Genomic DNA, 559,678 nt, shown 5'->3' with positions numbered 1-559,678 from the left:
TACTTTTTTCTTTTGGCCGTTTCCTCTTTAAACTCTGCTTCCTTCACAAACGGTTTTACGCTCATGTTTCCAAACATTTTCTCGTGGTTTCAGAGTGCATGTCTTTTCCACAGACTGTCCAAGACAAACATCTTTATCCCGGGTAGGAATATGCTGTTTTACCCAGCATGAACTACTTTATGTTCTTTACTATGCAGCACAAACCACCTCTTCCCCACAACCCTTCCCCCACTCTTTGTATAGTACCATCTTGGCTGTTGACCTGGTTAAAAAGAAAAGGAACACTTATGTTTTATAAAGCCTCTCATCTCCCTTCCTCTTCTCACACCACTTCCAGCAATAGAGTCAGCACAACTATATATATCATTTATTAAATCTGACATTGCACTTCAGTAAATGTTGGCGCCTAATATGAGATGTGTTGTTTAAGACAGCCAGCCAGCTACTCCAGCACGCTATGGTCCATTAGGCCTTCACTCTGGCTCATGAAAACATGGGGTGGATGATACAAAACATCATTCTGAAAGATGTACTAGAGCAACCACTTAACAGACTACCTGTGTCTTACTGCTGGATGGAGAAGTGCTCTTGTTGGCAAGACAGTGCTTTTATATGACACTTTCCAGAACACCCTAACTGAGGTGTTTACATCTTAGCAGTATTCGATGCGAGGCAAACAACTGGCAGCCCACATGACGTGGTTCCAGTTCAATCAGCTAATGGAAAAAAACGAGCTCTTCATCCCCCACCGCGCCTCGTGCCCTCCACCACCTCAGTTTTCCTGCAGCAACACATTCACTACAGCAGAGTCTACCAAATGGTATAATGGTTTTGCCATTAGGGCTGCATTTATAGCCTGCAAGCAGGTCTTAGGCATTATATTCGGTCACAGCTATTCATGCTAACCTATTAAACTGAATGGCAGAGATGGAGAAAGGGGACTGAGCTTGTGAGATAGGGGAAAAAGACAAGAAACCACTAGGAGTAAGGAAAGGGGGCTTTCAAGACTTTTGTGTAAGTGAAGCATATATTTGTCCTCTTACACAGAAATAATGCTTATTCTTGATAAAGACATTGCATTAATATCTCTAGCAGGGTTTTTTGAACATAACAATGCAATATGCCTCTCACTTGCTGAGTCTTACGCTCATGGCTTGAAATTAACATTGGTAGTACAATTTTACTGTGACAAATGTAATCCTTGGCTTGAGCTCCAATCCGCTGCAATCCGCTACTGATTTGACTGCATAACAATGTGAATCCATGACTCTCTGGCTGATCCATGCATTACTTAAAAGAATTCTTGCAGAATCTGCTCTGAGTTGGTGAAGTAATTTAGTCATCTGATAGTAATGAATGTATTAGCTCACATTTCTTGATTTTCAAGAACCCCTATATAAGAACAGGTTTTGTATATAGGGTAGGGCAGGGGTGGCAAACTCCAGGCCTCGAGAGCCAGTGTCCTGCAGGTTTTAGATGTGTCCTTGATTCATCACAGCTGATTTAAATGGCTAAATTACCTCCCCAACATTTCTTGTAGTTCTCCAGGAGCCCGGTAATGAACTAATCATTTGACTCAGGTGTGTTTACCCAGGGTGTTATCTAAAACCTGCAGGACATCGGCTCTCGAGGCCTGGAGTTTGCCACCCCTGGGGTAGGGTATGTCTCAGTATACAAAGGATTCATAGTAGTAGCAGTATTGGGGAAACAAAAAGGTTTTCTGAGGTTGATTTGATTTCTTGATGCCATTAAAAAAAAAAAATCTATAACATTTTTGATCCTGAAATTAAAATAAAAAAAATGCATGTCATGTTTTGGGGAAATAACAATGTCAAATACTGTGGAGAAAGATGTGTGAAGCTATGTAGCTGTAAAAAGGAGCTGAAAATGTAATTGTGTGGTAAGTGGTTTAGGAAGGTATAAAACAGTGTAAAAAACCTGGAACTAGTAAGTCTTTTGTAAAATGGGTGCAGTGTGAATTGTATGCTTAAGTGTTTCAATTCCAGCCTGCTGTCCAGAGAGTGCATCTCACAGGCCCAGACTGCTTCACCTCATCCACTTTACTCTGTGGTCCTATAATCCACATCCTGTATTACACACCACACTGATTCAGACATTCAAATAGCCCCTGCTACAGCAAGGGGGGATATATTCATTGGTATTTTGGGATGAGTCAGCTTGGTGGCTTCGGTGAATAGGGGAAGAAATCCATGTGCTGGTCTAATTTCGCTGGTAGATCGTGGGCCTCCCTGTGATACTTATTATCTCAGCTGTGCCCCTATGGGTGCTAGCATTTTCCACCAAGTTAGAATAAGAGCTCTTTTCTCCTCCCATAGGGGACCTGTAGTGACTCTCTGATTCGCTTTCTCCAAAGGCTGACGATGCTTCAGCAGCTCCAGGGAGGTACTCAGCACTGAGACTGTGCTGCTGTGGTTGGTTGCCTTTTAATGACTCTGCTGCTTTAGACATGCAAATAGAGCTGAAGTGGAGAGGAAGCCTGGAGGGACACTTTGGCATATGGATCAAATGCAATATGCTGGATTTTAAGGGTGTAACATGGGACTAGGCTGTATGAATGAATGCATTAATTGAATACCAAAAACACCAGTGTTCATCATGGGTAATATGATTATAAGAAGCTTTCATGTGAGAAGTATTTCCCACCTTAGGCTTATGAACATTTTTAAGAACATTTTTGAGGGGACAATGAAAAGTTTGACTGCACCTAATATTTTCTTTGTAGCTAAAATGAGAATATTATCAGTCTGATGTACCTTTTCTCCAAAGGCTGAAGAAAGGCCTTTGGAGAAAAGGTACATCTTGCTTCTCAGGAATCCCTGGGGAGCAAGAGATAGTTTTTTCAGGTTAGCAAAAAGGGAAGAAAAAGCAAAATTGAAAGTGACTTTGCTCGTTTGTTTTGTTAGGATGAAGTTTTTATTTCTGTAATAATAATTTTGGTCACAATAGTCTGAATTGGACTTTGGAAAGGCTGTCATTGGGAAATTCTTTAGGATGCCATCCCTGACCAATAAGTATGACCCTTCTGTTAGACGCTGCTGGCGTGACAGAAAACACAGGAGGAGGTGTCCTCTGGGATTTGGTTTACTCACCAAAACAATGTGGTTTGTTGTTGAAACAGGTTTTGGTCAAGAAAATAATACTTTTTGGTATTAACCCTTGCTACTACCCAGTTCATTCAAGTGTGACACAACAGGATCATTTACATGTGTCCATATATGATGGCTTAGAAGACTGTTGGTCCTGAGAGGTCAAATGCAGTGCAACTTAGGAAAATACCAGCAACTAGAAAAATGCTTCAAAAACACACAAAAACACATTAGAAGGTGAATAGAACACAAAAGAAGTCAAAATATATGCAAAATCTTACAAATTTTATCTCTCTCTCTCTCTCTCTCTATATATATATATCCTCACATCATATTCTAAAACCCACCCTGTGTGGACCCCAACATCAACCTTAGGTGCTGGAGGGATAATTACTTATTACTCTCCAACCTTTTAAGTACCACTTTTACAGGGAGTGATACGCTTGGAGCTCACATGCCGAGCCCCAACCGTATTCTGCTGCTGCAATATATCAGCCATAATTTCATAAGTAGACTGAGTGACTGAGGTTTTCATTATTTAGGAATTCATCTCTGGGGCAATATCAAAAAAGAAATGGAAGTCTGTGTAGCAATTGTTGTGATGTATTTCTTCTGAAACAAATTGATGGGAATGCCAACTAATATAGCCAACCTTAGGTTAGGGCAGGGGTGGGTAATTAATTTTCCGAAGAGGCCATATGAAAAACTGGGACTGTCGCAGAGGGCAGCAGGAGTTAGATGAACTCAGTTCTGCTCAATATTATTATTATTATTATTTTTTTTTTTTAAATCTCTTTATAGGCTTGCTGGTGCTTCCCTCCATAATGGTCCCAGTTCCTCATGTGGCCCCTTGGGAATATTAATTGCTCTCTCCTGGCTTAGAGTTCAGTCACACAAGCATTTTAAAATTCATTGTGGTGGCTTTTACTTTTTTGCTCTGTAAATGGCTTTGAAAAGAAAAAAGTCTTACTTTTTTCCTTTTTAACCCCTACATTTCGGTGTTTGTGAATATGTATTTCGTCCATTCTGAGCCAATCTGAGTCAGATTTTGTTTACATATATAAAACCCATTTGGCAGTTTCTAATGTAAGCAGTAGTCTAAATGCGTACACTCGTTGTTACTAAATTGTTTGCCAGTGCAAATATCAAATTGAAAATTGCGTATGGTAGATGACTAATACTGAAAGTATTATCACAAAATGTCACAGCGAGCTATTTTTCACTGTTTACAATTGCCTCCTTTATACTTACAGTGTATATATGCTGCGTGCGTACTTCACTCTAATCATTTTTGACAATAATTTAAATGCATTTGCATGGGAGACACCCTACATCCACTCAGCGTAGACTCTGACAGCTGCTGCTACTGCACTGGGACAAATCATGATTCCTGGTATTAACTGCTTTACGTCAGGTATTAAATTATTCTGCTTTGCGTCAACTTTACACGGTGACATGATGTGATACAACATGAACTTCCTCCAGTTCAGTACTCATAAAGCACTAGGGAGGTATAGTGCTACCCAGCATTTTACAACCAATTAAACTGATTGTCACTACATACAAAGGGTGTCAGTCATGAGAGTAATGTATTCAACTGTAATCCTTGACAATTACTCTAACCCCTGAGGATATGAACTACTGAGTTGTGGCCTTGGTGTCTGTAACAGGATTGTCACTGTTTTTGAAAGAAGAAATGTGCGATGTCTGCCAGAGAGAAAAAAAAAATTAGAGCCTAAGCAGTTTTTAATGTCTCTCTTTCTATAAATATATATACACATATGTCTGTGTGTATTAATTTATATTAATTATAGGGAACAATAAAGACTAATAAAAAATCTGTGTGACATTTTATCTTGTACTCTACATGTTTTCTTTACTGCTACCCTTGCCATATGGGACTGTTCGTAACCTCACAGTCAACTGACAGCTGATCAATTTGCATGTCCATATGGGTCCTCTAATAAGATGACAGCATTAGACCTGTGGTTTCTGTTAGCTGGGAAATAATGCACAACCGTGCAACTATTGGCCACAGGGGCCACAAATAGTCCGTAGCAATTTAAATACAAAATCAGTCTATTGTGATATGATCTGTTTGTAGTTAAAAGGTCATCAATATTGATTTGAAAAATACAAGCAAGCAGGCAAACAAACAAGGTTGAATTTAATCAATTAATGTGCATAAAAATAAGAAAATTGCAACTATTATATAAATACCTGCAAATCTATAGGATTCTGACATTCAAATGTTCTATCAGCTTATCAGACTGGAAATTGACATTAAAGCTGAAAACTGTAATAGCAGATGCTTGTGGCTGCTACTCACCATTTCTAGATCACAAATTATTTGTAATGGCACTTACTTATTTGCTTTTACACAGGAATATCTTACCTCTAAAACCTATTTCAAGATGCGATCTTCATTTACCCTATTTTCCAAGTTTGTAGTTGAACAGTTTTGATGCTAATGCGTGATATTAGTCTAATGGTGTGTGGTGGACGTGAACAGCTGGTTGTTCCTTGCTGGACTGATAATTAGTCAGTAGTATACAAAAGAGTTACTGCACATGGCCCCTCTCCATCCTCATTTCTGCTACTCACAGACTGCTTCTCAAGGGAGCGCTGGCTTCCAGCAATTTCAAAACCCTTTCACCGCAGGGATTTTTATCTTCTCTATCTTTCGTTCTGCTTGCTCCCTTCTTCATCAGCTCTCTTTCTTCCATCTAACACCACTGATTCAGGGAGATGTAGAAGTGGGAATTGTTACCCACTGAGGTGCTGACATCACGGCTGCAGATGGCAGAATGTGGATTTTTGCACTATACTAATAAGACCAGGTGTTTCACCATGAGAGACAGTGTATTTTAAATGGGACAGCAAATGAAATGCAAAGCCATTTAACTGTTAAGTGTGTGCAAGGTGCAGAAAGCCTAGCATCTGGGATGCATTTAATATTCATGCCCTTCTCCATTTATAAAAGCACTTTCTAAACACACACGCCTACTGATTCCTGACTTGTTGACTAATTGTTTAGCAAGTGGAGCGATGACAAGAACTAGTGAGAAAACTATGACGAATAAAACTTCTCTAGGCGCGCTGTACTCTTTCTACATGATGAACAAGGTCACCAGGCCTCCTGATTTATGTCTTATGAAACAAGTAGTTTAATAACTGTTGAACAAGTTTTCAGTGCTGTTATCATGCAATACTTTTAACAGACTCCTTACATGAGTCAATAAGTACAGTGTTATTAAGCTGTAATTACTGTCATGTATACACTATTAATCAAAGTGGCTATATTTTAGCAATGATAATGTATTCAAAGATAAAACCACTTGTAGTAGTAAACCCACAGAGGATTATAGCCAACATCTACAGTTTCCTTTGGCTTTACATACCTTTACATAAAGGGAGAAATATTTCCCTTGAAAGACATCAAAAGTTTTCTAAATGAATGATAATACTGAATGATAATGAGTATGTTACTCGGTAAAAGAGGAATGTGCAATTATGCCCTTTTCCAGCAGCTCTGCTTTATTAAATCGAAAGGTGACGATGTCAGTGTTTTGTTCACCAATTACTATCACTGCTCCAGGTTGCGAAAAGAAAAAATAGTTTTAATGCTTTAGCTTTTTAGCATGAAGGGTTAACTTCACGGAGATCAGGGCTGGCACTTTGCTTCAGTGATTTCAGTTTCATAACATCTGTCCCTATTAAAAGTTGGACGTTTCTTCTACTGACATATTTCACTGGTGTTATCGCTATATGTAAAATGAGATTTCAAAATTGAGATACAACTTTTATTATAGCGTGCTCTCTTAGAACAAAAATTATAGAGACACCTCAAATGGTATGGTTCAAAATTTGTTTTGGTGTTTGCAGCAGCAAATTTATGCAAATACCATGATTAAAAACCAACAATTAGGTCAATCCAGTTTTAAAGACAGGATGACAGGAGGTTACAGCTCAGTAAGGATCTGGAAACTGTGGAAAAGTAACAAGGCAATAATATGGAAATACCCTTATTGCACTTAATTACCAAAATATCTGTGTCAAAGCAATAGCTGGAGCTGAGTATTGTTCCACTGGAACTGATTTCATTTGGTAATAAGGGCCAGCACCTGGTTGTGATAATGTAGAACATAAACATATGAGGAAAAACCAATTAGTAAGGCTATAGTAATATACTGGTAAAATGATAGCTTACTAGAAATACACCGTTTCCAGTTGTGTAGTAGAATTTGTATAAACTGACTTTAAAGTTCCAGTAACTTCATGCTAATTAGGCAATATTGGTTGACGCTTTAACATATTGAGATAGCACAATCAATATTAACTTATAATCATGCGTTACTACCAATTTAAAGTCATAATATAAAAAAGTCAAATGCAGAGATTTGATCATGTCATTGCTAAAAAGTTATGAAATTATGCCAGTGGGTTTTTCCCTCATAGAGAAATGCTCGTTTCCACATTATTCCTACAGTTTCTGACCAATTATTACCCACTTACATATATCACAGTGCAATATTACTCAGTTAAAAGATTTTCAACAAGAGAATTAAATAATCATTACTTGGATATTACTTTGGTAATAATTTACTGTTTAACTTTAACTGCCTTCTTGTTTCCACATTTCTATCCTATTTATTTGTATTTAATTATCTGGATTTCTTTTGGTTTTGCAAAGAATCAATTGAAATGGCTCATTGGTACATAACACTGCACCAAGATGATTCATCATTTTTTTTAAACTCATGCCTTTATTAATTCTAGCCTGGACTATTGTAATTCATTAGAGAGGGCACGTTTATCCCATAGTGGCTTCTGTTTATTGGTTCCCTGTTAAATCCAGAACCAAATCTCAAATCCTCCTCCTCACATCCAAAGTCTTGAATAATTATCACCCCAACAGTCCACTTCACTCTCAGATTGCTGGGTTACTTGTCGTTCCTATGATATTTAAAAGTAGAATGGGAGGCTTCAGTTTTCAGGCTCCTCTTCTATGTAACCACCTCCCAGTTTGGATTTTGGAGACAGCATCACTACTTTTAAAGTTAAGCTTTAAACTTTTCTTTTTGATAAAGTTTATAAGTAGATGTAGCTCAGATGATCCTGACTCTCCAATGGTTATGCTGCAATCGAGTGATGCTCTGAGTGATGCTCTGAGTGTTTTTTTCTTCACACAACTCTCCATGTGTTTTTATACAACTTTGCATTTAATCATTAGTTATTATTAATTATCAGACTCTCTTCTCACAGCTGTCTCCATCACCCCTGACCAGTCATGGCAGATGTCTGCCCCTCTCTGAACCTCAAGGTTTCTCCTTATTAAAAGGGAGTTTTTCTTTCCCACAGTTACCAAGTGCTTGCTCAAAAGGGGTCATCTCCATAAACTCTGTATTATTGTAGGGTATTGTAGGTTTACCTTACAATGTAAAGCAAACTAGGATTTGCTGCTATTTAAATATGTTTAATTGAATTGAACTAAACAAAATCATTACGCAAGTAATGAAAAAAACTGTGCTTTTTATTAAAACTAAACAAAAAAAGTGTCAAACGGCTAAAGTACGCAGCACAGATATTCAGAAAGTATAGAATGACAGCAAAGGTAACTGCATGTGTATTCTTATGACAAAGTGAGGAAATACTGCTCCTGCTGTCGTATTGTTATCTTAAAACAATTTTATAGCATTTCAATAGTGCAGCTTTGTGCTATCAGACAATGCAATCGAAAACACAGTAACAGAGTTTTTACTCCAGGATTTGACAACGAAATAAATATTTACATCTTATCAAATTCACAACATGCAGATGATTACAATTTTGATGTACCCGTGACTTACCTTACAATCAAAAACAGGGTTAAAAATAATTTCAGTGTAGAATACCCTTTGACAACATGTTTTTATCCATCTGTGACCCCCAAGCTGAAAAATGATATGTGATATCACATATGTGAGATCAAACTGTATTCTGTGGCAAAAATCCCTTAGCTGAAAACTCTAGGCTTATCAAGAGTTTCAGTGAAAAAATAAAACTTGATCATTATCTAAGAAATGATTTCTTAGATTGCATCGTCTGACTGTATTCTGTTACTGCTACAGCATGAGCACATCTTTATTGTAACAGGACATTTTGTCTTTTGAATGAATGAAGTTAAAATATGGGTGAATATAAACAACGTGAAGGATGCTGTGCATAGCGGAGCAATTTATTAAAAAATGCACGTGCTTTGACGAGGGTAAACTAGGGTAAAGTTTGATTGCTATATCTTTTTAATTTTAAAGATATAAATGTGAAAAACAGTTCATGGGAAAAAAGTTAAAATCATAGGAAAGTTGATCTAACATTTTTGCAGACATTACCTTATCATGCAGTTCAATTGTTGGGCACTGCACTGCTTAAATTTCTCAAACTTTTGTTATAAATTCAGTTCCTCTATCTTTTTCTTATAGGTGAGGGGGCAGTCCATATGTTGAAGTGCTCCTGGGTAAGACATTGCTCCCAAAGCATTCAGCTGTGTCTGAGATAGAGAGAAATTAAATGCTGAATGCAAATGCAGTGTATAGCATATGTTAAAGCTGTATAAGAATGAATATATGAACTTTTAAATCAATTTAAAATGGTGAGTAAGTCTATATAGTTATGTAAACTCCAGTCCCTTTACCATTGACTGCAAATGTAGCTTCCAAAGGTTTCATCTCTGCTGGTTGATTTTAGGACTTTGAAAAAAGATACAACACATTTCTGATTTTGTTCATTTACAGGAAACCATTTCTAATCATTCTTAGTAGTTTACTTGTTCCAATCATCTTACCGTGCAACACGGATACCATTAATTGATGTTGTTTGTACAATAAATTTGTCTACACATGTTATTAGAATAGCTAATAGAGTGGACATGGAGTTTAATTTTTCACTTGGCTGTGCAATGCATTCCTAATGCTGTCTCCTGTGGTGTATCTGTCACGCATGACTTGAATACTAATGTGATATGAGAAAGACTTTTTCCCGAAATCGAGAATATTCATCAGAAGTCCATCTGAAAATATAATTGATGTTTTTGTTTTCGGAATGTAAAGAATTTCTAGATAAAGCTGAGTTTTGGGTTATTTCAAACCTTCACTGACACTAATGGGCTTTAAAAAAATGTTCACTAAAATGTTTGCTAAAAATCACCACTGACGCTGCTAGGAAGAATGCTGCTGCTATTAGTCATAAACTCTAATACTCTCAGCAACTGGGACGCTGCCCCAAGATCACAAGAATACCAAACGTGAATTTTATTTTGGGGTAGACATCTGCTTTAATTTGCATCTCAATTATCCCACAAATTAATTCTTAATTCCTATTTTAGCATTCCACAGGTCTTGTGAATAAATTAATGCAGAGCCATTAACAGGGCTTCACTATGAGGTCTGTCTGTGAATAGGGCCAGTCTAATGTTTTGAAGTCACTTGAAATGAGTATGCATGTAATAAAAGCCAGCCTGGCTGCTTAATTATTCACAACTTTATCACCGTCATGAAATAAAGCACGCAGTACTCTGTGTATATGGTAGCAATGAAAAGAAATGAACCAATTGTTCCCTTTAGAATTATTTTAGGAAGAGGATCGCTAAAACATCAGCATGCATGAGTGATAAATACACAATAAGTACCGCAAAAGAGAAAGGTTGTATAAGTCAGGTGCGTAAAAAATATTGCTTCACAGTAAAATGCTTGGAAAATAGGCCTAAAATAAGGAATATGTTATTTTAAAGATAGCACAGTTACATAGCTGCCCCAGATTTAACAGCCTGCACATTCCTTACACTCATTTTCACAACACCCAATGATATTTGCACAACTGGAATGAAAGCAAATCATTGTAAAGTCCTTTACTTTATGTTCAATAACATTTATATAAAGATAATACAATTTTTCATTCCAACATTAATGTGTTATTTGACTTGGATTTCTTTGTGTGCCATCTAACGTTCCAGGGGCATAGCTTTCTTTTTTTGTACATGTAAACCATGAAGATCAAAGATAAGGAACAAAATAAGAGAGTGTTTTGACAGAAGCTCGTCTTCAAACAACTGACTGGGCGCACAACACAAGCAATAAGCTCATCAAAACAACAAAGAGAAAGAGAAGATTGGCTCTTTTCCTGAACAATCTCTCAATGACAGACATGATGGTTTATTGCAGCTTTTATTCTCAACAGCCTTCAATGGGACATGGCCCATTTTTCAGACAAATTTAGTTCAGCTTGAAGGGCTATTAATTATATAAATGTTTTGACCAAACGAACTCTCCGAGGCAAAATCGCAATAGTGGACGAGTCTGGCTGACAGCAGAAGCTCCTGTAATTCATTTGAAAGAAAGCTGCTGAGTGGAGGCATTTGACTCTACACTTTGCAAAGGTACCTATCTGGGAGAATTTCATCATTGTTTATTGATGGAAGCCATCCAAAAGCAAGTTCAGATAAGTGATTAAAAAAATACAGATGTTGTATATGAACTGTAAAAGCTCTTTGGCTCACTCTTGAATTTCATTTTTACTGACTTAACTATAAATAACATAGTCAGTGTGAGCACAAAATTCAGTACTTAACAATTAAATTGAAGCCACCAGTAAAACACCTACTTTATATAATGCTTCATATTGTTTATAAATATGCACACTGGCCTCAGGTTTATACTTGATCTCTACACCTACTGGTTCGAGAATGTGCATATACAGCAGAAAGGTTTTTTTTCTTTCTTTCTTTAATGCCGGCAGGCGTAATTACACTGGCAAATTAAGTTCACGTTGCTTTTGTCATTGTCTTTGGGTTTGCATTAACTTCAGATTCAGTTCATAGGTGGAAAATACTGCCAAAAGAAAATGTATAGAAAGGAAATAATTAAAATCTATGCAGTATAAATGAATTTAAATGTGACTTGTATGGTATGTTGGATATGTTTTGTTCATCATTTGGTTTTTCCGAAGACCTAAAACCTCTCTTGGACAACAATGCGGAATATGTTGTAAAATGCAATTCAAATTCCTTGTCATATTTCCTTGTGGCAAATATGCGGCTTATATAACGTTGAAAATGTTGCAAATTATTTCTCTAACATTAGAAAACATTGAAAGAATAATCTTCAATATCTACAACGGTTTAATCTATTTTGGTGAAAGGCGAAGACACGCGAGTGAAAGTGAAGTGGCTTGTTAGAGCAGATGCCTGCCTCCCTTGCTTTCACATGCATTATACATCTCAGCTCCATCTTTCATTCCCTTGTCTAAATAGGAGGCTTGCCCTCACGGCACGCAGAGCAGCATGGAAACGGGCTGAGCTGGCAGGCCTTGGCAGTGGACACCTTGGATCTATCTAATATATGCTTGAACTGTGATCTTGTCAACTTCACTAAGCCTCACAGGTATGGGATACAATATATCAAGAAACTGACACGCACTGCTGTAAGCCCACAGTCCATACGGAGAGCAACCAGGCTAGAATTAATGAAAAAATTACAAAGACCCAATGCTTAAAGCTTATATTGACTAGAATTTGTTTGTCACCATCTGTGACATGTTCACTGTTTTGACTATAACCGCAGTTTATTACCATGAGACAAGACAGACCTGGGTAAAGTAAAAATATGAGTTTAAGCTGACAGTGAAGTAGAAGATGCTGGACTACTAGCCTATATATGCACTTATGAAATAACTCATCCTAAGCATGGGGCTATTAAGGAAGCACTGTCCTTAATTAGATGAAGACAAACTCTTTAGATGAGTCGATAAGAAGCAGCCGCCTAATGTGATCTTCAGCAGATTGAAAAGCATTTAAGGCAAAGTACCAATGGCTGCTCAAATGGGATTGCGGCTGTTGCTTGGTCCCATCAGCATTTAGCTGTTTTACCCCCAGCATTGTGGCTGACCCAGGGGAAAAAGGACAGAGTGATTACTGATGCACACAGAAAGCCTTTCAATAACCGAGTAGGTTTCCTTCTAAACATAATTTTCTCCGCAAGAAAGGATAAAAGGAGCACACGCAACCCATCTGAAAGCTTCTTTCTAAAAGTCAATGCCAATTGTACCTAATTAAAGATACAGCTGTGACATGTTGTCTTTTAGGATAGTGTGTGACTCACTGAACTGTCTGGATAAACTTAGGTCCCTTCATGATGTATATCAGAAACTGCTCTTTAACTGTATGTGTCAGCGTGCAAATCAACACAGTTACACAGTAGTTATCACAAGTACTAGATAGGTACTAAAATGGCAATAAATAGGTGTATGGCATATTGAATTATTGTGATTACTGCTAAGTGTTACGAACCTGCCATTAAACACAACAAGACTAAGAGTCTGTAACTATGCTAACCGCTCTGTGAAGCTCTACTTAAGCACAGCATGTCGCCATCCTCACAATGGTGCTGCAATGCGGAGCCTTTTTTTAATCTTTACCATTTTGTTTTAGTAAGATGCTAAATACCTGTTGTTTGTTTGTTTGTTTTTGTACCAACCCTTATGTTAGAGATGGAGCCCAGAACAATCGGGAGCAGCATATTCACACAAAATGCTCCTCTGCAACATCACTTGAGATTGCAAAATACTTCACAGCAAAAATTAATGTGGTACTACGAGAAAGAACCAGGTAACATTAGTGGTTCAATTATATTCAATTTAATTAAATTTTATTTATATAGCGCCAAATCAGAACAACAGTTGCCTCAAGGCGCTTTATAATGTAAGTCAAAGACCCTGCAATAATATGAAAAAGACAGACAACACCCCAACTATCAACATATGAACACAATATATGACTATGATAAATAAAGAGGCTATTTATAACAGGTTTTAATAGAGTAACAAAATCAACAGCTGAAGTTGTTTTTGTTTCTTAAAACAGTTTTGTAAGACTCCATTTGAATTTATCAAATACAACTTTGAACTATGCATTGAAAATGCTCTTTTCCAGAACTTATTGAGATATTTTAGCGTGGACGAAAGCCGAAAAACCAAGATTCCAACACAATAGATGACTATGAGGAATAAAAAGGCTATTTGCAGTACAGCCTTCTGAAATTGTTAAGGACATCGTGAGTCAAATCAGAGAATGCTTCAGCAAAATGAAATGACAAAGGCTGGAGAGAAATCTAATCTATGATGTTATCAGCATGACACATGATTGATTTGCATGCTTGTTTATCCATTTAGAGAAAAATGCACAGGCCTTTTGAGAATCTTTGTCCAAAGGCTTTAGTCATGTAGACTCTGCAACAGTCCTGCCCTGTTCTTGTTATAGTTCCTTATTCTTATAGCAGATGTGAAGTACATAGTGGAGATATAAGTAATTTTAAGTCCACGAGCCTCAAAAAGCATTTGTCAGAAAATGTAACACTTATACCAAAGAACTGTATAAATTCATAGATCATTTTATACTATATAGGTATGCCACAGTATTACATGCTCATAATAGGAAATAAGGCCTTTCAGCTTTGTCCAAATTGTTTAAAGTTATTCTCTCTACACTGCCTTATCTTATCTGTTGTATTTTCTAAATTGGGATGTGAATCTTGGACACTTTGAATCTATTTAATCTCAGTCTGAGCTCTTGAATTAGAACTGGAAAAAAAAAAGCACAATTTATTATCAAACAACGTGGACGATGGAGTTTTGTCAGGGCAGCTGAGTGCTTCAGATAAAAATGAGTGGCAGCTCACACAAATGGAGACACATTTTCATTTTTGGTACTGCCAGAGATAAATCTGAGATACAGTATATCGAGTAGATTTGGTGCTTTAGAAGTCAAGGCATATTTCTTCTACTTCAGTATAATGGCAGTTTTAAAAAAATACTTCATAAAATGTAGAATAGAAGCACAGAGGGCAATGAAGAGAGGACATTTTAAAAACCGCAGTTTTATTCATGAAGCATGCAGCTTAAGCTGTTCCTCTGAGTTAAGATGAGCACTTACACTGTATGGGGATTTCCAAGTACAATGAAATGGCCTGCATAAGAGAGTCACAGTCCTTCTTCTTTAAACATTGATGATTGCATGTATTTCCCCCCCCCCATCCACACCAAGATCTCATTTCTTAACTTGATGGATCAAGACATTGATAAAATGGCAATAATATAGAATGAGTTTGCTATCAGTCTGTGATTGAAAGGGGTCAAACTGACAATTAGATGCAATCTAGTTGTCATAATATGGCAACTAACTGTGATAAATTGGCAGGAATTGTAAATCTTCCGCCATCTGTTGCATACTGTTGCCATCTACATACACGGAAATTCCCATTAAAAAGAAATTTATCCACAAATAGTGACAGAGTTGCTTTAGGACGATGACTTAACTGCAAAATAACAATGGCAATCAGCAACCTTGATTTTTTTTACAGGTATATAACCAGAAAACAACCAGCTGATAACCAGTACAGTTGAGTAGCCTATTGCAAAGAGATGAATCGATGACAGGTTGCAGTAATCTCTGCAGACTTTTTGAATTTTTTTTTTTTTTTTTTGTGGCTTTCCATCAAATAACCTGTGCAGTTGGCTTGTAATTGAGGGCCTAACCACTGGGAGACCAGTTGGTAGCTGAACCTCTTCCTCTGCAGGATGAGGTGGACTTTATGCTTGCTAAAGTAAGCCAAAGCCTCTGCCATAGTTGGGTGGCACTCCTTAAAGCCCTCATCCAATCCAGTTTATACTGAGTAAACCTGCTCCGGAAAACATTTGACTTGGATGTGTTGCTGTGACAACCAATTCAGCAACTGCTCTGAAGAACTGAATAATTTGTGGTCATGCAACAGTTTGTCCACATTCCAAACTGGCTAAAATAAGCTCCTGGTAGTCATGCTGTAGGCAACAATTGGCCATAACTCCAACGATTGCCACTTTGTTTCCATTATGCTGTGTATTAATTTGCATGGATTACTTATATCCATATAGATTGACAAAGGGAGATTCCTAAGGATGTGTGTTTTGAGGAGGGAGATGTATTATATACAAGATGTCATTATTGTTAGGTTGATGCTGTTTCACTGATATGAGTGATTTAGAGTGTCATGGTAATTGTGTGGGGATGTAGTTTGGTTGCTACAACTTCTCACCACCAGGGAGTGTGGGGTAATATTTTCTCTTTCTCTTGGATCAGGGATGGTACATTCCTCTATGCTATTCTGCTTTTCCACCAGAGCTCAACAATAAGCCTGTCAGCTTGATTTAAAAACCCGGTGGCAGTATCATGAGAGACACTGTCAGATTTACAATAATTCATAAATCCCAAGCAATAAAAGATAAATCAATAGAGGTGTGACTTTAAACTGTTTTCAGTTGCCTTCCTCTCTATGTTGTAGCTCAATGGAGACACACAATTCAATTGCAGAAGCATTCTTGCTATTTCACAGTATAGTTATACTTTTTGCAGAGCAAAGAGATGGATCCTATTTGCTGGAAGCATAAAATCTCTGATCTCTTGTTCTCTTGAAATGTTAGGATCAACTTAAATGAAAGGATGAGAAGGCTTCAGTATTTAATCCACATTAATCTTTCTTTTTGTCATTTTACTACATGATCAATGTAAAAATTAATGTAAAATAACAGCTCACAGTTTGGCAACAGAAAAGTTTACTTGGCAGTAAAAATATTACTCCGTCTGATACACATGTGGAGATTTTTCATTTTGTCACAGTAGCGGAATAATTATTGCTAATTTTGGATTCTTTACAATATATTAAAGGGTTTAAACTATGAAAGGCTAGTGTTGTGTGTCTGCATCTATAAAATTATGAATCCTACATTTCATTGCCTGGTAACTGTTGGGAAAGCAATGCCTTATCATAGTCTCTCTTTTGTTTATTTCATGCATCAGTTGATTTTTTAATTCCAGAGGTACAGCAAATGCTCTTATCAAACACATACAAGATCATTACTCATGCTGATGAGGAACCTGGAAGAAAGAACGAGCGAGAGAGAGAGATGAAAGAAAAAGAAGCAAATAGCTTCTTAGCTCAGATTATTCACAACATGCAAGAAGTCTATATTTTGCTTAGACACAGGTCCATAAACACACTATTAGACACAGCTCTAAGTTTACCAAAACAGTTTAACATTGCCAACTTAAAGTACCTGTTCAGCGAATATATTAATGCGAATATCTAATCAGTCAATCACACCGCAGCAACTTTAGGTGCATTTAGGTATGTAGACATAATCAGAATGTCCTGCTGAAGTCCAAACATCAGAAATACATCAGAATGAGGAAGAAAGGTGACTGTATGTGCTTATTGGTGCTAGATGAGCTTGTTTGAGTATTTCAGAGACTGCGGATATACTGGGATTTCCTCATAAAGCTGTATCTATCGTTTACAGAGAATGGTCTGAAAAGGAGAAAAGTGGCAGCTGTCTGGGTGAAAAAGCTTTGTTAATGCAAGGGGTCAAAGGAGGATGGCCAGACTGCTTTGAACTGATAAGAATGCAATAGTAACTCAAATAATAACAGAGGTATGCAGAAGAGCATCCCTGAATGCAGAACCTTGAAGCAGATCGGCTATATCAGCAGAAGACCACACCAAGTGCAACTTCTGTCACCTGAGAACAGGAAAGTGAAGTTACAGTTCTCATAAATATACCATAATTGGATAATAAAAGACTGGAAAAATGTTACCTGATCTGATGAGGCTTCTGCTGCAACATTCAGATGGTAGGGTCAGGGTCATTTGGTGTATAATGATCTGAATGGATGCATCCATCCTGCATTGTATCAGTCGTTGATGCTGCTGGTAGTGTAATGACGTGGGAGATATTCTTCTTGGCAATACTTTGTGCCCCTAAGTACCAGCTCAGGATTGGTTAAATTGCATGGTCATCCAAATTAAGATGGCTGCTCCATGATAATTGATCAATTGATTAATTTAAACTGGTTTCTTGATGAAGACAGTGAGTTCATTGTGCTCCACAGTCACCAGATCTCAATCCAATAACACAAGAGGAGTTTCACATAATGGATGCGCAGCCAATAAATCTGTAGCAAGTGTGTGATGCTATCATGTCAATATGTATCAAAATGTCAGAGGAATGTTTCCAGCATCTTATTGAATCTATGCCACAAAGAATGAAGGCAGTTCTGAAGGGTCCAATACAGTACTAGCAGGATGAAGTGGCTGCTGAGCAAATGTCTTAAGCAGATATGTAAAGGAAAACAAAGACAGTAATTTACTTTTGCCCTGACATGGCAGGCCACTCAGAAATATGTAAGAAAATGTAATATGCACTACACGCAGCTATGGCTGTATTCTGATTTGAAATGTTAACAAGAAAGAATGAAATGGCTATAGCTGTGCCAAACTACCTGTACACTTTTCTATTTTAAAGCAGGTAGCAGGTGTCAAAACAGCCAACAGTCATCTATTAAAACTGACTGCCCTGCATACCAGCCATTTGTCACTTGGCTTGAGGCCAGTTCTCTGTTCTCAAACCTAACGCCTAATAACAAAAAAATTACAAAATACAGAGAGTCGATACAAATGTAAATTATATCCCTATTTTATAGATTAGAGCTGCAGAAATAAACCACTTAACTACTATGCAACTTCAGGTGAAAATGATCATTTTAATTAAAGTCTCTTCGGACTAGGATACTTGCTGTCAAACACAGTTGCACATTTCATAGACAACAGCACATGTTCATCCATTAGCTTTTTGTTCTTGTTCAATACTCGCATTATCGTGAATGAGCAGCTATCAGTTAGCAACTGATAGCAACTTTTTAAACCAATGGGTATTTGCTTGACAATTATTCTAATATCCATACGTTTCTGTCAATCAAGCTCAAAATGCAATCCCTGTCTGTAACCTGCTAATGCAGGGCTTTTTCCTTCTTGTGTATGTGTAGTAAAATAATGAGATGTCTTTATATAGTTGAAGTGTATTCTTTCTCCACATGTGAATAAATTATGATCCATTCCTGATTGGATTTTTGTCAAGAGACTGAACAGGAAATGAAAGCTTTTTGCATGAGAAGGGGTTACATTTGGAGGAGAACATTGTATGCTCTTAATAATGGTTTTATGAAATTGATGCAGTCATTTTCTGGCTTAAAGATGAAGAGATGATGAAGTAAACAAGGCAATGGCATGAGAGTGCTAATCCTCTGCATCATTCAGTCCTTGGTATCTGTCTGAAAGGGTCAATGATTGACTCTGATTTCGCCTGTTCCTGGTTCCGAGGAAATGAATAGATGCCAATCACACTCCTGCAATTCTGTCAGCAGGACTGCCCAGCTATGAATAGATGCTGCACAATGCCTTCTTTATACCAGTCCTAAGTTATAATTACATGCTACACATCACTGCAGGAGGTACAAACCACACAAGTTCGCTGTAATGTATAAGAAAATAATATATACAATCATACAGATGAAACAGGTTTATTTCTAAAGCATTGGAAACTTCTTTTTTATGCTTGAAAAACATAATCAAATCAGTAGTTACTATGGCTCTACTCTATTTTTTGGAGTTCTTTGAAAACAAAAAATGCAACTTTACTAAAAAAAGGTTTATATACATTTTTAAATTAAGTCAAAAATTACCAAATTGTTTGCTGGATCTTGGCTGTCTCATTTAACATCCGCTTCTAAAGAAAACATGCACTTAGATTAGGAAAACCGCAAACCCTGAAGGCTGTCTGCACTGTATGTAAGAGTGTTAAAATTCTAAGTCAATCCAATTCAGCAAAGAGTTATTGAGTGTTTCAAAAGACTAAATCCCCTATCGACAACACCAACCACTACAATAGCATTATCATGTGATAGCATACCACAGTACTTTTTATATATTTCATATAAAGCGCTCACATCTGATGCCAGGTTGATGTGGGTTTAAGTGTTGAAGGAACATGCACTGCTGCATCTTTCCCAGCTGACTGCCCTCATCCTGCATCTTCTTTTTCTGGGATGAATCTGTGAAAACCAGTGCATAGTAGAAAACTTTCCAAAGTGCAAACATGCTATTTGTGAAATTTTGTCAATGCATCTTTTTAATAATCATCAGTAAACCAGTGTGTGACCTCTTAAATCAGTTCAAACAGGGCTCGTTTCCAATCATGGACAGTTCCTTCTGGCCGGACAGTTGAGCTAACACTCCAGCTGGGTTTGGTGTAGCAAGTGAACTGTGTGCAACAATCTTTGTAACAGGCATGAGTCAGGCATAAGGCATGATAAGACTGCCTTGATAAAATGTGATTCCTCAAGGCCAAGGCTTAGCCTGAAATGAAATGAAAATCTATTGTACTCAAAAGTCTAAAAATGCTGAGAAACTTGTCTTGTCTGTCTTTCAGTCACTGGAAAATAATGCATGTGGCCATGCAGCTACTAGATGAATGAACCCATATACAGCGTATTTTTGTATATATTTCTCTTGTTTTGTATATATCCCTCTTGATTGTATACATTTCTCCTGTTTGCTATTTATTCCTGCTGTCTATTATTTATATTTTATTCCATCACAATTGGTGTGAAGCATTCACATGTAAATGTACAATGACAATTAAGCGATATTCTATTCTATTCTATTCTATTCTATTCTAAGATTACAGGTACATTGACAGGTGTGAGCCTCATACACCTTAGCAGTCTGCATGAAAAATACCCCATCATTGTACATCACCTTATAAATTGAATGTCTTTAAATATATTAAAGTAATTTTGTTTCAGTGCAGTCGGGGCTGATTTCTCATACAGAGGAGGAAACAGTGTCAGAGAAAATCGCCTTGTTTATTTTGTGTCAAAGGCACTTTGACTTATCATGCAACATCTCTGCACAAAGAGCAGAGCTGATGTAATACAGCTCTTATTAGAAGTCTCATCACTGTGTGCCTGCAACTGCTCCATCCCACTGTGATTTTCACTGGAGACCTTTGTGTTCCAAGTATTCTTTTATTTTGTATTCTGGTCCTACCAAAGAACCTCATGCATACATTATTCCCAGACAATTGCAGGCATACATATTTTGATGAGGAAAATACAGAGTCTGAGGCTGGTCAAAATTCTCAATTCAGTCTTAAAATTTTGTATAATAACATGCACAATCAAGAAACTTTTAAGCAATGCAGATTTATGAATTATGTGTGTGCATGTGTGTTACCCTAAAAGAATCTGAAAAGAACGTTGAAAAGGGATGAAAAATGCAGATGTTTTCATCCCATAGCATCATGTGTGAGCCTCTAGAGAGATCATCTGTTGCTGATTATCCAAATCAGTAAATATTAAAGGTGTAAATTACTATTCTAGCTCTCTAGAGCTTCCTTTAGCTGACATATAGTAACCTACCCAGAAATTATGTGGAGCACCTGAAGCAAAATTGACTATATTAAGGCCCTACATACTAATATGGTATTGCTGTATTTATTATTTTTAGTTCCTAATGTTACTTTTTCTTGTCAAAGCTGGTTGCTGAACAGAATCACTGAATGGGATGCTGCCATAAGGTTGAGCTGTGTTAGTTCAAGTCTGTTAATCTAAGCCTATTACCTTTTTTGTCCCATAAATTTGTTTTAGACTTTGCAGGGCAATGCTGCTGTTTGGAGGCTCACTAAATTATTTTCATTACTTGCTGCACCCTGTCATTTCCTTTCTCTACTTCCTTCATTATCATGTTCTGATTAAAACACTAATGAGAGGTAGCATGAAATTGTTGCCATTCATGTCCTTTTTTTGAGGAGGATTTAAAAGTCTAATGCTGTTATGTGACTTTTATTATGTAGCGAAAGTTATACATTTTATACAAATAAATGCATTAATAATTAAAAACTGTACCTATTAGTTGCACAGTATGATGACAAATTAAAGCAAAAATAAAACATGATATTTCTATTCGCTTTTGAAATTTCTGATCTTAAACTGTAATGTAAATCTGAAATCAGTGCAAGAATAAAAAAAATATATACAATAATTTTTTGAGTTATACTTGCGTATCAAATGCAAGGAGAGGGGAAAGTGTGTTCATGTCATATGTGAGAATCAGTTATGTAGCTTTGGTCTCTTTTGATGTGCCATGGATGATGCTTTTTAGTTAACTTCTGATTAAAAATGGATTTTTGTTTTTACATAATTTGAAATATACATAGATGTCTGGGTATTGTTTTTTGTGTTTTTTTTTTTTATCAGAGTCTTTAAAACCCTGCAAGGCTGCACTATCAACATATTTCCCTATACAGCATGCATAGTCAAAATGTCTACATTCAGTTCTAAGAGTTCGGCTGGCTGTGACAGCAGAGGTTCTGTTGAACATACAAAACTTGGGGTAAAAATAAAATAATCACACTTTACTTTTTTTTTCTAGATTGAACTGAGCTAGTTCTGAAAACAGATTATTTTCACGAGGGTTTGCAAGTAAAAATGTATTCCCTATTTTAGAATAATTATTTTTCCAGTGATGCACATTGAAAATGCTTTTTTAGGTCCATGAAAATTGCATCATGAATGTAGACTCAAAAAATCAGCATTGTTACAAGAGGATAGTACAAAGCCCTTGTGCATATACTTTAACTATATGTGGAATTCATGAGAGAAAAAAAACAAAATAAATTTACATAGTGTGCTTCAGATACTGCAGCTGCTGATCAAAAATCAATCTAAATGATTATATCAAAGTTATATTGTTATTAAAAAAGATAATTTTAATATACTCTTCTTTCATCTTTCCCTTGCGGCTAAGTATTTTACTTGTCTTACCTACCCCTTACGTATTGCTACCAATACATTATGCAGCCTTAAGACAGATGAAGTCTAATGGGCTGTGCAATCCAGCAGTAGGTCAGTAGGGTGGTGCTTCAGGCCAGGTAACAGACTGGCGAAGCTAAATGTGTCTAATTTATAAATACAGTTTACCAAAATCTTGCAGTCAGTCTGAGTCAATCTGTGGCAATGAGTGCAATCTGTCTGTGAAACATCTATTTGAATAGAGGACTTGATTCAACTGGTTGCCAACTAGTTGTATTCTTTATACTAGTTCTATAACTATATAAAAGTGAGGTTGTCGAGCACCTATGTCATTTTACAGTTAAATCATCACCCTGCAGCAACTATGTCACTATTTGTTAGGGAATTTCTGTGTCAAACCAATAAGGTTCTGAATGGACTTTGAATGTGATTAATTAATGTCAGTTTATGTTTTATGTGAATGTCTGTGTAGATTTTTGAATTTCACACTATTATCACAGACGGCATGTCATTTCAGTTTGACCCCATTCAATTGCAAAGTAATAGCAGCCTGACCAATCAGCACCAAAAATGTTTTGAAAATGGCAATTAACTGCAAGGGATTGGCTGACTAGTCCCTGTTTTTAAAGCAACCCTTTCAAAGGTAAAGAGATTGCAAGTTCAATGCACATGGTCTCAATGGTCTTTGATAATCCCTTGATAGAAGTCTTAAACCACTGTTTGCCCTGTAGCATTACACTAATCAATCAGCAAATTGTTCAAGAAATCCCTAAACAATCAGATGGAGCTGTTATTGACTGCTGCTGAACAACATGTCAGTTTAATGCCAAGAAATCAAGTCACACCTTTCAGGATTCTGTTTGTGTATTTACCTTCATCTCAACCATCAAAGCCTCATAAGCTAATGTATCTAACTAAAAGCTGTGATGACACTGACAGATTTATTTTCCCCAAATCAGGAATTCTTTAAAATCCATTAAAATGAAATATGGACAGGCTAAATGCAAGACAACAGGGGAGTTTTTGTCTCTGTTTGTTGTTCAAATGAGAAAGACCTTCACATTCCTGATGGAGATAAATTATTCTCAGAGGATCTTTTGAAGAGGTATTCTTTAGCTGAGGTTGAAAAAAAAAAATCCATCTTTTCTTTATTACTTTCTTTTATGAATTATCTTCACATGGGTAAATTTAAAAACCTGAACACTAAAGGTACTGTTTTGTGGCCAGATCTCCAAAATCAAAGTTTTTTTTTCAAACCAATATTTTCTTTATGTAAATGTGTGTGATTACTGGTAACAAAAGTAAATAATAAATATTGATGTTTTTCTTATTTCACAGAAATTTGAGGATTTGGAGACTGCCAAACAGAGAAAAGAGAGACTCCTCATTGGAGTTTTTTTGTGATTAGCACTGTGTACAAAATTTCTTTAATAAAACAAAAAAATATATTTTTCTCCTTTTACTTGTGCACCTAAACCAAAAGAAGTTTTTGCAAAGCTTTGGAAAGCTGCATATCCAATTCATATAGGTCACTGCCCCGGCGTTTCAGCAGAACACAGGAATATCACAGCCTTTTGCCCTCTGTTTGCCCTGATGTGTTTGTGCAATTTTCCTCCAATGGTAGTCTACACATTTGTCACCCTTCTCTCCAGTGGCCAGGCCTCTGCTTACAGGCCAAGACTGCAGACTACAATGTTAACACTCTTGGGAGACCTGTTACATTTGTTAGGTTTCTGAACCCATAACCTACTTCTTGACTCAAGGAACAGTCTGTCATTGACATTACTGGGGTGTTAAAAATATCTTAAAGGGAGGACTTCATTATCCATGTATGTATTCAATATGACCTGCTATGCGCAAAACACATCCATCAACCTTCTGTCGAATGCTAAGTAATATTAATGGTCATTAGACTATGATGTTATATATCCAAATTTGGGCAAACCAATTCATGTTTTTTAGGACAGTTTCAGTTTGACTATTTTTTAATGTTCGGACAAAATACTGATACAGTAATTTATAAAATTATTTCCTCCTTCAATACAAGTATATTTATGGTGTCAATACTTTTCTTAAAATATCCTGGTTCTGTAAGGAGATTTGTTCTCACCAATAACTTAACACAGAATAGTGCTCCTCATTTAGTGAACAGGAAAAGGAAAACTGCACCAAAACACACAAGTATTATTTTGTGTCATTAAGTCACATTGTACTTCTGTGGTCTGTCTTTTCACCAACAGTAAGTCAACTAATAATATATAAATTATAATATTAGCAGTACTCACTTCTCACTACTACTAGTAGTAGTCCTCAGTGGTGCATGAGACAAAGTGTGAAGGAAGACCAATCACCGGTTTAAGACATTTAGTACAGAGAAAGTGTGGCTGATAAGCTGAAAAAGTATTGCTGGTCAAACTGACAGTAATAACACTGTTATGGTAGATAATGTATAGCGATACTTTTGTATCCCGAATTAATCTGCAATTGGTAAAAAGAAGCCACTAACCTCATTCTCAATCACTGCCCCAAATGAATGAGCAACACATCAACCTCAGCTTTAGCCCCAAGGATGTTTAAAGAAAAGTTTTTTACCGCAGCCTTGGCTTTGACATTAGATTTTGTTGGGATTCTGATTTGTATGCAAATGGGATAAATGTTTGATACCACAGCATTGGTGCTGCATGGAGATTAATGACAGCTTGGCAGTGTGCTGGGTGGTGAATTAATATTCCCCATCCTCTGGGCTGTGTCCGGTTTCTGTCTGCAGGAAAGATGATAGGTCTGGCTCTGCAGACTGGGTATTACTTGAAAACGTGACACTAACATATCTGCATTAGCTGTTAATGCCTAACAAAGGCTTATTTTGGACTTACAAGTGCACTGTCTATTAGAGTCAACAGGGCACTCAGGAGCATATGAAGATGTCAAACATGCTAAATAACAAACAAAATCCATTGAGATGGCCTTGTGATGACAAAGCATTTCAAACTTTGTAGCATTAGTCTATATTTAATATCGATTCCCCAGTTGTTCTCTTTAAAAAACATTTTTTTTTTATTATAGTAAACCTTGAAATTGTAGAATAATAATTTCAACATGGTCCTTTTTTGTGCTGATTTGGGGTTTTGGTACTCTGCAACTATTCTGCAGAGGCATGGTAAGTAGAAAATGCCTGTGTTAATTAATAGTACATGAAAGTATAACACAGTGTGGTAGATAGGTAGGAAGAGAGGTTGTACAGTGCCTGAAAAACTTGCCAGTTTTCTGTAAAAGTTGTGTTGAGCACTCTACTTGTGTTGAGTACTATGCAGAACATCAAAACCACCATGTGGAAACAAACAGTGCATAACAAACCAGTCGTTATCACCTTTGTGATTAAAAACAGTCTGGTCTAGAGTGTGTTAATGACAATGATGTTGAATAAAAGAACAATATTCATTAGGATGGGCTTGTCATCTTAATTCATTTTGTTGTTTGTTAAATGCACAAAAATCCATTAACTTGGTCTTGTGATGTTAGTGTCTGTTTTGATGTCCTGAGTGTTTCACTGACATAAGTATACATTGCTGTCTTAAATCCAAAATTACCCTTTGCAAACAAAAATGGAAGAAAAACCCAAAAAACGTGAACCTACCATACAATGAGCTGTCAGATTCAGGCTTCTTACCAAGCTTGTTTCGGTACACTAGACCACTAGAAACATCAAGTCATCCTAACATCCTCCTCTTCTCTTCTTCTTTCTGTTCCTTCATTTCATCTTATTACCATGGGGGGCAGGGCTTTTAGTTGCTCTGCCCCTCGACTTTGGAATTCCTTACCCCCTGACCTCAGAAACATCAGTTCTTTCCCCCTTTTTAAGTCCACCCTCAAAACCCACCTGTTCAAGATAGCCTACTCTGTATAACTACTCCATGCTCTTAAACGTTATTTTATTATTGTGTTCATTTCCTGTTTTTATGCTTGTCTTATTTGTTCTGTAAAGTGTCCTTGAGTGTTTTTAAAGGCACTTTTAAATAAAATGTATTATTACTATTATTAACAACTGCCTGAAAAACCTTCGGTTGATCCAAAATGCTGCAGCAAGAGTACTGGCAGGGACTAGAAAGAGAGAACATATTTCTTCTATCCAATTCCAAACTCTTCTCCTCAAGGTCTTGAATAATCAAGCCCATGTTATCTTAAAGAACTCATTGTACCATGTCTTCCTAATTGAGAACCTTACTGTCAAACGGATGGCTTAGTTGTGGTTCTCACAGTATTTAAAGGTAGAATGGGAGGCAAAGCCTTCAGGTTTCAGGCCCCTGTTCTGTGGAACCAGTTCCCAGTTTGGATTTGGTAGACAGACACCCTTTCAAGATTAGGCTTAAATTTCTTTATAAAGCATATAGTTAGGGCTGGATCAGCTGACCCTGAATTCTCCCTGGGTTATACTGGTTCTGCTGAAGGTTTCTTCCTGTTGTGCTTGCTCACATGGGGTCATGTGATTACTGGGGTTTTCTCTTTGCTATTGATGGGTTTTTACTTTACAATATAAAGTACGTTGAGAGAACTGTAGTTGTGATTTAGGGGTATATAAATAAAATAAAATTGATTTGGAAAAACTGGAAGAAAGAGAAAGTTACCAATCACCATGCTCCGCCTTATTTTGGTTTATATTTGTGCTGCGAGCATTCAGCAACCAATCAGAACCTTGAATAAGTCAAAGACGTGCGAAAACAGGTTAATGAGGGTGACAAAACCCCCCCCCAAAAAAACACAAGAGGATGATTGAATCAACACCCTCTGGTTACGTGTCATAGCGTTGCATTTGAAATTACCAACCACTTAAAAAAACATTACTCTCTTTATGCTTTCTCCTATTCTGTAGCACTAGTGACATAATTAAGTACTGCAACCACAGCTTATAGACATATGTACCACAGAAACCATTCTGGATGTTTTTGGCCCACTTTAATTTGAGGGCAAAAGCTTTTTCAAATTCAGTTCCCAAAGACTGTATTAATACCAAACATTCAGCAAGTCTTGCAACATCTTGTAGACAATGGTGGAAAAAATAGATTTTAAAGTGCTTCTTTCCATTAGTGGATTATAATATTACATGGGTTTACTGTAGACCTCATTTAGAGCTGACAGTAAAATGGAATTTGGAGTTGTCTATTAGCTGCTAATTTCCTCTGTCTTTTGTTTCCAATTGTATGAGGCTTTCTAAAGCCACTGTCTTCTCTTTAATTACCCAGTCAGTAAAATCTTCAGCCCTTAATTCTTCATTAAGAAGCCAATTGTGTTCCTAACACAAGAACTAGTGTTACAAACATGATAGTGCTCATATAATCTGAAGTATGCCTCAGACAAATAAAATCATTTTTCTATAATATTTCCTTTATGTATAATTTTGAGCTGATGAATACTGAGCCAGCCTTCAAGTTGTTTTGAAATGTATTTGATTGAATTCATAGTTGGCCGCTGAAGACCTCTATCCACAGTTTCTTTAAACTAAAAAGAAGAAATAACTTACAAAGTAAAGCAAGGTGCTACAATGAGATTTTTTTAACCAGCTGGCATGCCATAAATAGATAGATTTATATTGCTTACAATAGAATTGTACAGGCATGGTTGTTGTAATAATAATAGTAATAAGTTTGCCTTTTTTTTTTTTATTTAAGGAAAATTAGATGGGCTAATTTTACTCGCATTGCCTTTTGCCATTGGTCTGTGACCATTTTCAGCCAGGAACGTTGATGTTTGCTGGGAAAATTGACATGTCAGGTTTCATTTCACTGTGTGTTATACTTGTATAACTATACATGTGATGAATAAAGAACCTTGAACCTTGTGATAAAACTGGATATTATTTTCTGATTTTCAAGTTGATGAAAAAAACCATTTTTGATTACCTAGTTTTTCTGCAGCTACCAATTCTCCAGGATTAGTAAATATGCTAATTAGAAACACACACACATGACACACATTGAACGCAGTTGGGTGGTTGGCTGTATAGTTTGACATGGCTAGCAATACCAGCTGATAACAACACTTTACAAGATATTTTGTGTCTTTTGTAAGAAGAGTAAAAAAAAAAATCAAGTCCACATATACAACTTTGACAATACGTGTGTGTGTGTGTGTGTGTGTGTGTGTCATCCTCCCAGCAGACCTGCTTCTGTTGCTAGCCTTCTCTCTCTCACTCTCTCACTCTCTCTTCTTTTCCTGCTCTCTCTTTTTCTCTCAGGCAGTATAGAGGAAGTCCTTGTTGCCCAGCCCTGCTCTAAGGTGTGATGTTCCTGCCCTCAGTCCAGCCAGAACAGCTTATCTATCATTAGCTCATTATATCCTGTAAGTAAAGGTCCAACTGAAACCTTTACTCTTTGCCAGATTTTTGTTACCTTTGTGGTGGTAGCTTGGCTCACAACCATTTGTAGTTTTTGCTTGTACCTTCTATTACCTGACCTTGTTTTCTTCTCTCCACTGCTAGTTCTGTCCTGGTGTGTTCCTTGGCTAGACTCAAGTCAGAAGCAAGGCTCCCTTTGTTCACCTGCAAAGGAAGGATTTCCCATAAACCCAAGCTGATCTCATTCAGACTCACCCAGGAATCTCACACGTCTTCTCACTCTCTACCAGCCCTGAGACCCGAAGCCTTTGCCTGCCTCCCCTGCCTGCAAATCACAAGGGAATCACAAGTAAGTTCAATTTAATTTTTTTTAACAATTTTGGCAAAATACTCAGCTGCCTCAATACTTATCTGTCTTCTCTTCTCTGGCAGTTCTCTGGTGGTATCCTCCCTCGCCCCTGTGCTTAAAGAAAACTTATTTTAACCCGTACCTCTGTCTGAGAATCCAGTCAAAATAAAAGCTCCTAAAACATGATTTTGTCTCTGGGTTTCTGCTGTTGAATCATCCCCCCCAATAAATACAGCATTTTAACACTGATATTGATCTAATGAACCCCAAATAGAGTGAAATACAAATAATAATCAGGGACAACAGTATCTGATTAAATTAAAATCACACACATATATAATTTACTTTTAACTCTGTACAGTTTGTCATTTTCAGAAGATGTCAGCTGCTAGGTTCTCCATCCCTTGACCCTATTCAGATAACCTGGTACTTTGTTACTAGGAAATCACAGGCAGAGCTACACACAGTGTATCTTTACCAAAGAGGTTTCTAGACATAGCCTTTGGTAACAAATAAACTACCTTTTCAGCAGCTGTCACAACTGGAACAGTAGTAAGAAATGGACTGCTGTATAATGTATTGCATATCCTAAACGTATTCTATCTTTTCTCAGAGTTCACTTCAAGGCAACATAATCTGCATTACTGTGAATCTGCATTACTTAAATCCGTATTATTGCTTTATTTTAATCCTTGAACTTGGTGTGGTGCAAGAAATGGATGGAGAGACAGCAGGGAAGTGGCTGGAAAAATACAAATGCTAAAGACTAAGGTTTTTAGTATTAGTTTGGCCACCAGTAGAACATTTGTTATTATATTCATTAATAATATCTTTATTTAGAATTCCTTTTTGGCCTTTTCAGCCCAGTTTAAAAGGAGTAAAACACATGTAAAATAAGTCATTCTTCTTTGTCTGCGTATTCCATGTCTAAATGCCCGAACAAAAGCATATGCACGCTTTTGTAAAAAAAAAAAAAAAAAAAAAAACGCTGTGCAAACACTCTTTATCCTATCCAAACATTAAGTCTTTGAATTCTCTTCCACTGAGGACTTTAATACCCTCTAATTTGGGACAGGTGCTGTGCAAATTCCTGTACCTAAATTATTGATAAGGGAAGCTCAGTTCATGTTGAGGATAATTGTGTAAAGTCAGTGTAATGAGAACCAGAAGACCAATACCACTTTTAAAACTCAAGGATCAATATAAGTGTACAACAATGATAAAGTTGATAATTAATAACAAATAAACAAAATAAACAATTTTTTAATATATTTTTGAGCTGTTCCAACCAGTTCAGATATCTTTTTAGACTACATTAAATGTGCTATACATCAAAGGGTATGAGACATATGGATACTTCTATTGATGTGATTTCTTTCCTGGAGTGGCTGTCACCTTTTTTTCTGAACACCTTCATTTCTGAAGAAACAAGAGGGCAGACTTTGACCATTACCCCGTTTTTATGCATGTGTCTCTTCTCAAATGTGAGTGTTTTGTCAATTCTGCCATTTGACTTTGGCAGGGGTTTTATCTCACAGTCGCAAGCTGCTGGCACAGTCGGCTGTGGTCCCACATGTGTTCTCCATAATATAGCATTGTCCAGCTGATAGAATGACATTTTTATGTAGACATTTTATTCTAGGAAACCTTATATTTGGTTTGTCCAAAGATATAAACGTCTGTTCATGGTGAATCTGTGATTTATCATCATTAACTTTTAATTAATGATGGCCCTGCAACAGACTGGCGACCTGACCAGGGTGTACCCTGCCTCTCGCCCTAAGACAGCTGGGATAGGCTCCAGTGCCCCCCAGCCCTGAAAAGGATAGGCTGAAAAGAACTGATGGATGCATGGAATTCTTTATTATTTTATTTCACTATTAATTTCATTGTCGTGCACAAGAAAATAAAGAATTGACCCAAAGAATTGACCAAATATGCAATACATGAATAACTCAGTTTCCTTTATCAGGAATTAGAAAAAGCCAACGACTCATCATCTCACAACGTCATTGTTTGTATTTTCTGTGGATGAAAATATAACAGGCATTCATTCCAACTGCTAGATTGGAATCACATACACAGTGCTGTAGAGGACACTGTCAGCCATAATGATGCACTGACTTATCACCAATTTATAAACAACACCCCTCACCTCACCTGCTTGGATAGCTTGTTAGAGAAACTCAGACAACAGTGCCGGAAAAAAAAAGGGTCGAGAAAAGTGTAGTTACTGATGTTAGACATGGTGGTGTTTCAGTGCATCCAGTGTCTTCAGCACAACTGGCAATTATGTCAGTGTTTGTTGTTTGTAAGCGTGTGTCTGTGTGTTTGAGCAGAGGTTATGCTTCTCTGTTTTTTGTCCCTGGGCTGGTAATCACAGGACAATTAGTGAGAGGCCATATCAACACTGTTTTTTTCCTCCTGCTACGAGCCAAAATGAAGCTGCATTGACTCACTATTGGACAGTAAGTAATAAATGATTTAAGATATGGATCCTCTTTCACAAGTTGTAGCTATATGAGTCACAAAGTGATAAAGTATTTGGACTCAGTGTTTCTGTGTGTCATTTCAAAGTGATGCGGCACTCCTAAAAAGTAAACGAATTGGAAAGAATCAAGTCATAAATTCATTTTGATTCAACTGAATAAGCAAGGCCCTATGTATTTCAGTATTTTGTTAAGCTGAAGTGTAGACTAAATAAAAGCAAGGCATTGAGCTGGGGGGTTAATTCATTAGTATCAGAGTGTGAGAAGACAGTTTTCCCATAGATGGGATATTTTAGTTGAATTTTTGCCAGGGAAACCAAAATGTCTGATGATATGTGTGAAGAAATTATTTTTTAATCACTTGCAAGTAAGAGTTATTACTCTAGGTATACACTTCTAATGCTAATGCTTTTAGTACAATGGAAGCTTTTCTCCCATGGACTTTTTGTACTCTACTCTCAGTGCCATGGGATTTAGTCTTTTTATGTGGTAATAATCTATAATAGTGACTCATATTGGTTCTGTGAATAATGTGGCTATCAAATAGACAGTCAGCCAGTTGTGCTAATCAACTACCAGTGTTTAGAGTGTTTTAAAGTCAGCATTCAAAACTGCATCACATTTTGCTGAATGTAAAACCCTATTACATTTAGAAATGTATAGTTGTGGTGGAGTTAGGCATGGCAGCTTTTAATATTTATTTGAATCATCCTTATTTCAGGAATGAATAAACAACATATATTTTAATTACCATAAAAATAAGAATTGTTTTCACAAGTTTGATTATATTATATGTGTATAATATATGTGTATATTATATATTATATGTGGTGCTGAAGGTTCTACAATGTCTTTTAAGCCAATGCTTTTTGTTAGTGATCATGATGTCAACTGTACAACTGGTAGTATAATTGATATTTTCTTTTTGCCAAATAAAAATATTTGTTTGACAGCACTCAGTGGACTGAATAATGCTCAGAACAATGGAAAAATACATGGAATTCAAAGAAGGAGAATTGCAGATTTGCACACGTTAAGGCCTCTAAACAAATGCAGATTCCAAATTCATTAAAAGAAACAATCATAAGTAAGTTAGATCCAAAACATCTCCCTAAGATGAGACTGAATTAGTTAGTGTGGTTAAGGAACCATGAAGGCTTAAGCATGCCGTGAAATGGAAACAGTTGGAACACAAGCATCACTGTCCACAGCAAAATGAATTTTACATGGACTGAAAGGAAGCCAGCCAATAAAGAAGCCTCTGCCCCAAAACCTTCAAGCTCGACTCACATTTGTAGCTGCCTACATGCAGCTTAATTTAACCGAACATTTATATATATATATATATATATATATATATATATATATATATATATATATATATATACATATATATATATATATCAATCAGGCCTCAAAGAAAATCGTGTCAGAAAGTTATTCCACCCTGGAAATAGAACTGTTCAAAAATAATAATAAAAGCGTAATTAAAGAGTGTATCTTTAAAAGCATTGTCAGGTAAACAGTTTCTTTCATATAATTAGTCTTGCTTAGGTGTTTTTAAGGAATGAAACAATTAGAAGAAATCAAATCTGATCAGTGAGGTATTCTAGTTGGTTTCTATCAGAGGTAACAGCACAAACACACACACACACACACACACACACACACACACACACACACACACACACATATACCCAATTTGTGCAATTTTCAAAAACATGATTTTGGGTGTCCTGTATTTTTCCAGAAAGCGGTGAGTAGTTTTATATTTTAGTGAAAAACAAAAAAAAATAACAGAAGCCAGAAAAGTCAACAAAGAGGATTCATTTATCAGATCAGGCGTAATTTAAACTGCAATGACATTTCCTCAGCAGTCCTTTAAGATCCACAGAGACACCAGTCATCACATTTAGCTATTTGTTCTACTCATCTTGAAGCAGGGTCCAAGATGTCTGGGAACATCAAAGGCGTATTTGGATTAAAGCCTGGTGATCAGAACTATTGAGACTGCATACCAACCACAGACATCACAAAGCATTGTCACTGAAGGGAAGAGGCTTTGAAAAACTACACAGACGCATATTCTGAGTAGTGGGGAATTATAGGGTATGAGTATATAGCTAAATTGGCCAACTATATGAAAGAAATCACTCTTCTCTGTAAGATTTATTTAATCATTTACTGTTGTGTTTCCTTTCACTCTGACATGCATGTCATATCATTTAAGTCCCGGACTTCAGACTTCTTTTTGCCACCTGAAGAGTCATCCTTTCTTGGACAATATTTTACAGCCTTTGTTTTCAAATCACCAACATGTTTGTTTAAATAAAAGTTTTACCACCTTCTAGCCATACATATTTAATTTTTTCATGTACTGTTGTATGTCTGTTCATTTCATGCATTCATTCATTTCTAGCATTCTGCTTGCACAACACTCAGCTTTTTGACTCTTCTTCTGTCTTTAGTTTTTGTATTTTTTCCTTCTTTCTTTCCAATATTGTTTGATGTTGAGTAATAACTTGTTTATAGCCACATGGGTCTTCAGTAAAGCCTTTACCTTTTTGACTGACCTCATTTCTTGACCCTGTGTGTCAGACTTTTTGTTATGCCTAAAATTCCTGTAATTTATTTTGAATACAAATTATAAGGCTAACATTAACCCAATAGATTTTGAAACTTCTATAAAGCCTCACTAAAAGGTTATTTATTTTTTGAGTGCATTTCCTTGTGTTTGTGTCTGGCCAGAATCAATGACAGTCTATGAATATAACAACACTAGTGCAAGATATAGAGTAAGTGCTGACTGCAACCTAAAGCATCTCTTCCAGAGATCATAAGGTCTGGTGCCTAATGTGCGATATTGAGCAAATTTTGTAACTTTGCACAACCATCCCTCTATATTATTTATTCCATCTGTATCTATCTTAGGTATTGGGGAACATACAGCCTAAACTGCAATTCAAATGTCACTGTTATTCTGTGTTCTTAGTGATGTTGGCAATGTAAACCTGTCTAATTGGCAGATAAGTGGTAAGTCTTTGTATAACACTGGAGCACATCTAACTGGCTCACAGAGATCAATAGCAATTTTGTGAAAGGAAATTTCAGATTTCAGAGAAACAGTTGATGTGGATTCAAATCTCACTCATCTCTCTCTGATTGGTGGATACTTTTAATGTGTTGAAAACCTTTCTTGAAATTTCGTTACAGTATATGTGTTGATGCATGCTCAGTCATCTAGGTAAGGAAATCCCCACTTACAATGCACCCAGTTTGTGCTCAAGAAACTGACCTCACAGGCCATTGTTCATCAGTGGTAATGGCTTAAGTTATGATGCAGATGCACAGTTTATAAGGTGGGGGAAAACTGCATTTAGCTGAGACTAAAGAAGTCTCTTGGATGAATGATGTGATAAAACATTTCACCCACTGAATACGCTACGCCGACGTGAATAGAATTGACTATTTGGGACTTACCGTACATTTTCAAAATGTTTAAGCCAATTCATATATCTGTCTGTCAGTGATACTGGGTGTATTTCCTTTTATTAGTATGTGCCAGAGTTTTAAAATAAAACCTTACTCTTTAAGTATTAACGAGACTCATGCTTAGTAAGCCACTTGGTGCATTATAAGTAGTACTATGTCCACCATCTTTAAGTATCTAAATTAGAGTCACACCTGCAGTACTGCTGGCTCAAGTTGCTTGGCAGTGCAGGAGATATGTCAAGGTTACTGTAAGGGACAGAAGTGTGAGTGCACTCACTACTGCTGAATCCATCTGTTGTTACTCAGGCTGTCATTTGAACCCACCCTTCTCAAAAATGGAGCACTATTAGAATATGCTATTTCATAGCATGCCGACTTTTATGTGGCAGCTACCTTCCTAACACTGTGAGATTTTCAGAAAATGGACCAGCAGGGGCTCAACACTATTAGTGAGGCACACACATGGTGGGACTTTCTATACATATCTATCTCCTTCCAAGAAAGTTTTTAATCTTTCATTCTCTTTTAAATAACTCAAGAATTATAATGTGGTGCTCAGTATATCTCTTTTGTTTCTGTTACTCTTTGTCTATATCCCAATGATGCATTCATGTTTCCTTAACCCAGTTGCATGGGTAAGTGGAAGTGTCTTCTAAACTTGGTGTCTGTATGAGAGGAAGTGTAATGTTCAAGCTACAGTGGCAACATTGAATGATAACTCCAGCCAACTTCCTGTCTCCATTTTCTTTCTCTCCACAATGACATCTCACACACTCTGCATCAGTGTGATGGTGATTTCATTTGTTGTGCAAGAGCTGTGCACATTGTCAGGGCTTTCCCAGGAGTTCCCAGAGGTATTTAAGGTGTTTGATATATCAAAAACAACCTCTAAAAATCTAATTGTGCTGCAACTTAAAAAATTCCAAGTGCCTTTTATCCTTCTTGCTGTGACAAGCTATTGAGAGGAGGTGTTTGTACTAGGCATCCAAAAGAAATCTCTATTTAAGCTCCCAAAACAAGTATGTATCCCAGTTGGCTGAGGTTCTGAAAGTGATGCTTGACTCTGATTCTTGACTTGGCTAAGAATTCATGTTCCTTTAATTAAATGTTAATTACTTTGTAGATTTTGAGCAGTTTAAGTACTTTTTTGCTTAAAGAGGCATGAAAAAAAATACTCCAGCGATCAAGCACCAAGGTAGGTAAAATAGAAAACTGGTTAATTTGGGTTACCAGCCTTAAGTGCACTCAGCAGGACACAGAAATAAAAGTAAACTGATGTGCTACAAACATGTTCCTTTTGGCCATCTTCAAGGGTAGTAAAGTCACATACTATATAACTCACATTCTGATGCTTTAACATTATCTGAATCTATCTCCTGGCCTTATCTGCAGAACTTTACTGCACTGCGGCTACTTTAGCAGATATCTGAACAAGTACATGATATGTGTACAGGTAATGTACTTCTCAGGGAGTATTCATTTTATGTATAGCAAAATTTACTAAGGGACCTGGTGTATGTGTGTGTTTGGGGGTCAGGTATTCAGTCTACAGTTTGTTTGTCAACTACATATCCAGAGCACTGTCTTTGCTAGCATACAATGCATTACATTGGCACCTGGCTTGACAAGCTGGTTAACAAAGTGAATGAGGCAAGGGTGTTGAAAATGTGCAAAGTTTTGCTCCCAAGCATAAAGTAAAGAATGTCCTTACCAGTGGAGCTGTCAGATGTGGGAGAGAGTACACAACCACTACTGGCATTAGCTCTTGAAAGACAAAGGTAGAAAAAGGAGGGGGAGTTTAACTCTGTGGTTTCAGCTTGCTTCAGCTGCAGCATGTCTGAACACATGCTGCATGAGAGGCACAATAACAATATCATTTTGTTCTATAGGTATCCTGATGAGAGGAATGAATGCATAATTCACCGCATTTTATCTGTAACAGCAGCGGGCTAATTCAAGTAACTTTTGATGTGAGGACTTGTGTCAGGCATAAAATACAGATTCGCTTTCTGGCATCAGTAATAGTCTAAAACAAAGACATGTTCTCATATAAATGTAACAATGGATGTCAAGTGTATAATACTCTACTAATACTAAATCAAATAAATTTGCATTCCTATAACTATCGTGACACTGCCATATGTTCAACATCCCATCAGACATCAAAGCCTCTTAATGCTGGAATTTAAGCTATGAAGCTCTGCAGAGTAATTCTGAGAAAATACAACAATAAGAATTATTATTATATTTTTAAAAAACAATGAATTAAACAACATAGGCTCAGTGAGAGAGAGAGAGAGAGAGAGAGAGAGAGAGAGAGAGAGAGAGATAAATTACTTAGAGAGAGGATATGTACCTGTGGAGAGAGACTCTGTGCAATTGTCCAAGTTGGAGCCTTGTGATCAACGGACTAATATTCCTTCACTTGCACTCTTTAACATTCAAACAAACTCACTGAACTTTATATTTGGATTTTGCATCTTTAGTCCACCCAATGTCCTTAGCAATGACACAAACGACACTAATGAAATTGTTTCTCTTAGTGATCAGTTACATATGTATGTAATTCACATTAAATTTTGATTGTTGGTGGTTTGAGTTGTTACCACTTTGATGTTTCTGTTCAGTCTGGGCACAGGCTCACCATCCAGGAATTTGTTCCAGTCGCTTTATCAACACCAGGGTGGCTGTGGCCCAGGTGGTAGAGCAGCTCAGATACTGACTGGAAGGTTGTTGGTTCAATCCTCTGCTTCCCCCAAGTATCATTGGGCAAGATGTTAATGTGTCCATTGGAGTGTGAATGTCTTCAGAACGCACTTGAGTACAGAAGGGAGTGAATGAGGCATGTTGTATACAGCCCTTTGAGCACTCTGGGAGCGTAGAAAAGCGCTATATAAGAATCAGTCCATTTACCAAAACCTAGCCTGTGCAACAATAATGATATTGTTGCATATAGCCAGATAAAGTCAATTCACCTATTTCTTGTCACAGCTATAGCTATAGCTTTTTTATACCCAGTTCTCATATTAAAATACTAATATATTATATGCATGTTTTTAACTAAAAAATGTCCTTCGTTTTACATTTAGTTATTTTTAACCATGTAAAACAAATAAATGAATTTCTCTTTTTTCCTCACTTAACCATGAAATTATGATTTTTATTTATAACCAATTAAATTATTGATTTGTAAAAAAATCATCCTTTAAAGTTTTCATATTAGCTTCCAGACAGTGCAAATACTTGTTTACATTTTTTCTGCGTTAAAACTCACCAAGACGACCAACAAGTGCAGCCTTTCTTGTTTACTTCTCAAAGTGCAAAAGACTTAGCAAATACGCGATGGTGGTCCGCTGCTTGGAAGGCGGGACTCATCGCGATCTGTGAAACAGTAAAATAAAGTTAGAGAGAGGATCACACTTCCTCTTTTCAAAATAAATATTTTTCCATGTAAAAGAGTGCAAATGCATTGATACAAATAAAAGGGTTAAAGAAAGAAAATACAATACAAAAATATGTTTTCTCTACTCTACATGTGCTTTTCCTTTTGTTTATAACTGAATCAAAACACAAGGAGTCTAATATGAGTTGGGGACTGAACAGTAAGCAATACAAAATGTTCTATTGTCATATAAAATACTTATTACTAATCACAGTTAATATAATCATACAAATTACACTAGATTCAAAGAAATTACAAAAACGGAACCTCAGAAGACAAATAAGCAAACCAGCACCTCTAATTAGTTCATACAGTTCATACACATTAGATGAATTTGTAACAAAGAACAAAGTTCAACAAAAATGTCAGTCGCTTCAGTGTGGCTATACTGTTTTTGGGTTGGATCCTTCATATATTGGCACTGCAAAATTTCTCGTTTCAAACTGTTTCATTATCCCACATAAAAAGATGAGTAATTGGGCACATGCCCTACATGGCAATAATTCTGCTTGTCAGTCATTTTTCCATTACTATTTTAGCCTCTGAAAATTAGGAGCAACATAGAAAAAAATTGTCATTAATTCGAAACCTTTTGTTAAACCCCTTGAATTTGAATTGTAAGTGTGCACTTCAATCACATTCTCTTATTTAAAATCCACTGTAGTGGTGTATAAAAGCAAAAGGGACAAACAAAAGGGTCATTGTCTAAATCCTTAGTGATCTAACTACAGTATGTGTCTTTATGGGTGATTACAATCCTTAACATTTCATTTTTCTGACTTCTTGTCCTAGCGTTCAATGTATTTTGATCTCTTTGCGTGAAATAGTTTGTGCTTCAAGGTCAAACCTTCTGGTCCTGTCTTTGTCCAGACTTTCCTTGCAGTCTACAGAAAAATGACCTAAGGGGTCATTAATCATTTCCATCTACATGCTGCTAAATTGATTACGTGGCCTTTTCTGTATTTGCTCTTGACTTTGGGGTGATAGGTGCATTGGTAGATACTTGGTAATATGGCACACTCAAAACTTTTGAAAATAGGAGGTTCTTGAGGTAAAAAAGGATCTTGCAACTTCCCCACACTGTGACTAAGTCATTACTATTTCTCATAGGTGATGATTTAACAATCATATGGCTCTTTGGAGTCATAGGATGCATTTTTGTTTGGTTTGCTTCAAAGAATAATTTCAGTCAGAAATGTTGAAAATGTGTTGGCCTTTTAGAAGGTATGGAGAAAACCCCGTCTGTCTGTATATTTGCCCTGGTAACTAGTAATCATGTACCTTCCCAATACTATATACTTTATATATATATAGTATATTTATATAAGTAAGATAGTATACTGCCTTGCTTCAGCCTGGCATGCAAAACAGCTTTCTGTTTAATAATACAGTTCACAAATAACATAAGCCTTTATGCACAGTTCTGTGGTCATTCATAATTCATAGTGTAATGGTAATAAGGGTTTGTGCTCTCAGCTCCAAGAGGAGGAAAATAAATTGTAAAACTCAGTCGGAGTGAGATATGATTGCTTTCGCTGGATGCTGAGTTACACACACACGCGCACAACCAATCACCCACCCACCCTAACACCCACAAATCTGTGTGTGTGTGAGAGACGATGTGATCCACACAAACTTACCAGCTATTAAATAAGGACACAAGTGATGTAATGTATAGTAAGACAGATATTAAAGATCACTGTTAAAACTGCGATGATCTTTAAAACTCTATAATGTAGTACGATTCCACCTGCAACTCACTGGCAGCTGTTCTCGTGTCATGCAAGCATTTGGCAGCACTTATGTGAATTTGATAAACAGTAGTTGTTTTGCTTAGAGAAGCCGGGACAAAATGAGAATGTGTGCATCCTTAATTCAGAGCAGATGGAATCTAAATAGATGTGCCATGGACTGTAAGAGGTCACATTGAAAGACTCAATTGGAGTGTTTGGCTTATTTAATTAGCCAACTCCTCTGAGTCTCACACCAGCCAGGTGGGACTCAGTGAGTAATTCTATTTCAGTCAACCACAGCAAACAGCACTGTATGTAGTTACTGTGGCAAAGCGTCCCAAATGTTATTAAATTTATTTATGAAATTTCTCCTCAATGATGATAACTTCAGTTGATTACATTTGCAAATTTGTAATATGTGGGAATTTTATTCATGCAAAAACATCATTGAACAGAATACACAGCACTTTGTATATAATCTGCAGGGTTGTCAAATAGCGGGCTTATGGTTGTTAGTACTGTTGCTGCACAGCAAGCTTCTTGGCTGCTGCTTTTTATGTGTCGAGTTTGTATGTTGCCCCATTTCCACTGCTTACTACAGCTTTTTCCTACAGTCCAAGACTTTTAATTCTAGATTAGGTGGGTATGTGAGACTGCGTAGTTGCTTGTGATGGACTGGTGAGCTGTAGGGTGTACCCTGCCTATTGCGGCATGACAGCCCCCCTGGAGCCCATCAGGTAATGTCAAGTCAAGTAAAGCTTGACAGACATTAGTTCATTAGTTGCTGCAGGGGTCCTGCTTTAAGTACACACATAAAATGTTTCACTGCGAGTATGAAACCAATAAACTGTTGCAAGCAAAATACATGCCAGCCTTACTGCACATTAAATTTAATCATTAGGGAATTACATGAGCCTTATTTAGTGCAGTTATTGCAGTTTTAACTGATTTCATTTGCTATCAGACTTTATTACAGGACAGAATGTACAGAAAAAAGACATTCAGAAATTTCTGAGAGCTTCTATTGCAGAACGTATCCTGTATACTTCATCCAGTGTTCTACACTAACTTAGTAAGACATTTTCACTATTCCAATTTGGGTTGAATAGGTAATTTGATTTTGTGGTCATGGATCTTTTTATGACTATGCTGTGTCTTGAAAGTTTGGTAAAAAGGTTTTTATTTCCTCCACAATTACCATATATTCAATTTTACTACAGCTATACCTATGTGTCACTTTGAAAGCTCATTAATACCAAAGTGCATTTTATTGCTTCTCATTTCATCTGACCTGATTCTGAGCTTAATAATAAAACAGTGCTGCCTTGCTTCTCCAAACAGTTCCTACCCATAAATCTAATTAGAACAAACAACCACCAGCGCTAAATTTATGCACCACCCCTAGAGCTAGCCCCAGAATGGTAAATGCAAGAGATATCTGGACTGCTAATGGGGAAGGTTAGAGAGCTGAGGTCAGCAGCTTTAGTTGAAATCAACTTCACTGTGTGCTTTAAAATGTTCACTGGAAGCTGGACTGTAGCCTTTAGGGATTGTCACAAAGTGCTTAGAGAGGTGGTTGCTAAGGGATTGCCCTCATTCCAGAGTGAGAAATGAGGGCCTTTGGGATACCTCTACTATGGATGAGTCATCCAAAAATGAGGGTATGACTCTGGATTTTGAATAGTGGTTTATGCTTGAAATAATACATCTGACTGTGTGACATTAATTCACATCAGAGATAACTTTGTTCATAATGATGTTTTAACAGTAATATTCATTGTCCATGATTTATTAGAGCTTCAACTGAAAAGATGAAAAGATGTTTGCACAGTATTTGTTATTAATTACCATATTAATTAGACATTGAAGTTAAAAATACTAACTTACACTTTTTGAAAGTTAGTTGATGATTTAAGAATAATTCACTGATGGTGAGTTGTATGTTTTAATACTTTAATATTGCAATGTGTCTACTTTTTTCCAAGTTTTATGTTCTCATTCTGTCTTCCCTTCTGCAAAATATCTCTTTTTCAAATAGTTTTTATCAACAGGAATTAAAAATAAATTAGGGCATGAATTTGTAAATACCTCATGGACATCCATCCATGCTGCTGTCCATTAGGAGAAGCCAAGCTAACAGCTTCTCTGGGACTCATAGATCTGCCAATCATTAGCAAGTATTGCACTCACTGAGCAGTTACATGTTACATTGTGTCTGTCAATGCACAATGCCTCTTTTATTTAAAATATTAGTGGGGGAAACATTATGATACCTAAACAGAAAACTGAAATATGTTGCCTCAAATCTAAAATAAACTTTGGTGATGCATATGAAAAAAGAACATTCTGCGATGGTCAAACAAACCAAACACACACAAAAAATATAAAATACAAAAGCAGTTCTGCACAGTGAATTAAACTGATTTATGCAAATAAATAAGCTGTAAATTTAATTACAGTAAACTTTAGAAAAATGTTGGGACAGTGTGTAATATGTAACAGAATACAATGATTAATGTACCAGTTAAACCCTTTATTCAACTGACAAAAGAAGTAGGATATAAATGACTTGTAAACATTTGCATCCTTTATTGCTCTTTGCAAGGAAGCTGTGAGCTCCAGGTGGTTTGATTAGTAACGGCAGTGCAACACAGGGCTGCTTCAAGCTCTTGATTTGCCTGCTTAGTTTGACCATTGCTTTGAGGATAGAACCGATACATTAAGCCAACTTTAGAACCAAGAGCACTACAGAAAAACTGCCAAAGTGTTGACATAAATTGAGGACCTCTATTAAAATCCATTTCACTAGGAATGCCATAAATTTGGTAAAGATGGTAGCGCCCTGCAGCTAATCAACAGTGGGCGCTATTTATCATTGACAATTTATTCGGAACTCTCCATAATCTATGCAGGGGCCTAATGTCTTATCCTTTTGGTCAACAAAATAAAAGCCAGGACCCAGAAGAAAGGATGATGCATGAATTACACCTGCAGCCAGAGACTCTTTAATGTGTTTTTCTATAGCTTCACCAGGCTGCAGGCATTGGGAACATGACAAAATATGGTACTATAAGGACTTTTTATTGGAAGCCAATGAAAAGAAATGGAAGAAATCTTATTTGCCAGTCCCTGTTGGTATCTGCAATGAAGCATTTTCGACTGCAGTTTTTGAAACATCCTGATAGTCAGGGAATAATAATAAGGTCTAGAAGTAATGAATGCATGGACTAGGTTTTAGCATCTCTATGAGACTAGATGTTTTTTATTTATTTATCTCTAAGCAAGTTAGAGAAAATAACCCTGAAGCTGAAATAAGGGTTTAATTCCATCCCAGGTATATGACAAGAAATCACAAGAATGTTATTATTAGTTAGTTAGCTGGTACTATTCATGGGATTAGTCATGTTAGAAATGAACTGTTTTTGTATTACAAGCAGTGGCAAAGAAGTGTTAAATTATAAAATAGACCATGCTGGCCAAATTAATTGATAGTTTATACTTGATCCCTGCTCAGTCATTTAGGTCAGGAAATGCAGTGGTCCGAGCATTCATCCACCTTTTTTATGTCACATCTGTCTGTTATAGGTGGAGATTCCTCCATAGAATTCTAGTGAGACAGAATCAAATTAATATGAATAAAACAAAATTGATAATATTGATAAAATACATTAACTGGAAAACAATCATAGCTACATTGCCTCCAATAGTTACTGTACTATATCTGGATACTAAACCTTCACGGGACAGATGAGCATTTTCTGCAGAGGAAAGATGAAGATAAACAGACAAATCTTGAAAAATACTGTATATTTACGGTAACTGTTTATGGGCACTAGCTTCAATAGAAACACTCCATGACAGTTCTATAGATACTAATCTTGTGTACATAATGATCACAAAGTCCACATACGGAGAGAGCCTTTGAAAGAGAACAGCTCAGAGTTGGTTAAATAAAGCAACCAAGCCAAAAGACTTCATTTATTAGGACTGAGAACTTTTTAGACTCTATGAACAAAACTTTTGACTTACGTTTTAAGAAGAGTGACCTTGTATAAAACATAGGGAGGTTTAAAATGGTTATATAAGGTTCAGATTTCAGTTCTTCCTAGCATTCAATGTTTAGCCATACACCATCATACAGCATGTGATGATGTATGTTTTTATTTCATCTCCCGCTGAAGCAATCAAATTTGAAGTATGCTCGTGGCACAATAATATCTCTACAACCTCCTGTCAGGAAGCACAGAACATTTAAAAGAAAGAGTAATGGTGTCATTTATACACTGGTCTAATTTGCTAATTAATAACTCACAGGCTTGTGTTTCATTAGCAGACGCGCAATAACGCGATACCTGTATTCGTTCCACTGGTGCATTTTTGACATCAGGAACAGAAACACTTACTGCACCCTATGGGGAACACATTAAAGTTAGTTCAAGGAACAGTGGATTTTGCATTAGAAATTAATCTACCGGGAATGTGCTCTTGAAAACGTTCCACTGGCCTGTGCATTATATTGACTTTGAAAAGGCTTTTTTTTTTCTTGCTAGATGCTACTGGTATTTTTTTTCTTCAGATTATTCCATGCTAACACAGTGGCTTTGAACATTTTTGGGTTTGTCTTTCATACAGCGCTAATGTATTTATAAACATGCAAGTGTAAGGCAGTCACAGAAAGGGACAAGCTTACTTGACAATGATGGAGGATTAATTATGCAATTATCTCATGGTTTATTAGAATCTGTAGGCGTAATTACAACCAACTCCCTCATATTTCTTTCTGTCATTTCCCCGTCATTTATAGTTTCCTTATTTTCCAAAAGATCGGATGACATATGGATGGAATTGAATAAACATTAAAATTTTGGAAAAACACCAATTGAGGCTATATGCAGAAGTCCTTGGAAATAGGTTTGTAATTCAAAGCTGAACTTAGGACATGACAAATGATCTCATACAGCAAACTCATTAATTATAATACATGTCACATAATAAACTTCACTTTGCCCTAGTGGAAGTTAATTTAAAGTTGATTTTAATTAGTTTCCTAAGAGATGCAGTTTTCAGTATAGGCCTGAAAGAGCTCGACTGTATGTTGTTTATAAGTCAAGCACCTCAATCATTGTCTTACTTCTTTTTAGTAAGGCATCAAAGTTTGGTGTGCACAAACACAACATGCAGCTTGAGTGAGCAGATTAAATCCAGGTAGCTGCTCATTAACTTCCATTCTCTTTCATGCCACAAACTTAGGGACTTGGTTCTTCTTGCCATTTTTCTACCCCCTGGCAGTCTCTACCCACTGTGCTGATGCTGATGTTTCTGTAGAATGAGAGTCTCACCTCATCTCTGTGAAATCTTTAAAGATTGAAACTGTGTGTTGAAAATTTCAGGGAAAGGTAAAAAAGGGAACCTTCTAAAATATGTTTTTGTTTCTTTTTTACATCTTTATAAGAGACCTTGAAAAGATATTTAAAATAACTTAAAAGTCAAATCAGTGTGTCAGTATCTTGCTGCATTATGGTCTTCCCATTTATCAGAGGGAGGCCAAATACTGTCAGCTTGTCACCATACAAAAAAAAAGAGGCATTATACATCTCCTAACCTCCACCACACTTCCTCTCGTCTACATTGTGGGAAGTTTCCAGTACTTCCAGTAATGAAAGGTAGGTCAAAGGCTGGTACAGCCTTGAATAATAGAAAGTCATGCGATCTTGTTCTTCCCAGAGGCAAAGATATCTAGGAGAGCCTAACCATATTGCCAAGTATTTGCTACATTAACCACCAAAGTGACCTCTCCTTCAGAGTTGTCATCTGCACATCACTAATTAGGCCTGTGGTGAGCATTGTCATTCTGAGTGGTGTTATACTTGTCTCTGCTGTGGCAAGGTCACTGTCAGTCACCCGCTAACTATGAAAGCATTTATGACACTAAAAGCACATTTAGCATCGCATCACAGGAAAAGTGCTTCCTTCTTCCATGCTATACCTGATTGACAGGTAGAATATAAAATATTAATGAGTTAGGAGTGGTTCTTCATAGAGTAAAAGAAGAAGGAGTCACCATGTTCTTGAAAAGTAAAGAGCCAATTTTTGGCCATAGCACCAATAGTTTTCATAAAAACTGTCCTTTCTTTGAAACATGCTTGCTCACAGGCTCAGAAATGCCACAGAATCATGACAGTCAATTTCAATATCAGAAAAATGCTACCTTGCTTTAGTACAGGAAGTAGAATGCAGCAGCATAATGTATTATACCATCCAGATGGTATAATACATTAATAAGAATGTTCAGTATTTTCATCAGTGCATATATCAGTCATTTGTAATTGCTAACTGTTGCGTTACTGTCATACCGACTTCAGAAAAGTAAATTGCAGTATATTATGTAACACAATATCTTTTAAAAAGTTTGTTAAACATTTGATTAAATTACTTTTCAGTTACTCTGCTTTTCAGTTACTTCTTTGTCATTTTAAAACTTTTTGGGGTGACTAGAGATATTGTAAATATAGTAGAAATTTTACGCTTCCTGCTTTTCATTTGCCTCTTTGGCTTGTGTTGTGTTTTTGTCATGCTGAATGGAGAGTGCCCATAAAAATGCAAATTTCTTTTACATCTTTATTTATTTCTTTTTCATCCTGTTGTACAGTTTTGAAAGCTTCAGTACACTTGATGTCCACATGCAACTCATTCTTCGTATGCTTTATGCTGATTGCTAAACAGAAACACCTTCCTGGAGGGTTATTTAGCCACTACCTGACCTATATAATATATCTCCTTTTAATAGAGGTGACAGTTTGAGACCAAAGCACTACACCAAAATAAATATAGCTGTGAATAATATCAGTGTCAGATGAACTATGTGAAAATAAAGTAATATATATGATTTGACATATATATTATTATTATATATAATAATAATAATAAATATAAAACATATAATTATTCATTTTGGGCAATAATTTGTTATCAGTGTCAAGATTCACTGAGGGTATTGTGATATTGCTCATGATAGTAATATAATATTTGAGAATTTTGCCACTGCTGTTATTTAAAACAAAGAACCTCCAAGGGAACTAAATTAAATGCCAGAAGGCTCACAGTCAGACTGAAGCTATTTCATTGATAAGGACAGCTCTTCCCTTAGAATTACCCTATAAATTAAAATGCTTTTGAATAATACTCTACTGAGCTGTCCCCTAGAGGTTCTTTATTATCCTTTAAAAGTCATCATTCTCCCCACAACCCCCAGTTCACTTTGTCTTCTAACTCGCAATGATCCATCCGTCAGACAAGAAAAGACATATTTGTCAACGGAAAATGAAAGCTCCTGAAAAATTGTCATTATGCTTCAACAAACATGCAAAGGGACACTGCTGTTTGCATGTTTTGTGTTCTAGTTTGTTAGATTGGTGTACGATAGTACTTCATTATCCAGCCTGTGGCCTTTTGTTTTTTCCTAATATTTACCATATACTGTTTTCTAAATTTAGGATGTAATATTGCACTTCCTAAAAATGATTATTGGTATGACATCTGAAGGTGTTAGAAGAAATAATAATACAAATCTGGAGCATTTAAACAGTTGCTTTGCATTAAATTTACATTGCGAGTCATTTACTTTCAACTTTGAGTGACATTTTTTTAAATGTAGAATGACTTAAAACATCTGATCGCAAACAGCTATCTCCATAAAACAGCTTTTGCTTCTGATGGCTCTTTATAGATCTTGTTAGTAATGGCAGCGGTTGATTTATTTATTTATTTTTTAAGTTTTGTTTACAGTTAAAGGCTGTGAAGGCTGTGTAAAAGGTAAAAGGCTGAGGCTGGGCTATGATGAGCTAGTTTCTGCTTGATGGTTTGTCCTCTCTCATCTCTCTCAGTCCAGTCTATACTACTATTATCATCTTAGCAGAAGAAACTCGCAGCAGATTCAGGCTCAGGATGGACAGCAACCGCAGATCAGAAACATGATCAGAAACTCTGTCCCCAGAGACACCATTAGAAAGATTCATGGTGAGAGAGATGAAAGACAGGACAAAGAACAAACTATTAGAGAGAGAATATGTTAATGAGATGTGATAGTAGTATATAGATGTATGGCTCTATAGCAAACTAACACAGGGACTGTTCAGCATAACCTGATCGAGAGTTTTACCAAAACCTTTAATCTTCAAATTACAGATACTTGCCTTCCAAACCTAAACTGACACCACCAAAGACAAGCCTAATAACTGAAGTCTCTGCCTGCCATTGTACTTGTGAAATGTAGAAACCACAAATATGTCTGTATTCTAAAAGCAAAGCTTTATTGGAATAACATGGTCCAGCTCTCTTAGATATGATTGCATGATGATTCAGGGCTTTGTGTGTGTGACAGGAAGGTTTTTAAATTGTCTGATGGATTTTACAAGGAAGCAATGAAGAGGAGGCATGGAAGAAATGTGATCTGTCTTTTCTATGTCCTGTCAGGACTATCACTGCAGCCTTTTCAACTGGAGGTTTCTCAGAAAGTAATTAGAGCTGAGAATATACTTGGAATAGTCCAGCAGAGAAACAACAAATACATGGAGTAAAGTTTAGGGTGTTCTTAAATTTGACAACACTGTGCAGATGAAAAATGCAGTCCAAAAAGTGGCTTATATGTGTAACTTAAAAGACATTAAATGTCAGTGTAATGTCATCCTGAGAAAATATTTGGTTATTATCTTTCATAATAACTGCAAATAGTAGCTAACAGGCCATCCAATCTTTCTTGGACTGTGTTGTATAGCTACATAGTAACACCTTTGACTCTGCCTTTGCACCAGGATATGGAGAGCAACCCAAGCTGGGAGAGCCGTTCCAGACTCTAGGTACCCTATTTGAGGGCTCTCTCCAGAAGGGTGTAGTTTCAACAGCTAAGATACTACACAATAACCATCAAACTCACAGGCCTCAGATAAAGAACCAGAGCTTTAAGGAGTAACACATAAACCCTGGGAGGAGGTGAGAGGGAGGTAAGTAGTTTTATTTATTTTTTTAACCTCATAACTATAACAACTTTATTTAGAACAGGTCTAAAACAGCTATATTTTCAAAAACGAAACAAAAACCATTTGCTTCAGGGACAAAACCAAAAATACTGCATCACAGCCTGTCGAGAGCTTCCAAAGAACATTACCTATTGTTGTTCATAACTATAATTTACCCACTCAGGTCAATCACAAAATTTACACCTACATCCATGCAAGAGTGACTCACTTTATTTGACTTAGTGCTGCCTCTGAAGCATGATTCAAAACATGAAATACACAGGGCGAACATTAAATATATATATATAAAATACATGACATCATCTTGCTCATATTTCAAGAAAAGATAACACTTTTAACATTTTACCAAGATTTTACTAACGCAGACCTTTATTAAAACAAACATCTCCATATAATTGTATGTTGTGCTGCAGTTCTATTGTGTGTAGTTGTATTGTAGTCCTTGTCAATTGTAAACTGAAAGACCTTCTCGGTAATATACCTTTTTTGATTAAATGTTTCATCTTCTCTAGGATCAGTGTTTATTTGATGTCTGACGTACTGCAAATATTCCAGTCAGATCTAATGCACCTTTTGGCAGTGCTATGACATTTCTGGTATTCTAATTAGATCACTAGTCCAGTCAGTTGACAGAAAAGCAGTCAGGGATAAAAAACAAACAAAAAAAAAACAGTGTTTAACTTAATGAGACGTGTGCATGGCTGTTCAAATGGTTAGACGTTCAATGTCACTAATGTATCAGTGTAAAAGTGTGTCCTTTGCTGGGAGACATAAATGAATCATCCGCCACACATTCGTGTGGGTACATGAATCACCCACACTCTGAACCCACATTTTCTCAACCACTTCTGTACTCAAGTAGATATGCTGTCTATCTGACAATTAAATATTATTCTATAGCTTTATGAAGTGGAGCTATGGCATTTAAAGCAATGTTAAATTAATAACTCTATAAAATTGCTATGAATGGCCATATATGTGTAAATGCAGATCAATTGGTGTTTCAGAATGCTTGGTATCTTTTGTATGTTGCATGCCGTTTTAATTCACAGTGTGGGAGGGTGGCAGCTGTGAAGATGGTGGGCAAATATGTTGTTCATTTATTTTCTCATTGTCAGCCTACAGCTCCCACTGCTTTGTTTACTTCTGTAGTTGCTGCAGATGGAAGGAGGACTGTGTCAGTTTATAAATTCCAGCTTGTGAGATGGATATAAAGTGCTGCATTGTGGAGGAAAGATGCTGCTGATCACAATTATTATATAAACCATTTCTTCAAAAACAAAAACAAAGAAAAAGCATTCACCTCGGCAAATTACATATATGGCTCGATATCACAGACCTATCTCTGCCTTCTCTGTTGAGGTACACTGTACTAATGCATAAGTTATTGCTTAAGGGGCAGAGTATCCAGGCCATTTTACTCAGTCCCATCAGACAGATCACCAGTCGCAGGACTAACACAGCGAGACAGACAACCATTCACACATATGGGCAATTTACCTAACCCCACTAATTGCATGTCTTTGGACTGTGGGAGGAAGTCAGAGTACCTGGAGAGAACCCACCCAAAATCCTCAGCCAGATGGTTGAGTTGAACTCTTGCTGTGAGGCAACAGTGATCACCACTGCACCGCCGTCCTGCCCCAAATCAAACATATTGTTTTAAATTACTTTAATGTTTCTGCTCTGAGCTACTGATGCTGACCAAACAAAAACACTTGTATAATGCACTATTTTGTTATTTGTACAGGGAAATGAACTCACATAATGTATAATTTATTACATTGTTACAACTCTGAGATTAGCGCTCTGTTTCTCAGCAACAGATTTTCACAGTTTGCAGCCATTTTTTTTTTTTAAGAAAATGAGCATTCCCACTGAACAACCACATTTCATTTTGATTTTTTTTTTTCAGAAAAACCCCCATAAAAAATAGTTTCATTTGGGGAAAAAATATTTTCAGATGACAGTGATTCTTGAACACTACAGATTAACAGATTAACAATATAAGAAACATTTACATTACATTACATATTTACATTCCTCAGTGAAAGTACACTACACCTGCATGTTGTAGATGTATGAGATTATTACAGGTAGGTCCAGGGCTGCCACTTACTGTGCAGTTTGGGTCTGAGTCTCCAGTGTTTCTGCAGAAACCATTTATCTTCTTATAAAACAGCCACAGCACTGAATCAAGACTGTTGTACCACTGAAGGCAACCATACACCAGCATAACCTTATAATGAATATATTATTGTTCTCTAACTATTAGGTACACCAGTATCATCTGTTTAAACTGTAATCTTGTAACTAATAGATTAAAAACTGATAAAACAAACACCATCACAAACGTGTGATAATAAAATGTTAAATACCTATAATGGTTTTTGTTAATATTTGCTATTAAAAACTTGAATACATAATAAAGCAAGTCTCTGCAAACAAAAGGGACATTGATATAAAATAGCAAGCTTCTTGAAAAAATGATCATCTACCAAACATTTTTGTTTTCCACATCTGATTACTTTAAATGCTTGTAATCTCTAAATCCCTTTAGGAAGCTATTAACTTGGATTAGTCTCTCCTAAATTTGTCATGTTAGACCTCCCCAGAAACTAAGAGTTTACATTTTATCTTAACAACAGATCAGTAATGATTTAGCAAAATGGGTGTCCAGACTGCAGAGAACATTATACTATTTCCTGTCTATTATTGTTATAGATTCCTTGTGCATTTTTCTTGTAAAAAAAGAAGAAGTGCCTATTCACCTCAATTATTAATTAGTTAGGTACTTGAGGTGAGGTGAGGTGAGGTGAAGGTAATAAATGCCATGGTTTGGAGGTTTTGTTAAAATTCAGGTTCCTGTGTATATTTTTTTGAGCTTTGTATTTTTAGTATGTATTTTTTTTTCTCTCCTGTCCTTCCATGTTTGTGACTTCCTGTCGTAAATCTGCACATTTTTTCTTACTGTTATAGTTGTTTCTTGTTTTATTTTAGTAAGTTGTGTCCCAGTTGCCCACACGGTAAGTTTGGACTAGAATTGCTACTAGTGTTAGTCAGTACCAACATTTTTTTCCCATCTGTGTGTAGGTGCTAAAACTTTCGTTTTGTAGTAATAGTGCTTTGCTTTCTTGGTATTTGCTGATATTTTGTAGTGCAGCATTAACCCACCAGCTCCAAATAAGCTGGCCAGATATCCCTGCAGTGAAAGGGGAACTATCCACCTCCTTTGCAATCTTCTTGCAGTGCCACTGTTTCAGACAAAGCATGAGGTTGAGGGGACCACTCTTTAGGTGCAACATGCAGACACATCGGTGTGTGGATATGCCCAGGCCAATTGAACACACGCTACTTACCATCTCAGAGTCGACAGCTGATGCATGGTAAACCGTGGTGGATGACAGTCACTCAAGGATACTTCAATGCCACCCTGGGCCCATGTCCTTTCTACTCAGTAGCGCATTTGGCCTGCTAATCTATCAAGAATATGGGGTTACCTCTGCATAGGTACCTTCATCTCCAGAGCATACCGCAGGTACAAAACCACATGCCACAATCCTGCCAATGCCCAGTTATGAACTACTGTGTGCTGGACACGCCCCACAGGGCACACAAGGGCTTCCGGCACTAAAACCCAGTCCACCTAGGTCAGTCCCAGCATGGGTCAACCTACTGACCTTTCTTCTGACCACTCCACAGGCATCAGGCACAGTCATATGTGTCTCTGATGAGCCCACTCTGTGTCAACTGCCTGTGGGGAAAATATGGGAGAGGACAACCACACATGGTCTCTAGCTGAGCGACCTGGCTGTAGACCCTTTAAGATTCCACATTCACTCACTCTACATTTATGATAAAAGACGTCCAATATTTTGGTAGTGACAGTAGTTGAAGCTTTTCATAATTACCTCTGAAAAAAACAGCACACAATCTCCATATTTATTGGAGTCTTTTTCTTCTTTAATTACTAAAGGCCTATACATGGTGCTAAATATACGGACTTAGTTGATACCAGTGAGATGAATTGAAGCATGGTCACCACTGTGAATTAAAGGAATGTCATGCCCTCAACACGAGGTCATGTATTTATTTCAGAATTTAAAATGAATATATTCATAAACTCTTGAACGTTTGGTTGCAGGCCTGACTGATATTTGTAAACATGCATGCATAAAGTGGAGGAAATTTACAGATGAGAAATCAAACAATGCTACAAAATGGCTTGATCGCTAAATGGTAAGCTTGATTATGAACAAGTGGACAATCCAAAAACAATCTGTCTCTGTCTTTTTCCCTTCCTTTGTTAATCTCTTTCCATTTTCTTTCGAACTTGCCTTTGGTTTCCCAGTTAAAATCCTTGTGTATTTAGCCCAGTGCTTCCAATGATTGACTGTCAGTCTCTCTGTTTTCCAGCATCGTAGCTTCATGTCTCAGCGTGTATCATCTTTTAGACATTTATTAGACTGCCTGCTCCCCGCAGTGCTTTTTGCTACTCTACTTTAATACATTTCATTAAAAGTCCCCTCAGTTTGCCTCACCTGCCTTTATCCAGGTCCTCATGGGTCCACATTTTGAATTAAACGTAACAGACAAGCATGTTGAATGCAGTGTTGCTACAATAAAAGAATTGCCAAGCATAACCTGAGCATTTTAACTCAAATAGTTACATCCCTGTTAACTTGCAATCTTCTTCGGTCTATTTCTTTGTGTATTGCTGCCTTTATTCGATTTTTCCTCATTTTTCCTCTGTGTAAAGATCAATGAAGTCTTTTGAAAATGTTGGTGTTTGTGCATGCATGTCCATGAGACAAAAACAACCTGTATATATGTCTTCCCACAAAATAAAATAAAATAAAATAAAATAAAATAAAATAAAATAAAATAAAATAAAATAAAATAAAAATAAATCCTCAAGGTTCATTCAACTCTGGTGATGACCTCTGTTATAGGAAAATCATTGAGGCAGCAGGGGTTAAGCCAGCAGAGAAAGAAAGGGAGAGAAAACAACATAATGATTCATGCAATTTGGGAAGTGCCATCTAGGTGATCAGGAAATAGTTTCCATTTATTGTAATCTTAGACCAACTAGAAAGCAGTTTTCTTGTTTGTTGGTGTGTCTTTTCTTCTAACTTCCATAAATTTTTTTTAAAACGCCCTCTAAACAATTGGTAATATAACCATTTTGAACTGTAAGCTTCTAATACAGTGTAATTGACTACAGATAGTCAGTATGCATGGACTATAACCAATAGATGCACCTAAAATGCTTTCTGGAGTCTCTGTCCAGCATCTGGACCCTTCACAACACATCTTTCTGATGTTTCTGTAGCTTTATGAAAACCACCTTAGACCAGTATAATACATGCTGAGTGCAACACCTAATTTTTGAGGAAAGATTCTGTCATTATGCCACAATCCATCGCTCATTTGGTGAAACCTATTTAGCACTTTTTAGCAGTGAATCATTTGGTCAAATAATGAAGAAATTTAAAACAAACAAACAAAAAACTTTAAAACATAATAAGAAAAAGTAACCCTGAGAATTAACGAATTAAATGTATACAATTTTCATTGTGCGTGTGTGTGTGTGTGTGTGTGTGTGTGTGTGTGTGTGTGTGTGTGTGTGTTCTGTGTGTGTGTGTGTGTGTGTGTGGCTATTGCTGGGTTTCAAAAACAAAGTACAAAGTCCAAGAAACCATGACTCTGCAGTGACTGGGAGAGTCACAAGATGTTAAAATGGCCTGCTGATGTGATGGAGTAAGTGAGTGTGCAAATGATGGGCCAGTCACTTCTCTCAATCTAAAAAGAGTCTAATGGTTTTTTGACAGCCAGAAGAGGAAAACCAATGGACACAGTGGTGATTAAAGATGAATTAATGACCTGGCAATCCAAGGGAAAGATGATGGACTGGCTTTGCGCTTAACTGGCAGATTTTCCTGTCTGATCATTTCCTGGTTTTCCGCCAGCCAATTGATTATAAATGTTTATTCAATCATGATAGACTGAAGCCATTAGGTGATACAGTAGTCCAACCAAGACATACCGTTAGCTGATTTAGTCTCTGGCTTGACTGAAACCTGAGACTAATCTTAGTATAAAACAAATCAAGTACTCTAAACAAATAATTTTCAGAGTAAATAGTGCAAACACTCTGGATTTTCAAATAAGAAACCATTAGGTATAGACCAAAATTACTAAGGTGTGTAATTAATTCCACATTTTCATTCAAAGAAACACCCATTTCTTGAAATGAGACTCGACTTTCCCACCTGTTAAGTTACTGTAAAAACTTATTTAAAAACTGATTTACTGATCTTAATGATTTTCTGATGAATATCCATAAACTACTCATTATATTTTAAAAATGTTCCAACTTTTACTAAGCTCAATATATTGACATGTTGATAAAAAATAATGATAATAAAGAAAAAAACCAAACAAACATTTGTTCTTTGTTGCAATTAGTTCAAAAGTCAAGCAGTAATGTTGCCTTATAACATTTTATTTCTATCATAAAATTTAAAGTCATACTAACAACACAGAGACATTTAAACAACTTTCTGTCCAAATCAATAATGGCTGCACCTGAGGAAAAATAGAGCCATTATGAATGCATCTCAAACTGGGATGTTTTTAATTTGTAGGCCTTTATATATCAGAGTTGAGATAAACACAAAGAAATCCTTTATCTCTCTGGTTTGTGTAGGGAAGATAGTCAGGATAAGCAGCTGATCTGCGAAACAATTTGTGCCTTGGCTTTCTTTCTGTGATTTGAAATCTCAGCGTGACAGCGGTGAAAGTGGAAATGATTCAGGAGCCATTACTATGACCACATGTCGCTGTGCCCAAGAACCAACTCAGCAAGAGAATAGTAGGTCAAGATAATTACGGCTATATTATGTGAGATTGATTTTTTTTTTTTTTTTTTTTTTTAATTTCACATTTTTTTAGACAGCAATACATAGCCTCTGTTTCTGGACCTAAAGCTATTGAGGGAGTAAGAGAAAGCACTGTGTGTCATGTGTTATCTTTAATGCCTTTTTTTGAGAGTCAAATTGTAACGTGAAGATTCCTGGCAGGATAAACTCACCAATGTCTAAATGTAATTATTGCTACGTAGCAATCTGTAGTTGGGTCATAACTGTAATAGGCATCATCAATAAACATAAGTGACCTTATTCCGCCAGCACATGACACTGGACATGCATACATGTCCACCCATAACATTTCACCATGTTTCATGAATGATGTGTTTTGCTTCACATCATGACCCATTTCTTTCATTCTCCATACATTTCTCTTTCCATCATGCTGATGCAACTTAGTCTTGGTTTCTTCTGTCCATAGATTTTTTGTTTTTTCGCAGAGCAGATCAGACTCTTTCAGATGTTTTAGTGCAATGTCTTATCTGGGCTTTCTATTCTTGAGTCTAACCAGTGGTTTGCACCTTGCAATCCCCGTATATTTCCAATCATGAGGGTGTGTCCCGATTTTAGACATTGACAATAATACTCCTACCCCCCAAGCGTGTTCTTCACTTGATTAGATGTTGTGATGAAGGTTTTCCTAACCAAGGAAATAATTCTTTCAGGCACTTTTGGTGCTGTTGAGCTGGTAAGTGCATGTATTCATTTATCTGCTCATTATTTTTAAGAATATATCATATTGTTGATTTGGCCATTCCTATCTCTCTCATAGGTTTATTTTGGTTGTCTAACAATGACCTCCTTCACTTGCATTGCCACCTCTTTGGACCATATATCCAGAGTTCTAGTGGGAACTACCAAATGCAACAATTTTATCTACCTTATTTGTCATGAAATACCAAGAGAAGAGGCCTCACCTGACCATTGTTATACAAATATACATATATGGACCTGACTGTATCACATTCTTCTGGAATAGCATTCTTTGAAAAGTTTATATTTCAGTTACAACTTTGGTTTTAATCATTATTCTTAATGTAGGATGAACTATACGTATTTAATAAGGTGAGCAAAAGGTAACTGTAAATATGGAACTACAACATTCTAAAAGACTCGAGACTCGACTCAAAGACTTGAGTGTATACTCATTATCCTGTCAGCTATCATCACTGATGTACACCCACTCCTCTCATACACAGCCCACACAGTTGGACTGGTCCTCTTATAAATCTTCTCTCATTAATCATTTAGACGAAGCAATTTGTGGAGCACCTGTCCCAAGCAGAAGGCCATTAGGGTTTTCGATAGAAGGAGCACAGTGGGTCTAATGGCTTTTCAGAGGATCTTATTGGAAGACATATTGGATTTTGCACTACACATAGCCACTAGCTTTAAGATAGTCAGAAGTGAAGCACAGCTTAGTGTGTTAAATGCTGCAGTATATATGAGGAAGAAGAAAAAATGTTCTTAGTCAGCATGTTTGCCCCAGCATTACCCATTAAGTTGGCTTAATTGGCTAATTGTTGGTAAATGTGGACTTTTTTGTTCTCAGAGGGCTTGAGTAGCCTACCCTAGCATTCATGATGAAAAAGAAAGCAAGAGTTTGACAACATTTTGCAGAGCAAATCCCAAAATGATGTGTGGCGTCGTTAAATTTTCTGATTAGCACAAACATACATAACCATTTTTTTAAATGATTTTCCTTAATAAGAGAAGAAAAAAAATCTCTTCACATATTAATTCAAGAGTTATCCAGTTTGTCACTCTGCCAATATTCTTGTAAACAAGTTCGCATCAAGCAAGCGTGTAATCTTCTCCATTTTTTATTAAATAGAACAAGCTTCAACTCATCACAGACTGCAGCCCTATTCCTGAGCCCAGATCAGGTCAGTAATTGAAAAATGTGCTTGGTTATTATTGCTTTAAACACAGTGGCCACATTTCTTGCTTCGAATCTCATTACTAATTCTGTTCTGCTCCTCAGAGGATTATCCACCTGGAGCAGTTGGCTGTCACTCTGGCTACACAACAAGGCCAAGCAGAAGCCCGGGGGAATGCCGTGTCACAACATCTGTGTACAACGTACAGTAGCAGGCTGAGCAAGGACAGGACCCATCAATATTAGTCTGTCATCTTATCTGATAGAGACAAGCTCAGTGCTGAATCACCAAACTCAGAGAGGGTTCTGTGTTTTGTAATGCACTTCACTCTCCTCTATGAATATGAATGGGCTTCATGTGCCCCAACTTCTTAAACTTTTCCCCTACATTGCAGTATGGAAAATATATATCGGATGCAGCAAACAAATGCCCTAGGAAGCAATATGATGCAACAGTGTAAAACCATACAAGTGGCTATAACTACACTTAAGTTATATTAGAATTAGATTTAGATCTATTATATTGGATCACAAAGCAAAGAATGACTATTAAATGCCATGGTGTCATACAGCTTTTTACCAGCCTACAGTGAAGTTTAAGAAAGTTTCTAAGAGATTCTTAATCTTGATACACAATCATTTTACTATGTGGATAAAAAAACAAGCTAGAAGGTATGATTGATGCAGTTTAACCTAAAATAATATACAAGTGTAATAGGCTTTATTTTTCTGCATTTTCCCCAATGCATGCTTCCTGATTAAGCGTTCTGTCCTCAGCTTCTCACCCCTAAGTGAAGTTATGTGTCTGCCTTAACAGGGTGATAGAGGAGATGCCCTGATCACCCAACTCTGTCAACTCAGGTCCATCACCAGCAGCCCTCTTATTTATATTCTTTCTTGTTAAGCACTATTAATTGTCCGACCATGTGCCAGAGGGCATTGTTTATTAATTCCCACCCTGTACCCATTAGGTTCCATCTAGAGTCTTTAGACAAATGGCCCCCTATTAGACAGCTCGTTCTTCTAATGAGACAGTCACACATGTGGGGCTTCCATAACAAACAATTCAGGGATATCACACACATTGTTTCCATTCTTCATCCTCATAGCTTGGAGTTACTGTAGTACTGTAGTAGAATGATTTCAGTTTGCAATATATACAGTTTATATAGATACTTCCATATATGGAACATGCAGCTGAAATAAAATATAAGGGTGCGTTGTCTGCAGTTGAGATGGCGTCCTATATAAACTACTATTAAAATTATTATTAAGATATAATTTCACTGGACCGAACAGACTCAAGCGCAAACCCAGAGTGCTTAGAATCAAAAGTCAAAGGTTTATTTACAAACATCAGGTGAAATATATACAAAGTGTGGGGTCGGGGTTTCCAAGGATCCACGGGAAGGAGGGGAAGGGTCCTCACACACAGTCACAATCACACACGCCATGCTTTTCTTCACTTTCTCATGCCACACTCCTCTTCTTCCACATAGGCTCACGCTCCTTCTCACACCATGCCAAACTGCCAAACTGAGGACTCCAGGATGGGAAAAACAGGAACAGGTCCAAGAAACACAAGGTCAGAAACAAGCTAGAGATTTCACAGAGACTAGAGACTAAGATTTGCCAGGGTTACATTCCAGCAACGAGAAGCACTGAGCTACTGCCTTAAGCAATGGCCAGGAAAACCAGGTTAACGAGTGGCAGGTGGTTAATCAGACCAGGTGCGTGGCCCAAAGGTGGCAGCCCGTAATGAGTTCCGCCCAGCCAGGCCAGAGACAGGAGAGAGAGAGAAAGTGGAAGAGAAAGCAGAAGAAAACAATAAAAAAAACATATGGCCTGAGACTGAGCCAGCCGGGGAGAGACAGGCACCATGACATATAATATATAAATCGTATAAATATAAATTTGATATAAATGGTAATTGGATTGGTTCTCATATTTCATATTTCTACTTTATCTGAGCACTCTAAGCGCATTTTACACAACTTGCCTCATTCACCCATTCACACGAGCACTTTTGTTTTCTAAGCTCTCTCTACGTAAGCTCTTTCTATCTAACATTCACACGCATTCATACTCCAATGGATGTATCAGAGAGTAACTTGGGGTTACTGTCTTACCCAAACACTAATTTAAAAGTAAAACACAGATGTTCTCTTAGGATATATATTGAGGATATAGCTACTAACTTCATAATTCAAATTCCTATGACATAATGGCATGTGAGCCACTGATGCATATTTGCAAAGGTTTGGACAACCATCTGAAAATTCAGTTTAGTTGTTTCTTTTATTTAACAAAAGAGCAAAGAAAAAGAGACTTCACAGTGTGGTGGTTTACACATTTGACTGACAAGTTAAAGATCTGCAGTTTGATCCTATTTAATTTTCTTGAGTGTGCAATATTTTTATCCAGAATCTGGTGGATAATAGTTAGTGGAACTCATTCTTCCCTTTATTGTTGCAAAGTTCCACTGACTGCCACACAAACTCATGGCAGAATATTTCCATAACAGAGTTTAACAATTGACAATGTGTTCTTTTCTTTTCAAATGGCACCCAATTTTCTTCCAAACATATCTTTGTCAATTGTGGTCAAGAAATACAATTTAACCACATTTATATGCAACACATGAGTCCACTTATGAAGACTGAATATTACAATTTAGTTGAATTTTGATTCCTTTGTGCATGCAGCATTGCACAACTAAATGATGAATCATCACTCTTTTGTCAGACTTCACCTGTCCTAGTGGGTTTTATTTTGCCTTATTAACTGCAATTTTCCAATGACTGTGTGACAAAATGTCGTTTTTGCTAGTCTGAATCATGAGCTTGAAAACTAAGAAAAAGAAATAGAAAATGAAAAATAAATGAACGAGCTGAGTGCACTTCAGTGATGTATCTTTAAGTATTCAAACCACAACTTACAATTCATTTTGCTTTACTGGATATTTTTAAGTTAAATACATAATAGCCCATCATTGGTGAAAATCTGTCAATGCGGTTTTTAGCAATGTATGTACCTATCTGTCTAGTTCTCTGTATAGCATAACATGTACACAGACAGATATTGTGTCATACAGTGATTTTTACCTCAACTGAATGCGTATGTGTGTGTCTGAGACAGTGCAGATTGCTGAGTAAGGAAGAAATATTTCCCAGTGTCCTACAGTCACAAATGCTCTTCCCACAACTATAGACACACAAAGAGACAAACCAAAAATCTCCTGAGTAGAAGTTGTCAACCATTAAGTATACCTGCCAGTGAGTGCATCTATCTGTGTCTGTTTCAGATCTCTTTTATTTACAGTCAGAAAGTTTTTAATTATGTTCTGTATTTTATCTGTTGTTCTGCAAACACATAAAAATGTACTACAACACAAAATTAATCAAATGAGCAATGTCAAGCCTAAAATTTGAGGCTTTCTAAATTATTGTGGTAACTTCTTATGTTCAGAGGTTATGTTCAGAGTTTAAATTGTCTGGAAGCACCATATTTTAACTAATTCTTTTATTTACAGTATGTTTCAAGTATACAGTATAGATTATCTGCTAGGTTAATAGGTTTTATACATCCAGATTGGTACCCCTTACATTACTAATGACACAAACAAAGCCTGGCTGCAAATCTACAGCTGTGCATTACATTGTCACTGGAAATTGCTATAGGTTTAGAGCTCTAATGTGCAGGTGTCACATCAGAAATAAAAAAAATGGCACTAGTGCTACTGTGCTCTCTTTTGCATGATTAACAATTTTTTTTTTGTAATCAAAATGGTTTTTTTTTTATAATTATCTGGTAATATCTATGTTTGGCGCTAAGTAGTGTTAATGGGCTAAGGATTCATTTTGTTGTTATATATAATATCCCTTTTAATGTATTAACAACAACCATTGTGATACCTATTGTTCTGAACTGGGGTTTCAGGTTTTGTCAAACCAGCTATTGCAAAGAAAACAAGGGTGTGTTGGACTTCCTTTAGACTTCGCTGAAATTCCATGGAATGGTGCATGTATGCACTTTTTCAAATTCTTTAGCTTGTTATCATGAAATATGAAGTTTTTTTAATACACATTTTTTTCTTAGCTTTCCATGTGTCATGAATGGTAACCTTGACTTTATCTCTTAACCAGGCTAATTTATGTGTACTTTGAGGTTTTTGTGTGGCAAGGTGTCTGTAGCTATTAAACAAACATGCAGTTCAAACATGACAAAGAAAAACTGTCAAATGGTGTCATTTTATACATAATAATAGGAAGGTTTAACTCGTAATAAAAGCATAATGACACATAATAATAACACTCTTACCAGTGGAAACAGCTGATCACAGTTCAAACACACATAGGAAATTCGTTAAGTATAAGGAAGAAGATAGAAAAAAAAAAAAGGTTCATAAAATGGAGAAATTGCTTTTTACAGCCAGTTCATTTTTCTTATATTAAACTTAGATTTATATTATCCTATATTAGATTTTTTTCTTGTTTTTTCTTGTTTACCCTATCCATAAATTAAAAAATAAATAAATAATTAAAGGATGAAGACAGGATGTCTCTTTAATAATGTGCCATTGAAAATGACCCCTTCATTAAGGACTGAGTCAAGAACTGACTAAGATTAATGGCAGACATTATGGATAAGGAAGCTGGATGTTCATTTGCTGACCAACATCCTGCCCTTAGCGCAGCTCATTCATTATGGTTAGAGAGATGTTTAGACTACAAAATTTAATTATGATAAACAGTCAGTAAATGAACTTAGGGTGTACTAGCACACCCTGTTGTCTTACATAATATTTTAAATCAAACAACCACGCAAAGTGTGGTTGAAAGATTGGAGAAAAGTTTATTGGTTGTACTGTGGATTTGCAAGGTCACTCCGATGTGTGCTGCATAATACGTAACATGTTGACATAATAACTGGATAAAAAACACATAATTTGAGTGTGTGTTTGGAGAATTGTTTTATAGAAAACAATAAATGCATTATAGAACTCTTTATAGCCTTATCTAGGTTGCTTAGCTCTTTAGCTCTTATACTACAAATCATCTTTACTTATCCTCCAGCCCTTAGCCTAAGACAATCATATGTGGAGAAGACCTATTTTTCTTTGTCTAGTAGAACATGAAGTCATCCCTACAACAGGAGGAAACTTTAAAAAAAAAAAGGCACATGACACTGGTTTTCTAGTAACACATATGATGATGTGTTATTGTAACTGGAGACTGCTTCTTCTATATTGAAAACACTTGTTATTTTTCAGAAGTAGAAACCCAAATGAATGTGAAATTGATGTGAAGCAGCACAAAGGAACTCTATGCAATTGAGTGTGTATATGGCATGTTCAGAGTGACATGATTTGCATCTTGTGCTGTTTCATATGAATATTGTTGCATGCAGTGCTGGGTGCTACAAAGTAACAATGAAAATAATTTTTTCAGTAATGCAGTAATATATCACGTTACTGCACTAAACCAAGTAATCACATTACAGTTATGTTGTTACTTTCGTTACAGAAGTTCTTTAGTTGTCTGAATACTTCTTTGAGTAACAGCTCCAACACTGGCTGCATGATGAATTTTTTTTAAATCAAACTTTATTTTAGTGTCATACAAATTTATTTAGTTTTATTTTAATTATACATTCAGAGTATTTTGTAACACTATGGTCTAAAATCAAGCCCATTTGAATAACAGTACTTATAAGCAATAACAGTATATTTAGTACAGTAAATGTGCTAAATGTACTAAACAGTACTTTTAATTAAACAGATGACTAAAGAATTTAGACGTACAGGGAGTGCAGAATTATTAGGCAAGTTGTATTTTTGAGGAATAATTTTATTATTGAACAACAACCATGTTCTCAATGAACCCAAAAAACTCATTAATATCAAAGCTGAATGTTTTTGGAAGTAGCTTTTAGTTTGTTTTTAGTTTTAGCTATTTTAGGGGGATATCTGTGTGTGCAGGTGACTATTACTGTGCTTAATTATTAGGCAACTTAACAAAAAACAAATATATACCCATTTCAATTATTTATTTTTACCAGTGAAACCAATATAACATCTCCACATTCACAAATATACATTTCTGACATTCAAAAACAAAACAAAAACAAATCAGCGACCAATATAGCCACCTTTCTTTGCAAGGACACTCAAAAGCCTGCCATCCATGGATTCTGTCAGTGTTTTGATCTGTTCACCATCAACGTTGCGTGCAGCAGCAACCACAGCCTCCCAGACACTGTTCAGAGAGGTGTACTGTTTTCCCTCCTTGTAAATCTCACATTTGATGATGGACCACAGGTTCTCAATGGGGTTCAGATCAGGTGAACAAGGAGGCCATGTCATTAGTTTGTCTTCTTTTATACCCTTTCTTGCCAGCCACGCTGTGGAGTACTTGGACGCGTGTGATGGAGCATTGTCCTGCATGAAAATCATGTTTTTCTTGAAGGATGCAGACGTCTTCCTGTACCACTGCTTGAAGAAGGTGTCTTCCAGAAACTGGCAGTAGGACTGGGAGTTGAGCTTGACTCCATCCTCAACCCGAAAAGGCCCCACAAGCTCATCTTTGATGATACCAGCCCAAACCCCACCTCCACCTTACTGGCGTCTGAGTCGGACTGGAGCTCTCTGCCCTTTACCAATCCAGCCACGGGCCCATCCATCTGGCCCATCAAGACTCACTCTCATTTCATCAGTCCATAAAACCTTAGAAAAATCAGTCTTGAGATATTTCTTGGCCCAGTCTTGACGTTTCAGCTTGTGTGTCTTGTTCAGTGGTGGTCGTCTTTCAGTCTTTCTTACCTTGGCCATGTCTCTGAGTATTGCACACCTTGTGCTTTTGGGCACTCCAGTGATGTTGCAGCTCTGAAATATGGCCAAACTGGTGGCAAGTGGCATCTTGGCAGCTGCACGCTTGACTTTTCTCAGTTCATGGGCAGTTATTTTGCGCCTTGGTTTTTCCACACGCTTCTTGCGACCCTGTTGACTATTTTGAATGAAACGCTTGATTGTTCGATGATCACGCTTCAGAAGCTTTGCAATTTTGAGACTGCTGCATCCCTCTGCAAGATATCTCACTATTTTTGACTTTTCTGAGCCTGTCAAGTCCTTCTTTTGACCCATTTTGCCAAAGGAAAGGACGTTGCCTAATAATTATGCACACCGGATATAGGGTGTTGATGTCATTAGACCACACCCCTTCTCATTACAGAGATGCACATCACCTAATATGCTTAATTGGTAGTAGGCTTTCGAGCCTATACAGCTTGGAGTAAGACAACATGCATGAAGAGGATGATGTGGACAAAATACTCATTTGCCTAATAATTCTGCACTCCCTGTATAGGGCAGTGATTCTATTTAGGTAGACAATGTAGTTCATGAATACTGATTAATTAAAGTTAGTTCTGTATAATTAATATTTTTTTTCTGTCAGTTTTCCCACACAAACCACAGGACATAATTTTATGTCAGGATAAGAGAAAACTTAACAGTGAAAATCTTTTATCTATGATTATATAATTATTATAATTATAGGACGCTCTGAAAGGTGAAGCGCTGTCAGATTGCATTTGACATGTAGCTAATGGCAACTAGCAATTGTCCCCTATTAGCTGGTAAGCAGATCACAGCAGGCAGTCAGCTTAGGCTGTGAGGTCCACTTCAACAAAGGCTTAATGTGGCTTTAAAGAGTTCTTAAACAATCAGCAGGGACTATTTGTTAATAAAACAGCATGTTTTTCCTTTGTTTTGCGCTATATCTATATAGTTATTTATTTGTTTATATCATCAAGTTGTCACGGTCCGCGTGGCAGACCGTGGGGATTGAGGGGAAGGAGGACCCAGGCGCGGAGCTCTGAATATAAGCAGTGTGTTTATTTACAGTGGTGTAAATAGTTCACAGAATAAATCCCCGTGTGTTCCCTTGACTGCCATGTGGTGTCTTCACCCACAAGTCTGTGCTCCGTGCTCTTCCGCTGCTGTGTGTCCCCGCACCCCGTGCTCGCTGCTCTTGTCTTCCACGCTCCTTCGTGGAGTCTCACACAGCGATCCCGCACCGAGGAGTGCTCAGCCACACTCCCCGACGAGGCTTCATTAGCTGCAGGTGTGTGTGATCATCCGCTTCGGGTGTGGCCAGCCTCTAGACGGGACACACCCACCAGGCCTGCCTGAAACCCAGTGCTCAGCCACACTCACAGCCACACCCACTTGCCTATACATACAAGCATGGAGAATCACAAGAACAGCAGCAGTGCAGAAGACGCACACATCACAAAATAACAATAACAATAATAATAACAATAGTCCACACTGCTCACGGACCTCGAGCCGGTCCGTGACACAAGTTTAATTTCTATACATTTATAAAACTCATTAGTTGTGTTCTTCAGTCTGCCTGTTCTCCAAGGAGTCTTACATTAGATACTTTTAATTACATTAGAGGTGCCCTACACAGGATCCAGGACTATTTAGGCAGTAATAAATGTCAGTTATTTATTGTGTGAGGTTTGGCAAAAAAAATCCTCACACTAAATTTGGGCTCATTTAGTATTCCATTATCACCAAGGGGCAACCTCTGGAGCTGAAGAAATTAATCCAGTGTAAAAGTGGCAAAAGCTACAGTTTCTGTAAGGTACTATGTGTGACTGGCTCAAAAGAGGAATTGATCCTCATAAATAACCCATTATCTCTCAGGTTAGCAGGGTTACACAAATGTTTTATGAAATGTTTCAAAAGTCATTCCAGTGAGTGCAGGATAGATATCTAAAGACTGGAGATGCAATTGGTCACCATCAGAATATCTACATTATATTAACATTACCTGGAATATCAACTGTTATATGAATTTGTATTGGTTATGTGACACAAAGTATACTTCTGTATGACAGTAAACGTGAATACTTCGATTTCCATTGTGTGGGAAATCATCATGTAAGTCATCAGGATGAGTACACCAGCAAAACATTCGTAGTCAGGAAAAGGTTAAATTATAATTTCATGCAGTTACGATATCTTATCTTGCAGGTTTGTCATTTCGCCAAGGCACCAAATCAGTTTCCCAGCTTTATGGAACCATTTCAGGTTTCGTACAGATAAATTGATTCATCTGAGAAATTGTTAAATAGAGCATTGTCCCTGGCTGCAGACACCACTGGGAAATCACAGGATTGTCCTTGGTGATGACATGAATGACGGCTCAGGCAGCCACAGAGAGAGTTTTAATCAGGCATGAAGACAGGCGAGAAAACTAAAATGTGTGGAGCAGAATACAGAAGTGAGAACAGCAAAAAGTCATTAGAATGTTTCATGTGACCTATCACTGATTTAAGGATTGTGGATGGTGTGTAAACAATTTCAGTGAACCTAAATCTTAGGGAGGAAGTAGATCTGTTAATATTATTATAAAGGTTGTTGTATATAATTGTTCACTTGTTCACTGAAGGAAAAAATTAGACGAAAAACTTTTCTTGTGGCATTTTTGGTCAATGTGTTCGTAAAATAGCAGAAGAAAAAGCTAAAAACTACTAAGAAAGTTACTCCACTATAGGCCATGTGGTAATAGCAGTGCTTAAAATAATATTCGCAACTTGAATTTAAACAAATAGATGTTTTGCTTTACTCATTTTACTCATTTGTATTGTATTGATGCATTCTCACGTAACCACAGCTGTTTAATAAATAATGCTTTTATCCATTCATTTTTTAAATTACCTAATGTTAAGATGCCAAATTACCCTGTATACAGTGTATAAATGAATATCACTCTAAACTTAGTGTATGTTTTTAGAAATTAATATTGATAATATCTTTCATTTTGTACTGTAGCAGCTTTCAAAACAAAGGTTAGACATTACAGGACAAGGGAGGAAACAAACAACAAATAGACATTTAAGAAGAGATAAAGGTGAAACAAATAAAGATATAGAAATCCTGGCAGGGCATTGAGATAAAAGCAAGGAATCGAATAAGTTTAAAGTTGAAAAACTGGCAAATTAAAAGTAAATGTAAAAAATAATAAAAATTAAAAATGATGGCTGGAAGAAAATGGTAAAACACAGACATAATTCAAAGTGGAGACAGAAAAAGCCTGCTTATAAAAATATTTAAGATAGATTTAAAAGATAAGCGAGCTCACCATTCTGATATCCTCAGGGAGATTGTTCCAAAGAGCGGGTGCCCGGACAGAAAAAAAGATCATCTTTGGTTCTCAGCCGAGATGGATGGCCAGCAGAGCCTTGGCTGAGGACCTCAGGTTATGACCACGGGTGTACAGCGTCAGAAAATGTGAAATATACTTTGGTGCAGACCTAGAGCGGGCCTTAAATGTCAACAATAAAATCAATTCAAAAAGAAATACATAAACAATGAAGGAAAGCTAAAATAGGACATGAAAACACACTCTTGAGGTAGCCAAAAGGCAGGGGCATCATTTCCAGGAGGGTTAGGGGGATCATGACCCCCCTAATAATCAGACCCAACCATTATAACCCCACCCCACCCCACCCCCCCCCCCCCCAAAAAAATAAAAAATTATGAATTATCTTGCATAAATAGGCTGTTGATTCTCTTTACTTGTTTCAGGTATTATTATCAAAATAGTTGCATGTTTAATAATCTGGGAATTTACTCAGATTTATTTATTTATTTAGACAGAGATCTTGACCCCCCCCAGTGTTCAGCACAAAGTTACGCCGATGCCAAAAGGTCATTCTCGGTGAGAACAACTGTGACTCACCAATGACAAATAATAATACATTTTATTTAAAAATAGCGCCTTTCAAAGCACCCAAGGACACTGTACAACAGATAAAAACACAAAAACTGGAAATATACACAATAATAAGAATAACAGATAAAAGTTAAGAGCATACAGAGGTTTAAACATAAGCAATTTTAAACAGATGAGTTTTGAGGGTGGACTTAAAAAGAGGGAATGAACTAATATTTCTGAGGTCAGGGGGGTAAGGAATTCCAAAGTCGAGGGGCAGAGCAACTAAAAGCCCTGCCCCCCATTGTAATCAGACGAGCGGAAGGAACAGAGAGAGAAAGAGAAGATGAAGATCTGAGGCACCGGGATGGGAAGTTCATCTGTACTAAATCGGAGAGGTATGGTGGAGAGAGAGAATGAATAGCCTTAAATGTATAGAGGATTATTTTAAAATGGATGCGAAATTTAACCAGGAGCCAGTGAAGCTGCTTCAGGATTGGGGAGATGTGGTGGGTAGAGGAAGTCCTAGTAATAATACGGGCAGCAGAGTTCTGGACACGTTGAAGCTTGTTAATAGATTTTTGTGTAAGGCCAAATAATAGTGAGTTACAGTAATCAATTCGAGAGATAACAAGATTATGGACGAGAATGGCAGTGGCATGAGGAGAACACTAAAAGACCTTTCCCATAAGAAGTAAAACCACCTCAGAACTGTACCAGTGATGCCAACTCAGTTTTGGAGACAATCCAATAAGATATAGTAATCCACAGTGTAGCACTCAGATCTAATGAAACTAAAACAGAGGATTTGGATTTACCACCATCAGCTGCAACCAGCAAATCATTCATCACTCCGAGGAGTGCTGTCTCTGCACTACAGTTTGTTCTAAAACATGATTGTATCAAAGAGCGAATTTCTTTAAACAGCAATCGATTGTTCAGTGACAATGTTTTCTAAAACACTGGAGTGAAATGGAAATTTGGACATAGGTCTAAAATTATTCAAGAAATTTAGGTCCAGAGAGGGTTTTTTTTTTTCAGGAAAGGTTTTACGATTGCTCTTTTGGTTTATTTGTTTTTTAATAAACATGTCCAAAACCAGTTAGAAGTGAGAACGTTTTTTTCTAGATAGAATTTACATTTCATAAACTTTCTTTGAGGGCTTCATTTTGTTAAACACCTCAGTAAGCTTCTCAATAGAAACTGAGTTGTTGAAAGAGTAAAAGTGAACTTTAGTTTTTGTAGATTCAATAGATTCTTAAAAGTAAAAAAAACACACACATTTTAAAGACAAAAAAGCTTAAAAAAACAGGAAACCTTGAAATGTTGATGGATTTAGTGATTTTCTACTCTATGTGCCTTATAGCAAACATAACTGCATAACGGCATTTCAACACCAATGAGATAATATTGATAGAGAAAAGCGTTTCTATATTTCTTTGTTTCTTTCCATTTCTTTTCCAAAGAAGGTCATCATACAGGATGAATGTACACTCCCTGATCAAACCATTTTTAAGCTTCTGCAGTGGAGCGTTTAAATTTAGGCTGATGATGCGGTTCAGTTTGATTTGTAAATTCTACTTTTTGCACTAACAGAAATAGCTGGGGCTTGGAATGCAGCCATGGTGGCCCATATAACTTCTGATTATAGATTTTTTAATTCAGTTGGCTAAATCCACAAAGAACAGTAAGCCTCAGAGCAGCAGTGCAAGTCAGCTGATCTCAGGCTGTTCACAAAGAAAAATCTAAAAATCTACTGGAGCTTTCAACATAAATTACCATGTGATTTATTTCTAAGTGACTGTTTTCCTCATGCTTAGTTGGTTTACCTTGTGTCATTTCAAATAAATGTTGATATCTGTTAATGTACTGAAAAGAACGCTAATCTCAGTTGGTAAAACAAGTGAACCTGCTCCAACCCTTCAGTTCACATTGTCCAAAACAACATAGTCACTGTGGTAAGATAGCTGCTGATACAAGCTTTGCTGCCACCAGAAATGATAGCAAATTAAATTTGCTCTTAGCAATTGTAGAATTCACTGTGTAGTTTGTAGTCTTATCATTTAGATCAAATCTTTTTTCCAACTCTAAATGTTCCATGACATTTAGTAACACATGTTTACCTTGCTCACTGGCGTGTATTTGTTTATATATTTGTTTTCCCCCAGCAAAATCTGTCAGATCTTGCTTTGCCTATCAAAGATAAAATCTCAGATTTTATTTTATTTTTTATTTTTTTTTATTTGAATTCATTCAAATTATTCTTTGTTTTAAAAATTGTTACATGTCTGAGTGAGATGGTAAGAGGAACTACTGCCAATAATGGTTTCTAGTCTCACACCTTCCCAGTTTAACTATGCTAGTTTGTGTTGAATAATAACACAATCAGTGTTAATAGTCTATGTGACTACATTTCTTTGAGTTCCACGAAGACGACTGTTCAAAACTTTAGAAACTTAAAGAAGTCCAGTTGGTTTCTTTCCAAACTCCTTACATTACCATGACTGAGATGACTGAGAACCTACACAAACATAACACAATTAACTTATAATTTTACAGGAGATAGCTTAAAAGTCACTGTTCAGAATGTGTAACAAAAGGTTAAATGATTTAGATGTCACAGTACAGACATCATCCATGGCAGTGAATAGCTTAGCCCTGGTAAGTCTCCAAAGGGACACAGAGAGGTGAGATAAAAAGGGGCTAAAGAAAATCTCTGTGTGAAGCTTAAGCCTTGGAAACTGATGTCCTTATAAGTGTTCATCTGTCCCACACAGTCCGACTGAGTCAGACACCATGGAAAGCGGCTTACAGCTATTGTTGTGCTCTCAGCTGTTAAAGGTTGTATGAAAGCCTAGTGCAAGAAGGGCAGGAATGATGCCACACTGTTCGTTCTTGTTTTACTGAATAAGCCTTGAGTCTACAAAGGTATTTTATGTTGACATTTAAGCAAAGAGCATAGTTTGAATATTAAATGTCTCAGTGCTGTTTTCTGGCATTAAACCAATTGTTTACAAGCATTCTGCTTCTCAGTTGAGGATGTTTTCACTTTTGACTGAGCTGTTTTAAGCACTCATGTTCAGTTTGGTGCTGCCGGCTGATGCATTGACAATCCTAACAAGGCCAGAGTTTTGCATCAGACCCCAGAAAGGTCAATGCAGAGAGAGAGAGTAACATATGGTAGGTTTTTTTTATGTCACACTAGGATTTTGTATCACATGATTTTATGTCAAAATAATTTTTTAATGCGGCGTTATTTTCATGATTTGGGTTTTAAATGCATTGACCTTGTGATTGCTATCTTGCAGCGATCTGAGTTCAGATGTGAACGAGCAGTAGCTTTTACTCTGAGCCCCTCCCAACTGATAGCACACCTCATCCTGTCTCTGAGGCTTAGCCCAGATACCTTTTGGAGAAAGTGTATATCAGCCGCTTGTCATATCCACAACCTTATTCTCTGGACACTACTCAGCTTGTGGCCAAAGTTCAAGACAGGAAAATAGACTGGCCAGTAAAACAACACCTTTGCATTAACTCTCAGCCCTCTCCACTTAAACAGACACATACTACACCTAGAAACTAATACTTTTTTCTAATGGAAAAATGCCATTTTATTTGCAAAAGTGAACATTCAAAAATATCATTAAAAATATGCAATATTTAACCCTTACATACTGTTCAGGTTAATTCAACCCATTTTGACATTTGACAGGAATAAATAATACCTTAAATGTCATTTTTTCTTACAGGACTTGATCATTGCACAAAAGGAACAGAGGCCATACAGACAAGAGAAGGTGCTTTGAGAGAGGGTGGCTTTCTGTATGGTTTTGATTCGCCTTCCACCAGGTATTCAAGCTCCCTTTCCCAGTCCACAAACATGCATGTTAAGCTAATGGATGATTCTCATTTGGTGATCTAGATAAAGTGCTTAAGGTGAGTGGGACTTGTACTGAAATGCACTTTGAATGGTCACTAAGACTAGGAAGGTGTTATATAAATACAAACACATTACATTTGTAATGATCTAAAAACAAAAAAGAGTGAATTTAGTTTTAGTTACCTGAGATTTATACTCCGCTAACTGAGATAAAAATGGAGGGGTTTGAGAATTATATTATAAAACCACCTGAGCTGAAATTTCAATGATGGTGGGAAACACACGTGCAAGTGTCACATATACAAGGTGTCTTATCACTGTTTTGAATGGACTAGAGCAGTTTGCAATAAGAATTTTTTTTAATGTTTTGTATTCTACATTTTAGTTAGCGTTGAATATTTATCATTATAAGTTGCATTTATGAGTATTTATTTTATTATATAGCAGTGACATTTTTTAAGTGTTGTAACAGTAATGTATTGTTATATAATAGTTCTCGCCATTTTCACTCAATAAAATATTTTCATATCATTATGACTATTATGTTTTGTATCTAAATAAATAAGTCTACCTACTATTTTTAAATGTCAGATTAAGTATTTGTGCATTCTATAAAGATCTGTTGATCAAAATTATATTTATTATGAAGGATTCTTGGCTCAGGTCAGAATTGGCAAATGGGACAAAAAAATCTTGGAAATTTTGTAATGGGTGGGTTCAAATTTTAAACAATGGTTTTACAAAGACACTTCTGGAAATCATGAAGTATAACTGATGCGGACAATAAAGCACTGACTATTAAAATGTCTATTTTTTTCTTTATATTCATCCTTGAAATATATGACTTGCTACATTCCAGTTTTCAAATACAGAATTTTACTCAGTGTTGCATCACGCAATTCAGGCTTTTTTCTTCATAAAGAATTTAACACAGTTCCTTTACTGAAGCACAGTCATGGAAGGTATATTTTTGTGCTTCAGTTAAGGCTTGCATTTTCAAAGTGTAATGCCCCATAAATAGCATTACCCACTACCCCTCCCTGCACACAAACACACGGATGCACATAAACATGCATATGCATACACAAGCTCAGCGCTGCACCAGAGAGGAATGGAGCTGAGCATCAGAGCCAGAGGGACTAACTGTCAGAGGAGGCTTCTACATGCATCGATGCAACCTGATGGTCCAGAACTACATTTCTTTATGTGGGCCTTGCTGGGAGGAAAAGAATCACAGTTCAACTTCATACTCCCCTTCCCAGTTAGCAAGCACTATTCTCGCTAATCCGGCAGTGGAGTGACAGGTTCATTTGGTCACTCAGGTAGAGCGTGATTGGCACTATACTATGTTATGTGCTAGAGAAGGTTATATATGGTCTTATAGCTGCCATATCACCAGAATCTATGTCTGTGAGCTCACAATCTATTTTAAGAACACTCATAACAATAACACTTGTCACTGTTCTCTCAGTACATGCAGTGTACTTTTCTGAGCAGATTCTCATTCCCAATTTGTCAAATACTGCTGTTTCATTGAAACTGCTGGCATTTCAGAGATATTCACAAGTGTCAAGAGTCATTTAGTGTTCGTGCTGTGATGTTCAGGCCACAGCAATAAGTAAAGCTGATCTCCCAACTTTTCAAACACTAACATTTAGTTTGAACTCCTTTGGATCTGATTTTACCAAATGAGCTGTAGCTGTAATTTTTTCCACATTCCTTCATGTTGTGAAAGAGTAAATTACATTTTATATATACTATAAATAAAAACAATCAGGCACCAAGCAAAAGTAATCACTAAAAGCAGATTTAAAAAAGTATCAAACACAAGCACGACATGGACTGTTCTCTCTCCTGGTTGGCCATCTTGCGAATTTGCACCACTGCCACCCTCCTTGTGTCTCCTGGTTACAGACTTTGCCATGCTATGAAAAGCATTATGGTTACCTGTGTGTATCCAGTATTGCAGTTGTTGTCACAGGAGATTTGTGCTATGTCTCAGTTTAATGCCAACAGTTACTTATGTGGCAATATTTGATGCCTTGGGATGAAGTTGATTTTTTTCCCACACTGTCTATATGTGACAGAAGATTGCTGCCACTCTACACCGTATGTTTATTTATCACTACAGTTTAATAATGTTGCCTGCTACCTCTATTTTACCAGAAGCCTAAACTCTAAGTGCTTACATGAAATAACCAAAATAATGCTTTCTTTTTTTCAAGAACCCAATTCTTTAAAGTGGTAATATATTAAAGTATCACTATGGTGCTCAGTAAAATATCAAGCCAGCCAGAACTAACATGACGCACGAAGGCTAAATTTAGCTGTACATTTGGCTGTACAGCGTAAGTAAACTTGGTGACAGTACAAACAACTCTTGAAAGGGTTAATATGGGTATTTTTTACCAACCCACAAGAAGTCTGAAATGAAAAGCCCTTTGAGAGCTCTAACAATTTGCATATTTATATTGCTTGTTATGAGAACAGCAGATTAGGCACACTCTAACAGATGGATCTTTTCAGTTGCTGGAACTTGAAATTGTTATGCAGCAAGCAGAGCTTTTTGAATTACTTGGATGAATCTACTATGTAAAAGTCAATTGCTTCACTTTGTGTGGAATATGTTTAAGCCAAACTTGTTCCACACAAAGCCACCGTTTTTTTCTGTGTGACTTCATAATAAAGGACTGAAGTGAATCTATATTAGTTAATGCTAATGAAAGAAGGTAGTCTATAATGGTATAATGTAGGGGTTTACAGTGACCGTATGCCATATACTATTCAATTTCAGCAGCTGTTGTATGATCTCACTTGCCCTCTTAGGCATTGTGTATTTATTTATTGTCATTGTAAGGATTTAGGCCTACAGTGTGTGTTCCATACTCTGACCTCTTGTCCAGTGCTTGTCTTCATGCATGTGTTAGTTTTCTTGTTGATTTCCAGTTATACTTTGAGCGTTGGTTTTCTTCCGTGCCTTGTGTTACACAGACTGACCTGTGTATCCCCTTCTGCTCCAACACAGTGTCGCGGCAAAACATATAATAGACGCACCGATCCACCGTGTCCATTTCATGCCTTGCCTCTCCCAAGCGTGAAATGAAAGAGCTGCAGTACCAACAGAGGGAGATATTTTATTTCAAGCAACATGAAAATAATAACGGGAAAGCATTTGAAAAGACATTATTTGCACATTTACATGTAAATACATATTAGCCTCCTAACTTCATATGTTTTTTTCTCACTACCAACTTCTTGGCTTTAAATATGTTTTCTCCCCCTGCTGGTAATGCAACTTCTGCATGCAGTAATGCAACTTCTGCATCTATGTCCATCTCATACTTTGGAGAGGCAAAGCTCAAAATGGACACAGTGGACTGGTGTGTCTATTACACACTTTGCCATGACAGTGGGTTGTCTGTTCTGTGTCCTCAGTTATGCTGGTTACCATGATTGCTGCAGAAGCACTATACTAATTGTGAAATTAATAATTTAACTGAGCTTGCACTGCAATAACTTATCAACTTTATGAGTGTTTAAGTTTTTCATTACCAAATTGTATGAATTATTGTAAGTTACAGTTGAAGTGTATCAGTAGAATTTAGTTCAGGAAGCACAAAGACTTGATGCCCATTGCCCAATACTGTATCAGATACCTGATGGTAGCAAGAAAAAACACACAATAAACCTTTGACCGTAAAGGATGCTAACTGGATGTGCATTTGTATAAAATAGTTAACCCCTTAAGTGCCAAAAAACATTTAGACTATTATAATGAGAAATGTGCATTTTAAATAACTTTTCTGTTACATAAGAAGACCAAACAAAACTCCTCATGGCATTTGTCATTTATGATGCATAACTTTCTGTCACTAAACATAAGCAGCTGCTGAATTTTCTCTAACTTCAACCTTTTCAGATTAAGATGGATTTGCATCTAAGACTGAATAATTTATTAACAGTGTGTCTTTTGGTGTCAATAATTGGAAAATTCCTTACTGGAAAAAGAGATTTGCAGAAATGATACAGCTGCTAGCTGTCCTTTATCTGACCATTGCCCATCAGACGATACAACGCCAGTTGTAATCTTTATACCTAAAATTGAAACACACAATCAGATGACAGCCCAAAGAAAAAAAGAGATACAAATGCTGTTTGTTAACACAAAATACAATTTTGAGGGAATCATGCTTTATGACAGGTGTTGTGCTGCTGAAAAATATTGGATATTTTTCCGCTGTAACTTTGAAGTCCCCTCCAGACAGATCCTGAAGACTAAGGAGGCAGTAGGGAGGCAGCAGGGTAGATTGTGGGTCACTGTCCAGAGAAATGGTGAGAGTGGTAATCACAGAATCAAAGCCTAGCTTCTGTATTGGGAAGATAATGGGATTGGAAACCTACAGACAGAGTAGAAACTTTGATGAAAGGCTCATGACTTGGAAACGCAAACAAAAATCAGTTTTAACAGCTCCAACAGCCATAAAAATATACCATATGTATTCAGCGGAAAAAGTGACCACTCGAGTCTCTCCCTTTCTCTCTCTCTTTGGGTGTATGTGTGTGTGTGTGTGTGTGTGTGTGTGTGCACCTTTGCTTTTTTGTTTCTCTGAACACATCACATCAATCACGATTTAAAAGACAGCACGTTGCTCTATTCATTGCGTTTTTATGTTTTTTTACGAAGCAGGACTGATAGGGAATTCTCACATGTGGCTCACTCATTTTATGTGTGACACAGAGCACTTTGTAAGTCTTTGTGAAGATAAATGATCCCAAATGTTATGACTTGCCCGTGTGTAGAACAGCCAAACACAAACACTGAAACATCTTTTTTTTCAGTTGGTGATGTGTATGTTTATAAGAGGAGGTAAGGTTGAAGTACGTATGAATTATGTCATTTGTTATTAGATTATCAGGCCTTAATAAAGTCAATAATATAATTTGCAATAAACAATACGTATTTTATGCACCACAATCATTTTTTTCTGAAACACAGCCTGAGCGTAATCCAATTCCAGAACCAATATCTTGGGGGGCTACTGTCTCAGAAGCTATAGACTGACAAAGCTTTTGGCACTGACAGCCTCTCTAGCATTATGTACTATAAGTGAATTAAATTACTGCTCCAATCTCCTTCCTGGTGATGGACTGTGTTTATTAGACTGATCTACATCAACAATACTATTTCTGTGTCTCAACTTCATCTCCTATCCTGGTGGTTGAGTGAAAAATGCAAGTACTGTGCAATAACAGCTCGCTACTTGTCTAATGAGTAGATATGTTTAATATATTATTCTCAAGTGTTTTGGCTAAGTGCTGCGCTGTCAGTATATATGACATGTCCTACATTCAAGAATTTTACTGAACATACGGTGAGAGGGAAAATACTCTCTTCTCTATTTTCACAATATAATACACATCAAAGAGTTACAATAGTATTAACATGCAGCTTCTAAAATAATGTGCAGGGCCTATGTTATAATATATGAAGGAGTTATGAAACAAAAACAGACCAGAAAGTACCTCAAACAGTGACCAACAACGAATTATTCCGGTAGCGTTTCTGTCTCCCTGCGATGAGTATAATTTTTTATGCCCCCATTAATGTACACTTATTTCTTCCCTGCTGACATATAGATGGATTTTAATGCTTGTTTTAGCAATGAAATGGATGACACACATTACCACATCCAGGTAATCATTTGTCCAGTGCATTAAACTGCATTACATTTATCATTTGAACTAACCTTTTCAGTGTAGGAAAATACATGGACCAGGTTTATTGTATTATAAATTGCAGTCTTCATTTAGTATGTGTAAAATATTGTTGTTGTTTTTTGTGGATAAGACTTTCTCAGAAGTGCACTTGTCCAGAGTCAGTGTTCGGAAATGTTTTGCATCCATCTTTGCCAGTGCAAAGTGACAATCTGGGATCCACTCTTGATTCTTTTATATTGTTTTCTGTCATGTACCTCAGAAAGATAAAGGTAGCAAAGCCTCTGCTCCTGCTGCATACCTACCACTGTAACAAGAATCCCCTCTGAGACCCAAGGTTAATACTTCCTGCTAGTATCATAAAGATAGTCCTCTTGATTATGACTGATGAGGCTTTTATCGTGCTTCGTTGCATGACTCATTTGTGGAAGTGCTACTATGCTCTAGATTGACAATAGTCCTCTGAGAAAAATTGGAAGGTATAGCTATTGCTAGGAAAGATGTCACCACCCCTCCCAAACCCCCCCCCCCAAAAACATAAAAATAAAATAAATAATTAAAAACAGTTCTTCAGGAGTGTCATCTGCATCTCAACTAAGTTCATGGAAACAAAGAGTTGGGAGTGTAATGAGAAGTCACAGTGTTAGTGCGTTTTGATTTGCAGTTTGACCTGGCAGGTTTGTTAATCGTCTCAAACTCCTTGCGATTACAATCAGTCATTCGTGCCTCCTGCTGTGGTGATGGCAGATTTATGGAAATTAGGGCATCATAATCCTGATCAGGTTGTGTCGGCTTACTGTGCATAGAGCTCTGCGACCCTGCAGTAATTGCCTCTTACAATCTTCTAAATCTTGCTTGACATACCAGCAAATCCACGAGTCCCTGTTGTTTTTCAGTAGTGACCTTGCCTTGATGTTAAAGCTTTGGAGCAGGCATTCTTTGGAACGTGAAGGGAATACAGTGTTTGCCTTAAGATTCCATATGCATTTTATTTTCGTATCTTTCATATTTCTGTAAAAAAAATCTCTTCCAAAAATTAGCTGCCCAAAAAAAGTTAATTCAGGTAAAGTAAGGTTACCTAGAAATCAGTGACACTCACCAATAACAAGCAGAATGGAGTAACAGGGAGGAGCAGAAATCTGAGTCCTCAAAAGCAGATTAATTACCCTAAAACACTGATAAGGTTCAAATCCTACATTTCCTGGAGGCTGTACATAATACTTTATTAACTACACATAATTGACCACAATTAGAAAATGGTCTTTGATCTTTTCTGCAAGAAACTGCATCATTTTCCACAATGTCTGCTTTAAATGTGAAAAATAGACAGTAATTAGCTTTGTTCCGTGTAACTGTGAATGTTAATATTGTGAGTACATACAAACTTTATTGGTTCCTAAAATATGTCAAATCTATTAATTGTTTAACAACAAGAACATATAATAATGATAATAATTTGATTATTTTTCTTCCAATTTCAAAACCACAAATACTCTTATTCTAGGCCTAAAGAGTTTAATGGTCTAAAGACCCTATGCACATAAACCAGTGCAAATTGTCTTCTCACGTTGAAGTTAATATTGATGTTAAGTATATTTGCGCTTCAAGTATGGGAATGTAAATGTAGATAATAAAACAGACATGTGAAAATAAATTTTTCAGTGGACTCTTTAGAATCCTGTGAAAGCTAACTATAAAGCTTGATTCAGTAGCTTGCAGAACCACCTTTAGCAGTAATAACTTTCAGTGTGACTTTATAAGTCTCTCACAGGTTTGCAGGCATCTGTTTATGCACAGGTCTTGCCTCGTCATTTCACTGAGGTTGGCTTTTAAATTTTGGTTGGACCTCTTCTGGACAGGGATCTCAGTGGTTGTTTCTGGATCTGCTGGAGCCGCTCGTCCAGTATGGGTCTATTGCCTTCACCCTCCACACCTGTCCAGCTTCTCCAGCTCCTCTCTCAGCGCTTGGTATTTCTTGAGCTTCTCGTGTTCCTTCTCCTGATGTTGCTTTCACTTCGTATAGCTACATCAATAGGGATCATCCCCTGCTTGTCCACCACTACCGAATCCGGTAGGCTTAGCCATCACTAGTTTTCCGTCTGAATCTGGAAGTCCCACAGGATCTTAGCTTGTTTATTCTTAACCACCCAAGGGGAAGTATTCCATTTTTGACCTTGGAACTTCCGGGCCATACTTGCCACAGATGTCCCTGTATACTATGCCACTCTTTACACAGCCCGCACCTGGGGTGTTGCTTGGTGTGGTACACCCCACACCAGCCTCCATCAATCATGTGCTTAGAGATCGTTCCTCTGCTGCCATGATTAGTGCCTCTGTGCTGTCTTTTAGTCCAACTTTGTCCAGCCACTGGTAGGACTTTTCGATATCATTAAGTCTTCTATTAGGCCAGTGGTACATTCTGTGCAGGGGTTTGTCTGATCATGATTGTTCCTCTTCTTGCTCCTCTTCTTTCTTGGGTTTCTGCCGCCTGAGGTATTCACTAAGCTTATGACCAGTTATGGGCATCTTCCTGATGTACTCATGAGTATTTGTTGTTTCATTCTGAATAGTGGTTCTGACACTGAATAGTCCTCATCCACCATCCTTCCACTTATGGTATAGTGTCAGGGTGCTGGATTTGGGGTGATACCTCAGCGCATGGCAAGGACCTTCCTTGTCTTCATGTCAGTGGCTTCTATCTCCTCCTTTGACCAGCTTATTACTCTAGCAGGGTATGTGATGACTCCTCAGGACTTGTCTTACTCTCTGTAATTATTTGGTGGTTATATATACTCTTCCAGTAATCCTTCTTGTCTGGTCTTGCTGGGGTTGTTCTCTTATTGCTGCCCTGCCACTGAGTTTACACCTTGGATGGTTCAGTGGAGTACAGGTGGTTCATTCTCCTGGCTTCCTTGTCTTACGTCTTAGGCACTCTATCTTAACACCTTTCTGCAGCCTCGATATTTGACTAATTTCCCTCCATGCTGCATTGATCTTGGCGTCTAGTCTCCTTTTCCATGGAAGGAGAGTAGAGGTCATCTTGTAGGCTGTTCATCTTGTAGCCAAGCATCGCAAAAATAATCGCTGTTGTTGTGTAGATCAGCTGGTTGGTTGTGGTGATGATCACAGAAGGGATTGTCCATAATGCTCACACTGCTAATACATACACGCCAATACTAAACTCCTTCAACACATCAGCTGGTCGTGGGGTGGGGATGATGACACCTCCTCCATGACCTGAAGTTCAGGCTAACCTTTGCATATGTGTTGTATGGGGGAGATATTATCACCCCCACACTCCGACACTGGGTACCAAGCCCTATATATATATATATATATATATATATATATATATATATATCCCAAGCTAGGCGAGTGGCTCCAGCAGATCCCGGGAATAACATCGGAGATCTCTGTCCAGAAGAGCGCAGTCCTGGGAACAGCTAAGATACTGCGCAGGACCCTCAAGCTCCCAGGCCTCTGGTAGAGGACCCGAGCTTGAAGGATAAACCGCCCGCAGGGGCGTGCTGGGTGTTTTTTTGTTTTTTTTTTATATGTGTATATGTATATATATATATATATATATATATATATATACATATAAGGGCTCAGAGAAGAGCTCGAGAGGATGTGGAGCGTGAAGGTAACGGTGGTCCCCGTGGTAATTGGAGCACTAGGTGCGGTGACTCCCAAGCTAGGCGAGTGGCTCCAGCAGATCCCGGGAATAACATCGGAGATCTCTGTCCAGAAGAGCGCAGTCCTGGGAACAGCTAAGGTACTGCGCAGGACCCTCAAGCTCCCAGGCTTCTGGTAGAGGACCCGAGCTTGAAGGATAAACCGCCCGCAGGGGCGTGCTGGGTGTTTTTATATATACACACATATATATATATATATTAGGGGTGCAACGATATTCGTATCGATATTGAACCGTTCGATACAGTGCTTTCGGTTCGGTACGCATATGTATCGAACAATACAACATTTGTAATTTATTTTATCAATTTTCCTTCTGACGATGCTGTCTGTGTTGAGCGCTCAGTGAATCTGTGTTCGACTACTCCGCCTAGGCTGCACTGTCGAGCGCAGATCCACTGAGCGCTCAACACAGACAGCATAGTCAGAAGGAAGAGCGCAGGGCAAGCTAGCGAGACAGAAGTTAAGCTCTACTTGCAACAGGCAAATTGAACCTCATTCAGATCTGGCGTTTGGAATTATTTTGGTTTTCATGTGACGTATGACACTGAAGGTAAGCGAGTCATGGACTAAAGTAAAACAGTATGTTGGATGTGCCATGCAATGCTCAATTACATTGGTGTGAACTAGTGTGTTAGCGCAGTTAGCTCGTTAAAGTGTTTGCCGTGTAGCCCCATGCACGGAGCGATCGGCGGTAGCTCGTTAACGGAGATTTGCCGTGTTGTGGCGTTAAGGTCATTTCAACGAGATTAACCTGAAAGCACTAGTGGGAACACAACGAATATGACTGCACATTTACGCCGACATCATCCTAGTGCAAAGACAAGTGGAAGCAGACAAAAAAAAGCAAGCATGCTACTAACTTTAGCCGAGTCATTTAGACAGCTGTTAGCACATGATTCTCCTTATGCTGCTGAGAATATAGCCCAGAAGAAGCGGATAGTATAGCTTTTATTTTGGAAAGAGCCATTTCTCTGTAATAAACTCTCTTTTCCAAAGATGAGTGATTCCTCAATCAGATACAGGGCTTGCAATATCGCTAGCCCGACGTCCCGGAGCTAGCGATTTTTTCAGTCGGGCTACCAAAATCTATCTCTTCCCTGCCCGTCGGGCTATTGTAGGAAAAATATATGTCAATGCTTTTGCATTCTTTCAGAAATGTAGCTGGTTAATTATGTCATTGGCATCGGTGAGCCACTGTCAATATGTGACATATTGAAGTCGCGTTTGAATTTGCGCTTGTTTTTTTGCTTTCACTTTGCAATCGTGCGAACTGTGTATAGAGAGCGACAGCACTGATCTGTGAGTGATGATAATTTGTGCACCAATTCCTCTGACATCGTCTTATTAATCGTTAGCTTACTATGCAAACATGACAAGTGAAATCTCCCGCAGCAAGCTTAAACATGTGAGAGGTTGATCGCGCAGAGAATCGCTGAGCTTATGTGAGTGCATGTGTAAAAGCATTTCAGTTCTGCTGAGCCAAATAAGACAGGTCAGGGTGAAGAAGTGACAGCCAAAGAAAAGCTTACCACAAAACGGAGAAGTTATGACAAATCAGACTATAAGGCAAAAAGAAAGTGCAGCTTTATGGTTTCATGGACAAAAGAATTTCTGTGGCTGCAATATGATGAGCTAAATAACCAGGGCTGCACATAAGTGGTCCGCAGGTGCGCATTCGCTGTCAAAATAAAAAACACGCACAAGGGTTAGGGTTAAATTTAAAAACTGTACTTTTGAGTTAAAATATATATTTATAATTTTAATAAATGACAAATTAAAAATGCATGAACATTTTTTTGTATCGAAAAAATATCGAACCGTGACACCAAAGTATCGAACCGAACTGAACCGTGAATTTTGTGTATCGTTGCACCCCTAATATATATATATATATATAAACACCCAGCACGCCCCTGCGTATGTATATATATATATATATATATATATATATGTGTGTATATATATATATATATGTGTATATATATATATATATATATATATGTATATGTATATATTAGGGGTGCAACGATATTCGTATCGATATTGAACCGTTCGATACAGTGCTTTCGGTTCGGTACGCATATGTATCGAACAATACAACATTTGTAATTTATTTTATCAATTTTCCTTCTGACGATGCTGTCTGTGTTGAGCGCTCAGTGAATCTGTGTTCGACTACTCCGCCTAGGCTGCACTGTCGAGCGCAGATCCACTGAGCGCTCAACACAGACAGCATAGTCAGAAGGAAGAGCGCAGGGCAAGCTAGCGAGACAGAAGTTAAGCTCTACTTGCAACATTCAGATCTGGCGTTTGGAATTATTTTGGTTTTCATGTGACGTATGACCGTGAAGGTAAGCGAGTCATGGACTAAAGTAAAACAGTATGTTGGATGTGCCATGCAATGCTCAATTACATTGGTGTGAACTAGTGTGTTAGCGCAGTTAGCTCGTTAACGTGTTTGCCGTGTAGCCCCATGCACGGAGCGATCGGCGGTAGCTCGTTAACGGAGATTTGCCGTGTTGTGGCGTTAAGGTCATTTCAACGAGATTAACCTGAAAGCACTAGTGGGAACACAACGAATATGACTGCACATTTACGCCGACATCATCCTAGTGCAAAGACAAAAACAACAAGCATGCTACTAACTTTAGCCGAGTCATTTAGACAGCTGTTAGCACATGATTCTCCTTATGCTGCTGAGAATATAGCCCAGAAGAAGCGGATAGTATAGCTTTTATTTTGGAAAGAGCCAAACTCTGTAATAAACTCTCTTTTCCAAAGATGAGTGATTCCTCAATCAGATACAGGGCTTGCAATATCGCTAGCCCGACGTCCCGGAGCTAGCGATTTTTTCAGTCGGGCTACCAAAATCTATCTCTTCCCTGCCCGTCGGGCTATTGTAGGAAAAATATATGTCAATGCTTTTGCATTCTTTCAGAAATGTAGCTGGGTAATTATGTCATTGGCATCGGTGAGCCACTGTCAATATGTGACATATTGAAGTCGCGTTTGAATTTGCGCTTGTTTTTTTGCTTTCACTTTGCAATCGTGCGAACTGTGTATAGAGAGCGACAGCACTGATCTGTGAGTGATGATAATTTGTGCACCAATTCCTCTGACATCGTCTTATTAATCGTTAGCTTACTATGCAAACATGACAAGTGAAATCTCCCGCAGCAAGCTTAAACATGTGAGAGGTTGATCGCGCAGAGGATCGCTGAGCTTATGTGAGTGAGCGTGTAAAAGCATTTCAGTTCTGCTGAGCCAAATAAGACAGGTCAGGGTGAAGAAGTGACAGCCAAAGAAAAGCTTACCACAAAACGGAAAAGTTATGACAAATCAGACTATAAGGCAAAAAGAAAGTGCAGCTTTATGGTTTCATGGACAAAAGAATTTCTGTGGCTGCAATATGATGAGCTAAATAACCAGGGCTGCACATAAGTGGTCCACAGGTGCGCATTCGCTGTCAAAATAAAAAACATGCACAAGGGTTAGGGTTAAATTTAAAAACTGTACTTTTGAGTTAAAATATATATTTATAATTTTAATAAATGACAAATTAAAAATGCATGAACATTTTTTTTGTATCGAAAAAATATCGAACCGTGACACCAAAGTATCGAACCGAACCGAACCGTGAATTTTGTGTATCGTTGCACCCCTAGTATATATATATATATATATATATATATATATATATATATATATATATGTGTATATATATATATATGTATGTATATATATATATATATATATGTAGATAGATAGATAGATAAGTGTGTGTGTGTGTGTATATGAGAGAGAGCTAGAATAGATGTGTATGTGTGTGCATAACTGCAGCATTGGCTATTATACTGCTTATTACTATTATAACTACAAATATTAACTTACCATCCTGCCAAATCAGCAGGCAAAAGAGCACATGAAATATTCACTCGACAAACCTTCACCCATGAGCTGCTGTTCTGTGATAGACTGACAATAACAAAGTATCTCATGTGCATCTTTATTACATGTAAAGGGAGGATAGTCAGTCATCTGTGACTCAGTTACAAGAAGACAACAAAGGAGCGGTATGATCAGTTTTGTCTGGAATCCACATAGCAATCATATTTGCTGCTTGTAAATTGAATTAAAGGACAGGAATGGGAGCAGGTAAAAGGCAGACACAAGAGGACTCTTTGCTCGTCAAGACTAATTGTGTCTCAGAGTGACACGAAGGCTTGAATAGAGAGAGAGCTGCTGTAATCAGAGGGCTGTGTGCTTGTTCATCAGCCCAGAACCTTTCTGCACCATTGGGTCCTCTGTCTGAGCCTGTGACAACAGAAGGAACTGCAGTACACTGATTGCACCATCAACCCTGTAGCTGGGAAATACAGTTATTTTAGCCTTTATAATATTTAGGAAAATCAGAATGTCATATTGTCTGCTGGGCTTTGTGGCTACTGTAAGTACTTTAAACTCTAACAATAGTGAGTAATCTGACTCTGACACCAGAAAAAGCATATTAGAGATGAAAGCATCATAGAGACGGTTCTGCTGCTTAATTTTAATTACATTATAAAATAACTTAGACATTATAACTTAGAATTTAGACATAACATACTCTGCCTGAATCCAGAGCATCACTTTATTTTTAGAAGTGCTTTTTTATGCTGTTCCTTCTGCTTCATTGATTTGTACACAGTAGGTGAAGAGCCCAAAATGAACTCCTCACAAGGATGAATACTGTAGAATCTGTTTAAAGCCACTGGACCATGGAGTTACCTCAACTGACTACAGGGCTGAATTAACCTAAGTCATCTAAAATCGTTGTTGGTTTCAGGCCTACATTCACTTTTGAGTTTGTGATACTGGCCAGTTCATCATTTTTGGGCTCAGTCTTCCCAGTGTCCCTGCGTCACTGACAGAGCGTTCTCACTCCCGAGGCGTAACATGTCGACGTTTTGTCACGTCCCGCGGCGTTCCTGAGGAACGCGAAAGGAGACCTTCGGCGTTCTTATGGTACGTGGCGGGTTATGGCTGGAATCCAGTGCAATGACGCTCCCGCAGTAATAGACGTTCCAGCCCTGTATTCCAGCCCTAAACCTAACCTTATCCCTAGCCCTGACCATAACCTTATTCCTGACCTTAACCAGGACTTTAATGATGTTAAATAGCGTGTTTCTAAGCGATTTGAAGAAAAAGAGCGAACGTGTAGATTCAGTCCAGACGGTTCTCATATGTCCTCTTTTTTCCGAGGTCGTCATTTAGGAACGTGGTGGGTAGCCGAAAACGTAATATGTTGACGATTTGTCACCTAGCGTAAAATGTTACGCTTTGGGAGTGAGAACGGGTTGTCACTGATGCAAAATGAATGAATAGCTGTAATTTTACTTTTGTTTGTATGTCAAATCATGCCTGATAGCAGAGGATATAGTTAATACATGCAAAGGTTGGTACAACTTTAATACTGTTTGGCAACACAAATATACACAGCATAAATGCATACAGCCTCCAAGGTTTCACCTGCCATCTGCATTTACAAATGCACACATGACATACAGTAGCCATTTCATAATGACGCAGTAAAAACACCAGCAGTATCTTTCAGTGACTGTCCCCATTGGAGTGGTATTTAATTAGAGATGCATCCATGCACTGGAGAGGTGTGCATCACTCCTCAATTCCTCTGGCAACTCAAATGACCAGCGAGGTGGCTATAATCAGAACCACTGAAGACACGTGAGACAGGCAAGAGAGTAGTCAGACATGCAAAATCTCTTGAAATAGGGAATGCATTGTTAGTGATGTATATTTGTGGGGAACTATCTATTTCAAACTTTTGAATGTATTTAAAAATAATAAAATAATGAATTAACAAACTGAGGCTGAGATAAGAAAGGCAGAAACTTTACAAAGTGTTTAATGACATATGTCTGAATACAGACAGTGGAAAAATGTCAGTCCTAGTTTTACTGGATCTCAGTGCAGCATTTGATACAGTTGACCACAACATATTACTCAAACGACTGGAGAACTGGACAGGTCTTTCAGGAACTGTACTAAACTGGTTCAAAACATACTTAGAAAACAGGAAATACTTTGTATCAATAGGTAACTTCACATCTGAGCAGACAAGTATCACATGTGGAGTTCCCCAAGGTTCCATCTTGGGACCCCTTCTGTTTAACATCTACATGCTCCCACTGGCACAGATTATAAACAACAACAAAATAAACTATCACAGCTATGCAGATGACACACAAATATATATCACAATGTCACCAGGAGACCGAGGCCCTGTACAGGCTCTTGGCAAATGCATTGAGGAAATCAATGACTGGTTGTGCCACAATTTTCTCCAGCTAAACAAAAACAAAACTGAGGTAATAGTCTTTGGCGCCAAAGAAAAACGATTACAGGTCACCAGAGAACTTCAATCTATACATCTAAAAACCACAAACCAGGCGAGAAATTTGGGTGTAGTGATGGATGCAGACCTAAACTTAGAAAAACACATTAAGACAATAACAAAGTCAGCTTACTATCACCTCAAGAATATATCAAGGATAAAAGATCTGATGTCTCAACAGGACCTGGAAAAACTAGTCCATGCATTCATCTTTAGTAGGCTTGATTACTGTAACAGCATCTTTACAGGTCTACCTAAAAAATCAGTCAGACAACTACAGCTCATTCAGAACTCTGCTGCTCGAGTCCTCACTAAGACCAAAAAAGTGGACCACATCAGTCCAGCTCTGAGGTCCTTACACTGGCTGCCTGTCCGTCAGAGGATAGACTTTAAAGTTCTGATGCTGGCCTATAAAGCTCTGAATGGTTTAGGACCAAAATACATCAATGACCTCCTGACCCAGTATGAACCATCCAGATCCCTCAGGTCATCTGGATCCAGTCTTTTATCAGTTCCCAGAGTCAGAACCAGACACGGAGAAGCTGCATTCAGCTTTTATGCTCCTTATATCTGGAACAAACTCCCAGAAAGCCTCAGATCAGCTGAAACACTCAGTTTATTTAAATCCAGGTTGAAGACTCACCTGTTCTCAGCTGCATTTGAATAAAGCACCAAATCCACACTTTAAGCTTAAATTTCAAAACTTACATTTAACTACTGATTTTATCTACTGTTCTGATTTTATCTGTTTTGATTTTACATACTGTTGTTTGTTTGTTTGTTAATTAGTTAGTTAGTTTATTTGCTTGTTTTAATCAATTTTAAATCATGCTTTTTATTTGTTCTTGTTTCTAATGTCTCTGTAAAGCACTTTGAATCACCTTGTTGTTGAATTGTGCTATACAAATAAACTTGCCTTGCCTTGCCTTGCCTTACATAATTTCTATGGCACAACTCTGTAGAACATTTTCTAGCTCCACCTGTACCAGTGTGTTGGGATAAAAGGAAGGTCATACGTTTATAGGGACATTTGGTATTCAGTGAAATGGCAAAAATGTCATTCTGTACAGCTTTGCTTCCAAAGCCTTTTGAGTGTTATTTTCCTATATTGTTTTCCAATGTGGCTTATAGCGGTACTACACCTGCTGCATACTTGGCTTAAGGTTCTGGCAGAATAATATCAAGCAAATGAAAAGGAAAATATATTCCATTTGTGTCTTTTTGGGGTTATCGGGTAGAATACGTGATCTCAACACCATATAAAAATCTTGCCTCTCAAGGCTTACCATAAAGATAATTACTTCTGTCAAAAGTTACTGTATACCCCCAAAAACATTTTTTCTTTTTGTATTTCTGTCTGGAGGAGTGAACTCTGATGGGTGAAATACTATTGGCGAGATCAGTACAGTGGTGAAAACAAACAGGGTGGGTGAACTCAGCTGAGGATGACTGCATATCCCGAGGGATTGTTGTTTCAGATATGCCTCTGTGCTCTTCACAGTGTTAAAAACCTCTTATGATTTCTTTTCCCATTCAATATCTGTAAGTTAAGTTCAGCTTACCTTTGAATAATAGGGTTATATGACTAAAATAGAAAGAATTCTATACTATTAGGCCGGTTGTTTTTGTTGTGTATTTATGTGACTTAACACTTTGCATTTGAATTTTTGGATGTATGAAAGAAATATTGGATGTTGCAACAGCTCTTGGTGTTATTTATTTATTCAAAGTTTAACCTTCTGCACCGTTTACTAGACAAATATCTGACATAGTAGTACAACCCACAACCTTTTGATACTGTGTCTGCAATGTGTGACAGCATAATAATGCTTATCTTCTAAAATTCTCCAAAGTTACACAGAGAAAAAAGCTTACCATATAATTTGTTTAGTCCTTCTTTAAACACTGTAGGGGGTTTAAATATATATATATATACATATACATATATACATATTTACAGTAGAGATTTATTCAAAGAATTAACATAGTAAATTCTACAATAAGTTTTTCCTACATTTTGTTTGTCTGAAGAAATCAGTATTTTTCTCTTCAGTCATTATCACACTGACCTTGGCCTTAACTGACATGTGATAATTATATGTTTTAGAGAAAAATAAAGTACAGACAGTGCAGAATAAAAAAAACCAACATTAACCTTAAAGTTCAGTTAGAGAAAGCAGTCTTGATAGATGCATGTCAGGCTAAAGCAAATTGGATTTTCCTGTATCTTTCGAATCAGAAGAGACTTGCTTTTGTGATGAATGATGACATTTATTTGATTTGGGAGATATTACAGTAGGTACTGTCAGGAAATATAAATGGATATAGAGCTACAATCATATTTTAGCAGAAGACCAATACTCCTGTGGATGTGCAGCAGGGATGGAAAAGGTGAGAGAAACAGCCAGTTGTAAACCAAAAGTATAACAGGAGGGGTGGGGGTATATATTAGTGAAAGACTCCAAAAAATAACTTCATGTAAGTGGCAGATTCTACGATGTATGAACAGTTCCAGAATGTTTTTCATTGCTTGTTTAGTACTTGTGTAGTTAAACTACCAAAACTGTCTAAACATCTGACTTTTCAAAGAATCCACAAAATCTTCAAATCTTAGGCTGAGCATCAGTGCCAGAGCAGTTCGCTCATCCTGCATTTAGTAGATGTGATGTAACGAACCTAAGAGAGCAAGCTGAAGACTGATATTGAATAAAATCCACCACATCTACATAGCCATGATTGTTCCTCCCTCTGTAAGTAAGGCTGGGAATGTTAAAGAGGATCTTAAGTTCAACAGGGAATAACTAAAGAAACATAATTAAAGAAGATGATGGATGATTTCATAACAGCTGATGAAGTACGCAGTTTAGCAGCAACATTCTAAATTATCTGCAAGCATTTTTGTATATTTCAAAAAAGTCCAGTATTTAAAAAAATCCCCACTCACCCTCACCATGGCCAAATCAATAACCCATGCATGCAGACCGCTTCTACAAACATTTGTAAAAGAATTTGTCACTCTCAGAACTTTTGTAAATTCCAAAATCCCGGTTCCGTGACAGGACGCCACTTGTGCAACAACTCCAATTTTATTTATATAGGAAATTTCAAGACTGAAGTGAAATTGACTGCTTTATGCTAAGTGTAAAGTTGGGGTTGGGGGTTTCAATGTGACTGCACACCAGCTGCACACCACAAATCAAGGTCCATAAAGACTTGGATGATTGAGTTTGGTGTGGAAGAACTTGACTGGTCTTCACAGAGTCCTGACCATGACCTGACTCTGCAAGCCAGGCTTGCTTAGAAGTTACCATTGCTTCCATAATTAAACATATGGCATATAATCAAATTAAAACAAATAAACAATATGTGTATATATATATATATATATATATATATATATATATATATGTATATATATTAGGGGTGCAACGATACTCGCATCAATATTGAACCGTTCGATACAGTGCTTTCGGTTCGGTACGCATATGTATCGAACAATACAAAATACATTTTTAATTTATTTTATCAACTTTCCTTCTGACGATGCTGTCTGTGTTGAGCGCTCAGTGGATCTGCGCTCGACAGTGCAGCCTAGGCGGAGTAGTCGAACGCAGATTCACTGAGCGCAGGGCAAGCTAGCGAGACAGAAGTTAAGCTCTCCTTGCAACATGGCAAATTGAACCTCCCCCCACCCTCATTCAGATCTGGCGTTTGGAACTATTTTGGTTTTCATGTGACGTATGACCCTGAAGGTAAGCGCGTCATGGACTAAAGTAAAACAGTATGTTGGATGTGCCACGCAATGCTCAATTACATGGGTGGGAGCTAGTGTGTTAGCGCAGTTAGCTGTTAATGTGTTGGCCGTCCAGCCCCATGCACTGGCGATCTGCGGTAGCTCATTAACGGAGATTTGCGTGTTGTGGCGTTAACGTCATTTCAACGAGATTTACGCTGACAGCACTAGTGGGAACACAACAAATATGACTGCACATTTACACCGACATCATCCTAGTGCAAAGACAAGTGGAAGCAGACAAAAACAACAAACATGCATGCTACAAACTTTACCCGAGTCATTTAGACAGCCGTTAGCACATGATTCTCCTTATGGGGACCTGATATGCTTAATATGCTGCTGAGAATATAGCCCAGAAGAAGCGTATAGTATAGCTTTTATTTTGGAAAGAGCCATTTCTCTGTAATAAACTCTCTTTTCCAAAGATGAGTGATTCCTCAATCAGATACAGGGCTCGCAAAATCGCCTGTCCAACGTCCCGGGGCTAGTGATTTTTCCAGTCGGGCTACCAAAATCTATCTCTGCCCTGCCCGTCGGGCTATCATAGGAAGGAAAAATATATGTCAATGCTTTTGCATTCTTTCGGAAATGTAGCTGGGTAATTATGTCATTGGCATCGGTGAGCCACTGTCAATATGTGACATATTGAAATCGCATTTGAATTTGCGCTTGTTTTTTGCTTTCACTTTGCAATCGTGCGAACTGTGTATAGAGAGCGACAGCACTGATTGGTGAGTGATGATAATTTGCGCACCAATTCCTCTGACATCGTCTTATCAATCGTTAGCTTACTATGCAAACATGACAAGTGAAGTCTCCCGCAGCAAGCTTAAACATGTGAGAGGTTGATCGTGCAGAGAATCGCTGAGCGTTATGTGAGTGCGTGTGTAAAAGCAGCAGGATATATATTGTAGCGGGTCAGGGCTGTTCGGGGTTCTGTTTGTACAGTTATGTTTTGTTTATGTTGCCATAGTGACGCCCTCTCGCTGCGACGGTGTGTCCTTCCGGGGTCAGAGGGCGCCCTGTGTGTTGTTGTTGTTCTTGCTGTGCTGTTGCCGCGCTGAGCAGTTAGCTAGCGGCAGTGTTCTTCTGCAGATGTCAATAAACGGCTGTGCTCCCTGGCTAGCTCACGGGAAGCAAGACCAAACGATACCTCCGTCTCCTCCTTGTCTGAGCTCGCCACATTGGTGTCAGAAGTGGGATGATGGTGGCACCCCATGTTCTGACCCGAGTGACTTTCCCCCCGCCGGTCGTGACCGGCCGGTGCGCCAAAAGAAGGCACCTGGACATTTGCAGGACTTTGTGTGGGGTAATGGGGTCATCGGGGACGACTGACCCCTTAGGTGGGGGCTTGTAGCGGGTAGGGCTGTTCGGGGTCTGTTGTTACAGTTATGTTTTGTTTATGTGCCATAGTGACGGGTGACGCCCTCTCGCTGCGACGGTGTGTCCTTCCGGGGTCAGAGGGCGCCCTGTGTGTTGTTGTTGTTGCTGTGCTGTTGCCGCGCTGAGAAGTTAGCTAGCGGCAGTGTTCTTCTGCAGATGTCAATAAACGGCTGTGCTCCCTGGCTAGCTCACGGGAAGCAAGACCAAACGATACCTCCGTCTCCTCCTTGTCTGAGCTCGCCACATTGGTGTCAGAAGTGGGATGATGGTGGCACCCCATGTTCTGACCCGAGTGACTTTCCCCCCGCCGGTCGTGACCGGCCGGTGCGCCAAAAGAAGGCACCTGGACATTTGCAGGACTTTGTGTGGGGTAATGGGGTCGTCGGGGACGACTGACCCCTTAGGTGGGGGCTATGTAGCGGGTCAGGGCTGTTCGGGGTTCTGTTTGTACAGTTATGTTTTGTTTATGTTGCCATAGTGACGCCCTCTCGCTGCGACGGTGTGTCCTTCCGGGGTCAGAGGGCGCCCTGTGTGTTGTTGTTGTTGCTGTGCTGTTGCCGCGCTGAGCAGTTAGCTAGCAGCAGTGTTCTTCTGCAGATGTCAATAAACGGCTGTGCTCCCTGGCTAGCTCACGGGAAGCAAGACCAAACGATACCTCCGTCTCCTCCTTGTCTGAGCTCGCCACAATATTTTAGTTCTGCTGAGCCAAATAAGACAGGTCAGGGTGAAGAAGTGACAGCCAAAGAAAAGCTTACCACAAAACGGAAAAGTTATGACAAATCTGACTATAAGGCAAAAAGAAAGTGCAGCTTTATGGTTTCATGGACAAAAGAATTTCTGTGGCTGCAATATGACAAGCGAAATAACCAGGGCTGCTCATAAGTGGTCCGCAGGTGCGCATTTGCTGTCAAAATAAAAAACGGGCACAAGATAAGAAGTTGCAACGCGTGTTTGCATACATAAATTTTCAGGAGGAGGACAGACATTTGTTTAGAACTCTTAAAGATGCCGAAGAAGCAAGCTCCTTTAAGCAATTACTGTGATGTTCCTCCACCTCCAAAGAAATGTCAGAAGGAGTCCGAACCACAAAAGAAGCACGTATTCTCGGAAAAGTAGTTGCAGGAGGTGAGCTGGCTTCAAACAAATGATGAACGCACAGAGATGTGGTGCGGAATGTGCCGTGAAAATTTAATAAATGACAAATTAAAAAGGCATGAACATTTTTTTTGTATCGAAAAAATATCGAACCGTGACACCAAAGTATCGAACCGAACCGTGAATTTTGTGTATTGTTGCACCCCTAATATATATATATATATATATATATATATATATATATATATATATATATGTATATATATATATATATACACACTTAACCACTCATTGTACTATATAATGAATTGCCTCTGAGTATTCTACATGCAATGTAAATTACCAGCAAACACATGTAGAAGCTCTCATTTAATTAGAAAATCTAATATATTTTTCTGTTGCTGGAACACAAAGCAAGAGAAAATCAGAAAGAGAAAAAGACAGAGAAAGAAAATGGGGCTATACTCATGGTGATTGAAGGCATGAAAAGTTGTTTATCGTTGGCCCGCAGATGTGACTGCTGCAGCACCGGAGGGCAGCAATTCTCTTATGCTGGTCAGGTAGCATGCTCCATTTCCTAACCTGTCAGCACGGACAAGCTAAACACAGGGCTTTTTGACATTGGCATTTTGCATCGCTCATTCTCACTGACAACTCCAATCGAAAGGAGGCTTGACATGATGTCGTTCCCAGTATCCTCCTTTGCAACCTATGTGCTGTGTTCACAGTCTGAAAGGCAGATCAGTGCTGTTTGTGATGGTTTCGTTTCCTGCAGGTATGAAAAGGAAATTGTCACATTTGGCATCCGTGCTCTTTGAAATTCAGATTTCATTTTAATGAAATCATGAAGTTCATATTTTAAGATCTTTTACATAAATTAAAGAATATAAAACAGGCTGAGGTTAAATCCATTTACTCCCAATTTGTGTTTTGGAGTTTTGTTATTTATATATAGACAAGTATGGTATCCACGGAAACGTCAGACTATCAGCTAAAAGCTCACAAACCATTTCCATGACCACCAAACACCACCAAAACAAAAAAAAAAAAATTAAAGAGGAGGTAAACAGATTCCATAGAAAGATTTAAACACAAAGTTCAGAATCTCCTGTTTACCCAAAGAAAAAGCATATACACAGACAAGCAATGTCTCTGCTGAAAGCACAGATCTCTCAGATTTCAAAATTGCAAATTTCATCACGTGCCAACCAAAATTCATTGAACCAGAAGCCAAAGAAAACCAAAATTATGCTTCACATTTGAACCCCCCCCCAGCATGAATTCTGTTTTACCTTTGCCATTTTGTTTCGATAAAATCCACGGTGGTGATATAACCGCATTCCCAGCACATTTCCATCTCTTAAGGTGTAACTTTGATCTGTTTCGCACGTCCATGTGTTGATTCATGGTTTTCCTTCATTTTTGGTCTACTGCAGCATGTTTTCAAAAGGGTTATATGCAATAAAAAAAAAAAATGACACTCAGAAAAATATCTTTTATATTTGTCTGTGTTTCATCCTTGGTTACGTTGACACTTTCAAGCAGGAACCTCAGAAAGCCTCTGGGGTAAAAGGCTAAACAAATAAGAAACTGAAAATGAGAAATTATGACACCAACCTATATAAAGTAAACAACAAGTAAGAATTAATTAATTAATTAAAAAATTGATTTAAAAAATGATTTTTTTTCTCCAAAATTGTGAGAGAATATAGTGCTTTTGCTTTATCAGGTAGCTAGGTTTCCCATCTTAAGCCAAAGTCACTCAGGCCTATAAAACAGACACTGGTTGCTAGGGAAAAATACGTATTCGCCAACTAGTTGATGAGTGGTTCCTGGCAGTCTCCAGGTGAAAATAGTTGAGGGGACTAACAGATTACTGTGATTTTGCATGGGAGATGTTGACTACTTCTGCTAATGTATAAGCGATAGTAAAATAACGAAAGTGGGACACAAACCAGAAATAGAAAATTTTGACTTCAAATTAAAAGTTCTGCCTCATCACTGTCAACACATTAAAAATCATCATTCTCAGTTCTCTTGCTAGCATTTTTTAGCAATCAATAAAAGGTTTAAGGAAACAGGAACACACACAAACACATATTGTTAGCCTGTATGTAAAATATAGTATTAAGAACTCACCAATGCATACATTTATCTCTCCATTACAAACTCAATGAATGTTCAAAGTTATACATTTGCGGACAAATATGTGAGCCTAACTTTGGGTGAAGCAAACATTTAACTGGAAATAAAGTGACTTTATTGTTTTACATTTGAAATAACATCTCAGCATTATGAGTAAACCCAGAGCAGTCATTTTAAAGTCCCAGTGAATATGAGTCCACCCACGCTCACACATATCACTCTCAGGGGAATAGGCAAAGTAGTGGGTGAGTCAGCTTGACTTAGAGGTTTACAGGGAGAGAGGATTTAGTAACAGGTTTTATCACCTCCATTCTCTTTGTTACAATCAAACACTCAGGCAATTTGAACTGTAATGTACCTTTGGAAAACAATTACTTAAACCCCACTTCTATCAGCCCACTATGACATTTAGGAAGGATGGCATCTAAAGACCTGTTGTTGGTTTGGATCCAAAATAGTGGAGCATAGATTTTAAAGCACCGTTTTATTTATGTATAAGTTCTCGGAAATGTATTGTAAATCATGTTTACATTCATGGGTAGTATAGTTCTGCAGTAGCACTCGTGCCTCACACAAAGAGGATTCCTTGCTCAAATACCCTGATTGAACAATTCTGTTTGGTGGTGAGTGTGTGGTTGTCTATTTTTCTTTGTTAAGAGAACATCCAGTGTCAGCTCTAGCCTTATCCCTAGGGCTGATAAGCAGAAAATGAACAACCCAGTCATTGCTGGTAGGGTAGTAGTTTTCATGCATGTACTGCACTAGTTTTTGGTACCAAATAAATAATTACTATAGTAGAGGACAATGTTAATGTGATTAATGTCAAAACTGATAGTACTGTGTTCTACATTGTTTAGATGAAAACTGGGCCTATGATCTATGAGCCATTTAACTCAAGATACATTAATAAAAAATATATATACCCGTGTCTATAAAACAACTTATTATCATTATTATTATTAGTATTATTATTTTATAATTTAACACAACAATTATCAGTCTCCACTGTTATGATTATCAGTGGGAGATATAAATACTTGATGAATGGGTTCTGCATCATCATGAAAAGAAAAGCCAGGACTTCAACTTGCCTGTGACCAGAGTACTCTTCAGTTCGCAGTGAAGCAAATGAAAAATGCCCCTTCAATAAGTTTACTCCCAAGGATATAAGAGGAGGGATTGAGAAAAAATTTCTGAGGGCTGAGAAAGAAGACAGCTGGGAAGATGTCATTGAACACCCAGAATGGGATCCATCTGGGGCATCCTGGGAGGCCAGACTAGTGAGTAGAAGCAAATGGCCCTCAGCCCTCTGGTGATTAGCTGGAGCATTTCTCAGGAACAAAGGAAGGGAAAAGATTAAATAGAAAAAAGACTCAGAGAGAAGCAGAAATATCGTCAAGACTAAAGAATTACTGCAACTGCCCTGAAAAAGAAACCTGGGGAAAGATTTGTTTATAGTTTCTTAAAGCTTGACTGCCATTTTATTTAATGAAGTGTCCTGCTGTTGTTGTTTTCCGTTTGAGAGGGCAACTAGCAGACAATGAGAGAAGCTAGAAGAAGAATTAGTTAGAGAAGAGAACATACTACTCTAGTTTTAATCAGAATCAGAATCAGAATACTTTATTGATCCCTGGGGGAAATTATTTTTTTGTTACAGTGCTCCATTATAAACCAACATAAACCAACATTAAGACAAGACAGACAATACGCTAACTAAGAATAGTACAATATATACATATATACTGTATACATACATAAGTCACTCATAAATAAATAGCTGGAAAGAAACGTGTAGTTGTAGCAATAACCAGTGTGTTAAGTGGATGCGTTGTACAGGGAGATGGCCACAGGCAGGAAAGATTTCCTGTGTCGTTCAGTGGTGCTTTTCGGTAATCTTAGTCTCTCACTGAACGTGCTCCTGTGACTGACCAGCATGTCATGGAGTGGGTGGGAGGTGTTATCCAACATTGTCTTTATCTTGGACAGCATCCGCCTCTCCGACACCACCTTGAGGGAGTCCAGCTCCATCCCCACAACATTACTGGCCTTACGGATTAGTTTATTAAGTCTATTGGCATCTGCGACCCTCAGCCTGCTCCCCCAGCATGCAACAGCATAGAGGATCGCACTGGCCACAACAGACTCATAGAAAATCCTCAGCATTTTCTGGCAGATGTTGAAGGACCTCAGTTGCCTCAAAAAATAGAGACGACTCTGGCCCTTCCTGTAGAGTGCTGTGGTGTTTTTAGCCCAGTCCAGTTTATTGTCAATGTGTACTCCAAGGTATTTATAGTCCTCCACAATGTCAACACTGACCCCCTGGATTGAAACAGGGGTCAAGTGTTTCCTGGTCTTCCTGAAGTCCACGATCAGTTCCTTGGTCTTTGCCACGTTGAGCTGCAGATGATTCTGCTCACACCACGTGACAAAGGAGTCGACCACAGCCCGGTACTCTGTCTCATCAACCCTGCTGATGCATCCAACCACCACAGAGTCATCAGAAAACTTCTGAAGATGGCAGGTCTCTGTGCAGTGGCAGAAGTCTGTGGTGTAGAGTGTGAAGAGGAAGGGGGAGAGGACAGTCCCCTGTGGTGCCCCTGTGTTGCTGATCACCTTGTCAGACACACACTGTGGGAGACGTACATATTGTGGTCTTCCTGTCAGGTAATCAACAATCCAGGACACCAGAGAAGCATCCACCTGCATCGCTGCTAACTTATCACCCAGGAGGGTCGGCCTGATGGTATTGAAAGCACTAGAAAAGTCAAAAAACATGACCCTCACAGTGCTCGCCGGCTGGTCCAGATGGGTGTAGACACGATTGAGCAGGTAGATGATGGCGTCCTCAGTTCCAAGACGAGGCTGATAAGCGAACTGAAGGGGATCCAGGTGTGGTCTTACTATGGGTCGCAGCTGGTCCAGGATGAGCCTTTCCAGGGTCTTCATGATGTCTTAGGATGCATTTTCATTTTTCTTAACAGCCCAATGCTTTTTCAAACACATTTTTGGAGGTGCATCAATTACCACACTATCAAAATTTATCAGTGATACCCCCATAGTGGTATGATTTTTTTTTTTTTAAAGTGCATTCTTATTTGAGGCTTTTCAAGAAAACATTCCACCGCCATTTGCACAATGTTTGATGGCTTCTGTAGTGATAACGTGCTGAATGTACGAGTGGAGCTCTTTCTTCTTCTTTTAGCCGTTTCCTTAACCCTCACTATTCCACTCCCTCCACATTCACCTTCCTGTATGTCTGCCTCTTATTCACACATGTATTCTGTCCTATGTCAACTGGCTCATTCCTCTTCTCTCCAGAGCATACCTCCACCTCTTCAGGCTCTCTTCCACCTGCTCCCTACTTTCACTACAGATCAGAATGTCATCTGCAAGCATCGTAGTCCATGGAGAATCCTGCCTGACCTCATCAGTCAACCTGTCCATCACCACTGCCACAAGAAGGTGCTCAGAGCCAATTACTGATGTAATCCCACCCCTACCTTCAAGCCGTCTTTCACTCCTACTGCACACCTCATCACTGTCTCGTTGTCCTCATACACGTCTGCAACCATCATCACATAGTTCTGTGCCACTCTTAACTTCCTCTTACAGTTTCTCTCTTGGCATCCTATCATACGTTTTCACTAGATCCACAGAGACACAGCACAACTCCTTCTGATCTTCTCTATGCTTTTCCATCAACAATCTCCCGGTAAGCATTCTTTGGTGCTCTTTCTCATGAAGCCATACTGCTCCTTACTTATCATCACACCTCTTTTTTTAACCTAGATTTAACAACAAGGTACCACAAAAGTCTGGCTGGTGTATAAATGAAGAAGAGCAAATTTGATAATTCTGGCATGATTAACACTTTTGAATAATCTAAAGGTTTAATTGTTTTAGATTTCACTTAAAAATTCTCTTTAAGAGTAATTTATGACTTCTGGAATTAAAACACATTAAAAGGTAATGCCTACATAAAATGAAATATTGCATAGTATAGTTGTTAATTTACAGATAATGTGTTTAGGGATGTTTTTTTTCCATGGCAATGAAGGCAACGCATCAAATATGTCAGCATCAGACAGGGATACAGCTGGGCTTATGTCACTGCTGTGCCTGTGTAAAATAGTTTTGTCTGATTATAAGAGATTCATTTAATAACCCAGGCAGGCACACTGCCGACAGAGGACTAAAGATATGCTGATGCGATGAGGCCTTCTCTCTCATTCTCTCCCTCCAGCTCCTCTCCTTCTGTATTGGACAGGCAATGGATCATTAGACATGGTGTGGGAAACCAGTGCGACATTGTCAAATTGGATTTCATTACATTTTCTTAAGCCTTAATTAGACTGGGATTTAGGAGACTAATGACATTTTAAATAATAAAAAGATCATGAAAGGAAATTAGTCAGTGTTAATTTGGTCAAAATAAGATAAAAAAAATATATAAACTGTGTATTACGAGCCAAAGTCTAACTATCTTTGAATAGTTTTTTTCCCCTTAGTACGCACCCAAAATAAGGGCTGGTGTAATATTGGGGCTGCCAAATACACAGACACCTGATTTTGTGTGCATTGTGAACGTGAAATTAAAACCAAATCAAAACTGTGAAAGGATTTAATCACAGATGTTTTCACCACTACTCCACAGGGAATGATAGCATGTGTGATTTGCTTGTCATGACTTAATTGCAACCTGGAGATATTTCACTGGTTTCAATCCCTTCTTACACAGTTGGTGTTGGGAAATCTATTTCACAATGCACAGTATGTTCCTTGCTTTGACAGCATATACCGGATCCTGAAAATGTTATATGTGAAGCAGGAATGTAAAGCAAGTTGTGGAATAGGTAGTCTGCATTTCAAAGGGTGGATGGTGAATATGGAAGCTCGTTATGGCCAGGAGACCAAGTTGAAATAACTGATAGGACAGGAAGGTGGAATAGACTACAGTTCTGAAATTCTCACACTCTAGGAGACAGTCAACAGACCGCTAATGAAGAAACATTATTGGATGAATATTTACATACCTTTGTCTTGAGGATGAACTACTGTTTGCACCATGAGAATAAAATGTTCTCTTGGATGGTAAGCATGAAAGCACTGAACAGTGACAGAGTGGATATCAGAGATAAGATCAAAATCTAGCTATCCAGTATACCAAGAGATACAAGGCTAAAGCTTCCACACTTTTATGTGTAACAGAGAGCATAAATCTTAACCAGAGATCATTCTAGACAATACAAATGCAAACAACATAAACACAGGATTCATTTAGAGGAAAAATTAAGAGTGTCCATAAAGTAAATCCATCATTGACATTTATGATGATTTATGAACAGACATTAAATCAATCGTTTAGAGGCACTGTATTGACAGCTGCTTCAGAGTGTATCTCACTAAATCAACAAATGGTACTCCAAGGTCAGCCTATTGCTTCACTTTTTGGTTCTGTTTGGCATGCCAGGATATGTCAGAAAATGATACTGGGATATCAGGGAGCAATTCCTGTTCCATCATGTGGAGTTACAAACTTAAACACCACCAACAACCAGCAATTTGTTGAATTTATTTTTACCAACCATTCAGTGATTATGCTTTTACCGGTGGATTTCTGTCTAGGGATGTACTTTTATTCCATTCACGCGCACATTCAATCCTGCTTGTTCTGTTAAATTAATGAAAAGGATTATACAGACACTCTCAGGAATACAATTCAGTCCATAATGTGTTGGACAAAGAAACACCTATGTACACTATCACAGTGGATTTTAAATCAAACATAAATATCTCATCAAGTGCAGATGCGATATTAAAGGAGTTTTGATTTTGCATTAACTGGTTATGAATTAAGGCAGCACGGTGGCACGGTGGTTAGCACTGTTGCCACACAGCAAGGAGGGCCTGAGTTCAGTTCCACCATCAGGCCGGGGTCTTTCTATGTGGAGTTTGCATGTTCTCCCTGTGTTTGCGTGGGTTCCCTCCGGGCACTCTGGCTTCCTCCCACCGTCCAAAGACATGCAGTTTGTGGGGATAGGTTAATTGATTAGTCTAAATTGCCCATAGGTGTGAATGTGAGTGCGAATGGTTGTCTGTCTCTGTGTGTTAGCCCGACCAGACTGGCAACATGTCCAGGGTGTACCCCGCCTCTCGCCCTATGACAGCTGGGATAGGCTCCAGCGCCCCCTGCGACCCTGAAAAAGGATAAGCGAATGAATTGATGGTTGTGAATTATTATTGTTATGTACACTATTTCATTTACAGATATTCAGAAGTAATGGGACAAGCATATTTTTTTAAATACAAGCTATGGTTTTAGTACTTGGATGAAAATCGTTTGCAGTCATTGTCTGCCTGAAATCTAGAACCCATACATGCTCTACGAGGCCTTTAGTGCATGGTGTCAGTTTTCTCTTCAATAACTGAGAAGCATGCTCTAATAGGTTGAGATCAGGTGACTTAATTGGGTGTTTAAGAATATCCCATGTTGAAAAACTGGTATGAACTGCTTTTGGGGTAATGCTATGGGTCATCGGTGCTGTTTCTTTCGTTTTACATCCTGCTAATTCCATCAGCAATCACAACATCATTAAACACAGATGGCTCAGTTCCACTGACAGCCATGTATGCCTGTTCCCTAAAACATTGGCTCCACCACATTTGACAGATAATGTAATATGCTTAAAATCACGAGTTGATTCGCTCCTTCTCCATACCTTTCTCTTTCTCCATACCTATCATTCTGGTACTTCTTGATCTTTGTTTCATCTGTCCAAAGTTTTTATTTTATTTTATTTTTTATAACTATACAGGCTGTATTACATGTTTCCTGGCAAAGTCTAATCTGGTCTTCCTGTGTTTTAGTGTAACCATAGGTTTGCACCTTGTTGTAAAAGCTTTGCATTTATCCCCAAAAATTAATTCTGTTTTGTCACTCATTCATGTGACTTCTCTAGCCAGACTCATCCAAGTGACAAAACGTTTCTTCTACTGAAAATACTACGTCCAGATGAACAAAATCAAGTTTTTGGGACTTCCTTACCTGGATGATTGCATCAAGACTTTTGCATTTATGTTCATAAAGGTATTTCTTAATTGTAGACTTTGACAACGAGAACACTATCTCCATGAGAGTGTTCTTGATTTGGTTAGACGTTATCATGCATGTTAGTTATGCTGTGTGGTCTTTTAGGTGTTTAGGCATCGCTGAGCTGGCCAGCGCATTTTTAAAAAATAAATAAATAAATCTGATAAATAAATAATATCAGATTTTTGATTTGGGCCTAATGTTTCCACTGTTTTGAGAGAATAAAGACACTTGCTTTGATGCAAAACAAAAATCCCATACAGGAGATATACACCAGACTGACATATACCTAAACCAAAATACAATATTCCAAAATAGATTTTTCTTTTTTTTTACTTGAAATTTTTTTTTTAAATTATAGGTCTTGTCATGTTTAATCAATTGAATCATAAATTCATTAGTTAAAGACATTATTTATTTTGAAAGATTGAGCCTTTTCATATCTGAATGGAAGAACCTACTAAACGAATTTAAATTGACCAGATAAATTGAAAGTTTTATTTATAGATATCCAAAAGCCTGAGCATTAGTGAAAAAGATAAGAAGAACAATATGTTGTATTACCATGTTTCAAGGTAGTATATCAACGTCAAATATGTCATAACAGGTAAACAAGATGTTCTCACTCTGAGATTCTCCCAAGACTCTCTCAGAAAATGCTGCATTAAAACTTAAAACTAATTTATCTTTTTTTCACAGAGAGCATTTTGATTTGCCATTTCAGGAAAAGCACATATGTAATTATTAAGCTCAAAAAAAGGGCTGAATTCCATTATGGATCCCATAGGCCATGTCAGTCACGGAGCAATGACAATAGCTGGTATAGTGGTCACGTATACGTTATGCAGCCATTTGTTATCAGTTATCTGTGCTTGTTCTACTATAAAATGTTTGCAGTGAAAAGGGTATTTTCTTCATTATTAAATGACTGCTGTTTTTTTGCTTGACTCCCAATGTGGGGAATTAAAGGCTGTAAGAATTACATTATGTCATCAGATTTTTACATCCTTCTGTCATTTCTTCTTATAAAGGTGACTTATTGTACACACCTTCTCACTGGGTTGCAACACTAACATCTTTATTCCTGCCAGCACTCCTTTGCTGCCCTGCATTAATTTTACATTGCTGTATCTTTATCACTACTGTGTCCCTTGACACTTGTGCAGCTGCCTGTGATGGAAGTATCATGTGTGAGCAACTGGAGCTTATCCCCCAAGGAAACAAATGTGTGAGTCAGATGGGACAATAGTTGGTGGAACTGACATTTGGAAAATTGTCAGTGCCCTAGCCTTTAAAGATAACTAAGTATCCACATAGATAAATTAAGAAATAATACCAATTAAGGAAACCTCTTGGCCCGTCCTTACATAACTCTATTTGATTTTTCAGTCAGCAGATTCTTCTAGGAAAATGATGATGTTACTGTTGCACATATTCTCATTACATTTATATAAAACAGTTAACAGTAACATTTAAAAACAAAACTACTTCGTAATGTTTGCCTTAAATAAATATTCCTAGTAACCACTTTTTTACTACAACCGAAATTACAAGACTATTGGGATGCTCTTGAAAATGTGAATGAAAACAGAAAAAGAGGGGATCCTACACTGTTGTAAACAAGATCTCAACTTTTTGGGAAGTGTTACAGTCACCAAATTCAAAATGAGCTAAAATTTTTTTTTTTCATGAAATAGTAGAATCCAATCTTCTTTGGAATTTGGGCTGTATAGATCATCTGTATCATCTGTACTCATACGCTATGCTTTTTCTTACTAAATCTGTAGTTGTATTTCCTGCAGTTGATTGTGTGTTGCTTTGACATGCTAAGCATGCCAACAATATTGGCCTTTTCTATAATTTCGTTCTTTTCAGATGATAGAGTGAAATTGTGGTGAATCATTTTCACATTTCCAGTTAAGTGTGAAATAATAAACATGGCCTTTTTAACCATGTCGGTACCTGTAATGGTATGCAAGTAGGAGGGTGCTCTCCCTTGATAAACTAAAGACTTTATTTATTGCACTGCAAAGGCAGGAGTATTAATTTCACACTCTGCCTCACAACTCCCCCACAGGAGCAGACTGTCTATTTGTTATATTGAGGAGGCGTCTCTAAGTCAGAACAGAAGACAATTAACACTATGGCCCGGTGATGAATAAATGTGTCTATTCAAAAGGTCACTCACTGAAATTAGTCATTCTGATGCATGCTAAACTCTACACAAAAAGAACATTTTAGATTGCAATGAATCAATCTAGAAACTACAAGCCTGAAGAGTCAATGTTGGTCGGAAATTATAACAAGCATGTCCACTTTGCTTCGGGTCCCTTCTTTTTCACACACTTGATTCAAACTCTGAGCACTGAGCTTTTATTATTATGTCTGCTGCAATCAGCAATTCAGCCACAGTTTGTCAGCTTTTGTCCCCTCTTTTTCTAATACTGTGGACTATTTTTAATATCAATTCAGAGGGAGGGGGTGGAGACGGTGTCTATTTTCAGTGGCAGTCTTTGGTTTTCTCCCTCAGTGCAGCTGTTGAAATAAAACTGTAATAAACCAGTTTCATGATGTGCTTTGACTCAATAATAAGGGGGGAATGGATGACTTTACATTACCCTTTACATAAAGTCTTAAACTGTCAACTTAAACTTGATCTTGAGTGACAGCAAATTTAAGAAGTTTACTGACACAAAGTGAATTACGATTAACCAGTGGGTTGGAGGTGGGGAAGTTCTACAGAAAAAAGGGTTACACATGGTAGCTATGTGTTGTATAAGAGCGGACCTGCTAGTGAAAGCAACAGAAATAGAATGGGCAGCTTCTTTTGACAGGTTACAGAGAATCGGTGATAAAGAAGGCAAGCTTTGAGATTTGTGGAGGCACACAGGCAGCATGTGAGTTTTTCTTTTGTTTGTTTTGTTTGTTCAGGGTGAAGGTTTCAGAGAAAGCTTGGAGCACGGACCATAATGGTGAAGACAATCTGGCAGAGAACCTCCAGCTTTGATATACACAGCACTTGATTACCAAATGTGAAGCAGGTGTAGGATGGATGGGACCAGCGGGAGCCTCTGGGGGTGACTCAGGGACAGGAACCAGCCCAGCAACCTCACTTGAGACTCACAGGCAAAAAGGTTAGAGCAGCAAAGAAAAACAGGCTCCAAAGCCCAACAAGCCAAAACACCACAGTATGAATATTAGACATTTTTAGATACATAGTGCTTGCCATGCCAACAGGTTGACAAAATATAAATTGTTCTTGAAATGATTTATAAGTAACAATTTATCAATTTTTAAGAATGTCAGTATGTTTAGTTAAGACTAAGTGCTGATATGTAGCTGGTAAAATGTATTCTTGTCTTCCACGAACAGCTGTGTACTGTGCTGTGTGTGCTCAGTTTTGCAGACAATTTCCACTAAGATTTCAAAACTGCAAATCACTCCAAGTTATGAACGCTAATGACAGAGTATAGATCTGAGTGACATAAATGTCATTATGTTTCCAAGTATATGGTCATAAATTAAGCTGCTAAATAAACGGATTCTTTGATTTGGGGATACTGGGAGCCGAATTGTTAATGGAGGGAATGGTAATTACAAATTAAAATGTCTGAACCAAATTAGTAGCCTGTATCGAGTCAAATGAAAATATCAGTGTTCCTTATATATCTAAATCTTACTAAGAAATTCTATCCGTGTCATCACTGCAAACAACATCAGGCAGTACATGAAAAATCTAATAATTCTATAGTAATCTGCATTAACCTGCTTGTCATATAGAAAGTCAGTAGTCAGTATGACCAATTTTACTGTATTTTCTATCACAGACGGAATAACTCTAGGCAAGCTTTCTTGTAATTTCTTTAAATAGCCTTCAATAATCGTTCTTCAGGCTTCTTGAAGGGCATTCATCTTCCAAAGCTTTTTTTTTTTTTGGATGTTGGCTGCCTTTATGTTCTCTTATCTGTCAAGATGATTTTGTGTTGCTTCAAAAATGTTGAAGTCTGGGCTCTGGGGAAGCCATTGTGTGTTCTTCTATCCAGGTATGCTTTTACTGCATTGGCAGTGTGCATTGTCATGCTGAAAAATTAAACTGTTGCCAATCAGGTGCTTTTTCAGATGGCATTGCATGGTGCATTGAAATCTGATGGTATTTTTCTGCACTCAGAGCCACTGCTGGGCTGCTCTCCCAACCTCCTCGATACATAGTGTAAATAGCAAATATTTCACATTTGGATTCATTACTCCAAAACCCCTTTGGCACTGACTTTTAGTGCAGTTTTTTTGCAATTTGGCATACACAGTACCTTTCTCCTGGTTTCCCTTCCTTAAAAATGGTCTCTTGACATTGAAATATTATGATGCTGAGGCCATTGGAGTACAGTAAACCCACTGTCATGTTCAAGAAACCAGTTTCTAATGTGGATTTTATGTCATTTTAACATGTCATTTTGAAGGGTTGAAGACTTAACTGTGTGTTTTAAGCTGGAATGCCATTGTTTGAGTCATAGTTTAGTCCTCTGAAACAAGAAACCACAGAGCTGTTCATTTTAGGTTGTTGGCTGTTTCAGTTTTCATATTGTTGTAGATTTATATTTTCTCACCTCCCGCTCCCCCAGTCAGTTTGTGTAATACATTGCAGGAAAGAGTGATATATTTAATATTTGTGCCATTGAATAAAGGTCGGTCAGCTTGACATATTTAATAGTCCTTGTCGTGCATTCAAACCAAATTAACTGAGTAAAGCCACAGAATGCAGACTTAATGCTGTATCTAGGGAAAAGGCCTAACTGTTTCCACTTTCAGCTGTCGTTTCCTGTAACACAACATTGTGGTCAATGTATGAAATGTGGGAGTTCATGCAGTAATGATAAACATCAAACTAAAACAGAGTGACACATAATATTTACCATTAAAATACCATAGTAACTTATGAAGAATGCTTTGATGGATTTTAGGTGATATAAGGTGATCACAAACAACAGTCTTTGTTACTAAACTTCACTATTTTTATTACTATGCTGTGACATTTTCAAATATTCACACTTGCAACCTAATGCTGTACAGTCCATTTCATAGGAATCCTGTTTGAAGACAGTTGCTGAACTTCAGGTGTCCTGTAACTTGACAAATAATGTCATTTTTTTCTTTACTTTACCTTGCACAGAAACGGAGTGCCACAGGTATAAATTCACATTAAGGGGGATCAAGCACCATCATTGTCAGGATAATCTAACTGATCTGTCAGTGAGGAAAAGGGGTCAGGAATCAAGAAGTACTACTGGAATCAATCTCAGCCCTGTTGTGCAGTCCTACCAGCCTGAAGCTGCAGTTGCTGTGACGCACAACTTCCATCAGTCTCCAGTGGAATGGAAAAAGGACCGCATGTTGTTAAAGAAATGGACTAAGACAGGGCTGTCAGGCGTCCTGACGAGGGAGTCACTCTTCTTATTACCCAGGTAGGGGGCTCAGCCCATCTGGCAGGGAGACCTGACTTATAGCCACCACATCTTTTTCACATCCTCCCTGTGCTCTCTATCACAGTGACTCTCTCTGCTTTGCCAGTGTCATTCTTCCCTCTCTCTCTCTCTCTGTCTTTTTTCATCTTTCCAATGGCAATCTATCTCCTTCTCTTGTCTCTTTTCCCCTGCGGCTGCCGCTGCTTCCCTAGGAGGGCATGTTTAATTAGAACAGGTGATGAATGGTCTCCTATCATTTCTCAGAAAAGAAGCATACAGTCCAAAGAGAGAGGCAGAGGCAGATGGCAGAACATTCAGCAGAAGAGAAAAGATTTAGATACAGTGGAGTGTTAATATGTTCAGGCAGGAGCTTGCTTGAACTCTGAAATTTGCCAGAAGGGTATGTTTGTTGTTTTTTACATGTGGAAAAATTCAGTAAAATATTGTTTTAGAGAGAAATAAGACCAGAAATCTTAAATGCAGTTTAGTGATTACATCAGTAAAATCTCTAAAGAAGAACTGTCAAATAAGACAACTGCAGGGTGTGTAGACCCTAAAGGATGCATTCAAAACTTATAATTTCTCATTGTTGTTTACACTCCAGAGGACAGAGAGTATGAAATAGTTAGAGACTTTGCCAAAACTTTGCCAGTCAGGAAAGCTATCAAGCAAACAAACAAACAAACAGAAAAGTACAAAATATACTTTATACTTCCTAGTACTACCAAATGTTGTCTAATGCTGACTACTGAAGGTAAAGGTGACATTAATGCAACCGGAGCACTTGCCCGAGGTTGACTTAGTCAAGCACTCACTCAGCCCACGTTTTCTCAGTCACCCCAAGACGACCTTTGAACAAGTTTCTATTTTTAATCTCTAGGCCAGGGGTATTAAACTAAAATTTGAGGAGGTCCAGTTGGAGAAAATCTTCTCAAGCAGAGGTCCGGGACATCATAATGTCTAACTTACGTTATAATTGTGATAGAGAAGCAACCTTTTGTTTTTTTAATTTATATCTGAACGAATGAACAATAGACTGTCAAATCAATGAAAATACAAGTTAAAAACATTTCAACAAAATTTATTGTTAACACTGAAACACACAGTAGGCCTACATTAGATATAGGGCTGCTGTTTAAAATGAATTAGAGAAAATAAATAAAATGGCTAAATTGTGCATCTTAAAACAAAGTGCTTAATTTCAGAAAAAAAAGTTTCCCTTTTTCTTTACATTTCACATCTCGACTTAACAGTCTCAATACATTTTCAACAGATAACATCAAAACATTTTAACAATTTTACAGTTTCTCTTTCTTTCACCCCCTTATATTCCACTTCCCCACTTTCTGTTGTTCAGTGAGAGAATGGAGCTTTAGTTTGCTCTACTAGGATTTTAAATCTGGGCTGGAATGGTGTCAGGGCCATTCTCATACACATGTGTAGGTGCTCATTGGTGAGCCTGGAACGATATTTAGTTTTTATTATGTTCATTGTGGAGAAAGCTGCCTCACAGCTGTATGTGGAACCAAACATGGTCAAGATGTACAGGGCTACTTTCCTCAGATTTGGGAAAGCTGTCTCAGAGACCATTTGGAACCAGAAAGTGGCAGGTTCAGTTCTTCCAAACTGCTCTTTCAGGGCCACATCTGCTTGGAGATCAATTAGTTGCATTTGAAGAGGCCCAGCATTTGCCCACTTGAAGTGCTGTGTGACTTCCTTTGAGAACCCTCTGACATCAGTGATGGCTAATGGGTGTGCAAGTGTGCATAGTCTCCTTGCAGGTCTTCTTTGAACACTTCAAGTTTCCTCTGAAAGCAGCGGACAGCTGTCATCAGTTCACAAATTGAATTGTCCTTGCCCTGCAGCTTCAAATTCAGTTCATTCAGGTGTGAAGTGATATCAACCAAAAAGGCCACAATATCCATGTTTTTCCCATCATTTAAAAAGAGAGAAAAGTTTGTTGCTTTTTGACTTTCCAGCTCTTCCAAGAAAGCTGCTACTTCACTTCTGATGGACCAAAATCGCTCCAATGCCCTGCCTTTGCTAAGCCATCTCACATTGTTGTGAAGCAGAAGATCATCAGCGTGTGCATCAACTTCTCTGAGAAATTCTCTGAGCATGCGATGCTGACAAGAAGAAGATGCCCTGAGAAAATTTATCATTTTCATCATTGTTTTCATCACCTCAGCATACTCATCTGACAGGGTGGAGCATAACACTGACTGATGAATAATGCAATGGTAAGAGATTAGCTCGGGATTGTCCTCTTTCATTCTTGCTACAGCTCCTTTCTCTCTCCCCATCATAGCAGGGGCTCCATCTGTGGTTATTGAAACCACTTGGTTTGGCTCTATTCCTCGCTTTGTTAACATTTCCTTAATGGCCAGGTAAATATCCTCTCCTCTTGTAGTGCTGTGAAGAGAAGTTACACCTAGCAGGTCTTCACAGAACTCTTTCTTATCATTGTTGAAGAACCTTACATAAACTAACAGCTGAGCATTGTCAGACACAACAGTGGACTCATCTACAGCCAAGCCTACACATGGTGTCTTATGAATAGCTTCTTCCAGCTGGGATAGCACATCCTGAGCTAATATTTCACTTCTCTTTGTGGCTGTTGATGCTGACATAGGTATTTGCTTTATTTTGTCACAAAGCTCTTCTTTTTGTTTACCCTCAAGTAATGTTTCTGCTACTGCACTCATGCACTCTTTGACAACACCTGCATCTGCAAAGGGCTTTTTGTGTTGACCTAAAATCCAAGCAACTCTGAGGGAACATTCATGAGCACATTGTTGGGCAGTGAAAGAACTGGTTAAGATCCTTGTGGATTGATCATATTGGGCTCTGAGACTGCTAATTTTCTGGGACCTAAGTTCAGACTTGGGTGGGTATGATTGTTCAAAAGCTTTGTGCTTTGTCTCATAGTGGCGTTTGACATTGCCACTTTTAATCAGTGCCACGGTTTCTGAACATATGAGACACACTGGTTTGCTGCTTGCGGCCAGAAGAATGAACATATATGCGGTCCATTCAGTCTTGAAAGTTCTATTTTCGGTGTCTACTTTTCTCTTTTTTGAAAGCGCCATAGTTGTTTTACTTCTTGTGACTCCCACTCACGTCTTGTCTCACTGTATCGTTAATCGTCTCGCTTGTCATTCGCCTCTCACCGTCTCTTTCCTCTGTCTGTCTGTGTCTGCACTCAGCGTTGCGATCGCCTTGAATGCGCAGATGTGATTGGCTAAGTAGTGTCACGTGGGTGGCTTAACTCGCACACAATTGGTTTGTATGTTCCCTGGTCTAATACAATGTAACGTTACCGCTTAAAATTGAATCGCCCCGTCAAAATTAAATATAATTTAATATTTTGTTAACTATAGGTCCGGGTCCATATAGGATGGCGACTGGGTCGGGACTCGGACCCCGGTCCGCCTGTTAGTGACCCCTGCTCTAGGCTAACACTGCCTCCTGCCTACTCTGCTTGCTTGCGTTTGAACCCAGGTCATCCAGTTGCACAATTGCCTACTGTTATATCACCAGGTGATTTCTTCAAGAATTAATACATAAATTAATAACTCAAGCGAACTGTTGACATCAATAATTTGCAGAAAACATTCACGTTGCTGTAAGTCATAACTATAAGTTAATGAGCCATTATTATGAACAAATTGTTTGTTGGAATATGAAAGGTTGCATAAAATTCTGTCATCTTGTTCTAAGAAATCAATGACTGATGAGTGCTATTTGAACAGATGCTTCTTAAATCTGAGGAAACAAGTGTATTAAATTACTCTTATATGTAACTCAATGGAATATAAAATAGACTGTGCTAGATAGTTTCTAAAGCTAAGAACTCAGAGTCTTCCTCATAAAAACTGCTCATACTGTAGATCCCTGAAATACTTAGCCCACTCTCTGCCAGCCAGTGTTTGACAGATGGTGGTGGGAAGGGGGATGATCGGGTTCAGCAACAATACAAATAAACAGCCCTAAGCAGTAATGTAATGTTTTTTCAAGTTAAATATTTATATTTGAATTTGCAAGTCGCATTTGCATCTATCAGCATCACTGCTGATTGTACTTTAAGTATAACAAAATGTTTAAATGCTTGCTTGCTTCCTCTATTGACATATAGATTTCACTCAGTTGATCAACCCTGTTTGCATCTGAAGCCTAAATATTCTTCACTCTATTCTTCACTCTCTCCTGTTTCTGCCTTCTGTCATTGAATACAACATTCAATTACTGTTGCTCTAAGGATTAAAGAAAAACTATACCTGTGCATGCCAAATTTGGCATATTTGTAAAAAAGTTTTTATTTAATTTGGTACTATGCTCTTGTGCACTAAGCTCAACATCACAAGTAACAGTGATGTTGAGCTTAGCTTACACTGCGATTTATTACATGATGATGGGTTGAGGGTAAGCTTTTGCTTTTAGGCCATCAGATGATAAGAAATTTGCTGTGTGTCATTTCTATTTCAGCTGCTGATGTATAATGGCGATTTATCCTTCTTCATCCAAGCAAGGCATCTCATTCCTAATTCGATTCCTCCCTGGGCTTACAGAATACAAGGCCACATACATTTTGCCCCAGCCAGCATGTGCACAGATGTGCACAAACCTTCCGCCTGGGGTAACAGAAATTATTAGTCAAGCCTGGGAACGGGAGAGAGAACAGGTCTTGAAGATTTACTCTCGCTTTAGCTGCCATAATTCTTAGCTTCTCTTGGCATCCTCCAATACTATGGTGATGAAGGCATGATGAGAGGAAACCTCTTTTTCATCTCTCTCTCATCAGAGAGCATTGCCTCTAGCTTTTACAACTGCCAAGCCTGCCTTAAGGTTCCTCTACTGAACTTGACTGCTGACAACTGAATTCAGTTCAGCTGTTGTGCCTTTGAATTTCCTACTAGTATGTTATAGCATGCTTGCTATGGCATCTGTAAGAAAAGAGGGTGCTCTGCTTTATATTGAGTTCCATTCTTTAACTTGACAGTTTTTAATTAACAAAATCCTAACAGTTTAAGTTAGTTTGCTTGCTTTTTATTAATTTTGCAAGCAAATAAGTAAAATTATATTTCAAGACTAGGATCATAAAATGTTTCACAACAACAACAAAAAACAGCATAAAAAAGACTGAGCTCTATGCAGGATGAGTTGTTTCTTTGACAAGACTACTGAGTCCACAGATCTCAAGCTCAGAGAGAGTCCCAGAGTCTGGGGACAACTGTGGAAAAAGCTCTGTCTCCTTTAGTTTCCAGCCTTGCGTGATGTACAGTAATTAGGCCCTGATCACAAGACCTCAAGGACCTGTTGGCTGTAAAAGTTCAATGATGTAAGCTAGTGCTTGTCCATGAAGTCAGAACCAGAATCTTGAAATGGACTCTGAATTCAATAGGGAGCCAGTGCAGCTCGATCAACAATGGTGTGACATGAAAGTATGAAAGTAGAAGATCTAGTCAGTAGCTTCACAGCAGCGTTCTGAACAACCTGCAGACATTCCAGGGAGTTTTTGCTTAGACAAGTGAAATGAATTCCAATAATCCAGATGTTATCATCATATTATATTAAGCTTTATAAGGAATGTGTATCGTAGAAGTGAGAAAATGCTTTTTTCTTTCGCTTTTTTTCTTTACTTGTCTTTTTAAATCATCTGACATTCCCATTGGGAGGCATGAGTATACTTAAAAATAAAGGATTAAGAAGCAAAACTAAGTTTTGAAGCTCAATTGAATCTGTAGAGCTTCAAAAAGTTATATATCATCTGACAGGTTTACCAGTGGGTCAACTCAGCTTACATTGTTGTCCTCCTCATTGACTGAGAGGTTACTTGGAATGCATTGCTATCATCTGACAGCTGTCTGCTCCCTGGCACCTACCGGCATGATGTTTTTCCAAAGTTCCCACAGGTTCAGAGGGTGTATAGAGTTCACATCTGTCTATCATTGAAAACACAGCGGCATATCAACAGATGGAACATTCACCATGTTATTTTAGCAGCTGGACAGGGAGGTAAAATGTCATTTAAAGAAGTACAAGTGACATAGTGATATAATTAGATTTTTCACTGTCTGGATTCAAAGTCCCGCACTACATTTTGTGTTTTTGCAAAATGGGATTGGATAATCTTTGGGAATATTTGTGCTACAAAATAAAGAACAGTGTTTCATATTGAGAATCATTTAATATGCAAAATCATTTCCAGTGCATCCTTCATTCTACTGTATATTTTTTATACACCTAATATAAGCTCAAATGCTGAATAAGTAGCTATAGAGAGTCCATGTATAGCATCTGTCAGGAATATTTTTAATGTAGCATGAAATGCCAGTAAGATAAGCCATCGAGCCTTTTCCCACCGAATGAATAAATAAAGCATTCAAAAGGTGTAAGTCAAATTCCCAAGGTTGAGCACAAGCTGTAACAATTTATCTTACTTGTACATTTGTTAGTGTGGTTGTGTATTGAGGAAAGTATACTGTTATTGGCTTATTGAAGACTCTCTCTAAAGGTCATTTATAATTCGATTCTTTTGATATATTGAGCATGCCGATATGGGAACTGAGTCATTTGTTCTTCAACTGTCCAGACCATGGGTTCGCTTTACACCTTTAGCAGCTGGGCCATCAGTCTCCTTCAAAAATGTGTTTATTACATAGTTGATGAGATAAATTGTATTAATACTGAAAACAAATCAGTAGGCTTTTGATGCACAGTGCTGTTAAGCTCATTTACATTACATACAAATTCAGCATCAGTTCAGTTCATCAGTTTTTGACGCACTGTTGCACACTGAGGATCCCCAAAGGCACGGAGGGAAAACAAAAGAAAAAGCATCTGTTGTTTGTTAAAATTCTTAAAACAACCTATTATTCATTTAATTGTTTATTTATTTTTGAAGATGATCACTTGTCATGGTTGTGTGAATAGGGACTGAAGAAGTGGAAAACGTGGAATGAGGAAAGGCATAAATAATGTTGAGCCTATTAACTATAACTGTAAAATATATAGATACAGTTATAGTTAATAGGCTCGACAGCATTTCTATTTAATAACTTAGAATAGTTCAAAGAAGGTATTAGAATCCTTTCATGAGTAACCTACTTCTGGACGCCTTATGTGCTTACCTGAGAAAGTGCTTGTGTAGAATCATACAGCATTTACAGTATATAGTTTTTTCCCCTAACAGACAAGGGAAGCTTTCTTTCCATTTATTTGATGGGAATAGATACCTATTTCCCAGTCAGCAGTACAAGGCCTCCCTGAAAGCTAACCTTGCTCTAGGGAGCAGCTTATAAACATCTTATTCCTATTAGGCCCAGTGAAACCCATATAGTGTTTTTTGATTTGTGGGGCTTACAGCAAGTCATCATCCTGAGAAGACTAGTAATCCACATTGTTTATCAAAAGGCGACTTTTGCCATAACCTTGCACAGGGCTGCAAAGCTAATGCGGGGGCTCAAGAATTATTCAGTAGCATGATATACTTTGCAGATTTGCCCTAGCAATGTAAATTACCCAATTATGCTAATAGGAGTACCTTTACAAGCATAGCCTGTTAGTTTAAAATCAGAGAGAAGGACAGTATTTCTAAGGCTGCTACATACATCATCCCTCCAAAGTGAAAGACCACTTTTGTTTATTTGTAGGGCAAAAGGATGTATATGCCAAACTATTGAGTGTGGACTACACAGAAATTCATCTAAAAGATTTTACAGTTTCAAAAATGACAAATTGAATTATTGTTTATATAAACACAGCATAGTGTATCTAAATAATGTGCACTCTCATGAATATTCAAACCAGTTAAAGTGCAGTGAAATTTTCTTGAACATAGCAAACTAATATACATAAACAAAACAGTAAATAATGCACACAAAGTCATTTTTGGCTTTTAGATGCAAGAACCCTCCTCAGGTCTTAATTAGCTTCTTTTATCAGGGAGTTCTTCTTGCTCAGAGCTACTCAGTGGACATTACTTTTGAGTGCAATCACTGCAATATTTCGAGGTTTGTTGAGGCCCTGGAGTGCTTATGCTCTGCCAAGAAAATAAGCCAGGGGACACAGTGGCATTATACGTGCAAAGGTCAGCTTGTTAACCAAAGTAATTGGATTTTCCATCCCTCTCTGGGTGATGTGAGCCTTTAGCTCACTTTTGCCTAATATTCTTTCCCTGACTCCAATTCTGGTATTGATTAGACTTTCTTTTGGATTCACAGTCAAGACAATGGCAGACATCACACAGATTAAGTGAAGCTCTCCAATATATTGATTATTCAACTATTATAGATGTCATGGTCCTGGGTCAGTGACCCAGTGTTTTGTGTCCTGTGTTATTATTAATTTTTGATTTCATCATGGCTTGTCTTTTGTTTTTTGTTCTATATTTCTAGCTCTAGTTCTTCTTGGTTTTGTGATTTCAACTTCTTGGTTTTGTTCCTGTGGTCCTCGTGGTTAAAGTAGGTTTAGTTCTGTCTTCATGTTTATTTTCTTGCTCCCCAGTCAGCCGTGTCTCGTGTCACAGTTTGTTACTCCTGTCCCTGTGCTCCGTGTTCCCTGTGTTCAGTGTCTAGTCCAGGGGTGGGCAATCTCAGTCCACGAGAGCCGGTGTCCCTGCAGGTTTTGGATCTCACCTTGGGTCAACACACCTGAATCACATGATTAGTTCGTTACCAGGCCTCTGGAGAACTTCAGGACATGTTGAGGAGCTAATTTAGCCATTTAAATCAGCTGTGTTGGTTCGAGGACACAACTAAAACCTCAGGGACACCGGCCCTCGTGGACTGAGATTGCCCACCCCTGGTCTAGTCTGTGCCTCTGTGCCTGTCGTGCATTTCCTGTTTTATTTTGATAGTCCCTGTCCTGTGTGCAGTGTGTCTGTTTGTGCTTTCCCTCATCTCATAATGTCCCATTAGTCCCAGCTGTGTTTCCACCTGTTCCCCATCCTCTTGTGTTCCTGCCTTGATTTTTAGTCCTGAGTCTTCCTCTGTTAGTTGTGGTTAACCTTCATAGACCTCCTCAGTGCTGTGTGTTTCCTCTGTGCCCCTAGTATTTTCCTAGTTCTCTGCCCCAGTTTACCTCCCTAGTTTCATATTTCTAGTTTCTGGTTAGTTTTCATGTATTCATTGTGGAGTTTGTTCAGCAATAAAGCTGCCGTCTTAAGTTTACTTTCCTGAGTGTGTTGAGTCCTGCGTTTGGGTCCTACATCCTGCCTACTACACAGCAAACATGACAATATATTTAAGTAAAGATCTGAATCTGTTAGAGAACGCAGGATTTTTGGTATAAAAAAGATTGTTAACAGTAGTTCCATAGAAAAACTGTTGAATCAATCAGATTGAAAAAAATAAGCAATCATAATTCCACAGGTATACATGAAGCTTTTCTGAACTTAGTTTGACAAGAGGTTTTAGAGTCAGACTTTTTTTTCCACTTTTTTTTTCCAAAGCTGGCTGAAAGGTAGATTTAATCTGTTGAAGGCACAAACAAAAGTGATGGCATGGCTGGAAAAGGAAAGATTAATAATTCAAAATGCTGTAATGTGAAAAGTTAGAGCTAAGCCTGTGCAACAAAAGGAAAGGGAGGGGAAGAAGTTGCTCTTGGCTATTTTGAGTAACTTTGGAAAGCTACTAATTAAACAATAACAATGAGCTATCACTAATAAGAAAAATAAATAAATAAAGCCAACTTGTCTAGTGTTCTCCTGATTTGAAAAATGGATTAGAACAAATTAAAAGCCAGTCACTCAGAAAGCTGTACTTTTAATTATACATGTGTGAACAACCCCACTGGCCCTAGCACTTACACTTATTCCCATTTTGCATTTGTTTTGTTTGTTGTTGCAAAGAAATTTTACAAACTACAAATTTTTCAAATGACACATGAATATTGCATTACAATATGCTTGTCCAAAGAGCCTCCACACACCTGGCCACTAAAAGAGTGGAAAAAATAAACTGCAGTTGCTCCTAGAGGACAAAAAAAAAGAACAAAAAGAGATCATCATACCAATACATTTGCCATACAAATGTGCAATTACTAAACATTCTGAAATTGCCTGAGGATTCTTATAATTTTAATGTAATTGAGTTTGTACAGTGCATATTACTAGATAAGTCTGCATTTTATCACATTGCTTGAGTAAGTGAAAAAGATGCCACGCAGTCACCCTGTAGAGCTTTGTATCCACCCAAACTATGTTCAGAAGTTTTACTGTAACTGTATAGATTATGATAATAACTTTTAAGTTAATTTTCCACAGTGCCTGTAAAGATAATGCTGGTTTATGTTAAAATCCTAGTCTTCTGTGTCATGAAAACAACTATTAGTCTGAGGCAAGAAAAAAAGATGAGTGAAAGAGTAATAAATCACTAAGCACAACCTTGGATGGTTTGACATCCCTGTAGTGATGGCTGCTATTAAACAGGTTTAGATTTACACAAAACAGAAGAATTCAGTCAGGTAAAAACAAAACAAAAAGAAAAGAAAAAGAAAGAAAGAAAAAAACATTTTAGGCCAAATATCATTATCAACTTCAGGGTTGTGGTGGGGCTGGAGCCTATTCCAGCTGTTTTAGTGTGAGAGGTGATGTACACCTTGTACAGCCTTCAAGGGTCAACACAAAGAGACAGACAACCATTTGTATTCACACCCAAAGCCGATTTTGAATCACAAATTAACTGAACCCAACTAGCAGATTTCCTTTGGACTGTGGGAGGAAGCTGGAGTACCTGGAGAGAACCCACAAAGACACATGGAAAACATGAAAGCGCCACACAGAAAGGCCCTGGCCAGATGGTGGATTTGAACGCAGGACCTTCTTGCTCTGAATCAGTAATCCTAATCAGCGCACAGAAAAGCATTCTTGTCCTTGGCTAACCTTTAAGAGAATTATTTACTTAAAGAAATATTGTAGTTTGGCTTCAAATTATTATTTTAGTGAAACTTTGATGTGATAAAATAAAGGTAACACTAACAACCATATAAATAGTGAAAAGGAGCAAATGTGCTCACTGGGGTCAGGTTACTGTCCAGTGTACTTTAGTGTAGATATATCTCCTTTTGGCCTATCCTTAGATGACCTATTGTACATATAGTTACAACAAAATCTCCAGTTCTGGCATTCCTGCATGGCATAATTGTCAGAACAGCCAGGGCTCTGTCTACAAGAGATAAAGAGGCACTTTGCCAGAAGCACTAAGGCTGTTATAAAATGCCGTGGAAAGTACACAGTGTTCTATAGGTCGTAGTGACAGGGGGGTGTTTTTGGCAAGTTCCCACCCAATTTTTTCTCATGACTTAAAGATAACAGTACTGAAGTATTAGACGGAAGCAATTTTTTTGTAGAATGTAGGGACAGACTCACACTCTCTCTCTCTCTCTCTCTCTCTCTCTCTCTCTCTCTCTCTCTCTCTCTCTCTCTCTCTCTCTCTCTCTCTCATGCGCACACACACACTCACACACTCTTTCTCTCTCACATTATTGTGACAATGTTATAATCGTCCCAGAAAGAAATACTGAAAGAACTTGTAAGAAATCTAAAGAACTGTTTAAAGAAGACGTGAAATATTTTGTTGCAATATGTCTGAAAATGCTGAGTGATGGAAAGTAGTATTAAAAATTGTTTTGTGTATGTGATGAAACAGCTTTGAAGCAAAAGATCAAACAAGTGAAAGAGAATCAAATATGCTCTTATACTGTACTGTGCAACCAACTAATTATGTCTTCATTTTTTCCTCATCCACCTAATGAAATGTTAATAATATCTTGTATCGTTGCATGTTTTGAATGTCTGGATGAGTTCATTGTGTAACGCAGTGAGATATTCTCATTTGGAAACTTGCCTTGTAATGTTTAACATGACAGAAATTGAATAAAAACAATAGCAACACAGAATCCATTAACCAAATTATTTGGTTAGTTTTATGTCGATCTAAATTCTCTAAAGCCATTGTTGTTCGAATACCATTGTAATGCCGTTGCTTAGTTATTGTCTGAAGCCCTGCAGGGACAGTACTGTATGTTTTAAATGCAAAACCATTGCATGTATATCACACTATTGCTGGGTTTTATGAAAGATGAAGGAGAATATTCTAAGCCAGTTTTGGGCTTTTTTGCAGACACTTGCTTCGGGCAAGTTTTTGTTGGATCCTTTTTTCAAATCCAAGTGTAGCGGAGCAAAAACAGACCAACTGTATGTGTTCTGGTCAAGTTAAGGATTCAATATAATATATGAGCCTTTTTTAATTATTTATTTATGATTCAAGGTCTGGATCTATCATTGCATAAAATTTGGTAATGCAGTTTATCACTTTACCATTTATCTCATCCTTTTGTGCAATAAAAATAAATGTCCATATCCATGCTCTAGACTGCATCACTATTTTCTTTTCTACAAGAACCAGTTCTTAATTCCCATCCCTGACAGCAAACTTGAGGATACTTTTGTTGTGAATTTATGCTAAATACAACTACACTGAATTTAATCTACAGGTATATCTCAATCCAAACTTAAAACAAGCTTTATATTCAATTAAACAAAATACAAGCATCCCTAGTAAAAAAACAGAAAACAAACTCCCTCACATGCATTTTACCCTGGGATATATTTATGCACATAGTCATGTGAAAACACACAAGTCCATTACTCAACAGTTTTATTGTCGTTCTTTTTTCAACGCATACAAATTTCATGACCATTCTCTCGCTGTATCTTCATTCAAGTACTACAAAAATTGACTAGTAAATTTGAAATGGTGTTCTGATTTAATGAACAATGCACCTCTGCGGTGTCACTCAAGGAGTAATCCTTCTGTATACACAGCATTTTTTTATTTCACCGAATGTTTGATAAAAGTTCACAATAGTGTTTGACAATAAGAAACCAGAAAAACCAGCAAAATGCTGAACAGTTTTTCAGATTTTTATCACCAACATATTCACTGTTGAAAGTATTGTACTTCCCACTTTTCACTGTAATTTTTAGGACAAAAAGAATTAATGGAACCCTCAAAAGGTAAAGCAAGGACAGGAAGATATCGAAGTTGCTTCTGTTGAGTAAAGTAGGACAAGCATTCATAAATTATTGAGGACACAAATATGTAAGAAGAGTGAAAAGTAATTTAAATGTTGCTGTGAAATTTTAAGTAGCATGCATCTGCGTTCTCTCAGGAAGGCACTTCACAGATTCACTGTGAGCTCACCCATAGTTCACAAATGACATATCAGGGGGAAAAATAACCTAATATATATATATATGGTCCTATATATTCCACTGGTCTCTGTATATACATTAATATTTTAAACCCTTTAAAGCCATTGTATCATGTATGATATATGAGTTTTTGAGATTTCTACATCATCAGTGTGAGCCACAAAAAAAAATAAAATAAAAATGAATAAATTGCACAATGCATTTTAAACAATAATAATAATTAAAAAAAAATCTGGATCTAGCAAATATGATACAAACTAAAACTAAATAACTATATAATATATGCATATTTTTCTAACAAAAAATGCATAAATCCCTAAAATGTATTTCTCTCAATTGGTATGTTTTATTATTCAAAACTTTCAGTTGTAATGATTTATACCCCTTACATAAAAAAGGAATGACCTTCTTCCAACCCTTAAATGTGTTACTGGCGTAGACGAAATAAAAAATAAACACAAACTTTTAACTTTAATTTTCATATAACACAAACACACCCATTTTTTTTGGAAACAGGAAATAAGCGATAGAGGGCTAACTTCATGAATCTAATTCAGTGATCGTATTATACTCTAAACTCAAACTGTTCTACAGTGAAGAGTCACATTCTCAAACAAATGAAAGGGACACAGCTCGTTCACTTTTGAACTGCATCCAAGCAAGAAGCCATTTGTGAAATTGAAATCTTACTCCAAATCCGTTATGTTGTATCATTTCCTTTCTCTCTATAGAGCTCCATCTGGGTTTGTGAAAAGGCCCCATAGTCTGTTCAATTGGACCCACTGTGCACATATTTCCTGATCACATCTGCCAAGCAAGCCTTGTCAGCTGCCACTTGGACCTGTCCAATTACATTCCAATTTGGTGCAGAGTCATACATACAAGGAAACACAGATGGATTGCTAGTATGGATAGATCTTTAATTGTTATAGCCATTATACAAGCACGGGAATGATAAGTACCACGACATTTAAAGGCAGAGATTTTAATCTAGTAAACTGGTAATGAGAGAGCAAGCAGTGAGGAGAACTTTAATCTGTGATAAGTGGGTCCAGTCATGACAGACATGCAAAAATCTTCACTCGTGCAATCAGCAAAAATAACCCAACAGAATTATTCACTGTAAGGCGCATAAATGTTGCTTATTCTAACATAAATCTGGAAATAAGTCTTCAATACAGAAAGGTGGCAGTCCTTGCATTCATTCACGCCTTATGCCTTGATTTACTGAGGCCAAATCACTCAGTCTCTGAGAGACACATTTACTTTCACAGAGCCTTCGTCATCAATCACAATGCAACACCAAGGACGACCTGATTTCTCTGACATATGCTGTTTGAGAAACTCAGATTGACTGACAATCTGAACACAGAATGTTCTTTTTTACTCTCCATTTGTGGGTTGCACATTCAGTACATGCTATAGTATTTTGTGTGCTTTGGCCTATATTCTCAGTAATATTTTTTACAGCTCTGTTACAGAAATAATGAAAAATTGCATTTGGAATGCTGCTCTCCATTAGATTGCCCAAACACATCCATATTACCATTTTTTCAGGATTAATTTCTTTTGTCATTAAAAAGTAAACTCATTTCATTGCTGTTTTTTTGTATTTCCCTGTATAGTAGTTTTTACATTACATTATAAAAACAGTTTGCTTTTGATATACTACTCCTGTATTACAGCACATCATTAATTGGCACCTTAACATAGAGTGGCACATCCATGTCATGGAAAATAAAATCTATGAATAGCAATTAGCCCACTGGATTACAGTTTGAAGACACAGACAAGCATAATAATGCACAGATAAATTATATGAAGCCAAAAATAACAAAGAGAGCTGGCACAGTCTGTAGAAGCTTTGCAATTTGGTTTGGTTCCCATTTGCAAAAGATATGTTGGTCCATGTTGTCTGCCTTTTATTACCATTCTTGAAAAGGTCTAGATGAACTTTCTTTCATGGTTTACATGGAAGACCCATAAAGGGAACATTGGATCTCTGTGTGTCAACACTGATCCTTCTGTTGTGTGGATGACCAGTATGTGTGTGCATTTGTTATGAAAACTGTTTGGCCCTCTAATGGTTCCATTTGGCGCTAACTTAAAAAGACTTTGTTACATGTAAGGATTCATTAATAACCATTAGCCCCATGAAAAGTTAATTGATTCAGAGCTTGAACAGACCTCATTTGAATATTGGATTCATGTTGATGTAACACATCTAATCAGAATACATGATCGACCTACCTCTACCTCAACCTTTTTTAGGTAGAGATGCTGTTGGTCTCCACCGGCCCCATTCCTGCTAAGCAGGTGAAAATAGATTTAAGAGCGACAGGACTTAGTGCTGAATCTTTGATTTTATTTATTTTTTCCTGTGTTTTACTTGCATCTATTTGAAAGAGTGAGTGTAAACACAAAAAAGCATTTGTTTTAAATGCTGGAATATGCAGAAAATAGGTTTAAATGTTAAACAAATTTATTCAAGTCAAACACTGTTGCATATAATCAAATTATTGCTCGATGCAATATGCATACAATTAAAAGATTAAAGCTAATAAAACAATTTTTAAAAAGAGACTTTTTCATTTGATTCAATTTTATATGATAGATTATGCAGAAAAAATAGAATTAGGCTGAAAGGTCTTTTGCTTTATTTCATATTCATGTTGTGTATCATGGTTTTAAAAAAAGTAACATAGTAATAAAGTAACTAATTACTATTTTCAAGTAACTTGACCAATACCGTATATGAAACAGACACATCTTTCTAATGAAGTTTCATAATTTGACTTGAATTCTTTAAAGGTAAATGTGATGGCCAGGGTCTTGTTTAGGTAAAGCTGAAATTCATTTGAAGTAAAAAAAAAAAAAAAAATTGGCAGCATGGGTCTGTTCTGGATCCATGTGCATGATTTTCCTTAGTTGTCCTTTCTTGAATATAGCACACAGTGGGAACTAGTCTCTTTCACACATTTGCACTCCTGGAAATACTCTGAGAGGTGTAGGTAAGGGAGCAAGCAATGGACAGCACACATGACAGCCACTCACTAGAGGTGAATGCACCAGAATATTAGTTTCTCTGTTCTCCCATCAGCACAATGCAATATCATATGGACTTTATACTAGGAAGCTGGCAGGTTAAAGACCAACTAATGTCTTAGTTGACAGCATGGGGGATTTCTATTTGCACCTGCATCTCTGTCAGGTAAGACACTGGCTGTGAGCACAGCTGCAGCTGCTCTCCCTGGCTATGACAGATGCTGAATAGAGCTGCCATAGATTAGGTCAAACTTCGGCTGCACTGTATTTGGAAAGGTAACATAAAATGAGATGTGTGATATGTAGTCATATCGCATTTAACTGTAAACTCCCATCCATTTTAAGACAATTTGTACATAGCCTCACATTTTACGGTCCACTTAGGTAGAAGAGAACCATAAATGTGAAAAAATGAGAGGGCATTAACATGTGAAAATATAGTGTGGAGTTGGATTGTAAAAGGTTGTTTTGTCTCTAAGGAGGTTTTTATGGAGGTATTCCAAATCCAGGAGGCCATTACACTTCTAGGGGCTTTCTTACTTTTTTGCTTGGTATTTGTAAAAGCCAAGAGTCTTGTTTGGGGAAACAGTGATCCAAATTTCTTAAAAAATTAATACATTTTTGCATTTACACTAATTGGACATTGAGATTAGTTTTCTTTTTGTTTTTTGTGAAAATAGTACAATGCAACTTATGGCCCATGAAGGAAACTACAAAATTGGTGATAAATAGAAATGTCTTTGCTTCCACATTATTGTCAAAAATGTTCCAATTTGATTTAAATCAGGACTACTCTTCTGTTCATTGCATTGCCATCAGCACTTAAAGGAGAGAATAATATCTGGAGGGCTGCATAGAAATTTTGTAAAACATCACAAAATGCCCTAAGGCAGCTCATGTGAAATACACACAGGCCTTATCTATTCAAGGCATGACATGACAGGCTAGAGTGATTTTTTGTGTCTCTTTGAAAGAAAACTCACACTAGATCACTATTAATGAAAAGAACAGGAAACAGGCAGCACATGTATATGCTTCGACAGAGGCATATACAGGCCAATATACAGTAGACTGAGAGCAGTTAAGTCATCAATTAAAAAGCTTCAGTTTTCATTAAACCATATGGTAATCAGGAGTGTGAGAGGAAGTAAATTATTTTTCTTCTCAGTACTATTGTCTTTAGACAGACTGGGCAGGGCACAGACTGGAGTAATAAATTGCAACAATTTCATCTTACCTGCATCTGTTGGTGCATTTGATTCCCATTACGTGTTTATCTCTGTCTTCTGAAGGCATCCTTCCATCAGGTCAGGGTTTCCTCCTCTGTCTTTTCCATAAGACTACTTTTTTCTACATATTTAACATCTTAACTTCCATCCTAATTGCCTTTCAGTTCAGTTTGATTTTCAATCAACTACCATTCATACAGCACCAGTTCAAAGCAGGAATTATCTTTACGCATTTTATTTTATAGGGTAAAAACTCTACCATATCAAAGAGAGAACCCCAATGAAGAATGATCCCCTATAGGAGCAAGCACTTGCCAAAGGTGAGGACAAAGAATTAACTTTTAAAAGGAAAACTAGCAGAACCAGATGTTGGAGGGCAGTGAACTGTGGCAAGTGGTTGAATGGTGAGAAGAAAAGAATGAGGGAAAATAGATGCACAAAGAGACCACTAGGCAAAAGTTAATGACATACAATAGTGGCTTACAAATTCATGGAAACTAAAAAGAGGGCAGTGGATGGAAGCACTCAGTGCATCAAAAAAGGTCCCCCTGCAGCCTTAACCTATAGCGTCATACCTAAGGGATAATTCAGGACACCTGATCCAGTCATTTCAGGACAATCTGGCAGTATGATATTCAAAACTATAATAAATAATGTAATATACATATTTATTTAGTACGACATCAGATAGGGTGCACGCTACAAACTACTACTACTACCTTCATCAACAGTTGTCACTCAAAAGCCTCTATATCCAGTGGCAAGACATTACCAATGAAGAACTGCAGGCAAGACCAAACCAGGAACAAATAACAATACAATTCTTGAAAAGCAAGTGGAGCAGAATTAGCCACACGCTCAGGAAGTCTACCAATGACATCACTAGCCAAGCCTGGACCTGGAAATCTGGAATAGAAAGAAGAAGAGCAAAAGGCAGCATAGCGAGGGCATCGAGCCAGATATGCAATGAATCAGATATTCCTGTAGAGATATCGAGACGGCTGCCCAGAGCCAAGTGCACTGACAGGGTGTTGTCAATAGCCTATGATCCTCCTGGGGTGAAGGGGATTGGAAGAACAAGAAAGGTGCAAGGTGAAACAGTATGGCTTACCACCACACATATAATCGTGTAGCTTCTATATAGCTTCTTGGTGTGCAGTGCTTTTTCTTGAAAGCCCTGCACTGCTATGGCAGCCTGTTCTCACTCCTGGAGTGTCAGTTAGTGCAGTTTTGTCAAAGCCACTGGTATGGCTCATGTGCAAAGGTGTTCTTTGGCATCTGTGTCCTGTTACACTTGGTTATGGCATTAGAAAGCCAAATCTGGCAATCTCAGTTTGTGATTTATCAACAACCAGACTCATTACTTTTATAGGATGTGTTTTATCTGACACTATTAGCTTTTTTGAAAGCAAAACAAGTACTTTTTAGTACTTAAACCTAAGCAGCAAATGAAAGCAAACAAGCAAGTAAACAAAATCCAAAGAAAGTGCAAAACACCAAGGCTCCAACTGGATGCATACCAGGACCTCCTGGATGACAAAAAAGGTAAAAAGGTCATAAATCTGTTTTTATATTGTGTTCCCCTATGAACTACAGGTCCAGTATCAAAATTTTCATTATATACATCATCAACAGACTGTTCTCACAGATAAATCTTAAGTTTCTATATCACAGCTGCAATTCTGATAAAGAAAAAAAATGTTTGTTTTTTTTCAACAAATTTAGATCAGTCAGTATTTCTTTATATACTTTTCCTGAAGCAGTCGCTCATATCTGTATTGATATGCTTGTCCATGGTGGATTTGGCTGATTGCTGGGATGACAGCTGCACATTCCATATTCTTTCTCATATGAACAAGTGACACCCCAATCCTCTGATCTTGCCAGTTTAAATTCAGGCCATGATTCCTTCCCTCAGACCACAAGGGAAATTAATAAATGATTAAAGTCTAGTGGAGTCAAGGGAAAAAATGAAATGGTAAAGACAGATAATAGTGTATAGCTGAATGATGCTATCTCAGTGCACTCAGGGTTACGACTCTATCTACTAGTGTATGCTTCGAAGAGGTGATGCCCGGAGGCTGTTTTGTTGACAGTTGTCCTGAGTGATAAAAGGACCCTGAACCTAATCATATTAACCCCCCCCCAGGATTTATTCCTGAAACCTACTGGAAAAACATATTTGTCCGTTTCCTTAAGCTGAGATCTTGATATTGTGAATGTTATATTACATGATTCTCATGAGTTGCACTTTATACTCATTAAAGCAGTAACCTCCCATACCGTATGGAAAGGGTCACTGACATCATAAAATAATACTTCCAACACCGCATAGCAGAGTTTTGGTCAATAGTATGTTTGCACAAACATAATATTGACCAACATGTAGGCTTTTCCTTACCAGTGATCAATATGGCTAAGAATGAATTAAAAGTTTGAAATCAATACTAATCCATATGCATAAGTATTGCGACTGTATAACATGATATGTTGGTGATTTCATTTTCTGGTTTTGTTTTCAAGACAGTTTATTTTATTTTATTTTATTTTTTATTCAACCTTTTTTTATACAGGTTGAGACTATTGAGACCCAATGTCTCATTTACAAGAGAGACCTGTTCCAGACAAACATTACAATCACAACAATAATGAAAAATATATAAATAAACCAATAAAATACCTAAATATGTCTAATGTCGAAGTTCCCACAGACATTTGTACGTCTTTTCAAGTCCTCAAGTGAAATCAATTGCAAGAGCTTCAAATCTTTCTGCAATGTATTCCATGAAGACAGGGCAAGCTCTGTACGAACTGATGGAACGGTGAATGTAAAACTGTAAAGTCAAATTAAAAGGGCAAAAGACCGTAGAGAGTCTCTTTTAAACCTTTTACGACAAGAGTCGTAGAACAAAGAATTAATGTTTCAGCTTTCGTCATTCAGCATTTAGAGACTTTTTGGTTTTTTAGTGTGAAATGATCCACAATGTTCTTTAAGAGCCATATATAGATCAGTAATGCTGCTGATTGTTTTTAGTCTGACCAGTTCAACAGCCACAGTTGAGGAAAGCCTTATGTGGCAAGATATTGTACAAATCTCCACAGTATAGATGCAAATGGTTGAAAGGCTAACAAAGGCTGTGTACAGGTAAGGATTCACATTTAATAACTCCTTTATTGCAGGCCTTGATCAACAGACTTAAATGTAATAAAGGTAAAATGAAAACTGGAAAATTAATTGCCTCAGGAAAGTTGCTCTAAAACTCCAGTTGAAAATGATGACCTGGGCTCGGTAACTGAGGGAAAATGCGATGTGACACCACTGACAAGCTGTGCTACACTTCAAAACATTACTGAGTCCTTTGGGAGGGTTGGGTTTTGATGTGAAGGCCGGCACACTTCACAGCTAGAAAAAGCCTTTTATCAGTCACTCGAACTCGCTTTGAGAACTGGGGGTATTTGTAGGCTCTGTAAGGCCTGGAACACATTGGAAGTTAGTATGAACCACTCACACACTGTACTACAACACTGCAGTGTCTCACAAAAAACAACCACAAAATCATCATTATTATTATTATTTATACATGCCATGAAAGCTGTGAGGACTTGGACTATGGCTAGAGATTGGATTGGCATTTCTTATTTTTGCTGTACATTATTTCTCTTTTATCGTGTGAACATGTGTAGTAAATATCTCATTTCTTTTTGCAGAATTAAGCAGAATCATCACTAATGTCTAATATGAAATACCATTCTGGTCTCAGAGAGTTAATAACACAATGTTTTCACCCAACTGGTAGAGTGACTTCATATTAACCCTGCAAAGGGTACACAATGGTGGTAGTCGAATTTGCAACTTCAGGAATTAAACTTAGGGCCACTGAGAAAACTGAGTCCCTTTTTGTTCAATAGGATAGTTCCCAGTCTACAAGAAGCAACAGTATAGAAGAGATGATAGTAAATATGAAAATCTAACTAAATCTAATCAATACAGTGAATTGATGTAAATGCATACCTATGACATTTTAGCCGTAATATTATAAAATGACTATAATGCAGAAAGTAGTTATGGCCCATCCAAACATTGACCTTGAATTGGAACTAGACAGGGTTTTAGTTCTCAGTGATTTGGTGATCTCTTATTCATGGAGGATGATTATTCACAGAAATGAGTGACCCAGAGCTAGGCAAAGCTTATCGTCTTTATAGTTGATTATGCACTTTATATATTTATAGAACTTTTTACCTGGAAACTAATTTGGTGTCTTTAATGAACCCATTTTTATTTCATGTTATTTTGGAGCAGTGGGCCACTATTTTAAGCAAGCAATGATTGCAATTATATATTCATTGGATAAGAGTGAAATTAACAGAAGAATGGAAAAAAAAGAAAAATCATCCTTTTTCGTTCACAGTTTCATCATCTGTGGTACTTTTTTTCTTTTAATTAAGACAATCTGGACCACACACACTTGGTTTGTATCCATCCAACAGCACTGCTTCCATTGATGTCTTAAGCATGTCTGAAATCTCCCAGCTCAGTAGACTAGGTCATGGCAGATGTCATTGCATGGGATTAACATTATTTAAATCCTCATCAAATTCAGTAATTCTTTGTTTCCTATTTAGAACCATGTGCTTTTAGTTTCTTCGCTATTATTAGAGTTTTCTTTTACTTTGTAATCTGGCTTTACAACTATAACAGACCCCAAATGCCTTTTTTTAATATCAAATGAAAACATAAACAGTATAGTACTATTAGGTCATTATGTTGTGAGATCATCAAATTAATATGTACATGTCATGCAATCCGCCTACATGTTGGCACTTTACAAGAGGCAGTAGAAAAATTTGATTAGCATATTCCTTGCTTGACCATAATTAATAAATATTCATTAACTCTGTTATATGAATGAAAAAAAGAATAAGCCAGTAATTCCAACAAACTGCAGGTTGTTGGAGAAATATGAAGTCTTCCTTCATCTACTATAGGCACCACATACTTTCAATGGTGAGATATGATGGCACTCTAAAAAGACCAGCAAAAAAAAAATTATAGTGTGATAAAACATTTCTTGGCACCGTAAAACTAAAGACAACATATTACCTTTGAAGCCTGGATGTGCTGCAGATCTTTTAGTGCCTTAAGGAGCTTCCTGTATTCCTCTGTTATAATCCAATTTAATATTAGGAAAACTAAAAGCAATGTATGAAAAAACCTTGCATACTTTTTTAATTTGATGTTTTTTGTTCTGTTTCTTCCAGGAAGCCACACAAAATCTGACAAATGTATCTACTCTGCCTGAGCCTTATTAGTCAGAGCTATATGACAAGGTGTTTTTAATTCATAAGTCTGATATAATCTAATTTCATTTCCCTACGTTTATCACTAGCAACACAAAGCGAACCAAAGCTATAAAAGTGTCACCCCAAGCAAAAACAGAACACGTCTGAGGAGAAGTCTAATTTTATAATATTAATAAATTAGATTAAACAGCTTTGACAAATATTAAATCAGTTATCTCAACGGAACTAAAACGATAACTTAAAAGTGGACATGGCTAATTTCATAGCAAACATGTTGCAGTATTGTGACTTGATCCTGGCTTTTCAAAAACTTTTAAAATCAGTTTTTAGAGAAGTTCTGCTTACAGAAACTACATTTTGGCTGTTCTAACTTCAGAACCCAAAAAGGTGGTTGGAAACTGAAAAATATCCCAACTTTAACCTACAATCCTAACATGGTGAATGTGTTTTATTTTAGTTACTAAAAACATAATAAAACAAAAAAGAAAGAAAGAACAAAAAACAGTTTCACATGCAATTAATTTATATGTAACACTACTAAATAATACATAATAATCGGAAAAATCTGTTGTTACTGTAATGAATAGATTAGAGCCAAGAAATGCATGGAATTGTGTGCCAGTTTGCTTATGCACAGCATAGTTAAACTGGTATATTACAAATTGACTGTTGCTTACCACTGCACTGACTGATTGTCAGGGTCCCTGTTACACAATTCAAGTGTGTTTTGCTTGCTAATTCACATTTGGCAGCAAATGCACCAGTGCAAACTGGAGGTCAGTGCTTGTTGAAGCCCAAAGGATCATATGCAAAATCTAGAGAGTCCACAAAACTGGAAACCTTCCGCCACTTGGCTATGCCTAGAAATTTAGTCCATTAAAGTTATAACCACAATCCGTGACAAAAGAGCATCCCTTGCACTGTCCAAATCCCACCTAGGATTGAGTCTGAATTACAGAGAACAGATAGCCAATAAGAACAGGATATACCATATTCTGTAAGGTAACCGAAAACACACCCATAGGGACATGTTAATACATTCTCTCCAAGTCTATATAATGGATGTAAAGTGGTTGGGCAAACTCTCATGTACCTTTAAGTATCCTTACATAAATTACAGCAAGCAGACTTTCCTCACCAGTACCCGGACATACCCTCTTTCCAGAGATGCCTCGACCAAGACAACCCGACACATACCCACTCTTGAAGTACTCAGGTCAAATCTCATGCATTGGCTCTGCTACTGTGAAGATATTTAAGTGGCATCAACAGAACCTTTCTGCTCACTTCTCTAAGGATTTTCAGACAACTATGCAGAAGAGGAAATGCACGATCTACTGAAAGCAGCAATGAAGTATGAGCTAAAGCTTGTATTTAATGATTTGGTTACTTTAGTCAATTCTATTTATTTACTATTTATTTACTAAATCTATATAACAGTATCAACAACCTTGGCAATATTGCAGTTTGGTAAGGCTGTCTCTTGCACTAATGTTTGGAGATTTAGGTTGCAGAAATAATAGCTGCTGGAACTTACTGTAGCTGAAACATCTATTGTTTGAATATCACAAGCTTTATAAATCTCTCTTCCTTTCTTCACAAATGCAAAATACAATAAACATATAAACATTGGAAAAATACTGGTAAAGAAACACCTGAATCAGTGAGCTTTTCATTTAGATTTTTTTTTAAAGATTACAATTTGGCTGAATTATTGAAGTCTTGGAGGACATCTTAAAGAGCAACGAGGCTCTCAGTAAAATATTTAATGTATCCTGTAATGTTTTCACAACTTTTTGGGTCAAAAGTTATGGAACTGATTGCTGTGTGTAGAATTCAAATATGAGATGCCTTTATTCAACAGGACTGTCAACATAATTGTATAATTGTTAGAGATGACAGTTCTCATTTTTGTGTAGATGACTAAGAACACGTTCTTAGTGTTGAATGTATTACTCAGTGGTGACCCAGCACTGGCTATTTCACTTTGTAGAGTTTGCAAAATGTAGCAGTGTGTTGAAAAGACTGACCAAATTCACATTTCATAAATTCCCTTGATATGGAGTGCAGACAGCTTGACTTGTAATTTTTTTGTCAGGGGAAACTCAAGGTTCAAAAATAAATAGGAAGTTTCTCATACCTTAGATCAAGCAGCATTTGATAAACAGGAATGTTATAAGCCACATTTACAGTTTTTTCTAGATTGCTTTAGCTATTTCAAAAAAAAAAAAAAATCCCAACATGAAATATTATTTTCTTTGAACTGCGCATAAATTTAGCACAACATTATGAATAACCTGCAAATACTATAACTCACACAATTTTACTCATGCATCAAAATAAAGTTACTGTGTTAGTGAACAATTCATGTCTACCAAACTGACAAAGTTTGTTTGAGATTGACATAATATTTTGTCAGAATGATGGAGAAGGATTCTAGAAGTTTATTCCTAACAATCTTGCCCTGCTTCCTCTCCCAGACTAGTGTTTTTCCTGGGGACAATTCAATAATATTTCATAGTATTTAGTTGCTAATTCCATCTTCATTTACACTTCCCAAAGCAAATGAACACTTATGCATAAAGACTTCAACCTACCATTATGACACCTTTCCTAGGAATAAAAGAAGCCGACAACCACAGAGTATGTTTCAAAACATCAATTTTTTTAGTCCATTGGAGAAGGACACTTGATCACAATTAAGCTGCCTGCCCATGCAGACACTCACTCACTCGCTTGGAGCCAGATATCTTTTGGAGGTACAAGCACTTGTTAATTAAAGTCTACTGGACTCCAGCCATGTCGTTTTCATTTATTTTTAAGTTCTTTACCTAATTTCAGTAGAGTATTAACTAATTTGCACTATAAGCCAAGTTAGATCATAATTAGACTTGATGGCACAAACTATTCTTTGACTGTGAAAAAAGACAAAAACATGTTTTCTCCCCTAGACAGATTCATTTAATTACTCCTGGTGTCTGTGGGGAATTATGGAGTAATGGCTTTGCTTTATAGCCTGACATATTTAATCAGCAGTTCAGTGGATGGATCAACATAGTATGCATACTTTTTTCAGATATGGAAGCCATTCAACACTTCTAATGAAGCTCTTGATCATTGTCAACTTAATGACACTCCCAAAGTGGACTGTACACTCGCCCACGCTGTCAATATATTAAGACCCTTTTTAAAGAAATTATTTAAACACAGAGTGCACAGTTGATTCATATGCACTCTCTAGAAACAAAAAGTTGTGAATGTGACATTAGGAAGATAAATTGATTCAAACTCCCAGAGGGCATAAATAAAAGAGCCCCTAACTATTCCTTTTGCAGAATTCATGTAGTATACCTCCAAAGGCCAGAACTTCTCTTAATCTACTTGAATTCCATTACTATATCACATCACATTTAATGTAAATAAGGCAATCAACATCCATAATAATATTCAAATTTTGGTATTTAGTAAAAAGTATCACTGAAAATTTAGTTGCACAAACAAATGTGACATTTTTCCTGCTGCGTAACAGACAAGGAGGTGAGCAGCAGACTAGCTAGCCAGTTGCTAACAGGCTGGTGGTTAGCTTACACAGAAGCTAGCGGTTGGTAGCAGGTTAGCTCTAGCTTCAGGGATAGACAAGAAATTCATGGCGGCCACCATGGATTTCCTCAGTTCATCAATCCCAGACAAAAAGTAATTAATGACAGAAGCCTCAGAGCACCGGGTTTTGACAAAGGCTTGACCTTCAGAGAATCAAAGGCTTACAGCTTAATTTTCATTGAACATTTCATGACAAAGGAGCTGATATAAACAGACATTACTTCCTGAAATTCCTCAGAGGAAATTCTAGCATCCACTGGGTCCCTGGCTGTTCAGATTGTATGATAACATCTCAGAAGAAGGGACCTAAATGTAGGATCCCAGAGGGTAGAATAAAAATTCTAATTTTTAAACAAAAAACAAGCTGCCTCATACACATGAAAGCAGACAATAGAAGCAGGAAGGGTAGGCAAAAGGAAAAATAACAAAATGTCACTAGGACTTGAGGAAACCAAGACTTAATCACCAGGATTACAAAAACACACTACAAAATCCAGGAAGCACAAGGAACACTAGAAGGCCAAAGAACAAATACAATAAGACAATCTCAAGAACAAGTGCAGGGATATACATATACACTGAGCAGACTGATGACTAATTGGAAACAAACATGAAAGACAACAGACGATACACTAATCAGGAGGTGGCACCAATCACAAAAGAGGTAAAACTAACAAAGAGAAGAATCATTAACTGATACAAGTGTAAACAGTCTAAGATTACAAAATTAAACCGGAACAGAATGAATAGAATAAAATAGAATAGAACAGACTTCGTGGTGTTGCTTAAAGTCAGCTGGGCTATTGGAAGCAACAACAAAGCTACTGCAGAATACCTGCATATTGAACTGTTTTAAATATAGTGATCTGTCCATAAGGAGAGATCATTTGGAAGCGAACATTATTTTATTCCGATGCGGAAATTAATCAATATATATATGGAGATGAGACTCCGATCACCCATTACGGCAGAGCAGAATCCCAGTGATGATAAGATTTAGGACAGGACCCCCCAGAGTCTAAATGCTGGTGATGGTGAATATGAATATGGTGGCTTTTATAGAACTCTGAGTGACTTGGTGAGGAATGAAAAGCACTCAGCAGGCAGAGTGGAGGCTGATTGGCTTGAAGAAGGTGGGCGAGAAGATGATTGGACGAAAGTAATGATGTTCGCATTGGGTTTGACAGCGTACGAAAGTGGAAGAGATGTAAAGAGCAGACTAGCAGCCAAACACCCAGGGAAAATAGGCAGATAAATGATTGCAATGCTTCCTTACTGAATTTATGCGTAAGCTTAATTTGAAATGTAATTTGACAGATTCTGTGATATCATACGTGTTTGGGTTTTTTTTCTAGTAGGGTAAAACAGAGGTTAAATAAAAATCAGATAGCTCCACAGATGGTTAAAGATAGAGTCAAAAAAAGAAAAAACACTGTCTTGGAAGCTTTGAGTTGCCATGTAGTCACTTTAGCTAGCCATGTTGTCAGTTAACCTTTTGTAAGGAAAAATGCACATCAAAGGGCATTTGTAGACAGCCTTTTCAAAAAGAAAAAAAAAATCACAACTTTGCATGTGATTAGATGAGTCAAAAATTAGATTAAAATAATAAAACACAGTTATATCTGTGAAATGTATTCACTGAACCGATTTTTTTAAACCAATTGGGAAGCCTGGCAAAATGATTCTCTCTCACAAGTGTTGTAAGAATCCAGATACACTGCAATATAAACAAGAAGGACCCCAACCGACTTATTTAGGGTGGGCAGGACTGATTGAGAGTACAGGTCCATTTAAAATGAATAGCTGGTAAAAGACTGGGTAAAGGGGAAATTGCTAAAAGTACAAAACTACAGTATTTAGATCCTAATCTCTCAGTAAAAACAGCAGTAAGTATTCACATATCTGTTTCAGAACTTCAGCAAGTGAGACAGGAAGAACCATCTAGTCTCATTTACAGTTTGCTATGTCATGTGTCTAGCTTAAGGGAGTCTGACTAATTCTGTCTGAAAATTATTCTAAGAATACTAAAAGTATTATTGCTCCCAAACAGGGCATAATAGGGATTTGAGAGTGAAAGCAGTGTCCAGCTGTCCAGGCATGGCTGCCAATATCATTTTAATGCAAATGGAGCCACATAAACCGCTATGAAAATGAACACTTATTTGGAATATAGCTGACAGAATACAGAAACATGGAAAAGCATCGCCAGGATGGAGATTGGTCTTTACTATTCTTGGCCAAAGGGGATATTTATATAGAGCCATTATGTTGCATTTTGGGGTTGGAGGGGGAAAAAGCAAGGTTTCTGTATTGATTTAAAGCAGGGAGGTGGTAGAGAATGTTAAGGAACATTTCTTTTTCTATGATTTGCCCTATGCCTTTTCCCCTGCATCTCTCTTTAGCACTGAACAATCCAGTCCTTAATGTGCTGTCATTTGTGCTGGGCTATTACTGTTCACAGTGCTCTTATTGGACCATATAAAGCATGATCTCACAAATGGGAAAGTTTAATTGAGCACATGTCAGTTTTTCATAAAAAATGCATGTGTAAAACTAATATGACTGTAAGGGTGATAGCCGAAGAGTCTTCAGTGAGGTGAATGAGTGAATAAGATAAGTTAAGGCTCTCAGCTTAGCATCAGTGTAGCAGCCTTGATGTGGACCAAAAGAATTGCTGTAAAACAGAAATTTTAATTTATATCATTATATTATTTATATTGAGGCTGCCCATGCCAACAGATGTCATGTTTTCATTTACAAAATGAGCCATAAAGGAGTCCTATTCTGGGTAGCCTCCCCCACCCCCACCGCTCCCAATTCTATTATGGGACTTCAAATACCCCCTTCCCACCTCACAACATCCTTGGAGACCAAAAAGGAAGGCAGCGTCAGCTGAATATTCATCGTGATCAAAGTGAAACCTGTGTATCCTTAGAATACCCGTTCTTTGACACACAGCTTCCAGATTATCTCTGTTCATCTGTACCCAATCCTACACTTTGTCCTGTCTTACAGAGTGCAACCTTTCACAGAAAAGTTATGGGTGTCAAATGCAATTAACCCAAAGTGCTCGCAGCACTTTACATTCTATTTTTTTTTTTAAACTCTTTTCTACAAGAGCTCCTCATTCAAGCTTTCACTGACTTATAGACCTCATTGTCTTCATGTAGAAACCAGTTTAGGAAAAGAAACTACATTTTGTTAACACAACAGACATTTCACGAGTTAGGATGTTCGGAAGAGTTTAAGAGAAAAAAGTAACAAATAATTACATTAGCATGTTTATTTACATTTTGTAAATGCAACTTGAAACATAAAAAAAATGCAAACTGAAGCTGCCCTGCACTTTGCTTGTTTGCTGACGTGAAGTTTCTGAGGGTTCTTTCTCGGGAAATTGAGAGCATCACACATTTGGTTTCTTGTCATTTCTTATACACGGATTTTGTCCATTTATCCATCTATTCCCTGCTTATTCAATTCAGGGTCATGGAGGGCTGGTGCCTATCCCAGCTGCCATGAGAGGAGAGGCGTTGTACGTTGACAGATCACAAGTTTGTCACAGGGCTAACACAGACAATCAGACACAGACAATCATTTGCACCCACATTCACTCCTATTGGAAATTTAGAAGCACCAATTAACTTACCTCTAATTCATTAACTCACTAACAGTATGTTTTTGCACTGTGGGAAGAAGCTGTACACACATGAGGAGAACATACAAACTCCACACAAAAAGCCCCTGGCCAGATGGTGGATTTGGACCCAAGACCTTCTTGCTGTAAGGCAACACTGGTAATGCTGGATTATTACTCAGTGAGGCTAACTGGCATTCTGTTATCTTGTATTGCCTTTAAAAATGTATTTTCTTGATGGGTATCTTTTCTCATCTATTATTTTTGCAACTTAACTCATAAAGTCTGCTCCTTTTTGTGTATTTTGTTGAGGGAAAAAGGTGCTGTGAGACCGATTGACACCAATTACAAGTTATTCAATTGCTTCAGAAAGATTTCTCATGTCAAAACTTTCTCAGTTGTCTTACTGAACTACATACTTGAAAACAACAATTGTGAGCTCAAAAAAGACAGAAAAACATTGCTTAGTAGATTGCAGCTTAACTGTTTTTAAAGGATAATTATGTTTGCCACAAAAGATTCTGTGGTTGAGTTGGCTCCTAATGTACTTTTTGGATTTTTTTTTTTGTTGGGTTATTTGAGCAACACTGCTGAAGGAATAAGACAAATATCTATTTGTTTTATGACTCATTACTTCTGCAAACTGAAGTACTGTGTTTTTCTTCTCAGAGATGTTCTGCTGATTTGTAGGCAATAGTTGTGCCACTTTCAGTCTGTGCTGTATGTAACATCTCCATAATTTCTTTTTTAATATAACTTTATCTTTCTTTGTAAAATCAGCTATGTTTATGACTGGTGAGATGCTCCTAACTCCCCCTAACCCCCACCACTCCTTTCTAGGGATGGGTACCGAGTTCTGACATAAACAGTAGTAACCAGACCAAAAAGCAGCGCACATTTCAGTGCTTTATTTCTGTGCTTTTTTTTTCTTGAAATGTCATACACTTTGGATTCTAGCCAATCATTTTACCTTTCCAAGGATAGTAGGCGGGCCCAGATACGTACGTTCTTTTAGAGCAGAGCTACAGATTAAAAATGCCCAAGTCGAAGCAGTCAAAAGTCTTGCTGTACTTCACAGCAAAAGATGCGAACTCAGCAGCCTGCAACAAGTGCTTTAAGGTGATACTGTGCAAAGGAGGTAACACCTCGAATCTAATCAAACACCTGGCGACTCATAGCGTTTTTTTAAAAGCCGAGAAATGCACCGTATTTGATAGCTTGCTGCGAGACCTCACACCGAGCACATCTACTGCGGGTGGGGTGCCTGTTATCGGACCCGGAGTTAGCAACATCCCCCAAGAACCCAAAGAGTCCTGGCCTCTAGCCCTGCCAGTGTAGCAGAAATGATGACGGATGATGATGGCAGCAGCAGCCGTTCTTCTCTGGGTGAGTAGCTTAATGTTGTCCGTGTGTAATTTACGTTGAGTAGGCTAACCACGTTATTAAATTAATGCATGTAAGGTGAACTAGCAAACACCGTCGTAGTTACATGCGGCTGTCTTCTTGTTTGATAGAGTGATACCATATATGCCCTATAGCTGCAGAAAGGGCTAACATTGTTATCTTTTTACAAATAAAAACAGCTAAACATGAGAGGTTTTTGGACAAAGTTTGTGTTCTCCATTCTTTAAGCACCAGTTCGAGCACCGTTTAAGCACCAGCACTGTTTCAAAATAGAGAAACCATCCTACTCTGACAAAACGTCCTACCCGTATTATAATTTGATGGTGACTTGCGAGTAAACCTAACCCTACCCCTAACCATAACCCTAACCATAACCATAACCATGACCTTCAGAAGTATTCGGGATGGGTGAGAGAAAAAGAAGTTAATTCGGCATTGGTTTTGTGCGCATGTGCCGTGTCTGCGCAGAAACATTGGGTAAGATATTTTTTCAGGTAGGATGGATTCCCTGAACACCGGTTTGGCACCAGTATCGGATAAAACCTAAACAATACCCTTCCCTACTCCTTTCATATGAACAGCCTTGTAGCTAGATTGTTAGCTAGTAACCAGCTGTGACCACTTACCCTGATTGCCAGTGTTACGGTGTGTTCACACCGAACGCGATAGATGCGACCAAAAACACGCCAGACGCCCCTAACTTGACGCGATGCGCGTGAATGCACAAAATGCAACAAAAACTGACACACGAAGACGCGCAATCGCACGTCTTCACGCTTTTCCATTGACTTTACATGTAAAGCTGACGCTCTGTTCGCGTCTATTGCGTTCGGTGTGAACACACCGTTAGGGTAGGTGAATCTGGAGATACAATACAACACAATATTTGCTTAAAATTACTGAAAACTAAGTCAAATAAGAATTTATGGATAGTAAATAAGCTGTTAAGTATTTATGTTGATTGTACTTGGGGTGACAGGTGCAAATTTTATTAAAGGAAAGTATATATGGTTGTTTCACAAAATATGTAATTTAATTGTATGGTTGCAACAAATAATGATATTAGTCTATTTTTAGTTAGATAACATTAATTACATAACAAATAATATTTTGAGAAGAAATAATGAAAAAAAACAAGAATATCTTATCATCATTAACTTTTTTCACTTCGAAGCCAGAACTCCTGAATCATGCATATCTTCTCAATAGCTTCCTGAAATATTAAGATGGGAGCTATTCTGAACTTTTTGCAATTCATGAATAAGACAAATTCATAAAATCCTACAGAGTTCAGGTCATGCTTCATGAAGGCTTTCAACTGTCTACAGCATTTGATATGACACAAGCTTTAAGTAAATTTAGAACAAAAGAATCAGAAAATAATTTTGATGTATAATATATTAACTTTTTTTTTACCCGGCTGCCTTTTTTAATATTTCCGTTTCATAAATCTTACTTGATTTCCTTGAAAAAAAAAAAAAAAAGTGTAGCCGCATGTGCTTTTTCAGGTAAAGTTTCTAATTTTCCACCACAAGTGTTTCTTTTTTAGTTATATATAAGAAGGTTGGTAACAATCCTAAAAAACTTTGTTATGCTAATATATATCTTGTAATGCTTCTGGACACATTTTCAGGGTGGTGGCAGGAATCATTGGGTGTTTTGGGTCTGTTAATATCATGTACCCTCCTTCAAGTTATCCAGCTGAGGTTGATCAGACACAGCTTGTATGCAGATGTTAAGTGTCTACCCTTCTCAATACAATACAATACAATACAATACAATCTCTATTTATAGAGCACATTTAAAAACCAGCGGCATACCAAAGTGCTTAACATAAAAGACAGAAAAGTAACATGAGTATTATAAGACCTCAGCAAAGTATCAAATATACTCACAGGTCATTGCCACTAATACACAGGGGTAGCATAAAATGCATATCAAGTAAAAACATTGTAAAAACACAAGCCATAAAAGATATGTATAAAGAAAAATAGAGTAAGTCTAAAAGTCAGGTACAAGCATTAACAAGCAGGAAAAGCGAGATTAAACAAATAGGTTTTTAACCGTGATTTAAAAGATTGGATAGAATCGGACGCCCGGATCGCAATCGGAAGGTTATTCCACAACTCTGGTGCAGCCAAGGCAAACACACGGTCACCTCTAGACCTTAACCGATATCTAGGCTGCACCAAGAGTAACTGAGTAGATGATCTTAGTGCTCTGGCGGGAACATACGATTTAAGGAGTTCGCTAAGGTAGCTCGGTGCTGTGTTGTTGGTAATTTTAAACGTAAGCAGCAAGATTTTAAATTGGATGCGGTATTTAATGGGTAGTCAATGCAGGTCAGCTAGAACAGGCAAACTTCCCAGTTCTGGTAAGAATGTGTGCCGCAGACTTTTGGACTGTCTGCAGTCTATGAAGAAGGGCAGAATGAAGACCGAAATACAGTGAATTGCAGTAATCCAGCCTAGAGGTCACAAAGGCGTGGATGAGCTTTTCCAGGTCCTTATGCGGAACATAATGCCTAGCCTTAGAAATGAGACGCAGTTGGTAGAAACTAGATCTAACTACAGCAAACACTTGTTTATCGAATTTGAACGAGCTGTCAAGCAACACACCCAAATTGCTAACAGTGTCAGAAAGGGAGCTGGTAAGGAAACCAAAGGCATCACAAAGTTGGCCACGAGGAGCGTTGCTGCCAAATACCACGATTTCAGTTTTCTTATCATTTAGGATAAGAGAGTTTGCTAAGAGCCATTCTTTGACCTCGCACATGCACTCTTGAAAGCAGTGCAAGGACAAAGCAAGATCATCATTTAGTTCAAAGTAGATCTGTATATCATCAGCATAGCAGTGAAAAGCGGTGCGGTATTTCCCAAAGATTGCACTTAGAGGGAGCATATAAAGTGAGAAAAGAATAGGGGCCAACACAGATCCTTGAGGCACGCCACAGCATGTTTAAAAGCTGACGGGATGCAGCCAGAGAGTAAGGAAGAATTCAAAAGCGATAAAATACTAGGTCCAATTACATCGAAGCAGTCCTTAACTATGCAAGATGAGAGGATATCATGTATAGGATTAGTATTATTCAGTTGTTCAACTAAACGCTTAAGAGTAAGGAGTGACACGGGCTCAAACTGATGGAAAGTAGACGAACAACCAGGAGTACAAACAGGGCTTGACATTAAAGGAAGCGAAGACTTAAGAGATGAAACTTTATCTAAGAAGTGATTTAAAAATTGTTCACAAGGAGCCGGAGAGCACACCAGCGGCATAACAGGGCAAGGATTGACCACTGAATTAAAAATTTTAAATTGAAATGGGGGTTGTGACCATTAGCCAGGATAATTTTTGATAGGAAAGCCGCTTTGGCCATTTTGGCAGCAGTTTGGAATTTCGAGCGGCTGGCACGTAGGATTTCATAAGATATCTGGAGTTTATCTTTTCTCCACCTCCTCTCATCGCGGCGACACACACGTCGTAAGGCGCGTGTAGAGTTGATTAACCAACATTGGGAATAAGTTCTAGGGCGCTTCATTTTAATAGGTGCAACAGTGTCAAGGATAGAGGAGCATATGGTTAACAAGGTGTTGGCAAAGTCCTCAGCCATATGAGAGGTAAAACAATCAAAAGTAGTGGATGCAGAATTCAAAAAAGAAACAGAAAAATTTGCCACAGTTTCAGCATTAACTATACGCATAGGGTGAAGGAGGGCCTCAAGGTGTAGTTCAGTATTACCTAAGTCAACATCAAAGATGACCGGGGAGTGGTCAGAAAACCCAGCATTGTTTATATCCTTGATGCAAATGTACAAGCCATATGAAAAGACCAGGTCATGGGTATGGCCTTTAGCATGGGTTGGTTCATTAACCCACTGAATGAGGTTAAAAGAGTCAGATAATGCAAGAAAATCTTTAGCTAACGGGTCGTCCTCACAGCAGACATGAATATTAAAATCACCAGTAATAAGGACACAGCCAAATTTAAAAAGAACAGATCCTAAAAAGTAAGCGAATTGAGAGATAAAAGTCTTATTGTATTTAGGCGGACGATAGACCACAACACACATAGTAGTCAAAGAGTCAGTCATCTCCAGTAGCTGAACTTCAAAGCTAGGGTAGGTAGGGGAGGGTAGCAGCTGAACTTTATGTTTATTTTTAAAAACTGAAGCTAAGCCACCACCTCTGCCAGTGAGCCTCGGCGAGCTAAAGAAGACAGTCTGGGGGGAGAAGCTCAGAGAAGGGGATGGACTCACCGGGAGAAATCCAGGTCTCCGTCAGGAGTAGAACGTCCAGTCCCGTGGTGATTCATTTAAAGTCATTTAAAAGAAAAGCCTTGTTCGCCAGCGACCTGACATTAAATAAAGCCATCTGTGTCCGAGGAGCTAGGTCACCGGCGGTGGCACATCGCAGGACGCTGAGGTTGTTGTGATGGACGCCACGTCTGGAGGACGTTATCCAGGACCGAACAGGGAGGCAAGCCACTAGAAGGGCTGGGTAGACTTGAAATCCAGCGGGGCAGATCCATCGATGGCTCTGCAGTTTAGCATCAGGGCGACCTCTGAAGGAGGGGATAAAGCGTAGAATATCCCGGGTAGCATATGGATAATTCGTAGACTTGGCTTTGAGGTAAGCCTTGAGACGGACGCGAAGACCACTCCTTTTACCCCGTTTCCTGTAATGTTTCCTGTGCAGGTTGGAGAGGGGTAGGCAGGACATACTGGTGAGGGAGTCCGGCCATAGAGGGGTTGTGTCACCCAGGGTCCAACATGGATCCGGGCGATGCGAGTTAGAGAATCGGAGATTCAAAAGCACACGTCTGTCGTAAGTTATTAGTGCACAGCCACCAAATGAGCATAAAACCAAAAACAAAACAATAAGGAGTACTAAGCCAAGGCACAGACAAGGACGAGGACAGCCTGCCATACACACCGGCGCCATCTTGTTCTTGTCTTCTCCAAATGTTTCTTCTCTTGTGAGCCACAGCTGTGTTGACAACCACTTAGGTGGTCTTCTCCTCACTTCTTCAATGCCAAATAAACTGATGGATTTAGTTATAAAGGAGCAAACCCCTGGATCCATTCTCTACCAGAATACACCTTGCTCTCCAGCATGTCAATACTGACTGCCCCAATGTACTTAGTTTAAATATTTGCTATAACATGTGGGAAAATTCTCTTCTGGAGTTATTTAGCCAGTGTCAGTCCCTCTCATTTACCCTCTCTCTGGTGGGATTTGTTTACCACCATAGAGTGCAAGGATGCATGTTTATGGTAGCAGTTCATCTGGCAGGTGCACTGGCATTTCCTAAGGTTTGACTTCAGTGGTATATGAGTTTTGCCTTTATGCCTTTCTCCTACTCTGACTCTCATTTGATGCATGGATGCACTCCTTGCACCCAGGGGTGCCTCCAGAATTTTCTTATAGGGGAGGCCATATGGCGCCCACTAACAATACTTGGATAGCACACCAAAAATGGAATTTCAAGTTTTATTATGCTGTTGTCAAATTTAGGTTACTGGAAAAATATGGCAAAAAACAGAGAAAGAAAATAATTATATACCTAGTTAATGTCCTGCTATTAAAGATGAAAAATAAGAATATGAAATCCATAATAATCCATTTTAATTGAATGATTGTATATGAAGAAATAAATAACTATCTTTTAACTCATTTTAGGGTGTCTTCCTCTCTCTTGTGCTCACGTTTAATAAAGTTTTAACACAACACAACAACACAGGACAGTCTTGCCGGGTGGGGGGCACTGGAAGAGGCAGCAGATTTTAGAAAGTGGTCAGTGCGTCACTGCTTGCATCTATAACATTGCCAGGCAACTGAATTATAGCTTTCTGACAACTGACTGCTGGTAGCTAAACTTCAACAACAGAAAGCTCCAGCCATCCCATTACATGTTTTTTTTTTTTTTTGAAACACTGATCCATCAATATGGGACTGCACTACATCCTCTATCACAATGCGCAACCTGGGTTGTATACCAGGATGCTGTTCGTGGACTTCAGCTCAGCCTTTAACACAGTAATCCCCGATATCCTTCACCAGAAGCTTCCCCAGTGCCATCCTGCCAGTGGATCACCAGCTTCCTGACGGACAGGCAGCAGCATCATATCCCACATACAAACCATCACCGCCAGCCTTCCCCACGGGTATGTTCTTTCCCCACTGCTCTTCTCCTTCTACACTATGTCTGCACCCCAGGTGAGCCATCTGTGAAACTCTTGAAGTGTGTGGACGATGCAGAATGATGATGAGTCTACGTAAAGACAGGAGGTGGACCAGCTGGTCCACTGGTACAGTCAGAACCACCTGGAGTTAAAGGTGCTCAAAACTATAGAGATGACGGTGGACTTTCAGAGAAAGCTTCCACCCAACACCCTCCACCTTCCTCCCTCTCACTTTCCTAAACAATAAAGTACCTGTTGTGGATCACTTCAGATTCCTAGGATCCACCTTTTTACGCAATCTGAATTGGCGCTCACATATATTTCTGTTCGGAGGAAGGCTCAGCAGAGGTCGTATATACTCCAAGAACTCAGGAAGTTCAACCTGCCACAGAAGCTGCTCACCATCTTCTATACCGTCATTATCCAGTCTGTCCCGTGCACATCAATCACTGTCTGGTTTGGCTCAGCCAGGAAGCAGGACAAGGTCAGACAGCAACAGAAAATCAGGTCTGGAGAGAGGATCATCTCTGCTGCTCTTCCCTCCACTCAGGACCTGCACAGGTCAAGGGTTAGAACTTGGGCAGAAACATCTCTGCCTTCCCCTCACATCTCAGGCATAAACTGTTCAAACTGCTGCCTTCAGTCAGGCGCTACAGAGCGCTGTTTACTAAAACCAGTCACCACAGAGACAGTTTCTTCCCCCAGGCTGTCACTCTGATGAACACTATGAAATAACCCACTGTTCATTCAGGTCATATGCACATTGCACAATTTAGTTTTGCACTTATAGTATTGTACTTTTATTGCATAGTTTCTAAAGAATTTCTGTACTGTTTCTTTCTTCTTTTCTCTATTATGTTACATATATAATATATATACTGCCTTTTTAACAAAATGTCTCTTTCTTGTTTTATTTTGCACAAAGAGAGCAAAGTGAACTGGAGTCATAATCCTTGTTTATCCGCACAACCTTGGCCAAACAAAGATGATTCTTCTGATTCTGATCAGTTTCTGTCCTTGCATAAAGACAATCCACCTCTACTGCCGTAGTGACCCATAGTTTTTGTCATTTCCACCACTGTTAGACAAAACACTACTGGAGCTCCCGTCCTGCAAGATCTGCTATCTGAGTTGAGCAGACAGCAAGCATGACTTAGTATTTGGTGGAGAAACCCCTGTTGAAAACCACATCGGTAAGACATTTCTTGTAGTTTGTCATCAGGATTGTGCAGGAGGGATTTTGGTCTGCTCCTCTTTACAGGAATTCCTTTAAGTATCTTGAAGTCTGGAAACTGGCTAAGCCACTCCATAACCTTTATGTGCTAATTCTTTACCTACTCATTTGTTGCCTTGGGGATATGTTTTAGGTCATTGCTAGAAGACCCATCTTCAGTTTTCCAGGTGTGCGAAGGAGGTTCTCATTCTGGTCTTAAAATGTATTGTATGACACCATACTTAGCCACACAGTGTGGTGAAGTCATCCTGTACCCTTAGCAGAAAACAGCCCTAAAGTATAATGTCATAGTGTCATAACATCTCTGTGCTTGACTGTGGGGATGATGTTGTCTGGGTCATACCCCTTTCTATTCCTCCAAACATGGTGGGTTCACAGGGAACTGTGCAAGTGCTGCAGTGGTGTCCCTGGTGACTGTGGCATACTATGAGGTACTTACTAGTGAGATTTTTTACTCTGCTATTCCAATGATGCAACATAACACCTCTACTGAATTGCATACACATTGTTTTAATCATCAAAAGAATAAATGTTTTCTATGTTCCTCTACTACACAGAGAATGCTCTAATCAGTTACAAGACACAAAATTTATCATTTAAACTTTTTAGACTTAATGTCAATAATTTATTAATTGATTAATTATCTGTCTCCCATCAGTCCCAAAACCCTTGTGTGATATTAGTGCAATATCTGTACTATAGTTCCTGAAATGTTTTTGGTTTTTTCCCCCCACAGGCATATCAGACTTGCTGTTGGTGTATGGATACAAAGGTTGTTAAACAATACTTTTTATAGGAACCATTATTTTCAAGTTTCACAAAGTACAACATGACCTTTGTTTTTTGTCTTGTTTTTTTTTTTTAATGAATACAATATTTCATGAGAATGAGGAATGAGAGTAGGGTTAAATGTCTCTGGCAGGATGTTAGTCCTCCACAGAGCTCCACAATGAGGAATAAATATGTCTTTTTCCCTATAACTTTTCCACATCCTACACACAGCCTGGCATTTCCCACAGCTGCTGTTAGGTCATTGATTCCAGGATAGTTGGACCAATTTTGCCCCCTACTGACTCATTTGAAATATGTTCATCTGCTACATTTGTAGTAACTGAACAACTCTGCCCTGTAATGCAAATTAATTATGTTCTTCTTTCTTTTTTGTTTGATTTTGTCTGCCTTGGTTAGAATTTGTTATATTCATAGTCAGTACAGTGTCTCCAAAGTAATCTGGTGTCCCAGTGGTCTTAATAATTTCAATTTTCAAATGAGGGTACACTGGATATTTATCTGTACGCTGGTTCAAAAGGAGACTACTGGATAACAAAGTACTTGTCATCAGAGCTATTACTCATGCTCCTTTTTTGCAAGACAGTGTCCAATCACATAATCATGTTATAATTTAGTGGATTTGTTGATGTCCTGCACAGAAAATTTTAGAAAACAACAACAATGAGAACATCAAAAGGCTTTTACTAAACTGTGTTCATGCGATATCAGACTATCTAGCCTCTTTTTCCAAAGAATGGCAAAATATAAAGGTGATTTCACAGCACTTTATGTATAGACCTATCTTCTTCTGCCATTTAGAAATATTACATATAAACTGTCATTTTTTGTAGCAGTGTGTCCTTGGTGTATAACTTTGACATCAAATTGATTGCATTGTCCTGGTCCTCTGGTTTGGAGTTTAGCCACGAAGAGTCACATACAGCACCGAAAAGAGCAGAGCAGCAGAGATGCATCATGTGCTAACAACCAGGACAGAGAAGATGACTCTGCCAGAACCTGGTCTTAAAAATGATCAATCTTTGCTTCTAGCTTTGACAGAAGTCATGATCAAAGAGTAAAGAGTCTGTATAGGGCCTTCAGGGACAAGCCAAACCTAGCAGGATGAGGAAAGTGATGCACTAAAGCAATTCTATACACTCTAGCACAATTTTTGCCTCTGAGATCTAAAAATGGTTTGGATACATGATAATGGTTTGCTGGCTGATATTAAAATAATCAGCACCCACCAATTAATGCGTAAACAATTAAATTCTCTTCAGAGAGTTAGATTAAATACATCAATAATTGACATTAGACACATTCATACAGAGAACTCAATTATATATACACACTTCCTATAGGCAAATGTATGCATTGTTTAAAAATATGAAGAGAAGAAATTAATTGGGTGTCTGGTGGAAATGTATATAAATCCACTATTCTGCAACACACAACTAAACAATAGAACTCTTTCAGGAAATACAGCTTTGGGTCTAACAACAGATGGTTTGGTGCCATTGTATACAAAAATTTAAAAAAAAACTCAAGGCATATGTACTTTTCCTTAAAAACAAATGGACTATTCCTCCAGCCAGTAAGTTTAGTTTCTTTCCACATATCTATAATATGAATCCTTGAGGTAACCAGTAAAACATAAAAAGGAGACCAGGTTGTTGAAACCTTTATGAAAGTGAACATGAAACGCCACATGTAGAAAAGCTAACTTGCCCTGTGGAGCCCTACTCTCAAAAACCGACAGACGTTTAACACTTTCTGTAAAGCCAGAGTTAAGAAATAAGTGCTTAAAGTTACATTTTTTAGAACATATTCAGTCTTGTGCTAGTACAGAACATGATGTTACCAGGTTGGTTGGTCGGTTGTTTAAATAACCAATAATTCACTGGAAAACAAGGGGACTAAAACCTAGAAGCACTCTCAAGAGATCACTTGTGTACTGCTCCTCATTGCAACAATTAGTTTTATGTTGATAAAACAAGGATATAATGTCCATTTTCACTCTGTCTCTTAAGCAGTCAGTGGCTCTGTGTTGCTTGCCCAGGTTTGTGAAGCAGTTTGGAAATGAGAACAGTGTGGAGGAGAGCTCGTTTGAGCAACTAGACCAACGAGCTGGAATCCGACACTCCAGCTTTTCTTTGCCATGCCAGGCCAGGTGTGCTGAGCTGCACAATCAGCTGGCAAAGCAGATGTCCAAAAGATGTGATCAGCACTATTTTATGCTATAAAATAGTCTTGCTTTTCCCAACCACATTTTACAAAACGGTTTTACAACATAACACATTAAAATATGCGTGTTACACAACAAAAATAACTCTGTTTTTCATAGTCTGTTGGGAATCATATCCATCAGTATGTCCATAGAAAAAAAAAGAAAAATCTCCACATTACACTCTCCTTCACTTACATTCGAGCTTAGCTTTGCCTCACGTCTAATACAGTCCCGATCAAAAGTTTAAGACCACTTGCAAGAAATCATATTTTGCATGGTTGAATCTTAACAAGGTTCCAAGCTGATCTGCGGTGCTTTTTCCTTCAGTGGAACAATGAAGATTCAGGAGGTGCAGGAGCGTCAAACGGTCACTGGCTATGTCCAGATGTTGCAGACAGCATCACTTATGGCTGAGGGCTCTCCTCTTTTTGGTAATGACTGGGTTTTTCACACACTGGACTTCTTCCAGGAGAATAGCATCACTTCTTGGGACCATCCTGCATGTTCCCCTGTTCTAAATCTAATTGAGAACCTGTAAAAGAGTTTCAGTTTAAGCGTTGTTTTCTTTTTCTTTCTTTTTTTTTTCCTGTCCCATTTGGATCTTTAGCCATCAGAACTGTTGTCTGAAGGCCAAGAAAGATGCCAAGCGGATTTACTTTACCAATTGGCTCATCATGGCCTTGCCATATTGGTCCATTTGATTGACCTTTATTATAATTATGTATTTATTTGATTTGATTTTCAGTTGTTACAGATGGGACAGACATGACCGGGGGATAGGACAGGGAGAAAGAATGAAAGAAAGAGAGAAAGAAAAATAGAGGGGAGAAGAGATGGTGAGAAAGGGGGGAAGAAAAAAAGAAGAAAAACAAACAAAACACCTGGATCACCTGTATGGAAATAAGAAAAAACAGAAGAGAAAACAAACAAAAAGAGCAACATAATAAATACAACACCATCACAATAAACTAGCTAACAGCAGATAACAGTAGATACTAAATATTACATGTTATTGTGCAGTATGCAAGATTGACAGTGCACAATGTGCCTTGAGGTAGCAGCCAAGAAAGGTGTAGTTTGTGTCTGTGAACACCCGTGTGTACACCTGTGTGTACACCTGTGTGGATCAGCACACTTGTTCAAAAGGTTTCTCCATGTAATGATCTGCTAGGGAGTGTGGGGAGCCATAGCTCCGTCCCCCAGGGCATGAAGCAGGTATGGAGGAGATCCAGGCCCCAGACATCCAGAGGCCCCAGAATACGAGGACCCAAGGAGGACTACCAGAGGGGCAACCGTGCCACCCTCCTGGGAAGAGCTGAGAAGAGCCCCAAACGAGAGGTCACCCAGCAGCCACGAAGCAGAAGCCAGTGGGGGTTGCAGTGACGTGCCCGCGGGCTCTGCCAGCAGCCAGCTCTGCCAGAGAGGACCGGGCCTCAGGCCCAGAGGCCAGAGGGCACCCCACCCCCCGGAACCCAGCCAGGCCACAGGCGTCAGGCCCCGCCAATCGGCCACCAGGAGTGAGTCGGTACATACATGAGCGCCCAGCCCCAGACACCAAGAACCACCAACACACCAACGTCTGAGGGCATCAGCCACTGGCAGGGAGTGTGGTGAGGGGAGATAGGCCTCCATACCTCGGAGAGCCTGAGATGTTCCCAGAGAGGTGGAGTCTAAGACCCAAGCTAACATATAGACACAGACAAACAGGCGCACACGGATGCAAACGTGCATTCCCTCACTCACCCGACGTGGAGACAGACACAAATAAACACTGTACACACATTCACACTCCCCAAACATACTCTATATCCCAGGTCCAGGTACCCCTGCCCCCAGAGGGGTAAACTGTACCCGGACCCAGGAGATGAAACCCTTCTCTGGGGTGGAGGAAAGCAGACCGCCTCCTTATCTGCAGTAGCAGGGAGGCCCCCGCATCCCAGACCAGCACCTCCTCACAGGCCCCCAGCCCCAACGGTTAGCAGAACGGGGGTGAGTGAAGACCCCAAACCTCCCTCCACCCGCTCATATGTAGTGTTGCTGTGTGCTGTTCTAAATAGGGATGGGTATTGTTTAGGTTTTATCCGATACCGGTGCCAAACCGGTACTTTTGAAACGGTGGCGGTGCTTAAATGGTGCTCAAAGAATGGAGAACACAAACTTTGTCCAAAAACCTCGTAAAACAAACCTCGTAAAACCCTTGTAAAACAATAACAATGTTAGCCTTTTCTGCAGCTATGGGGCATGTATGGTATCACTCTTGGCTGGAAGAAAACTTTGTCCAAAAACCTCTCATGTTTAGCTGTTATCACACTTTTTCTTTGGTCATTTTAGCCTTTTTGGCCAGGGTGAAGGGAGTATCTGCCATCAAACAAGAAGACAGCCGCATGTAACTGGTTAGCCTACTCAACGAAAATTACACACAGACAACATTAAGCTACTCACCCAGAGAAGAACGGCTGCTGCTGCCATCATCATCCGTCATCATTTCTGCTGCACTGGCAGGGCAAGGGGCCAGGACTCTCCTCTTCGGGTTCTTGGGGGATGTTGCTAACTCCGGGTCCAATAACAGGCACCACACCCGCAACAGATGTGCCGGTGTGAGGTCTCGCAGCAAGCTATCAAATACGGTGCATTTCTCAGCTTTTAACAAAACGCTATATGTCGCCAGGTTTGTCGTCACATTCGAGGTGTTACCTCCTTTGCACAGTATCACAGTATCACCTTAAAGCACTTGTTGCAGGCTGCTGAGTTTGCATCTTTTGCTTTGAAGTACAGCCAGACTTTTGACCGCTTTGCCATTTTTAATCTGTAGCTCTGCTCTAAAAGATCGTACGTACCTGGGCCCGCCTACTATCCTTGGAAAGGTAAAATGATTGGCTAGAATCCAAAGTGTATGACATTTCAAGAAAAAAAAAAGCACCAAAAAAAAGCACCAAAATGTGCGTTGCTTTTCGGCCTGGTTACTACTGTTTATGTCAGAACCCCCTAGTTCTAAAGTGCATTTAAAACATAGGAGGGCATGGTGCTTCCTGCCAGAGAGCAGCACGGCTCCTCCCGAAAACCCTCAGTGTCTATATGCATTTAAAATTGAAGGTAGGGTACCAGCACCAGAGGTGGGTTAGAATACACAGACCATCCTCTGGACGTTGTATAACGTGCCCACCCCCAAGGCCCTATATGTATGTGTTATGAGAGTATGAGTAATGTGGATGTCTAGGTTGCAGAATAAAATTGAGGCACAGGAGGCCAGTGCCCCCCCTGCACACTGGTGACACACCTGCACCCCAAGCCCTGCATGTGTGTGGGTGTGGTAGAGCGGGAAGAGGGAGGCAGCTGAGGATGGGGAGGGAAGAAAGGATGGGGCAAGCGGCCCCTGGGGCGTGTTTGCACGCTTTGATCTTAACAAGGTTCCAAGTGATTTTCTGCCATTTTTCAAGTGGTCTTAAACTTTGGATGGCAACTGTATGAAGCTATTCAGTCAGTGAGATGATGTGAGGAAAAATATATCTCCAGATCTCCAAAAAGTAGGCATTTCTTCCTCAGTGCCTCATGTTTTTTGTTTGTTTGGTTGTTTATTTTTTTTGTGCATCCCACACTTTGACCTATTCTCCCTGTACGCATGCTGATAGGTTTCCCAGTGCTTCGGTAAGAAACAGTTATATTTGTAGTGTGGTGCACGTGTAGTAACCTGTTATGTAGTAAAACATTTTGTAAAATGTGTTACTAGTTAGCCAACATAAACTAATACAAGTCTATTAGCCACAACAAACCAACCAACCTGGTGACATCACGTTCTGTACTGACACAAGATGGCATTAAAATTGCTCTGAAAACTTTAAGCACTTATTTCTTAAATCCGGCTTCAGAAAGTGTTAAATCTGTGTCTGTTTATAAAAGCAGAGCGTCACACTGTAAATTAGCCTTTATACATTTGGTGTTTTGTGTCCACTTTAAAAAGGTAAAAAGTTGAAACATGTCTATCTTTAAAACAAAGTTTTCCAAATATACATAAAAAGCTGAAGCATTCACATTCCAGGGAACATCATAATCTTAAAACCAACAGAACAACCTCTCTCTCTTTAACTTCTGGATTATAGGCGTGCTGAAATGACACAGAGGTCTGAAAGAGAATAAAGTTATTAAAAGCCAGAATTACAAAGTACTTTTGAAGCTTATCATCTTAAGCTTTAGCTTTATAACCTAGTTTTCAGACTAACATATCAGAAAATGATGTTAAATTTGCATCAGTCTGTGCTAAGGTGGTGTTAATTGTAGGATTTCTCTAGAAAATTTGATCCACTGAACAACAATATTGGCAACAGTAACGTGAGCGATAATGGTGATTTTACATTGTCCCTTCATGATGATACAATAGTCCTCACTGGATCTTTTTTCTTTTTCTTTTTTTTTAGAGATCAGGACCACTAGTGGTTTTCCTAATTCACCCTTCCACTCTCCCCAAGGTTGCCATCAATTCCCTCCACCCTCTTCATCTCCTCATCTGCCCCCTTTAACAGTGAGGCAGAGATAAGAGTTGTCTCTTGCCTCTTCTTCTCCATGAATGGCAGGGCTGACACTCCATCTCTGAGGTCAGCCAGGCTAATTGGTTTGTGCACATCTTAGATGGGCCATTAGGCTTCAAAACTACTAAGCTAAAAACATTTCCCTCTCTCACTTGTCACTTGTAGCTGGCTGATGGAGCCGCTTATAACGGTCCAGCGAGAAGTAATCACATCCATTGCAATCTGTGGCTCAAATGTCACAAGAAAAAAGTACTGGCCCTTCATGTCTTGGGCTTTTTAAAGTTTATTTTGTTATATCCTTACCAAACAGGGGGTAAAATATGGAGATAATGGTCTAGGTGTAATCATAGCATGTTATCACAACAAGTAATGCACAGATATTATTGATGTAGGTTTATAATTAGGGCGGCACTGCAACTAATTTAATGTCCATAGCAATGTATTTGTGACAGCTGCTATCACATGGATGCCTAGAATTACATTTAGGTTGCTTCCTTTTAGTTCCCTTTATCTTGTTACTGAAAAGATGTGCTTACATCTGCTGCTTGCAGCCAGGGGAATGTTTGCATTTAATGGGTTTGTTAAAAGTGTTTTACTGAAATGGAGAAGATTAGTGACCTTAATGTTTAATATCAACATATCCATTAGTATTGTTCTGAGAAAAACAAGATCCAAACATGTACCCATAATTTTTATGAACTCAATGGCTTACGAAGTACTGAGAAAAATAAGCAAGCAGCCCATGTTGACAAAATGCTTATTACTGTCTCTATTTGGTATGCACTTTGTAGTCTTTGACTTATATGTCATTTGTAGAAGGTGCTACAGCGTAGCTACAGCAGCCAGACAAGCACAGGCTAAGTAGTTATGCTGTCATGTTATATGCAAATTGAGGCTAAAAAGAAATAAACTGCTAAATTTACTGTCTAAAATATTTATAGCAAACTCTTTTGCACAAACATTGCAATTGAGGATTATTATAAAACTGTTCACTGTGTCTGATGTTGATTTTACCTCAAGATAATTTGAGTAATATCTTTATCAACTTGTCTGATCATCTGACCATGTTTGCTCTTAAAATTAATGAGAAGTCACAAACAAGTTTGAGCCGCGAGATGCGGTAATCCACTTGGTTTAAAGCTAAGAAATAAACAATGGCTTATTGAAAATACCCGACTGAGACAGATAGATACAAAATGCAAAGACCCACTCAAGTATTCCCTCTGGCAATCACAGCTGACCCAGATAGATATAATCTTTAACAGACTGCCTCTGGCCAGCAGCACCCTCACATTGGTTTTTCGAGTTACTAGAAGTCCAAAAAGAAAATCTGCCTGTCAGATGTTAGCAGAAGAGTAAATTGTTTCCTTATGCAGAGCAAAAGGGATACAATCGTGAGCTAACTAACTGGTTACACTGACAATTCAACAACACTTTTTTGTATGAATTTGTCAAATCCAGGGGACTGCGTCAGTGTTGTATCACCTGTGTCAACTTAAGTTAATCGTTTTACAAGGATCATAGCACTGAAGTGTAGGTTTGTCCATGTATATGTACCTGACCTTCAGTTACACATCAAAGACACTTCCCTTGAGTCATCCACCTCAGCCCATCAGGGAGCTGCAGCCTGTAATTGGGTGTGGAGCCTGAGAGGCCATGTAGTGGACAGCTCAGAGGAGACTGCAAGAGTCAATTACCAGAGCTGACAGTGCAGTAGAGAGAAAGGTACACCAGGCACACAGTAGTGATCTGTCTGAGCAGGATAAAGGAGACTAAGCGTATTTGCTAATGTGAGACCAACAAGCTACATTTCTCACCTCATGGTAACAGCTGTGGCATAGTTCAGGCTTATGTATGAGGTTTTAGACAGAAAACAGAAAAAGGAGACGTTTATAATAAATGCCCATTTTGTGGATTGAATCCATTAGTTTATATCCTTAAATAACCTTAAATAATCTACGATCAGTCATTTTCAATTTGCAAATGCGTTTCCATATTGCGCGCCAGTTTTTTTCTTGTTTGTGGTTGCAGTAGAAAATAGGTAAATATTTCATATATTAAGAGCCATATCACAGTGATGATGCCCCCAGAGTGGCTTTAATTTAAAATGGATTAAATTGAGAGTGATTAAATGGTGGAAACATTTTGATCAATCAGGAAGTCATTTTACTCCTATCACAGCTGACCCAATCTCATTTGTGAGATCTGGGAGAATTCAGACAAAATGTGAATGTGAAGCTTGACTTTCACTGGTCATTAAGATAACATAACATAATTTTGTCTTAAATAACCTTTTTGTTGTAATAATCAAATCTGCTGCACAATATATGAGCTAGGCAACAAAAGCACTCTGAGTAAAATGAAGGAAAAAAGTTGGATGGCATTAATTACAGTGCTCAAAAGGAATGTTTTTTTTTTTCATGTCAGTTAAACCTCGGGTTGATCTGGTCAATTAAGTAGCAGAGGGGGTTGTTATGTGGTTTCAGCTGCTTTGCTGTCACTGAAATTAACCGAAGATGCATTAGAGAGGAAAAAATGAGACAACCCCCAAAACAAGAACAATTTTGTGGAGACCACTGACATTTTTCCCTCCTTATCTTTTCTGATTGTGTGTGTGTGTGTTTTTTAACTGGTTTTGCACTTGGCTAGGGTTAGTGCCACTACTGGTTTAATGAACCAATACCTGGACCATACAGAGTTTGCTCAGGTAGCCCAACATCAACATGTGCCATTAGGTATCATGATGAAATCCTTGGACCAGCTGTCTGACCCTGCACTGGTGCATTGGGTCCTGGGTTCTTCCTGATGTGCAACAATCCCCAGCTTCAAGTGGTGAGAGCATTTCCCAGTGGATGAAGGAATTGATACCATTGACTGGCCTGACCTAAATCTAATAACATCTCAGAGATATCTCCTGCTCCAGAATAGCTGCCCAAAAAGCCAAGCTAAATGCCTTTTGTGTTTATGATCAGATAAGGCTGAGCTATTTAGTCACAATTACAAGAAGTATGTTTCGAGGAGTAAAGGTTTCAAGCTTAAGAATAATGTACCAGCTGTCAAGTGTTGTGCTGCCCTCACGACACGTGACCATGTGAAGCTAGACAGCCAGCGAACAAAATAGACGAGATCTTCCACACAAGGCTTGCTTTTCTTGCTTTTAATGAAGATCCTTTAAAGACTTATCCTCTCTCAAGGCTTCTCCTTGCTATTTATTTATGCTTATTTGTAACTGAAATATACAGAAAGTGAAAATAAATTGCTGGCTAATACACATCTTAATGACAAACTTAATGATTAGCCTAGCTTAACACATGCGTTACATTAGCATCACAGTTCACTCCAGGTAAACACATATAAAAGTTGTTTCTGAACATATTAATACTCACAAAGACGAACGTTTCCCAACGTACAAGCGTGTAGGGCACTTTTAGTGTGTACATGAGCTTATTCACTGTTTTAATACTTCCGAAACTACGGAGCCCCGCAGGGGACATGGGAGAAAAAAAAATTAAGACGGACTTTTGCAAGATCTCGCAAAAGTTTTAGCTGCCAGCTCAAAGCCGACCGGGAGGTCGAGGCACGATGTGCCGGGAAAGCGGTGTTCCTCCCGGCTGTAGTAGGTCTCGACCTCCCGTTAGCTTCAAGATGGTGGGTGTCAGATCTCTGAAAACGTCGGAGCACTTTTGCAAATATGTGATGTCTTGTAAACCGAACAAATATCTGATGTTTACACAACAACAATCACGCCTCAAAATATCTTAAATGTTTATTTTGTGACCCAGAAAGAGTAATATTACTACTAAGTAGCTGCCGCCATTGTTGGAATTCAACTTTTGCGAGATCCCGAGTTTGTTTTGCGAGATTTCGCAAAAGTCCGTCTTAATTTTTTTTTCTCCCATGTCCCCTGCGAGGCTCCGTACGAAACACTTTTCACAGCGTTCACGGAGAAAATATGTCAAAGATAGGTTAATGATCAGAGCGCTCCCTCGCTCCCATTTCCGCACATACAACACAAAGATCACTTACGATAACGATGTTTCACTCTGAGCAAATTTCGAACCCACACATTTTAACTGTTTTTAGCATGAATTACTTATAATATTTCTTAACTTTGAACTTATTTATCACCTTGCTTATGTAACTTAATCAGATGATGCACTAACTACTGACTTTTGACCAAAAGGCATAACAAGCGTGGTGGTAGCATCATGCTCTTGGCTGTTTTGCTGCCATTTGCTGCCAGTCGTACATTGCACAATATGGACGGAATAATGAAAAAGAAGTTCCAAATTCCAAATTCTTAAACTTCACCTCAAATCAGCAGCTTGATGGTTGACACTTGGACACAATTGGGATATTAATCCCAAATACACACTAAAACTGATTTTGGAATGGAGAAGCCAGACTTACTTTAAGCTTCTGGGACCATCAGCCGTACTGAAAATTCGTAGACTATATTTAAAAGCTGGGTCCATGCCAGGTAACCAAGCAATTTAAATGAACTCCATCTGTCAAAAAGAATAATCAAATATCCAGCCAGAATTATGCCTGTAAATGACCCACGGCAGACCCGACAACATGTACATACATTGTGGCATGCTTTATTTACACTTGCTGTACAAACACAGTCGGCTGCTGCTCCAAAGCTCACAGCCTGACACATACCAACAACAACCTCAATCAGGACGTAGTTCACTCTTTTAATAGAAGTGTGGCATAACTGCTCATGCCGCTCCAGTGTCTGCCTTACCCGCAGCCACGCCACATACCGCGCCCCACCAAAATGCCAAAAACTTGTTGATCATTAAATTTAGTCCAAAGGACCAAATGTAGCCAAATTTTTGTATGTAAATTTGAGCCAGTATATATCCCTTCTGGGATTTATATATACATTTCTGTTTTTATTTTACATAGCTCAGTACAACTATTAGTGATATGAGAACTAAAAAATTTGCATCGATTTTGCAAGGTTTTGCATCAGCAAAAGGATTACATCTGCATTGTCATTACCTGGCTTTTAGTCAGGAAATGTGAATTTACATGATTCATTTCTGAGGCTGATACAGTGAGAGGAAAAGTTGCTTTTTGATGCTTCATGTGATGTTCTCACAAGTAACAATTCTTTGTGGGAATACTATTTTGTGATGTTTTGCATAATTGCTATTTGTTCTTTGCGAAACTGTTGCTCTACAGTTAGTTGATATCGGAGGAATTAAGTGAGTCAATAGCCAGCAATCAGATATCTTGGTTTGAAGTCTAAGGTTCTATATTTTGCATTGCATTTTATAACGTCACAAACCATCAGGGTTTGGAGCTGGATAGATACTGTTTTAGTTTCACAATGAGATGCAGCAGTTTCAGTTACAATGTGTAAAAACCTATAGCATTAAGAAATACGTGAAAATACATCAACACTTTGTCACACATAGTGGCTAAACAATCATATACTTTTATATATAGTAACATAGCTGTAAAAATAGCTTTTTATGTATCTATTTTTTCACTTAAAAAAATAAAAAGTATGGTGACAGAGATCTTATTAAGGTGAAGTCCAGGATCTCACCATTAAGATTAAGATTACCTGAATGTAGTGAAAAGACCTGAGCACCTGGATTACTAATGTACAAGTCAGAGAACCCTAAAGCCATGTGAAGCACAGCAAAGAAATAAATCCACCTATAGCAGCAACATATCTTATCATTATTTTGATTTTCATAGACACACACACAAACACACACGCTGCCTGTGTTTCTGTGGTGTGCATGTGTGTGTGTTTCAAACACCCACCCCCTCCACAAAACATGCAACTGCCTCTAGACCGCAGAATCTCTTTTAAGTCAGGTGCTGTTTTCAACAGATTCTAAGATAAAGTTTTTATGCTGCAAACCAATTGTGGGTATGCAGGAGGAGTCAAGAGAACGTGAGAAGGTTTCACTTATCATCACTGCATATCTCACAGTTCTTCAGTAGTGAAAAGAGTCACTTACTGTATGAGAAACGGGGGGTCCACAGATTGTAAACACCCCCACGTATTTCCAACATAGTGTCAGTGCTTATTGAGTGTGTAAGTGTGATTTCTCAAAGCATACATATACAGAACTGTCAAATAGGTGTTAACTGTAAACAAGTGAATGTGTCAAGCCAAGACACTACCAAATGCATACAAATTACAAGTCAAAGAGGGACAGAAAGTGATGACTAGTTTGTCAAAAAAAAAAAAAAAACAACAAAGCTTGTTGATTTATTGTGAATCTATTCAGTTGTCACCAGCTTCATACATTCAGTGGACACTTTACTAGGTACACCTTGCTAGTACTGGGACACCTTCCAAAATCTGTTCATTCTTCATGGCACAGAGTCAACAAGGTGCTGGAAGCATTCCTCAGAGTTTTTGGTCCATATTGAAATGACAGCATGCTGTATGTTTGTTGGCTGCACATCCATAATGGGAATCTCTTGTTCCAACATATCCCAAAGGTGCTGCACTGGATTGAGAAATGGTGACTGTGGAGGCCAATTCCGGACAGTGAACTCATTTTCATGTTCAAGAAATGAGGCTAAGAAGAAGTGAGCTTTGTGACATGACACATACTCTTGAACAGAGCTGTAAGAAGATGGTTACACCGTGATCATAAAGGGCTGGACATGGTCAGCAATGATACACAGGTAGGGTGTGGCGTTTAAGTTCAGTTGAGTTGATACCAAGCAGCACAAATTCTGTCTGGAATTACCATCTCCTTCACACCATCACTGATACAAGGCAAGATGCTTTTTGTTGTTCATTGCCAGAATTCTCACTCTGTCATCTGAATGTACCATACCTTTGTTGTAACAAGTAGAGTTACCATTGCTGTGATACCAGCTTATTAAAGCAGTCTACCCATTCTCCTCTCACCTCTGACATCAACAAGGCATTTTCACCTGAAAAACTGTGGCTTGCTGAATATTTTCACTTTTTCAGACCATTCTCTGTAAACTCTAGAGATGCTTATCTGGGTGTATCAGCAGTCTTTGAGATAGTTAGACCAGCACCAAGAACTATGCCACATTCAAAGTCACTTGGAGCACCTTTTTTCCTTATTTTGATGCTTAGTTTGAACTTCAGCAGGTTGCCATGACCATGTGGACATGTCTAAATCCACTGTGTAGCTGCTACGTGATTGGTTGGTTAGATATTTGTGTTAATGTGCAGTTGAACAGGTATGCTCAGTGGGGTGCAGTGAAAGGCATGAAGATGATAACTCCCCCAACACGAAATACAAACACAAACAAAATATCTTCTTCAACTATTTATCAATTTAAGAAGTTAAAAAGAATCAGATTTAAACATGCCATTTGCATTGCCTGCCTGCACTCTACGTGGAAATCTTTATCTTTGTGCACTCCTTCCTGGCTGAAGAATTGTACTACAGTTAAATAAATATCAAAATTATCAAAAGGATATATTATTATTAGCTGGCAATGCAAGTGGTGTAGGAAATGTTTCAAACCATTCCTTTGGGAAAAGAAGCAAAGAAACACCTCAGCATGCATAAAGTCTTATTATTAGAATACACTGGAATATTAAAAATTATATAATAATTTATAATCTATAAATCATATCATTGCAGTGGAGTCCTCCAATGAGGGGGGGAACAAGAAGCAAAGAAACAGTAGTTCATGAGATCAGAAACACAGGCCAAAGTCTTGATTTTTTAAGTAAATTTAAATAAACTAGTAATTTTTACAAAGCTGTTGAATAAAGAGGCTTGAGGAGAGGGTTAAATGTCAATAAGTACAGGAGGGATTACAATTATTTATGAAAAATGAAGATGGAGTGTTGGCAAAATTACATCCAGACAATCTCATATATGCTAGTTTGAGTGCTGGCAGAGCCTGCATCTACTCAACTTGTCTGTTTTATTAGATTGGACATGGTCTGAGCTGCTGTGTCCTCTTCTTCATTGCCACAGTTTTCCTCTCTAATGTACTAAAGAAGTTATTGTCAACCTTTTCACGCTTCTCTACATCACACATGTTATTTAAGGTGGTGTCAAAATCACTGATGCTCGTTTACTTGCCTGTCCTAGCTCTGTTTCCATAGCAAGTGATCTCAGAGCAGTAAAAGCAGAGCCAATGGCAGTTTGCTTCACACGCTGCTCTCCTATCAGTTTACCATCAAAGACCAGTACAAACTACAAGAAAAAAAAAAGGCTGCTAACCAATCAGCTACCCCAGCTCCAGTCAATAAAAGATGGACACACCCTCAAAACAGAGAGCTGCAGTCTCTTATGAGATTGAAACACGTTTCAGGATGTGTAGCCATCTGCAGCCACAAGATGGCAGTGATGTAAAGGATGCACAACCATACTTATTAACAGGCATGGAGCTTCATGACAACGTTTACTTTGGAACTTTTTAATTTCTATCTGTTTTTAAATTTTGTTTGTCTTGACAGAAAACCACTGCCTATGTATATGGTTATTATAAAGGATATAACATGTGAACCTGATATTTATTTAAATATTTATTTAATATAAAATTATTTTTGATATATTATTTTTCCATCTACGTTACAGACTGTATCAATACCTTTTCATGTTTTTTATATTGGGAACCAATCAGTTACTACTGAAGGCAGTCCGGTCTCTATTTTGTTATTCATATCGAACACTTATGTGTGATGTTTTGGAATTTTTCGTCAGAGAAGCATTTTCAATAGCACACAGTACATCAACTCTGTAAAACAATTCAGAAAAACATGACAAAAAAGATATTTTTTACTAATTGATCTAATTGGTTTTGCTCTTGCTGTTGTTTCATTACAAGCTATTGATAGAAAAGAGCACAGCAATATTATGTTGTACAATGTATGTATGTTGTAGCATTTTTAATAATATTTAGTTGACTTTTTACATAAGAAATGTGTTATCCTTTTACTATTTGTCTAAGGTAAAGAATTCACTAATCTCATTTAGTTCAGAAAAGTGGAGTACTCTGGGGCAGTTTTGCTACATATGAGCTATATATATCCCTCCACTGTGATTTAAAGCTGATAACACTGTGAAGTCAAGTGTTGCCAAACTCTTGATGGAACAATTAAAAAATGTCTTTAAGCTGGACATGTTGGATCAGTTGCCTGTTCAGAATGCCACATTGATCTGCTGTACGTTTTATGTGAAGTGCTGTGTATTTTGCATTTAATAACAAAAGCCTTCAGTTTATACATCAACAAGCTGTATGGTCACAATCACTTTATCACTGTGTCAGAGAGTCCGACGCTATAACTGTGTCTTTGATATAGTGGAATGTAATAGTAGAGTGCAATATTGTTAGAGGGCCACTTCATACCATGTTGTTTGAAACAAAACAAAACAAAAATAAAAAAATAAAAACAAAACAAAAAACTTGATCAATAGAAATGAAGTCTCTGTAGTTGTTGTAGGAGAGCTCAGATCAGTCCTGGGCAATGTAATGAACTTTGCTGCAACTTCCTGACGAAGAGATGTTGTGATACACATGGCTGGACTCTAAGTAACTATCAATAAACCCAAAAGACTAGCCTGAAAGTGGTCATGACATATACTGAGCAGAAACACATCTTTGTGCTTTCACAAAATGGAAAGCTTTTTGACCTTTTTGACTGTCTGCCAGATGCCACTGCATGGCAATTTTGCTTATTTTCCATCTAAGTCTTCTTCTGAGCTTTTGTCAGCCGCTGATGTCATGATGATAAATCCTGTGTAAACAGTAAGAATCAAAAAACTATAACTAATCCAGGACGCAGCTCTACAAGGCCAAGTGTAATTGGAGAGTGATTTAATACAGACTAAGGTGTCTCAGCTTCAAAACCCCTTTCTGTAATTTGTAAAGGTCAAGGATGACTGATTAGTATCTTTGGAAGTTTTTATGTGTGACATTTATGTGTGTTTCCTCTAGCACAAAAAACAGTGGCCCGCACATACGTGTAGAACACATACACATTTTGAGACACGCATGCACCACAACAAATAGCATGAATGAAGCAGGCAAGAGTGGTGTGACTTTGCACTCCAGGCAGACATCCTCTTTCAGTGTTTTCAAAGTGTCTGTATTGCCTCTGTTTCTGTTCTGCAATTTCACAGCTGAGGGTCTACAGACAGAGTGAGAATAAATTAAATAGTCTATTGACTTTACTTTGTCTGCACCCAACTTTAAAATGGATTCCAATTGCTAATGAAAAAATAAATAAATCAAAGAGCACCAAATAAATGTCAACAAAGGATCAGGTTTAAAAATATGAATTCAAGTCAATTCAATTCAATTTTATTTATATAGTGACAAATCAAAACAACAGTTGCCTCAAGGTGCTTTATATTCTAAGGTCGACCCTGAAATAACACACACAGAGAAAAACTCAACAATCATACGACCCCCAATGAGTTAGCACTTTGGTGACAATGGGAAGGAAAAACTCTCTTTTAACAGGAAGAAACCTCCAGCAGAGCCAGGCTCAGGGAGGGGCGGCCATCTGCTGTGACTGGTTGGGGTGAGAGGAGTAAGACAGGATAAAAGACATCCTGTGGAAGAGAGACAGAGATTAATAACAAGCATGTTTCAATGCAGAGAGGTCTATTAACACGTAGTGAGTGAGAAAGGTGACTGAAGAAGAAATACTCAATGCACCATGGGAATCCCCCAGCAGCCTACACCTATTGCAAGATAACTAAGTGAGGGTTCATGGTCACCTGATCCAGCCCTAACTATATGCTTTAGAAAGAAGGAAAGTTTTAAGCCTAATCTTGAAAGTAGAGATAGTGTCTGTCTCCCGAATCCAAACGGGAAGCTGGTTCCACAGAAGAGGGGCCTGAAAGCTGAAGGCTCTCCCTCCAATTCTACTTTGTAGGAACAACAAGTAAGTGCGCTGTCCAAGAGCAAAGTGCTCTAATGGGGTGATGTGGTACCATAAGGTCATTAAGATAAAATGGGGCCCAATTATTCAATTCTGGATTTAACAGAGAGCCAGTGAAGGGAATCCAAAGTAGGGGAAATATGTTCTCTCTTTCTAGTCCCTGTCAGTAGTCTTGCTGCAGCAGTAACATGTTCTAGCTTTACAGAGCTTTTTTATTAAGCTCCAAACTATTTTCTAGGCTAAATGATGATCTTCTAAATTTCCTCTCCAGCTTACAAGTTATCTTCTTTATTTGCGCGTTTGAGAGTTATACCAGGGAGTCAAGTACTTCTGATTTAAGGCTCTCTTTTTCACAGGCGCTACAACATTCAGAGTCATGAAGAGGTAAAATTATTAGCAAGATAATCCAATAGATCGATAATCTATTGGATTAGCGATCAGGTAGCTGCTCTGCTCTGTGTTGGTACAAGACATTGAAGATGATAACAGTGGGTGAATTATATTCTTAAACTTATTGGCAGCACTTTTAGAAAGACATCTACTGTGATGAAATCTACTCCCCACTGCTGTGCAATCAATTATTGTAAATGTAAATGTCATTAGGAAATGATCAAGAGAGGGTTTTCAGGAAACACTGTTAAATGTTCAGTTTCTATGCCATGTGTCAAAACAAGATCTAGAGTGTGATAAAAGTGGTGGGTGGGTTCTTTTATATTTTGAGAGAAGCCAATTGAGTCTAATAACAGATTAAATGCCATGTTGAGGCTGTCATTTTTAACATCTACATGGATGTTAAAATGATTATTTTATCTGAGCTGAGCACTAAATCTGAGAAAAAGTCAGAGAAATCAGACAGAAACTTTGTAAGGCCCAGGGGGACGATAGATGATAACAAATAAGACTGGTTTTTGAGTTTACCAGCTAGGGTGAACAAGGCTAAGCATCAGGCTTTCAAATTATTGGAGATTATGTATCGGTATTTCAGGAGCGGGACCACGCCTGCAAACACGCTCCTTCCGGTTGTCATCTATATAGATTCCCCCAGTTCTGCAAGCTGTTCATTCTCATTTACGTGCCCCACCCTCCCTCCCTCCTTGTTCTCAGTTCTTTAACTTCTTCACTCCTATGTAGTACACGGGGATCTGCCAGGCCCGGAAGCCGTCGCCAGTCCCCTTCGAGGCCTTCCCCAAACCACAGCTCAGTTCATGTCCAAGCATTCACCTTTACCTACTAAAACGCTGTCAAACCTAAAATGGGAATACAGGAACTCCAGCAACACTTGAAGGGAAGAGGAACAACTTTATTGCCTGACCAACGCATTTCGGCTTGTGGCCTTCATCAGGGTCATAGTAACATATAGTAAAAGTGTGCTTAAATTAAAAACAGGAAAGAAAAAAATTCAAATTAACCAATCACATCTTCACAGATGAACCAGCTGACATATGTCAGGTTAGTATTGGTTAATTGGTTAAGTTACGCCCAAGTAAATACTGGACTAGGTCATTAATGATGAAGACAGGGGTGAGGAGACATAATCCCCGCCTGCCTTAAAATACATGCATGAAATACATAAAAAGAATATTACAAATATACAAAAAAAATGATTACAAAGACAAACATTTAATTCAAAAAGAAGTCAGTGCAGCAGTTAGATTAAAAAAACAAGAGGACATCATCACATGGATAAACATTTGTGGAAAGGTCCTGATTTATGTCTCTTAAACCTAAAATGAGGACGTGGGCCAAGCTAGTGAAATAAAAAGTCTTTCTTGGTCTTTGGTTGATTAATAGGCTGGTGTGGAAAATTGCTGCCACACTGCCCCCTCGGCCTGTGCTTTGAGGTTTCTGATGGTTAGAATGACTCGGTGGTTGATTCATTTAAACTAACATAATCATCCTGCTGTAACTAGGTTTCTGTAAGGACAGAGTAGATCAATTTGTTGATCAGTTATTAACTCGTGTACTAAGAGAGACTTGGAAGAGAGAGACCTGATGTTTAGTAATCCACAATTCACTGTTTTACTCTTTGGTTCAAATGTGGATGCTGTATTGTTCTTCCTTTGTGATTTTTTTTTTTGTTTCAGTCCTTTTTTTTTTTGCTGATTTTTAGTTTATTTTTTCTCTGTTTGGGAGCTGACACAGTCCCTAAGGGGATGGGGTTTGGGGAGGTAATGGGAGGAAGAAGCTGCAGATAGACGTGTAAGACTGCCACTCTGCTTCCTGGTCCCAACTCTGGATAGTCACATTTTGGGGGGTTTAATAAATTTGGCCAGATTTCTAAAAATGAGGGATGGATGCCGTCTCTCCTAACAAGAACAGGCTTCCCCCAGAAAGTTTCCTCATTATCTATAAAGTCAACATAGTTTTTTGGACACTACTCAGAAGAATTTAAGGAGATGTCACTCCTGGTCTGATTGGGGAGGGGACCAGAGAAAACTACAGAGTCCGACATTGTTTTGGCAAAGTTACAGACTGATTCAATATTAATATTAGTGACCTCTGATTGACGTAACCGGGTGTCATTACTGCTGACGTGAATACCCTTACACTTAGCCAGCAGTTTTAAATTTCCCTCAAATGTCGCCTGCTCTCGCCCCTGGAAGACAATTGACTATGGTTGCTGGTGTCTCTAGCTTCACATGTCTCAGAACAGAATCGCCATCATTAAATCTGAAATGGACTGCTTTTGAACAAACAGTAACTCTACAAAATAACTTAAGTCAGAACCTCAAGCTTCGAATTAATGACAGATTTCCAGTAGTTACAAAAATGAAGGTAGGAATTAACACTGAAGATAAATTCTGCTAAATAAAGTTTTAGCCTCAATCAAGTGTCTAATGGGGACTGAATGTGACAGCAGAATGGTATGTGTTATAGCAGATACAGGCAGAAATAACAACTCTGTTTGTCTGTGAACACACAAAGTGGTTGTAAAGATGTGATAAGATGACTAAATGGGCTTTAATATACTATTTTGGCATTGATCAAACTGACTTTTATTGACAACGTGCATTCAAGGGAAATGTATGTGTTCATAGAAAGAGTAGAAAATTGATCTTTTACTGAATTCGTTTTAAATCATAATATGAGCATAAATCTCAAACAGCCTGTTTATAGTGTGTTTATAGTGTACATGTTCGCTCTAATATCCATGCTTTTCATGTGTGCAAAATGATATCCATATCCATGGTAGGGCACTATGCCAAGATAGTTTCTACCAAACACATTGATTTAAACACAAATGAACCCACACCATGTGTTCTTTAAAACATAAAGAAGCAAATTTAGACAATGAGACTGAAAAATGTTCTTTGGTCCAGTTTATATCCTGTGATGAATGTTGTTTTGTCCCTATGCTAAATATGCACTACACTTCATTGCTATTCCTAGGGGTGTAGTGTTAAGAGGGCTATTTCACAATACAGCTTTTGGGATACATTTTATTTAAGGCGTTCTGTTAGAAAGTTTTATATGTACCTTATAAATTTAGAGTTATGTTCATTATATACATTTTTCTATTCACTAATAATTACTAGGCTTATTTTTTGTCACCCACCAGTTACTGTGTGCTTGTTTGTTCCCTTAGCGATACAATGCAAGGCAAGCTCCTTGGGCTGAACCAGCTAACAACATGTGGGAAATTCCCTCACACAGTAGCCACTGAATCTACTGAAACATGTAAACTCCTTTAAGTGCAGGTTCGTTGGTATGATGATTGTCAGATATACTTAATTTATATATACTTGTGTTTTGTTAACAAGGGTAACTCTGACCTGATAGCTAAGTGTCCCACCAGATATACTCCCAATGGCCATGGGTTAAAGTGGGTCCTCTGTAATTAAATGTGACTGGCATTTTCATACATAATAATGTCAAGCAAGTTAATTTTTCACGTGCCACTGATTGGCCTTCATTCCAGCTGAAGTTGTGAAGGTAGTAGCTCAGTTAAGGAAGTGTGTGTCTCCACATATACACATGTTAAACCCAACATACTTATCATCAGCATCTAACAAATAACAGAGGGTTATCAGTTATCAATTTATCAGTTTTCCTAGCAGAAACTAAGTATTATTTATAGTTAAGTCACTTGTTATTCACAGCAGCAATCCTTAAATTATGAGTCCTTAGTTATTAGCAGGTTTTGATTTTCAGATATTCTTTAGTATCCTCCTAGGACCTGGAGTCCACATATGTGGACACATTTTAGGTCATTTAAACCAAAATATAAAATTTTGCTCTACAAGGGCCTGATATCCAGTAAGATATTATACTGCCACTCTTCTATCAAAATGTAAAACGAATGTCCTCATATGTGGATCTCATTTTTCTCAGAAACAAAACTCTTGTAAAAGAAAATAATAATAATAAAAATCTGGTAATTCTTTGTTTTTACATTCATCAGGTCCCAATCAGCCCAAATAGCAAAGAGAGATTAAAACTGCATGCCATGAGTTCGGGTCTTAGGAGGGTATTCTGTGCATTTAGTGATTCCTAGTTTTGTAATTATGGAGTTCATTTACCTCCCTTTACTAATCCTTTGTCCTATCCTCTGTTGATTTCTAATCTGTTAAATCTACTCAGATTTTTATGCTTCAGCCATGTTTGTCATTTATTTGCAATTTTACATTGAGAATAATCTGTCTCCTGTGTCTTGCAATTAGTTTTACTTCCCCTCCTGTCTCATTGTCATCGGTAGTCCTCACATCCATGTTTCGACCTACCTGTGCCTCATTATCTTTCTGTGTTCAATTTTTTGATTACCTGACTTGTCTAGTCCTGTCCTTCCCCTCAGTTGTTGTCACAGTGTCTGTGCGCGTCCCTGTGACTTCTCTGCTGGTACTTTCGATTTAGTTGTGTCCTTGTGAACTTTTAATGGATTCTCAGTGAAAACATATAGTTGAGCAGGAAAACAGAGGACTCACATTAGAATTTGTAATTTTCTTTCATGGCACATTCATACTGGATTTTATGGTTTAAGTCCTGCTAATGGCCATAATTGATCAATATAAATTGGAGAGGATACAGACGACCAAAAACTGACAGAATCTATAGACTTGTAGATATGTTCTTTAAAAGGATTTTAGAAAAAGTTATCTAAGAGTAGTACTGCATGACTGTCAAACATCTGCCTACTGAAATTTGGTGCAACTGATGTTTGGCACACATATGGGAAAAACATACGTACAAAATGCTAACCAGATCATAGGCAGTAAAGATAATCATATAATCTTTTTCCTTTGATATGCTACATCGGTACTCGGTACGGTATGAATAAATGGAAAAAGCACAGCAGGAAGTTCAGGGGGCCTGAATGGTTAGAGTAATCACAACAAAAATAGAACTGGACCGTCTGTTTAGAAATTCTCCACAGCCACTGCGTAAACCGAGCACTAGGCAGTCTTTATTACCAAAGCTAGTTGCATCTTTAAACACTAACCTAAAATTTTATTTATAAGCAACTTAAAAAAAAAAAAAAAGAAAGAAAAGAAAGAAAAAAAATCCTCCTCCTACACACTATCATGCTTACAGAAACAAACACAAATACTCCCCACTTACCCTGATTACCATCACAACACACCCACTCAGATTAGTAAAATGTTGCTTTTGGAATGTTTTATAGGCAGAGAGCTAGACAGCTAGTTAACAACTTTCAGTTGTATCAATAAATCCACAGTACTTGACTTTCTTGTGAAATCTAGTGAGAAATAATTCCCCATTACAAAACTGAATATCAAACATGTAAAGACATGTTATTATGTGTTTTCATCTATTGTACAGTGTCCTTGGGTGTCTTGAAAGGCGCTTTATAAATACATTTATTATTAAAAATTACTTTCCTTACTAGAAAGATTGTATTAAACTCAGGGACTTGGGGTTAGCTAGAACTAGCCCTCTGCTGTAGTAAGAAAAATGCCCACAAACAGATAAAGAGCTAAAGCAGCTGACTATAATGTTCAATGTTCAAATTAACACTAAAGTTGTGGCCATTTTTGTAAGAATTAACTAGGACCAGAAAAATGTTGATCTTAATCTTTGACCATCAACTTCTAATCAATTCGTCCTTGAGTCCAAGTGTCAATGTTGGGTCAAAGTAAATTATAGACAATAGTCAGATGGATTCACATATTGAACCAAGGATGTCAAACTGAGGGATAATCTGAAAACATAATCCTTCTAGTAATGGCTGTTATAAGCACATAGGCATAAAAAAGTTAAATGTAGCTAGTCTTCATTTTCTTTCATATATATATGAATATAATATGATATATGATATTATATGATATATATAAAGAACCACTACAAAGTATTAAAGAATTTATTAAGGCATTTAAATTAGGAGATTACCTGCATGTGGGTGGTTGGGTGGGGGGGGGGACTAAGAATACACTTGTTATTGGGTGTAACTCCAGTTCTGTGATTGAGTTTGTTGATATAGAATCTCTCTTAAACAGTCTTTGTTATAAGTCTGCTTTTTTTTCTTCTGGATAAGAAGCAAAGGATAAGCAAGCTCTATGATCACAAGTTTTACATTTTAAAAACAGTGCAGATATCTAGTTTACTCACTATCTTTCTAAATTACAATTTATTGAAAGGTTAATATGACTATAATGATGGCAAAACATGACTACAACCAAGATCTATAAGTGTGGGAGGTCTTTGTATATGGGATGTATGTGTAATATAAGTTTCCAATTAGAATGAGTGGTCTGAGATTTTTGGCTTTGAAATAAAATCACTTGTCATTATGCTGCTGCACTATGCTGCTTCACCTTTAAAATAATGCATTGTTTCATTCTGTGATGTTCACAGAAGGCACCAGTGGTCGTGTTCTGTTTTGTTTTTGTCAGTTGGTATTAAAGCACTCAAGACAATAGTTGTGTTGGCTCTGCACATTTTTAAAGCCCCTGTATTTTGATAGAGCTACAGTGCCCTCTGTCAGCATTTACAGGGATATCACAGACTTTTAGTTGGTATTCCCTTGTGTGTGTGCATGTGTGCATGTGCAAATTGTTGGACAAAGACACAATTTAGCCATATTGCCTCTGTACACCATCAACAAAGTGGATTTTAAGTCAAATAATTATTGTCTGATTAAAGTGTAGACTTTCAGCTTTAGTTCAAGATGTTTTACAAAGGTTTTGTAGTGACAGCGTTTTCTAGAAGGTTAAAATGAATTAGAGAAATTAACATAACTTTAAATTGTTTTCAATACTTGGACAAAGTTCATTGTCTGGAACTCATGGGTGTCACCAAATGCTGTTTCCTCCCTTGAGAATTAATTTCGCTTTCCTCATCTTAAGTATAGCGACTGGTTTACACCTTGTTGTAAACCATCTGTGTTTCCATTTATCAATGTTTCTGTAGACTGTAGATGTCTACTCAGATGTCTTCTTGAATATGTCATGTCTTCTTGTATTTTTTAATGGGAGAGTAGTGAGCTCAAGGAGGACTTTGACAATATCGGTAGAACTGTTTGAGTTCCCACAAAGTTTAAGGCTCATGGGGGAATCTCGAAACAGTGAAAGAGTAAAACAGCATAGACGTGATCATATGTAATGAACAAAAGGAACAGAGGTCACACAGAGGTCAGAGGGTGATTTGACATAAATGCAAGATGTGTACCTGAAAGCACAAGCATGTGCACTGTAACAAAATAATCTTAAAATAACCAAATTAGAATACATTCATTCTCACCCAACTGGGATTAAATTGATAGCTAACTGAGATTAAAGCAAAGATCAAAGAGAGGTTGGGGTGTGGAAATCATAAGTTTAAAAAAAGATAGCTGAGACCTCATTTCAGTGAGTGTTGGAAACACATATCTCCAAAACAGTTTCACACATGCAAGGTTTCCTACAATTGATTTGAATGTACAAACTAGTTTTAAACAACCTGTTTTTAGTGGTTTGTGTTTTAAATGTTACTTAGTACTGAATTCATACTGATAATTATAGATGGTAGGTATGAGCATTTTTATTGATATAACAGCAAGGAAGGAGTTTAACAGCTGTAATGGTTATACATAATTAGATAATAAATGCCAACAGTTCCAGAATATTCTCATCCTTTTCAATAAAATATAATAAAATCTTTATGGCTGTTGTGTCTTGAAGTCCTTGGTATAATGACCAACTCCCCCAACCCCCACCCTGCCACCACCACCACCTCTATATAACATTAGCTAAGCATGAATAAGTAATTTATTAGCACTGGGTAGTAGGTTGAAATTTGATATAGACACTTACTTTGAGATGGTATCTTATCCAGGTTAAACTGAAATGGATCATACAGTCAATGCATGAAATACGAACAGTCTTTCAGGCCTTTTGTTATTGCTGAGCTGTCCAGGGCATTGTTTTAAAAACTGTTTTCAGATTGCACCAATTTCATTGGGCAACATATTTAAAATTACAGCAAAAAACTACAAAATATAAAACACTTTGAATCAGCTTCAGATTTAATATCTGAAGCTGCATAAATTGAATTAAAGTCTGAATTTCAATCACATATTATACAATAAATCCCAACAGTTGTACCAAGTGTACCAAGTGGTGTGCAAAGACAAGATTACACGAAACATGTCTCTGTCTAATAATTTATGAGCCTAATATATTATATGTATATTTTCAGTTGTAGATGAGGATGTGACACTATGACAAATTACCACAGATGCAATAACCGCAACCGTGGGCGTATATGCAGTGGGGCTGTTTTTGAGGTAAAGGGTCTTGAGGCAGTTATTAGCATTTGCTTATGTTTCTGAAACTGAAAACTGATTGTGGGGAAAAAGAAAAAAGAAAAACCAGCGCCTTCCTCAGAGTTGATCATATCTTTATCTGCTCTATCTGACCTTGCTAGACAATTTTCCAATATGTGTCTGCCTCATTTATAGCCTTGTACTCATTTTTTACTAGCGCAAGTTTATATTATGTTTGAAACTTTCTGACCATACTTAGAGAGGAAGCAAAATGCATGCTAGCAGAACAGAAAAGTAATACTGATTTGAAGTAATTTTGCTGGTAATACATTTCGAGTGATAACACACAAGTATTACAAATAACACAATAGATGCTTATGATCTATGTGTCTATGTTATGTACAGAATTTAATAAAATAGATTTTGATGTATCATAAGGAGGAAAACCAGTGCTGTGTTGTGTGTGCTGTGTGATATAAAGACAGAGAGAGAGAGGAGAGAAGAGAAAAAAAATCTTTCTTGTATTGTTCGAAGTTTGAGTTTGAAGGATTTATGCAAGGCTCAAAATGACAAAACCTGTCACTGTGAATATCTATATCTTTAGCAAGCAATCTATTCCTACATGTGTAAGCATTTAATTTATGGACTGCTGTTAAAAAGGGTATCTAATTATTCAACACACTGACACTAGGGGGAAGCATTCAGCCACTTAATGGTAGAGGCTCAGTGTTTTTTGGTTATACTGAATAAATTTTAAAAGAAAGTCTCATAAAATAAGTCTTAGAGGTGCCTTTGGCTTCTTACAACTCCATACTTTCAGCACTACAATAATGTGAATCGGCAAAGAGTGGCAATGTACGTCACACACTTACATTACCAAACACTGGCAGTAAAATGAAAATTGCAGTTACTGAAATTGATTCATTTTTGCTGTTTATATGAATGTTTATATGGTCAAGCTTCCATCAGTAACACCACCATGTTGTTTTTACAGGTCTAATTGTGTTGACTACTCAAAATACAGTTAATGTAACATCTGTTTCGGTGACATTTTTCATTACTGCCACTGTGGAAATACTCTGCTAAGAACACACCCATATCTGACTGCATTTAACAGAACAGTGGCCAGAAATTTTTAGAAAGAAAGAAAGAAAGATCAGAGAAACTATTTTGATTTCTTTCTTTTTTAAGACAAACATCACAATGATAATATAACAGACTGAATCCAGGCAGTGTGCACAATTTGGACTAAACTTGCTGAATACATCTGATATTTAGATTTGGAAAAAAAAAAAAAAGTCCAGGCAGGTCACAACAGAAAAAGAACCATTCCATGTTACAAATAAAAAGTACAATAAAACTTAACTACAAAGGTATCTCACCAACAAAGGATAAAACAGGATAAATACTTACTAATTTTACATTAAAGACAACCTTTACCAAGATTAAAGTGTGACAAAGACACTCCTGAGGTGAATCTGAAATATTCACATTCCAGTCTGACATTCATTCAGAATAATGATGGTAACAAATGAACCAGACACGCAATTTACTGATCGTCCTCCACTTGTGGTATTGACCAGTTCTGAAATCAGCCAAGACCTCTTTGTCTGACACGTATATAGATAAATGTGTTGAATGTGTGGGACAAGAGTGAGACAGAGGAAATGGTCAACTGGTCAGTCTTGTCCTAGAATAGAACCTCTCAAGTAGTAGTATTAGTTGTAGTAGTGTACTACTAATATAGGAAAATGTTAAATAGGGTATGAAAGGTACTCACGGGGTAGGCAAACAAAGAAAAACAGAAAGCAAAGCTCAGAAGTAATGATGAAAATAATTATAAATAGGTGAAAACAGGTGAATATGTTAACAAATCATACACATCTGAGAACATTCATTGAAATCTACTTTATTTCATAAACTGGTTATAGTTTAAATGTGAAATGTTAAAAACTATAAAATAAAATGCAGTGTAAGAAAGTCCAACATTTACTACTAAATTATCACGTAGGAAATGTTTAGAAAATTCATTTACACTTTGAGTTTAAAAATTGTGTTAACTTCTACTAATAATAACTAGACTTACATTGTATATGACACACACAAGCTATCTGATTTCTGAATGTCTGAGGAAGATTATAGCATTGACTATGAGAATCAGTGTGTTGCAGCCTGGGCAGCAGACGGTGATCACTACACTGAATACAGATTGAATTTTTTATGCATTTTGTCAAATCTGAAAAGAAAATCTGAGAGATTCATACTCATTTCTTATAAATTTTTTTATAATGAAGCAATACTAGAACATGAGATGCAGGTCCAATTTGGACCAAATGAATACGTTTGTATGAAAAAAATGAACATTTTCATTGGCAATTATGAGCTCTCAATTCCCCCCTTCAAACCAGACACTGAGCTCTCACTTTGCTCTTTGAAGTATAACAGGATGATGGATAGGTTTGGCAAATATATTTAAATATAGCTACATTCAACTCAGTTGTATGTATTTGATATAACAATGCAAAACGTCTAATAAAAATAATACTGCAAATAATATTAATAATCATGGACATAATAATAATAATAAGGGCTACACCTCTCCAAATGCAGCTAACAGCACATCACATAACTCTTTAACGAATAAAACATAAGGGTGAATAAAATTTTTGGATTTCCCAACACTCCACTTACCTTTCATTTGCAGCCAGTATGTTTTTTACATGAAGCTAGTCCTGGATAAGCCAGCTAAGCAGCATTGTTTTTACTGGGCCTAAACACTCTGCTATGAAATTACAATTTATGGGCTCTTAGTTTTACCATCAAGAGTAAAACTAAGAGAACTACACTAACGAGATCACTTGTAGTATACCATGTAATCTTTGACTTATTTTACTGGATCACCTTAAAATTATGGCTGCTGACTGACTGCTGCTAGCAAGCCAATGTAAGTAGTCTTAGCTAAAACCAATGACTGTAGAAAACAGTCATTGGCTAAAACTGTAAGCTAGCTAGCAACACACCAGTCAGCAGCTTACAGAGACATTCAAATGCTACCATAAAGATAGATGACAGTGTTACTTTAACTCTTGAAAGTCTGTTTTCCAAAGGAAAGCTTGGTCAGCAAGTTACCTTCATAAAATATGGAGGCAGAGTGCACTAATTCCACCTACACAAGTCTGAAGTAACAACAGTATACAACACTGGAATTTGACTTTATAACTGGACACAAAGATGGCCTTAGAGCAAAAGCGGCCAAGAGGTCCTACTCAGTGACTTGAATTGTAAAGGTGATGCCTAGCAGACAGCTGCTGGCTACAGCTACCTGTGGCAATTTTTATCAAGGAAAAAGTAACTGATGAACTGACTCAGTTTTGGAGGTACCCTCAAGTGGCTGTTAAAGAAACTGCACGTGCAGGCTTCATTTTACTGCATTCCGTTGCCTTGTACCTGTGACATGTGCAATGACAATAAAGTTGAATTCTATTCTATTCTATTCTATTCTGTTCTATTCAGCCTGGGGGGACCTAAAGGGAGACCAAGGAGTACAAAACTTCCATCTGTCACTTTTGAAGATTTGTGGCTTGGTAGCTATGTTGCTTCACTTAATTTTTTCCAATCATGATGACTGGCCGCTGCTTGCAAACATGACCTATGGAAACTTTTGATTTGTGTGGTGTATATGAGACAGGGCAATTTCAAATATTAAGCGTTGTTTCCAAAACAGAAATTCTGTAGCAAAATCTAAACTCGATAGACATTTAATGTGTATCTCACCTAGCAGATAATTTGGCTTGTCTTTCAGTAAATTTCAAGCTATATGTTTTATAAATATTATAAAATATTGTTTGTTTATGTAGACAATATAATACAAATTATTAATTAGACTGTGACACCTGTGGGGAGCCACTGTGTGAATGGTGTTAAACTCACCTGCACCCTCAACCTCTTTTTGGTTTGATTTTTGGTTTTGTTTTCACGTTTAAAAGCACCCTTTACTATCATTCCCACACTCTGACATTTACAATGATGTCACTGCAAACCAGACCTCATGACCTAATTTGCACCATAATTTCTTCTATTAATCATTCTAAGAAATGACGTATATTTGGTGCTGTGTTCTTGAACTTTTCCCATTTTGTCACTGTACTTTGGTGCTGTACAAATTATTTTTACTTTTAAGTTACTGAATTTAAAGAGACTATTAGAAAGTAGTTTTTTCCTTTCTTTCTTGTTTTGTTTCACCCTCAAAACATGCCTGAGGTCTGTGTCATGTGATGGAGTCTCCCAGTACACTGAAATTAAAATTGTCAAAAGTTTTAACACATTTGTAAAACAATGATTACAATTACCACAAAAGAATGAATACTGGAAGATATATACCTGAAATTCTTAAAATCAACTGTTACTGTAGCTTGTACAAGCAGTAGTTATAGACTAATGGTTTGCATTCTTGACAACACCGATCATGCTATAAAATAGCCTATGCTTTTGCCACAATTTTATTTCCAAAGAAATGCAATAACATTGTAGTAATTTAGTGATAAATATTATGTCAGTATATATATATATATATATATATATATATATATATATATATATATATATATATATATATATATATATATATATATATATATATAACATGTGGTCACTTTACATGTCCCTTGAGTACACGGTAACCCCCAATAGACCACTTATGTTTTGTCGTCACAGGGATATAATCTGGCAACAGCCTTAGAAATAAGAGGCCCCTTGTAACCTAATCGATTGCCGAGCAGGGAGGCAGACTGGGTCCACACTCTGTGATCCGTTTCTCTGTGTCAGACCAAGTTCCCAGAATAGCAGCTCGTGCTGGTTGTCTGTGGAGGAGATGGAAGAGGAAGTCAGTGGTGGATGTAACAACTGTTGCTTTTGCTGCCGCTGCGGAACCATACCTGTCAGTCCGCGCTGCATGTTAGATGTCGGACAAGAATGAATTCCGTTTCAAGCCGAGACATTCAGTCTGGATCAGTGTGCAAGTTCATGGGATTATATAAACTCCTACGTGTTTAAGGTAAATTAAAAAAAGAGAGCGCGCGGGAGAAACCTTAGTGCGTGAATCGGTTTCCTGTTTGAACTAGGTAACTGCTTTGATATAGCCATTGAATTTCGTTCGGCTATCAATTGGCTACAGACGCTTCAGAGCTGCTAGGGGCGCATGTCTGCAGCAAAGGCAGACAAGGAGCGTCTGTCTGATGAATGGAAAGCCAGACGGGCTCTGCTGTAGACTGCGGTGATCGGATAACCTGTTGAATTGCAGCTGTCAGTCAGCTCCGAGCCTTCCAGGCTACACAGCCAGCAAAAATCACTTAACACGAGAAACAGCGCGTTGCCACTATAAGAACAAAAAGTCGCTTTACGGTTTTGCAGCTGATGGTTATTTCCAGAGATGCGCTGTTGCCAGCCAGGTATGCACTCTGTCCTTAGCTTACTACTTAACTTGCCTGATGATCTGCAAAATACACTTTTCTTGCCTTTTTGCTGTTTTTCTTAGTTTGAATATTTTTGGCTTCCTAAAGTAATCGTGCAGACAAAGTAGGAAGTAGTTTCAAAGTGGAAGGCCTTTATTTAAAAAGGAAACTGATAATTTAACTTATTATTATCGCTGATGGGACAGTGCCCCACGTTGGCTAGCGTTTGGACGCATTGGTGTTGTCGACTTTATCCGCCGTTTAGTTTGCCACTACATCACATTATTCCTATTGTTGGCAGCAGCAGCAGTTAAAACAGATGAAGCTCTACCGGTTTGACCTTGAGTCACATCTCCACAGTAGCTTTTTATCATTGCCTATTATCATTACCCGCGGATTTCCAGTCCTTTGGTTGTTGAAAATAGCTTGGCTGCTCCCTGTCGCTATGGCTAATTCCTTAGGAACCGGTGGATCCAGTTTGATCCTTCTCTTTCTTTCCTTACCAACTTGTTGAGTTTTCCACTTCTTTGTTCCTACTGCAAAAGTCCACGGGGTAAGACAAGAGTCGTGCGACTTCTAATGGAATGCTTTACAGTCACATCCAGTGAGTGTATAACTTGGTGGGGCAGCGCGAGTGTCGTTTTTTTTTTAATGTGGAAAACTGTGCGGGACGCACGCAGAAGAAGCTTTTGACATTCACCTGTAGGACACTATCGACGCGCACCTCCTCAACTTTCCAATGATTTTTTCTGAGCTGACTCATGTGAATTAGAGGATGTTTTTCGCTTTTAGTGGACTGCTAATGAGACGTGTCGATCTAAAAAGAAGTACTTTCTTTCGTATTGAGACATCCCTGGACTAAATAGGCATATTTTACTCTTTGTTTCATTAAAGGGAGGTGGAGACACCTTGCCACCCCCTCCTCCGTCCTTGACTGAAAGCACCAACTAATTTTTGCACAAGGGAGACTCTTGAAGGTAATTATGTGAATATATATATATTTTATTCACTCCACATTACTTTCTTGTTTTACTTTCACGTTTCACTTTTAATTTTAGTGGCTTATCGTATATAAATAATCACTGTTTAAAAGAAATGGCTATGCCTAGTTGCTGTGACTATGAAATGGCCAAAGATTACCCCCATGTAGCTAAGAGGAGGTCTCATGTATGTACTGAGAAAATTGTGGCTGACTTCTTTTCACCAGTAAACTGTTATTAGAGTATCTAATATCTAATCATGGGAAATGAAAAAAGGGGATGTGGATTCTGCGTTTGTCTTGCCCTCTTTTCTCATTATTTAAGAGCTTAGTTGTATGTTCTTCAAGGAAGCCAGCAGCTGTGCAGTGATACAATGTAATGTTGTTGTGACACTCCACACGTTTAAATAATATCAGAATTGTTGTTGTAATGTGCTTCCAAATTCTAATGATTATAAAGTCACTTTGTATTTCTTAATTATAACATTTTTAAACTCAGCAATGAAAGGAGGTTGAGTGATAACGATTGAACCAAACTTCTTCAGTTTCTAACATATAAAAATAAGAAATCCCATTACAACTTATTCATATGTGCCCCATTACACCAACACTCAGTTAAAAACAGAGCGTGCCTTACACTGCCCTTCTAGAAAGTTGAATGCCTTGTGTTTCGTTTTGAGGCGATGCCACTTATTGTGTTGGTTGCTTTGTCACTTTGTTTGGCACCAAAGTTCAAATTGTAACGTAATAAATTTTAGTGATTAATCTGTCAGCATGGTGCACATTTTGGTTCATCTTCCCTTGCCCGTTTTGTTATTCACTCAAATAGTTGAGGGGTTCATTTAACCTGAAATAAAGATAGGTGAAATGTATAACGTTTGTACAATGATTATGTAATTTCGTGGAAAGAGGTGAATAAAGGAACCATGAAATCAACAATTCAACTTCTTTTTAGACAAGCACTCTTTTCAGTGTAGCATGTGAAACTAAAACACGGCTGTTCACACATTTAAAATAGTTCACAGGGTAACTTGCTAAATATACATGACTACTTCTCTAAAAAGAAAACAGCACAGACCTATTGTTGCTGTATTAAACTTCTGTAGAGTGGAAGTTATACACACAAAGCTTTGTAGCTGCTGTGAATTGCAGTTAGTTTGCACATGCATTGCTTTGATCGTGCAGGTTTACGTGATCATTCATTGTGTCACTTAGTTTTATCTGTTCGTCTTCATCATTAAACAAATGAAGAATTAAGGCAAATTAATAATGTAAACGTTGCAGTAATATCTCAATTTTCTATTGCAGCACTCCCAGAGCCCTAGAAATGGAGACTTCCGAAGACTATCGTACTAGTAAGTCTTTACATGTATTATTTATTACATTCAATTGACACTGTGACCCATACATTATAAACAAGGACACACTATAACGCATATATTCAAATGCATGTTTATATTCTACTGAATATGAGAATAATAATGATTGCATCGTTATGAGAACATTCACCTTAAAAAGTGGTTTTGAATTTCACAGTGAATCCAACAATTTTTATTTGATTTTTATTTGATTTATTTTTAAACCATGAAAAAATAAAAGACAAAGAAAACCCCAAAACATTTTTGCAATCACAACACAACATTTTAAGGGATTTTCCCCCAAGTGCAGCCTTTTTCCTGTTCACCCCTTAAAGTTAGAGAAAATGCATTAGCAACATCCTGTTGAACGCAGCAGATACTGGATATGCGCTTTGTGGTGCTCCATTGCCCTTTGCTGGTTTCCTTTGGGCAGGTCTCTTGAATATCTTCCCTGCCCCCCCCCCACACCATGTATTTCGCTTTGGTGTGCATATTTCAAAACAGGTAGCATGTTGTTGATGATCTGTGGGGACTTTTAGGTCTTCATTTGGGGTTTGCGCTTGCAGGAACACACAGGCGAATAGTCTTGGAGGTGGAAAAAAGAAATGGAGGCTCTTTTTCTCCCTGCCTGTCGGTGCGTCACTTCTGAAATAATATTTTTATAATTATATATCTTTCAAAAGGCATACATCTTTGGAGGATACTAGATGGAAATTGTCATTGCTCCCATATATTTTGACTTTCTCCTAGGTTTGGCGAGGCACTGTGTACTGTGGGTGAAAATTTAGGTCAAGTAGTCTACCTTTATGTCACACATCATCACAGTCTCACTCAATACTCTTCCACATGTACACAGTTACCCTACTACACTAATTCTTAGCATCCCCTGTTACATATAAACACTCTGTTTACACGTTTTCCAAAATCTCTGGGAAACTATGTTACAAATATAACAAAAAAATTTAGTGTAGTGGTTTGTAATTCCTACGTTTAAAAAAAAATACAAAGACAACATATCAAACGTTAAAACGTAAAAGGGAGACATTATATTGTTCTCATGTATTTGTTTGTTTTAAGACACATAGATTAATTTCGAACTTTATGGCAGCAACATATTTCAAATAATTTAGGAAAGGGACATGTTTACCTCTGTGTTGCATCCCGACTTCTGCTAACACTACTCATAACCATTTAGTATACAATAAAAAAATGCCTTTCTAGTCTTGCTAGATAAAAGACGCAACTTTCTCGATGCTTTGTTTGCGTTTTAAAAAATCTTTTAACTGTTTATTTTTTATTTTATTTTTATCTGCAGCCTTCTTAACTTAGCATCAAGCCTCTTTTACTTCAAAGCCTCGCTGTTGTCATAAGTACAGAATGTCGTGTGGTATCGATTTGCTGATATAAGCAAGGTCTGTTCTGCAAAAGATGCTGGTTATGGTTATGCTGCAAAAGAAAACTAAAAGCAGAAAACTGTGTATAACACTCATTGTAAGAAATGCCGTGTGCATTTATGAATCCCCATATGGTTTTGCTTTGGAACGGCACACAAGACAGTTTTCCATCTCATTTCTGTCCATCTTATATGAACTCAGGTCCAAACAAAGTGCTAGTGTTTTTAAATCTTGTTTATATAGGCAACACTTTTTTTTAATTTTACTTTTTTAAGTTTTTTTTGCATAGTAATGTTGCTGAACTGTGTTCCACAGTGATAGTGGTTTTCAGTAGTATCCTGAGATTATATAATGATTTCCTCTGGGCACGCGAACAGATTTCTCCAGAGTCTGTAGGTCTTTCAACAACTATTGATGTAGGATTTTGTAAGTGAAAAACCTCCCCATCTTTACTTCTGTGGGAGTCCAACTAATCTGGGATGTTCGTAATAGCTTGTCTTCTCCAGCCGTTTGTTGTCCCCGATCTTCCTTTTTCCAAATGTGTTGCTGGTATAAAACTCAGAAATTGCCTATATTTGACAAATTAAATAAGTATGTATGATATTGACACTTAAAACAAATTATAAGAGCAGAAATTCCATTTGCTATCCTGGGACAATGATTGGACTTTATAAGCTATGCTCACTGTGTGTTAGTGAAGTCAGCAATTATTACACCTACAAGTTTCATGTGTACACATTTGTTCCTTTCCATTTGCCAACACATTAAATCATGTCAATTTTGTATATTACTCAAAGACCATTTTCTTCTGTAAGATTAAAGTGTTTGATATCCTAATCTGTTCATACAGATTTGACTCAGCAAACCAGGGGCACCAACGCAAACCTCAGTCCATGAAAGCATACGTGTGTGTCTGAGTCTATTATTTACCCATCCCAAATGTATTATCTATCAGCCAGTAAAACGTTAAAAGTTTGTGTCTGCAAATTCACTGGTTGTGATATCTATGTATCTATGTATAGATTGATATAGATTTATATTTCAAGGGGATTCTATTGGATTCAGTTCAGTTAACCAATTTTCATTCTCAAGAAACCAGTTTGAGATGATTTCAGCTTTGTGATATGTACTGTGGTCATAAATGGATGGAAATGGTCAGTAACAATCCCAAGATAGACAGTGGCATTTAAACAATGCTCAATTGGTACTAAAGGGCCCAAAGTGTGCTAAAAAAATTATTCCCCACCATCACAGTACCACCACCACCACCAGCCTGAGTCACTGATATAAGGCAGAATGGAGCCACACTTTTATGTTGTTCAAATGAAATCGCAACCTATAAATCTGAGTACTGAGGCAGAAATTGAAACCTATAACTTTCCAATCATTTGTTGTCGAGTTGTGGTTAGCCTGTTTAAACTCTAGCCCTCCGTTTTTTGTTCTCAACTAACAGAATGGCAGCCAGTGTCATCTTCTACTCTACTGTAGCCCATCTGCTTCAACGTTTAACATGATGTGCACTCAGCGATGTTCTTTTGCATACCTTGTTGTAACAAGTAGTTATTTGAGTTACTGTTTCCTTCAGATTGAAGCAGTCTGGCCATTGTCCTCCGACCTCTGTCATAAAACAAAACATTTTTTACAGAGAACTGCCATTCGCTGGATTTTTTTTTTTTGGACATACTGTGTTCAAAGTCACTTAAATCACTTTTTTTCTCCTATTCTGATGCTCAGTTTAAATTTTAGCAGGTTGTCATGCAATATATACATATACATTGAATTGCTGCATGCGACTGGATTGAGATAGATAGATAGATAGATAGATAGATAGATAGATAGATAGATAGATAGATAGATAGATAGATAGATTTGGGATTACCTAGATTACCATGGTACTGTTAGGTGTCTGACAGCATCTGTTACAGTAATGGAAAATCCTCCATGACAAATCTGGGCCACTCCTGTCTCCAGGACAGTATTGCCAAGGGATAGCCAACGTTGGTCACCTGAGATTTCCTCCAACCCCAACCTGTGCAACCTGAGCCTAGGCCCAGGGATTGTGTCTTGGACAGCATCTCCCAGTAAGCCCCACTCAGTGAGGCTGTAACTACAATGGAACAATGCCACAGAAAAAGCTTGTCAAGTTAAGAGGAGCTGTCAAAGAAAGAAAAGATCTGACACAGATTTCTTTTTTCATGTATGCGGGGTCACTTTAGACATATTCAGAAAAAACAAATTGTAACAGTGCACCATTGTAGCAATTCACAGGAAGCATCTATCATATTCTTTTGATTTTTTACAGAGATTCCATAGCTGCAGCTATCCTTTTTAAATCGGACTGATAGTGTGGTGACACCACAATGGATACTTTACAGTATTTCTCACTGTGGCTCCTAAGGGGTCAGAAGGGGTGTTTGCCTGTTGCTACTGCATTGTTCTAGTGACCCTGATGGGGCCATGCTGTAAGAGGATAAGGGATTGGTTTGCTCTCCCTCTGAGTGGACACCGGGCTATCCATAGCCCGAGTTCTGTACAAACTGCTGAGAGAATGCAATTTGATCTACATTTGCTGAACATTATAATCACATAGGTGGGTAAAAACTTTTGGGTAGTTTGGTTTTGCATTCTGGATGTTGACTACCTTAATGACTATTCAAAATAGGTCTTGAAATAGATCTGAGTATGAAGAAATTAATCATTTTCAATCTGAGAAGGCAAGCAGCAGAAGGCTTCTTCATCTTATTCAGTATGTCAAATCGAGACATTATATTTATTTCTGTTCTATTGTCACTATATTTACCTGCATTAAGATCATAGACCAGAAATAAGCATGCGGTAAGGTCTGGTATTTTGCTGTCACAGTCTCTAATGTCATCCTCAATAACACCATTTATTTTTCTCAACAGCAACTTTCTCAATCTTAACCTCAGTCTTTGAAACCTTTTGATGTAACATAACCAATAAGTTGCATATTTAACACAATCAAGAAAACTGGCGTTTTTCACATAACAGTGGCATTTGTTGTTCAAGTACCGTATTCTACAGCACAATGCAGATTGCAGTGTTTCTGTGTCTCCCAGGTAACGGCAAATGCTCTCCTGGTAAGGAGAACTCGAGAATGTTGGCGGATATATCAGCACCTAATGGAGAGACAGTTCCTCAGGGTCCTAATTCCCCTGGTGGTGAGTGCTCAGTTATTAGATACACATTTCTGCAGTCTTCCAAGAACAGCTGTAGAATGAGCAGAGGCAGCTTATCATTAAAAATCAGCATTAGGTGATTCAGGTTGGCTATGCGTTAAGATATTTTTTCACAAAAAAAGTTTTGCAAGGAAACAAAGAATACTCTGTTTCCCATCAGTAACTATGGAATACATAACTGATACATTTATAATTGGTTGCGCCAGGTAAATTACCATGGCAGATGTGAGCAGATCAGAAAACAGATGCCTGTGATAATATTTCTGGTATCTTGCATGGAACACATGTTCATTTGATTTGTGTGGAAACTTTAAATTGTAAAAAAGTGGAGGAAAAGCCATCCAAAGCATGAAGCTAGAATGACATTCTTGTCTTAAATTTGAGAAGCTTCGTGAGAAAATTATCGAATAAAATATACTTGAAGACGAAAGCAGCGTTACCAGAAGTGGCTGTAGATTACACAGTAAAAGCTTGCGTGCAAACAATGTGCCCTGTTGCATCTTATATCATGTTGCACTTGGTCTGAAGTGTTGCTTGGTTCCTTTCAGCCTACTGACTTATATCTATAGATCATCTCTAGCAGTGTCACTGTGAAGCAGCAAAGTAAGAAAAGGGGAAACAAAGTAAGACAAGGGACCTCAGTGAAAAAAAGGGGAAGCTTATCTCCCACATGTTTAGAGATGCAGGGAGGTGGGCTGTGCAATGGTTTTCACAGGGAAATACTTTTCACCAATAAGAGCTGTTGTCATCGTCTCAGTTGCTTAACATGCTTGCCATTTGAGGTTTTGTTTCAAAAGAGTTGTGTTACTACTCATCATATACTGACAATAAGCACAAAGGGGTACAAATTTTGGCGCCAAATTTCTTAAACTTGCAAGCAAAAGCAGAAACCGTACAGGGGTTATATTTGTGTTATGCGCTGATTACACTCTAGCTGACTACATGACAGATTGAGGGATGCCTGAATTTCTTTTTTGGGGTTCGGTCACCTTCTCAATCAGTAGTGATCATGATTCTAGGTTTTCTGTTCACTATATGAAAATTCAGATAACTCACAAATTGAACGGAGACGTAGTAATTATGAAAACAGTATCTAGATGATTTTCCTAGCTGTTTTTGTCATGCGGATTGTTTCAAGCGTATCCTCATCTGACCAATCTTTGCATTCCACTCTGCCACACTGGAGAGACAGATGTAAAGATGCAAGGAGCTGAATAGCAAGGACGTTCAGGTCTGCTCCGTGTTGCCAGGATACAGCTGTCGAAGACAGGCTCGATTGCAACTTGGGTATTGGGATAAGTGTTCTCCTGTACAAACTGTGGCATTGAAAAACATACAATATTAGATTGAACAATGCTGTTTTTGTATGCATATGCATGGATTCAATCACTTGCAATGACCACATTTATGCATATCTCATATTGGCCTGTGAGAATTAACTTCATGTCAAAGAGAACAATTACTAACTGCTGTCTAATGGGAGGCTTTAGTAATCCAACCACATATGCTTATATTATTGATTTTTATAAAATCCCATAATAAGATAGCCAGGATTGTTTAGTTGTAGTTGGATAATGTATACTCCTTGCCTGTGCAACATATAAAGCCCCAAAAGCTATTTACAAGATTTTATGTAGTGCCTGAATGTTTTTTAAAGCACTGCAGGCTCATGTGATTTTTTTTTAATTAAAAATATAATTTACACAACAAAAGCTAACTGACCCCTGTGCTTATTACTTTGATATTGCTACATATGACAGATGTACAGAGATCAAAGATATCAAATGTAATAAACTATAAATGTAAACACTTTATTGTGCTTGTTCATGGCGTATTTAAGATAGCGTTTATGTTTAAATGACTGAAGATGATGTTTTGTGATAATGTTTTGCTGTGTTGAGTTTGTTGATTTTATTCTATAAAGAGTAGAAGACCTTAGAAAAATATTACAATTAGTATTTTTATGTTAATTTATTGCTAAATGCTTGTAACCAATAACTAGAAACTAAGTGATAAGTTTCCCGCCAGCTCAGATTCAGACACACATACATGCAGAAGCATGCAGACCCACACATGCACATGCGCACCGGTGCACGCACATGCACGCATGCGCACACGCACACACACAGATGCACTCATAATATTACACAATATTTTGCTTTTGCCATCCAGCCGGTCTCCCACTGCTAGTGAGCAGCAGCCAGAGAAGGCCTCTGGCACTCCCTTTCTTCCCAGGGACAGCCAGAAACTAGACCAGCCTGTTTTATTCTTTTTTTTCCCCTTTCTGTCTCTTCTTGTCACCATGTCAAGTCAATGCTATCTATGAGATCAGTTGGTATGTAAAAATGTTTTTAATTTTAATTTTGATTTTTTTAAATTATTTTTATTTATATTCTGTACCTCTAATCTTCTCTATCTCTATAGCCTGTATTCATTTTGTCTACAGTACATAGCAAGTCCAACACAGATTAAATCAGCCCGTTGCACTCCAATTCAGTTTACAGAAGTGACTCGGCCTTGTGGCTCAACCTTTACCTTCACCTAGTTCATCTCCATCCATTACAATTCAATCTGACCAAATTTATTGTAATGCATATTTACCTTTGACAGAGTTGTGTAGCCAGCCTGGGTTTGGGTATGGTTCATGATTGCTGTGGACAGGATTTGTATAGTAAAAGTAGATTTTTAACTCTCCTATACACCTAACATTTGCCGTGCCATCAGGCTCATCAGGATTGTACTATGCTTTGTTTTTTCAGAACTGACAATTAAGCAAGAAGAAGAAATCATGGATGAGTCTGACAACAGAAGTCCAGCAGTGGAAGAAATAGGCCAAACAGGGGAAGAAGGAGTAGCACTAGAGGAATCCATGAGTGGCAGCCCAAGCAACGTACAGGATGGGTTATCTGGGCCAAATGTGACAGCCGAATCAGGAAATCGACCAAACGGTACTCATTTTGTTTTTCCAAATGGCATTAAAGGTTTTTAAATAAACCTTTTAGCATAATTGACATATCTTTTATAAAACACTTTGGAGATGAATGATCCACAAAGAATTTATCTTGTTCCGACCATTAAACCAGCAGGGGAACCAGCAGTTTCCACTCCTTTAGAGTGAGTCAGAAACCATTTGTTTTCCTCGACAGTGGGTGTGGACTGCCGTCTTTCTTTCTTTTTTCTTTGGTTGAAACAATAGCCGTGTCTTGGAATTATTATCAAGGGAAAAAAATATCCTTGGAATCCTCCGCAACAGGTTTCAGTTGACGCCATGAGTACTCTGGTTGTCACAGGTCATATTTCTGTTTTTCATCTCCAGATTAAAAGTAGTCTAAAGTAGTCCATACATATATGTGCTTGTGTATTAGACACTGTAACACTTGTATTTGTAACTTTACTTCAGCCAAAAGTATATTTAATGCTAATGTTAATGCTGATTACAATATATTTTTGATTCCTTAAGAGTTTCCAGAAGAGAGTCGCAAGTACACTACGCTCATGTTATCAAGTTTTTGTGTTGTAACTATGTGATGTATTATCACGGTCAGAAGCTGTACTGAATAATTATTTTGTTTGTTGTTCATTGGCAACTACCAAGTTGTTCAAAGAGTCAAATACCATGTCATAATAATTCAAATGACATATTTTAAAATATTAAGGAAAAGAAAATCCAGTTATAAACAGTGTCTTCTTAGGCTTGTTGATACTTTCAAAAAAATATCCACAGTGATTGTGGCATTGACTTCCTGTTCATGAAACTCACAGGAGACAGGCCGTTCCAGTGCAACCAGTGTGGTGTGTCGTTCACCCAGAAGGGAAACCTGCTACGACACATCAAACTCCATACAGGTGAAAAACCCTTCAAATGCCCCTTCTGCAGCTACGCCTGCCGGAGGCGCGATGCCCTCACTGGTCATTTGCGCACTCATGCTGGTAAGTGTTCTCCTCCTCAGCCCCTTTTCTTCCCTTTTTACTTGCCCACTTGTGCTAACCAGAAGAGACTTTGTGTGTATATATATCTACATATATATCTATATATATATATAGATATATATGCAGTCGACATAAGCATTCGATATTGAGGTACACTATTTAAAAAAGCCCAAACCCTTTCAACATACTATTAACCTCTTAGGTAGTATTTATGCTGGCTGGTGAGGCCATACCTTGTCTTTTAGATAGATTATGTCTTCTTTTTATCTGCGTGTTATATACGGCACAGTGAGTGCTTTGTGGTTAGGTACCAAGAAACACGCTGTTCCTTAGTCGCTAAGGAGGAAACTATCTGTCTGTTGAGAAACACATGGGGAGTGCTGGCTGTATCAACTGTAACCCACTTTCCTATATGAGGATGTGCTCTCCCTTTTGTTGCGCCTTTGAAATCAAGGTCAGACAATACCGTCATTTCTGTCTGTGATGCCCCGCAGGGTTTACTCATATATAGTTCTCTTTGTTAAAGCTAACTTTTGTGCTTATGTGTATGCCCATGTGTTTATGTACAGTTTTGTGTGTGTGTAGGTGTAATTTTGCTCTTAGAAACCCTTACTTACATGATTCCTTTACACACATCTTATTTATTTTTGTCACATTTGTCACCTACCTTCATTACCATTTTTTTGGTTACACTTCTGTTGATCTGAATTTGTTTGTCCTTTCGTAGATATTAAATTTGACTCTTCCGAACATCGATTTGGATATTTGACCGACGTGTGTAATCTTGACTCCCTCCCTCTCTGTGTTCGGGGACTATTCATTATACGACTATTGGAATCCTGGCATTTGTGGTTTGGTGCCCTGCCAGGAAGAACAGGTAGAAAGAAAAGAGAAATCCAAAGCTTTGACAGAGAGGTCAGATGATGAAAACGGAAGACTACGGTGAGAGACAGTGAAGACAAAGGCTAGATTAAACCTTATACTGGAAGATGACATTTTTCATTCAGGCACAGTTGATTGGTAAAATAGTAATGCAGGAAAATCAGGTGACAGGGTTTTATATTATTTAAGGTATAAACTCAAACAGGTTTTTATTTATTATCCAGATGGCGTCAATAAAGTGGGTCTGAGTTCACAGTGGACCGTTTGCATGAATAAGAATAGCACCTGTAATGTGTCCACTCAACATCTGTGCAAGATTGTGTGTGGGTGGTTATATAAATATGAAAAAGTAATGAAGCCTATGTAGTGTGAGTGAGAATCTGTATAGCCACTGAGAACAAGGGAGTGAGTCTTGTTGACTGAATACTGCCTACTCCACTGTTAGAGTACCGCACGGCTGGAAAGCAAAGGCAATTATTTCCATGATGACGTTTCATTTTGAAGTAACTCTTTCATTACCAAAATGAATATTGCTGAGATGACCCTGCATATACACCACACTTCCACACTACCCACACTTTGATAATATTGAAACCTTTTGTCATTATGCAGTACTCTTGTAACTGTTCATACTCAGAAAAAAAAGATAATAAACCCCAGTTTCAAGTTCAGCCCATACAGTGTCATTCACAGACCACAGAAGTACTGAATGACATATACGGCAGAAAAAAACTATTATTCTTTTAAATGATTCACACAAGAAATGTAAGATTGGCCATGACTGGTCATGTCATTGTGTAACAAGTGGGTTTTATTTCATTCACATCATCAAAAGGAAAAGTCCAGCACAGACAGCGTAACATTTGGAAACTTTTCTTTTTTTTAATAACTCCACTCGCCTTTTCTATGTGAGAAAGAGTACTTCTGTTAACATGTGAACTGTCACCTAGCTCTAAATGTGTGTGTAGTTTGTGTGACTGCTCGTATGTGTGTTACAACCTCCATGCTCAAAGCGAAAGGTTTTGGGTTTCTCTGTTCTCACAGTGAAAAGAGCACTGGATCACATCTTCTTCTAGTAATACTGTCACCATGAGTCTACATCACTTGGCTAAAGGTGCCATGTTTGTCATATTGGTTAGCTGTTGTGGTCTTCAGTTCACTTCATGAGTCATTCTAATTTTGAGAATACTCTGACGCAGGACTCAGATCTTTCCCTCTGCAGTGTCTGGGATTTCGCTTGTTGAAGCATGTTGCAATTATTTTTTTTTTTAACCATTTTTGACTCAACTTACATGTCAGTATGGAAACAGCTCATGTTGATCACAAGTAAGCTGATAACTAACTGCCCGGATGGTGTACAATAACTTCTTTAAACAACAGAAATCACCTCCAATAATTCATTGGTGTGTTGAATGCTTGTTGAAGCAAACGTGACGTATGAAAGGAAATGAGTGGACCAAGACAGATGTAAAGAATGAGTCTTTATATTTTCACTTTTCTTCGTAGGAAGGAATCTAATTAAATAGAACAATGAATCACACTCCACCTCCATAGCAGTTTAACCTGGAGTTAGTTTCCTACCGCCACAATGGGATGCATGATCAATTCCATTATTTACTCATGCTATGCCTCTGCAGTGGGAGTTTGCTGCACAGACCAAAGCGTTTTGAAATGCAGACTTTATGGCGCAACAGTCTTGGTCGCCCACAACTTGTGTTTCTGTCTGGCAATAGTTGTGTGGAATCACACTAGTAGTGGAACCTCCATGATCTCAGAAGCTTGGTTTTGGTTTGTTTGTACTACTTACTGTTCACAGTGTGTACTACTACGCACCACCTAAATACTGCGGCACTGGATACTGCCCACTCTCTGTCTACAGCGATGAATGAAATTAATAGACTCACGATTGAATGTTTTTGCTTTTAGTCGGCAAACCGCACAAGTGTAACTACTGTGGGCGGAGTTACAAACAGCGGACATCTTTAGAGGAACATAAAGAGCGTTGCCATGGTTACCTGCAGGGTATCGGCTTGGATCCTAATGTCAACAGTGGGCCTTACACAGGTAAAAATAAATTCACTAGAATTGAAACCAGTAAACGTACATATAATACAGTAAAGTTAATTCTTGAATGAACTGGAAATAATCCTTACCATTAAGCACTAATGACTGATATATTATTTTGCGCAACTTATGCTATCTGAGTATACTTACAAAATACTCAGATAAGTTATTTATTTTGCAAACAGCACAATCTAATTTAGATTTTGAAATAAAGATAATGTAAAGCTGCACTTGCCCTAAGCAAAATTCATCTTACTTTTATTCTAAACACGATCATTTCTTCATTTATTTTTCCTTTTAAACACCCAGCTGTATTCGTGCTCCTTCTTATCACCTGTTCACTCCTTTTAAGGTGACGTTCCAAAAGAGCCAAGGCCCATGCCAGAGCCCACCATGGCTACCTTTGATCGGCCACCTGTTATTGAAAGACTGCATAGCAATGTAGGCAAGAGGAAGAGCACCACACCTCAGAAATTTGTGGGTGAGTCATACATGCATTTCAGACATAGTCAGCAAATCGACTACTCTAATTACCACGAAGATAAAAAACAAATGTTTCATATGATGTTTTATTCAGACGAGTGGGGTGGGAGAGGGAGGAGGTTGGGGTTTAGCAGTTGAAGTACCAACTGAAATAATTTGTTGTATTATGTTCTGCATGCAGTGATCTTTTTTACGACTCTGACCTACAAAGCATGCCTATATGCTGTTGTTATCATATAAATATATTATTGTTCAACAATGAATTGATTAATTTAATTGGTTTATAGGAGTCTTGCAAATGATTTTACTTGAGCATTAATAACATGTTATTGTTTTTATCAGCTTACCCGATTTTATTTTTTGAGCTTGCTTAGTTTGATTTGTCTTCCCCTTGTTCCGTAGTTTTGCATTATATAGTATTATATAATATCACACAATAGCTTTGGCCTACTGTTTATTTTTAATTTGCCACACTATTAGAAGATGAGATTGAGCAACTAGAGCAAGCTGACTGAGAGGCAAGGAAGTGTTTTTTTCACTCTGTGGTTACGTACACCTGTAACTTTGCCATTGCTCTTATCGAGAGAAAACAGCTTACCGCATCCCTGTTCTCGAGGGGTTAAACACTGCAGTCGTAGATGGATGGGGCTTTCCACTCATTAGACTCAAACATCGTGCACAAAATGTGAAAAACAAGATCAAAATATCACCAAGCCATAACATTCACTGTCTAGAATGGAAATTACAATCAGTATTTGCATTTGTACATATTAATTTTCCTTCTTGACTGAAGATAAAAATAAGAGTATTTTTGCCACTTATGCTGCTGCATCTATATATATATCTTATTTTAACAAGAAATTGCCATCATCATTATTTACATGCAGTCATGAACTACTCTGCTGTTTACAGGTGAAAAGATGCCTCGCTATAGCTATCCTGATATGAGCTATGACATGGCTGTTAAGTATGAGAAGCAGTCTGAAATGATGCCACCCCACATGATGGACCAGGCTATCAACAATGCCATCACATACCTGGGATCAGACACCCTACGCCCCATGCTCCAACATCCAGGTCCTCCACTTTCTATGGCTGAGGTGGTGCCTATTGTGAACCCACTCTTCCCCCATGTCCTGCCACTGAGCCAACGAACAGAACGTTCAGGAAACTGTGACACACTACCAACACAGCCGCCTCAGCCCCATGAGTTCCCCGGTCATCCCACCTCAAATGGCCCCACTGGTTTAACAAGGCCAGGTAAGCATCCCCAACAAGGGCAAGAGGAGTCACCCAGCAACAGTGGTGTTGAATCTGCTGACTCAGCTCGCAGCAGCCCTCAGGAAAGGCAGGGATACCATGGCAGCAATGCCCCCGTGGGCCTCAGGTCTCGTGGCAGTCCAGCAGTGGTCTTTTCAGGTGAGCGGATGAGAGATGCATCACCTAGAAGTGGGGCAGGATTCGGGGTTGGGATAATGCGACTGGCAACAGAGAGGCCTGTGAGCCAGGAAGGGATACGGGTGTTTGGACGGGAGGGCCAGGAATTAAGGGCCTTCCAGTGTGAGCACTGTCGAGTGCTCTTCCTGGACCATGTCATGTACACCATCCACATGGGTTGCCACGGATACAGAGATCCACTGGAGTGCAACATCTGTGGTCACCGGAGCAAGGACCGCTATGAGTTCTCCTCTCACATAGTACGGGGTGAACACACCTTCCAGTAAGAGGATGGGTAGAAAATTGAGGGATAGACAAAGAAGTGAAAGGAGCAATACCCTGATATCCGTCCTTATCTCCTCTGAGACTGCATTGTTGAATGGCATTGTAGACAAGTGTAGCACAATCACAGACTTTCTTTTTAAGCTACTATTGCGAATCTGAACAGTTTAACAATCACATGAAGGTATGGGCCAAAGACACATTTTGTACTATTTAATTGCGATTAATGTAAAGGAAGGACTTTTTTTTTTTTCTCAAAATCTTACTAGATTCTATATTAGAGCAGCTGTCAAAGGGCATTGACAAGTGTTTTTCTTTTTTTCATTTTAGTCTATTCTGAAGTATATTCTTTTGTGTTTTCCCTCTCATCATGCTTTTAACCGTTTTCATTCTGAAGACATAATGCATGCATATAGATGGTATATTAGAACTTGTTTCTGCCCTGTGGGCTCAGTGTGGTTGATAAAAATCAGTTTCAGATTACTAGACAAACGTCAAGGCTGCAGGTGGTGTATAATGTCACTAAAAAAACATCACCATGTTTGACAAAATAGTAGCACTTATTCATTATTGTACTTATAAAAATTTGATCATTGATGCTATCAGATGTTAGTAAATATACTGAATGCATTCTGGTTCTATTCTCAGTGGGTATGCAAGTGCATTGCTGCCTAGATTTAGAAAATGCTATTAGCCCCCATAAATATATACACCACCTTATCACATTTTGTAATTCAGAGTAAATTGTCTTGCATATCATTATAAACAATGATAAACAATGTGATTTCCTGTGCAAAAGCTCAGGAGAGTCTTTTAGCTATTGCTATCTGCCTATCTGATAATGAGCAGTTGAAAATATTGAAGGCATTATTATTGTATTATGTTACTTTAACTCTCTGCAAATGGTGCATGTTTTAGTTTACCATATCATACCACCCATGTTTTTCCATCTCTCAGGGGCTTGTAAAGCATTTGTGAACCATTAGCGCAGATAAAGAAAACCACCAACTTCCTGTTGGTGGCTTGTCTATTTTGTAATTTTAAAATCCTGCCAAATAAAAAAGAGACTATCTAAAGCAACATATGAAAATGACTTTAGGGCAGTGTTTAAGCTGGTAAACATATTTGAAATATCTTGATTGGGGAAAAAAAGTGTTCTCCTCTGTTTAAGAGAAAAACATGTTGAAAAGCACAATGTCTAATGTGTTCTTGAGGTTGCTTAACAGAGCACTGGAAACAATGAATTATCTCAAATATTTATGTAAGACAAATTTCAGTTTGTCTTACATTTTGAAATGATCCTATTTATAGCTCATGAAACTGAAATTGTTGCTTATATTGAGACATATTTTTCTCTGTTATAATCAGTCACCATTTAAATGCAAGAGGACGTAAGAAAAATCACTCTGAAAGTTAAACATAAAAACTGTTGCCTAGTCATTCTTGTTGTATCTGTGACTTCTAAAAGTTCAGTCGAGGCCGTCTTTTTTTCAATTGTTTTCTTTCTCTACACTTTCAGGGTAAGATGTCCAAATACCTTTTTTAATTTCCTTTGTACTTCTGCGGAATACTACTGTGTCCTGTTGACTCAGACGTTGTGTTGCTTACAGTTTGAGTACACTGCTATATTCTTAAACTTTGAGTATAAAAAAAAACAACTGTCAGAAATGTTGTCCACGAGGACAAAAAAAGCATGATGGTGGTATAGAAGCCCTTAACAATCTTGAAGTCATTTAACTACCTGGCTGCAGTATGATTCTTTATGGCAGTGGATACCAAAGTGACAGCACTGGATGTTCTCTATTGTACCTCACTTTGTGCTTTACTGTATGCCTTTCCTTTTGATCTAATCCACTTTTTGAATTAATTGGGATGGTCTGTCTGTCTGTGCGTGTGTAATATATTCTTTCATCCTGTTTGTAGACATGACTAATATGGGGAAGTGTATTTTTTTCTAAGGCTAAATTCCTAAAATTGTCATGTGATAATATGGTATTATCGACCTGATCTTGTTTGTTTAAGGCTGCCCCTTCTCCGCTCCTCATAAGCCCCATCTCCCACACAGATACACACTAATGTCTGTTCCTCTTCCTCATTCTCTGAATGTTACTCTTTGCATCGCCATAATGTCACCAAATTCATGTATGACCTTTTACAAAGGGGACCAAGAAAGAGACAGCATGAGCAGGAGGCGGAGTTAAAGAAGCGTACCACGTACTACTACTCTGAAGGCTCTTCTGATAGTTGTAGCATCCCAAATCTATAGAGTAGGAGTATTACAACCTCCGAACTCGCTTGTCCATCATTTAGCAGTACATTGTCAAAGCCAGTTCTTTCAAAGTTACTGTCTCTGCTGTGAAAGGACTCCGATAAGACTGTGCTTGGTACAGTTGGTCATGCACTTTATGTCTCTTTAAAGCAGAAATGTCAAATGTTTTCTAGTTTTAATTTTTTAGTGTTGTGACTGTTTCAAACGATCATTGTCAGAACAAAAGTTAGACTTTTGTTTGAGGGAAAAATCTTGAAGCAGGACACTGGAAATTAGGACTGTGTCGGTTTTTGCTCTGCTGCCTGATGAACATGTACTTTTTTTAATGGACTCACAAAACCGTTGGCATTATTAGTTTTAAACATGTATTGTCTAACATTATGAGCAGGCTATTATGCTCTAAGGCTAAACTCAGTGAACTTTTCTTTTTGTTCAGTATCTACTCGTAATCAAAAGGCAGCTTTTTCTCTGTTTACATGTTGCTTCTTTTCATGCGCAAATGGTGCCCAGCTTGCATAAAACCTTACTATTTGTAAAGTTTTGGCACTAGAAATTGTTTACATCTTGCAGCTGTGATATTGACTCTGTACATTCCTCTGTCATATTATTCCTATTTTTTTTCTTAAAAAAAGAAAAAAGAAAAAAAAGAGTCAGTTTATTTATCCTGTGATAAAATCTGTGTTAAGGATACCTTGGTTTTCTCTCCTTATCCCAGAACAGAACAGAGCTTAAACTAAATGTAGGATAATATATTACAGGGGTTTTTGTTGTTGTTGTTTTATTTTTGTTTTTTTAGTTACTCTTTAGTTACTTACTCTCCAGGTTATATTTAGTAACATCCTTTGGGGTACAGGTATATCACAGTTCCAACTATTTACTTATCTGTTGACAGATTCTTGACTTACTCTTTTTCCTTTACTGAAGCAGCCATATAAACAAACAAACAAAAAAACAAACCATAACAAAAAAAAGTGTCTTCTGTCAGCTTTCCTAGTGAGTGAGGACTTTACTTGAACGATTATTGCTATTGTTACAGATCGGGGGGAATGTTTTTGTACAGTGTGGTAAATGTCTATTTTTCTGCTGAAATGTTGCAAATAGTTTTGTGAATTTTGTGTGTTTTTTTTATTTAAAAATGTTTACAAAAAATGTAAAAGGCAGGGTTCCGGGTGCATTGTATTTTTTAAGACACAGTATACAAACAGTGTATATTTTGGCACTGAAAATGAACATTTATCCATATATGTGTGCTGATTGAACAACTTTGATATCGATACCAACTTTCTGATATGAGGGCTCTCAGGTATTTACATAGGATGTGTATTTTTAAGTCTTAAAATATGTGATTTATTTATGAAAAAAAGATGCATATTGAATTTAATTTCTATGATCATTTCTCTTGACTTAAAATAGTTTAACACTGAATATGGTGAAGGAAGTTGGAGTATTCTTAAGCCCCTTTTTTCAACAGTGACCATACATGAAGGCACACTGCTGTGAAGAATTCAATGTATATTTTACGGCATGACTTTCTCTCTTCTCTATACATGGTTTTACTGCTTTGCCTATTTCATTCATTTTTAAACAGGAAGACAAACATAATACTGTGTTGTTTTCTGCAAAACATGCAAACTGTACCTTACTTGCAAATAAAATTCTTTATTGCAAGATAAAAATTGAATGTTGAAATCTGTTGATGCAACATTAAAGAGCCTAAAGGTCAGAAAACATCCCTAGAAAACTATTCAACTTCCACACTTTTCTTATTGTTTGAATTTGAATTGTTTATCTTACACCTGCAATGTTGGTTATATGTAAAGGTATTCTAATGTTTTTCACAGTTGAAATCGAAACGCACAAAAGACCAAATGATCATCAGGTGACAGTTGAATTGGTGACACTGGGACTATGTTGAGACTATGTTGTGTTTGAATGATCTTATCAGCCAAAGTCATGTTCTTTGGCGATAGCTTTAATTCTATAGAACAGTGTACCGAATATGAAGAAAGAATTTTCTTAGCGATGTCTGTATCTCTACTTCAAAATCTGCTTTCTAGTATAAAAAAATAAAGTATATGTGAAATATATTGATTTTATGTGTACTGAATGTGCAGTTTAATTCTTATAAAAGGCCAATTTCATAACCATGAATAATAAAAACAAAGAGATAAATAAGCCCCAGACTATAAAATGCTGACATTCATCACTGGTTTTAATTCTATATAAACTCAAAAACATCTTAAACACCAAGTAGTAATATATCTTTTAAAATAATTGAATAAATAAATGTAACGTGATTTTTTTTTTTTTTTTTTTTTTTTTTTTTTTGTACTTTGGGAAACTTTGGAACTTTAACCAAGCGCCAGATTCATATTATTGCTAAAAATATATATATTTGCAATACAAAAAATAGCAATACAAAAATCAGCATTTAACAGCTTCAATAACACAACACTGATGAGCCTATTTGAGGAAATGGAAAACCACAATGTAAACTGTCTGCTGTATCTTTTATCATGGTAAGGAATAATTTCTAAAAATGAAGTGCGCAGCCAAGCCTCCTAAATCCTTACTGTACAGCCACAGAGGCTTGCCTTCATTTGCAATGTAATGACTGTTTGTTCCACTCCACTCTTTGTCTGTGAACAGGTGGTTACTAGAGCCTGTTGAAGCCTCAAATGTCAGAGCAGTCTTCCTCACCCCCTTACTTCTTTAATCGGTATATTGCACACAGACACCCTCACACGTATTCACACAGCAAACACATACTAAATCAAAGCTGCGTGAAGGCGGTCGCAAAACTGAGAAGTGCAAAGCCTGAACAGACCCCAAACTGTATCTTTTCATGTTCAGATTCCTCCAGTTTTCTGCCTGTCAGTTGATTGTTTGTTCCCATCTAGATGATATCTCTGTTTGAGTCATACTTTCAGCATAGGAGTGATACACCTGCCCTCTTTGTGGTACTGTTGCAAAAAAAGAAAAACAAAAAAAGGAAAAACGTATTCACCCATTCCATGCCGAAAGCAAAGGAAAAAAAAGTTTATTTGAAAAATAGATTATTGCCATCATTTTGAGTCAGTAATTATTACAATATTACAAAAAACATAATATTTCTAAACGTCGTATATCAAAATATACTACATTTTCATGGTGCTTGGTAGTCATCACAGTTATTCATCACTATTACTTACTGTTTTCTTTTTATTACTAAGTATAACTAATCTGTCATTGACTATGAGGGTGCTTACCGTACTATGACATTTCTTAGAGTCTGACATGTTGAAAATTAACCTTTTAGTCACTTTCAAGGTTTGAGTCAGTGTCGTGGTTTTCAGTGGTCAAGGAAAATGATGACACATGAACCTGAAATCGTGCCAATCTGCAGATGAAGTACGCACTTGTCACTCTATGATGAGCTGTCTAATCAACAAGCCATTTTAGCTGTTAGATTTCAAAGGGCTAAATGTGTTTTCTCCCAGAAAATACAACAGAGTAGTATTTTGTAGCTGCCGCATAAATAAAGTATAGAACACTGTATGATTTGTAAGTCATGGCAGTCATTGTTGGTTTGTGGAACCTGCTGTTGATACTGGCTTGATATGTGAGTGTTAGGTATTGTGCAGCTATAGCCCCTTATTTGTCTTCTTCTCAGGACAGATAGCTGAATAAAGCTTTGCGACTGCAAGACTTCCTCTGCCAGGTTCCACTCCCCGTGAAACTTCTTCTGCAAATCCTGTTAGACAATAAAAGCTGCACAGAGTTGCAAAAGCACTGGAAACTACTGGTATCCACCCTACATACAGACAACTTCAGATTAAAACAAAGCACACCTTATACTAGTACTGTAGAAAGCCAGCATACAGTATATCAAGAGCAACCTTAGTATGTTGTGAATAAATAAGAGTATATTAATCGTCTGTGGCTGGGCTAAATCAGTTTAATTTCTTTATTAGCAAACAGGAAAAAATGTATTTAGTTACACTTGCATGTCAACACTGACTGAACAGTAAAGCAAAGTTGCATTCATAAAGATGGATAGTGTTTAACTTGGAAATCACACAGTCTGAGATACCAAGAGTGCTGCCTGCCCTTTAGGTTTCAGCTTACAAGCTTACAGAACAGGGAGTAGTTCCAGATCTTTTTTGTGTGAATCCCCACCAACGTTGTGCAATTGGCTGGTGACAAGTCCTGTTCCTGTTTTTCCTGCCAGGTAGTGGTGGATGTTTAGACAGGCCCTAAAACTTTCACACACACCAACACAAGATATGCGTGCACGCACATACTCACGGGATAACAACCTGCACGCCTAGCTAGTTTCTGTTACACGCCCATATTTTAGGAGTAATCAAGTTGAAGCGCTAGAAATCTGATATCACATATAGTAATGTTGTTTTAAACTGTTCGCTGGTGTTGCAATGTCAGAGAAATGCTGTGAGAAAATAAATACAATTCAATGACTGATTGGTGTAATGTCACAGTTGAAACACTGCAAAAGATGTGGTACACTACAATTTTTCTGCTTGGGATTTGCGCTGGTAATGGTGGTCTGCGCCTCTGCGGCTCTTGCACTCTTAACCCACTTGGCTGAAGGAACAGGTTCAGTTATAGGGCTGCTATACATGTTAGCAACTTTGAAATTGTTTAGATCCATTTAAAGTCGGGGTTCAAGCAAATTATATTTTCAGTTCACTGGAAATGAAGCTTCGATAGTTCAGATTTTGAGGCCAACTACACCCTGTGCAGACTGTGCAAAAGGCCTTCTCTGGTTTGTGGTCAGAGAGAAAAAAGAGAGAGGTCTCAGTATTCATGTGGGGAGGAAGTAGAGGGGGAACTTCCACTTTCCTGCAGCCATGTTGAATGGGGAGGTATTGTGGGGTGAACAGCATGCACAAAAAAAGATAGACAAGTTGATAGGTGCATTTCAGACAAAAACAATAATGTGCTACTACAAGAGGCAATGAAAAAGTGTGAAGACGGGCAGCACTGTTAAAGAGAGAGAGAAAAGTCAGCAATGGTAAGTTTGTAACGTAAACATATAAGCGGCACATGCATTAGACACTTCTTGGGAAGTGAGACTGCAGGAAAGAAACAGAGAGTTAATAGAGAAACTGAGAGAGACAAATTGAGAGGGATGAATGCATCTGACACAGGAAGATCGAGAACATGACAGAAAGAAAGAAAATAAGGTTGTGTAGTGTCCACACCTGCTGATTGTCTTGAACTGTGAAAACATACCAGGAGGCAAGATACAGTTTTGAAGACTGGCATGAAGCAGACAACCACAGGTTTACTGTAGGAAATTGGGATGTGGGGATACAGACACCGGTGGTTTGACATAAATGGATACACAGCTGCAATGAGCTGAACTGAAAACAGGAAATAAATGTGAACACTAACCCTTTTTTCACACTAAGAAATAAAGAGAGGGAAGTTTCACCAGTTCAAAACTATATTCGGTGTGATGTGAATGTCAGACATGGGCTGGGAAGCACATGTTATCACTGTCATTTCCAAAAATATTTGCTTGGGCTGTAAATATTTTTTTCATCATTTTCAGTTTGACTGTGAAAAGCTGCTCTCCCACCACAGAGTATCAGAGTATTTGCATTTTTCTTTATTTTTCTTTCTTTTTTTTTCTTTTTTTTGAGGTGGGACCTAAAAGGGGTCGACAGAAGGAGTCATGTTCAAAATTATCACAAGTGATTTAAAGGGCAACCACACATACTGTAAACCAAAGTGCAAAAATAAAATGTCAGCCCTTGATGTTATTCCATTTGCATCGCATTGACTGCAGCTCAATGTGGGTTGGGGAGGCACAGTATATCAGCTCCTCCTTGTGTTTTTTTCAGCATTTTATCATCAATCAACATCAGCCTAGACTACATTGCTGGGCCACCATAACACTTCAGTAGTCTTTATAGTACTCTATGTTAGTAATGATAGCATTTCAACAGAGCAGTAATACTCAAAGTGAAATCAGGTTTTGAATTATAGCACATTTGTGCTCTACTTTGTAGTCAACACATGTTTTGCTGCCTGTAAGCTATCAACACAGTGGGTCTCACACACAGTTGTTTCTGTACAATGATGCTGATGAGTTGTCAGAAAATCCAAGAGCTTTGGCTTTAGTCTACTTCTCAGAAAAGGCCGGGACAACACTGTTACTCAAACTGAAATGCTGTCATTTTAATACTGTTAATCTTGCAACTGTGATGTGTATGATTTCTCAAACAAAAACAAAAGAACAGAGCAAAATATAGAACACAAAATTAGTATTCTGTGCTAAAAATGAAAAACATATGGGGTATTCTTTATCGGTCGCTGAAGTTGCTCATTTCTCAAAAGTAGCACAAGGTAAAATGGGTACAGAAGAGGTAGAAGTTAATAGCTATTCGGGAGCAGTAACAGCGACTGCTTGTTTGTCTCTTTCAAAGAGTATTTCGTGCATTCAACTTGTCTTGCAACCGAGCGAAATGGAAGAAAGAGAATACAACAGTTGGTACAAGCACTTTGGGTTGGCTTCTTACCTTTTGTGTTTCAAATGTCAGCGCTTTTCTTGTGGTTGCAGACTCCTGGGTCAAGAGAAGAAGGAGGAGGCTCAGATGGAAATCCTGACACATATCTACACAGTGCTGAGGCCAACCTAACTGGGCCCCTTCCATCTGAAATCACACACGCACGCACACAGACACAAACACTCACTTTATAAAGTTTAAAAGGTGACTGTGTTTGTGTATCTGATTGCTCCAAAGCAAACCAGTGTCACTAAACCTAAACAAGCATGGTTCTCCTTATCACTTTATCAAAAACGGGTCTAGTTCAAGAGAAATGAAACAGACTGGTCAATGATGTTACATTTATGTCTCCTGTTCCTCAAAATATTCAAGTTCATGTCAGGTCACCAACGTAAATTTGTGTTAAAGCAACACTGGAGTCAGAGTTGTTTTAATGATACAATATGTACATTAGGATAGTGAATACCTGGTCGGGCTGCCTAATGTTTAGCAAGTCACTTTAGCAACCAAATGTGAAACAGAATCAGAATCTGAAAAGAAAGTTAAAAAACACACAACTAAAAAAAGTTCACATCCAGCTGCTCTGATGAATCTTTTGCACAGCATTCAATGCTAAATGTTTCACAAGAACTAATATACGGCTGATCATGGAGCTACCGGACACTCAACTACCATCTAAGACGCTGCGTTTTCTGGAAAGCCCTGGTTTCAACAGTCACTCTTTATTGATTTTGATGATCGCTGTATTTTTCCACTGACAAAAAAAAATGTTTTCATGTAAAAAGGGTCTTTAGTTTGTGCCCTTCAGAAGAGAACTGTTACTTTTCAATGACTGTCTGTGAATAATATTACTTTTATTACGGTATTTTTACTTGGCCACGTTTCTTTGTAGAGAAGAGGGTTTTTTCTGCTCTACACAGAACTATTTCCTATGTGGACCGTGTTGTCTCTTTTCTCTGTCTGGCCACCCACCTAAGAGAACACACACACACACACACACACACACACACACACACACACACACACACACACACACACACACACACACACACCCTCTCTTTATCTCTTTATGCAGCAGCTGTGCCCTTGGATAGTAACTACCATTCAGATGCTTTCTCTTACTGCCATCAAGTGGTCAAACTGTGTAAAGCTTTCACTGTAGTCGGCACCCTTGGGAGTTGACAATATTGCAGTAGTTTAATAATGTTTTGCATAACTAAAAAAGAAGTAGTTCACTAGAAATAATACAACTAGAAAGCTCATAATAATTAAGAATAACAATTATACCAATTTGATTACATTAGATTTAAATTCGATTTTCTAACACTTTATCCAGGTAATGTCTGTTCTCGTTGGCTATTTGTCTTGAGACATCCTTCATTTTTTTCATGTTTTTAGAAAAATATGAAATTATAGATGTGACATTGAAACATGCTCAAAACTAAATGGAAATACTATATTAAGACAGAAACAGTTTGCCTTTATGCAGTACAGTTCTCACAAATTTGAAACCCAATATTTGTTATGAACACATTAATTCTTCAACACAGCCTGAACACTCTTAGGCAAGTTTCTTGTAATTTCTTTAAGTAGTTTTTAGGAATAGTTCTCCAGGATTCTTGAAGGAGATTCACAGCTCATCTTTGGATGTTGGCTGCCTTTTTTTCAGTTGTCTAATAGGATGATCCCACACTGCTTCGATTATGCTGAGGTCCGGGCTCTGGGGAGGCCAATCCATGACTGACTGTGTTCCTTTGAGTGTTTTTCTATACAGATATGTTTTTACTGTGTGTCTGGGATCATTGTCATGCTTAAAAATTAAGCTGTTTTCAATCAGATGACTTTCCATATGGTATTGCACGATGGATCAAATCTGATGGTATTTTGGTTTCTGTGTTCATTAACATCTCTGACACCACTGGGTGAAATGCAGCCACAAATCATGACAGAGCCCCTACTGTGTTGTACAGATGGCTGTAGACACTCACTGTTGTGCCTCTTTTCATCCCTCTTCCATACATATTTGCAATGATTTGAAGCAAAAATTTCAAATGCGGATTCATCACTTCTTAAGACACATCGCCACAGATTTTTAGTCCAGTTCTTGTGTAATTTGGCATACCACAGCCTTTTCTCTCTATTTCCTTTCCTTAAGAACAGCTTTCAATGGCAGCCACCCTCCTACTGTGGCCATTTCTGATGAGTCTTTGGTGAACAGTACATTGATCATCTGGGCCAGAGACTTTTACTGATTTTTTTTCTTATTAATTACATGACTTTTACGTAATGCTCATCTGCTATAGATAGATTTTTAAGCCTGCCACTCTGTTTTGTCCTCCACTTGTCTACTTTCATCAAATTATTTTAAGGATGTGCTGCACACCATGACATGCAGATTTTTAGCTAATAGTTTTTTGGGAATCACCTTGTTGCAGTAAAAACACTGTATCGTGTCTCTCAAAGTGTGATATCGTTGACATTTTTCATCAATTCAAGTTCAGAAACTGGGGCAAGCTCTGTGTTTTTGCAGCAGGTTGCCAGCAGCAAAGTGCCTAAAACTAGTTTATCCCTTGAGTTAGGTGCCTTTTTTGTTCTTGAATAATTCACAGGTTGGTGTTATGTGGCTTAATAAAAATCAAAGTAAAAAAGAAAACATTCCACTGAAAATGTTCAGCTAGAAGGATTGGACTGAAAATAAGTGAAAAAGCTGTCAGTGTCCAAAGAAAAACTTTGAGTGATCTCCAGAAATTAAGATTCAAGGCTGTTTTAAGCAAAATACAAAGAAGTGAAGTGTGCTCAAGACACAACACTGTATTTTTTTTTTACTTATTTTTGTTATTTGGGGTTTATCTGAATCAATTATTGTCCTTCCTTCTACTCATATGGACTACAGTAGTCACATCAGGCAGTGGTGATGACGTTTCCATTTCTGCCCTGTAGATGGCAGCATTATAAAGCGAACCTAACAAACCACGGATGATTACGGCTTCCATACATTCAGCCTAAGAGTGCAGCAGCAAAGCTCATCAAGGGCAGCATTAATAACCTGAGCAAAGTCCTTTCTTTGTCTCATCTTCAAGTCTCACCTGACATGGTTGGTCACTTTTGAACTTTTGACCGGCCTGTAATGTGCAATGTAAGCTATCCAATTTACAACACCTTCACAAGGACACATGCCAACAATTATTTATTGCTGCAGTGCAGGCTAGTCAGTGTGTATGTGTGCGTGCCCGCCTGTATGTGTGTGAGATACTGCAGATGGAGAAAAGAAAACAACCTAAACTGTATGAAAATGCAAATAGATATATGCATTCAACCCCTTCCAAGTAAAGATGCACAAAAAAAAAAGAACATAAAGATGGGGACGCATTACACAATACACTGCATATATATATATATATATATATATATATATATATATATATATATATATATATAGAGAGAGAGAGAGAGAGAGAGAGAGAGAGATAGATAGATAGATTGCAAAGACTGCATCTGGACTACAGAGACATTAGAGCTACAGGCATCGACATGACTGATAATGTTTAAAGTCTGGTGTCACTGAAGTGAATCAACAAGAATCTGACCTCTTATCCTGCAGGGCAAAAAAAACACAATATAACACATCACCCTCATCCTTGGACTGATCTGATGGTTTTGGAGTTTGGAGTAATTCCATCATAACCCACAGCAGAATTAACCCGCTTCACTCAGTGGACAGTGAGCATTCGTCAGCAAACTCTGCAGTGAGATGCGACTCGATGGCAGTCAACATTTCCCCTAATGGGAAACAATTACACACTCAGTGGCTTCTTCACTGACTTCTGATGAGACTCATTCACTGAGGAAATGGCCACGTAATCATGTGTGTGTAATGTGCTAACACTGCTTATTGCTCACAGAGTCAGGCACATGCAGAGCCAGTCAGAGTTTCAGATGATTCTTTAGCCACCATATGAGTCTGATGATAGGAGAAATGTCAAAGGAAATGGCGCTGAATGTACGACACGTGTACTCAGAGGGCTATCTGTATTGCTGTGGGTATTTACATGTTTTATAGTACATGTATACATATACACACATATGTATATAGGGAGAGACAGACAAGTCTTCTTAAAACCAAATAATCCCTGATGCTTCTTCTTTCTCAACATAGTGACTATGAATAAATTACAGTGGAAAATAGGGACTTTTTATGATTTATGCTTGGCTAGACTACAACACTGATGTAAACACGGAGGAATTTCTCTTCCATGGATGCAGCCAGGTTGTCATTTTTTAGCTTTAGTGTAATTTTTACACTGACTGACTCAAGACTGGCTCATCTGTCTTAAAAGTAGGAATTACTGTGATAGCGGCCATGCCGTGAAAATCTGAGTGAATCTTTAAGCAATCCTTCAGTTTGAATTTTCTGTGAAAGTCTACTTGCAGATGTACAGAAATTGCACATAATATTGACAGTGGAATAATCAATATGCAGCAAGCAAGCTGTCTGAAAAATCCTCATATTTAAAAACACCCAAGTTAAAGTGACATGTATGATGGAATGTTACTGCATCCGGATTTCATGCCTGAACCAATGCAACAAATGTAATGCCATGTTACGCGGAGGGAAGTTAATCACTTCCTTGTGGCGTCTGATGACAGGATGATCAGTCACCAGCATATAAAATTATTTTTGAGGTAATTAATACCACTCTGTGTAAAAACACTGCCAGCCTTAATGTTGTTTGCACTTGCTCCAGTAGCATATAGTTTATAATAAGCTGAATTTCTGATATGATTCACACCAGCACGAGTTATCTGAGTCACTCATGACTATTTAGTCCAGAGCGTTGTATGTTGGCTTTCATGTAGCCAAAGATTTCCTGGTCTGCACATGAATATTAACCTTGTTATGCATTCAAACCTAATTTAGGATAGCATAGCATAGATGCATCATAGTAAACTGGGTGACCTTTCATGGCATACGCACTAATATGGATTATAGAAATTAAGTAAGACACCATTTACATGGTATCTGATGCCAAAAGATAAAGTTAATAAATGAAAACAGTAGGATGTTAGATGGATCTGTGGATTGAACATCTGAAAACCACAACAAAAGCAAGAAACTATGGAGGAATATCACAAGAAAGCAAAAGTTATAACTCATCTCTTACCGAATGCCTTGGTTTGTGTATTAAAAGGGGGCATCAGACTTGGCTTTAAGCACATCGAGTGACCAGAGGAGCAGCAGATTATGGCATTTCCACACTGGCTCTGGCACTGTGACTTGCTAAAAACCATTTTATGCAATGCAAATGAGCACTGTCTTATGACTTAAAAGGGGGCAAAAAGGTCTGAATTTCTTAACAGAAACCAAATACCATGTTATTAACATATATTTAATTTAGCCATTTAAAAATTAGAACGCTTAAAACAAAGTTACTTTTCCAAAAAGTGTCCATTAACAGTGAATAATTACAAAGAGGAACAGGAAGGTGGGGGTGGCTGCTGATTGAATTTTTATCAGTCAATATGACAAATGATGTGTCATCTCTGTTTATCTATCCACTGTCTTGTATGACTTGAGAACAGCCTGCAGACTGAGCTGTCAGCTGATAGATAGAATCAGCGGCAATCTATACTTGAAAATTCTCATTACTGCTGTTTGTCCTTTGTCATTATGGAATGAGCATCTGTCCAAAACCCACATCTGATCCAAAATGATTAATAAACAGCTAAACATGTGCTTTAGATCGAGCAGCATTAATGGCAAAAAGACCCGTTTGAGTGCTAAATGTACATTTTTATTGAATCATAGTTATCTGTATTCCCTGAGATTAATATATGCAGCCACGCTGATATTGATTTGAGTTTTCAGCACAGTGGATAAAAAAAAAAGTGTGAAATACGTTGTTGTGATAGTCTTTTGGTTCTCCCGTTGCCTTCCCTAGACAACTTCAATATTATATATTCAACAAACCATTTTGTTTTGACAGTAACAAATGCCTCTGAGTTTTTGCAACTCTGGCATCTAAGAAAACTCAAGTTTTTCTTTTCTTTTTTATTTTTGGTTATTGTTCATATTCTTTCTTCCTTATTGTCGAGGAAAGATAGAAGCAATCAAAGGCATGAAAGAAGACCTTGACTGCTACTATCCGAGGGTCCTTTGTATAGATGCACATGACTTAACTGCTGCTCAAAAAGTAAGCAATTTAGTAAATAGTTGGTTTCACGTGTTTGTAGAAGTCACACGTTCAACATATTGTTTTAAAGACATTTTGATATATATAAAAATGGAGGGAATGAAGCTTATAACCTCATAACCTCACTGTGTAACCTCTCATTTTAATAGCTGGTGTCTGAGGGGATATGGGGTTGAACTGGTATGCAAAACTGACATCCTTCAATATATAAACAGAATAAAATCTACCTGAAAATTAACAAACAGATAATGAAAAGTCTTAGTTGTCTATGACTACCTAATCATCAGTTCCAGACGTGTATTACGGTCATTAACTTCCTTCATCTCTGCAACATGTTGCTCGGATAGTTTATCATATTGAAGGTTTATCTAAGTGTGGGGGAGAAGTGCTATGCTGCAGGGAGAGATTGCCTTTACTTGCATGGCACCAACAGAGCAAAACAATGTGCTGCATGATAAAAAATTGCTTCATAACTCTCACATTGTGTGTCTGGCATCATTATGAGGCACAATAGCCTCTGGAGGGCCTGGCTTTTATTGGCGTGCCTCTTGCAGCAGCAAAGTCTCATCCATTAAACAAATCAGGGGGTTATGTATTAGATTAGCTGTACAGCAGGCACTTGGGGACGCCTAGAAGAACACACGAAACCTCATCTCATTCCCTCTCATAATCCCTGGAATAAATTACCTAATTGACAGCATTAGGTTGATACTGTCAGAAGGTGCCACTTAAAGCATAATGTATAATGAAAATACACAACGTTGCTAAATTGCATTTTTGGTATTAAAAATGATAAACGTCAGCCATTTGGGGCATATTTAGAGTGAAGCCTCTGCTCATAGCATGCTGCCAGATCTCATTTTTCAATATTTCTTAATAAATTTGTAGTGTCAGTAATATTAAAAGCTCATTTTTGCATTGGAATATTTAATAAAGCTTCTGTGTGATAGGAAGCCAGTGTCAAAGACAGAGTCAGGAAACTGTAGGTGGCAGCTTGAACCTCCCACCACCCACCGCGCCACGCCACCGGACCTCTGACCTGTGTGGCGAGAAATGGACTGCCCCCCACTGGTGAAGGGTCAACACTGCAGCAGAGGTTCAAGAAGTGCCCCTCACAGTTCAGTGCACTATTCATTCTGCAGCCAAGCTGAAAACAACAGAGCCTTTTGACTTTCTTGAAAGTGAAAGCTGAAACTGTATGCATCCCATTTTCCAAACTGTACACTTGGATCAGAAAGTTCAGCTCAGTGTTCAAGTATCGGAATCTGTGGGTTAGTGCCAGTGAATGGAATACCTCAGTAAACGTGAGAGCAAAGGCCCTGGATGAACTATAGCTAAAAGATTGATGTTTATTGGCCGGGGTAGATTATTGCTCACTGTGTGGATATGCTTTTTATGCAATTAAAATCTGCCTCATCTAGTCATAATAAAGCTAAAAACAGAGCATTAATATCATACTTCTGTCTTTTAAAGCCCTCAACATATTGCTGTTGTGGTGCCATATAGTCAATCTAATAATCTGAGTGACTTTTCCATTTCAACTTAAGGTGTTATAAAATGTGTCTAAGCTCCATTATAAACCATTCATTCATGCAGGTAAATATAGTCTAAATGGGTAAAAGTGTTTTGTAACAATGTTGCTTTGACTTTCTGATGAACCAACTCTGTGAGACAAACATCACTCAAGTATTTCAAGCCTTTTTCGGACTTTGCCCGCACTTGTGATCACATTTGAGTGCGTGTGCATGTTTCAAGAAAACTTTGAGTTGGGGGACAGTCAGAGTGCATGTTTTCTGTCCAGATGTGTGGGCATATTGCAACTCCAGGAGGCATTCACCTCTCTTTTTAAAGTGCAAAAGTAGTCAGCAGCTGGTGAAAGTAATAACCTTTTGTCATGTTGTTTTGCATTTACCCCCATTATCTTAAGTTATTTTCCCGCTACTCCAAAGTCACTGGTTTCAAACTCTTACAAATAGCTCAGTGAGCACAATAATACCGCTATCTAAACGTTCTGTTTGACTTTTATTTGTGTCATTTACACCAAGACCATCCCCTGGTGGGGAAATGTTTCTCTTGGATATGGAGATATATTGCCTTCAGGAGTAATGTAGCCTGATAAGTGATGAAAAATGAAAATCTTGTCTCAAGATGCAGAAAAACAAAACAAAGAAACAAATGGTTTATGATTTTGCTGTAAGAATACATGCCCTTATTTACTTGATTATACTTATGCGGTAACCTTATAAAATGAAGTGGCATTAGAGTAGATTAATATTTTTTTTTATTTATTTATTTTTTTTGGGGGGGGGGACTACAGGAAAAATGGGAACTTAGTTCACAATAAACCTGATGAAACTATGCTATTTCCATTCTAAGCATCAATTTTATGTACCGTTCTCACGGTTTAGTATTGAATCAAATCTTACAAGATAAAAATATACCTTATCCGGATCACATATTTCATAGCACATGGGAATCCACCACTGGTAAGTGGTATTCTGTTTTATTTTACTCAGTACACCCATAAATCCTTCTGGCAGGATTGATCTCTGCTGTGTTCGGTGTGACAGGTGCAACAGAGCCGACGCACAAATTCATGAGGTTTTGGCATCTTGTGGTAACCAATGGGACAATGCATGAAGTCTAAACTGGCGGGGTTAAGGATGATGGTCGGGTACCTGTGCCAATCGCAGTGCGTGTAGGAGGAGTTCGGGGACTGGGAGGTGTGTCCGAAAAATGCGAGTCTGCAGCTGCATACTGTATCCAAGTCGGGGAGTAATGCCATGAGTACTGCTTTACACTGTTTAGACAAGCTTTTCAGAGCGTGCGTAGGAAACTATTATTCGACTGTCTCTGCTGTCAAGTAAGCCACAATTTTAAGCCCGAAGGCTCAGAGAGGACAGGAAAAGGACACTCGGACAAACTGCAAACTTACTTAAAAGCAACCAAAGTCCCCAAAGTCGCACGCTCAAGAGGCGTCAAACCCAAACGATCCATCCTTTCTGGCTGTTTCAGGGAAGGATACGCTGCTGGACATGTGAATTTAAAGGGGATACTTGCTAAGCACAACAATGAAACCAACGACTGCCCAGTGTTGCTTCGGCTTTCTTCTGACTTGCCTCTTGTTTGGGTTCAGCTTTTCACAATCAGGTGAGTGAATTCCAACCCTATGCTCCCCAGTGCGCAAAACTGTGTGTCCGCGGAGATGGTTAGTGCGCGCTGAGCGCAGCACAACTACCCACCGAGCATACTTTTCTGTTACTGTTCTTCGTTGCGCATATGGCTATTGGAGCTTAACAGATCACATCAAACCCGCTAATACGGTTTCACCACCAGCACTGAATTCTAACGCCGGAGAACGTCTTAAACAACGGCCAATGAGATGACGTAAAGATCACAGTTGCACAGAGACACAGGTGTTGGTCAGAGCAGATGGCAGGTTGTAGCAGTACATCTGACAAGACGAAAGGATCCAGGCGAGCGCGTCGCTCCGTCTTCTTGCGCAGAGCGGCACTGTTGAATTTGGAGAGAAATGAGAGCATTTGTTGTTCATCACACGTGTCCTCAGGACATAGCTAGACAAACACAGAGGAGTTATAGCCTTGGTTTACAACAGGCTACTGTGCTCCTGTTTTCCCTCCTGTGGATAGACAGGCTGTCTAACGCATAACTATTTCAAAAGTTGCTTTCAATCTCTGCTCTTTCTTCCCCTTCTGACTAATTTATCCCAATAATCACAACTGTCGTCATGGTAAAAAGACGCAACCCCATGGTTATTGTTTTTGATGAATTTGGCTGGTTGGACAGTGGGTTGTATTTACGGTAACAGCTTGAGGCTCCGCAAGTAGTCACCCGGTGATTCAGACTACTTTAAACCGTTGAGTCCTGCAGAGACTGCTATGGGAACGCTCTCTATATTACTAGGCTTTTTTGGCTTGTTGTTTGTGTTGATCTGTGTAATTCTCACCTGTGCAAACGATGATAAGAGTGGTGAACATGTACGTGCATTCTCTAATCGGGATAAAAACAAAGCGGATTATAGTCAAATTAGATTATTCATCGTTTTATAGTAAATGCCCTCGGGGATCCTGTGGAGCACAAATTGACGACCATCGTTGCAGCGCACGGGACTTTTCGCTCTGACAGTAGCAGTACTGTTTGTAGAGTGCAGGGGCGCTCTTTACGCGCAGGGAGGTATAGGTGCACTCAGCGGTGTCTGTGCGTCTTCGTTTGTGTGTGTGTGTGTGTGTGTGTGTGTGTGTGTGTGTGTGTGTGTGTGTGTGTGTGTGTGTGTGTGTGTGTGTGTGTGTGAGAGAGAGAGAGAGAGAGAGAGAGAGAGAGAGAGAGAGAGAGATTAGTTAGACAAAAGCAATACCACCTCATCAACCACCATCATCACCACTGATAATCACATTTTGGGATGACTACGACTAAAATTAGACTAAATCCAAGTATCGGCTGCACTGACACAGCATCTTTAGATCGTAATTCACACACAGTCGTTTTTTCCCCTCATGCTGACTGTTAAACAGTTTCACCGCATATCTTAGAGTCATGTTTATGTGACTTAAGGCGTATAACACCACAATAAATAAATAAATAAATAAATAAATAAATAAATAAATAACAGCAACAACAAAAAACCCAATTTCAAACAATATAAGTTCTTTTGGCACCACGTCTCTCGCGATTATTTAAACATCATACTGCGTTAAATGTGATGTATAATGCGCACATATTAGGGCAGATCTAAAATTCTAACCCGTGTTTTAATAAATCCTCGTGTGTGAGAGCCTTACAGCTGAGAGACAGTGACTGAATTAAAATGTTGAATGCAGTTCAGGAGACAGGGCATGGAGGGATGCTTCCACATTTTTGTTTTTTTGTTTTTGTTTTTTGCTTTACACTCACCACGTGTGCTGCACCTCGTCAAAATAATATTCCTAACATAATATATTGTTGTTCCAAAATAAAAGCAGTTATATATTTTTGCTCATTTATTTTAGTCAACTTATTGTTTTTGATAACATTACTTTATCCTGAGGGGTTATCTTAATCGTGTCCGAGCAAGGCGCATATTTCGAAGTTAAATTTACATTTTTTTAAATTAATTTTTTAAATAACATCCGGAAAGAAAAATATGGATTTCGTTATACATTATCTGACGCACCTATGTATGAAGATCACAGTCGTAATGTCTTTTCTGACTAGACAAGCTTCGACCAACAGTGAAGCTCCAAATCATTTCAATAATATTGGAAAATAGTAAAATAACATAAAACGAAACAGAATAGAAACGGATGCTCAAATATGTGTGTTTGTGTGTGTGTGTGTGCGCGCGCCCGTGCGTGCGTGCGCGGATGTGAGCGCGTCCTGATGCCAGGAGTTCGCGGGTGTTATGGTTATCTTATGTTCAGTTGAAAAATAAGAAAATGCACACGCGTTCATGCTCAAAGTTTCTTTTTCTTGAGTTCCCTCACTTAACGTTGGCATCTATCTTAATATGTCCCAAGATACAAATATCCATAAATATGCATAAAATTCTCAGTTGAATCCTTTGCTTTGAAATTTTATGAACTTTTCATCACCTTCATGTCATTTATTTTCTTCTGTTTAGTGTTAAAAACCCCACTTAAAGAAAATCCTGTGCTAAACTGGACTTATATGCTTCATGACAGCAGGGTACATGCCTGCAATATGCTGAATGTCCCCCATGTGAGTCCACTGTGCACACTCCTCTTCACTGGACTGCAGTTTCACACTACAGCTGAACAAGTTTGGAAATTGATACAGCTTGCAATTCTGAACCATATGGCCACATTCCAAAACTCTGTTTGTGTTTATGAATATTCATATACTTTGTGCGCAGGAGTGCATTCAAATCATCTGTTGAATGCGTCTGCGTGTGCGTGGAGTTTTTTCACTTGCGTGTAATCACTGCAATCTGGATAAACTACATCCCTTCTGTTTTACGGCTTTGAGCGGCGTCTTCTTTCCTAATTTGCTGAACAGAATGCAACTACAACCTTTAACTTACAGTGGCACTCACTGTTTATTGGGTTGAAACTGACAGCACTGTCCTATTTGTAAGCTGATGTGTGTGGTCACAGTACATTTAAGGTCTGAGGGTGACACTGACAGGGATCCTACTAGAAAGGGAGACAAGATAGTTCTTTTTTTTTCAACCAGTTTCTGCACCTTTTACAGGAGACCCTGGCACTTCTTGTAAATGTCTCCTCATTGTATATTTTTCCTTTTTGTCCAGCATCAAGAATAATGAAAGAATGATATGACACTGAGGAGCCAACATAGCTGGGCTTTGGCACAGACCACGCTTATAGTCCTATCTGCTGTCACCCATTAAAGAAGCTTTGACCGTCTACCATCACCAGGCATTTTATTAGAATGAAAAAGAAAAGAACATAAACATTTCTGCTTTTGTCCTTTCTTTATTGGCCAGAGTAACACATAGGGAGCAATATAAAGCCACTTTTCCACAATAAAGTAAATTCAGTTACTGCTATTATAGCCTGATGCAAGACCCTCCTGTATTGTTTTTAAAAGTTGCTGAAATTATTTTAAAAAAAAAAATACGGAAAATAAGCTATTTTTAGAATTTGAGAAAAGGACCGTTAGATGCACATATATGTAGCTTTTAGATTAATCTCTCTCTGGTGAGTCAGTGTTTTCTCTTTAATGATAAAAATACAAAAACAGACAATGATTTGTTGTGTTATTTAAACCCCCAGCCAGCCAGAGTAAGAATCTTCTCTTTGTGCAATCGTAGTATTGTAGGAAATCATTAAGATTTATGTGTACTGGCCTACTGATTAAAGAATATTACACAATATCACCAGTGTGTGAATGTGTGTGTGAATGGGTGGATGATTGTGTATAGTGTAAAGTGCTTTGGGGTCCTTAGGACCAAGTAAAGCGCTATACAAATACAGACCATTTACCATTTACCATTTAGTTACTACCAGGATGTCTTAGTTCACTATTGATTACTTAGCACTGAATTTCCAAATGTTTTTTGAGAGTTTTCTTTTCTGAACACACAAGTAAAGGTATCGTGTTGGATTTTTGCTGGGCTTATAACCAGTCAGGTTCCTATCTACATCAGCAGAAATGATTGGCTCACATCCTCTGTGACCTTTGCAAACGATGCACCTTCATTCATCACCTTCCATTACAAATGCACCATACATCCACGTCTATTTTGACATGTGTCATTGTCAGCTTAGCTAATAAATGTCCCTTTAGTGAGGGATGTCATAATTAGATCAGAGGCCATCACCCATGGACGTGCATCCCCTAATCTGGGCAGCTGTTTATAGCACATCTGTATAAAAAAAAATGCAACTTTTATGTTTGAAACATGACTTTCAAGCTCTTAGATTACTTTAGATCTGAAAAGGTGTCTTAACTCTTGAAGACAGAATGCTTGTTTCATGTTTATCACTCATTCCGTCTGTGCTCCTATGCTTTTATGATTTCTCTTTTTTTCCTCTCTGTAAATTGAGCAAGCTTTGAGTTTTTGTGTTTGTTGGAGAGAGAATGAAAGCAAAGGGAGTGAGAGAAAGACATGCAAATAGAAAGGCTGATTGCCTCCGTGTAACATGGCCCTGAGTGCTGAATACACAGCAACCAAAGTCCTTCATTAACAAGGTAGTGCAGCAAACACGCGTATACACAAGCAGGAGCGAGGCCCTGCTTGGTATCTTTGACAATGTACTCTAGCTATTTTAGACAGATGGGGGGACTGAATTTTAGTTGGGGGAAATCAATCAGATGGACCTTAATTAGGATGGCACGTATGCTTTTAGGGCAACCAGAACAAGCTTGCTGAAAGAAAAGAAAATCTCAGTGCTGTTGCTACCATTCAACTTTTTGTGTGTGTTGTGGTCCAAGAAAAGAGGACATGTGTCAGGCAAAAATAAAAGTAAAATAAAATAAAATTTCTTAACAGATTTTCTTTCTCTTTATCGCTAGTGGTGCAAGGTTCATGTCTGCTATCATATGAATATAAATATGAAAAATAGACTTACGTGTTTTTGGCCTAATTAAGCCTAAAGTAAGAGTATCAGCCTAAATCTGTTCCGCTATCAGCCATATTCTTGTAGCTATCAATCAAATAACTTCATTATTTTTTCAACGTTAAATATTATTTTTAATTGGATAAATATAAAGTTACCAGTGCAGATTGGTGTCAATGTGCGTAGCAGATTGGCACACACCCAAACTCCTACACACTTACACACATACCCACGTTCTGATACCTCGTTGACCCTGGGCCATCACTCTGATGTACAAGGCAAATGTGCAGGATCCAGGCCCCTGAAAGCCTCAGCCCTGCGTGCACTAAACAATGTAGATGTTGGGAGTCTGAACGCACCATGTATGTCTGTCAGTCAGTGAGACTTTTGATCTGCTTTGTTGTTGCTGCTACTCTTCTAACAATAAGCCTGTCTGTCCTCTGCATCCTCCTGGAGGGCTGCAGGAGGCTGTCAGGCGCCGACCCTTTTGACAACCGCATCTTGAGGGTTTCAAAATGTGGCGACAAAGGGTTTGGGAAACGTACATATACTGTGTGTGTGTGTGTGTGCGTACATGTGTGTGTGTTATGACTTTGTCTGTCAGTGCGCGTGTGGATGCACGGTTGAAGGGATAGAGGGTGACTGACAGACTAACCAAGCTCCAGAGACGCTCTCTCTGCTCCAGTGTCTGCTTGTTCGTCTTCCTCCGCCCACCCTCTGCCTTCATCTGTGGCTTTGTAAGCCTCCACATAATGTGGGAGCCTTAAAATGACAATGGAAATTATGGCTAATCTTTGTTAAGACACACTCATTACTGCCACGTTTTAGAATGAGAGTCCAATGATAAGACTTGGTCTGCCATGCTTTTCTTCCCCCCCCCCCACTCTGAAGAGACAGCCTGACATGCTGGAGTGATGTGTTTTATTCTCACTTTTTTGTGTTATTTTTCTATTCCCGCTCACAGTTAATAATGGTGGCAAACATATGAAAGGATGATAATAGGCTGACAACTTGGGCATAAAAGACTGGCTCCACCTTCAAACGAGCTTTTCATGCAGTTCTGCATGTGGGTGTGTGTTAAAGGGCTGATTTCTCTCGACTCTCTGCGTCTCTGTCTCTTTCCTCTTTTAGTAATCCCCTTCTAAAATATTCATAGCTAATCTGCATGTACAATGTAATTACAGACGGCTCTGAGTGATATCGGATATGGCCGGCAGAACACATGCTTCCAACAAAATCTTGATTTGGTGATTTGCGTGCTTGAATAAATATGTAGCAGACATGGGACGCGGTATGTCGGTTAAGACTCTTTACAATAGAGTGATATCAAACAAACTACGCTTTTAATAACTCTGTCAGCAAACTTATAGCAAGAGATCCCAATCATTTTCATGCCAAAACCCCACAATGCAATAAATATTTTAGATTTTGTCATAGGAGCTGTAATGATGCTGCCCCGTACTTTATGTGCTTAGTGCTCATTAACTGTGGTCGCTGCAGCAGATTAAAACATGTCCCTAAACTATCCCTCATATTTTTTTTCTGTTTTGCACCCCGCCACTCGAACCCCGTTTCCATATTTTGAATCCTGCAGGCTTCCATTTGGTGTTAATGGAACGGTGTGCCCTGTATGCTATTCTTGCAGGTCGATTTTTCACTCGTGCGCGAGTTGGGGGTGGGGTGTCCTTTTAAATGAAGCACTTGGTGTTTGTGACCTGTAATAAATGAGTTTGCAGTCAGTCATGGCAGCTGTAAGGAGACATCTGGGAACGAGAGTGAGAGAGAAAGAAAGGGAGATATTCAGACTTCACCGGGAAACAGTTTATCTATGCGAGGATGAAAAATGGTTGCACCAAACACGCTATCACTTATACAACAAATGGAAATCCTATTGTAAAATTCCCGCAGTTTACCACACAAACGTCAGGGGAAAAAAATGCAGCGAGTAAAAAATAATACCGCCGATAATCCAACACAATCGGGATTAATGATGATCTTACTATTCAATACCAAAGGGGGAAAAAAATGTAAAAATGGGTACCACACACACAATATACACTGTGGCTTGGGAGTTTCTGTCTGAATATTAGGCAAATATTTATTATTCATCTTGTAGATGAGGAAAAACAATGACTGCTGTAAAGAATCAACCAGAAAATCAAACAGGCAGAGACAAAGATAATGAAGTATAAAGCATGTAAAAAGAAAAAAAAAGGGCTCAATTTTCATTACCGATTCATCATCGGGGAAAAAAATCTTTTTCAGCCTTTAGTCTCATCATCTAAATTCCCAACATGTCAGGACAATACATTTACTTTAATCATCATCTTTTTTGTGTTTATGCCTTCTAAATACCATCCTATTTGTGGACAAATGTTTTGATATACTACACTCTACAAAACTGACTGCTGGGGTCATTCTGCTAACATTAAAAGATTACCTGAGTTCATAAAAATGGCTTCAGGAGTCTGCAGTGGAATGCTGATTTGAACCAGAAAATAGTGGAAAGTCACTGCTTGGTGGAGTAATTACGGAGTTGAAAGTATTGATCGACTCTCATTATTGTTAGTTATGGTCCATAATATCAAAGTCAAAGGTAGCTCCATGTATAGCTTCTGTTAATTAAATTGTTTTTTAGAAATTCAAGTCCAACATTTACCAGCAGAGTGAAGCCGTGACCTAGAAGTGTTTTTTTTTTTTTTTTGCTTGAAATGTAACATTTTGCAATTTTATATGAATTAAACTTTCTGGATTTATTTTCAAAATATGAAAACCTTAAACAAAATGATTGGTACTCTTGGTATTCCTGGTTTGTGTGGCTGTCACTCGTATGAAGCAGCAGTCACCTTGCAGCAGAGCAGAAATAGTGCAGCTCTTTTCCCCTGGATGTGAAGGTACATAAAGCACAAGATGAGAGGAGCAGGAAAGGCAATTGACCTTGGCTGCTTTTGGGGGCTGGCTATATAGCCATCAGGTTAGATGCTATGGTTATGCAGTCTGGAGAAGAGGGAGGAAAATAAGGGGACAGTGCTGAGTACGGTAGTTATTGTTCATAGAGTCGAAAAGCAGATTTGAATTCGTAATTGTTGAATTTGAACCATAATGAAAATGTACTGAAATGGAAATTATGTGTGTGCAGTTGTGTGATTAAATGTGGGTGGGTGGGATGGTACTTTATATCTAGAGGTGCTGACTAAGTATAAGCCAGGTCCAAAGTCAACCCTGCCATTTTACCCTGCTGTGCTAGACTGTTTACCTGAGACAGGGATGCTTTATCTCAGCCAGTCACCAGAGCATGTGTAAACACACAGAGGGGAACACACAGCATATCATGCGGTTTTCAGCTCCCCCTGCCTTTGTTCCAAAACCCCTCTCCCACAGAGAGACATTATCCCCTGATGGCAAGGTGAATGGGGTGCTGATGTAAGATTATTTGTAGCAGCCAAAAAGAGACAGGAAAAAAACGAATGGGGGGGGTATCAGAATAGGAAAAAAAATCCTAATTTTAGTCAGAGAAGGTCAGCCAGGAAGCTGGGTACACAGGAGTAGAGGTGTCTTTCTGTGGAGGATGGGACATGGGTGAGTGTCTTGGGAGTCTTGGTTAAAGTAGTCGCTATCACAGCAGCTGGACGGACAATTAATCAGAAACTGCCCAGGGGGGAAACCGAGGCTCTGACGTGGACACTTTATTCTGCAGGACACACACACACACACACGCACACACACCTGCTGATAGGCTCTCCCATGGCTTTGTCACCTCTTTCTTTGTGCTTCTGTTCTTTTGCTATCTTATTTCCTTCTCGTCGACCTGCTTTCATTGCTCATCTCCCTTCTTACACTGCTCTTTTTCTTCTTTCCTTTTTCTAATGCTTTCTCTTCTGGCCTTGACTGTCCTTTTGTTTCTTTTGCTCTCCTCGCCACTGCTCTGTTCTTCTCCAACATGTGTTTAGGTCTGCAAACCGCTTGATGAGAATCAGTTGAAAGGGCCTCTTGTGGTGTGACAGCTGAGTCCAAAGTTTGTAGGAGTTGCTGCAGAGGGAAGGAGACAGGGAGGTTGGAGGAGAAGAAAAATAAGGTGAAAGAGGGTTGACTAGTGGCTATACATTACCTTAACCACCCCGTCCTTCTTCTTTGCTTTCATCCCTACATTTCTGCCAATCCATCCCTTCTCTTTCCCCATGGCTAGCACCAAGTGATTGATGTATTTGAGTTTGACATGGCCCGGTTCACCCGAGGGCATTAGCAAGGACACTGGTGAGACTTAGCCAGATGCTGGGGAAAAGGCAGACAGAGAAAGTAGACGATGAAGAAAGGAAAGAGCACTCGACACTGTTGACCACTATGGCTTGCTACGGTTACTAGGGTGAGTAATCTTTTTCACGGTACACCTGTCCTTATTCACCTTGCGGCTTTTTCAGTATGGTTCAAGTAACATGGAATAATATGATTGTAACTGAGTGTACACATAAAATGTAATTAGTTAATCAATTCCTTTATCTCTCAGTACTGCATGTAGAGACAATTTTTGAATTTTCCAAGCCTCTGCCGAAAAGAACCTACGGTTCACATATTCAGATCAACTGTCTTGGTTGTTCCTCATCTTCAACCTCAACCTCTCGTCTTTTAAACAGCCTTACTTAAAAATATGCTGTTATTATTGTTGTGTGTATTGAAACAGACATAGGCGATGTCACCGATGTCGGGATCATAAGTGCATCTTCAATAAGCCCTCGGTGTCTCTTTCCTCAATTGGAGGCAGGCTGTGTAGTGCTTTACCCTCCAGGGGGGTCTGGGTGTCCCACCAAGCTAACACCCACTTGACATGAAGCCGTCAAAGGGGGAACAAGGCCCACAGTGTCTCCCTGCCCCAAGTGCTTTGTCCTGGAGTAGGCTCCCGCCGTTGCACCCAGCTCCCAGCCTCACGTGACATGCATGAAGATGAGGGAAGCACTTGTCTGCACGGAGCCAGGCAAAATAAATCCAAATATGGCCCCATGTGTTTACGATGGCAGTGAGTTGCACGATGTATTAAAAAGAAACAGACAAGAAAACTCAGAACGAATGTTGTCGTTATAAATCCAAAACTGATCTTGGGGTCAAATTCTCACATGTCTCTGAGGAAAATTATTGCTGTTGTTTTTGAGAAAATTGCCACAATTATATCAGAATTCCATGGGACATTCTCATAATTGTTCTATGTATTAGAAAAAGACAGAAATACGTTTGTAAAGACAATATATTTACTTAATAAAGATTTAAATGGGTAGAAAGATTCAAAAGAAAGCAGTAATTATGAGTAAGATGCTTTTCACTACTGAAATCACAGGTGAAGATGGGATATCCCAGCCATCTGCCAGATTTATTAAGCAACCAAAAGGTACTCTGTAGACCCCAGACAACATATTAACCAACACCAGTTGTATTAATTAACTAAAACTGGTTTCAGGGCCCCTAATGATATTCCATGTATAATATGTGCTGGAACAAAACTACCCTGTTAAAGAACATTTCATTCTGTTAGCTAAAAACAAAACAAAACAGTTTTTTGCAGATATATTTTATTTATTAATTGGCAAAAAGCAGGAAAAACTCAGGCAAACATAAATCTAGAATTAATGCTTATACCTGGAATGCAAGCGAATAAAAGTCCATTGTCAGGTCTGAGTTGGCGTAAATTAGATGTTCTTCACAGCGCAGGCAACAGAATTCTACAACTTAATGGAGATAAACAACCAGTAGGCTGACAAGTCGAAGTAGAAGTTAACAAGTCAAATTTATCTAAGTTTGGTTTTATGTAGCTTTTTGGAGGTAGAGTACAGAAAAGCATACAAACCTTCTTGAAGCATGTAATCCCACATTTTCACCTGTCTGCCTCAAGTCTTCTCAGTAAATAGGCAGTTTTATCCACTCAGTGTTTGCAATATCTCCCAATCTCTGTCTGCATTGTGATGAGTGTATTGTGTATGTGTCACCCAGCTGTCTCCGAGTCTCAGACTGCCTGGCTATCTGAGCAGCAAACACAACAACAACAGGTATCTTCTGCTCTCCTTCTCACTGCCGCCTACCACACTTCAGGCTTTTGCTCTCTGTTTGGCTTGGCAGCAATGTGAAGTCAATAGGATGAATAAAACATACCTGAATCAGAGCCCTCTACCCTGGGAAATGTCAAACTGTCAGTATGGCTTAATGGGAAAACATAGGGCCGATCCCAAGGGTCAGACAGTTTATTGTGCAGCACCTACAAAAATGCAGTCTTGCCACTTCGTTTGTTTGTATGTCACAAACACACACATTCTCACTATAATGTGATAATCCATTATGTTTCAGAGTGACACAATATTTACCAGAGTGGAAACTTGTCTGCACTCGTGTTACTGTAAACCGCTTTGGGTAAAACCATCCGCCAAATTACATATGGTAAGTGCCTTTCATTCAACTGGTCTGTCACTGACTAAAACCACCAAAAAAAACATTTAGCACGCATTATTACACATATTACATGAGGCTCATCTCACCCTGTGGTGGTGGTAGCTAACCCCTACAGCTAATTATCTTTAAATTAGGGCTGAGGTCTAGGTTTAATTAGGCCTAGCTATGAGGAGGGTTGAAGCACAGCACTAACTCCAGCAACTTCAGCTGCCAAACCTCATCAGCCTAATGGAGACTCAAACAACGAGGGCCCTCGGGGGCCTGACAGGCTGGCCTGACTTTCTGCCTTATGCCAACCAAAACCCGTACACACACACACACACACACACACACACACACACACACACACACACACACACACACACACACACACACACACACACAGTACACACACAGTACACACACTACTATCCGAGCGAGGGCCAGATGTTTAAAGACGAAGTTAGAGTGAGGCAGGTTGTGTCAGTAGCAGAGAAGTTAAAATTTTAATAACATAATGGAGTGGAGTCCCAACTAGAGTCCCCTGTTTTCAAAACTACTAAAAATAGTTTACAGTCATCCTCATACACGACTTGATGAGGCATATAAATACATAGCCTACGAAGCATATTTGTCACATGTATTGGTCTGGTTGTTCTTGATAGTCATCTGGTGTAAGAGATGTTTTCAGCCTCTTGTAGGAAAACAAGAGGCAGTAGCCAGTCTTCCATACCAACGCCTGTTTCTTACCATTATTCCCTTGGCATCACCTTCTGCTGGGAACAATTCCTAGACTATCACCACACTAACAGGGAAGTGCAGAGTGATGAATGCTTGATGACAGTAGATGACACATGGATGTGTCTAAACACAGTTACAAACACCAGCCGTGTATTATACCCACATAAAACGCATGTATGTTTTGACCCCAAAACTTAGACAGAATATGAGAAGCAGGGCAGCCATAGAATTTTTCAGATTTTCGACCAACCATTTGCCTTAGCATTTCCCTAAATTGCTTACTGTAACTGGAGCAAGCACAAAGCTCTTGTTGTTAAGCCCATCTGAAAGTAATAACGAATGCCCAAAAGAACTACCAGACCTTGTTCTTCTTGTTTCCTTAAAATCTTTAAAATTCGTACCTCCTGCTGTTATACTGCACCATTACACTCCCTACAACACTTTGTTAGGTACATCTTTTAAGTACAAATTGGATCCCATTTTGCTTTCAGAGCTGCTTTAATTCTTCATGGCATAGATTCAGCAAGGTACTGGAAACATTGTTGTGAGATTCTGGTCTGTTGGACACGACGGCATTACAAAGTTGCTGCAGATTTGTCGACTGCACATTTATGATGTGAATCTCCCGTTAAAATACATCCCAAAGGTGCTCTATTGGATTGAAATCTGGTGGCTGTATGGGCCAGTTATGTAAAGTAAACTCATTGTCATATTTAGGAAACCAGTTTGAGATCATTTGAGCTGTGGAACATGGCACGTTATCCTGTTGGTAGCAACCATCAGAAGATGAGTACACTGTGATCATAAAGGTATCAATATGATCAACAGTACTCAGGAAGGCTGTGGCATTTAAATGACGCTCAACTGGTCAGCCAAGAATATATCACACGGCCCACACCATTATACCACTCCCACCTGCCTGATCTTTTTCAGCTGGATGGATCCATGTTGTTTACTCCAAAGATTGACCCTACGATCCAAATGTCATAGCAACAAGTGAGACTCATCATATCAGACTATGCTTTACCAATCTATAGTCCAATTCATGTGAGGCTGTAGCCTCAGTTTCCTTTTTTTAACTGAGAGGCCTGATACCCACCGTGGTCTTCTGCTGCTGTACCCCATCAGTTTCAAACTAAACGTGTTCACTCAGAGAATGCTCTTTTTTGGACCATTCTCTCTCAACCCTAGAGATTACTGTATGGGAAAATCCCAGTAGACCCTTCTTTTAAAACTCAGACAATTCCCTCTTGCACCAACAACCATGTCATTTTCAAAGTCATTTAAATAATCACATATTTTCCCCATTTTGATGGGGAAGAAATGTGAAATACACTTGTTGCCATGCTATTAGCAGATTAGCTACAATATTTGCATTAAACAGATATACCTTAAAAACAGTGACTGGTTGGTATATAGAGCTCCCTTCCTACCTTGACTGCTTCTCATTCCCACTGCTTAAGTATCAAAACTGAACAATGGTGAATATTCTAACCACAGTCTAAATTCACAAGTAATTACAAACCAGTGGTGTTGGTTTTGATGATGTGCCAAAAATAATAAATTAGAACTTAATAACTAAAAATATGGAATTTTAATTTGAATGAATAGTTCTATCAGTCTAAGAAAACATTTTAAACTGCTTTATAAAGAAACTCAAGTTTAAACAAAAGCTGTTTGCAATTCCCAACAGTGTTCTGCGTCTTGCCAAAATACTTCTCTCATCTGTCTGTTAACCTGTCCTTTATTCATCAGACAGGGCCAGCACATAGATAAATAAAGACAGGAAAAATTGGCAGTAGGGGTATTTGTTCTGTGGGGCATGTTGGCCTCCTCTCTGCTCTGACAGCCAGTCTTTCTGAGAGGATTGAATGAAGGAGATGGGGCAGTGAAACTGGCAGGACGCTAATGGGTGTGATGCTAATGAGCTACGAGCCAATAAACAAGCGCTACCTCCCTCTCCCCTCACCTCTGATCCCCACTCTTGTTTGTTTAACAACCTTGCAGGTATGATGAAGTGAATTCAGCCAGGATGCCAGAAATTACCAAAAAAACGATAATGGAAGAATGAGAACTGTAATGTGAGCTAAACGCACTCTTTTTGTACAGTAATAAATCTATTTATCACTGAAATAGAACCTTCATCTCCAAAACAGTTGTGTTTTTGCAAAAGTTGTGTCCGTTGTTGCGTTGCTGCTTATTCTGACAACAATTTGTAAAAACCTTGGAACTGACAGCAAATTGTTTTTACCATTTTGCGTGATAAAGGATCTAACCTGCTTATTGATGATTTGTTTCATAGTGTGCCAAATGTTTTCAGTGTGTGACAGCTCTACATTGCAGGCCAATTTCACACGTAGATAGTATCAAACAGTAGTATTACCATATTTGAATGTGGGCGCCAGCGTTTTAATTAACTAACTGGATGATTTCTTTTTTAAAAATACATGAATGAGAAGTAAAAATAACCCTAACCCTTCCAGAGTTGTTATGAAGAATAAACTTTATAGTGGCCAAAAACCTTGTTTTGTACCAGACTGTAAAAAAAAATGCATTAAAAGCTGTAAAACTGGGAATATTAATGTCTCGCTTTTGGCCAATGGTGGCCAGTGAAGGAATATTTTTGATGGTCATGATCTCAGAATCAATGCTGCCTTCACCATTAATGCAAGTTGCCTATGCCACTAATGTATCTCAGTACCGTCACAGATGAATCATTACCAGATGATCTCTCTCCTGTTAGTCTGAAGGACCATCGTAATCGAAATATTGGGGCAAAGGGGATTTTTAAGACCTCAGGGGAGTTTCCCACAGTTTGAAACAAGCTTGGTCTGAGAGAAGGTGATGGTATTTCTTAACCTTGTTTTTTTTTAATGTTATTTATTTTTAGTAGTTAAAAATTAAAACTAATTATAGTTTTAAAGTTGTCCATATGGTATGCTTATTTATAGATATTTATGAATCAGAATAAATAAATGTCAGTTTGATACTTATTCAAGTCCCTGACTTGTTGCTCAGTGATCCTATTAGCTTTTTAAAAAGGCTGCTAATTTCTTTATTTTTCTGTAAGGATTATCATTTTGAGGGTGTATGATGATCTAAAACGACAAAAATGTTGTCAAAACAAAACTTTTTTTAAGTGTGTTGCTGGTTTTAAATTTAGAAGGAATATTTGATATTTGATTTGATGTTAAAAAGCATTTATACATTGATTTTCAATCAATTTAATGACATTTTACAGCATCCTGACCAGAACCGTAGTTGTGCTATTAATACAATTTAATACACTTCACTTTATGAAATCTCCATATAGTACAGACTGAGGTTTTATGTTTAAAGAATATTGTAAAGAATATTCTAAAAAATGTACATGAGTGTGAGTGCATTTTTTATACTTGAGTGCGCTCAAACACGCCGAGTTTTGCACACATCTATACTCGTCAAGACAATTTCAAGCAAAATGGTGGTACTTAAACATGAGTAGGGCATTTTGGTGCACTTCACACCTGGGAAATAACACAAAATTGACTCCAAAATAACCATCTTACCCTCACCCTTTTATGCTTATAGGTGCTTTTCTGTGCTTTTTACCCTCTTTCTCTTTAACAATTGGTATTGTCCCCTCTTTCCTACCCTGGAGAAATGTCAGTTGGGCGGGCATCGTCCGTCAAACTGGCATCTCTGACAGAGTGCTCGGCTAAAAGGCCATGCTCCGATTGGCATGGGATCCCCTGGCTGCTCTGTGTCAAGCTACAGTCTTCTTTCCTCTCCTCTTCGTGTTATCGTTGTTGAGAAGGCATTTTTAATAATAATATCTCTCTCCCTGTCTAATTATAATCATTTTTAATTATTTTTAAGAGAAAAAAAAAGTCAAACATGTAATCAATATGCTGAAGAAATACATGGCAAATTCTTTTACTGGTCTGACAACACTAGTAATTGCTCATTTTGCTTTAGCTTCTCACAGTTCAGTTTGATGGGGATGAAAAGGGACCACAGGCTGTTTATAGTGGGTGGAGGGAGGTCTCAGTCTATCTCCTATCTTCTTTTTTTCCCCTCCTTCCAGTGATTAATATTGATTACTCACAAGCAACTGAATACAGCCAAGTCTCTCTGTCACTTTGAATGCAGGTTAGGCCAACTTGCCTTCTTCAGGATAAAGTCTTTTTAATTAAGTGTGAACAACTTAAACTGACCCATACTAAATGTTGTTTAATGTCTCTGTAGTCTTTCCAACTAAGTGTTCTCCTGAAAGAATTTTGTCTTATCCCAATAACATATATCCCAATTAAATTATATTTGTACATTTTTTTTCCCTTTAAATTTTCAGCCCCGCTTACATAAAAGATCAGGTTGAGGTTAAAGATGGCTCTGGAAATTTGAAAAAGAAATTATACATTTATTTTTAAATGCAATGACTCTTACTTTAGTCTGGAGATGGTTTAGCTGGTGACGGCTGTGGTCGGAGATGATTTGAGGGCATGCTGCACTGCTGACAAGCTCAGTTCTGTCTCGTTTATATTTTATCTACTGAGCAAAAACACTACTGTTGGCCAGAGCCACAGAGGCCACAGAAGGCAACTTCATATGTCTACTGGAGGTGTATGATATGTGCATACTGTAGATGTCATAGAAGTGTTTGCTTTTAATCAACAAAGTCATGGAGAAGTAAGAATAAGGTAAGGTGAAGTGATGAGCCGTATCCTATTACTGTCCATCAACTAATGCTCTTTATGCCAGAAATTCATAGACAACACAACTTCTAGGCCTCTGTAGTTGATTTGTGTGAACTACCTGTTCCAATGATATAAGACTATAAACACACAAAGACAAAAAACAAAAAAAAGACTGCAACAGCAACAACAAAACTTCACATCTCTGATAGATTGTTAAATAAATTACAGGAAATATTTATATTTCTGGATTCTTAAAGAATTAGAAATCCTGAGAACTTTTTAACTTAAGCTGAATGCCTTTATCTGATTTCTGGATGCAAAATTGCTCTATTTAAGATGGTTTGCAGAGCTTATTTGTGTAACGTGTGAAACTGTAGTGCCGACGAGTCGGTGGGCAAAGAAGATGCCTTGCTGCATGTTTCCATTCGATTATGTCAGTAGTGAACGTTTGCTCCCATCTCTGAGCTGGAATTGCTCATACAGTACAATAATTTGTGAGACTACACGTGTTTTGTGCAAAACGGGACATCTGGAATAATCTGTGCAGAACGCGATTTCATGCCGTTGTCTCTTTTTGGAGCGTGATACAGTATCTGCCTGCTGATGTATGTTGTGTGCGCATTTGGTTGTATGGGAGTACTGTAGCTAATGTAATGAATTTCACATGACAGGTGAATGTGTTACTTTCACATGGCCTGCAACAAAATGCACCCAACATAACCTGGGCAATGTTTAGCAAGGCGCAGGGTTTCCAAAGTTCTTCCTCTTTATCCAGTTGCATTTATTTATTTATTTGTTCATTATTCAACTGCACATCCATACACACACGAAGAGGCACACTTGGAGGTTGAAACAAAACGTTTAACTTTGAAAGTTGGGCTTCTAATTAGCAGAATTAGCAGTAGATCAAAGAGGACAATTAAGGGGGGTGTTTGTGGTAGCAAGGGCTCATTAGCATCACAACACATGGACACGGCCATGAAACAGAGAGTGGCAGAAGGAGTCTCATTACACAGCACCACTGTGCTTACACCGGGCCACATGCAGACAGATTGGCCATCGGGAGAGAAGGAGAGCGAGAACAACTAGCTCTAACGCACAAAAACAAGGATATCGACTCACGCGTTTCAGTAGGATGCACTAACACCTATGGTTATAGCTATAGATACAAGAAATCATTCCCCTTGTGCACACAAACACGTATTCAGATATAGAGCTCATAATATTTACTGGCACAACAGAAAACAAAAGCTAGTCCCTGCTTGCTCTCATCCAATTTCAGCTTAATTAAGAGGGGAATTAACTTTGATCTGCACTGTGTAGTAGGAGCTTGGTAGCCCACCCTGTAGGAAAGCACAAGCCCATAAGTATTCTTCAACCTCACCCTCAAAGTCAGGCCCAGATTGTTTTCCATTCATTCCTCACTGTTTGAAGTCAATACAGATAAGAGCAGGAAAGATTCTATTAGGACTACCTGAGCCTTCCTCGTTAGCTAGATCTAACAAAGTCTTGGCAGTAAGCCAATGCGTGCGTGTGTTGCTTCCCACACTAATGGCATAAGCACAACAAAAGATCAAAGGTTTTTCGGATGGTCCTTTATTTTACCGGTCCCATTCACTGCTTTTTAGTGTTTGGTCCAGTGACATGGGTTAATGATGTACTGGAACAGATGCTTTAAGAGAGAGAGCAAGGTTTGAACGTGTTTGAAACCTAAAATATGACGTGCGCAAACACGCAAGAATTTGTTTTGCAGGCAGCACAGCTGGCACTAATGTTATGTTCGGTTTTACTCATAAGACAAAAACAAAACGAAAGAGGAGACACTGATGGGATGAGACCTCTGCTGACTTCATTTCACTTTAGTTGCATGCGTTCTTTAAGCGAGTGCTGATACATATAGGAACAGGCTCAAACTGGCATAAAAAACCTGTTAACTATTATAAATAACTGTTACAGTTATAATTTACTATTATATACTATTTATCAAAGTAAATGTTGCTGTTGTACTTAAGCTGAAAAATAGTGTGCAGATTATATAATCAAAATATATCTGAAGTATCTAAAGTAAATATCTTTATTATATAGTATGTAGACTTGCACATTTAAAAATCATATCCAGCTTATATTGGGCATAGTTCAAGATCAGCAGTGTGTGTGTGTGTGTGCGTGTGTTTGCTTCCACCAGCAAGCCATGATTTATTTTTATCTTTGGATAATCTTTTTCCATTAACAACTGTTCCATTAACAATGTTGAACTTCTTGGGCCTTTTGCACAAACCACAGGTGATAGTGTCACGTGAATGTGGAGTAATCTTGGTATGTAGAATACTTTCTCACAGTAACTTATTCTGTACAGTCACTTTTAACTGTTTAATATAATGGACAGTCCCTGTCAACATAAATCATCAGTTTTGTGCAAACTCTGTGTTTCCCAGAAGAACACCAACAGGGAGTAGCAGTCTCCTCTCTTGCTGCTTTTCTTTCCTGTTGAGATGTAGAGAAGTTTCCTGTTCCTGCCACTGTCACCCTCTACTCCCCTCCATCTCAGTGAAAAGCTGGTTCGGCGTATCAGCACCAGGGTGGGACAGTGGGATTGAGAGGTGGAAGGGGACTTGTGATTGACAGTACTGATAATCACTGTAATAGGTGCAGGGTGAGGAAAGTAGGAGGAAAGCAGCTGTTTCGTAAATGTCACCACTACTAGAAGCAGCAGCAGCATCCTCTCTGCTGCTGCTGCTGCTCGCAGTGAGTGTGGAACAGGAAGGAAAGAGGGAGTAAAAACCAGAAGAAGGAGACAGAGAGGATAACAGGATGGGATGCTCGCTGAGGGCTGCCAAAATGTTCTGTCATAACAGACAAATCTCATTTATCTTCTTCAGCACAGCAGTAACTGTCAGCTATCCACTCGGAAGGAACATAACTAACTCTTGGCACCAGAGTAAGGGGATTAATTTAAATGTCCCACATTTATTTACAGTTACTTATTCACCTGGAAGTTCAAAAGGCACAGAAGCCTCAAAAGTTTTCTTTTTCTCAGAGATGTCACTCTGGGTCCAAGCTGTTCCGTTTTGTTCACAAATAATGCCAATTTTACAAAGAAATACACGTTCCTTAGAAAACATGTTGAATAATTAGTTGAATAATGGGACTGACAGTAATATTTGTTTAAACACTGCCTTTCACTTCTGCACTCGTGCTTTGATGGGAAGGGAGTGCGGGTGGGGTTGCGGGTGGGGGATGTCAGTACAATTGTTTCATAAATTAGACACTCTGGACATAAAGAAAGTTGCTAATGACATTTCTTTTAATAAAATGCTACCTTTCATGGCTTTAATGTCTTTTTTATTTTTCCGCTTTATTCTGCCTTTTATCGTTAATATTTCTCTGTTTTTCATCCTGTGTCTGTAATTGTATTTATTTATTTATTTTCGCTTTCTCATTCGCTCTTTAATATCTGCTCATTACAGTGAATAAATGGTATTTCTTTGCAGAACATGTTGAATATGGCGGTTATCTTTAAAAACGCAGCTGCGAACGTACAGATATGCGTGCATGGAGTAACTACAATTTGTGCTGTGCCTTTGAACTGCCAGCGCAGCTAATCATATTTTGTCCACACCACCGCTGGGGCCTGATCATTGTTTATATAACACAAAAGTGCTGTTAAGTCCCTCAGTATTTCTGTTTGGATGTCTCTGTTTTTTTTTTCAGCAAATGGAGAGACATGAAACTGACTGACTTCCTACTGACATCCAATTAAATTCTTTTACTGAACATTGCTCAGTAGGCTCTGTTATACTTTCACTGTAGATGTTTTTTCCCCCATTTTTTAAATAAGAAAATGCATTTCAGAGTTTTGTTTTTTTGGTCTGTTTTTTTTTTTTTTTTTGTGTGTGTATGTCTTCCCTGCTCTGGTCTCCAGTGTCAATATGTGTATTACTAGAAAGTTTACCCGTTTGGCCTGTTCTGTCATCCACAATAAATTAATAAATAAATCAATGAATTAAATAAATAAAACCTCCTACATAAAGTGAAGACATTAGTGCAAAGCGAAAACATGTTTTTACTAAGTGAAGACATCTGTGCCGAGTAATGAGTAATGGAACAATGCCAGCTGCACTGGTGTACTCAAAATGTCTGCAATTAAAAAAAAAATTAAATTAAATCCTATTCTCTGCTTGTTTTTTGTCTTCCGTCCTTCTTATGAGTCCAGTATTTATTCATTTCAATAACAATTCGGCTATCAAGCTTACTTTTTAAAGGCTTTTTTGGGGTGGGGGGCTCAGCATCAGGGGCAGCATTACTGGATCCATACTGAATTTTATTTTGCAGTTCTTGATCTTAATATAGATCATAATAGACATAATAGACTTTTCCTCACACTATTAGCTAATGGTTAACTAAATGCAGCCGAAGAGTAGCTCAATTATAGCAACTTGTGAAAATGTTAGTAAGTAAATCATAATACCAGTTGTGTGATACGTTTTGGGTCATGCAGAGCATTGGGTGTACCACATCACATTACAGTTGTCTGAAACATAGTGTTATTAGCATGACTGTACTAGATACAGTAATACCTTTCAGTTACTAATCACTTATAATGTTACTTGTATTACACAAGTTACTTTGTTGCATTATGGGTGGAAAAATATGACCAAGTCTGCCCTTTTATTCACATTGAACTACAATCACTTGACCTCAGTTTTTGTGGAAGATAGAACAAAAACAGAAACGTGATCTTTTGGGGAATGAGGCTTTCTTCATATTTATTGCATGAAGGGGCAACAGTGTGATGATGAAGAGCAAATTGTGCTCACTCCACAAACAACAACCCACTGCTGTGACCACAACATCGAAGCTTTAAAAGCAACTTCGAAAGCAACATGCTTTCCTCTTTTATACCGAGTCTATGATGTTAACACAAAGCTAGCGGCAAGAGACCTCCATAATCAGAGTTGTATAAAGGCGGAGTGTATGGTGACCCCAACCAAGCAGGCAAGGCTTGATTTTCAGCAGGTTCAGTCATGCGAAAAGAATGTTTTCTTAGGTCTCTATGCAGTCCTGTGAAAAACTACAAGATAGTTCTACAAGATACTGAACATTATACTATGTTCAGTATCTTGTAGAACCACCTTTAACAGCAGTAAGTTGGAAGAATCATTTTCTGTATTAAATTATTTTTACATCTCGTACATCGATGTGGAGGTATTCTTTTTTATAATATTAAAATCCTGTAGTTCACTGAAGGGATTTATGGATAGCTCTCTACAGATCTTGCTACAGCTTTTGGGTTGAGGTCTGGACAAATGCATTACCTTGATTCTCTTCTTTTTTAGCCATTCTGTTGTAGATTTGCTGGAAAGCCTAGGATCAATGTTCCTTTGCATGACCCAATTTCAGCCAAGCTGTAGCTGTCATACAGATGACTTCACATTTGATTCTAGGGTACTTTGGTTCAGATGCAACTTTGCAAACTATGCTGTCCATGTTCTTTTTAGAGGGGAAAGACTTTCTCCTGGAAACCCTTATAAACAACTTATACTTGTTCAATCTTTTTCTAATTGTACTGTTATGAACTTTAACATCTAACATGCCGGTTTGAGCCCCGGCTTGAGCCCCAGCTTGGACAGTCTCGGTCGTTGTGTCCTTGGGCAAGACACTTCACCCGTTGCCTACTGGTGGTGGTCAGAGGGCCTGGTAGCGCCAGTGTCCGGCAGCCTCGCCTCTGTCAGTGCGCCCCAGGGTGGCTGTGGCTACAATGTAGCTTGCCATCACCAGTGTGAGAATGGGTGGATGACTGGATGTGTAAAGCTTAGGGACTAGAAAAGCACTATACAAATACAGGCCATTTACCATAACTGTGGAGCTCTTGGGTTTTTTTTTTTTTTTTTTTTTTGCAATTTCTGTGAGCATCACAGTGTGACCTTCAGATGAATTTGCTGGGATGTTTACTTCTGGGAAGACTGGCAACTATCTTGAATGTTTTCCCCTTGTGAATAATGTGAAATTTCCAAGTTGAAAAATAATGTGAAAACTTTCTCTTCTGTGTTACTGTAACAAAAGCACAGATGGAGAGGCTTGTAGGATTGTATATTTATGCCATAATACGTCTACTGTAGCTCCTACAGTAGACTTATTATCACTACAAGTTTTCTGTGAAGTGCTCTATGATTTCTTTTTCACTGACTTTCACCAACTTTCACCAATTCACATTAAAGGAAATTAGGGGAAAGAGTTCCTGTATGTCTTCCTTATTAAGATAGAACTTTGTGCTTTTTATTAGTTTTATTGCACAAAAGGACAAGAGCGTAATGGTAAAATGGGAACTGCATCCAAGACAGAAAGTACTGCGTTATGCTGCAAGTAGAACTTCAGCTATGCACAGATAACATGCTAACGCAAAGCTAGTCAAGAACCCAGAGTTATTTTAAAGCTGAGTGAATGCCGACCCCAGCCCAGCAGGCACAAGCTGAACTTCAACAGGAAACAAAAGCAGTGAGGAGCAGTCAGGTCTGAAGCCGCTGCTTCTACCTGTTCAAGTAGAATCACTGTGGCAATAGCTTCAAAGTCTATTAGACCGGTTTTTTTTCTCTTAGCTTTGTGTTGTTGGCTTTGAGTTTCAATGTAAAAACTAATGTGAGCCCTCATGAGGATAGGGATTTGTCTTGGTTTGTGGGACTGTAGCCTCAGGTTTATACTTTTAATTGGTTATTTTGTCACTGTGCTTTTCAGGTCATTTTAAGGTCATTTTCAGGTCATTTTAAGGAGCAATGTAATATAACGATTAGTGTAACGGATTACTTAATCTGGCAAGTTGTTAAGTTACATACCTCATCACTTTTAAGAAAAGTAAGAAGTAATGTGTAAAGCTTCTCTTTTCCCCAACATTGACGATATGAAAGAATAGAGTGTATGTCATAGACAGACATGCCTTCCAGATCTTAGAGTGAGCCTTTATTGTAAAAGACCAGTCAGCATGCACTGTCCGCTGGTTTGTTTCTCAGTTAGATAACATGTATATCACATCTAGTTTTACAATGAGGATACTTTAACAATGAAAATCCAGTACCTTTACAACTTTACTAACTAATGGATGAACATTGTGGTGGATATTTTGCTTCATGTACAAGTCAGTAGATTTAAGAAAGAAAAAAGAACAGTAAACAGGCTGAGGAACAATAATGTACAGCTTGAAAATAAGTCGATGTCATTGATATTGGGGTTGCCCAATAATACACCGCAAAGGCCTTGGTTTGATTCTATCTCAGACTTTTCTCAGAATTTTAGTAATTTACCATTTAGAGACTTTTACAAATTGAGAAAATGTTCAGGCGAAGATTCATGCTAATAATTATTGTTGTTCAAACTCACTGTTCAGGGAAGACTCACAAACATTAATTCATAATTCCTTTTCCGGGTCAACTCTTAAATAGTTCTGGGTATCGTCACTGATTTCTAGAATCGATTCGATTCCGATTCGGAAATTTTGCCTCAGACAGTCAGAAATATTATAATTCAGATCATGCATCAGTACATTTCCATATTTTTATATCTATAAAAAGAAAGCTGACACTTGCCAGACTTAATCAAAGGTGTGAGCATCACAGCAGATACCTTTGTGTCAAAGTAGCTGAGGATAAAACAGAAAAACGTGAAGGTGATTTTCCTGGCCTGGGATTTTATAAAAATATTCTGCAGTAGATCAAAAACGAAAGAAAGTCATTAATCAACATATGAACAGTAGCTGATGCTGCTGAAGTGAAGCAGAGCAAAGTTACAGAGGTTTTAGAGACACAGCTAAGCGTTTTGCAATTTTGTATAATTTTAAAAAGTTTCAATTTGTTCAGTAGCCTATTGAATGACAGAAATTAGGTTTTCTTTTCGGAAGCAAGTAAAAGGAAAAAAAAAAACAGCGAAAGCAAGCGAATAATGCAGAAAACAGATTTTTAGATGGGGAAACTGTTCTTGAAGTGTACTGTGAGAGAGAGAGAGAGAGAGAGAGAGAGAGAGAGCTGTGCATGAAGTGTGATTTTATCGTGGTGGAAGCAAAACAGCAAAAGTAAGTCATGACGATGTTTATGTGAAGCGAAGTTTGGATCTTTATTTGCTGCTCGTTCAGTCAATATTGCCTGGGGAGAGATAAAACCTGCAGCTTCAGAATCAGCGCAAAAATGGTGTAAACACAAAGCGCGGACCCGCCGACGGATCAGAATCAGTGAGCTGTCGGCTTTCAGCCCCGACCGTGTCCGTGCCGTCGGGTGAGAAAGGCGACATCTGATTCTGATGCGTCGGCGGGTCCGAGCTTTGTGTTTACGTCTCTGTGCAGAATCCGTGTACCTGCTCTCATTTACTGTTTTAGCTGTTTGGTGGTTGTTGAAATTTAGTGAGGTTTAACCTGAGATTCTGGCGTTTCGGGCAAAATAAATTTATATTAAAAAATCGATTCAGGATTTTAATGAATCGATATCACGTTATCCAAGCTAGAATCGATTTTAATCGATAAATCGATAATCAAAACCCACCCCTACTCTTAAATCACTTTGCCGCACATTACAAATCTCAAATTGAGTAAGCAACTATAACTGCGCATTTAGACTCACTCTGCAAACTATGTATTTAGATTCACATGTGTGTAAAATCACTGTGGATGGTTTTGTTTTCCATGTTTCCATAATAATAAAAAGTAAACATTAGTCACTGCAAGTGGACATTGTACTGTAAGACTGTAAAGCTTTTCTTTAAATAGAGTTAAATAGAGAAAAACAACATTATAAGTGAAGTTATTACGCTGTTTTTTCAGTATTATGTATTGGAATTTCAGGAGCAGGACCTCGCCTCCAGGTCCCCCCAGTTCTGCAAGCTGTCATTCTCGTTTACTTGCCCCACCGTCCCTCCCCTTTTCAATTATTTAAATTCTTCAATTCTATTTAGTACATGGGGATCTGCCAGGCCCGGGAGCCGTCACCAGTCCCCTTTGAGGCCTTCCCCAAACCACAGCTCAGTTCATGTCCAAGCATTCACCTTTACCTACTGAAACACTGTCAAATCTAAAATGAGGACGTGGGCCCAGCTAGTGGATTTAAATATTATTTCAACACTTTTGTTACTTATCACACTGATTGACAAATGTAATACAGTTACAACTGCATGCTCCTGATATGGTTTTGCTGTTTAATACTAACACAGGAACTCAATCCAACTGAAATCAATATTATTAGTGATTTCACAAACAGAATTAAATTAACCTCCATACCACAGAGAATATGTTGGTTATTTGGCTATGCTGACTGAGTATGACCACAGCAGCAGCTCAACATGGCTATCCCCTGCTGTGAAGTTGCAGTGAAAAAGCATGTCATTGCAGTATGGCACAGCATTATGCCAAACTGCAATGACCAGCTCATCCTATGGGTAGACCCTATTACTTTCTGCAAAGAGTGCAGATTTTAATAGCAGACGTACAGAGTCTCACAAAAGTAAGTCGACGCTTTGCTTAACCAAGCACAATGGAGAGTGTGGTATTCTGCATTTTTGAAGGTTGACTAATACTAGAGGGAGAAATTTAAGGACATAAGAGTCTGTGCTAGTCAAATTTTGAGTCTTGACACTGGATGTAATATTCAATGCTTTACTAAATATTATGCAGCTCATATCTTAAGAAAAAAAATCGATATTAAACATTGTCAAAGAAGTCAAAAAAGAAAGAATATGAATGTTGGAATGGCACGTCCAACATAGCTTTTGGTTACTTTTTAGTGTTCAGTAAAAATCAAAGCTTTTTGTATCCTCCAGTTCCTCTCCTTGCCTGCCCCATTTTATTAATATTTCCTCACAGTGTTGCCCACTTTCATTCTTACTTCCAACTTGTTATCCCTGTCTTTTTGAATTTAATTTGCATCCATTTAGAAATAGATGAGATGCCAGCTCTCAATATCTCTTTTTTTTTTGTTTCTAAGTGATGGGCAACTCTCAGCCCACGTTTCTCTTCTTTATCCAGTAGATTAGTCTAGCCAAATAGCTGGAATTAGCAATGTAAAAATCTGCTTATCCACTGCCAGCTGGAGCAGATGCTCAAATTAAGTATCAGTGCCAGATTTTCGACTGGCATCAAGCTAAGCTGGAAGACCAACGTTGAGGAGGGAAAGAGGAGAAAACAAGAAAACAGGTTGAAAAGCGGGAGAAGGAAAATATGCTTGTGAGAGAGAAAGAAACAAAGAGAAAGACAGAATAAGCGAGGGTGGGGGTAGGGGAGAGTGAGCATGGGAATAAGAAATGGCAAATTCTTTAGTTTCAGCCAATTAGGCTGAGAAGCCACTGGTAATTAACTCTCGAGGGACCCACTGAACAGTCATGCACCTCGTTTACATAATGAGGATGAGAGGAGAGACTCTTTTTCTCCTCTTTTTCCTTCTCTCTGGTTTTCTGTCTTTGGCCTGTTGAACCAAAGAAGAACAGCCCTTCCTTCTGTGGCTTATGACCAGTGTCATACAGCTTCCACAGCCCTGGTATACCACCATATGTAGTCATAGGAATGTGGCTCAGGGAACTGACAGAAAATTGATTTAAAACTTGCGATCACGTGATAAGTCCTCGCACGGCTATCTGGCACTTCTGGCCGTATAACAGACATGTCTCTATTTTGAACTTGTTTTTAATTTCTCTGAGATTTCCAGCGTCTTTGTATATAGACCTGAGAGTTTGATCATGTAAATTTATGATAATCCATTTGACTTTCTCCTTCTGCCCTTTGCCCCACTCCAATACCTTTCATTTCCCCCTTCCAAGATATGGAAAGTGATGGACTTGGACTTTGGTTCAGAAGCCTTTTACTACAATGAAAAGCCTGAAAATAAGAAAGCTTACTGTCACGTATTAAAGGGGAGATTTCTAGTTCTTCACATTTGCACGTTGAATGGAAATTTTGCCATTAATTTTTAAAATATGTTTATCTATTTAATCAAGTCTTACCACTATCACAAATTCTATTTTGTTATTTTGAAAATTATGTTAGTTAGGTCTCTACCATCTAACATATTTAGTCCTCAGCCACTGGTTGTTATGCTAAAAATGCTAAAAAACTGAACCCAGTGCACACCTCATCAATATAATGATTCACCCAAAAACCTGCTTTTTCCAATTGATATTGATATTAAATCATAAATGTCTATTGAGTCTATTGAGCTGTAATTAATATAGCGAGGAGTAGGTATTCTCTGCTGATATATAATGTATTGGTATCATATTCCGCTATTCTGAAAAAAAAAATCAACAAAAAAACAAATTACTAAAAAAAAACAAACGAGGAAATGCATATGCAGTGAATACAATGATAACCTTAACCCAAAGCCAGATGATTGGAAAACTTTGTAACATTTTTTTACAGTATTGGTCTCCATGAACTCCTTTACTCCCTTAAAAACAATTTACTTCTTTTTTTTTTAATTTATTTTTTCCCCACGCGAGGTTGAATGTAGCTCAGGGGAAGTGTGAATGTAATGTAACAGGAAGAAATTCATATCTTCAGGTTGTGTGTTTTCCTCTTCAGTGCCTTATTTTTTTCTCTTCCTTTGATGGTGGAGTTGGGATAAAAGCTTTAAGTTCACTTCCTCTTTTATTAAAGGAGGCCTAATTTAATTAGCTTGCGCTGCGTGAGCCTGCTATCAGGCCCTTCTGCTTCCAAACCCAAGGTTTCTGACGCTCTGAGGAAGAGAAGGGAAGAAAAAAGGGAAACTGTCGGGTGGTCTCCAAGGAGGAAGTGTCCTTTTAATCAGACTTCTGCTAAGATCCCATTACCATCTCCTATGAGAGAGGGAGGGCAACACAAGACAGATGGACAGACATACAGTAGAAGAAAATATGAAATGTATTCCTAAATATGCAGCATTCACGGCATCCAGATCAGAGGAAGCCAAGATGACACAGGGCAGACAAAAGGACCTCAACTGTGAAGAAAGAACAGTGAACTTCACTGAAATACAATAAAGTAATATAAATATATAAAATAATAAAGAATGGGTTGTGCTAAAGAGCTCACTGAACGCCAGCATGGTGCTATAACAGGAGGCTACTAGTCAGTTTGTAAAATTTCTTCCCCTCTAGATATTCCATGATCAACTTTAAGTGGAAGTATTTAGGAACCACACCAATTGAATGTTGAGGTGTGTGGTGCACTGCAGAGTTCCAAACCTCCTCTGGCATTAACAAAATCTGTGCACTGGGAGCTTCACGGCATGAGTTTCAGTGACAGAGCAGCTCCTGTGCTGCGTATCAAGCTGATATTTTGATCGACCAATCAGCCAAATTTTGCTTTGATTAGTCAATTAGTCAGCGATTATCTCTGCTCTACTCTCCTTATCTTTGCTTCCTGTGGGCAAACCTCCTGTTCTACATTTAACTCAGTTTGTTTTCTGTGAAATACTTTCACGTTTTTTTTTTTAAATCTCAGTTTCAATTTTCTTCCATCTGAATGTTTTCTGGTTTGCACTACGGTCTTCTTCGTTAGTCCTGAGTGCTGTCTTGGTAGATGGTATAGGTGATACTGCCCCCATAGCTTCCTGTAGTTTATTGCAGTTAGAAAAACACATTTTTGTGGTTTTAGAATATGACACGTAAACATTAAAATTCTGTGTCGATTATACCCACAAATTGTTGCAGCCCTAGTCACCACATTTTTTGGCTTGGATTCTCTGGCATCTTCCCAATATCGAACATGCTTGTTAAGCTAATTAGTGATTCTAAATTGACTGTAGGTGAATGTGAACACGAGCTGTTGTCTGTCTTCTTTCTGGGCTGAATCAACAGTGTACCCTGCTTCTCTCTCAGGCGTTAGCCATTCCATGACCCTGGATATGATAAGTGGTTAAGAAAATTGATAGATGTCATTGTAATAAACAGAACAGTATATTAGATGAACATCCTATTATTGCCAACATATTCAACTAGAAATCCTATACAGGTGATATATTTCTCTAACAACAAACATACTGCACTTTACTTACTGATCTACTTTTGCCTGTCGCTCAAAGAGTTCTGAACTGCAGAATAAATGATGTGTGTGAAAGTGGACGTGTGAAACCAGGATTGCATGGATTATGTTTACCCTTTTAAATGAATGTTTATCAGGACAGAGGGTCTAGGCAGTGTTGGGGATTGTGAGCAGCCTGATTCTGTCGGTACATGAACAGCTATTAGCATGCATGGTCACATGATTGTCACTTTTAGACCTTAAACTGGGACAAAGTAATGAGTTTACAGCAGTGCTATACAAAGGCACCTGACCTTCTTGTCTTAGCATGGTTACTATAGCCCTGTGTCAGGTGACAAATTCAGGTCAGGATTTTTAAGGTGCGATATAAAAAAGTAATCTGAAGTATACGTTTTTTTTTTAATGAAAAAAAAAAACCCTTTAGATGCATTTGGATATAGAACCTATATAAAAACTGAATTAAAAACAATCTCCTCCATATCATGTACCTCAAGTAAGCAAAAAAGAAAGTTTTTAAAAATAGTTTCACTAAATCTTCAGGTATTCCCAGATATTTCTCCTGCTGCTCAAGTTTTATTTTAATGTAATTGCAAACCTCTGCAGTACCAAGGCAATTTCTTTTATTTGCTGAGAACTTTTTTTATTAGGCATTTAAAGTGTTATTATGCTCTTTAATGTTATTATTTAGTAACTCACTCTCATATATTTATTCTCTGGTGTTAACCCCCCCCCCAAAAAAAAATAAATAAATAAATAAATAAATTGTAATACAAACAACTTTCCGCTGTTGGAGACTATTAAACTAACCTTTCATTTATATTAAGCTAGAGTTATTGATAATGAGTATGGATGTCTTCTTCAAGGAGTTAATTAAAGGACACTGAATCCTAGTTGTGTTAATTAAAACTTAATGGCATGACAATTGAAGAAAAATAATCTTTGCCCAAAGCCTCATTATAGGATAGTTTTAGGAAAGTATGGTTTTAGAGTTAATTAGCCATTTTATAGACTTGCCCAAAGAAGTATTTTTATTTAAAATCCAGCAAGTTAAGTCTTCTGTTAAAGTATCTAATGCACCTGAATCTGAACTGCTAAAAGGGCAATTAATGGAAAAGAAGTTTGAAAAAAGGTATCGGTTATATACAGTTAACTTATGAATAATTAGTTGCATGCACAACTGCCATGCTTCAAATTATTTGACAGTACGAGAATAATAAAGAAGATGCAGTGACACTAGCTGTAACAAATATCCACTGTTATTAGATTAGATTATTAGATTATTATCTTATGGCCTCAATAAAAATATTAACACTGTATAACTGAGCGATACTAAAATCTCATTGAACCTGTAGAACACCACAGCAAAAAAAAAAAAATGTTTCTTGGTTTTTTAACCCTCTCCTGGGATCGACATGAGGAGGTCATTGTCTCCTAATAGTCAGGTTCAACCAAGTGCAGTGTTTAAAGGTAGATATAAAACCACGGGACTATAAAACCACAGCTGGTTTACACTGTAATGTTGCTTCACTACTGGGGTTCACAGGGGAATTGCAGACCTCTGCACTGGCCTGAAGGCCTAAATTGGGCTTCGCAGTCAAACTTTCCATTTTGTCTGAAGCAAACTGAAGTAAAGCAAATGCACGTGTCATCCAGGAGCCATGTCAGAAATACTAAATGGAAAAAAAATTTGTTTTATCCCACTGTCTGGCTTCTTAGAGTAACTTGACTTTCGCTCTCTGCTTTATTTCTTTCTCTACACTCCACACCGCAGAGGCCTGAGGGCATTCTGTCAGGTAGACATTACTCCGGCATGTCGTCTTTCTTGTGTCTTATGAATGCTGAGCTCAAAGGCAGGTGCTGTGTGTTTCAAGATGAGATGACGAGGCTGATAGATTCAGTTCCCTTCTTCTTCTTCTTCTTCTTCTTTTATTTTTTTGGTTTTTCTTAGTTTTTCACCACCCCCCTTAGAGCTACTGTTTTGTCTTGGAATTTTAAAGGATTTTGACCTTTGTGCTGGATGTGAATATGTGAAAGATGCTTGTTGTGTGAGTTATCAAAGCTGATGTAATTCAGGTTATAGCTCTTATAACAAAGCTTGTAACATTAATGTTCCTGGAGCTTAAGGCCATGAGTGCAGAAAATATATCAACTTAATCCGAACACAATCTGATGCATTAAAGGGGGAACAACAGGGGTATATTATAGGTTTTCTTGGCAGGAGAGAGGAAATCTTGCAACATATTTGTAATGGCATACATGTCAATAACTGTTGCAACAGTTGTATGTGTATGAAGATGTGCGAAGAGTCGGTGAAACTTAAAAGCAGCTATGTGGAGGTAGTGGGTCAATAAAATTTTAATCGGAGGTGGTAGAATGAAGTATGGTTTGTAAGGGTAGGAATATGAATGGGTGGTGGTTATATGATTTACAGCTGTAAAGCTAATGCTTTAATGGGCCTGATATCAGAGGATACAGGAAAAGGAAAAGCAGACATGACAATAGTGTGCAACACAAGAGCAACATCAAGTGAAAGAGGACAAAAATGCACACTGCCTGATGTGTAATTTGTGCATTTAGTGAATAATCAGAATAACTGGACTAAGGGGTGTCATCTGTCTGGTATGCAGTGAAGGAGAAAAGACTTTTTTTCCACTAACTTGAACTCTGACGGTGCCAAAAAAAAAAAGAAGAAGAAGAAGAAAATAAAATAAACACTGAATGATGTTTCTGTGATAACAATACCGTAGTGATAGGATTCCAAAGTGGGCAGGGTTTTGTACTCCAAGATGAAAAAGTGCTGCATAAAATCGCTACCAAAATTCATGGCACACTGTTCTTAACTAAGCTACACATTTTGATTTTACTTTTGTGGGGGGGTAATGTCAAAAGATTTTATAGAAAAAAAAGAATAAGATTGAGTGTAAGAAGAAGCCCATCAAAAAGTGTGTAGTGTGTATGTGTACCAGTGTGTATATGTGCTTCAATGCTTTGCACTGGCACGCTCAATTAACCATTGCTCCTTTTTTTTAAGTAGGTTACCCCTGATTCTCTTGTGAACTTTAAACTTGGATAAAGCATCAAAGAAAAAAGAAGTAGTTCCACACAAAGATGGTTGTTCTATTCTAACAGTGTATCCCTTCACCTCCTACACTCTGCTGTTTGATACATACCCAGAAAAGCTGCTGGGTGTCTGTAACTGAAACCTACATTGCTAGTTCATGTTTGGTGTTTTCTTAAGTGAGTCTTAAAAGCTGTTGCCATCTAAAAGGTTGCTTTTGCTTAATGAGGACCTGCCCAGCAAAACAAACATACAGTACATCAAGGCATAATGTATATACCTGTCTACATAAATAATACCAGTATGTTTTTATGTGTATGTGCATACACATTACATGTATTGGTTCACATGGCTGTGCAGGTGCAATGTTAATCATGTTTGGTTTATATAATTCTGAAGATATTTTCTGCAGTGTGCATTTGTTGAGTGTACCTGACTTAGATATGTCTAATAAACAACATAATTGCATAATTGCAGCCATGCCTTAGCTTAAGTCTACTCCACACTGTCTGACAGCCCTCAGTACCTTTGAATTATAACAGATGTAGCATGTTAATATTATGGAATATGTTTTGAAAAAAAAAATAATACAACAAAATTATATTGCAAGGCAAAGAAACCACTTGTTATAATACAATATCCAATTAATTAATTATAGTGTGTTTAAATATAGAATCGATAAAAGGCGCAATAAAGTGAAATGCCAATGCCATTATATGCAATACCATTTAAATCTTCAAAACTTATTCACTCAGCTATCCAAATCAGTGAATCCAGGTGTTCTAATCACTTCCGTGGTCACAGATGCAGGCTCCATTCTTGTGAAAGAATGAGTTGCTCTCAGAAGCTCAAATTTTATTGCTACTAAATATTCCACATTCAACTGTTAGTGGGCATTACAACAAAACCAAAACAATTTGGATAAACAGGTATTCAGAAACGAAGTGGTAGGCCACGTAAAATCCCAGAGCAGGGTCAGGCGATGCTGAGGTCACCAAAATTCTGAAGAGTGAGTCAACCTCCAGATTTGATGTGGCCTTCAGATTAGCTCAAAAACAGTCTGTAGAGAGCTTTAAGAAATGGATTTGCATTCAAGCCTTATGTCACCAAGCGCAACGCAAAGCATTGGATGCAGTGGTGTAAAGCATGCCACTATTAGACACTAGAACAGTGGACCCGCATTATATGGAGTGACAAATCATGTGTCTCCTGGCAATCTAATGAATGAGTCTGAGTATGGTGGTAGGCAGAAGAATGGTATTTGTCTGACTGCATTGTGTAAAGTTTGGTGGAGGGGGGAATTATCTTGTGGGATTGTCTTTCAGGAGTTGGGCTTGGATTCTTAGTTCCAGTGAAAGTAACTCTTAATGCTTCAGCATTTGGTGTAGAGGATCTTGACTGGCCTGCACAGAGTCCTGCCCTCAGCATGATAAAACACATTTGGGATAAATTAGAGCAGAGATAACGAGCCTGGCCTTCTCATCCAACATCAGTCTCTGGCCTCACGAATATGCTTCGGGAGGAATGGCCAAAAATTCCTATAAATACCCTCCTCAGAATCAAAATACTTTATTAATCCCAAAGGAAATTATGGAAAAGGTTGGCCAAAATCATATTAAACCCTATGGATTAAGAATGATATGTGTGTGAAGGCAGACGAGCAAATACTTTTAGCGATACAGTGTATTTTTAGTTGGAGAATTTCTGTGAGTGAAACTGTTAGGGGCTGTTTCCTGTGATGCAGGTTTTTTGTGGACCGTACTGCTGCAAGATGAGGTTAAACTTCCTAAAAGTACTCCTGTGACCTCAAAGTCTACATTTCTCATGCTGCCAGATCATGTCAAGTTGGTAGTTAGTGGCAAAATATGTGTATTTCAAGAGACAAACGCACTCCTTACTTCTTCACTTTTTGTAATTATTTCTGCTTTCCCTTTTTTGCCATGCCAGACCAGTATGGTATGAGTTATTGATTATTTGAGCCAACACTTGCTCTCTAGTGCCTTCTCCTTGTCTGTCTCTTTGCTCGTTTTGTTTCTTACCAGGCAGGTCACGCTGTATGAACACCAGTGGTGTAGCTTACTTAGTGTTTACTTAAGACATCAATTCCCACAAAGTTCAATAGCAGCAATACGACGGTCTTAAAATTGACAGGAGGAAAGTTGATGTGATCTCTATCTGCAGCCTGAAAAGTACTTTTCTTCTTTCTTGTTAGGAATATGTCATTTTGCCTCGTTGTGTGATTGTGTGTGTGTGTTGGGGTGAAAGGTTTTCCAACTGATACATGTATAACAGCAATTAAGCATTTTGCACCTTTATACGTTTGTGAGTTAGTTATTTTTTTAATAGATAAACACCTCTACAAATCCTATTACAAATGAAATAATCATAATATTTTGATCATACTATAATTTTGGGCATTAGGAGGGAAGTAAATCTATGAATGTTTATACTCTGACATGGGATAAGTCACCTGCACCGCTGGTACTTAGAATGCACCTCATTACCTGCAAGCAGAAGAAGATGAAAACAATAAATGTAAATACAGATTTCCCTAATCATCAATTCCTACCTCTGCTGAAAGATAATTTTTCTGTTTGCCCAAACTAAGCTGATAATCTGTGAGGATGTTACACAAATGTGCTAATTTGGAAACATTTCCATGCCATTTCCCTCTACAGTTTGAGTGACAGGCAAGGAGTTCTTTTGGAAATTACTGTGGCTCTGTAGCACTTTTTTGAACATGTCGATTTGATTCCACTCTTGTTTTGACTTAATGCTGCTCAGATAGTGTGAGAAACTGAATTATTTTCCCTGTGCTGTTACATGTGTGTATTCAAGTAAATACACACTGATGTACACACATACACAAATGTACAAGTACAAATACTTACTCTGTTTCTCATACCCTTGTTTATTGTGCCCTTCCGTAACTTGTACTTGTTGGAACCACCAGCAGCTGCCTACTGACATAAAGCTGCATTAAGAAGTCTCATCATTGTGCCATTATGTCCATTGTAAGGATATGCTCAGCTTTGCCTCATCCTGTCTTTCTCAAATGCCTGCGGCAGTGTAGATCAAGCCCGCTGTGACTGAAAAAGTCCACACAGATGGCACTCAAAACTTTTCTGCCAGCTGCATAACAGAAAAACTGAAACAGAACAGACAGAAAGGCAACAACGTAACAACATCGAATGAGTAACAATGTACTGGAATGATAACGACTCAGTATTTTAAAAAAGAAAATCTGTGCTATTTTGAGTAGTATGATTTATATTTATCTGAGTAACTATTCAGTATATCTCACACCTTAGCTGTCCCTCTCTTACTTTTTATATACATATTAAAAAGAAAGATTTTTATTTTGGGAGGACAAGTTCTGACAGGGATACAACAGGTTTGCGCAAATGTCTCCTAACAGGACACAGAGAATGAACCATCATTTAATCTGTCTGCGCCTGATACCAAAGGCCAGCGTTCCCATCATGCAGAATGATCGGCTTCACAGATTCGTATGCCAACACGTCTGGCAGTTTTCATTTCTAACAGCCAGTCACACAAAATAATAGGCTGCGTTGGCCAACAGTTATGATGCCATTTCCTCAATTGCAGGCACACTTCACTGAACGCCTTGAGTTGTTTGTCACCTAACTTGGGATTCAGCAGCCCTCCTTGAGCACCCTGTGAGCCTCTCCTGGATAAAACTCATTATCCCAGTCTGCTGCTCTTCAGGAAACTCATTATCCCATCCATCACCAGTGGACTCTCAGACAACAGGATGAATATGCCCTCTCATCGTTTAATTAGATCGCTTTGCCTAGAGTTTGTGGGAGAGCAAAACAGGAGCCCACACCTCTATATCAGCTGCAATTATCTATCTAATATGACATCTTTAGTTTCACACTGCATACTCCTGTTGGTTATCATCAACTCGTGTTTGCAGTACACATTCATATCATCTGACAGTAACATTGATAGTCTGTTTGATAGTCAGGGAGTTAGATGGGCTTACTTCAGTCCTAAATCTTCTTCAGACTGAGGGAGAGTTCTCTGACTGTTTAGCTTTGTACTTGCTGGATATTCAGCAAGTTTTATAGGCAGTACAGCATAGAAATCCAAGCTCAAACATACACTTTTACATCTGTGGAAGACAAGTAAACACTTCAGCCAAGACAGAGAGGCCCAACCCAACCTTTACCAGAGCACTGCTTGAACTTAATGCTGGCTATGGGTGATGGTGGGGTGCATTAGGACTCATAATGAATGGTGACCACACACCGTTGAGTAGATAGATGGCTTCTGGTCTCTCAGTCCCCTATCACTTCCCACCACTTCACTTTCTATCTCTTTTATTCTATCCCCTTTTTTCCATTCATCCATCCTCTGCCAAACGGATGTCTAATGACAATGGAGGGCCCTTGGACGAGTTTGAGAATAGATTATTGACTGGGACCAGAGATTTACACTGGAGCCACAGGGCTAGGCGGCTCCAGCAGAGATAAATGGGACATGTAATTGAGTTTGGTCACTCAGTTGTGTTGGAGTGGCTAAGACCAGTGTTGTACCCATGGTGGAGCTGGGTGGATGGTAGTACTTGCAGGGGGTGAGAGGCGTGGAGGTTTATGAGCCATACAAAATGGCAGTGGAGGGTCAGACAGAGGGCAGTTGGACACTTTAGTCGTAGAGACGTCAGAGCAATGTCACAAAAAATGGAAAAGAGGAGGAGTAAATGTGCCTTATAGACCTTAACAGATCGCATTAAGAACAAAGGATTCATTCAGGACAGTGACAAGAATCTTATCATTCCTTGCAGTGCAGTCTCCTATAGTGACTTGTGTAAATAAAATCAAATTAAATATATATGACTTTAATATGAATTTCAAATAACAAAAACAACAAACCAACAAAAGACTGGACTATTTACCTTTTAGACTCTTTTTGTTTACAACTGCAGGTTCCCACAGCAAATAAGTATAGAAGTGTCTAAACCAACAGAGCAACAAAGCAATTTTAGTGAAAGTTCCCAGTAATCCTTGCTTTGAAGCTAAACAAAGCAAATGAAAAAAGAACAAAGGGGGGGGAAACAGCCATGAGAAAAATTCATCTATATTTTGGAAAATAGTTGGCAATATACAAAGCAATTCCATCCACAGCAAACATACAGTAAACTAGGTCCACAAAGACTATTGTACTGTTTCCCACCATTATCCTCTGTAACACTGCCAGATCAGTAAAGATACATTTTGGTCTTACTCTGTAGTGGGTTTCAGTCAAGATTGAGCACTAATAGGAAGGTTACAGGTTACCACAGCAACCATTGACTTGGCAGCAATATGTGCGTCTGTGTGTGGTAGGGGGCAGGAACTGTCTCGCTAGAAACTTGGTTGGGAGATGGATTGGAGATGATTCTCATAGAATAACAATACATTTAGTCACCTCTTTACCCACAAGTAGCACTGAATAAGCACTTGAGCATGTCAAACAGAAACACATTTAAGGAACACAGTGATTTGATCTTGTAACTTTGGTAAGTTTTTTTTTTTTTTATTGCGTTTATTTCATGTTCGCATAGCCATTTTAGAATTTTCCACAGAGTGAATGTGTTTGTCTAATAATACACTATGTTAATTATAAAATAGATAGATACGTCTGCAGAGGGGAAATCCTACTGCATCCTCAAATTTCATTTTAATCTCTGATTGGCTGACTGTTTGTAGATAATTATAGGAAGCTCTCCTTATGAAATCCCACATGATGTAATACATCTCCTTTGGCACGGTTAGCTGTGTCACCTGGCATGTGTGTCTTAGCATGTGTGCTACGGATATGAGTGAAAGGATTATCAGTTGGCCCACTGAGACCATATGAGCACGTCCCTCTCTGTCAAAAATTCTTAAATTAAATGCAGCACTTTCAAAATTATGGTATGTCGTTTTATCCTGTTGTAACAGTTTTCTGCTTTTCTTTCACAGATAAACTTTATTTACATTCATCTAAATTTAGATTAGTAATGTATATTGTTTGTTTGGGTTTTTTTAAGTTAAGCATAACTTATAATTAAAGCATTACTGTAAACTAGCTCAAAAAACCCCAGAAAAAAACAAAAAACAAAACAATGGCAGACTCAGACTAATATACCAGCCAAAGGGATGAAACAAGAGTAGTCTTTTCTTCTTTTTTGCTTTCCCACACACACTGTGTTCATACACTGGGCCGGACAGAGGAATGTGAAGACAGGCAAAAGTGTTATTTCTCACTTAGATCCTCAATGACATCTCTGTCTGTTTGGACAATTGGTCAAGCAGAGTGCTGAGGCTTCTACAGAAGCTTTACAGAGGCATCAGTCTCTAAAGAGCTAGGCTGCAAGACGAGCACTATACAGACAGCTCTTTTAGGGTTATAAACAGAAAGAAACACACATACACACAAACAAAAATAAATAAATACAATTAAATAAATTATCAGAAAAAAAGAGGGATGCACCATACAGCTTCAATTACAAACACATCAAGGGAGATCGCAATTATTATGCAGATCATATAAGGTCATACATTTTAACTAGATGTGGCTTCATGCCAAGGTGTGGAAAGAATCCAAAAGTGTATTAAAACCATACAGCTGGAGGACCATGGACACAGGCCCAAATCAGCCTGGCTCAATTTCCATACTTTTGAATATGTAATAATTTGGGGAAAAAAGTGGAAGAGAACCATTCATCTTTAATGCTGAGAGCCACAGCACTTTCACTAAAGAGAACTTATATGCAAATTCTGTAAATGACTTAATGTATGTAACTATGTGTGCTATATTTGTTTTCCGCTTGGAATACTGAATACTTTAACTTCAATACTAAATATTTCATTATAACAGTATTTTTCATTCTTTATTGTTAAGTGTTTATATTTTTCAAATATATTAAAATGCAGCAGTTTTAACAACAATCTTTTTTATACATAGACAGCAGTAGACACTTCCTGGCTGGTCATGGCCTACATGGGGAAATGCAGACAGGCCAGCAGCGGTCATTATGGGATATGGAGATATGGAGTTAATCATAAACTGCTGCTTGGGCTTTGAAATTCGTGGTATTGGTTTTTGCATTTTGCATTTTTTTTCTTTTCTGTCTTTTTTTTCTGTTCCATTGCCTCTCTAGGCAGGTATATTAGATCCAGTCTTTGCCCTTCATCTGCTGTGGTTGACTTCTTTACACAATTGATGCAATCTATTACATCTTGCATTTGAACTCTGTGTACTTAGAAAAACATTCAGCTTTAAGCTTGAAAAAAGATGAGAAACTAAATGGGGTGAATACAATTCATAAGACAACTTTTTAAATGATATACATTGGTAATGTTGGGCACTGCTGGGCCTATCCTGGCTTACAATACTGACATCCTTAATGATAGATAAAGTTTAATGTAATGGTAAAAGAAAAAGAATAATAAAGAAATAGTTTGAGCAGGGAAATATATAAAAAATGTAATGGAGTACTTTTTATTTTTGTAAGAAACATTCTTGTTTTATTTTACCCACCAAACTGTGTTGTGTTTAATGAACAGGTACAGTTTTATTAATAATGCATACTGCAATAACTGCTCTGTCTAGGGAGTTTGTGTTATTTATCAATAATGATTCAGTGTGAGGACTGGCTCTCATGATGCATATACACTTGGCACACTGCATTCTCACTGGGTCTGATAAAACAACAAGGTCTCGTTTACTCATTCATCACAAGTCTAATGCTTCCCTTCTGTACCCAGTTTGAAATTTGATGCTTCTTCATAGATTTGCTTGGAGTTACTTCTTCAAATTAACTTGCTTCCTGCTAACAAAAAAAATCAGCCTTTAAGAAGTCGCTAAAACTGCAAGTCGGAGCTCCATTTTCTTCAGCCTGTTTGTTTAATAATATTGACCATTTCAGACTCAGCTGACTTTTAATGAACTCTGAACCAGCACTATCGAAATCCAAGTCAATACTGGGAAACATATAATGTAACAAATGAGGGCTTGCAAATTTAATTGGCCCGTGTGCAGAGATTTAAGAGAAGAATGAGAGAGCCAACAAGTGCCGGCAGACATGACTTAGCTGGATTGATTGCATTGCTGTTTACTTACACTTATATAATGCTTGAAATGAATACTGCTATGTATTTTGGACGTTAAAGTTATTTGACCTTTATTATTTACATTTTTTAAAATATTTTATACCTGATTTATTATTTGGCTCTAATTAAGACCACAGTTTACAAAGTCAATATCAAGATTTACTTACCATAACCATAAACCCATCCGGTAAACATCAGTTTTGGAATTATGAATTTTCTCATAGACTTTTATATGTTACTTTTCAACTAAAAGAGTCAGCCCTTCTATGGTTTAAGGAATGTTTTATTTATCTTTTATTGGCTTCACTTTTCAGACAAATTTTTATATGGTCTGTGTAGTCACCCACCCAAGTAGCATATCAAAATGACTGAGACTTTTATTCATTTCAGGATTCAGACCACAATTACCTCATCCTCATCTTCTACAGCATTTTTGCTTATGGCAGAAAATCCAGAAGAGTAACAAATGTGCTTTTCCAATTGTCATCTAGCACAGTCTATTTTTTCCTATTCTTATCTAGCAAACGGGACCTCATTTGGCAACGTTAGAAGTGTTAAGTCCTTAGATCTGTAGTCAGAGCTTTACCAGTTGGCTTTATATTCCACTGCTTCACAAAGGTGACTAAATTGGTCTCAAATATAACTCCTCCTGTCAGTGTCTCATTTCCAGTTCTGGTACCCAGTCCAGCCTTGTCACTTACTCACTAAATGAACTTCCTTTATTTCTTATCTCCTCTTAGCTGACAATGGTTCTTACAGCATAAGCTCAAATCAAATATGGAACACATGCACTGAGCCAGTGATGGTTCATGCATGTGTGTAGTGTATTGCCCTGGATGTAAACCATACTATATAATTATACAACAGATGCGTTTATTAAATTTGTAATGGCACAGTTTTATTTTTTGCAGTGTCCTTAGAGTATTGTACAAGAGCAGGCTAAAAAACACACCAACTGTTGTCAGTTCCCATTCAATTTGGCTTCTTGGATGGAAATGGACACATCTGGTAAAATTATTCCAGTGGAAAGATGTTGCCATGGCAAAGACATTGGTGATGTCTTGCTTTTCTTGTCCAGGCAGCATGTCCGTTGGATTCACACCATGCATGATCATTAACTGACCTCAGACTCAAAAGATAAGCACACACACACAATAAAGATAGGATAAATTGATTATCTTTTGTTATAGACAAAGAGAAACATTTGTCACTTTAATTCAGTATTTCAAATAGTTTGCTAAAAATGACCTTCTTCAAAGGCACCATTTAAACACATATGTAGTCACTGACCTCAGATACCAAATACTCACAGAACGTTAATTTAATATGCTGTAAAATCTTCTATATAAGTTTTCTACACTTTAGTCTTCAATATATTTATGTGTATTTAGCATACATATATAATACATCAAACTATAAAAAGGTATCCTCTATCACTTTGAGCTACTTTAGATCCCCCCCAAACAGTCAACAACACTTAGTGAAACAACTCCTTCACATCTGCCAGATCTCCTCTTTAGAGGGCACAGAGGCAGTGTGATCAGCAGTCGATGTTAAAACGTGGAAGATGTCATAATGATTTTAGAAAGATCCCAGCTGAGAAGAGAGTGGAGTAGGTGTATATTTTTGGAAAGAGTTTGGCACAAATCCCTCTTTCTGCCTTTGTGGAGAAACCTCCCTTGGAGAAAAGAGCAGTGCATTTTCTGCACAAATACTCCATCTAAAGAAGCTAAAGCTGACATGGATCTCATTGTCTTTTACAATGGCAAGCTGCTGTCCTCTGTTGCCAAGTGAGAGCTTCTTTCAGGCACTGAGTATAGTGCTCTGTCACTGGGCTTACCATGATTACTTTAGCTTTACTAACTGCAAGATGATATCTATAGTGGTTTTTTTGTGCCTTTATAAATATTGCCTGTTCAGCTGTTAATGTTCAACGTGTAATATGACATTGAAACTTTGCTGTGGTCTCAGTGAAAGGATGACAGTTTCACATAAACACTCATTTATCACTTAGATATATGACCTTTGTTTTTAAGAGTTCTGAAACAAAAACTAGAATGCTTTCAGTTATAGGAATTATGGTCAAGATTTGGTAAAACATACTGAAATTTAGAGAGCATCTTTTGGCTTCAGTGGTTTCACGGTTGCTTATTCACAGATTTTCTCTGTACATTCTGTTTTCATATACTCCAGAGTTAGCATGCAGGGCTCATATTGGTTCCTGAGCCAAAAAGCACACCAACTCCACTGGTGTGTTTGCAAAGTAGGCATGTGGCATATCATACCATCCACAATAAAATCAGTGTACATTTTTACTTGATATAGCAATGCTACGTATTTACTTTCGTCACTGGGCCCAAGAATGAGAAAAGCCCAGAGATACAGGACAGCCAGAGCAGCATGTCAGCTTCCAACAATGATTTTGTCCCTTAAGGAACTACTTCAAAACCCTCTAGCAAAGTACAACACTTTGCACAATATGCAAGAAAACTGTTCTCACTAACGGTGGAAACAATAAACATGTTTTCACCACTTCAGGCAAAAACACACCATGGAACAATTTTTTTGCAGACTTTTATATCTCCAGGCTTTGAAGGCACACCATAAGGAGGTACAAGCAGCTGGTTATGTGTGACCCAAAAGTAAGCAAATGATTCAACTGAGTGACACTTCAGGACTTGCTAGTTGCACTCCATATGATAGGAAGATCAAACATTGGATGAAATCCTCTTAAAGTTTGGACTCCAAGAGTGAAAAGTGTTAGTAGTGGTAGTAGCAGAGGTTTATGAGTTCAGTAAGCAGAGGAGGAAATGTCAGAAACACAAGGTTTGCATCTGCTTGTCACTGTATAACTGCATCTGATATGTGTCTGAGTAGCTGCATTGGATTACAGATTGTTGAGCGAACTGAACTTGTAGACTGTCAGGTTTCTCTGATCCAGGTCGTGATCGTTAACTCACTTTCAGAGCAACAACTGACCCGGATGGTTTACTGCCTAGCAAGAGAGCATCTAACTCTTCCTGTCTTTCATGTTTCTTAAAGCAGTTTTCACTCGCTATCTAAGGGGCTAACCCCTTGTGGAAGAAAATTGTAATCACAAGAATTGTCATCACATGTAACCAGCAGAATTTTTTAGCTCTTTTGGCTGACTAAAGGCATCACATGCATCTGGAGAGTGTCAAGAACACAGCCATGAGTCTTTGGAATTCATCTGCCCCCGCAAGCATCTTCCAAGTCCCTATTCCTCTTCTTTTCCACAAAAAAGCTGTGAGGACAATTATCACTTCTCTTCTTTTATTTTTTACTGGAAAACACAACCAAAAAAGTGCAGTCTGGCATATTGTGTGTGTGTGTGTGTGTATTTTATATGTAACCCTGTCCAATAGTTGCAACAATTCTGGATTCCATCCACATACTTATTTTAACAAAGAATAATGATTTGTTTATTTCAGTTCAGTTTTATTTGTATAGTACCAAATCACAACAGGTGCTTTATATTGTAAGAACCTACAAGGAGAGAACAGAGAAAAGCCCAACAATCACTACTAAACTAGCGCTTTGGTGACAGTAGGAAGGACATATTCCCTTTTAACAGGAAGAAACCTCCAGCAGAACCAGACCTAAGAAGGGGCAGCAGTCTGCCATGACCATTTGAGGATGAGGGGATATAGGCAGGACAAAGACAAAGAATTGAATCATAGTATTGTCAGAATCTTATGCAGTACTTTTGGAAAGCACAGACAAATACTGTTGTTAAGAGGTGACAAGACTTGAATCCTGAATCCTCCAATCTGCAATTAACCAAGAAGAAATTCTATTGGACATGTTGATAGCCACATTTATTCTGTGTGTGAATCATGGGAAAATGGGAATAACCAGAATAAGACTTTGATGCTTACATGAAACCAGCTTCAATCTCTGTCTCTCTATCAAAGCTCATTCAAAGCTTTCTTTCTCTCAACGCTCACTGGATGTGGTTTGTAATCTGTCTCAGGGGAAACTGCAGGAGTTTGCTCAAAACCCCATCTGTTTAGCTAGCAACTAAACCTGATGAATGGGATCCTCTGGTGTCTTATGCTTACTGAGCTAAGCAGAGGAACAGAAGGGGAGTTGTGGGATGTGCGGGAGTGCATGTGTGTAAGTAAGAATGCCATTATCAGTCTTTGGTGAAATTTATATTATATACATTCTTATACCACATCAAATTTTTACATCTGTGTAAGCGTACCTATAGAATGCTCATGTTTTCCTCAGTAGTAGTACTTAGTTTGGTAAACCATTCAAATTTGGTAAGGCATTTTTCTCAGGTGAACTGTCTCTGAGGCAGTCATTGTTGATTGATAATATCAAAATGTCAACATTTTGAAACAGAATACAACAACCTTTATGATTCTACAAGTGTCATCCTATTCCCAAGGTGAAATTATCTGCTGAAATTCACCCATCAATGTGGGCATCCTCTGAAATAGAATGGGTGCTGAAATTTTTAGCTCCAGAATTCATGTGTATATATATATATATATATATATATATACAAATAGTGTGAATGTTATACCACAAAATCTGTTATAGGAAGGCCGAGAAGTTGTTCACTCTATATCTTCGACTGTTTTAGAATGCTGGAGCAGATGATGGTGCAGATGGCAAGCTAAGGGGTAAGGTTGGTGGAGAGTTTAAGCATAGATTTGGGAAACCAGTAACAGACTGGTTTTCTCCAAGGCCCACCAGGCTCTGGCCTCATCGCTAACACAGCCTGTGACCGAGATCCCTAGAGAGACACATGGAGAGATGAATCCCATTGAGTGCTCTGCGTGCTCTGAGTTGTTTCTGGGCTTCTGTTGGCAAAGAAGTTTTGCGTTCATGAGCATGAGCACCTGCGTGTGTGAGGGAGTGTGTGAACGTAATGATATTAATAGCACAATAGTCTGTGACAAGCCATTTGCAACACACACATCCGTGCACACACACACACTTGAGTGTCCTCCCTTGACACCTTCATACACGCTACCCACTGTCCCTTACATACCCAGAGAGCTGCACACACACTCATTTAGACACGCAAACCCACAATCCCCCCTCGTGACTTTTTGTTTTTATTTTTCACCTGTGTTTTCTCCTCAACCTTCACAGTTATCAAAGCTTATATTGCTTCTGCTCCAAAGTGATTTGTCACAATTTGTGTGGACACAGGAATTCTTTTTCCTCTGTGGATGTGCTGTCTAGACAGTGCACTCTGCTGCGGAAGCATTCATATGACTGGGGTGGCCTTTATTTTTGCAGACAATCTTTCAGTTTGTAAAAGCAGAGGATACTGTACACCCTAGAGATAACTTGGAGTGAACACCGCACAGTGTAGAGAATATGAAGCGTATATATTTTTACCTCAAAAAAATCCAGTAGCATGTTTTGTACAGATAAATGTGCTCATAAATGTGTATATTTGGTAGAAATAAATAAATGTTTTTTGACATCCATAAAAAATGTGAATGCATTAAGTATTAATATTTATTAGCAGTATTGCATGTAACACTGTCTTTGCCTGCTTTACACAGTTCTTGAATTAGCTGTGAGAAAATACAAGAACATGATGGTAAAGTGCAAATTTGCAAAGTAGAACGCTAATGCAAAGCTAGTAGCAAAGCAAAAACAATGATTTTAAAGCTGACTGTTTACCGGCTCCACCCAAGCAGTCAGAGCCTGATATTTAACAGGTAAGCAAAGCAGTGGTAAGCATTCAGGATTGGAGCATTGTAGTCTTCATTCCTACCTGCATCTGTTTTCATGGGCGCTGTACAGAGTGATCATGAGCAGAGAAATGATTTGAAAGGATTATTTTTAATGCAGCTTTAATGCTATTTTCACACGTGCAATGTTTAGTCCATTTAAATCAAACACTTTGTTTTGTTTTCCCCCTTGGTGCGTTTTGGTTGTGCAGGTGTATGCATGATAATCCCACTCCGGTACACACAGGCACACCAAGAGCCTTTGGTGAAGGTGGTCTCACTCTGCTTCTAATTGGTTTTTATGCTGTGAATGTGATCTGAGCAAACGACCAAGTGCGTACTGAGAGTTTGAGCTAAACGCCTTCCTATAGCCAGGTATGCTTTGCATTCTAGGATGCAGCGAGGTAATATAGATGTGCAGAGTACAAAATAATGGTCAATACAGGCTAGAAACTAGCTGCAACATGAATGTGAATTATCTGTATTATCCATTAGGGCAGAACACAGCACCTTCTTCCTGTTTTTACTTTTATTGCCCCCACCCAAGACACATCTGACCAATAAATGGACTAAATGTTAAAGTTTGCTTCGTGTCTTTGAAACAAAACTTCAGGAGAAAATCTTCAAGTTGATAAATTGATTTGGACCAGAGTAAACAAACAGAGTCATCCATTTTAAAACTGTGACTTCCCTAAAAGTCAGAAGTTGCAAGACAATGTTTGAAGGTCCTGTAAGACACAACTACAGGTCATCTTCTTAAAGATGATTTCAAAACTGCAACTGAGAACCAAGGCAACACTTGTGCTTTATTAATTATGTATTTTAGTAATAGAAAATATGTCAATTAAATGTCTCCTCAATGGTCACTCTTACTGGTTACTGATTTTCTGCTTGAAAGACTCCAAGTGACTGCAGATATCATCTTATCTGAGCAAACCCACTTCTCTTTATCCATTCTCTCTCTATTTTTTATTGTATTTTTATTCGAAAAAGATTTTATAATTTTTTATCTAACTAGATAACAATGAATGTGTGTAAACTGACGGCTTCCTTTTGTACACTTATGTATTTTAACTTTTCTTCCACTGCACGCCAAGATAAGATGGTCAATGTGCCTCTGCCTTATATAAGCACCAAACCCTGGGAGTCCCTTACCTACTTTCAAGGAGATGGTTTATGATGACTGTCAAACCATAAAAAAGATATAGCCTGTTGCTGAAAATAGAGAGTATGGTCTGCTCATTTTTATTTGCACTTCTATCTCAGAACAGATGCTTGCTGACATTATGAACAAAAACAATAATAAGAGAGGCAGACAAATGGAAAATCATTGGATTTTTTACATCTCTCATGGGGATTTAAGCAGTCATTCATAGACTGAAAAGTATGCTAATTTACAAATGGTACTCTTGTTACAGTTTTTTGTGAAAACTGACAGTCACATATGTTGAAACCACTAGCTTATTTGTTATCTTTTGTTTGCCTGTTTTTTTACCCTTTGCTGTTCTCCCTTAAGTCGTGGCTTAACTACTGCCACGGAGAGATTGATGCAGCTTTAGGGTTTTTGCTTCTAAATGCCACAACTTTCCCCAGACACAGTGGAAAGCTAACCTTTCTGTTGGAGTTAATCTTTATAATGATTGTGGATTATTAACAGTCATTAGGGAGACTAACTAATGAGGAACACTGTCAGTTTTCTTTCTATTGGAGAAGGAAGAATAGTGGTGGAAAAGATGTTTGAAGTGATATCTACCTTACTAACACCAGTGTCTACTCTGACTCAGGTTATAGCTTCCGTAGCTGTCTTTTCTGTCTAAAATTACTGCCACTAATTTGTAGCAAAAGGGCAAATTTGGTAAAAAGAAAAAAAGAAATTACTCATTCTTGTTTCTCTACAACTTGTTGTACGCTGGATAAGCCGGTTTGGGTTAGGCCATTTTTTAGCCTGTCTAAGGGGAGGAGAAACAATATCTGGGTGTGGGAGAGGCTCATCCTGGACATTCTAATACTGTGACAGCCAATTCTAACAGCACCTACAGAACATAATGAAAAATCTATAAACTTCTGAAGTGATTTTTTTTTTCCAAGTTAGAAACTATTTAACAAGTGTACCCTATATTAGGCTGACATGGACTCATTCTCTATTGTGCAAGGTGAATATTACTTGTTAACACCAATATCTAATCAATAATTAATGATATGACAGCAACCTTTATGCGTGTAGACAAGACTAAATCAGTGGATTTTATAGGGTTTATAGAGATGCATCGAATGAAGGGAAAATATGTAGTTATCTGGACAAAAAAGCCTTGTTGATACCAAAGGTCAGAGGAGAATGGTCAGACTGCTTCAAGCTAATAGGAAGGTGACAGTAGCTCAAATAACCAATTGTTGCAACTAACGTATGCAGAAGAGCATCTCTGAACACACACTTTGTGCCCCTCATGCAAACTAAGAAGGAAACTTCAGTTGGATCACCAAAACCTGATAGTAGAATACTGGAAAAGTATTGCTTGGTGTGATTAGTCTCAATTTCTGCCTCAACATCAGAATTTGTCATAAACAACATGAAAACATGCATCCTTCCTGCCTTGTATGAGTGGTTTACAATCCTGGTGGTGGTGGAAGATTGTGGAGAGTATTTTCTAGACACATCTTGGGCCTCAAATCTTTGAGGAATGTATGTATCCATGGATGCGTTAAGAGAGACTGTGTATAAAAGATTGACATGGCCCCCTTCATGAACATTAGAAAAAAGTTGTAAGACTTTAGCATACAATTCCACAATGGCTTCACTAATCAGCTCCATCAGTGTTTTATCTTTTATATCTATGTACAGTTTGTACTATGTGTATGTGTATATGTATTTTGAAATATATTGTGTAGTTGTGTAGGTGCATTTTATGTTTGCAAAACAAAATGAATAGCCCTGAATTGGATAAGTAGCTAGGAAAATTTCTTCCTATCCCTGGATAGATGGATAAATGGATGTCTCGTTTCTTACTGATATGTAATGTATCTGTAGCTTAATGGGCAGTTTTAGTTTAAACTTCAAAAGGTAAAACTTAATTTCATTCATTCATTGTGGCAGGGTGTGGTTTGTGGCTCAGCTGCAGGGGAAGGGTGGAGCAGTGGGTTCAGGATGTGGTGTCAGGAGACGCTGACCCACACAGCTGTTCTTCATCACCTGGTCATGCCTTCCCTATTTCAGTAGGATGCCGGAACCTGACAAGAGGGCGGTTAGCGGTGTTTGGCGTGGAAGGATGTAGCTGGAAAGCTGTGCCAAAGAAAACATGTTGTGGGAAACACTGAAAATAAAGCCTTCAGTGTGAGACGCCGTGTGCGTGGGTCCTTTGTCTTGTCGCATTCATAAGCACAAGTCTGTAGAAAGCATATATAGTATCAGTAACCTGGAAAGCTAAGTCTGAGATATTACACTCATAAAGATTCTTAAAGGTAATACATGCATGCAGCCACAAGTGCCCTCGCTCTTTTACACATTCACAGCCTGCACACACCTACAAGCACAGTTACCAATACTCCTTTGTGAGTGATCTTTAGCCCTTATAGCTACTTTGTCCATTTGTGTGTGTGTGAAAAAGAAAACGGCTGCAGCCTGGGGAACTGAGGCAATTGCGTCTGCATCTAGATTGTTTCTTTTTTTTTTTTTAATCTCAGAGGGAGTTCGGTTTAAACCATTGTAATGATAGAGTCCTGGGGGACTGATAACGATAGTTCATAGACTGAAGACAAAAACCATTCCTCTTTCCTTCTCATCCCCTGCAGCTTACTTCCCCCCAAAAGCATAACCTACTTGTCACCTGCTTCCTGGCACTCAAAACAGTAGGATTATTCAGTACCACATGTTTGGCTTTATGTTAAGTGGATTGACCTTGCCAAAAATTTCTTGTGGTTGGCAAATGTCTGTGGACGTCTTATACATTAATAGACCCCCCCCCCCCCTTTTTTTTTTTGTTTAGAAAAAAATCCTAAAGTTTAGTGTCAATTAGAGATGAAATTCTCTGAAAATTCAGGAAGTTAGAGGGTGGGGCTTGATCTGGCAGACATGTGTAATTGGTCAGTCAGCCATCTGTGTAAGTCATCAGAGAGTCAGTCTCACTGTCTGCACCTCAATATATGATTTATATGGTTTGCAAGTCAATACATTATGTGTAACTTACATTTGACTCAACTTTTCCAGAAATACGCTGTATATACCGCAGTCAACGGTGTAATTAATGGTGCTGAGAGAGCTCTTGATGTTGATAGATAGGGTAACAGTATTAGACTTGCATAATGCCTCACTTGAGATCATGTGCCTTGGGACCTAGAAACAATGTATATGTAGCTGTATGTGGATCTCCACAAATCTCAAAGTAAGACAAAGACAACAAGTCTCTCACTTTTACTGTTGAAGCTTTGAAATATTACTCCTCAAAGGCATCTTTTATTTTTCTTTTCGAGAACACCGAGAAAAATAAACTCCTGAGAGATTTTCAAAGTACCTTTTGTCAGGTGTTTTTTACACCCTATGATAGCCTGATTACTATTCATGTCATCTCTTCAGGGCTGTCACATTTCGCTATATCAGCTGTTTGGAGAACGACTGGTTCTGATGGCTCTCTTTTCTTCTTGATGTTCCTCGCCAGTTGATTTTGAAGAGGGGGGGGGGGGGGAGTAAAGAGAATTCGTGAGGCTGGTTGAACCCTCCTAGATCACTAATGAAGATGCAAACCGTAATGCTAATTCAAAGTTAGAGATCCCCTTGAATAATGAATGAATTAACATGAATGGCCTGATTTTGATTCTGTATATGCACATATTGTATCTCAGTGCTTGAATATAGACTTTGAAATGCACTGTGGATATTTGACCTAAGTTTATTGTTAATAACAATAAACAAGACTTTCTGTTTTTTTGGTGTTTTTGTTTTTTGGAGTCGTGCCTAACCCTAATTAAAAGGCTTTTCTGGTCTTCTGTAGCTTTGAAGTTCAAAACACTTCATCTGTTCTTTGACTTGATTTATTGGTGTATCGATATTCATTTGTACTTGTATGACTGGATCAAAGCATTTGTCTGCCTATATTCTTTCTACTGGGATGCATTTCTTTTTAGACACAAAGCACTGCACTAATTTGATCAAAGCAAAAATGTTGAGGGATTGCAAGATATTCAGAGCTCCTAATGGGAGTTGTGACCTCTGGTGTGTACTTTTATCAAAAAGATAAAGGTGAATTTCAAGTCCCATATCTTCCTTTCAGCCTCAACCTTTTTTTTGTTATTATTATAAGATCAGAAAATGGGGGGGAAAAGAAACAAAAATCTCTGGGGGTCAAAAGGCAGAAGTCCAAAGCAAGCCAAGACACTCAGTACAAGCAGAAATTTGCTTTTTTATGAGTTAAAGTAGATATAAAAGAGCAAACATGCTTCATTCAAGTTATTTAGATTACTTAATAACGTAGGCATTTTAGTTTAGGTTGGTAAATTGCAAGAAAACTCTCAAACAAAGCTCACACATTGTTGATTTTTTGTAGTAAAAAACTGAAAGCAGATCAGTGCATTGATTTTATTTAACTTTAATACAAAATAGGGGATAACTACAGTATGAATGCACGGATATCCAAGCACACATCAAGCTTCGGCTTCACTGCTTCTGACTGAAACGAGAAAAAAAATGTGCTGTGTCATTTGTAAATGACCTCAGGCTTGGTAGTATGTCAGTAGATGCTTAACGTTTCTTCAGTGGGTGTAATTGTACAGTGACAGTATACTGACATATACTGAGGGTCTTCCAGTGCCATTAATATCATCATCCTTACCTACCCTTCATATTATATGCTTTTGGCCATCTTTACTGTTTAAATAATGCTGTTGTTACGCACTTCAATGACCTCCCTTTACCTTTATCACACTGGCCCTCTTCCTGTTTTTCTCTTACTTACTCATTCATTGCCTCGCTTGCTTTACTCTTTCTCCCTCTTGTATTTTCCCTCTTGTACTTTCTTCTATTCTCCATCTCCTTTATGTCATTCTTTTTGATATTTTTTGTCACCCTCTTCTTTTGCCACTTTCCCAGTCCCTCATTCCTGTTCATGTTAATTATATCACCTTCCATGTGTGTCTTGTAATACCAAGATATTCTACTTTCCATTCATTGTTTTTTGCTCTTCTCTCTTTTTTCCGCCTCTTCTTTCACTCTCATTCCATCTCCCTCTCTGCCGCGCCCTTTTTGAAAGGAGGTGATAACACCTAACTTTGCTCAGCTCTGTTCAGTCAGGGTTATCTTGTTCTTCTTCCCTTATCGCTGACACCACCTCTTATTCCCACGCAACAACTTCCACTTTGACTCAAATGGCTGCTTTTCTGCGCCATGTATCCCATAAGAGTGAAATAATTGTTTACGATTCAGTGCCCAGTGAAATTTGCTTTCAGAGAGTGAGAACCATTTATTGAGGCGTCGCTTGCAACACTGATATTTCTCTTAACTAGAGTATCATGGGTGAATTCATTAGTGTGTTTTTAAAAAATATATTTTTCTAATATATTCTTGTTAGTTGTCGTTTGTTGGTTTTAAACACCCTGACAGAGATTGCGAGGTTACTTGATTATTATTAAATACTAAATTCCTTGCCTTTATATACATATGTCTGATAAATGCACCACATTTTGAAGAGTTTGCAAAGCTGACTAGACTACTGCAGGTATCCAGCTCCAACAATACTTTTTGAATCCCTGGATAAGCTATGTATTAAGGCAGATATGGTCTTGTAAAACTGCATTCACCTTATCAGCCCAAATCATCCCCAACAAACTGAAACTTTATCTCAGTATTTCATTTATCTGATTCTGTTGGCACTAAGGTTCCCTAAGGTCGCTGTTTCATTTTTCTTTTTTCAATATTTCATTATGATTCACATCTACACATGCGAATCTCTTGATGTAACGCAGAGCAATAAATTAAAAAATCAAAATGGATAACTTGGAAAAAACAAAATGAAATGAATAAGTAAATAAATACCACAATCCTTCAGAACTTCAGACCACAGAAAGGTTATCCTCCATTTTTTGAACTCATTCTTCCAGATATTTTTCTATCGATTGCCACCAGGCTTTGTATCTGATCACTTTAGCATATAATAATTATTATTATTTCTTTTTTTACAACCTCATCAGATCATTCAGTGACCCAGTGAAGCTCTTTGACTGATGCTGTTGTTACCCTCTAAGATAGAAGTGTGAGGTTAAAGGTACGGAGGATGAAACAACAACAACTTTGAATTGACTTGCAGTGACCTTTTCCTCTTTGGGGCAGAGTGGAAACAAGTATGTCAGAGGAACTAGGGTTTTACATTTCGGCCAATAGAATTTGAAGATCTAAATGGAAAGGTCTGCCCCGTGTCACAGGATATAGTGGGATGTTAGCATGAAAAGGGAGAACACACCTAATTTTGTTTTGTTTTTTCGCATTAATAATGTATTTTGCGTATTTGTTGCAAAGTGCTATGACTTCTAATATTCAAATCTAGTATCTTTTAGAATGTTGAGTATTGTGAAAATAATGGACAATTAAAAAAATTGTAGAATTTATTTGATGATCCCTTTTACAATTTATTCTAATGTAACACTTTTTCTTTTAAACATCAAAGCAGTCAATGCGACACACTTAAAAGTATGCACTGTGAGGTATCTTCTACATAAATATTACAACAGTACTCCTCTTGAAAACTTGTAGTTCTTGTTGTTCTCTGCTTAACAGTGGATTTTAGGTGTAACTTATATGTATGTGTATCTGAGGGTGTTTATATGCGGGGTTATATATGTGCATGGTCATATCCCAGTCACATCCAGCACTAAATGATTTATTTACCTGTTGGAGGTCTATCATCAGGGTGAGCAGTCACAATACATTTGGCTATGACGCCATAAATCTTTCAGGATTATATTGACTGCTTATAGTGAGCTAATTATTGATGCTAACTGCCTATAATGCTGCCAGCGCCTAAAGAATTATCGGTGCCGCACAGAATAAACCTTCCAACTTCTGCTACCATGTCACTGTAGAAACAGTACAGGCTTTTGTACAACAGTGTGGAGTAATTATGTATGTATACAGCATACAACATTCTTCGAATAACAAGACCTAAGCTCAACGGTGTGAATATATTTTTGTTTTTCTCTAATCCACACAGGGTCAACAGTATATATCTAGTCTCAGATATATACACCCCCCAGTAGTATTTGGTTAAATGTCCTTTAGCATTTTGCACCTCTACATGATGTTTTTCATAGCCATCAACAAGCTTCTGTTGTAATTCTGGTTGGATATTTGACCACTCCTCTCTGCAGAATTGATAGGATTCATTTAAAATGACCCTGCTACCATCATACTTTACAGATGGTACAGCGTTCTTAGGTGTGAAAGCCTCACCTTTTTTCCAGATGGCATTTGGGTGCTCTACGTGTGCACCCAGTCCTCTTTTTTTCAAGTATGCTGTTCGAAGAAATCATTAAAATCCAAAATTACCATACCATTCATGATGCATATGTAAACTTCTGATGACAACTGTGTAACACAGAGAGATGAAAAATGATTAAATATATTAAAAAAAAAAAAAAAACAACGTTTTTTAAAGTTCCTATCTTGGTTTTATAATTTCTCATTTTGCAAAAAAAAAAAGAAAAAAGAAAAGAAGAAAAAACTTTTGATTCTCTTGCTGAACAGTACAAGGTCTGTTTATGCACTTCCATTTTCCAATGAAAACAGATTTTCCCTCAAAGGCTGCAAAGACCATGAGCTGTAAGACATAGAAGTAGAAGGCTCTTTATCTTTGGAAACTCAAGCACTATTATAAATACCAACATGAGACAACTGAGAGTTACCACCATAGACATCTAAAAAATAACTAATTTATTAATAGTTTGAATTAGAGCGGGGCGATATGACTAAAAATATTCATCATGATATACATTTGAAAATTTGCGATAAAGATATAACTGACGATATAATTGACAAAAGATAAAATACTTTACAACTCCTCAACTTTATTAGTGCAAAAAAACCCCATCAATGTATTTTCACTTAAACAAGCAGCTGTTTTTTATGTGCATTAAAGTTATACAGTATAAAAATTTAACAGTGCAAATGCAAATTCTTTGCTGACAGTTTAACCAAAAGGCATTTCCAGTGGAAATTGGCCGACATATCCTCAGCATAACCATGTATAATATCCACAAAACTTAAAATGAGGTCATACACACACACAATACGGTAATATTATGTTGAAGCACAGTATATATCACTCCGCGAGGCTCCTGCTTACGATAGCCGTAATGCTCCGACAATCCATCAAGCGGTGCGGCTTCATAGCTTAGCAAAGCCGTACTAAAACATTTGACAGATTTTCGAGCGCTGTGTACCACATAAAATAATTTCGAGGTCAGTAAACACAACCAGAATTCATACATAAGGCCCATTGGATTATAAGGGGCACTGTCGATTTTCAGAAAAATCAAAGGATTGATTTTAAGTGTGCCGTATTTTCCAAAAAACACGGTAATAACGACGGCCCGCTAGCATGCTCTACCAAAAATAGTGCTTTGTTGTGTATCTGACAGACGAAAGCTAAACCAGTTCCACACCACTGAAGTTGCAGCATTTTTACAAACTAATTCTGGTTCATCCGTTTCATTCAACGATCCGCTTTCGCCCTTCTCATTCTCCGTCGCCGCCATGTGCGTATGAAAACAAAGGCACTGCGCATGCGCGTTTTACCCATATTCTATCGCGATATTTCATTTTCTTATCGTTGCCCAACATTATACCGGTATTACCATGAACGGTATGATATGGCCCAGCCCTAGTTTGAATAAGAATGGAGAGAAAGGGAAGAACAAATGTGTTTTTATCTTTCTTTTTCTTTTTTTGCCTGATTCATTCAAGTCCCAACTCACACGCTGCTCATTTCACACAAAGATACCCCAGGTGTTGTTAATAGAGGTCACACAAAAATGGGGCTTTTACCCACTCTTGTGTCTAACAGTTCCCCTTAAGGATGACGAAAGGATGACAGATGACATTCCCTGAAATAGATATATCTGCAAAACAAACACTGAGAGTGTGACCGAGTTTGTGTGTGTTTGTACAATTGATATTTGCTGTGTTTATGCTGTGTATGGGAAACTTTATCATTTAATTCTTACTTCTAGATATATTTTTAACTTATATTTTATAACTTTTCCATGTCTGTTATTCACTGTCAAAGGATTAAAAGTACAGTATGTGTGTTTGTCTGTATGCTGGTGAGTGTGCATTCAATCATATCGGCGTGCTTGCCCGCACAGCTTTTTCAAACAAGTTTAGCTTATCTTGATAACCCTATGCTCAGTATTCCAGTGTGTATTTCTTTTCTCTGGCACTTTATCTGTGTCTTGCTGTCTCTCTTCCCCACATTCTCCCTACCGTCAGTGATATACCAGACTGATGTGATGGCCCAGCAACACGTTGGACCACCCCACCATTTGACACTATTGACAAATAGATAGCTGGCCAGTGTGTCAGGCCTGTGACCCTGTCATTGCTTAGCTAGACTGATTGGATTCTATTTGTCCCTGCAGAGGAAAGGCACCGATTACAAACAGATAAACAGAGTGGGACTGCATGGCGGCTGGCCAGCACTGACTGCCCGATTCCCCTGTGACAGGAGAAGAGATTGAGAGTGTGTGAAAGTGGTAGGCTTGAAAACAGAGAGTTTCAAGGCTAGGTTGTTTACTGCAGCAGTGCAGCAAGGATGATTGAGGTAGCACAAAGCATGACGTGTCTGAGTTTTTAGAGATTAGATTCTTTTTTTGAAATTTCGGTTTGTCTTCAGTGTGTTTTACGTCATTGAGTTGACCAAGTCACTTTGTTGAAAAGAAAATGAGCAAACACTCTTACTGTATTTGTGGAATAGATTATGCTATAATGGCTTTTGGCTTTCCTGAAGCTACTACACTAACTGAAATACTTTATTTTGGATTTCTTAAATCACATAAAGTTGGTGCAAACTGATTCAATACATTTTTATACATTTTCAATAAAACTTTGCAAGATCAAGTTCACAGTTTGCTTTGATCTTGAATTTTGACCACAAAGGTATTTATTTTAATGTCTATGTGCCTAAAATTGTGATTGTAGACACTTATTATTTGAAAAAAAAGTTTGTTAAAGCCTTGCAATACTTCAGCAATAACCAAAGATGGCAATCTGCTGTATTGGATATTGTTGTAGCTTATTTTTGGTGAATTAGAAATCTTTAAAAACTTTTCTGGTGCCAGATCAGGTGCCAGTAATATAATAAAAAGGTGAAAAACCGAATCTATTAATATCAGTGAAAAAAAAAGTTGTGCTTGAATAACAGTCAAAAGCCTCAAAACATGTAGTTTACAATTATCTAAATCAACAACAAGCAAGTCAGTTTTATTTCTGTCTTTTATTGCTTAAAAAATTGTGGAAGCAAGCTTAAAATATATTGTTAAACCACATGAAAAGGCTGTGTATCATGCCTTACTGCATGACCTACAAAAGTGTGTGTGTGTGTGTGTGTTTGTGTGTTACACAAGCTTGCATAACAAACAAGCTAAACTGGTTAATTAAGTTTTTGTTTTGTCTGCATCATTGCTGTTTTAGTCAGGGTTTGTCGGAATTATTTTCTATCTTGACTGTGTATTATGGTGTATCCAAGGTGGGCTAATGATGAAGAGTAATACCTCTTGCAAGGCTAGGCCCTGTTAACTTGGCTCTATGGTGAGTCACAATGACAAGAGACTTCACGGGCCATAAACTGAGAGGGATGAGAGTTGAAAATGGCCGACCGTCTCAATTTTCTGCCACACTGGCTCCTCTCCTCATCTGTATATATATATATATATATACATATATATATATATATATATATATATATATATATGCATGCAACTACAAACTCATTCTCACCAAGCACTTTCACATATACACCACATAACACAGATCCTGGCATGGGGATATCGGAAGTCCACCCGATGCGACGCGTGTAAAGAAGTGAATTCAGAGTTCAAGTTAAGCGGCCCATACACATGCGCTATCTTGTGGTTGCTTGTGGAATATTACTAGGCAGGCTGAACAGAATGGCAGCTTCATTATGATTGCTGCTGGCATATCAGGTCGCAATTATCAACGCTGGCTTATTCACTCTTTAATTGCCTCATTTAATTTGTTCACATTTGGTGCCGAACAATGTCAACCTGCTGCAGTTGAAAGTGATTTGCTCCCAGCACATGTAACATACACAAGCAGAACCACAGAGCTTCTGTGCTCGTGTATTGTATTGTGTGTGTGTGTGTGTGTGTGTGCACATGTGGATATGTATGGCTGTAAACATGAATGCAAGCCTGTGCTACGTGCTGCTAAAGCTCAGTGTGATATGAAAAGACACCAGAAGCCTGTACTAGGATTTACTAGGATACTAGGATTTGTACGTAATGAGTAATTTAGATTTACATCATGTTACTACCCCAGTAACAAGTTAAGCACTTATATATAACCCTGAAAACCCAGTGTTAAACCTTGCAAAGCCCCATGTCCTGCTTCAAATCTGTTATTTGTTTTTAGTTGTTAGATGGAAAATTTCCATGTGCAATCAGTGTCAGGTAGAGCCAAAGTCACACACTTTGATCAAATATATTACTGCAAAACAGTGAATCGTAATCTTAAATCATAATCTTAAATAGCGCTTTTCTACTCTCCCGGAGTACTCAAAGCGCTCTATACAACATGCCACATTCTTCTAAGTTTCTTAGTGCTTCCCAACTGCCATTCATGCACATTCATACTCTGATGAATGCATCAGAGATCAATTTGGAGTTAGTATCTTGCATTTCAAGGAAAACATTCATTTTTTAATATAATTTCCTGTTAACAATGTTTAATGTTTAAGGTTGTTTTTGCTCTTTAAACACTTGATTCATTTTCTTGAGTTTTCAAAAAAAAAGAAAAAAAGACTGCAAAGACAGATTGAAAAATTATATTAATGGCGCCCCGTTACAATTTTAGATTCAGAAAGATAGTTGAGTTCTAAATAGTACACCAGTAAAGAGCACTGGCAGGTGTATTTACTCACGTAAGTAAGTGCTTGCTCTATTAAAAAGTCAAGAACATTGAGCTGAAAGATGATTCCTTTGAAGGCTGGCGCTTTGTGAAAAAAGAAGAGAAATTGAACATGAGCGCAAATAAACACGGTGTAATAAATAAACTTGTTTCAGGTCCACTTAGCAGGTAATTCACATATACTGACGGTCTATGTATGCATGACATTCAGTATGTCTATGTTCTAGAAAAGGTGACCCCAAATCATGATGTCATTTTATGCACAAGTAAATTTATAGATGCATTTCTGTATCCTTTAATATGTAACTCCAACAAATTCAGTTGATTTGATTAAGACTACTGAGTAAATCTGCAACAACAGTTTTGGTGTTTTAAGCATGTACCTACAAGTCCATTACCCATTCCAAAACACGTATATTCATAAGTATATGAGGGTGTCACTCATGTCCTTGTGTGTGCATCGGTGAAACTCATTGCTAAGTCCAGTGGTGATGCCGGCCTCATTAAGATTGATGAGGAGCGCCCAATGTCATGGCTGGGTTAGCAGCCATTGGCAAGCCAAGAAGAGAGCTGCCCTGCTACCAAGCTCTCGGCTCTGCAACGCACCACGTAATTATCTGGTTAAACGTCAAATGAACAGGGTAATTTATTCAACTGGGTTATTTATGAGACGAAGGGGTGTGATAGAAATGTTTCCCACCTGCCCTTTTCGAAAGGTGAGACTAACTGTTTTGGGTTCACCTTGTTAGTAAGAACAGCCAGGAGACTGGGGAAAATATTTTGGACTCATTTTTGCAGTTTCGTCCCCCTTAAATTATAAAATAAGCTGTCAGTTTTCAAGCTCGTGCTTTACCGTCTGCAACCGAATAGAATTCTATTAGATGCTGAATTCTCCGGCCCAGCATGTTATTGCATCCATGTTTCTCCCTGTGGAACTTTTCCCACATTTATAAAAATAGTGAATGCCAACATTGCATTGGAAACAAATGGTATCAAAGTACAGTTTAGAGCTGATTAACAAAAAATAAAATACATTTAAGATAAAGACAGCTGTTAGGTGGGCATGGTGGTGTCAAAAAAGTCTTGGGTTGCCACATTTGAATGTTCTCCCCATGCCTCTGTGGGCTATCTCCAGGTACTCCAGTTTCCTCTCAAAGTCCAAAGACATGCATGGGGTTAGGTTAACTGGTGATTCTAAATTCGTTGTAGATGTGAATAGTTGGCTCTCTCTATGTGTTAGCCCTGTGACAGATTGGTAACATGTTCTGAGTGACCCCTGCCTTTTGTCCTGTGACACCTGGAATAGGCTCCAGCCTTCCTGTGTACTGGATAAGTGAGGAAAAAAGGATGGATGGATCTTTTAGGGCAGTTTAAGATTAGATTAGGGTTACGGCTAGGTGAAGGGTTGGTCAAGCATAGATAGGTATGGTTGCAGGTAGAATAAGTCTTCATGTAACGAAGTCATCGCTATGTCTTCTAAAGAGATGGAAACCCAACTCTGTGTGTGTGTTGAGTATATATGTGTTTAATATTTCAGTTTCCATTGTATAAAGAGTGACACCATCCATAATAACAGCACCCCGGCACATGTTGCATGTTTAAAAACAGGAATTTCAATTTCAGTTTTGATCTCAATTAAAATTTGTTTACCCACTTCCAGATATGAGCGTACCAGAGCTGTAAAGAATGGCATAATTTAACCTAAAATTATTTACTGTTTGTAGTTTATCTTCTGAAGGCCTGATTTAATTGTGTAAACTGGTAAATGTATTATCTGGCCTTTACTGGAAAATGTATTTCTGAAAGTAAACACAGCATAATGTTCTAATCTCGTCTCTCCCAGATATGCACCTGAGTTAGGTCATGGGCTGAGAAAAAACATTCCTAGTATAGGACTTTAGACAATTGCTCCTCTCTTTTTTTTTAAATCCTTTTGTAATGCCTCAGCTTGGCTAATAAGCTTCCCACAGTGCACAGAGGATTGACTGAAACAGAGACTCACAGCTTCAATGATTCAAGGAGACTTTCTTTTACAAAGTGGGCCACCGACGTGTGGTGAATTCCTTATGAGTGGGGAGGGGGGTGTCTTCCTGTGGGGAGAGGAAGTGAGGGTAGAATACTGATATCAGCACCCAGAACCTCCTCATTAAGAAACACCATATGGTGTAATCACACAGAAGCTTGTAAGTCATTGACTTGAAGCCTGCAACAGGATGCACATCTTGCTAACTTAGGAGCCACAATGTTGAGATTTCTCCATACATGGAGATTAAAGTTTTAAGGGTTTTAGGTGGGTGGGTTTTAAGTTAAGTGTTCTGCTTTGCTTATTAGCTTAATTACTGATAAGCAGGGGAGAACAAGTGAAGAGGGAAACCTCTGAATAGATTGACATCAGCAGTTCACATCAGTGTTTAAGTCAGTACAGTACAGCTTGTATTTTGTATTCATTCGTTCATTCATTAATCCTGCCGTCTTTAATATGGGAACTGCAATACCAGTGAACCATGCAACATCAAAACAAATTGTTTCGATTCAATGCAGCTCGATTCATTTCTATTTAATAAATAGTGCCAGTTCACAGCATCAGTTGTCTCACGGCACTTGATACCATCCTTGATTTAAGCCAGATAGACAGTTGGTTAACAACAGGATGCCTATGCTGTAACATCACACTTTAATAAAAGGTCACTAAAATAATCACAGAAGTGGTCACACAGAAGGTGATGTGTTTGTGATCCTGCAATTAAAAATTAAAACAGCTATTTGTGAACTAATATTTCTCTGTGTGTAAAACAACAAATGAATTGGTCTGAGAGAAAGAACATACATGTTTGCTATTCAGTGTTTGCTATTTATAGTGCTTTACCTCAGAAAGTGCATCATATGTTCTTTTATGTTTTTTTCATGTTTCTGACAGTGTCATATATAATTGTGAATAAGATTGTGTGATTTCGCTTCTATGTGATCCACAGAGAGGACGTGGCCCAGTATGGCTGAGAGGTTGAAAGAGAATTCTTAACACTATTCATGCCCTTCAGCTGTTTTTCCTGTCGGACAGAGATGGGAGAAAAATAATGTGGTTGGCATTATTTCCACATACCCCTTCAATTCATGGTTCGACCCAGTGGCTATCAACTGTGCAACAGCTCAGCCCTCTTCTGATACTTAATGAGCCTATAGAATAAAAATGTGCGCAGAAAAAAAAAGCCAATCTCGTTCAGTTTGATCGCAAAGGACATACTATCCATCTCAGCTGACTGGTCTTGCAGCAAACTGCATCACTCAGATGTGATGGCTTTTGGTGAAGTCTTTGTGTTCCGTTTTGTAACTGTGAAAGTAACATTCACAGTTACAAAGATCAAAAGCTTATCAAATGGCTCCAGAAAGAAGTGCCAGCCCAATTGCTCTTTTCTGAACATCTTCAGAAAATGATCTTCCATTTTCTCTTTGAGGCAGTATTCATGAGTGTTTGTGTTACACCATGAAGATAAAATATGCAGGTAAAATAGTACATGTAGTATGCTAAAACATGTCCAATCCTGGATTTAAACAGAGTGATTCTAAAGATGCAAAAGTAAAATCCAGAATCCAAATTGCTTTGATGGGTCATAGGACTGCACAATTTCCTGGAATTTTCTCACATAAATTTCACTGCACAGTATTTCTAAAATACAGCTTCCTTTTCGGGGAGAATGTCACTCAGACATGCATGTATTCATTTATTTTAAACTTATAGCAGACATACAGCACATGGGTACGCATGTGTATGTGTGTCACTGCTGATAGATACAAAATGCCTGGTATTTGTTATTGCTACTACAGTCTAGCCCACGAAGCTGTATTTTTGTTGAGTCCATCACACGCTGTGTAAGCACTTCATGAAATTCATTCACACTTGAGAAACTGAGCAATTCTTCGGGCAGGTTCTGTAGTTACAGCTTAGCTGATTCACTTGACCTTCAAAAAAAAGTTTGTTTTCAACGAAAGCTCTCTTTTTGGCAAGTTAATGCACAATACTGACAAATCATATGTGGTGAGAATGATTTTTTTTTTTTACTACTGTGAGGAAGCTTAATAAATATCCACCTAAAAACTACTTTAAACCAAAGTTGAGAATGCCTTGTTGAAAAATCATAACATTTTGACACTTAACTCACTCAGGTCTTCAGAGATGCCTGCTGGCTTTGAAGGAAATCAGATTAAAAAAAGTCAGAATGTCAGACACACAGAGACTCCTTCAGTTACTGGTCAGATAATGCGTATATTGTTATATTATATAATGCAATTACCCTGTGTGTTTCCTCAATGCAGAAAAAAAAATGGTGTGCATTATCAAAACTGTTTTTTTTTTTTTTATCTCTTTTTTAAAAAAAGGGACTGTTGATGCCAGAAAAAGCAAAAAGCATGACCGTTAGACACTTGTGTCGCATTTCATGTCGACAGAGATTGGGAGGTCAGTTGTAATCTCTCACTGGCTTTCTCTCTGTCTAATTGTGTCTCTTTTTCAGCAGAATATGGTGCTGTTTTGGCTGTTTTGAAAGATAACTTTTGTAAATGTGGGAAAACATCTAGTTTGCCATATGTAATTTTTTTTAATCTATTAAAGTTGTTTGCCACACTCAGAGCCCACTGTACTGTTATCTGGTATGTTTATGCTCAATTTTCAAGTTAATTTATCAATTTATCACAGTTACCATAAATAGTGTTCTGTTTTATGCTTAATTATATCAATAACTTGTTTAAGTAAATCGGTGCATCTGACTGTAACGGGCATGAATCACGGAGACCTAACCAGCAAGTCCGAAAAATGTTGATTATACAGAGTATCTTATTGCATTTCTCAGGGTATTCAGCATATACAGTATGTAAAACTTTTAATGATCTTCGTGGTAGAGTTTGATCATTAAAGAACCAGTTGGTAATTTGACTGTAACTGTAATTAGAGACCGTATAACCAACTATTTGCTACAGCTCTCACTACCTAACTGCACCCATAAAATTACAGTTTCTTTTAAAATGAGCAGGCTTCTAATAAGCTGTCACTGAGATGTCCTTTAGTACTGCCATGCAGCTTTGCCTCAGGATAAGCCCTATCCTGAAGTCTTGGACCCCCTCCTCCACCCCCTAGCGTGATATGTGGATAGATATGAGCAGTGCTCTTTCTGCGTTGTGCAGAAAAAAAAAAACCTGCCCACACATATGGGGAAAAGGCCTGAACTGAGAATTGATTATCATCATTATTGGTCCCAATGTCCCTGACTCTCTTACAGACCTGTAGAAAGGTCAGAGAAATTACCTCTCCTGTCAGGATGATTTGGCTTCTTGCGGGTCTATCGATTTGTGAATTTGATGAATTTTTCAATATTTCAGCACAGTATTTTTGCTCAGCATGTGATTTTTCCCCTTTTTTTCCACAGGGATATAGTTTCCCTCGTCTTTCGCCCATTCACTCTGGGTTGATGCTTTGAACGTGCTCACAGATGTGCTTAGTTCTGCATAGTGGTTCATTTGATGAACTTGGTTAATTAGTGTGTCTACATTTGAGTGTCGTTGTCGTTGTAGATTTAGATAATTTTGAAATGTAAGTGTGAGTAAGTGTGAGTGTGCTTTTGTTATGGAGGAGCTCTCTCTATTCTCTTTCTCATTTTTAAGATAATTTTTATCTTTGATGTTGAAACTTTTTCATGATTGTTTTTCATAGCTCCTTTTTTAGGCTGCATGTAAATTGCAAGAGTAATTTTCTTTTTTTTTTAGCAGAATTGGTGAAAAAGTATAGAAAGAAGACCAAACCCCCCCCCCCCCCAAAAAAAAACAACACATGTTTGCTCATACCAAAATGTCACAGTTCTTCCCCTGAGTTTGTTGTTTTAAGCACACATGACTTTTATTTGGAGTACAGCTCCAGAGTGAGTTTCCAGGCAGGCTTAGCAACATTCTGGCCTCAAGAAAAATGCATCAAAATTTAAAATGAAGTAAAAATTAGGAAGGAATTTGTGGAGATGTTTTTCTTTTTTTCTTTTGTCCACATATGTCACTCTGTAATATAGGAAATGGGTCATTCCATCCCCTATTTTTAAAACGTTTTTTTGCCCGACCATTTCCAATTTGTTTCAAAATTTTATGGTCTGCAGTTTAAAAAATTATAATAAGTTCTGTGAAATGTTAGTTTCATATATAAAATACTTTTCAGATAAAATTTTATTTAAAAAAAGGTCATTCAATGCACTTTTTCGAACATGTTTGAACATAAATATATAGATCGTTGATTTATCTTATCATCAAGGTGGATCAGAATCTGTAATTTAGGATGCATTAAAAAAACGTTTGAACATGAGGTAATTTAAAATATGAAAAAAAAATCCAGCCCTTGTGTCCAGTACATAATAAAATACAATAAAATAATAAATAATCAAGTCCAATATTTGAGCACACTAATAAAAAAAAAAACTTCACATTAGAAAAGATAACTTCTGACAATTTCTAAATGTTTTTGTTATAGTTCACAATAATGTAAAATAAAACATAGAATTGTTCTTAACATAAAATTCTTTGTCGGAAAAATGAAGAAAATGTTATTTTCCTTTAACTTTAATGCCGGATTAAGCAGGTTAAACAACTAAACCAAAAACATATCATTAGGTATCGAACAGAACACATTTTGTTAAGTATGTGCATATTCTTCAATTTCAAGACCTCATCTATTTACCCTTTCAAGACCTATTGTCCTGGAGCAGTTTTATAATTCAGGTTAAGTTTAAAATACACTAAGAAGTATTAAAACGCAACAATATAGCATATTCATTTATATTTCAATTCCTGCAGTATTAGCATACTGAGTGCCTAACCCCTGTTTTTGTCTAGCAGTGTTAAGATTAGGATTAGGGGTTTTGGTTAACCATCTTGTATCAGACTACCAATTATGGCATGTGGACACAACACCTAGCCCGTCTTCATTACTCTTAAGGTTAGGGTTTTGCTATTTTTGCTATTCTTCTTCCATAAACTATTTTTTTTAATTAAACTGTCTATTGGTATTTTTGTTTTTGTGGTACAACTGAAGCCATCATGAAAGTTGAATGAAAATAGCATTTTTACTAAGAATTTCATGTTCAGGATTTCTTTTTAAACTAGCCAATATGATTTTGTTTTAAGTATCTGTTTGAAATCACCGCTCATGAATCCTGAAAAAGTTGATCCCTTTCATCTGGACGTCGCGTCTTCAGTGGGAGAAATGTTTCGTCACTCATATGAGTGACTTCTTCAGTCTCAGCTGATTGCAGGTTTCCCCAACCTTTTAAACAGGACATTTGCATAATGACTGAAACGACCACCATAAAATGTTTATGTAAATTGGAGACATTTGAGCAGAAGCACGTAAACATGCATATTATATTCTCTTGTTATAAAAATATATTATGAATGCTTTCTATATTTTAAAAAGTCCAACTTGATGCAGCATTAATTAGGAAATACTGATATGTGACAAATTAAAGGAAAACTGTGAAGCACTCGTAATTTCTCCTGCGGAGAGCATTTTGCTTGCACGGTTTGGATCCACTTGTTCTCTTAAAAGGCTGGTGAAAGGGTCGTTCAAATCTGTACATAATCTGACAGATTGCCTTTATGCAGTGATAAAAAATCTTTATGCGGATAAGGTTGTTATGGTCTCTTTCAGTATGATAGTGTTTGATGAGTATGAAAATAATGAGGATTGCATGCTATGGTCATTTCATTCAGAAGTTCTCAAAGCAGATGAACATCACTTGAAGTTTTTGCACACACACAGTACATGGGTCTTCTGCCCCGCACGCTCCACTTTTCTTAATTTCAATATAAGGGAATTCCTTTTGAAAAGATGGCATTCCACCCTTCCAGTTGAGTTCCAAATGCATTTAGAAATCAATCCAAATCAATGTTTGTTCTCTTTTTTTCCTTTAATCTCTCTCTCATCTCTACATCATTTACCCTTTCCTGCTAAGTTTTGGTGAAGAAAACTGTGGTGTGGATGTATATGTGTGCACAGATGCAGGGTACACTTGCATCCCTAGGAGTTGTTTCAGATCAATAGGTGGTGGACTGGGCAGTCATCGATCAGCTCCGTGCATGGAGGCTAATTTATGCCATTGCTCCAGCGATCCCTCTGCACGAGGCAGCAGAGTGTGAAATTCAAATTATTATTACAGCCAGGCAATTCCATTATCTGAGGGAAGGATATGTTGCTCTGGCACATATTGGCTGTTCTCCTTCTGTAAAAGGAGAGAGAAGAAGAGGAGGCATAGGGGCCGAGGCCAGCCCACTTTGACCATAGTACTATAGGTGAGGAATATTAGCCCAAATTATTGCAGTGGCACAGGTCTCCGGAATCTTACCCCAAACCCCTTCTACTAAAAATTCACAGAGGTAAAGCAGCTACACAGCACAGCAACTTTGTGGATCGTAGTGTTGATTACGTAGTGATTCTTTATGTACATTCTGTTTGTTTGTTTTTTACACTGAAAGGTGCAGATGGTATGGAAATGAAGTCTGGCTGTCAACCCTGGGCTGTCTTTTGGTTTCATATGCTTATATATACTTCATAAAAATTACATCATGTGCAAACAAAGAAAAATAAATAACATTCCTTAAAGTGTTCAAACAGTGCATCCAATTGTCAGTTTAAATCTGTGGTGATCAAAGCACATTTATATCTAGAGTAGAAAAAAATTGTATTTTCTTTTGGGCATAAGGGTGGTGCATTTTGATTTCGTATTTTAAATCACTGCAAAGAGCATGCCCCATATCCAAGAAAGGGAACGTGATGGCAAGATTTGTCACAATGGCATCTTGACACTCAAAGTTTTCTACACCAACTTACACCAACCAACCTACTGCAACTTAGCGAATCATAAGTCTCTTTCTTGAACAGCTGTGAATTGCATAGCGTAGTCATTAGCTCCCTACTTCACAATAATATCACAAAATCTTTGCATTCTTGCCCTTTCGGCTTGACTGTGTCTTCGTTGCCTCCTGCTTCTAAAAAACCTGCAACTATGTAGTAACTTAGCTTACTCTGTCTGTGTGTTTAGATCTTAACTCCTCTTGCCAATATTATTGAACCTTAACAGCTTTGGCTGTAAAATGTTGCTGCTGCTCTGGATTAATCCTGTAAAAGCACAAAGAGCAGTAGTGGTAATGTGTTTTTCCCCCTTTTTGCCATCAGGAAAACAATCATTGACTATACCATTGCTGAGAATATTGCCCTAGTGATAGAGGCGTCAAGTATTTTGTTTATAAGGCAATGCCAAAGAATGCCCATTGACAGAGGGAGATGAACTGAGAAGAAATGTAAGATAAACAAAAAAAAACACAACAGAAAAGAGAACAGTAGAGGTAAAGGGACTTTAGAGAGACTCATTAAAACCAAGTGCAGTGAGTGCTGGACACTGGGTTGCTCAGTGTTCAAAATGAAGAGGCTTGTTTCGTGGCCCTGAGTCACAATTAATTAGCACTGCGAGGGGGATCAACACTGCACCACATCCACGCTATTTGTGCAAAAAAGAAGAAAAGACACAGAGATAAAAGAGAAAAGGCAAATGAGAGAACCAGGCTGATAAACAGAATTTGAAATAACCCAGAGATGCTTATCCTTGATGATGGGGCCGAGGGTCATGGTTGTGTTTCTTCCTGACAGTCCCTTTAGTTTCAGATGGCGACTCTCTTTTGTCAGGTTTCAGCAGTCATACATTTTAAATAAACATGTTCTCAGAAGCACGTTTCTGAAACCACAGCATGTCTCAAAGAGTATCTTTTAGTCTCTGCCTCAAATAATTTTCAAGGTCAGGAATATTTGGGGGTAACATCCTCTGACAATGACATGACCTTTAGGTAAAACGTTTTCCAAATAACTGCATGAGTGAGCTTTTACTAGCAGTTGTTTACTATAGTGCTATATTCTTTTGAAACCGCTTACTGGGAAAATGCTACACACATGGCTAAAATTTGACATGTAAAATACAAGCCATGTATTTTAATAATTTTGAGTTAAAAGTTTGGGTGTCTATTTTTTATATCTATGTAATCTTTGTATATATCACTTAAAAGCCTCTGGAAAACGGTGTAAATAAGGTTAAATAGTTACAGAACTATCAAGTCTATGTAGGTTAGGATGGATCAGATCAGACTGCTGTTTGTTTCCCTTTTCTAACATTGTTCATTCAACATTCGTCACAGTAAAAACAACGAAAAACAGACAAAAAACCCCCCACAAAAAAACAACCATAAAAAATGATTGGTAAATATGATTTATAATAAGTTTTTTTAATAATTTAGTATGGATGTTTTTCACTAGCCTTGCATTGAATTTTAATAATGGACAATGCACTGGCAGAAAAACCCCCAGAAAATAACACTTGACATTGAATGTGGAAGTTTTGTTTTAACCCAAACTCCCTTTTGTTAAATCTGTCCAAGTCACTTTTGTAACTAACATCAAGCCTGTTTTATTTATCCACGGGGCGATCGTGGCTCAAGAGTTGGGAGTTCGCCTTGTAATCAGAAGGTTGCCAGTTTGAGGCCCGGCTTGGACAGTCTGAGGTCGTTGTGTCCTTCAGCTGTTGCCTAAAAATAAATAAAACTACATATGTGCATAATCCTCTGTTGTCGGGAAAGGCTCCAGAGGATTGTATCAGAGCACAGGCAATCTACGGTCATACATGTTACCAAAATGCTCTGAGGGACATTTTAAATCTACATTCCTAAATCCATATTTTTGTGTCATTCTATAATAATTGCAGCCTTTTTTAAGACCACAGTTCAAGCATTTAAAGACTTCACCAATTTAAACACAATCTTTGGTGTGACATTTTCCAATGTTCCCTAAATGAGTTTGACCTCTTTGTCTCTCCCATGGGTTTCCTTTCCATGTCAGCCAGCCACAGGAATCGTTGTTAGGGAGCAGCTGGCAGGATATATAAATATATTTTCTAACACTGTGATTGATTTCCCTGCTCCACCGTCCTGAATGGGTTAAACATCAGCAGGACCTCTGTTACTGGGAGATTGCATTTAGCTGCTACTGCCAACCCAAATAGGCAACCAGTCTGTCTAGTAAAAAAAAAAAAGAAAACAAAAAGGAGGGATAAAGACAGGTTCTCACCTGACAGGCTTAACCCTTTGTTGTTCAACTAACTGTTTTCCTGCCCGTTATGAAAATAAATAGTGGATTAAATATGATCCAGCTTGCTTTGTCTCCTTTTTGATTATGACACAGTGTGCAATATTTTACCGAAAAGGAAATTAAATCCACCAAGCCGCGTTTGCTGTAAACACAAGGCAACCTCTATCAGTTCTATTTTTGCAAACTCACAATTGATTATCGCAGTAAGATAATTATCCATGTGCAACATGTGGAAGCTCATTTGATGCAGGCATCGCTCGTCTAATGCTGTCTTTTCTCTCATTCTCTGTTGCAGGTAACATCTTTTTGTTGATCCCCGTGGGTTTAGCTTCAGTGATGACTACAGATGTGATGAGTAACACAATTTTACTTTGTTGACCACTGTTGACTATTTACACAGAGCAGGAGAAACACGATTTCAGAAACTGACTGCTATTTCTGCAGAATTTTGCATATTATAATTTTTAAATACCATCAGAAAATATTTTGCAATACATGCATACACTGATATCTATAATACCAGATGGAAAATGTTACTGAATTCACAATTTACATTTGTCTAGGAGTATTCAGCATTTAAACTACATATAAAAAACAACAACATTAAATATATTCGGACAGCATGACACAAGAGGAACAAGGGGTCAGAGATTGACCTTAATTATGTTGTACACCATCTGCTTCCATGTCACCTCGCTGAACATGGTATAATTTGATTTTAAAGCGGTGATAATTGATACAGCCCTTCATGCACACATGCACACACTTTTTTTATTTACTCTGGCACAATTTGTTTTTTTGCCTGATATGGTGAAAGCAAACATGCACAATCTGTGTATAAAGCCATTCTCGCTCCATGTGGGCGGTTGATGCAATATTTAGACTGGTCCATTTCCTTTACTTAGGTAAATAATGTAATCAAACACAAATGTTTACATCCCCCACTCTCTCTCTTTCTCTTACAACAACTTATAACACTTTCATGATTATAATAATGGTAATAATAAAGTTTTACTAATATATATATATATATATATATATATATATAGCACATGGATAAGTTACAGATGGCCTAGGGAGTGCCACACAGAGATTTGACAGTTAACTATCTCAGTTATTGCACATTTTTTTTCCCCTCTGCTCTGTAATGTGGTGGAACTTGTTTGGCTTACAGTGAGTTTGTCTTGACTTGCACATGTGTGACCTGCAGACTTCTTGTTTCTGTGTACCTTTACTTTAATTTTCTTATACAGTTAACTGTAGTTGTTCACCTGCTCAGTGAATTTGAATGGGGTTATGACATTTGTCACATTTTGAATACTAAATCCATGCCAATGTGCAGGAAAAATAGGTCATTCAATAAGGAAAGGGAGAGAATTTTTATCCAGGTCCCATCTGTATTACTGTGTAGGTGCTACTGAGCATACATGTAGGTGTATGTACAGAGGCTCACTGTAGGTAGCAGCAGACAGGCAGGGTGATTAGGTTGAGTTGATCTAAAGCCAAATGTTGGAGGTTGCCAGAGTGTCTAATCAGGCTTGGATGAAAGAAAAGATACCAGAAGCAAACGAAACTTTAAAGAACTTTAAAGTAAAAAAAAAGTTGAAAAGGTAGAATTTTTTAAAGTTGGTGCAATTAGGAAGAACTTTTCAGACTACATTTTGTTAGCTGATACAAATTTCACTGTTCAGTTAAAACTAGCTAATTGAACTGCTACTTGAAAGAAAAAAACGCAAAAAAACAAATATTTTTGAGGAAATTGCTCGTTTGTTTGTTAGCATGCTTGTGTCCACAAGTGCATATGCAGCAGGAACCACCAGTGGATAAACTTAAATTTGATTAACTTCAGGCGGTGAGTGAGATTTGTATTTAAATAATGGTAGGAAGGCTGTGGAAACATAACTTTGCACTGTCCAGGTTCAAAAATGCAATCTCCAGAACTTCTAAAGCTCATTAATTAGCCCATTGTTTTATCTTTATATAAAGAAAAATCTTTAAAAATAAAAAGACATACATGTTTTTACTTAGGGATATACGATAAACACTGCGCTATTGTGATTGCCTGCAAGAACTGGCTTCAAAAATGTTATTCATTGTCAGAAAAAAAATCAAATAAGTATACCTGCAATTACTGCCTTAAGAAATTAACTGTAACAAATAATGGTTCAGGTAAAAGAAAAAAATAAACTTCTAGTTTGTGATTTGGATTAGATACAGAATTCCCTTCCTAAATCTTTCTTCTCCGCACTACTCTGCTTCCCTGGGTATGACTGATAACCTGACATTGATTTTAACTTCCTAGGCTTCTAGCGTGGAATAGACTCACTGTGTTATCAAAGTGTCCAGTTCTAATCCTCTAATCAAACGTACAGAATCTGGTGTTATGTACCCTGATACCATTTTCAGCACCACAAACTGTGAAGAAATTTCCACAGCATGTTTACAGACTGAGGTCTAGATTATTTTAGTGATAGTCTGTTATGCGCTATGCAAGTAAGAGTAAAGTGTTTTGCATTTTGTGTTAAGATGCTTCACATGTATTGTGAGTTGATTCTGCCCACACATTGTACTTGTCAGTCAAAATTTCCTGGTTAAAAAAAAAATTAAAAAAAATCTGGATTTAAACTCATAGAACTACAGCATGTATATTACTGTGTTTCTCTCTCCCACACAACATAAACAGGTTTAGTCAGTGTGCAGATCTATTCATTTTATGTTTTCATAATATTTAAACAGAGCGAACGCCTTTTCAGACTATGTCAGCACCTTCACCCTCCATGGTGTGTGTATGTGCATGTGTCTGTAAGGAGTTTGTTAGTGGAGTGGTAATTCCAGTCATGGATCATAAAAATGTCAACACATCAACACATACACCCTATGATTACACTGTTGACTGTTGGCCTGGTTACCTGGCACTTAGCCAATACATTGTATTTGTGTGCCTGCTAAAAAGTAAACAGTCAGTGCACAAAGCCCCAAAGCTCCAGTAGAAGCAGTGAAGCGAAAAGAGATCAGAGCAGTGTTTTGCATCCTGTGTTTAAAATTTAAAAAAGAAAAGAAATAAAAATAAAAAAAAGTCTAAAGAACGACAAAAAATACAGTACAAGAAAGAGGCCATAAAGCAAACTCAATCACAGCAAGTCAATTTGCTTTGATACATTTTTCCGTCTCATTTCAAATTTAATATGTTCTTTAGTTTCAGGTGCATGGTGTCGTTTCATCACAGCGCGGATATAACTGTGTAGTACGGAACGCCGTCTTATTCATTTATACATGTCATTAAGAAAGAAATATCGGAGCGAGAACAGGTTTAATAAAACGGCAGGAGCCATTTTTGCTCTTGCTTGTGTGCGTGCATAATTGTACAGATAAAAGATATAAGCTTACATTTTACCCCGTGTTTTAATGGATTGGTTTATTTCATCACACATCACACAACATTTGTCAAACACATTGGAGAATCATTAAACGTAGTGACTGATAGCACAGTCTGCACAAATTATTCAAGCATATATTGCATGGGGATGGATCTGTCAAATGTTTTAAGAATGTTTTTGCATGGCTTGCTCTTTGTCTCTCTGTCCTGTTCCCGCTGTGACTTGGCCTACGATATTGCTTCTGACCTTACAGCCATTACTCACACACACACACACACACACACACACACACACACACACACACACACACACGTGCGCACACACACATCCACGCACCAACACATTCAGCTGTTTTGTGGAATTTTTCTATTAAAGTTTCCCCCTTTTTTTAATTCAAGCACAATATCAGAGGTTTGCTTCCTGCTGGTGAGCAGAGCAGCATTGGCAGGGCTGTGTGTGTTAGAAGGATGTCACCTGGACCTTTTGTTTGACCTAGCTTCCCAATTGACTGACCTGCCACTCATTAGTCCTGACCCTTGGTTGGCAGGTGAGAAGGCAAAAGAAAAGGTCATGACTTGAGTGGCAGTCTGTTATATATCTGCCTGGACTAAATAAGGGGACAGAAACAGGTGAAACAGACACCTGGCATACAACTTCACACTGGTCCTTAGAATACAAAAACACACAATATGCACATAAAATATATGCAGATGGATCAGTTGATGTAATATTGCGTTAATTGTGCGTTCACACAGCAAAGCAGCTGTAGTAATCATCTATAGCCTGTGCTTAAACATTAAGTTGAGATAATGATGAAAGTAAGGGAAGAAGTGCACTTGTTTTCATCTTTCTGCACACTTTGTTCCTTGAAGTTTCAGTGTGCTCTAAATTTCTTGTGGGTAAATATGTTGTTTTGTTCTTTCTTTTTTCCTTTTTTTTACTGGAAACTTTGGGGCAAAGTGTTATGATGAAATGTTCTAAAATGTTCTAAACTTAACCTTGTTTTTGTTAGATTTCTTTTGGGCTCATTTTGATCTTTTTTTCCTGGGCAGATATTTGATTTTTGTTAGTCGTATCTTGTTCCACTCTATATCTTAGCGAAGTTTTTTGTGTTTTGATGTGATCTTGTAAGAATACTTGAAAATCATTGGTACTGCTCTTTGATGCTCCACTGAAAGAAATGACAAAATTAACCATATGTAACAATATTTAACACTAAGTGATGGTTCATTGCTGCCCTGCCACTAAATTAAGTTGAATCAGTGTAATTTACTTTATCCTGGCTTATTTATAGTCAAAAAATAAAACCTTTTTATTGCGATGGACATTGTCTAACATTATATTGTAGCACAACCATGGTTCTTTTCTACATTAGACAATCACTTTTGTTATAAAAGCCTGTATTTAAATGTAAGGGCATCCCATATCACAAATGCACTTTTAGCAAATGCAACAAACCAGATCAGTTAAAAAAAAGAAGAAAGTTGAAAACTGAGCAAGTAATCGATTTTAATTATGTATAGACCTCCTGCCTTGATAAGCATACATCTATAAGGAGGCCCTTGCCACTTGAAAAAATCAGCAGTCATGCTGATGTATGGTTTCAGTGAAAGTTTACATTTCTAAAAGCCTAAACTGAGTTTTTTTTTCTCCAAAGTAACCATTGTGTAAGGTAGCGTGTACCACAGGGAGGGCATAGAAGTGAGAACAGAACTAATAGCTACCTTAAATCTGCACAGACGTTGAGCTTTATCTTGCAACTATATTCCTTGATCTCGGTAATCCCTAGTGGATTACAGAGATGCTCTTCAGTGCTCTACGGCTCTCAGAGTTGCTTCCGACAAATGTGTTTTTCTTGTCTCTTTACTTCATTTCAAAAGAACAAGTGAGAAACTTTTTTTATGATATAAGCACCATTTTGTTGGCATGAATCTCTTTGGATCCCCTTATGACAATTCATTCTTTTCTTACTTTAGATCCTTTAGCTACCTAGATAGAAAAATTAGAAATCCTGGATACCAGTTCTCACAAAGATGGTTATCACCTGTGCCTCTCTGAGAGATTGTGTTCACACGTGGCATTTGTAATTACAACCACTAGCAACATCTACAGATCAAGAGCAGAGCGTTATACTGAATGAGATGAGATAAAAGTGTCTATCCCTGTGGGGAAATTAGGTAACTGTGAGAAGACAATGAGTGTGGGCAGACATCTGTGTTTACTTATAAATAACTACTCTCTCTCTTTATATGGATATATATAAAATACATACATAAATATTATATATAACTGATGTATGGGTTTTAGACTTCTTACAATTCCCAAACATTTCCATTTCAGTGCTCTAACCAATGTGCTTTTGATGTGGATTATCCATGCACAACACAAATGTGAAAAACTAAACACTTTTGGTACTCTTGCTATGCTTTTTTTTTTTTACTGAGCCATCCATAGGAATGTTTATTATGAGACTGAAAGGGGTGCATATAAATATTAGTTGTGTTTCAATGGATTATTGAAAGATATCATTAGAATCTTTATCTATATAGTCAAAACCATGGTCCACATGGTAAAACAATACTGATACCACAATACCACCTTATGTGATCTCACTTGGTTTTGGCTCTCACTGTGATATTGTATCACTTGTTGTATCTGTTACAATGCAGACTTTTTTGATAATGACTTGTTTTATACTGTAACCTACATATATGCTTTTTCAGAGCACTGAATTACCTCAGATTATATTCCTAGTGTTTGCTTAACCTGCCACTAACAGTATGCCCTGCAGTTCTTCAGCCATCTCACTGGCACTTTTCTGCTCAGTGTGCCAAATGTTTATTTATTACTTTGCCTCTGTGAGCACTAATAGCATTTGTAATAAATATGGCTTTGGAGGCCGAACTCAGCGAACTGGAGACCTGTCTTTAATCAGAAGTCCTTTTAACTAACCAACCCTAGTAGTCGGCAGTGTTGGGCAAGTTACTTTGAAAAAGTAATTAATTATAGTTTCTAGTTACTTCTTCCAAAAAGTAACTGAGTTAGTAACTGAGTTACAAGATTCTAAAGGTAATTAATTACTTGAAAAGTAACAATTGCATTACTTTAAAAACAATCTTTAACCCTCTGGGGTCCAGGTTATAATTGGCCATTTTTGACTACTTTTGATTTTTTTACCTCTACATTTCACCTTTAAAAACTATTTACTTTGCCTTATTTGGTATCATTCTTTTCAGCACAACCATGTTTCAAAACATGTCTGAATTGACAGTTATGTTTTCATTTTGACATACTATATTAACACAATTGATCTAAAATCAGGCAAAAAACGTAAAATCCGAGTAGAAAGTTACATTTTTTAAACATTAAATTCAAATATAAATTGTCAATTTTAAAATCATATGCACAATTTTTGCAAACAACAAAGTTATTTACAGCCATTTACCTTTTACCCTTTATTAAATAACAATTTCAAACTATTTACATAACAATCAGCTGTTCTGCATTCAATAAGATGCCACACAAATTATTTGTGTCACTCCAAAAAAATAATTTCTGTCCACTATAAAGGAGAACATCACAACCTGATACCTACAGGTCTGACAGCAGCAGGTGTATCACTCCTGTTCTCTACCTGGAGACAGCAGTCACCTCGGCGTTCTGACACACAACACAAAACTATCCGCAACACTAAACACTAACTACACAAGACAACACATTAACTACACACTCCAAACATGCTAAATGTCACAAATCTCTCACATCTCAAAACTCGCTCTCTCTCTTTTTCTGCTGTCTCTCTTTCTCTCTCTCGCCGTTACTCCTAAAACTTCCCGCTCTTCCTAAACAAGCAAATGTCATGTTGCCATATCATTTTTTGATTGGTTGACATGGTACATTTTTCCACCAACACAAAAGGGTTTGTTTTTTTTGTTTTTTTTTTTGTGGTCATAAGCAGAGAGTGCTTGCAACACAATTTAACACCGTTATTAACGCCGTTACTTGTAATGCCATTATTCCCATCACTGGTAGTTGGTTCAGGCCAAGGTAGCTTAGCCCCTCCTCACATAGGCTGTGTGACTCTGAGGAGGAAGTGTAGCCCTAAACACAAGCACCCAGTACACCACCAGTTTGTTTCAAATAGCTGTTCCCCATTCTGTGATACATCCACCAAAGAAAAAAACTCTGTTTTAAAATTCTGTTTAAACTCAGCCATCTGCTTCTCTCAGCAGATGGCTGACCCTTGTTGAGCCTGATTCAGCTGGAGGTTTCTTCCTGTTAAAAGGGAGTTTTTCTTTCCCATTGTTTCCTAAGCACTTACTCATAGGGGGTTGTCTGATTATTGGAGTTTCTTTCAGCATTTCTAAAAAAAATACCCTAAATGTGTAACAGAATGTAAAAAGATTGATATCAAGCATAAATTATTGCAATAATTTGCCTTATAAATGATGTTTTATACAAGCATAAAAAAAAATAAAAGGAGAATCAAGAACACTGTGGATAAACTGTGGATAAACCTAAGCACACGAGAAAGTGGATAGGAAATAAAGCAAAAAACAGCTGGATAGTGAGTGCTCATAATTTAATAGCAGAGTGCAGAAAATCCATTTTACATGTGGGCTTTAGCATGGGGATGAATTAGCATATGAGTAAACAGAACACCTCACTTGTGCATATTCTAAGCCTCCCTGCAGACTTGTCTCCTCAGGTTCTGCTTTTAATTTCTCACCTTGTTGTGTAGTAATGAATTACTGTTGATACAGTTGTGTGTATTTAAAACCCTGCAAATAAAATTGAATCCCAAAGAACATTTGCCGTGCTTTGAAATGCATGTTTTTGCAAAAGTGAATACAAAAGAAATATAAAACTAAACTGCTTAGATTCAAACATAACAACTGAATTGATTAATTTCCATTCATGATAACATGACACCTGTAATTTGCACATAAATACACAAGAGCAATGCATTACTTTTGATTCCCACTCATTCCACCCATATGCCACAATCAATAAAATTCACTGGCCCAAAGAAAGAAGGCCTCTTTTGTTTCAGCTCTACTTACCTTTACAAGGACAGAGAGATTTAGATACATTGCAATTGATGATAGACAGTCCAGCCCATCAAGGCCTTGCTCATGTCTCCAATTTAATGAACTAAAACAGTGTCTGTCTGGCTTGATAGAAGACAACTTGGGCCTCCAAGGAGGTCTTTATCCACCCAGTGGAATCAAGGAAAGGTATCAGGGAGGCCAGGGAGGTGTTGTGAATGGTCTCTTCTAAGACAGGATATCTTTATCTGGGTTATTAGTCCCTAATTCCCGTCTAATTTGTCTCCTTTTTTGCATGACTTACCTAAGATTACTGCCTATAACGTAGGATTGGCACACACCACTGTAAGCTTGCCTAATCTCTTGAAGTCCCTCTTACAGTTGTCACCTTCTTGTCGCCGGTGTTTGATGTGTACAGTACAAGGACTGTTTCTCCCATATTTTACAGGGCTGTTTTCTCCTTTCAGTGCCTCAGTAATGTGCCATTATGCCAGACACATTGTGCCCAGTATCAAGTGTTTTTATTAGATGACGCTTGGTGTAGAGGCGCTCTTTTCTGCTACTTTGTCCTTCGTCCATGAGTGTGTCTTTTCACTCCTTGTTCAGCAACTTATTTCATTTGTATTCACCTCTGATCTTAATAAGGGCACATAACCAATCTAACCATTTAACTGTGGCCTTTGAGTCTTTCATCAGCTATTCTATTGTAAATTTTCCCAATTTTCCCCATTTTAATACAAAGAATATTGTATTTAATATGGAAATACCTCATGAAACATAAAAAAGAGACTATTACTGCTAGTTTAACAAAGCAGATCCGACTTCATATAATTACAGATATGCTCAAAGACAGGGGAATGTATCCTGTTTAAGGAATATAATAACAATAATAATAATAATAATAATAATAATCAGGAATAATGCATAAAGAAAGCTGCACAATGAACAAAATCTGTTGGTTACTAAAAGTGTCAGGTAGACTAGGACAGCGGTCCCCAAACTTTTTTGCGCCACGGACCGGTTTATGCCCGACAATATTTTCACGGACCGGCCTTTAAGGTGTCGCGGATAAATACAACAAAATAAAACTAGTACCGGTACCGAAAAAAAGAAGATTTATTCATAACACACGTGAAAAGACCCAGGAAAACCGAGTTAACGATAAATAACGCTGAAAACCGATAAAAATCCTGAAAACCATACATTTCACACCTGAGCCTCAACTCTCGCGGCCCGGTACCAAACGACTCACGGACCGGTACCGGTCCGAGGCCCGGGGGTTGGGGACCGCTGGACTAGGAGATCAGTCACGCTGGGCCATATGTGATGATTTTACACCAGGTGAAAGTGTTCTCTAAACACGATTTATAGGGCGCCCTTGGCCGTCACTGAGTCTCATACTGACACCTGAAATTGTCCACACAAATCCAACAGTGTACAAAAATGTACAGTGATTTGGGCGAAAAAGTGACTTCTGACCACCATACAGTTCCTCATTAGCATTAAAATATCCAATTCTACCAATTGCACACTTTGAAAATTGCATTAACAAGCTTGCAAACAACCATAAAAAAAGTGACATAAGCACAAAGCATCAAACCAAGAACTGTGTTTAAATATGTTTGTGGTTGTAGATTAAAAGCATAGTGTGTAAAGCATGTTGTAGGCTGCGTGAATTCACAATAGCTTAGATATGAATCTGTAATTTTGTACATTTCAATCTTCAGTTCTATCAGAACTTTTAATTTATAGTCATGTCATCTTAAAAGTAAAGCGATTACAAAAGAATGTTTCCATTTTCATTTTACGCTGTTAGTAAATCAGGTTTGGGGTGTGTTTGAATAGTAAATTGGGCCTATAATCAACCTGTCATTTCTTTTCTTTCGTGTTTAATGTCTGTAGTCTCTCCTAGCCATGCTAATTCAGCTCTAACCCTTTACACGTGTTGTTGTGGTAATTACATGTGAAGTGTCTTAAATCTCATCCTACAAAATGTTTCCGTCATCTTGAAGCAGTGCGACCAGATAGGCGTGTGCTGTCGAGCTGCCGATGTTGGCTGACATGTTTGTCTTTGTTCATTCCTTGGTTTGAATGAAGCTTCGTCTCTTCTGGCTTCCCCACATCCTTTTAATTTGATGGCAGCCTGACTGACAGTCTTCATTGGCTGCTGAGATATGACAGTGCCCACGCAGACACACACGATGAGGTTGGCTGATTGTTTGATTTAGCATCAGGCCTCAAAATTCATTATAAATGGTAGATCTCTGTCTAGTGTCTTTTTGAGGGCTGATTTGTTATTGTGTGCCAGGCTTTTGCATGTGTCGCTATGAGCGTGCATAGGCGTATACATGTACAATGTTGTCTACTACTTGCCTGTGTAAGTGCTTCCAGAAATGCAATGATTGATGGTACCTTTGCCATGGTTGTAAAACTGCAGGTTTTAGTTGACATGTATAGTCAGCAGTAGCCTTCAAACAAGATTCATGTTGGTGTGATGCAAGGGGAGATAACCCCCAGTAGGAGGTGGACAAGAGCAGTGACACTAATTTATCCATTTGACTGACTATTGCAAAAGCTTTGTGGTGCAGCAGTATTGTCTGATGTGAATTACTATACACTGCTTTTCCTGCAGGGGAATATGGAGAAAATGGAGAATTAAAAAGGGGGCAGCTTTTATAAGGCATTAACAAAAAGCTGCATCTTACAGCAAACAGAGGAGAAAATAATGTGGATTATTGTGACAACAAAGGGTGCATTAAACTGAAGGCATATAAACAAGGCAGAGAATATTATATTAGCAGTGGTAAAAATCTTTTGTTTTACCTGAAAGGAAGATAAAAAAATTTAAATAAAGTATAGTTTTTGTAAAAAAAAGAAACAAAAAAAAAAAACAAGAAAGAAAAAAAGCCTCATGTCCTAGGTTGCTTCAGTAGTTGCAGACAGCTAAGTGCTGCAAGTGAGTTGCTTTTTGATATGTGAGATTAAAGGGATTTAGTACATTCTGGACGCACCTGAGGGTTGTCTGAAAGAGCAGAGAAAAGCTAAAAGCTCCTCTCTTTCTCATCTCTTCCTCCTCTTGTCTGTCAGTCTGATGAAGTCAGGGCCTCAGTTAAAAAGTTTTTTTTCACACATTATCATCCTTGGATTAAAAATTGGGAATCTTTCGATGTGATCCAGGCCGGCGGGTGCATGTAGACACCTTGATGTGGTCTTGAGAAAGTATCATCTTTGCCTATAATTTTCAAAGCTACAAAATTATACAGGGTGCAAAGAGAAACACTACTGCTGTAATGTCCCTAATAATGGCCATTTAGGTTTTTGTCCCTGCAACTATAAACTAAAGCGCTAATGCATACTCCACTATCTATCTTTAAAGAAGATGTATATATATTATGTTTATGACTTTTAGACTTGATAACATGCTTAAGTTTCCATATAGGAAACAATGCAATTCAAGGTAAAATAAAGGCACAAAAAAACCAGACAGTTAGCTGGGTCTTGTGCTTAATATATGAATAAAGGATTGGGTTGAACTCATTGGTATTCTTGTGAACCTCTTTTGAAATGCATTAAAATCTAGTTTATAATCTCTCTGTCATCATTATATCTCTTCTGATCACAAAGAGCAAACATAACTTGGCAAACTTCAGGACAATTCATTATTCATAGCCCAACAATCTTTTCTCTTTACTTTGTAACATGACAGTGTGCAGAACTCTTGCTAACCCAACCACAAAATTCAGTTTGCAGACTGGTTTATTAAAGTTTCTATTATATTAACAATACTTACGCTAAGAGGATTTATTATGCCCTGTATTCTGTGTCTTTTACATCTCTGGATTGATTCATTACTGACTGATTGAGCCACTCTAATTTTTTTCCTTAGGAAGGTTTGATTATATTAAGTTGTACATTCGATTCTCAAGGCCTGTTCATGAGTGTTTACCGAAGGGTGTGCATGTACTCATATACAGATGCACACTTAGTCCCTTTGGTATGCACTTTACATTCAGACGTAAGTGCAGTGTTCTTGTAATTCCCTCTGTTTAAAGTACAGGTAGGAGTTGAATAATGAGTCCTGCTGGGCTAAGATTCAATTGAGATGAAGCCAGGTACGTGCACAGATATGTGACAGTGTGTATGTGCATGTGTGCTTTTATTAAGAAAGATTGAATATTCAGACAGATTCATAGAGAGATACAGGGGTCATACAGACATTTACGTAACTTTTTATTATTATTATTATTGTTATTTAAAAAGACAGCTTACACATCAGTGAGATCTTTGATTTCCTTCTGCTATTGCACTTGTGGGAACCTCAATATGCTCTGAAGTTGTCGCTCTACTAACCCTCATTCAGAGGTTTTTTTAACTGCTGGGTTTTATTTTCTATCCCACTGTTGCTGCCCGAGGACTGTCATTTATCCATTTTCAATAACTTGTCCCTGTTTACAAAAAGTCTGTTGTATTAGCCTCTGCACCAGTCGTAAGTGTACTGTTTAGTAAAGCCTCTGTGCATGACTCATAACTAATTTTATCTAAAAAAAACCAAACAAACAAAAAGTATATTCTACATATAAATAGTAAAGACTAATGTCAGTTGTAGGGCTACTCTTAAAAAGATAGTTACAAATTGGAGCACTCCATCAAAGCACTACTACCCTTGAAGTAAACCTTCTTGAAATGTTCCACAATGATCTCTTAAAGTCATGACTGAAGGTTTTTTTTCTGTAGTTAGTTTGGAGCAGATCATGGTATAAAATAGCTCGCTAGAGATGAGTGTTTGGCTATTTGGTAGACAATGCATTAGAACACTTTTTATAAGGCTCACCTATTAAGAAAACCATTTCACGATGCTTGAACGAATGACTGATTGACTGATTGAATGATTTATTTGTATTGGGTTTTTTTTAAACATACTGACAACAAACAATTGAAGAACAATAACTGGCCAATTATTGACCAAAAAGGTGCAGGCTGAAGCTTAAGCTTATTATCTTGCATACAGCATACAGATTTTACCAGAAAAAAGATCAAAGAAAAACATATTAAACAAGGATAAAGGAAACCAAAACCAGAATTAATGATTCACAAACAATGATAGCTTTTATAGCTAGCTTTTATATTCATTCTCATTGGTGTGCTTGTTTTCCTGTTGCAATTTCCAGACCTAAGTGTATTATTACAGTATCATGTACATATCACAAAAACGTTATATTATTTATTTTATAGTGTCAACTGTTAAAAAACAGCATTTTGATGACAGCAGTCATCATTTGGCATTAAAGATGTATAAAACAACAAATCCTACAATTGCATTTTATTGGTGCATAATGCAGGGGCCCACTAATTACATACAATACCTCCTACTCCGCTAAGTTCAACTTTAACCCAAAGCCTGACTCTTTAGCCATTAGGCCAGTAGGCTCACTGACTTTTATTTGTTTGTTCTTGTGAAAACATTACCCACAATTCTTGTCTGCACAGTAGAATACGCAGTAAATACGAGACATTACTGTAAACCATCATATCTGTGGGTATTTGTGTTCTCCCTCACCAATCAAGCAGTTTTTCTACTTTTACTTCAGCAAGACCAGTCATGCACTGATCAACACTGTGAGCCAGCTGAGATTTGAGGTTTTATGTAAACCGTTTTGCCTCAAGGTAACAGAGTGATGTGTGTGGCCATGTGTATGTGTGTGTGTGTGTGTGTGTGTGTGTGTGTCTCAGTGTGGGTGCGTGTCTAGGTGTGGGTGTGTGTGTGTGTTACAAATGATGCTTGGAGACTGGCCCGGTGCTGTAGGGCATTCAGGCCCTTAGCCTGCTGTTCAGGTGCATATGTACATGTACTTGTATGTATCTAACTTTTAATTGATATTCACTCTATTGACTGTCTATATGTGGGTGTTTGCCTTGTGTGTTTACATTAGATTATTCATTAAGTTTAATGAAATGGATAAAGGGGGGTTATTTTGTGCTTTTTCAAGGAAATACTGCACACTAGTATAAAGTAAATAATATCCTCGACAAAACATTACTGCCAGCAAACATGTAAATGTGGGAAGACCTATGGTAAACAAACTACAGAAAATCTGTCTGTCATGCATTATATGTAAAAGATGAATCCTACTACTAAGTCACAATATCACAACTGAACACATATATTATATTAATTCACAACACATGTAATGCATGTGTTGTGAATGGGAGTATTTTTTGTTTAACCTAATAATGTAGTTTTTTGTGCTGACAGCTAATCAAAGAGCAGCTGAAAAACAACACTAAACTGTGACCACTGAGAAAAAATCAGAAACACTCAAAAGAAAGTAAAAAAGAAAGATTGTAACTGTAATTTTCTGTAATCTTTCGGATTAACTTCTTTGTCCCTTACACACAATAAATGTGCATTAAGAGGAAGATGTGTAATCTCGTATTCTTTTCCCACCTTCCTCCACCTTCCGCTGCTATTCACAGAACATATTTACACATACTACTACTACTACTTCTACTACTACTAATATTAATATTCATTATCATCATAGTAATAATGATATCTAATAATGAAAAGCTTATCAAGTTAACAAGAATATTTCCATTATTCAACAACACAGTACCAGTGTTGGATTTAAACTCACTATAATTTGTTGCTGGTATATGCATTCATTGAGTATATGGTCTTGGAATAAGGATGGCATCTCTGAAAAATAGTATTGTACTCTGATCCCTGGCCTTTGCCATTACTTAGCAGGCTTTTACTGATCCTTATCCTTATATTCCAGAAAAGACAGAAAATAAGTTATAAAGCCTCAAAATAGCAGAAGGGATCATCTTTATTATGCATCTTCTATTCCTTTTTCCCTATGCCTAAATGATCTATCACACAAATACATTTTTTTAATCTTATGGCTTGCTTTGCAAATGTATAAGGACTTGCTATTCATGTGGACAAGAATGGCGTGAATAATTGGTGCCTTCTGAAAAAGGTGGCTCTTTGTTTGCTAATGTGCAATTTCACTGGAACATGTGCCCCTGCTGCGAATGTGAATAAATGGGAATAAACGATAGTAACAGCAACTGCTTTAAATGCTATTTTAAGCCAAATACAAAACCTTAAAAGTAAAGCACTGCTAAATTTTGGTGACCATGATAAAGATTTTATTTACCGAAACGTGTTATTAAGATTATGAAATAAATTTAGCCTGTAAGCACTCCATCAAAGCACTACTACCCTTGAAGTAAACCTTCTTGAAATGTTCCACAATGATCTCTTAAAGTCATGACTGAAGGTTTTTTTTCTGTAGTTAGTTTGGAGCAGATCATGGTATAAAATAGCTCGCTAGAGATGAGTGTTTGGCTATTTGGTAGACAATGCATTAGAACACTTTTTATAAGGCTCACCTATTAAGAAAACCATTTCACGATGCTTGAACGAATGACCGATTGACTGATTGAATGATTTATTTGTATTGGGTTTTTTTTAAACATACTGACAACAAACAATTGAAGAACAATAACTGGCCAATTATTGACCAAAAAGGTGCAGGCTGAAGCTTAAGCTTATTATCTTGCATACAGCATACAGATTTTACCAGAAAAAAGATCAAAGAAAAACATATTAAACAAGGATAAAGGAAACCAAAACCAGAATTAATGATTCACAAACAATGATAATCATACCTGGGAAGCTTGTCACAGAAAGAAAGCACAACTTCTCAATTACAACGATGGCTTTTGTTACCATACAGGGAGTGCAGAATTATTAGGCAAGTTGTATTTTTGAGGAATAATTTTATTATTGAACAACAACCATGTTCTCAATGAACCCAAAAAACTCATTAATATCAAAGCTGAATGTTTTTGGAAGTAGTTTTTAGTTTGTTTTTAGTTTTAGCTATTTTAGGGGGATATCTGTGTGTGCAGGTGACTATTACTGTGCATAATTATTAGGCAACTTAACAAAAAACAAATATATACCCATTTCAATTATTTATTTTCACCAGTGAAACCAATATAACATCTCCACATTGACAAATATACATTTCTGACATTCAAAAACAAAACAAAAACAAATCAGCAACCAATATAGCCACCTTTCTTTGCAAGGACACTCAAAAGCCTGCCATCCATGGATTCTGTCAGTGTTTTGATCTGTTCACCATCAACATTGCGTGCAGCAGCAACCACAGCCTCCCAGACACTGTTCAGAGAGGTGTACTGTTTTCCCTCCTTGTAAATCTCACATTTGATGATGGACCACAGGTTCTCAATGGGGTTCAGATCAGGTGAACAAGGAGGCCATGTCATTAGTTTTTCTTCTTTTATACCCTTTCTTGCCAGCCACGCTGTGGAGTACTTGGACGCGTGTGATGGAGCATTGTCCTGCATGAAAATCATGTTTTTCTTGAAGGATGCAGACTTCTTCCTGTACCACTGCTTGAAGAAGGTGTCTTCCAGAAACTGGCAGTAGGACTGGGAGTTGAGCTTGACTCCATCCTCAACCCGAAAAGGCCCCACAAGCTCATCTTTGATGATACCAGCCCAAACCAGTACTCCACCTCCACCTTGCTGGCGTCTGAGTCAGACTGGAGCTCTCTGCCCTTTACCAATCCAGCCACGGGCCCATCCATCTGGCCCATCAAGACTCACTCTCATTTCATCAGTCCATAAAACCTTAGAAAAATCAGTCTTGAGATATTTCTTGGCCCAGTCTTGACGTTTCAGCTTGTGTGTCTTGTTCAGTGGTGGTCGTCTTTCAGCCTTTCTTACCTTGGCCATGTCTCTGAGTATTGCACACCTTGTGCTTTTGGGCACTCCAGTGATGTTGCAGCTCTGAAATATGGCCAAACTGGTGGAAAGTGGCATCTTGGCAGCTGCACGCTTGACTTTTCTCAGTTCATGGGCAGTTATTTTGCGCCTTGGTTTTTCCACACGCTTCTTGCGACCCTGTTGACTATTTTGAATGAAACGCTTGATTGTTCGATGATCACGCTTCAGAAGCTTTGCAATTTTGAGACTGCTGCATCCCTCTGCAAGATATCTCACTATTTTTGACTTTTCTGAGCCTGTCAAGTCCTTCTTTTGACCCGTTTTGCCAAAGGAAAGGATGTTGCCTAATAATTATGCACACCTGATATAGGGTGTTGATGTCATTAGACCACACCCCTTCTCATTACAGAGATGCACATCACCTAATATGCTTAATTGGTAGTAGGCTTTCGAGCCTATACAGCTTGGAGTAAGACAACATGCATGAAGAGGATGATGTGGACAAAATACTCATTTGCCTAATAATTCTGCACTCCCTGTAGTGGAAATTAAATATGATTAAATTAGTTCACTTCTTACTTTAGAATATTGAATCATGGCCAGTAAAATGAAAACTTAAATGCATTGCCAATATCAAATAGCCACTTGAATAACATTTGCCAATAGAGAGTATAAAATGATTAAAGCATATGCTGTTTTTTTCAACTGATTCTAGTTAGTAGTTTAACCTCTGTTGAAAGGGGCTGATTCTGTTTTTATTAAAAATTAAAAAAAACACACTGTTGATACATGTGTATTACAAGGAGAATACCTTGAAGATGATAGCAGGAAAATTTTAATCAGGTATGGTCTTTGCTTTGTTTATTAATAGGAAAGTGTTTACCTTCATCATCAAAAATTTACTTTAACAAACTTCAGGATTTTATCGTTTTTCAAGTCAATGTTCATTCAAGGTGGAATGTTATTAATTTACAGAAGTACCTATTCACTACTCTCTATACCAAAGTGTACCAGGGGTAGTAGGGAAAGAGGAAGTGTGTATCTGGTGTTGTGTTTGTACAGCACATAAATTGTGTTGGCAAGCCAATTAATTTGTTTATGAGTGTGCTCAGCAGGCTATGTGACCTCAGTGCCAGAGAGAGTTAGAGTGCATTTAGCAAGCTGATGGCCTCCAAATTAGAAATGGTTTGCATGTATAAAAAAGAAGGGGGGGGTGCAGACATATCCACCGTGGGAATGCATGTACAGTAAAACTTTTGGGTACTAAAAGTAACATAAGGTTGCTTGCTTCACAAATAATGGTGTGATTTTTTTTATGTATCAGTTACAGTATTTTGTACTTCAAGAAAACAAATCAAGCTGATATTTAGTTTAACCACTTTGCTTTTAACAACTGAGGTAAGACCTAAGTTATGATTGGCTCGTCATGTTATCACAGACCAAGTTAAGGAGATCTGTGCTTGATCTTTGGGCTATATCTGTTACATAACTCTTTCTCTTTATAACTACATACAGATCTTATGACTCTTGGCTCTGGGTGATTCTGGGCCTTATGTGATGACTTGTGGTATTGCAAACTAAATGTGCAGTAAATGTAACTGTTTAAACTTTTGCACATGACAGTTAATTGTGTTAAGCTAACCCAACTATTGGTGACAGTTTTCCCCAAAGACTAAAGGACCAGCTTACCTGTGCACTTAGTATAAGGACATTTTTTGACAAGTTTTGTGAAAGTCTTTCACGTAGAACATTTTGATAATAATCTTTTTATTATTAATGCCTATTAATGAGTTGTTGGTCCAGCACATCACATAGATGCTCAACTGAATTAAGATCTGGGGAATTTGAAGGCCAAGTCAACACCTGATCCATTTTTGCTATCCTGCTGAAAGAGGCCACATCCACCAGCAAATACCATTTCCATGAAAGGGTGTGGTCTGCAACAATGCTTAGGTAGGTGACATGTGTCAAACTGACATTCACATGAATGGCAGGACCTTAATTTCCCAGCAGAACATTGCCCAAAACATCACAGTACCTCTGTCAGCTTACCTTTCTTCCCATAGTACATGCTGGTGCCAGATGTTCCCCAAGTAACTGCACACACTCCCAGCTGTGCATGTGATCTAAAAGAAAATGTGATTCATCACTCTAGGCCAGCGGTCTCCAACCTTTTTTGCGCCACGGACCGGTTTATGCCCGACAATATTTTTCACGGACCCACCTTTAATGTGTCACGGATAAATACAACAAAATAAAACTAGTACCGGTACCGAAAAAAAGAAGATTTATTCATAACACACGTGAAAAGACCCAGGAAAGCCGAGTTAATGACAAAAACGATAACAAAATAACGCTGAAAACCGATAAAAACCCCGAAAACCATACATTTCACACCTGAGCCTCAACTCTCGCGGCCCGGTACCAAACGACTCACGGACCGGTACCGGTCCGAGGCCCGGGGGTTGGGGACCGCTGCTCTAGGCCACTTTCTTGTAACTTTCTCTGTGGTCCAGTTTTGATACTCATGTTCCCATTATTAGCATTTTTGGTGTTGGACAGGGGTCAATGGCTGTGCAGCCTCATATGCAACAAACTACAATGCACTGTGTTTTCTGACACTTTTCTATCATAACCAGCATTAACTTCTTTGGAAATCTGAGCTACAGTAGCTTGTCTGTTGGATCGGACCACACAGGCCAGCCTTCACTTTCCACGTGCATCAGTGCTCCTTGGCTGCCCATAAAGCTGTTGCTGATTCACCACTGTTCCCTCACTGGACCACTTTTCATACATAGTGTCCAAGAATTCAGTCATGACTTTGTCATAGTCAATAAAAGTGGACTGCCACAAATCCTGATATTAATTAAATCGAACATTTTGGAAGAAGGCATCTATCAAAACCTGAGCGAACCAGAGCCATGGGTTCACAAACCAGGGTACTTCTGCTTTGAGAAGTGCAATTCAAGCCTAATTGCAGCTATTCCTTCAAATGAGTTTACGTCGGCATATTGTTGAATTATTTAAAATACTATAGTAAAACAAAAATCAAGACAACTTGTCGATTAAATACAGAAAGGAGAATTACGATTGATTGTTATTTTTCGCTGTAAATCAAAAGACGCACAAAATAGGTAATGATTATGGTTTGACTGTCTGTTTGGATAAGGGCAATGACGTTTAACAAGGTGGATCTCATTTTCAAAGACAATAAATCTCTATCAATGATCATGTTTTAGTTTATTATTAAGGTCTTAGTCTCGGTTCTAAATCACTGAATAAATGTGGAACCCATAAAATCTTGATAAGCTCATGCACATGCAATATAAATCTTATTATTAATGGCCCACCCAAAACTATGTATCACAGAAGCTGGGGTATTGTGTTAACAACTGCAATTCAAATTTGAACCAGACAAGAAAAAGCAGTTGGATATCAGAAAACTCAAGCCCTACACAGTGATACATGAGAAGCCAACTACTTCTTCTGAATGGCATGAGGGAAACTGTCAGGTTTGGGATGGCATATAATTGACACTGTTTCTATGGGGGTGTGATGGATTGCCTGATTAGCGACCCTGGCAATAGTATCCCTCGCAGATGGCAAATTAAACAGTAGACAGATGCCCCCCCCCCCAGCCTTCCTGCCATCCTCTTACCCACTGTACTAGCTCAATTCAGTCTCCCTAACCTCTCTGTGTCCTAGGCTGTACTCCATTCTTCCTTGCTTTCTTTCTATCCTGTCTACTTTGGCTGTGATTTAGCACTCGTTCATGGGAGTGATGTCTCGATTTTTACTGTTTTTTTTTCCCCTTTTTTTGTATAATGCAGATATTCATTACAAATAAACTTACTTTTTAGACTGCAACTATAATTATTGCCAATTGCAATTATTATTATTAATTATTTCCATTATTTATTGATTTGTTATATATGTCATACATAAATTTTGGTTACTGCTAAAGGGCTGCAATGAAATATTCTGCTGAAGGTAATTCTGTAGTTGTTTTTTAAAATGAATTATTTGATCGACCAAAAAGTTGAGTGAAAAGAATAAAAATTAAAAAACCCAGAACCATCAAATGCGGTGATATTTTTTGTTCTTTTTGCTGATCTATGCAACCTTTTTCTCCTGTCTAGAAAAGGATGCGCTATCAGTTATATTAAAAAAACTTGGAGCAGTTGGTACAGTTACTTTTACTAAGAATACTGTGTGTCATATAGTGTTTGTGTGTGGATGTGTGTGAGTTTTTACTCTGTGGAAGGAGCTTGTAACCGTAGCCAGTGCATCATTAATACTCTCTCCTGCAGATGTACCATCATCTTTGTCAAATCACTTGGGCTTGCCATCAGGAACATTACAATCCCCACTACACATCAGATGTACACATGTACCATGAAAGAGAACACAAGTTTTCTCTCTTTCCACCGGTACAAGCTGAAGGGGTGAAAGACTCTGGGGCCCCAGTGAGGGTTAAGTACTTGCAGAAAGAACATAGGCCTGCTTTCTTATGTGCAGCTAATCAAGCTTTGATGCGCTCCCTCGCCTTGCAGCTGCATGCGTTTTCATCTTTTTCCCCAGCCTTGCAGTGCCCTGCCTTCTCGTTCAATTACCCTCAAGCATGTCTTTGTTTTATCTCGCCTGGATGACTGTATATTTGTTAATTTTTTTTCCAGTAAAGGCCAGTGCTCTAGCCAGCACGTGGCCTCCTGCCTTAGTGGGAGAGGAAGTGGGCGACAGAGAAACAGTATTAACATTATTGCACTAATGGTTTTTACCTGAGTGTAACTTTCACGGCCTGCTGCTTAAGTGTCCCGTCGCTCCAGTGATTTGGAAAGCGTCTATTATATTCAGCCCACAGAGCAATCATGGGATGCAGATGGAGCTAGAGCTTGTCATGTCTAAGGCTTCCTTCAAGTGCCCTTTGCAAATGTCACAGACAATGATGGGTAGAAGAGAACCGCCACTCCATCTCCATCTGCATGCCTGACCAACCCAGGTAGTAGTGTGTCAAGCGTTGAACTTACGGTGAAATGAGCTTCGTAATCCAATGATATCTTGCCAGCTCAAATCTGCCACATTGGATGTGAGGGAAAGTTTTTTTGTTTCTTTTTCCTTTTTCCAATGTGAAGCACTGAGCTAAAGGAACTATTGAGGTAGCCGCTGCAGTTCACTAGTTCACTAGATACTACACGGAGGTAAAGGATGTAGTGTCCTTTACATCAGTGTGCACATAAATACACTTAAAAGCAAGCATGTAAGGACTTTCACTCAAACTAACACACACGCACACAGACACAGGGTTGGTTTAACGCGCACACTAATAGGTATTGTCTTTTTCTGTTTAGGACTCAAAAAGAAATAGACAATACCTCAAAAAAAAGGTATACTTTTGCTCACACCATCAGTTTCATGTATTACTACCTTTAGAGTGTTTTTTAATACACACTTTAGTCCTTACTGTCAATGAACAGTCTAAAATGGTCTCAGAAAAGTATATGCACACACACACATACTCAAACACACACACTTTGCATTGTCTGGAAAGTGCTATGGTCCATCTGCCATCATAGGTTTATGAGTGGGTAGTGAGTGTGTGTGTCTCATCTCCCTCCCTCTGTCCTTCCCTCCACTCTCTTATCCTCCCACTAATGCACACCTACACACACTCACTCTCATCTCTTTCCAGACTCTAGTTCTGGTACTCATCTTCCTCTTCTTTCTCTCAGCTTTCCTTCTTACTGTGGTTCTACATTCCCATTTTTTAAGGATGCTCTCTCACTTTATTTCTTCCTCCCTCCGTGTCCTTTCCCCATATATATTTGTTGTGCCAGGATCGATCAGTAGGTTAATCCTAATGCTGGTTGAGAGTTGTTGGCACTCTGTGGTCTGAGTGCAAACACACATGCATCCAAGACCAGTGATGCAGATTGTAGATAGCGCCAAAAGTCTGCTTGTAAGTGGGCCGTTTGGGATCCTAGTCAGATTGAAGCTCCTTATGCTCTGTATGTGTGTTTTGTGTGTATTTCTTTACACTCCCGTAGTCTTATTTTTTTCGTTCCTTGTTGGTTTTTGGATTCAGACTTCATTGTTTCATCACTTTATACTCGTTTATCGCTTTTAATCAGTGTCTCGTTCGTGCACACACACACACACACACACACACACACACACACACGCACACACAGGCAGTCTATATATGCGTATTCATTCTTTGAATGTCAACGCACCCAAGGTCCATGTAAAATGAATTCTCTGCCCTGTCATGCTGCCCTTGTCTTTCATGAACTTCTAATTTAATGAGAGGACATAGATTGAAATTGGGACTGTTTTGACTGTGCGAAATATTTAGAAGTTAAATGGAAATGACTACCTCATTTTATTAGTTACTGCTTATTCTAGAAGTCAATATCTTGTCTGAAAGATCTTTCTCAAAGGATCAAGGTTAGTTTTCTTAATCTGTTCATTTTTCTTAGATAGAAATTTTACCATTGTACAGGGGGATATTGAAATTTCTAGAATGGATGAGCCCCTGTTTAGTTAGGTCAGGAAGATCATGGTTTTCTTTGGTAAAAATCATTTGTTTAACTTCCAGAGTAGTTTCTGAAAGCTGTTCTAAAAGTCGTTTCACCTTCATTGTCAGCGTAGAACAAAAAGGCCTTAAAATAACAATTAAAACTGTTAAATTCCTCGAGGTATAAGCCACAGCATTCTCATTGTTTAATTTTATTTTCATTTTTAAAAAATAAAATTAAAAATCAATCAATCAATCACCCAATTAATTTTAAAAAAGTCATGAAACTTAGCAAGCAAGACTCTAAATATAGCACAGTTAAAGCGCTTTTTTTTCCTTTCTTGCTGGTTTGTTAAGCAGTGTGTAAAAGAGTTGTATGTCAATTGGTAGTGCCCTGATAATGGTGATGGAGCTGGTCTCCAGCACGGTGCAATGTCAGGACCTGGTGCTCAGCTTTGATAGCCCCCAGCCCAATTTAACCGCTGATGTCAAAGTTTGATCTTAAACCAATAATAACTCAACAAACATGGTTCACACAGGCTGCAGGCAAAACTGGTCATGACATGGTGTCGAAAACTGCAGCGTAGGCAAGCAGATGTCAGTGCTGTTTCCACATACAATAATGGTCCAGTAGATCATAACTGGTCATATTTCTCTTCTTTCATTTGAGGATGTTTTATTCATTCGCTCGTTCATTTGATTAAAAAAAAAATGATAGAAAACAATTCTTGAATAAAAATCTTTCTCCTGCCAAAAGTCTTAATAAGAATGTTCAGATGTTGAAGAGGTACTCACAAAGAAAAACTAAATTTCTAACATTGTCACTTCATTTGGGAACCATCTTTCAAACAAGATGAGATGTTGAGAAAAGGCAATCAGCAAATGGTTATTCAGCGCTGAAATGTTTGCTGAGAAGTGTCATGTGAACATTTCCAAGTTGCGAAACTAAAAGCAAACAAATAGCAACTCCCAACTAATTTGGTTAATTGGCAACAAGCCCCTGCTGGATATAAAAACAGCATCCCTGAGGACTAAGTGTTTCACAAGTAAAGACGATAGGGGTTAGCCACTCTCTTAAAGACTGTCTGGGCAAGTAGTTTAACAGAATAGCCTTCTACCAAAAACTGCAAAAAACTGGAGATTATATTTTTAGCTGTATATAATATAATTAAAATATCCAGAGAATCCTGAGAGAGATGCCTTTATGCACAGAACAGAAACATTTATGAAACCAGTTATCAATCAGCATAGTTTATTTTAGTTAGAACTTTATCGTACAGGCGACGAAAAGGAAACTTTCTTAGTCGAGGCTCAATTACAATGCAATTATGCAAAGTGGGCCCCTATCTGTGGGTCTGATGAATCCAAATTTTAAATTCTGTTTCGAAACTATGTATCTTACAGACAAAGTGATCGACCATCAGACTTGTTTTGAGTGCAGAGTTAAAAAAATTAGCATCCGTGATGGTTTGTCAGTAAACTGGAGTGACGATAACATGTACATTAAGTGTTAATTAAAAAAAGGGTATTTCATTTAAATATATGACTTAACATATATTTAACATTTACATATATTTAACAAATACCTTTTATTTTAAAATTAGGCCTCACTCTTACCAAAACAGACATTTAATTGAACTTAATAATAAAACTAATGTTTATTATTGTGAAAAGACTAAGATTGAAACTAAATTTGTTGCAGTTTTGTGTTTGCTTTTTTGTTGTTAGATTACAGTAAGAGTTCATGTATCCTACTGCTGACTATGCCAGAGTTTTATACTGTATTATGTGTAGACAGGTGGAAGTCCAGCTCTAAACCACTGGTTATTTTTACTCTTTGCCTAGTGAAATCTTCATACAGCTTCTGTCTTTCGCTGCTCTTTTTCTTCCCGACTTTCATCCTGTGGCTCCATGGAATTGATTTCTACCAGCCTGTCTGCTGCCTTTGTGAGCAACGCACAAGCTGAGGAGAGGGAAAAAGAGAGATGGAAGGCCCTATTTTTCCTTCAAGGAGGGTTTCACACTCCTCCCTCGAAGGAGGCTTTTCGTGCTCACCCCTTACAGTTTTTGGACAAGAATAGAGAGAATATGTGGGCACAAATGCATCAGGTTCGGTCTGGCTGGGTTAGCTGGAGGATGCTAAGGAGACGGGTAGCCTTCAACCCACAGAATCAATTCACCAGCAGAAAACTTCTTCGCCGCACTAAATGATAACACACCTTGAGAGGCCTGGCCCCTGACATGGGAGAAAAATAACTGCGTGCAAGAACTGTCGTGGGAGATATAAACATATTTCTGTCAGCCAGTCCAAAGTTGTTTCTATAATCTTGTGTAGGCATGCTTTACCTTTGGGTGCACCGCTGTTTCTGTTATGTGCTTTTTGTCTTCTTAAAACAAAATTGCTTTGCTGTTTCTGATGATTTTTTTTCTAGCTGGAGCTATCGTCTTTATTCGGTGTGTTTGTGATGTTCTATCAGTTTTGAGTTCTAAAGCTTCTACTGATGTGTTTCTTACATGTACCATGTACATCTCTGTTATTTAACTACATTTAAATTTAATATGGCACTATCAGATCAAAGTAGCTAGTTGAGCTGAAATTTCTCTCCTAACTGGATTAAGCATTTCAGATAACTATGCTTCTCATTTTTCTCCTCTCTTCATCTTGATCGGTCATCATTAAGCTTAGAAACTGTAGACTCATCAGTGGAAAACTGCTGGGTCATTGCCTGAGGCCCACAGAATTTGGGACAGTTTGGAACAGAAGTTGATGATTGCTTTCTATGTAAGCTCGAGGTCTGTGGCGAAATCATTGAGCACATAGTGTTAGTAGTCATAATGGGACTACTAGTCTAAGTATAATCAAAAAATGCCAACTACACTAAAATAATTCTGAAATTGTAGGGAAAAAAATACATTTAACACAACAACCACAAGGATTCCAACACTGTAGAAGTGCCAGGAGGGGTCATTTTGCCTACATTTAAAATCCCAGACCAGCAGTAATCTTTTATCTAACTACAGCTACCTATATATATCGTTATCAATATAGTTAGCTTTGGCTCATGTTATAGCAGTCTTCATGTCAAAATGTGTGCAAGCAATCATGGAAAATACAATTTTTATCTCACATGCTGCAAAATTCTGTATTTGATGATTAAAAGGTCAAAACCATGAGATGATGTTGTTTTAATTTAACAGTTATGCGATTTTTAAAATGCCAGTGATGCCAATGATCTAGTGTTTTGGGAGGATTGGCCATGATTTTTGATTGTTAGGATTCTAGAACTTTGTGATGGGAGCAACAGGTATGCATGCAGTTGTATCCAATCCATGGTATCTTCGCTTTTTGCTATGTACATGCTACCCTTCCTTGTTTATCATGCAAAGTGCTATTTTCAATTGGTTCTGATAGAAAAAACTCAAAGTTGACTTTATGTTGTCAACTTGGGACACTGCATTTCTTCTTTGCCTGAGGGGCTTCTCTCTCTTCTTCTTCTTCTCTGTCCCTCTTGCAAAGTCTGGAACAGATAAATTGGTTGTTGTTGTTGTTTTTTTTCGTTTCTTTTTGTGCTTGTGCTTGTTACTGAACTATCAGTGTTATTTTAGTGGCAAGATGGTAAATCCATACTTATGCATGCTTAAACCGTGTGCTTTTATTTTGTTTAAGTAACACAAATTACATGGTTATTAATTTATTTTTATTTATTTTCTTTTTTTACGACATGCCCACAGCTTAAATTCAGAATTAGTTTGACTAATGGAGGTGTTTTATGAGAGAATTTAGTCGCGGCTGTTTGTGTGTACTCTGGTTTTTACTTCATGTGCAACATTAATTCTTGTGGGAGGGAAATTTCTATTAAATGTCAACCAGAAAGAGCTGACAGTGCAGTCACATCTTTACAGGTCTCACCTAGTGAGATATTTTAAATTATAAGGCTTTTAACTGAACCTTACTGAAACATCTGTACTTTATCTTCGCTTATCTTTATTTTATTATTTTTTTGCGCACACACAAACATGGCCAACTGTTTGATTTCATCCTAGCTCATATACAGTATACCTTATTTTTGTGTACTGCAGTTTCTTTTAATGTCATTTGTGCTCTATTGCATATTTTAACTTTGTGAGTGACAGAAGAGGAAAGGAGAGGGAGGACTTGAGTTGTATGGGAAGATGAATAATTACCATGTAGCTCGAGCCATTGCAAGCCCTTTTTTACCCTCTACTTTATGACATTTACTAAAATCATGTTTTAGTGTTGCTAATGCATTTTCTGCTCAAGGAAATAAAAATGCTCTCTATCACGCATTTTTTAGTCTGTATACAGAGCAGAAAGATAGTAAAATATGTATATATTAAGCAATCAAATGGAGATTACTTTTTTTAAAATTAAAATAGTCGTCATTGTATTAAAGAGGTACTGATGCAACTGTAACCAGTCTCTGACAGCCACTACAGGTCTCTTAGAATATGTTAGGGGTACAAAATAAAAGCAAAACCTGCACACTGCTTCTGAATGTACTGCTTCGCACGCCATCAGAGTTAAAATTCCTAATTAGTTTCACTCACCATTTGTTTGACTCTGATCTTGCCTTCCAGCTACCCATAGTGCTGGTGGCAAGAGGCTGTGATTCTTTTTCAAAGTCATTGTGATTGCCTAGATCTGTGGCCTTCTGCTTTGGTTTACCGCCAGGTTTGTGGTTTGACTTCCACTCGACTTCAGCTCCAGATGTTCCCAGCAATATGCCTGGTGTGTTTGTGTGTGTATGAGTGTAACTAGTTTTTGTGTGGATGTGACCATATGCAAATGTGTATGAGGATGTTGTATGTGTGATTCTGTTTTCATAGAGCTGTTATCTCATTTTCACCTGTCAGTGGTCATTTGGGTTCTGTCAAATAGCTCAAAGGTGTTTGATTTTTTTTTTCATTATTTATTAATACAAACAAATCTTGCTTATAATTAAAAAAAAATGAAAGGAAAAGAACCTAACCTAATAATATCTGTGTAAGGATCACGCAAGGACAAATTCATCATGGAATTGATGCCTCTCATAATATAATTGTAGTTTGAAAGTATCTTTGCTGTCCCTAAAACTGCGTTCTTCTGGAGAGAGATCTCGGGTGTCACTTCTGGGATGTTTGGTGCCGCTCGTCCAGTTTGGGGGTAACTGCCCAAAGTGCTCCGATTACTATGGGAACCACTGTTGCCTTCACCCACTGCATCTTGTCTAGATTTTTTTCTCAGTGCTTGGTATTTCTTGAGCTTTTTGTATTCCTTCTTCTTGATGTTGCTATCACTTGGTATAGCTATGTCTATCACTATGGCCTTCTTCCTCTGCTCTTCCAATACTGTGTCTGTTTGATTAAATGGTAAATGGACTGGTTCTTATATAGCACTTTTCTACTCTGAGTACTCAAAGCGCTTTATACAACTTGTCTCATATTTGGATATTTGGTATGCATACTGGAGCAGCCAAGGATCAAATCACCAACCTTCCACTTAGTAGATGTCCTGCTCTACCTCCTGAGCTACACCCACCCATGGTTAGCCATCACCAGTTTGTCTGCCTGTATCTGAAAGTCCCACAGGATCTTAGCTTGTCCATTAATAATCACCCTTGGGGGTGTATCCCATTTTGACCTAAGGGGTGCCAGGCCATACTTGACATAGATGTTCTTGTATACTATCCTACTAGTTATTTCGCCATTAGTCTAGATGTTGGGTATTGAAGCTGCAATAGGTCCTACATTGTGTAGTTAAATTCCGACAGCGCCCTACTCTCATTGCTTGTCAACTTATGCCTTGTTCTTCCAGTAGCCCACTTCTCATCAGTGTGTCCTGGTTCCTTAATACCTGATGCGGACCTTGTTAATCCAGGCGATGTCCGAGCTAGTATAGCTTCTGTTATACATCTATAATCTTCTGAGGTAGGCTTGGGTAGCATGGGGGCCTAGCCTGGGGACACTTACTGGATACACACGGCCTGTTTGGGAGTCGAACCCCTGACCTGAAGTCCCAAAGCTGAGTGGTTCTGAGAGACTGATAAAGTCATGTGGAAAGTCCTGTGAAAAAACTTCTTTAACACAACTATATAACAAACAGTGAGACAAACCCCTGGGGAAGAACTGAAAGGTTTAAATGGGCAGACGTATTTGTCTTAAACAATCTTCCCTTTACAGGTTTACTCAAGCCATTCTTGCAGTAATACGTTTTTGACTCCCATTGACTCTGAATTGCATTTCATTCAGCGCTCAGCAATCCCCTTCCCTCTCTCTCTCTCTCTCTCTCTCTCTCTCTCTCTCTCTCTCTCTCTCTCTCTCTTTTTATTGCATCTCATCAGCCGCAGGGAAACAGCCCAGCTGCCACTGTGATGCCACTCACGGCCAATGCACCCTGACAGATTCCAATTAAGTTGGAAAATGTAACGTATGAATATTAGAAAGTACTCTGGCACAAACATCATCCTCTTCTTTTGTTGCATTATGCAGCTTGTAGTCGGGGGTCTCCGTTGGTCCACCATTTCCATAAAGTTTATTTCTCCACTACCTCCCACTCCTTTGACTCTATCTGGTGCTTCCTCTCTCCCCTAAGGCTGTTTGTTAACAGTTGTAAATATGCCCGCCATGCACACATAAACTCTCATTTAAGGACCGCGATGTGGTTTTGTCAATCAGTGCATCTCTGTCCGGCCTGCTGCTCATTCTAATAAAGATTTATGGGTAGTGAAGAGAAGTGAATAAATATTCGACAGAGGAGTATGTATCAACAATTGCAAACCTGTGTGATATCTCATTTGTCTATGAATTAAATTCTTTTAGCTAAATAGCTATTGTGTTAGCAAATCTTTTAAACTGGTTACAGTTTGCGTTTGTATGTATCTGTTTGATGGAGGCTGAACTGGAAACCCCAATGATGCCAACTTCTGGTAGTTACATTAACACATGGCTCTGTGGGATAGTTTCATTCTGACAGACTTCCGTTGCCCCTGTGTTGAATGAGAGCATTCCTCTAAGCTGCCAGTTCCTGCAAGTATGTGTGTGTGTGTTTGTATGTCCCACAGTCAGAGGCATGAGGCAGAGCCAGGGTCCTGTCGCTGGGCTATAGACCATGTGTGACCTCATCTCAACCTGGCAACCCACTTTGCCTCAGATGGTGATAAGAGAGGGATTGCCAGTCTTACTGTCTGCCCGTCTCGATTGGAAATGTATTAGCTCTTTTAATTTAGTATGCTACATCTTAGACTCTTGTTTTGAAAAGCAAAAAGGAGGATAGATACGATTAAAAGCAATGGTGTTTGGAGAGAAGCTGATATGGTTCAAATGGGAACAGTAAAAAAAAAATATGGGTATACAACTTTCATCATTTCATTGTGAATGAGTAGAAAAGAACATTGGCAAACTAGAGACAGGGTCTTCTGTAAGGATAGTCTGAGAAGCTAACTGTCTAATTGATTAAGCATATAAGCAAATCTAATCATGAACTGTAAAATTAAGCAAACACTCAGAGTTTGAACAATATTGGCAATCCTAGCACCAGCAACATTCTTTGCCCTGCAGGTTAACTTCTCTATCACTTTACTGAATGTGATTACACATTGCTCTAGGGTGGTTATATGGCAGTGGCAAGGTCACTTTGTAGAATAAAATACTGCCATGCCGCAGTGGTTTTACTAGATGTCATCTGTCCCAATTTGATTTTCATTCTACCCATTTGCATGGATATAGAATCTAGTTTTCTCCTGGGGTTGCAACCCTGATGTTTGGAGGAGGGACCTATAACCCAACAGTTAACCGTTACATTAACAAAGTGAGTTATAACATATATACACACACAAACACACATATATACACTGTGCAAAAGACATCGCTAGGAATCATATGTTGCTAAATGCAGTGATTTATCGAAAGATATATTGAAATACAGGCAAAAAGGCGAGGCAAAAAAAAGAGTCTAACAGGGTTGAACGTCAATTTTTGGTATGACTACTTTTATTTTTCAATATAGCCTGAACTCTCTTAAGCAAATGCTCTTGTAATTTCTTTAAGTAGTCTCTGAGCTTCTTGAAAGACATTCAAAGCTGGTTTAGCACAGTTACCTTTGGCATTTTTTCTACATTCAATCGCTAGTAGAAAAGAGCCTAAAGATACCATTTAATTATTTGTGAATTTATGGATTTATATATTTGTTTGTTTGTTTTTTTGTACTAGGCTGTCTTTTATATGTAAATACAAGAGTGGTGTATCCCTTGTGGTAGGTGCCTTTTTTTTCTTGAGTTAGTTTTAAGCGGCTTAACAAAGAAACATATTTTTTTCTGAAAATGGTCAGTTGCAAGAACTGAATGTATGTGTATGTGTGTGTCAGAGAAAATGGTTCATGTTACTTTAGACCTTGGCCCAATATAGTTCTGATAGATAATTTTGAAAAAGAAAAAAAAATCAAGTCTTTAAAACATCTTAGATGTGGGGCCTCTTCTGCATGCCTGTATCCTCAGTAAAAAATTGTCTCACTAAGTGTACATATGTTTATACATACATGTAAACCAAAGAATGAGCCATTTCCTTTTAGCTGATTTGTTTTCTTTGGCTAAGAATTTATATCATCAGTAATGCAGTGGTGTATGTTAAATGAATGTAAATACTAAGAAACAAGCAAGGGCAAAAACTGTAAAAACCCAAATCCATAAGAACTACAGCCCCAGTATTAAGTCAACTAAATCAAAGCTTATCTTACCCAATGTTAACAAACAGTCAACCTACTAAACTGCATTCATGTACTATATACATACTGTTGACCAGGAGAATGCAGTCACTATTCCCTGCTATATTTTTATGCTTGTGTTGCCTAAAATATAGTGTGAGAAGGAAAAGAGCTTTCTGGGCATGATGACATGTTTGCTGTTGCTTTGTATTTTCTTAAGTCTCAGCTGAATGAGAAAACGCACTTTTCTTCCAAGTTTGTATTTGATTTTGTGGCAACATTGCAAGACTTGCATTTGGAGGAAAAACTGACAAAGACGAGTCCAATTCTAAAAGAAAAAAGCACAACAAAATAGTGCATCCAAATATTTGACTAAATTTCCTCCACTGGCTTTGAATTTTTCCCTGAACGCCATCCTTGGCCTTTTTTTTCTTGTGAAGTGATAGTGGATGATAGTGGGACAGGGGTTCTGGCAAGGTCAAGCCTGACAGCCTGGTCGCTAGCTGGAGAGCCAACCACAGCGCCTGAAGCAATAGCCTTGGCTTGGTACCTTGTACATCCCTACATGTGTGTGTTTGTGATTTCTGGTCTGGTCGGACCATTGAAAGCTGTAAGACAGAAAAAGTCTTGCAGAGGGCAAATCAAAAAATAGCAGTTTATCATCTTCAAAAGCATTCCACATAGATATGCAGGAGAGGAGAGCAGAGGGAGGAGAATTGTATGCTGGCAACATATCCTCCCCTCCTGGCTAAAAGAACTACAGACTGAAGTGCGAATATAATTGTGTGTCTGTGAGGTGTGTGTGTGTGTGTGTGTGTGTACAAGCACATGTAGACTGTGACTACTCTGCCCAACCAAGAGAAAGAAGACAGATGATTTTTCAAGTAACTTAATGTGCTATTCTGAAATTGCCAAAATCGCCATCATTCCACAATACTTGTTCAAGTACATCTTTTTACTTCCAGCTCTATTTAAATCTATTTCTGTTTTTTTTTTCAAGACCATAATAGTGTGTACACTATTAACACTTTCCAAAGTGAGTATTGAGTAAGGACCAGTGAATGCCAGGACAACAGGGACAGTTTTGTCACCTGGAGGGCCATAAAATGATGAGGGAAGTGCTTTTGTTTCAGTGCCAGAACAAGACACAGGAAGAGTGTGTGTGTGTGTGTGTGTGTGTGTGTGTGTGTATGAGAGGGGTGGGTGGGGGTCGGGGTGGTGGGGTTGAATGTGACTACTAAAGAACATTGTTTGTGCTTCTATCTCCATTACCATAGGCAGTTCATTATGTGTTGGTGGCATCCTGCTGCTAGCCCTGCCTTGCTGTGATAGATTTATAATTCCTAAGCAACATTCAGCAGACAAATTACGGGTTTGGGGTGGACTCTGTCAACATTTCTCTGTGTTATTCTGTTTTTCTATTGCTCTTTTATTCACAGTCAGTCTGAGACTCTAGCTTTTTATTGTTCTTTGTCTTCCTGCCCGCTGGTCAATATTTCTGTCTTTGTATCTCAGTGTTTCCATTGGCGTGTTTCTTTCTACCTCACATTCTCTCTAAACTCTACCAAAAGATGGCCAGCAGAGTCTATCCCTTGAATGGGAAAATTGTATCTCAACACACAGAGTTGTTACTTTGGCCAGTAGAGGCTCAAGAGTAATATGTGGTCAGCTTTAATGTTAGCCAAGACCAAAGGTGGACCTCAATAACCCATTAATCTTTGAAACACACAACCTTGCACTCTAAACACACTTACATCAGCTTGTGTGTATCCACAAATGCGCACATGAATTCACAAAAAAACGTATACACTCACCCTTTCCCTTTTCCTGCATCACTTGCTACAGCCAGTTGACCTTAGCACTGGGAAAGCAGGTTTAGTAATGGGATCAGTGGCCACTGGCAGGCCCTTTCACCTGCAATCTCATCACCCTTGCTTACACTGAGTGGACATCTGGTGAAGTGCATTTCACTTTAGACAATCTATAAAACAGGCAAAAAGCAGCTCTTAAATATCAACTTTTGATGTCTGATCTCACTGGTATGAATTCTCATTTGTTTATCTAATTTAAAGATATATATTTTCTACTTTACAGTATAATGCAGTGCAAAATTCATGACCCACATGTCATGTCTTTTTATTTTGAAAGAAAATGGGAAATAACAATTTTTTGAAACACATAAACATAGAAATTCAGTATGCAGGGAAAAACAGTTTGTACAATTCTAACAAGTTGAAAGGGAATATTTGGTAGGACCACTTTTACTTTTCAACACAGATTGAACTGTCTTAGGCAAGTGTTCTTGTAAGTTCATTAAGTAGTCTTTGGAAATAGTCCTACAGGCTTCTTGAAGGGCATATCCTGCAGTATGTTGCCATTTAGATGATTTCCACTCTGACGATACTTTCTGAATTCATGGTTGCCTCAATTTTAACAAGATTCCCAACACCACTGGCTGAAATGCGGCACAAAACCATAACAGAGCTTCCACCAGAAGGTTATGGACACTCTGTTGTGACTGAAAATGTGTGAAAAAAGCAGATAATGTCCAAAGACAACCTCCAGAAAACGCTGGAATACGTTGGAAATGTCTTGATGGCATTTCAAATACAGAAAGAAAAAACAACACGAGGAATAGATAACACAGAGGGAACTAAGACTATAAAACCCAAATGCAAATATCCCCACAACCCCTCAAGAGAGTATGGACAAAAGAATGTGTCAACTTAAAATATTCAACTTACTTTCATCTTCTGTGTAAGTGTCAGATCATCTTTCCAGTACAACATCATTTGTGTTTTGTACTGAAATTTCTTTTTTTGTTGTATTGTTTGTCCTACAATCTGTAAAGTTTAATATTCTGTGTTTGTTTTGCTTTCTATTCCAACTTCAGTAATATTTACAATTAGGAAAAGATCTTGGTTTCAGTTCAAATACACCCCTTCACACTAGCTACCACCCATGTTGAAAAAATGATGAGTTGGAAGTTATAGAGCCATCTCACTGATGTAACAGCCCAACATGTGACACACCACTGCCAAAGGATGCCTTGTGTATAATTCACACTCACAAGCATCTTTGTCAAAACAGCATTGTTTTACACGACAGGAATGAAAAGGCCTGAAAGATTTAACTTTTCAAGTCTTTCAGTTTCAGTCATAGTTTTTAATTCATGTCTGTCAGAACAGAACACACAATGAACAAGCAGGTTAAAAACAGAATACAGCACACTTGATGGAGGCTAAAGCTGCAGCACTTATCCATAATTTCAAGCTAGAACACAAAGTCTTGCTTGTTACTTTACCAAGACACATGCAAACAACCTTTCAAGAGGGATTTATCTTGCTTAATTACACTTCTTTTTAAAATAAAAAGTAAGACATTATGAATGTGTAATCATTGTAATACATTAAAGAAGCAAATAGGTGTAAGGCCCAAGATATTTAAGTGAAGCGATGAGGATATGGCTGGTTTGTAGGACCTCAGAGGCTTTAGACTTTGTAAGAAACATAGTAGCCTGTAGTATTAATTTTGAGAGCAAGAACCAGGGCTACGACCTCTCACTGTCAGTTGCCATCTTCAAAGCAACATTGTTGCATCACAACTGTGATAAAATGGCAATAAGAAGAATCAGTCTGCTGGCAATTTACAATTTAATGATAAGAAGTTGAGAACTCAATAAACTAAACTGCAAATCTGTGGCCTTCAAATTCAGCTTGTGAACCCAAATGGTTGCCCAGAGGTTAAATGTTCAACGTTCAACCTCTGGGCAATTGTTTTGGTTGCTCAACTACTACTGGGCAACCACAGATTTTTTCCTAGACACAGAGAGGTTGCTATCTCATTTTTATTCCAGTGTGACTAAGCCATTAGCTTAGTCAACTCAGTCATAATAGAAACACAAGTGTTTTTTTTGTTTTTTTTGACGCATAGGCTATACCTACATACACTCAGAGAGACCGCTTCCCACAACACATTTGTTTCTGTTGTTTTAAAGTAGGTTTGTGTTCGAAAGAAGTTAAAAAAAAATCCCTGTGGTGGGTTGAAATCCCATTTGCAAACTGAGCTGTGGTGGATGGGATCAAGCATTGCTGCTAGACAAAGAAAGCTGAAAGCAGGGCAGGAACACTGAGGTTACAGACAAATTTAATTAGATGGAGAGTGGGGCAGTAATAGAATAGAGAGAGAGAGAGTCGGAGAGAAAGTAACAGGCGCAACACCAGAGGGGTAGCTGATTCATTTATCACCACATTCTCTATCTTCTCTTTTAACTCTTTGGGAATTTTGTTTGATATCTGTAAACTTGTTACTAGTCTGCTGAGTGACTGCAGTCAAATGCTAAATTTAAGAAATAGAAAATTTAGACCGACAGAAGGTGGCTTAACAGGCGGTGTTCCCACCCTCCAAGATACCTTCTACATGCACTGTAGCTTCTTCTGGCTCCAGAAGGATATATGTGGTAGTTTAAAGAACCAAAGCAAGCTTTCAAGTGATTATGAGATTAGGCAGTCTCAAAGATGACAGTTAAGCTTTGATTTGAGACCAAAGTACAAGGACAAAACTCCTTTCATGTACCTTTTTGTTTGATAAAACTGAACTGAAGAAAGGCCATCTGGCATTCTGAAGTCTGTAAGGCCATCTGGCAGACTGACCCACGGCTCTCTGACCACAGAGAAGCATTTAAACAACTAATAAATGGTCAATATTACTGCAAAAGTCGAAATATTTTATCTGAAAACTGACAATTCATGTGATTTTCTATAGCTTTGGCTCTAAAGCCTGTGTGGATTCACTAACTAAAGCTGCCATTTTCAGAGCCACCATTCTAGCTCGTGGGGATGTTTGATACCCAACAAATACTTTCATAAAGTATATTTCTCAAAAGTATAAAAAGTAACTTTCAGTCACTGCACAGTAGGCAGGGGCAACAGGGGCACTCAAGATGCCAACCCACAAAGTAGCGATAATTAATTCAATGAGGCAGTCACTCTCCAGTCTTTGGAAGTCTGTTCAGTTCAGTTTGCCTCAGTTGAGCCTACGAGTGCCCTTTGCCTGCTATGTCACGAGTCAGATCAACTGTGATGCAAAGTTAGACCAAGATAGTCATGTCACGTTCTCAAATTTGATACAGACAGGGAAATGTCACAGTAAAGTACATTTGCACTGACAAAATGTGGAAGAAAAAGTTTGCAGTATATTTTGTGCTGGACTGTACAGCCTCAAAAGAAAAGTGGGTGGGAGCTGAGTCCCTGATTGCTCACACTCTCTACCCATTTGTCAATGTATGACTACTTCTATTGAGAACACAGCTCTAAAGATCTGCTTGCTGCAGGCATTTTGTCTGATGTGCTGTCATCATCATGAGATTTAACTTGCAAAAAAAAATAAAAGTAAAGTTTTCTGTGTGTGTTCGTGTGTCTGCTGAGGCCTTAAGCAGAACATAAGCGCATGCCAGACAGGAGCACATTAACTATGTATTACCTAAAACGTGACAATCAAAACCATATAACTTTTTTTTTTTCAGGGAAAGCTGAAGTTGCGCTTCTGTGTAGCAGACGTGCAAAACGTTTTATTCCCTCTTCTCTCCTCTGCGTGCTTCTGAGGGCTCTTTGGAATATTTCCACTAGCTGTAAAATAGAGCTGTAATAATAGGAAAATGGCAGGATTTTATAGTAATGGGAATTATTGTGCTTTGCAGGTAGCTAAAGGTTCACTGTAAATAGGCACTGATAGTAAGATGTAGCGCTCACATAACTCAGCATGCCGCAGAGCTGCTCTATGAGGGTTCCTGTGGTTTTTCGCTGAGTGTCATTGACAATTAGCTTATGTTTGTCAGAAGCAGCTGCCATCTTACAGGCTTTAATGCAGGCTCAAAAATAGCCCGCGAAGGTAGGGAAGCCTTTTTGTTTGTGTTGGAAGCGGAAGGAAATGCCAGACATCACCTAGTAAACAAGGTTTGATATGAATGTTAGCTTGCAAAATATTGCTCCTGAGCCATCTCAGCGGAGTCTGTGGCAATCTGTAAATAAGGATACCAAAGGGGCGAAATGTCTAATCGTCCTTGAAAAAGATGTGCCACAGTTTTTTAATATCTTCTGCCCCGATGCCCAGAGGTATTGCAGCAGGGTGGGAGGAGTAGGGTAGTGTGTGTGGCAGGGGTGCTGTCGGTGCCGGGTGATGGGGCATTACTCTCGCACCATTGACTTCATTACAGTCCCTCTCACATATCCATCCCTCACCCTCTCTAAATGCCCTTGCCAGCCTCTAATTCACTTAATTCCTTGATTATCAATTCTGACGGCATTCGGGCAGAAAGGTCAATACTTTTTGTGGCGTGTACCTGAATGTTACAACATTGACTCCAAAAAAAGAAAAAGAAAAGAAAGAAAAAGAAAATGGAGAAGCCGCCTTCATCAAAGGAGTGCTGCGAGGATGGAAACATGATGTATTGCAATCATATGCTACCAGTTGGTTTCATTAAATTTTCATTGTTCACACACTCACAGGCATATTTTAAGTGTACGCACAAAAAAAGGTATGCATCAGCACACACCAGGACAGGGGGGAATGGAGCCAGAACACAACAGACACAATCCTACATTTCATACAAACACAAGTTTCCCCCTCTCTTTCCTCTTTCCTCATCTTCTTGATGAAATCGAGGTTGCCATGCCGTGACTGTATGCGGCAGACGCACGAACAAGTGTTTCCCCCCGAGGAGAGGCAATCTAAATGGGAAAACGACATGACAGCTTTGCCACATAATCAAACACCACACCCACAGTTACACACCACAACTTTTGTTTGGGAAGCTTTTCACTGTCCGCTTTATACATATAAACTATAAATCTTCACAAAAACCCAGCGTCTGGTTCAGAATGTTCTTTTGCCTTCTGTGGCAATTATTTGGATTTTTTTTCAAAGTAGTGATATCTATACTCTGATTATCAGATTCAGTAAACTGTAATTTTATAGATATATCTCAGTAAAGATTTAAGGAAGAAAAAAACTATACTCAAAAGCATTCTGGGGTTTTAAGGTTCACGTAAGACATGCCTCTGTATCTTTAAAGTCCAAAGTATTTCACAAAAGTTTTTTCTGTCTGGTTGATTCTCTGAGCATATCAACTTTTTCTTTAAAGCACAGCATCCCAGTGTGCTTAGCTCTTATCCACTCTATGTCTGAGCACATCTTCATGCAGGCAGTTTATAGGACATTTTTTTGGAATACAAACACAGGTATGGGGCAACTGGGGATGTCATTTTTAACCCCTCTTTACTTCTTTTATCACTCTTGCCATAAAAGGCTGAGGAGAGTTGCTGGGCAGACTGGTGGGTGGGTGGCATGGACACCCAAATATGTGAATGTGATATCTCGAGAATGAGGCAATGTAGAATTCTGAAATTAATACCATCGATGCATCTACTAAAACCTCAAACGGATTAGGATCTCAGTGAGCTTGACCTCAAAGGTCACGTTTTCTGAAAATCTTGTGAATGCAACAACTCAAGAAGAAAGTCACCTAGGATTTTCAAATTGATACCATATGTGCATCTACTAAAAATCTCAGATGATGTCAAATCCCAGTGACCTTGACCTCAAGGCTAAGGTCAGAAGTCAACTTTTCTGAAAATCATCTAGGAATTGTCAAATGTCTGCCACAGGTGCATCTACTAGAATATAAGAGATAGCAGAGGTTTCCAGCAGTGTTTTATTTTATTCATTTATTTATTTATATAGTAGATGCTATTTTGTGCCAGTATTTTGTTGGTGCTGCAATTATTAGTTTTTATATTGCAATTATTTGCAATAGTTATATACCTTGTATAACATTAAAATTTGATAAAAATTACTAACTTTGATCATTTTTATATAATGTAGGGGGAAACCTTGCAACTTTTATGCCACCCACACCTACAGTGGCACTCCCATAATAGTAGATGCCGTTGCTGTAGCGATTCTTCTTGGTGTAGGACAGCGTTCACACAAGCTGCTGCCAATATTCCAGTGCCAGACCCTGCTGTAAACCTCCAGAAGCCATATATATCCATATCACCACAATAGGGGGGGCTGTAAAGACAGCATGACCTACACGAAATCAGAACATCAGGCAGAGAGTTGTAGCTGATTGATTTAGCTTTATGACTCTATTTCACTGATGGGACCCATTTCTTTAAAGAAAACGAGAATATGCAGTTAAAGCTAATTATAAAATGGGATAAGTAGTCATAGAGGCATAATCACTGCCAGTTTGTCTTGCCAGAGTACTTAGACGAAACTGATTTTGCAGCTGGTAAAATGTGTCTTGCAGCATCATCTATGTGAGAGATGTGATCTGTCATAAATCTGAAGGCTGCTGTCTGGAACGCAAGGATTTGACTCATTTTATCTTCAGAAAAGCTGTCACTTTGGGTGAGAGCGTACAGTACTGTTTAGTTTTGCGTACATAATGTTCTTGGGTGGTGGGGTGTTTGAGCTGGGCGTATGAGTGGGAGCCAGAGACCAAACAGACAAATGTGCATATGTGTGTATGAGAGAGTGCTAGATAGATATAGAGTCTGTGTGACAGGTGGATACTGTTGTGTGCTCTTGACACAAGTGTGTGTGTGTGTGTGTGTGTGTGTGTGTGTGTGTGTGTGTGTGTGTGTGTGTGTGTGTGTGTGTGTGTCTACTTGCAAGTGTGAATATGTGAGCTCTGACTCAGATATGTGAAGACTCAGTCAGAGCTGATAATCCTATGTTGCCACAAGAAGCATAGTCATGCTTCTGTCACTTCAGGGGACATTTCCACTCCTTTTCTGAAGACTGGGGCTTACAGTAACACTAATCATAACCACTACTCACCCTAAACATAATCAACCATATGCTCAAACCAGAAATTACTGACTTAGGTTATTATCTTTATTATATTTTTGGTTTTCCTCAAAATGCAAGGGAGGCACAGTTTGTGACTGAATGAGAAACGTATCATACAAGCGTGTAAACACAACATGCCATACACAGTGGGATCTGTTACACTATATGCAAAATGCTACCCAGCTTCTGACTGCTTGGCTGAGCTCACTTGGCTTCATTTGAGTTGTTTTGCTTCATTTTTTTTCTCCCTCATATTTATTTCCCCTCTTTTCTTCATCAATCTCATTTAATCAGTCGGTTGAACCTAAAAAGGATTCTGCCCACCTGGTCCCCTTTTCCTTGGAAATAGCAAAGTCCTAACAGCAGTTGAGATATAATGCAGTTTATTTAGTTGTAGATTATTTCTTATAACAGCATTTCAATAATGAAAATATCAGTCTATTGTTGCTTAACACTACGAGTGAGGATAATATGTTGGCTTTTTGTTGGATGAGTAAAATGGGCAAATTCATCCTTTTTTTCTGCCAGAGTAAATGAAGTGGAATAGTGGTAATGGAAGACTAAGAGCCAGCTGCCACACATCCCAATGGTTAGCAACGTTGACCAGTAATGTTTGTGTGCTATATTTGTTAATGAGCAGTAAGCGGCAGGAGGTTGATGGAAATGTTGTTACTGCATGTTTGGAGCTTTAGTGAACACCCAGGTGACCATCAAGGTGGTTTGGATTCAATCTTACAGTACTTATTCTCAGACATACTGGGGACTAAAGATTTTGGGTTTGAATAGTTCAAACGAAAACGAGATTTTGTGCTGCTTGCTGGCCTTTATGTATGTCAGAGGGTGAGCTAAGTGCCCCTTCTCTTCTGTGCCGAGAGCTACCAAACAATATTTTGTTGTGTGAACACATAATGACAATAAAAGGATTCTTCTTACAGATACCTTAATGTAGTTGCTCTGATGCTAATGTTGGAATTCACTGTATGCAGTAATGCGATGCGGAGAAAAGGCTTTGTGCTTAAGTTACAGTCTGCTCCTCTCCCTGCCCAGGTGCTCTGTGCCAGGCACTTCATTAGCCCAGCCCTGCAGATGGACACTGATGGAAACAGGCTTTTTGAGCTTCATTCTTTGTGACTCGTTGTTCATTAAAATCAAATTATGTGTCAGGAAGCATAACTTGTACGTGCTGTAGTGCAGTTATTGCTCAACAAGCTCTTTGTCTTGCATCAGTGCTTGTCTGTGTTTGTCTTACACAGTCTGCCAGACTAATTCTGCTGATTTTGCTCACACTATGCACCTGGCTGCATTTGTGACAAAGTTTTCAATAAAGACACATTTTTTTCAAGTGTTTCTTTGACATGTATTTAGGTTTGCAAAATAGTTACATCCATAATTTTGGGGGTTTTTTTTTTTTTTTGTATTTTTACATCACGGCAGAACATTTTAAATCAAACTGTCAAGCTGTGATGGAGGTGGATTCTTTCAGATTTGAAGGGTTTGATATAGTATTGCATTAATTGTTTGGAACTTACAGCCATGTGTATGTAGCCCCCATTTTCAGAGGATCAAAATTAATGGACAGTTGATTAACAGGCATTTTCAATTGATAAAATATATGTACCGTATTTCCCGGACTACAGAGCGCACCCAAATATTAGCCGCACAAGCTAAAATCAGGGGAAAATCCTGTTTTGTACATACATTAGCCGCACCTGACTAAAAGCCGCAGGTGTTTCAATGTTGACTTATCATATGTAAGAGAATATGCACAAAGCGAATTGTCAGGAAAGAGACGGCTGTTTGGAGACATCACTTTTATTAATATTTTGAAAAACAAGTTATGGGTACATATTTGCATAACTTTTTAGGTATATGTACAAGTACTGGTAATTACAAGTACAAAACATGTACTGTGCTTCATAAATGAGTAACAAATGTAGTACATAACAATAACCTACAGCACACCAGAAAAATAGATTCGGACTACCTTTTAGGCTCAGGTGCAGTGACACAGCTTTAACAAGAAGAAAAGTCAGTCATTCACCATCTTTCTCTTCTTCCTGCGCAATAAAACCACCAAAGTCCTCTTCTCCAGTGTCGGAAACGAACAGGCTCAGGATGGCTTCGTCATCCACTCTCCGCTTCTCTCCTTCGTTGTCACTTTCAAAACCAACCAAACAAATCCTCGTTGTCAGTGTCAGAGTCGAACACCCTCTGAAGGGCCGTGGTGTCCTCCTCTCCATCATGCAGCAGTCCAGCCCTTCGAAATCCGTTGGTGATCGTGGATGTTTTCACACTTTTCCACGCTGTCAGAATCCAATGGTGGAGTTGGGCATAACTTGCTTTTCGCAGGTTTATCGACGCTCGTCATCCACGCCTCCGGCTGAACGCGTAGTGCTACTTTGAAGTTTGTTTTTCGCGCTACTTCGTACGGCACTACGTTGCCTGACGGATGGACATGTGACCAACATACCACTCTTGAACCCCGATCCTTCCACCAGGCAACGTAGTGCCGTACAACAGCGGAACAAACAAAACAAATCCGCTCAAGGACAATCCATTGAAAAGCCGCACCTGAATAAAAGCTGCAGGGTTCAAAGCTTGTGCAAAAAGTAGCGGCTTATAGCCCGACAATTACGGTAGTTGAGTCCAAGTGTTGGACTTGTATTTGCCATTTTTGCACTGGAATTCCCAATGTGAGGACCAAGGAAGTGAAGGAGGACATTGTTAGTTCGAAGAAACAAAAAAATAATCAAACAGAGCAAAAACTTTAGGCGTAGCCAAATCCACAGTCTGTTACATCCTTAAAAAGAAGACGAGCATTGGGCAGATCAGGAACCCCAAAAAGCCTGAAAAACTACATAAAAGTACCATCGCAAAAAAATGCCTCTCAAAGTTTTCTTCTTCTTTAATTTGCTCCCTTTAGAGGTTCTATCCTTATACCTACAATCATCTTCTTTCACACCAACCCTATGTATAGCTTCCTTCACTACATCCATGAACCTTCTCTGTGGTCTTCATCATATCCTTCTGCCTGGCAGATTCATCTTCAACATCCTGTGCCCAGTATATCCAATATCCCTTCTCTTTAAATGTCCAAACCACCACGTCAATAACACTCTTAAGGAGGTAGGTCTATCATTGTCAAGTCTACAATCAAGAGACATCTTCAGAGAGTTTCCAACATGGTGCAAACCATTGGTCACACTCAGGATGGTCAGATTTGACTTGCGGAAAAATATCTGATAAAGTCTGTTCTGTCTAGAAAACACTGTGGTAAAACACGGTGGAGACAATACTCTGGCATGACCATGGATAGCTGCCAATAGAACAGGTTGACTAGTGTTTATTAAAGATGCGACCGTTGATATGAGTCGCAGGATTACGAGTACTTAGATTCAGACAAGTGGGGCAGAACTGATGAGAAAATGCTTCACAGTGTAAGTGGATAATGACCCAAAACATACTGCAAAAGCAATCCAGGAGACTCTCAAAGCAAAAAAAGGGAATATTTCACAGTGGCCAAGTCATGCACCTGATTTCATTTCAATAGAGCATGCCTTTCAGTTATTAAACACAAAACTGAATGCAGAAAGACAACTTACAAGCAGCAACTGAAGATGGCTGTAGACCTAGCAGAGCATCTCAAAGAAGGAAATATAGCATTTATTTGGCTCCATGGATTCTAGACCTGTATACACGTACTCCTAAACAGCTGAAAATTAGGGACTGTGTATAAAAATGGCTGTATTTCCTAAATGTTTAATGTAATGCTTTTGTTAAAGCCCTTGCATTAAAACTGAAAATCTGCATTTCAGTTACATATTGATTGTTTGATTTCGAGTCTGCTAGTGTGGTAAAATAAAATAACAAAAAAATGATTTTTTTTTTTAATAGTTTACCCAAAACTGATTGACCTAACTGTACTTAGTTGACTTTTATGTATTTAGCAATTCCGCAGTTTCTCTAAAGTCAGAGTAATGTGGAGACTGAGACTTACTTTTTCTCTGGAGGATGTGGTGAGAAACTACTGCTGCAGGAGTCAGTAGTTTCTGATTTAGGAGTCCCATTAATTCTCTCCTTGAAGTCTGTGTTATACCTCTCACCTTAGTAAAAATCCTGTGCTTCCTGTTTACACTGGCTCCCCATTTGTCTTTATGTGACTGCATCATTCTGCCCGTGTGCCTTGTCTTCATTCTACAGTCACACATTTGGCATTTAGGTGATAGCTTTATTGACTTGTGAACAAAGTATAATATTTTAAATAACCAAAATTGACAAGTAATCAAGAGTATGTTGGCATCATGGCTTCCAAATAGTAGAAAGAACAACTGTAAATGTGCTAGAAATTGAATTTTTATGATAAATAAATAATAAAGCCAAGGAAAATGACAGAAGGTATAGCAACTTCACACAGCATAGAGAAAAAGAAAATTAAAAAAAAGAATGGAAACATGTCCAGTAATATGTGTGTACACACACATATGACTATTTCAAAAGCCCCCGGGGTTATTAGGGGACTTTTCTTTCCTTTTCTTTCCTTTTCTTCACCTTCTGTGCTGACAGTGAGCCTGTAGTTAATAATCCACTACAGTAAGGAGGTCACTGGTCATAAACCTTTTCTGGAAGTCTATATGTGGTTGTGTGTGTCTGTATGTTTATGTTTGAGGATAGAATGCAATGGGCTAAAATGCAGTCAATAGACCAGCCATTGATTTGGCAAAAACACCTGCTACTACAGTTATATAGACTAACCCAAACACGCACAGTTTTTCTAATCACTCACTTAGTTTAAACTACTTTAATGTCAGCTGCTTCCAGCACCTCTGCACCCACAATAAAAACCGTGCATAAATGTAATTGCCTTTGATTCACCTACATCTCCGCCATTATTGAATTACCCAGCACTGGCTAGTTCGAATCAATAGCAATGTTATCACAGGGCCCCAGGTGAGCAAGATATAAAGAGAAAATCAGGTGTGACAAGATCTCTTCTGTCATCAATAGAGTTGCCTGCTCTCCTTTTTCTTGCCATTGACCAGATATTGACTGTTGATGGGGGAGAGAATTGATCTCCTCTCTCGCTCACTGCAAGACAACTTAACATGGGCAGTGGGCAAAAGGCAATCAGAGGAAATTGGTGATAGACACAGGATGGGAAACAAAGAAAGGAGAAAGGGAATTAAAGTATTCAAAGGGTAGTAGAGCTGTCTCTAATTGGAGGCATCTGGGGACATTGAAGTAGTAATCAAGAAGAAGAAAAACTAGCACTAGCTCTTCAGAAACCAGTATAAGGTCAGCACAGCATTATTCTATATGCAACATGCACACTGTGAAACAAAAGTATTGTACTGTGTATTCTGAAAGTCATTTGCATATTAATATTATGACACCCATCATTTAAAAAGGAGCAACAAAGGAGCATGAGGTCATAATTTTTTGTCACATTGGAATTTTAAAATAACTGATGATAACTATCTGATCAAATTTTACAGTTTGGCTCAGAGAAAGGATAAAAAAAACAAAACAAAATAACCCAGGTCAGTAAAATTATTTTTTCATTATGAAAGGAGGCTTAAACTGAGCACCATGCAATTTTAAACCTTAAACCTGGCTTTATATTTGCTTTTACTATTGTAAAAAGTGAAGTTAAGTTATTTTTCCATTCTTCTCTCTTACCTCTGTGTAAGCTCTGAAAAAGTCCATAGCCAATTTATTTATTTATTTTCATTTGTTAATAAGACCACTGGCAGTATTCCACCTATGCACAAAAGGCATATAAATATGGGAGAATTAGAAAATAAATAAATAAACTGAAACTCTTGACCCCGGTGTCACTGCAAATCAATACAGAGCTGTTCTAAGTGATCATCTTTATGATGATACAAGAAACATCCTAATAAGAGTGGTTGCTTCCAGCATGACATGAAAGTGCCCCCAACATAGTTACTGAACTGCTCGTGGGTATGATCTTAATCACATGCTGTAGCTTTTTGCAATCATCAGATTTCAATCGAACACCAATGGCATTTCAACCAGTAGCATTTTGAAGACTTGTAGAATCAATGCCAAGAGGCAGTGAAGCTGTTGTGGTGGGATGTGGTACACCTTATAGGATGATGGGGGTTTTGTAGTTGTTGTTGTTGTTTTCCTTTAATTTGTCAACAATCTCAACTTTTAGCATATTGACAACCAAGAAGCAAAACAGACCACCAAATCAATAGCTGTGTATGATGGATGACACAAGGCATTTGAAAATCAGTCAGAATTTTAAACGTGCTCTAGTCTGCCTCCAACTTTATTAAGAGTCCATTTTAACTAGATGACATTTTTATTTTCTCTGCGTTTCCTGCACCTTTATATTCATGTCATGTCCTCAGAAAATCCCTAACAGGGAATCATTGGGTCTTGTCAGCCAGCAGGAAAGTTAGACCATCAAAGATAATTGCATGCTAATGTTCAATAAGCCTTGTAAGTCGCTGCAGATAAGTGTGGCTGCCAAACATCCTTGCCAGGGGAAAGCACATCTAATCCCTTGGCTGTGGCCGGGGAAAATTAATATTAAGCTCCTTTGGCCACTTCCAGTGTGGCGATAGAAACAATTACACAACAGCCCACCAGAGCGCAATTAATGAAAAACTGAGCAGTTGCTTAGTTGACACATTCTAGCAAAGATACATCTATCCACTAGCTGGACAAACAATTAAAAATCGTATAAAGCAGTTGAATTGGGCAATTTTTTTGAGTTCACTGGGCGTTGGAGTTTCCGCAGAATAACCCGGTTGTTCAAGAAATTCATCATTGTCACAACTCCATGGCCGCTGTTTACACAGTGACCTGCATTTGTGCAATATTTAATTAAAATGTGCTCAGAGTAGATCAAGCAGAAAAAAAGGGCTTTATTAACATGTTCATTTTTGATGACAGACGTAATTTATTGAAAGAATATGAGGTATTTACCGTTTAAGGCCATTAAGACCAAAATCATGTTTCAATTTCTTACCCTGCACTTAATACTTTGGCTATTTGGAATCTTTCCTTTTTCTCTTTCTGTCTTTCTTATAATGCAAAATATTAATAGAACACTAGGTGCAAGTAGGCATATGCTGTGGTCTTTCAAAGAATAAAGTAAAAAAAAACAACAACTCCGAAACAACATCCATCCATCCTCAAAAAAATCATTCCCAAAATGACTTTTTTAAAAAGAGGCAGCAATATATCTTGAAATACAGTGATATAAACTTTAAAGTCTCCTAGACCTATATCAGACTAGCTCAGTGCTTTTAATCAGTGTGTAAGAAAATCTCTGCTGGTCTAACCTTTTAAATTACTTTAATGAAAAACTCATTTATGTAACATCTGAAACAACGATAAGAGAAAATAATAGCAATAATAAACAAGTTACTAGAGTGCGTAAATAAGAAAATCCAAGATTCTATCTCAAAAAATAAAACAGACTTTTCTATTTAGTTTTAAACAAATATTCTAACAGATAATAAACAAAGCTGGAGAAGTCAGTGTTTGGGATCTTAGGGATGCAGGGAGAAATATTACAGCACTTAGAGTGTGGAGGAGAGTTGTGTTTCCTGGTGTCTCCAAAGCTGTTTTTCAGTTGAATTTTATTTTACAGCTAGTACTTTAGTATCCTTTCGTATTATGAAGCATGATTTTCTAATTATGTCATAATTCATAAACAGTCACACACCCTAGGACTATACTTTTTTTTAAAATTCTCAGTATGAATCAACAGCATGTATGCATGTAAGCACCATTGTATCACTATCAGAGGAGATAATAGTATGTTGCTGAAGTAGCAGAGAAATGATATATGTCATATAGATATATTATAAATGTTAACTTATTACATTCTTAATGTATTAGATTTGTTTTTACACACTTATAGGCATAGATTATTTGGAAGATAGCTGGCTAGTGTCAGATGATATTAGCAACCTCCCTCAGTCCTTTCATTAAAATTAGTCCTGACCTTTGTTAGAATTAATATTGTTTGATAAAGTTGATGTAGGAGAGCTATGTGAATCTCTTAATAGAAAGTTGTTGTTTTCTTTCGCAATCTCAATTATATAATAGACAAAAGTATATATATATATATATATATATATATATATATATATATATATATATATATATATATGTGTGTGTGTGTGTGATTTTTATTTTATTTTTTAGCATATTTACATTCATAAAGGTCTAACCTTGGGGGGGGGAATAATCAAGTAGACTGACTCGTGTAATCAATCACATTTCATGTTGTTTTGGCATTTAAAAATTGGACAAAGCTTGTTGTATTAACAGAATCACTACCCAACAAATAATAAAAAAAAAAAAAACAATGCAAGAGAAACATTACCTTACACGTAATCTGTGTCACAGAGAATAGGAAATCTAAGTATGGAAAAATGATGTGGCTCTCGGCTTAGATCTCTTCTTTAGTAAACCATGATCTCCTGTTTTTTTCCCTCTATATCTTGTTGTAATATAGTATCTACAGACAGTGATTGATAAAAAAAAACATACACTGTATAGCCTATTTTTCTTTTTAAAAAAAACATACTTGAACACACACAAAGATAGGACACTCCCCTTTGTCTGACCACTGCAGCTTTCCACTTGGTAATTCATTGCTGAGTCTGATATTGTATTACAAGATGTATTTGCTCCCTCCTCTAATAAGAACATAGATTACAAGCAACACTGAATTCACTATGTGCATCCCAGCTGATTGCTTTGCCTGCCTGTGTGTTAGCTTATATCTTTTTAAGCGTCAGTGCCTAGCTATTTACATTCATCCACTAAGCCTTAAAACAAATTATAATCGATCTTGGGCGTGATGAAAAGGATGGTCCTGCTGCAAATTAAAAAGAATGCAAGGTGACAAGGACAAAAGAATCACAATCAGCTCCTCTCAGAGTGTGTGGTGCAAAAAAAAAAGACCATCAACTCATACGTCTAAGATGTGCAAGCAATCCAAGACACATATTACAAAGTTTTCTGTTAAGACCTAAGTGTTTTCTGTCACTCATTACTGAGAGCTGTCAACAGTAGGAAAACTTATTTTCTTTAGAAAGTGCAACAAACTGTCTAATCAGTTTAACCCTCTCAGGCTCAAATTAAACTTTTTGTTGCTAATGCACAACCAAGTCCTGCAGTGGTACTTCTGAGTAAAAAAAACTCATAAAATATGTATGTGAGGTAATCAGGTTGTAAGTTTTTAACTGTTGCAAATCGGCAACGCCTGCCTCGAGAGGGTTAATTAGTCAGGATTAATCTCAGTCTCACTAGACAATCATGTTCATGAATCCTTTCAATTGATCATCAAGATATAAAAGCAAAAGAACAATTATACATTATATCATATGATTTACCTATTCTAAGGACAATGACTACAAATAATAATAATAATACTAATAATAATACATACTGTGTATAAAAATAAATATAAACAAGAGCAAGCGCATTGTAATTCAACCACAATTCCAACCAAATGGCATTGCTTTTCTAAAGTCTGTGCTTAGGGTTATTGCAGCTTTAACAAGTTAGATTTCTGTGTTCTCACAGGCTTTGCCTGCAAGCAATGCCTCTGGGTAGCTGAAATATTTCAAAACAATAATACAGAATGAGAAATGTGATGTCGTTTTTGTATGGTACATTTGTCAAGGTACTACACATTATTGGTCCAAATGTCTAAGATGGATGGATGGATAAATTAATAGAGTTTGTATAGTAATATTTGCTCGTCATCTTGATGACTAACACATTCAACCTGTCTTCCTGTCAGTGTGTTCCAGCAGTTTAATGAAATAAATGATTTTATTATGGTGACAACTCTAGACATGTCTCTCATATGTAACGTGCCATCGTATGGCCCCTGAATGACAAATCTCTCACTATCTGGAAGGCTGAGAAAAGAGACAGACATGCTTGTTTGTGAAACAAGACATGTATTCTAGATTTGAGTGCTGAGGGAAGAGATGCGTTAATGAAGTAATGTTTAAGTCATTACAAGTACCAGTGTTGCTACAGTACCCCTTATTCATTGTCACTATGATCAGTGCTGCAGGTAAAAATACAGACATAAAATTAAATTCTTCCTTAAAATCTTGGATGCATTTTTTGGACTTTTGACTAAAAATGTGTTATGTCACTCTTGTTTGCCTCAAGCAATATTTTTAATGTAAATATTTGCATGCTCAAATGAATAAAGAATTCAAGCTATTGTTTTTGAGAAGGGTAAATATCACATGGAATGATTTTAAAGTTGTATGCCCTGTTGTTTCAAGCTGATTGTCTGATTTCTTGTAATATTTATCTGCATTGTATCAATATATTTTTTGCCCTGTCTTAATTACATCCGGACTGCTGAGCTGTTCAGCTGTTGCAAGAACATTTACTGGGAGGAACTGTTTTTAATACCCAGTGCATGACCAACAGACATGTATGTCCTTGAACGCCCATGCACAATAAACACATAAATACACACATGCGTCCATTCATATGTCCTACCTGTGGAAAGCGCAGGGTCCATGAACCTGCTGAGAAATCATTTCCCAGGCAAGCAAGCGAGGCAATTCCGTCACAGCAAGGAGGAAAAAAGGCTTTTTTTAATGGGGAAAAATGGGAGGCAGGGGATGAGTTAGCAGTAGCGGCCAGGATAATTGATGGCAACTGTTTGGGTACGAGATTAAGATTCATTGGAAGGACCACACATGGGGGCTGGAAACCAGTATGTGCTAGAGGCATGAAGGATATGAGGCAACATTTTGACTCGCCTGCTAGCTTAATTGATAGAGTGTCGTCCCAGATGCAGGGTGAAAAAAAGAAGAAGAGAAAAAACTATCAAACAGGATTTGGAATAGAGGCTAGAATGGATTCCAGGACCTGGACCTAAACTAAGACTGACAGAGAGAGAATGGATTAGGAAGTAGGGCAAAAAGCAGTGGAAACCCAGCGGCAAAAAAAAAAAGCTTTGAATGTTGAAGGTCAGTGGTTCCTATCCCCAGAATTTCTGGAAACAGGCTGGAGAAAAAGTAAAGCGCGCGAGATACATACTGCCACTCATCATCGACTATCCTTGAGGAGCCTTTTGGCACTGTGCTTAACACACAACTGCCCCAGTAGAGCTCCTCGGTGGGGAGCAATAGGAGATACAGTATAGTATTGCTCCTGCTGTGAATGTGACTATTTGCATGAGTAGAGAAAGTGAGTGGAGCCAATCTGATTTCCTGGACACAGCAACTTATGTTTAAAACATAACACCACCTAACACAATGAATACCTGTCAGTCCTTTTTTTTCCTGTAACTTTTTGATGTGTTATGAAAGCACAGAACTCACATGGGGGCAGCTATACTGTAGAATATCTAAAGCATTCTGCAGTTCCTGAGTGGGTATACACATATATTAGAAAATAAAGTAGTGTATCTGGCACATATGCACTGTCGTGGGTTGACGGCTAAAAGGAGTGTATGCAGAAATGACAGGACAGAAGAAGACAACATAAGAGGCAAATGTATACACAGGTGTGTCTAATTTCCTCCTGATACAATGACACTGGCAGAGTACCAAAAATGCGAACACCACACAAAGGTTCAAATATTCTATTTACACTTTATTAAGTCAGAGGAATTTAAAAGAGAGGCTGATTTTAAACCATGTGTGTAACCTGGCATCACACACATTCAAAAAGAGACGCACTGATACGCTGCACAAGTTTAAGATTTATTGCGGGAGTGATGAAAAAAATACTGGTTAAACTTGTTGACCATAGACGTGAGTAATTTGCCGTGATTTAAGGAAAGATTTTGTTCATTGTTAAATCAAATAACTTAACAAATAATACCCTCTATCACCTCTTTAGTCAGAGATTTTGTTGGTGTACTAAAACATTGATACATATATATATATATATATATATAGAAAAATCACAATAATGATAAGAAATGTTACTGCTGTAGCTTTAAGTTGCTTTTTTTTCTGTTTATGTACGAGTCTGTGTGCATGTTTAATTCATTGTTAGCCTCTTCTAGATGTAAGGAACAGTTCTTTTTGTTTTGATCTTCCATGATTTATGTGTTCACTTGTGTGAGTACAAACAAATTAAACCAAAATGATCTCTAAATCGTAGCACTACGTGTTTGTGTGTAGGTACATGTGGCATTTCCATTTTTAGAAGTGAGCCTCTGAGGATCACTTAAGTGTGTCGGCATGTTGCTAAAAACATAATAGCTTAAGGCCACGACATAGATGCAGACGTACAAAGTGCTCAGTCCCTCTCACAAACACACGCCGACACTGTCAGCCCGCGTCTGCGCACACATACACACCAAGGTAGTTTGCAACTGATTCATTTGACCCCATTGCTCAGCCTATCTGCTCTCTCTTTAGCAGACTGTTGGGATATGAACCACCTCAGGGGTTTACTGTTTCTACTATTAGCATATAAAGAGCATAAATTTCACTCCACCTTGTATTAGGAGGAAACCTCTGAGACTTCAAGAGCAAAGGCAAAGCCACCGAGGAAAACTTCAAAAAAAAAAAAAATCAGTAGCTGGAAAAGTTGTGCTTTAAGCTAAAAAGGAAAGTCAGGTGGATTTGTTATTAAGTAGAGTATACGGATCCATTCATACACAGACAGATGAAGTCAGTCTAAATACATATTTTCTTTCAAAAACGCACATTTTAGGTAACCTGCTGAAAGGAAATAGTAGCATGAAGGAGTCCAAGTGAAAAACACCTTTCACCTGTCTTTTAGTTTACTGTAAATTAACATCTCTGTCTCCACCACAACTGAGTGCATTCTGACAAAGAGCTGATCTAACTGCCTCACACAATGATAAGTGTCTAGTTGGCTGAGCTGTAAGAGGTCTCACAGTCTAGGTGAGAACAAGCTCCCATCTCAAACTTAATGAGTGAACTGTGTTGGAATGATACTTAATCAAAATACTGTTGTAGTGAAATAGCAGAGAACAAAGGCTGCCTGACAAGAGGGTCAGCAATTTCTCTTTGTTCAACAGCAAAATATGCCTGCTTTTTGAGTAGTCTGGCCTGGCCTATCATAGAGGAGGTTAATCATCCACCTCACTCGCATTAAAAACCAAGCCCTGGAACCACATAGTGGTTTGTGTGCATGCCAAAAGCCCCCAAAGCAGCCCTGGAGGGTCCTTCACTGGCTGCTTTAATCTTTGCTGGAGCAGCATCTGATTTCTCCAGTAAAGAAAATCTTCAACCGCTTCCTTGGTAAGGCTTAAGATAAAATGAAGAAGGTGCTGCTAGTGCTATTTAGTTTTGAAATGCATCATAAATTATGCATATATTGTTTTCAGCATTTCACAAAACCTAGTTAATTTTGCCCTCCAATGGCTGAAGCATAATTGGTATAGCGTGTGGTGCAGTATAAGCAGCTGGTGGTCATGCACTTGTGCTCTGAGACAATTGTTCTGAGTTAATTATTGAATTCAAAATGTCTGCCACATGCAGTCCAAACATATATTTGAAGTACTCACTCCTTCTTTTTTCCATAAAGCCAATTTGCCATCGTGGGAAGAGTGTGAACCTCTGATTAGTGACACTATAGTGACCAGTGAAAACAGTGCTCAGGCTGTATCTTCCAATACATTTCCTTGTCTGTCTGTGTGATGTCTTAATGCAGTGGAAAGAGGTGGTGGTACATAGGTGAGAGGATCAGTACGGGCAGTTAGAAGGTTCCCTCAGCAACAGAGCAAAGTGGTATTTTGGTGTTTGGGTTGAAAATTGGTACTAGACTTTGCAATAAGTTTCTTAAAACTACATCATTTAGATTTAACAAACAAGCCTAGATGCATGGAACACATAAACACTATTTACAGATTAACCAAAACCAAAACTTAAACAGAAACCCTGAGGATATGCAAAACCTTGGGCCTGGCAAGTTTTCTAGAAATCGAAATAAGAATGCAAGGTACCACCCAAATGTTAAAAAAAGGCTCTATTTTTGCTTTAGAGGTAGACAGGAAAGTGGAGAGGCGGGGGGGACTTGAACACAGGTCACTGCACACTGGCCATATGGTATGTGGGGCCCTGTTCACCCACTTAGCTAAAGCAGCAGCCCAGAAAAAACCCCAAAAGGATGTTAATGCAACACATGGTGACAGGTGTCATGATTTTAAATCAATATAACAAGTAGTGTCTATGGGGTGGCATGAAGGTCTGTGGTGGTGATGAGGCCATCTGCAGTTCTTTGGGGCCTGAGGTTGAGGACTTGATAGACCACAGCTTCCACCCTGGAGGGAGAATGATTCAAAGAGTTTGTTTTTGTGGTGGAAGAAGTCAGCTGCAATTTTTCTTACCCGCCTCAGAATCCTAGAGGTGTACAGGTCCCGGAGACATGACAGATTGTAGCCAATCACATTCTCAGCAGAACAAATGACGTGCTGTAGTCCTTGGCAGTGGCAGCAGAATACCAGATGGTGATAGAGGAGGTGAGGATGGACAGGGGAGGTGTAGAAGTGCGCCATCTTAGTCTTTGGCAGGTTGACCTTCTTCAGCTGCTACAGGAAGTACATGCTCTGTACATGCTCTGATGTTCTTTTTTTGTTTGTTTGTTATGGAATGGGACCGCACGTGGCAACCAGATAGTGAATCTCCCACCTGTAAGTGGACTCGCCCCAGCCAAAGAAAACATTTGAGTTTGACAGATTGCACACTGCAGCTGTTGGTGTGCAGGGACAAGAGTACAGCAGGAAGAACACAGTCTTGTCAGGAAGCCTCACTGATTGTGGATATCATCATGCTTTCACAGTTTCACGTGGTGTCAAACAAGAAGTTTCTCATCCACCTGCAATATCTTTTATACAGCAAAACTGAAATGACGTTACTGAAGGCAGAGCTAAAACCAATAAACAGGTCTGTGTTCCTAGGGAGTCCAGGTGCTGTGGCAGTCCATGTCTATGGATGATGGCTCTGCAGGCAAAATGCGAGGGCTCTGAGAGTCATTCAGTGGTTCTTAATGTGTCCTTTATTATTATTGCACACTATAACGTGTGCATTACAGGCGTAAGCCAAAGTGGAAGATCAGACAAACTCAAAAGCATTTCTACAGGTCAGTGCAGGTCTAGAAGTCTTTTCACTATACCTACTGTCAGTCGTGGCCTCAGTCAGGAAGAAGAAGCTAGAGGATTTGGGGTAATGAGGTATGTTTCAGTGTCAGCCAATCACTCCGCTGTGACTTCGGTGGGTTTTTTTTCGTCTGGAGACAACTTTAAATCCCACTGAAATACTGAGAGCAGAGTGCTAAGAGAGAAAAAATAGGGTAGAGTGAAGCACACTGTTCTGCACATTTTCACCATAGTAATTACTGGATTACAAAATACATTTCATTTACATTTAAATATATACATTTGAAATAAAGTTAAATCTGCAATTTGTCATCAGCAATTTTTAATAATGTTTTATGACACTAACTCAGTAGGTGTGATATCTATACTATGCTGTGCTGTGTTACATAATTGTATATTTACTCTTTTAATAGCAACAGTAATCATAAGTAATGGCAACAACCAAATCAGACACTGGGATTGCTGGCATTTTTCTTTTTTGTTTATGGAGTTGTAGCTTGACAGCAGATTTAAAGAACAGCAGGAGGCAGAGAACATATAGATAAACTGCAATTACAAAAAGTAACATAAAGTATACATTCTCTGTTGTTGTTTTGGTTTTGAAATCTCAAAGTGTTTGAGCTTGTTCACTGAAAGCAAATACAGTTAAAATAGGTGAAAAAGAAGGTGAGCCTAAATAGTACCAGTAATAGTATTTGTTTTAATATTTAAAATGCATGCAATGCTGTCTGCTTTTGTAGGGGAGCGAGAGTGCATAACAGCAACAGCAAGTTATCCTCTGTGGAAAACTCTCACAAGGTGTTGGAAATATGCACCACTGATGACACGATTGCTAATTTATGGTAGACCATATGGAGACAGCGACAGCATTGTTGGTAGATGACCAGAGCTCAGAGGGCAACGAGAGGTTAGTGTTACTGGACCGTGCCGTTATCACGAACACTCATCTAGTTATTGTTTCTGATGCTTATTAAACTGCTCAGCAGATGGACGATAATCTAGGCCATGATTACCATCCGAGGCAGTGGCTTGTAACTCACACTTAGCCACTGAGGCTCATCTGGGAGACATTAGGGGACAAAGGACAACTCTGACCTCAAATATGGTACTTTATTCAACGTGCCTGACAGAAAATGTAGTATTTTCCACTGTGTAAAGCTTATTTCTACAAGGTACTCCTATTTATTCAGTTCACGCTGACGAAGTTCAGCTATTGACAGTGTTTACTCAAGGAAGTGACATTTGCAACTTTATTTAATTCGGTCAGTTACTTGCTATTGGGATGACCTTTTGCTGGCTTCACTGGCAGGAGCCTATAAACCTCGGAGGCTCACCAGCTTTATAGGCATTCAATAGTCGCACAAGGCACTATTGATGAAGTTGTGTGCACAACCAAATGAAATGAGAAGGGATCAGAAATCACGACCCTAAAGTTCCCGTGTAATCCTGATGAGGATATTTATGAAATTAAAATGGATGAAAATACAGCTGAGGGGCATTTCAGCCTGTTTGCAAAGACTTAAACATTGTTTTGTTTTGTGTAAAGAATTTACTCTTTGCTGAAGGTTTTGATCGTGTCAAACGGTGATAGATGCATTGTCGTCTTTTTTGGCGGCTGTCTGTCAAAGATACACGGGAGCTCTCTGTCTGTTTATCTATTTACTTGATAAATATGCGGTTTCGCATTATCTGGCTAAATGCAAGCTTTGCTGCAAAAGCCTTTATATGCTGTTCGAGAATTGAGCCGTGTGCATTTTTTCCCCATTGGCACACAGTCTCATTAATTACATGTATTGGGAAATGTTGTGTTATTATGATTTATCGCTACGATGTATCACTTCTGAGGTGAAATTCTCCGCAAACACATCACATCAATTTACTCTCACAGGCAATTATCCTTCATACATGGAAGAAAGACACTTAAACTCATTGGCATTCTCAGCATTGAGAGTGCCAGAGAGTGAAATATATCAAACAGATGACATAGATTTCCTTTTGTGGAATAGCTATAAGCATTAAACAGTATGAAGATTCATTTGTTCTTGCAGTGTATTCCTGTATTCCTGGCAGTATGTTAACAATTGACAATTCAGCATCTTATAGCTTGTGCTCATGGGCGGGCAGGTTGTCCAATTGTTTTATGCAACCTTTAGTGTGACATACGGACTCAGATGTAACGTATTGAGCATGGAGACAAATGGATTCGATCATGCGATGAGAGGGGGAAAATACATCCTGAGGTCTATTGTTTACAGCCTGCCCACGTTCACGCACACACATGCAGACATAAGAGTCTACACCAGTTGGAGCACCGGGCTCTGCATTAAACCTTTAACAGTTCACACATCCTCTACAGTATAAATGCACAGATGGTTTAGTTGTGGTTCACTTGGCAGCCAGCACCATCTCAAGATCATGCAGAGCTTTCGTGGTAGGTCATTAGAAGTCACATTTAAAAAGAAAAAAAAAAAGTAAACATTCTATACATTGCATTAGACGGGTTTCAAAAGTCAGCAGACTTACTGAAGGTCTGCAAATGGGTACGAAAAAGTAAATTTCACCAGACATCACATCATCACATGCCACAATGCCCCTTTCCTCTGATCTCGGCGCTCTGCCTCAAGGGTGCAATAACAGTTTATTACACCTATCTTCACTTTATGACCCACCCCACCACCTGCCCCCACCACTTCCACCCCGCTCCCCTCAAGCCCACGCTAACTGTTATTGAAAACACCCAGGTCTGCTATATATCATTCCTGAGCAGCACGGAATGCTATGCGCAACATAGCTAATCAGCCCCAGATAGAATGGGTATTGTCCAGGTCATAGAAGAATAGCTCCACTTATCTAATATCTGCTTAGATGTGGAAGTATTTAAACACAGTTTCATTTGTCTTTTGAGCCTTTGTTGCCCTGAGGTTGAATCTTCTTCTCCTCACATATATCTATTGTGTAATCAATGGAGTGAATAAGAACTATTTTTTTCTGCATTGTGCCTGTGTGAAGATAACAGTGTAAATGGGTTGTGGCATATGTTTTGCTAGCAGAGTGGACAGAGTGCAAGTTGGACTGAGAGTGATCTAAGGTATGTGATGGAGACTGCAGTATAGCACATAGTAGGGTGGGATTGAAATGCAAAGCATCAGTAAAGATCTTTTGAGGTGGATGTGCTCACAGAGAGAGGCTACAGCTCAAGGGAGACAGTGTGACAAGACTCTTGGAAGGACCCACCACCCCTCGGTCACAGTGATGGCTTCACTGCTATCAAGCGTGAACAGGGTGCAGGTGGGAGAAACCACACTGCCATGACAGTGTGTGGAAATGAAGCTAATTCTTCAAAAGGAGCAAATGTCAATGTACATCTGTAACTTGGGCTTATATCAGCAGGTTTGCAAAATGTGCCTAAGTGAAAACACTAAGGCAATACCTTATTGTGAATGTGGCTTATATTTTAAGACTAGTAAAGGAATATAGGCGGGCAGGAACTGCAAACGATGTTTAATTTCATAGGGATTCAAGATTTAGCCACAAACTTTGGGATTTATCTGTTTGTGTCCATGCAGTCATACATGTGTGTTTTAATGTTAGACTAGGGAACACCAGCTGATAGGGCAGATGGCTTGTGTCATCTTGAGTGTGCAAGGTATGTGATGGGTGGAAATGGTCCTGTTTAATTACCTTTAAAGTGAGCAGCGCAGCTAGGTACTAAAGAGCTCTCATCTGCCCTGTAGGCACCAAGGGAAGCTCTAGGAAGGCCTTGTGGTGTAGTGGTTCAGTGGCTGCATCGTGTTACATGGCCAGCTTAGTCACATGACAACACTCTAGATTCTTCGCAGCACAAGTGTGGTGCTGAAAAACAAGCTGTTTATATGTCTTTTCCTAAATTGTTGTCCTTATTTAAATTTCTACATTAAAACCCTTTTATACATACAAAACATTTTATACTTTGTTAGAAATCCAAAATACAGGTTTTAACAATAGCATTGAGGTGTTTTGGGGCAATGTCCAAACCCATCCTCAGTCAAAAAAATGAATGTAGCTGGATTACAACTGACTTATCTCTCTTCTCCTGTTTCTCTTTTCGTAGTATGTGCTGGAACGGAGAACAAGCTGAGCACGCTGTCGGACCTGGAGCAGCAGTATCGCACTCTGAGGAAATACTATGAGAGCTGTGAAGTTGTAATGGGCAACCTCGAGATCACAAGCATTGACCGCAGTCGTGACCTCACCTTCCTCAGAGTAAGGGGAAAAAAACAACATGATACCGTCAACTAATAGACCGCATTTTTTTTTTGGCACATTTTAGGTGCAAAGTTATAGGCTTCTAGCTTGGAACCACCAAATTTCTTAAAATAGTGCACAAAAATCAACATGAACATTTGAGAAAATATATTTTTATTTGAATAAAATGATATGTGCCTATATATTCTGTTTAAAAGATTCACATATTCCTTTTTGACTAGTAATGCCTATCATCTGTCTTTTACCTACACAATAGAAATACAAATACTCATTTTTTTCACAAGTTACTGAGTCTAAACTTCTTAATGTGAACTTTGTCTTTTTTTTTCTTCTCATATGACCTTGTTACCCAGAGAATGCTTTGTGCTAAGATCTTTTTCTACCAATCAGCACTCGGATTAGTGTCTATCTCACCAATGATAACTAGAGAGGAAAGTTGTTCTAATCAGCGGGTAATCAAACTTCCTCTACTCAGCGTGTCTAACTGATTGTATGCTCGCACCATTGTGATCTGAAGCACAGAATAATCAAAATCCAAATAACTTGAGCCTTCAAATCTCATTTTTGATTGAACGCGAATCACAGACTACAGTGAAAAAGTTCCACGGAGCTGGTCATCATTCATTTTATTTCACTTTTGAGCCTTCAGCTTTAATCACGAAGATATTTATTATTTTTATTGCTTCATTTTTCATATAACTATACCCAAGACTTGAGCAGGTGAGTCAACTGAATTGGACCATCTAAGAAAAGTATAGTTTTGCAACAATCTAACAGTATTGTTATCAAAAAGAAACACTAGGATACAAAATGTGGTTAAAGACTGTGCTCTAACACTGCGGAAGCACACTCTTGGAATTGCTTACATGAATGCGTTTTTTCACTTTGGTTGAGAGGACACATACAAACTGAGTGTCAGGTGATGGAAGGTCCCAGCTCCATTGAGGGCCAAACTGTAATAGTGCAGTAATGAAGGGTTAGAAGGTGGTAACTGCAGGAGAATTTACAGGAGAAAAAAAAAGAGAAAACACATGCATTCTGTTTTTTGGTGAAATCAGCTGCTCTTAGTGACCTCTATCAGCCCTTCACTTCTCATGAACACCAACTCAAGACTATGCTGGCTGCGCTCTGCACTGCTAACGCATCCAACTCCAATTGAGTCCGGTCTATCTGGGGGTCTTGGGAGCTCCCCTGGTGTTACACTAAAGTGCTGACTGCATTAATGGTCCAATAGTGCTGTGTGAATGAACTGGGCTAAGGAGGCTTTGCCAGTGAGGCAGTCCTCCAACAAGGCATTCTGTATTTTTTACATGTTGCTCCTTACTGTGATGATTTAGAAGTTAATACTGCAATATGACATTTTTATGTAAAAAAGTCCTCTGTTTTTTGTATTTAATTTGAACGGACACAAAAACGCCAAGATTGATCAAAGCACCAAAACAAAGTCATTAAGTGTTTTACATCGTAAAGCACAATTCTGATAACGCCCCCTGTGATGCAAAACAAAACGAAGATGATATTAAGAAAGAGGGAGCAATAGATGCAAAAGTGCTACCATTAGACTCCTGCAGAGGTAATGGGCCCCACTGACTTAGATGAAAAACGGTAGTAGGGGGGAAAGATATGGCTCAAAAACCAAGTGTGATTGTTGTTTAACTACACGGGACCACCATGCACTATAAAACAACATCAGTTCTCTAGTTTAGCTGTGCTTTTTACAATGTCATGTGTATAGGATTACATTGAAGAGTTATTTGTAGATTGAGGTTAAAAGAGCACTAGTACAGAACCCCTTTTTACACGCCTGTATTACACCACCAATCATTTACAAAGCAGTTCCCTGTGGCACTAACTTGCCAGGTTCCTCCACCTTTCCATGGCTTGCAATTAATGTGGGTTAATTGAAGATGCTAATTAGCAATGTGGGGTGCCAAACACCGAGGGAGCAAAAGGGCAAGGTGCAGTATTTATTTTTAGAGAATATTATTATTATTATGATAAAATGCATTATTAACATGCTTCCCCAGGGAGGAAAAAAAATCACCTTGAGGTAAAGAAGTAGAGAAGTAAAGACAAAACTATTGTGCGGCAGCTTACTATACCACCTGTCTCTGGGAGGTGATTGAAACTGATGCCTGTGCATTGGCTCCTTCTTTTTGAAGATAGCCAAGAGATTGATGGCTGCCTCCCCAAAGCCCCTCAAACAACTTTAGCAGTAAATAGACTCTATCTTCCAAACTGCCTCAACAACTGATGAATCAACGCTTGCACTGTGATTAATAACTGCTTTTCAGCACTGAGGCTTTCTCCCTTCTATCACATATGGACATTTGCACCAACAACCTAGACCGTGAGCTTTAACCACATGCAATTTTTACATTGTCAGTGTTTAAATCCCCCTCCCTCACACACACACACACACACATACACATACAACACACACACAGATCTATCTATCCATCTGTTTAATTCAGTTTCATGTATATAGCGCCAAATCACAACAACAGTCAGACTTTGTACAAGACTTGAATACAAGTCTTTGTATTGTAAGGTAAAGACCCTACAATACAACTGGAAAAAACGGCAATCTTTGAGTGAGCACTTGATGACACTGGGAAGGAAAAACTCCTTTTTAACAGGAGGAATCCTCAGACTCAGGGAGGGGCAGCCTGTTATGACAAAGTGTGGAAGAGAGCCAGAGATTAATAATAACTAATGATTAAATGTACAGTGGTGTTTAAACACATAGTGACTGACAGTCACATAGTGAAGAAGAAATACTCAGTTCATCATGGGAAGCCCCCAGCATGCTAGTGCAGAGTCTGTGTTAGATTTTGGTTTATAGTGTTAAACAGTATTCTCTACCACCAGCATCATTTGGAGTGTTTTATCCCTACAGTAAAGTTTCAGCACATCCACACTGTTGTGGCAGCCAAACAAGTCACTGAAACACCTTCCCGGTTAAATTCCAATAATTTGTCACCCTTAAAACAAATAACATCTTGTTCCCAGCTGAACATATACTGTAATTGTTTATTGGGTGGATGCAGAAGAAAGCACACACTTTGCATCCTTCTTTTCTCTCATGTCACTTTCTTGTGTGCGCTCACAAACAGAACTGATTATGAATTATTAATTTTTCCTTCTCCTCCTCTCTTCCCAGGCTCAGTAGGAACCCACAACCACACAGTTAGATTGGATTGTTTGTCTTGCCATTGCAATCATTAGTAAACATGTAATTTTCTCCCCAATATTAATGCGGTGATCAGCTGCCTTATCAGACTGACAACAGTTCACTGACTTCCCACCTCTTTGCCTGTAGTTGTAAATAAATTATGGAATCATAATTTACAAACGGAACATTTTATATTTCCAACAGGTCTTTGGTTTTCAATAATAACATGTGGTGTTAGGATGACAACCGAGAATCTAGAAGAAGAAAGAAACATGGAGGAAAAAAATTTTCAAATAAAGATTTTTCCCTTTAAACTCCATATTTCCATTTCATTTTTATATAAAGAATGGAAAAAAGAACATATATTAAACACTGGTATGGCTCATTTTTGTACAACAGAAAGTTTAAATACTCCAAGGGACTCCAAGTAAATGATGGGGTTGCGCTGATTTATTTTTCCCACTTTTTTACTCCTCTTCATGATTACAGAAGATAGCCACATAATGTTTTGAAATCTGAAAAATCCATTAATGCTCTTTTACAAATTGCAACCAAATAAAAACAAATGTTAAATGTGCTAAATTGATTCTTCAAAAGTTAGAGATGGGGGTTTATTTATGGTCCTATGTCTGTTAACTGATTGATCTGATTAAAGACACCTTGTTAAAGCGTTAGAGTTATTTAAACCTATTAAAACAGTGGACTCTTAATTGCTAGTGGATAACTCATCTTGACCAAGGTGGTTAGCAAGAGACAAATTGTTTCTTGGGGATTAAAAATCAATGTCATTTGCGCATAACTGATCTTGGAGCAGTCAAAGGTGATCCACAAGCAGCTTAACTAGTAAACTGTTTCTCTCCATCAAAGAGGACAAGCTTTCTACAGGGTGGGCCATTTATATGGATACACTGTAATAAAATGGGAATGGTTGGTGATATTAAAGTCCTGTTTGTGGCACATTGGTATATGTGAGGGGGAAAGCTCCTCAAGGTGGGTAGTCACCATGGTGGCCATTTAGAAGTCGGCCATCTTGGATACAATGTTTGTTTTTTCAATAGGAAGAGGGCCATGTGACACATCAAACTTATTGGTAATGTCACAAGAAAAACAATGGTGTGCTTGGTTTCAACGTAACTTTATTCTTTCATGAGTTTCTGACCACTTATAAAATGTGTTCAATGTGCTGCCCATTGTGTTGGATTGTCAATGCAACCCTCTTCTCCCACTCTTCACACACTGATAGCAACACCGCAGGAGAAATGCCAGCACAGGCATCCAGTATCCGTAGTTTCAGGTGCTGCACATCTCGTATCTTCACACCATAGACAATTGACTTCAGATGACCCCAAAGATAAAAGTCTAAGGGGGTCAGATCGGGAGACCTTGGGGGCCATTCAACTGGCCCACGATGACCAATCCATTTTCCAGGAAACTGTTCATCTAGGAATGCTCGGACCTGGCACCTATAATGTGGTGGTGCACCATCTTGCTGGAAAAACGCAGCTTCAGTGTACAAAGAGGGAAACACATCATCATGTAGCAATTTCAAATATCCAGTGGCCTTGAGGTTTCCATTGATGAAGAATGGACCCACTATCGTTGTACCCCATATACCACACCAAACCATCACTTTTGTTGTTCCAACACTCTTGGAGGGATCCATCCAATGTGGGTTAGTGTCAGACCAATAGAGGTGGTTTTGTTTGTTAACTTCACCATTCACATAAAAGTTTGCCTCATCACTGAACAAAATCTTGTGTGTGAACTGAGGGTCCTGTTCCAATTTTTGTTTTGCCCATTCTGCAAATTCTGTGCATCGATCTGGGTCATCCTCGTTGAGATGCTGCAGTAGCTGGAGTTTGTAAGGGTGCCATTTGTGAGTAGCTAATATCCGCCGAAGGGATGTTTGACTAATGCCACTCTCCAGTGACATGCAGCCAGTGCTACACTGTGGGCTCTTGCTGAATGAAGCTAGGACAGCAACTGATGTTTCTTCATTAGTGACAGTTTTCTTGCGTCCACATTTTGGCAAATCCAACACTGAACCAGTTTCATGAAACTTAGCAAGCAGTTTGCTAACTGTAGCATGGGAGAAGGGTGGTCTCGTAGGGTGTCTTTCATTGAAATCTGCTGCAATGACCCGGTTACTGCGTTCACCAGATATCAACACAATTTCGATCCGCTCCTCAGGTGTTAACCTCTTCAACATGTCAATACCTGTGAACAAAGAGAAACATGTAAATAACTCATGAAAGAATAAAGTTACGTTGAAACCAAGCACACCATTGTTTTTCTTGTGACATTACCAATAAGTTTGATGTGTCACATGGCCCTCTTTCTATTGAAAAAACAAAAGTTGTATCCAAGATGGCCGACTTCTAATGGTCACCACCCATCTTGAGGAGCTTGCCCCCTCACCAATGTGCCACAAACAAGACTTTAATATCACCAACCATTCCCATGTTATTACGGTGTATCCATATAAATGGCCTACCCTGTACAATGTGCTTCACACAAAATACTTTAACCATTGTCAGTTGGATGTGGGCATATTTATATATCTGTCAGAAATGACAGATGCAACAGATCTGATGGTGGATAGTCAAGCTAGCTTTTACAGACAACAACAAACTGCTGCTACAAGATGGCAGTATTTTACATGACGCATTGCAAACAGGCAATACAGAATATTACGTGACCGAATATTGTTCTGAGCATTTAGAATATAGATTACTTTCACTTTGGTAACATTTTGATTGATTTGTATTTTAGATTTCACTGGTCAAGCACAGCTTGGCTTGCTATCCCTCTTGATTGTATATATGTATCTTGTTTCTAAATAATTCCTGCTGTCTACTATTTACATTTTATTCTGACACAGTTGGTGTGGAGCACCCACAGTTTCGCTGTACATGTACAATAACAATAAAGGGCTATTCTAATCTATGCTATTCTATTCTTATGCTGGGTGGCCATGCCCATTGAGTTGGCAAACTCAGAAATCTCTTATAGGTCATGCTATTTAACCTGTCTGTGGTTGCCATGCACCTGCAAGCAGCTTTACATCCCAGCTCTATCCTATGACTCTTAATTTCACACAGTTTCTGTTTTTTATTTTGTTTTTGTTTTGTTTTGTTTTTTCTCATGTTTGTTTTGTCATTGATGCTTTTTCTGTTCTGGGGTTTTGGTGCTTTCTCTGCCTCCAGCTTTAATTTTAAAATGTGGGGAGGGTTTGCTTTTCCTGTATTTTGGCTTTTACTTCTTCATGTTGAAGAGCAGGAAAGTCTAAAAACAATACAACAAATTACTATAAATGGACATCATAACCTTTCAACAACAGGGTTCTTAACCTTTTAATAGTTTATATGAACAAAGTTACAAAACAGAACTGCTTAAAAAAAGAAGTGTAGACAAAACATTGATTTTTATGTAAAAAAAATTATAAGAATCAATAAAGGAAAGTAAACAAAATACTGGCGCATTACTTTACTTGTTCTACTTTATGAGTACATGGATTTTATTCAGAGATGTCATGATTTGATGAAAGTGAAGAAGTGATCTGAGCAAGTTGAATGGTTAGATTGCAATAAAATATTACATTCTCATTCGCATATTTAACATGTAACATATCAACCAAAATATCTATCTATTCTCTTAATTACTTATCCAATTAAGGATTGTGGTGGGGCTTGAGCCCATCTCAGCTGTCATAGTCTTGGAGGTGGGATTGAACAGATGGGCTCCACCATGAAAATATACTATCAACATGTTGCAGTGCCCTGATTTTGTAGAATCAATAATCCAGGCCCCAGTTCCTATCTGATCAGATGTAAACAAATCCATCCGTCCGTTTCACTAAGTATGAAAAAGATTATGTGGCCAGATTACTCTCGGGTCTTAACTGTCTAAATGTTTTATCATCGGATGAGTCATTTAAACTAATTAGGAAATAATGGTGTGATGGTTTATCATGAAGTGCTTATTAAATACAGGTGTGCTCATTTCTTCGCTGTTACCCGAGGAATAGTATTTGTGGTTGAAAAATTACTTATTACGTCTTTTGTCTCATGCATTATTTATTCTACTTCTCTGTTTCTCTTCGTGGAGCTACATGATAGACCGTAGCTAGTTTAACAGGTATTAAAAGTGTATATTTCAGAGCGGCCAATTTCATCTGAAATAGTAGGCAAACACAGGTGTTACTAATCACATTAATTAAGCCTTTGTACCTAAACAGAACAGAGCATTCATTAATGTCATTAGTAACACCTGTGTTTACTACTGTGCAATAGGTCTGCTGGCATTACAAGAGAGAGAACAACTCGTGCTATTTATTATACCCTGTGACTATAAAAATTAACCCATGCGCCTTGAATTTCAGTGCACATCTCTGATGCACTCATCTCAAACCAGTCTTCACAACCAGAGCTCACTGAAGTCTGTTTCATACAATTCATGACTGATTACTGTTAATGCTTCCATCCATTATTTTTTTACCTGATGGCTCATTCTTACTAACTTACTGCAATTTAAAGCAGCATGTATAAAGTTTTGATTTTTAATTGCTAATCCCCTTGCATTTGTAAGCAGAATCCCTTTCCTGCACACAATCCCTGTCTTCTGACATCTTCCTTCATACTTTTTTTTGACTGGCATATTTGTCCCTCAGGCTCTGTCCCTGCCCTCCCCAGCTTCCTAATTTTTGATGCACTGTTAGATGAGTGCAGATTACGATGGCCCCCTGCTCCTCACCAAACTCCTACAATATTAATGAAGACTGATGAAGTGCTAGGGAGCCCCTGTCTTTCAGCCCCGACCTAGATTGGATTGACAATTGCAATTAGCGTCTCCTCAAGTTCATTTCCATCACTTTAATTTGACACGAAGAAGGACAGTGTGGGGTTGGAATTGAGACCATTCAGGGAAAGAAGTCCCGAGGAGAAAGGTTGCCAAGGAAAAATAATGTACAGGAGTTTGACCAGGAACTAGTTTGAAAGCTACACAGGGAGAAAGGAAACATGAGTCCCTAGAATTTTTTTCACAGATGTCTCAAATGATTTTCTATAGCTTACTTTTACATTTTTTTCCTTGCTTTTTGTCATGTACAGCAGCAGCCAGAGGGAACTCTGTACTAGTCCTATCCACCTTCATACCTGGAAGCTAGGTCTAGGTTGTGATCTCCACTATGCAGTTCCTACTATCACCAATAAAGTTCAGTATGCTTTTTACTCTTTAGCAAATCACACTATTTCACTTTCCACATTTCCTCTCTCACCTGCAGCAGTCACCAAATGGATCGCTTGTCAGTGCATATGGGAGAAAGATGAATGTGTGCGATATGGGGACAGCGGGACTTGAAAATGAATGACTCCCCATCCTTGTGCAGAAGCAAAAGAAGCAGGAGTTGATAGGCAGAAGTTGATGATGTGTCATGTTTATGTCTTTCCATGCACGTTGTTGTTGTGTGTATGTCCATATGCATTAAACGGCATATGTCGCTTCGACTGATACGAATTGGGAAATCAGAAAAGTTTATCTTTAACATACTGACATTCATTTTAAACCCTCATTCCCACAAATTGACTAAAGCAAATGATAGTATGTGTGTCTGCAAGTTTGTGTTTATGCATGCTTGTACTCCTGCACAGGGTTAAAATAAGCCTCACTGTTCGACTGACACATACATTTTTTCATTCATCTTCCCACTCTTGGTTAGCCGATATCGTTTTCTTCCCATGTCTTTTTGAAATGATCCAAACTGATATAACTGCGAAGTAACAGAAATGTAGAGGTTGAAATGTCAGATGTTTGAAAAAACAAAGAAAGAAAATAAAAACCTCTCTCTACGAGTTGTGTTTGCCATTCCTTAAATTAGCCACTACACACTTTTCCATTAGTATTGACCTGTAGATTCCTGGAGGGCAATAAGAACTGTGCTGACCTATTTTATAATGCGAGTTACTTTAAAAAAAAAAAAAAAAAGGAAACCTGCACTGAATCATCAGGATACTGTTGCCCTCAGTGTGGGAAACTTTTAAGCTTGTTAAACATTTTGCCTCTGCAGACTTGCATTGCATCCAATAAAGAAACAAATCTTATCCATGTTCTTGTGTTCACTATTTTCTTATAGCAGTATTTTTATTACACTACAACTGATATGGAAGTAGTGATTATTTTCCCTTTTGCTTAATCTAAGTGTTTTCAAATGAGCATTACCACTGAAAATCTTATTCAGCATTAGGCCTTAGTGGCCAGATGTTGCATAGCATTTAAATTAATGTAAAACTCATAACGTATATTTTTTATGTCCTGTCAACACCCTCCCTTCCTTCCTTCCCTTCAACATTTAATTTGTGAACGTGTATGGGTAGTTTTGCATCCCCATCCTTTATTGTTGCAAGCTATATGTAAAATGGGACTTTTATTGGGACATGGAGTAGGACAAAATGTTTCTATTGATAGATGGGAACACACTAACACCAACAGTCTGAGAATCAGTATGACAGCAGCGAGATCACTAATTTAATGTAATATCACCCATAAGCATTCGCTCCTGAAACATTGTGTCTTAATTTGTTTACATCTTGCCAAATTGATAGCACTGAAAAAGTCCCTGGTTAGCTATTGGCAGCTAGTGTTGATAATGTACCCATGAATATATAAACAATTATCACTTGATTACCTTATAAACCTGATGATACTCCAGCAAGTTTTGAAATGTCACTGGAGATAATGATATCCTCGGGAAATTCATGGCACGCAGAGTCATACTAATCATACTAATACTTATTTCCTGTTTGTCTGTTGTGATTTGTCTTCACTGGAATTAAAAAGAGGATCATCTGTGAATCAAAACGACCTCACACAGCATCCTCATATTTCTTCTCTGTTCTGCCCTTTGTGCCTTTATATGCAACTCTACACGGGGCTCTTTTTTAAAAAAAAATCTGTTTGTTCGTCAACTTCCATGTTCGCATTTATTTTATCATGCCAGATACCTGTATCTATTGCAAACCAAATGACCTCATTTCCAGATGCTTAAATTGTGGAATGATGTGTTAAATTACATAGTAGCGCTCTGAATATTTCATTTCCCCATCTCCCCCAATAAAATACAAATTAGACTTTCCTTCATCCTTACTCTATTGTGATTGAATGGTAATCTTCAGAGTGTATAGGGTTAAATATATCTAATTGTAATGTCTCCTTTGCCATGCATCACCAGACTAAAGCAGTAGCTTCCAGTCATTTAGAAGCTACTGCTTGAACTGCAAGCTGTCTTGGATTAGATGGTGTGGAAGATGCATGAGACTTTCTCACTGCACACACACACACACACACACACACAGTCACACCAGAGGTGATAGTTCTTATCGTAACATAGCAGTGCCACACTGAATAGAGAGGCAGTCGAGAGGAGAAGCAAACTGGGCTGTGACAATAGCCCACCCTGCTTCTCTGATGCCTTTCAAACTTCATATCTGCCTCCCTCTGCAACTTGCCTAAAAAAAGAAGTGAATGATATGGACCAGCTTCTCAGGAGGATCGAAATCAATTTCTACCCACTGCGACTTAGATTGGGGAGTCCATTTGAATGGCTAGTGTTAAGATGGGCAAAGTAAAATTGCTCCTCTGGAACCGGTCTCCGTCCTTGTTTAAATAAGAAAAAGAAAACTTAATTGATAACAGTATTTATTGAAAACAACCAGCAGCACATGTAATCCTGCCTGGTTTTATTTACACCCCCAACCTCAAACACACTTACATTATACCTGCCATCATAAGTTTATGCATGCTAATAAGGGACCGTGTGGTTTTGCCTTGTTGTTGTAAGACAATACCTTCTCTCTGCCTGTTTGTCACGCTCTTATTATTTTGGTTGCTCAAACTTTTTAAACCACAATCTCCTGCTGGTTACACTGGACACATTAACAGCATGAGTTACTATTGAAGTGGGCTTACTTATTCTTAATCTCCACATTTCCTGAGATTGCTGCCATCTAATATACACTAAGACCTTTTTGTGTATTTTGTGTTGCTTTCAAAGAAAGACAATACATTTCAGATAAATTAAAAAGCAGTATCAACAAATACAGCAAATATGATATGCAACAACCATTATTTTAGATTATTTTACATGGAATACATATAAACATCACATTGTACTACATAAATGGGCAGGTTGGAGTAAGATGAAGCCTTGGTTTAGTAAAGGCTGTTGGTACACCCAGGAGGTTTATAATACTTCCCTGCATTTAAAAGTGTGTCCCATTAACTCTGTCACTATGTTAATGTGAAACGCTATCATCAGGTGTTATTCCAAAAGACTAAATTTCCTGTTCTTCCAGCTTTAATTCTCAAACCATACATGCATTTTTTTTCATACACAAGTTTGGTAAAAACAAAACTAAAACAAGCAAACACACAAAAAGAAACCCCAAAATGTATTGAAATCAGTATTATACTTTTAAGTTTTTTAATGTCTCAAGTAAAGTTACTTTAACTCATTGTTAAGTTTACATTAGAGAGTTTTACTAACTCTCATTTTACTCCATTAGATGTCATTTGTAATCTTTTTTTTAAAATCCCGAATCATTTATCTGTTTATTTGTTTAGTAAGCATTTAATAAAAGATGATAGTCATAATTGGATAAATAAATACACCACTACTGATAACCAACAATAATACGCCCTTGACTTAATTATAAGAGCACATAATGTGGGTTTAACTGATTTTTTTTGTTTTTGTTTGTTTATTAATTTCTTTATCTATTTGTCTATCTTTATTGTTAGTAGTAAGTACAAAAGTAAACAGTAAGAAATTGCAGCATATATAAGAAATTAAAACTGCTATGGTTTGTTTTTGTGCACCAAATTAATTGACGAACCATAGCAGTGACATTCTCTCTCTGTGTCTCCTTCTCTGTCTTTTACTGAAACATTAGTTAAGAACAGACACTGGGCTTTTGTAGGAACATATACCTAGAGACCAGCCCCAGTAAATTACACTCTTTTGCTTCCATATCATTACTTTTCTGTACCATTACTCATGCAAAATGCCAGCCTTCTGTACTGAGCACAGGTGTTACCGTAGATGTAAATCTGAGGAATTGCAGGATCTTTCGGTGTGGACATGATAAATGTGGAATGTTTAATCAGATTATAGCTGCGATTTTGAGTACACAAGTTAAGTTAGTTAATTTTCGCTCCAACACTCCACTCCAGCTTCCTGCATTTAAATTTAAACTGAGACTAATAAGTACTCAGTATCTTAACCACCAAAGCCATATTCCTGCCGAGTCCAGTCAACAAGAGCTACACACATTAATCACGTTACCTGAATATCTTATTTACCCACTACACTCCTGTATTAATTTCTCCTCTTTTCACTTGTGTTCTATATGTGCAAGTGTTGCTTCCCTTTCCATTTACATCACTGCACTCTTCTGCCCCCTCCCCAGAACTCCTTGCACTAACTACTAAATGTTTGAATAAAAACTCATTAGAATTACATAGCCATTTAGCTAAGTGACACGGGGTGTAATTGCACCATCCATCAATTGCAATGTAATAACACACTCGGAGGAGCTAAATGTTTATTAGCCGTCAGACAATTTCACCAGTGGGTTTTGGGAACAAGTAGCCAGAGGCGATCATGTGGGGTGGCCTTTGGTGTTGTGGGAGGGGAGGCTGAGAAAGGGGAAAGCCAAATTGACTGGGAAGTGATGGCAACAAAGTATCAAAGACAGACAAAGTATCACTCTGTTGCTGGTTACACTTAAACAGTTAAACATACAAAAATATTAAGACAGTATGTTTTGGATGCACATCAGTGATATCTGATGTGTTCACTCTCTACAAATATGCTAACAAACTATGTGACTTGTTTTTATCTTTATATATTTTTTACATTTTCAATATAAATTTCGCAAGATGATGATCAATGTGAAAAACCTTTTGGAGTATATTGTCACTTTTAAAAAATATTTAAAATTTAATTGAGTTACAGAAGGACTGTTGGTGCATGTTTCAGCCTTGAACCTCAAATCACATTCTTCTTAATTTTTGTGTAATTGGTGGTTTTACTGCCGTTCAGGCATTCAGTCATTGGCTTTTCAAAGCTACTTTATGCCTTTATCTACACTCATTTTTGGAGCTTTACTTGTTCACTGGCCCTGATCTGATTGAGATGACCTGGATCTTTTATAAATAATTCTCACTTGATTATATCCTCCTTGTGTACTCTCTGCCAGTCAGTCAGCCAGTCTGCCAGTAATGGCACCTCTGGTGTGTTTCACTGCTCTGTAGGCATCTTCAGCATGTCTCCTCCACATCATTGTCTTCTGTGTGTCAGTGGAGTCATGCTCAGCTTGTTTTACAACATATGTCCTGTTTCAGCCACTCTCACTTGGTGGGCCCTTGCTTGGTCAGTCAATGTGGGACTTGTTTGTGCTGGGAGGGGGACAAATAAGGAGTTTCATTATTTGGGTCGAAATAGAGACAAAGCCTGCTATAGCCAAGAGCCAAGTCTAGCTCTTGCCCATGCAACATTTCCATTCTGTCTTCCAAAAGTACAGCTGTGTTATCTGAGGAGGAATCACAAAGGAAGCCAAGAGCTTAGACACAAAAGTGACAGAGGTGGTGGGTGATAAAAGGTTTTTGTTGGGGGGGGGGGGGTTGGCTCCAAATGATTCAGATACTTCCTCTAAATAGATGAGAGAATAACTTAATTGCTCATTGAGTTGATGACAGTGTTTTATGCAGATAATATCCCTTTGCATGACAGTGCCATAGTGCAGATAAAGGAGCGGCAAAAGAGAAGGGGAAGAAAGGAGACTGAGTGTATAGAAAAGAGAAACATAAAGAAAAAGAGCAAGAGATAGAAAATTAGAAAGAGAGTCTCTTTTAGTATAATTGCAGCTTTTACCATGAAATGAATGCATTGTGTAGAGCTAACGGTGCCAGCTCCACCCATGTGAGCCATCGTGTCTTTATCACTAATGGACCAGTGACTACTACTGTAATTACGTAGGCTTTTGTCTAGCCCTTTGCACAACTATCTTGGAAGCGAAAATTGGTCTGACTTTTATGGCTCTTTTACTGACATCTACGGTATATCGGCAAGCTCTAAAAAGAGGACAAAGCAAAAGAGCCATGCTAATAAAGAGAGAGGGGTAGAAAAGAGGTAATAAAGCTAAGATGAAGAGAAAGGTCATACAACAAGTTGGATTAATATTTATGATGATTTCTCAGGTTAATGACATTTCATATTTAGTCAGGGGCACCATATTTGAAGATAATGCAGACAGACCAATTTAATTCAGCACTGGCGAGTTTCTCTATTGTAACACCACACCTGTTACTAAACATCAGGCCCAATTTGTAGAATGGATTAAAAGTGCCTACACTAATGTACAGCATGCTACCCTTAGCTTGCTCATTTAACTGCTTAAGCAGTATGACAGCATAACTTCTGAGCTGAATCGTTAGTTAATTCAATTGTTTTATGGGAGAAAAGAGAAAAGGGGACTGTGTATAAAAATGAGTGCAATTCCAAACTATATCTGCGCAAGTCCTCAGTCATCCAGGACATTGTAGCCTTGAAGCCAGCTAGACTTCTTTAGGTTTGTGAAGATGTTTTGCCTGTCATCCAAAAGTTCACTAGGTACTTCAGTTCTAAAATAGCTATTGAGGTCAGCTGAGGCAAAATGTGAGTAAGGGTTGAAACACCTAGGAAGGAATCTCAAGACTGCATTGTAGGTGGCTGATAGGTAGTGTCGTAGGCCACCACCTCTCAGAGATGAAGAGCCTCTGGCATGATAGATAAAACTTCTTTTTAAGCATTAAGGATTCCTAAAGAGCAAACTGAGACTTCACTTATGATTTCTTGATTGTTTGAAAATCCACTGTCGTTGTGCACCAATACAAAAAGGAACTGTAACTGGACAAATGTTTATGGATCTATCTGTTTCTGACAAGAACTGACATATACTCAGTACCAGACCTAGTGTTAGAGCAAAGTTAGCTGTTAGACGGGTTAGTCAGCCAATCTTTCAGCCATGAAGTCTGATAAAGCCCTAAGCTGGCCATTCATATCATTGAATTCCAGCCAGGTTCAAGTCTGTCAGGCTTGCACTTTCCTAGAAGGGGAGAAACTCAGTGAGGTAGATGAAAACAATCACATTGCATTGAAACTCTTAAAACCACAGAGAATATCTCTACATCTTTTTTTCTCTTTGTGATCTAGTTAACTTTTCACCACGTCGTACTTAAGGTACTCATACAGGATATGTCCATTAAAACAGTTTAAATATTCATCACTCTGTAGCCCGGTAACGGTTCCCAACTTGTTCTCCCATGCCCATTCTGCACAAGAATAAACTTTTCAGAACTCCAGTTCTTTCACAAAGGTACACAAATACATTTATGCATAGCTATGTAGTAAGTTGGCACTGCTTCTGTCTCCACGGAGAAAACATTATCTCTATAGATCATCTCCAAAATTATGAAAAAATTAAGTTGCAAGTCTTGAAAGGAAAAAAAATACCAGTTACTTTAAATTTGATTGTTTAATTCTAAAAAGTCTAAAGCACTGGACTACACAAGAGACCTTTCTCACCAACATTGTGAGAATCATTGTAGAGCACAGATATAACAGTACAGACTTAATCACCAATGGAAATGAAGGTACATTATATTCTTTGCAATTCCCAAATGAGGATGTTACTGGCGCTGCTGTCACATTTTAACTGACCAAAGCATCAGCTGATCCAGTGTTTCATTAAATAGTTTTGCTACGGTCTATTGAGTCTTTACACAGCCGTTACAAGAGCCTGGTCCACAGAGCCGGCAATAAGCCGGAGTAGTTTCCGTTGCGTGTTGGACTCTGCCAGAGCTGCCCTTTGTCACTGATTCTATTCATAATTTTTATGGACAGAATTTCTAGGCGTAGCCAAGTGGTGGAAGGCTTCCACTCCGGTGGTCTCAGACTCTCATCTCTCCTTTTTGCAGATGATGTAGTTCTGTTCACTGCTGTTCGGTGACCTCCAGCTCGCACTAGAGCAGCTTGCAGCCAAGTGTGAAGCAGTGGGAATAAGAATCGCCTCCAAATCTGAGCCCATGATCCTCATCCGGAAAAGGGTGGAGTGCCCACTCCGGGTTAGGGACGAGTTCCTGCCCCAAGTGGAGGAGTTTAAATATCTCACAGTCTTGTTCACGAATGAGGGGAGAATGGAGTGGGAGATCGTCTGACAGATTGGTGCTGCGGTTGCAGTGATGTGGACGCTGTACCGATCTGTTGTGGTGAAGAGAGAGCTGAGCGTAAATGCAGAGCTCTTAAATTACTGGTTGATCTATGTCCCTAACCTCACCTATGGTTAGGGCTGCTCAATTAATTTTAATCACGATTACGATCTGGGCTTTCAACGATCATTAAAAATGACTGAGCCGATTATTAGCCCCTCCCTTGTGCTTTACTCTCGTGCTGCTCCGTGTGGCAAATCGAGCGCACCTCTCTGCATTTCGAACACGCGTCACAACAATTAAGAGGACCCGAGGGAAGCTCGGAAAGCTAAGCAGAAGTTACTTGGAGAGGAGAGTGACTGCCGTTGGTTGAAAAGAGAGGTAAAAAAAAAAAAAAACTTCAGTGGTGTGGAAACATTATGGGTTCGCGGAGTCAGACGTGGATCAAGTAGACACAGTGTGTAAACTTTGCTACGGTGTAGTAGCTGCACCACAGAGCAACACTGCAAAGTTCACTAAACATAGATGTTTACATTTTTCATTTATTTTTTATATTGCAAACATTTGCACTGTTATCAGTATTTGCACACTATTTTATATTATTTTTTAAAGTCATTATTCAATACATTGTTATTGTTAACCCTTTAAAGCCGGTCAGAGCGGCACGCTCCGTTTTGTGTAACTATTTTTAAATCCCTGTAGAACCTGAACCATGTAAGCTAGCGCAATAATTTTTTTTGCATATGAAACCAGAGGAGTTGTACTTACATCTCATGCCATCAGCTTGTCCTAGGTCACGGTTTCCTTCCACATATAGCTTTGCAAAAATTGCATAAAAAGGGCTTGCAGGAACAAAAACATAATATTCCAGAAACAGGCTTTGCCAATCCGATCAGCTGTTTGTAACACTTCCCACATTAAAACAGACGTCAGCGCGAACTATCACATGTCTGCCATTTTCGCGGAAAATGTAGTTTTTTACTTGTAGGCCTTAAAAGCCTATACTGGTGTTTTTATAAGTCATGTTTGACTTTTCTGAATAGTTTCTGGGATGCTTAGAACTCGAATTGCACTACTGGAAATATTTTATTTTGATGCACCTGCTGTTTCCTTTGCAAATTTGCATCATAGGATTGTTTTTTTGTTTTTCCTGCAGTATATAAAAATTGGTGTATCTCAAAAATAAAACTATGAAGACACTCGAAATAAATTTCCTGTTGCTGTAAACTATTTTTTGCAACTTTTTTGTATTTAAAGTTTTGAGGGATAAACCTCTTAAATTTCTCCAAGTAGAAATATATGTATAAAAAACAAAAACGATTCTCAATTTTTTTGTAGTTTATTGCACTTTTTTTGCAATTAATGTAGTTACTATGGACTTAATGCATACATATCATTAAAATTTGGGCTATAACAGTTGTATTGATGTATAGCAACTTGAAATGCTCCCAAAAATGGCACTACAACATGTAAAAAAAATAATATAAGCTCTGGCGGACTTGGTTCTATGGTAGGTCTTAAAGGGTTAAATAAATATCGTCAAATAATCGAGATCTCAATTTCAGTGAAAATAATCGTGATTATCATTTTTGCCATAATCGAGCAGCCCTACCTATGGTTACAAGCTTTGGGTAGTGACCGAAAGAACAAGATTACGGATAGAAGTGGTGGAAATGTGCTTTCTCGAAAGGGTGGCTGGCTTCTCATTTAGAGATAGCTTTAGGAGTTCGGCCGGCCAGGAGGGGTTCAGAGTAGAGCCACTGCTCCTCTACATCGAAAGGAGACAGTTGAGGTGGTTTGGGCATTTGACAAGGATGCCTCCTGGGCACCTCCTGGTCGAGGTGTCCTGGGAACCTCACCCAGGAGACCCCACAGTACACCCTGGACACGCTGGAGAGATTATAGCTCTCGATTGTCCTGGGAATGCCTTGGTGTTCCCCCGAACAAGCTTGAGGAGGTTGCCGGGATGAGGGAGGTCTGGGCTTCTCTACTCAGGCTGCTGTCCCACGACCCGGCCTTGGATAAGCAGAATAGAATGGATGGATGGATAAAGCCTCAGCAAGAATATTCTAATTTTATCTGCGCTTCAGTTGCTATAATTAACTAAAACCGAAAGCTCTCTACTACAAAGACATTTTGATTTCTTAACTAAAGTCCTGTACGTTTTTTTTTTGTAAAGGTATGTGATAATCCAAGTTACTTACTAGAATGAAAACAAATAATTGCCACTAGCAGCTTTCTTGACTGGCAGTATTACATGTCCCTCAGTACCGTGAGAATTAAGTTTTACTTACTGCAAACACAATATGTAACATTTGTTTTATTGCTGAATGTGATCCGTAAGCAGCACGCAGGGAGTCACATCAATTCACTACCCTGCTCTAATTCTACCATAATACTTTAGCATCTTAATTAAACATGATTGTTATCTGGGTTTGTTTAATTCTTAGAAACACTGATGGGTATTGCTGCCAAATATAACTCCCAGGAGTGGATGGAGTCACTCAGTTTGTGTGTGTGTGTGTGTGTATGTGTGTGTGGCAAAGCGATAGAGTAAGAGAGGGGGAGAGAGAGAGGGAACAGCCAAGTGGGTCAGAAAACTGATTTCTGGGTTCCCTGTGGAGACAGCAAGACCTTTATCTTCAATTTCACAGATTTCCTCTGTGGTCAGAATAAGAGGCCACATCACCTATTTCTCTTCCATTCTTATACTTGTTTTATTGGGCCATCCCATAACTCAGACAAGTCAAAAGAACAGATATAATGGGGGTTTATTTATGTAGTTTTTGTTAGACATGTTGTCTCGCTGGCCTCTTGTTCTCTGTCTTTATTCATACTTATTTGGGCTTTCATATTTTTGATATCACCTGCTGTCTGGTATTTCTGTTTTAACTTAAACATACATATATTGCCCTTTCACAGTGAAATTTCAGTATTACAGAACATTAAAGTGCAGTATATTTTTGCAGTATATTTGTCCCTGATACACATAATAACATTGCATGCTACTGCTACTTACTTTGTATAACACTGTAATATCATCAAACTGATAAATTGTTATGTTTTTGAGTTACACACTATGAATTGCTTATCATCTTAAATATTCCTCACAATTACCATCCAGTGCAGCACACAGTGCAGTAAATAATGAGACACACCTGGTCATTAAGTGTCTTTTAAGCTATTAAATGATAAACTAACACATGTGGAGTTGTATAGTATGGATGGATGGATGGATGGGTGGTGTTGAAGAGTGGGCAGTATGTGCATGGATGAAAGATTTGTGCTTTACTGGTAGCCAGGTTGATCAAATAGTAACACACAAAGATTTTCATTTAAGATGCGTTCCTTGTTTACAAACAAAAAACATACTCCCATGTTCACTACCCAAGTGAAGGCTTATTAGTTAGCCTCAGCTGGCTCTAGCAGCTTTAACAATTGCCAAATGACATCACCTTAAACCAGGCACAGACACTACAGTGTATTTTCTTTTTCTTCCCTTTTTTTTAATCTGTTATTATGGCCTCTGTGTCAAATTAGAGTTATACAATCATATGACTCAGAATACTGTAGGGTCTTTACCTTACAGAATGAAGTGCCTTGAAGTGACTGTTATTGTGATTTGGTGCTATATAAATAAACCCGAATTTGACTGAATTGAATTGAATCTTGCCTTTTGGTGACTCACAAATATGACAGATGAATCATCGTGCTTGCTGCCTTGTATGACAATTTCCAGGGAACTGACAAAAGCAACTGAAGTGGCATTCAGCTGCTATTCACTTTTACAGTTCCATCTAGCTAAGAGGTGTTTAACATAAGGCCCAAGGGTCAGCAAAGACTCCAATGTGGCCAGCTGGACAGCTTTGGAAAATGTGGAGAACATAAATTTATGGATTTTTAATAATATTTGTATAGGATTACAGCTTTTCCTTCCAATAAAGCCCTCTTCCACAGCCGTTCATACTACACCAAAGAAAACTTCATTTTCGGGGCAGTCTGGGCAGCGAGCTACCAGAACATCTTCTAGAATTTTCCACGTATATCATGTAGAAAAACTGAAAAGTCCTGTTTAAATTGTACTTCTTATACTAATATATCTCATTGATTGAATGTGTAGTGAAATAAATTCTTTTGATGCTACGCTTACATTTGTCCACAGTGCAGAAAAAAAGTTTGGACTCTGTGCTTTTATGGGCCAGCCTTACAGGGAACCATCATGGTAGACATGTTGGTCTTTCAGTAGCAAAAAGAAATAAGTATGGATCCAAAATAATAAGGACATGAAGGATCAGTGAGAAATAGTTCAAATTACAGATTTTTGTTCCTAAACATATAGAGACATCAGCATGGTTAGAGCCTATCGTGAAGCATGAAATCTTTTTTTTCTTTTTTTTTTTACAAAGCGTGATAGCTGTTTGATGGATAAAGTGCTGCATTAGGTGACTTCCACAGTCACCCATCCTAAACCCAAATGCACTGCACTCTCATTGCACTGTTGCACTCTAGTTGTGACTTCAGTTGAAATCATGGCAAATTCAGCAAATAACTGGAACCTCCAAAGATTGATTCTGTTCATCTGTACGTAGCGTTTTGTGGGAGAAACGTTTCGTCACTCAGTGACTTCTTCAGTCACAGCTGACTGCAGGTTTCCCCAATCTTATAACCAGTACATTTGCATAATGACTGAAACCAGCCCACTGACTGAACAACGGGCTGGGAGGTCAGTTCCTTAATCGATTATGCAAATGTACTGTCTATAAGATTGGGGAAACCTGCAGTCAGCTGAGACTGAAGAAGTCACTCGGATGAGTGACGAAATGTTTCTCCCACTGAGAACGCTACGTCCAGATGAACAGAATCAATCTTTGGAGATTTACTTACCTGGATGATTGAGCATGCATCAAGACAAATAACTGGAAGCAATGATATAACAATGGCATTGTCTGTATGGGAAATTAACATACTGAATGCCCCAGTAAATGCCCTGCTAAAACAGACAAAAAGCGCAGTTGCAGATGTCATGGTTGATAGTTGAACTACTGTGATAATGTCCTTGATTTACTCAAAGAAAGCAGCTTTGCAGGTGGATGATAAGCGACTGTAAACAAGTTGAGATTGATTGTAATTGCTGCCAGTGTTTTCATGACACATTATGTAAACAACACATTATGTAACCAACACTATCAACTTTTAATACTAACAGATCTTAGCACAATTCCTATCCTGGATAAGGGGATCTACAAATTCCCATACTGAGATCTCACCTTTAACGTGGCCACTGCCTCTTCTACTCCTGTCCTCCTGAATTTATTGAGCCGCGAGGCCCATCAACTTTTATTAGCTAATAATGCTGTTAGGGCCATTAAGTGTGGCCAAGACTCACCCAGAGCAACACTTAACAGTCCCTGTGGGGTGCTACTTGAGGACTGAAGTAGCAGGACCACACTGTGACAACCCCACTGCACCGACGTGTCTGAGCAGATTTCTAATTTGATGTTGCTAAGACCAGTGCAGCTCCCCCAGAGGGTGATTGGTATGTCACTTAAATGCAGCAAAAACGCAAATATTCACTGTTTTATCTAAAACAGTGATTAACCTTTCCATTTTGAAATTTCTTAGAAGGAAGGCTATAGTCCACCCAAGGATTCTACAATGTGAGAGCTGTTTCTCATATGTACACAAATGCGAGTGAAAACAACAAACACCCTGTAATTCTTACTTTTAGATAATTTCTAGGCACCTATAGGATTGCCCTGAAGCTTCTTCAAAGATGCCTAGAACTCACTTAGGGACTGACTGTTTTCTATGCTTCTGTGGACTGCAGATGATTTAAAGATCCTGCCGGCACTCTTTAGATTGCTACACTAAAATAAGGGCATAATGGAGCCTGGTTACTCCCATAGCCGTGGGTGTTGTTTTTGTTGTGTTGTGCTAGGTCCAAACTCTTAGAGAATGGTTAAAGGATGGCCCCTGTAGATCAAAGCAAAAATATAATCAACTGTGAGAGAGAGAAAGACCTCTACTTTATCATGTCTCTTTGCTCAGGGCTGAAAACGGACTGCTGCTGAACTAAGAGTTGATAAAGAGAAAAAAAAAAAAAACGGAGGGTACAGTATGTGTTCTGTGCTTGGTTTTAGAAATAGGTCATGTGGTCTGTTTTGATGAGTCACATGGCCAACACTCATTTAAAAATTAGGTTCATTTTAATAGTGCAGGTTGTTGTGCAAAAGGATAATGAGATTTTTCAGTCACTCAAACAATATCCATTTCATATATATATTTATTCACACAAGCCTGATTATTAGAATCGTAGACAAATGCAAAAGTTAAAGTAATAATAATTTTAAAAAAGATGGTTAATGGGTTAAGTTGCTGTCAATATTTCCAAAGTAGGAATTTATTTTGAGTGTCACTGCAATTAAATAATTAGCACCTCAGCAATAATGACATTTAGAGCCTTCTACTTTCATAACCTAAAATTTTCGATTAACGAGCTAACCATGGGCTACAGGAGTACCTACCACCCCAGCACCCTCCTCCCACACATCCTTGTAGGGAAGTGTGGGCAAGTGATTACTCTTGGATTAAGACTTGCCTTACCGGCAGATATGTGTGGCATAATTAAATAATGGCTGCCTCACCCGAACAGTCCCAATGCATAAGGGCTTCCCAACGTCGTCAGATCAGCACAATATTAACCATGACACAGGCGTAACCAGCCCGGTAATTAATGCAGTGAATCAATTACAAATTAGTCAATTTGGAGAATTCCCCACTGGAGTCCACTCATTACCAGTGCTCTGATGGAGTCGCAAGTTTTTCTCTTGGGAAGTGGTGTCACTTCATTGCTCTCATTTTCTATCTGTCTTTATCTCTTTTCTGAAGGTAGGCTTCGGAAGACAAATGGAGGATGAAATTGATGCTGCCTGCTGCTTAGCTTTGCATTGCAATTTAAAATGTCAGCTACACAACATTCGATTATAGGTACAACTGGAGAAGAGCATTAAGCTAATCAAAGTTAATGAGGACACCTTTACAGGGGTATCCTAAGTACAAATAGGCTGTCTACCACCAAGCTTCGAAGACTTTGTACTATACAAGCACATTTTTATATAAACCTTTAAAAGGCAGTTGTAATATTGGTTTTGCCCATTGTTTGTGTTTTTTTATTCTGCACATTTCCTTATAACATTCAATAATACTGTCAAAAGTTATACAGCAAAAGTGATGGTCGTCTACTGTATTACCATACTTCCGCTATCCACTGCCCCTAAATGATAGTGCAGTGGCCAAATTACAGGAATTCTATAAGGTATACCTAACTAAACGGGTATTGAAGGAAAGTGGTAGCATGAATTATATGCCTTTCTCTGCACACTCTGTATTGATGGTTCTCATAGCATAGGATAAGGTGAACACCACACTATTCATTTCCCTGCCAAAAGGTGAGAATCGGTCTTAATGACAGAGGGCTTTCTAGCTCAATTCAGGAACTGTCAGGGAGGTGAAATGGGAAAGACTGCCATGATGAGAGACAGCAAACGAGGGTATGGATGTGTGTGTATGTGTGGCTGTGTATACTTTTTCCTGCCCACAAGTCCATGAAAGGCAAGGAACGTTCAGTAAACACAGCAGATTAAAAAATAAAGGTAGACATTATATATTACCCAATATAAAATTCAGTAATGTATTTTTTAATAAATAATTTAACATTGCTCTTTGTTTTTTAAATGCATTGTTCACTAACATAAATGAAGGAAGAAAAATAGAGGAAAATATTTTAAATCCACTCCAGTACATCACTACCCCCAATTATGATCTCAGTGATAAACATAAAGTGAAATCAAAGCTATTAGACAATGAAAACTGAAAATGCATCAGCTTCTTAAAAGTAAGCTGCTGAGTGGCAGAACAGATGTACTGAGTTGCTATATACTGAACAGGTGGGTGTAAAATGTTTTACAGGGATTGCAAAGTCTTTGTGGACTTTTATTACACCCTGTAAATGAGTTTGGCTCAAAAGTCGAATGCTTAAAAATAATAATAATAATAATGGAAAGCAATGACAGCAAACATTAATCAGAGCTGTTGCTGTAGCTCCTAAACTTGGCCAAAATTCAGGAAAGCAGGACTCCTTCAGCACGAGCAGTGATGGTAAACTAGCACTGACTTTCCATGACACTTGCAAACGGTAATAGTATTTTAGTTGGCCACTGTGGCACAAGTTTGGTTATATTTTATTCTTTTAGATTTTTAGGATAATCAGTGAGTCTCAGAAATACTAATTTTGTGTTTAATTATGTTAAAAGCCAGTCAGTATCATATCTGATCAAAGTACCAACTGGCAGAAACATTGATCTCACAGTTTTGATGACTGATAACTGCAATATGCCCGACATCTGCATCAGAACATACCCAGAATAAGGTCATTTTTATTTTTAACTTGTTCATTACATAATTATTTAGTGTAACAAACAGTCAAAATACTGGATGAAAACAAGACAAAGTGAAAAATAAAAGGAAATAAAATATTGATTTTCTCTCGGTTTACTTTCCTAAGTAAAGCAAGAGGAACTGCGTCATGATTGTTGTGTGAGCTTTGACTAAGGGAGGTGAGTTAGATAAGCTGAGAGACATGACCAAATGTGCCACCTCCATCTATTACTACATCAGCAAAGTTGAACCTTTTGCTTTGTCCATAAGAACAAAAATAAAAGGCAGACGTTGTAACAGTCTAACATATGTCCCTTTTTCATGTCTGTTCAGACACCACAAACATCTGAATCAGTATCTGACCAAAAATCTGCGTAATAATTTTTAAGAAAATCACCACGTGTCTCATACAGATGGAAAAAAAAACATTCCAGATAAAAAAGAAGCATCAGAGTCCTCAGATGCTGCATTTAAATAAATGCTTTATATTTATTGATCTTATATTTAGGATGAATAAATACATACTTGTTTTTGTATATGTTTCTGTGGTAGCCCAGTTTGTGCTTTTTACACATTCACATTGTTCTCAGATCTTAGCACAATAGCCTGGAAATCATAAGGCTACAGATACAATTTAGTCTGACACCCTCTTAAAACACTAGAACCAGAGATAGGGTATTGCAGTGGACCTGTTAGTTTTGCTACATCACAGTTTCCTATCCGGGGTCTACTAAATTATTTTAATTGTGTATATAAAAGTTCTGTCTGACCTATGTAGTACACATGGGAGATGCACTGTATATCTGAAGAACTGAAAGAGGCTCAAGACACTTGCCCTAATGGCATAGTATGTAAAATATAGGATTGGGCACAGACCTATGATAGCCACATTTAAGGGAAATTGAAATAAGCTGGCCTCATCTTATAAGTTCCCTCTGTGAAAGCTTAAACCGGGGGTGTAGAACTCCAGGCCTCGAGGGCCGGTGTCCTGCAGGTTTTATATATCGCCCCGGGTCAACACACCTGAATCAAATGATTAGTTCATTACCAGGTTTCTGGAGAACTTCAAGACATGTTGACGAGGTAATTTAGCCATTTAAATCAGCTGTGTTGGATCAAGGACACATCTAAAACCTGCAGGACACCGGCCCTCGAGGCCTGGAGTTTGACACCTCAATGCCAATATTGTCAAGAAAGTTGTGAGAGATTTATTTTCTACTTATATAACCACCTTTCCTGAAAATACACCATAGACCAAATAGAATTATGAAAATGCTTTCTAAGAAATTCTGGCTCTCCTGGATTAAAATGAGATCGTACATGTACTCGATTTTCATATATTATGCGTTACCGTTTTTCAATCCATTTCTCTTTCTTCATATGATTGTTTCACTGTTTAGCCTTTCTTTCCTTCAGAATTTGAGGATGGTGTATTCTGTCAATGATGCATTCACCTTACAGGGCTTTTTTGTCATCATGCTTGACAAGTCGACTGTCATCCTGTCGCAAACAATGACACTCCAACTGAGTATTACACATTGCCTCTCCGTACATCACCCTGAACAGGGACTTCTCAAAGTCACCCATTCTTGCCAATCTCATTAGCCAGCAACAGCCAGCCCAAATATCAACCACATGCCAAACCCACACTTGTTAGTAACAAATATCAGTTTATGATGTTTTATCTTGCATTCAGTCGTCATAAAATTATCTGTAACTTTGTGATTTATTTTATTTCAGTACACTTAAACTAGTTTTTTTGCTTTGTTATAAAGATAATATTTTCCCTCTGAAATCCTCACTTGTGCTTGAGTAAAGTAGTATTCCTAGAAAACAGCTGGCATTCTCCCACTGTAGAGGCAAAGGAAGGACGTGGAACGCCAACAGAGAGGTTTCAAATCTTTCATGTCACTTGTTCTTTTGGCTTTTGTTACCACTGTTAACAACAAAAAAATCTGTCTAATCTCACACAAGAATGCCTTTGTACAGCCACACAGGCATCATCATGCACACGCACACACACACTAACAGATACACACATGTTTGCACACGCAGACACACACATAAGCACAAGACAAGTGGTGTAAGAAACACAAGTGAGAGTTTCTCTTCATCGTCAAAGATGAGTCATCATAATCAACTTGCCAAGGCAATAAAAGATACTTCTGTGATTCCGATACATACACCGGTGTGCATACTTCCACACAAATACACACATACATCAAAGGCAGTATCACCTGCAGGTGTTTGAAGTGGCTCATATTGGGTTTGAGCCACTCCAGAAGGATTGAGGTATTACTGAGGAGCTGGTGGGTTGTAGGTGGGCACTTGGCATGGCAACACTTCTGAGGCTGAGAATGAAAAAAGGATATCAGTTTCACCAGGGCCATTTAATGGGATGGCGTCACAACATCATATTATAACCGATTTAGGAAGTCATTTGCCTTTATTCACAATAGAGTTAATTTCAGAAATTATTGTCAAAACAGTAGTAAAGCACTATGGGACAACTGCCAGCCAGTAATATTTCCATTATATGCCAGTTCCACTGAAGGTGATCTCCTGGAAAAAGTCAGGAGGTTTTCTTACTTACATTTGTAGACACTTCATCCGATTCTGTGTCTGTGTACAAATGTGGATGTGAGCTCAGGCAGAGGATTTAAGCAACCGACATGGAAATAGAGGATGGAGGCTTAGCGATGCAAACCTTAAGCCCACCCCCAGTGCACTTCTGTGTATCTGACTTCAGTGACCGCAGCCCTGCAGAGCACATATCTTTGCCTCAATATGTATGGAAATGAGAGGCAATCATGCTAACGTGTGTTCAGTGTCTTCAAACATGCTAATGGTGCCAATGTCCTCCACCCGCAGCCTAACATTTCACCTTTTCCTCACACCCTTTGGTTTACTCTCTGTCTCTTCTGACCTGGAACAGGTATGTTTTTAATTATGCGTAAAAATATACGTAAGACTAGCCCAGTCCACTCGTCTGAGCTTCTCCTGCAGTGTGCAGGAAGAAAATCTTCTGCTCTTTCTCCTTCCTTCACTGACTCTACCCCCAAAACCTCCCTCTCTTCCTTTAGAAGTCAGGGATTGAAGGACTCGATTTCAAAACTGTGCACGTCTCAGTGACTCAAGTGAGGTTTTTGTTCCGCTGCCACACTTCCGTTCACAAATGCTCCAGCGTAGGGAGGAGGGAGAAATCCCTGTTAATCTAGTGAATCTGGCTCTCTAGGTCTTTTTTGTTCACTGTTGCTGAGATCCTGACGCATTGATCTCTTAGGAGGCATGTAGGGTGTGTGGTTGGATGAACTGAAAAGTTGCTAGAGGGAGTCTGACGTCCAACTGTAGACATAATCTCTTTTTTTTTTTTTAAAAAGCTGTCTTTATTCACTTAAGAGATTGCAGATGATCAACAGTTTGCGCTGACCTCTTTGAATTTATAATGATGCATTGGTATAAATAATTACTTGTGTTACTTGTGTTAAGATTAAAAAGAAATCCTGAAAATGCATGCAAAGACCATTGCAACTTAGATTTCTGGAAGATGTGGCCCACGCGCCTATCGACACACTGAAGAGCTATTTTTATTGGTAGAAATCCAGGACAACATTGTGTCATGGTGTTATATTTAGCAGGTAATTTAATGCTCTAATTTCACTGTAGCTAAATTGAGGGCATAATGCAAATCATTGTATTTAGTGCTAATATAGACATAGAAAAACTGTTGCACCGGCACCTGTGCAATCTGCATTGATAATCACATCAGCTTCTTTGCATTAATATCTGTTTGAAAATTATATATAGATATACTCCTTTGGGAACTTATGCATCAAAACGTGTTGAAATCCAGGTTCTTGTCTCCCTGAAGTACTTTTACTATGCTTGGCCTGCACCAGTGGTATTGCCAAGGGCTGCTTGTTTTGTTGATCTGTGTTTAATGAAAGTGACCACGCACAGAGCAGATTCGGCCATTAGCTCAGCAAGAGCCTGTAATCATTACAAGTTGTTTCCTTTTTTTCTCACAGTTCATTATTGAACAAACATTCTGTGGGGGGAAAAGCATGTGTTTCTGCCACTTCCTTCTCCCTCTTTTTATTCCCTTTGCAGTGTTGCACTTTCGAAGCTATCGATTTGGTGGCTTGAAAATAACAAACGACAGCTATGTGAGTGGGACAACAAACAACCTCAGAAAATACAATATAAAAGGCATCCATGAAGTATGTGCCTTGAAGTAATTATTAGCTACTGTATATGCTTAAATTTAATCAGCCAGAGATGATTGCTTTTGCTGTTGTGTGCTGCCCTCAGTCTTCTGTGAGGAAGAAAGAGTACCTGGATATGGCAGTGTCCAAGGCTATGTCACAGAGTGCCGCATATTTTGTTTTGTAGCAGGGTTGAAAAGACCTTCAAACTCAGTGGGGTGAATGTGACTCATCTAAAGACCTTGCCAAACTCTGTGTTGACATGGAGGCAAAGAGTACTACATACACTCACTTGAAAAAAAGCTCAATATATTCTCTATGTACACACACTCTTGATTCAAATCAATAAATGTACATTTATGGTGTGGTCAAGTTTAGTTGCACCATCATAATGCTCCTCAACGTTTGAAGCCTCAAACCCACCACTGCTCTTATTAATTCACTGGATATTTTCATCAGCACAAAGAAGTTTACGCTATGTCCTTTTTTCTCCAGGTAGTTTTTAAATTGATAAACACATTCAGAGACATACTGAATGTAACGTCCCCATCAATCACTCACATAGGTACACAGACACTCAAGGCCTGTCTGTTTCTATTAATGGTAATCAGCTGGGTAATGATGACAGAGCTGCGACTGTGGCTTACTTACTGGTGGCTGATGGCCATGCTCTCTGACAGCTGTCAGCCGCCATGACTACACTGCCAGGGCCCTCCTTAGGACTTATTTCAGCTCAGTACATCAGCTGCAGCAGCACTTCACACACAGACTTGTTGATTATCAGCATCAGTGGGCCGGCGTGGAAAGACTTCTCTGACCGCCTGTCTGCTAATGACAGCCACCATGATGGTGGATGGGAGAAAGAGGACACAGCCTGTCACTTTGATTCATGCAATAGCAGATCCAACTGGATGGCTTCTCGCCAAAGTCTCGACAGTCGTTATATCCCCTCCTAAATGACATTTAAAGTGTGAAGCAGTGCCTGTCCTTGTGGCTCAGTCACCCCAGGCCAGGCCCCGGACACGAATCCCGAACCCTGTGCCAAGTTTTGAAGTAAGGTCACAAACCCCACAGTCAATTCTTCTCCTAGATGCCTGAACTCAGCTCATTGGCATTATTGAACGACCTTGAAGACAGATGCTTAGAGTACATTACTTAGTTTGTTTGATTTTTTGTCTTGTAGTCCTCATTTTTTTTTTTTATTCTTTTGCTTTCCTATTTTAATCTATTTTATTATTGTACCTATGTCCACCTAAAAAATTTGAACAAATACATCAAAAGCAAATGTAAGGTGAAGTATGCATGTCTGCTATTGCTTTGCAAATAAACAGGATAACACGCAATCGCTGAATTATTTCAAATGCTCTGTCCTGAGTTTGGCTAAAACCTAAACAGAAAATAGATGTTAGAATTGGTCATTCTGGCTAATTCTGTCACTGATGTTTAAGAAATGGGAAACTTCTGTCCGTATGTATTTGTTTCTGCACATTACCACTATGAATTTTAAATGTAAGTGCAGACTTTCAGCTGTAATTCAGTGGGTTTAACAAAAAGATTGTATAAAAATCAGAGGAACTAGAGAATTTTTTAATACAATCCCTTCATTTCAGTGGCTCAAAAGTAATTGGACAAATTATGTAACGGAAAATACTCATTTAGGGTATCTTTTGACATAGCTTTTTGAGTTCGGTTTTTTTGGTGACTTTTGTATTATTAGGGTGGTTAAGTTCCAGTCCTACAGTTAGACTCAAGTTTAGTTGTTTCTATGTTTCTGAGTTTCTTGCTCCCCAGTTTGTAGTTTCCTCTCTGTTAGGTTTTTCTGTCTCCATGTTTGTATCTCTCTCCGTGTCTCTCGCTCGCTCTCTCGCTCACTAACCTTTTTCCCCGGTTCCTCTCCTTGTGTCTCATCTTTTGCCTCCTTGCTTGTTCGTCCCCTTTGCTGTGTGTTAGGTCTGTGTCTCAGTGTTTCTTGTTTTATCTCTCGTCCTGTGTTCAGTGTGTTACGTTTTGCTTCCCCGTCTCGTCGCATCCAATTCACTGCAGTTTCACTGTTTCCACTCTTGTCATGCCTCAGTGTATTTATTGTCTGTCTTTCTCAGTCCTTTGTCGGTGCGTCTGCAAATCTCCTGCTAAATCCTCCTTGTGTTTCCACATTTCCTCGTTAAAATCCAAGGTATCTCAAGGCATTCCTAATGTTCCAGGTTTTACGTTTGTTTATTCTAGCTTCCCCAATTTAGGTGTTCCACTGTCTGTTTTTTGTTATTTTGGATTATGTTATCTGCCTTAATAAACGGCACATCCTTAATTAAAGTACAGTTTTGTCTTGTGTGGTCTGCATTTGGGTCCTCTTATAAAGACACACACAATCTGCTGCTGCAGATCATGACAGATAGCCTGAAGTCTTGAACTCGTTTTCATCCAGATGTCCAGGTCTTTTTGCGTTGCTGAGTTCAGAGTTCTTTCTTTCTTTCTTTCTTTCTTTCTTTCTTTCTTTCTTTCTTTCGTAGAATGTACCAGACTGTAGATTTTTTCCACTCCTACTATTGTAGCAATTTCTTGGATGGGTTTTTTTCTGTTTTCTCAGCTTAAGTATAGCTTGTTTCACCTGCATGGAGAGCTCCTTTGACCGCATGTTGTCTTTCACAGCAAAATCTTCCAAATCCAAGCACCACACCTCAAATAAATTCCAGCCTTTTTATCTGCTTAACTGATAATGACATACATGTAACAAATTAATTGCCCAAACCTGCCTATAAAATAGCCTTTGACTCAATTGTCCAATTACTTTTGGTCCCTCTTAAAAGAGGGTGGCACATGTTAAGGAGCTGAAACTCCTCAACCCTTTGTCCAGTTTGAATGTGGAAACCCCCAAATAAAAGTTGAGAGTCTACACATTATGTCCATGTCTATTATATACAATGGGGGGAAAAAAGTATTTAGTCAGCCACCGATTGTGCAAGTTCCCCCACTTAAAATGATGACAGAGGTCAGTAATTTGCACCAGAGGTACACTTCAACTGTGAGAGACAGAATGTGAAAAAAAAATCCATGAATTCACATGGTAGGATTTGTAAAGAATTTATTTGTAAATTAGGGTGGAAAATAAGTATTTGATCACCTCAAACAAGGAAAATCTCTGGCTCTCACAGACCTGTAACGTCTTCTGTAAGAAGCTTTTCTGTCCCCCACTCGTTACCTGTATGAATGGCACCTGTTTGAACTCATCATCTGTATAAAAGACACCTGTCCACAGCCTCAAACAGTCAGACTCCAAACTCCGCCATGGCCAAGACCAAAGAGCTTTCGAAGGACACCAGGAAAAGTATGGTAGACCTGCACCAGACTGGGAAGAGTGAATCTACAATAGGCAAGCAGCTTGGTGTGAAAAAATCAACTGTGGGAGCAATCATCAGAAAATGGAAGACATACAAGACCACTGATAATCTCCCTCGATCTGGGGCTCCACGCAAGATCTCATCCCGTGGGGTCAAAATGATCATGAGAACGGTGAGCAAAGATCCCAGAACCACACGGGGGGACCTGGTGAATGACCTGCAGAGAGCTGGGACCAAAGTAACAAAGGTCACCATCAGTAACACACTACAACGGCAGGGAATCAAATCCCGCAGTGCCAGACGTGTTCCGCTGCTGAAGCCAGTGCATGTCCAGGCCCGTCTGAAGTTTGCCAGAGAGCACATGGATGATACAGCAGAGGATTGGGAGAATGTCATGTGGTCAGATGAAACCAAAGTAGAACTTTTTGGTATAAACTCAACTCGTCGTGTTTGGAGGAAGAAGAATACTGAGTTGCATCCCAAGAACACCATACCTACTGTGAAGCATGGGGGTGGAAACATCATGCTATGGGGCTGTTTTTCTGCCAAGGGGACAGGACGACTGATCCGTGTTAAGGACAGAATGAATGGGGCCATGTATCGTGAGATTTTGAGCCAAAACCTCCTTCCATCAGTGAGAACTTTGAAGATGAAACGAGGCTGGGTCTTCCAACATGACAATGATCCAAAACACACCGCCCGGGCAACAAAGGAGTGGCTCCGTAAGAAGCATTTGAAAGTCCTGGAGTGGCCTAGCCAGTCTCCAGACCTCAACCCCATAGAAAATCTGTGGCGGGAGTTGAAAGTCCGTGTTGCTCGGCGACAGCCCCAAAACATCACTGCTCTCGAGAAGATCTGCATGGAGGAATGGGCCAAAATACCAGCTACTGTGTGTGCAAACCTGGTAAAGACCTATAGTAAACGTTTGACCTCTGTTATTGCCAACAAAGGTTATGTTACAAAGTATTGAGTTGTATTTTTGTTATTGACTAAATACTTATTTTCCACCCTGATTTACGAATAAATTCTTTACAAATCCTACCATGTGGATTCATGGATTTTTTTTTCACATTCTGTCTCTCACAGTTGAAGTGTACCTCTGGTGCAAATTACTGACCTCTGTCATCATTTTAGGTGGGGGAACTTGCACAATCGGTGGCTGACTAAATACTTTTTTGCCCCACTGTATATATAATAGACAATTATAGTTATAACTACAATTGGAACATGTTTCAGTAAACATGTAAAAAAAACTAAACTTGTGTCATTGTCCAAATATATATAATAATAACGAATATACTGAACTGCAAAATAGGCAATGTTAACATCAATTATATTTCTGTCAAATTATAATTTGTTACAGACACTAAACATGAGGTTTTTGAACTAATAACAGTTTCTGGAAGACGCTAAAATGGATGTTCTTGCAGAAATTCAGTGTTATCTTTTTTCTTGATCAATTAGATATTATGTGATGAATTTTAGCCTGAGAACATGCAGCCACTATAAACACAGAACTGTGATAACCTTGTGCCTTTTGCCTTTACACTAACTTGTTTACTGAATTAATTTTACATTTGCCATGAGAAGCACAAGTTGTTTTTCTTCTTTTTTTTCCCTAGAAATGTGTTGTTAGTGTTTTCATCTATGCAACATGTACACACTTAAATTGCACACTAACACTTATTTCCATACCTCTATCCACAGTCTATCAGGGAAGTGACAGGCTATGTGTTGGTGGCTCTGAACCAGTTTGACTACCTGCCATTAGAGAACTTGAGAATCATCCGAGGAACCAAGCTATATGAGGACCGCTACTCCCTTGCAATCTTCCTCAATTACAGACGTGATGGAAACTTTGGCCTGCGCCAGTTGGGTCTAAAAAATCTCACAGGCAAGTTGAATTATTTTTTGGTTACTCACATTTTTTTATGTTAATGGACACGCAATGAGTAAAAAAAAACAAAAAACAATCCAGCTTCAAAACACCTGTAATATCAATTTTTACAATTCAGAGTTGAGTTAGATGGATCACATTAAAATCAGCTGTATGTATTAAGAAAAATTATAACAAAAGGTGCTGAAAATAAAGGAATATTTTCATTTTATGTTGTTTTTAGGCCTCCGTGCAAGCAATAGTTAGGGCAAGAGGCCCATTCCATGAAAAAAGCAGTGAGTGTCTCCAAAATGATCCCCTCAGAATCACAACGCCTTTAGTACAAGAATTACACATGCAAAGCACATGTAAGTTTATAATTATTGCAAGTCTCACAGTCTAAAGCCAAATTCCCATTTCTGCTCAGCATGACTTTGCTATCGCTACCAAATTTGAGCATTTATATCGTGGATACACTTGAGCTTCAAAAACAAAACTCCATCATTAATATCTTAGTCATCGAGTATCAAACACTAGAAGTCTAGATGTTTTCTGATAATTCACAAACTTCAAAAAGTACTTTTTGGGAAAACTTTAAAGGGCTCTATCACCATGTGGCATATTTAGCTGATCAAAACAAGTTATAGAATATGAAAGGTTTCTTTTTTACCTATATTTTGATATCAGGCTCACCTTCTAGTTGTCATTCCTTAAAATATTCCTTAAAATGTATTTTTTTTTCTGCTTCTGGAACTTAAGAAATTAAAAAATCACAACTTTAAAAATGTGAAATTTTAAACTATCACCATGTAATTTAAAGGTCTGTGACTCTGAAAATATTCAGTATTCAACTATGACTCATGGAAGTCGTGACTGGAGTTTTGTCAAACAAGATTAAAAAACTCAAACATACAGCCATGGATGTAAACTGCAGCTTGACTCTTTTGGCAAAGACACAGAGCATACTGTATGTATACTTGCACTTATAATTCACATTGCACATTCAAACAATTTAAGTGTGCTGGAAGTGGGTTACTCTTTACTTTTTTTCTTTATCCTGATGGGTGCTGTTATCACAGTTCACCTTTTTATATGAAGGGATGTTATACCATCTGACAAAGTTGTGAAAATACATCTAATTTATCATTTCCAGCTATTGCTCAGACAAAAACGTATTCTTGTATGAGTTACCACCTGAAATCTATTTGAGAATATTGTGTCCTAGTGATTGCTGATAAACTGCGTAGTAAGAAGGAAAGGATTGTGTGGGCGGCTCTGCCTTTTTTATGAAAAATGATCCAGTGCTAGAAGGTTATCTTCTGCAGACTGACCCTGAGGTCAGCACAAAATGAACCTCCAGACTCGCAAAAAAGATGCACAGCTATTCCACTACAGAGCAGCACACCTTTCTTGCAGTGTGTTCGAAATAAGATCAAAGCTGCCATTCACTCATCTTGAAGCTAAATCCAACATCACAAATGATCAAAGTGGGTGAAGATATGGACAGAATCGATACTTTGTGGTGGCTGAATAAGAGTAAATAAGGGTTTGCATGACCCTTGACAGCTCTGATAATGTTCAAGATGGAGAAATAGATACATTAAGTGATCAATGCATCAGCACATCTCTATGCTTGTGTGTTGATCGCAATAAAAATGTCATCTGCCACGCATGTTAGCTCTTGTTCTGCAGCAGCTTTGACATTAATAATGAATACCTGTATTGTTGCCTACATTTAAAAATAACAATAACAAAACATAAATAAATAAAAACAATAATAAATTTTCTTAATTGCTTACTCAAAGTGGGTCATGTTGGGGCGGTGTCTGTTGCAGGTGACATACTAGTACACATGTCTTTGGAAAAACTAATTGAATATGAAGTGCAAAAACTGTCACTTTTCTAAAATGTTTGGTCTGCTGTCATGAAAAACAGTCTGACATCCACAGGAAAGCGTTAAGAATGATATATGAATGATTAGTACCACAAAAAATGCACGCATGTTACGACTGATAAGGAATGTTGTTTTAAAATTATTTCTTAATTAGAACGCTCTTAAATCAGATTTACAGCACACAGAATTTACTAGAATTGAACAACTACCTATCTAAAAAAATACAGACACAATATAAATAATTCCAAGGGAAACACTGAGTCATAAGAAGAAGACAGTGACATTGGCTTGTTCAAAAAATGTAAAAAGAAAAGAACAAAATGACCTAGTGAAAGATTAGCATTCAATTCGTGACATTTATGAAGATGTGTGAGGATGGTACTGAGACTGTGCCTTCCTTACCTCTTCCAAATTCACTTTCTAAATAATTCATTGTTGTCTTCAGCTGTTCTTTCCTGGTTGTTCCCCAGAGTTGCGAGAAACAACGCAGCCATCAGTCTGCATGTGCAGCTTCAGTATGTGCTGGGGTGTTAACGTTCTGCCTTCTATTCTTTCTCACACGTGGTGCCATACTTGGGGAATTACATTTGTCCAGCATAGCGTTTTGCTGTGCCCTTCCTTTTCCATTGTGGTGCCAAGTTGAAGTGAGCGCGGAGGGAGGCCAGGGCGGTTCTCTGTGAGAAGCTGCTGTTTGATGTGCCATCCGTGGCCTCAAGCCATGAAGTAGAGGGGGAAGTTATGCACAACAACCAGGGTCAGAATCTGCTCTACTTCATAACTACGAGTGCTTGTGTTTCACCCTTGTGCTCGCTTTCGTGGTGACGAAAACATGTTGGTTGTTGTTTGTTCTTATTAAGATGCAATCATTTAACGATTAAAGGTTTGGTTTGTGTTGAAGTATATTATGTAGAGATCGGAAATGGCTCTCATGGGTGCCTCTAGAAGAACAATTAATATACCCCACATGGCCCTAATCATCACTTGGTCAGTGTGGGATTACATCAAGGGAGATAAGACACTGAGGTGACCTAAATCACAAATAGCTTGATAGTATTACTTTTAAAAGGACCTATCCTCTTGTGTCTTGAACTTTTCACACGTACATGCATGTCAGCTTTGGGTAGATAGGGCCGTTCACGATCATGTCTATAACTGTGGACCCTAGAAAACCTTTATACAAACTTGTCACTTCAGAACAAGAAACTTGTCTTGAAGGGTCTCTCATATCACTGTTTTTTGTGCAGATGGACCTGACAGTTAAACAAGCTCTTGCTGTGGGGAGAGACAAGTCACTTGTGTCCCAGTTTGTTCTGTTGCAGTTGTCATCATTCTGCTGTGCGCAAGCGGAGAAAGGAAATAAGCTAAAACTATCAGGATAAACCCGCTCCTGTACTTCAAGCAGCAGAGATCAAACTCTTCCTTTCCTTCAGCTGCTGTAGCGAGTCCAAAGCAGTCTCATTCATTACGAGGCCTTTGATGTTGCTGTCATATTAGCCCATCGTTCTTCTTGCAGTAGCTCCCAGGGGAAGTGTAAAATGATCAATAAAATTCATAAGCAACATATATAAGAGGATAAAACATATTAAATACATAAGGGGCTAATCGAAAGAAGGCACAGTGAAAGACCCCTTCGGTGCTGAAACCCACACACAGTTCTACTTGGTTTGAAATTGCCTTGGGATGAAATCAATTTGTCGCTAGTATATTGTAGCATTGCACTTATTGATTTTTCTGGTGCACTCTCCGCGAGCTGTGAATGGACTCTCTGGATTTGAGGGGACTGGAGGATGGGGTGGAGGACGTCCCTGGCTGAGCAGGGATAGGACTCCCTCTGATGCACCTTTCAATCAAGCTTAGCTAAGTTATCCTCATGAATATGAAATATAAGGCACAGTCAAGCCGGGGAAAGTTAAGGATAGTGTGTGTGCACGGGGGTGTATAGAATAAGAAATATAGGCACTAAGTGCAGAAAGTTTAGTTTTGTTGTTTGACATTTCTTCCTCTGGAACAAAAAACTGTCCCGGCCGTTATAAGACTATTCATTTTTAGGCATTTTGGGTGTTCAAGTGAGCTCTCTGATAGCTACAAGGAAAAGCTTTAAATAAGTCATTCTTTTTACTTCTCCCTATGTCCAAGCAAGAAAAAAGGTTAAATACAGCTGGCTTCTGACATTTTCAAAGTTCCCTATCCATATTTTGATGCATAATGACCCGTACTGTCCTCCTTCTTGCTACGGCAAACATTTTCACCACTTCTGTCTGGATTCACATGAACCCTGGGTAGCCTCTGTGCTTTCACATGGTAATTACAGCCTGCTTCCCTGGCAAAATAATAACAGCCTCAATAAGGAGCACAACACAGATGAGCTTTCTGATTTTGCCACCCCCTCCCCCCCTCCATTTTCCTCATTTCATTTCTTTCAGATTTGTTTTGTGTTGTTGATTCATTTTTCTAACCACCCTACGCCTGCACTGCGTCTGTCCAAAATGAAGCATCCAATCTGAGGCCCCATCTGCTGAATGATCCTCTCTCATCGCATGCATGTACACAAGCCTGTGTTTTACGCCAAGGCGTTAACCACTCCTTCATGGCCCATCTGCTCTCTCTTTGTCTATCCCATTTTTTGTCTTTCTTCCATCTCTTTATCCCTGTCTTTGGCTCTATGTTGGTCATCATATTTTAGTTGGCTGTCTTGATTTGTCACACTGATGCCTTTCACACAAACACATGCATGCTTGTACCAATCTGTACTGTATGCAAAAGTCTCTTGCACACTTGAGTCTGACTCTGTTCTCCAAAGGCTACTGCAGTTGTTGAGTGTGGAAATCGACCACAAACATACAATATCATCTGCTCCGTGTGTCCTTCTTAGTGTTATGTGACAGTGATACACAGGGGAAGCAGGAAAAGGATGGAATGGGGCACGTTGACGGGAATGATTTGAGTTAATGTGTTTCCCCCAGACAAGGAACTGGTAAATGGGGGGCATAAAATTGGTGCCTTTTTCTGATCCCCAAGATTTTCGTTCGCCATCTAACTACTAGTAGACGAAAGAGAAATTCTGCCACGGGAGCCAGAGAAGATTGGTCCAGTGCACATCACAAGAATTCAGCCAAGCCTCTTGCCTGGGAGCCCACATACCTCAGGTCTCCTTCAATTGTGTGTCTAATTGATTACTTCCCATGCAATTACTCCTGTGTCACACTCAATATTTCACCACTGCAGGAAGGGTGCAAGATGGGGCGTCTTTTTGAAGGACGACATTCATATTGTCACATTTGTGAGCCTCTAATGTGGATTGTGGGGAAGCACATGTTAAACTTAAGCCCGAAACAAGCCATGAGTAGTAACTGATATCAAGTGATTGCAGTGTAATGTGGCTTAGAGAGAGAGAGAAATTACCAAAGCAATTTGTTTTTATGCCACAGGTCAGCAAAGCTGAATTCCTCAAAAAGTTTATTTTTGTGTTTCTTTTTTTTAATGTCTTCATTTAATATAAAGGGTTTTTCACGTTTTTACTTTTAAAAAAAATTTAAAATATTTTTGTCATTTTTAATTTCTCATTTTTTACAGTTTGGAGTCCTTTAATTAAATGACTTCATATTATTCTTACTTTCCCTTAAATTAACTTATTTTAGCTTTAACATTTTACCCGATTATATTTTTTCCAGGGCCATCTGGATCTGTCACTCACAGCATGGTCTAAAGGGTGCATGGATATTTTTCTTTTTTATGCTTTTGTTATTTGTTCTGTTCTTCAGTCTTTAATAATGCGATGCCTGAGATTTCATAAGCAGAAAATAAATGTGCTTTATGAAATATTAATGGACAACAATAGCAAAACCTGCCATGAGAAAGGAAAGATAATAATACAAAATGGAGAATCTCCAATTAAAAATGTGTACGTCTCTCTCTGTGTGTGCTGCATTTGGCAAAGAACTGAAATGATGGACTGTGTTGTCTAAAAGTTTTAACAGAGTTCATGCTCCCTTAAATATGTTTAGACTGCAAAGTTTAACTCAAACACCAGTGACCATTATTATCCCACCTTAGGTTTATTGCATTTTACTTCCCCTTAATCTTTAAAGCCTTAAACTATTCTCTTACCTGCCTGCAAGGAATATAGAAATGTACAAATATTTTGTATAAAAAGCCTTTACAAATCATGAATACAATGAAGAGGAAAATGAAAGTAATAATAACATAATATAGTCAGTAATGTGCAAAAGTCTTCCGCAGACATGAGCAAGACAGATAAATATGAAGGCATGCCGGCTCGGACGTCGCCCGGATCACAAGGTGAGATGCTTGGCTACAAGTTTAACAGCCACAAGGGGCAGTACCCTCCATGGAGAAGGAGGCTAGAGGGCAAGATCAAAGTAGCACGGAGGGAGGTTAGCCACCTAACGGAGTTGCAGAAAGGTGCGACAAAGAAGGTGCATAAGGTCCATACCTGAGGCCTTGGAAACTGCCAAGCAAAGACTCACAGCCTTGGCCAGCCGCTTGAGGAGGTACACCAGAGAGATAGAAGGCAGGAGAATAAACCAGCTGTTCTCCACAGAACCAGCAAAGGTGTACTCCCAGTGGCAAGGGAATATTATTATTGTTCCCTCAATAATAATAAGAGAACAGCACCACCAAGGCTGGAGACGGAGCAATACTGGAAGAGCATATGGGAGAAGGACGCAACCCATAACGGGAATGCTCAGTGGCTAGTGGATCTGAGGGCAGACCACAGCGCCCTCCCTGAACAGGGTCCAGTAACCATCACAGTGGCAGATATCCAAGAAAGGGTCTCCAGTATGAAGAGTTGGACAGCACCAGGGCCCGACATGGTTCACGCCTACTGGCTAAAGAAGCTGACTGCACTCCACGAGCGTCTGGCAGCACAAATGAACCAGCTGCTAGTTAACGAGAGACACCCGGAATGGCTAACCGAAGGTCGGACGGTCCTGATCCCCAAGGACCCCAAGAAGGGACCGGTCCCCTCCAACTACCGACCAATAACCTGCCTCAGTACTACATGGAAGCTCCTGTCAGGCATCATATCGGCTAAGATGAACAGGCACATGGGTCAATACATGAGCGGGACACAGAAAGGAATTGGCAAGAATACCAGAGGCGCAAAACACCAGCTACTGGTAGACAGAACAGTCAGCCGAGACTGCAAGACCAGACTGACCAACCTGTGCACTGCCTAGATTGATTACAACAAGGCCTATGACTCAATGCCCCACAGCTGGATACTGGAATGCCTAGAATTGTACAAGATCAATGGGACCCTAAGAGCCTTCATCAGGAACTCAATGGGGATGTGGCGTACAACACTAGAGGCCAACTCCAAGCCCATAGCACAAGTCACCATCAAGTGCGGGATCTACCAAGGAGATGCTCTGTCCCCACTGCTGTTCTGCATAGGCCTGAACCCCCTCAGTGAGATCATTAACAAGACTGGCTACGGATACCGACTACGGAACGGAGCAGTTGTCAGCCACCTCCTGTACATGGATGACATCAAGCTGTATGCCAAGAGTGAACGAGACATCGATTCACTGATCCACACTACCAGGCTATACAGCAATGACATTGGAATGTCGTTCGGACTGGAGAAGTGTAGTCGGATGGTAACAAAGAGAGGGAAGGTAGTCAGAACTGAGGGGATTGAACTACCAGAAGGCAACATTGCAGACATAGAGGACAGTTACAAGTACCTGGGGATCCCGCAGGCGAATGGGAACCATGAAGAGGCCGCTAGAAAAGCTGCAACCACCAAGTACCTGCAGAGGGTCAGGCAAGGCCTGAGGAGTCAGCTGAATGGTAAGAACAAGATCCGGGCCATCAACACGTACGCCCTGCCCGTGATCAGGTACCCTGCTGGGGTAATAGGCTGGCCAAAGGAGGAGATAGAAGCCACTGACATAAAGACAAGAAAGCTCCTTACCATGCATGGAGGGTTTCACCCCAAGTCCAGCACCCTGAGGCTGTACGCTAAGCGGAAGGAAGGGGGCCGGGGACTGGTGAGTGTCAGCACCACAGTCCAGGATGAGACAACGAACATCCAAGAATACATTGGGAGGATGGCCCCAACTGACCGAGTGCTCAGTGAATACCTCAGGCAGCAGAAATCCAAGAAAGAGGAGGGAGACGAGGAACCATCATGGAAGGACAGGCCCCTGCACGGTATGTACCACCGGCAGATAGAGGAGGTGGCTGATATCCAGAAATCCTACCAGTGGCTGGACAAAGCTGGACTGAAAGACAGCACAGAGGCACTAATCATGGCAGCACAAAAACAAGCTCTGAGTACAAGATCCATAGAGGCTGGGGTCTATCACACCAGGCAAGACCCCAGGTGCAGGCTGTGTAAAGATGCCCCAGAGACAATCCAGCACATAACAGCAGGGTGCAAGATGCTAGCAGGCAAGGCATACATGGAACGCCATAACCAAGTGGTCGGCATAGTGTACAGGAACATCTGTGCCGAGTATAACCTGGAAGTCCCGAGGTCAAAATGGGAGATGCCCCCAAGGGTGGTGGAGAATGACCGAGCTAAGATCCTGTGGGACTTCCAAATACAGACGGACAAAATGGTGGTGGCTAACCAACCGGACATAGTGGTGGTAGACAAACAGAAGAAGACGGCCGTAGTGATCGATGTAGCGGTTCCGAATGACAGCAATATCAGGAAGAAGGAACACGAGAAGCTGGAGAAATACCAAGGGCTCAGAGAAGAGCTCGAGAGGATGTGGAGGGTGAAGGTAACGGTGGTCCCCGTGGTAATCGGAGCACTAGGTGCGGTGACTCCCAAGCTAGGCGAGTGGCTCCAGCAGATCCCGGAAATAACATCGGAGATCTCTGTCCAGAAAAGCGCAGTCCTGGGAACAGCTAAGATACTGCGCAGGACCCTCAAGCTCCCAGGCCTCTGGTAGAGGACCCGAGCTTGAAGGATAAACCGCCCGCAGGGGCGTGCTGGGTGTTTTTTTTTTTTTTTATATATATACACACACACACATATATATATATATATATATATATATATATATATATATATATATATATATATATATATATATATATATATATATACACATATATTTTGCTGGGAAACCGGGAAATACTTCCAGTGATTTATTGAAACATATGCAAAGATATATGGAGATGCAAAATACAAGGCAAAACCAGCGTTTGCATATTACTAATAAACTTGAAGGTGAATATTTCACTAGTCAACCTCAAAAATTACTTCCTCTAAACCATCAACAGCTCTATTAGACCCCTAATGCTACAAAACTGTTTATTAATGCTTCAATCTTATGTATGATCGGTCTGTCTCTTTTTATGGGCTATACTCCAAAGGCCTCTAAGGTGGCAGTAATTAAACCAGTTCTTAAAAAGCCATCACTTGATCCAGCACTCATAGGTAATTATAGCCTGACGAAGTTCAAAATTTCATGATAGAGTAGTTGTAAAACAGCTAATTAATCATATTCAGATGAATGGTTTATCTGAAGAGTTTCTGTAAGGATTCAGAATTCATCACAATACAGAAACAGCACTAGTGAAGGTAACGATGGGCTTTGACAGTGGACTCATCTCTAGACCTCAGTGCAACATTTAATACCACTAACCACAATACTTTAGTAAAGAGATGAAACACGCGGGTATTAAAAGGTATTTGGCTGCAGTGGTTTGAATCATATCTGTCTAATAGACTTCAATCTGTTCATGTAAATGTAGAGTACTGTTCACATGCCAAGGTTAATTATGGAGTTCCAAAGGATCTGTGCTGGGATACAGTCTTTTTGCATTTCACATGGTTCCCCTAGGCAGTATCATACCAAAGACTTATTATATATTTTCAATCCTATGCAGATGATACCCAGCTTTATCAATCTATGGAGCCAAGTGACAAAGCTGATTAGTTAGGCTACAGGAATGTCTTAAAAACAAAAAGACCTGGATGACTTCTAATTTCCTACTTCTAAATCCAGAGAAAACAGAGTATTGTATTTGGCCCTAAAAATCTTAGAAACATGGTATCTAACCTTACGATATAAAGTGCTCTGAGGTGACCGTTGTTGTGATTTGGCACTAATGTTTGCTAATGTTTTTGTCACTTTTTATGGAATCAAACTCAAAGTAATGTCAGGACTTCCAAGCTTTGAACGCTGCATGGTCGTTCTCTCTCCTGCACTCCATATTATCCATTGTTGATCTACACATGTTTGTTGCTGCCATGAGCGTCACACGCTCAGACGTCATTGTAATGAGACACTCTCACAAACAAAATCACGGTTTAGTAACGCAGTAACGCAGCCTGCTTATGGGAAAGTAACAGTAATCTAATTACCTTCTGGCAATAGTAATCCCTTACTTTACTCGTTACTTGAAAAAAGTAATCGGATTACAGTAACATGTTACTGCCCATCTCTGTTAAGGACACACTGCAGACAATGTAGACATGTTGTAGCAAAAATATTTTATACCTGTAAACCTATTATTTTTGTTATTTTCATAGATCCAACTACAGAAATGGAGAAAAAATTATTAGTGACAGATCGCTATATACGGAGTGTCTAAAGGTGTAAAACAAAGTTTTATTTTTTTTAAAAAGCAGAGGTAAAGCTCGACATAGTCCAGCAACACGGAGCCAAGGCCGATGTCTCTTGTATCAAAAAGAGAATCAGCCCAGCTCTTATTTTGTTCTCCACTTTTCTGCTATCTCTTTAAATATGCTATTTAAAGTTGGTTCTTTGCTAATCTCTGTTCGTTTCACTAGTTCACGCCTTGATTTAGGGAATGTTTTTATGCATCAATGATTCATGGGTTAGTTTTAACTGGCTAAACAACCAAAATCAAAACAAACAAACAGAACAAAACAAACAAGAAACAAGAAAAGCCTCTGAAAATGGAGACTGTAGAACTACTGCTCAAGACCACAAATTATACAAAAGTCTGGCTCCTTGGAAGCAAGAGCTAAAGAAATGAGGAGCGGCTCAAGACATTAGTATAGTACTGCACATTTAGACATCATCTGGCAAAGTGCAGGGCAGATTAGTGATTGCTTCTTCTGTATGCTATTAAAGCAGTCTGATATCAATTATCCTCCCTAAGTGAGATTGTTTTGGTCAGCAACTTCTTTTAAAGTGTTTTGATGCAGATACATAGAACTGACAATTTCGTCTGTTCTAACAGCAGTTTATGTCATTCTTTATTCGGTTGCTTGTTTTATTTCATGCAAGAATGCTAATGTGTGAATGCATCACACTAGTCCCTACACTCGTATCTTGTGTCTCTTTCCAATAAACAATTTACATTTCCTATGATTACACTGCAGACCAGTCTGTCCTCACTGAATAGAATATATTCCAGGACATGACCTTACTTCAGCTTCCCCTTTAGCAGATAATACTGCAATATTATCTGGTAATATCACAATATTCTCATACCTACATACCACTCATTACCAGTTTGCCTTCCTAAAGGAGCCTCTACGGCCTCCTCTAAGTGAGAGTTGACTTTCACCTCATTAAAAGTTAAAGTAGGCGTGGAAAGAATTTTAATGCCAATTAATAATCAAAACACAGTCTTCTTCTCTTTTTCTCAAACATTTCCATCCCCCCAGGCAGTGGCTTAGATCAGACATAGATCCGCCACGATGTAGATGTAAAATTGGGCAAGAGACCAACAGGACATTGTTCTCTTACTTCAGACCATGTTTGAATTGTTCCCTCTTGTTCCAACAGGAAACACAGAAGAGCCCAAGCATGTATGTCTCCTTGAGTATGTGTGTTGGGATTTCATTTGCTCTGTAGATTATGTAAATTACCATGTGTGCCAGTGCGACTTGGACTTTGCGGTACTTACACCGCAAAGTCCATACAATAGTATACCTCCAAAGGACAAATAAGTAAATTATTTCACTAGAGAAGCATATTAAAATACATACTGTTGATTAAACGGGTCTCTTTTTTCTTTAAAAAACAAAACAAAACACAAAAGCTATGTACGTTTTGGTCAATGAAAATATTACAAATCTTATAAATTCTGTAAGTATTTTGTATTAATTATGCCTGTCCTGATTAGGTGAGCACTGCTTTGTCATAGTGTGCAAAAGAGATAAAGTAAATATGTGTGTGGATACATATAAATCAGTCAAGAGCTTCATACTTTTAAAGATTTAAAAGTTCCAGTTTATACTGTATCTACTTCATTGTCTTTCTTTCTATGTTTCTGAAAATTCAAAACAATCACATGGTGCTCATCATGCTCAGTTTCTGTCACTCACTGGCTGTCATTATGGCTTTACCATGTCAGTTCACGGCTTTGCAAACTTGACACACAGTTTTTACTTTGACCAGACAGAGTTTCTGACAGGCCTTTGATGTCAGAGGCGCTCAGTGCTCATCTCAGAGGAGGAACAAAATGAGTAAGAAAGCAAATAAAATAGGAGCTGACTGGCAGCTCCGTGGGTCTCCGAAGTAACTAAGGAAAATGTCACTTTTTATCAACTTAGTTACAAGGTCTAAATGGACACCTGTGGACTGATGATGAAATGTTTTTACTCTTGAAGACACGAGATGGTTGATATTCATAGAAAGCAATCCTAAAATCACACAGAAAATACTGTTTTTTGTTAACTTTTTTAAAGTGTTTATTTTGTAACCGTTGACAGTGTAAACAGTTTTTTTTTCATTAAATTTTATGTTGACGTGTTAAAAAAGAAATCAAAAACCTATATTGGACTTTAAGCGTTTGATGGTGTGTTAAAGTGTTAAACCTCGAGTCTTTCAGAATATCCTACATCCTGGTAACATATAAAGTACATATTTAAACAGCTGGATAAAAGGTGTTACATTTTTATTAAAAATTCTTAATGTGAATTTAAAAGACACTGCTGTCAAACCTAAATTTAATATCTTCCACTAGTGCCAGCACACACATAAACACACATATTACCCTCGGACCCGACAAGTTCGCCCCTTTCTCCCCCGGCCGTTTAATAATTAATATGCTTATTTTTGTCTCTAAGGCCAAAGCCTTGGGTAAGTGGAACAGCTATTGATGGGGGCAGTGGTGGGTAATGGGACATGAAAAAGACTTTTTTGTCCATCTCACTTTTCCACACAGATATGATGGGTGTTAATACATGCATCACCAGCCATGGCTTCACTAAATATTTAAATTTTAATTGTTTCTGTCTGTGGTACATGCTTTTTTTTCACCAGTGGTATTCTTTGTTAAAGCTCTGGATCAGTCTTCGCAATCTTCCAGATTGTCCTATTTATATTAAGTGGGACCTATTCTATTTTCCAATATAAAGAGGTCACTTTGGTCAGGATTGTGCATATGGCAAGATCCAACACAATCGTGCTCTTCGAATATGATGGCTGGCATCAGACATAAAACAGTAGGAAATCCAAGTGGTTATTAAAATATGTTATGTGGCCTCACTATCTTGAGACTTTAGAGACAAAGGCACTCAAAGGTTAATTTGTGCAAGACGGTACACATTAAAAGTAATCAATGTAAGCTTCATTAGTGACTGGATCAGTGTATCTCAGTCATCCATGATCTTAGCTTTTCTTGGTTCTTTGTCTTTATTAAACTTGTTCTATGTTCTTCTTCTTTTAACCCTCTGGGGTCCAGGGTATAATTGGCCTTTTTTGACTACTTTTTACCTCTATATTTCACCTTTAAAATATGTTTTTCTTGCCTTGTTTGGTATCATTATTTTCAGCACAACCACAAATATTTGAGTTATTTTTTCATTTTGGTATACTATATTAGCACAGTTGATCTAAATTCAGACAAAAAATTCAAAATCCCAGTAGAAAAAAGTTATATTTTTTACTGTAAAACCCACAAACATGTTTAACAAATCATTTTCATAACTTGAAATGCAAATAGAAATGGTACATTTCTAAAAATTGTGCACAAGTTTTGCAAACAACAAAGTTATATGGTACTATTTACCTAAAAATGCAGCCAAGGCCTCAGGCGCAGGGGCGGAGCGTGGGGGTGGCTTACTGGGTTTAAGCCCGGGTTGTTTTGTCAGAAGCCCGGGGTCTTTTGGGGTGTAATTTTTTCATAGTTAGATGCCTGGCTGACAACTGTATAAAACAAAAAGTACACACAATATTCGAAGCACATAGTGCACACTGTGGGAATTTACCACTCTGCGTGAATCCCCCCTGATATTGGTATGATCCGAGCTCAGGCACTAAGCGACTGAGCGAGGGGGTGGGGCAGCTGCTGCCTGTGAGTTCGCTGTTGGAGAAAGGAGCCAGCCATACTAAGGAGAGCTTAAGTTTGACCAGGTACCAAAGCAAATAATGTAAATATGACGTTGAATCACGAAAGATTGATATCAAACTGATCACTTGACCAATATTACGTTACTTGCTCTTCAAGTGAATCAACAAATGGCGAAATGAAAAGCCGAACAAATGCTATTTTTTTTTAGAGAGTTTTAGCTTACGCGTGTTTATTTCATATTTTCAGTTCTTACCCTCCCCGACTAGATCGGTTTCAGTTATGTACTGAAATATAAGAATGGACATTAGAGGGTTCTTTCAAAGAAAAAACTCAGGTAAATGTTATTTTATATGTTATGCTTTGTATGTTGTTCAGTATATTTCTATGCAAAACAAGAGGGATTTCAGTACACAGCAGGATATTCACATTTGTAACCAGATATTTACATACACTTTAGGGAGAAAACATAAAACATTTTTACTGTACAACATCAATTTAGAGTAAACTTTTGTTTTAGATAAATATTGAAATATCTTTTGAATTAGTTAAATGTCAGAATAAAGCGAGACAGAGCTGTCTATTTTTATCACTTTGATCAAATTTAGGAGTACATATACACTAAGTTTATTGTTAATTAATAAGAAAACTCCAGATGATTCCATTCTGAGCTGAAGAAGCTTCTGATTGGTTAGTAGAGTCCATGTGAGTAAATTGGTGGCACAGCTGTGGATGCATATAAGGCAAAACACAGAGCCTGTTTCTTTGACATGGGAAAATCAAGAGATGTCAACCAAAACACCAGGAAAAGAACTGTGGAGCTCCATAAGTGTGGCTCAATTTTGAATACAATTTGGTGCCATTTGCAATTAAGAAATACAGATAGTTTCTCTCTTTACTCTTAAAGTTAACAAATATGTTTTTTATATTTATCAATCTAAAAAAATAAACATTTAGTCTGATTTGATGTTACAATTAAAAAAGTGTTTCTGTTTAGATCTGAAGAGTACATAAATATCTGGTTTCAACTGTATATTTGATGATTGTCAGCACAAAGAGGGAGAGAGAGAGAGGAACAGAGAGGGAGATGGAGAATGAGGACAGAACAGAGATGGAACAAGAGCAGGTGACACACATGTTAGTCAAATGGTTGTTTACCAAAAGTATCACCGTATCATAGGTACTCATGTATCTCGTACCTAGTGTTTCTTTTTAGGTTTGCTATTTTTCAAATTCTATATTTATTAAGTTATGCAGGCTTGTTTGCACAACAAGGCTAAATAATTATATAAACTTTTCTCAATCTAAATAGTGGACTTTGGTAGAATTAAAAAAATAAGTGTATGAGGTCTATGAGGATTTTTAGTGCTACTGTCATCTAGTTCTGATTCTGGTTCTGTCTTGGTTAAATCCTAAGTAGTCCTGATTTTGAACTGTTGTAGTCCTGTTTTAATTCCGGATCAGTTTTGGGTCTGGTTGAATTGGGGTTTAGTCCTCATGTCGTGATACAGCCCCGATTTTGTTCTGCCTTGCTGCTTAATTAAAGGTGTCCTGCATACGTGATATATATCTTTCCCTATATGAAGTCATTCTTTTTTGAACAAAACTCAAAACAGAGCCTATTAATCTTTCAGTCATTTCTAACCCCCCCCCCCAAAAAAAAAAAAAAAAAAATCCCACATGCATACTACCCTTTAGGGCTAAGCCCGGGTGTTTCAAATGTCTGGCTCCGCCTCTGCTTAGGCGTTTTTTATATAACCATTTAAATCTATTTACAGAACAATTAGGTGTGCTGCATCAAATAAGAAGGCACACAAATTATTTGTGCCACTCCAAAAAATGTAGTTTGTGTTCAGTATAAGACAGAGGAGAACACCAAAGGCCTAAACCCTGCAGGCCTGACAGCAGGAGGTGCATGAGTCCAGTTTTCCATGTGGGGACAGCGTTTACACTGGAATCATGCCTTTGACGGCTTTTTTAGAGCAAATATGAAATTCAGCAGTATAACTGACACACAATACAAGACAATAACTACACAACACACTAACTACAGCCTCCAAACACGCTAAACGTCACTAATGTCTCACATATGAAAACTCGCTTTCTCTCTGTCTCTCGCTCGCCCGCTTTCCGTCGCGGGTGTCACTCCTAAAAACTTCCCCTTCTCCCTAAACAACCAAATGTCACATGTTGCCTTATCATTTTTTTGATTGGCTGACATGGTAAACTCTAACACCAATAGGGAAGGGGTGCCTTTTCTTTTTCTTTTTTCACTCGCAAGCAGAGAGTGTTTGCTAGCGCTGTCTGTAGAAAACGCCGTTTTTACCGTTGTAAACGCCACTGTTTTGTTCAGAAAAAAACATTGCGTGTCTTTTTTTATCATAACTCTGGTTTTACGTGGCCCATCGACACAATTCAAAAACTGGTATATAGTTTGAAGTCTGTACTTTCGACCCAAGTTGAAATGGAGACTCTGACGTGCTGCATCTTGTAGCTGTGTCGTCTTAAATTGGTCATGTGATTTTGACACGCCGGCCTCAGAGGGTTAACGTTCAATTCCAGACAATAAAGTGGTAAAACTGGAAAATCTCACACTATATCATACAATTAGACAATATGAATGCAGAATGCAGTAGATGTCCTTCATTTTTAAAAGAAGCTAGACATACATTATTTAATCATTTTTTACCCTTGATGCTGCTGCTCAAAAAGTTAAAAATCTATATATGAACCCATTTCTGAAAAAGTTGGGATGCTGCATGCCAAAGAAACAAAAAATCTCTTTATTTTGAATTTAATGGCAGCAACATGTCTCAATAAGGTTGGGACAGGGGCAACAAAAGGCTAGAAAAATTAGGTGGTACTAAAAAGAAACAGCTTGAAGGACATTTTGCACCTAATTATGTTAACTCGGTAAAGGTCAGTACTGGGTAAAAATGAGCATCTTAGGCAGAGTTTCTCAAATGTAAAGATGGGCAGACGTTTGCTAATCTGCAACAAACTATGTCGCTAAACCACCTGACATATTATCAGTGGTCACTTGAAAATCCTGCATTTCAGATGGTATCAAGGTGTATCAGTGCCTATGGAATTGCCGTTTGGAAATTCACCGTTAGAGCTGAAAGGTATATAAAGGTTTTAATGCAACATGTGTTCTCATCCAAACAAGAGAATTGAATTAATCTGCTTCAACAGCACAGCAGAAGAGGCCAAGTGCTGAACTGCCCTGCTTCAATCCAGACTTTTCACCAATTGAAAAAAATTGGCATGTTGTAAAATCAGATATATAACAAAGAAGAAGCTTAAATAGTAAGTTCCGCAACTGGTCTGAGTTCCCAGAATATAGACTGTTATTAAAAGAAAAAGGGATTCTACACAATGGTAAACTTGACCTTATCCCAACATTTTTGACATGTCACAATGAAATTTGAAATTAGGTAATATTTTTAATGAGGTAGTAAAAGATTCTGTGCAGATCCATTCTGTTTTTATTTGGATTTTACTCTTTATTGGAATTGTGTTTGGATATTTACAGTGCATGGGGTTTTGAAACAAGGCCTTGTAATTTGAGAACTTCTGTAGTGTGTCTTTTAATGGGACAATATCTCTGTTTGTCCCTTCTGTATGCATTCTAAGGAAGAGATCTGCTCAAAAAAGAGCTAGTTAAGCAAACAACCAAGGCAAAGCAGCAATCTTTTTAGTGTTCCAAAGGATCATATTCAAAAACTGAATGAAGACCTAACTTTTACAGAGAGGAAGAAAGCATTATAGTTATTAAATATGGGGATGATGGCACATATTTCAGATAATCTCTCCTGGAAGGCAGTCATAGTGTGTATACAACATGGTTGTGTACACACTAAGTGCCAAAAATAGCTGTGTAGTGAGAAGAGAGCTTGATAGAGAAGTTCAAACCCTGCCTTCTTTCTCACTTCAGTATGCTTGGCTAGTGACTGTGTTAAGTGGGTGTGAATATTGTAAGTTTTGGAAAAGTTATATGAAATCTTACTCAGTTCAAAACTAACTCACCTTTGCTGAATTTGCCAGTTGTTCTTTTGGTGTCTTATTACTTGCTAATAGCAAGACCTTTTTTACCTGTTTGTGTCAGATCAGTGCTGACTAGCTGAACCTTTCTAACCAAAAAGACAAAAAATAATACATTAAGTTAATACGTTTTGATTATGTGCTTTCAAATTGCTTAATCCCTTGGCTTTAAATCTACTGAGTCTTGATGTACAGATAATGCTCACTACACATTTGAGGTGTGTAAACAAAGTAGCAGCCATGGTCTGCAGTGTGTTACTCACTATCTCTCATTTGACTTGAAAAAACAAGGTCTCAGTAACGTGTTGTTGCCTTAGCAAATCATGCACTGACTAAAGTCAGCTTCCTCTGGGTAAAACCAACATACTTGGTATGCTTGTGGTACATACCCGTTCTCTCTTCTCAGTCTCTCCATCTTTCCTTCTCTTTTTCTTTTCCCCTCTCAGACCCTGGTTTGTTTTGTCCATTCCAGAGCAGAGAGCGTGGCTCATTTTAATTCAGCTGGCAGGCTGATCACACATCAGCCTTGATAAGCTAAGTGGCCCTCAGCAGCAGCAATTGAAGGTCCTTTTACTCTTTTTTAATCACTTGCTTGTATGTTCCCTTGATAATCTTTTCAACCTTTATTTATTTCTTTATTTTCTATATTTTATTTTGTCTAGTTCCTAATTTGTTTTCTTGGTTTTGTCTTCTTTGCTTGTAGATGTGTCTTATCTCGAAGTATTGGAATATGATTTTTCTCCGCTTCCTTTCTGCTCTTCTCCTTCTATCCATAAAGCTCAGATTATAAGGGCTTATCACAGTTCAAGTTGTAAATAAGGAAGGCTGCAACCCCACACCCCCCTAACAATTCTGTCATGATTTTATTTTATTTTTTTTCCTCTTCTTGTGTTTCAGCAGATGCTTTGCCTTGCTCGGGTATAATACTATAATCCCTAAATCTCAGCCATTTTTCATAAAGACTCATAGGAAACAATTTCATGAAGGATGGGCCAAATTTAATCAGCAGCCTGTGAATGCAATTATCTTGGTGAAGGAGAGGCGTAGGTTTGGGGGATGGGACCTTGGCCAACACCCCCATGACATTTACTATACATCAGAAAAGAGCTTAACATTTTTCCTTTAGGGTGACACAAAGAATAAAATGGATTCATTTAAGTACTAACATATATACATATATCTATTATTAATATACTATACATATATATATATATAATATATACCATATATTATACTATAACAATAATATATCATACATACATATATACTGATATATATATATATACATATACTATATATATATATATATATATATTACTATACACACCATCATATATATATACACACACATATATATATATATATATATATATATTATATATATATATCTATATAGATATATATATGTGTGTGTTGTGTTGTGTTTGTATATATACTATGTTGTGTTGTTGTGTGTGTGTGTTGTTGGTGTGTCTTCTCTTATATATTCTATATTTTAATATCTATATATACTATATATTATTTATATATATATATATACTCTTATATATTTATGTCTATATATGTATGTGTATATATATATTGTATGTATATATTATATGTGTATATATATATATATACATACATATACATATGTATATATATATATCTATATACATACATCCATATATGTATATTGTATGTATATGTATATATATATATATGTGTATATATGTGTATATATATATATATGTGTATATATATGTGTGTGTATATATATGTGTATATATATATATATATATATATATATATATATATATGTGTGTGTGTGTGTGTGTGTGTGTATATATATGTGTATATATATATATATATATATATATATATATATATATATATATGTGTGTGTGTGTGTGTGTGTGTGTGTGTGTGTGTGTGTGTGTATATATATATATATATGTGTGTGTGTGTGTGTGTGTGTATGTGTGTATATATATATATATATATATATATATATATTAGGGGTGCAACGATACACAAAATTCACGGTTCGGTTCGGTTCGATACTTTGGTGTCACGGTTCGATATTTTTCGATACAAAAAAATGTTCATGCATTTTTAATTTGTCATTTATTAAAATTATAAATATATATTTTAACTCAAAAGTACAGTTTTTAAATTTAACCCTAACCCTTGTGCGTGTTTTTTATTTTGACAGCGAATGCGCACCTGCGGACCACTTATGTGCAGCCCTGGTTATTTAGCTCGTCATATTGCAGCCACAGAAATTCTTTTGTCCATGAAACCATAAAGCTGCACTTTCTTTTTGCCTTATAGTCTGATTTGTCATAACTTCTCCGTTTTGTGGTAAGCTTTTCTTTGGCTGTCACTTCTTCACCCTGACCTGTCTTATTTGGCTCAGCAGAACTAAAATATATATCTGTCTGTGAAGGTTCTCAGTCATCCAGGTCATCGTAGTCAAATATACAGTGGGGCAAAAAAGTATTTAGTCAGCCACCGATTGTGCAAGTTCCCCCACCTAAAATGATGACAGAGGTCAGTAATTTGCACCAGAGGTACACTTCAACTGTGAGAGACAGAATGTGAAAAAAAAATCCATGAATTCACATGGTAGGATTTGTAAAGAATTTATTCGTTAATTAGGGTGGAAAATAAGTATTTGGTCACCTCAAACAAGGAAAATCTCTGGCTCTCACAGACCTGTAACGTCTTCTGTAAGAAGCTTTTCTGTCCCCCACTCGTTACCTGTATGAATGGCACCTGTTTGAACTCATCATCTGTATAAAAGACACCTGTCCACAGCCTCAAACAGTCAGACTCCAAACTCCGCCATGGCCAAGACCAAAGAGCTTTCGAAGGACACCAGGAAAAGTATTGTAGACCTGCACCAGACTGGGAAGAGTGAATCTACAATAGGCAAGCAGCTTGGTGTGAAAAAATCAACTGTGGGAGCAATCATCAGAAAATGGAAGACATACAAGACCACTGATAATCTCTCTCGATCTGGGGCTCCACGCAAGATCTCATCCCGTGGGGTCAAAATGATCATGAGAACAGTGAGCAAAGATCCCAGAACCACACGGGGGGACCTGGTGAATGACCTGCAGAGAGCTGGGACCAAAGTAACAAAGGTCACCATCAGTAACACACTACAACGGCAGGGAATCAAATCCCGCAGTGCCAGACGTGTTCCGCTGCTGAAGCCAGTGCATGTCCAGGCCCGTCTGAAGTTTGCCAGAGAGCACATGGATGATACAGCAGAGGATTGGGAGAATGTCATGTGGTCAGATGAAACCAAAGTAGAACTTTTTGGTATAAACTCAACTCGTCGTGTTTGGAGGAAGAAGAATACTGAGTTGCATCCCAAGAACACCATACCTACTGTGAAGCATGGGGGTGGAAACATCATGCTATGGGGCTGTTTTTTCTGCCAAGGGGACAGGACGACTGATCCGTGTTAAGGACAGAATGAATGGGGCCATGTATCGTGAGATTTTGAGCCAAAACCTCCTTCCATCAGTGAGAACTTTGAAGATGAAACGAGGCTGGGTCTTCCAACATGACAATGATCCAAAACACACCGCCCGGGCAACAAAGGAGTGGCTCCGTAAGAAGCATTTGAAAGTCCTGGACTGGCCTAGCCAGTCTCCAGACCTCAACCCCATAGAAAATCTGTGGCGGGAGTTGAAAGTCCGTGTTGCTCGGCGACAGCCCCAAAACATCACTGCTCTCGAGAAGATCTGCATGGAGGAATGGGCCAAAATACCAGCTACTGTGTGTGCAAACCTGGTAAAGACCTATAGTAAACGTTTGACCTCTGTTATTGCCAACAAAGGTTATGTTACAAAGTATTGAGTTGTATTTTTGTTATTGACCAAATACTTATTTTCCACCCTGATTTACGAATAAATTCTTTACAAATCCTACCATGTGGATTCATGGATTTTTTTTTCACATTCTGTCTCTCACAGTTGAAGTGTACCTCTGGTGCAAATTACTGACCTCTGTCATCATTTTAGGTGGGGGTACTTGCACAATCGGTGGCTGACTAAATACTTTTTTGCCCCACTGTATATCCTGCTGCTTTTACACACGCACTCACATAAGCTCAGCGATTCTCTGCGCGATCAACCTCTCACATGTTTAAGCTTGCTGCGTGAGATTTCACTTGTCTTGTTTGCATAGTAAGCTAACAATTAATAAGACGATGTCAGAGGAATTGGTGCACAAATTATCATCACTCACCAATCAGTGCTGTCACTCTCTATACACAGTTTGCGCGATTGCAAAGTGAAAGCAAAAAAACAAGCGCAAATTCAAACGCGATTGCAATATGTCACATATTGACAGTGGCTCACCGATGCCAATGACATAATTACCCAGCTACATTTCTGAAAGAATGCAAAAGCATTGACATATATTTTTCCTTCCTACAATAGCCCGACGGGCAGGGAAGAGATAGATTTTGGTAAACCGACTGAAAAAAATCGCTAGCCCCGGGACGTTGGGCTAGCGATATTGCGAGCCCTGTATCTGATTGAGGAATCACTCATCTTTGTAAAAGAGAGTTTATTACAGAGAAATGTCTCTTTCCAAAATAAAAGCTATACTATCCGCTTCTTCTGGGCTATATTCTCAGCAGCATAAGGAGAATCATGTGCTAACAGCTGTCTAAATGACTCTGCTAAAGTTAGTAGCATGCTTGCTTGTTTTTTTTCTGCTTCCACTTGTCTTTGCACTAGGATGATGTCGGCGTAAATGTGCAGTCATATTCGTTGTGTTCCCACTAGTGCTTTCAGGTTAATCTCGTTGAAATGACCTTAACGCCACAACACGGCAAATCTCCGTTAACGAGCTACCGCCGATCGCCCCGTGCATGGGGCTAGACGGCCAACACGTTAACGAGCTAACTGCGCTAACACACTAGTTCCCACCCATGTAATTGAGCATTGCGTGGCACATCCAACATACTGTTTTACTTTAGTCCATGACTCGCTTACCTTCAGGGTCATACGTCACATGAAAACCAAAATAATTCCAAACGCCAGATCTGAATGAGGGTGGGGGAGGTCCATGTTACAAGGAGAGCTTAACTTCTGTCTCGCTAGCTTGCCCTGCGCTCTTCCTTCTGACGATGCTGTCTGTGTTGAGCGCTCAGTGAATCTGCATTCGACTACTCCGCCTAGGCTGCACTGTCGAGCCTAGGCAGAGTAGTCGAACGCAGATTCACTGAGCGCTCAACACAGACAGCATCGTCAGGAGGAAAGTTGATAAAATAAATTACAAATTTTGTATTGTTCGATACATATGCGTACCGAACCGAAAGCACTGTATCGAACGGTTCAATATCGATACGAATATCGTTGCACCCCTAATATATATACATATATATATATATATATATATACATACATACATACAATGGAACAATATTATCATCCTAAATTAATTAAAAATTAAATGTGATAGGCATATGTAATGCATCATAATATCAAATATGTTTATTCTTTATGTGCTGGAGCTCAATTTTGAGTCCAGCTGACTCATACTCACTAAAAAGTAACAAAGTAACGTTGCTCTGTGTTCCTGCCTGCAGATAATAAAGTATCCTTTGATTCTTTTCCTTTTTTTTTATTTCAAATCTGCATATGTCAATAAAGTTGTGGTTGTGGTACTTTAGCATCTACCTAGCATTACAGAAGGGGAGCTAAAACAAACATATATTGTAAAAACATTCTTTTTTCCTTTTTTTATATGATAGTTCATTTTAAATGTGACCTTTTCTAACAAACTCAACAGTTATTACCTAATAAAAAAGCTGTTTCTGTGCTAGCTAGCATTGTTGATTGTTGATCCATTTACAGAAAAATGTATGCTAACTTGACTAGCAAAGATGACCAACAAGGACAAAAGAGAAAGACATTATTAGGGACTTGGCAAGTGACATTGGGAATGTTTGGAAGGCTTTCTGACATGTGTTGTCATAATTAATTTTAGATTTGTCTAAATTAGTGGGTCTGTATGCACATTGTTGCTGAAGTTGTCTGGGTATGTCATGATGTTCAAAGGTTGTGTGAATAGTAGAGAATTTAATTAAGCACACCCAAGTGTATCTGTACGCACTCTTAAGTCTGTAACTCATAGAAAGACAGTCTTTTCCAGTCTTTAACATATTCCCCTTTTCTTCCATTTCATGGCTTAAATCTCAGTTTTTTCTCTTTCTATTATCAGTCGAGCTGTGTGAGATGCACATACACATACACAGTGCCCACGCTGCTGCTCCTGACCGCATGTTCAGAGACAGTCAAATCCCACCACTGCCATCTCTCTGTTGTAGCTCTCATGAAGCACCATGTAGTCAAATTAATGCAGTTGTTCTTTTCAGGTCAATAGTTAAACACATAAAAGTGCAATTGCATTTGAATGGGTACCACCATTTTGCTTGGGGACTGCATTAACAGTGTTAAAATTGCATGCAGTTCCTGTGGGAGGTGCTCCATCTATGGACCTCATAGAAAATCTAAAGTTTGTGGTGCATGATGTGATGCACTTCACACTATGGAAGCCGTATTAAAGAAGTGTCATTTTAATGTGGTAGTGAATGGCTTTATTACATTTCTAAGAACTCAGATGTTGACCAGATGCTTGAGTGCTACAGTAGTTATCCCTACAGTGTATAAAAGTTTGCATTTTTCATATCCCGTGAGCAATAATTCTGAAGCTAAAGTTAAGCCATGGTCTCTTGCTTACTGGTGGAGGTTATATCTTAGGATACTGAAATTTGGTGTGTCAGTACTGATAAATAACGATTAATGATTTTGGTTAGAAATGTGTATTGGTAATTCACTGTGATATTCATAGGGATGCTAATTTTCACAGGCAAAAACTAAATTATTAAAAATTCACTTGAAGAAACTGAACAGCCGACTCCTCCTTTATGTTGAACAAGACTTAACAGCCACCCACTCTTTACTAAAGGTTGCTATGTTCCTCTAAACATTACAGAAAATATTTTTAAAAATCTTTATATTTACTCTTAAGTTACAAAGATACTGTATAATACAAGACTATGGAAGAATATGTTATAATGGTATGATCTCTTTCATTTGGTCCATGATGCTATTAGAAGCATAAAAGTTCCACTGTGACCTCTCTCCTGCAGGGACAAATCCCTCTCAACAAGTGTTATGTGGAAAAAACATGTACACAGTAATGTTATTTTCTCTTTCTTCTTCTGCTCTTGTATGTGAATATCTACACAATTATACAAATGAATGCACTAAAGCAAAAAAAAACATTGCATTTTGCTCTCACAAAAACAGACTATGCAGATAAACTACATTTCTGCATCCTCACTGCATATCATTGACAACACTGGGGACTGTAGGGCACGGATGGAACTGCGTGGTGGCAGCAGATGATGGATTGGAGGGTAGATCACCTATTTGTAGAGCAAATGCAGAGATTTGCTGTCCTGACATCTACTGTCGGCAAGCAAGTGGCTCAAAGCACAGTGATTGACACAGCACTGGGTGGCAGCATGAGCAGTGTCTTAAAACCAGACACAGGAATTTTCCATTTGTGTGTTTTTTTTAGTTATACAGTTAGTTATACAGTTTGTACCAGACTGTGAACATGCTTATTTCTGCTAGAAAGCTAAGATTCTAATGATGGGGAGTTTTCACATTTAGCATCAGCCCCAAGTGGCAGTTCCAGAAACTACTTTTTTTTTTTTTTTTTTTTTGCACTTTCTTGATTCCTTTTTCAGCTGTGGCAGTTGATAATACATCATATCACAATGGCAGTTTTTTATTTTTTACTTTAACAGTGTGTATGTGTTATTCCTTATTATGTGTTTACACTTAAAAATTGAAAATTAGCCCTCAAAAACCGTATAATAACAATAACTTTATAGTAACACGCAATAAAAAAAAATTAAGAAAAAAATGGTATTTTTCACAACCTTGCACTGTTTAATAATTGTATGATTTTTATTGCATTCCATGGTACATGTTGTTGTTAGATGTTTTTGATACCATTGCCATCTCTTTTATTCTTTAGCATTCCTAAACCAGTTACTGAATATATATTTTATTTCTTCTAACGGCAGATCGGTGAATGGTGACACAGTGTAAGTGGAATTAGATAAACTGTGCAGTGCCATTCTCTACGCTTTACCTGCGAAGCATCCATTTCTCTTAGATTGATTGGAAATGAAACTATGATTGATGCGTAAAAGAAATTGCAAGGGGACAGCTGAGTAGCACTGACATTCCCCACCCGTCCCTGCTCTTACACAAAGATTGAAATTAGTGACCTTTTGATAAAGCAAACTGGTAATTTAATTGATGCTGAAGCCATGCGATGAGGACCTCATTAATAGCAAGCATGAGCCATATTTGTAAATGTTTATATATGTCAAGGGCTTTTGAGCATGCTCTTTCTGTGTGCGTTTGTGTGCCTGTATGTGTATACTGCATGTCATGTCTCATCTCTTATTTTGCTGCATTTCTGCCAATCCATCTCAGGAATGCATCCTAGCAACTAATACTTCTGCTGTGGTGTCCAGCAGGATGTGTGCCTGAGCATTTAGCCTTGTTGACCCAGAATGCATCCTGATCTTCCCGCAGAGTTTCTCCCTACTGTTTTGATGAGCTGATAGCAACAATCGCCTGAAACCAAGCTGAAGCTCTCAGAGTCAATAAGACAATATGTTGGAGACCCAGGGCTAAATCCCCAGTTCCACTGCTATAGGATAGAGGAAACACCTTTATCTTTTTGATTGAATACCTATCTATCTACTGTAATAGCCTGACTGTTTGAGTGTCTTCCTGAGTCTCTGGGTACCTGTCTATATTTCTAACTACTCTCTAGCTTACTGTGGTTGCTCTATTAAACAAGGGTGTTTCTCTTCCTGACACTGAAAGACAGCACAAAGTGAGACTGAAGTTAAGAATCGCAGTAAATCTGTTTCCTTGATTGGGCTGATTCAACACATGGATTTTCTTAAGTGTACAGAAAAAAGTAAAGGTATACGATAATGTAATTCTCCAACATTACAGAAGCTCGGCCAGATTTATTGGGTTTTTGTTGTCCTACATATGTCTTCATTAAGTTGTTCACTCTGCACCAATTAATTCAGCCTTACGCACTCATTAATGTGCCTTTTTTTTCTGATGATTGGTTTGCTTTTTGCCCCCCAGTCTTAATCAAACTCATCCCCACACTGCAATAAAGGGAAGAAAAAGAGAAAGAAAGCACTTAACATCATTTTGCAATTACCAGGATACATTTGTGCTGCCTTGAATATCATATTGTCTTTCTGCAATGGTTATGCAGCCTGATACTGAAGATTGCTGCACCTTTTGAAGCCTGCAGTCACACAGAGATGCTTGGAGTTGCTCTTGGGACAAGGCTGGAGGTGATTTGGGGGGGGTGCATTTCAGAAATATGAGTAGTAGCTACATGAGCAAACTAATTAAGACATTTTCTCTACCCACCAAACAATCAACAACAGAATTTAACCATTGATCTTCCCCTGGCTACCAGCTGCACAGCCAGAAAATATGCAAGCCAAGCATGTATTTCTAATGAAACTAAAGCCTGCATGAGAAGGGAATGTTATTGTAATTATTATGTAATATTTGTTTGTTAATTGTTCATATCTTGATGAGGAAGGCCATGAAATATCCTGATGGGAAATACTAAAACTGTCCTGGGCAAAGCGTCCTCAGGGAGCGAATTACAGTAAACTACAATCTAAATTCATGAACATGTCATGTCAGACTATTAATACATGTTTTGTATGCGTAGCGCATGTCTAAATGCATCACGTGTGAAAAGAATTAGACAACGGGTTAGACAGTCAGGGGAGCCACTTGTGAGAGATTTGCACGTAGTGTTTGAGAGCACGACTGTTACATCCGTCCAGCTGATATTCGTCGAAGCAGCATTTCTTTCTAGGTTACACGCACATGGATTACCAAATATGTTTTGTCTTGTTTCATAGTTGTTGTTTTCTTTAGATAGATCACCACCACTACAAAGTGATAATAATGATGTATTTTTATTTTGTAAGATCGGTAAACTTTAAATATTTATAATAATAATTATATATACATATTTTTCATAACCGATGTATAATTTGATGTATACATTTGATACATGTTGGCTAACAAACCAGCCAGGATGAAGATGAATACACAGAAAAAATACATGTATCTTGCTAAACTGCGGTTCAAATCGTTCTATTGTGTAAACTATTTGAATTTGAGACATGGCCTCCTCCTGGTCGAGCGATATCGCTTATGTGGTGAGAAGCAGGATTAAATTCTTCCCTAACTCCCAGCACAAATGCAGATAGATGGGGGTGGGGTGGTGGTGGCTGGGGTTGTGGGGTGGGGAATCTGTGTAGGTAATACCACTGCCACCTATTATCCAATGATTATTATTTATATGAGCCTTTGTGGGATGATATTGTATTTGGCTCGTTCTGTGTGAAGCTGGTGGGGCGCCTCATGTATGATTATGTGTCTCATCGGTTTCAGCCCTGTGTCAGTAATCTGTTTGTATGGAGATAGAGAACACACAAGCTCTGTAAATAATGCAAATCTGCTACTGGGCTTCACTTCTTCTTTCCTTTTCTGCATTCCATCTCTTTGTGCCTTTCTTTATTTGTCTCTCTCTTTCTCTTTAGCACTCTTTCTCTCGCTCATAAAAGTCAAGATTAAGCATTCTCTAAAGTCTTGCATGACGATAATCTGAACCACCCTCCGTATCCAATCATTCAACAGACAGTGGTGTACATTTCTATGTGTGTGTGTGTGGGGAAATCAATTGTCCCTATAAGCCTGATGATCATTGGTTTGACAAGGGAAAGCATTTTATGATTTGAGATACATCACATCCTTGATGAAATACAATTTTTAAAAAAATATATAAATATTAGGCCTGCTGCCCCTTACTGAGGATAAAATCCTATGGATTTAATGTTGGCCATGGGGCATAATTGATTCTATCGGCTCACAGCATAGAAGGAAAAGGATGAGAAAAACAACACAATGGGAAAAGATCAGAGGTTGTAATAACAGCAATATAACATGGCTTTGTCCTTGGTGCTTCACACCAACAGCAATCATTACATCTGTGTGACTCAAAATCAACTGTTCACCCCAAAATAAATCTAATCATTTCGTCTCCCCAGCTAAAAGAAAAATCTAGTCCTTAAGTTTTTTTAATGACTATGGCTTTAACATCATCTAGTCATGTTCTTTGTTAATTGAAAAATTAGAAGGAAAAAGTCAATCATGGCAGCATGACTGCTGAATTTGGTACATCCTACAGGTAAAAAGACATGAGAGCTCTTTGCATATATGTACTTAGTGTGTCCCTTATGTATTTGTTTTCTTACAGAAATCCTAAATGGAGGTGTTTATGTTGACCAAAACAAGTTCTTGTGCCATGCGGACACAATCCATTGGCAAGATATCGTCAAGTACCCAAGGATCCAACCTGTGGTGGTGCCCACCAACAGCAGTGTCACATGTAAGTAACCCAAATGGTACACATGAAGAAAATGAGAAAAAATTCTTTGCAAAAGCCAAAAAAGGCACTTAAAATATATGGATATCCAGGAAAGCCCAACAAAAATCTGAATCAGTGGAAAGATGATTTCAAAAACAACGTACCAGTCCAACGTTTCCATTTTATGCTTTTCCTCTCCAAAGCATGAAGTGTAGATGCATGCAGAGCATTTCAGAGAGTTGTAGTAAGCTGGAGTAACAACAGAGAGAGATTTTGTTTCAACCCAACGTGAAAATAATCACAGGATTTAAACAGACATTATTAGCACATTTACATGTAAACACATATTAGCTGCCTAGCCTAATTGTTTCTGGCAATTAAGGATCATGGAATGTACTTCACACATTTTTTGCTCACTACCAACTTTTTGGTTTTAAACATATTATCTCCCCCCACTGGTAATGCAACTTCTGCATGCAGTAATGCAATTTCTCCATGCATGTCCATTTCTCGTTTTGTAGAAATGGACAAGGTGGACTGGCGTGTCTATTACATGTTTTGCTGTGATACTGGGTTCCATCAGATGTCGGTAATAACCTATCCAATCCACACATGCAAAGAAATCAAACCATAGGATGTCCGTAAATTATTTTATGTGTAATAATGAGAAATGACACAGGGGAAAACTATTGAAGAAGTAATGCATGAAGAAAGGGAGGGGTAAAAAGGCATGGAATGTCATGACACAAGCTGAAATCTATCAGTAATTAAAAAGCAATCCTGCCACTTTAGTGCAAATTAATATCAGCCGGTTATGTCCCAACTGATGGCCTATAAAAAGGTGTCTCATTACAAAGGTGTCACACAAGAAACATGATGGGTAAAACCACTGAGCTCTCTCAACACCTTTGCAACCTTATTGCTGCAGAACACACTCAAGGCACTGGTTGCAGAAGAATTTCTAAACTACTTAAGGTTCCAGTGAGCTCTGTTGGGGCCATAATCAAGACATGCTTTACCATAAACCTGGTGTAGATGACCAGGTGTCCCACAAGATTTCAGACAGAGGAGTAAATAGATTTATCAGAAGAGTTCTCCAAGAGTCAAGGGCCACTTGTAGAGAGCTACAGAAAGACATTGAATCAGCGCATGCAATTGTTTCAAAGAAAACGATAAGTAATACTCTCAGCCAACATGGCTTGTATGCAAGCTCACCATGCAAGACTCCTTTGTCGAACAAAAAGCATGTTGAAGTGTTTTTAACGTTTGCTAAATAACAATTAGACAAACCTGTGAAATACTGAGACAATATAGTCGGGTCAGAGGAGACCAAAATTGAAGTCTATGGAACATAACAACACCATAACGACAGTGTTTGGAGGTGGGAACATCATACTGCACTGGCACACTTCATATAATTGAAGGACAGATGAATAGAAAACTGTAACAAGACACAAGACATTCGTGATAAAAATCTGCTATGAATATGAAACAAGGGTGGATGTTTCAGAAAGACAATGATCTATGATATATATATATATATATATATATATATATATATATATATATATACACACACACACACAACCATGTGGTAGGCTGTGTAAAAATGCCAAGTGGCCGGCGTAGTATTACAGGACCATCTGGGCCGAGTATGGCCTGGAGGTCAAAATGGGACACATTCCCTAGTGTGGGTGAGAATGACCGAGCTAGATACAGAAAGACAAACTGGTGATGGCTAACCAGCCGGACATAGTGGTGGTGGACAAGCAGAAGAAGACTGCTGTAGTGATAGATGTATCTATACCGACTGACAGCAACATCAGGAAAAAGGAATATGAGAAGCTGGAAAAGTACCATGGGCTGAGAGAAGCGCTCGAGAAGATGCGGAGGGTGAAGGCAACATGGTCCCTTTTTTGTGTGTGTGGGTGTGTGTGTTTGTGTGCATTCTGTTGTTTTATGTATGTAATACACTTTTATACATTGAGTGAGTTACTGTTGCCCAATACCTTATTTCAAAGTTTTACCAATCAAACTTTTACCAAATAGGCGTTGTTGTTTTTTTTAATTTAGTTTATTTATGGTATATATTTAAGGTACATTTAATTTTGCAACTGATAGACAGTTTTTTCCCTTTTATACAACCTAATAATAATAATAATAATAATAATAATAATAACCTTTAATTTATCTCACCTGTCATTTAATTTATTTCTTGATTTAAAAAAAAAAAAGTAGCTGAGACAGTGTACCCTGATAATGAGGGTAGCAGATAACTACAGATGTGATGGCTCAATTGCTTAAACAAACTTGAATGAAGTCACGGCCACTCTACCTGGCAGTTTCTGTAACTCAAATTTGCAGGAATTTGTGCTAATTCTGAATTAGTCTTTGAAAATGTCTTTTCACAATTATTCCCCACACACTTGCCAAGGTCTTTCAGTGGCAGGTTATTTTTGACAAAGGAAATGATCCAGAGGAGGCCCATTATCACAACCTGGTCGATTCACAATGAATGGCTGAATGTGAGCAGCAAAACACTGTCATCACAAAATCACCCTTTGACCCTATTCTGTCACTCTGCTTACCATAACAATTCACAATGACTGCTAGCTCACATCACTTAAATGTCCTTCTGTAGCCAGCTGGAAGACCCGTTAATGAATGCATAGCATTATGATGGGATTTATTAGTGTGAAATACACATACTCAATCTGTCAGAGGACAGGGGATGATCAGTGAAATAACAATGCATTTACTGATCTCCTCTGACCCATTATTATTAATTTGCTGACTAAACCTCTTAGCATACTCATTTCTTTTTGTTTTTAATTAACATTAATTTCTCACGCTTTTTGACATTTAAATCCAATGTTGTTTTCAGTTTTTTTTTTTTTCAAACTGTCTCGTCTCATTCATTTACAAATGGAAACAAATCAACAAATGATAAAATACGCTATCACTGACTCTGATATAAACAAACAGACTTTTCCTTTTGATGCATATGTCCTTGGAATCATCTCATAGTACTAGCTGAGGGCTTCAGATGCATGCTAAAAGCTCCAAGCATTGATATTCTGCTCAATCACCCTCCTCCCTGCAGCCCTGTTACCCCTTGATCGACCCCGACTCCTTTGCAAGTGTTCCACCCTCGCTGAAAGATCAAGGGTCTGCAAACTTGTAATCCACAATTGAGAACATAATCTCTGTTTCATTTTTTTGTGGCGACACAAGCTTCATGTTGTTTTGCTTGTGACTTATTTGTGCCATGGTTGTGTTGTGTTATTGGTTTCAAAATAGGACTGTGATCTTTTTTTCTGTTTTTTTAAACTGATGCCCTGTTGATTCTGTTTAAACACCTCCATCTTTCGCTTGCTGTACACTGACGCGGGGGTATGGCAGCAGTTTCAACATTTTAACCTTCAGGGGATGTTAAAGATTACGGTGCATTCCGGGAAAGGGGGTTTGACGGTCTTATACAAGGTCAATGAGGATTTAGAAGCTGAGATAGTGAAGGCCATGGTCACTGAATGAAAACTCTTTGACTTGACTTCCTGGGGCACGTAGCACAGAGAAGAACAAAGAATTAAGGAAGAACAGCAGAAGCTCTGCCTGTATGGCTGGCGGACATTTGTATTAATATCCCATTTGTATACTGCTTTCATACAGACAAAGCTGCCAGCCTTTCTTTCAAATTTTACTAAATTGTCAGTTCAATAGGGACACACTGGAGAAACAGAAAAAAATAGAGAAATGTAGTGGTTTAAGAAAAAAGGGACAGGAATAGGCACTAAGGGAAAGAGAGCTACAGAGGAGTGATGAATCTATAAGTGATGGATGAAGAGAAAAATGTGTAGTAGATGGGCTCAAAAATGAGGAAGAAGAAGAGGGCAGAAGATGGAGATTCTCATGTTGAGCAATGGAGTCAGTCGGATGCTAATAGCTCTCATCTGGAGAGGCTGATGGACAGAGGACAGCACTTCTGCACTTATCCAGACTCACTTCTCCCAGCAGTCAATTACTAGACAGTCAATTAAGTCCTCCAAAAACCCAGAAAGGCACTGGCTAAAGCTCTGAGGGTATGATGCTGCTTACCGCTCCTTTACTGCTTTTATCTCAACCTGATGTGTGCTGGCTTCATGCTGGGCTGGTTTAGCGTGAAGTGGCAAAAAGAATCATCTCATTTTCCCAAAATAACCTGTGCCAAGGTTATTTTGGATTTTATTACCACAACAGCATATATCAGTCAAGGAAGATGGATCTTTCCTGCCTTAAAATATATATGTATAAAAAAAAACATTAATGTTGAGAATTCACAAAGGTTTTTTTCTTAACTCTTAAGATTGTATCAGTTAAATGTAGTATCATCGTCATATTAATGAAATTAACTGCTGCATGCTACTTGCAGTACCTACAGTTCAATGATTACAATCATAATTGCAATGATGGCAATAACTTTAATTATTTGGTGCCTTTAAAGAGTTTTTGTATAAAGAGTTTACAAACTGCTCTGGCAGACAAGCATAAGCAGGACTCAAACAGAAAAGAAGGACCAAGAGCCAAAAATAAAAAGAAGAACATTAGGACAAATTGCACAATTGTATCCCTAAAAAATACCAATAAAGGGATTTGAAGGAAGTCAGTGAACATTAAAATCTAAAAATCAATCCTAACATGTACAGGATTATATCCAGGAAGAAGTTGAGCTGTTGCATAACTAGGTGAGAAAGACACTATTGTGGTATAACAGAAGAAAGACTTATTCCAAGTTTTAAAAAGGTCACAATTGCTCAGTGTGAGCAAACAGAATGCACCTATGCATGCATATCCAAAGAAAAACATACAAATAGATATTAAGTGAATTCAAAGTTAAATCACATGATCCTCCATAGTTTTGTTCACTATGTGAGTTTGGTTTGCCTTTGGTTGAGTGCTTGAAGACAAACTCCAGCAGCAATTCTCTGGTCTGTTTTAAGGTTGAATGACACTGACAATAGTTTGTGAAGTTGCAGTTTGAAATGCCAATAGTCTCTTTCCTTGAACCTCTGTGCAGGTCAAAAATGCCACCGTTCCTGCAATGGTCGTTGCTGGGGACCCAAAGAGGACCAGTGCCAAAGCTGTAAGTTAATTATTATTATCTGATTAGAACTTTGAGTTGTTAGAATCACCACTGAGTGACTTTTGCATGCATCAAAACTTTACTGATAACTGTTGTGGGTCAAAAATAAAATTTAGCATATCTTTAGCATACCTGGCAATGTACTTGGAACGAGATTCCAAGCTTTATTTAGTGGATATACCTTTGGATGTCATTTATGTATACATCCATGTGACTCCATCTAAGGCAGGGGTCTCGAACTCCAGGCCTCAAGGGCCGGTGTCCTGCAGGTTTTAGATGTGTCCTTGATCCAACACAGCTGATTCAAATGGCTAAATTACCTCCTCAACATGTCTTGAAGTTCTCCGGAGGCCTGGTAATGAACTAATCATTTGATTCAGGTGTGTTGACCCAGGGTGACATCTAAAACCTGCAGGACACCGGCCCTCGAGGCCTGGAGTTCGAGACCCCTGATCTAAGGTGATGTGGGTTTTTCCCAACTTTATTGGATTTTCATGAAAGAGTTTTTACTAATATGCAGTGTGTTACATGCCACTGTATTCTGTTCCACTGAACTGCCAATAATACATTCTGGTCAACCCATAATGAAACTCAGCTGGATATAAAGATAGTTTGTTTATAGTTATAAAATCAAGCTATTGCATATAACAGGGGTAGGCAACTCCAGGCCTCGAGTGCCGGTATCCTGCAGGTTTTTAATCTCACCCTGTGTCAACACACCTGAATCAAATGATAAGTTCATTACCAGGCCTCCGGAGAACTTCAAGACATGTTTGAGGAGGTAATTTATCCATTTAAATCAGCTGTGTTGGATCAAGGACATCTAAAACTTGCAGGACACCGGCCCTCGAGGCCTGGAGTTGCCTACCCCTGGCATATAAAATAATAAAAATAAAAGCCATGTTCTTACTCTATTTTTATTTTGTTTGTGTGTATATGTGCGTGTATGTGAACAGTGTTATGAACTGTGAGACTTGTTACTGCAGCATCTTTCAGTTTGAAAACAGGAAATGAAAGTGCCATTTTTGTAAATGACAAATCTCTTATTCTTGAATTAAAGTTGAGTCATCTGTTTGATTGGGCAAATTTCACTAAATCACAATATCAACTTTGAGACATTAGACACTAGGCCAAAAACAATTTTCCAAATAATCAAAGACTTTTATCTTTTTGCTCACTTGTTGATATTTTGCATTTATTTTGTTTGGTTTATACTAGTCATAAAAAGAAATGCAACTTTGTGTTAAAGTATAGACTGTATTGACGAACACTGTAATATGTGTGTAGATAGATATATTAGCTGGGGACAACCATAACCATAATGTTATGTAGTTTCACAGGCAAAATTACAAAAATAGTTTAGGCAGCCTGTTTGATACATGGGTGACAAACGGTTAAGTCTTTAGTTTAACCCAGGGGTCTCAAACTCCAGTCCTCGAGGGCCGGTGTCCTGAAACTTTTCCATGTGTCCCTGTTGCAACACAAATTAATAAAATTAGTAGGTCATCAGCAAGAGTATAGAACTTGACTGCATGCTGGATTGGTAACTCCTAAGTAAATGTAAATGTTTGGAAAAATGTACTTCTAAAAGTACTTTTATTGCACCATGATCATTCACTGATGAACTGCTGTAACATGAATCAAATGGCTGAATTGTCACCGCAGCATGCAGTCAAGTTCTATAGAGTCTTGCTGATGACCTGCTAACTGTATTCAGGTGTGTTGCAACAGGGACACATGAAAAAGTTTCAGGACACCGGCCCTCGAGGACTGGAGTTTGAGACCCCTGTTTTAATCTATGAAAAATACCATAATATAAAGAAATTTTTTCTGACAAACATAATATAATATTTTTAGACCATCGAGGTAATTCCTAAAGTGCAAAAACTTGGCATGTCTTTAGCATGGTGTGCAGTATGTTCTTAAATAGAAAGAAACTTGAGGAAACTGGACAAGTGGAGGACAAAAGAAGCGGTAGGTCTAAAAAAGCAGATGAAAAGTATCAGAAAGTCATGTCCCAAGAAATATATTTAAAAAAAAAAAAACAACAGCAAAGACCTCATAGAGGACCTGAGAGGAGAGGACCATCCAGCCCTTCAGTAGAACCATCTACTGTTCACCGAAGCCTCTTTAGAAATGGTCTAAGTGAAAGAATGGCTGTCAAGAAGCTAGTCCTAATCAAGAGAAACAGGGGAAAAAGGCAGAGGTATGCCACATTACACAAGAGCTGCACTGCAAATCAGTGGCAACAGGTGTTTATGGAAATAAGAGGCAGGATTGAGCACAGTAGTTTGTAAGCATATTACTCACAAACTAAGCGCAACTCCATGCTGCCTCTGTGGAAACGGGACATGAGAATATCACCAATAAATTGGCATCTAAAATTATATTTGAATTCCATAAAGTGAAGGTTTTCCTGCTTGTTGCCCCAAAGGGATGACATCAGATTTTTCTTTTGGGTTTTTTTTGCTGTTGAAAGTCATCATTTCTTTTGAGGAGACTATATGCTCTCCAAATTAACACACATGATATTCTGGTATTTTAATGAACACAGCTCCACAATGTAAAGGAATTTTAGCCTCAAAAATGTATAATCAACAGATCAGATCAAAATAATCAAAACAGGGATACTCTTTAGATCATTCTGTCAAGCAGAAAGTTTGATGTGGCTTTGACTGGTATTAAATAGACGTCGTCACACTGGATTTTATTAGTACTGCTGGTTGGAAATTTCTAAAAAAACAAAGTTTTACCAGCAATTTAAAAATCAGACAAATCTTCTGTGTTAACCTTATTAAAGATCATTAATACAAAAATCCTAGATTCAAGGACAAAAAACAACATCATCTACATTCACTGATTAAATTACTTGCAGTCTACAAAAGGAAAAACATTTTACACAAGGCTGTAATGAGTGGTTGTTTCTTGTCTTCACCTATGAGGAAAGCTCTTATTTTAAACCGGATCATTAAAAGATAACAAAAGTTTCACTGTGATGCAAATGATGTGTGACAGCCTAACAGCAAGTAGTGAAACAGGAACAGCAACAATCCCTCCATTTTAACATTGTTCTACAGTTCTGAAAAATACAAAACAAGGTTTTTTAGAAAAAAACATTTGGAGAATGTTGTAAGAGAGGGTTCGTCACATATTTTCTGATGATGATTCCCACACCTCAGGCATGGGGAGTGCTGTTTAGGTTGGGAACCGGTGATGATTGTAATGCTAATGATGGTTTTGGCTCTCATACCTGTCAGGAAAAGCAATTCTTAATTGTATACAACATGTTTCTGACAAGGCATAGCCTCATCTGGATGTGATGCAAGCCGTCACCCATCTGTGCATGGACTGCACAAGTGTTTAGATCTGCTGTTGAGGAATTGCTCTCCATTCCTGGATGAGTGCAGCCTGCAGCTGTGTAATGCTCACTGGTTGTGGCTGCATTTGAAGAAATATTGGGTTTAAATGCTGGCCAAGCAAGTGTCTGGATATGCTCCTGATCCAGAAAGGCCTTAACTACCCTGGCAGTGTGAAGGTTGGCTTTGTCCTGCTGAAACAGCCACGGGGCTGGGATCCTGCTGCAAGAATTGCACAAATGCATGTTGGAGTATTTCATTTTTACTCTATCCAGTCAAATGTTGACCAAGTCGACCAATAGGCAGATCAGAAATCGTTGTCTCATGGACATGAAAGGCTGCAGCAACAGCTAAGTCATGCATGCCAGCATCCAGCATCTGGTCTCATTCAAATTTAGTCAGTAGCAGCACGGCAGCACTGACGACAATGTTGTGCATATTCTGATGCTTCAGAATGCAATTAACTTAACGAGTTCTGAGGTGTTCGGTAAACATTGGCTAGAGAGAGAGATTGGCTAATGCAACATGCTTATGCCTACACAAGTAAACATCAAATAAGGCCACTTTTTAACAATAAAATTAATTTAAAAAAATTATGTTTTTACTAATACTAAAGAATTCTTTTGTTACAATTGCATTTTTTTCCAGCGTAGTTCAGAGTAACTGTGCTTAAATTAATTAGGTGTCATAAAATGGTAATTTTTAAGGCTGCACTTTTGTTAATGGTTAGCTCTACAAGCCCTCTTCACAGCCCACAGTGGCTCACCCTTCTATCTGTTTTTAACACATACTAACATCCACAGGAAGACTTCATATTTAGTATATTTTTGACCTTTAGCAAACTGTATGTACACATTTAGTTTTAGTCAGAAACAAAATTATGTACTCACATGGACACATGCTCACATTTCTTTCCTCATTACATACCTCTTTACCTCTCACATTCCTTTTTTTTTATTGTACCACCCTTCATCAAGTTCTTCCTCTTTGTCCATCACTTCGTACTTAGACCACTTCATCTATGCCTTCCAACCCTGGCATGTCACATCTTATTTGTTCTGTGGTTGTGATCTCGTTAAGATAATGAGGAATGAACTGTTTGACCAGAACCTGTTAACAACACGTCACAGAGGAGGCCCAGATAAGCCCTGGCCCCATCTATCTGCCTTGTTTCAGCTGTGATCGCGCCATCTCTCTATCCTCATCCATTTATTTGTGGATGCCATGATTCATCTTTTATTTTACTTGCTTTCAAAAAAGAAAAGCTTTTTTTCTTGCACTGGGATGCTTTTAATTATGAAGTTTAATTATGAAGAACCAAATACACCGAGGAAGTAAATTACAATTCAAAACCACTTTCTTTACTGAGTCTCTCACATAAAAAACTGGATCTCTGTCAGCAGAGGTAGTTTTTTTTTTCCATAGAAGTACATGTTATGTTCTATAAAAGGATACAGGATAAAGTACTCACACCTGCTCTAAACGAAACAGCAATTTTTATTAGTTGTACCACTGGCTGCAGAGATCGCAACTGACAAGTTCTGTGGTCCTTGATAATAACAGATGACATCAGACCCTTTGAACTGGGTGGTGATTGTGGTATAATATATATATGTGTGTGTGTGTGTGCACTGCGTGAAATGCAAAGAGGAAGTTTTGCTCCATCTTTCCCATGTTAAATTGCATCAAAATAAACTTCTGGACCTTCTAAACACACAAAATAGAAACACTGTGAGACTACAAGTGGTGAATATCTCAGATCTATCAGCTCATAGATAAAAAAAAAAAAAAAAAGAAGCGTATCTATTCACAAACATCCCATGATGAAGGTGTTTATTCATTTCAGTTTATTCATCATAGCCTTATCACTACATCTAGTTAATGAGGCATTTTTGAAATGCAAATAATTTCAAAAATACGGCATTAACAAGGGTATTAATTAGCAAATAAAGACTTATACTTGTCAAATTAAGCACACTATTTATCATTGATATGTTTTCCCTTTGCTTTAAGAAGTCATTTCACTTTCAACATTGGAAATCACTGTAACTGATATGCAATTGAATTGACCTCCTGTGTCAAACTGCTACCTTTTAACTGTAAACTTTTGAGCCATTGCGCTGTAAGGCAAACATTTGATCTATAGACATTCATGCCCTATTTAAATAAAGTTACACTTAAGAATAAATTGAAAAATTAACTGAATATTTTGTCTCAGAAAAAGACAGGTGTTGAGAACCAGATGTGCCCAATAATAATAATAATAATAATAATAACAATAGATTCACAGGGGAACTCAGAGGCATTGGTTCCTGTGAGTGATGTCTGTAATCTGATTTGTTTTGTTTTTTGTCTTTAGTTATTCTTAACCTCCTAAGACCTGAACTCTTCCACGGCATGCATTTTTAATTTCTCATTGATATTTGGTCACATTGGGGCCCGATTTTTTTTTTTTTTTTAACCTTATTTTTGTTTTTAATAAAAATAAGAGCCACATATGAGGATATTCATTTAAAATTGTGATAGAACAGTAGCAGTATAATGTCCTCATAAGTGGATATCAGGCCCTTGTAGAGCAAAATTCAGTATTTTGGTCTAAATAACCCAAAATGTGATGTCCACATATGTGGACGCCAGGTCCTAGGAGGTTAAAGTGGATTTTTAAAGCCAAATTGACAAACATCATTGTGTCCGTCTCTGGCGATGTGGCTTGGCCATTATTTTGACAAAGTGTCTTTTGAATAAAGCAGACCATATTAATGCAGGCCAGGCACTGTTAATTGAATGCTACTGATGGTAAATCAGTAGCTTTCCACTCAGTAGCATGAGTGTGTGTGTCTGTGTGTCCATGTTTGTTTGGCGACTTGTTCATAGCTTTTATCTATCATGGTGATGGTGTCCTGTCAACACAAGGCTGCAGGGAAACATAACACAGATCAAAAAAACAATGGCCCTGCTCAAAACAAAAATAAGCACCACCAATAGATGTGTAATGGTGTACAATAGTAGCCTTACGTTCCCCAGTAATATTTACTGTTGCAATTTATTTTCTTAGTTTCAGTTATGACCAGTTCGCTTTAACCTTTATCACCAAATATATTCTTAAAATTACATTGAATTTTATTCTTATTACAAGCTTTTGTTGTTTGTGTTCAGTTAACGCTGGCTCCACGTCGTCGAGCATCTTTCACCTCATACAACCAAAAGCCATAGCTGTCACTAATTACCAACATGACTGAGTATAAAAAGAACAGAGAGCCTCAGTCATTTAGAAGTAAAAGTAAATATGATAACAACAAAATTATGCAAATAGTTTAATTTGTAATTACAGTACATCCATTTATCCAAACCACTATGTATAATATCTTTTTTTTAACCCACCCCAATACTTTATCTTGTGCCAACTTTACTGGTTCATCCATAACTGCTTAGTTATGTATTCCTGCTCTATAATGAAAGTCCCACTGCTGACACTTAAGCTATGTCAATTACCAGCTGTCTTTACCTGTGAAATAGCAGGGTCCTATGTACATTTATATATGGCTGTCAAGAAGAAAGGCACACAGACATGCGGCCGCCCATATGATTGCAAAGGGCATGTAAGGAAAAGGTGGACAGATGTTCACTTTGGTAGTACATTCAGATAAGAATCGCTATGTCTTTGTCGCACTGAGCCAGACAGCAGACGAGAGCAGAGATGAAAACATGATTGAAGATAGCTAGTAGGTGGTAAAAAAAACTTCTGCTTCAGCTGAACTCACCAGACACAGACACATGTAAACATGTGTATGCATGCATTTTACAAAGCAATAGATGGTAGGTAGGTTAGTATAGTATATATAACTTCCAGAGCAGATGATGAAGTTGAAGTTACCCCCCCACCTCTCAAAGGTTTTACAGTGACAACTTTCCAGTGACTGGGCTTTAATTTTTTTTATCTTCACCTGCCATTTGAACTGGCTAGACAGACACATTCTAAGACTGTGTTGTGTTTACATTCTATATATGTATGCATAAAGTACGTGTATTATATATACATTTTATCCTTTGTTTGTGTCTCTCTCTTTTTAACATGCCTGTAACTTCAAAGTAACTAAGACAGTGTGTGCGGAGCAGTGTGACGGCCGTTGCTTTGGTCCCTTTGTTAGTGACTGCTGCCACCGTGAGTGTGCAGGTGGCTGTTATGGCCCAAAGGACACAGACTGCTTTGTAAGTGAACACACACACATACACACACTTTACATCATTACGGTGTGACAAAAGAGGTTAAAGTGATCATTTTCCTGGTGATATTACCATGTCAATATGGTTACGCAGATAACATTTTGTGTTAACACTTTGTTTTATGTTTCTCTTCTTCTTCTTTTTTTTTTGGTTTCTTAAGTCTGACACATTTTACTTGTGACTTTTTCCTTCCTTCAATTTCAGGTACCTCTTAAAATGGATTTCACTCAGTTTTTAAATGCCACTTGTATGGCAAATATCATTTGATGACATTTAATTCTCTTTTCTTCCTGACATGAGTGTCATTGTTAAATATAGACTTCACCGGGAACTCTTCATTCTGACTTTTTGCCATGTGCTTTATCACTTTTATCTGTGCTTGTTTGCATGTTAAACTTGTTTCTGAGGCTGTGAGTCCGTGGCTAATCGAGCTCTTCTTCCTGGCTTTGGAAAAGCAAGTCCTGTATCATAATTTTTTATTCTTCTGTTCTCTTCACAATCATCATAAAATTGAGAAAATGGCAAAGCAAATTCTTGATTGAATCCTGGCAAATTCAAAGTCTTTAGACACAAGAATTTATTTCTATATTATTATCATAGATAACATTAAATGTGTACAAGTATATGTTTTTTAGGGTCTGTAATCACATATAGAATAAGTACATGTCTTAGTACAGGGATATTCAATTAAAATTTAAGGAGGTCCAATCAGAGAAAATTTCCTCAAGCAAACATCCAGAAAATCAAGTTCCACATGCATTATAATTACGTAGCCTAACAGTTGTACCAGTGTGTGCATATAGTCAACCTCTGGGTGTAAAGTAAAACAAAGTATAATTAAATTCATCAGTATTTCAATCATATTTGTTATTAATTTTTACAATGGACTGGCAGGTACTGCAATAACAAAATAATAATGAAGTCGAGGTGAAAAGCATTTCAGTGTGTGTTAACACAATGCTAAATAGGAAAGACATCAGTAATGAGCTTAGAGAAGCAATTGTTGCTGCCCAATCTGGAAACGGACAACTCCATCAGCCTACAGTGACAAAAATTGTTCATTCAAGTAGGAAACACTTAAGAAAGTCGATCATCTTCCCAAGGTCAAATACTCAGAGAAACTACCAAAAGTCCAAGAGTTACATCTCAGACTCTACAGGCCTCAGTTAGCATGTTACATGTTAAAGTTCCCATTGCTACGGGCCATTCAGTCCTTATACGAACATTGCAAGAGCTTGGTCCGCATAGCCGGCAATAAGTCGGACTTGTTCCTGGTGGGTGATGGGCTCTGCCAGGGCTGCCCTTTGTCACCGATTCTGTTCATAATTTTTATGGACAGAATTTCTAGGTGTAGCCAAGTGGCGGAAGGCTTTCACTTCGGTGGGCTCAGGATCTCATCTCTGCTTTTCGCAGATGATGTGGTCCTGTTGGCTTCATCAGGTGATGGGCTCCAGCTCGCCTTGAAACGGTTCGCAGCCGAGTGTGAAGCGGTGGGAATGAGAATCAGCACCTCCAAAACTGAGGCTATGGTCCTCGGCCGGGAAAAGGGTGGAGTGCCCACTCCGGGTCAGGGACGAGACCCTGCCCCAAGTGGAGGAGTTTAAGTATCTCAGGGTCTTGTTCACGAGTGATGGGAGAAGGGATTGGGAGACAGACAGATTGGTGCAGCGACTGCAGTGATGCGGACGCTGGCCCGGTCTGTTGTGGTGAAGAGAGAGCTGAGTGTACAAGTGAAGCTCTCAATTTACCGGTTGATCTACGCCCCTACCCTCACCTATGGTCACGAGCTGTGGGTAGTGACCGAAAAAAACGAGATCGCGAATACAAGCGGCGGAAATGGGTTTCCTCCGAAGGGTGGCTGGTCTCTCCCTTAGACATAGGGTGAGAAGTTCGGCCATTCAGGGAGGGGCTCAGAGTAGAGCCGTTGCTCCTCCACATCGAAATGAGCCAGCTGAGGTGGTTCAGGCATCTGACAAGGATGCCCCTCTGGGCGCCTCCTGGGTAAGGTTTTCCAGGCATGTCCCACCGGGTGGAGGCCCCGGGGCAGACCCAGGACACGCTGGAGAGATTATATCTCTCGGCTGGCCTGAGAACACCTTGGCGTTCCCCTGGATAAGCTGGAGGAGGTGGCTGGGGAGAGGGAGGTCTGGGCTTCTCTGCTTGGCCGTGACCCGGCCCCGGATAAGCAGAAGAAAATGGATGGATGTTAAAGTTCAGGACAGTACAATTGCATAACTAAAAATGACTGAACAAGTATAGGTTGTTTGGAAAGATGCCAGGAGAAAGCCTTTTCTCTTTAAAAAGAACAATGCTGTATAGCTTGGGCGGGCAAATTTGTATCTTAACAAACCTTAACAAACAAGACTTTTGGTTATTTTGGGACACACAAGATTAAAGTTGCAATGTGTGGACATAGTGACACATTTGCGACCGTGGCTCAGGGGGTTGGGAAGGGCATCTTTAACCGGAAGGTCGCCGGTTCAATCCCCGGGCTCTCTGTCCTGGTCGTTGTGTCCTTGGGCAAGACACTTTACCCTACCACCTACTGGTGATGGCCAGAGGGGCCGATGGTGCGATATGGCAGCCTCGCTTCTGTCAGTCTGCCCCAGGGCAGCTGTGGCTACAACCTCCACCAGTGTGTGAATGCGAGAGTGAATGAATAGTGGCATTGTAAAGCACTTTGGGTGCCTTGAAAAGCGCTATATAAATCCAATCCATTATTATTATTGCCAAATACAAAACACAGGATGTTATAAACACCCCATACCAACTATTAAACACGTTGGTAGATGGGTGAGGATTCAGGTTTGTTTTGTAGCCATAGAATCTGGCCACTTTGGAGTTATTAGGTTAACCTGAACTCTTCTGTATTGTTAAGTCATATGTCAAGTTGTCTGCGTCGTGGCTACAGCTTAGTCCAAATTGGGTCGTACAACAAGACTGTGATGGGAAGTACAGCAAATCTAAAAATTAATAGTTGGAAAAGAAAACGATCAAGGTATTCCAATGGCCCAGTCAAAGTCCAGAGCTCAACCAGACTAAAATTCTGTAGTTTAACTTTTTTTTAAAAAGAATCAAGCAAAATACGATTTCTGTATCTACTTTTTTCCACTCCAGCTTGATTTTTCTTAGTAAAATTAAACTGATTGTAATATCATTGGGTGCATGCTGATAGTCTCCATCTCCACCTTTCAGTAATATCACTACTGGACACTGAAAGGAAATTGCAATACAAACCTGGGGTCAGGCTGGCAGCAGTTATGAATAAACGTGAAACCAAATTTTGGCCACACAATCAAAAGTAACCTAATCTGTGACTGTGTACGGATCATGTAAATATACTACTACCACTACAAGTACTAGTACTATTACTACAACTACTACTGCTAATAATACTTACGTGGATGTTTGCAGGCCTGCACCAACTTTAATGACAGTGGGGCATGTGTGACCCAGTGCCCTCAGCCATTTGTCTACAACCCTACCACCTTCCAGCTGGAGCATAACCCTAGGGCAAAGTACACCTATGGAGCTTTCTGCGTCAAGAAGTGTCCACGTAAGTCTGACCACCTGGACGAACACAAACATACATACATACACACACAGACAAACATGGATACTCCACATACATGCATACTGCTTTAAACATTAATCTTAAGTCATAACCTCTACATAGCTACACTTTAAGTACTAATTTAATGGGACAGTTTCAGTTTACTGTGGATAATTACACCTGCATCCATGTGCAATCCATCAGCTGATTTCCTTGGTCTTCGAGACCCACAAGCAGAAGGAATGGACAGTAGCAATGCCTGTTATGTTCTTTATAACCCTCATTTGCATTGGACTGGAAGATAAATGCAGCTGCTTCTTGAATTGCATTTACTCCTTAGGTTTCTCATAACTTTCTCATTACTGCTGGTAGATCATTTTTAGGGCAAATACTAGCAACATAAATATAGCTTGTCTCTTTCCTAAAATAGTCTTTATGTGTGTGTGAGCGTGACTATGTCTGTGAGGATGAATTTGACTTTTACAGTTTTGTAAAAGGGACATTTTGCAAAGGACTTTTATTTTAATTTCAGCAAATGGCTGTTTAAGAGTAAAACTTGTATAAAGTTTTGTGTTAGGAGTAGAAAAAGTCAAGTTACATCATTAAGTTTCAAAGTTTAGGTCAGAATAAGAGGCATGGGATGTATTTGTAAGGCTGGGTTCTCACATTTGTGTGTTCTTTTTTCTTTTAACTCCAGTCTAATTGACATAACTGCCATTGTACGTATAAGTTGGCAGTCCAGGATGTACATAGCCTCTCACCCTGTGAAAGCTGGTTTAAGTTCCAGCATCCCCACGACCCTAAATTAGATAAGTGGTTAAGAAGATGGATGGATGGCTGACTTGCTACACTGCTACACTTCTTGGGGGTACATAAATGGTCAATGGTCGTTCCAACATGTCATCTTGACAAGCAGTCTTGTTTGCAAAGCCAGTACAGGTGACGGGGAAGTAGAGGCCTGCGTCTGCACTAGCAGCATAGCTCTTCTCACTCCTGTGTATAATGTTTAGTCATTTTATTCATAAATTATTCTTTGGCCACTGCTAACCACAAGCTAATCACTCACCACACCCACAGCTAATTGTGGACACCCCATGCTGTTCAAAACATCACTGAAAAGGCCAACCAGCAGGGAGGGAAGGGGAGCTCTGCGCTTCGAGGCATTGTTACTTTTAAACAGACACAGGATAGAGAATAATATAAACATTTAACTGTTTACTGTTATGAAAGTATGCTGCTTTTTTCCTTTTGGTAGGTTTCACATAAATCCTATGCAAAATAAGTAAATAAATAACCAAATAAATAAATAAAAATAATGGTGAGGCAAAGTCACTTTCAAAGTCACTTTCAGCACTTTTTTTATGTGATTGCCTACACTCCACTGCCACTTATTGTTCTGTATGTTCCAGTGTGACAAACAGCAGCCATCTGTATTTGACATTTACAATGAATTGTTTTCCAGATAACTTTGTGGTAGACCACAGCTCCTGTGTGAGAGCATGCCCCAGTAACAAGATGGAGGTGGAGGAGAATCGCATTAAGATGTGCATCCCTTGTACTGACATCTGTCCAAAAGGTAAAATTCAAACATATAGTTGCAGCAGATAATTACTGAATGTTTTTCTTCATCGATTTAGCTATTTTATTATTAACACTATATAGTTGTATGTATGCACTGTTGTCAGTTTCACTATTGGGTTTATTTTGGCAAATGCAGGTACATGTTGTCCTGATTGCATCAAACCCTTAATCTACCTCGTATTTTGCATGTTTGCACCATTGAATTAATTGATGCAATTTTTTTCTCTTCATGGTTTCACTGTGTTTCTTTCAGCATGTGATGGAATAGGCACAGCAAGCCTACAGACTGCTCAGACAGTGGACTCCAACAACATTGACAAGTTTGTCAACTGCACCAAAATCAATGGCAACCTGGTGTTCCTCATTACTGGAATCAAAGGGTGAGAGCTGAGAAGATTCAGCTTATCAGAATGACTGAAGACAGTGTGGGAGAAAAAAAATCTGCCTAAATATAAAATGGCTTTTCCCATTCCATTCAGCCTTTCTGTATTCAGCTGAGCGAGCACTGAACATTCACAGTGGATTGTTGAAAAAGAGCCCACAGGTAGTGCACACCTCACTGAAGTTGGAAGTAACTAAAAGTAAAAATCGCAGCTGCAAGTCCACTGTGACCATTTTAGCCTTCAACTAGACTAAGTGTGCACCTGTTGGTCTCATAGCATAGATGGTGTGTTTAATTTGGGTCACCTGGCATACAGATTGGGGGATTGATTCAATTATTAATTAAGATAGATGATACTCTTCAGCTAACACACAAGTGAACATCCATGATGGACACATTTAGAGCATGTGTGCTTAACAGATGTTAGTTTAGAGTGGCTAAGTGTGACCTCTCTGTGCAAAGATCTCTCCGGGGCTGTGGCAGCTTCTCCACCGCTGTACCTGCTGACTGCTTCCTTCCTTTTATTCTCAGTCTCCTTTATTGAGTTGTTCTCTCAATAATCAGAAACTTTGTTTTTGACTCAAAATTGCAATTTGAAATAAAACTGATTATAATACTTGTGAAAATATGGTATTTTAAATACCATCGAGCTATTAACAGTGTGATACAGATTGACTCAAACTGTTAATTGGATGGATTAATCTGAATAATGTTAGTGGTTAGTTATGTCTGCATGGATATACAGTACTATTTGTTTGCATTCATTCATATGTATTTAATATAGTTCACTTAAAATATCCCAATCAGGTATTCTCAGTACACATACATGATTTACCTCTTCAGCTGGTAAATGTAGCAAACTTTTCTTACCTGTAAGTAAGAAAATTTCCTGTAAGTATCGCATTTTTGTTGTACATGTACAATGGCAATAAAGGACTATTTTATTCTATTCTAAGTAGGAATATCCTTTACACATACAGATGGAAATACTAAAACACATTCTTTTTTCCTTTTACTTGATTTGTTTTGTCATTCTGATCTCTCTTTTTATTCACAGGGATGTCTATCATAACATTGAAGCGTTGGACCCGGAAAAACTCAACGTGTTCCGCACCGTTCGGGAAATTACAGGTAAGTGTATAAGTTGCACTGCATTGGTCTTATACGCGTATGTATTTAAAGAAAGAACAAATGTTTACTTTTACTATCTTCTCTTTTCTTGAACAGGAAAGTTTCACATCAATGCTTATAAATACTTCCATGTATCAGCATATGTGTATTTCTTCAAGTCCTCCCCTCCTCTTGAGAATGTCCAAACCAAGGACAGGCCTTGCAGAATAAGATGAATATCATATGAGTCTTTCAGTCTCCTCTTTCTCTCTACTGCTTCTCCCTCAGGGAGTCCCTAGCCTTGAGTCCCGCAGCCCCAGCTCTCCCTTCACGCACCATGAAGAAAAGAGCCAGAACATGCGGTGCACATCGTTAATCCCCCAGCTCTCCATGCCACCTCCACTTTTTAGCTGCGTGTACACTGTCATCCTTCCAGCCCCAAAATTTGACAATGCCATCAGAAGAACACATCATATCTCTGATGTCATATTTTCAAAAGCAATAGGAAAATATTCTCGTAAAATATCAGTGCTGCTATTTAGCCATGAATGACAAAAGCAGATGTCTTATTAAACAGTGCGTCCCTTTCATCTGAACACCACTTATTTATTTAGGATTACATCAGTTATATTTTTTTTAAAAGAAAAGAAAATTGTGAAGTATCTAAGATGTGTCTTAGATACTTTACTTTCTACATAACCTGTAGCAGTTATAATAATAAATATTGTTATACCTAATGGCAGTTACTCTTAAAAGCTAATATGGGGGGTAATAAATATACACAATCAAGTGCTAACATACATGTAGTAGTAATAGCAGTTTTCCTACTTGTTCACAATCCAAATCATGTTTTTGAGCTGCGACCACCATCTGTCTATATAATCTAAATGTGATAAATGTGTTGCAGTTCAAAAGCAAACTTAAAAGGAAAGATTTAGAAATGAAATGCTGCAGACAAAATAGCATTTTTATTATTGCGCTTTCCTTAATGGAAACTGACAACTGATGTCAGTTACAACTAATATTTAAGCCTGCTCAAAGGGAAAAAAGGAAGGATTATAGTGAGTTAGGAAAGCAAGTTAAACTAGCGCAGCTGTTTTTCATTTGATAGAGTGAATTGTTCATTAACACCATTGGGGCCATTTTGATACCCGCTCCTGTCTTCAGTGTCTTCAGGCAAGACGCTGAACTCAGTTGATTGAAACCTTTGCATCTGAACTCTTTGTATCTGCTAAGGTATATAAATCTCTGTATAAGTCCAGTTGTTTACTCTTTAAACTGACTTAGATATATTCCAAAACATGACTTCGAAGTCATTTTGTTTTCTTGCTTTTCCTCTCTGATGGTTAGTGATGACAGTTTGAAAGCAGGTGATGAAGCATAAACCAGCAGCCATGTGGTCAGACACGTGTGTCATCTCAGCTTGTCATTTCTCTGAGCCGGCAGAAGAACGTGACTTTTTACAAAAGCAGGCAACCTGCATCCATGACCCCAAGGTCACAGCTAGCGTTGCTCTGGCTTTCAAATGAGCTCTGTAGTAGGACAGCTTTCATCATCCACACCAGCACACGCATATTTCTGTCTCAAATCAAATTCTGATCCATTATGTTTTTGTCTTTTCGGTGGCTTCTTACCAGGTCAGGATTTACCCAAAGTGTGGGTGTAGCTAGCACGATTCAGCATAAGTGAGTTTCTCGGTGTTGTGACTCAGAATGTAATCACTACAACTTAAGCGCTCTTAACCTTTGCTTATGATCTCATGGCCTTCTTGTCCAAGTGGTTCCACATTTTAATTCACTATGCACATTGGTGTGCTGCTGATGTGGCTCCCAGCAGAGCATACACTCCTGATAAGTGATCTTTCCATGTGCATGAAAATTCACATGAAAACACAAAAAAATACAAGCGCTAGCATAATGTTGCACACAAAATTTTTGTTGACTTGCTTTTTGGCATTGATCTTTCTATCTAGTGAGGTTCCACAATCTGTCTGAAAGGATCAGGCCTACACTTAAGGGGTGGCTGTAGCTCAGGTGGCAGAGCAGGTCAGCCACTAATCAGAAGGCTGGTGGTTCGATCCCAGGCTGCCTCCTGGCTGCATGCCAAATATCCTTGGGCAAGATACTAACCCCATTTTTGCCTACTGGTGGTCAGAGGGCAGCTGTGGCTACAATGTAGCTTGCCATCACCAGTGGGTGAATGACTGAATGTAGTGTAAAGTGCTTTGGGGTCCTTAGGGACTGAGTAAAGCGCTATACAAATGCAGGCCATTTACCATTTACACTTTTCCCCTATGAAGGGCCTCATGGACCGCCCCTATGTGATTGTTGATAGTGATGCAAATGCACATTAAGGCATCTAGCACAACTTAGAAACAAATTAGCTACAAAGACTTAAATCAGTTCAGTTAATTTCAGTTATTATTAATGCCAATCAGCAACAACAGTTACCTCAAGGAAGTTGAACGTCTGAATTGATAACTTGCTGTAATCTATTCTCATCGCTCTTCACTGGAAGATCTATTATGAAGTTTGCCTGAAGTGTAAATGTGAAGTGTGTAGAGACCTGCAGGATATTTAATGTGTATATAGTTAGATTGTTCCAAAAATGCATTGTGACCATTTACTCTGCACAGACTTTAGGAAGCATGTACAATACAATACAATACTGGTGTATTTTTACATATGATACACAAACTATATAGACTTAGACCTTTTATTGTCATTGTACAGTTGCTTGCACAATGAAATTATGTAACAATTTCTATGTAACAATTTATATACATATACAGACTGCATCACATGTCTTTGTTGCTGTATTCGTATGTAGCAGGGCACTGAACAGTCATTCTAGCTACCTTTCCAGTCACCTTTAGAATTGTACTATTTTTTTGTAGCTTAGCAGCTCAGTGCTCGCCATGTTTATTAGCATTATTGTCTCTTTTACTACACCGTGAAAGTTACTATTACTTGACAGTACAATAACACAATTGCGGTAACCTACTCTTTCTAGAGTGTCTCTCTGCTTGGACAAAGACTGTTTATTTATTTATTTTAACCTTTCTTATCAACAATCTTCACCCACTTTCTTATGATAGTAAATACAGATAGCAAACGTTCGCTGCTATCACATCCCTACATTGGAACAGACAGGAAAGATTTCAACAGGCAGTAGACTGCTATTGTGAGTAGAGAACACCCAAAGCCCTCTGAAATAGCACCGTGCCAGAACAGCGAGGTGCCTCAGCACTGCAGGTTTTGTCATTAAGACAATTAGTGTTGACAAGTACAGCGCTAACGATTCTATAGAACTGCTGCCTCTGGGCTAAGAGGCACTCACAGCATCATAAACTGCACATCATGAGAATCAAGATGGACAAATACCAAAAGTGCAATTACCTTTTACAAACCGCAATTCCCCAGCAATATATTTGACATTCTGTACGAATACCTCATAATGGTTTATATAATGGAAAAAATTCCTCTTTTATCCTAATGACTGCCATTATGCTCTCAGATGCTCTCATTAAAGATTCACTTTTAAAAAAAGAAAAGGGCTATATGTGTAAATGACATAAAATGTTAAAATGTTTTTTCCATTTTGGGAAGTTGCATCTTTTTGGATGCAACTGCAATAAAAAATCATGCATGATTCCTCACCTGTTTTGGACATTTCCCAACCAAGCATTAGTAATAAGCATGTATTGAGACCCCGTCACTACTCAGACTGGATGCACTTTGTCTTTTGTCATCAAGCCAAGCGTGGCATTGTGTTGCTACAAGCTCTACTTACCTTTCTCTGCCATTCCTCCCTTCCCAGACCAACAAAATTATGCATCCTGTGGGAAGAACTCACACTGTCTAGCATAATAGAGTCTGATACTGTTTATTGACTGGAGTATTGCATGTTTAGCTTTTAAAACATGCCATTATATTTGTCTAGACTTTCCTTCCACCTCCTTCTCCTCCCCTCTTACCTCTGCTCTTCTACCCACTGTGGATTTTTCTTTGGTCTCGTAGCCTCTGTTGTTTGTCCTCTGGTGTTGGCTTGGGGATTGTAGTCCCTACTGTTTTTTCTAATAAATATTTCATATTTCTGAATCTATTATTAAAAATCCTAAATGAGCCATGGCCATTTTCTCAGCTTTTGATTTTATCTCCTAAATTATTTAACAGCAGACAGGGAAATAAAGGAAATGCAAAAATATTGATAAGTCAGACTTGTTATAGCTGGCACCAAACTCCTCTGTGGCATTGCTGTGCCAGACATTTATCTGGCTTAGAAGTGCTTGGCTGATTTCAGATGAGACTCAGGTGGTGCGGTTGCATTGTTGTGTTTCTGGAATGTTGCTAATTCTAGAGAGAGGCCGGTTCTCTCTGCTCATTTTCTTCTTGTCACTGTGGAAATGGACAGTATGATAGACAGGTGATTCTGGTCTGTCAGTATTCATGTGGATTTATAACCTATGTTCATCCGTGTCTTCATTTAGGTTTTCTAAACATTCAGTCATGGCCTGACAACGTGACAGACTTGGGTGTTTTCTCCAACCTGGCTACTATTGGGGGAAGAGCATTGTACAGGTACCTGAGTGCATAATACCTTCACAAATTCTTTTTCTTTCTTTCTTTTGTATTTTGTTTTTTGATTGTTGGGAATAGTTTATGCCAAGTTGTTTCACAAATATCTCAATCAGAGCTCAGTACTTCTAAATCGATGGCAAGCAGGAAAATTTGTGGTTTTAGATTTATTTTTAGCTAATTGTAGCGAACAATCTCTGAAGCCACAGCTCACTGGAAAACTGAAATGAAGGAATGAAAGAAGGAGCCGATAACAGTAAATTTAGAGTATTTCATTGTGCTGTGTTTTTATTATTATTACTTCTTATAATTTATTTCTATTCTCTTTTTTATGTTAAGCACTTTGAGTTAAGTTTGATTATTTCCTGTTCTATACAAATAAAGTTTATTATTATCAGTAGACTCATTTCTATTTCTTTTTGCTATTGGTATGGAGGGGCTGTACACATATTGTATGTATATGAACACATAGATAATATTTACACTACACAGCTTATCTCACAGATGTAAATTCACATGCATTGTTGCAAACTGCTGTGGTTTAAAGACGATCGGAAAGACGAGGTTACAGTCACAATCAAACGTCTCTACCTCTGGTTATATATTTAAACCATTTTAATGCAAACTGAAAGTGGATCCGGTTTTGTTGGATAGCCTTATCTGGATAAGTGCTATGCATGTTAATGTGTGAAGTGTAAATTTTTTTGTTACTGCTGAAGAATGCTGTACTTGAAACATGACTTTCTAAAGACAGCTTAATTATTTAACCTAAATTATAGCACTTAATTATTCATCATTTAGATTTTTTTTTTCTTAATTTGGAAAACATGCAATAAAAATGTAGCGGGATTTGGATGTAATCAAAGCGAGTGTCTGCTGATAAAGTGTAGACTGTGAGATTCAGTGTGTTTTTGTGTGTGTGTGTCCCTAGGCGTGCGTGTGAGAGAGTGTGTGCATGTGCACTGCACCTGCCTGCAGATGGAAACAGCAGGCTGCAGTACAAATTATAGCCTGCCACCCACCCCTGCCCCGTGCTTGATCCTGCATACTCTCTGTCTATCTGATGGTTCTGACACCCACTGGCATCCTGTCATTTTTAAACCATGCAAGTGGGACATATCAGGATAGCTGGGGGTAGGAAGAAAAAAGAGAGAGAGCCTAGCAGACAGAATGATTAAAACACATGTTCTAAGTTGCATTGTTGCAACATAGGACAATGTGATCTCATAAAAACACAGTGTATTCTTCTTGAAATTATGATTCAGTGATAGAATTAATGTTGACTAATGAGATCACAGTTGAGATGACTGGTAGACCGCTATGATGTTTAAACAGCATTTCTACCAAACCTGTGAAATGAGTCCATCTTCTCTCTTCCCTTTCTTTTCCTCTTTTGTCCCTGCACCACATCATTTCTTCTCCTCCTGCTCCTCTGACCTTCTTTCCTTTGCTGTCGGCTCCGTCTTCCTCTCACCTCCACCTATTCTTACCTCTCAGTGGGATCTCTCTGCTGGTGTTGAAGCAGCCGGGGATCACATCACTTCAGCTTCAGTCTCTGAGAGAGATCAGTGCTGGGAATGTCCACATTGCAGAGAACAGCCAGCTTTGCTACTACAACACCGTCAATTGGACAAGACTGTTCCGTACTACAAACCAAAAGGTTCTTATTCGCAACAACCGAAGTCCACAGGAATGCTGTAAGTTGATGCCACAATCATTCCAAACATCTAAATATTAAATATTTGGTCAACTTTGCACTAAAAAAATGACCATATCTCATGAGTTGCTCTACCAAAACAAAAATAAATGATCAAAAATGATCAACAACCTTCACCTTGCTTTGCATGATATCAGAGGCTATTTAGATTGTATATGTACGTATAAAGAGCTATAACAGCAAAAGAAGAAAATAGTCATCTGAACAGAAATAAAACAGAAATAAAACTTCTGCAGATTTTCAACAATGCCATTCTTGGCATATATTTACTTTTTCTTTTTTTACCAATCTAATGAATTTGATGTACTGAAATATATATTTTACCACTGTTCTATAGGTCCCTCTTCCACTTACAACACAACTCAAAGCGCATTGACACTTTTAAAGAAAACTTTAAGTTTAAGTTTTTAGTTCTTTGCCCACATCAACACCTTTCTACCAAGTTTCACGGTAGTTGGTTTGCTCTTTTTGTCACCTCCTAGTATTTGTGAAAAAAAAAAAAGCTACAGAAAATATACCAGTTGCTATATTGTACTGCACTGTATGATACAATTATTTAGTTGCAAATTTGCTAAATATCCAATATAAACTTTTAAAAAACTAAAAAAGGTAAGTTATGTTTGTATGTCCACAAAAAATAAGTAGCAAACCTGTCCAGTCATAGTTTAACGACTTATGTTAAAACATTATATATGTATGCATTTGTTAGTGAAATCTACCACAAGAGCAGATCTTTGTGCTGCAGCTTTTGAACAGCTATGAAAACAAAGACATTGTATGAAAATTATGTTTTAACCTCTGATTCTGGATATCCTCTGGTAGCAGGACATATTTGAGTCATTATAATGTGCTAAATGACCTCTGTGTTGTACAACCGTGATACATTTGCATATTTTAGCTGTTAATTTAACACTCACTGTCTAGCCTCAGGCACCATCAAGAGTACGCTTTTTTTTCTCTCAAACATGTTCATATTTAAAACAGGTTGTACACTAAAGAAAGGAACGAATCTACTCAACATTTCTTGTAGTATAGATTTAAAAGAAGTTTGAATTGTCGAACTAACAAGAAACCAACAGACAAAATTCTGCTTTCTAAGTTATCACCCAGCCTTCATAACAAAGGCATTTGTTTTAAAGGAGCTATTGTAGTGGCCATTCATAGTAAGGTTTTGAGGCTTGTCTGTCTTATGAATGGTACCCATTATCTCACTAGCTTCTGAAGGACACTAAAAACAATAATTCAATAATTAAACAAATTAACATCAGGGTCATTCCGAGAGTGCAAGGTTTAGAAAAATGAAATTAGGCAAATAACTGATGTGGTGAGATAAAGATTGCATTTCTAAAAATGGACGAGCTTTATTATATCACTGCCACAAGTGTTAAGACATTATTCATTTATGTATAATGTTCATTAATGAGCCAGTATTTGCATTATTGAGTTGGCCCCTTTTCACTGTTCATGTGCTCCTTTCCCCTTGGCACTTCCTTACTGTTGAACACACACACACAGACAGATACACACACACACGCACACGCACACACACTTTAGAGTCTTTGAAGACTTTGGGTTAGTTTCAAGAGTCACATACTTGACATGGTTCTGCATGTGTGCATCAGAGTGCGCGTGTTTGTGTGTCTAAAGTTGACTGAGCCTCATGGGGCTAGAAAAGGGCAGCTATCACACTGTTACAGTGCAGCAAAGAGTATTCTTGTGAATATGCATGCGGTTGTAGCGATTTAAGTAGTTGCTGAAACCTGAAACTAAGACATCTAGTTTTCATAGTAGTTGGAATAGAGATTTAGTGTGTACTAGCATGTAAAACAAGTAATACATTCATGTTATATGGTATTAAAACACAGTTATGATGGCTTTTTAACCATCATTTTTCTTTGAATTTGTTTACTTTTTACATATTACATTTTGGCATAGCCTCAACAGATATCAATAATAACCCAGGATTGTATGGAAATGTAATATATATATATATATATATATAATAAGCAAATGGGACAGTTTTCAGTTAATATTTTTCAGACTGTATTAATTATTTTATACATATTTAGCATCAAAAGTTTATCTCACCTCATTGTGACACAGTTAAATGAAATATCCCTGGTTTGTTTCTGCACTATTTTACATGCGCGTACAGTAAAGAAAGAAAACAGCAAAGCAGAAATGTTGTGGCTCTTGTGTAAATATGATTTTCATTGTGCTCACTGAATTTGCATATTTTATAATACTTTAAGAGACTGTCAGTAGCACCAGCGCTTTTTATGCAAGTCAAAATACTGTGAAAGGGGCACACATATGAATCAGTGTAATTTTCCCCACAGCTCTGATTTTCTCACAGCAAAATTTGGATAAAAAGCTGCAGGAAATACTCCCACTGATGGAAACAAATGTACTCTGATGATGTTAGAAATGTAGTTACTTCACTGAGAGAAGTCACTGGTTGCCATTGTAATAATGCTCTATTAACAAAATGTAAAATAGTACAATTATAGATCCGTTTGGTTACCTCAGTGGAACACATACATGTTGTTTGAGAAAATAGTCAACACAGAGTCTCTCATATTGGCTCATTATTTAATTACACTATTAACTGAACAGTAAATGGCCTTTAAACAAGGTGCATTTTTTAAAATACAGAACTATTTTTTTCACCTATGTTGCATGTGAAAAGGATCCCTTCTCCGGCTCCCCCTCTACTCTCTTTAGCCTTTTCACAGACTGCCCCTGAAATGTTAATACAGAAAAGAGAGGTCCCCAAAACTGGGGGAACTAATTGAGTTCCAGCTAAATCTCTCCCCTCAGTCGTGCTAATCAGCACTGTTCAGGGACAGGTTTTTTAATCTTTATTTATTTCTTCTGATGTTTTCTTTCTTTTTCTTTCTTTCTTTTCTCTGCCCTTATAATAATTGTAATCATAGCCTGAACTTTTGTCTTCCTTCAGTCTCAAAAACGCTCCTGCCAGGACTTTTGTTAGTCAGCCATGTCAGAAACATCTGAAGTTAAGATATGTTTTTGATCTTGTTGTATAGTTAAAAAGCCACGCAACCACCACTTCCCCTTGTTTATATCTTGCACCAATCATTCTTCCTTTTCCTCATTTATTTCTGCCTGGTCAGTTTACCTATGAGGCTAGAAGCATGAAAGAAGTGGTTTTGTCTCTTGCGAAAGACTTTCATCCGCTTTTCTTTATGTATCTGCATCTTTTTGTCTGAATTTTTAAGCATTTGGAATAAAGCTGTGGCTATGACACTATGGCATAGTCATTGGCTTGCATGTAGCCAGGTTCCCAAAAACAGCAGGGGACCCTTTTGCAACCATGTTCTGTAACCACTGGCTATCGAGAAAAGAAGAGAAGAGAAAGAGAAAACCTACAAGGGGGGAAATCACGTCAGATGCAGGCGGGATGATAAAAGTTCACAGTGTATCTGTAGCGCCGTCACCGCGTTACTTCAACACTCATTTTGTCACTGTAATGTTCTGAAATGTAGCAACCTCTGTACAACTGAGTGCTAGAGGGGGACAAGAGAGAGACAGAAAGAGATAAGAGATCCAGGCCATTATAGAGCAGATGTAATGGCCTGAGTCAGTCGGTGCTATATGAAAAACATTGAGGCAGAAACACAGAACAGATTGTTCACTACGAATAAAATGAGAGAAAGGGGCATTTTCTTTACATGACTGAGTGCAGCAAAGTATATCAGACTTACAAGTTTAACATTTGTATCTTTGTATCACAGGTGGCTTTTAGTATTGCTTTACATGGCTATCCAAACAACACTTGTTTGTGCTGTAAATGTCACGCTAAGCACTTGTGGACTGAAACCAGATACTGTTGCTAAGAAAACCACTTCATAATATGCAATCATAGTATTCAGGAGCTGTATATTTGACTGCCTTTTCAAATTGAAAGGCTTAAAACCTTAAAATGATTTTTTCTTTAATTATTTGTAAGGTTTTGTTAACTCGACTAGTCTGGCATCTGCATGTGCTTCTCTGAATCTCACTCTTCATTGTTTGCACAGCAATTTTACAATGAAGCAACCCAGCCTTCTACTTTTCTAATTGCACTATATCAGTCAGTACTGTAGACACACTGAGCATGCAGGCCATTTATATTAACAGAGAACATACAGTATACACCAACAATGACGTGCCAACCAAGTCCTCTGATGAATTGAGTTAATTAATGTGATGTTTTTAAAAAGTTTCTGGGATACATGAGAGCGTTTTTGTGGGAGGAACTAGGTCGTCTTTTAGTTCATCCAGGAGGATAATTATTCTGTCACTCTTTAGTGTACAGCGTATTGTTTGACACTTCTTGTTTACCGAAGAGAAAACCGCTTTATCCCAGAGCACGTGTTTCAAACGCATACCTTTTTCCTGTGTCTTGCTGCAATTACTCTTGCCATTGTTTAGGAAAGAAGTCCCCAGAAGAAGAAGAAGGAAAAAAAGCTAGCTTTTATAGGCCAAGAAAATGAACATCTGCTCTGTGGAGGCGGAGAAATTTAATGCAAAAATAAGCCTTCGCAAATTGCAAGCGCCTTAGTAAATCTAGTTCTGTGTCTTTTCATAAATAATAGGATTATTTGGCTAATTTTATACCCAGCTAATTTGGGGGAATTTAGGGTTTATTCATTGCGTCTGACACTGAGTCATCAAAGCTCAGCTGCGTGCTACATGAGTATAATCCTTTGCCTTCTTTGTTTATATGTGTATTAAGCAGCCAAGGAGCACATGGTGTGTGACCCACTGTGTTCAGATGCTGGATGTTGGGGTCCCGGCCCAGACCAATGCCTGTCCTGCCGATATTTCAGTCGTGGACGAACGTGTGTAGAATCCTGCAATCTCTATGAGGGGTGAGTCCTGAATATGCACGCACATATATATTTAGATATAGTGCTGATAAGAAGATGGAGGTGGATGGATGGTTTGTGGCTGAGTTTAATTGTTGCTACTGGACTGACTCAGAGAAAGCAGATGTGGCATTGTTCGTATATACAGAAGTTTATATGTTGTCCTCGAAAACCTGCTTGACGACGACGACGACGACGACGACGACAACAAACAGACAAACAGACAAACAGACAAACAAACAAAAAAATATATAAGGAAAGCAGTGTCTGCTATATTATGTCAGCTTATGTAAGTAAAATAAATATTCAGCTTTTTTATTATAACAAGTAACAGTAAAGCAGACAAAATACGACCAAACGAGTTACATTGTTACAGCATGACAACACTGATAAAAAAGTCTTTTATAATCAGTGACACTTATGACAAAACTTAGGTTTGTATTCTTCACCCTTAGACTTTGCTTGATCAGGATGTGTTTACCACCAAAGTTTACTTAATTTTGTTAAGGTGCCAAACACATCTTTCTGCTGTTGTAGTCTATAAAAGTCCCCACAAATGCTTAGTTAATGATTACTCTTCAGCTTCTTGACAGTAAAATGGGCTAGAACACCACAGAAACACAGTCACTCTCTGGGAATTTTCATAAGTTAGGGGAAAAGAACAGCATCAATAGCCCTTTTTATTTTTAAGTGTGTTCGAGCCCCTAAGAGCCATAACTCTCTTAGATTGTGCCAAAACAGACACGCTGTATGGTAAATGGGTCATATGAGTGCCACATCAAAACGTTGATCTAACATCAGAATGCTCTCATGAGTGTCATGTACGGTCCTTTACTCATACAGTTGTAGCAACAGATAATGATTGTCATGTCACCAACGTGAGGCTTTTGACGTGACGGGCATCTGTGTGGCAAAATGTAGCTACTTAAAAAAGTAAAGGAAATATATTACCCTGTTACTGCCAAGAGGGAATTTATATAACTTGAACATATTTATGAACAAAATAAAACATGCTCACAACAACTAGGTGAGAAAAATTTGTTTCGTTTTGTTCACTGCCCTCTGAGGTGTCTTTTATTTTCTTGGTTCATTATCTTCCAAGAAAAGCTTTTAAAGATGGCCCCAAACTCGCAGATTAAACAGCATGACAAGCAGTTTATTTTGTATTTTATCAGTTCTTAAAGAAAAACAAAGTTTTTTTTCAATAGATTTTTGTCCAGATTATATTTCTGAGCAAGAGAATATAATTGCATGTTCCAGGGATAGTTTATTACCTTATTCAACAGGAGGCCAGTCAGTAGGCGCACGTGACATCTGCTGGCAAAATCATCTGAGAATATAGCTCGGCTTTAATGGTACTGAAGTCAGCAATGGCCGGAGCATGCTGCATGCCTCTAAATATACGATTAATCAAATGCATCAGCAACTACCGGATGATCTTATAAATACTATGAATAAATGCAGTTTTAATTTGAGTTATTGATTTTTTTATGCTTTTTTTCATTAGTCTTATTTAATGAAATACATTGTGACATATAAAACATTTTGTGACATTAAAACAGTCCTCTATTTTTAAGACCTGCTACGCCCTCTGCTCATCAAAACTTTACCTGAACAGCCTGTGGCGCTTTCATTTTTGAGTTAAGCAGTACTGTTCTGTTTACTGGGGATGATATTAAGAGCCAGGGGGTGAAAAGAACAATTTAAAATGTGGTGCTAATTTTTAGTTTAAAAGGCACCCCTGCAGAGTGTCATAACAATAGAGGTCCCCTGACTTTAAAAGAATATATCTTGATGCTATCTACCTCCTAATGAAAGATCTGCTCCCCCAGGGAGTTTTATTAATGAAATTTTAGATGTTTTTACCCTGCAGAACAGCTGGGATGATGCTTTTAAGTTCTGTCCCAACTTGATCAGAAAAGTTTGGTGGCCACATTGGAGAGGACAGAGGAGGACGAGGAGGTGTTGCTCGGGCAGGGGGGCTAGGCGTGTCACTGCGTGTCACAGTCACTGCTTGCGCACGGGGCCACGCCCTGCCTACCTGTCCACCTGCACGTCAGCGTCACCTACACCATCAGCGTCACCCACACCGGCACATTCACCAAACCCAATAATTCTGTGAATGCAGTCCAAACCCTTTGCCATATCCGCACAAGCACAGCGCTTTCCGTAGTTCCCGTATTTTATGTTAGCACTGGTTGCCCTTTTATTTTTATCTGAACAGCATGTATCAGTCCAATCAAATGGCCTTTTGTGGTTTAAGTGCATGTTGTTGCAATTTTCTTGGGTTGTTGTGGCTCAGGAGACAGAGCGGGTCATCTACCGATCGGTTCAATCACCGCTCCAGCTACAGCATCCTTGGGCCAGATACTGTTTTGCTCCTGATGCATTCATCAGAGTTGTTAGATAGCAATCACTTATACATAGAAAAAAGTGTTTGTATGAATTTGTGTGTGAACGGGTGAATGAGACGTAGGGATGGGTATCGTTTAGGTTTTATCCGATACCGGTGCCAAATCGGTACTTTTGAAACGGTGCCGGTGCTTAAACGGTGCTCGAACCGGTGCTTAAAGAATGGAGAACACAAAATTGGTCCAAAAACCTCTCATGTTCAGCTGGTTTTTTTTGTAAAAAGATAACAATGTGTCCCTTTTCTGCAGCTATGTGGCATATATGGCATCACTCTTGGCTGGAAGCAGTGCTTAAACAATGGAAAAAACACAACCTTTGTCCAAAAACCTCTCATGTTTAGCCGTTTCCCACTTTATCTTTGGTCATTTTAGCCTTTTTGGCCAGGGTGAAGGGAGTATCTGCCATCAAACAAGAAGACAGCCGCATGTAGCTATGATGATGTTTGCTAGTTCACCTTACATGCATTAATGTAATAACGTGGTTAGCCTACTCAACGTAAATTACACACGAACAACATGAAGCTACTCACGCAGAGAAGAACGGCTGCTGCTGCCATCATCATCCGTCATCATTTCTGCTACACTGACAGGGCTAGGGGCCAGGACTCTCCTCTTCGGGTTTTTGGGGGATGTTGCTCCGGGTCCGATAACTGGCAACCCACCCGACGTGCACGGTGTGAGGTCTCGCAGCAAGCTATCAAATACGGCGCATTTCTGGGCTTTTAAAAAAAACGCTATGCGTCGCCAGCTGTTTAATCGGATTCTTGGTGTTACCTCCTTTGACAGTATCACAGTATCAGCTTAAAGCACTTGTTGCAGGCTGCTGAGTTTGCATATTTTGCTGTGAAGTACAGCCAGATTTTTGACCGCTTCGCCTTGGACATTTTTAATCTGTAGCTCTGCTCTAACAGAACGTACGTACCTGGCCCCGCCTACTATCCTCGGAAACGTAAAATGATTGGCTAGAAGTGTATCACAGCTCAGGAAAAAAAAGCACCGAAATGTGCGCTGCTTTTCGGTCTGGTTACTACCGTTTATGTCAGAACCGGTGCCATCATGGCACCGGACACCGGTACCCATCCCTAATGAGACGTGTTAAATAAACACTATGAGTGCTGAAGAAGAGTAGAAAAACGATATATAAGAATCAGTCAATTTACCATTTACCAGACATGATCATTGTGAGGTTCAAGTACCTTATTAAGGGCAATTTCTTAGAGTTTCTACAAAATGTAAATAAACTAAAATCAAATTAAACAGGAACACTATTTATTTTCATTCACTTGAAGTGTATTGCTTTTTCTTTCCCTATAACAAACAGAAAGTAAAAGGAATACAGCAAATACAGGAAAACATATCATACCAGAACATTATGCAATGCCCTATAAACCGTAAGTAACCATGATATCTTCCAGCTACATTTCAGCCTTTATTATCCCAAACAGCATGCGCTCCGACAAAAGCTTACCTTCCTTGCCTCTTGGAAGGTTTTATGAAGGCCGATGAAGCATAATTAATAGTAATATGATTTCGTTCCCACTGGGTTAGCAAAATGTTTTTCTATAGCCAAGAACATTCTGTGTTTCCTCACTGGCCAAAAAAAGTACCCCAATTTAATTTTCTTCTCCTGTAGTGACGAAGGCAAAGTGCCAACTTAGTAGCAGTTTGGTCAAATTTAATGCCTTTTTCTAGGCCACTCTGGTGTTGCACAATTATAAAGGGATTGGAGAAAGTGAACAACAAGACACTTTATTTGATTGATTTTTGAAAATGCAGCACCCCTCCCAGGTCCTGAACCTTTTAACAGCACTGACCCCCTGAGTGCTGGTTTCACTATTAAGGATAGCTAACAGGTAATAATGCTCGTGGGTATCACAGTTGTATGTATGTTTATGTGTGTGTGTGTGTGTGTGTGTGTATATTACATACTATAATATAGTATATTATAGTATATTATTGCTCTTGGCAGGGTTCCCTCTACTGATCTACTCAATTGATTGATCAGTCATTAAAAGCAACAACACTAATTCACAAATGTGCTTTACATAAAGAAAAGGTCATTGCATTGTTTTGTTTGTATATGTGTATATACACATGCTGTCCCTACAAATAAAGAGCTGAGTTGACATACTTTTTACAAGGACATATCAGTTCAGTTAAAAAATAAATATTAGTGCTGTTTTCTTTACACCAACTACCCCAGCAAAGAGACACATTTAACTAAAATGGTTGCTTCTGCTGTCAAAAAAATATGTTTTGGGCCCCAACTTGTTTCAAATTAATGTTTGTCTTTCTCTTGTCATCCATCAGACTGACTCTTTCTCTCACTTTTCTCCATTTCTGTCAGGGATATTCGAGAATATGCCAATGGGTCAGTGTGCGTAGAGTGTGATGCCCAGTGTGAAAGAGCTGACGGTGACTCTTTGACCTGTCTTGGGCCGGTAAGTTTTCTATTACATACAACAATTTTAAGGCAGATCAAAGCATTATGTTCATACATGTATTCTTAATATAGAAAGTGAACAGGGCTGTTTAAACAATTCAAATGTGCTTCTGAGGAGCACGAGAATATCGTGCATCATAAGTAGTAAGACAGTAACAATACTGTATTTCTGAAAAATGAACTTTACTACGATGTATAATCAAACCAAAACATGACAGATACCATGATAACATAAAAAAAACATTGGAGGTTGTAGTTGTTGTAATAAAATAATAACTAAACAAATAAATAAAAAGGTCAGAATAAGGAAGTGTATTTGTATTCCCAACAAACTTTAACTGTGCACTATTTTAAAAAAAAAAACCCATCAAATTATTGGAAGATTCTTTTGGTAGCAGCTGCAAATAAAATATTTTAAAAAAGGGGAGAGTGAAATTCCTGACCTTCATTTCTCTGTCTCTTGCGAATACAACACCCACAGCCACATCAGTCCCCTGACCCTGCTCTTTCTCTTAAAATCTGATCTTGCTGTTTCAGAGAAATGGATGATTCGGGACAGATGTAAGCCAACGGGTCCTTGTGCTGTCTTTTGTGTCCCATCACACCCTGTCTGACAATCTTGATCACTATAGTTTAGAAGTGTGGAACCCCTCCAACCCCCCGTCTTGCCATCCCAACTCAGACACGCACAACAAAAACAACAATATTGTTTGTGATTAAGTGCATAAGACACAACAGAAATAATCTCTATAAACAGATTTGTTTGCTGAATCCTTTTGAAAACGTTTTTGGCACTGGAAGCCAGCGTAGTATTGACCGATCATGTATGAAATCTAAACTTGACTCCATTCAAGACCTGGCTAAATCACTACGGTAACTTATGCTGAACACGTAACCTGGTTAAGAGCAGGTGATGTTCAGAGTTTTGGTTTATTTCTTTACAATATATTTTAAGTGTGATATAGATAATTAGCTTCACATGGAATGTAGAAAATTATTGGCAATGCACACGTTTACATGCGTTGCATAGTTACAGTAACTTCATTAACCTGGAGACGAATCAGGATGTTGTGTGTTGTCCTGTCAGCCCCTCTTACAGTGTATCATTTTGATTAGTATATTAGTCTTTCCCTCATCAGATCTGCTTGTTGTTGACTCGCTAATTTGCGCTGCTCTCTGTAGAATGCGGGTCACTATTGAAATTAATTGGATGTATCTGTGTTTATAAATTAGGGCATTGTTAGTAACTTTCTGCTACTATCCACATATTTTTTTGCAGTTGTGGCCTCAAACTAATTTGCCCCACTTAAATTTGGCCCTTAATCATTAGATGATAGCCAGCCGGTTCACATAGTTCGGAAGGGGGAAAAAAAGGAACACATAAATTATTGTTGGCTCAAATGCTGTTGCTGAAGTAGATTTGTTGTTTTCATTGTCTTGGTTATCCACTTCATGCCTCAAAAGTCCCCGGCCCAGTTTCAGTACAATAAAATCACCCAAAGACCTTTCCAGTCCAACTTTTGAGAACAAATATTGCATTCAAAACAATTATGCATGAACTCCTTGAATAGAGCAGATGTGAAATGAGTAGCTGCAGGAGCCACATTCTTATTGTCCGAAATAAAGGTCGTCTGAAATGATCTAAGATTGGAATAATCCTTCAACCTGTTGGAGCGTGTGTCGATCTCATATGTGCAGCATGGGAATCCAAATGGATTACAGCAATCATGTTATAACTACAGAGAGTAATTGCTTACAGCTTACAGACAGCGATCTAATGGAGTTAATGCAGTCTAAAGTATAAAGACTGAATTTCTCATAATATTCATAATTATAGACTATTCCGTGGACCAAATAAGAGCTGATGGTAGATCTAGTGTGTTTACGATTTTTATTAGATATACAAACACGCTCAAATCATTCAAAGAGTGGAACATTCATTCATTTTTACAACAGGCAGTTAAGCCAAAGTCATGTTGATGTCAGACTGAAAATCTCACAAAGCTAAAATACACATTCGAAAATAGATCTGAAAATAAACCAATAATATAATTTTATGACCTGAAAATCCAAGAGTGTTTTTTCCCTGACATAACTGATCTTTTTAAGCCCAATACAGCCCATCATATTTCTTGTAAGTGTAAGTTTAAAAAGGAGGACAAGTTTAGTGTTTGTAAATTCCAAATCTGCCAAACAGATGAAGAAGCACACATTATAAACTGTGAGCAGCATCCAAACTTCACTGTATATATTATAAAGATGGAAAACGCTGGTCTTCCCACTCCAGGTTAGGAATTATTTGCTGCCTCAGATGGAGGAGTTTAAGTTTTTCAGGGCCATGTTACTGATGGATTGGTGCAGCATCTGCAGTGATGTGGACTGTTGATTTGCTCTGCATTTCTATACAGTACACAACTTTAGCAACAGATGCTGGTTAGCAAAAATTACAGAAACAAGCAGCAGATATGAACTTCCAAACGGTATCTGGGTTCGACGTTAGATACAAAACACAGAGCTCAACCATTTGAGGGGAGCTGAAAGTGTAGTAGCTACTCTTCAACATCTAAAGAAGCAAGCTGAGGTGTTGCCCTTTTGACTAGGGCACTTTCTGAATACTTCCTATATCAGGTATTTACATCAGATACAACTGTAAGGAGATTTCAGGCAGACCCAGGACACACTGGAGACATTATGTCTCCCAGCTAGCTTAGGAAAGCTTTGTCATACGCTGAGAAGAGTGATGGAGTGAAGCGGACCAGTTAGAAGCTTTCAGAGCTTCTTGCCCTGTGAAAGCTGGTTTAGGCTAAAGCGCCTCCATGACCCTAAATTGGATAAGTGGTTAAAAGGATGGATGGACTTATTATCCTATTATCAACTTATAAATGACTCTCTGCAGCACTTTGAACTTAACTCTTAATCTTGAATGTCTGACATACCCATCCTCTCTCTGACACTATGCAGTAGCCATCTATGACCATAGTATAAACTTAACACACAATAGTGTCAGCGGAAGGAATGTTACGCCACTCATTCAAGTGACTTCCTTACTGTCAATTGACTGCAAGTTTCCTCAGTCTTATAAACAGTACATTTGCATGATGACTAAAACTAGCACCACTGACTAAAAATGGGCCGTGAGGTCAGTTTCATGATTATTAATATATAAATTGTCAAAGGGGATTCTTTCACCATCTTATGGTGCTTTGGTTGCTGTCATTTCTCAACTCTGTGTGAATAGTGCTCATGGCCATTGATCAGTGGTCATGACATTTGGATGAGTAATGAAGCGTTTCTCCCACTGAAAACTATGTCAAGATGAACAGAATCAACTTTCTGGCATTTACTTACCTGAATGATTGAGCATACAGCAAGTAAATATACATGTGCATAGTTATAGTACATAATATCGATTTTTTTTTAAGTGTCTCCTGAAGTTCATGTGTCTAGTGATGGAAAAAATAGGCATACACTTATACTGTAGGAGTATTACACACGTTCTTTTGTGCTGGCAGACTAATTTATATTTACAGCAGGATGCTTAGGTTGGAGCTTTAGTTGCCCCAATACCCCGTTGGACCAAACACCATTTGCTTGCTCTGTCACATAATTTAGCTTGTTGATGTGATGCCACAAGTGCATACACACATAGATACAAATATCCACGGGTGGGAAGACACTCAGAAAATCAAAGTGCCAAGCTCAACGCTAAAGCCAGCGAGAGCAGCAAGACTTTCACTTTGCATAATTATACTCACGGTGAGAACATTTTCGCACACACAAAAGCTATAAAGAGCACATGCAGAGGCATTAGTACATAGGCATCCATATAAAGTCTATGCAAAACACTACTTCTTGTTTTGATTTGACTGACAAAGCAATAATACACATAGAGACAGAAGGAAAGATATGGCTTTTCCTAAGAAAATTGATTTTTATGTGTCTTTCTTTCTCAGCTGCATTTGTCGTGCACAATATTCAGTTCAGTGTAGTTTTATGCCAGACGTTGTAAGATAAACATCTCACAATATTATACTGTGAAAGCCAGCAATTTCTTTTTGTGACAGTGGGAGCAAAAAAGATAAAAAAAAACTTTTAAGAAGAGGAAACCTCTAACACATTCAGACTGAAGAAGGGTAGCCATCTGCCTCTAACTGCTAGGTTGAGGGAAAAGCAATAGAGAAAAGAAGAGCATAGAGAAACAATTAAGAACAAACAATATAATAATAAACATTTGGCGGATTAGTGGAGCCTGAAACAACAGGTCAGGAATATGAAGCTCAGGAAATTAACTTTGGAAGAAAATGAAGACGAAGGGAAAAAAGAACACAAACTACACAAGGGAAAAGCCACCAAGTTAATGACATGCAATAGTAGCGTACAAATGCATGGGCAGTTATAGAGACAAGAGTAAATGGCAGGTGCTCAGGTAATCATTGGAGGTCCTCTAGCAGCCTGTAGCTTACAGCAGCATAACTAAAGGATGGTTCAAAGGCAAGAACCCTAACTTAAAACTTCCTCAATAAGGAAAGTTTCGAGCTTAATCCAAAAAATGGTGAGAGTCTGCCTTCATGCACGCTGTAGCTGAATGTTCTGCCTCTAGATGTACTTTTTGGTAACTCTTGGAACTACAACTAAGCCTTCATTCTGTGAGTGAAGTGCTCTTTTTGGGTGTTGCACTATGAGGTCATTAAGATATGATGGAGCCTGGACTTTGAGGCCAGGGAAAGGGAAGATTTTAAAGGATCCAGTGGAGATCAGTTTAAATGAGAGAAATGTTAGCGTGCCCTGTCAGTGTCATAAATATGCTTCATGTCATCTGCATAGCAATGCATTGGAAATGCATTGTTTTCTGTGGAGCAAAGTTTCAACCTGTGTAACTTCATGACTAACTTTAATTTGTGTTGCAAAGAGTCCTTAAGCAGTTCAGTTGGGATGGATTTTATTGTTGAAGTTGGCACATAGAATTATGTGTCTGTGGGTCATTTTTTGTTATTTATTGTGTATATACAAGTAAGAAATCAGTGTTGCTTTATGTGACTCAAAGCTATGGCTGTTTGTTCGCTTTCCAACCATTGTGCTTATGTATGCATATAGTCTGTAAGTACGATGTTCTTTAGGCCTGCTGATGTTTCGAGGCCCGTCTGTGAGATTCTTTCACCTCTCTTCCTCTCCCTTCCTACCCCCTCCTTCGCCTATATTAGCTCCATAAATCCTGTTCTAGGCGGATTGTTATGGTCATTGTGTGTGCTGTGAGCGATGGTTATTATCTGCCTGCTCTGCTCACACAGCTTTATGATGCTCGTATGCTTTCTTCCTCTGCTCCCAGTTCTCTCTCTCTCTCACTATATCTTGTTCACCCTTACTCTCTCTGTAAATCTGAATGTCCATGTCCAGTCTCTCTCCTTCGCTTATTACTCCACAGCACTTCCTTTTTTTTTTCTTTTTTTTTCTCATCTTTCCTCCACTCCACCAGTTCCACCTTCTGTCTTTTGCCGCTTGTTATCGCGTTTTCACTCTTAAGCTTCCACTGCTTCACAGATTTAAAAGAAAAATCATAAGTAACTAACAATAACCCACAGTTTGTTCAACCTGACAGATTTGTCCTTCCTATTTGTTTAATGATATCAGAAAAATCAACAGTCTATACTTCCAGCAAAGGATGCTGACACTGAAACTGACACCTTACCAAGTGATAAAAAGCTGTCAAGAGGGAGTCAGACTTACCAGCGATAAAACTAATCATACTCTCATTTTACAAATCTAGCACATGTGACAAAATCAGTTTACAACAAGTTATGGTCCATACATGGTAAGTTTTCATGTAGGAAAATAAGGTTTTCACAATTAAACAAACAAAAAATAAATCAATAAAAATCCTTTTTTTTTTTCTTTTTACGAAGGGCCCAGAGCATTGTGTGAAATGCCTTCATTTCAAAGACGGTCCAAACTGTGTGGAAAAGTGTCCCGATGGCCTGCAAGGTGCCAACAGCTTCATCTTCAAGTACGCTGAAGCCAACAACGAATGCCATCCCTGCCATGCTAACTGCACCCAAGGGTAAGTGCAGACAGGAAAAGGACAAGTTAGAGATGTAACGTCGTCACAAGAAGTGGATTTGCACACCATTTGCCCCGCAAGCAGTTGCTACATCACTGTTTTATTTATTTTACCAAAGTGACTAGTTACTAACAGAATATTCATGCTATGTTTTCTCATGCTCATATTGCAAGCGAAATTTGACCTTCATATATTTAGCGGTTGAAAAGCACGTGCTCGCAAAGCTCTCGCCAGCCATAGTCTGCAATCATAAAATTATAGTCCGAACGTCTTGCAAGACATGTGAGATAAATAGAGAAGTGAAGCAGAAAATGAACCTGAAGAGAAAAAAGAATGAAAGTAAGGGTAGTTAATACCCTGCCACTCTCCACTGCTCACTAGCCACTGATCGCTCAATGTAATATTCAACAAGGTTTGGAAAGACATCATTTTGTATTTAATTCCACGGGGAGTTTATGTCACTTCCCTGTGTGTTATTTCTCCTCTTGTGAGTGACAGCATCCAGCTCACTTAAGCATAACAATGTTGTCGTAAATGGAAAACACCAGGCTGACACTGTCACAGGTACAGCTTCATAAGCAGGGCCGCCTCTCAGAGAAGCAAAAAACCCAACAAGCTGATGGAGGGGGAGGGATATATATTCTGAGTGGGAAAGAGACAGAGCTGGAGGCTTCCAAACATTCAAAAGAGCTACTAAATTTCAGAGACAGTATATGTGACGTGTGATGCCACTGAAAGATTAACACAAGGCGACTGGTGAAACATCCAACAGATTTTAGTTAGTTTTCATTAGAAGTCAGTATAACTTTGTAATCTGTCACTCTAAAAGTAAACTCTTAGTGAGTTCTAAAGCAAGGCTAAAAATGGTAGCCAACAAAGCTTTTATTCACATTTGTGCCACACTTAAGGCAAAACGCGTTAATCATATAAAAGGTATCGTTGTTGTGTTGACATCTGCTCTACAATGAGCAAGCAAAAACATCTCTGACGGTCAACACTTTCTGGCTAATTTTGGCTGCCTGTGTGTTATGGTAACATTTTTATATACGCGATATTAATGTTTGAATAGGATAAAATACAGCATTTGTCCTGTATTTATTTACTAAGGTGCATTGGACCGAGACTTCAAGACTGCATCGGCTGGATGGACAGGTACAAAATTCCTTTTCTTGGATCCCTCTATTATGTGCTTACGTACAAACGCACTTAAACAGAAGTACACACACGCACACACATAGAAGAACCGTACAGTAAGCAAAGTCTCTGATTAATGGATAGCTCTAAGGCCCCAAATCCCTGTGAGGTCCTTAATGCTTCTCTGTTCACGGTTGTGTGTGCGTGTCTGTGTGTGCGCACGTGTGTGTGTGTGTGTGTGTGTGTGTGCCTGTTTGTTGATAAATTGATTGTGCTTTAGCATTTGTTCTGAAGCTGGGGGGAGAAAAGGCAAGAAAATGCTGCTCATAGTTTGCAGCAAATAGATTCAAGACTTCATAAGTGAAGCAGTTTGGAATCAAGTGGTGCTAAAAATTGTTGCGTGGCGTTTTGAGGGATGATTAAAAAAAGAGGCTGGTAGGCAAGAGGAACAGCCTGCAGTTCACTATTTTGCAATGGAGATTTCCAGCACATCAAAAAGAATACTATATACAAATTTCAGGTAAAAGGTAAATGTAATGAGATGACTATCAAAGTGGGTGTCAAAAAAAGTGAAACGAAAGAAGCTTTTACCGTCTTGCAGCACAGCGTACATTCACATAGAGATAATCACTGTAAAGGCATTTACTGTATATTCCGCCTGATACTGACCAATCAGTATTCAGTATCTTGAAGCTTCTACTGTAGCTCAGAAAAAACAAGTCATATCCTTCAAAAGACTAAATCTACAAGTGTGCTTCTGAAATAATATTTGGGAAACTGCCAGTAGGATGAATGGGGACTGCAGCAGATGGCTGAAAGTAACTATCAGCCGACCTTGTGAAGAGATCAGCTTTTATCAGATCTCTGATAGCTCTGGCCAGGATGTAGCTGTAGCCACAGCTATCAGGTCTAGTTGCCTGCTCTGATGTGTCACACAAGTAGTAAATCTGTTAACTGTTAGATGTGTCATTTTTGAGCATAGCTGAAAGTGTCATGTCATTACACAAAGCCTTTTTCTTTTCTTTTTTTTCTTTTTTTTACACAAAATCTTCTAATGGCAGTATTTCAGAAATTGCTGATCTACTGGGATTTTCCCACATAGCCATCTCTAGGGTTTATGGAGAATGTTCTGAAAAAGAAAAAAAAAATATGCAGCAGTTCTCTGGGTAAAATGCCTTGTTGATGCCAGAAGTTAGAGGAAAATAACTATACTTTTTCAAACTGACAAAAAGGCAAGAGTAAGTCAAATAACCATTCGTTACATCTGTGGTATGCAGAAGAGCCATTCCAAATGCACAGCACGTCAAACCTTGAAGCACATTGGCTAGAGCAGCAGAAGCCCTGACCAGGTGTCACTCCTGTCAGCTAAGAGCAAATAGGTGAGACTACATGTTGCATTGGCTCAATAAAATCATACAATAGAAGGAAAAAATCTTTCCCGGTTTGATGAATTTTGATTTCTGCGGCAATATTCAAAAAAAACTGAAAACATGGATCCATCCAGCCTTTTATTAACAGTTCTGGCTGCTGCTGGTGGTGTAATTTGATGGGGGATAAGGAGCCCACACTTCAGGGTCCTCAGTGCCAAATGAGCATCATTTAAACACCACAACCTATCTGAGTATTGTTTTCATGTCCATCCCTTTATGACCATAGAACATGCATCTTCCAATAGCTGCTTCAAGCAGAAAGCAGCAGACCATGCCACAAAGCTCACACCATCTCCGACTGGTTTCACACACAGCAGTGAGTTCTTAAAGGGCCTCGAAGTCACCAGATCTCAGTCCAGTACAGCACCTTTGTAGTGAAGTGGGATGTTTGCATACATGAATGTATAGCTGACGTCAAATCTGTGAGGAGTGTTTCCATCGTTTTGTCGAAATGTTTCAAATCTAGATCTAGTTCTGAGGGCAGAAGGAGATTCAACCCAGTGCTATCAAGTTTCTGCTGAGTGTGCAAAAGCCACCAAATTTGAGTGTATAGAATGAATTGCACATTAGCTGTTTATCCCGATGCCAAATGACATTTGTCATTGTGAGAAAACCCTCATGTAGCTACTGCCAGTGCCATGCTGACGGTGTCTTTCACCATCAGTTTTCTTTTCATTCTATAACAATAAGACGTGCACAAAATTAACCGTGTGGCTTTCATTTCACACAAATTAGCTTCATTGCTCTGCTTTGAAATGCATCCGTAGTGAAACTGCAGCGCGTAAGTTAATGAAATCAAACATAATATTTACATTTACCACTCTCTCTTAAACTTTTCTGTTTAAGAAATTTATTGATATTTTGTGGAGAAAAACACAAAAAAAACCATTGCTGTCTAGCTGAGAGTTAGATGAGAAGATCGATACCACTTTCATAACTGCCCATTAAATATGGAGGTAACACCAAGAGATAGATAACAGCATAAAGATGAGAAATGGGGAGAACAATTAGTCTAGGTTATTTTCCAAAATAGTCTACCAGCACCTCTAAAGCTCACTAATCATCTCGTTATACCATATCTCATTTGTTTAATCCATATAAAACCCAGATTGTAGAAGCAGTGCAGGGCTTCACAGGCATTATATGCTGGTGCATTTCACCCCCGGGTGCACTGAATTACTTTATTGTATTTACTAGCTGCCTAATCATTTCATTGTGGCAGCAAGAAACCAGTGTTGCTATCTTTGTATATACATATCGCATGTAAATGATAAAGTAAGTGTGTTGCATCTGCAGATATTAGTAAGCCTCAAAAATAAGGTAAACATCACCTGGTTGTAGCTTCAGAGCAATTTTAAAATGGATTTTAAAATGGCCTCAATCTCTTCTTTCCGAGAAACAAACCTGTGTATGTTGGCAACGATCAAGCTGTTTCACCAAAGAATCGTGATGATGCCATGGAGTCACCAGGGCATTTTATAATTATCCAAAGTCTTTAGTGGACAATCTAAAGAACCACAGTTTTTATATATCTAGAGTATTTTTTTTCTCCTTCACTGTTGGTTCCAAGACACAGATTGGGGTAAAATTAAGACTAGGATAACATATAGTGTCTAAGTAAGGTGTGATGCCACCACAACAGCTCCAGTCACAAATCATAGGATAAAGTTGATCAAGTTGACTCAAGTTAATTGTGATTCAGTGATGGTGATAGGTAAGAGGATAAATAGAGCCAAGGCACACCAGAAAAAGCCCCGATCACAGCATATGCCCAGATGCCCAAACATCAGAGTCACTAAATGGGTACAACCATAATTTCTGACCCTAGTTATGTACTTGTGTCTTTTTGATAGCTCTAAATACAAATGCAACAATCTGTAATTTAGTCACTGTGCTATTGAAGCACTTATGAATAATGAAGTCTATGGGACTGAAACATTAAACCCTCCTTGAAAGTCACTTGCAATCTTTTTACAAAATCTGAATCAATTGTGCCTGCTCAACATTTTTAGAAATTCAGTGGAGCATGCAATAATATACTATATTAAAATACTATACAATAATGCGTTGCACCTTTTCTGCTTTTTTTCCCTTGAATTTGACACCTGTCTCTATCTAAAGTAAGGTAATAGTGCCTGCGTGTCTTCATTGGTTAGACCCCCTTTCTTTTAACCATCACATGTATAGAGATTTCCCCTGTGCAGCCACAGACTGTGATGACAGAGAGATAAAGCATTCTTCATTTCCCATGAACAGGGCTGAATGTGATATCATTTTATAGAGGTGTATCCTTGAAGTCCGTAATATACAACCCTGAATAACATCCTTATTTTGATTATGAACGGTTCTTCCGATAGATCAAATAAACCAGCCATGGCCGAGTATATCAGACAGCCAACTCGGACAGTTTGAGGTGCATATCAGTAAAAATATTGAGATTCTTCATTTCAAGTGACAGCATCAGTGTGGTTCTGAGGATTCTCTTTGAAGATTATTTCCATGTTTTTGATCTCAGCCCCGATTTTAATGAGAGGGCATGGAGGGATATTTGTTACCACATGAAGCTTAGTGGGAAAATACACAAAAACCGAAGGTGAAGAGGTTTTTAAGGGATCGGCCACATGGATATATATTGTAGAAACATGTTATGTGTGTTAATCTTTGTGCTTGTATAAGCCCGATGTTTGCTTGATGTATTTTTAGTTTAGTTTGTGCTTGTGTGTGATCTTCTATACTGATACCCAGTAACATTCTTCCTTTTCTGTAATTTCATTGCATGCCCTTTGTTCTTTATGTATTTTCTTCCCTTTCCTTCTCCAATGTCTTTTCTTCAGAACCCCTCTGATTGCAGCAGGCGTAATCGGAGGACTCTTCATGGTGGTGATCATGGTACTCAGTGTAGCAGTGTCTGTGCGACGGAAGAACATTAAGAAAAAGAGGGCCCTTCGCCGCTTCCTGGAGACAGAGGTAAACAGGAAAGTGGATTAAGTTAAAAAAAAAAAGCTGATGTTCCAGCGAGAAAGAGCATGCTGTTTGTTGCACTGAAAGATAATCAGAAACTAAGGACATAGGTTAAGTTACCTTGGCCCAAATTATGCTAAATGTTTTGTGTCAACAGAGATCTTATAGTATACGCCTCTAAAATTGGATCCCATTAGTGCAAATAACTCTGCCATAGTTTTAAAGAACTAAAAGTAAAATTTATTACTTTAATCTTGGCTCTGTTTCTCGTATTTGTTTCCCTCTAATATGCCAAGGTACTGTTATGCCTGGAGAAGATTACATAATCAAATTACAGGCTACATTGCAATTGGATTTATCAGTAAATAAATACAACTGATTTTGTCCCCAAATCAACACGTTATCACAAACCATCCTTCCAGACTTTGAGGAGAGGTTACAGTAAAATGACCTATTCAGAAGAAAACAACAAATGTCAATAAATAAAGAAGTATGGATATATCTTTGTTCACCAGGAAGTGCAAAATAGACAAATGAAAGTTTATTGCTGTCTACATCACCCCTACTGCTACACCTTTCACTATAGTGAGCTTGTTGTATTTAATTTGGGAAATGTAGGCCATTATTTATTAAAATGCATCGATTTTCCTTGTAAATGTATTCATTCATTTCAAAGTTGATTGGAATTTTGCCTCTTACGTACCAGTGTTTGGTTCATTAGTTAGTTTGTTTCCTCCTCTCAGACTCATTAATTCACAATCACAGAGCAAATGGATGAAAATGGTCTTTTGTGGAATCACAAGATATTTGTTTTGCTTTTGAAACATATTACACATTGCTCATTATTTTAAAAAATGTAATGCACTATGTTACTTAATTAGTCTCCAGAGAAAATAATTTGTTACATTACTTTTGGAATACTTTTAATATGGCCTAAGATAAATTGTCACATAATTACCATTTAAGACTATAAACCTATCTAACAAATGTCCCCATCATAATGAACACACATGTACAATGTGTCATTTTGTGCAATAAAAGTGTTTTGTTGTTTTTTTTAAGAAAGCCTTTATAATGCCACCGTTTTTACTACAATGCAATTCATGACATTACTTTGTTATGTCAAAATGCGTAGACATAGGAAATATATATGGATGTGACGTTTTCATTTGTATGTGCTTGCAGGCCTGTGCTTGTGCAAAATATGAGAAAAACAAGACTGAAAAAAGCAAAAAGAAATAAAATAGAGACTGACTGGTGGATTTTAAATAACTATTGCAGAACTGTAGAAAGTTTTAGAAACTCTGACGACTCAGGTTTGAATATCCTATAGTGCATTATAGGGGCACTTCTTTTAGGAAGAGCTAAGGGAGTATACCATTAGAAGAGGCAAAAGTACTCTTTCTTTATCTAAAAAAAACAGAAGAGTACTTCATCTAATGTACTTATGTGTCCACACTGAGAATAAGGTCTCATTTCAGTGCTTTTTCTCTATTCAGGGCACAAGTATCAGTGAAGAGTCTTGAAAAAAAAATAGCATCAAGATGATAAATTATTATACTTCTTTTATACCCATTCATATATGGTCCACCCTTAAACTGCCACTATTTCTTGAGTACTTACATTAGTCTCTTTTTAGTAGTCATACATAAATTCAGGCACTATTTTAATATATTACAGAGCCTTTCTTGTTACATGTCATTTATTTAATAAAAAATACTGTATTTATGACCCAATAATTGTATTAGATGCTCCAAAAGTAGCGGCTGGCTCCAAGGACAGATAAAGAAATAGAATGAAGGAGCAGAGAAGGAAATGGGAAATCTTTTTTTCTCTTTGAAACCATCCTGTCTTAATTTGTTTCTGGGGTGCAAAAAAAAAAGATAATTTTTCCTTAATTTTTAGTATTTACATTAAATTATGCATTTTATGTAATTGCAGGGAAAGTCTTATATTGCAGGTTCATTGATTAATAGTCATTTGCTTAAAATAAAGTCTGAAACTAGTTAGTTTTCAGGCACTGCGCATCAGTTTCGCCCTGATCCTATCACTATATAACAAATAATTTTAGACTTGTTAAAAGAAAATGTTGATGGACTATAGATCTAATCAGATCAGTCTGCACGTGAAATGTTTGTCTAATGGTTTTAATGTCATTTTGCCCAGCTCACCACATTAATAGAATAGCAACATATAAACTGCTTAAAACAATGAAGCAACACTTGAGCAATTTAATTTAGATTTTTGGTATGACTTTGAATTTAGTCTGCAAATGACTGAGCACTTTAGATTCCACTAACCGTTGTTTTCAACAAATTACATTATTTTACTTACTGAATTTGAGTGCAATATTGCGGCAGGAACCCTTTGTTACAATAAGACAATTCACAAAATTCTTTTTGCTCTTAGATATTCCACAATCACCTGTTAGTGGAATTATTTTAGAGTGGAAGCAGTTAGGAACTGCAGCAACTCAACCACAAAATTGAAGACCACATAAAGTTACAGAGAAGGGTCGCTGAGTGCTGAGGTGTGTTGTGTGTAAAGGTTGCCATGGCTCTGATGATTCAATAATTGCACAGTGGCAAATAACATCAACACAAACACCGTGCACCGAGAGCTCAATGGCATGGTTTCCATGGACCTTGGACCTCCTGTAGATGTAATGTGTAGGTGACTCAGTATTTTTGCACATATAGTGTATGTTAACTTAAATATTTCATTCATCAAGATCTGATATGTGGTGTTAATATTTTGATCAGTATATTTCAGGCAGCACTTGCTTCAGGTTCAGAAATGCAGTGTAGAGAGAGAAGGTGGATAGCTACATTTGCTGCTGTTCGGCTGCTACACAGCCTCAACATCTTCAGCACCACTAATGCTGGACAGCTCCCAGCACAGTGGAAATAGCATAGAGCTTTGCCTTTGTGTGTGTACGGTTAGATCATTTTAAAGACGTCTGTATTGTCCTGGGTGTGTTTGTGGCCCCCCAGCCTACTTGTTTCCACCCTGCAGAAGCTGATTTGTTATTCCATTTAAATGAAGAATGGCTATTGTTTTTAATCAAATGGTAACCATAAGCCAGAGGGACAGAAGCTGCCAAGCACAGCCAGGCTGATTTACACTCTGTCTGTTAGGCTCTCTCTGTCCTCTCTCCCTCTCTAATCTTCCGCCCTCTCCTTTAATTCTCCTTATATTGCTCTCTCACTTATGCTTTTGCATCCTCTGACTAATTCAGCAGCTCGCTTCTCCATCGCTGTCTTGTTGTTGTTTCTGCTACAGTTCCTTTCCCGCTCCACATCTTCCTTCCTCCCTCCTCGGATATAATCTTTCTGCTTCTCCTACTATTTCATCTGTTTGTTCCTCCACTTGAGCAGTAATGAGACAACAAAAATTTCAACTCCCGTTCAGCTGCCTCAATTATCTGTCTCCCCCGGTCTTTCTCTGTTTTCATCCACCTTTCTCCATCACTCTCTTCTGTTCCCATGTAGTATCGCTTTCACTTCCTTTTACCGTAGAGAACGTCATAATAATGGTTCATCATAGTCTAGATTTATCTTCCTGGAAAAAAATTCCATTACAACCCTACTGTAACCACAAGTGCAGGGGCAATAAACGTAACTACAACCAGCTGTCTTGATTTTAGTAGATACACCTATGGTATCAATTTGAAACTCCAATGTCGCTTTGTTCTTGAGTCACAAGTTTTTCAGAAAATTTGACCTCTAACCTTGAGATTCAAACTCATCTGAGATTTTTAGTAGAAACACCTGTAGTATAAATTTGAAAGTCCTACGTTGCTTCGTTCTTGAGTTATCAGTGTCACAAACTTGGGTGTTCATGTTGCCTGTCCACCCACCCAGTGTGTGTGTGTACTTTTCTTACCCACTGGAACCTTCCTTAAGAGTAAATGTTGCATTTGAGTCAAACTTTTGTATGAAATTACTCTTGTTTTTCTACAATTTAAATAGTAATTTCAGTTTTATTGTTATTGTTATTGTACAACCTGTCTCACTACCTGACTTCCTGGAATTTGGGTCACAGCTTTTAGAAACTGTCCTATCCTCTAAAGAAGGATTTTGCATGGAAGAAAGGTGTGTTTTATTTTGGGGTTTTATTTGTTTTGTTTTTTTCTAATATGGAAGTGTGTTCCTGAGATCCTGAGAAGCTAAATTGCATTTAATTGCTCAGCAACAAGCAATTGGACTAATCCTGTGATAAGTTGTGATGTTTTAATTAAAAGTATTATGAATTAATCTTAGTAGCTTTTGTTATGTAGATTCTAGACTTGTCTTCCAGCACTCACTGACTTATTTATTGCATTCTTAGTTGGTGGAACCTTTAACACCCAGTGGAACGGCACCCAATCAAGCCCAGCTTCGCATCCTGAAAGAAACAGAACTCAAAAGAGTCAAGATCCTCGGCTCCGGAGCTTTTGGAACTGTTTACAAGGTAAAATACAATCAAATGTGAATTAATAGTGACTATTTGCATTTTAGCTTCAAATACTTAACTGCTCCTCTACTAAAAGTGAAACCATGATGTCACATTGTGTTCACATTCTCACTTCATGAGAAAAAGACAAGAGGGACATTGCAGGATCATTAATGACAGGAAATGAGATGGAAGGCTGGAGGCGGGAGATGAAAAGAATAAGTAATAGCAGACACTGAGACCCCTGGGGTGACAGTGAAATAAGAGGTAGCTGAGGTCACCATAAGAGCAATGAAGGGTTGGGTAGAAGTTGGAAAAAAAAAAAATCTGAAATTAGAAAGAGCAGACTTTCTCTCACTGAAATTATAATTCGTCTTTTTTTGTGTCCACCCATTCTCATTGTAGCACTTTTTTTTAGGCCAGAGGTATGTGGCATCAGTGTATGTCCTTTTTCAAAGCAAGGTCTTGCATGCTCTCCTGGGAAATTTCAAGGCACTTCTAGACTTGTAAGGATATGCTGTATAGTCAGTTTCAAGTCTTATAGGTGAGCTATAGAACCCTGACAGGTCTTTTACAGCCAGAAGACATCAGACTTGTACCTAATCTCCATAGCTGAGAGTTCATAGGTTCAGCATTTAGACCAACTTGTAAACTGAGTGCTTTATAGGATGGCTCATACAGCTAAAACACAGTTAGTTAATTAAAGTGTAGCAATATTTAGGTTTATGTTTAATAAAACTAAGGCCACATGCTGTTCCTTGATTTGACCCATATCCATAGTTGGTGGCAATATGCTTAACTGGCTCAACTCAGCATTTCACCATTAAGAGAACAACTTGGAGCTATAGATTCTTCTGTCACATGTTCTGTCACAATGTGCAGTTCATGTGTTGCAACCCGCTCATAGATCACAAGCAATTAAATAAATTAAGAAAGGTGTGTGTAGGTCTGTATTAGTGGTGTAGCATAGTGATGGATGGCTAGGCAAGTATATGGTATACATTGTATGTGCAAAAAAAAAAAAAAAAAACTCAAAGCAAAACAGGAGGACATGGCACGGAGATGGCATAGACACCTTCCCAGGAGGTTCTCCTAATGTAAAATATGTCATTTTATTCTGCAGCGTTAGCTGTAGCAGCCCGTTTGCAGATGCAGTTTTAAATAAATGTGTTGTTAATAAACTGAGGCATTTACAAACCTGTAAACCATTTTTTCCAGTTAGAACATCGATGTCCAAGCTTTCATAAAGTGTGCCCTTAAATTATTGTGCTGAATAATGATCATCTGCAGAATTACATGTAAAAGGGAACATAAAACTGCATCAAATCGATTGTCATTATCACCTAATGACGATAATTCTTTGATGGGATAGTTGTTTTTTGGCTAAGTGTGAAATCTAGGCCTTCTGTCACTCTGGATGTGTAGTCACATAAGGGTGGAACAAAGGTGGAACACATTTTAATCACTTTGAAAAAGTTGAGAGGTACTTCATTTTTCTCCTCTTTCAAATATTCCATCCACTTTGGCAGCTGTTAAATCACTTTAAACCTCCCTAAAATTAGATACTTCAAAATGATTAAATAGTTTTGCCCAAGTCTTTTTGAAGGGCGAAATAACCTTAATCGTACAGCATGCAGTTCATTTTTATAATCAGCCAGTGAGAATATGGAACGTTGTTATTTATAAAGCTGACAAAGTAGAATTTAGAGTGTAAAACGCTCAATTTATTGAGATTCCTGCTGTTCCTCCAGGAGTTATAATACTTTTTTTAAACATCATTTCTGTGAGTAGAGGATTTGTGACTGTGCAATTAGTGTAATGACTCATCATCATGTTGTGTGTGTGTGTGTGTGTATGTGTCTGTGTGCGTTTCTTCTTTAGGGTATCTGGGTCCCAGAGGGGGAAACTGTGAAAATCCCTGTTGCCATTAAAATCCTAAATGAGGCCACAGGACCCAAGGCTAATGTGGAATTCATGGATGTGAGTATCTTGAAAACAAAATCCAAAAAAAGAGACTTGACAATACAATTCAAACTCAGCTTTTATAAAGATAACATATACGCAGGTAAATTACAAGCTAAATGTAATGTAACAACCTTTTCTTCCAAAGCCTGTTAGTCACACTGTTTAAAGGTGCTGCAATTTATACTTACAGTATGTAAGGGAGCGAACACTGACCTTTTCTTTTAAAGGCCTTTAACCAGCTGTACATTGCATTCGTTGCTGACAAGTTAACTTCAGTTTAGCGCTAAACTAACCTACAAAAGCGCTACACAGATGGTTGTAAAGTGAAATCTCTAACAACTAAAGTTGAACCCCACAAACAGCAGACTAGAAACCATAAGGGGCCTGTAGGAGCCCTACATATGCAGACATACACGCACCATGCCATGGGCTCCTAGCACAGTGCACTAGGCCCCATTTATAAAACATTCACATCTTGGCTCATTTCAAAAGGAAGAGTGAAAAAAAAATCAAAATTATTACCCTGTGATGATGCAATGCAGATGAAATAACTCATATCAACACACGTACCCATGCACGCACGCACACACACACACACACACACACACACACACACACACATTGAAAGCGACCCACTTGCACTCATGTTTTGCACTTAGTTTGACAGTCTAAAAGGAAGAGTTTTGGAGGGTTAGCATTTCTATTTTTATCACGATGTCTTTGATGAATATCCCATATGTGTTTAATTTATGTTCCAAGTGCTTTGGGAGGTTGTCTGACAATCAGAAAATCAGACAGAGAAATGAGATAACAACATGTAGGGGCAATAGAAACAGTGGAGATAACGTATATAACAGCAGAAAGGCATGTGTCCATGTGGATCTACTCATAAACTTGGTTAATTTTCCTCATAAATAGTTTTGGGGTTTCTTTTCTCTTTTTAAGAATACCTTCCATTACCTCTGTCTAGATCCACAGTGGTCTTCTAATGACTGACTGCTGAGCAGCTGGGGGCTCAAGCTTCTGCTCCAGGGAACACCAGTGGTAGTTACAAAGGGAAAGCAGAGTGCCATTCATTTACTTTGCCATCCATTATTTTCCTGGCAGACTGGGATTTCTGACTGGTGACCTTCTAGCTGCAGGCCACTCAAAGCCCCAGTCTCACTTGCCACTGACTGTTTGAAGAATGTCACAGAGAATTGATTGTCTTTCAACATGCGTGTGTGTGTGGTTGGTTCTGTGTAGGAGTTTGCCACTCCTTACCTGTGGTGCAGTAAGAGAAGGGAACCTCTCTTTTTTTTATGGCTAACAATAAAATACCAACCCTGTCTCCTTTCAGCAAGTGCTTGGCAAAAGGAAAGGGTGTTTATTCCCTGCAGTACTGGCATGTGTGTATCGATCTGCATGCATTTAGGAGTGTGCATGTTTGTGTATGCAGTAAGGATAACAGCTAGAGCATGCTATTCCTTTAGTTTTGATTAAAGATAATTAAAATCTTATTTTCTTTTTTATTAATGTTTTACTCAGGTATTATTCTCCAAGGCCCTCCAATATATCAGTTTTAATAATGTGAGACATCCATACAATGCACAAAATGCAGCAATCTATAAAGCACTTCTCAACAGTGATCCACAGAAAAGAGAAAAAGTTTCAGTTTAGCTTTTTTTTTTAAAGAAATTGTTTTAATATTATTACATATTAATACAATTCTGAAGATTTGTAACTACCTTATTTCAGTTTACCTTCATGACGAGCTACAGAAGTAGCACAAGTTTGTAAAAACAGTGTTTCCTAATGCTTGTATTTAATTGTAACAGCAAAATTACAATTCAGTGGGGATGTAAACTTTATACAGTCAGTGTACAAAAAAGAACAACCCCTGCAAATCCCTTTTTGTGTTTTATATAACTGTTATCTCAGCCCAACAGTAGTGCTTTCCAGGGCCTAAAGGGATGTTCACAGGGTTTGTTATTCACAGACATATTCTCTCTCTCTCTCTTTTTACAATACCTAACCACAACTACTACTGCCCCTACCTCTCCACTTAATGGCTTTAAAGTCTATTGTCACAATTCCTCATGTCATGTGTTTTTCAATTAGCATAATTCTTGTATATACTTATTTTATATATAGAAACCTCAAGAAATGCTCTTTAGGATGCTGTGGAAGTATTTTGTTTTCTGGATAATAGCTCACAGAAGGGATCTGAATAGGATGCAGGGCTAACAGATTACAGGATACCCCACTGCAGTGCTAAGTAAACACCACAATATAAATTTGCTTGTAAGGAATCCTGCAGGCAGAAAGGAAAAGCCAGTCAGTCAAAGACTTTGGCCCAATTTACCATTACCCTCAGTGTAACTATACCCATCACTGGCATGTAAACAGGGACCTCATTATGTAAGCATTGTGATAGATGAGCCATATCAGTTCTAAAATGTATAGTGGTTGCATCTCTCTGTTAGTGTTCATTGGAGCTTTATGCATTGATTCTCTCCCCAGTAAAAGCAAACAGCCACACCTGCCTGTCTTGTGTATTTTGGCGTATACCTACCCACCCGATGATGAATTTTCAATTGTTGTAAAGTTGCAGGTGAGCAAATTTAAGCCTGTTTCTGTCTTTTGGAGAGTTTCTATACCATGGGATTAATAGGGGTCTGTTAGTGTTTATGTCGCAATCATATGCAATATTACAAGCTTCAGTTGCTTTGTGTCTACATACTGTAGAGTATAACAGAAAGATTTCATAATACACAACATCAGCACAAAGAAACCATTGCTCTATATTTAAAGGCAAATATTCCTGATTTGCAGCAATCTGACCTTGGTCTATTTACTACATTTTTTTGCTTACTACATAGAATGCTGACAATCTCAAAGTACGAAGTCACTTTGATGTCAAGGTTTTGAATAAAATTGCACTGTTTTTGACTGAGTGGAACCTTGCTGTTCACTTCAAGAGGAACTTCAACCTTAAACAGAATAAGGGGTCCTATGATCTTTGGCAGTTCAGTCTATGCTGGTAAACATGATGAATTTTCTAGAAGTGTGAGTCTGGCATTTGTCTTCTGACATTCTGACCCAGTACAACATATTGTGAAAAAGGTGCTAGTCTGTATATGCAGTGGCTTGCAAAAGTATTCGGCCCCCTTGAACTTTTCCACATTTTGTCACATTACAGCCACAAACATGAATCAATTTTATTGGAATTCCACGTGAAAGACCAACACAAAGTGGTGCACACGTGAGAAGTGTAACAAAAATCATACATGATTCCAAACATTTTTTACAAATAAATAACTGAAAAGTGGGGTGTGCGTAATTATTCAGCCCCCTGAGTCAATACTTTGTAGAACCACCTTTTGCTGCAATTACAGCTGCCAGTCTTTTAGGGTCTGTCTCTACCAGCTTTGCACATCTAGAGACTGAAATCCTTGCCCATTCTTCTTTGCAAAACAGCTCCAGCTCAGATTAGATGGACAGCGTTTGTGAACAGCAGTTTTCAGATCTCCCCACAGATTCTCGATTGGATTTAGATCTGGACTTTGACTGGGCCAGTCTAACACATGGATATGTTTTGTTTTAAACCATTCCATTGTTGCCCTGGCTTTATGTTTAGGGTCGTTGTCCTGCTGGAAGGTGAACCTCCGCCCCAGTCTCAAGTCTTTTGCAGACTCCAATAGGTTTTCTTCCAAGATTGCCCTGTATTTGGCTCCATCCATCTTCCCATCAACTCTGACCAGCTTCCCTGTCCCTGCTGAAGAGAAGCACCCCCAGAGCACGATGCTGCCACCACCATATTTGACAGTGGGGATGGTGTGTTCAGAGTGATGTGCAGTGTTAATTTTTCACCACACATAGCGTTTTGCATTTTGGCCAAAAAGTTCCATTTTGGTCTCATCTGACCGGAGCACCTTCTTCCACATGTTTGCTGGGTCCCCCACATGGCTTGTGGCAAACTGCAAACGGGACTTCTTATGGTTTTCTGTTAACAACGGCTTTCTTCTTGCCACTCTTCCATAAAGGCCAACTTTGTGCAGTGCACGACTAATAGTTGTCCTATGGACAGAGTCCCCCACCTGAGCTGTAGATCTCTGCAGCTCGTCCAGAGTCACCATGGGCTTCTTGGCTGCATTTCTGATCAGCGCTCTCCTTGTCCGGCCTGTGAGTTTAGGAGGACGGCCTTGTCTTGGTAGGTTTACAGTTGTGCCATACTCCTTCCATTTCTGAATGATCGCTTCAACAGTGCTCCGTGGGATGTTCAAGGCTTGGGCAGAAGGCAGAATCTTAGTTCTCTGTTCTCACAGTGAATATTCTGACACATTCCACATGCACAAACAAGCCATAAAACAATCATGAAAGAATGCAGAATAGCCTGACCTATGAGGAAATGTTGTTTTGAGTATGAATTTTATTTAGGGAAAGAAACATTCAAACTCTTATCAAACTGATAGAAGTGAAAGAGAAAGTTTAAAAATTACCTTTGTGAGAGTGGTTCATCTCAGTTTTGGTGACACAGCATATCAGTAAGAAATAAGGGGGGAAGACAAGACACTGTCAGAGATGATAAATGTGTGTTCAAGAGGCTCGTCTGAGCTAACATTAAGGTTGACGTAAATATCACAAAACACAGCCGATACCTAAATCTGTGTGTTGCCTTTGCTTCTAGGCCACCAAGAAAAACATTGGCATAAAAGCATTCATGGTCTTACAAATTTGATTTTAACTAGTGAAATCTTTGTTTAATGGAATCCCTGCAGCAACAAATACTGACAGATGAAAGGGAACAACATCAAGCTACAATAACATTTGTTTTAGTTAAAATCGCTCATCTAAAAGCAGACACAGAAACTTTGTTACATATGAAGCTGAAGTTTACTGCATTAGTCCAGAGTAGCTGACTCTTTGTAGCAGGCCATGAGTAGAGGCTGGCACAAGGTTCAGAAATGAGTTGGCTTGGAGACCTAACTGGTGTAATAATAAGGAGTTGACCTGAAGTACAGGAGCATTACAAAAGAACTAAATTGTTTAGAGACCAAAATGCAAGAGCTAGAATTTGGCCATCACACATGTATCACATGGGATACTGAACATGGAGTGAAGAGACTTGATGTGAAGATGAGTCTCAGGTGTGCCAGTTCAGTGAGCGTTGTGAGTGCTGGAGTTGCCAGAACCAGCACTCGCACCAGACAGCCAAGGCTGTTTCCAGGTTATTTTCAAAAGAGTGTCACACTGTAGACTAAAACAAGACATCAGAATAAATATAAAATTGGTGCTGAAAACACAATTTTCAGGCTTGTGTCCTAATGCAGGTGTATTATTTTAAAAGTGGGGCTGTACAAAAGCATCATTTAGCATCAAATTCTTCTTTGGCTAAAGTGAAAGGGAAGCTTATCATACTTGTGGGGTGATGCCACCATGTGCTGCTCCACTCAATATGTCCCTGCAGACAAAGAAAAACAGACAGGAACTATGAGGAAGAGATGAATAGAAATTTGAAGAGAGAGAGAGAGATGTGCTGCTAGGATCCTAGTCATTTTTTTTAATGTAGTGGTCTCCTCAGGTATGTAATTAGCATTCCCAGTAATAAAATACTTCTTGAAACTCAACTTGTAATTCAGGCAGTGAAAAGTGCCATCTTCTTATCCATTCACAATTTGGAGAACTAAAAGAAAAAGCATTTCTTTTATTATTAAATAAAAAAAATATTACAAGTAGAAAGAAAAACACAAATAAATACATTTCAGTCTTTTCTGCAGCCAAATTGTTTTGGCACAGTTTACCTCATACCCATCACACAATCTGACATGTTTCTAATAAATAGCATATTTTTTATGTGTTTATTGAAAATGACGACTGTTGGAAATAAACATTGCTGACATACTGTTACAGATTAAAACAGCCACCTGTAATCATTACCCTCCACATGCCTGAGTGTATATCTGTGTCATTCAGGAGGCTCTGATCATGGCTAGCATGGAGCACCCGCACCTGGTCCGACTGCTGGGTGTCTGCTTGAGTCCGACAATCCAGCTGGTCACACAGCTGATGCCTCACGGATGCCTGCTCGACTATGTCCACGAGCACAAAGACAACATTGGATCACAGCTATTGCTCAATTGGTGTGTCCAGATAGCCAAGGTAAGGAAACTGAGCCATTATTACCTATTTAAGTATAAAATACATGATTTGCTAATATGGTCAGTGTATTTACTTTCTAAGTGATATTTGGTGATAAACCTAGTGCGTGGTTTGAGTGGCATTCTGGTTCATTCATCAAGGGTTTTTATTGAATGCATGCTTGAATTTGCTTTGGAAAACAACAACGATACTGTTCTATTATGTTTCAAGCGACAGAGGCCAAATGCATTACAACATAATTTCTAAACTGAGAAAAAAAATGTGTTTATGTTAGTCCGTAGCACATGGCCACAAGCCATGGACAACTGAGTGGCTATTGGTAAAGTGTGAGTGTTTATGGATTCAGCAGCAGACACCGGCACCTCCGTTTCCTCGTCTCTATGTAGAAGTGAAGTAAATAATTCAAAGTCTTACTTAACTTTAGTGGGGGAAGTGTGGAATGCAGGAAATCAGTGTTATAGTATCATGGAGTTTATTACAAATTGTTAGAATTTTGTTGTCAGTATCAATAGCTGACAGATACACATGAAGTCATATGAAAAAGGTCAAAGGAGCTTGCAAAGAAAAGCGTCTGGACTTCTTTAAGTTGCTTGAAGACGTTTCACCTCTCATCCGAGAAGCTTCTTCAGTTCTAAGGTCAAATGGTGGAGAGTCCCAGATATAAACCTAGTGGGAGTTTCCCCCCACAGAGGGACAAAAGGACCCCCTGATGATCCTCTAATCGCCTGAGCCAAGGTGTGAAACTGGGTGTGGGTCCCAATCAGCCAGAGTTTCGGGTGTGTTCATTGTGAAACCTGGCCCCACCTTATCATGCGAATTCCTGAGGTCAGATGGCCCAGGATGTGAGTGGGCGTTAAGGCATCTGGGAAGGGATCTCAAAACTGGATTATAGATGGCAGAGAGTTGGTGTCGTAAACCCCCGCCTCTGTTCAAAGATGGTCGCTCACAGTGGACATAGATGGTTTCTTTCACTCCTCTTTCAAACCATCTGTCCTCTCTGTCCAAAATGTGAACATTGGCATCCTCACCCGAAACTCTGGCTGATTGGGACCCACACCCAGTTTCACACCTTGGCTCAGGCGATTAGAGGATCATCAGGGGGTCCTTTTGTCCCTCTGTGGGGGGAAACTCCCACTAGGTTTATATCTGGGACTCTCCACCATTTGACCTTAGAACTGAAGAAGCTTCTCGGATGAGAGGTGAAACGTCTTCAAGCAACTTAAAGAAGTCCAGACGCTTTTCTTTGCAAGCTCCTTTGACTACGATGACCTGGATGACTGAGAACCTTCACAGACTCATATGAAAAAGGTTTTCACTGGAGTCTGTGCAGTACCTTTACTGCTTTCATGGGAAATAAGAAAGCCAAATGCTTCTACTTCAGTACTCTTGATTAACGGGATCATCAGCAAATGTAAAGTGTGGGCAGGCTGCTGGTCTCAAGCATTTAGATTAGTGTCAACACAATGCGACAACCTCCCCAGGAGTGGAAGCAAATTCACCCCAAGATCAAATTGTACAGCACTCAAAAAAAATCGCAAGAAACCCAAGAGCTACATCTCTGACTGGTCTCAGTTAGCATGTTAAATGTTAAAGTTCATGACGGTAACATTGGAAAAAAGTGGAACAAGTGTGAGTCATTTGGAAGGGTTTCTGGGAGAATTCCCCGGCCTCTAAAAAGAAAATGGCAGCAATGCAGCTTAGGTTTGCATACTTGCATCTAAACAAATCACAAAACCTCTAGAAAAATGTTCTTCAGAAAAACGAGACCAAATTGTTGACTTTCACGCACAGTAGTGGAAGGGTGAACAATTGTTTTGCAACCAAGGGAGCTGGGCACCTTAGTGTTACTGACTTGACCATGAACATGTTTGTATACCAAAGCATTTTGGAGTAAAGTGTTTACCCCAAGCCAGGTCAGTCATGCAACAGGACATTGATCCCAAGCACAACAGCAAATCTACAGCAAAATGGGTGAAAAGAAAAGAATTAAGGTGTTGCAATGGCCCTGTCAGAGGCCAAACCTCAACCTGATTCAAAATATTATGGCTGGGCTTTCAGAGACCTGTACAAAACACAATGAAATGAGGCAACAGTGGAAAATAGTGTTGGGTCAAAAATCTTCCACAGTGATATGAGAAACTGATAAAGTCATACAGACAATTATTACTTCAAGTTATTCGTTGTTGTTCTACAAGCTACTGAATCATAGGCTGTATGATGATGTAGGTATTCACAGGACTGCGGAGTCCTATGAAAATGTTCTGTTTCTTATGACTGTGTTAATGTGTGCGGCTTTCCCATGTCTGTGATTAAATCTCCAAATATCTTGCATTTTTTGAGTGGTTCATGAAATTGTCATACACACCGAAAAATAACAGGTTAAAAAGCCAGGAGAATCCGAATGACAATGGAAAATGGCTTAGTAATCCCTGTAGTCCCTGATTTAATATCTTAGACAAAATTTTCAGTTGCTGTTTTTGGCTACATCAGAAGCAGGCTTTGCCCAAGTGAGTTGCCAAGGGAAAATATTAAACCATCAGTTAAATTTGGGACACAGTTGTGATCACACCACATATAAAGTGCTTTTTATTTAACACCAAAGGCGATCATAGCTTGCATTTAGTCTTGCCATGCCGCTGCTGACAAACCCCCATGCTGTGTAACATTTTCATGGTATAGAATTAATCATACAAATTACGTTGTCAAAAAACAATGAGATAAGCTACATGTATATGAATAAATATATGCCTGCTGTGAACAGTTGTCAACATGGAGAGATTTATAATTCATAAAGGGTAGATATGATGATGTATTATTTACCACTGTGTTGTGTTACAGTGTGTCCCATGCATATATTGTTTTGTGTTTTCAATAATTGGCTACCGCTCCTGGAGACTCAAATAGCCACCAGGGGCCTCGGTTAATAAGGTGCCCACCCTTGAGTTGACACAAACACAAATTGTCCTTCATAAATACAAAAAGAATTCTCTGAATGAGACTCATAATAACGTCTATCTAAGCTTGCGTCTTGAAAATACACATTTTTTATTCTGTTTATCGTCAGCGCACGCACTCTTGCGGCCTCACATGGCTATTAAGGTTCTTGCAAGTGACAGGGCTCCATTCTGAGGCAACATCCCTGTGGTCCTCCCTCTCAGTCAAGGCCATGATCATAGCCGTAGATTATTAATGGAGTGATCTGTCATGAGAGCCATACTAATGAGCATATTCATCAGAGCCACCGCATACGCAGAGCTATGATGCCCAGAATTTTCTTCCTTTTCTTCTTTTTTTCTCTATTTTGTTTTATACTTGCATGTTCTGTTACTAAGAATCATTTTCTCTTCCTTATGACTTCTTGGTTTTTGACTCTCTGAATCCAACAGCACTCTCTTCCATATGTTGTAGTTGTGATGTGAGTAATTTAGAACTGATCTGGGTACTGCTAAGTAAAAAAAAAAAAATTATTATTCTGCTGTTTTGCTGTGGTAAGCACAGTGCAGTCTGAAATGCTGTTTCCAGTCAACCTGGACAGCTTCTTGGAGAAGTTTTACACAAGGGGCTTGATGAATAGCTTTGTCTTTATATTAGTGGTGATGGGTGAAATGTGGAAACGGTTCAACCATCACACTAATTTGCCTGGGAAGGGAAGTGAAATCCACTTGTAGACTTTGTCATATGTTTAGTCAGTTCTGGCTCTACACAACTGAATACAAGGTCTATAATACAGCGTGATAACTGCGATATCAATAAGTGTTATATCTTAATGATTAAATCAGGCATTGGAATGCAGTTGACAAGAGGAGGACTTTAAATCTTAAGTTTAAACTGCCTACCACCTCAAACAAAGTCGCCACTATGAATTTATTATTGGTAAGCCATACAAAAGGTTATACTATAGAACATGTGTTCATAGGCACATTGAGTCTAATGTACACATGATCTAAGAGGATAACAAGCAGGCCTGCACTGTTGTGAACACAACACCACATAATTTTCATATTGTCTCTTGGCCTTGCATATTACTTATTATTTTCACTTCCCAGTGTTTTCCTTTAACCATACTAGCAGATCGGCTCCAATGGTCTCTTTCAAATTGAAGTAATGGCCTTCCTTTGTGTGTTCTCCCTGTGCCCGAGTCGGTTTTCTCAAGTCTTCTCTTAAAGTTCAAAGACTGTTCAGTGTTTCTCGAAAGAATCTCCACCTCTAAAGTAAGACTGATGGTTTTTTTTTTGGTTTTTTTTTAAAGAAAAAGAAAGTTAAGTTAAATCACAGATAATCATGGACTGGACCCTACTATGAGTTTGACATTAAGTGGAAACAATTGAAATGTGTGAAGGACTGCCATCAAACTTGGGACAGGCAGTAATTTACCCACTGGAACATATTTCTATCTGTCTGCTGAAGTTTCATCGAGCCACTAAGCTCTTAAAAAGAAAAAAAGAAAAAATCACATAAAAAAAATCATATCAGACTAAGACTGACAAGCTGGCAATGCCTATTCTAAGAAAAGATCGAGGAAATATTGCGTGAATTGTACTGAAATTCTTTAAGCCTTTTAGCTTATTTCAACTTTCTGTCAACTACATCGTTCTGCATCAATCTTTGTCAGAGCAGAAGAAGGTGGTTGGATGCAGTTAACCCTCTCCAGGCAGGCGTTGCAGATTTGCAACAGTTAAATACTAACAACCTGATTACCTCACATACATATTTTATGAGTTTTTTTTACTCAGAAGTACCACTGCAGGACTTGGTTGTGCATTAGCAACAAAAAGTTTAATTTGAGCCTGAGAGGGTTAAAAGGATTGACACTGATCACGTGGAGGACATATAGTCTGTTCTATTTAAATGTCTTTTTCCTAGTGCGTAACTTTTGATTTTTGTCTTGCTTTTTGTCTTCTACGGTGTCTCACATATATATCCCTATTACTTATTGCTATAGCTACCAAGACTGTCAGCAAGGACTTCTTGTTGAGACAATCATGAGTTCATCTTTTGTATACCGAGGCCAATCAAAATGTGGGATATTTTCTCAAGATATGGGACAGTAGATACAAATGCTGTGCAGTCTCACATAGAGTGGGATATCTGCTCATGCTAGGTTGCAGTGTTTATACTCCCAGAAGTCCAACACTGCTTTTTTGCAAAGCAGCTAGTGTGCAAATGATCCACACAAGGTGTCCTTGGTCCTTGGCATTTGCTTGGTTGTGGCAATGGTGACACTTGTCTCAATCCCAATAAATCACAAGTCCTGGTTTAGCATCAGATTTAAGTGCTAGGGATTAATGCATTAATAATGCATCTGTAATCACTGTGTTAAAAAGTTCAATTAAAATGTGACAAGAAGTGTCTGTATGATGCCATCGAGCTTGTGATTTTTTTATTTAACAGCTCGGTGTCCCATTAACTATAAGACTTGTCTCAGTATCAAGTAGTGACAGCAATTCAATGCCACATTTTGGACAACGTTACGCTGTAGGAATGCCTCGCCGAGCCAAGCATTATAGTAGAAATTCTTTACTGAATACACCACCACCTTTTCTACTTCTTTTGTCAACATTGCTGGCCTGGGTTGCCTCCAAGTCAGTGATTGTGTGAATGTGTGTGTGATGAGAGGGCCACACTGTGTGTTTCACAGGGTCATTTCTCAGTGTAAACCAGACTAGGCAAACATGCTTCTCTCCAACTCATTACATACATCCCCAGGGTTCCAATGAAAACTCAGTTCACTCATTTCCCCAGTCTACTTTGTCTATTCTCCCTCTCCTGTCTGTATTTATTTCAGTATGTGAATCTCCAATTTTTCTTTTTCTGTACCTCTTGTCTGAGCACTGTAGAAAGAAGAATATACCCTAGGCTCCCATGGATGCTTATTTTTGTTTGCAATCTTTTGTTGGTACAAATATTGGACTCTCTATTCTCATGTCAGTAATAAGGCAGTGTTGACTCACCATACGCAGATCTCTGTGATAAACTACCCACTGGCCGGTTGTTTTATTTTTCCCTTTGAGCCCACTTTGTAAAGCCATGTTCCTATAAGCAACTAGTGCTACATAGATTTGTTACTGTGCTGTATATGGCACAGTCCGACTTTGTATGTGTTTAACATATATTAACAGTGGCTATATAAATGGAATAGTATTATAATTAGTGGTAATAGGAGGAGGAGTAGCAGCAGTACTACTTTTTAAAAATTATTTAATGATTTTGTATTTTGATTTATTGCCTAGTAGTCATGATTGGAAGCAAAAATTTAAATAAAAATTTATTTTTGGCGAGACACAATTTTTCAAGGGCACCATCGACCTCAGGGCTAAGATCTGCTCTTGGACTAATGTGAAAACCTTAATAAATTAAAATGACTGCAGCAGTGTTTTTGGTTTTCCTTTTTTTTTTTTTTTTGAAGGAAGTGATTGTGGTAGCCTAGCAGGGGGTGCACTCCTTACTCTTAAATTTAAATTCAAATGGACAATGTTTCAATTAAACTTGAGAAGTGATTAAAACAGACATGAAGATGCGCTTAAATTAAACAAGCTAATATTTACCCATGGGAATCGGAGGTGGGGATGGGGGGTTATATTCTGGTCGCTAACATTAAATCATATAGTTATTTATGTAATCATGAAAGACCACCGCAAAAAAAAGAAAAAAGAGCTTCAGAATTAATTAGATTGGACATGAAAGAGAAGGAGACAGTAAGAGCAAGAGAGGAAGAGAGATAGGCGGACACTTGTTGACGTTTCTAAGGTTTGGTAGTATCAAAGGCTCGATGCTTGTGATCTGCGCCGCGCTCCATGTCTTAACATGAGGTTTGAGAGCAAGGGTGCTATCTGCCAAAGCTTGCTTGGAATCAAACATCTGAATGCAATTTGAATGCTTTGCTTTGAGAAACAGAGGGGAGAGAAAGAGGAGAGCATTTGATAGTCTGTGTAAAAACTGACACAGGGATGGCTGAGATCTGGAGATTCTACTGATATTGCCCTGATAAAGATCCATCTTCATTTTTTTTTTTTTAATTGTAGGACTGTCTTGAAACATGTTGCACCCTGTATTCAACATGTTGTTGTAATTGTCAGTGTATCCAAATAAAAATGAAATCATAATTGATACGGGGAACCCTATCTGCAGAGATGCTGATATCTCTTGATTAGGGGTTTAATAGAAATCCAACACATTAGCATATACAGCATATACTGTTTGCATATTAATTACAGGTTTCGATCATTTTATTTATGAGTCAACTAGAAGTGTCATTCTGAGAAACTGCTGTCTTTTGCCATATAGAGTTTATTTGCTCACTACCAATCAGGCAGAAGTTGACACACATCAAATGCATTTAGGTTTGTATTCACCGCTGTGTGCAGACAGTGTTTTTTGTTGTCTAATGAACATTTCATTGTTAACTATTTGGATAATATTCTTTAGTTCTTTTGAACAGTACACAGTTGTCCTTTTGGCCACAATGAGACACATGGGTAATACCCGAGAATAATACCTTAAAGATTTAAAAGCATGTAATTTAAAATCAGAAATATCTTTAAACTCAAGATGTCACCACATAATGAGCTAGCTAGTAAAACATCTCGAGTAAAATCACTTACTGGGGTTTTGAAATAATAACCTGCAGTTGTATTACTGTTTTTTATTTATAGCTGTGAAAATACTGTTTTGCTTTCACCTGGTTGGGGTCTTTGCTCCAAATGAATAGGAAAAAAATCGAATAATCGTGAGGTTGATAGACTGACTGGTGCAGCATCAGTGGCAGTGTAGATGTTGTGTTGGAACATGGTGAAAAGGTTGTTGAGCCTGAGGCATTAGCTCTGGATTTGCCAGTCTTCCTGCTTTCAAATTCTCACATCCAGCACGGTGACAAGCTTTGGTTTGTTAAAGAAAGAATAGAACATGGATACGAGCAGCCAAAAGGTATTTTAAGTTAGAATAGCTGTGTCTTTACATCAAAAGGTGCTAATTTGATTGGTTTAGGCATACAATTAGTATTACGTCCTTGCTGCCTTCCTCTGCAGGCATTTTTGGATCATGTAACTGGGAACAGGAGGGGAGGGCAGAACACATTGTAAGGATTACATTTCCCATCTGGACGGGGAATGCCTTGGGATTTTCCCAGGAAGAGATCGAGGGCTTGGCTAGAGAAAATTGAAAAGGACATCTGGGATACCTTGCTCAGTCCACTGCCACTATGACCCAGACCAGATAAGCAGTGGAAAATCAACAGATGGAAGATGTACAGATGGATGGCCTTGTGGTCTTAGTAGTTGGGGTTTGTTCTACCTGAAAAATGTTTGTTGATTTTTTTTTTTTTTTTTAAGAAAAGTGACACTTGGTCATGAAACTTTGATTGGCCTGAATGCAAAAACACACACCGCAAGGCAGCAGACAGATAAGTCACTGTAAAGAACAGAAGGCTATACAAAGACTATACGACTGTACTGACTTATAGTTGCAGTGTTGTCAGTCAAAAGAAAACACAAACAAGACAAGAGAAAAAAACATTCTCTCTTCTTTTCTTTCTTTTCCTCTGACTCTGCCTTACTGAGTCACTCATTCACACACACACACACACACACACACACACACACACGCAGCAGTGACACAGTTTTAACAGTGTCTGGCTGAGCGAAGATGGATGTGGCCAGGTGGGGGAAATGGATGACTGCAGGCAGCCCACACAATGGATGAGACTGGCAGCTCAGGGAGACGGGTCGACACTAATGAGTGACTGCCAAACACACACACAAACTCACACAGGTAAACGGAAGCTTGTAGACATCCGAACTTGAAAACACAAACATTAACAAAGTGATTGAACACATGCAAACAAGCACAAATACATATTGTGATGCCCTCAAGTAAACAAGCACACGCCCACAGGCTTTGTTTAGCATAGAAAATGTACTATATAATAGTTTGTTGTATTTTTTTATTTTTATTTACTTCACTTTTCCTTTCGCTTTGTGTCAGTGTCAAACTACAAATGATCTCACTTCTTTTTAACCTTTCATAAACACAAACAGAAATAAACCCAAACACTGTGCTGGAGATGCGTATTTTTACAAACTAAAATACCTAAATATCCTCCCCACACTTTTCATTACCTGATAAGTTCTCCCTCACATTTTATATTTATTTCCCAGAGGATATCAACAGGCTCTGCAAACACAGATCTGGAGATCTACACATGCGTGCATGTGTGTGTGTGCTCGTGTAAAACCCCTTCTGTCTTTTTTTAAATTGCTTTGTGACCTAAAGGTTGTGAACATGGACTCTAATGTTACATTTGAAAAAGTATGGGACTCCGCCAAGAAAATACCAAAATATTTTTTTTAAAGCATTATAAAAACGAAGAACTGCTTTGCACATTTGTAATTGTTATTGATTCTGTCTCCTGATTCTATCTTCTGAGTAAAATTGTAATGATGAGATTAAAAACAAGGCAACGCTAAAGTGTCGCACTTTAGCGTTGCCTTGTTTTTAATCTCATCATTACAATTTTACTAGCCAAAACAAGCGTTTTGGCTAGCTTTTCTGTGGGATTCTTTTTTTTGTGCGCAGCTGTAAAGGGGCCAAGTTCCACATATTCTTTGTTTACAGTTCATATGTAAGGACATTTTGAATTCTGGAATTTGTGAGTTGGTGTCACCACAAAAATCAGCTTATATATTGTTCCATAAGCTTTTCCATTGTGTCTCGAGTCAGTAGTAAGGTTCCAGTAAATGCAAACTGCTCAAATTTTACCTGCTCTGGTTGTTTTGGGCTTTTTTTTTCTTTTGGCATTAGGGGGAAAAAAGTTCACTTTTAGCCAGTCACATCACTTATCGGCAAACAAAGATGCTTGAAAACCAGGATGTCTTTTTTTCACCCCTTGGCCATAAAAGGCTGATGGGATATTGTCGACCTCACTGGGTGGGCGGGCAGGTGGTGTGGACACCCGAGTTTGTCCCAATGCGTTTGACCTCAAATTTAAAGTCAGAGGTCAAGTTTTCTGAAAATTTTGTGAACACAATAAATCGAGAATGATATCACCTAGGATTTTCAAGTTCATACCATAGGTGCATCTACTTAAAATCTCAGATAAGTCCAAGTTCCGGTGTTCTTGACCTCAAGGTCAGAGGTTAACTTTTCTCAAAAATGACCTAGTTCATCATCCATGGATGATGAACAAGGATCGCTCAGAAGTGTTCGTCTATGCTCCCGTGTCAGGCGCTTCAGTAGATTACTCCTGCTATTAACAGCAGCCGATAGTTTTTTCTCCCCAGGACATAGCTTACATATTACTGTAATGTTCTTGTCTGCTTGTTTCAGAGAAGTGAAGAGTATGTCCACTTCATAAAACAGCCACTCGAGCCACTCGCTTCAGCCGAGTCCGACATCTTCCGCTTTAGAATACGACTATGCAGCAAACTGGCGCGAAATGACGTGCACCTGCACTACAGCGATGTTAAAGTGGCAGAGTTTACTTCTACGTTTAGAAGATAAATTGTTGAAATTAAATAATGATATTCAGCGAGTTTAATTATTTTACAATGTAACGCAAGTACATTGTAAGTAACTGTAATTAAAATACCTAAAAATGAACAGTAATTTTTCAGTGGAAAAGTAATTTAATTACAGTAACACGTTACTTAGTAACGCATTACACCCAACACTGGTGATGGATCAAGAATCCATCTATAACTTGCAGGACACCGGCCCTCGAGGCCTGGAGTTCGACACCTGTGGCTTAGACCCACTTCACTTTCAATTACTAAGCTGCCACTGTAGATACATCCTCACTAGCTACTCTAGAATTGACTCAAACCTTGCTGTGTGTGTAACAATATAACAGATTAAGAGTCTGGTAATGTGAACTGTAAGTCTGAATGAATTACAAACATGTCTATTTGAGCAGTTATGGTCAAAGATAAATTAATGAGTGGATTTGTGTTTTTGAGTGTGATGTCTGGTTGACATGTCCGCTGTTTTGCCAGAGCCAGGTGCCAGGCTCTGTGACATCTCACCCACCTGGGCTGCAACATACCTGCCAGCTCTTTGAATTGAGGACAAGGTGAAAGCGGACTAACTAATTGTGATACATTGCTTACTGCATGACAATATCAGATGGTGGCCTCCATAGTACTTTGTCAAAGATTCACTTTTTATGTATGAGGTGATATCACAGTCGTTCCTCCTGTAAATTGTAATAACATTTTTTTCACACCCACGATTCTGCAAAAATGCACATTTACAAGAAATTATTAAATGCTAATCTCGCTAGCCCTTTGAAATGTAAAGTCCAAATTAATAGTTATAATTTATTGATATATGTAGTCATTTGCTCCATTAATTAGACTTACCTCATTTACATAAACCTTAGTTTATCTCGTCACGGTGGTTGAGGCAGAACGTTTGGCAGGTTTTGCATCTTGTTTTTGTAATTGAAATACTCTCCCTGCTAAAAGATTTGCCCAGCATATATCATTTATTGCTATATAAAAATGTTAGAAGTGTCTTAAGTAGCTCCCAACACTATCAATTTTGGTAGAGAAGAAGTCTTTTTGGTGTTTTAATAATGCACTTGCCAAAATGAGAGAGACTAACTGCAAAGAAAAAGCAATCAAAGTCAAGTACAACCATCATGCCATTAAACCTTTTAATGGTCTCAACCTCTCCATATTCCAGTTCACTGCAATTAGCAATAAAATTGTTAATGGGAGTGGACTTATGATGTAGCTGTAGTGCAGGTCAAGTTACACGGTCACACATAAAGACCTACACCATCAGTTATTTTCAGTGGTCTCTGACTCATAGAAAGGACATTTCTTTCTTTCTTTCTTTTCTTCTGTCTTCAATTATTTCTCAGGAAAAAAAACCAATTTCAAGTACATGAGTCAGACTTCAGAAGCACAAATTCCTCTGTGTCTGCAAACCTTTTTCATCAGAGTTTATTATATTTAAAGATTTTTTTCTTATTTTCTTTTTTGATTAAAGGTATACAAGCAATAACATTTCTGAAAATGTCATATAATAAAAAGACACCCACCTAAATTACAGCCTGGTGTCTTAAAAGGGAATAATATAGTAACTAATAGAGCTTACATTTTTGCTTGTAAGCCATTAACAACTACTTAACCTTAAAACCAAGCTATTCTCCTCTCTGGAAGATCCGCCTGCGCAGCTTCATCTACAGCTTACAGCAGCCAGAAAACCAGTTCACTAAAACTGCAGAACAGAACAAGAAGCATAACCAGACTGACAAGAGATGTAGAGTCAGACATTGTTACAGAAAAGAACCACTCTGTGTCTCTACTCAATCGAGGCATGAGAAATGATATGCCAAAGCACCTGCTTTGAATTGAGCCATACTGCCTACATTAGCACAACCAGAGCAGGTGGGTTTTGTTAAATGAAGATTCACCTTGGGCACCTTGAAATACATTTTGGATAGAGTGTCAAAATGTCATACCCCAGAGGACGTAAAACTAGATATTTATAGTTTTCAATCTAGTCAACCAACCTGAGTAACCATAAAGTTTATTTATGTCTTCATGTATGGACACAGTCTATTCTGAACTGTTTTCAAAGTGATATATTAAAACAAAGCAAAGATAGTTTTTGTATTTTGTGGGGGTTTCTTTTAGGCAAACTAACTAACTTGGCTAATTTGGAAGTGATAATGTCCTAAGTAAATAACCTGCTTAATTAAGCTGTTAACCTACATAAAAGAAGCTTACCTTAACAAGAAACATAGCTAACTACTTGCACTAGAACCTTTTCCCCAAGTAAATAAATTAAAAGTTTAGATCAAAGTGTAACTTACATTTTTCAGAACAACTTTGAAAATATTGTCTGTTTGAAAAGTGCATGATATGTTAACAGTCATAAAACTGCAAGCTTCCTAATTCAAGGACCTAGGCTCTGCTCTGCTGTTTTATTTAGCATAACTGTGATTCAAGCGATATACAGTAGCTATCAATATAAATGTGATGTGAATACACCATCTACAGTAGTTGTAGAATTATTCAGTGCATAGTTGTACTGGTACTTGTTGTTTAGAGGTTTGGGAGTTTGGAAATTAGTTTATGCTCATACAGGCCTGTTTATGTCAAGTGTTTGAGGGAAATTTGAATAATATCATTACATGAAACTGCAATGTTTGTATTTTAACTTTCCTTGTCCTTATCCAGTTCTGCGCCCCTGTGCCTATGAAGCCTGTTTGAGCAGATTCCTTTTCCGAGCACATCTTAAAAGCCAGCATAGGACATTTTATAAGCTAACAGCTCTTTTTAAACCCTTTCAAGGGTCCCGGGAGAATTGTCACAGCTCAAGGTTGTGTTGGGATGTCATCGGTATCATCTGAGAAATGAAGCAAATGAAGCTAAACTATAGAAAACCTGTCCTACTCATTTCTCCTGATCAGGACTCAAGGTTCCACATTGTTGAAGCTGTTATCATGGCAGAGACAGGATCCCCCTGTTACAATTTGGCTTTTGTTAGAACTCGTTGACAGCATGCAGGCAAGTCTCACGCTGCCTTTGTCAAATTGGGGCTGTCTATAAAGGCCTCACACACTCATGGTCTTACACCCGCACACACACGCGCGCGCACACACACACACACACACACACACACACACACACACACACACACACACACGTTGATACATTCGAAAGCTCAGAGGAAAAGAAAGTACAATATTGATGACAGTCTTCACTGTCTCCAAGGCTTACCACAAAATCCACTTCCATCAGACACACATGCACACACACACACAATAGAGGATTGCAGTGTGCAGACAGGCAAGAGTGCACTCTTAAAAGGGGGCTCAAATGCACACCATCATATATAGACATACATTTGCACACACATGCAGGTCTTTGTATGCTCACGTGCATATATGTGCAGATACAATCGCTCATTTGTCTCTGGAGACAGTGTATGCATTATTTACTGAAATGACAGTGGACAAAACACACTAAGATTACAAAAATAGCAAGAATTTCAGGAATGGACAATGCTGTCTGGTTTTATTTTTCAGTTTACCTTTTGAGTATTTGATTAATATTGAAGGATGTTTTTTCTTGGTTAATAGTAATAGCAAACGAACTGGTAGCTTTTATTGAAAGTGTAATGCAGCATAACATAAAAATACTCATGTAAAGGACTACCTCAAATTGAATGCCTCCAATTTCACTTTAAGGTGCTATACTTGAGTGACTGTGCTGAATTGCATTGCACAGTTAGCAAGGTTGTTTTATAGTGTGGTTGCAATTAAGAAAGGGGAAATGCGGCAAATAATTTTCTTTCAAGCATGAATTCAGATTGATTACACTTTTGCTTCTGGAGCATAATAATAATAATAAAAAACAAACATTTATTAGACACTCGGTACTCAACAGATACTCTCTACATCAACCCATTCCACAGAATTCCTGCTCGATTATCAAGCTGCCGGCCTCGCAAAAGATCAATCATAGATCACAGTTAATGTCTCCCGTTTCGACACCCAGTGATTGCCTGGTTATTATCCCACTAATTATGACTATCATCATTATTATCATTTCTCTATTACAGTTCATTACTCCAGCACTGAAAAAAGGATGGTATAATGGTCTAAGTGGCAGTTATTCCATTTATTGATTGGTTGTAAGGTGCAAACCTTGTTGCATGCTGTTTTCTCCTCTGACTGAAAGTGTCTGAGAGCTGACAAGTTATTGCCGGGTTTTGAACTATCGGGCTGTAAAACGGCAAACTCACCAAACAAATAACTGACAGTGGGCAGGCATTTAATACACTTTGCTCACAGGATTGACTGCAATGTAAACAACTATTTGCTGTTGGGAAAAGCCAGGGGGGTAAAGTATATTTTATGATGAGCTATTTTATTGAGGCAATCAAAGATCAAACAACTATTTGATTATTGAAAATCAAATATGGCCAATGCATGCTTTTGTGTTAATATAGTAACTCAAAAGAAAATGCCTGCAGATAAAATATTTTCACACTAGGGAAAATTGCTTGATCACATTTTCTTTCAAACAACCACACAGGCAATTTGCCATAAAGATCTGCACCAGTGCACACTCTGGTACCTAGCGAAACAGTAATCTACAAGTAAATTTGTTATTTTCCGAAAATCAATATTCCATGCTTTTTTTCTTCCCGATTCAAAAACTTGGTTTGGGTTGATGCCAATTGAAGGTCTATACACTATATTTACACACGAGTATTGCCTCCAGCCAGATTTGCATCAGCCTAAAGAGTGTAACCTGACAGCTCATTGCTTGTATTGAACATGTACAGTGCAGTTATTGTCTTGTCCAGCTTCCATTTAAGGGAGCTTTAAGAACTACCCACTATCCTACTTGAAAATAAAGAAGTGTACACACTTGAAGACCCTTCCTGTAGGCAACATTACAGTTCAAATCAAACGCAGTTGATATTTACTCAAGTGCTTTCTCAGCAGTCTTTCAACACACCCACCCCTTTGCAAACAACCCGAGGCAATCTCCATACACTCCCTCACTGGAAAGCACAAACAGACCAGGCTCAGTAGATAGCGAGACTGTCCCACCTTTGGGAGGTGAAAAAATCCGAATAAACCCCTGCTCTAAATAGTTGCGGTTTCTCGCAGTCATCATCCTTAGTCAACAACTGACTCATAACCTATGTTGTTAAACGCCAGATGCACAAGCTGTACCAATGCGATTAAGGACATAAAGGAATATCGCATCATGATGTTGTTGGCAGAACATAAATTATCTCCGTGAGAGTCAAATATCTCTGAGTCAAGACAAATACACTTAGGGCTAGACTGACAACCATGCATTTTGGGATTTAATGACATAAGCAGTGAAACATTTTCATTGGCCGTAGGGTTATACTCAGTTCATAGAGGAATGTATTTACATTCAGCTCGACAGCATACAGACATTGAATGAATCCTGAAATCCGTCTGACTCCTATAGTGACGCGATTCTGCTGCTCTCTTACGCTATAAAGAGCATTTTGATGGTATGGTTTGATCTTCTTGCTGCAAATTATTGCAGGTTCACAAAGATGTTCAGAGTCACCTTTAACCCATCCACCCTGATGTGGTTGGTCTCTTTAAAGATAATAGTGCCCACACACGTGCAAAACATCTTGGTCACATGGCGCTCCACCACATCATCAAAACATCAAATGAGAGGAAATTGGTTTTGAAGATTAATGCTCAATCATATATTCAGTCAAGTCAAAAAATCCAGATACTTCCTGGGACACTTAATGTTGTTTGGGGATTTTTTTTTTTCTTTAATTGGTCAGCTGCTTGTAATTGTGAGGCACACAAGTCGAGTTAAGTAACACAGAAAAAGTAATTTTAAACTTTACTCATAGGAGTAATTGTTAAACTTACAGTATGATGTGCAGAGTTCACTCGTAAGTCTTTTCTTTTAGTCTGCACTCCTTTACTGTCCTTAATAATGTTTAGAAGGTGACAAACAAAATCTATATCTCAGTATGTTGTCACAAACAACACAGATGTCTTTCTTAATACGTATCAATAAACAACATATCCATTTAAGAGTAATTCCAAGTTGTGTACAGTTATGAGAAAAAGAAAGTTCTCACAGGAATTTATGCAGTCTAAGTACATCGTTATTGCTTCTATAGGAAATAAAAAAGAAAAGTAACATGGAGGCACTGCTAATCAGATGCACTTGTGTCAATATCCCAGCAAATTCACCCCAAGGTCAGACTGTGCAAAGCTCAGAGAAACTGCAAAAAACCCAAGAGCTACATCTCAGGCTCCACAGTTAACATCTTAAATGTTAAAGGTCATGACACTACTATTAGAGGAAGACTGAACAAGTATGGTTTGTTTTGATGGGTTGCCAGGAAAGAAGCATCTTCTCTCTAAAAAGAACATGGCAAAATGTCTTAAGTTTGCAAAGTTGCTTCTGAACAAACCACAAGACTTGTGGAGCAATGTCCTTTGGACAGACAAGAACAAAGTAGAGATGACTGGCCAAAATACACCGCACTGTGTTTGGTGAAAAATAAACACATACCAGCACCTGATACCAACTGTCAAACATGGAGGTGGAAAGGTGATTATTTTGGCTTATTTCGCAGCCATAGGACCAGGGCCGAATTTCTCTGTATACCAAAAAACTCTACAGTCAAATGGGACTTGGCTTGGCTGAAATTGGATCATTCATCTGGATCAATCAACAATGATCTCAAGCAAAGCAGAAAATACACAACAGAATGACTGAAAAAGAAAAGAATCTAGGTCTTGCAACGGTCCAGACAAAGTTCAGACCCAATTGAAATGTTGTAGTAGGACCTTAAGAGATCTGTGCATAAACGAATGCCTGCAAATCTGGATCAGTGAATGAAGCAACATTGTAAAAAACATTGGGCCAAAATTCCTCCATAACGATGTGAGAGAATGATGAAGCCGTATAGAAAATGATCATTATATAAGTTCTTGCTGCTGAAGCTGGTTCTACAAGCTATTGAATTGGGAACTATTCTTAGTTTTTCACAGGACTGCATATATTGACGTGAAAACTTGACTGTATGAAGAAAAGGTTAGCCAGATCAAAGTACAATGTCAAATTATCAATTGTAACAGGGGGGTCATATACAGCTCCTGTCAAGTTTTAACTATATTATATAACAGTCAGTGACACTACACACCTTTAAACTGAAACATAGTGACATATCAGCAATCATCTCACTAACTGCAAATTCAACCAGACCCAATACTTCATGTGAGAAGAACAGATTGAGAAAAACACAAAGTTCTGCTGATTGATGGAACACCAAAGGAACAAATTTTAAATAAAAATTTAAACTGTTTATCATTTTGAATACCATTTCAGTTATCATTGCCTCAGAGCACTTTGTACATACAAAGTACGTACATTGCTCTTCATAAGATGTGACTCATTCTGAATATAAACTTCCAGATGATGATTAATTTATCTTGACTATGAATCAATATTACTTGATTCATAGTCTTGGGAGACTCTTCTTTCAGAAAGAGTGTACAAATCAATTATGTTTCTATCTACAAGTACCTCATCTCATTGCAAAAAACCAAAAACACTTAGTCACACCAACAAGTGTCTTAATTGTGCTAAATTAATTGAAAAAATACACAACATACTGTATGCAATTAAGAAACACTTTGATCTTTTATACTTACTGATTACTGTTGTTCCCATGGGTGTGCAAACATTTCATAGCAGAATGTCATGAAATCCATTTAAGAACAAAATTTTCAAAGAAAAACATCGGTTCATGCTACTTTAAAGGTTTCCAGTCAATGCCAAAGAGTCAAATGCTGAAATGTTTGGCTCAGGAACTGTGAAAAAGAAAGAAAAACTGCCACAAAATACCCCATCAACTGCACCATCTGTACTCATCATTATTGTATTGAGTGCTTTAGCTGATATTTGATTGGATCTCTGTTTTAATTAGTGTGCTGAGTTCCCTCTGTTATGTATTTACTTTTTTTTGTAAATTATAGGCTACTGTAATTGAAGAGGGCACAAATTAAATGAGTCTGCGCCACAAACTTGATTATGTGTGGCTACAGCTCTGGCTGGCTCATGATAGAGGGAGCCCAGTCATTTGCTTCTTTCTGAAGCTTTAAGAATGACATTTTATGCTGTGTGTGCTCATTGACAAATTGAGCAAGCGAATCAGGCTGAAAAAGAGTAAGAGCAGAAGAGAGAGACAGAGAGAGGAACAGTAGCAGATTACAGCATGCCAACTATATTAACATATCCATCTGGTGTCTCATTTTTCACCACTCTCACTCACCCCATTGGCCCCTGTTGCCCCTGTCACTGGGCTCAAGCGGGCCCATCCAGGACAAGGTCATGTTGTTGCCGTATGTTATGAACCTGCCACCTGATCCCAAAGATGCCTGTAGGGACCTGGCATACCAGCATGCTGGCACGGTGGCAGCAGTAGCTATACACTGATAGAAAGCAAGGCAGAGTAATATAATATGGGTCATACATGCACACACGTACGTATTCCCACAAAATAACACCTTTTGCCAATGCTGTCTTTTTCAATCACCATTTTTATCCCTTTTCTGTTTGTATTTGTCTCTCTTCATCAGGCAGTGATAATGGTATAATCTTAACATGCGTATGCGTGTATTTCTGCCGCACGTATTGGCAATCTTTGCAATCTAAACATCTATCTTTGAAACAAGTAAACAGCCAGATGGCATAACTAGAGTGCAACTAGGCATCGAGTGAAACATGGTAATATTGAAATACTGTAAGAATGAGAGGAGAGAGAAAGGCAGCAAAACCAGAAGTCATATTGTTTATGTGGTTAGCACTCCAAAGTCATCTACAGCATTTATTGATTTGATCGAAAAATATAATTATGAAAGTAAAACCACAACCACCTCCCTTCATTTATCTCCTTGAGCAAATAACATTTCTTTGGAAGCTTTCTATGCCCTATAGATTCTGCAGCTTCTGATTGGAAAGGTCAAATGACCCTTGAGGATTTTATATGCACAGCCTTGACTTTAGAGTTCAGTGAACCAGTGCCTCTGCAAAGACAAAGACAGAGAAGTGAAGAGTGAGTTGCTGAAACAAGCTTTTCCCAAACCATCATTTAACATTTCATTCTGACCTCTCAGTATAAGATGATTCGCTTTAAAAAAAAAAAAAAAAGAAGGAAGGATGGATGGATAAATTTCTGCTGAGTGTTTGCATTTCTTTGCCCTCGCCATGCATAGGCCTGATTTTTTTCTGTGCCCTTTCGTTGTAGACCTAACCCTTCTCCCCAGCTTCCTTGAATTCCTATGACATCACCAGATCTTAGATGATGTAGACGTCGATGAAATGCCGCATCATTCTGAAAACCTCTGTGGCCTCCCTGTTGTTTCACGTTATATGTGCATATACTGCACATCTCCAAAATCAAACTGACCCATGTGGATAAACATAATTATTACATAATGAGTAATAATGTTTCACATTTTCCACCAACTTGCAGTCAGACTTTCATGAGTCAAGAGCTCTTTGAACAAAATTATTTCTTACTTTTTAGGCACAACTCAAAATGCATGTGTGCATTGTCATTCTTTAAAAGGATTAAACTCCATAATTGATTTGAGTAAGTGCAAAACTGTGACTTTCCCAGATATTGGACATTTCAAGATACATTTCGCATAAACTTTCAGTACATAAAGCTGCATTAAATGTAATGTGTTACTTTATTTCCATCTGTGCCATTGTTCTTTATATTTCTCTTTCTGTCTGAGCTTTCTCTTTGTCCCTTCTTCTGTGGGTGGTGAGGTCAAAAGATACCCTTCATGCATTCATTCATAAGAGCCAGCTGGATGATGGGCTTCAAAAATATTAGCTTTCTCTCAAGCAAAGAGCCCTGGGTGCTTTACTTTCTTGTATTGTTTGTTTATTTCACTCAATTCAAGCTCCCACTTATGTGAACATTAAATCTACTTATTCACAACAAAATTAAAATTCTTGACATGTACAGCAAAGCTATAAAAAAACTCTCTTCCCAGCTAAAATGCATGAGTCTTAAAAGGCAGGCTTAAACTGCCTAATAGACTTGAGATAAAGTATGTGTTTGACTAGATCAGTAATTGTTGGAGGAATGGTTGAAAAAGCTCCAAAAACCAAAAAAAGAGAAAGTTTAGGGATTCCCTTTGCATTCTTAATGATATTGTATTGTTGTTATTCTTTCAGGCTCTTATATTTTTCTGATTTTTTTTATACAACCAGTGACATGAAACTTGACCTTTTGCTTTTTCTCCATTGCATGAAAAAATGGATATTTTAATTTCCAGTAAAAATGATCACGTTCATACGCTATTCTCCACTGATATGAGCTAAACCTTTGACTGAATTATACATTATCTATTTAAAAGCAGCTTATATTCATTGTCTGACGGTAGATAACTTACACCTACAGCTATGACTAAGTAAGGTCAGCCTCTGCTCATACAGAGTCAAGAGAGTAAATCCCACTTATCATGATGGCTGCTTGACAGCTCTTTAGCAACAGCATACATACCCCATACGTTACAACATATGGAATGAGACACTTCCCCTTCATCTCCACTGTGATTAGATAAAGCACAGTTTCATAGGTATGTATCATCTTAGCTTACTCATGTTATTGAGTTATGATGTTATTGATCGTAAGATCAGAAGATTATCCATGCTGCCTGATCTTTAACAGTCACCCTCTTTAACCTCCTAAGACCCGAACTCTTCCACGGCATGCATTTTTAATTTCTCTTTGATATTTGAGCATATTGGAGCCCAATGAATGTAAAAAGAAAGAATAGCCAGATTTTTTTTTTACCTTATTTTTGTTTTTATGAAAAATAAGAGCCACATATGAGGATATTTGTTTAAAATTTTTATAGAACAGTAGCAATATAATGTCCTCGTAAGTGGATATCAGGCCCATGTAGAGCAAAATTGAGTATTTTGGTCTAAATAACCCAAAATGTGATGTCCACATATGTGGACGCCAGGTCCTAGGAGGTTAATGTAAGTATAGATAAAAAGGTGCATGCACATGTAATTACGAATTACATGCTATTAGAGATTCCATGCTCATACTGGCCAACTCATTCTGCTGAATCTTTTAGTGAACCCGATATCTGAAGCTCCCATAAACATCACAAATATTTAATATTTCCAATAAGATTTCTATATACTTCACGTGTTTCCTATAGTGGACTTTGAATTTTAAAGCTGGCATTCACAAATATCATCCGCATTGGTGGGTCTTGAATCTCATATCAGTCAACTTCTTCTCATTCCCATTGTGTTAGACAGAAAAGACACTGGATATCAGACAATGATACAAGGTATTTTGTACTTTGATGTGCCCACTGTATCCAATGATAAGGACAAACTTTACATTACCGGGTTTATCAAGCAGGGCTTTGTCACTTTTTTAAAGCTGAACAGTGTTTTCAACTTTTAATGGGTAGCAAAGCCCTGCTTTCATTTTACTCCATGTTTGGCTAGATTAAGGCAAAAACTTTGGTTAGGATTAGGGATTAGGAAAAGATTCTGATTTGGTTCAAAATTTTAACAGACTGAGAAATAACACTAATGAGTTACTAATGTTTAAACGTGATGCCTGCCCAAGTCTCCAAATGTGACAAGTCAGGAGTAAGACTGGTCTCTTGCAAAAGGACACAGTGTGAGTATCTGTCAGATGCCTGTGGCTTTCACAAAATAGCAACAACAATTATGCTATTTATCCAGTGTACAATAGTTTTCCATATTGTAAGCACTACTCTGATTAAGTTGCATATTATCAGGGAATTTCCTATGTTAGTCCAATTTACCTGCAAATGTATTCAGCCCTGATTTGCTCTTTAAAACTCATTTAACTAATCTGAATTTCACCAGTTCTACTTTTTAAAAGAATTTAAAATAGTTCAAATTACACTTCATCCAGCAATTACCTGAGAATTAGCGGTTTTATACTGTTAATTTACATTTCCTCCCAGAAAAAAATAACTATCCAAAATAGCCCCATAAATCAAATTATTAGTTGTAAATATTTATTGCTGGTTGTTGTATTTCAAAACGACAAAACAGTTTTGCCAGTATTGCAATTGTTGGGGATTGTAAGGGCTGAGTTTTATACGTGTACAAACTTATCTTTTATCATTTATTATTAGTGTTCCATCTCTGCTTCTGCCAGAGCACAGGTCAGAAAATAGAAATGATAGGTCACTTGGTGAGTAAAACCCTTGACTTGACTTCAGCTGGCATTTATTGCTTCTCTAACCCCTTTTATTAATGCTGAACCTGACATAGTAGCAATAGCGAGACACAAGAGACTTAATTCTACAAAAAGATTCAGGCCAGCTCTTTGCTCTGAGGCATCCGTGAATGCTTTACGCACAATTGAGGATTGTCTGGGCGTACTAATGTGTGTATGTGTTAGAATTCTACACACAACACATGCTGAAATGCAAGCCAAATGTTATCTCTTTTTAAAGGCACATCATATTTGCATAAGAGTATGCAAAGAGTTTGGAATACATCACTGTGAGGTGCACTCAAAATGTAGGAAAAGTACTACTTTTCATATTTTTGGAATTGTTGTGGGTCAAAAGAAACTATGGAAAATTACTTCTGTCACAATATTCCGGTTTTTGTCTCTGAGATCACAGATAATTTGTCTAGAGAGTGAAGTAAACATGAAAGTACAAGATATAGGCATTATGCATTCATCCCAGCGCACAGTTCAAAACAAAAAGAACTTTTACCAGTGGGGGATAATTGTTTGTACGGTGACATAGTTTATAAAAAAAAAAATACATTGTCAGTATCACTTATCCTTCTCTTCAATACCTTTAATTCACAACTTTTAGTGTTTTACTAGCTGATCTTTAATTAAAGAGATGATTGCATATTGCTCAGATGCACTTGTACTTATGAGAATGGTTTTGTGCAGGTGCACATTTTTCTGTTTTCACATAAAAGAGAACCCCCCTCGTCTAGGTTGTAGGTATGGTAGTGCATCTGCATTGAGGGTTCATCAGAGAGAATAAATGTATATGAACAAGGTTTCCTTTTGCAAAGTGCTAACTCATTCTGAGCACAGACAAATTGTTCATATTCAAGCTGCCCACTAATGTCATTTTCTAAATTCATTCCGACATGGGAGCTCAAAATGAAATGAAAGCCTACCGCTTTCATCATTATTGTGTTATCATTCCCCCCCACCTTTCTCTCAGTTTCTCCTCCACATTGGTCCGATTTGTTTCACCTCATTCCTTAAACAGTGATTCACCTTCTCCCGAGCCTACTGGGGTCTTTTTATATCTAAACCATACATTAAACATGTACCGCATTAAGCAGATCTCTGTACTGATGTCATCGGTCTCCAATAAAACTGCACCATTATTCTCAATATGATAACACAAAACAGACAGTCACTAAACATCCTGTGGCCTCCAGAGATACTGGCATCCCTGTTAAAATGAGCAAAAGAGGCAGAATAATAAAAGAGAAAAATAGCACAGATGAGTCATGCTCTCTTGCTGCTCACTATTCAGTATTATAAAATTACTATCATTCATTGTAATCACACTTTTCTACAGGGTCTGATGTTATGCACTCAAAAGGAAATGCACAGTATTTTATAACAACACCGACATCACAGAAAATGTGCATTTCACTTTGATTGATATACCTGTTGTTATTATTTTCTATAGAATCTAAATTCCTGAGCTACTAACAAATACCAAGCACAATATACTACTCAAGCCTAACTGAAAACATGAGCGAGAGATACAGAACATAAACCATACTTAACAAGATACAAATCAGGGGTTGGGGAACCAGTACATACTGATGAAAAGTGTGCTACTGGAATAAGGCAGTCGACATGAATGGACAAGGACTGATCATGTGGTATGCAATGCTGATGCAATGCTACTATGCCAGCTTATCCAGTGTGAGGGGTTATATGCATTGCATGGGGGAATTATGGATGACTAGAAAGGGAACATCCATACTGACCAAGAAGCACCTAGTAGCTCAGTGCAAAGTTCCTTGAATTTACTAAAGAGTGAACTCTCTCGCAAAGAGGGAATTTTTGTGTATAGGTTTATGCTGGTGCTCCAACATTACCTCCCATTCCAAAAAAGAAGCTGCAGACGCTCCCAGGAATGAACAGCTGGGCCATGTCTAGGTTTTGTGGGCGATCAGAGATGATCCCTTGAATGCAAGATGTGTGCAAACAACAACCTAACAAACTGTGGACTGAATTACACACTGTCAAAGGCTGACAGGGCACTGACTACTTCCTGCTGTGAGTCAAGTTGGAAGACTGGACCATTTCTCTTTGAAGGTTTGTGAGCAGGTGGCTTGGGTCCTCTCAGAGGCCTGGCGGTTTGGGGGACCTGCGCAGCATCTGATGACATCTGATTTTATTTGGAGTCTGCTGGAGCTACTGTTTGAGTTTGGGGGGTTACAACTCCTAATAGAATAGAATAGAATAGAATAGAATTCAACTTTATTGTCATTGCACATGCACAGGTACAGGGCAACGAAATGCAGTTTGCATCCATCCAGAAGTGCTTTAGTGATATAGATATATTACAATAAATATTAGCAATAATATAGATATGTAAATATATTACAGAAATGGGTCTATTATGGAATGTTATAATGTACACGGTATGAAGTATGTTGTGAATATTCTATAACTATAAGTATGTACAGGCTGTAGTGAGTACAAGCTATGTACAGGGTATGAACAGGATATAAATATGAAAAACTATACAGAATATGAAATAAATAACTTTACAGAATCTGAGATATACAGCTATACAGAAGTGGGAACTATGCAAGTTGTAAACAGTTGTAGGATTAAAGATTATCGAATGTACAGAATGATTATTACACAGAGCTATACAGTAGTGCAGTTAAGATAAGTGAGATATGTGGATAATTCTACAGAGGCTATATAAAGTGCTAGTGGTTGTGAGTGGTGGTTCAGTCCATGTTATTATTGTGTGTTTGAGGGTACAGTTGTCCATTGTGGGTGTTTGTATGTTCAGTCCATGAGTTTAACGTGGGTCAGATGTCAGGAGGCAGAGTTCAGGAGTCTGACAGCTGTGGGGAAGAAGCTGTTCCGGTACCTGGTGGTCTTAGTCCGGAGGCTCCTGTAGCGCCTCCCAGAGGGCAGGAGGGTGAAGAGTCCATGTGATGGGTGACTGGGGTCTTTGATGATTTTCCCAGCCCTTTTCAGACACCGCTTCCTGTAGATGTCCTTTATGGCAGGAAGTGGTGCTCCGGCGATGCGCTGGGCAGTTTTCACGACCCTCTGCAACGCCTTCCGGTCCGAGGCAGAGCAGTTCCCGTACCAGACTGTTATACAGTTGGTCAGGATGCTCTCGATGGTGCAACGATAGAAGTTCACCAGGATGTCTGAGGACAGGTGGTTCTTCCTCAGAGTCCTCAAGAAGAAGAGGCGCTGGTGAGCCTTCTTGACCAGCTTGGAGCAGTTGGTCGTCCAGATGAGATCCTCGGAGATGTGGACTCCCAGGAACTTGAAGCTGCTCACACGCTCCACAGCCGTCCCCTTAATGTGGATGGGTGGATGTGGGTCAACATTCCTCCTGTAGTCCACGATGAGCTCCTTGGTCTTCTCGGTGTTAAGCAGCAGGTTGTTTCTGTCGCACCACTCAGCCAGAGTGCTATTACCAGTGGTATCACTTTGGACTTTGTATCTTTCACTGTTTCTATATTTTCTCATGCTCCTTCTTCCTGATGTTGCTATCAACAACTACAAATCACAACTCTTCTACTCATTATCAGCATCCACTATATCAGGTTGGTTAGCCAGCATCTGCTTGTCTTTCTGGAACCTTATCCTTGTTGTTCTCAACAACCTTTAGTCTCCCATCGGGACTTGGGGACTTCTACTCTGTATGCGGCAAAGATGTACCTGCACACTATCCCAGCCACATAGTTGTGCTTCTCAGTGTATGCAGTCCCAACTTCCATCTTATATCCTGCTATCAGGCAACTAGGTTTCTTTCATTTCTAAAGAGGTTTAGTTGCTTTCTCTTTCAAGCTTTCACGACTGTTCTTGGTTAAATGGTATCCACTTAAACATATTAGCCTACAGAAACCAAAGGAAGCAGAAATAACACAGAGAATTAGCCAGAAAGGGAACAATGCAGTCCAAGGTAGAATTGATTTGTTGATGCTTGGTGACGGTATCGTCAATACTAGTTTGTGTCTTAAGTGCGGAGTTGTTTTAACTGAAAGATATTGTATTCCTATATTATTTTCCTCTCACACCTCACAAAAATGCTGTTACTGTATTTGTTTAATGAAAAGTTCACCGTTCATGTAGGAAATTGTAACACTATGAATACAGCTTTAATTATGTGTCACCATGTGCAATCTATAAATTCTTCCTGAATCTTTATGAGCATAAATCCACAGTGAGAAACATCACTCCTACATAAGCACAGCATGAGGATAACCTCAGGCACACATACACATACACTCACTGAAGAAAGCGAACACACAAGAGGTTTATAGAGCCTCTGTTGGATGTTCAGTCTCATTAGAAGTGTTTCCTCATGAATAACATTATTCAGGATGAATCACTTGATTATAGATTTCTCTGTGTGTGCGCGTGTGGTGGCTATGTGGGTCGACAGCTTTCTCTGCATGCATCTGTCTGTGTCTCTTGTGTGTGTGTGTGTGTGGGTGTGTGTGTGTGTGTGTGTGTGTGTGTGTGTGTGTGTGTGTGTGTGTGTGTGTATCTTGCCAGAATAAACAACAGTGGGAAGTGCCAGTCAGTGAAAAATGGGCACCACCTCTCTTCGCTCTCCTCCTATTGATTTAATCTCCAGCCCTTTGCCACTCGCTGCCAAATCTGTCTTCACAAAACACATCTAAGGACAATGCCTTCCACTTGGGTTTTGTTTGCAGGCCTCTCTGAAATAGGCCCAAATAACCATGGCGGGATATCAGAATATTTTCCGAGAGAGTAGCGATTTTCTTCACTGCCATGAGGATGGTTTAGCACCTGTATAGATTGTATACCTGTAGTATCTACTTATGTCCTTTTCACCTTCCCTTCTATAAATGAGATCTTCTTTGCAGCTTTTTTTAAACAAACATTCTTCCCATCAGAAAGTTTAGTAAGGATGGCTGAGTTAGTGTAGATTACAGTGATGCTATTTTATTATATGTAAATAAAACCTGTTTAATGTGAGAGTTACATGGTATGAATGGGTTTTGTTGTTGTTTTGTTATACTTATATTTCCTAAAATTCTGATGGGGGCATTCAAAGACTGTTCCGCTTCTAGGTATTCTAGAGATTTTTCTCCCTGGCTTGCTTTGCCATGTAAAATCTCAGTGTGCAAGGTTTAGGGCATAGGTCTTATCCCTACTGATTGGAAAGCACCTCTCGTCTGGAGGTGCGATCATAACAGAGTCTGTCTGAACCCTGTGGATTTTCTCTGGTGGCAAGCTTACCTGAAATACAGCTTCCACTACTGGCAGCAGCCTGGCTGTCTCAGCCAGGTTTGCTGCAATTACAAAACCTCTGGCAGTGAGTTGTTCTCATCATGTCCACATGGGAGGCCAGTAAATGAGAGCAACCGAGTAGAAAAAGAAAAAAAAGTTTGTTCCTTACGCACGTCTGCAGCCACTTCCCACTCTGCACACACACCATCACCTCCCCCTCTCAATCTCATCGTGCTGGCAAATTAAAATTCACGGGTTGCCAAACCATCCATTCTCTCTCCGCTGCTTAATTGTCTCGAAAATTGAGGAGATTACTGGGTGCGATTTATGTACAAATAAGAATCTGTCAGAAACCTGGCAGTGTATACATTGACATACACACAGACTCGATGAGCCATGGGCAATGACCAGCTTGGCCTTTGTCCATTTTCAATTCTACCCCTTCTGCAGCATTTTGGGCAAGGTATGCTTGCAAAAGTTGGCACAACACTGTGGGGAAAAAAATAGACACTCTCATAGACACTGAAAATCACACGTTGGCATGTTTGAAATTTAATAATCATCCCCTTAGTGTATATCAGCGTTTCTGCTTTTAATGTAAATTCTGCCTTTGAGCATATGGTACGTCATAACATATCAGCTCATGGATCCTCATTGTTACTGTAATTTTTTTTAGCTCTGGCACAGAGTGGAATCAGACATCATTAGATTGCTCATGTAAATAGCAAAAACCTGCACATTAGTCATGCTGTATGTTTTACAAGAAAAAAGTTTAAATACAAGTACATTGCTCGAGTTGTATAGTTTCCATTAGTCACAGTCTCAGCGATTGGGCACATTAATCTCCTAACATATTCCCAAACTGGCAGCACTGGCTATAAGAGCAGAGCTTAAATTTGCCTTACAAGTGCTTGTTGAGCTTAGAGCCAGTAGTAAAAGTCATTAACGCTAAAGCTCATAAATAAGCACTCATTTGTACAATCTGACCATGCAAATCTGAGAGATACTGATTCATTCTGATATAATAGCCAAAACAAAGAATGCACTGTGTTGTACTGTAATAGTATGTTTATGTATGATATGTTTGATTACTTCATTGAGGTGCTACCTACAACAGTTATGAATCTCGGTCTCCACAGCAATTTATGTGATTTTTTTTTTTTTAAATCATTATACTTTTCATGAAGTGAAATAACTTCACCTCCTGTCCTTAATTTTAAGGGCAGATGTAGGTGCATGGTGATATAGTCCCGCATATGCAGTTATTGAACTTGTGCCTGTACTGCGCTGCAGTGAATAGCTGGATGGACATGTAATAGAATTATCTGCTCATGAGAATGATTTATTATGTCAGCGTCTTATGAAAGCAATATTATGTCATATTCATGTCTACAGGTGCATATGGGTTTGTATGTAAATGTGCAGGTATGCTAAAAGCACCTGTTCTCTCCTGAGATTAAGCCAAACGAGGCAGTGTGATCATAGCCTTACAACTGTATGAATGTTATCTCACCGCTTAGACTGGTGTAGCTCAACCCCACCTATCCCCATCCCTCTACTCTCCTCCTGCTCCTACTTCTCTTTTCATTCCAGCCCATTCCAGCTAAATCCAATTTGTTATGGCTTCAAATAAGGCCTCGTTTTCTCTGTCTTCTCACCACTTCAAACAAAGTGGCTTACATTATTGCTTGTCCAATTTGAAATAGTTTTCCCCTATTTTTCTGTCTCTTCAAGTCCACTCTAGCAGTGATGCACAATAGGCAGTGTAGGCTCAAGATGTGCTGCACAAGGTGTAGAAAGTGAAAAGCCTTTACACAGCTTTATGGAGATATTATATTGTAGCTTTAGGACATGGCTGGCATTTTGCTTCACGCTGAGGTTGCCTTTCTGCTTTTGTAATGATGCAAATTCTGATATCCTCTTTACCGGTGGACATGTTTGTGCACACGTGCCTCTCTACACACGGTAATGATGTTTTTTGTTTTCTCGTAATTGTTTTTTTGTTTTGTTTTTATTAAGCACTTGTACTTTTTGCTGAAAAAAACGGGGAAAACATCCCAGTGACATTAAAATTGGGATTTTAAATATTAACCTATTAACCTAAAACTGCAACAGTAAAATGTTTCGAGAGGTTTGTTTTGTTGGGTTTTTTTCTAAAGCATATCAGTTGTAAAGACAGAGCACAGGGTTGGTTTCCTAATTGTTAAGTAAATATACAGATGGAAGTGTTTTACTCCAACATTCTTGCTCCTATGAGTCCTGTTTTAATTGAAAACATGCTTATGGATACTGCCTTTGATTGCATTGCCAAGCATTTGGCAGTTACGGGGGCTTTTCTACAGTCTAGTTGTTGATTGATGGGAATTATAAATCTAAAAATATCAAAGTGGTTTTAATGATGCTGATATAAATAATTAGAAAAATTCTAACGTTGACTTGATAGTGATAATGATGACAACATATGGTGATCTTAACTTGCATGCATTTGATTTATAGACAACAGTATCATGTATGTTGTTGCAAATGAACTTGGAGGGAAATATTGTCTTTATGTGCATCTGTTGTGTTGCAGGGAATGATGTATCTAGAGGAGCGTAGGCTCGTCCACAGGGATTTGGCAGCCCGAAATGTCCTGGTCAAATCTCCCAACCACATCAAGATCACTGACTTTGGGCTGGCTCGCCTGTTGGATGTCAATGAAAAAGAATATAATGCTGATGGAGGAAAGGTAAATCGTGACATCTCCTTTAGAAACATTGTCAAATAATGAAATTTGGTTAATTTTGGGGGTAAATAGACATTTAATCTCCTTCTGAGAATCTGAGTTGATGATCACTGCCACACACTGCCATGGAAAGCAAACATTAAACAATTTCCTGGCTGGGAAGCCTTCTTTTGCTCTAGAGAGAACAATGAGTTTTTAAATCGTAGAAGACTGTTTCGCAAGCAAAACAAGCCATCAATGCCACCGCTGAACATGTTCACCTTGGAAGTGCAGTGTACGAAATTATAGCCTCAAAAAACATAAATTAATAACTATGTTTTCATAGCTGAATGGGCTGAAGTTATCAGAGCTTGTGATTGTGAATAAGGTCGATCTAACATTAGCAACATTTGAATGTATAAAGTTGAAGACTTGTGTTGTTTATATGGGCTAATTTTTTTTTTCTTTGGTCTGAAGTCTCCACTGTTTGTTTGTTCCTCTCCTTTGCTCTTTGTTTCACATTTTCCTCGTGTCTTTTGTGCTCTTCATCTGCTCCCCTATATGTGTCACACACAGAGCAGAGTAAAGCAGGCACACTCTTAGCGGAGGAGAGGAGAGGCAGGTGAAGTGAAGATAATGTTACTTGAGATGGTGACAGCTAGGAAGGAGAGTCATTTTAAAAGGGATCCGAAACTTTGCTTTGTTTTGGTTTTTTTAAGCTCAAATAGCTACTATGTAGTGAGTTATGAGGTGCTGATTGCCTGATTGTGTTATCTTCAAAAAGACCCAGATCAGGCATTTAAGCTAAACTAATCTGCTGCTGGCTTCTGCTCTGTATAGACTGACTGTCTCTTCTCTTCTGACTGTCAGGAAAGTGAACGAGAATAATGCAAAAGCTTTCATTTAAAAATCTCAATTTCATTTGCATTTGAACCAGACATTTAAAATATGCCAAAAACGTCTGCTTTATAATTCTTTCCTTAACATTTAAATGAAAAATGCAGTTTGAATGTTGGAGTGTGTAGAGGCTGCAGTAACCATCATGTTAGTGCTTTTTGTTACTTTTGCAATTGGTCCGGTATGATCACTTGAACTTGTAATAAGGGCCCATCTACCTCAGTTATTTGTTGAATAAAGTGTTGGTTTAGGAGATACAATATTAATAAATAACCATTTTGAACCTTACGGCTGACATTTTGTAAAAGACAGCAATACACATTAACATTAATGAGGGTTTCATATTCTACAAGAAGAACTTAGCCCATCACAAAGGACAGTTTCACTGGAGTGAAATGCTATTCTGCTCTACTGGACCGTGTTATTTACCTTTGGGGATTTCAAAACCCTGTAAACATAGTAAACAAATATATCCTTGAGGCTGTACTTACACGGAGTTCTGACCTCTTCTAATCTTTGTTTATCCTTTGCCGCTTTTATATTTTGTTTTCAAAACCTCTTTACTCAAGAAAGTCTTTTTCATCCCTCTCTCTTCCTCTCTTTCCAGTGTCTCCAACACGGTTTATATCAGTGACGATCACTGTAGTTTTTTCCCCTCAGCTGAGTGAAAGACAAATTCTGATCTTCCATAGCCCCTCCTCTCAGTTTCCATCACTGTAATAAATAGAATTTCATATCTAATTATAGTGTTAAGCTGCATATCACCAGTGTCGTTGATGTATCTTTGCCAAAATGGTCCATTATCACTGTCAACACCCAACTAGCTGATATTTAGTATAAAAACACTTGGAAAATTAGAGTTTTCCTTAAGTATAAGGGTACTAACGTCTCTGCTTTTATTAACAGATGCCCATCAAATGGATGGCCCTTGAGTGTATTCATTACAGGAAGTTTACTCATCAGAGTGACGTTTGGAGTTATGGTAAGTGTCCTTTGAATATAACAATGACAGTTTTCTATATAATTTTATTGATAACAAAGGCACTGGTTGACCTTCATCCAATGAAATGTAAATAGAAAAGCTGAAATTAAAAAAGAAAGGCCACAATTTTAATAAAGCACAGATTCTTATCACCTGTTTTGCAAAAAGTTTTATTGTTTCTTACTACTTTATTGTCATGTTGCCATCAATATACTAGAAACAACAATGTCAGTTGCTAGGCAGCATATGGCAGCATAATGTATCACATGTGTAATTAAACTTTTGTAGATATAAATTACATGTTATGGTCCCGAAATTAAGCAATAGAATATTTTAGTATGGTGCTTTAGGTACATGAATACTGCAAATGGTTATTTTAGCCAGTGGTGGGTGATTGTTAGGTAACATGATGCCATCGTAATATCAGATGTCACTAAGAGCATTCGGGGCCCTTTAAAGTGTACCTGTGTGCCTAGTTTGGTTGCTCAACCGCTGACAGTCTAGCAGGAATTTGCAGACAAAGAAAAAAATAAAATAAGACTTTTGTGTGTGACAAGAAATAAAGAGGGGAATAGAAAAAGGGTGCATGAGGTAGAATGTGTTCAAGGCCATCTTCATATTCTTGGTTTGATTCATTATTTACAGACAGTTACATCAAAATACATGTAGTGGGAGAAAACTATTGAAGGTACAAGGCTGTGAGGGAGAGGACAGAAGGACCAGGAGAGGAAAGAGGGTGAGATCACGCTCCTGCTGAGAGCTTGGCTCCGACTCTTCCCTGTCCATTTAAAACACTAAGAGCAGCCAAGAGACGGTGAATAGACAGTGGATGGACACTTTACTTTGAACTCACATACGTGTAGTGTAATGTGAAGTAAATTGTGATTAATAAAATCCTGAACATTATTTTAACTCATCTTTTTAGTTTCACAAGAATCAAGAACCATTTGAATGGTTGATTTTTTCCTTGGTGGCTAATTAGAACAGACCAGACCTGGCTGATTGGTGGGTTTTGCAATCTGTAAAAAATTGCGGCGAATAAGGGAATAATTTGGGGACACTTGAGTGTAGTTTGCACAAGGAAGCATAAAACTGTTATTGGTCACATCATGAGTCTTTGCACAAGGTGTTGCTTTTATCCAAGCCAGAGGTCTAAACCCTTGTCATTTCTGCATACCTCTGTCTGACAAAGATCTTACCCATAGCTTACAATGCGACACTGTAGCAAGGTGGTAAAAGCAGAGTCACGCCTATGTTTTCCTGTCATTTATTTATGTAATTTGCTTGAGACTGAGACTTATTGGTAAAACAACATTTACTGTTTTCTTAAGACATCTCTTTTTCAAATGTCTGTTTCATTAAATGAAAAAGATTTCAAAGTGCACTTGTGTTTCCTTACTCTAAAAGAAAAGGAACATTTATTTTTGTTTTCCTATTTCCACTTACTTAGTGAATTTGGGCTTCCTACTTTCTACTTGTTCTTGTTTTTGTAATTATCTTTTTATCTCTCCTTACTTAATCTGTCTGCCTCTGTGCTCATATATCACTACTCCTACATCTTTCAGGTGTAACCATTTGGGAGCTGATGACCTTTGGAGGGAAGCCATATGATGGGATTTCTACAAGAGATATCCCAGATCTGTTAGAGAAGGGAGAGCGTCTTCCTCAACCACCCATCTGCACCATTGATGTTTACATGGTCATGGTCAAATGTAAGTAAAATCTCAAAGTAACCAGAAGAACAGAAACTCTCTTTAATAAACTAAAATCAAATGCAACAAATCAAATAAATCAGAATTAATAATTACTGCTTCTACCATGTTAAACTGAGAGCACTGAGGAAACATGCTAGCTAGTTTTGAATAGAAAACATGTTCAGAAAACATTTGGTAATCGGTAGATTGCGGTTCTACAGTTTAGCCCACCTGTTTTCTTTTAATTGATCATACTTGTATAAAATTTTAGAGGACTGCAAAGCATGAACAGGTTGGCCTTAGTGGTCAGCCACTGTTGTTATACTGTCAGGCACTGGGGTCACAGGTGGCACTATACCCTCTGGCCACTGCTGACAGGACAAAGACTGGGTGCCAGCACCACTTCAGCCTTCTCTACTGCTCTCCAAGGTTCAGCCTCTGGCCGTTTCTGTCACCTTGGCTTTTACGGTCACCCTCAACCTGCGCCAATCTGGCAAGTGGACACAGACACGGCAGGGAGAGGTTACTATCACCTGCCTGTTATCTGACTTCTTTCTGCAACACTGCACATGCTGAAAAGGCTCATGTGCTCAGTGTACTTCTGAAGCTTTAACTAATTTCACTATCCTCTGCTTTACTGGCAATAATAATAGACGCTATGCACCAAGACAAAAGATAATCAATTTTACATTTGAAATGGCTTGTGTATGTATTTATGTATTCACATCTAAAGCCACATGTAACCATCCTTTCCCTGGATACCTAGTCAGCCTGTACTCAAGGCCAGACCACATGATTGCTTTGGCATTATATCATCATGTTCACATGGAAACTGGCAGAAGAGCACATAGCTCCATATGGCCATTATAGCGATGAAACAGTATTTATATTTAAATTTGAATAAAGAAGAGAACTTTATTTAAACTCATCTAATTAATCATTATGAAACAATGCATTCTGGAAAATGGTTTAAAAATGAAATCTTCAAAAATCTTAAGAAGTAGGGGAATATGGCCTGTTTTCATGTCATGTGATTGATGTCAAGCTTTCACAGGTTAGCTACAGTTTTTTGTTACCCAGACCTTCCCACCACAGTTGGCCCAGGGATAATCCACCACATCTGCCCCATCAATACACGAGCAAACACACCAGACTCTACTATCACCACCACTTAATAGCATAATGGTGTAATACAGAGCTGCTTTGAGTGCAATTGAAACCACCATCATGATAGATTTAACCTACCATATCGACCAGTCAGGAAATAAGTTCAAGTTCAGAATAATTTCAATTTATCACTTCACGTATAAATACCCGTTCACAATGAATTATTCACTCTGTAGAGATAGTTGCATGTCAAAAAATAATGCTTGAAAGATGATATCAAAGTCTAATTATTGTGCATTATTATGTAGCCTTTAATCCAAAGCCTCAGTCTATGGAGGCATTACCCTTGACACCAAAGTAGGAAGACCACTCAACTGCACTGCCAAATCTCCACTGAAACCTTCTCAACACATTGTTCCTAATAGTTAAATGGGGTAACAGTAAATTTACACAGGAACAAAAAACAGGATCCTGATGGGGATAGATGAAGCCTCAAATTGAATGTTGACTGGGAAAGTTATACACATCAATAAGATGTATAGATGGCATCTCCACCCCACACACACATTTGTTATTTTTATTTGGAACATCATATTGTTAAATATATAATAAAGAAATGCCTTTCAGGCTGGATGATTGATGCAGACAGTCGACCCAAGTTCAAGGAGCTGGCTGCCGAGTTCACTCGAATGGCTCGAGATCCCCAAAGATATCTGGTCATCCAGGTAGGTAAATTGATGGTATCGGAATATGTATGTTATCTTTATAGTGTGTCTTCGGTTACTGTGTCAGTTTTTCATATAGAGAGTTTTTCTGTTTCCCATTTCTTTGTAAAAGAAAAAAAAACATGGACTTTGCTTATGTTGTGTTAAAATAAGTGCTCATTCAAAAAGGTTTCTCTAAGTAACACAAGTAAAACAGTCATGAAACAAATCTGACATTATCACACTTGTTATTCTGATATTTTCAAATTAACTTCAGTGAAATACAAGCTGCAGAGGCTATAAAAGTGTTAAAAATAATAGCTAATATGTTATCAGAATAACAAGCTGGACCTCACTCCAAACACTCTCCATCTGATAATATATCTATTAATGTCTACTTCCACCCCATACACATTTGTTGTGGTTTCTGTGCCCCACCCTCCCTTTTTTGTTTCTCTGCATATCAGCCTTTCTCAAAAGTATCAGATGGATCTGCCAAACCTGAGAGCTAATGACAAGGCCCCAAACCACAGTCTGACTTAACTTGTTGCTTTATCGTCAATAAATGTTTTTCTCCCTCCCCTCACTTCCAACTGGTGACAGCAGATGGCCGCCCCTCCCTGAGCTTGGTTCTGCCGGAGGTTTCTTCCTGTTAAAGGGAGTTTTTCAATCCCACTGTTGCTAATAGTGGGTTTTTGTTTTTTGTTTTTTTGGATTGTTGGGATTTTCTCAGTTTTATTGTAGACTTTGTATCTTACAATATAAAATGCACTGAGGCCATTGTTGTGATTTAGCATTATATAAATAAAACTGAATTGAACTGAATCAAACTTTACTCAGGGTGATGATCGCATGAAGCTCCCCAGCCCCAGTGACAGCAAGTTCTTCCAGAGCCTCTTGGATGAGGAGGAACTAGATGACCTGATGGATGCTGAGGAGTACTTGGTGCCCCACTCCTTCAACATTCCCCCACTGGCATACACTCCCCGCACAAGGATGGACTCCAACAAGGTATTTTATTTCAAGCGCCCTAATACAATGTTCGATATGTGGAAGAAATACTGAAGATACACTTACATTGTGTTATTAAGGTGGATCATTATGCAATGTGACTGCACAATGTGTTTTGCGGTAGAAATAGATTGTTTAAACTTGGAGGAATTTTTAAAAATAGCTTAGACTTAACAGCATGTTTTCATCTTAGCATGTCAAATACTGCTATTCTGGCAGATGCCACTGGCATCTGTGCTGTGACAAGAGAGATTAAGTCCACATTTGGAGGCTAGAAGGGTGGTGGTGGTGAAGTAAATCACAAGTTTGCCAGCCAACAACTCACGGTTTGTCTCCTGTTTCAGACTTTGTTCTGCGTTGATTTCACTTTATAATTAGTTTTAGGTTTTGTAGTGGCCCTGGCAGAACCACAATGGTGCAATAGGCTTAAGAAAAGGCTATGGATTATGGTGTAGGTTCACACCCCTTCACAATATCAAGCGTGCATAAAATGTTCAACTAATTTTCTTCTGTGTATACCCAGCTGGCAGTGGTGATAAGAGCAAATAGAGTTCTTAAATGACTTGCTCTTGTCTATGTAAAATATCTAAATAGAGCTTTAAAAAGATGACAGATCTGGTTAGCCAGCTGGTTGAACATGTGATTGCATTAGCCCTTCTAATGTAGTCATTATCAAGCTGGATGGGCTATTGATTTTAACTGTTTTTGATGTACTCACTCAACAATTAATTTGTTCTTGTTTCTCTGTTTTTATCAGAATTTTAAGCTAGAAGTAACAGTGGTAATAGGAGGTGCCAACTGCCATTAGTCACAATGGTTTTCTACATTCTAGACATCTAACCCAATATTTTAGTGTAGTTTTCAGTTCACTGTACTGTTGTTGATGTCCACAGATTTTCCTACAAAAATATTTAGCTGGAATATTTTTAAATAATTTATTAACATTGTAAACAAGATTAAATCTATTAAATGATAAACTGTAAAGTCATAAAGCTCGAAACCTCTTGCAATAACCTAGGTAAGCCAGTTTGTGTTTTCCAAGTGAATCCCTTCATTAACACTGTAAGGAAGACTGGTGGACCAACCCTTTTTCATTATTTTTGTTATTACTTCTTTAATGAACTTAAGTTTTAATTTGTGTGTTTTTCTTTTACTTTTTTCATTAAATTTGTTTCTTATCTTTTAATTTGACATGGTCTCTGGATTACCATCTCTTATTACCAGTTCTTTCTAAGCATAGTAGCAGTGTGGCTGGTTGAAAGATGAAAAATGGGACAATATAGCAAAAGTACTCAAATCATTTAGATGCATTCTAAAGTGATATGGGAATGGTTTTCTCAGTGTAATGCAGGACTATTCTGTTCAAGCACAAAAGACTGAGGCCTTAAAACTGCACTCACACAGCTTTCTCGCGTTCACTCCCATCTGTCTCTTGCTGTCCAATTCTCTTTCTGTTTTCCTTCGTCTTTCTCCTTTGTGAAACTGTTGTAATTGTCTTCTTCTGAATTGGAGTTTACAGCTAGATCTTCTCAGTTCTTGGACTGTTCAAATGTTCATAGTCTCTCTTTGGACTTAAATCTATCACAGCACCAGTCACACAGCCAGAATTCAAACATTTTCTATTCCAAAATCCCCCTGTGTTTATGTCAGAATAAAAATACCCACTGAATGCCAATGAGAGACATGTCTCAAACCTGTTTTAGTGCATTTCAGAGAGTGAATGATTATGTATTTGCCTGATCTGTATATATATTTACAATCCCCCTGCTGTTCCCTACTATTGCCTATACTTTTCTTCCACTACTGGGCCTTTCGTTTTTAGTTTGAATGCAAATAACTTCATAATAATTTAATTTCAAATAGGTTGATTATTGTAATGAGCTTGATTATTAAAACACTTACTTATACAGCCATATTTCACTCTATTATTGTGACTCATAACTGGAAGAAATTTGTTCTGCACTCGCTTAAACAGACATTGCCAACATACTCCGAAATGTCATTATGAAAATGCATGCTAAGATTAAAAACTATTTGGTTTAAAGCGATGAAGACGTTTAGCCTAGCCAAAAGCTTGTGCTTTGATAAAAAGGTGAACGGGGCACTTTACTTGACTCTTCAAGTAATAGTTAATATTTTACTTCACACTGGATTAAGTCTCTGTTCATCTTCAGGGTACAAAGTAATACAGCTGTGCATGTGTTTGAATATGATTTAAAGAAACTCCACAGTTTTATATTTGTGTTAAATTTAGTGATTGATTTTTTTATTTTTTTTTATTTTTGATGAGTGATAGGTATAAATGAGGATTGAAAGAGGGAAATTTAGTAGATATACCTGCAGTTACACTGTAATGAGAAAACAGCATGAGCTCTAAGGCCTCAACTAATTGCTTCTGGCTTATAATGTAGAGCACTAGATGAGAAACTGGGGAAGACTCCACATGTAATATATCAGGAAAAAAGAACGATGCTGTTGCATACAGAAAATGAGAATGCCCCTCAATTCTGCCCTTTGAAGTTCCTGAGATTTCAAGCAAAGGTTTGGACAAAATATAGCAGTAGGCACAGTTTTGTTTAAAGCTCCTATTTGCTAATAATTGCATTGCTCCGATCTCTAAGTTAACAAAAACAAAAGGAAACAAAAAAGATTTACATGACTGTGCGACAAGAGTCAGATGTCATCAGTAACTGGGCACTCAGTAAAAACTTTATTGGAATAACTTAGTAAGCTTGTAAGGAAGTATGCTCATTTCCTGCTTTAGATTTGTATTTGTGGACTTCACTAAATTATTTTCCATAGTTCAAAATAATTTTCTGCTACAATGTACTTTGATAAAACTCCTCAATTCACCATCTGTCTGAAAAAAGGAATCTAAGCTTCTCCCGCTTTAAGGACACTGATCTTTTAAGACAGATTTGTACTGATTTGGGTATGGTAAACAAAAGGTTCACTGGGTGAGATGTGTGCCTGTGATGAGCGTATTATGGATCTCTCCATCAGTATGTACCTGTCTCTGTGTGACACCATATAGACCCAAAAGAGAAAAGAAATTGTTGGAAACTGGGCATTTAGAGTATGAAGCCATTTGTATCTTAGATACAAACCCAATTCTGAAAAAGTTGGGACACTTTATAAAATCTAAATGAAAAAAGTTGCAATAATTTACTAATCTCATAAACCATATTTCATTTACAGAAGGATAAAGAAAAGGCAAATGTTTAAACTGAGACTTTTTGCTATTTTATGAAAAGTATTAATAACATCTCAAAAACGTTTAGATGAGGGAATAAAAAGCTGGAAAAGTGAGTAATATTAAAAAGAAACAGTTGGAGGACCATTTTGCAATGAATTAAATTAACTGACTACAGGTCAATAACATGATTATGTATAAATAGAGTATCTGAGGGAGGCAGAGTTTCTTAGAAGTAAAGGTGGACACAGGTTCATCAATCTGGGGGAAAAAGTGCATCTAAAAATTGTGGACCAATTTCATAATAATGTTCTTCAAGGAATAATGTTAAAGACGCTGAATTATTCTTCATCTACAGTATATAAGATCATTAAAAGGATAAAAAGGATCTTGAGAAATCTCTTGGACGTGGACATGTGCACATGGGACAAGAGTGAAAATCGATATTGGATCATGCTTGTGATCTTTGTGCCCTTAATGCACTGCAAATTAAAAATAGGTCAGACTCATAGAAATCCATCCATGGCTCAGAAACACTTTCACGACTGTGTACACAGTTTGCTGTGCTATTCAGAAATGCAGGTAAAAGCTCTATCATGCAAAGAAGCCATATCAAAGCTTTTTTTAAGGTGGACTGAAACAAGGCAGAAGGCAAATCAATATTTGAAATTCTTTTGGAAAACACGGAACCCACATCCTTTGGACAAAGAGAACAGCTTGTATGCATGCAGTTCTGTATGTAGTTCAGAGCTTTCACCAGCTAAAAACATTTGGCGTGTGGTGAATCAAAAAATACAAACACAAAGAAGACCTAGGACTGTTGAACAGCTGTAGTATATATATATATATATGAGAGAGATAAAAAGAATGGGACAGCATGCCTCCCCCAAAAGTTCAGCAACTTATATTTTCTGTTCCCAGATATTTACAGCGAGGGGATCCTGTAAACATTGCCCTGTACTTACTTTTCTTAAAATGATACGTTTTCCCAGTTTAAATATTTGATGCAGGTTTGGTTCTGAATAAAGTATATGTTCATGAGATATGCAGATCATTGCATTCTGTTTTTAATTTACATTTTACACAGCATCCCAAATTTTTCAAAATGTTTATTAATCATATGCTGACCTCATTATCTGGTAATTTAGCCATGTTTCATCCACTATTATAACAGTTTTTTAGTATTAAATAAGGTAAATAGCCAGAGGTCCACTTTAAGGGAAATAAATTCCATATACTGTTGCCGTAAGATCACAGACGACTCAGCATTAACCTGAGGATAAGTTAATAAAAAATTAAAAAAAATAAAACTTGCTGAAAATATGGGGGAGAAAAGATAAACCGAGTAAAGCACTTGCTGAGGTTCATAAAAGCCCTTTTTTGTCATTAGTGTAGACACAAATGCACACAGCATGACATTTCTGATATGGCTACTTAAAGACTTGCTGCATGGAGCCTTTTAATTAAAATCCTTTTAATTGTACTTGGCAGTCATGCTGCCATATCATTGTTTGGCACTGCTGTTTGTCTCCCCTGCCTGTCACATTTTAATATTGCAGATGGACAATAGTACAAAGTACTTCAATTGTCACTTTTACAATAGTCTTTGTCTTACTTTTTTTGTTGTACTTTTTATATTGTTTTTTTGTGCTTTTGTACTTGTACCACACCAGAAAATCAAACTAGTTTGTAGACAAAAGATTGGAATAGAAACAGTTTCCCCTTGAAGGTAATGAACTTAAAGTTCATTGACTTCGACATTAGATTTTAGATTTTAAATTTTAGATTTTAAACACAATTTGCCATTAATCTCTCATCGTATATCTGTCTTAGTAAACTGATTTTCTTTGAATTCAGTCTCACATTCCTGTACTATCCTAACTGAACCATTTCTCTCATTTACTTCTACACAGAACCAATTTGGCTGTCAGGATCCCAGTTTCAGCATGGAGGATATGCTGGCTGCCGTGCCGAGAGTGATCTCTGGTCCCCCTGTTACTGGAAGCTGCCTCGCTCCACAGGAACTTGCCTCAGGAGGAAAAATAGTTGGTGGATTTGGCCGTGGTAGCCAGGATGACCCCCGCTGTAATGGCACTCTGAGAAAACAGGCATCCCCAAGGTCAAGCACCCTTGAGGCTGGCTCAACTCTCACCACAGTGCAAGGTAAAGTAGAATGACATTCAAAAGCAGCGGTCATGGGATTAAATTCAATTGAGGGACTCTGAAAAATACTTTGGGTTGCTCATACCAGTAAATTGTAAACAAATATCAAGCATAGAGTCATTATGTTTTGTGTTTTTGTAAACATTACCAAACTCTACATGAATAAACTGAAACTTAATGACATATCCTAAGAATTCTTTGGTACAGTTTATTTATTTTAAAATCTGGTTTGATTATAATATGTAAAGAGAGGATTCGCGAAACAAAATCAGCCCTCATTTTATTTTCAGTCACTGAGCCTGAATGTACCACAAGGTGACGCCATAGCCAGTGACACAGTGACAAAAATGTCATGTCACAGTAGACAAGTTAGGTGAGATCGGAACAGAGAAAATGTCCTGAATTATTTGTTGACATTGTGACTCAAGTTATTCTTTTCTACGTTTCCCCTTTATGCTTGCTGCCAATATTTGTTTGGGTAGGTAAAGTGAGTTTAACAATGCAAGCGTGTCTATAATGTCACTTCATTGGAGAAGTAAGAAGTGAAAGAGATGAGTGTAACATATTGGTAATGGCTGCGTTCGAGCACTAATCGGAATCCATGTACTGTACGGTCAGCCCATGAAAAATAAAGATGTCATCCCTAAATCACCCAAATTAAAGTTACTTGGCTACAGTTATAGCTCTGCCTCGGAGTTTATTAGAAAATATATATGGATCTTGACATAAGGTTTTCATAGTAGCATACTTTAAAACTCTCTCTTGCTTCCTTTCCTCTTGCAAGGCGGAGGTGAGGACAGTAATGGACAGCGTTACAGCGCCGATCCCACTGGTCTTTTAGCAGAGCGAGGAGCAAAAGGCAATGCCATGAGAGACAAGAGCAATTCAGGTTACTCTGACAGTTTTGAATGTCTTCTTCAAATTTATAAATGTTTGGATAAAATGAGCTAAATGACATAGTTTGTGTTGTGATACAGTACTTATCTAAAATAATATATTAAATGTGTACCCAGTTCTTTTAAGGGTTTGAAAGCATCTGATATGTACACTATAACTTACAACATTCAATAACAGAACTGTAGAGACCTTAGCTAATGCTAATATCCCCTTTTTGTTTCCAGATTATCTCATCCCTGTAGAGGAAAACCCCTTTGTCACACGGCGTAGGAATGGAGATGCCCACACAGTGATTGATGGAGCTAGCTGCCACACTCTGCATTTGGCTGGAGCCACTGCTGCCCCCAAAAGTCAATCCACTCATGGTGATGATGAGTATGTCAACGAGCCACTGTACCTGAATACCCTCCTCAACGCTGGGGCCAAGAATGGATTGGCTGGCACAGTTTCCGGATCCTCTGTTGCACAATCAGTACTGCAGACAGTCAACCCACCAACATCAAGCCACACCATCTCCTCCACTGGATATGTGGTACCCCCTGGCCACCTCCCCCACCCATCATATCCATCACACACCCTGCATCCGGGGCATTCAGGACACGCTCTGCACTCAGGCATTACCAGCAGCACCATTATGTTTGATAAGAAAGGCAAGAAAGCCACTTTTGACAATCCTGAATACTGGCAGCACAGTCTCCCTCCCAAGTCCTCACTGCACAACCCTGAGTACCTGCAGGACTGCAGCACACGCTTCTTCTACCGCCAGAATGGACGCATTCGCCCTGCTGTGGCTGAAAACCAGGAATACTTGTCAGAGGCTGCTATGAAAACAGGCAATGTATTGCCACCCCCTCCATACAGACAGAGGAACACTGTGGTGTAGTGACCCACCTGTAGCACATTAGCGATGAATAGAGGGGTATGGGTGGGGATGAATGGACAGTAAACAGTCCTCACGTTTCCATGCTGTTCTTCTCAAACTGGGTTCTTCTTTCACCTTTCCTTAACACTTCTCTTTGTCATGTCTGCTAATCTTGTATTCTCACTCACTGGTTTTGCATTTTCTATGACAAAACTATAACAACATTCACTAACGGCCTTTTGTTACTTTGTCCTTGGCCCCCAAAGCAAACACAGACATCTCTTTGTGGTGTATTCTGTCCTGGAAAAGAAAAAGTCCAGTTTTTTTTAGAATCAAAATTGCACAAAGATGAAAAGAGGAGGAAAAAATCAACTGTGGTTAGCCCCAGCACGGTTATTTCCATGACCTTACATGTCTTTCTTTATACACCCTTAAATCACTGTTCACTGTCCTTTTGGCACATTTTCCATCCAGCTAGATGCACACATTGTACTATTCACACAACTGCTATTGCTTGGGTGCAGTCAATCAAATGTCCATGCACATAGAGTTGTGTCATGACTTACCAGCAAACCTGCAGTCATGCTGAAAACCCCAGATGTGGCCTGCATGCCTGCCGTCATGCTGCTTTGACTTTTACGTTTCACTGCACCAGTAATGAAATTCAGACATTTATCACACACATATTTCAAATCATACCTGAAACACGTTAACATGCCTGTAGGCTTGATGCACCTACAATAACCACACATTATTTCATACATGCACACTGACAGATAAGTCTGCCGCCACTTGAAATATGTTCTGAAGGAGAAACAACATTAGACCTTGTACTTGAAAAAGATAATGTCAATAATGGCAGCCAGAGTTACAGCACTAAAACGGGCCAACAGGACGGTACATACCGCCACAGCTGTGATATCACCTGGTACCTGATTGAGCAGCATTTGACACATTGTTGCCACGGCAAGTTTGGATTAGAAGGTTGACTGCTCACAAGATGACCCTTTAAATTCCACTGTAATTTTCCATGCTGTTCCTCATCTTTACCAATCTAGTCCGAGTAGCGAACAAACCGCACAGTTCAATGTTACCTTCATGAGCTCATGTGACTGACTAAAACATTGGTAACTGCAGTAGAAGAGATTTTATTTCAGTGGAACCGGTGCTTAAGAATGGACAAATCTTTTAAGAGGTACAACAACATGTTTCTGGAGAAACACAAACTGAGGGGGAAAGACGGTATTTTAAAATCTTTATCAGAGTATAGCGGGGGTATTTTTTTGTTTGTCTGTCTTTGTTTGTTAATCCATCAGGGACCTGTTTATTTCCTCAACTTGTCTGACAATGTACTGTATTTGATCAATAAAGGGATGGGGTAAACAGCAGAGTAATGCAGCCACGAAAGAACGTTGTGGAGATGACAGAAAAAGGAAAACTCTCCATGGCTGGAAATAAGCCAATTACATGTCATCGCCAGACAGACACAAGCAACGAAAAAGGAAAAGAACACCTATAGGAGTTTTTTTTTACCACTCTGTGTTAATACTGTTGTATGTAATAAAAAGAGAAAACTAAGAAAGTCACTATCTGCCCTTACTCTTAGGTATAAGATAGCTAAAGCAAGGGTCAGCTACATTATTACCCTGTAACAAGTAAAAAAAAAAGGGACATTTTCTGTCTTGGTGTTTGACATTGTAAGTTATCACTAAATCTACTGATGGCTAGCTTGCTGTACTCATACAGTACTGCCAGATGCCACATTAAATTATGATGGAGAGTGCTAGCATCTGTCGTCAAATGACTTTGAAGCCTAATTTAGGTCGGGGCTGATAATTTATTAGCACTTAACACTCTGGCACAGCCAAATTGCGTTGGTGTTATTCTCACTATAAGCAACAATTCGTGCAATTTTCTCCATCACACTCCAACTTTCATTTACAGTGAGATAACACCTGAGTTTTTTGGGTTATTTTGCTTTTCTTTTTTTTTGCATTTAACTAACAAAGAAGCATTCTGTAAAGAATATCACTTTGGGCTGACAGTGACATCAACACCAGGGGGAAAGAAGCTATAAACACAAACATGGTAGCAATATTTAATTTGAAGGATTCTTCATCGCTTTTGATTGTTTATTTATTACATTCAAGAGATTAAAGGGATATTCTAGTGCTTAGATTTTGTACTTCTAATGTTCTGGGATTAAAGTGATTAATAAGAGGAGGTGTAAAAAAAAATCACCATCAAATATCTTCAATTTTAGTTTTGAGTAAGGGTCACAAATGTCAGCTACATCACCAGTAACGCAACTCTAGCCTGCTTCATAAAACACTTCTTATATTCCTTCTTCCTAAATGTGTATTTCCTGCCAAACATTTTTGTTTAAGGCATCAGTGATGAGATCACCAGAGATATTTTTCTCAGCTTTTTTTTTTTCAGATGCAGAGTGGTAAGCAGTAAGTAGCTTGAGCGTCATAAATAAAACTGGTGACCTAGCCTTTAAACTCTGAAAGATATGGTTAGCTTGACTTAATTTCAATAACATTTACAATATCACAACATATATATGTGTGGTATTATAGAGGGCTGAGGCTGCCTAACCCCTGTGCATGCATCAGTGCTGAAAGAATACACAAGCACAGTTACACAACGTTGTGCCTCAACATTACAGATTCAGATGAGCGGTGCCGATGATTTTCTGTTCAAAACGCAGATGTTGCCCTGGCACAGCATTTCTCCACCTCTCAGGTTTTATGGAAATAATAATCATCCAGTAGAGTTCCAGCTGAGGCACAAATTTTTAAATCAAAAAGGGACATCAGGCCTATTGAAATGTAATCATAATGGAAGACAGATTAGTCCCACAATACCACAATAAGAGCACTCATAATAAATGCATCTCAACAGAAATGTGAATTTTATAGTGAATTTTATCATGTTAAGTATCACTTTGGCCTTTGTTCTGTTAGAAATCTGATCTACTGTCTTACACTTCTGAAATCATCAAGTATTCTGATTTTACTATCATTTGAATATACTCTTATGTATAGATTATTTGTCCTAATTTATGGAGCAAAATGGCCCCCTCTATATTTTTTACAGATTAATGTCAGTTATGTAAGTCAATTTTTACCATTACCCGTAAAAAAGCAGTAGTGCTTGTGGACTACTATATGGCTGTGTGTCTAAGTGCAGCGGCAGCAGTTGAGAGTCACTGTAAGGCTTTGAAATGGCTCTCTGTGGGAAAATACAGCCAATCTTGTGGACGAGAAAACCTACTGGTGCTCTCAGCCAGCAACCATCACAAGGGGCTTTTAGCTTTTTGAATGCTAATTCATCCACTTTCCCTTGTTGTTCTGTGGGGAAATCATGTTACCCAACATCTCACCCAGTGCACCAGCTGAGAAACCCTGAACGACAGGCAATAGGTTGTAATCCTGCAGCGAGGTTAAAACGTAGGTATTAGCATTCAAGAAATGTTACCCAGTCAATGCATCAATGTTATAAAAGCTATGATGGTGGAAGATGCAAGAGCACTGAAACTGGCAGAGAGGACCAGAGTTAATTGCCATTCTTTTTTTCCTCCTCTGTGGTAACTATAGAATTCTTTGTAGCAAACACTGTCGTGCGGCTGAAGCAGTGAAAAATGAAAAGCCGTCATTATTGAGTGAACATAACCAGAGGAGTCCGGAGAGAAAAAGTGATCATGAAAGATGTTAACATGAATCACAGCACAATGTGAACGATACAGCAGTCTGTAATGTTCTGCGTGAAAGCTTCATAAGCGTAAAGTAGTAAAGGAGCACAATGACTCCCTCTCAGTGCTGACTGCTAATTCAGTAAATGAGCCTTTTTGGTAAAAATTTGTATTTATATTTCATACTTTTGTTGAGTGTTAAAAATGTAATTATGTTTTGAGTATAAATTTTGTTTTACTATAGCTTTTGGTCTTCAGGGTCTCATTGTGATTTTTTTTTCTTTTTAATAAGTAGCTTCATCGTCTTATGCCTGTCATGTTGTCTAATACAGTCACAGTAGGGAAAACAGTGTTTGCAGACTAGTGGTGCAACGGATCAAAAGTCTCACGGTTCGGATCGGATCACGTTTTTTCGTCACAGATCGGATCAATTTTCGGATCAGCAGGAAAAAAAAAACAGAAGACAAAAATTTAACTCGCCATTTACTTATTTAAGTATTTTTTTGCCTATTAAAAACACTCAATTCAAGACCCATTCCACGCAATTATATAAAATCTTTCTATCTACCACTCCGCTGTGATATAATGAGCGGTCACGGTCACGTAGCTTTCCGTTGCCCTGGAGGTCCATTTGTAGTTAGGGCAACAGAAGATGCCTGGGACAGCTCAGCCATAACTTTAAACATTTCCTGCTCATACATGCTTTGAGCGATCTTGTCACTGAAGTGAACGCGCGACAGGATATCATAGCGTGGCTCAAGCACGTTCATCATAGTTTAAACTAGTGCTGTCAGCGTAAATCTCGTTAAAATGACGTTAATGCCATAACTGCATTAACGCGACAAATCTCCGTTAACTAGTTACCGCGGATCGCCCCTTGCGTGGGGGCTGCACGCGTCAATGCCTCAACTAACGCACTGACTAGTTTAAACCCTTTGTTTTGCACAACAGAATGCGGCCTCCCGTCTGCAGCTTAACACCCCCAATAGCTTTTGTAATAGCTTTAGCCCGGTCGGATTGGGCAGCAAAGGGCTGCTTAAATACCGCAAACTCCTCTGCTCCTCCACTTGGACCGCTAGCGCTGACCATAGCTATCGCTTGACAGACTGACCACGCCCACCATACATCATGTGTGCCGAACCGTGGAGTGGGATCGGTTCGGATTACGGATCAACCGTGATCCGTTGCACCACTATTGCAGACTGCAGTTTATTGCAGTCGTGTGTAATGAATTTGTAGATGCGTGGCTGCTTCGAAGACAGGGACCAGGTCTGAGACCACTTGAGTCTTCAAAGCATCTCTGGTGCATCAAGAAAGAGATAAAACAGCAATAAGACAGAGAGAGTTTGGGAGTAAACGGGGTAACCTGGCAACTACATACAATCTGTTATAATATGGTAACTGTGAAAATCGCAAATCTGTTCGCATATACAACAAATTCATTTGAAGTACTTACTTTCAGAGTTCAACCAGAGCCTTACTGATCTGAAATGGAAATTCAGAAATTCCTCCACAATTTTTTTAGGAATATAACCAGATACAACCAGTTGTTTTGAGTCCCCTATAACAATGAGACCTAATTAAGATGATATGCGCCCATCGATGCAGACTGACTCAGATTGATTACAATATGGTAACAATCTTTCTGCACTTTTAAATTACCAGTTATTTTCAAACCTTCACCAATAGAGGTGATTATGGTCGTTCTAAGGGGCAATGTCACTGTTTGGACACGCATCATCTCCCACCAGGTGACATTGCAATTCCGTCACAGTTGACAGTGGTCACCGCAACAATTTGCAATCAGTTGCCGACTACAAAAAAAATTCATGCAACTTACCAAGGAGTTGTTTTCAGACAACCTACTATTGAACTACAATTGGCTGTCTGACACCGTTTTCACAGTATCTGACTTGTTAAGATTATTTTGTTTCATCTCCGCCCATGATCAACAGCTGGCAGGTTTGACCAGGTTTAACCAGCCAAGGCTATATTTCCAAAAAAGGCTTTGCTACTAACCCCATGTGATTAAAATGTGTGTATTGTCAATATGAAAAAAAGATAAAGTTTACCATCTACCTTAGATTATTTACACACCGTTATGTTTTTTTGCTGGTGTTAATATTTAGGGTAACATTATGTAATTAATGTCAAAACATAATGCGTTAGAAACTGAGTGGTGCACATGTAACTGAGAGTGGGTTACTGAAGGCCCCAAATAATAGACCAGCTAGTTATATTAAGATCCATCAAGCCTAGTAATGGGGACTATGGAAGGACAGCATATCTCTAGTATTTGCTTTATTTCTTTTTCATATCATTAGAATATTTTTTACAGTATAAGGAAATTCAGTACACCAATGGTCTGAGTGGTCTGGTTGCATTACATTTTAGATATCAGTTTTTGTTCAGTACATAACAAAAAAATACAATTTCTTTAAAGCAAACACAATGCAGCTGACAAACATAATCTATCATTATAACAGATGTTGCTATTTTACACTGATTCATATTTGTAAATTCTACAATGCCATGACAAATTTGGGTAGGGGGTTAAGTAAGCACAGTTTACAATGTACTGAACTGATGGTAAAACTGCACAAGGGAACTAATAATTTTCTTTTGAAAATACATTCAGAGATTAGATTGCTAAACAGTTTTACCACGGGAAAAAGGAATAAAAAAAATTTATAATATTTTTATAGGCAGGAATAGGGTGGCCAGGTGCAGCTGTAAATAGAACAATGATGCTTTCATTATCAGGATTTTTGTTTTTTATTTCTCCTTGCATCATTGCATTAGTAGTGATCTACTGTATTTTATCATTTCTTTGGGGAATATCTTTTCTGTATGTATATACATATATATACAGTACATATATATATATATATATTCTGTAAATGTAATTTGAGCGTGAACTCTGACTTTAAAAAACGCTTGCAGGGTCTTCTTGTCACCCCCTCCCCCAAGCCATCATTCTCCTGTAATGTGTGACTGTGTTTTCCACACAACTTTTGTGGATTTTGTGTTTCAACCTTGGCTCTTGCTCACTTTGTAGGAGTGATTTTTTTCTCTCTCCTTTTTTTAAATAATGGGTGTATTATTACCAACACTACATTTACACACATCTCTCAGTATTATTCACCTTTTGAGTCTTATTTTTTTTCAAGTTTTTGTACACTTTTAAAATGCTGTCGCAATACTAATGAATATTCAGTATCACATCTCCCTTTTTCAACCTTTTCCTAACTAATGCTATTAATCCACCAGTGTCTCTTTAGGAATTTTGAGAACCTATACAATACTTTAATTTCCATTTGCAGTAAGTTCAGTGATTCTTTTACATCCATTTATTTGGGAAAATAGTGGTTGAATGGTGTAGCAAAATCATGTGTACCCCCAAGAGTGTTCTCACAGTTTGGATGCTGAGATGCTGGCATTGCACTGCTTGTGCCGGTTAAGTAGGTACCTTCTGTTTTTAAATGAAGCTAATATTTTCCATTCACTGGATTTTTAAAGGACTTTTGTGAAGTTAGGCACACAGAATACTGCAGAATAGTGCACAAAGTGTCCATTGGCATTGGAGCCTTGATGCACTGGCCATGACAGTACTGAAACAAGCCTCATTCCCAACTCATATGTGAAAGCTCCTTCTAAATTTTCCATAGGTAACTTTAAAGAATCATTTTGAAATGTTGAGGATTCGTGTTGTAAAGGGGCTTGTCAAAATCTGAACATTTTGTGAATTTAACAAAGTAGCTTTGGTGTTAAAATCTAATCAAACAGTAAAAGAAAAACAAAAAAAGTGTTGAGTATGAAGCGTAACTGGCAAAGCTTCCAAAGATTCACTGCATCACCATCTTTCCTGCCGCTTTTTTTCCCCCCCAAACTGGACTGTTAACTCCATTTCCAGTATTGACATGATCAGTACATTGAGGCACTAATACCAAAGATTAAGTCGTGCATATTTCTGTAATGTCAGGGGTTTCTGACAAAGCAGCAGCATTTGAGATTCAGTGGGGTGTATTTAATTGTTACGATTACGTTTGCCTACAAATAACGTCTTACAAGACATCAAAAAAAAAAATTTACTACAGGTATTTTTGTATTATTTTTACCATGGTGGATTTGTCATGACACCTAATATCTAATGTGAATAATGCCACCAAAATCATCACTGTGGCATTGTAGCAAATGTGTCAGTAGCAATCAAGCAGTGCAGTTCATTCTGACATAATGTTTATGAACTCAATGGTCCATTAAACTTAGGATCTAAATCTTGATCCTAAATCTTGATACCTATGGAAACTGAATGGATGCACAATTTTAAAATTAGATGTATAACTGTCTGTTGCATTATTTTACCTATTGAAAAAACACAACTTGCATTATTTATGCAGGAAATGAACCAGACAGCTCTTTTTGTTTTGTGCTGTTTTCTGATGACACTGTATAGTTTACTAATGATAACTACTGAGAGTTTGTTCCTAAATTACTTAAATGTTTGTCATAGTTTTTGTATATTTACACTACATTTACAGACAAATATGGGCCAATGACACACTAGGTTGAGAAAGCATATTGACATTTGCATTTGATGATTTTGGTGGCAATCCTACCATTTTGCAACGTTCAGCACTTACATGTATATCTGGGAATGTGGTCAGTTTGGAAAGTTCCTCAAATGCCCTTGAATCTGTTCATTAAATTACACTGAAGTTAGGAAGAAAGTAGGTTCCATCATTAAATGAGCATAAATTATAAGTTGTTTGTATCGATTCACTAGAATGATTGAGAACTTAGTTTTATAGGCCTGCTTTGTCACATTTTACCAGTTTTAAATATTTCTTTTTACTGGTTAATTGACACCCTTCCCAAGCTAATACATTTAAATACATATTCCCTCTGTTTTGTTACATGGATCTGTCAAAAATATATTTTTAATTCAATATGAATAAAGATCAGTCAATATTTAAAGATGAATTGTGGTCATTTTGTAGACTTTAACAGTGCTTTCCATAAAGTCCCAGCTGGCACACACTGGAAAAACTTAAATGGAAATTAAATCCATCAAAATCTTTGGCTTATATTTAACAAAACACTGTTAAATATAAGCCAAGTGGTTTGAATATGTTTCGAAGACATCTCCAAATCAGTTCAAATTCAGTGGTTTTCTTTTCACTTGAGATCTTTATGTCACTGATGGCTCTTATTAAGTGTTATTATGTTTTGGGGTTTGTTTTTTTTAGCAGAAAATAATAATTCAGTGTGTTAATTATCCAGAGTTTCTATTGGTTTTCTGTGGTTACCTATTTTTATCTCATTGTAGCAGGGATTGAGTGATTCTTCAAATTCAACCCTAATAGTTTTGAGTGCCCTTGCACGTCCTTATTTCAAATGTCAGACCATTCTCAAGTAGTTCAACCAGACACATGGGAGTGTTGTGTAGCCTCTAGACACAGCACGACATCTTCATTTTGTCCAGATGAGGCTGCAGACATCTCTCACCATTCAGCATATTATGCCTTTAAGCTAGAAAGACCAGACAGAGCACCGCTACCATCACCGCAACCTCTATTTTTCAGACGTTTTTTTCACATTAAAAGCCACTCGTACACACACACAAACTTGTACTCTTGCCAGAAAAATCACACAGGAGCGCCAATAGTAAAGTGTTATTACTTTTGACACTTGCTCATGCATGATAGATGCATCTCTTTCCCAGCTGATGACATTTTATGACATTATCATAGGAAATCCAATAACAAGATCAGCATCTCAGAGCCCTTGTCGCATGCAAAGTCAAATCACTTGCGTTAAGACGGTAATAGAGTGTGATCGAAACAATCTGTCACTGCCTATCCACTCACTCTCACACACCAGCAGCCCTGACAAACTATATAGATTTTTACGTGACGCGAGCGATGATCGGCACAGCTGAATGTAAACGATCTTAAGGTAAATCGATTGACTGGCACTTCTCAACAAATAAAAGTGAAGGCTCTATTTGATGATGCATCATTCTTTACCACTGTGCTTTATTGTCTGCATGTTTGCTTGTGCAGCTGTTTTAATTGCTTGTGCTGCTGTCTTTGACATGTGAATTTTCAAAGAAGTGGTTGTGTACCACAGCTGCAGTTTTCCACAGCATGCCACGGGGTGTCGCATACACAGGTCTATACTGCTAACATTTTGGCTGGCTTTATGAAGGAACCAGTTGTCACAGCAAATTACATAGAATTCAACACAGGTGAAACATACAGATGTTTCACTGGAGTAAATAATCATTTTTGTTGTTGGATATATATTTATTTATTTTAACTAACGCAACTGTGCAATCATTTTTCATATTAGAATGACAGCAGCAAAGCTCAAAAACTTGTTCTGTGTTGTTTCCACTGTTTCGGCATTGTTATCTCTTTTTCTCAGAGAGCCACTGGTGAGGACTACTGCCTCTAAATCCCAGCATGTTGGCAGGCTCTGATTGAATGGACTGTATCAAGCCCACTAAGTAGCGTTGCGATCCCCTTTTCATTATGGAACAGCATATTGGATTTTCTTCACAGGGCGTCTGTCTCTGCAGGCTTTGGTGTCTCCAAGAATTCTCACACACACACACAAATATTTTTTTTAAAAAGGCAGCATGTAGGACCACCCAGTAGTAAATTCTAAGAAATCTTATTGAATCAGGTATTAAACACTTCACATGACCTCTAAAGTAACTAGTACGCCCACAGACCAGACAAGAAACATGGGTTCATATTCATATCACATCTGCACCTCACCTCAGAAAACATGATTTTTAGCTACATGGGTGGCCTGCAACTGCTTTTGAATTTTATGAATTTCTACAATAGCAGAACTTTAATACTTTCTGTATTTTTAAAAACTGCAAAGGTTATATTACCATAACATTGATAAAGGGTATAAAACTATTGTGCTGTCACACTTTGGAGAAAGATAGCTGACAAATTTTAATAGAGCCCACTGTTTATCTCCTAGCCACTGTTTTTGCATTAGAACATTTTGTATTTTCAATTAGTGAATACAGGTAAAACACCAGCGAATAGTTATTACATTGGATTTGTTTTCCATGACTCCCTAAGAATTTGAACAAATTTTGAATGAACATCATGAGTTCTAAATGGACTTGTCTTGAAATATGTCCCCAATGAAATGGCAACAGCAGTGCTACATAAAGTGGCAAAAATATACAACTTGCAAATTGTTGCATTATGTCAGGATAAATGAGTGGTTAAATAGTTTCATAACTGAGTACCCAAAATCATTTTAATGATTTATTGACAATATTAAAATTTGACTAGTAGATATGCAAGGTTTGCATAAGCTACTCCCTTTTTGTTCCATTCAAATAATGCCACTTCAAGCTTGGGAGAACCTAAAACAGCGCAACAGTTCAGCAAGTAGTGGTTAGAAAATGAAAACTTTAAGATTAATAAGGCAATCTCTCTGGTCATTTGCATACTGCTTGTGAAATACAGCTCATCTGATTAGTGTTGTATATTAGCTGCTCAGCATTTAGTGTTTATCACTTGCTTTGTTAGACAAAGCAATATTCGCTCAAAGAGGTTCCCGTTGAAACTGCATTGGCACTTTAAATGAGAAAATGGTCATTACAGCTCATTTATTTTCTCTGTCACTTCCAATAATGGCAGATACATTGTGAGAACTGAATACATCTTCGGAGGAAAGGGTGTGCATCTGTGTGGGGTGGCATTGCCAGTTTTTGACTTATATCCAGGGCAGTTTCAAAGGCTACCTTCATGTCAGTGTTTTAGAAATAACATATATTTAGAACTTAAATGTTAGTTGCTGAAACGCCTTCTTGGTGTTGCTTTCATATGTTTCTTCTTGTCTTTGCTAAAAGAGGTTTACTAGATGTACTGGGGCCAACAGCTATACCTGCCTTTCCCACTCATATGTCACTCAACAGTATCCATCTCTTCCACTGATAGTTGCTTCAGGTGTCATGTCAAAGTTTAGATCAGTTGAACTCAGGTCTCCAGCACATTACATCACCTGTCATTGCTAATTACTACAGGTCACTAAATTCATTGACATTCTGTGAACTCTAGTTAACACTGGCTCAGTTGATTCAGAGGTCCTGGTGACAATCGATGAATGTGCTCTGGTTACATGCAAAAGACTTGGAGGACACTACTTACATGAGATCCAATTCTACAAGTTTGATCAGTTGCTTTGTCTCATTTCTGTTAAAGTTTTTAAAACAGTTTGTGAAATCCTGTACTATAGTATTTTTGCACAAAAGGAAGAACATTCTGTATTATTTGCTAGCATTTTGCAAATGTCTTGGCTCATCTCATATGACAAAATTGATAGGATTTCTATCAGATGAAAGTTTTCATTCTGCAAACTATAATGCAGTCATGTCATAATCAGTGTCTTTTTTCAGATTTTATTCAATTTGTTGAACTATGTTGTGTGAATTCATTGTCATTCTGACAAAATGTCTAAACTTATTCACTACCTGGGTTCATACAAGGACACAATACATTCAGTTTTAAATGTATAACCTTCTTCTCCTGAAAACAGCATCTTAATCGTTTTCACCGATACATATAACTAAAATTATAGTCTGATACTTCTAATCTGGCAATCTGGGTTTACAAAATGAAATTGTATTATTTCGGTAAAAAATGACAATTTTTTACATAAAAACATTGTTTGACACACAATTTAAGCAATTGTGATGAACAATTTGAAGCCTTTTGCAGGGTATTTACAGTGTTTTACTGCATGTTTCTTTTGCTTTGGGAAGTATATCCTTAGTGCTGACAAGTTCAGATGTGCCTCGTGAAATGTGCCAAAGCAATTAAGTAAAACTCTAAATCAGTTGGGCATTTACATGCAGTAACACATTTAATTAGAACAGTGTGGCATGTGCAAAAGAGACAAATATGTCATGCAGACATCTTCCTCACCGGCCGTCTTATCTATTTGGCACATATTTGATCAATTCCCTGCAGATGGATATGTTTTGTCTGTTCAGTGCTGTTACTATGTTACTATAAATTCTTGAAGTTTGAATTATGAACAAACTCGCCACAGAAGACCATCGATTTGGAACCATAAGTCCTGACATTTAACATAGTGGAAAAAAATCTTTAGTATATCATTCATAGTATATAAATAAACAAAGGTTCAATGTGGAGGAAAAAGGTGCTCAGGTGGATGAAATTCCGGTATTTTAATGTTCATACAACAGCATTTTTCCTGATATGACCAGCAGAAATGATGGCAATGAAAAAAAGAGTCACTCTTTGCTTCTGATTTTTGTAGTGTCGTGAAGTTCAGCATATACCTTCACTATAGCCATGAAAAGAAGTTTCAACAAGCTTATACCACATTTGTCCCATATTCAGGTGTGTAATTATAGCTGTATAAATATTGCAACTTATATGCCTTGCAACTCTGGGACTATTTGCTTTATTTTTACAGAGACAGTGGAGACTAAAATTAAAATCATTTTCTGTATGCATGACCTGGTCATCTTTGTTTGTATGGGTAGGCTTTGCTAGTTTTAAAGCCTTGTATTTAGAGCTATTACATTTTTGTCAAAAACACAGTCAAGCATAAAGTCTTTTCAAAAATAGAGAAAAACGACTATATCATGATACCAGTTTTTACTAATTAAGTTGTGTGTAAGCGCATCCTCTTAGTCACATTAAAGATTAATCAAGGACACAGCAGCCAAACTAGCATTTCCGCATGTCTGCAAACTTAATTGCAATGAAGTAAGATTTTAAAATTACTTTGACTCATAGATTATACTAATAACATGTGAGCAGAGTGATAAATGAGACCAGTTGTGGCAAAGCTGCATTTTAATTAAGCTGCGATCTTAAGTGAGGAGGCGTCATTGTTAACGTCAACTCCATTGCAATTATGTTGCTCTATTCATGTGTAACATAATGGCTTGCTGACAGTTCTTTGTTGGCTTCCAGTAGAGTAATTGTGTCCTTTCACACATCAAGCTTGCACATCTCAACACCATATTTTGATTTAAGTAGCATCCATTCAGTAATAAAATAACGTGTCTCATCTTTTATTTCATTACTACAAATTCCATCAGTTTATTACACTCTTGTGTCAGCAATCGTAACTAGTTGGTATGTTAAGACTTGTTATCAACAATCAAGTTTTTTCTGAGTTTTCTGGATAACTAGACTCAAAACTAAAGGGAAAAAACATTCTTTTTAGAATATTTATAAATCCCTTAATGATGTAAATTGTGTTATAGGCCACCTATGTCCACTCTGAACAACCATCTTGAACAGCCAACTACAATGTAAGGGTTAACATTCCTTCTCAGGCGCATCAAGCTCCATTCACACCTTGCATCAGGTGACTTCAAATTCATATGATGGGTTCGGTCAAGATCTCAGTGGTTTCATTCTTAATCCCAGATTATGATAATGACAATGACTTGTGCTATTTTTCCACACCTTGGGTCATGTGATGACCCATATGGTCAATAGTGGATCACTGACCCTCAGGACTACTTCCAAAGAATAACCCCCACTAGGGGTTAAATATCTTGGACTCTACAACATATTTTACAACAGAAGAAGCAGACCCTTGGATAAAAAAATGAAACCTCTAGTACCAGGTACTAATCATCAGACTGCATGCCACCAATTGGCTGGCGAGTAGCTTTAATCGATGAGTCATGAAAGAGTCTCATTCACGAAAATCAAAACCACCATTTTTGAACCCAGCAAGGAAGGAAATTGCTACTAAAAAACCCCACAATGCTGTTGTCCCAGAGTCTGACAAAAAGGCAGAGACTGAGCAGCAGGTATATTCTTGCCTCCCCGTCCACCTTTTTTGTAGCAATCGTGTCGCATTAATTGTGTCGCAGGACACTCTGAAACGTTGCTATGACAATGACCACGCACATTAGGAGGTACTAAATTGCAACGGAAAACCAGTCGTTTCAAGTCGAGTCAATCTGAGTAGGTATTTAATGGAAAAGGGGCTTATATGATGCTGCAGGAATAGTGTTGATTTATTTACAATGTTTTTCTCTCTCGAGGCTGCTTGTACAGCTTTTCAGTTGCCTTGTTCCTGGCACTGTTCTCTCTTTCTCTGATTAGTCTCAGCTGTCCTGCCTGCCTATCTGGCACTGCCCACTAAATCCACTGCACCACCCCTCCCCTGCAGCAGAGCCACAGACCACACCCCGCCACATACCTCCCTCTCAGTTTCTGGCCAATAAACACAACTGGGCGGTTGACCCTCCCATACCTGCTGGGCCAAAACAGCCCCGAGCATTCATCTGCAGAATGACAAGGAGGGAAAAGTTAAGGGTATGGACCAGGGGTTCCCCACAGAGAACCTTTTAAGTCCGATTAAACCATTAAATGGACCAGATCTGGAGCACCCTGTCCAGCTTCATGAAGCCGGACACAAACCAGTGGTAGTAGCCAGCCAGCCAGCCTCATAATCCACCTCACCTCTTGTTTGTTCCCAAGACACGGGCAGGCTGCAATGGCTGCTCTTTTCTCCAGCTGTGGGTGCAGCTACCTGCCTTTAAGTGGTACTCCAAATACAGATTCTCCCTCCATCCAACCGCACACCTCTTCAGGTTCGACGTGACCCCAACCTGCCTCAGGAATTCCAGGACCATGGCCACCTACTGCACATGCTCCACCCAGGTGTCGCTATGGATGACAACATCATTCAAGTAAGCTGCCTACAGACATAGCACTCAGTCCATGAAGAGGTGGAAGGTGGCTGGGGCCCAAAATGAGCCAAATGGAAGTCTGACAAATTGGTAAAAACCTTACAGAGTAGAGACGGTCATTTTTTTTTTCCTTTTTGGAAACAACAGACAACAGAATCTGCCAGTAACCCTCGAATCCAGTGTTGTGAAAAAAAAAAAACGAGCAGTGCCTAACCAGTCCAGGACATGTGGATCCGGGACGAGATATGCATCAAAGTGCAAGACCTCATTCACCTTGTGATAGTTGGTAGAACCATATAGGCCCATCTGTTTTCACCACAAAAACTAACAGGTTATACCAAGCACATGTGAGTCTTGTATTACTTGCATTTTTGACATCTAAACCAATTCCTTCTGAACAATTTGTATTTTATATTTATGTAACCTGTAAGGCCCTGAACGCATGACATGAACAATGTGTCCTGGTTAATGCCCGTGTCCCTGCCCCAGGGATAGCTGGGGCAGGGATAGCTCAGTAGGTAGAGTGGTAGCCCCATGATCGGAAGGTCGGGGGTTCGATTCCCCTGAACAGCTACCCTGAGGTACCCCTGAGCAAGGTACCGTCCCTACACACTGCTCCCCGGGCGCCCAATGGCTGCCCACTGCTTCACTGAGTAAATGGATTAAATGCAGAGAGGAATTTCCCCATGGGGATTAATGAAGTACACTTTCTTGCTTTCTAATTAGTATCTCTTTCCGGATGCCGACCTGAAACAGCACACGTGCCACAGTCTTTGCGGAAATGGTGCACAGTAGCACTGCTTCAGGACATCATGTTGCATAATCCACCAATACAAACTGATATCACCCGTGCACTGCAGTAAAATAACCCGATGAGGACCATGCCGGTGTCCCAGCTGTCCGAACCTCCAGCACTCCTGCCTCAGCTTTTGCGTGGCTTGCTCTCCACTGCTGGCAGGGGCCGCTCCGACAAGTTTCCCTTTTATTCAGGTGATTTGAGCTTAGTACATGAGTGAGGAAAATGCTAGAGGGATCTACAACTTTTGAGAAGAGGAGATATAAACACTACTTTTATTTATCTATTTGTTTTGCTGAGAGGCTTACATACTAGGCTTATCTCTAGCATGTAACTGAAGGAGTTGTAAGTAGGGGTGGGTTTTGATTATCGATATATCAATTAAAATCAATTCTGGCTTGGACAACATGATATCGATTCATTAAAATCCTGAATTGATTTTTAAATATAAATTTATTTTGCCCGAAGCGCCAGAATCTCAGGTTAAACCTCACAAAATTTCTACAACCACCAAACAGCTAAAACAGTAAATGAGAGCAGGTACACGGATTCTGCACAAAGACGTAAACACAAAACGTGGACCCAACGCATCCGAATCAGTGAGATGTCGCCTTTCTCACCCGACGGCACGTACGAGGACGCAGACACGCCTTCGGGGCTGAAAGCCGACAGCGCTCGATTCTGAAGCTGCAGGTTTTATCTCTCTCCAAACAATATTGACTGAACCAGCAGCCACAAAGACTATCCAAACTACGCTTCACATTTCGCTTCACATAAACATTGTCACGAATTTCCTCGTACATTTGCGGTTTTGCTTCCACCACTATAAAAAACAAAACAAAACAAAAAAAAAACAAAACCACACACTTCATGTAGAGCTCTCTCTCTCTCTAAATCTATAATTAAAACCCACCCCTACTTATTACCAACCAGTCTAAGGTGTCGGCCGCTGGGTTTTTTTGTTTTTGTTGTTTGTTTGTTTGTTTTTTTACTTATTTCCAACAAGAAAGCCTCATTTCTGCTGTTCAATACTGAACAAATTTAAACTTTTTAAAATTATGCAAAATTGCAAAATGCTTAGGCTAATTTTCATATTGTTGGTAATTATGTGCTCGTTTTCTCAGAGCATGTTAGGGATAATTAAATAAACTTTTTAAAAGTAAAGCGTAATGTGTGATACTTTATTTGTTGGAGTAGTGATTGAAACACTGGTTATATTTGTGCTGCCAAGAGTTTGTATATCAATGTATAATAAACAGTAAGACTACAGGTTAAAACTGTTCTAAAACTGTGAGAACTATCTAATATGATCACAGTCCTTTTGATAACAAGCCGATTTTTAAAATATTTTATCCATACTGGAGTCGCAACACAGGCAGCTGGAGTCAGTCACTGTTTGCTAGACCTCATTTTTACTGTGTTTGTACTGTTGATGCCTTCTTTTTGTAGCTTTTTAACTGAATTATCTGAATAATATAAATTCTGTGAGTGTCAGATCACCCCACATATTTTTACTTCAGTTTTGTCGAGAGAAATTCTAGAATTTAATTTATCTTTTTCAAAGCTCTAATTAATTGCTTACTGCCCCCGAGTATGAACAAAAATGGCTCACTAAGCCTAAGCATTGGCTGATAACGTAGTGTGCACAGTGTGATCCAAATATGGTCATTTCTGGCTCTAAAATACATTAAACACTAATTTCAGGTGTGGCAGTGAATTTATACTTTAGTTAAATTTGCTTACATTATTTGCAGAGCTAACCATGGTCATATTTGTGTTTATATTTAGTATTTACATGTTTGGATATTTACACATGCATCTTTAATAACGGTTATGAATAATTTGTCGCTACTTCAATGATTTTAACACATTTACTTCAGTGTAGAACAGGGGTAGGCAACTCCAGGCCTCGGGTGCCAATGTCCTGCAGGTTTTAGGTATCAGCCTCTGTCAACACACTTGAATCAAAGGATTAGTTCATTCCCAGGCCTCTGGAGAACTTCAAGACATGTTGGCTAGGTAATTTACTAATTTGAATCAGCTGTGTTGGATCAAGGACACATCTAAAACCTGCAGGACACCAGCACTCGAGACCTGGAGTGGTCTACCCGTGGCCTAGAGCCTTTTTGCTCCTGATTGGGTAATGCAGTGGCCCACATAATTAAACCTAATGTTGCTTTAATATTGTTTAGTTTTAAAACAGGTAGTCCAAAACCAATGAATGACATCACAGTGGCTATATTCTATGCCCTAAATAGTGTTAGTACACTAGTATGTGGTGATTAGCACAAAGTACAGGGTGGGCCATTTATATGGATACACTGTAATAAAATGGGAATGGTTGGTGATAATAAAGTCCTGTTTGTGGCACATTAGTATATGTGAGGGGGAAAACTCCTCAAGATGGGTGGTCACCATGGTGGCCATTTAGAAGTCGGCCATCTTGGATACAACTTTTGTTTTTTTTAATAGGAAGAGGGCCATGTGACACATCAAACTTATTGGTAATGTCACAAGAAAAACAATGGTGTGCTTGGTTTCAACATAACTTTATTCTTTCATGAGTTATTTACAAGTTTCTGACCACTTATAAAATGTGTTCAATGTGCTGCCCATGTGTTGGATTGTCAATGCAACCCTCTTCTCCCACTCTTCACACACTGATAGCAACACCGCAGGAGAAATGCCAGCACAGGCATCCAGTATCCGTAGTTTCAGGTGCTGCACATCTCGTATCTTCACACCATAGACAATTGACTTCAGATGACCCCAAAGATAAAAGTCTAAGGGGGTCAGATCGGGAGACCTTGGGGGCCATTCAACTGGCCCACGACGACCAATTCACTTTCTAGGAAACTGTTCATCTAGGAATGCTCGGACCTGGCACCCATAATGTGGTGGTCCACCATCTTGCTGGAAAAACTCAGGGAACGTGCCAGCTTCAGTGCATAAAGAGGGAAACACATCATCATGTAGCAATTTCAAATATCCAGTGGCCTTGAGGTTTCCATTGATGAAGAATGGACCCATTATCGTTATACCCCATATACCACACCAAACCATCACTTTTGTTGTTCCAACAGTTTTGGAGGGATCCATCCAATGTGAGTTAGTGTCAGACCAATAGCGGTGGTTTTGTTTGTTAACTTCACCATTCACATAAAAGTTTGCCTCATCACTGAACAAAATCTTCTGCGTGAACTGAGGGTCCTGTTCCAATTTTTGTTTTGCCCATTCTGCAAATTCTGTGCGTCGATCTGGGTCATCCTCGTTGAGATGCTGCAGTAGCTGGAGTTTGTAAGGGTGCCATTTGTGAGTAGCTAATATCCGCCGAAGGGATGTTTGACTAATGCCACTCTCCAGTGACATGCGGCGAGTGCTACGCTGTGGGCTCTTGCTGAATGAAGCTAGGACAGCCACTGATGTTTCGTCATTGGTGACAGTTTTCTTGCGCCCACATTTTGGCAAATCCAACACTGAACCAGTTTCACGAAACTTAGCAAGCAGTTTGCTAACTGTAGCATGGGAGATGGGTGGTCTCGTAGGGTGTCTTGCATTGAAATCTGCTGCAATGACCCGGTTACTGCGTTCACCAGATATCAACACAATTTCGATCCGCTCCTCACGTGTTAACCTCTTCGACATGTCAATGGCTGTGAACAAAGAGAAACTTAAATAACTAACTAAACTCATGAAAGAATAAAGTTACGTTGAAACCAAGCACACCATTGTTTTTCTTGTGACATTACCAATAGGTTTGATGTGTCACATGGCCCTCTTCCTATTGAAAAAACAAAAGTTGTATCCAAGATGGCCGACTTCTAAATGACCTCCATGGTGACCACCCATCTTGAGGAGTTTACCCCCTCACATATACTAATGTGCCACAAACAGGACTTTAATATCACCAACCATTCCCATTTTATTGCGGTGTATCCATATAAATGGCCCACCCTGTATAGCTTTTTTTTTTTTTTTGGTCAATGGGCATATCCAGTAACCTGATCACAGCTTTTTGTTCACATTAATGCCTACACCATGGAGAGCATTATTGATTTTGGAGACTGTTCTCTCAGCAATACTATTAGACTGTAAACTTTGGCTTATCCACATGGCAAAATGCTCACTGTGAATGTAGCAGTTTATTTGGCCTTGGTGAAGATCTCTACTTTGTGGAGTGGTTTTTTTCTATGCTCTGTGCACTTAGTGTGAGAGACTAAAAAGAGCTTATAGACCTCTACAGCTGAGAGAAACAAATGGTGACTGTCCAATTGTGGGAATTTGTGTGCCTGTGTGTATTTTTTCTTATTATATTCAATTTCATAGAATATCTCATTATTTTAGTTTAAATGGCCATATACAACATATTTCTTTCTATTTTCTATGAAGAGGACTAAATGTTGAACTGTAAGTCAAAGCAACATGTGAGATGATGTAACAAATGGTTTTGATCACACACTGTGATCAAAAGAAAATGGGTAAAATATAAATAAAATAAAGCTATGTATTATTAAGTTTCTCATACATGGGCATGTTCTTATGAACCTTTAAAGCACTTTATACAGAGCTGCTATATTTAAGTCATTCCTGAAAGTCCATCACTTGCATCGCAATGCTGTCTGGATCTCTCTCACTGTGTGACCTTTCTGGTTGAATTTAATTTCTTGGAGATATGATGAAATCATAGGGCATCCAATCAGGAGAGCAGGACAGGTTGAAAGTGAAAAAAGTCTTGGTACAGACTCCTGCTTTTTCATCTCTCTGAGGTCTAAGTAGTCAGCTGTTATCAGTTGTCAGTTAAAAACATAAACCATGTTGCAAAAGGCAAAACTGCAGTGCTTTTTGCTTTATATTTTCCACCATTCTACCACCCGTTTTGATCACTTCACGGTATCTGTGTGCCCACACAGTGACAGTGGTATGCAGCACAGTTCAGGTGGTTTCCACCTAATGTTGTCCATCTTCAAGGCTTCTTGTTGACATCCACCATGTTTAAGTTTGTTTATCTCTAATTGAATCTGCTTTTTTTCATAACAATAGGACAATCAGTGCACAATTCCTACAGTGATGTACCAGTGTTTTGCTATGATTGTGGGCACAGAGTTTTAAGGTGCAGTTTGCAAGTGGACAGTCAGTACTGATTGGACACAAAGATGTTCTGCATTTTACACCACTATATCAAAAGAAGAGGTGATGATTGCATGTAGAGAAACTCTCAAAAAAGGTTATTAGTAGAAAAGGGTATAAATCATGGTATTGTGCTGAAACAGTTACACTGTTACCTTTCATGGTGCAAATGTGACTTTTTGTTTTAAAGAAATAAAGAACTGCTGAATAAAGAAATGAACCACTGAACTGCCCTTTATAGTAAAACAGTTCACTCTGAGTGGCTACACCTTTAAGTATGCATTTATGTAAGTTTTAATACAATTCCTCTGATGACTGGGAATTGCAGTTACTGGCATTTCAGCACTGGCTTCACTTTCAGCCCCTGAGGTTGCTGCTTGGTGCTGACCTCTTCTTAGATTTTTTTTTTTTCCTCATGTTAGACCCACACCAAAGGAGAACCTTTGGGATCCTCCCACAAAAGATCCCAGTCTTAACCCTTCACCTACTCAAATCACAAGGGCTGAAAATGCGTAACAGAGGAAAGGTCAGAAGACTGAAGTCCTGGTGGAAGAAATCAGGGGAATGTAAGGTTACTGGAGCAGGTTATTAGACCAGAACTTCTGCTACTGTTAATCCACAACCTCTTTGTCTGCCAGAGATTTTTCATGAAGATGTTTACACTCAGAAAAAGATCAAGACTGAAATTTAAATACAGTAAAATGCTAGGAAGACATTTTAAACATTCTAATTTGAATGAGTCTTTAGGGTTGTATTGTCAGCTTGAATGCACAGCTTGAATTCAGTGCTGACTGAATACAGTTTTGCTAAATGGATTTGCATTACTGTAGCATTACAAATGGCATTACTTAATTTTTTGATCACACAACCAAAGCTGCCTTTTAAAATAATTTCTCAGGATTTCCATTTTTTCCCCACGTACAAATTTTCCTTGGTTGTGTGCCGTCACTGTTTCTGTTAAAGCAGCTTCATATGATTTTGTTCTAAAAGCGTTACACAAATAAATCAACACGATTCTGATCTCGAAACAAGACTGTTTTTCATGTCCTGTCCCCATGCGATTTAGCTGACATATCCCACTTTGAAAATCACAGGGAAGCACAAAAAAAATGCTCATATTACACATGGAATAGAGAGAAGGTGCCTCATTGGCACAAAGCAATTACAAAACTCATGCATACACCAGCACACACACACACACATACTGACAATGCCATAGTCCACAGGCAGCCAAAGAGAGACAAATTACCTCCCTGTCAGATAAAATCAAACTTGACATCATTTAATTAATTTCAGTGCATATTAGCATTTCTTATTGTGGTATTTTTCCCCTTTTTTCTTGCTTTGTCTCTCTGTCCTCCTCCCAGACTTGTCCTGAGGAAAACATCAGTTTGAAAAATGATAAGCCTTCTTTTCTGTCTGTTCTTTTAGGCATTTTCCTTCAATTCTCTCTCGTGTCTTTTAATCTGAACATGGCAGTGGCATACCAGGTGTTGCCAAACTAAGGCTGTTTGTATCTAAGAAGAGATACAAAACCATACTCCCTTCACAGTATTAGAGAATTTTTTAAAATAAATTTGCATTTTACTATACCCTTGCCTGATCATCACACAGAGACTGACTAAATAAAGAGACCCAAACTAGTTCTGGAAAAGTAGAATATCAAAAACATAAAAATCAAAGACTTAAATTGCTATTTAGAATTTTCAAACAAACCACAAACAGACTTGAAAACAAAGGGGAAAAAAACAGGACAGCAAGACAGTGGTCAGATGTGCACGAAGAGTTACAATTGGGTTCAAGGTTGGGGTGGGGTTAGAGTATCAGGGATGAGCTCTGAGCCCCTTCTTGTTTGAAGTGATGATGGACAGGGTGACATATCTAGCCAGGCCAGCATCTCCATAGACTAATGTTTGCAGATGACATGGTGGCTTGCAGTGAGAGTAGAGGTCATGTGGAAGAGAACTTTGAGAAGTGGAGGTATGCTGTGGATAAATAAGAAATCAAAGTCAGTAGAAGCAAGAGAGAAAACGTGTGTGAATGAGAAACAAGCGCATAGAAAGGTCAGCATGCAAGCAGTAGAGATAGTGAAGGTAGATGAGTTTAAGTACCTGAGGTCAACCACTCAATGCAACAGACACACAACAGGTGAAGAGGAAAGTGGAAGCACGGTGGACTGGGAGGAGATGATTGTCAGGGGTGATTTGTGACAGACGGACAGTAGCAAGAGTGAAATGGAAGGTTCACAAGGTTGTAGTGAGACCATGGCACTAACAAAAACATATGACACAGAGTTTTAGACCTCAGAGAAGATTCATGGATGTAGTGAAGCAGGACATGCAGAGGGTTGGTGTGACAGAAGTGGATGCTATAGTGCAAGAGGGTGGCTGTAGCTCAGGTGGCAGAGCAGGTCAGCCACTAATCAGAAGGTCGGTGGTTCGATCCCAGGCTGCCTCCTGGCTGCATGCCAAATATCCTTGGGCAAGATACTAACCCCATGTTTGCCTACTGGTGGTGGACAGAGGGCCCGGTGGTGCCAGTGTCCGGCAGACTCGCCTCTGTCAGTGCGCCCCAGGGCAGCTGTGGCTACAATGTAGCTTGCCATTGCCAGTGTGTGAATGGGTAAAGCGCTTTGGGGTCCTTAGGGACTGAGTAAAGCACTATACAAATGCAGGCCATTTACCATTTTTACCAAGAGTGTCCAAGTCCAGTCCTCGAGAGCTAATGTCCTGCAGCATTTAGATGCTTTCCTACTCCAGCACAGCTGAATCAAATGGTTAGTTTACCTCTTCAGCATGCCATCAAGTTTGGCAAAGGCCTGATAACAAGCCATTTATTTGATTTAGGTGTGTCGGAACGAGAATGCGTCTAAAAGCTGCAGGACGGTAGCTCTCGAGGACTGGAGTTGGACACCCCTGCTATAGAGCTAGGTGAGATAGAGGCAGATGATTTACTGTGGTGATGCCTAAACTGCGAAGCCAAATTTTTTTTTTTTGCAAAACTCATCAACCACCTATCAGCAGTAAAGTAGCTCGAAAAAAGACTAAAACAAGCAACTTACCCAAGTCCAAAATCAACCTATTTGGTTTCCATATAGCCGTTTGCAATGACAGTTTCCCCACAGTGGAATATAGGAGATACATCCATGATGCCAACAGGAGACATTTGCCTGTGCCTAACTGTGCAGTGAAAGGTACTACTTTCAAACAAATTGTTATAATTTCCAGAACTGGGCAAACATTGTAATCATACAATATGCACACTTGGTGTATAAATTCTGTTTTTGATTTGAGCTATTACCATGCCCTTAGACTCTAAATGTAATAGTTGATTTTTATGCTGCCTCATGAGAGCCGCTAAAAACAACCAACCTGTTCTGTCATTTAGACAGCAGAAGTTGTTTTCAGTGAGTGCCGTTTGTCTTTCTTTTTTTAACTGTAATCATGCAGTTACACCTTATAACTGCAGAAAAAATTTCTTTCACTTTTGTCTTGCATATTCTGCAATTACAATAATGTCATCATGAATCTCTTGTTTAAATATACACACAGGCATCTTTCTACCTGTATTATAATTTCTATGTATCTCTACTTTCCTCTTACTCTCAGTATTGTTCTCAGCTAATCCCCTCCTGTGCACACGAAGTCACGACCAGACACTCTCCTAGCCACTCAACACCACCCAGGGATGACACTATCTGATATCTCCCTAGCAGATTAAGACCTTAGATTGCAGGACCATAAACAAGTGCCTGATCGAAGCTCTGTGTCACGGATTACCTCCGTCAGAAACAATGTACGGTAAAATTGACACAGGTAAAGCTGCAAAATGTCAAGGAAGCTTGGTGCTTTATTGGTTTTCAGCTCAATTGTAGTATAAAAGTGTAAGAGACATTGTCTGGTATGTCAAAGAAGCATTCAGCACCTGTGATAGAAAAACATGTGAAGATTTTGAAAAAGCTTAGAGGATGGTGTTATTTGCTGTTACAAGCAAGTTGCCAAATATGGAGCAACTGAGCTTTTCGCTATTCACAATGTCAAAAGGCTGCTGAACTGTCACTCTCTGTGTTTTATTGTGCAGACCCTTACCAGTTTCATAAAGTATATGATTGTCAAAGAGTACATACAGTACTTGGGATACTAGACTAGACGATGACTACAGACAATTGTAGATTTCATTTTATTTTTTACTTCCTGAATCCCGAAATCATACAAAACAGCAAAACAAAATACAGATATAACACACTCTTATACATTTTCCATAAAGTCCCTTGTGGTCTCTCAAGGACTAGTAAACAATTAGCTATATATCTAATCTACACAGATTAAAAAAAAAAGACCTTAAACACACACCATAGGGACTAACAGATAACTTTCATGCATTATCTGCAACACTGTGGACTTAGTATTATACTAGTGTCAACTTACTAGCTTTTTATACTTGCTTACTTGAAAAATCTAGATATTGTTACATGTTTTGCGCACACATACATCGCTTGACCTTTGCTAAGTGTACATAGGGATTGGCCTGTCCTTGTTTACTACTACCAGACATGCTCAATTTAGGGGATACTGCCTTTTGTGATGTAACAGAAAAACAACTTCTCTTACAGTATAATGTGTTATGACAGACTGGAGCACAGTATATTGTAAAAAAAAAAAAAAAATGGTAGACTTTAAAACCTGAAGATTGTAAAGAAATAAACTAATAGAAATAAACTAATAAAATAGAGCAATGCAGCAACTCTTAAAAAAAAAAAAAAAAAAAAAAAACAGATTATCAATAATGCCTGCAGTGTTAATTTGGATTAATCTTAGTTGCTGTCACTTTCATCATCCCAGTTCAGTTTGCATGTCTGGATACTAGCAAAACATTACACCCATCTTTGGAGATGTTTAAAAATCAGACCAAGAAATTACAGGTATCCTTACACTCTTTGAAGTTTATACATTTAAAAAAAAAAAAACAAAAAAAAAAACAACAGTCGAAGTCAAAAGTGCTCAGCTTCCACCTTCTTAAATATTCTGTTATAGGGAAATTATCAGGAGAGAGTTACCCTTCCCCCATCAAATTAAAAGTAGCCAGTAAAGTAAAGAAACTATGAGTTACCTTCCTTTTTTTTCCCTCTCTTTGCAAGAGGGGTGTTTCTGGAACTAATTGATGAATAGCTGCCATAACAGGAAGCTACGTCCTTCAATTGAACTTTAATTCCTATGTGCATCAATCATTTTCCCCCTTTTTATAACATAATGGATACTCACAGCTCTTATTATGGTGCATTTTGTCCTTGTGATGTGACTGTGGTTTTGTACACATGGCTGTGCCTGTTAGTGTGTGTGAGAGAGAGAGCGAGAGAAGAAGTGTTTTTCAGTGGAAATAGTAAACTAAGCAGGGAAATCTCTTAAATCATGAAAGCAAGTCTGTCTGTCTCTCTCCCCCCCCCCCCTCCCTCTGTGGCCCAACACCCTAACATTGATTTTTTTTTTTTGTCCTTCAAACAGACAACCTAAAACAATGTGAAAGATTCTGAAAAAGGGTTGCTCATTGAAGTCCATGCTTCAACGGATGTCTCCCAATTACACTTAAATCGTTATTATATAGTAATAAAATAATCAGGTTACCACTCCCAATTCAAATGCTTTATCCTAGCTCCAGTGGGCTCTGGCTGCCATTCATCTGTAGGGAATACAGACTGTCAGTCTGCTGTTGACCTCAGTTGTTGTCCACGTCCGTTTACTGTGGAGGCTGTGAAGCACTGGGAAAGGAGGCTGATGTGAGTCTGTGAGTCAGTGAAGCTTACACCAGTAACAGCGATACTGAGCTGAGCTGTCGAGGACATGCTGAACCTTTTTGTCAATAAGCGTTGCTGTTTTTGCTGTTAGCCTCTGTTAACTTTTGTTAGTGAAACTTTCTTTAAAGTGGATCTAACATTATTAGAATGTTTTGTTCTCCCAAGTTTTGATACATATTTAATACTTTTAGTTTAAACCTATTAAAATTAAAATTTTTCAAAGTTTGGTCTAAAAAGGTTTTAAACTGGCAGTTACATCAAATGACAGTGGAAGCATCAATGCTAGAATTTACCAAAAATCAGCGGTATGGGTATAAAGCCTTATTTCTAACTGAAACGGTAAAAATCATTTTAATTTAAATGTTTATTTAAATTCATTAAAGCTAATAATACTATCAGATAGACTGTACTTTGGGCTTGTTAGGAGATCTTTTTTTTTTTTGGTCTTTTTTTCCCCCCCCCCATTGACCAAATTTGTTACATTTGTGAAATAATGAGTAAGATAACAATGCACCTGGTTTGTGATGGGTAAAATATTGGACGGCTTCTTAGTCACCCTGAAGAACATCTGTCCGCCTGTCTCCTGATACGCATCTGGTATCTGATTGCTATGTCTTCCAACCTTCTGGCTATCTTCTATCATGCCTGGAAGTCCTGTATCCAGCTATTCCACTTCAGAGGTCCCACCTGTGCAGTTAGCTGCCTGCCCGATCCCCAGAGGGCTTCTGATTTCATTACTAGTCTCTTGTCTGGCCACTGGAAACCGCTACACCAATGGTAAGACATGCCCACCCTGTCTTGAAACCACCCTGCTCCCTGTCTTGCCAATTTGATTTTCCATCAGATACGAGTAACCTGTCTGATGGAAAGTACTGTCTGACCGTCTAATCCTTGTTTTCACTGACCTGGCGTACTTTGCTCATCAACTTTAAAGGCTATATATCATCACCCTTTTACACTTCACATCCAAGATCTTCTACCACATTACTTTGCTCTATTCATTCAAACGTATTTGCACATAGATGTGGAAATTATGTATTTAGCCCACACTTACAAGGCATATTTATTTTTCTGCTTGGGGCTTTTTCTGTTCTGTTTGTGTAGTAACTATTCTTTTATTGGTAATATACAGGCAGCATTATACTACAATTGTCTTGTATCCTTCTGTCCTTCTCTTTTAACTTAATGAATAGGATTTCATCCATAATGGATACATCCTTTTTTTTTTTTTAGGTATGTAGAGCTGACCTGTAATTTCTCAAGTTGGGTTTACCAGTATAGTAGGTTTAATAGTGTTGTCTCAGTCTTGCATTATAAAGGTTAGGATGAAAGTTGTGGATGATGAACCATTTTCTTATTATGATCTAACGATGCTTTCATTTTTTTTTTCAGTAATTGAGATCACATATGTGACAAATTGATTTCATTTCTATGTCTTATGTAAAACCTTCAAAGATGAGCAACAAAGCAGCTTCCAAGTGAAACACCTTCCTGTTCCAGTAACATCCTCATCAGTACTGAAACTAAAGAAGGCACATGTTCTTCAAATGAGATCGCATATCACCTAGTTGCTTGCTAATGAGCTACCTAATTTCATTCATTATTGTGCAATATAAGGATGTGGCTAATGAGAGTGACCCTTTGCTGAATACAAAACCTTCATCTTATAGTAGTTGTGGGGCATAACCAGATGAGATGTCTCTCTGTTCTTAACACACAAAATCTTTTTAGATCTTTGTTGTATTCACTGAGTAATTAAGATTCATATACTTTTTAAATAATAGGTGCACTCAAAGTGATTGTCATTCTTCTTTAGATTTGGAGTGGCAAACAGCATAACACAGATTTTATCAAAGCAGTAAACTGAGAAGAAATACTGAATACACACTGTAAAAAAGTGTATGATAAGTTAAAGACAAACAAAAGTATAATATAACCCATTAAGTCATATACAAACACAAGAGGCAGACCCTGCTCTACCCTGAACTACTGTATAACAGTCAGTCAGTTTATGTCAGACAATGCATGAGCATTATGAGTAGACCCATACCAAGTCTGACCAGAGATATAGTGACACAGGGGAAAATGGAGAAAAAAATCAAACCCAAACTGTTCTCTGTTTTTAACAGAAAAAAAAACAAATGAAAAAAATGAGCTAAAGAGTAGAAAATAAAGAGCAACAGTGAAAGTTGCTTTGGTCAAAAGTGTGCTGGAAAAGTCCAGAGAAAATGTGTATTTCTGAATGCCTAAATAGATCAGACTTGATAAAAATATGTGTAATATGATTGGAGTTGATCGTCATTTAACTGTGTCTCAGTTTGCCAATATGGCAAGGAATGAGTTCCAGTCACGAAAAAGGTGGTACTGCTTCAAATTATGACTGTCCATAGAAAGACCCCAGGAAAATGCCTCAGTTATCCCCCTTTTCCCCCATTTTTCTCTCTCTAAGACCAAATATAGAAAGGAAGCCCTTTCATTATTGAAAGGCACTTTCTTTTTAGCCTGTTGAGGCTGTTGAAGATGGAGAACACATTCATCCACAGCCTCATATGCCCTTTTACATCTCCCTAGTCTATCTCTCTCTGCAAGCACAGAGGCCTGCAAAAAGTCCATTAAGGCCTATCTTAATGAAGAGAGACGGGACACAAAGGCACCTCAGAGAGGTGAGTGGTGATCAGAAAGGTTGATGAGGAGTCCAGCTCGTCTAGTCATTCCCCGTGGACGAGACAAGGCTTTGGGCTTCAGTGTGTGCCGATACAGCAGCACAGGGTAATGAATGGAAAGGCTGTACTGCTGGAACCATCAACTAACCAATCTCTCATCACCAAAGCTCCCACCGGTGTTTTGTTAATATACTCCCCCATCTCTTCCCATGGCTCTGTCAAAGGTGTCTCTCCATGCCACAATGGCTTTCACTCACTCTCGTAGAGAGATGGAGCTTCTTGAAGCCAGAAATGATGAGTAATTGTATCATTCTACTGAGCTCCACTGAAAGAAATGTTTCCAAGCCTGACACCAAGCCTATTAGTTAGATAAAAAGGTTTGTACTGCAACATGTTTTTGGTTTATTCATATAGGCACTTTATGTATGTACTTTTGTGAGATGAATTTGGATATAAAACATATGCAAACAATTTTACAGAATCTGTAAGTTTGTCCATTTTTAACTTTTTATGATTACAATCCACATTCACTACAGTGCAAATCTGAGATCCAGACATTTGAATGTGGCTGCAAAAAAACTGTTAAATTGATTAATTCAATATAGAGTGATGGCTTGAAATTTGGCACCTTTAAGTTTCCTTATTTTTTCCAGCACTTTTTATGCTTTGAGCATTGAGATCATTGAGTATATCATAGTTTCAGCAGCAACACTCTACAAATTTAATGTTTATAACATATAGTAATGGAAACATTGTTACATTTTATTTTTAATATCGTTATTTTTAACACTCATTAAATGTTGAATTTGACAGCGTGTTTACTCATAGATTTAAACCACGATAATGTCAAGTGAATACTATATGCATGCATACAACATGGACACAAGTGTGGTTTGCAAGTTTAACTTGGATCTTTGGTGATGTTGTTTGCAACAGGGCAAGTCTTGATAGTCACAATATCAGAAAAATAGAGGTTTTCCAACTAGTCGTCATAAACATGTGACGCTCAGCAAATGTCATAAAATCAGTACTGATGAGAATATTATTTTGAGACATTGTGGCAAAACATCATGGATCAAGAAACCTCTAAAATCTGTGTTTTCACGGAGGATAAATGCCAAAAGAAAAGCTACTCTTGAAATTAACCATGGCTAAAAGGTATGCGATTGAACTGGTGGTTCAATTAAACACCTTGTAGCCAGAGCCAATTTGCAACAAGCAGCAAACAAACAGTGAGCATATGCTGACTTCACAGCAACTATTTGAGCACATCTCAGAAATTACTCAGTTCTCCATTTCAGCCACTGGTGTTGATGCCAAGAGTGCAAGGTTGAAGGAACCTTTTGAATAAAGAAAGATATTTCAAGAAAACCTGCAGCCATCGCACTTTGTTCCAGTCACTCAGACTAAGCAGAAAACCTGCAGGTTGCTTGGAAAAGAAAGTACAACCATCGTCCAGAAGGTCAGTAGCACTGCAACAACACCAGCAGTGGTACAAGTTAATACTAGCATAGATGTGGATGCTGTGTACAAAAATGCATGGTACCTTGGAATAGTTACAAATGCTGCAAATTAAGACATCTATCTAGATTTCATGAAATCAAAAGGTCATGCAAAACAATTTTCCTGGCACTACAGAAAAGGCTGGTGTTAAACACTAACTTGCAAATAAGTAGAACAAAAACAAAACAGAAGAAAAAGAGCATTTTGGCTCACGATTGTAACACTTGGAGCTGGTTTATAATTTACTTTGTTGCAGTATTTTCTGAGCCAAGATAGTTCAGATCAGGGGCGATTCTAGGATCAGAGCTTTGGGGGTGCTGAGCACCCAGAGAGCTGCCCATGCAGGCAAGGTAAACTTTACTCGTCACAATGAGACGTCTTCCCTGTCTCTGTCAGTCCCTGCATCCTTAAATGTCTCCAGTTGTCCCGAGTTCCCTCTGACTGTCTCCTTGGTGCATTTAAACCCCTGTTCCTCCCTGTCCTCATCGTCTGTTGTCTTCAACAGTCTCAGTTGTCAGTCATCATAATTTTACCCTCTCTGTGCAAATCTGCAAATTTCCTTATTAAATCATAAGATTCTTAAATTCATCAAGTCTCTCTGTGCCTGGGTCCTCGTCACAAAACATGACATCACTGTTTTGTACATTTTAACACAATTTAATCCCCACATTTGTGAAAGAAAAGCAAAACACTGAAAAGTCTGTAACAAAACCATCAAATCTGATAAAGGTTATTTAAATGCTGCAAAAGAAGAATGGATTGGAATTTAAAATATATATATATACACATATCCTAACCTTAATTACTGCGGGAGAATAATGAATGATGCTCATAGTGAGTAAAAAGTAAACTGAGTGCATTTTTTGGACAGAGATTCACTTTTAAAGTGTATGTATAATATAATACAGATAAATAAAAATACACTCCAAAAATAGAAGAGTCCTTGAAATGTACAAAATATTATTAAAAAATTAGAAAAATTGACACACCTTGGCCTATGGTACAATGTATACAATATATGAAAAGATCTTTACTGCAGATACTACTACAGCTCTGCAGATTTTTTCTTTTCTTTTAACCTATGTCGCCTCACCTTGAGGTTGGTAAATCTGTCCATCACATTTTGGTGGTCAAGTCTCTCAAGCATCTCTTTCTCAACTGACATCACAGCCAGGTGCTGGAGTCTGCTTTGACCCATGGTCCTTCTCAGCCAGGTATGGAGCTGACTCAAGACACTAAAAGACCTCTCACAGATACAGCTGCTAACTGGGTTTGTTAGGGCAACCCGAATAACAGTTTTCAGTGTGGGGAAGATCTGATTATCCAGAAGATTGTACAATGTTAACATATCTGGAATGGCACCCGCCTCACTCTTGAGCTTCAAAAAGTCTTTGGCAACCGTGACTTCCTCTGACTGAATTTCAATATGGTAATGCAGTGCCAGGGCTGACAACCCAGTTTGTTTTGCAGATTCTGTATAGCAGCTTTAATATAGGGAGAAAACAACTTCCAGATTGTATGAGTAAAATTAGTAGTTTTTTTTCTTTGCCAGTTTAACAGTTTCTGTTTTGCCTGTTAGTACTCCCTGTCTGTTTTCTTACCTGGTTCTTCCTGACCTTGTACTTTCTCCTCATGTTCTCCTCTTTCCTCTCTCCCTCTTTGGACTGACAATCATACACAAATAGATTGTATTCAATTAGATTAAAAAAAATACTATTAAGATCACTAATAAAAAAAAAAAGTCCTCTCTCAGTGTACTTTCAACCAAAAGGCAAATAACCAAACCACATGAACATCTAATAAAGGATAAAAATATTGAAACACTGATCCAACATTATCCTTTATTGATGGATCATTTGATCTTACACTTTTACCTAAATGTGGCTCCTTTTTTTGAAAAAACTTCCCCATATCCATTATGAACCTGGCTGTCTCTCTGTACACACACACACACACACACACACACACACACACACACACACACACACACACACACACACACACACACACACACACCCCTCCTGTTGTGTGTGTGTAAGGTTAATGGGCATCCAGCCAGTTAGCTAGTTAGTACCTTGGGTTCAATATCGGCACATACACATAGGACAAAATAACCAGTTTCTCTCATTACATTTCAAACAGGACGGTGGTAACAACAGCAGGCTACGGACAATGTTAAGTTTTAGATTTTAAATAGGCTGTATACATTTAAATGGGAGCAACAGGACGGTCAAATGTCGCTGATGCTACTACAGAGCAGGACGGATTGTAGGGTAGCAAACATAGTCGGGAAACACGTTTTCAACACAGCAGGTTACCTGGTGTAATGTTTTTCAACTAAAAAGAAACATGGCCTGACTCCTACCTAACTATATAAAGAGTAACTGAAGGTTAAATGCAGCTAATATGTCCTGTTTTAAGGCAGGCACTTCCACCTCCGCTCCACTGCGTCTCAGCAACCATCGCTCTGGCAGCAACGGCGCTAGAGCCAGAGCAGGGGAGAGCTGGAACAAACCACTTTGGGAGGGGGGGGTTTATCTATACTTTTGTTGTTAAAATGTTCCATCTCAATTACGTACTGTATGCTTTTTATATTTTTAGTAGTGTGTCCCACAAACAGCAAATATTGTCAAAAAAAGTAAGAAATCTTTGGGGGCGCTTTGATTTGAAGCACCCCCAAAAATGGGCTAAAATCGCCCCTGGTTCAGATGAGTCTGGTGAGCTGCTATCTGACTCTGCTTCTTCATCTGCATGCCTCTTTGCAACCACCAAAGATGCTGCTTTTTAAGCTGTATCTGACTTAATCAGTGTCATCACTGTTGTCATTGATGCCTACTTTGCCCTCTATCTTTGCTGCTGTTCTTCTCGCCTCAGGCTTTCCATGTGAAGGGCAGAAAGGTCCCAGCAAAGATCCATACTAGCAAATATTATTCCATCCACAGTAATTTATAATTTACTCAGAATAAAGTGGCCCTGACTGAACTGAACTGAAATTATATTTTTCATCTAGTGGCTTTCCAAAAGATTGCTGTTTGTGGGAAGTAGATCAAAAATTCCTTCACATAGCATATTCAGCATTTGGAGAGCAAATCCTCTATACTTCATTTGGAATTATTATATTTTTATACTTTTTTTGTTAATATTTGCTCATGATGCTCCCCAGTGCATTGTAGGCCATGAATGGCCTTTTGATAAGAAAGGTTGACAGATTAGACAACTTGCCCGCTATGGCATCATGGTTAGGAGGAGTATCACCTCCCTCTCATGATGCCTTGCCGGAATTGTAAGCCTTATTCAGAGAAAAGAGAAGTTATTTAGTGGAGGGGGATGTTCCCATTAGTGTGATGAATAGCCTAATTACTGGAAGTAAACAGTCCCTTGGAGATAAAAGACGAACTGGGGCCTACAAGGAGGGATGAGTCGCTGTATTGCAGGCTCCATCCAGCCTGGATTGGGACAGGGTGCAGTGCTTGATTCTTCTGTCTGTGTTTTGGTGTCCTTTGCAAGCACATTTTTCTTCATGTTTTTTCTGGCAATCACTGCGTTGTTTTAGGAGGCCCAAATCCTTTGTTTAACATTTTCTCACATATTTGAACTTAGTAGGCCTCTTGTCTAGAGTTTACAACCTTTGCTTACATGGTTCGTCCCCAGTTTCTCCCACCATAGAGGCATTTTCACAAAAGAGATTTGAAAAACTCAAAGTTGTAATATGTTGTAATATGAATCTTATCTGTTCGTATTTCTTTTTAAATTCAAAACTTGGTTTATTTTAAATGCAATGTGAAATTCATTTGGAAATAGGTGATAGGAACCAGCAGACAAGAAAAGACATCATCCCTCGAATATCTTGATGCATGCTTAATATCCAGGTAAGGAAATCCCCAAAAATATATTCTGTTCATCTGGGCATCCCTTGAATACTTAATTACTTTAACATAGCTTGAATGCTTTGGTTAAATTCTCACCTATAATCTAAACAACATTATATCAGTAGCCCTAACTGAACACAGCGTTTTTTTTAAAAGAATCTTTTAAATTAACTCTCTGATTTTTCATTGTTTTCCACTGTGGTTTCGCTTGTGGATATATGCAACCCAACTGGGCCCGACTAAACTGAAGGTGACTTTTAATGACTTCCAATAATGTCTAGTACTTCATCATTTTGTTGGAGACTGTTTGCATTAAGCATTATTATACCGTGACTGTATTTCACACTTCCAACAGTCTTAAACTGTTTGAGTATAAAGGGTGTTGCATGTTGTGCATAATGTGCAGCTGCTTGTGGCAAATTCATAGTTTCTAATATTGGGCTGTAAAAGTAACACCGTTGACTAGACTTGATGGTTCAGAAAACAAGATCTTTGTTGTGCATGCAAGAGATGCAACTGTTGGCTTCATCTTCAGCAACGCTAATGAATGAATAATCCTAAGGTATTCCTTTGAGCTTCAAAAATTCATGCTTATGTGGTTCAGGGTCTGCATGCAATCACATAATGAAAGCAAGGCACAAATCAATAGCTCTGATATCTAAATTGGCCATTGAGTAAAAAAGGATGGATATGATTCAACAAAAGTATAATTTATTTTAACCCAATACAAATTAGAATTTTATCCAATAAACTAGCCCAGTGTGACTGAGTTCATACATTGATCATAAAATAGCCTGTGCACCGGCCATCACATAAACCATCATTAACTCAGTCAATGTCCCTTGTACACGACTGCCTTCTTGTCTCTTGTCCACACTGAGCTAATCAGCAGTTTTTATGATCGATTACACAGTTATTCAGGGGAAGCCACTGGGCCTTTGGGGACCGGCACAGACACACACACACACACACACACCAACGCCTATGCTGCAGAACATGTTTAAAATCCTCCTTTAACCTTGATCATGAACGATGAAGAACATGACACCTAATAAGTGTTTTTCATTGTTCACTGTCCCTGTAAATACATAAATCACTCCCACCTTGTACAGTCAAGGGTACAGTGGACAGTGCAGAACCATGTGCAAATGTGTGTGCGCTGAGGGGAAACAGTCCAGTCCAGCTGGCATCGACACAAATTGAAAAAGAAAACAAAAGGAAAAAAAAATCTATGCGAAATATTTTTTAAAAATGTAATTACTTTTATGTTTTTAGCAGACAAAGTGGGACAGAGAAAACATATCTGTAAATATTTGAGCAGATATAAATGCATACGTGTGAATGTGTATGTTAGGATAACATACCCCCTGGTGAGAACAACAGTAAGGTCACAGGTAACAGGAGAGTCAAACCAGGGGGTGGAAGGAGTTAGTCGTTGCCATGGTATGTGGAATGGAAGTACAAGGAGAATGGACACCAGCTGCCATGGGAGAGAGTGCCAGGGCATACGGGAAATCAGCATGCGGCATTCTGGGATACTGTTGATGAAGTACAAACACAGTATGGTGGGTAAGACTCAGTATCCCCTCCCCCTCCTACTGTTTCAGCCCAGTTTCCTCACCTTCCCAGTCTCACCCACCTCCTCACAGTATGGACTGTTTTATCCCAGAGGAGGGGCTACATCTTTCTTTGTCTCACTCCATCTTGGTGGGTTTTTCTTATCTTTTTTTCTTTTACTAGAGAGTCATTTTTACTGTAGTTTTTGTTCCTCAAATACATAGTAGGCAGAAATGAACACACCTCCTGGGAATAAAATGATGACAACTGAGTGACTGTGACGAGCAATGAGTCCATTTCTCATTGCACATTCCTTGTGACAGAACTCCCTTTGGGTGGGAAATTAGCTCTATTCAGTGAGACAAAAGTGTTGAGATGTTCCAACGACACAAGCCTGAGGTGACAGTACACATGAGTATAAAACACAATGCTGACACAGACGGCACACACTCCGTTTGCCCTGGCAACATTTGCTTGGCTTCACTTTCCGTTAGTGTTCTCTCATTGTGAAGAGGAGGCTATCCTTCCTTGTTTCTTCCAATGAGGAATCTGTTTATTTCAACAAGCTCACTACACACAAACACACACCTCTTCACTCCAACTCTGAAGTGTGGATCATAGGAGATGAAAAGGCTAAGGCAAGTAAAGCTCTCCTCTTCCCCTCACCGCACATTTGTGGTAGTTATTCATTCATGACAAAACCCATTCATGCTCTGACAGCCTATGTCCTCACTGATGTATGGTGTCGTCTCCTGCCATGATCCCTGCAATGTGCAACTGGGTCCTTGCTGCCTTGCACCCACCCCACCTCCGCATATCACTTTAGCTCAGGCTGGATATGAAGCTGGGTTTCGGGGTTTATTCATATACACGACAGCTTTGATACATGACAGCAAAAATGCGCTGATGGGGGTGAGCGCCAAAAAATCTGTTTAAGATCACACGTCTGAGAGCGATGGCCCCACCATGTGAATATGAATGAAGGTGGGAAATTAATGCTTTTGCCTGTTCTTCCTCTCTCTCTCTCGCTGTTATTTATTCACATTTCATTCAGTGAGCACACAACCCCTGCAGTTTCTGTCAGACCAGGCAAATGCAGAGGGAGGGTGGCTACAGATGAATATGATTGCCCTCTGTCTTCCCAGATTCCCGTGTAGAAGGAAATCAGAGCTGTTTGTAATGCCGTTTGAGATGGTAAGGGTCAATTTGTAAATCAACCTGTTTTTTGCCCTTAGAATTCATTAGCATATGTAGCAGGGAAACACAAGGTTTGCCTCCAAGGAACAGACTGCTTCCTGTAGTAGCAGCATGCAAAACTCCTGCATTAGCTGTATTAATCAAGCATGCAGCTCCCCAAAGCTTTAAAGACTGTTTTTAATATCCATCAGCTCATTGTTATGTTGTTATGAGCCTCAAATTTACTGTCTAGTTAGTCTCACGGACTAACTGAAAGTAAGCTACCTAGCAACCAAGCCGGCCAGAGGAATCTGTGCAGCATTTAGCAGCTATGAAGCCCTTATAAGCTGGTGGACATGAAAACTGTTAGATCATCACAGGATTGTCTTGATGCATGCTCAATAATCCAGGTAAGTAAATCCCAAAAGTTGATTCTGTTCATCTGGACGTAGCGTTTTCAGTGGTCATAGCCCACTGATCAAAGACCATTAATCAATTGCCATGAGTACCATTCAGAGAGAGTTGGAGAATGGCTGCAATCACAGCATTGTAAGATGGTGAAAGATGTACCCTTAGGTCCCCTCCTTGATTCAGAGATGTTCTTTCCCTTTTCACGTAAATGGCCTCCTTGACTCCCCGCTCAAACCAGCGTTCCTCTGTCCAGAATGTGTACATCCTCATCACTGGACTACAAAGTCCTGGTCTGATGAGTTAGCTCTTTTGTGTTGTGCCATCTGCTTCGCCAAAAGTTGTTTGGTTTCCCCAATGTATAAATCATGGGAATCCTCCTGGCACTTAACAGCATACACGACATTACTCTGTTTGTGTCGGGGGACCCGATCCTTGCGGTGGAACAGTTTTTGGAGCAGCGTGTTTTGGGGTTTAAAAGCCACAGAGACGCAGTGTTTGGAGAAAAATGTGTGTCAACTGTTCCGATACTCCTGACACATATTGGATCGCTAAGCCTAGGCAGCAGTTGCCCTTCTTTCCTGGATCAGCTGGAGCTTTTTTTAGGTGCCTTCCCAGCTTTGACAAACATCCAGCTGGGATAACCACATTTACTCAGGACCTTCTTGACGTGATGTTCTTCTGCTTCCCTGGCCGCTGTGTCTGTGGGAATGGTTTTTCGCTCTATGTTGTAGCGTCCTAATGACACCCAGTTTGTGCTCCAGTGGATGATGAGAGTCAAACCTTCACTCATCATCCACTGGAGCACAAACTGAGTGTCATCAGGAAAAGGAAACTGACCTCACGGTTTCAGTTATTGTGCAAATGTACTGTTTGTAAGTTTGGGGAAACCTGCAGTCAGCTGAGACCGAAGAAGTCACTTGGATGAGTGACGAAACGTGTCTCCCACTGAAAACGCTACGTCCAGATGAACAGAATCAACTTTTTTTGTCAATCCTTTCACAGGTTTGACAGAGGGAAAAAAAATGCAAATTTGTGTTTTCAAAGTTGATCAGTTTAAACATGAGAGTTTGCATCTACTTTAAAGTGATAATCACAGGATGAGTGCCTAGTGTTTTTAAGTGGTATTATAATTGGCCCGGTAGTTGCAAAGATTGGTGTACTGATACTTTCTATCAGTTTCAGTCTTCCTTGTAAATCTAGCAAACACTATCATGTGAAATGTGAAGTAAAATTGTCAGTAGATATAAATATTAGAATTTCATTTCCTTCAATGGTGCCCCATAACTACAGCATTATGGTGGAGTACTGTAAACACTGCATCAATTATCTAATATCTTATGACAAAAGGAAAACAGGTGTTTTTTGAGAAATTTGTAGTTGTGAAAGTCACAAAAGAAAATAAAGCTATACTTGCTATTAGCATTTTTTTCCGAATGACTGTGTTACTACAATGTAATGTAGTCCAAATGTGTTAACTAAGGATAATATCGGCTTCTAGGTTTATTTGAGCAGTTGCTGATATAACACTTTGACATAAATCTGACTTAGTGCTGGAAATGTTTCTTTTACTGCTGCCTGGAGCAGAATGTTTGTGGCAATAAAATAATCATTTGGAGCCAACTGACCCCAAAACACTGATGAGAATAAGCAGGTTTAAACTTTTCACTCATTAACTTATCAATATAAACTAAATGTTTGTCTGGAGTCTGGAGTCAGACTACTTTTTAAGTCCATTTGTGCAAGGTGTAGCATCCCCAGGGTATAAGTTTGTGGTTGTGACTATATCATAAACTGCTGCGTTGGCCAATAAGACCAATAGGTGCCTATATCTACACAAAGAGTTTGAGTTTTCTCTACATGGCATCCTTTATTCATTTTCTTCTGTTTCCTCTTTTTCTAAAAACTAAATGAACACAAAACAACACAGATCATTATTTTCTCATTTACTGAGCATGCATACATTTCAAAGTAGCCTAGATCAACCTTAACACTGAGTGAAGTAACATTATTCCTCAGAACAAGTTAGAATACACATGCTAATATACTTATATGTGTAATATATAATTACACAGCCACACAGCTTATCAAACAAACTAGCAACTTAATGTACTCATGTTATACATGCATCACAAATCAAATAAAGTAAATTAGAATATTAGGCAGCATGCAAACTTACAGGAATAAACCCGCTACTGCGCCTCTGCGGAGCACTGAAATAGTTAGGTATAACAAAGACTCAAGTATACCAACTGTGGCCAATAGAGGTCACCATACCACAAAACAAAAGAATATTAATAACGTTCAAGCTACCAACAGGTTTTCCGCTTATAGTTAAGTAAACAAACAAGTACGACAATAATAAAATTGACTTATTATTTAAAAACTAGCGAAGTGTTTTTGTTCAATTAAACAAGAACAGACAAACAGCAAGTGAAACCAGAAGTAAGCGCCAAATGTGGACTTTATCACTCTGTCAAAGAGCAAGCACTACAATTTGGCAGTTCGTGTCCATGAACACAAACTAGAGGATCAAATTTCCTGAGTATTTCATGCACTGCCCTCAAACTGTGCGGCAGCTGCTTTAACACCAACAAAAGGACAATTTTTGTCAGTGAGCAAGAATCAGTGAAACCAATTTTGTGACTATGTCACAAACTGGCAGGAGACTGTATTATCACAGCACTGTCATTACTCATTTGTAACTGTATATTCCTCATGTATTCATGTCAAGGTATTGTTTATGCCGTTTATGGTTAGCATAGATTACTTACGATTGAGGTCACGTGAGCCCATTTTACCTATTTTTTTCTAAGACCATCCTGTCGTCATGTGTTAATTATCATTATAGTTTGTAAAACTCACACCCCTTGTAAAGCCATCTTGTGTGTAGAAAAGAAAGTCAGTTGGCAAACAAACAGCGTCTGCACGTCAGTCTATTCTAAGCTTTGCGTCTCAGATTGAAAATTGGCTTGTGCCCCACTCTGTTATACTCCCACTGATTCTATCTATTGTGAAGCGTCTGTTCTTCTATTGCAAATGTGTAATCCACTTGGTTGAAGTGGATTACACATCATTAGTTCTGTATTTTATTGCATTCTCAAACTAACATGTAAAAAAAAAAAATACAATTCTAGTTTTTAACAAGAAGCAGCCAGTAAATTGTGAAAAGAAATCTGGGGGGAAAAAAGTATTAACAAGTATTAAAAACTCCATCAAATATACTGAACTTGAAAAATATCACAGTTTTAGAACTGAATCTTTACGTCAAAATAAATTAAAAGAATCTTTCAAATAAAATAAGCCTACATTAGTGACAGTTTGGTATTATCAAGATCAAAATCAATTGCCTTGGGGTGTTTAAAAGCAAAAGCGACAAAATATTTCTCAAGTGGAATACAAGAAATTGAAAATACTGATTTATTTTTCGTTGTGTCATTTGTATCATTGTATCCATTATAAACACCATGCAGAAAAGCAATCTCATTTCCTTTGCTAAGTGACATATTTTTCTGCTTTAACACTGAATATAAAAGTCTAGGTTTGCACAACAGTAAAATCTTAAATGAAAACAAGCTTTCTGAAGGACCTGATGGAGAAAAGGACAATCTCAGTTTTCTCACTTTTCCTCCTTCATTCATCCATGGTTAATACCACTCTCAACTGGAGTCGCTTTCAGTCTGGCACTTAACAAAACCACAGTTCTTCATCCATATTAGTGCCAGCAAGGCAATCGCTCACTGAACCCTAACAAAATAGTTTGGCTAAGAGGATTTGGCTAATATCTCATTAGCTTAAAGGCAACAGCTCATTCTGCCCTCGCTTTTATTTGGACAGCACTGTTGTGGATTAACACTCTCTAAATAACAAATGCCACCAAGCCAATTTATCTGGCTTTGTTCAATTTAATTTAATTTCCATTACTCCTCAAAACATCTTCAGACCGGTTTTATTAGGACTGTGAAAACTTGTCAGGTTCAGGATGAGAGTAGAGGTTGACAGCAGTTTGGTTGAACAATCAACATGCAAAGTGGAGGAGACAAGAGTTGCCAACATCCCAGTATCAGTATAGCACCAGCTCCAGGTACAATAATGTGTTACATGCCACGCTGACACAAGCTAGCAATTTCTGTCATACTTATTTGTTAAGCTTTACCAAAGAAGGCTACACCATGCTTGTGTATGTTTCCATAAATCTTCACAATATGACATAACATAAAAGGAGGGGAAATTCTTTCAGCTCCTTTTCAGTAGCTGTAACACTGTATGTGTCAGAGCTGTTTCTACTCATGGACATTACCCTGCTGATTTGTGTGGGGAGTTACTGTCTGCTCTGCTTTGCTCGGCTGATTTTTCAGCTTCTCAGCTCAAACGGCTGTCTTGTCCTCATTCCCCCATCTTTTCCTATATCTTAGAGTATGATAGGTTTGTGCTAATGAAGCTCCTTTGGAACATGTAAGGACACAAACTTGATGTTTTAGACATCTTTTTCATCCACTCTGAGCACAAGCTCACATATTGGAGTGTCTGCATATAAATTCTAAATCTATATTTGTAGTTTCAACAGGACTCTGTGAAGAAAATAAGCAGATCCTTACTGCATCCATAGGAAATGAACTTGAATAATTGATCCTCAGCAAGTGTTACCATCTGTGTAAAAACGGAGCTTTTGGCAGTTTGCTGGTCTGGAGCATTACAGTGTGTGTTCGCAGGAGTGGTGGACGTCCCTAATTTACTAATTCATCCCAAGGTCAGATAATACAATGTCAGAGGCCTCAGTTAACGAGTTAAATGTTAAAGTAGATGACAGTACAATTCGAAAAAGACCAAACTAATATAGCTTGTTTGGAAATGTTGCCACAAACAGGACTTTAATATCACCAACCATTCCCATTTTATTACGGTGTATCCATATAAATGGCCCGCCCTGTACAGTGGAGGACTCAAGTGCAGATAAAACCCAAACGATGATAGCGGTTTTAAAGTCTTTATTTAACTCGAAAGGAAGACCGGGCAGGATTTGTTCACTAGAGTGATGGGGACTGTTTAAGCTGTGGTCTTTAGATAGGTCCACTAGGAGAGAGGAAAGTGGTGCAAGTGTAAGGAAGACTGTCAGAGAAAATGTTCTGACTTACTTGGGAAAGTGGGAGAGGCGGCTGGTGAAAGGCTGGCAGGTTCCAGGGGGGCATGCAAATAGGCAGGTAGTGAGAGCTGTTGATCCTGGGATGCTTTCTGTGCACGTGGGACTGGATTCATGGAAGGAAGGAAGTGGCACAGGTGAATAATCCATCCTTTTCCTCAGAATCCAGTCGCTGGGAACAGGAAGGCAGAAGCGTTAGAAAAAGGGACCAAGAAATTCTCAGAAGAAACATTAGTTCCTTAAATACAGGAAAACAGGTGAGCCACAGGACCTGTAGAGTCATCTTTCCAACAGCCCTTACTATTTACACCTCTAAGAAATATTTCAAATGAATTAGCAAAATAATAAACTGAGGAAGAAAGATGTTTTTGTATTATAAGAACTGAGAATGGTCCAAATTGTACTGTCAAATCTGATTTTTTTTCCATGTTCAGTAAAAGTAATGTTACATTTTTTGAGTGATCTGAGTGTTCTGGTGCCCTAGATAACTGCTTACCTTCATCCACTGTGCGCACACACATGTATGCAGGGCTTACTTGTTTATCTCCCAGGAATTTTTCTAATATGTACCTATATGTCACCTTTGAGTTAAGTGTTCAACATGGTTGCCTGTCTGTATCACCGTTTCAGAAAGGCAAAGTGGGCCAGCACTAACATTTCAGAGCATTTCAGCATACAGTACCTACACCCTGAGGGAACGGCGAGCCCACGCCAGCACATTGTCATCTCCCTTAGTCTTTCTCTAGTTTGAGACATTTGCTATGCTGCCACTTCATTCCTCTCGCTGCTTTTTGCCTGACACATCTGTGTTGCTCATTTCTTATACATGCCATCTTCCCCCAGCTTACTGTAGCTCTTTCCAACCAGCCGAGCCAATTAAATTGGTGTTTACCAGCAGCAGAGATTATGTCCCAGTCTGAAGCAGGACCACCAAAAAACACTCCTTCTACATGAATAAAGGATGTATGCGAGATCACACGCACAGCACTCTTGGGACCCAAAAAACCCAGGGAGGTTTATGTGGGAGGTGGTGATGGAAGTGAGTGAATGTTTAGCGAGATAACTTTTATAAGTGCGTTGACTCAGCCTACTGGAGTCATATACCAAAAATAGATAGATGCATCCTTTGTGAAATACAGTTCAAGAGTTCAAACAAAGAAGGAAACAATGATTTTATCCAAGAAATACCTTTAGTATGATGATTACTAAGTGGAAAGTTACTAGTTAGTTCTTCTGGGAATAAGATAAACGACACTTAGAAAAGCCCATCACTGAATTGGCACCTTATGGTGGATTGGTGATCCCATGAGCTATGTTTTTGAGCATTATGTTGTTCTGCCTCATGGTAACCTCTCAGTTGGCTATGCCTGAAAGTTCGTGTAAGGAGGCATCTATGTTTCATCCCAGTGAAACCACTCCAGCTGGCTCCAGCAGCGTGAAGCAGTAGATTTACTTACTCTGAGTAGAAAATCATTTCAGCCGCCCGTGTTTGCCATCATAGTTGATATGGGGCACCGTTTGTAAAGTGAAACATGCTGAAATTAACGGCAACATTTTTCCACATTTAGCTCAAAACCTTACAAAAACATGTTTTTTCGAGTAATTTTTTACAACATTTAGTAAAACATTTGTAACTTTTCATCAAATGTTAAATATTAAATCTAAATGTTAAATATTAAATCTAA

General features: G+C 38.3%; 2 protein-coding genes and 1 long non-coding RNA gene across 8 annotated transcripts; all 3 read left to right on the top strand.

Moving 5' to 3' along the window:
* The first annotated feature begins 106,267 nt into the window (after positions 1–106,267).
* LOC120731088 lies at positions 106,268–111,003 on the top strand. Its single transcript, XR_005695272.1, has 2 exons — positions 106,268–107,546; positions 109,580–111,003. It is a non-coding gene; the product is annotated as an uncharacterized LOC120731088 (long non-coding RNA).
* A 69,652-nt stretch (positions 111,004–180,655) lies between these two features.
* Positions 180,656–201,618, top strand: ikzf2 (IKAROS family zinc finger 2). Of its 4 annotated transcripts, none has more exons than XM_040027862.1 (9): positions 180,656–180,860; positions 182,152–182,234; positions 183,545–183,591; positions 188,069–188,170; positions 190,948–191,136; positions 191,951–192,118; positions 194,927–195,064; positions 195,417–195,545; positions 196,460–201,618. In XM_040027862.1, the coding sequence occupies exons 3-9, from the start codon at positions 183,564–183,566 to the stop codon at positions 197,269–197,271; spliced, it is 1,566 nt and encodes a 521-aa protein (XP_039883796.1). In that variant the 5' UTR covers positions 180,656–180,860; positions 182,152–182,234; positions 183,545–183,563; the 3' UTR covers positions 197,272–201,618. The 4 variants fall into 4 exon arrangements, with proteins under 4 accessions (XP_039883796.1, XP_039883797.1, XP_039883795.1 ...); XM_040027861.1 differs by lacking the exon at positions 180,656–180,860 and adding an exon at positions 180,969–181,254; XM_040027863.1 differs by lacking the exons at positions 180,656–180,860; positions 188,069–188,170 and adding an exon at positions 180,963–181,254.
* A 13,349-nt stretch (positions 201,619–214,967) lies between these two features.
* On the top strand, positions 214,968–520,055 carry erbb4b (erb-b2 receptor tyrosine kinase 4b). 3 transcript variants are annotated; one of them, XM_040027858.1, is made up of 28 exons: positions 214,968–215,391; positions 346,704–346,855; positions 380,959–381,145; positions 410,730–410,861; positions 415,894–415,959; positions 423,406–423,524; positions 426,954–427,095; positions 428,555–428,668; positions 428,927–429,053; positions 430,113–430,186; positions 434,655–434,745; positions 436,240–436,439; positions 441,198–441,333; positions 446,089–446,182; positions 452,085–452,239; positions 453,347–453,391; positions 457,638–457,770; positions 462,094–462,216; positions 464,080–464,178; positions 470,122–470,304; positions 500,897–501,052; positions 502,832–502,907; positions 504,473–504,619; positions 506,336–506,433; positions 507,253–507,423; positions 512,530–512,779; positions 513,564–513,668; positions 513,901–520,055. In XM_040027858.1, exons 1-28 carry the CDS (start codon positions 215,313–215,315, stop codon positions 514,557–514,559), a joined length of 4,113 nt encoding a protein of 1,370 aa, XP_039883792.1. In that variant the 5' UTR covers positions 214,968–215,312; the 3' UTR covers positions 514,560–520,055. The 3 variants fall into 3 exon arrangements, with proteins under 3 accessions (XP_039883792.1, XP_039883790.1, XP_039883791.1); XM_040027856.1 differs by having other exon boundaries at positions 470,119–470,304; XM_040027857.1 differs by having other exon boundaries at positions 214,969–215,391; positions 441,201–441,333; positions 470,119–470,304.
* The last annotated feature ends 39,623 nt before the right edge of the window (positions 520,056–559,678 follow it).

Source organism: Simochromis diagramma, unplaced genomic scaffold, assembly GCF_900408965.1.
Source record: "Simochromis diagramma unplaced genomic scaffold, fSimDia1.1 OVJJ01000343.1, whole genome shotgun sequence".
In the NCBI taxonomy this organism is placed as follows: domain Eukaryota; kingdom Metazoa; phylum Chordata; class Actinopteri; order Cichliformes; family Cichlidae; genus Simochromis; species Simochromis diagramma.
Note: the sequence above shows the minus strand (reverse complement) of the source record. Positions and strands in the feature narration are given on the sequence as shown.

Excerpts from the sequence above, each read along its gene's own strand:
- ikzf2 (XM_040027860.1), top strand. The coding sequence starts at position 188,038 with ATGCAGATTGCAGTGTTTCTGTGTCTCCCAGGTAACGGCAAATGCTCT. Across the intron at positions 188,171-190,947 it reads GGGTCCTAATTCCCCTGGTG|AACTGACAATTAAGCAAGAA; the intron begins GTGAGTGCTCAG and ends TTGTTTTTTCAG. Across the intron at positions 195,546-196,459 it reads CACACCTCAGAAATTTGTGG|GTGAAAAGATGCCTCGCTAT; the intron begins GTGAGTCATACA and ends TGCTGTTTACAG.
- erbb4b (XM_040027856.1), top strand. The coding sequence starts at position 215,313 with ATGAAACCAACGACTGCCCAGTGTTGCTTCGGCTTTCTTCTGACTTGC. Across the intron at positions 427,096-428,554 it reads CTGCGTCAAGAAGTGTCCAC|ATAACTTTGTGGTAGACCAC; the intron begins GTAAGTCTGACC and ends ATTGTTTTCCAG. Across the intron at positions 457,771-462,093 it reads GCCGCTTCCTGGAGACAGAG|TTGGTGGAACCTTTAACACC; the intron begins GTAAACAGGAAA and ends TTGCATTCTTAG.